Source organism: Tachyglossus aculeatus, chromosome X1 (assembly GCF_015852505.1).
Source record: "Tachyglossus aculeatus isolate mTacAcu1 chromosome X1, mTacAcu1.pri, whole genome shotgun sequence".
Lineage (NCBI taxonomy): Eukaryota > Metazoa > Chordata > Mammalia > Monotremata > Tachyglossidae > Tachyglossus > Tachyglossus aculeatus.
In genome coordinates, this window is record NC_052101.1 from 402,090 (window position 1) to 978,805 (window position 576,716).

The 576,716-nt window shown below is 45.5% G+C and overlaps 4 protein-coding genes and 1 pseudogene across 12 annotated transcripts; 2 read left to right on the forward strand and 3 right to left on the reverse strand.

The window, feature by feature from the left end:
• Positions 1–85,199: 85,199 nt before the first annotated feature.
• MBOAT2 (membrane bound O-acyltransferase domain containing 2) lies at positions 85,200–237,809 on the forward strand. Of its 2 annotated transcripts, XM_038740559.1 has the most exons (13): positions 85,200–85,296; positions 140,727–140,872; positions 149,975–150,052; positions 191,330–191,425; positions 200,503–200,558; positions 206,632–206,686; positions 209,386–209,569; positions 214,303–214,495; positions 223,501–223,604; positions 224,128–224,192; positions 225,435–225,567; positions 226,860–227,011; positions 235,344–237,809. In XM_038740559.1, exons 1-13 carry the CDS (start codon positions 85,222–85,224, stop codon positions 235,564–235,566), a joined length of 1,560 nt encoding a protein of 519 aa, XP_038596487.1. In that variant the 5' UTR covers positions 85,200–85,221; the 3' UTR covers positions 235,567–237,809. The 2 variants fall into 2 exon arrangements, with proteins under 2 accessions (XP_038596487.1, XP_038596486.1); XM_038740558.1 differs by lacking the exon at positions 191,330–191,425.
• A 9,778-nt stretch (positions 237,810–247,587) lies between these two features.
• On the reverse strand, positions 247,588–260,083 carry LOC119950483 (proline-rich protein 2-like). The gene is made up of 3 exons (XM_038772923.1): positions 260,049–260,083; positions 252,459–253,150; positions 247,588–247,649 (listed from the first exon to the last, which is right to left on the reverse strand). Exons 1-3 carry the CDS (start codon positions 260,081–260,083, stop codon positions 247,588–247,590), a joined length of 789 nt encoding a protein of 262 aa, XP_038628851.1.
• On the forward strand, positions 252,785–356,785 carry KIDINS220 (kinase D interacting substrate 220). 8 transcript variants are annotated; one of them, XM_038772685.1, is made up of 31 exons: positions 252,785–252,888; positions 260,887–261,022; positions 268,929–269,027; positions 270,725–270,823; positions 273,219–273,317; positions 273,967–274,068; positions 275,822–275,920; positions 277,935–278,132; positions 281,253–281,351; positions 283,647–283,745; positions 284,143–284,241; positions 287,850–288,027; positions 291,012–291,176; positions 292,499–292,678; positions 293,750–293,915; positions 298,044–298,195; positions 298,395–298,684; positions 299,197–299,337; positions 299,742–299,985; positions 300,163–300,251; positions 301,970–302,114; positions 303,119–303,281; positions 325,851–326,029; positions 327,413–327,639; positions 332,802–332,915; positions 333,741–333,797; positions 338,234–338,266; positions 344,628–344,762; positions 349,353–349,451; positions 351,589–351,825; positions 353,662–356,785. In XM_038772685.1, exons 2-31 carry the CDS (start codon positions 260,915–260,917, stop codon positions 354,925–354,927), a joined length of 5,361 nt encoding a protein of 1,786 aa, XP_038628613.1. In that variant the 5' UTR covers positions 252,785–252,888; positions 260,887–260,914; the 3' UTR covers positions 354,928–356,785. The 8 variants fall into 8 exon arrangements, with proteins under 8 accessions (XP_038628613.1, XP_038628612.1, XP_038628614.1 ...); XM_038772684.1 differs by having other exon boundaries at positions 260,893–261,022; XM_038772686.1 differs by having other exon boundaries at positions 260,893–261,022; positions 338,237–338,266.
• Positions 356,786–363,921: 7,136 nt separating this feature from the next.
• Positions 363,922–364,066, reverse strand: LOC119920461 (annotated as a pseudogene).
• A 21,983-nt stretch (positions 364,067–386,049) lies between these two features.
• On the reverse strand, positions 386,050–388,658 carry ID2 (inhibitor of DNA binding 2). The gene is made up of 3 exons (XM_038740690.1): positions 388,133–388,658; positions 387,675–387,738; positions 386,050–386,810 (listed from the first exon to the last, which is right to left on the reverse strand). Exons 1-2 carry the CDS (start codon positions 388,478–388,480, stop codon positions 387,682–387,684), a joined length of 405 nt encoding a protein of 134 aa, XP_038596618.1. The 5' UTR covers positions 388,481–388,658; the 3' UTR covers positions 386,050–386,810; positions 387,675–387,681.
• Positions 388,659–576,716: the final 188,058 nt, after the last annotated feature.

A 576,716-nucleotide genomic window follows, 5' to 3' on the forward strand; every position in this document is an offset into this window, starting at 1 on the left:
CCAGTGGGAGAAATGCTAATATCAATCAATCAATCATATTTATTGAGCGCTTACTGTGTGCAGAGCGCTGTACTAAGCGCTTGGGAAGTACAAGCTGGCAACATATAGAGACAGTCCCTACCCAGCAGTGGGCTCACAGTCTAGAAGGGGGAGACAGAGAACAAAACCAAACATACTAACAAAATAAAATAAATAGAATAAATAGGTACAAGTAAAATAAATAAATAAATAAATAGAGTAATAAATATGTACAAACATATATACATATATACAGGTGTATACTTGTACTGCCAATCTACTCACTGTACTTCGATATTGTCTATCTCACTGCCAACCTCTCATCCATGCCCTGCCTCTGGCCTGGAACTCTCCCCCTCTTCATATCCAACAATTAGTCTCTCCCTCTTCAAAGTCTTATTGAAGGCACATCTCCAAGAGGCCTTCCCTGAGCCCTCATTAGTCATACTAAGACCAGGGAATCAGTGCTACTTAGCATTTATCAGGTTCTCTATATTTTCAGGAATTGGCAGCTCCCCATCCAATCTCTGGGCTGGGACCACCATCTTACCAGCTGTGGAGATGGAGACACAGAGAGGAGAATCCCTTGCCTACAGTCAAGGTCACTCAATGATGAGCAGGAGAGTCACAAGGCAAACTCAGAGTTCCCTCTCCTCGCCTGTATTTGGTCCATGGTTCCTCTTTAACTGTCCTCGAATTCCTGATTGAAAATAATAATAATAATAATAATAATTGGCATTTGTTAAGCGCTTACTATGTGCAAAGCACTGTTCTAAGCACTGGGGAGGATACAGGGTGATCAGGTTGTCCCACGTGGGGCTCACAGTCTTCATCCCCATTTTACAGATGAGGTAACTGAGGCCCAGAGAAGTTAAGTGACTTGCCCAAGATCACACAGCAGACATGTGGTGGAGTAGGGATTCGAACCCATGACCTAGAATTATGGGAAATGTATGATGACACAGAATTACTGGACTTCCCATTCCACCTGGCCAGGGCTGCTGCCTCAGCAGTGGTTGATCGATTGATATCCCGAGCCACTTATTGGCCTAGGACTTTTGTTTAGGTGCAGAGAGGCAGGGTATCACATAGTCAGCAGGATGGCAGGCTTCCAGCAGCAAGACTGTGAGCCCGCTGTTGGGTAGGGACTGTCTCTGTGTGTTGCCAACTTGTACTTCCCAAGCACTTAGTACAGTGCTCTGCACACAGTAAGTGCTCAATAAATGCGATTGATTGATTGATTGATTGATTGATTGGAGCTGAACCATCGTCTCTTTCTTGCCTGGTCTCCCTAGGTCCAGCAGCACGCACTACAGATGGCAGATCGTGGTTAGTGGTGCAGTAGCGGTGATGGTTCACAAGAAGAATCCATCCACGCTTTCTTGCCTGGTCCATCCGTGATCAGCACCACATACTGCCAGGCAGTCGGAGGCCATGGGAGGAGGGGACAGAATAACTCTGTGTTCCTGTACTAGGAGGGTTAAAGCAATCTGGCCCGCTGTTGGGTAGGGACCGTCTCTATATGTTGCCAACTTGTACTTCCCAAGCACTTAGTACAGTGCTCTGCACACAGTAAGCGCTCAATAAATGCGATTGAATGTATGAATGAATGAATCCGGCCATTCACATCGTGGGTGAAATGGGATATTGGGAAGTGTAATGTGTCATTAGGAGTCTGGGAATGAAAGGAGCAACCAGAGATGTGAAGATCTGAGAACTCAGGGATCTAGTCTCATAGACATATTTTTTCCTACACAGAAATCTCTGCCCTAAGAAAGATAAGAGTGGAACTAAATAGCATCAGCAACCACCGGAATGACAATTTGGGTTTTTCAAATACCAAATGTTTGTTCTCTCTCCAACTGATTTAGTCCAGATTCTACTTCACAATGCTAGGATTTAACAACTGTCACTCCCAACAGGATAATGAGATGATTTCCAGTGGCTTCCCCGAGTAAATGGACATAAACTGGGCTTGAGAATAATGTGTATAAGTTAGTTCTCTGCTTAGGATGCATCTAGAAATAGCAGGGAGGTGTCCTGCCTAGTCGTTCAGGCAATAAGATAGGAGTCTGAGAATTAGCCTCACACTCAAATTGGCTTCCTGAGCCCCAACCCTTGAAAATGCAGGCTTAAGAGGTCCTCTGAATCAGCCTCTCCCAATTCAGATGGAGTCAGTTTGGGGGCCCAAAAGAAGTGCTCTTGAGTTGGAAGACGGTGAGCTTGTTTCCCGAGGATGTGAACATCACAGACGGAGAGCATCTCTTGCCCACACAGAGCTCATTAACTATCCTGTGCTCTCTATTTTGGAGAAAGGAAGTTTGGTGAGGTCTCTCCGTCCCCAGCCTCGGACCAACCACTGTTTAGAGCGGCCTGCGAGTGTGTGGCAGCTGGCTAGCCAATGACTGCAGGCCCTCCAGGGCCAAGAGACTTCTGTGACGGCCTCCTCTGGACAGACCTGGTTCCTCCCTGCTTGACCCTCCCAATCCTTTTTAATGCTTGGCATTGAACATGACCGGGCCATTTATTAAATCAATGCCTACTTGAGGGACTGCTCTCCACTGTCCTTCCAGCTGGCAGAGATGAAGATGATGCCCTCAAACCCCTCTGGCATTTCCATCAATGAGTGTGGCCTGAACTGCCTTGGGGTTTTCACCAGAAGCTCCCTGCAGCGTGCCCTAGAAGACATGTCCTTCCTTTCGCCTGGATGCAGGTGCTTTTCTGGACTAGAAATGCCATTTTTTCAGCAGACATTTAACTTGAGGCCAAGCTTCCCAGAGTTTCTCAGTCATAGCACTCTTACTCTCATGCAAGAAAATGGAGTCTACTTATTTAAAATGGACTGTGACCACTTCACTTCTCTGTGCCTCCATTACCTCATCTGTAAAATGGGGATTAACTGTGAGCCTCATGTGGGTCAGGGACTGTCTGACTCGATTAGCTTGTATCCACCCCAGCATTTAGCATAGTGCCTGGCACAAAGCACCTAACAAATGCCACAATTATTATTATTGTTATTATTAAATCTCAGCTCTGCCATTTGTCTGCTCTGTGACCTTGGGCAACTCACTTAACTTCTCTGTTCCTCAGTTACCTTAACTGTAAAATGTGGGTTAAGACTGTGAGCCCCTTGAGGTATAGGGACTGTGTCCAACCTGATTATCTTAATATCTACCCCAGCATTTCGTAGAATGTCTGGAATATAGTAAGTGCTTAAAAAAATACCATTCAAAAATGCCATTCAAAAATTCTCCGTGTCTAATGAAGTATTTTGTGGGCTGCAAATGTTTTTGTTTACTAAATGAGATTCCTGACATTAAAATCATGTTTAGCAACAAGGTGATATACAGTTTCAATGAATGCTTTGTGGTTCAAATTCCTTTTAAAATAAATTCCTTTTAAAACAGATCGGCTAACAATATCTTGAATAACCAACTGGAGCCAGTACTTAACCTTCATGCTGATTTTCTGGCTATTTTCACATTATTACCCACAATGCTTTAGAAATTTTAATTTTAATAATCCTCAGAGTCCAATTTTGCTTGTGAATATGTGACACATGGAACTAATATATTCATAGTAATTTACCTGAGGGGGAGAAACTTCAATTAGCTCTTGGATGAATTACAATGCTTACAAATCTAACAGCGGGGACAATCATGTGCAAACTGAGATTAACTGAGGCTATGCAAAAAAAACCACCCAAATGAAGTGATCAGCAATAGAAGGAAACTAAAAATACCCCTAAGTTGGCCAACTGAGTATGTTTGTAGCAATTTCCCAATTGGATTGCCCCAGGAATAGAGCCAGTGCCGACTGAACAAATGTGCTGCAGGGGCAGCTGGGTTTTACTCCTTCCCTGTTCCTGGCCTGCTGCTCTCCACCCCACATTGAACTGCCTGTCGTTGCAAGTATATGACAATAAAGATGATGATGATGGAGTGGCCCAGCAAAAACGGTTGATGAGTCTCAGTCCATCATTTCTGGTAATCAACTTCAAGCCCAAAAATCTGCCAGGAGGAATTGACTTCAGTGTCCATGGTTCAGCAGCACAGCTCACACACTCTTATCTGCATCAAGTAAGTGTTAAATAAAGCTTCCTCCTCCTCCTTCTCTTTCTCCTCCTCCTCCTTCTCCTCTTCTTCCTCCTCCTCCTTCTCCTCTTCCTACTGCTACATGAAATGCCAATCCAGGGCTGCACATTCTTTTTCTGATGAACATTAATATGCCTGTGTGAACTCAGTAATCGTCAGGGGGTTAGGGGGAAGGTAGGGCTCCCCTCTGAGCTCTTTCAAAACTCCAGCCTCACTTTACTTAACTTGTTTTGTGTTCCTGAACATATGTTAAGGGGCAGCACTATTTAGTCAGTTGCTGAATAAGTCTTTGGTAGGGAGAAAAACTGGAAACCACTTGGGTTTAGGTTACCATTCAGATCCTCTCCAATGTCCCCTGCCCTCTGGGCACTTGTCATTCAGGCCATGAGAGGTTCAAATCGATCACCTTTATCGAGCAGCCAGGGAAGGCCAGAGCAGAAGGGAAGCAGCATGGCCTAGTTGAAAAGAGCCCGGGCCTGAGAGTCAGAGGACTGGAATTGTAATCCCAGCTCTGCCACTAGTCTGCTGTGTGACCTTGATCGAGTAACTGAACTTCTCTGGTCCTTAGGGATTCAATTCCTTTTCTCCCTCTGACTTTGACTCTGAACTCTATTTGGGACGGGGACTACGGCCGACCTAATTCATTTGTATCTACCCCAGTGGGAATATGTCTGACCTAATTAACTTGTATCTCCTCCAGTGCTTAGAACAGTGTTTGACACATAGTAAGCACTCTTAATAAATACCATTTTAAAAAAATAGTTGTTGCAGCCCTCAAGCCGAGGCCAGAGAATACCGTTGGCAGGAAGGAGGCAGCCGCGCCTGCCCCCTTTCCATTTGGAAAGGGGTCGGGAGTAGCCAAGAGGACGTGGAATTCAGAGCCTTTTGTCCTGTCTGACTATGTGATGGACTGACTATAGCCTGGGGCTTACAGGTTGGGGGCAGGTGGGGCAGGGGGACCAGGTGGGCTGTACCTCATGAGGCCGATGGACTTGTGTCGGGTTAGGCTTCTAGGTCTCAGTCACAGGTGGCTTGATCGGGGGCGGCTGCTGTTTTGGCATCTCTATGGATAAACTAACAAAGCAGCGTGGCTCAGTGGCAAGAGCCCGGGCTTGGGAGTCAGAGGTCATGGGTTCTAATCCTGCCTCCACCACTTAGCTGTGTGACCTTGGGAAAGTCACTTACTCTGGGCCTCAGTTCCCTCATCTGTAAAGTGAGGGTTAAGACTGTGAGCCCCTCGCGGGACAACCTTGCTTCCCTTGTATCACCCCCAGTGCTTAGAACAGTGCTTGGCACATAGTAAGCGCTTAACAAATACCAACATTATTATTATTATTATTAAAGTGGGGACAATTGGCAACAGATGTAAGGAAAGATAGAAATAATAAAGATGCAAAACCAAGAAGAGATAGAGCACCACAGTAGGCTCAGTGGAAAGAGCCCGGGCTTTGGAGTCAGAGGTCATGGGTTCAAATGCCCGCTCTGCCAATTGTCAGCAGTGTGACTTTGGGCAAGTCACTTCACTTCTCTGGGCCTCAGTTCCCTCATCTGTAAAATGGGGATTATGACTGTGAGCCCCCTGTGGGACAACCTGATCACCTTGTAACCTCCCCAGCGATTAGAACAGTGCTTTGCACATAGTAAGCGCTTAATAAATGCTATTATTATTACTATTATTAAATACAGGAAGAGATGTACAGAACTGTGGTGAATTCAGCAGTTTCAGTCTCTGGGACTGAGGCAGGGCAGTCAGAGGCCACAGGCACAGTTTCAACTTCACAACATTCTACAAGCCTCACACTGGCGCTGTGCTGCCACTGCCGTCACTACTTCCCTCCAGGCTGTAAACTCGTTGTGGGCAGGGAACGTGACTGCCAACTCGGTTGTATTGCTCCCACCCAAGTCCTTAGTACGATGATCTACTCATAGTAAGTACTCAACAAATACCATTGATGATGATGCCTCAGTTACCTCATGTATAAAATAGGGATTGAGACTGTGAGCCCCATGCAGGACGAGGACTGTGTCCAACCCAATCTGCTTGCATCCACCTCAGTGCTTAGAACAGTGCCTGGTACATGGGAAGCACTTAACAAGTACCAAAATAATGTTTTGGCATTTATAAATAAACAATAATAAATAATAATCATCATCATCATCATCAATCGTATTTATTGTGCTTACTATGTGCAGAGCACTGTACTAAGCACTTGGGAAGTACAAATTGGCAACATATAGAGACAGTCCCTACCCAACATTGGGCTCACAGTCTAATCATTAATGTTAATTAATTGGTATATTTATAATAATTATAATACATCAATAATAAATAATATTTAATAATAATAATAATAATGACATTTATTAAGCACTTACTATGTGCAAAGCACTGTTCTAAGTGCTAGTGAGGTTACAAGGTGATCAGGTTGTCCCGCGGGGGGCTCACAGTCTTAAGCCCCATTTTCCAGATGAGGTAACTGAGGCCCAGAGAATAATAATAATAATAATAATAATAATAATAATAATGGCATTTATTAAAAATAAATAATATTCGGCACAGGTATATCACTGGTCCTGAGATTCCAGGATGGCAGGAGCCGCCGCCGCCAAGAACACCCAGCCCATACCCTCCACTCCTCTGCCACTGCTAACCTCACTGGGCCCCGTTCTTGCCTGTTCTGCCGTCGACGCCTGGCCCACGTCCTTCCCCTGGCCTGGAATGCCCTCCCTCCATGCATCGACCAAACTAGCTTTCTTCCTCCCTTCAAAGCCCTACTGAGAGCTCACCTCCTCCAGGAGGCCTTCCCAGACTGAGCCACATCTTTCCTCTCCTCCTCCCCATCGCCCCCCTGCCCTACCTCCTTCCCCTCCCCACAGCACTTGTATATATTTGTACAGATTTATTACTTATGTTTTGTTTTGTTGTCTGTCTCCCACTTCTAGACTGTGAGCCCGTTGTTGGGTAAGGACCATCTCTATATGTTGCCAACTTGTACTTCCCAAGCGCTTAGTACAGTGCTCTGCACACAGTAAGCACTTAATCAATCAATCAATCATATTTATTGAGCGCTTCATTCATTCATTCATTCATATGATTGAATGAATGAATTATTATTGTTATTACAATGCCCGTGCCACTATTGCCACTGCTGCCACCGCACCCTCCTGCTGCTGCACTGGAACAAGGCAGGGTGGGAGTCCCAATTGGGGTTGGGGGGGTGAGGAGGCTGTGGAGATTCTCCCGGCTGGCAGGCCCTGGCATTCTGAGGTTGAAGGGGCAGACAGGGCTTCCTGTCGCCACTTATCTAACCTATTTTTGCCACAATGACACAGAAATGTGATCTCAATCAGTGAGAGGTGGGTGATAGAGCTACATTAAGGAGGCTCCACTGAAGGGTAGCCAATGTCTACTTCATTAGGGCCAAATGGGCGTGTTAATCCTCCCAGGTGACTTTACCTGGTGTTCAGGCAACCTCCCTTCCCTCTGCCCTACTCTCCCCTGTCCCTGGCATTGCCTGCTCCATCCACCCCCACCCTCTTTAAAACTTCTCCTCCTATACCCCCTCTAGAGCAGGTTTTAACATTTTTTTCTCCTTTTCCCTGTCGTCCCTAAATCCCCCACAACCCACCAATTGCATCCCCAGAGCTAATTCCATAATCATTTAATCAACTGTATTTATTGAGTGCTAAATGTGTGCTGAGCACTTGTACTAAGCACTTGGGAGAATACAATATGACAAAATTGGTAAACACATTCCCTGCCTATAATGAGCTTAAAGTCTAGAGGGGTTGACAGACAACTATATCAATATACAGAAGCAATGAGGCTTAGTGGATAGAGAATGGGCCTGGGCATCAGAAGGACATGAGTTCTAATCCTGGCTCCACCATGGCTGCTGTGTTACCTTGGGCAAGTGACTTAACTTCTCTGGGCCTCAGTTACCTTACCTATAAAATGGGGATTAAGAGTGTGAGCCTCATGTTGGAAAGGGACCTGTCCAACCTGCTTAACTTGCATCTACCCCAGCACTTAGAAGAGTGTTTGGCACGTAGTAAGTGCTTAACAAGTACCATAATTACTGTTTTTATTATTATAAATAGGCTAATGTTGTAAAGTTGAAACCAATAAGTTGTAAAACTAAATCAGGTGTGAAATGAGAAAGGCGACAGCTGTTCCTCCTGACGCTTAGCTAAGTCAAATACTTCCTGTACAGAAACATGCCTAGCAACCAGTCATCGGGCTAACAAAGGAAAGACTTCCTCTCACTCTCTCGCTTTAAATAGAACCATCGAAGTCTCAAGTCAACAGCAGTCTCAGAGACGGAAAGAATGACTTACCTTGGACAATTAAAGCCGAGTTGAGGAAACACATCATGCTAGAAGGTAGGCTAGGACACAGAAATGTGGTTTTCAATTTATCGATTATTAATACAAAAGCTCTGTTTATTGAAAGCTCTTCAAAATCTACTCAGTTCCACTGAACGGAAAAAATCCCAACTAGATGTGCAAATGGAATAATTGAAAGGGGGAGCATCCAACAGAAACAGAGTACATGACTCCTATTCTGACAGAGACTCTGATCTAATAGTCAATCAACAGGTGAGTCATCTTCATGGCTCCATCCCAGATTAAGTGAGGAAATCTGGACCAGATCTCCCTGGGTCACAATGTGCTCTCCGTTCCCCTCCAGACTTAGTGAGGAAATCTGGACCAGATGTCCCTGGGCCTCGCTGTGTTCTCCATTAGGATCAATCAGTCAATCATATTTATTGAGCACTTACTGTGCGCAGACCTCTGCATTAAGCACGAGTTGATAGACTTGATCCCTGAATACAGGGAGCTTACAATCTAGAGGGGGAGACAGACATTAATATAAATCAATAAATTATGAATATGTACATCAGTGCTGTGGGGTCAATAAATTATGAATATGTACATCAGTGCTGTGGGGCTGAGGGAGGGTTGAAGAAAGGGTGCAAATCCAAATGCAAGGGTGACACACAAAGGAGTGGGAGAAGGGGAAATGAGGACTTAAATGGGGAAGGCTCAAGGTGGGTTGCAGAAATAGTAGGATGTGCAGTTAATGGTCAACTGGTAAACTAGTGATAATTGCTGAGCTGTTACTGGGTGCAGAGCACTGTGCCAAGTGCTTCACAGAATAAACAGCACAGTAGATTTCATAGGCATGGTCCCTGCCCACAAGAAGCTTACAGGCTAGAAGAGGAGATAGACATAAAAGTAAATGACAAGGAAATAGGAGAGTTTATAGGAGTATATAGCAGTATAGGAGAGGATATGTACATCCGTGCCATGGGGTTGGTGAATATTAAGGGTTTAAGGGATACAGATCCAAGTGCATATGCGACACAGAAAGGAGAGCCAATAAGGGAAATGAGGGCCTAGTCAGGGAGGGCCTCTTAGAGGAGCCAGGACTTTGGGCAGGGGGGATTGGAGTCTGCTGGCTAGGAAGGGAGGAAGGAAGTTCCAGGTCAGAGAGAGAATTTAGGCTAGGGGTTGGAGGTATACAGTAGATTGGTGTTAGAGGAGCAAAGTGTGCGGGTGTGTTGTAGTAGGAGATCAGCAAAATGTGTGTATATTATTCATTCATTCAATCGTATTTATTCTAGACTGTGAGCCCGTTGTTGGGTAGGAATCGTCTCTATATGTTGCCCGCTGCTTCTTAATAATTATGGTATTTGGCAATTAATTAATTATTATGGAATGGTATTTCTTATTGTAAGCACTGGGGTGGCCTGTATATATGTATATATGTTTGTACATATTTATTACTCTATTTATTTATTTTACTTGTACATATCTACTCTATTTTATTTTGTTAGTATGTTTGGTTTTGTTCTCCATCTCCCCCTTTTAGACTGTGAGCCCACTGTTGCTTAGGCTCTCTCCCCCTCTCTCCAGGCTCGCATCTCCTCCTGCCTTCAGGACATCTCCATCTGGATGTCTGCCCGCCACCTCAAGCTCAACATGTCGAAGACTGAACTCCTTGTCTTCCCTCCCAAACCTTGCCCTCTCCCTGACTTTCCCATCTCAGTTGACGGCACTACCATCCTTCCCGTCTCACAAGCCCGTAACCTTGATGTTATCCTCGACTCTGCTCTCTCATTCACCCCTCACATCCAAGCCGTGACCAAAACCTGCCGGTCTCAGCTCCACAACATTGCCAAGATCTGCCCTTTCCTCTCCATCCCAACCGCTACCCTGCTCATTCAAGCTCTATCCCGTCTGGACTACTGCATCAGCCTTCTCTCTGATCTCCCATCCTCGTGTCTCTCTCCACTTCAATCCATACTTCATGCTGCTGCCCGGATTATCTTTGTCCAGAAACGCTCTGGGCATATCACTCCCCTCCTCAAAAATCTCCAGTGGCTACCAATCAATCTGCGCATCAGGCAGAAACTCCTCACCCTGGGCTTCAAGGCTGTCCATCACCTCGCCCCCTCCTACCTCACCTCCCTTCTCTCCTTCTACAGCCCAGCCCGCACCCTCCGCTCCTCCGCCGCTAATCTCCTCACTGTACCTCGTTCTCGCCTGTCCCGCCATCGACCCCCGGCCCACGTCATCCCCCGGGCCTGGAATGCCCTCCCTCTGCCCATCCGCCAAGTTAGCTCTCTTCCTCCCTTCAAGGCCCTGCTGAGAGCTCACCTCCTCCAGGAGGCCTTCCCAGACTGAGCCCCTTCCTTCCTCTCCCCCTCCCCCCCTCTCCATCCCCCCCATCTTACCTCCTTCCCTTCCCCACAGCACCTGTATATATGTATATATGTTTGTTCATATTTATTACTCTATTTATTTATTTTATTTGTACATATCTATTCTATTTATTTTATTTTGTTAGTATGTTTGGTTTTGTTCTCTGTCTCCCCCTTTTAGACTGTGAGCCCACTGTTGGGTAGGGACTGTCTCTATATGTTGCCAATTTGTACTTCCCAAGCGCTTAGTACAGTGCTCTGCACATAGTAAGCGCTCAATAAATACGATTGATGATGATGATGATAATAAGGTAGGAGGGGATGAGCTGATTGAGTGCTTTAAAGCAGATGGTAAAGAGTTTCTGTTTGATGCAGAGATGGATGGGCAAACACTGGAGATTCTTGTGGGGAGATGTGGACTGAATTTTTTTTTTTTTTAGAAAAATGATCCTGGGAGGAGAGTGAAGTAAGGACTAGTGTGGGGACAGAGAGGAGGCAAAGAGGTCAGTGAGGAGGCTGATGCAGTTGTCAAGGTAGGAAATGATACAGGCTTGGATCACTGTGGGAGCAGTTTGGATGGAGAAGAAAGGGCAGAGCTTAGAAATGTTGTGAAGGTAAGACTAAAAGGATTTGGTGACGTGAAACATAAGTCAAGAAACACGAAACATGAAATGCTTTGGGGATAAGGCAGCCCATAAATACTAAGCAAAAGAGGATGAATATAGAGCACGGGGCTTTGCCAACTATATAAATTGGCTGGCCAAACAGCACTTGTTGGTGAGAAAAGCGTTCTGCCATTTCAATAAATGAGTATAAGCACCAGTGCTGAACTTAAACCTGAAGCGGGCACCTCTGAAAAGAATCACCCATGAAAGATGCCAAGCCTTGGAGAGGAATGGAAAGCTCAAGCCAAAGAGCCAAGAAATTTGCACCTAGAAAGTGATCTGCCTTATCAGCAGAAAATACGTGCTGGGACAAGGAGTGTACCCCAGAGGTCAACACAAAACCAGAAAGAAGAAAACAGCTTGTGAGAAGAATCAGTCAGTTGGTGGTATTTATTGAGTGCTTACGAAGCGCAGAGCACAGTACTAAGTGCTTGGGAGAGTGCAATACAACAGAGTTAGCAGACATGTTCCCTGCCAACAGTGAGTTTAGAGTCTAGAGGAGCTTACAGTTTAGAAATCACAAGACCCAAGAGAAAACTTAAAGAAGACTCAGTCAGGAGGATCAAACAATCAAGTGTAAACCCCTCTTTTTAAAAATGGTATTTGTTAAGTGCTTACTATGTGCCAAGCACTGTACTAAGTGCTAGGGTATATACAAGTTAAGCACTTGGGAACAGGAACACGTGATGGGGCACGGAGGTGATTTTCCTGCCTCAGAGAGTCGAGATCGAACCTTCACATCCAATCCAGGTGAAGGTTGAGGCTGTGCTCCTCCTCCTCTTTAGTGATAAGGAAAAGAGTCTCACTGGTGGAGTTCTAGATCCGTTCTTACTCATCCTCATCCTCACGACCCCCACTCACCCGCCCTCGGCTCCCATGGGTCTGGTGAGGCAGGAGACTGATCGGCCCCTCTGATTGTCTTCATTTGTCAAATCCATCTGCTTGTTGGGAAACACCTCCATTCACTAGACACCCAGCTCTGCCCTCCAGCTTGGCCTCTCTTTACAGCTTCATCAATGGTCAGTTCTAGTCAGGCCACTGAAACCATCATTTTTAAACATCTACAGAAGGCCTCATACTGGTCTGCCCACCTGTGCCTCATTTTAAGAATTGGCACAGTCCCTGCTCTCAAGGAACTTTCAATGTAGCAGGGGAGACAAAATGAATAAATAACGGTAGTTTGTCCGAGTATACAGTAAGTGTTATTATCCTCAGCTAACTTATTCCCCTCTCAAATCCACCAAACCACACCTCTTCTTATCCTCAAAGCCTTGGCAAAGAGCCAGAACCACTGCCTTGGTCTAATGCAGGGCTGTGCAATGAGCATCGCTAGGATAACCTTAAGAGAGTCCCCTTCCAGGCCCTCTGGTGCCACTCAAGTGGAGCCCCCTGAAGCCTAGGGATTGCTGCTTTAGTTTCCTTTCTCTCTCACCATTTTTTTACAGAAGACATGTGGGTGGTACTCAAAATAACTAGGGTAAGTCAAATAAAGCATTCTGCATTCTTTCTATTCTACTTTTCTGGGTTTCATGAGAATCTGTGTATGTGTCAAGGAACTCTGACAGAATTGGTTCCAACCAGCTGACTGTGTCTCTGGCTTGTGCCTTAGGGAGCTGGAGCAGGAAGTGAAGTTAGGCGGTTTGGGGCCATCGGCTAGACCGTTAGGGAATGGGAGTGAGGCCAGTGCACGTTTGACTGCCTGACTTTTTTTGCAGGACATCTAACTATGGAGGGGCACTTCCTCTCTTTACAAAAGTTTAATCCATTCTGTTTCAAAGAGCTGGGCTTGTTTTCTCAGCAGCAGTAAGTTTGAAAAATACAGGGATCAGCACGAGGTACTGGCTTCAAGGCATCCAGTTACCTCTTTCTCCATGATAGATCTTTTAAAAAAAATAAAAAACAGTATTTGTTAAGTGCTTATTATATGCCAGGCACTATACTAAGTGCTGGGATACAAGCTCATCAGGTTGGACACAGTCCATGTCCCACATGGGGCTCACAGTCTTCATCCCAATTTTACAGAGGTAACTGAGGCACAGAGAAGTGAAATGACTTGCCCAAGTTTACACAGCAGACAAAGGGCAGAGCTGGGACTGAAACTCAGATACTTCTGACTCGCAGGCCTATGCTCTATCCTCTAGGCCACGTTGCTTCTCAGGAGAGGTCCACTCTCTTCTCCCACTATACACCATGTGGGACTCTTTGTTCCCCTAACCTTGTTCTCATCTCTACCACTGTCAGTTTCTCGTTTATATCACACCCTCCTAACACTCCCTCCCACTTTAACTTGGGCAGACCCCAGCTCTCCCCGTTTACAAAGCCCTCCTGAAAGTGTAACTTCAGGAAGACTGTAAGCTCTCTGTGGGCAGGGAACATGTACCAATTCTGTTGTATTATACCCTCCCAAGCACTTTGTACAGTGCTCTGCATGTGGTAAGCACTCAGTAAATACCAAAGATGACTGATGATTAAGTCTTCCCCAACAATTTAAATCTCCCTTGCTTATGTATATTTATGTACATCCCCGTAATTTATTTACTTATATTAATGTCTATCTCCCCCTCTAGACTGTAAGCTCATTGTGGGCAAGGAACGTGTCTACTAACTCTGTTACAATATACTTTCCCAAGTGCTTAGTACAGTGCTCAACATACAGTAAGTGTGCAATAAATACAATTGATTGATTGATTGCTTATGTCTTCCCTACTGCTTGTTTTGTCCCATCTAAGCACCTTTGGACATAACTTACATACCATATTCCTTAAGCACAGGCTCATGAACTTATCTCCTTTTCCTTCTTCTTCCCGTCCGTAACTTATTTTAGTGCCCTGACTAGCAGCCAGGGATCATATCTATTAACTCCATGGAACTTTTCCAGGCTCTTAGTACAGTGCTCCACACTCAGCAGGTGCCCAACGAATACTGCTGTTGGCTTGCTAGCTTACTTGAAAATTCCTCTCTGCACTGCACTCTTCTGCCTCCCACCCCCTAACTGATGAGGATCCCTCAAGGTTCAGTTCTGGGTCCCCTTCTATTCTCCACCTCTACCTACTCCCTGGGAGAACTGATTCCCTCCCATGGTTCCAACTACCATCTCCATGTGCATGAATCTCTAATCAACCTCTCCCTTGCTGGCCTCTCTCCTTCTCTGCACTCGCATTTCCTCCTGCCCTCAGAACAACTATAATTATTATTATTACTACTACTACTACTACTGTTATTTGTTAAGCACTTACTATGTGCCAGCCACTGTACTAAGCGCTGGGGTGGATACAAGCAAACTGGATTGGACACAGTCCCTATCCCATGTGGGGCTCACATTCTCAATCCCCATTTTACAGAAAGTAACTGAGGCCCAGATAATTGACTTGCCCAAGGTCACACAGCAGACAAGTGGCAGAGCTGGGATTAGAACCCATGACCTTCCGGCTCCCAGGGCCGTGTTCTATCCCCTATGCCATGCTCCTTCTCAATTCTACACTGTAGACAGCACCACTATTCTCCCTGTCTCACAAGTCCATAAACTTGGCATCATTTGCAACATATCTCCATCATTCGACCCACATTTAATGTGTCACTAAATCCTGTCGATTCTACCTTCACAATATTACTAAAATCTGCCCTTTCTTCTCCATCCAAACTGCTGTAATGCTGATTGAAGCACTCTTTATATACCACCTTGATTACTGCATCAGCCTTCTCGCTGACCTCCCTGCTTCCCACTCCAGTCCATACTTCACTCTGCTGCTCAGATCACTTTTATTAAAAAACTTTCAGTCCACATCTCCCCACTCTGTAAGTACCTCCAGTGGTTGCCCATCCACCACCACATCAAACAGAAACTCCTGACCATCAGCTTTAAAGCACTCAATCAGCTTGTCCCCACCTACCGTTGCTGATTTTCTACTACCTTCCACCCGGCACACTTCCCTCCTCTAAGACCAACCTACTCACTGTACCTTAATGTAATCCATCTCGCTGCTGATCCCTTGCCCATTTTCTGCTTCTGGACTGGAATGCCCTCCTGCTTCATAATGGACAGACCACCCATCTCCCTACCTTCAAAGCCTTGTTAAAATCACAAGTCCTCCGAGAGCCCTTTCCTGATTGAGCCCTCATGTCCTCTACTCCCTCTCCTTTCTCCATCAATCAATCAATCAACCGAATTTATTGAGAGCTTACTGTGCCCAGAGCACTATTCTAAACTCATGGGAGAATACAATACAACAGAGTTGGTACACATGTTCTTTGTTCACAACAAGCTTACTATCTAGGGGAGCTTACACACCTATGCATGTGGGTCTGTCCCCCTTGATATTCATCCCACCCTCATCCCCACAGCACTTTTATACATATCTGTAATTTATTTTAAGGTCTGCCTTGTCCTCTGAAATGTAAGCTCCATGTGGGCAGGAAACTTGCATACCAACTTTATTGTATTGTACTCTCCTAAGTGCACAATACAGTGCTTGGCAAACAGTAGGTACTCAATAAATACCATTGAATAATTCCTAACCAAGAACTGGCACACTTTCCAACCCTCTGCATGAACTGGAGGGGAGACTTCAGGGAGACTGGCTGCTCTTCTCAAGCCCTAACCCTGCACTCAGCCTGCTCCAACTCCCTAGCACTTACTGAGAATGTCACTGGACTGGAACTCAGTAGAGGTTTTTGCCTTTGTCTTGTTAAGTGTGGGGAGGCAGAGCTGAACTCTGGGGGAAGGAGGAATTAAAATACCTTCTCTATCTTATGTAGGCCATGACTAAGATACCGAACGGGAATGGCTAAGTCCCTTGATTGCTTTTTCTGCAGTTTCTTGGATTTTAAAGGGGGTAAAAACTTCACAGTAGAGGAAGGTCAGTAAAAATCATCTGAAGAAACTTGGAAGGGGGCATTCACCTAGCCAGTGTTCAGTGAAGAGTTCCTAGGCCCTAACCATAGTGGCCTGTTTTATGTCATATGCCCAGAAGAAATGATGATGCTTTTATTTGTGAGTCCCTCTTGTGGCAGGAGAGGAGGAGGAAACCTAGCCACGCATCTACACCTTTCTCTGCCCTCCCTTGGAATGTTGTCCTACTGACTGCCTGAGCTGATCTGCGTTGAAATCTGAACCTCTACTTTTCTGAAGACCTGACCTGGGACCACCAATCTTGTTGGTTCACCTCAACCCTTGGAGCAGAATAACCTCCTTGAGCATGACTGCACTACATTGCCTTTAAAAGGCCTTGAATTAGTGTGTGCCTGTTTGTATTTCTTAAGCACCTACTATGTGTCAAGTACTGGGGTAACTACAAGATAATGAGGTCCCACATGGGGCTCACAGTCTGAGTAGAAGAAAGAGCAGGTAGTGAATTCCCATTTTTACAAATGAAGTACCTCAGGCACAAAGAAGTTAAGTTCACACAGTAGGCAAGTGACAGCCGAGATTAGAACCCTGGTCCTCTGATTCTTGGACCTCTGCTTTCTCCACTAGGCCATGGTGCTCTCCCACGGGAGGCAGATTTTTGCTCTGAGAGCAACGATTTGGAGAGGATACAGCTAACACAGGGCAAGGTGTCTAAGAGAAACAGTGTGGCCTACAGCATGGCTTAGTGGAGAGTCTTCTAGACTGTGAGCCCATTGTTGGGTAGGAACCATCTCTATATGTTGCCAACTTGTACTTCCCAAGCGCTTAGTACAGTGCTCTGCACACAGTAAGTGCTCAGTAAATACGATTGAATGGATAAATGAATGAATGGAGGGAGAGCAAAGGCCTGGGAGAAAGATGGACCTGGTTTCTAACCACAGCTCAGTCACATGTCTGCTGTGTGATGTTGGACAAGTCAATTCATTTCTCTGGGCCTCAGTTACCTCATCTTTAAAATGGGGATTGAGATCCCTACATGGTAGGCAGGGAGCATGTCTGTTAATACTGTTTTATTGTACTCTCCCAAGCGCTTAGTACAGTGCTCTGCACATAGTAAGCGCTCAATAAATATGATTGATTGTATGCCTCACAGGAGGCAGCATGGCAGTAGAAATCAATCAAGCAGTCAATCAATCAGTTGTATTTTGGGGGCATACTGTAAGGCAAAGTCAGGAGAACAGGACCAAAATCCTGTCTCTGCCATTTGCCTTCTGTGTGAACTTGGGCAAACTACATGACCTCTTTGTGCCTCAGTTTCCTCAACTGCAAAATGGGGATAATAAATAAGACACCTCCCTCCCTTGCTTTAAAATTGTGGGCCCCAGGTGGGATGGAATCAGATCTGATTAATCCATTCCAGTTGCTAGCACAGTGTTTTGAACATAGGAAGCACATAGTAAATACCAATATAATGGGTTCTTGCACAGTTAGGGACAAAGCCTTATTCAGAACTCTGTCCCTCATGAATCAATCAGTGGCATTTTTCGAGTGCTTACTGTGTGCAGAGCACTGTACTAAGTGCTTGGGAAAGTAAGAATAATAATTGTGGTATTTGTTAAGTGCTTATTATGTGTCAAGCACTGTTCTAAGTCCTGGAGTAGATACACTACTCTCCTACTACAACCCAGTCTGCACAGTTTGCTCCTCAAATGCTAACCTTCTCTTTGTGGCTCCATCTCGTCTATCTAGCCATCGACCCCTGGCCCACCTTCTGCCTCTGGCCTGGAATTGGCCCTCCCTCCTCAGATCTGACAGACAATTACTCTCCCCCACTTCAAAGCCTCCACACCCCACATCTCTGCCAAGAGGTCTTCCCTGACAAGCCCCCCTTTCCTCTTCTCTCAGTCACTTCTGCGCCACCCTGACTTGCTCCCTTTGTACTTCCCTCCCAGCTCCACAGCACCTATGTACATATCTGTAATTTATTTATATTAATATCTTTTCTCTCCATCCCAACCGCTACCCTGCTCATTCAAGCTCTCATCCTATCCCGTCTGGACTACTGCATCAGCCTTCTCTCTGATCTCCCATCCTCATGTCTCTCTCCACTTCAATCCATACTTCATGCTGCTGCCCGGATTATCTTTGTCCAGAAACGCTCTGGGCATATCACTCCCCTCCTCAAAAATCTCCAGTGGCTACCAATCAATCTGCGCATCAGGCAGAAACTCCTCACCCTGGGCTTCAAGGCTCTCCATCACCTCACCCCCTCCTACCTCACCTCCCTTCTCTCCTTCTCCAGCCCAGTCCGCACCCTCCGCTCCTCCACCGCTGATCTCCTCACCGTACCTCGCTCTCGCCTGTCCCGCCATCGACCCCCGGCCCACGTCATCCCCCGGGCCTGGAATGCCCTCCCTCTGCCCATCCGCCAAGCTAGCTCTCTTCCTTCCTTCAAGGCCCTGCTGAGAGCTCACCTCCTCCAGGAGGCCTTCCCAGACTGAGCCCCTTCTTTCCTCTCCCCCTCGTCCCCCTCTCCATCCCCCCGCCTTACCGCCTTCCCCTCCCCACAGCACCTGTATATATGTATATATGGTTGTACATATTTATTACTCTGTTTATTTATTTATTTATTTATTTTACTTGTACATTTCTATCCTACTTATTTTTTTTTGTTGGTATGTTTGGTTCTGTTCTCTGTCTCCCCCTTTTAGACTGTGAGCCCACTATCGGGTAGGGACTGTCTCTATGTGATGCCAATTTGTACTTCCCAAGCGCTTAGTACAGTGCTCTGCACATAGTAAGCGCTCAATAAATACGATTGATTGATTGATTGATTGAATAATACTGTAGCCACACTTTTGGGCAAAATTTTTGGAACCCAAAACTGGGGAGGGGTCAATATGCAGATAATTTAATCAATCAATCGTATTTATTGAGCGCTTACTGTGTGCAGAGCACTGTACTAAGCGCTTGGGAAGTACAAGCTGGCAACATATAGAGACAGTCCCTACCCAACAGTGGGCTCACAGTCTAGAAGGGGGAGACAGAGAACAAAACCAAACATACTAACAAAATAAAATAAATAGAATAGATAGGTACAAGTAAAATAAATAGAGTAATAAATATGTATAAACATATATACATATATACAGGTGCTGTGGGGAAGGGAAGGAGGTAAGATGCGGGGGATGGAGGGGGGACGAGGGGGAGAGGAAGGCAGGGGCTCAGGTGGGAAGGCCTCCTGGAGGAGGTGAGCTCTCAGTAGGGCCTTGAAGGGAGGAAGAGAGCTAGCTTGGTGGATGGGCAGAGGGAGGGCATTCCAGGCCCGGGGGAGGACGTGGGCCGGGGGTCGATGGCGGGACAGGAGGGCTGAGTAGGTGCGAGTGAGGTTGTCGTTAATGTAACTTGGTGATAACAAGGGCCTTTTTCCCGGCATGGCGGGGGGAGAGTCAGTCAGAACCGGACTGGGAAGGGGGGGTTAGGGGGCACTATAAGGAAGGTCGCTTAAGTGGGGGGAGGGCGGGTGGAAGCAGGGGGCGTCTATGGCGGCGCTCGGAGGAGAGGAGCCTTCCGCGTGCAGCGAGGGCCACGCGGTGTGATGGTGGGCCATGCCCGTGCTCATCAGAGGACCTGGGTTCTAATCCTGACTCTGCCGCTGTCTGCTGTATGACTTTGGGCATATCACTTGACTTCTCTGGGCCCCAGTTCCCTCATCTGTAAAATGGGGATGAAGACTGTGAGCCCTATGTGGGAGAGGGACTGGGTCCAACCCAATTACTTTATATCTATACCACCATACTGTGTACGGTGCCCTGTACACAGTAAGCACGAAACAAATACCATAAAAAACTAAGTGCTCAATAAATACCACTGTTCGATCTATTGATTGGTACGTATCCATGGGAAGGCAACCTTCAAATCTCCTTCTCCGGCCACCGTTGAAGACTAAGAGTCAGTACACACCACAAATTGATTGAGGAACAGAATGCCAGGCTGGATGGGCCATTGCAGTGTCTGACGCCAGCACCGTTTCCTAGGTTCCTTCAGGTCCTGCAGATTTCTGCTGTGGGGCAGCCCTAAGGGAATTTGTATCTGTCCGGGGCCCCCAGGTCCCAGCCGGCCATTTTGCAGAGGGCATTACTGTGTCAGCAAACCCAGCCAGCAAGGCCTTGCAGACCGCCTGCTGGCTCGGCGAGTTGGTCCTCAGCTGGCCTCCAGCTACTGCGAGGCCGCCCACACTGTGGGTGGCTGGGTCGCTAGAGGCTCCGTACGCGTCTTCCTTCCGGCCAGAGTGGCTCCCCACTTGGTCAGTAGGTGAGTCAGGCTGGGGCCAGTGGCTGCAGATTGGCGTGGTGCAGCGCTGGCCCTCAGTGGGTGGCTCTCTACGCCAGCACCTTTCCCAACGCGGCGGAACCCGTGCCGCTCTCAGCCCGGGCTTGGTCCACTGCTCCGCCTGCTTGCCAATAACCTGGGTAGGTGGAGGAGGCCACCACAGGGACAGAGACAGAGGGAGAGAGACAGAGAGGCAGGGAGAGACAGAGACAGAGGGAGTGAAGCAGAGAGAGACAGGGAGAGACAGAGAGGGACAGAGACAGAGAGAGAAAAGAGAGAGAGAAGGGAGGGGAAAGCAGAGTTAAGAGGGAGGCAGGGAAAGAAGAGGAAGGAGAAAAAGTAAGGGCATAGAGGGAAGAGGAAGGAGGACTATTAATAATAATAATAATACTTGTGGTATTTGTTAAGCAGTTACTGTGTACCAGGCACTGTACTAAGCACTGGGGTGGATACAAGCAAATCAGGTTATCCACAGCCCCTGTTCCACCTGGGGCTCATCATACTCTTATTCCCCATTTTACAGATGAGGTAACTGAGGCACAGAGAAGTAAAGTGACTCCCCCAAGGTCACCCAGCAGACAAGTGGCGGAACTGGGAATTAGAACCCATGAACTTCTGACTCCCAAGCCTGGGCTCTGTCCACTACACCGTGCTGAGAGGGTGGAGGAAAGTAGAGATAGACATAAGAGGTTTTATTTTAATTGGCGGCAGCAGTCATATTTCAGAGGGTTTACTTCCAAGAATACTAACCAAATTGTCATTGCTCTATTAAGCAGTGATATTTATTGAATACTTACTATGTGCAGAGCACTGTATTAAATGCTTAAGAGAGTATAATGCTTAAGAGAATATAATGAGAAGCAGCATGGCTCAGTGGAAAGAGCACGGGCTCAGGAGTCAGAGGTCATGGGTTCAAATCCCCGCTCCATCAATTGTCAGCTGTGTGACTTTGGGCAAGTCACTTAACTTCTCTGGGCCTCAGTTACCTCATCTGTAAAATGGGGATTAAGACTGTGAGCACCACTTGGGACAACCTGATCACCTTGTATCCTCCCCAGAGCTTAGAACAGTGCTCTGCATATAGTAAGCGCTTAACAAATGCCATCATTATTATTATTAATACAATATTATCGGAAGACACGATCCCTGTCCCCAAGGAGCTTACAATCTAGAGGGGGAGACAGACATTAAAATAAATGACTGGTAGGCGGAAGCAGCAGAGTACATATGTACACGAGTGTATTGAACGTGGGGCCGGGTCCTTAGTGCTTCTAGAGTGGGACTAAGTATATGGGTGAGGCAGTAGGGAGGGGAAAAGAGAGGGGAGATGAGAGCTTAATCAAGGAAGGCTTCCCAGAAGAGATAGGCATTTTTAGTAATGCTTTGTAAGTGGGGAGAGAGGTGGCCTGCCAGATATGAAGGGTGAAGGAGTTCCAGGCTGGGGGTAGGGCATATAATAACAATAATAATAAAAATGGTATTTGTTAAGTGCTTACTATGTGGCAAGCACTATTCTAAGTGCTGGGATAGATACAAGATTATCAGGTTGTCCCACATGGGGCTCACAGTCTTAATCCCCATTTTACAGATGAGGTAACTGAGGCACAGAGAAGTTAAGTGGCTTGCCCAAAGTCACACAGCTGACAAGTGGCAGGGTCAGGATTAGAACCCATGACCTCTGACTCCCAAGCCCGGACTCTTCCCACTAAGCCACGTGGCATGAGCAAGGGGTAAATGGCAGTCAGTGAATCAATCAATAGTATTTATTGAGTGTTTACTATATGCAGAGCACAGGACTAAGGACTTGGGAGAGTCCAATATAACGGGGCTAGTAGACAAGTTCCCTGCCCACAAGAAGCTTACAGTCTAGAGGGAGAAAGAGACATTAATATAAATAAATAAATTACAGCTATCTACATAAGTGCTGTGGGGAAGAGGGAGGGCTGGATAAAGGGTGCAAATCCAGGTATAAGAGTGACACAGAAGAAAGTGGGAGAAGAGGAAATGAGCGCTTAGTCAAAGAAAGCCACCTGTAAGAGGTGTGCTTTTAAGAACACGCCAGCCGAAGGAGTGACTTCCATTTCTTAGTGCTCAGTGACTCTTACCAGATCTGGATTTTGCTGCCATATAAATCTTGGCACAGATCCCTTTGCTTCCTCTGCCAGCGGCTTTCAACCTTGCAGACACAGAAATGCTGGAGAAGAAGAGGCCTCTGTTACGCAATACGCATGCAGTCGTCCTTCCCTGCAGCAAATTTAAAAGAGGAACTGATTAGATACCAAAGCAATGCAGGACTCCACCAATTCTCAAGCTCACACAAATGAACCACTTGGCTGTTGGACAAATTCCTCAGCGGGACCTTTCTTCAGCTGGAGGTTGCAACCAAGCGGGGGGATCCTGGTGCCCTTGACCGGCTTGTTCTCCTCTCTCTCATCCTTTAATCATGGGCTTTTGGCAGATCCCTTCTCCACTACTGATGGCATCAGCCTCCTCGCTGGCCTCCCGGCATCCTGGCTCTGCCCCCTCTAGTCCAGGCTGCTGGCCTCTGCTGCCCGGATCACTCTTATAAAACACTCAGTGGGTGCACATCTCCTCACTCTTCAAAAACCTCCAGGGGTTGCCCATCTCCTTCTGCTGCCCATCTCCCTAGGCATCCAACAGAGACTCCTTGCCATTGGCTTTCAGGCATTCAATCATCTCCCCCAACTCCCCTTGAGCTAATCGCATTGCTGTGTCTCGTTCTCATCTCTCCTGCCTCCAACCCCTCGTTCACATCCTTTTTCCTGCCTGGAACTTCCTTCCCCTTCAACAGAGCCAAGCTACAGCTTGCCCCAGCTTCAAAGCACATCATCTTCTGAGAAGCAGTGTGGCCTAATGGAAAGAGCACAAGCCATAGGACCTGGGTTCTAATCTCGGCTCTGCCAGTTGCTCTGTCGATTGGTTGCTGTGTGACCTTGGGCAAGTCACTTCACTTCTCCATGTCTTAGTTGCTTAGAAAGGGGATTAAATACCTGTTCTTCCTTTCTATTTAGATTGTGAGCCCCATGCAGAACAGGGAGTGTGCCTGACCTAATCAGTTAGTACCTGCCCCAACTCTTAGAACAGAGCCTGTTACATAGTAAGCACTTAAATACCATAAATTAATTCAAATCACCTGCAGGAGGCCTCTTTGCTAAACTCCCTGACTCCTATCTCTCACCACTCCAGTCCATCATACTTCACTCTGCCGCCCGGATCATTCAGTCCATGTTTCTCTGCTCATCAAGAACCACCAGTGATGGCCCATCCACTTTCCCATCAATCAATCAATCATATTTATTGAGCGCTTACTATGTGCAGAGCACTGTACTAAGCGCTTGGGAAGTACAAATTGGCAACATAGAGTACAAATTGGCAACAATTCCCATCAAATAGAAACTCCTCACCATCGGCTTTAAAGCACTCAAACCCCTTGCCTCCTCCTACTTCACCTCCCTACTCTCCTACTACAACCCAGCCTGCACATTTCGCTCCTCTAAAGCCAACCTAATCACTGTATCTCAGTCTCATCTATCTCACCTCCAACCTCTTGCCCATGTCCTTCCTCTGGCCTGAAATGCTCAACTTCCTCTTATCTGACAGCCAATTACCTTCCTTGCCTTCAAAGCCATATTGAACAGGTCTTCCCTAAGTCCTCTTTTCCTTTTCTTCTTGCTCCCTTTATTCATCCCCCCTCCCAGCCCCAAAGCACTTATTTACATATCTGTAATTTATTTATATTAATGTCTGTCTCCCCTTCTTAGACTGTAAGCTTGTTGCGGGTAGGAAATGTATCTGTTTATTGGTTTGGGGTTTTTTTTTGTGTGTGGGGGGGGTACTTTTTAGGTGCTTACTTTGTGCCAGGCACTGTAATAAGTGTTGAAGTGGATACAAGCATAGTCCCTGTGCTACACTGAGCTCATAGTCTCAATCCCCATTTTACAGATGAGATAACTGAGGCACAGAGAAATGAAGTGACTTGCCCAAGGTCACACAGCAGACAAGTGTCAGAGCCAGAATTAGAACCCATGACCTTATGACTCCTAGGTCCAAGCTCTATCCATAACACATATCGTACTCTCCAAAGCACTTAGTCGTACAGTGCTCTGCATACAGATTGATTGATTGATTGATTAATAAGGCAGCTACGAGTCAAGGAGGATCAGAATGGAGTAGATGCGGTTGGATTTTGCAAGAAGGAGATCATTGGTGATCTTTGAGAGGGTAATTTCTGTGGAGTTAAAGGGGCAGAAGCCAGATTGGAGGGGCTCAAGGAGAGAATTGGAGAAGAGAAAGTGGAGGCAGCTCAAAGAATTTGGAGAGGAATGGCAGGAGAGAGATGGGGCGATAACTGAAGGGAGCTGTGGGGGTCACAGGACGGTTGCTTTAGGATAAGGGATACATGAACCTGTTTGAAAGCAGTGGGAAAGAAGCCAATGGAGAGCAAACAGTTGAAGATGGTGGTCAGGGAGGGAAGATGGAAAGGGGCAAGTGTTTTGATAAGGTACGAAGAGATGGGGTCTGAGGCACAGGTGGACAGGTTTGGTTTGAGGGGAAGGGGAAGATCTCCTCTTGAGATACAGTTGGGAAAGATGAGGGAGTAAAGGGAGGAGGGAGGGACTGGAGAGGAGCAGGGAGATTTTGGGGAGATCAAGCCTTTGGACAAGTCACTTAACTTCTCTGTGTCTCAGTTACCTCATCTGTAAAATGGGGATTAAGACTGTTCCACTTGGGACAACCTGATTACCTTGTATCTACCCCAGCACTTAGAACAGTGCTTGGCACTTAGTAAGTGCTTAATAAATACCATTATTCTTATTATTAGTATTATTAATAAAGTTAATGGCCAGGTCATTAGGGGCAAGAGATGAAAGAGCTGGTGGGGGTAGAGGGAGGGAGTTAAACATCTGAAACAATTGGAGAAGGCAATGTGTAGGAGAGTCAACAAGGATGGAGAAATGATGTCAGGCGAAGGAGGGAGCAGCGTTAAAGCAGGCAAGGCTGAATTTGAGATGGAAGTCAGTCTGGATTACTGCCAGCAGCACTCCGCAGCTCATGCGTGGTAGTGAAGGAAGTGGACTGAGGAGATGATCCAGGGCTGTGGATTACTCTACAAGATCAGAGAAGGGAAGTGAGTGAGTCGGTTGAGTTCAGTAGAGAGGGTGGTGTTGATGGTATCAATTTGGTCATTAAGGGAAGGTAGTTTCGATATGGAGACTAAATGGGGCATGATGATTTGAGAAAACTGAAAGGCTTAAAAGATCTTCTAGCTTTGAGCATGTAAACTTTGAGTTTTAATTCTGGGTTCGAGCAATTTTCAGCTGTTAAAATACACTGTTCTGAAATAGCTATTCTTCAGTACACTATTCTTAAATAAGAAAATAGCTGTTCTTAATTTCAGGTCTCCCTCTATGAGTGAAATAATAACGAACAATTGCCACTTTATCCAACAGAGGGCAGTGACACACACATTCATGGACATAACCAAGTCTGTCCTTTTTCCATTTGCCTCCTGTCTTTGGAACTCTCACCATTTTTAATGTTTGTAGATTTTCTATCAGCCTTTTCCTGCCTAATGAGGTGCTGATGTGGTTCCCGAGACTGGAGGCTGGAATCCTTGATGTGGTCCTTGTTGGCTGGAAAGATGGGTAGGGAACGTCTCTATATGTTGCCAACTTGTACTTCCCAAGCGCTTAGTACGGTGCTCTGCACACAGTAAGCGCTCAATAAATACGATTGAATGACTGAATGAATGAATGTGGAGAGACCTAATTCAGGGTTCTGGGGAAGGGGTGGATGGGTGGAGATTTTGTGCGATGCCCAAATGTCCCTTTCCTACTGAAGGCAGAATACAGATGGTTTTATTGCTGAACTGGATGGATATCCTCTACACATCAGAATAATCTACTGCAGGTCTGGGCGGATCCAGTTAACAGTGGTCTGATGGAGCAGCTAACGTTCATTCATTCATTCATTCAATCATATTTATTGAGCCCTTAAGCACTTGGGAAGTACGGTTGGCAACATATAGAGACAGTCCCTACCCAACAACGTGCTCACAGTCTAGAAGTGGGAGACAGATAACAAAACAAAACATGTGGACAGGTATCAAGTCATCAGAATAAATAGAAATAAAGCTAGATGCACATCATTAACAAAGTAAATAGAATAGTAAATATGTACAAGTAAAATAGAGTAATAAATCTGCACAAACATATATACAGGTGCTGTGGGGAGGGGAAGGAGGTAGGGCGGAGGGGATGGGAAGGAGGAGAGGAAGGAGGAGAGGAAAGAGGGGGCTCAGTCTGGGAAGGCCTCCTGGTGGAGGTGAGCTCTCAGTAGGGCTTTGAAGGGAGGAAGAGAGCTAGCTTGGCGGATGTGCGGAGGGAGGGCATTCCAGGTCAGGGGGAGGACATGGGCCGGGGGTCGACGGTGGGACAGGCGAGAACGAGGCACAGTGAGGAAATTAGCGGCAAAGGGGTGGAGTGGGGTGCAGGCTGGGCTGGAGTAGGAGAGAAGGAAGGTGAGGTAGGAGGGGGCGAGGGGATGGACAGCCTTGAAGCCGAGAGTGAGGAGTTTTTGCTTGATGTGTAGGTTGACTGGTAGCCACTGGAGATTTTTGAGGAGGGGAGTAACATGCCCAGAACATTTCTGCACAAAGATGATCTGGACAGCAGCGTGAAGTATAGACTGAAGTGGGGAGAGAAAGGAAGATGGGAGATCAGAGAGGAGACTGATGCAGTAATCCAGTCAGGATAGGATGAGAGATTGAACCAGCAAGGTAGTGGTTTGGATGGAGAGGAAAGGGCGGATCTTGGCGATGTTGCGGAGGTGAGACCGGCAGGTTTTGGTGACGAATTGGATGTGAGAGGTGAACGAGAGAGCGGAGTTGAGGATGACACCAAGGTTGCGGGCTTGTGAGACGGGAAGGATGGTAGTGCCGTCAACAGTGATGGGAAAGTCAGGGAGAGGGCATGGTTTGGGAGGGAAGATAAGGAGTTCAGTCTTGGACATTTTGAGTTTAGATGGTGGGCAGACATCCAGATGGAGATGTCCTGAAGGCAGGAGGAGACCCGAGCCTGAAGGGAGGGAGAGAGAGAAGGGGCAGAGATGTAGATTTGGGTGTCATCAGCATAGAGATGATAGTTGAAGTTGTGGGAGCGAATGAGGTCACCAAGGGAGTGAGTGTAGATAGAGAACGGAAGGAGACCAAGAACTGACCCTTGAGGAACCCCTATAGTAAGGGGATGGGATGGGGAGGAGGAGCCAGCAAAGGAGACTGAGAATGAACAGCTGGAGAGATAAGAGGAGAACCAGGAGAGGAAGGAGTCTGTGAAGCCAAGGTTGGATAGCGTGTTGAGGAGAAGGGGGTGGTCCCCAGTGTCGAAGGCAGTTGAGAGGTTGAGGAGGATTAGGATAGGATAGGGGGATTAGGATTAGGGGGATTTCCTCTCCCTCTCCCCATTCCTCCCGCCCTACCTCCTTCCCCTCCCCACAACACCTGTATATATGTTTGTACAGATTTATTACTCTATTTACTTGTACATATTTACTATTCTATTTATTTTGTTTTTTTAATATGTTTTGTTTTGTTGTCTGTCTCCCACTTCTAGACTGTGAGCCCGCTGTTGGGTAGGGACTGTCTCTATATGTTGCCAACTTGTACTTCCCAAGAGCTCAGTACAGTGCTCTGCACACAGTAAGTGCTCAATAAATACAACTAAATGAATGAATGAATGAATGGAGTAGGAGCTGTTGGATTTGGCAAGAAGGAGGTCATTGGTGACATTTGAGAGGGCAGTTTTGGTGGAGTGTAGGGGATGGAAGCCAGATTGGAGGGGGTCAAGGAGAGAGTTGGCATTGAGGAATTCGAGGTAGCGGGTGTAGACAACTCATTCTAGAAGTTTGGAAAGGAAAGATAGGAGGGAGATAGGGCAATAACTAGAAGGGGAGGTGGGGTCAAGAGAGGGTTTTTTTAGGATGGGGGAGACATGGGCATGTTCGAAGGCAGAGGGGAAGGAACCAGTGGAGAGTGAGCAGTTGAAAATGGAAGTTAAGGAGGGAAGGAGGGAAGGGGCGAGAGATTTCATAAGATGAGAAGGTATGGGGTCAGAAGCACAAGTGGCCGGAGTAGCACTTGAGAGGAAGGAGGAGATCTCATCTGCTGGGAAGGTTGGGAGAGTAACGGAAAGGATTGAGAGCAGTGGGGTTGGATAAGGGGGAGGAGTGACTTTGGGGAGCTCAGACCTGATGGAGTTAATTTTACTAATGAAGTAGGAGGCCAGATCGTTGGGGGTGAGGGATGGAGGACAGGGAGGAACAGGGGGCCTGAGAAGGGAATTAAATGTACGGAAGAGCTGATGGGGAAGATGGGCATGGGTGTCAATAAGGGAGGAGAAATAGTTTTGCCTGGCAGAGGAGAGGGCAGAGTTAAGGCAGGAAAGGATAAACTTGAAGTGGAGCATGGAGAACAGAGCAGCTAGGTCCATCCAAGGAGGAGTCCCATGACAGACTGTGTTTCCAGGGTTCTGGGAGGAGGGAGGGGATAGTTGTGCTTGCACCAGTTTGCCATGGGTCATTCATTCATTCATTCAATTGTATTTATTGAGCGCTTACTGCATGCAGAGCACTGTGCTGAGCACTTGGAAAGTATAATTTGGCAACACACAGAGACAATCCCTACCCAGCTATGGGCACACAGTCTAGAAGGGGGAGACAGACATCGAAACAAAACAAGCAGATGGGCAACAAAACAAGTAGACAGGCAGGGTCAGTAGTGGTGGGCCATTGGTGAATCAAGTAGCTCACAGAGTTCCCTTGCTCCCACTACTCATTCATTCATTCATTCAATTGTATTTATTGAGCACTTACTTTGTGCAGAGCACTATACTAAGCGCTTGGACAGTACAATTCAGCAATAGAGACAATCCCTGCCCACATGGGGCATAATTACAGTCTAGAAGGGGGAGAGAGACATCAAAACAAGAAAACAAGCATCAATATAAATAAATATAATTATATATACATATAATAATAATTTTGGTGTTTGTTAGGCACTTACTACGTGCAAAGTACTGTTCTAAGCCATTAGTTCTGTGGGGTGGGGGGGAAGAGCAAAGGGAGCAAGTCCAGGTGACACGGAAGGGAGGGGGAGCTAAGGAAAAAGGGGCATAGCCTGGGAAGGCCTCTTGGAGGAGGTGCACCTTCAGTAGGGCTTTGAAGGGGGGAAGAGTGATTGTTTGAGGAGGGAGGGCGTCCCAGGCAAGAGGTAGGATGTGGGCCAGGGGCCGACAGCAGAACAGGAGAGATGGAGGCACAATGAGAAGGTTAGCACCAGAGGAGCACCTGAGTGACTGAGCAAAGCTGTGTCCCTCAGAGCTAACTGACAGTTGCTTGAGGGAGTAAAGGAACTTCCTCTTCTTCCTCTTCTTCCCTCCTCCTCCCTGCCCTCTCTGCTTCCTCCTGCCATGGCTCTGCACCAGTCGTGGTTCTTCTGCAGATCTGACCCCCTTCATCCCACCTGGAGTAATTAAGAGGCTTATCCAAACACCAGGCCCACCTACAGAGGCAAGGCAGGCTCAGGAGAGAGATGATTTCATCATTAAGGATAGGAACCCGATACAGGACCTGAAACTTACTACAAGTGAACTGTGATCCACTCTTCTGATGAAATCCTTCCCACAATTTGTGTTTTTACCCATAGTTTTCCTTATTTGGTATGACTGTCTTTTTCACAGGACCAAGAAAAACATCTGGATACCCACAAGACAGAAGACATCCCAAGATACAAATGCCTTTTTGCATTTACATAATGCAAACATGCTGGAATTAATGTTAGCTGCAGTCCTGGGGAAAATGCTTTCACAATTCATTCAGTAAGTCAATCAGTGTTGGGTATTAAGTGCTCCCTGGCTCCAAATTCCCTTCAGAACTTGTTTTACCCATTGAGCACTAATGGAGTTTCCCTCAGCCTGAGACCTCTGGGCTGAAATGAACCTGAGTTGTTACTTGGGCTCTGACTCTGGGCTGCATCAGAGAAAGCAGGCTTCCCCTCCTCCAACTCACGGAGACAGTTTTATCACAAGGATCAGGGTTGTGCTCTGCATTTTCGTCCGAGAGCCTAGGGGAGATTCGTCTCCCTGAGCTGAGCTATATTCCCCTATTTTCGACATCTTTTCACTTCAGATTGGCATGTGAGACGTTATAAATTCATCTGTGGTCCCCACCTGGCCTCCCCCTCTCCCTCCCTCCTTTCTCCCCCTGCCCCGTTCTGTACAGGATGAGAGATTTGCACATGCCCAGACTGAGTGCTGCTCTCAGCGGATACTAGGCTGCAAATCAGCAACCTCCACTTTAAGGTTTTCATTGGAGATTGGAGGAAGGGGCCCTTTGTATCCAACTGGGGCTCTCTGAACTTTGACAGCCCCCTCACCCAGTCAGCATCCTTCAAGCGCTCAGTACAGTGCTCTGCACACAGTAAGCGCTCAATAAATATGATTGATTGATTCTAAAGGTAAGACTGTGCTCCTTTCAGAAATCATCAATGCCCTTCTTTGATCACCTAGAGAGTTTTCCAGAGAGAGATGCTGTATTTTCCTGAAAGCTGGCTGGATGTACTGCTTCCACTGTTCCCTGGGGAAATGGGGCAAAGGCCTTGAAACCTGGATTCCTCCATGAGGGCTGGGGGCTGGGGGGTTTGAGGCCTAGGGGCAAGGGGCAGGCAGGAGGGGGAAAGGGGTAAGTAGGGTGAGGGAAGGCCCTTTTGCCCATCCAGCCCTCAGCTGGTATTCTATCACAGCTAATGGATGATTTTGTGTGAGCAACAAGCTGCTTTCATCTTAGTTCTTCCTGCCTGCCCGATTCAAGCAGCTAAACAAAAATAAGAACCCAAATACTATATTTTTCCAGTGGTTCCAAATGAAACATTCAATTACATATTCTTTCAGAATAAATAATAGTATAGCAAAGGAATAATGGAATAAAATCAAAAAATAACTTTCAGCTGGTATGTGCATGTGTTTAGGTGTACTTGCAAAAGAAAAAAACTGGAAAAGTATCTTTCATCTCCAAGTAGCCAAAAATATTTGGCAAATAGGAATGTACCTGCACACATGTGCGCGCACACACACACACACACACACACACACACACGCCCCCCCCCCAAACCACCCCCACCCCAAGAACCTTGCCCACATAACTAAAACAAAGTCAAGCTTGAAATCAGAAAATTCACAAAGATTTCAGATACTTTAGGGCACAGCAAGGAATTTTGCATGAATTATCTGGGAAATGTGAAAGGTTAACCTTGTCATAGCAGCCATGAAGTGTTTCGAAAAAAAAAAACACAAAGTCTGTCTCCTCTACTTCTAGCTTCTAAACTCCTTGTGGAAAGAGAACATGTTTACCAACTCTGTTGTACTGTACTCTCCCAAGCACTTAAAACAACAGCGCTCTTCACACAACAAGTATTCAATAAGTATCACTGATTGATTTTTTAATGGTAATTGTTAAGCGCTCACTACATGCCAGTCACTATACTAAGCACTGGGGTAGACAGAAGCAGGCTGTGTCACAGTCCATGTTCCACATGGGGCTCACAATCCTACTCCCCATTTTACACATGAGGTAACTGAGGCACAAAGAAGTGAATTGACTTGCCTAAGGTCACACAGCAAACAAGTGGTAGAGTCGGTATTAGAAACCAGATTGTTCTGACTCCCAGCACTGTGCTCTATCTACTAGGCCATGTTGCTTCCCGGCTTGATTGATTGATCGATCAGGCCTGACGGTGGCCTAGAGACACTGAAGTACTGAGCTAGTGGAGGAGAAGCCTATGTCCTAGTCAAAAGTGAGGTGGTAGGACAAATAGGGGAAGGGCAGAGAGGAATTGAACCCCCACAATACCCAACACTGACCCAGAGGGCACTATTATGACAGATGTTACCCTGTGCGAATACGCCTGCATCTAGATCAAAGCTGGAAAAAAGGCAGCACTGCACCACGCATCAACCATTCGGCCCACGGTTCCGGGGCCCAAAACATCTGCAGACAGAGACCAATGGAGCAAACAGTGATTTAGTGTGAATCCTGGCAGCGGTGAAGTAGCAGCTCAATCCACAGCTGAGGAGCGACTGGCAGCTGACATTTGATACAAGTCACTGGTAGGGCATCTTTCATCCAGGAAGTGCTTTATAAACCTGAATTAAAACCTTATTAAAAGGCATATTTCCTTCAAGAGGGCTTCCCTTGAAAAGCCCTCTTTTCCCCTACTCCACCTTGCACTTGAATTTGCATGTTTATTCCCCCCTCCCTCAGTCGCACAGCACTTTTGTACATATACCTTATTTATTTATTTATATTATGTCTTTCTCCTTGTTGTGGGCATGGAATGTGTCTACCAACTCTACTGTATTGTAATCTCCCAAACTCTTAGTACAGTGCTCTACATGCAGTAAGCACTCAATAAATACCATTGATTGAGTGATTGAATCGTCTACAGCAATGAATATTGAAAGTGATGTCTAATGTAGGGTTTTCTAGGGCATTGAGGAGTGCGTACTCCTGAGGACCAAAGACATAATTTTTCTCTCAAAGACTCTGGGTCCCTTGGGTGTGATCTTGGCCTTGTTCAGGGTTCTTTCCACTAGCTCTTCCCTCCCAGCCTGGCTTGACATTCTTGGTATTTGGCACATGAAAAATACCCTTCCCTTCCCTGCTGCCAAACTATAATTTAGTTACGTACACAGGCTCCCTGGACCTGTGTGACAGTTAGCCAGAAAGCAGCAACAACTCAATTCCAATTCAGTCAGAGCAAACACTGTGGCTTAGTGGATAGAAAATGGGCCAGTTCTAATCCTGGCTCTGCCATTTGTCTGCGGTGTGACCTTGGGCAAGTCACTTCACTTCTCTGTGCGTCAGTTACCTCATCTGTAAAATAGGGATTAAGAGTGTGATCCCCATGTGGGACATGGACTGTATCCAACCTGATTAGCTTGTATCTACCCCAGTGCTTAGTACAGTGCCTGGCATGTAGCTTAACAAATACCGAGAAGCAGCGTGGCTCAGTGGAAAAGAGCACGGGCTTTGGAGTCAGAGGTCATGCATTCAAATCCCGGCTCCACCAATTGTCAGCTGTGTGACTTTGGGCAAGTCACTTAGCTTCTCTCTGCCTCAGTTACCTCATCTGTAAAATGGGGATGAAGACTGTGAGCCCCATGTGGGACAACCTAATCATCTTGAATCCGCCCCAGCGCTTAGAACAGTGCTTTGCACATAGTAAGTATTTAATAAATGCCATCATTATTATTATTATTATGAAAAAAAATACAAGAAGGGCCACAGTCATGCTTCAAAGGAGATGTTACTTTGGAACCAATCCCCAAGTAATCCTCACTGAATGTCAAGATACACAGACATTTTCCCCCCATCCCTTCAACTCTCTCTACTAAGTTTTTGCTTTTTTTCCTCAGTGGTCCCTGGTCCCATTTTTCCCTATCTGCCATGTGGCCCAGGATGGAAAATAACTCCGCTGGGGCTTGGTTTGGTGTACCCACCCTTCCATGAAAAAGGGGAGGCAAAGTACCCTGTAGGGTACTAAATACTGTAGCATTCACTATAGAGTGGAATGGGTACTGTTATTAGTAGTGGAGTAGATCATTTAGTTAATTGCGGAATACATAGTGAGTAGTGGAGTGGTAGTAGAATAGAAAAGTTAGTTAGTGATGGAGTAGATAGTGCAATAGGTAGTGTAGCAGTGAAGAGGGTAGTGTAATTATTAGTGGAGTAGGTACTGAAGTTTAATAGGCAGTGTACTGAATAGTGACCCCTCTTAGGGTCACACCTGGAGAGTTTCCAGCACTCTACCAGTCTTGACTATGGGAGGGAGAGTCTCAGCGGCCCAAGGACAGGCTTGTGATTTTGCCACTCAGGGACCTCAAGGTCATTGCCCGGGAAGAGCAGTGCTGCCTTGCAGATCCTGTAGGGAGGGAGCCTCAATCCTCAAGGTGCAACCTCAGTTTCCACCCTCTTGCCTCCCTAGATCTTTCCTTTAGGCTGAGAAAGTACCACTTCTCCGCAGAATTTCCCCATTAGGTCAGGACCTGGAGGGTATTTGCTGCTGCTGCCAACCTCACAGAACACCGAGTCAGTCCTTGGATAAGTTTTCGAATCTCCAACAACCTGTGATTGGCTGTCAGCAATACAGACACCTCTAGATAACTCTCCCAGACAATCAATCAATGGTTTTTATTATTAATAATAATAATAACAATAATAATTTTGGTATTTATTGAGAGTGTACTTGTGCAGAGCACTGTACTAAGTGCTAAGTACAATGCTACAGAGTCGATAATCAATCCATTGCATTTATTTGTGCTTACAGTGTGCAGAACACTCTACTAAGTATTTGGGAGAGTACAGTATAATACTTCCCCTCATTCCCTGCCCAAAAGGAGCCTATGACCCAGGGGGCAGGGGGCAGAGTATAGACATTAAAATAAGTTTCAGATATGTAATTAAGTGCTGTGGGGCTGACGTAGGGGTGAATATCAAGTGGTTATAGAGTACAGAATTAAGGGCATAGGTGGTAAAGAAGGAGAGAGAGTAGGGGAAATGAGGTCTTAGTCAGAGAAGGGCTTTTGGAGGAGATGTGCAGGCTGGGTTGTAGTAGGAAATCTGAGAAGTGAGGTAGGAGGGGGAGAGCTGATGGAGTGCTTAGGGCCAGGGATTGGGTCTCTAACAAGCCCTGTCCACAAGGAGTTTGCCGTCTACAAGACTGTGCTGCAGAGAGGCGATGCTGCCTAGTAGAAAGTTTGTGGAGCTGAGAGGAGATCAGTGCTCTGGTTCCAGCTCTGCCACTGGCCTGCTGGGTGACTTTGGGCAAGTTACTTAACCTTTCTAGTCCTCAGAAGCAGAAAAGGAGCTAACTGATATGAAGTGGCTTTAGAAAAATAAACACAATCTACCACTTCAGAGCATGATTATTCTGCCCAAACCTCTCCCCTGCCAAGCTGTTCCATGGGGTGCTCATCTGTGAAATGAGGATCGAGATAATGAGGCTCATGTTGACACCTGACTACTTGTTTTGCTTTGTTGTCTGTCTCCCCCTTCTAGACTGTGAGCCCATTGTTGGGTAGGGACCGTCTCTATATGTTGCCGACTTGTACTTCCCAAGCACTTAGTACAGTGCTCTGCACACAGTAAGGGCTCAATAAATACGATTGAATGAATGAATGAATGCTGATGTGAACAACTGGGATGTCCAACTGTGGTGTCCAAACCTCCTGGAATAACCTGTTTGAGTGCCTTCTCTGGAAAAGATCCTCGGGGAAAAAGTGACAAAAAACATGTCAATGGCTGCGCTTTCTTATCAACAACTGCCTTTTCTTTTGGTGCACTTGGGCAGTGGCAGGGGCAGCCACCCACAGGGTAATCATGGAAGTGGAGAGTGGAATCCCTCACTACATGCAAGCACTCGCTTCCCTCCTATCTACCATCCCAGTTTCCAGCTGGATGGGGCCAGCAGCAGGGAGAGAGACAGGGGACTCGGGTTCCTCTCCTGCCTCCGCAATAAAGTCATTGTGGTTATTTTTCATAATGGAATTTTTAAGCACTTTTGTGCCGGGCACCGGGGTAGGTACAAGATAATCAGGTTGGACACAATCTCTGTCCCTCCTGGGGTTTACAATCTTAATCCCCACTTTACAGATTAGGGAACTGAGGTACAGAGAAGTGACTTGCCCAGGGCCAAACAGCAGGCAAGTGGCAGAGCCGAGATTAGAACCAAGGTCCTTCTGACTCCCAGGGCCATGCTCTATCCACTAGGGAACACTTCTATTGTTGAGCTTCTTGCATATGCTGAGCACTAAAGGGAGAATCCTCCCCCTTTGCATATGCCAACCTCATCTTCCCTTCCCCCTCCCTACCTGCTGAGCTGGTCAGTGCTCCATGGCTAGTGACCATCCAAACTGAGAGGGTTACTGTTCTACCCCAGGGTTCCTAGATGACCAGCTGCCTCTGCAGTTCCCATTCTGGCTCCATCAAGGTCTATGCAGAGCCATTCTCATTCACCCAGAGAAGGGCTGTGATGGCAACAGGGACTCAATGGTAGGCTTGCAGGCTAATGCCCAGGCAACTGTGACCCTGGGACCCTTCAGTTCCGTTTCCAACACATCCTCTTGCCCATTGCTTTTGGCCCATTAGGCCTGTCAGGATTCCTGAAGCATCTCCCTCTTTCCACAGGCCCCCACCTCTCTGCTGCTGCTGTGAGGTTGCTAGTGAAATGTAATTTCCTTGTGGATAAAAAGAGCCAAGTTTCAGGTTGCTAATTCCTTCCCTCATTAGGTCAACCCTGAGCAACTCTGCCTCTACTTCCACTCTCTCCACTCCCCTCCTCCCCCGACACACACACACGTGCATGCGTGCACACCCCCCACCCCCACCCCCACCCCCTGACTCCGGTGCTCACAGTGTAGCCTCCAGGACTGGGCGGTCATTGGATTCAAGCAGGCAAATGTCCCCATCCTGTGTGGAGTCTGACCAACATCCTGGATCAGGGATTGCTGGCGAAGGATCAGAGGAGAGAGCCACTATTCTCCTGGATGGCACCATCAGCTTGGCCTTTTGTATGGCTGTCTTGCCCAGCAGCACTCCAGCGGAGAAGCTGCTCAGGTTCTGTTGAGGTTTCTGCCGCCGCCCCCACTGCCTCCTAAGGATACTAAGAGGCTTGCAAGAGCACAGTCGGGCTCTTCCAGCTTTCTCAGACTTTTCACATACTTGACTAGGATCCACCCCTTCCATCCAACCTGCCACCATACTGGTTCAAGAACTTGTCATACACCTCAACTATGGCACCAGACTTAATAAAACTAACAATAATTATTATGAAGAATAATAATAATAATAGAGAAGCCATGTGGCTCAGTGGAAAGAGCCCGGGCTTTGGAGTCACAGGTCATGGGTTCAAATCCCATCTCCGCCAATTGTCAGCTGTGTGACTTTGGGCAAGTCACTTAACTTATCTGGGCCTCAGTTACCTCATCTGTAAAATGGGGATTAAGACTGTGAGCCCCATGTGGGACAATCTGATCACCTTGCATCCCCCCAGTGCTTAGAACAGTGCTTTGCACATAGTAAGCACTTAACAAATACTATCCTTATTATTATTATTATTATTATGAATAATAATAATTGTGGTATTTGTTAAGCACTATGTGTCAAGCACTTCACTGAGTGCTAGGGTAGGTACAAGATCATCACGTTCTACCTAGGACTCAAAGTCTAAGTCAGAGGGAGACCAGGTATTGAATCCCTATTTTGCAGATAGGGGATATCCAATAGGTCATCACTCTCTCCATCTTCAAAGCCCTACTAAAAGTCACACCTTTTCCAAGAAGGCTTCCCTGATCATCCTCTCATTTCCCTACCCTATTTGCCCTTGTTTCTGTGTTGCCTATGCACTTGGGTCTGTAACCCTTTAACACTTTTGTTACTCACCCAATCCTCAGCCCCACTGCATTCACGCACTTATCCTTATACTCTGCTGCTTCCCTTTCATTCATTCATTCAATAGTATTTCTTGAGTGCTTACTGTGTGCAGAGCACTGTACTAAATGCTTGAGAATGTAGAATACAATAATAAACAGAGACAGTCCCTGCCCACAATGAGCTATCTGTAATTTATTTTAATGCCTGTCTCCCCTCTAAATTGTAAGCTTTTTGAGGGCAGGAAGCCTATCTACTAACTCTATTGTATGGTACTCCTCCAAGCACTTAGTACAGAGCTCTGCACTCAATAAATACCTTTGATAGGTTGATTAATTGATAGGAAGATAACCAGAAGAGGACAGTCCTTCAATCCTTTCCCTCATTCCCTCCTCTTTCCCCCTTTCCTATCTCTCCCCTCCTCCGCTCCTTGCTTCTCTTTTGCCCTCTCCCCACATCCTGACCTTTTCCTCCTGCCTCCGCTCAGTCTGTGGGGAGAGAGGAGCCCAGAGGCTGCTGTTCAAGAGATCTGTGGCAGGAAGTGAAAGGCGGGCAGGCAGAGACTGAGGGAGGAGCTGCGGCTTCAGCTGTGGTTTCGAGAGAATTTCTAGATACCCCACATTCATTCAATCATATTTATTAAGTGCTTACTGTGTGCAGAGCACTGTACTACCCGCTTGGAAAATACAAGTCAGGAACATATAGAGACAATTCCTACCCAACAATGGTCCCCCTCCTTTGGCCGGCCTGGGTTTGCCTGCCCTGCAGAGCTCTATCTATCCCTGTTGGCTGGGCACTTGACATCACCTAGGTTGGGGCCAAATGGAAGCCACAATCAGTGCCCAACTTCCAACTGACTGGCAAAATTGTACTGGGAAAATGTTGTCACCCATTCTTTCATAAAATTTGTAAAAATAATAGCATCTGACAACGCTGCGCCATGTCCACCGCCAGAGATTGCAAGAGCCCCAGGGCACTCCATGAATGCGGATGGTGCTGCCCCTGATCAGATGTGACCTGTTTTAAGCAGAGGAAAGCAGCAGTTCCCTAGAGTTTGATATCTAAGAAGAGTGAGAAAGGCTTTAAAATGGCAATACTTGAGGAGCCCATCCTTCCAAACATTGGCCCAAGGCCTATTAATATTGCCCATTTAAGACGACTTGCTCACCCCAGCTCTCCTCCCTGTCTCTCAAGCTGCTGGCCCTCTGCCAGCTGGACAGGGTTTGGGTGGAACAGAGACACATAAAAAAGGTGGAGGTAAGCTGCTCCTTCCTGTTCTCCAAGAAAAAATATGTAATAATAATAGTAATAATGGTATTTGTTAAGTGTTTACTATATGCTTTAGAGAAGCAGCATGGCTCAGTGGAAAGAGCACGAGCTTTGGAGTCAGAGGTCATGGGTTCGAATTCCGGCTCCACCACAAGTCTGCTGTGTGACTTTGGGCAAGTCACTTAACTTCTCTGAGCCTCAGTTACCTCATCCGTAAAAATGGGGATTAGGACTGTGAGCCCCACGTGGGACAACTTGATCACATTGTATCCCCCCCCCAGAGCTTAGAACAGTGCTTTGCACATAGTAAGCGCTTAACAAATGGCATCATTATTATTATTATGCCAAAGGCTGGGGAAGGTATGAAATAATCAGATTGAGCAAATTCCCTGTCCCAAACAGGCCTCACCATCTGAGAGATAGGGAGACAGGTCTTCTCAGTTTACCCCTGAGGAAACTGAGACCCAGAGAGGTTAAGAGACTTGCTCAAGGTCACATGACAGAAAAGCAGCAAAGGGAGGACTAGAACCTAATACTAATGAAATAGCATGGCACAGTAGAAGCAGCATGGCGTAGTGGATAGAGCACGGGCCTGGGAATGAGAAGGTCATGGGTTCTCATCCCAGCTCTGCCACTTGTCTGCTGTGTGACCTTGGGCAAGTCACTTAGCTTATCTGTGTCTCAGTTACCTCATCCGTAAAATGGGGAGTGAGACTGTGAGCACCATTCCCGGACTGAGCACCCCCACCTTTTCCTCTCCTCCTCCCCCCTACCCTGTTCCCATCCCCACAGCACTTGTATATATTTGTACATAGTTATTACTCTATTTATTTTATTTGTACATAGTTACTATATTTATTTTATTAACGATGTGTATATAGCTATAATTCTATTTATTCTGATGGTATTGATACCTTTCTACTTGTTTTGTTTTGTTTGTCTCCCCCTTCTAGACTGTGAGTCCATTGTTAGGTAGGGACCGTCTCTATACATTGCTGTTTTGTACTTCCCAAGCACTTAGTACAGTGCTGGGCACACAGTAAGTGCTCAATAGATACAATTGAATTAATGAATGAATGTGGAGCAGGGACTGTGTCCAACCCAATGTGCTTGAATTTACCCCAGCACTTAGTACACTGCACTTAGAGAAGCAGCGCGGCTCAGTGGAAAGAGCCCGGGCTTGGGAGTCAGAGGCTGTGGGTTCTAATCCTGACTCTGCCACATGTCCGCTGTGTGACCTTGGGCAAGTCACTTAACTTCTCTGAGCCTCAGTTTCCTCATCTATAAAATGGGGATGAAGACTGTGAGCCCCACGTGGGACAACCTGATCACCTTATATCCCCCCCAGCGCTTAGAACAGTGCTTTGCACATAGTAAGCGCTTAACAAATGCCATCATTATTATTATTACAGTGCCTAGCGCATAGTAGTTGCTTAACAAATACCATTATTATCAATATTATTATTATTATTAAGATTCCTAGTTTCACACTCTTTCCCCTAAGCCAGGTTGTGTCCCTGTCTCCTTAGAACTGCATATATGATTTTCAGTGGATTGCCTGCGGAGCCGTGTCTCTTGGAGAATAATGAGTTCAAATCTTTCAGTTGCATGTTGAATTGACTATGCGGTGGCTAGGCACCATGAAGTGGCAGCATGGAGCTCCATCTGGAGAAGGAGGAGCAGGAGGAAGAGAATGGGGTGGAGGCATTTTCCCTTCACCCACATATTCTCCCATGAGCTGCTTCAAAATGCGGCAATGTGGAGAACTGCCTTGAATCCTGGCTCATGGAAACCAAGCCTATTTGCTCCTCTCTCCTCAACTCAGATTTGCATGGGTTCAAATGGATCCCAAGAGCCATTCTTTATCTGAATTAACCCATGGCTACTAATGGAGACAAGCACTAAATTACCCATCCATCATAATGAGAAATATGGCAAAGTCATTTTGTCAGAGACTTTATGTATATTTCATGGAGTTTGGCTTTGATTCTGCATTTTGGTCGGTACTAATTTGAGATCATTATAACTCGATTCTGTGATTTTAAACCATGGAAGTTGAATCGAACAGTGTTATTTTATCATTGTCCTTTGGCATTCTCAAAGGAGGGTACTTTTGCTTGAATGACTTGAGCCCAGAAAATCACAGAAGTGCCTAGGAAGAAATTGGGAACCGGCCCTTACATACTGCAACACCAGAAGATGCTTCCCATCTTGTTAATCAGTTCCTTTGCAGAAATTTACTCCGTGGATTTTTATCATGGTAAATGCATTTTAAGATGTGAATCAGTAACTCTTGAACCCCCCTTCTAGACTGTGAGCCCACTGTTGGGTAGGGACTGTCTCTATATGTTGCCAGCTTGTACTTCCCAAGCTCTGAGTACAGTGCTCTGCACACAGTAAGCGCTCAATAAATACGATTGATTGATTGATTGATTGATTAAATCATTCAGCTCTCACTAATCACGCCTGACAACAAAGAGTTGAGCACAGAGAATCAGGAGTGTGAATCCCTTTCACTTGATAAGTGTACATTCAGTGTCTATGATTACAGAATGAGAGTTTGGATTGAGACTTATTCATAGCACATACAATTTTTTCCAGAGAAAGACTTTTAAAATCATACCAACATTTCCCAGCAGAAAAGTACCGTGAGATCACTTTTGTTAGTTGTTGCCACTGCATGAAGTAGGTGGGAATTGCTCCCTTTGCCACAGATGCCACTGTTTCACCATCTAGTGAAGGAAGAGAGGGTTAGCAGACTTCTGGAGCCAGTGTGGGACCATGCTGTGTTCCTGGGCCTGGGAGGAAGAACTGTGTACCATGAGAAGCAGCGTGGCTTAGTGGGAACAGCACAGCCTTGGGAGTCAGAGGATGTGGGTTCTAATCCCGACTCCACCACTGGCCTGCTTGTGTGACCTTGGGTAAGTCACTTTACTTCTCTGAGCCTCAGTTATCTCATCTGTAAAAGGGGATTAAGACTGTGAGCCCCACATGGGACAACCTGATTACCTTGTACCTACTCCAGCGCTTAGAACAGTACTTAGCACATAGTAAATGCTTAACAAATACCATAATAATCAATCAATCAATGTTATTTATTGAGTATTTACTATGTGCAGAACACTGTACTAAATGGTTGGGAGAGTGCAATACAGCAGAATTAGCAGACATGTTCTCTGCCCTTAACAAGCTTACAGTCTAGAGGGGAAGACAGACATTAATATGAATAAGTAATGTATATGTACTTTAAAGATACAGGCATAATCCAGTAAGCCACACGGCTAACAATCTGAGCCCAGAATGGCCAGACTCGTAAAGCGGCTTCAGGCCTCGGAGAGCCACTGTAACATGATCTTTCCTGCACGACAAACACTGAACAAATAGAATAAATAACAAGATTTCAACATCAATCAATCATATTTATTGAGCACTTACTGTGTGCAGAGCGCAGTACTGGGAGAGTACAATATAACAGAATTGGTAGACACATTCCCTACCAACAATGAGCTTACAGTCTAGAGTGGGGAAAGACATTGATAAAAATTAATAAATTTTGCATACGTATATAAGTGCAAAGTAACCAAAAGTATGGGAGTCAAAAGGTCATGGGTTCTAATCCCAGTTCTGCCACTTGACTGCTGTGTGACCTTGGGCAAGTCACTTCACTTCTTTGTGATTCAGGTACCTCATCTGTAAAATGGGGATTGAGCCTGTGAACCCCATTTGGGACAGGGACTTTGTCCGACCCAATTTGCTTGTATTTACTCCAGCGCTTAGTACACTGCCGGGCACATAGAAAGCACTTAACAAATACCATAATAATAACAAGTGGCAGGGTCAGGATTAGAACTCATAACCTTCTGACTCCCATAACTGTGCTTTATCCATTAGGCCATGCTACCTTTCCTTAGTAAATTGTCTATGCTTTGGGTGGAAACTCACCTTTGATGATAGCCTTAAGAGACCGAAAATTGATTTAAGACTTTTTAATCCCAAGACTTTAGTTGTTGATGGAGAAACCATAGCAACTTCTTCATCTGGCTTGTCATTTTGCAATGATGCATTAACCTGGGAAAGTTCAATGAGGTCTTTGTTGGGCATTGATTCCTCTCAAAGAGATGCAATTAACTCGTCGACATCTGTGACCTCCATATATTTTTCAAAATTGAGTTGCCTCTCTGGTTCAACAACTTCTGCTCAGCAGTTTCTTCAGCACCTTGAAAATCTGACACAACCTGTGGGCAGAGAGTCCCCCAATATTCACTTATTGTTGATGCTGGCGGAGAGGGGGCAGAGAGGAATGCACTTCTCTGTTGTGCTGGGGCAGAATGTCAGGGTTGGTTGGGCATAACTGTGGGGTCAGGCCCCGAACAGTACAAGTTGTGTCTCTGATGTGGAGGAGGCGGGAAAGGATTTACTTACCTGTAGTGCTCAGTTGGGACACTGGGGCTGGTGAGTCACATGTTTGGGGTAAGATAGCAAACGATAGGGATCGTGTGCCCTGGGAGGTGGGATTTTGGGGTGGTTGTGTCGTGGGGCAAAGTATCTAACAATATTGGCTGTTTGCCTGGGGTGTTTTATCAATCATTCATATTTATTGAGCGCTTACTGTGTGCAGAGCACTGTACTAAGCGCTTGGGAAGTACAAGCTGGCAACATATAGAGACAGTCCCTACCCAACAGTGGGCTGGGTTGGTTGTACTGTGGGGTGGGCCTTCTATATACTTTTCTAAATTGCTAAGTGGCATTTATCTCTATCCTTGTGTCTAATCTTCTCATCAGTTTTCTGTCTGTGACAGAGCAATCTCTTCAATACCATAATTTCTCAGTTTTTTAAAAAGGCTTTTCTATGGAACTTTGGAATCTTTAGAAAAATCAAAATTCTATTCTATTTTGTCCTCCTATCCCCGTAGATTCAAATGCTCGCTGACACCTTCAAAGAACTATAGCTGGTGGTGAGGCATGGTTTCCCTTACAGAAAGCATGCTATCTTTCCTCCAACAAAATGTCCATTTATCTTTCTCACTCAACCTGAATTTTGAGTATGGAGGATAGATGTGTAGATCTATGTGTACCTGTACAGACTCCCTGGGTCAGAATTTCCCTAAGGGAGGTTGGAGGCCAAGTTCCCCATCAACTGGGGAGAAACAGTACCACGTAGTGAAAAGGGCACAGTTGGAGGACCAGGGTTCTAATTCTGCCTATGCCATCAACCTTATGTGACCTTGGGCAAGTCATTTCACTTCTTCTTGCTTCTGTTTCTTCACCTGTAAAAACTGATGGGGTTGAAATTCTTGTTCTCTCTCTCTCTTCCTTAGACTGGAAGCCCTGGATGGGAAAGGGACTATGTCTCGCCTGATTATCTTGTATCTGCCCCAAAGCTTAATAGGGTGCTTGGCACAAGGTAAGTGCTTAACAAATACCACTATCATCATTATTATTAGTAGTAGCAGTAATAATAATAATAACTGGAGATGGATACGTTTGGTGCTTTCCAGACTCCTGATCACTTCATTCACTCATTCATTCAATTGTATTTACTGTGTGCAAATCGCTGTACTAAGTACTTGGGAGAGTACAGCACAACACTAACATTCCCTGCCCACAACAAGCTCACAGTCTAGAGGAGGAGACAGACATTAATATACATAAATAAATAAATAAATTACAGTTCTATACGTATATGTTGTGGGGATGGGAGGGAGGATGAATGAAGGGAGCAAGTCAAGGCGACACAAGAGGGAGTAGGATAAGCGGAGAGGAGGACTGAATCAGGGAAGGCTTCTTGGAGGAGATGGGCCTTCAATAAGGCTATGAAGTGAGGGAGAGCAATTATCTGTCTGTGAGATTTGAAGAGGGAGATTGTTCCAGAACAGAAGTAGGACACAGGGTTAGAAGTTGGTGGAGAGATAGACAAGATCAAGGTACAGTGAGAAGGTTAATATTAGAGGAACCAAGTGTGCGAGCTGAGTTATAGTAGGGTTGAGGTAGGAGGGGGCAAGGGGATTGAGTGCTTTAAAGCCAATGGTGAGGCGCTGCACCATATGCAGGTCAGCATATTCTACTCCCCATATAAAATGACTGTAATATTAATTAGCAAAAATATTAAATAATACTTTGGAAACATAAACCATCCTCAGCCTCAGTAAAGCCCAATCATTTGGGGAGCTGCTGCTGGAGGACCTGCTCCTCCAGGTCCTTGGTTCCTCCTCATTCTCCTCCCTCTCTTCCTCCTCCTCCTCCCCCTCCTCTTTGTTGCTTGCCCAAGTAGTGCCACTCAAAGTTTCCCAAGGTAATGTACATACCTGGTATCCCAGCAAGAGCCCCAGGGAGTTTCAGTTGAGTTCAATTGCTTGATCTCAGCACAGCTCCTGGGCCACTTCATTTCTCCATCTTGGTACTGTGATCATTCTCAAAGATCTGGTCTAAGACAGTTACCCCATTTCTAATTGCTCTGTACATTTCCAATATGTCTGAATCCTGATGGTATGCTGACTACCCTGCCCTGCTAGTCTCCCAAAGGACTTGCTCGTTCTCCTTCTCACTGGCTCCTCTTCTGCGTCTCATTCCCACAAGGTTGTTTTGTGTCCCTAACTTTTCTCACTTTACACTTAACTTTCTCAGGAAGTATATCTACTCAACTGGCTTCAGCTACCACCTCTAGAAGGATTGCTCATAGACTATACTACATATACTACATATACTATATATATATTGTATACTATACTATATGTATAGTATGTATACTATAGACTGACTGATGGAATGATCCAGCTCACTATCTCCAACCTCTCTCCTGCTAATTAATCTCACATTTCCTCTTGCTGCCAAGACATTGCCACATGGATATCCTACCAGCACCTTTACTGAACTCATTTTTCCTCCTCTATCCACTTCTCCTAACTTCCCCATTTACATCCACAGCATTCCATCTTCCTTGTCCCAGAAGCCTACAATATCAGTGTCACCTTTGACTCCTCACTGTCTTTTAACCCTCACATTTACCCTCTACACTCACTCCCTTGGTGACCTCATTCGCTCCTACGGCTTCAACTATCATCTCTACGCTGATGACACCCAAATCTACATCTCTGCCCCTGCTTTCTCCCCCTCCCTCCAGGCTCGCATCTCCTCCTGCTTTCAGGACATCTCCATCTGGATGTCTGCCCGCCACCTAAAACTCAACACGTCCAAGACTGAACTCCTTGTCTTCCCTCCCAAACCCTGCCCTCTCCCTGACTTTCCCATCACTGTTGATGGCACTACCATCCTTCCCGTCTCACAATCCCACAAACCTGGTGTCATCCTCAACTCCGCTCTCTCGTTCACCCCTCACATCCAAGCCGTCACCAAAACCTGCCGGTCTCAGCTCTGCAACATTGCCAAGATCCGCCCTTTCCTCTCCATCCAAACTGCTACCCTGCTCATTCAAGCTGTCATCCTATCCTGTCTGGACTACTGTATCAGCCTCCTCTCCAATCTCCCATCCTCTTGTCTCTCCCCACTTCAATCCATACTTCACGCCACTGCCCAGATTGTCTTTGTCCAGAAATGCTCTGGGCATGTTACTCCCCTCCTCAAAAATCTCCAGTGGCTACCAATCAACCTATGCATCAGGCAAAAACTCCTCACCCTGGGCTTCAAGGCTGTCCATCACCTCGCCCCCTCCTACCTCACCTCCCTTCTCTCCTTCTCCAGCCCAGCCCGCACCCTCTGCTCCTCTGTCGCTAATCTCCTCACGGTGCCTCGTTCTTGCCTGTCCCGCCATCGACCCCCGGTCCACGTCATCCCCCTGGCCTGGAATGCCCTCCCTCCCCACATCCACCAAGCTAGCTCTCTCTCTTCCTCCCTTCAAGGCCCTACTGAGAGCTCACCTCCTCCAGAAGGCCTTCCCAGACTGAGCCCCCTCCTTCCTCTGCCCCTCCTCCCCCCTCCATCCCCCCGCCTTACCTCCTTCCCTTCCCCACAGCACCTGTATATATGTATATATGTTTGTACATATTTATTACTCTATTTATTTATTTTACTTGTACATATCTATTCTATTTATTTTATTTTGTTAATATGTTTTGTTTTGTTCTCTGTAACCCCCTTCTAGACTGTGAGCCCACTGCTGGGTAGGGACCATCTCTATATGTTGCCAACTTGTACTTCCCAAGCGCTTAGTACAGTGCTCTGCACACAGTAAGTGCTCAATAAATATGATTGATTGATTGATTTAATGTCTCACTAAATCCTGCTGCTTCTTTCTCCACCACATTTCTTGCCCCTTCTATTATACCTAAACGTCCACCACCTTAGTTCAAGCTCTTATTACCTCCTGAGAAGACTACTGTATTGGTCTCCTTGCCTCCAACCTCTCCTCTCTCCAGTCTGCATTACACTCAGCAGCCTGGATAATCTTTCTAAAGCACAGTTCAACACATATCTTTTCTCTGTCCACAAACCTCTAAAGACTATCATTTCCCTTTACGTCAAGCAAAAATTCCTGACCATTGACTTCAAGGCTCTCCCCCATAAGCATAGTGGGACCTCCATCCTGAGGTACCTTACTCCAACCCGGCAGGAGGGGCAGTGGCAGGGTTCTGCTAAGGATTAGCATCATTTTGAAGTACGATCCTTTTATTAGGTGGAGTCCTTCAAAGTGACTGGATAAACAGCCTCCTTACTCTGATACCTTCTCCACTTTCTAAGTGGTTTCAACTATGTAGTTGCTGGCCTGATGTCAAAGGGACAGATCTGGGGAAGAAGAAGGGTGGGATAGTCCATGATTCTCATTCCCACCCCTCCCACACTAGTTTGGTGTTTCCATTTCTCCCCACCCCACCACCAATCTGTCCCTCCAGAGGGGCGGGGGCTGTGGGCTGTGGAGGGAGGTGGCGACAGATATGACACTCAACTGAGGAGCAGAGCTGCAGCACTGTAAAGTTTGTGGGGCAGTGTAAGGCTCACAGAGACGGGCCCTGCCTCCAGGAGCTGGGACACAACATTATGATGCTCACAGGGAGATTCTTGCTTCCAGTAATAGTAATATGAGGCTTGTGGGGGTATGGGAGAGTTGTGGAGTTGACATCCCCTGCCAAAACCTGGACGCAGCCTGGGAGTGAGAAGGTCAGGGGTTCTAATTCTGGCTCCACCATTTGCCTGCTGTGTGATCTTGGGCAAGTCATTTCACTTCTGTAAAATGGCGATTGAGACTGTGAGTCCCACATGGGACAGGGATGGTGTCCAACTCAATTTCCTCATATCCACCCCGGCACTTAGTACAATGCCTGGCACATAGTAAGCGCTTAACAAATACCATCATTAAAAATTTACTCATAAGCTGTAATGTCAAGCAGCCATGTGAAAGAAATGTTTCGTGTGAGCGGCAGATGTTTCAATCAGGCAGATCCTGTCTAGAAGAACCAATCAAAGGATGTAGGACATTAGTAGGTCAAAAATCAACCCCTTCTGATGGGTGGAGGATGATAAGATAGGGGCGCATAGACACGCCCAATCCAATCCAATATCAATGGCACCCACTTCATGTACTCAGCAGCAGTACATCACTTTCACAAATTGTTGAATGGTGGGAAGGTGGGAGCTATTCCAGTCACTGTGGCTGCAGCTCTGACTGTTACACTCTGAGCTGCAAGAAGCCTGGAATTCTGGTCCTCTAGTTACACTCTGCTATTGATTTTTATATTTTATTTCTGTAGTTATCCCTGTTCTTGCTCATCTGTTTTTTGTGTGCTCTAGCTCATTGTGGGCACGGAATGTGTCTACCGACTCTGTTGTATCGTACTCTCCCAAGTACTCAGTACAATGCTCTAACTATAGGAAGTGCTCAACAAATATCATTGATTGATTATCTTTCCTTCCTTTTATGTCTACCAACCACCTTTATCCTTACATTGTGAACACTCAGAGGGGCAGGAACTCTGTCTAATTTTCACCTAGGTGTATTTCCCAGAACTTTGCACCCAGTAAACACTTAATATAATTAATACTACTATTATTACTTCTTTCTGTTACTACTAAGGCTCTCTCCCAGCTCTTTCCTTCTTACCTATCTATTCTCTTCACCTGACACTGTACTCTTCACCCAAACAATCTTTCTTACAGTTTCTTGCTCCTGTCTCCGGTCCTCTACATATGCCTTCCCCTTGCTTGAAACCTATCCCTCCTGGATTACTGGAGAAGCAGCATGGCTTAGTGGATAGAGCACAGGCCTGGGAATCAGAAGGACCTGGGTCCTTCGCATAACCCAGACCACAACAATTTCCTGCTTTAAACCTCTCCTGAAATCCCACCTCTTTCAGGAGATAATTTTCCTGGGTCATATCTTATTTATCACCACACAGTCACCCATAAAATTTAAGTGTATGCTGGTTAAACACTTCTTTATTCACTAATCCAACTTTCCGCTATATTCCACTATATTATAAATGATTTTGTGCCTGCCTGTCTCCCCTGATAGACTGTAAACTTCTTGAGGGAGGAATTGTGTTTTTTAACTCGACTGAATGCTCCTAAAGTTTATACAGTTAACAACCAAAAAATATTATGGATTGATTGGCTGGCTGATTGATTTTTACTCTTCTCCTGTGGTGAATATGGACCTCAAGGCATCCAAACATTTTTGTGGTTGCCTATGAGTGGGTCAATCAATCAATCCACTAATTGTAATTATTGAGAACTTCCTGTATGCAGAGCACTGTACTAAGCCCTTGAGAGAGTACAAAGTAACAGGGTTGGTATACACATTCCCTGCCCACAATGAGCTTTGAGTCCAGAGGAGGATATAGATAGTAATATAAATAAATAAATTATGGTTAGTATATAAATGCTGTAGAGCTGAGGAAGGGTGACTAAATGGTGCAAATCCAAGTACAAGAGTGACACAGAAAGGAATGGTAGAAAAGGAAATGAGGGCTTAATTGGGGAAGGCCTCTAGGAGGAGGTGTGCATTTAATAAGGTTTTGAAGATGGGGAGAGTGATCATCTGTTGGATATGAAGAGAGAGGGGGCTTCCAGGCCAGAGGCAGGACATGGGCAAGAGCTTGGTGGTGAGATAGATGAGATAGAGGTACAGTGAGTAGGTTGGCATTGGAGAAGTGAAGTGTGCGGGCTGGGTAGTAGCAAGAAATCAGGGAGGTAAGGCAGGAGGGGCCAAGATGATTGAGTGCTTTACAACCTGTGGTAAGGAGTTTCTGTTTGATGAGGAAATAGATGGACTACCACTCGAGGTACTTGAGGAGTGGGGAAATGTGGACTGAAGGGTTTCGGAGAAAAATGATCTGGGCAGCGGCGTGAAGTTTGGACTGGACTGGGAAGAGACAGGAGGCAGGGATGTCAGCATGGAGGCTGATGCAGTAATAATAATTATCGTACTTGTTAAGTGCTTACTGTGTACTAAGCACTGTTCTAAGCACTGGGGTAGATACAAGTTAATCCGTCCTGCCCCACATGGGGTTCACATTCAATTCCCATTTTAAAGATGAGGTAACTGAGGTCCAGAGAAGTAAAGCAACTTGCTTAAGGTCACACAGAAGACATGTGGTAGAGCCAGGATTAGAACCCAGGTCCTTCTGATTCCCAAGCCATGCTGCTCTATCCACTAAGCCATGCTGCTTCTCCAGGAATCAAGGAGGGCTTGGATTAATGTGGTAGCAGTTTGAATGGAGAGGAAAGGGTGGATTTTAGTCATGCTGTGAAGGTTGAACTGACAGATTTTGATGACAGATTAAATATGTGGGCTGAATGAGAGAGGTGAGTTGAGGATAAAGCCAAAGTTATAGGTCCTAGATTTGGTTTCTATTTATGTACCCTTAACTGTGCTATGGAAGCTGAAAGTGAGCATTGATACAGGCTAGTCGAGATCTTTAACCTTGTCTTTGTTTTGAATCCTAAATCTTGAATTATGTTAGGAGGGACTTGATATTAATCTGTCAAGAGAATGTAGCTTTCTGTTCTGACTGTTGTTCGAGGTTATCTTTGGGTTTCACATTCCAGAAAAAGCCCATGGCAGTTCAGCACTCCACTCACAAGGTGGACCGGCTTTTCAAGTTACATTATCTAGAAGTGTTTGCAATTGATTTTGCTAGGCCCTTTAAGGCTTAAGCCTTGCTAGATAGTTGATCAGTCAGTCAATCAATCAATCAATCGTATTTATTGAGCGCTTACTGTGTGCAGAGCACAGTACTAAGCACTTGGGAAGTACAAGTTGGCAACATATAGAGACAGTCCCTACCCAACAGTGGGCTCACAGTCTAAAAGGTGGGCTCACAGTCAATCAATATTATTTACTGTCCTCAGACAGCAATGACCCTCATTTGAAAACTAATAATAATAATCATTGTGGTTTTTCTTAAGTGCTTACTATGAGCCAGCCAATGTGCTAAGTGCTGGGATAGATACAATACAATGAAATTAGACATAGTCCCTGTCGTCCCACATGAGGCTCACAGACTAAGGAGGAGAAACTGCAGGTATCTCATTGAGAAAGTGCAGGTATTTCATTCCTATTTTACAAATGAGGAAACTGAGACCCAGCAAAGTTAAATGACTTGCCCAAGGTCACACAACTGGCAAGTGGCAAAGCCAGGATTACTATCCAGGTCTCTTGGCCCCCAGGACTGTGTTCTTTCCACGAGGCCACACTGACTTGCAGTTAGGAAGCAGAGTGTCTTCACTTTCAGTGAGTGATTTTTATTCCAAATGAAAACTGGGAGTCAACTGTTGAGGACAGACCAGCAAGCCATGCTGCTATCAAGAAAGAAGTGATTCTCTTCTAGGAATAGCTTTGTAAGGACCAAGAGACAAGGCAAAAGAGGAAACAACACCAGGCACTGCACACACTACGAATGAGAATACAACGAAGGGCAGGTTTTTGTGTGAACATTGTGGCTAGGACTTTGGGTTCTGAAATGGCCTTTTCAGCAACACAGGGACTCAGGGAATTTCATTATATTATTTATATCTATAAACATAGATAAAAATATAGGTCTAGATCTAGAGCTAGATGTATACTGCTTACTGTGTGGAGGGCATTGTACTGTTTGGGAGAATAAAATAGAATTAGTAGACATGAACCCTGTCCCCAAGAAGCTTAGAGTCTAGCAGAAAAGATAGAGATTAAAGTCAATTACTTATAGAAGGAAGATGGAAATGGGGATCTGCATACGAGTTTGTGCTCAATATGTTGCATAAGATCCATACTATGCACTGGGATAGATATAATATAATCAGGCTGGACACAGTCCCTGTCCCACATGAGGCTCACCGTCTTATTCCCCAATTTACAGATGAGGAAACTGAGGTGCAGAGAAGTTAAGTGACTTGCACAAGGTCACACAGCAGACAATGGCGGATCTGGGATTAGAACCCAGGTCCTCTGATTCTCTTTACAATTAACTTGTGCAATGAAAGCAAACACTTACCTCATTTTCAATTTCATTCATTCATTCGTTCATTCATTCAATTGTATTTATTGAGCGCTTACTGTGTGCAGAGCACTGTACTAAGCGCTAGGGAAGTACAAGTTGGAAACATATAGAAATGGTCCCTACCCAACAGTGGGCTCACAGTCTAGAAGGGGGAGACAGACAACAAAACAAGACATATTAACATAAAATAAATAGAATAAATATGTACAAATAAAATAAATAAATAGAGTAATAAATACATACAAACATATATACATATATACAGGTGCTGTGGGGAGGGGAAGGAGGCAAGGCAGGGGGGATGGAGGGGGGGAGGAGGGCAGGCCTTCCCTGACCCAATGCCGCAAAGGTCAAACCCATCAAAACCTAAATGGCCACTTCAGGAAGTCCAAGACTCAAAATCCCCATGCCCCTCAAATCTTATCCTCCCCTGTTCTGGGCTACCTACACCTCTCCCACTAGCAGATGGGGCTCGGGGGAACAGTAGTCTGTATTTTGCATTTTTACTACCTGTTAGAACCAGGGCATGGGGCAGCCAGAGAGTAATCAGGAGAAACTTTGTGCTCTTGCCACCAAGGTTATAACGATTTGGTTAAGAACCTTGGAAACTACTCCTTTGCAAAGCATCTGCTAAAGCAGGGTCCAATTTCCCATCTGATATGGCTGCATCTCCCCAAAGGCCAGCCCAATACCTGTGCTCTTGAGAAGTCGGGGAACCCATTAGGAGACGACAGAAAGTCATTTGTTAGTCCCAAATGTTCAATCTCCTGTGGCAACTAGGGGCTACACTGTGACTTGCAGGCAAAGTGGCTCAGTTGGAGCAGGTCTAGGGGGCCTGTGAGGAGCCATCCAGCAGCCAAAGCCCTTGCCAGTCTTGGTTTGGAGCACAGGAGCCTCTTCTGTTTTTAGTTGTTTTTTACTTTTACTTGGAGAAGCAGCATGGCCTAGTGGATAGAGCACAGGCTTCGGAGTCAGGAGGACCTGGGCTCGAATCCAGACTCTGTCACATATCTGCTGTGTGACCTTAGGCAAGCCACTTCACTTCTCTGGGCCTCAATTGCCTCAACTATAAAAAGAGGGATTAAGACTGTGAGCCCAATGTGGGACAGGGACTATATCCAATATGATGATCTTGTATCTATCTCAGTCCATAGAACATTACTTGAAACAGAGTAAGCACTTAACAAATACCACTATTATTATTATTATTACAGATGGGCATATGCCTAGTGCCGCTGACTGCGAGCTCCTAAACTTGTTGAGTAGAGAGCAGGTGACAGGAACAAGTGGAATCATCCAGTTCAATGGAGGCAGGGGAGGGGATGGCGCACTCCCGGATGGAGCCAGGCTCGGGAGTAGGCGGGCTGCACTTAGTACAGTGCTCTGCATCCAGCAGGAGGACAGAGGGGTGGCTTGCCCACAGGCCCACCCCCTGCCAGGCAGCAGGGAGCAAACATTTCTGAGGAGGGTAGGGGGAGAGGAAGCAGGGTGGCAGACACTAGACCAGGTCTGGCTGCAGCTCAAACTTGAGGTGCCAGCGAGACATACATGGAAAGATGTCCTGAAAGCAAGAGGAGATGCAAAATTGCAAAGACAGAGAGAAGTTGAGGCTAGTGAGGTAGGTTTGGGAGTTATCTATATAGAGAACATGGTTGAAGCTATGAAAGAGGATGAATTCTCCAAGGGTGTGAGTGTAGATGGACAATAGAAGGGAACCCAGATCTGAGCCTTGAGGGAGAACCACAATTAGGGGGTAGGAGACAGCGGAAAAGCTGACCAAAGAGCACAAGAAGGAGAAACTAGGGAGAGAGGAAGAGAACGAGGAGAGGACTGGGTCAAAGAAACCACAGTTATACAGTGTTTCCAGGAGAATTGGGTGGCCCACAGTGATGATGATGATGATGATGATGATGGTATGTGTTAAGGGCTTACTATGTGCCCAGCACTGTACTAAGTGCTGGGGTGGATACAAGCAAATCTAGTTGGACACAGTTCCTGTCCCACGTGGGGCTCACAGTCTCAATCCCCAGTTTACAGATGAGGTAACTGAGGCTCAGAGAAGTGAAGTGACTTGCCCAAGGTCACACAGCAGACAAGTGGCAGAGCGGGATTAGAACCCATGACCTTCTGTCTCTCAGGCCCATGCTCTATCCACTACTCCATGCTGCTTCACTACATCATGTCAAAGGCTGCTGAGAAGTCTAGGAGCATTAGGACATAGTAGCGTCTGTTAGATCTGCCAAGGATGGAAAAAGCAGTTTTTGAGCAGTGGAGGTAGTGGAAGTTGGACTCTAGAAGGTCAAAGAGAGAACTGGAGGAGAGAAAATTGAGACTTGAGGAGTTCAGATGGAAATGGAAGGAGGGAGATAGGGTGATAGCTAGATCATGCCCTGTGGTCAAGGGGGCTTTTTTTTTCAGGATAGAAGACACATGGGTGTGTTTGATAGCAGAGGGGAAGGAGCCAGTAGAGAGTGAGTGGTACAAGATGGTGGTTAGGGAGGGAAGAAAAGTGGGGGCAAATGTTTTTATAAGGTGTGAAGGAATGGGGTCAGAGGGGCAGGTGGTTCCACAAAGAATTTGCATAATTTTGAACTATGATCCATTTAACAGGTGAAGTCTTTCAAGATGACTCAATTAGTGGCTACCGTATCTTGGAACTTCATCGATTGTCTAGGTTGTTTAAAACAGCGTAGTCACTGACTGAGTGACAAGGGAGCAGAGTCAGGGAAGAGGGAAGGTGGGACATTCATTCTATCATCACCACTTCTCCCCTTCCCTCAGTCGTTCAGTATAGTCCTCCTTCCTGCCTCTTTTTTCTGTCCTTCAGAAGTAATCTGAAAACCTATAAAAATCTTAAATAATTCATGACAGAAGCAAGTCACAACATAATTGCTTTGGTAAAACAAATCTTACAAAGACAGTAAAAAAAACCTAAGCAGCATAAAAGTAAAGCAAATATGCCAAATTGAAAAACCATGAGAAAATTATTAGGTTTACATTCTACAGTTAATTACAGCAAAAAATACAATACGTATTTGTGGCTGCTTTTTCAACGCAACGTACATTTTAAATTACAGCACTTGAAACAACAACAACAAAATCCTGCTTTACCGTAAAATGAATTCTACAATTATTCTTTGAAAAAACACTCAAAAAACGCAAAACAAAATCCAAACCCCCCCAAAAACCCCTCAATTATTTTTAAAGTAGTTCTATCAATGACTAAACGACCCCCAAGCCCTCCTGCCTCTTTTCTGTCCTTCAGAAGAGTGGCAACATAATAATAATAATAATAATGGCATTTATTAAGTGCTTACTATGTGCAAAGCACTGTTCTAAGCGCTGGGGAGGTTACAAGGTGATCAGGTTGTCCCACGGGGGCTCACAGTCTTAATCCCCATTTTACAGATGAGGTAACTGAGGCTCAGAGAAGTTAAGTGACTTGCCCAAAGTCCCACAGCTGACAAGTGACGGAGCCGGGTTTGAACCCATGACCTCTGACTCCAAAGCCCAGGCTCTTTCCACTGAGCCACGCTGCTTCTCTTGACACCCCTGGAGCCCCCTTTACCTCCTATCTGTCCTCTGGGGGTGCAGCAATGTTGACACCACACCCTCAGAGTCCTCCTTTGCCTCCTCTTTGTCCTCTGGAGAGATGGGGGCCATGGGGACCGGGAGTTTTAACGGCAGACATGACCCCCCACCCCAAGGAGCCGGGAAAGAGCGTCGTGAGGCTCATGGAGAAATTGCCCAAATTCCCCCCTCCCTATGTGTGTGACACTGTGTCATAAGACTGGCAGCTGTTCCAAACAAATCAGATCCCTTCTGCTGGAACCAGAGGACACCAATAATAAATGAACCCCTTCAACTGTGTGCAGGATGATTAGATAGGGGTGCCCAGACATGCTCATAATCCAAGCAAACATACCTTATGCATTTTCCACCCCTGTCATGTACCCCTTGGATGGCTAGCACTTTTATTCCCAAGGTGTTCTCACATTCTTTATCTCATTTTGCCCACACAGCAATACTGTGAAATAGGTAGAAGGGCAGGTCGTATTATCCCCATTTTGCATAAAAGATGCTGAGGCACAGAGGTTAAGTGACTGGCCCAAGGTCACACAGAAGGATGGACGCAGAGCTTGGACTCCAACCTGTGAAGCAGTGTGGCCTAGTGGAAAGAGCAGAGGATCTGGGTTTTAATCCCGGCTCCACCACTTGTCTGCTGGGTGATCTTGGGCGAGTCACTTAACTTCTCGGTGCCTCAGTTAATAATAATAATAATAATGGTGGCATTGGTTAAGCGCTTACTATGTGTGAAGCACTGTTCTAAGCACTGGGGGGGATACAAGGTGATCAGGTTGTCCCATGTGGGGCTCGCAGTCTTAATTCCCATTTTACAGATGAGATAACAGAGGCCCAGAGAAGTTAAGTGACCTGCCCACAGTCACACAGCTGCCTACTGATGGGGCTGGGATTAGAACCCATGACCTCTGACTCCCAAGCCCAGGCTCTTTCCACTAAACCACGCTGCTTCTCACTCCTTCAGTTACCTCATCTGAAAATGGGGATTAAGATTGTAAACCCCATGTGAGACATGGACTGTGTCCAACCTGATTATCTTGTAAGTACCCTAGGATTTAGTATAGTGCTTGGCACATTATAATAATAATGATGGTATTTGTTAAGCGCTTACTATGTGCCAAGTACTGTTCTAAGTGCTGCACATAGTAAGTGCTAAACAAAAACCATTAAAAAACAAAACAAAAGACAAAAAACCTGGGTCTTCAGTCAGGCACTCTTCCCCTATACCATGCTGCCTCCCCTAGAAATCCTTTTCCTAGAACAACAAATAATCGACTGGGAAAGATTTTAAAGAGAACATTCAATCAGCAGAACCATCTTGGATTACTTTCAATGATTCTGATTTAGTAATTGGAAGAACTGAAATTCGCCATTCTCTTTTTCCTTCCAGACTGCAATATTCTTTTTTTGAAATCTATTCTCTGTACTACCATTGAACTGAACAAACCCCGACATAATGCTTCTGATGCCAAATTAAACATTGAGCTAATCCACTGAGGTAATTTGGTGATTTGCTGCTTAGATATGGAATCGAGGGATTTATTTTTCATAAAGCCAAGTTAGGTGGTTTTTACAATATGAAAAGCTAAAATCAGAAATGTCATGACATGCAAAACAGAAGTAATATAAAGAATATTTTCTTAGCTGTACAAAATGACAGGAAAGCGAATCCATTCAGTCACACTAATCTAAAATGCTTCTCCCTCTGACCTCTGCTTTTTAACTTGTGTTTATATTTTCTACCAAATACAATAGTGCTGACTTTTCCTGACCTGAGCACTTTTTGAGCATATGTGTGTTATTTTCACAGCTGCTTCCCTGGTTTTGACATGCAAAAAGGAGGCCACTCTTTGAAATAATATTCAGATAAAAGAGATTGAAATACACCATTGAGAAAAAGAATATATTCACTGCAGTTGATCATGCATGATAGTGTTTTCCCCTTTTTTCATAGAGGGCAAGTGGTATGTTTTCTTCAGCAAATAAGTTGTCTTGGAAATATTTTGTGATCTAGACAAAATAGAAGAGTATAAAACTTATCTGCAAATGCAATCCATTTAGGAATAAGTTTTTTTTACTGTATTTGTCATGGGCTTGCTATGTGTCAGGCATTGTTCTAAGAACAGGGGTAGACACATGGTAATCAGGACACATGAGGCTCAAAGTTTTAATCTTCATTTTACAGATGAGGTAACTGAGGCCCACAGAAGTGAAGTGACTTGCACAAGGTCACACAGCAGCCAAATGGCAGAGCCAGGATTAGAACCCAGGTCTTTCTGACTCCCAGGGCTGTGCTCTTTCCACTAGGCCATGCTGCTTCTCTTCAATGTACACAATGACAGGAGTGGAGAGGAGGGATCAGAAGGGACAGGACCACCCACACCAATCAATCAATCAATCAATCGTATTTATTGAGCGTTTACTGTGTGCAGCTCTTGGGAAGTACAAGTTGGCAACATATAGAGATAGTCCTTACCCAACAGTGGGCTAACAGTCTAAAAGGGGGAGACAGAGAACAAAACTAAACATACTAACAAAATAAAAAGAATAGATATGTACAAGTAAAATAAATAAATAAATAGAATAATAAATATGTACAGACATATATACATATATACAGGTGCTGTGGGGAAGGGAAGGAGGTAAGATGGGGGGATGGAGAGGGGGATGAGGGGGAGAGGAAGGAAGGGGCTCAGTCTGGGAATATGAGAAGCGGGCAGCGTGGGTTATTGGAAAGAGTGCGGGCTTGGGAGTCAGAGGTCATGGGTTCTGATCCTGGCTCTCAGGACAAACCAGGCATTGTCCCAGGGCCTGTTACCCTTGGGGAGGGTTCAGAGCCCACCAGGGGACAGTAGCACATTCTCTCACCCCTTGCACCTACTTCACCCTTCTGTCTGTCAGCTTCCCCCTGTAAATTATGAGCTCCTTGAGGGCAGGGAACTTATGTTCCGCTTCTTTAGCACTTTCCCAAGGAATTAGCAAAGTGCTTTGAAATAATTGCAGTGGTATCCGTTAAGCGCTTACTATGTGCCAGGCACTGTTCTAAGCTATGGGGTAGAAAGAAGATGATCGGGTTGGACACAGTCCCTGTCCCACATAGGGCTCACAGTCTTAATCCCTACTTTACAGATGAGGGAAATGAGGCACAGAGAAATAAACTGACTTGCCCAAGGTCATGCAGCAGACAAGTAGGTATCACCGAGTGATTGCTTGGACTGTCAGAGAGGGAAAAGGCGGTGCTTAGAGTATCAGGGTAGGAAGAGAAGGAGAAAGGGAGAAAAGAAGACAGGGACAGAGGGCGGGAAAGACAGAGGGAGAAAGTGAATCTTAAATCTCCCTCTGCTGCACCCCATCCCCACCCACCATTTTCTTCTAGGAAATGGTAATGGCTACCTCTGGGAGTCAGCCTTTTTGCTGCCTGGTGGGAGCCAATTCTTGCTCTAACATAAATGTAGTGATGAAATTCTCCTGTTCTCTTTTTCCTCCTCCCTGTCCCAGTGTTGCCACTGTGTACTGTATCCCACTGCCACATAACAAAACTTAAATTGTTTATTATAGTAAGTTCTGAAACTTTGTTGTGATGGGATACACAATGTGGTAGACAGCAATTGATTGGGACAAGAATTTGTTATACTGAATCCTTCATCACAACAGTAGAGTTTTAGTAGGATAAATTGGAAGGTGACTAGTAATAATAATAATGATAGCATTCGTTAAGTGCTTACTGTGTGCAAAGCACTGTTCTAAGCATTGGGGAGGATAAAAGGTGATCAGGTTGTCCCACGTGGGGCTCACAGTCTTAATCCCCATTTTACAGATGAGGTAACTGAGGCACAGAGAAGTTAAATGACTTGCCCAAAATCATGCAGATGACAAGCAGTAGAGCCAGGATTTGAACCCATGACCTCTGACTCCCAAACCCGGGCTCTTTCCACTGAGCCACATTGCTTCTCTAATAATCTCTAGTAATCTCTGTTTTAGTTTCCTTGACTAAAATATGAATTTTGTGGTATTGATCTTTTGCCAGAGAGGTATAGTGTGGCTTAACTCAATAATTTCTAAAGCATTTTAGAGTTGAGTATACATATGTATGCTTATATGCATAGGCATTATAACAATCATTATTATTTACAAGCTTGTTCTAAATGCTAGGATAGTTATATGAAAAATCAACTAAGGTAGGAATCGCTGACCCCAAAGAGCTCCACCACTCCCGGCTCCACCACTTGTCAGCTGTGTGACTTTGGGGAAGTCACCTAACTTTTCTGTGCCTCAGTTCCCTCATCTGTAAAATGGGGGTTAAGACTATGAGCCCCACGTGGGACAACCTGACCACCTTGTATCCTCCCCAGTGCTTAGAATAGTGCTTTGCACATAGTAAGCACTTAACGAATGCCATCATTATTAAAGAGCTCACGGACAATTTAGGAAAGGCAAACTCATACAAACACAAGAGTAACAGCCACTCAAATAAAAAAAAAACACGGAAAAAATGTAAAAATTGATCATTTCTGAGAGTAAAGCATGGACGTTAAATATGACTAGAAGGAGCAGTTTATAGGCAGCTCCCACGCCAGACAAAATAACCTTTGGTAAGAAACAGCTACAATCTTCCTAATATTTTAAATTATGTTCTAGTAATTTCTGCCACTTCTTGCTCACCCTCCCCTCCTGCCCAAAACTCCCTCTCCCTTCTATCAATCAGTCAATCAATCATTTTATTGAGCACTTACTGTGCATGCTGTACAGTATGCAGAGCACTGTACTAAGCTTTTGGGAGTGTACAGCATAACTGAGTTGGTAGACACACTGTCTACAGTGAGCTTACTGTGTAGAGGGAGAGGCTGACAATGATATAAATAAATTATGGATATGTATGTAAGTGCCATAGGGCTGAGGGAGGAGTGAATAAAGAGTGCAATTCCAAGTGCAAATGTGATGTAGATGGCCTCTTATTCCATCCTAATCCTCCTTGACCTCTCAGCTGCCCTCAACACTGTGGACCACCCCCTTCTCCGGGAAACATTATCCGACCTTGGCTTCACTGACACTGTCCTCTCCTGATTCTCCACCTATCTCTCTGGATGCTCATTCTCAGTCTCTTTTGTGGATTCCTCCTCTGCCTCCCATCCACTTACTGCGGATGTCCCTCAAGGTTCAGTTCTGGGTGCCCTTCTATTCTCCATCTACAACCACTCCCTTGGAGAACTCATTCGCTCCCATGGCTTCCACTACTAACTCCACAGAGATGATTCTCAAATCTACATCACCAGCCTGATCTCTCTGCCTTTCTGCAGTCTTGCATTTCTTCCTGCCTTTAAAACATCTCTACTTGGATGTCCTGCCGACACCTTGAATTTAACATTTCCAAAGCAGAACTCATCTTTCCAACAGTCTTTCCTCTCCCTGATTTTCCCATCACTGTACAAAGCACCATTCATTCATTCAATTGTATTTATTTATTCATTCATTCAATCGTATTTATTGAGCGTTTACTGTGTGCAGAGCACTGTACTAAGTGCTTAGGAAGCACAAGTTGGCAACATATATCATCGTATTGGCATCATCATCATTATCCCTATTTCACAAGTTCATAATAATAATAATAATAATGGCACTTGTTAAGCGCTTACTATGTGCCAGGCACTGTACTAAGTGCTGGAGTGGATAGAAGTAAATGGAGTTGGACACAGTCGCTGTCCCATTTTACAGATGAGGTAACTGAAGCACAGGTAAGTGAAGTAACTTGCCCAAGGTCACACAGCAGACGAGTGGCAGAACCGGGATTAGAACCCATGACCTTCTGACTCCCAGGCCCATGCTTTAAACACTACACCATGCTGCTCATAATCTTGACATTATCTTCAACTCATCTCTTTCAACCCACATATTCAATGTGTCACCAAATCCTGTTAGTTCAACCTTCACATTACTAAAATCTGCCCTTTTTTCTCCATCCAAACTGCTACCACATTAATCTAAACACTTGTCCTATTCCACCTTGATTACTGCATCAGCCTTCTTGCTGACCTCCCTGCTTCCTCTCACAACTCCAGTCCACACTTCACTCTGCTGCCCAGATCATTTTTCTACAGAAACATTCAGTCCGTGTTTCCCTACCCCTCAGAACCTCCAGTGGTTGCTTATCCACCTCCACATTAATCAGAAACTCCTTACCATCACCTTTAAAGCACTCAATCGCCTTAACCTTTCCTACCCTTCTTCACTGCTTTCTTCACATACTTTGTTCCTCTAATGCCAAACTACTCACAGTACCTCAACTCATCTATCTTACGACTGACCCCTTGCCCATGTCCTGCCTTTGTACTGGAACTCCCTCCCTCTCATATCCCACAAACAATCACTCTCCCCGCCTTCAAAACCTTATTAGAAGCACGTCTCCTCCAAGACGCCTTCCCTGACCATGACCTCGTTTCTTCTTCTCCCACTCCCTTCGGCGTCACCCTTGCACTTGGATTTGTACTCTTTTTTCACCCCTCCCTCAGCCCCACAGCACTTTTGTACATATCCCTAATTCATTTCTTTAATGTCTGGCTCCCCATCTAGACTGTAAGCTCGTTATGGACAGGGATCATGTCTACCAACTCCGTTATAGTGTTATTTGCAATATAGTAAGCACTTGATAGTAAGCACTTAACAAATATCGCAATTATTAATCCTCTTATTATTTTTACAAGTGGAGTGAAAGGGACTTTAGATCATGTATCAGCATTTACAATCCCCCAAACTATTTTTTTTAGTGGTATTTGTTAAACGCTCACTATGTGGCAGGCACACTGTTCAAAGCACTGGGGTAGACACAAGTTAATCAGGTAGGACACGGCCCACGTCAATCACCATTTTGCAGATGAGGTAACCGAGGCACAGAGAAGTTAAGTGACTTGCTCAAGGTCACACAGCACACAAGCAGCAGGGTGGGATTAGAACCCAGATCCTTCTGACTTCCAGATCTGTGCTCTATCCACTTGACCGTGCTGCCTGTCCCTCATTAGCTGGTTCTTCTTAGGGCTTGAAAGAGCTATCTGCTCTGTTTATCAGTGTAGGGATTGAAAATTTTTTCAAATGCTAAATTGCATAGAACTGGCCATGCAAGGATTCTGGATTTTTAATGGGGGATTATAGAGTTTTAGAGATCAAATTGCTTTCATAACCTTGACAAATAATCCCCTGGCTCTAGTATTTAGGTCCCCTTGAACATGATCTTTCTGCTGTACTCTCTTTTAGGCACAATGTCACCTTGACTTTAGTCCATTATCTTTTCTGGCTAACCTGTCCTGGACTTGACTCAATTCACTGCATCTCAGGTGCTGTGTTGCTTTAGGTGATGCTAGGGAGGTGGTTCGGAATACTTTTCTTGGCCTGGCTTGGGGCCTCCTTTGCTACTATAGAACTTGCGATTTCATGCACTTTAGTAGGATATATCCCAGGGTCCTCCGAGGAATCTCCCAACAGCTGAAGTTGTTTGAGATGAGGGTGGTCCCATTGCCCTCTTCAGCAGTGTGCTAGTGATGTACAAGAGGCCAGAGAGATTCTGTTCTTTGGTGGTAGTCAGCATAGGGGGAGGTGTGAAAAAATAGGAAGTAAAGCTCAGGAACAAAAGATGTAAAGTGGAGTCAGATGCCCCAAGTAGTCTTGGGAGGAAAATATTGGGCTAGTAATGATAATGATAATAATAATCATGGCATTTGTTAAATGCTTACTATGTGCCAAGCACCATACTGAGTGCTGGGGTAGATAGGAGATAATCTCATTGGACACAGTCCCTGTCCCACATGGGGCTCACAGAATAAGAAGGAGGGAGACTAGGTATTTAATCCACATTTTAGAGATGAGGAAACTGAGGCACCGAGGAGTTAAGTGACTTACCCAAGGTCACACAGCAGGCAAGTGGCAGAGTGGAATTAGAACCCAGATCCTCTGACTCCTCTGACTCCCTCTTTCCACTAGACCATGCTGCTTCACTTCATATCTGACAGACCACCACTGTCCCCACCTTCAAAGCCCTCCTAAAATCGCATCTCCTCCAAGAGGTTTTTCCGGTTTAGCCCTCATTTCCCCTATTTTCCCTTCCTTCAGCATCTCATTGGGTAGTGCTTAGTGCAGTGCTTTGCACACAGTAAGCACTCAATATGATAATAATAATAATAATAACCCGTACTCTTAAAAACTCACTAGTCACCCCACCCTCAGTCTCATAGCACTTATGTACATGTTCTTACACTAGGCCATTTCCCCATTCTGTCTGCCTTCCCTTGTAGACTATAAACTTCTTTTGGTCAGGGATTGGGTCTACCGACTCGTATTGTATTTACCCAAGTGCTTAGTACAGTGCACCACACATAGTCAACAATCAGTAAATACCATTGCTTGATTGACTAATTTCATTAAGCAATAGAAAAGATATATGCGAGGGAAATTATTTAACATTATAATAGTGTATGTAGACAGGAATGATGAGATCACGTGAAAATAAGGGAAACTGCCTGGACTCAGTCCGTGTCCCAAGTGGGGCTAACAGCAATAATCCCCATTTTACAGCTGAGATAACTGAAGCACAGAGAAGTTAAGTGGCTAGCCCAAGTCACACAGCCGAGAAGTGGCAGAGCCTGGATTAGATAGAACTCAGGCCTTTCTGATTCCCAGTCCCATGCTCTATCCACTAGACCATGCTGTTGGGTTAGGGAAAAATAAAACTCCATTATCCCATCCCTTTTTTAGGGTAATGGCCCACAGGAAATTAACATTCCTAGAAGAGTTTATGTTGTGGGTGTTTCAGCACCTGACAAGAACCATGGAAAATTCTTCTTTAAATCTGAATTTTTACCAGTTAGCAATTCTTGAAGTAAATTTTCAGCTCTATCAGCCTTTTTCACAGTGCATCAATCAATCAATCAATCAATCGTATTTATTGAGCGCTTACTATGTGCAGAGCACTGTACTAGCGTCCCACCTTTCCTCCCAGCTCATATTCTCATTGAAAATTTTCCACCTGAAGCAAATTTTCACCCTAAGGATCTGGAGGGTGCAAATCTTTGTCATCTCTGCTTATGGAGTATTTAACTTCCAAGAAGGCTCAAGTGCTATTCTCCACTGAGGGCAAGGTCACTGATGTTGGCAGTTCAGTTTTGATGCTGCACAGTACTATTTGAGACATTCGATAGTCATGCAGCATTGCCTGGGAGACAGAGTAGAACTAAGAGTTTAGTACACTGCTCTGCATACAGTAAGCACTCAATAAATACGATCGAATGAATGAATAGAAGTTGTTGGATTCAGTAGGCACCAGGTAATTTGGAGAAGCAGCGTGGCTCAGTGGAAAGAGCACAGGCTTGGGAGTAAGAGGTCATGGGTTCTAATCCCAGCCCCCCCCCCCCCCTCCCATGTATGTTTTGTGGCCTTGGGCAAGTCACTTTACTTCTCTGAGCCTCAGTTACCTCATCTGTAAAATGGGGATTAAGACTGTGAGCCCCACGTGGGACAACATGATCATCAACATCATCATCATCAATCGTATTTATTGAGCGCTTACTATGTGCAGAGCACTGCACTAAGCGCTTGGGAAGTACAAATTGGCAACAGATAGAGACAGTCCCTACCCAACAGTGGGCTCACCGTCTAAAACGGGGAGACAGAGAACAAAACCAAACATACTAACAAAATAAAATAAATAGAATAGATATGTACAAGTAAAATAAATAAATAGAGTAATAAATATGTACAAACATATATACATATATACAGGTGCTGTGGGGAAGGGAAGGAGGTAAGATGGGGGGATGGAGAGTGGGACGAGGGGGAGAGGAAGGAAGGAGCTCAGTCTGGGAAGGCCTCCTGGAGGAGGTGAGCTCTCAGTAGGGCCTTGAAGGGAGGGAGGGAGCTAGCTTGGCAGATGGGCAGAGGGAAGGCATTCCAGGCCCGGGGGATGACGTGGGCCGGGGGTCAATTGCAGGACAGGCGAGAACGAGGTACGGTGAGGAGATTAGCGGTGGAGGAGCGGAGGGTGCGGGCTGGGCTGGAGAAGGAGAGAAGGGAGGTGAGGTAGGAGGGGGTGAGGTGATGGACAGCCTTGAAGCCGAGGGTGAGGAGTTTCTGCCTGATGTGCAGATTGATTGGTAGCCACTGGAGATTTTTGAGGAGGGGAGTAATATGCCCAGAGCGTTTCTGGACAAAGATAATCTGGGCAGCAGCATGAAGTATGGATTGAAGTGGAGAGAGACACGGGGATGAGAGATCAGAGAGAAGGCTGATGCAGTAGTCCAGACGGGATAGGATGAGAGCTTGAATGAGCAGGGTAGCGGTTGGGATGGAGAGGAAAGGGCGGATCTTGGCAATGTTGCGGAGCTGAGACCGGCAGGTTTTGGTGACGGCTTGGATGTGAGGGGTGAATGAGAGAGCGGAGTCGAGGATGACACCAAGGTTGCGGGCTTGTGAGACGGGAAGGATGGTAGTGCCGTCACCTTGTATCCCCTCCAGCGCTTAGAACGGTGCTTTGCACATAATAAGCGCTTAACAAATGTCATTATTATTATTATTATTATTATTATTATTATTGTGTGTTTTTTAAAGTAGCATCTTGTTTAAGGGATTCATAAATATTACTTCCTCCTTGGCTTGGATGGCCATGTTGAAGAGTACATAGGGAGAATAAGCCTCATTCTACTAGTTCAACCAGTTAGTTAGAAAAGCCTCTGCAACAATAGGTTCTTGGGGAAGCTTCTAGCCAAGCACGTATGCATTCCATGTGCACACTAGGGATGTCACACAGGCATTCTTAAACTCAAATTGGCTAAAACTGAACCTCTCATCTTCCCTCCTAAACTTCTCCTCCTAACTTTCCCATCATAATCGACCCTATGCCATGTTTGTATTTCGGAAGTTCACAACCTTGGGGTCATCCTGACTCTTGGTTCTCTAAAATTCATATTTAGCATGTTGCTAACTCCTGCTAGTTTTTCCTTCACAATATTTTCTAGATCTGCCTATTCCTCTCCATTCCTACAGTTGCTCCCCGATTCAAGCTCTTGTTATCATTTGACTTCACTACTGCCTCAGCCTCCTCACTGGTTTTCCTGCCTCCAATCAATCAATCGTATTTATTGAGCGCTTACTGTGTGCAGAGCACTGTACTAAGTGCTTGGAAAGTACAAGTTGGCAACATATAGAGACAGCCCCTACCCAACAGTGGGCTCACAGTCTAAAAGACTCCAACCTCTTCCCTCTCCAGCCTATTCTGTACTTCATAACCCACATCATCTACCTGAAATATTGTACAGCACACAGCTGTCCTTGAACTCAAAACTCCCTAATGGCTACCCATTCCCTCTGCAGCAAACAGAAACTCCTGACCATTGATTTCAAATCCCTCTACAGGTCTCCTTCTTTCATATCTTTTCCTCTTTGTTCCTGCCACATTAACCATCTCCCTGTGCCTTGCATAGGCTATTCTCTCTAACAGGAACACCCTCTTTCTTCAAACACACTAGGCCACACTTTCCCACTTCAAAGCCCCCTGAAAATCTCATTTCCTCCCAGAAGCTGTTCCTAATTAAATTCCTCCATCCACGATCTAAGGCATCATGACAACCACCTTAGAATCTCATTTCTTCTAAAAGAGTGAAAATACATTTCCAGAATTGTGTGGCTCAGTTTCATCATTTGAAAATAACACACTATTTGGTTTCAGATTCAGGATGAACAGTTTCAGAATGAAAAAGCAATGTCCTTTTTCACGTTTTTTTTTAAAAAGTGAAATTAAAAGGAAAAAAATCTCAAATGAATCCCAAAGTTACTATATATATATATATATATATACTATATATATATACTATATATAAAATTATATATACATATAATTTTTGTTCTTTTCAGAAGTGGTTACTTGAGCTGATACAGTAATCTGGGCAACTCACAATGCTATTCTGTATAAATCCACATGATTACATTTTACATGAGTACATTTTATGTAATTACATGAGTACATTTTACTCTTTATGCAAATTTTTTTCATTCTATTCCCTCTCAAACTTATGCTTTAATCTGAACTTCATTCTTATGATTTGCTACAGTCAAAGTTACATCACTTTTGTCACTTAAAAATCATACTCAGGATCAAATGGCAGGACAATATTACCAACAACAGGTCCTGGAATGCTTCAGCTCACCAGTACTAAGAAATGCTAACAGAAACACAGCTCTCTTAAGCAGGATGTGTGGAGAGAATGGTTGACAGCAGGATACCAAAGCAGCTGTGGCAGCATAGTCTATATATAGATGCACAGAAAGCAGTCCTTTGTTTTCACAGGTGACGCTACTGATGGTGAGACCCTATACATGCCTGAGAGTGTGGTTGAAAAGATTAATGCATGACTGACATTCCTTTACTTGCTGTATGCCCATTAAGATAGATCCTTTTTGTGCTAATGCATTTGTCCCATATAGAGTCTGTCTCTGTTTTCCAGCATGCCTCTTGGCATCCCAGTCTTTCTGAAGCCTCTGATGCAAGGTTGGTCTGTCTGCTGCGGCATATCAATTAGTTGCATTTATATATTTATAATAGTGCATACTTGGAGTGCACTGGTCATATTGTTTGAAACTGTTAACTGCCTTTAAATTGTTTATTTTGCCCTCCTGGCTTCTATGGGTCCTTTTTAGTTGGCCACATAGCAGCTGCTCAGATATCTTGCTGTCATCCATTTTCCTCACATGTGCCTCCCAGAAGACGGAGCACAGTAATTGTGGTAGTTCATTAGCATTTACTATGTGCCAAGCACTGTACTAAAACATTGGGGTAGATACAAGATAATCAGGTTAGACGTCCTTGTCCCACATGGGGTTCATGGTCTACGGGGGAGGGAGATATTTAATATATATTTAATATTAATCTCCATTTTACAGATGAGGAAACTGAGGCACTGAAAAATTAAATGACTTGTTTGAGATCATGAAGCAGGGAAGTGGCAGAGCTGATCTTAGAATACAAGTCCATGCTCTTCCCATCTATCTCACCACTGCTTCCTTTGCCCATGTCTTCCCTCTGTCCTGGAGCTCCCTTCCCCTGCATACATGACAGACCACCACTCTCTCTACCTTCAAAGCCTAATGAAAATTACATTTCCTTCAAAAGGCCTTCCCCGACTGAGCCCTCTTTCCCTAATCCCTCTCCCTTTTGCATCATCATCAATCGTATTTATTGAGCGCTTACTGTGTGCAGAGCACTGTACTAAGCGCTTGGGAAGTACAAGTTGGCAACATATAGAGACAGTCCCTACCCAACAGTGGGCTCACAGTCTAAAAGGGGGAGACAGAGAACAAAACCAAACATACTAACAAAATAAAATAAATAGAATAGATATGTACAAGTAAAATAAATAAATAAATAGAGTAATAAATATGTACAAACATATATACATATATACAGGTGCTGTGGGGAAGGGAAGGAGGTAAGATGGGGGGATGGAGAGGGGGACGAGGGGGAGTTTTGCATCAACTATTCACTTAGATCTGTACCCTTTAAGCACCTTTATTCGCCCTGCCCTCAGTCCCACAAGACTTCTGTGCACACCTGTAATTCATTTATTTACATTAATGTCTGTCTCCCCTCTCAGGGTCTCACCTGGAGAGTTTCCAGTACACTACCAGTTTCAACTATGGAAGAGCGAGTCAAACAGAGGCATACCCATTCCATTCCTAGCTTGGCCAGTAGCCAGCGAGTGGAAGGCCATCTGCTACAAGTCAAAACTTCCCTGTGCTGGGAAGCAGCGGCATGGGGGAGTGTCAAGGGCGGAGGCTCAAATTTACTGCGTGGATGGAGGCAGTGGTAAACCACTTCCGCATTTTTACCAAGAAAACTCTATGGATCCACCACCAGAACAACTGCAGATGGAGGTGGCGTGTTCTGGGAGAGATGCATCCATGGAGTCTCTAGGGGTCGGAGATGACTCGACAGCATAAGATCACAACAACGTCGGGATGCCCCTCTAGATTGTAAGCTTGCTGGGGCAGGGAATATGCCTGCCAATTCTATTGTACTCTCCCAAGTGCTCAATACAGTAAGTGCTCAATAAATGCCATTGATTGATTCCCCCAGAGAAGCAGCGTGGCTTAGTGGAAAGAGCCCGGGGATGGGAGTCAGAGGTCATGGGCTCTAATCCCGGCTCCACCACTTGTCAGCTGTGTGATTTTGGGCAAGTTACTTGACTTTTCTGTGCCTCAGTTACCTCATCTGTAAAATGGGGATCAAGACTGTGAGCCCCAAGTGGGACAACCTGATAACCTTGTATCTATCCCAGTGTTTAGAACAGTGCTTGGCACATAGTAAGCACTTAACAAATACCATTATTATTATTATTATTATCATTACTATTATTGTTATCTGCTTCTCAAAGAAACTGTACTGTTCAGTATACACCACCACTGGGGAGGACAGAACTTCTATTCAGATGAAGAAATAACTTCACATAATTTTAATTTTTTCAAAGTTAGGTACCTTGGGATTCCTACATTCATTCATTCATTATTACCTATTGAGCTGCCTAGGACCTGCAGAGTATTGTTCAAGGGTCACTTGCTCTAATGATTCATTTAGCACTTTTGGGGGACACCAGAATTAAAATTCAATAGTAGTAATAATAATAATAATGATAATAATAATAATGGTATTTGTTAAGTGCTTACTATGGGCAAAGCACTGTTCTAAGCGCTGGGGATATAAGGTGATCAGATTGTCCCACGTGGGGCTCACAGTCTTAATCCCCATTTTACAGATGAGGTACCTGAGGCACAGAGAAGTTAAGTGACTTGCCCAAAGTCACACAGCTGACAAGTGATGGAGCCGTGATTAGAACCCATGACCTCTGACTCCCAAACCCCGGGCTCTTTCTACAGAGCATGCTGCTTCTCAAAAAAATAATGGTATTTGTTAAGTGCTTACTATGTGCCGAGCTCTGTTCTAAGTACTGGGGGAGATACAAGATCATCAGGTTGTCCCACGTGGGGCTCACAGTCTCAATCCCCATTTTACAGATGAGGTAACTGAGGCACAGAGAAGTGAAGTGGCTTGCCCAAGGTCACACAACTGAAAAGCGGCGGAGTTGGAATTCGAACCCACGACCTCTGACTCCCAAGTCCATGTTCTTTCCACTAAGCCACGCTGTTTAGGGAGCTCTGATTTTACAGCACATCTAAAGCTTACCTTTACTCAAATACCTCCGTTCTTTCTCTGTCTCCTTCCCCACCCAGTCAATTTTTGGCTCACGTGAAAGAGATCAGACGCTTATTTCAACAACTCTGTTCAGTATTTAACATGACAAGAACAGATCTATAGATGGTTAGCAAAAGTTGTCTCTGATAAATAGGATCTGAGAGGTAGACTTTCAAAAAGTGTTTACATATGTACATATAAAAAATCATTATAACTGATTTCCATTGCCAGTTGATCATGTGATCAAAAATCTCCAGTAGTTGCCTGTCAACCTACGAATCAAGCAAAAACTCCTCACTCTCGGCTTCAAGGCTGTCCATCCCCTTGCCCCCTCCTACCTCACCTCCCTTCTCTCCTTCTCCAGCCCAGAACGCACCCTCCACTCCTCTGCCGCTAACCTCCTCACTGTGACTCGTTCTCGCCTGTCCCACCGTCGACCCCTGGCCCACGTCCTCCCCCTGACCTGCAATGCCCTTCCTCCGCACCTCCGCCAAGCTAGCTCTCTTCCCCCCTTCAAAGCCCTACTGAGAGCTCACCTCCTCCAGGAGGCCTTCCCAGACTGAGCCCCCTTTTTCCTCTCCTCCTCCCCATCCCCCCCCGCCCTACCTCCTTCCCCTCCCTACAGCACCTGTATATATTTGTACAGATTTACTACTCTATTTATTTTACTTGTACATATTTACTATTCTATTTATTTTGTTAATGATGTGCATATAGCTTGATGTGCATATTGGGGAAGCAGCGTGGCTCAGTGGAAAGAGCACGGGCTTTGGAGTCAGAGGTCAGGGGTTCAAATCCCGGCTCCACCAATTGTCAGCTGTGTGACTTTGGGCAAGTCACTTCACTTCTCTGGGCCTCAGTTACCTCATCTGTAAAATGGGGATTAAGACTGTGAGCCCCCTGTGGGACAACCTGATCACCTTGTATCCTCCCCAGCGCTTAGAACAGTGCTTTGCACATAGTAAGTGCTTAATAAATGCCATCATCGTCATATAGCTATAATTCTATTTGTTCTGACAATTTTGACACCTGTCTACATGTTTTGTTTTGTTGTCTGTCTCCCCCTTCTATAGAGATGGTTGGGTAGGGACCATCTCTATATGTTGCCAACTTGTACTTCCCAAGCACTTAGTACAGTGCTCTGCACACAGTAAGTGCTCAATAAATACGATTGAATGGATGAATGAATGTGACTACGCAAACTGTTTTTTTAGCATAGTTTAATGTTTCTTCACTTATTCAGTCGTATTTATCGAGCGCTTACTGTGTGCAGAGCTTATTGCTCGGTTCAATGTTGAGCTTCTTTTGTGTGTTTGTGTGTGTGTGCATGTGTGTGACATGGTACATGCACCACAGAGCACGTTTTTCTTATCATGGAAACACAAGGAAACATCAGGAGAAGTAGTAGTGCCTGCTGGAAATAGCACAGGCCCGGGAGTCAGAAGACCTAGGTTCTAATTTCAGTTCTGACTCTTGCCTGCTGTGTCACAAATTCTCTGTTCCTCAGTTTCCTCTGAGATTAACAAAGGAATAGGGGAGCGAGTGAGTTGAATTTAGTAGAGAAGGTGGTGTTGAAGGTGTCAGTTTGGCCATCAAGGGAAGGTAGTTTGGGTATGGAGACCAAGTGGAGCATGATGACAAGAAAACTGAGGTGACTCGAAAAACAGGGATAGATTTGGGGGGAGGGCCTGTGAGGGAGAGAAGCCAGGTGAGGAGGGTGTGGTTGGATAGAGGAATTTCAGAGTTGGTGAGGGTAGAGATCATCATCATCATCAATTGTATTTATTGAGCGCTTACTATGTGCAGAACACTGTACTAAGCGCTTGGGAAGTACAAATTGGCAACACATAGAGACAGTCCCTACCCAACAGTGGGCTCACAGTCTAAAAGGGGGAGACAGAGAACAAAACCAAACATACTAGCAAAATAAAATAAATAGAATAGATATGTACAAATAAAATAAATAAATAAATAGAGTAATAAATATGTACAAACATATATACATATATACAGGTGCTGTGGGGAAGGGAAGGAGGTAAGATGGGGGGCATGGAGAGGGGGACGAGGGGGAGAGGAAGGAAGGGGCTCAGTCTGGGAAGGCCTCCTGGAGGAGGTGAGCTCTCAGCAGGGCCTTGAAGGGAGGAAGAGAGCTAGCTTGGCGGATGGGCAGAGGGAGGGCATTCCAGGCCCGGGGGATGACGTGGGCCGGGGGTCGATGGCGGGACAGGCGAGAGCGAGGTACGGTGAGGAGATTAGCGGCGGAGGAGCGGAGGGTGCGGGCTGGGCTGGAGAAGGAGATTGTAGGGTGACTAGAGATGATGAGACTGTGTGTCCAAGTTGGTAAATGCGTTAGGTGAAGTGCAGTTACGTGGGGTGGAGCAGGTCAGTGGACTTAAGGAATGATGGGAAGGGGGCAGCAGAAGGGTCATCAAGAACATCTACATAGCTACTGAAGTCCCCAAGGATGACTGAGTCTTTTCAATCACAACTGAACATTTTAGAATGTCATCTTTATTGTACTGATAGACTTGTATATTTTCAGACTTGTCTAAAAATTTTATTGTGACTTCAGTTTAAGTTTTCCACTCAACAAAGGTTTTTGTTTTGTCATCTTCTATGTTTACATGTTTCCTGATCATTTAAAATGTGAATAAGCCATACCTTGCATCTAAATTTGATTTAATTAACCCCTCAAATTAGAATTGTCATAAGGCAATATTCATTTCCTTGCTAAAAATGACTATACATAAAATGTGTTTTATCAAAACACATAAAGCATTTGGTATGCCTCATTCTTTTGTCTACTCACTAACCTCCGCAAAGTTGCCAAGATCCACCCTTTCCTCTCCATCCAAACCGCTACCCTGCTCGTTCAATCTCTCATCCTATCCCGACTGGAATACTGCATCAGCCTCCTCTACGTTCTCCCATCCTCCTGTCTCTCCCCACTTCAATCCATACTTCACGCCGTTGCCCGGATCGTCTTTGTGCAGAAATGCTCTGGGCATGTTACTCCCCTCCTCAAAAATCTCCAGTGGCTACCAGTCAACCTATGCATCAGGCAAAAACTCCTCACCCTGGGCTTCAAGGCTGTCCATCACTTCGCCCCCTCCTACCTCACTTCCCTTCTCTCCTTCTCCAGCCCAGCCCGCACCCTCCGCTCCTCTGCCGCTAATCTCCTCACTGGGCCTCGTTCTCGCCTGTCCCCCCTGTCGACCCCCGGCCCACGTCATCCCCCGGGCCTGGAATGCCCTCCCTCCGCACATCCACCAAGCTAGCTCTCTTCCTCCCTTCAAAGCCCTACTGAGAGCTCACCTCCTCCAGGAGGCCTTCCCAGACTGAGCCCCCTCCTTCCTTTCCCCCTCCACCCCCTCCCTCCGCCTTACCTCCTTCCCCTCCCCACAGCACCTGTATATATGTATATATGTTTGTACGTATTTATTACCCTATTTATTTATTTTATTTGTACATTTATTCTATTTATTTTATTTTGTTAATATGTCTTGTTTTGTTGTCTGTCTCCCCCTTCTAGACTGTGAGCCCACTGTTGGGTAGGGTCCGTCTCTATATGTTGCCAACTTGTACTTCCCAAGCGCTTAGTACAGTGCCCTGCACACAGTAAACACTCAATAAATACGATTGAATGAATGAAGGGTGTCTGGAAACACCCTTTCCATCAAATCCAAGAGACCACAGTTCTCCCCATCTCCTCCAGGAGGTTTTCCCCAACGAATTTTTAATACCCCTGAGCTATATCTTCCCAACTGCCACTTCAGCACCACCTAGTCTGCACTCAACCTCTAATAACATTTCTGCATATTTCTTCGAAACCCTACTGTGTACTAACTCATGCGCATACCCCCTTTTCCTTCTCTCTGTCATTTATCTTCCTGTCTCCCCCATCCTAGATTGTAAACTCCTTGAAGGCATTAGTCATAGCCACTAATCCTACTGTACTACCCCAAAAACCTAGTGCAGTGTGTTTTGTATACAGTAGGTACTCAATAAATACTATTGACTCTTTGACTGATAAGTATAATTTGGCAGGAGGAGGCCAGGGACATAACAGTGGACACTAACCCTTTGTTGATGATAATTAGGCAAACACACTTCTAAGTAAACTTGTAACACAGTGGCAGCTAACTGATGCTTAAATAGTGACAGGACACTAATTGTAGTTGTTTTACCCTCTACTTGAGAGACAATGGTAACACTGCCCTTGCCCTGAGAAGCAAAGGATTTTCATTTGCCAAGTGGAGAGGGGGTGCGTACACTATCAGCAGAAGAGGAAAAAGGGGAGTTCCAACTAATAATAATAATAATAATAATAGCATTTATTAAGCGCTTACTATGTGCAAAGCACTGTTCTAAGTCCTAGGGAGGTTACAAGGTGATCAGGTTGTCCCACGGGGGGCTCACATTCTTCATCCCCATTTTACAGATGAGGTAACTGAAGCACAGAGAAGTTAAGTGACTTGCCCGGTCACACAGCTCACAACTGGTGGAGCCGGGATTTGAACCCATGATCTCTGACTCCAAAGCCCATGCTCTTTCCATTGAGCCACGCTGTTTCCCGGACAACTGAGAAGGATTTGAAATGACTGAGCTTCATAAATCTCAGGGGACTGAGGGGAGAGAGAATCAATCTATTATTAGAACAATCAGTCAAGTCAAATCGTAGTTATTGAGTACTTACTGTGTGCAGAGCATTGTGCTAAGGCCTTTGGAGAGTACAATATAATGGAGTTCTTAGACACATTCCCTGCTCATCACAAGCTTACTGTCTAGAGGGGAAGGTCATGGGAGGTCCCCTCATACTGCCAGGAAAGGAAATACTTTTGCTAGCTGCAAGCCACCTGAACAAATTTTAGCAGGTGAGTTCTTAGTAAAGGTTGGTTATGGCTGAAAGAGTGTTCGATGAAGATAATGTCTATTTGTGCCATTTTGGGTAATTTTATGTATGACTGTGTACATCACTTATATATGCTGTTTATAAACATCTATTGGCATCTTCATACTTCCATACCATCAGGATTGGGCTATTCTCTAGCCTGCAATCCCACAAGTAAGAAATTGTGTGACCTGCTGCTCCCACACAAAGAAGAATGTCTATATATATATATATATATATATATAGATAGATAGATAGATAGATGATAGATAGATATAGAGATAGATATAGAGATAGAGAGAGAGAGAGGGAGAGAGAGGGAGAAAGAGAATGAGATCTACATATACATATAACTATTCATATTTTATATATGTATATATCATATATTGTAAATATATTATCAATCAATCATATTTATTGAGCACTTACTGTGTGCAGAGCACTGTACTAAGTGCTTGGGAAGTACAAGTTGGCAACATATAGAGACAGTCCCTATATTTATATACCTTATATATAAATATATACACATATTTCTTCTCCAAAAAGCAGTTATAAGCCATTTAGAGGCAAATAACAAGTAGGACATTTGCCTAACAGTGACCCAGTTTCATGGACACAAGTGGCAGCTCAGGGAGATTATCCATATCTTCTAGATAGCTTTTTCAAAGAAGGGGAAATTGGCAGGAAAAAATCATTTTTAACAAATATCAATTACTAAATCCATTTCAAAATCCAGACAGCCCATTGCCGAGTTAGGAATGTTGGTCTAAAATTGACATTTTATCATGAGCTCAGAATTACTCAATGCCTGCATTCACAGCCTGAGTGAACCCCATGCTATTACAAACTCATATTCCCACCAGTTTTGCTAGCTTTTTCTGTACTGCGAGTTGCGTACTCCAAAATAAATTCACAAGTTGGTGTTTAGTTTTTGTAAACAAGCAAATAATTCTATAGTATCTCCTTCATTCTTTTGCCCCTTTCCCTGAGTTTCTGCGGTTACGGACAAGCACTTTCAACTATGTGCTCCCATTTTTCCATTGGAAAGTGAGGTAAGGTCAAACAGCCTTACGTCTGAGGGATAGACTGTTTCCAGGATAGATGAAATGTTAGTATGTCACCTGCAACTTTTTCCAAGTCTCTCCTTACCTAGGAAGACTCTAATGTAGCTAAACTTTCCATTCGGGTATCATCCCTGTGTCCTGAATAATGGCATAAATCTTTCGTTTCAACTCATTCAAACAGACAACCGCTTCAAATCAGTCAACAGAATTTATTGAGCACTTACCGTGTGTAGAATGCTATACTAAGCACTTAGGAGAAAACAATACTGCAAGTTATCCTTGACTCCTCTCTCTAATTCAACCCACATATTCAATCCATCACTAAATCCCGTGGGTTCGACCTTCACCACGTTACTAAAAGCTGCCCTTTCCTCTCCATCCGAACTGCTACCATGTTAATCCAAGAATTTATCCTAGCCCACCTTGATTACTGTATCAGCCGCCTTGCTGACCTCCCAGCCTCCCGTCTCTCCCCACTCCAATCCATACTGCACTCTGCTCCCCTCCAGTCTGGCTTCCGTCCCCTTCATTCCACGGAAACTGCCCTCTCAAAGGTCACCAATGACCTCCTGCTTGCCAAATCCAACGGCTCATATTCTGTCCTAATTCTCCTCGACCTCTCAGCTGCCTTTGACACTGTGGACCACCCCCTTCTCCTCAACACGCTATCTGACCTTGGCTTCACAGACTCCGTCCTCTCCTGGTTCTCCTCATCTCTCCGGTCGTTCTTTCTCAGTCTCTTTTGCAGGCTCCTCCTCCCCCTCCCATCCTCTTACTGTGGGGGTTCCCCAAGGTTCAGTGCTTGGTCCCCTTCTGTTCTCAATCTACACCCACTCCCTTGGTGACCTCATTCGCTCCCACGGCTTCAACTATCATCTCTACGCTGATGATACCCAGATCTACATCTCTGCCCTTGCTCTCTCCCCCTCCCTCCAGGCTCGCATCTCCTCCTGCCTTCAGGACATCTCCATCTGGATGTCCGCCCGCCACCTAAAGCTCAACATGTCGAAGACTGAGCTCCTTGTCTTCCCTCCCAAACCTTGTCCTCTCCCTGACTTTCCCATCTCTGTTGACGGCACTACCATCCTTCCCGTCTCACAAGCCCGCAACCTTGGTGTCATCCTCGACTCCGCTCTCTCATTCACCCCTCACATCCAAGCCGTCACCAAAACCTGCCAGTCTCAGCTCCGCAACATTGCCAAGATCCGCCCTTTCCTCTCCATCCAAACCGCAACCCTGCTCATTCAAGCTCTCATCCTATCCCGTCTGGACTACTGCACTAGCCTTCTCTCTGATCTCCCATCCTCGTGTCTCTCTCCACTTCAATCCATACTTCATGCTGCTGCCCGGATTATCTTTGTCCAGAAACGCTCTGGGCATATTACTCCCCTCCTCAAAAATCTCCAGTGGCTACCAATCAATCTGCGCATCAGGCAGAAACTCCTCACCCTGGGCTTCAAGGCTCTCCATCACCTCGCCCCCTCCTACCTCACCTCCCTTCTCTCCTTCTACTGCCCAGCCCGCAACCTCCGCTCCTCCATCGCTAATCTCCTCACCGTACCTCGTTCTCGACCCCCGGCCCACGTCATCCCCCGGGCCTGGAATGCCCTCCCTCTGCCCCTCCGCCAAGCTAGCTCTCTTCCTCCCTTCAAGGCCCTGCTGAGAGCTCACCTCCTCCAGGAGGCCTTCCCAGACTGAGCCCCTTCCTTCCTCTCCCCCTCGTCCCCCTCTCCATCCCCCCATCTTACCTCCTTCCCTTCCCCACAGCACCTGTATATATGTATATATGGTTTTACATATTTATTACTCTATTTATTTATTTATTTTACTTGTACATTTCTATCCTATTTATTTTATTTTGTTGGTATGTTTGGTTCTGTTCTCTGTCTCCCCCTTTTAGACTGTGAGCCCACTGTTGGGTAGGGACTGTCTCTATGTGTTGCCAATTTGTACTTCCCAAGCGCTTAGTACAGTGCTCTGCACATAGTAAGTGCTCAATAAATACGATTGATTGATTGATTGATTGATTGATTGCCCAGATAGTTTTCCTACAAAAACATTCAGGCCGTGTTTTCCCACTCCCCAAGAACTTCCAGTGGTTGCCCATCCATCTCTTCATCATATGGAAACTTCTTACCATCCACTTTAAAGCACTCAATCACCTTGCCTCCTTTTACCACACCTTGCTACGCTTCTACTACAACCCAGCCTGCACACTTCAAGTTACTCTGATGCTAACCTTCTCACTGTGCCTCAATCTCGTCTATCTCACTGAGGACCCCTCCCCCAGGTCCTGCCTCTGGCCTGGACTGCCTTCCCTCCTCAAATCCAACAGACAATTACTCTCTCCTCCTTCAAAGCCTTATTGAAGCACACCTCCTCCAAAAGGCCTTCCCTGATTAAGCCCTCCTTTCCTCTTCTCCCTCTCGCGTCACCCTGACTTGCTCCCTTTGTCTTCCCCCTTCTCAGCCCCACAGCACTTATGTAGGTATCTGTAATTTGTTATTTTATATTAATGTCTGTCTCCCCCTCTAGACTGTAAACTCACTGTGGGCAGGGAACTGTCTGTTTATTGTTGTATCATACTCTCCCTAGCACTCAGTACAGTAAGCACACAGTAAGCGCTCAATAATTACGTATGAATGTATCTGTTATATTGTTGTATTGTATTCATTCATTCAGTTGTATTTGAGTACATACTGTATGCAGAGCATCATCATCATCAATCATATTTACTGAGCGCTTACTGTGTGCAGAGCACTATACTAAGCGCTTGGGAAGTACAAGTTGGCAACATACAGAGACAGTCCCTACCCAATAGTGGGCTCACAGTCGCAGTGCTCACAGAGCACTGTACTAAGTGCTTGGGAGAGTACAATACAACCTAAACAGTGACATACCCTGCCCACAGTGAGCTCACAGTCTAGAGTGGGTGACATTCCCTGCCCACAATGAGCTCACAGTCTACAGTGGGGGAGACAGACAACAATGCAAATAAATAAAATTACAGATATGTACATAAGTGCTGTGGGGCTGGCTGTTGGTGGGGGGAAGGAGAGCAAAGGAAGCAAGTCAGGATGCAGAAGGCTCAATGGAAAGAGCATGGGCTTGGGAGTCAGACGTTATGGGTTAAAATCCCGGCTCCGCCGATTGTCAGCTGTGTGACTTTGGGCAAGTCACTTAACTTCTCTGTGCCTCAGTTCCCTCATCTGTAAAATGGGGATGAAGACTGTGGGCCCCACGTGGGACAATATCTGATCACCTTGTATCCTCCCCAGCGCTTAGAACAGTGCTTTGTACGTAGTAAGCGCTTAATAAATGCCATTATTATTATTATTATTATGGGAGTGGGAGAAGATGAAAAGGGGGGGCTTAGTCTGGAAAGGCCTCTTGGAGGAGATGTGCCTTCAATAAGGACTTGAAGGGGGAGAGAGTAATTGCCTGTCGGATTTGGGGAGGAAAGGCGTTCCAGGCCAGAAGCAGTACATGGGACTAGGGGTCACTGGGGATCGTCGGTGAGACAGCTGAGACCGAGGCACAGTGAGGAGATTAGCACTAGAGGAGCAAAGTGTGCGGGCTGGGTTGCAGAAGGAGAGAAGTGAGGTGAGGTAGGAGGGGGCAAGGTGATGGGGTGCTTTAAAGCCAATGGTGAAGAGTTTTTGTTTGATATGCACGTGGATGGGCAACCATTAGAGATCTTTGAGGAGGAGGCTGACATGTCCTGAATGCTTTTGTAGAAAGATGATCTGGGCAGTGGAGTGAAGTATGGACTGGAGTGGGGAGAGGAAGGATGGTTGGGAAGTCAGCAAGGAGGCTGATGCAGTAATCTAGGTGGGATAGGATGTGGTTGTATTAATGTGGTAGCAGTTTGGATGGAGAGGAAAGGGTGGATTTTAGCCATGTTGTGAAGGTGGGACCGACAGGGTTTTGTGATGGATTGAATGCTCTCTCCAGCACTTAGTATGGTGCTCTGCCCATAGTAAGTGCTCAATAAATATTACTGACTGACTGACTGAGTTGGTAGGTACGATCCCTACCCAAAAAGAGCTTACAGTCTAGAGGACTTTGTCAAGTAGTGGGACAATTCTGGTCATTGGGAATTGGTTGCTCAAGATGAAAACTTGAACGGATGGGGGAAGTAGAGGTTTGTGAGTGGGTCTCTGGGAGAGGTAAGGGAGAAGGCAGGTGGGATTCTGGCAGAGATGGTCCCATTCATATAGGATACGTACATAAATCCCAAATTAGCCATTTTTCCATGGTATCAGTCTTTCACAGAGCCCTTGATGGTTCAAAAGGCACTTTCTTTCATTATGTAGGGTTAGAATAAAAAGCCTAATGATGATGATGGCATTTGGTAAGTGCTTACTATGTGCCAAGCACTGTTCTAAGCACTGGGGTAGATACAAGGTAATCAGGTTATCCCACATGGGGCTCACAGCCTTAATCCCCATTTTACAGACAAGGTAACCGAGGCCCAGAGAAGTTAAGTGACTTGCCCAAAGTCACACAACTGATGAGTACAAGAGCTGGGATCAGAACCCACGACCTGTGACACCCAAGCCCATGCTCTTTCCACTTAGCCATGTTGCTCCCACAGTGTGAGTCATATTTATTGAATGTTTACTGTGTGCAGAGCACTGTACTACATGCCTGGGAGTGTACAGCATAACAAACACATTCCCTGCCCACAGGGAGCTTATGGTTTAGCCTGCTATAGGCCAACAGCCTCACAGATATACTACTCACTCTTTCGATATCAATTAAAAACAATATCTTTACATATATGCATCACAGCTGATTATCCCTTCCTTCCTCCTTCTCTGGGGGGTAAGCTCTTTTTATTCCTGACCTGCCCGGCATTCATTCCCTCGTCTTCTGACCACCCCAGGTAGGACAGAGGAAATCCCTTATTCTTTGCGTTGAAAAATGTGAAGGCCTTGTTAGGCAATCTCTCTGAATGTCAATCACTTTATTAATAGCAGGTGGGGCCACCGCTGTCACACACCAACTCACACCCCTTTCCTTCCCCTCCCCCGCTCAGTATTACTGCCAAACTGCATTGCTATATGACCCGAGGGGGAAAATCCCGTTGTCTACTTCCCCACCCATTCGTTGTCGGAAACACTGTTCTGACACAAGACAGTTGACATCCTCTATTGTGCCTCTATCGCTGACAAATGCCATGCCTTTTGCAGCCAGAGGGGTTTGACTTTTCTCTGGGCTCCCCAGACACACTAGGGCCTTAGAGGCAGGCTGTAACATCATGCCATGAATAACTTTCTAGCGGAAATCAATATCTTTAAGGGCAGAGGGCGGGGAGGGTGTGAAGTCTAGAGCGGGTTTCTTGGCAATGGGTGGAAAGACGGAATTAGGGGAATCAGCTTCTATTATATCTTTTAGATGTGAATGGTCTCAATGCTGAGCCCCCACATCCCTCTCCTTGCATCGATCGATCGATCGATCGATCTTATTGTAACCACCCCAGCGCTTGGTACATAAGAAGTAGTAGTGATAGGGCTGTTAAGCCTTCAACAGGCTTCTGACTCCGGTTTTATTTTTAAGTAACGAGTTTTTACCTGGTAGTAAACGACCAGAAGGTCCGAGGAGCTCGGCCTTGGGGCCCCTATGTGCCCGGGGTCTGGGTTTTGGGGTGCGGGAAGCCCCCGGGGGAGGGGCGCACCCAGCCGTCGCTTAGGCAGCCCGACCTCTGGGCTCTAGGCCCGGGCAGCGCGTAGAACAGTGCTTTGCACCTAGGAAACGCTTGCTAAATGCCATCATCATTATTATGATTAATGGAGCACTGTGGCTCGGTGGAAAGAGCACAGGCTTTGGAGTCAGAGGTCTTGGGTTCAAACCCCGACTCCACCACTTGTCAGCTGCGTGACTTTGGGCAAGTCGCTTCACTTCTCTGGGCCTCAGTTCCCTCATCTGTAAAATGGGGATTGAGACTGTGAGCCCCGCGTGGGACAACCTTGTTAACTTCCCCGGCGCTTAGAACAGCGCTTTGCACATAGTAAACGCTTGCTAAATGCCTTCATTATTATTATGATCAATGGAGCACTGTGGCTCAGTGGAAAGAGCACAGGCTTTGGAGTCAGAAGTCATGGGTTCTAATCCTAGCTCCACCACTTGTCAGCTGGGGGACTTTGGGCAAGTCGCTTCACTTCTCTGGTCCTCGGTTCCCTCATCTGTAAAATGGGGATGGAGACTGTGAGCCCCGCGTGGGACAACCTCGTTAACTTCCCCAGCGCTTAGAACAGTGCTTTGCACATAGTAAGCGCTTAATAAACGCCATCATAATCATTATTATTATTACGGGCGCCCCCGGGAAGGGCCTTTTCCTCGCCCACGGTGACGGGGCGGGAGGCGGCGGGGCTGTGGGCAAAAGCCGCTGGTTTGGGGGCGGCCGCCGGGCCGGGCCGGGCCGGGCCGAGGAGAGGAGACGGCGGGGGTGGCGCCGGTATTCGCACGGGGCCGGGCTCCCCTCGCTCGGCCAGCAGTCCCCTCGGGGCCGGGCGGGCTCCCCTCGCTCGGCAGGCAGCCTCTCCCCAGCCGGACTCCCTTCAGCGTGGTGCCACCCTCGCTCGCTGGGTCCGGCTGGGCGGTCCGGTGGCCCGGCTTTGTTCCCCGTCGCCCCGCCCCGCCCCGCCCGTTTGGGCCCTCGGAGGGAGGCTGGGCTGTGAGGGGGGGGGCGGGGTGTGTGTGTGTGTGTGTGTGTGTGTGTGTGTGTGTGTGTGTGTGTGTGTGTGTTGGGGGGGGGGGTCTCCCCCGCTCCCCGGGGAGCCCGTCATCGCCTCCTTTCCCTCCCAGGCTCGCCCGGGGGCGGGGCGGGGGCGGCCCGCGGCTTCCGATTGGTGTTGGGGGGGGGTCATCCGCCGCCCTGGCATTGGGTGTGTGTGTGTGTGTGTGTGTGTGTGTGTGTGTGTGTGTGTGTGTGTGTGTGTGTGTGTGTGTGTGATGGGCGGGATAACTGTGAGTGAGAGAGAGAGAGGTGGAGCGGGAGGAATGTGTGTGTGTGTGTGTGTGTGTGAGCGAGAGAGATTGGGGGGCGGGAGGAGTGTGAGTGTGTGTGTGTGCGCGCGTGTGCGTGCGCGCGCTCAGGGAGCTGGAGCCCGTGGGAGGGGGCCGGGGGCCGGGGGCTGGGGGCGGGGCCGGGCCGGGCCGGAGGGAAACGGGGGGGGGGAGGGAGCCCGATTATCATCGCCGCCGCCTCCTCCTCCTGCTCCTTCTCCGTCTTCTCCTCCTCCCTCCCTCTCCTCCTCCCCCTCCCGCCGCCGCCGGGGAAGCTGCACGCCGGCGGCCAGCGGCCAGCGGCCAGCGGCCAGCGGCCCGGCCCAGCGCCAGCCCCGTCCGGACGGCCCCATCCCCGGCCCCGGCCCCGGCCCCGGCCCCATCATCCCCGGCCCCATCATCCCCGGCCCCGTCCGCCTCTAGGCAGACCGAGGGGGCGCCGGACGGGGGGAGAAAGAGAGAGACGGACGGAGGGACGGACGGACGGACGGAGGGAAGGACGGAGAGCGGGCGAGCCTCGCCTCGCCTCGGAGAGAGCGATCCCCGCTCCTGGTCCCCCCCCCCCCCCCGGCCCGGCCCGGCCCGGCCCGGCCATGGCTACCAGCAGTACCACCGGCTCCACCCTGCTGCAGCCCCTCAGCAACGCCGTGCGGCTGCCCATAGACCAGGTACCCCCCCGGCCCCCGGCCCCCGGCGCCCCCCGACCCCGGGGCTGGGGCCGCGCCCGCGGCTGTCCGCGCCCCCGCGTCCCTGCCCGCGGCCGTCCGTGCCCAGTCCGGGCTTGCGGGGCGGGGGGAGCCCGGTGCCCGGGAGCCGCCCGCGGACCGACGACAAACCTGTTGTTAGGCGCTGGGAGAACGAAGCCCCGTAGCTGCCCCACCACCCCCGGCTGCCTGCCTGCCTGCCTTCTTCTGCCCGCCCCGCCCACCCCCTGCCTGCCTGCCTGCCTGCCTGCCTGCCTGCCTGCCTGCCTGCCTGCCTGCCTTCTTCTGCCCACCCCCTGCCTGCCTGTTTGCAACCCCGGGGCTCCGTCTGTCCTGCTGTCCTGCTCCTCCTCCGGCTCCCCCGGCCTTCGGGCTTCCCCTTCTAGACTGTGAGCCCACCGTTGGGTAGGGACCGTCTCTAGATGTTGCCGACTTGGACTTCCCAAGCGCTTAGTGCAGTGCCCTGCACACACTAAGCGTTCAATAAATACGATTGATTGACTGATTGATTCCCCCCAGGGCCACAGCGGCTGCTCACTGCGCCCCACCAAACTGCTTGGCACGGTCCTCTCTTTGCCCCCCCCTTTCATCTTCCTCTTGCATGTGGGCGAACAGTCCCTGGGCAGAAAAATGCCCCCGTTGGGTGCCTCTGGAAAGCCGGTTCTTTTTCTGTGCGGCGCTGATGGGAGGTGGATCTCATAGGCGTCCTCCACCTGCGTTGGTGAAGCCGTTCTGTTTAATTGATCACGTTTTTAACCTGAACGATCCCAGACATTTCCGAACGGAATCTACATAGCTCCAGATTTATGGGACCGCTACGTTTATAAGAGAGCCGAGAAATACCGAGGTCCGAATACTGGCAGGCCCTGCCGGAAAGAGTAGCGTGAGTCGGGTCAAAGTTTGGAGACGTCCAGTGCGGTCAGACGCTTGGTTTGAGTGTTTCTGATGGTCGAATTGTAGAATGGTAGGCGCGCCCTCTCGGCTTCAAACCCAAGGCAGGTAGTTTAATATTATTCCAAGTCAAACTGGAAAGTGTTCCGACCCTCCAAGATACTGAAGAACGGTGGTGCAGCACGCTAAATAATGATGGGATTTGATAAGCGCTTACTATGGGCTAGGCACTGTGCTAAGAGCCGGGGTGGATACAAGCAAATCAGGTTGGGCGCGGTCCCTTGTCCCATGTGGGGTTCAATGGCTCGATCCCCGTTTTACAGATGAGGGAACTGAGGCACAGAGAAGTGAAGTGACTTGTCCGAGGTCACACAGCAGACGAGTGGCAGAGCTGGGGTTAGAACCCATAACCTTCCGACTCCCAGGCCCGTGCTCTACGCCGCTATGCCATGCTGATTCTCTACCCTTGTGATTACTGTACTGGTCCTATCATCTTCAGGCCTGTTTAGGGAGTGCCTACTGTCTGTAGGAGAGTATGGTTGAAGTGGGGATTCTTCATATGTATGGTAAAGGCAGTAGATGTAGAGTGCTCAGCACACGGTAAATACTCAAATTTCAGTTCTTCAGTTATATTTATTGGCCACATACACTCTGCGGAGCACTGTACTGAGAGGTTGGGAGAATACAATATAACAGAGTTGATAGACGTGTTCCTTGCCCACAATGAGTTTACAGTCTAGAGGGGAGTGATTGATGACCCTCCCATCCGAACTTCCGATTTTGCCAAAGGTTCTTTCCTGATAAAAATTTGCAAGATTTTTTTTAGAATCTTACTTTTTAAAGGGCACTGTTATAGCTCGTCTTGCTTTTATTTACATTTTAACTTGGGATGCTTTCAGAACAATGGAAGAGCTGACTGTAAAACAGCCTTGGGTCTTAGAAGCTGATTTGATGTTGCAATTTCATTCAGATCCTACCAGAGCAGTTGTAATAATCAAAAACTTACCCCATGTAAATTCATTTATTCATTCAATCATATTTATTGAGCGCTTGCTGTGTGCAGAGCACTGTACTAAGCACTTGGGAAGTACAGGTCGGCAATATATAGAGGCGGTCCCTACCCAACCATACATCCAGGCTGTCTGAAAGGCTGATCAGCTGGTTCTTTGGAATTGGCCCACATTCCCTTCCATGGCAGGAATAAGGATGCTTGTGTTCATGGCTTTTGGGGGTGAGAGGGCGAAGGGGCCGGCCGGGCCAGCAGTGGTGGCAGTGGTCTTGCCTGGATTCCGAGTCCCAAAGGGGCTGCTGTCCGAAGGGTGGCCCAGGTGGCTGCTGCTCTGCTGGAGAGGGAAGGATTGGGGTGTAGAGGTGCCCTGTATAGGGTGTCAGTGAGGGGTGGGCTGGAAAGGGGGAGAAAGGAGGGGAGAACTCTCTGAGGCTGCCACACCTAGTAGTGGCCTAGCCCTGAGGCAGCCCCGGGTGCAGCAGAGATAGTTCTTATCCTTCTTACAGACCCCAGTGGGAATTTTGATCTCTTCTGGCCTGAATTTTATATTGTTGGAAAATGTTATTTCCCATTATCCTCTAAGAGCTGGAATGGCTGGTAATGCATTGCCATCAACATCAAAATGCACGTTTTGAGGTGCGGAATTAAAGCTGATACTTGCAAAGGGCTCTGTGGCCTCCTTAAAACTTCTTGATGCAGATAAATGCTCCCCTCACTTTTCAGATGAAGACATTAAGATACCCGAAGGAAGGGCACTCTCCGCCTTCCTAGGATGAGAATTTATCCCTTGGACTTTATCAGGTCAATAAATGTCAGTCAGCTTGGAAACTCAGATGTCTTGAGTTATTCTTATTATGCCATTAGCCTACCCTGTGGGTTTAGCCTCACACAGTCAACCACTCTACTTCAGCTTCCTCATCTGTAAAATGAGAAACTGGCAAACGCTTTTCAAAACACCTCATGCTGAAGCAGTAGGCATTCTATAAATAAATAGCCCCTAGCCTACAGCTTTTCATTAAGAAAACGTGTTCCTAACACCTCCCCTGTTAGGTAGGTCAGTTTCATTGCCTCCATTTCGCAGATGAGAGAACAGCAAAAGCCACTGAAGTGTAGTTCAAAGGGTCCTGTATGTACTTTTCTTATCTGCCATATTAACATTTAGTGTTGCATCATTGGCGGATCTGGGATTAAAATTTTGTTCTGCAGTGGTTGCCCATCCATCTCTGCATCAAACAGAAACTCCTAACCTTCAGTTTCAAGGCATTCAGTGGGCTCTCCCTCTCCTATCTTAACTTGATGACCTCCTACTACAACCCAACCCACACACTTCACTCCTCTGACACCAGTGGACTCGTTGTACCTAGGCACTGACTCCTTGCCCACACCCTCTTTTTGCTTTGCACATAGTAAGCGCTTAATAAATGCCACCATTATTATTATTATTTTGAGTCTGGAACTTCCTTCCTCTTCATTCCTACAGTCCACCACTAGCCCCATCTTCTGAGCCCTATTAAAGCTCCAAGAGGACTTGCCCAGTATTTGCCCTTGTGCCTTTTTATTAATGCACCCAAGCCCACAAAGCACTTATTTGTCCATCTGAAATTTATTTTAATGTGCATTGTCCCCTCTAGTCTCTTAGCTCCTTGTGGACAGGGATCTTGACTACCTACTCTGTTGCCTCGAACTCTCCTTAGCATTTATTATTATTATTATTATTGTTGTTGTTATGGTATTTGTTAAACACTTACTAGGTGCTGAGCACTGTTGTAAGCACTGGAGTAGATAGATACAAGGTAATCAGTTTGTCCCATGTGAGGCTCACAGTTTTAATCCCCATTTTACAGTTGAGGTAACTGAGGCATAGAGAAGGCAAGTGACTTGCCCAAAGTCACACAGCTGACAAGAGGCGGAGGCAGGATTAGAACCCACGTCCTTTGACTCCCAAGCCTGTGCTCCTTCCACTAAGCCACGCTGTTTCCCCACTTAATATAGTGCTCTTGATTGATGGTCCCCAATCTGAATTTGTTAATATCCTGATTCTGACTTGTAAAGGTTGTGAACAGATCACATCTCAAACTTGAAGTGCTCTAACATAAAAGCAAGTGATGAGATATCTGCTTGCTTTAAAGAAGGGCACCTAGTAGTAGGGGTTTTTTCACTCTCCTGTCAGAACTAGAGCCATCACCTCTGGCTGCTGATACGATAAGGGTAAGGGCAGGATAATTCTTTGTCATATCCAAGTGAGCAGGAGTATCAAAGGAAGACCGTTGTTTTATCTGTCCTAACCCTCCTTTTGTGCTCTCCCAGACATCCAGCCTTGATGTTTAGTGCCAACCTTCCTTCCACTGGGAACTGGCCCCACAAATCTGACTTGAGAGAATTTCATTTGTTTCCCGAGGGTTGACATGCATACCGAAACTGCCCTCTCAAAGGTCACCGATGACCTCCTTCTTGCCAAATCCAAAGGCTCCTACTCTATCCGAATCCTCCTCGACCTCTCAGCTGCCTTCAACACTGTGGACCACCCCCTTCTCCTCAACACGCTATCCAACCTTGGCTTCAGAGACTCAGACCTCTCTTGGTTCTTCTCTTATCTCTCCGGCCATTCATTCTCAGTCTCCTTTGCAGGCTTCTCCTCCCCCTCCCATCCCCTTACTGTAGGAGTTCCTCAAGGGTCAGTTCTTGGTCCCCTTCTGTTCTCTATCTATACTGACTCCCTTAGTGAACTCATTCGCTCCCACAGCTTCAACTATCATCTCTACTGAGCATGAAAGAAATGAAAAGGGTTGGATCACCACTGTAGGCCTGAAGTCCAGCATGCCCCCCGCCCCCACTGCCATAAAATGTCATCCTTGTGCATGCCTCCTAGGCTGATGTCAGTTTGCCAGAGCAGGCTTGGAGGCGGGACCAGTGAAAACAGGTTCCTAGACATTCATCTTAGTGGCACAAGGCAATCCCCAGACTGGGCATAATTAATGTATGGCAGAAAGTCAGAAGCGGTTGACCTGAGCCGATCGGCTAGTGCCGCAGAGGCGACGGGATTCCGCAGGGCCCTCCGGGAACAGAGCCTGGTGTCACAGTCAGTCAGTGAAGCCGAGGAGAGGAGATGTGGTGGGGACTATAGGGCGAAAGGGACCCCCCTGTGAAATCTAAAGGGGACCAGGCTGCCAGGGGTGGTGGCAGCACCTAGTCGTTGGGTAGACCTACCTCCCGGGAGAGGGGCGGCTTGCTTCCTCTTGCCCCTCATCAATCAGTCAGTGGGATTATGGAGCCTCTGCTTGGGGTCGAGCACTGTACTAAGCACTTGGGGAGTAAGTAGACCCTATCCCTCCCTCCAAGGAGCTTGCAGTCTTGTGGGGGAGATGGGCATTAAAATAACTTTACAGGTAGGAGAAGCAACCGAGAAGCTTTGGGGGCAGGATGAACATCTGTAGGCACCACAGAAGGGAGGGTGTGGGGAGATGAGAGGTTAGTCGGCCAAGGCTTCCTGGAGGAGATATAATTTCAGAAAGGCTTTGAAGATTGGGACAGTGATGGTCTATGATGGGGGAGGGCGTTCCAGGGAGCGTATGGGCGAGAGGGTGATGCTGAGAGAGATGAGAGCAAGGCACAGTATGTTGGGGTTTGAGAAGTGAAATGTGCAGGCTGGGTTGTAGTGGGACAGGAAGGGGGCGAGTTGATTGCATGCTTTAAAGCTGATGGGCACGAGTTACTCCTGGATGCGGAGATGGATGATTGACCGTTGGAGGTACTAGAGGAGTGGGCTAATGTGCACAGAATGATGTTTTGGAGAAGTGAACCAGGTAGCAGTAAAGTATTGGCTGGAGATAAGGAGATCAGTGAGGAGGCTGATGCAGAGGAGTCAAGATAGAGAAGCAGCGTGGCTCAATGGAAAGAGCCCGGGCTTGGGAGTCAGAGGTCATGGGTTTAAATCCCGGCTCCGCGAATTGTCAGCTGTGTGACTTTGGGCAACTTCTCTGGGCCTCAGTTCCCTCATCTGTAAAATGGGGATGAAGACTGTGAGCCCCACGTGGGACAATCTGATCACCTTGTATCCTCCCGAGTGCTTAGAACAGTGTTTTGCACATAGTAAGTGCTTAACAAATGCCATTATTTTTATTATTACGCTGATGACACCCAAATCTACATCTCTACCTGTGCTCTCTCTCCCTCCCTTCAGGCTCGTGTCTCCTCCTGCCTTCAGGACATCTCCATCTGGATGTCTGGCCACCATCTAAAACTCAATATGTCCAAGACTGAACTTCTTATCTTCCCTCCAAAACCCTGCCCTCTCCCTGACTTTCCTGTCACTGTAGATGGCACTACCATCCTTCCCGTCTCACAAGTCCGCAACCTTGGTGTCATCCTCGACTCTCCTCTCTCGTTCACCCCTCACATCCAGTCCATCACCAAACCAGCCAGTCTCAGCTCCACAACATCACCAAGATCCGCCCTTTCCTCTCCATCCAAACCGCTACCTTGCTGATTCAGTCTCTCATCCTATCCCAACTGGATTACTGCATCAGCCTTCTCTCTGATCTCCCATCCTTCTGTCTCTCCCCACTTCAGTCTATACTTCACGCTGCTGCCCGGATCATCTTTTGTGCAGAAAGGCTCTGGGCATGTTGCTCCCCTCCTCAAAAATCTCCAGTGGCTGCCAGTCAACCTAAGCATCAAGCAAAAACTCCTCACTCTCAGCTTCAAGGCTCTTCATCACCTTGCCCCTCCTACCTCACCTTCCTTCTCTCCTTCTACAGCCCAGCCCGCACCCTCCGCTCCTCTGCCGCTAATCTCCTCACCGTGCCTCGTTCTCGCCTGTCCCGCCGTTGACCCCCGGCCCACGTCCTCCCCCGGGCCTGGAATGCCCTCCCTTCGCACCTCTGCCAAGCTAGCTCTCTTCCTCCCTTCAAAGCCCTACTGAGAGCCCACCTCCTCCAGGCGGCCTTCCCAGACTGAGCCCCCTCCTTCCTCTCCCCCTCCCCATCCTTCCTACCCTACCTCCTTCCCCTCCCCACAGCACCTGTATATATGTTTGTACAGATTTATTACTCTATCTTGTATATATGTACTATTCTATTTTTTTGTTAATGATGTGCATCTAGCTTTATCTCTAGTTATTTCTGATGACTTGACACCTGTCCACATGCTTTTTTTTGTTGTCTGTCTCTCCCTCCTAGACTGTGAGCCTGTTGTTGGGTAGGGACCGTCTCTATATGTTGCCAACTTGTACTTCCCAAGCGCTTAGTACAGTGCTCTGCACACAATGAGCTCTCAATAAATGCGATTGAATGAATGAATACACATATATATACCCACTTTCACCGTATGTTCTGAGCACTTGGTAAAGTGCGCTGTGCACAGTTGTCCCTCTGTGTGCGATGATCAGATGGTTGGAGCCTCTTTATATAGGAACTGAAGCTGCTTCTGCCCGCTCCCTGCCCCATCTGTACCTGCTGGAGAATACTGGGCTTTCTCCAATGTACTTACACAATGATTCCTTCTTTGGTAGCACTGGTGCTGATTCTTTAGTGGAAAGTGTACAGGCCTGGGATTTGGAGGACCTGAGTTCTAATCCCAGCTCGGTCACTTGTCTGATATGTGGTCTTGAGGAGTCAAACAGTCATATTTGTTGAGCACTTGCTGTGTGCAGAGCCCTGTATTCATTCAATCGTATTGAGCGCTTACTGTGTGCAGAGCCCTGTACTAAGCACTTGAATTACAAGTCGGCAACATATAGGGACGGTCCCTACCCAACGACAAGCTCACAGTCTAGAAACGGGCTCACAGTCTAGAAACTTGGGAGAGTATAATACAGCAATAAACAGACACATTGCCTGACCACAATGAGCTTACAGTCTAGAGGACATGCTCTCTGCCCACAGGAGCTTACAGTTCCCTCATCTGTAAAATGGGGATTCAATCCCTCGTGAGGGGCAGGGACTGTGTCCAAATGTATAATCTTGAATGTACTTCACTGCCTGACACATAGTAGGCACTTAACATTACCACAACTACTATTGTTATTATTATTTGTTAAGAGACTTGGCATTAGGGGACAGTGCTTTTAAGCGGTCATGGCTCTCCACTTGCATACTTAAAACCTTCTTACCTATTGTCTTACGCTATTTTTAAGCACCATCTCAAGCAAATTTCAGCTTTTTCTTCCTCTACCTATAACTTTCTTCAGTATATTTCTCCCCAGTAGGTTGCTAACTCCTTGAAGGCCGGAACCGTACCCACTCTGCGGTTATACTCTCCCAAGATCCACATTAAATTGGTGCTCAATAAATACTATTGATTGCAAGTTAGGAGTTGGGTACTCATTGTTACAGTTGCCTTGTAATTTCTGTAATGACTAGCATGGCTGTGGACCATACTCTTCAGGTTTCAGTTAGGATATTTAAAAGGTGGCAACAAGTGTTAACCCTTTCAGGGGTGGGGACCTCTAGACAATGGACCTATCTAGTGGGCTTCTCCTGTCTGGTTTTTGTTTTTTGTTTTTTGGTATTTAAGTGCTTACTAAGAGCCTAAGTTCTGGGTACTTAGAATATAATCAGGTTGGACACAGTCCATGTCCCACATGAGGCTCACAGTCTTAATCCCATTTTTTACAGATGAGGGAATTTACTCAGGGTCACATAGCAGACAAGTGGCAGAGCCAGGATTAGAACCCAGGTTTTTCTGACTCTCAGGCCTGAATTCTGTCCACTAGGCCATGCTACTTCAATAGACTGTGACCAGTGATTGCCTCTTAATGGTAGGAGCCTAGGCTCTGAGGCAAAGGAGGACTGTCTAATCAGCGTTAGTTTGGGGTGGAGGCCTATGCTTTGCCCCTTGAATACAAATGGTTGGGTGGGTCCCCACCCTGACCCTAGCTTACTCTGGCCATTTACCTCCCAGCCTTAAGGCTGCTTTGCTCTCCCTCCCTGCTGACTCCCTCCCTTCTGACTTTGTCTGATTAGCCTGAGAGCCAGGGATGGGGGTGGGCCCCTGGGAAGTGGGATGAATGGGAAGGCTGTTGCTGGGGGAATGAGAATTGGATCGGATCTGTGGGATCAGAAGGGGAAATCTTTCTTTCCACCCTAGCGGTTCTCCCAGCTTTTCTTGCCAAGCTGGCCCAGCAGAGCGGGAGTCGGGATGTTTTCTGCTTTAGGTTGCAGGCAGGTCATGGCTTGCCCTGCTTCCTGTTGCATCTGGCCAGCTGAAGTTGATAGCTTTGGGCCCTATTCTGGTGAGGCAAGAGGGGACTATCTGGCTTCAGTGCCGTGAGTTACAGTGCAGATGGGGAATCAGTCTTCCTGGAGCTGCTTCCTCCCCATTCATTCATTCAATTGTATTTATTGAGCACTTACTATGTGCAGAGCACTGTACTAAGCGCTTGGGAAGTACAAGTTGGCAACATATAGAGATGGTCCCTACCCAACAGCGGGCTCACAGTCTAGAAGGGGGAGGCAGACAACAAAACAAAACATATTAACAAAATAAAATAAATAAACTATGTAAATATGTACAAGTAAAATAGAGTAATAAATCGGTACAAACATATGTACAGCTGCTGTGGGGAGGGGAAGGAGGTAGGGTGAGGGGAATGGGGAGGGGGAGAGGAAGGAGGGGGCTCAGTCTGGGAAGGCCTCCTGGAGGAGGTGAACTCTCAGTAGGGCTTTGAAGGGAGGAAGAGAGCTAGCTTGGCAGAGGTGCAGAGGGAGGGCATTCCAGGTCGGGGGAAGACATGGGCAAGGGGTCAACGGCGGGACAGGCGAGAACGGAGTGCGGTGAGGAGGTGAGCGGCAGAGGAGCGGAGGGTGCGGGCTGGGCTGTAGAAGGAAAGAAGGGAGGTGAGGTAAGAGGGGGCGAGGTGATGGACAGCCTTGAAGCCGAGAGTGAGGAGTTTTTGCCTGATGCGTAGGTTGACTGGTAGCCACTGGAGATTTTTGAGGAGGGGAGAAACATGCCCAGAGCGTTTCTGCACAAACATGATCCGGGCAGCAGCATGAAGTATAGATTGAAGTGTGGAGAGACAGGAGGATGGGAGATCAGAGAGAAGGCTGACGCAGTAATCCAGTCAGGATAGGATGAGAGATTGAACCAGCAAGGTAGCGGTTTGGATGGAGAGGAAAGGGCGGATCTTGGCAATGTTGCGGAGATGAGAGCGGCAGTTTTTGGTGACGGATTGGATGTGAGGGGTGAATGAGAGAGCAGAATCGAGGATGACACCAAGGTTGCGGGCTTGTGAGGTGGGAAGGATGGTAGTGCCGTCAACAGTGATGGGAAAGTCAGGGAGAGGGCAGGGTTTGGGAGGGAAGATAAGGAGTTCAGTCTTGGACATATTGAGTTTTAGATGGTGGGCAGACATCCAGATGGAGATGTCCTGAAGTCAGGAGGAGACACGAGCCTGAAGGGAGGGAGAAAGAGCAGGGGCAGAGATGTAGATTTGGGTGTCATCAGCGTAGAGATGATAGTTGAAGCCATCGGAGCGAATGAGTTCACCAAGGGAGTGAGTGTAGATAGAGAACAGAAGGGGACCAAGAACTGACCCTTGAAGTAACCCCTACAGTAAGGGGATGGGAGGGGGAGGAGGAGCCCGCAAAAGAGACTGAGAATGAATGGCCAGAGAGGTAAGAGGAGAACCAGGAGAGGACAGTGTCTGTGAAGCCAAGGTTGGATAGCATGTTGAGGAGAAGGGGGTGGTCCACAGTGTCAAAGGCAGCTGAGAGTTCGAGGAGGATTAGGATAGAGTAGGAGCAGTTGGATTTGGCAAGCAGGAGGTCAGTGGTGACCTTTGAGAGGGCAGTTTCGGTGGAATGTAGGGGACGGAAACCAGATTGGAGGGGATTGAGGAGAGAGTTGGTGTTGAGGAATTCAAGGCAGCGGGTGTAGACGACTCGTTCGAGGAGTTTGGAAAGGAAGGGTAGGAGGGAGATAGGGCGATAACTAGAAGGGGAGGTAGGGCCAAGAGAGGGTTTTTTAGGATGGGGAAGACGTGGGCATGTTTGAAGGCAGAGGGGAAGGAACCAGTGGAGAGTGAGCGGTTGAAGATTGAAGTTAAGGAGGGGAGAAGGGACGGGGTGAGATATTTCATAAGATGAGAGGGAATGGGGTCAGAAGCACAGGTGGCCGGAGTAGCACTCGAGAGGAGGGAGGAGATCTCATTTGAGGATACTGCTGGGAAGGATGGGAGAGTAGCAGAGAGGGTTGAGAGCAGGGGGGTTGGAGAAGGGGGAGGAGTGACTTTGGGGAGCTCAGACCTGATGGAGTTAATTTTACTAATGAAGTAGGAGGCCAGATCATTGTGGGTGAGGGAAGGAGGAGGGGGAGGAGCAGGGGGCCTGAGAAGGGAGTAAAATGTACGGACGAGCTGATGGGAATGATGGGCATGTGTGTCAATAAGTGAGGTGGAATAGTTTTGTCTGGCAGAGGAGAGGGCAGAGTTAAGGCAGGAAAGGATAAACTTGAAGTGAACGAGGTTGGCTTGGTGTTTAGACTTTTGCCAGCGGCGTTCAGCAGCTCGAGCATAAGAGGGAAGGAGGCATACAGTGGCAGTGATCCAGGGCTGTGGGTTAGTGGTGCGAGAGCGGCGAAGGGAAAGGGGACCGAGGGAGTCGAGCTGAGTAGAGAGGGTAGAGTTGAGAGCAGTAATCTGATCGTCAAGATTGGGTAGAGAGGAAAGAGAGGCAAGGTGGGGTGTGAGGCGCTCAGAGAGATGGATGGGGTCGAGAGAGCGGAGGTCTCTGTGAGGTAGTAATATAGATTTACAGGGGAGAGGAGTGTGAGTGAGGAGGCAGGTGAGAAGGTTATGATAGAGAGGGATTTCAGAGTTGGTGAGGGTGGAGATAGTGCAGTGGTAGGAGATGATGAGGTTGAGAGTGTGACCAAGTTGGTGAGTGGGTGAGGTGGGGTGGAGCAGGAGGTTGGCAGCGTCAAGGAGAGATAGAAGGCGGGCGGCGGAGGAGTCACCAGGGATATCCATGTGGATGTTGAAGTCTCCGAGGATCAGAGTGGGCATGGAAAAGGAGAGAAGGAAGGTGAGGAAGGGGTCAAAATCGTTAAATAAGTTGGAGGTGGGGTGGGGGGGGCGCTGTAGATGACGGGTACAAGAATCTGAAGGGGGTGGTAGAGGCGAATAATGTGGGCTTCAAAGGAAGGGAAGGAAAGGGAAGGGGGAGGAGGGATAGTGCGAAAGCGACATTGGGGGGCGAGAAGGAAAACCGACGCCTCCTCCTTTTCCGGTGAGTCTGGGGGAGTGGGAGAAAAAGAGGCCTCCACTGGAGAGAGCAGCAGAAGAGACCGTGTCGTCTGGAGATAACCATGTTTCAGTTAGGGCAAGGAGGAGTAAAGAGCTGGAAAGGAATAGGTCCAGGATGAAAGGGATCTTACTTAAAACGGAGCGGGCCTTCCAGAGGCCACACTTGGCAGTAGCTGTCGAGGGAGGGGAGGGAGGGGGAAAGATGCAAGGGGTGGGGAGGGATTGGATTGAGCCCACTGTTGGGTAGGGACTTTCTCTATATGTTGCCAACTTGTACTTCCCAAGCGCTTAGTACAGTGCTCTGCACACAGTAAGTGCTCAATAAATACGATTGATGATGATGATGATGATGATTGGGATGAGTTGGCGGGGGCCTGGGCGGGGAGAGTGGGAAGAGGGGTGACCATGAGAAAGGAGAACTGGGATGGGGTGGGGGTGGGGAGGAGGGGAGGGAGGGGGCTGGGAGGGAGGAGTTGAGGGTTGGCGCTGGTACAGAGGGATCCTGGGTAGGGGGTTGGGGGGGGGGGGAATTGAGGGAAAGAGCTGGGTGGGAGAGGGGAAGTCGAAGGTGAGGAATGGGAATGGCAGTTGGGATCAGGGGAATTGATAGTTCATAGTGAGGTCAGCAAGGTAAATGACAGCACAGCGGGAGGTTAACAATTGAAATGCAGTAGCAATAACACAGTAGCAATGATATAAGTAGGTGATGATGACATCACAGAGGGTAGTTAATTAACATGCTGTGATAGTAATAAAATAGGCAGATGATATCACAGAGCAAATAACAACTACTGTGTGATGGCAAAAAATAAGCAGATGATGACATCACAGACAGGAGTTAACAATTAACATGCGATGGCAGTAAAATAAGCAGGTGATGACATCATCGAGAGACGTTAGCAATTAACATCCCCAGCCCTACACCCTGAAACTTCTCCGTAGTGGGGTGGGATGTGGGGAGGGGAGGGGTGCAGGGTGAGTGGGTGAGTCTGTGTATGTAAAAAGCACAGTGTCTGGCATCCTGGGGGTGTAGCTGTGCTGCTCAAGGGAGTTTACCTCCCAGCCCCAATCCTTCCCTCTGAGTTTTGGGCCAAGCTAGGGAAGTGACAAGGTGTGAGGTTATTAGGGCCTGGGTGCTGGGAATGAGGCAGGGGGGAGCAGGACCTCATTTGAATCCAAAGGCAGGAGGGGAAGGCCGGCATCCTTTCTGTGGGGCGACGGCAGGGAGGACGTGGGGTCTGCCGCTGCCGGTTGCAGTGGTGGGTAAGCCCTGAGGGAGGGGGCCAGAAGTCCGGATCGGGAAGTACCGTGGCACTGGCTCCAGGCGTGGACAAGGAGGTTGGACCCGATCCAGAAACAGGGCGAGGTGGCACTGTGCCCATGACTTGACCTGATTGCTAGCCACTTTTAGAGCTTGTGCCAAATGGTAGCCTGAAAGAGTTAGTGTTCCTCAGTGAGTAGCTGGCGCTCTGAGAAGGCTGGCTCATGGGCATCTTCACCTTCACATTCAGGTCACTTAGTGTTCGGGGCAGATGACATTGTCCCCGGCCCTTCCCCTGCCTCCACGTGTTTCCCTCTGGGCGGCCTTCATGCCTTCCCTGTTTCAAGGACTGATAGCCATTCGAAGTCGCTCCTCACCACGGATAGAAATGATCAAGTCATTGAGGAAGGAGATGGAGGGGATGGAGACGCTTTGATATGTTGTATTTAAGAGACTTTGGAAAGGTGGGGTGGAGTAGGAGGTTGTTAATATGTTTGGTTTTGTTCTCTGTCTTCCCCTTCTAGACTGTGAGCCCACTGTTGGGTAGGGACTGACTTTATGTTGCCAACTTGTACTTCCCAAGCGCTTAGTACAGTGCTCTGCACACAGTAAGCGCTCAATAAATATGATTGATTGATTGAGTTGGTGGGCTAGAATGAGCTTGTTCACAGGAGCTTGAATCCGTTGGTGCAAAAGGAGCCTGGCCCCTCTTGTTTTTGTGGTGAGAAAATTGCATTCCTGGAGTCATGAAGTTTGAGTCCGGGGAGAACGTTTGGAGGCTGTGCACCCAAACACTAGGCTTGAGTAACATGCAGTATTTTTAAATGCAACAAGGCTGATTGAGTTAAATGCAGAAATTTTGCTTGAAATACAGTTTTAATGGAGGGAGGTTGGCATGGAGAAGAAAGATGCACATCTAAGAAGTCAGCCTCTTTTGAAGATGAGGGAACAGAAATTAATGGAGGCACTGACCCTGTTTCCAGGAAGGTTTTTGGCCAGGCATTGCTCTATTCAGAACTAATCCATAAAGTCATTTTGTTAAGAGTATATAACACTGGGTGTGAGGCCCTTGAGCGGAGAGAGAACTGGCTGGACTATTAAAGACAAAGGGCATTTGGCAGTGTTTCAGTGTGGAAGAAATGGACTGGCACAATGCCACAAAGCTGATCTTTTTGGATCATTGTTGTTTTCATAATGTATCTATTTTCTTGGAGGAAGGCTCATGCACAGGGATTTGTTGAAGGTATTTATTTTTTTTTAATAAAGGAGCCCATCTCCGAGGCAAGAAGTTGTTGAAGCCTGTTTTTGCCAAGGGAATAAGAAAGCACGATAAAGGCAATAAAATTCCAAGTATTTGGTTTCAAGGATAGCAAGTTAATTAGACAGCTCTGTGTTCTGTGTACTGAAAGTGGCCACTAGGCATTCATATTCCATGCCCAGCCCTGGGCCAGCCAGCAGTGTTTTGAATTTACAGGAAGCTTGAGTAGCGGCCGAGAGAGGGACCTTCTCCATATGTTGCCGATTTGTACTTCCCAAGCGCGTAGTACAGTGCTCTGTACACAGTAAGTGCTCAATAAATACGATTGAATGAATGAATGAAATAAATACGCTTGAATGAATGAATGGTTATTACCGAGCTCTTAGTGCAGAATTCATACCAAGTGCTGGGAGAAATAGATGGTAATCAGGACAACGGGTTGAGATGGCTGGGACACTAAATTCTGTTCTTGTCCACTTGACCTGATAGAACTGTGGGTTGTTGTCACCGAGCTCCAGCTTTCCAGATCTGTGCCTCACTCTCAACTCTCCCTCCTCTGTCCCCTCACTCACACTGTCTCCCCTGGCTTGGAGCTCTCTCCCTCCCGACATCCAAATCTCCCCTAAAACCTCATCTCTTCCAACAAGCTTTCCCTCATTTATTTCCTAGCACCCTGAGCCATAGCATCTCTCTACCTCTAGCTAGCAATCATGAGCTTATTTGCACCCTCCTTGGCACTTACAGGTATATGTTTGCTCAGTTGATTTATTTTGACTACTCTTGTAAACATTTTTATGTTGGTCTTCCCTGTTAGTGTCAGCTGTATGGAAGCAGGGAATGTGGTCCTTTATCTTGTTATCCTCTACTTCCCGAGTGTCTAACAGTGCACACACCGAGATGGAGTGGGCTCTCGGCAAGTGTTGCTGCTGGAGAAACCTGTGGAAGGAACCAACTGCCAGACGGGGAGAATGGGTTTTTTGTGCCTGTTGGGCTGCCAGTGTGGCCTAGTGGAAAGAGCATGGCACTGGGAGATAGGTGACCTGGATTATAATAATGATGGTATTTGTTAAGCCCTTATGATGTGCCAAGCGCTGTTCTAAGCTCTGGAGTAGATAAAAGGTTATCAGGTTGTCCCACAGTCCTAATCCCCCTTTTACAGATGAGGTAACTAAGGCACAGAGAAGTTAAACGACTTGCCCAAAGTCACACAGCTGTCAAGTGGTAGAGCCGGGATTTGAACCCACGACCTCTGGCTCCCAAGCCCATGCTCTTTCACTAAGATTCTCTAATTCTAATCCCAGCTCTGCCATTTGCCTGCTCTGTGACCTCAGGCGTGTCACTTAACCTCCCTGGGCCTCATTCATTCATTCATTCAATCATATTTATTGAGCGCTTACTGTGTGCAAAGCACTGTACTAAGCGCTTGGGAAGTACAAGTTGGCAACATATAGAGATGGTCCCTACCCAACAGTGGGCTCACAGCCTCAGTTTCCTCAATATGTAAAATGAGAATAGGATTCTTACTCTCCCTTCCACTTATACATGGAGGACCTTGGGGAGACAGGGGCTGTGTCTGATCTGATTATCCTATGTCTTATTCCAGTGCTTAGCACAGTGCGTGACTCAGAGTAAGCGCTTAATAAAGGTCCTTATTATTCTTATGGTCATCATTACCTCTGTAGTGTGGCTGATTTGGAAGTGAGACTCGCTCCGACCCGCCACCAGAGATGGGACTGTCTTTCCCTGGGCCGGTCATCACTTCTCAGGCCTTGGTCTGTGCACTCAGGGTCTGCCTCCCTGGCGGGACAGGTGGGATGGGGGAGTGGTGTGTCCTCAGAAAGTGGGAGACCCCCAGCCTTCCAGATGCCGCCTCGATCTGCCCATCCGCCATCACCGTCACTGGTGTGCCAACCCTAACTCATGTGTGAAGTAGTAGACCCATTGATCCATGGGGTGGTCAGTGCTGTCGCACTCTTTGGAGGCCTGTGTTCTCAGAATTTGCACTTCCAGTAAATCAGTGGATTTATTGAGTGCTTACTGCGCAGAACAGTAAGCACTTGGGAAGAGTACAAGAGACTAGGCAGACACCATCCCTGCCTGCAAGAACCTAGAATTGACTATGCGAACTCTTTCCAGAAGACAGTTACCAGATCTGGCCATGGGGATTAGCTGTACCCCCCCCCCCCCCCCCCCCCGCCCCCTGCCTCCAGTCTCCTTCCAGGATGAGACGATTGAGACAAGATTTTTCCTGGTTCCTCCAACTGGAATGTCATGTAGGCCCCAGGCAGCAGACTCCACTGCTCTTTTCTACTGTAAAATACCGATCCCTGCGGGATGCCGAGTCTTTATGGCCCAGAGCCACCGATGCCTCCCCCCCCTCCACCCCGGCTTTCCCCTGAAGTTTGGGAGTCTGCAGGGAGTGGCATGTGGACTGGAGCTTCCTCCTTTCTCTTCCAGATATCATGGAACTAAGTCCGAGGGGTGGATGGGGGATGCCTTCCCAACTCTTGGAGTGATGGGGAGATAGTGGCAGGTTGACTGCAGGTGGTCCTGCCTGGAGGAGTGAGGAGCTATAGGACCAAGCAGTAGTGAAGTGTTACACTATTTTTTCCCTTTGTTTACTCTTGGTTGTTAAATTTAGCCTATTTTGTAGCTCTTCTTGAGGGTGAGTGTGTGTGTGTTCACGCCTGTGTCCTTCCTCATTTAGATGCTGAGCCTCTAGTGGTCTAGGGACCTTCTCTGAATGAATAATCATGTATTCTCTCAATGCTTAATACAGGGTGTTGCATGTTTCCCTGCCTGGAATGCCCTCCCTCCACACATCCGCCAAGCTAGCGCTCTTCCTCCCTTTAAAAACCTACTGAGAGCTCACCTCCTCCAGGAGGCCTTCCCACACTGAGCCCTCTTTTCCCTCTTCTCCTCCCCATCCCCCCGCCCTACCTCCTTCCCCACAGCACTTGTATACATTTGTACAAATTTGTTACTCTATTTTACTTGTACATATTTACTACTCTATTTCTTTTGTCAATGATGTGCATATAGCTATAATTCTATTTGTTCTGACGATTTTGACATCTGTCTACATGTTTTGTTTTGTTGTCTGTCTCCCCCTTCTAGACCAGAGCCTGTTGTTGGGTAGGGACCAGCTCTATATGTTGCCAACTTGTACTTCCCAAGCTCTTAGTACAGTGCTCTGCATACAGTAAACGCTCAATAAATACGATTGAATGAAGGAATGAAATTTAAAGGCTCAATAAAAGTTATAATTGTTTCTGAAGATTTGCTGCTGGGCTTGGGGAGTCTTGAGTGGAATCTTAAGGATGTGAGCTTATGGTAACTTTTAGACAAGGAGTCTTGGGTGACTGCTGGTTTCAAGCTTCACTTACAGATTCAGATTCTTTAAGTACCTGATGTACCTGGAGGAATTTGAATTGTGTAAAATCAGTGGTTTCTGATATTCATCAGCCCATCAGTAATACTCTTGAGAATTTAACTGTGGACATCACTTCATGTTGACTTAATGTATAAGACTTTTTCAGCATTTAACAATTTTTGCAAGTTTTCTAAACTCTGCAAAGCATACATATATGTACATAAAATTATGTATTGACAAAATATATGAATTCACCTGGTGTTTCTGGTACAAATAAAACTATTCTCCTGAGTCTTCTTTTTGCTGAATAGATTTTTTGCTTTATTTCTGATAGTAGTATCCAGCAGAAACTCCTCCCCATTGACTTTAAGGCTCTCGGCTCTCTTCTCCTCTACCTATGCTCACTCCTCTCCCATTATGATCCAGTTCCCACACTTCACTCATCTAATGCCAGCATACTCACCATGACTCACTTTTGTATCTCTCATTGTTAACCCCTTGCTCATGCCTGCCCTCCTGTCTGGGACTCCCTCCCCATTCACGTCTGACAGACCATCACTCTCCCCACCTTCAGAGCTCTACCAAAATCACATCTCCTCCAGGAAGCCATCTGTGACTAATCTCTCATCTCACCATCTTATTTTCCATCTCTCCTGCATCTTCTATAAACTTGAGTCCTGACCGCCTAACCACTTAGGTCCTCATCTTTACCCCCACCCCAGGGCACTTATGTACATAGCCGTATACCCTGCTGTGTCTCCTACATGTAGCTTATTTTATTGTCTGTCTTCGTCACTAGGATTGTAAACTCTTCAAGGGCAGGGATCCTGTCTACCAACTGTATTGTACTCTCTCAAACACTCACTATTGGACGTTTTCTATGTAGTGATGCATTATGCAGCAAAGTAGTTCAGTTCTGTTGTTTTCCCTTTCCAAGTGGGTATCAGAAAAGTGATGTTATTTTGGCAAGAAGAGGTTTGAAATGAGTAATGATATTTGTTAAAGCTTACTACAAGCCATTCTGATGATCTGACATTCATTCATTCATACAGTTGTATTTATTGAGCACTTACTGTGTGCAGAGCGCTGTACTAAGCGCTTGGGAAGTACAAGTTGGCAACATATAGAGATGGTCCCTACCCAACAACGGGCTCACAGTCTAGAAGGGGGAGAAAGACAACAAAACAAAACGTGGACAGGTGTCAAGTCATCAGAATAAATAGAAGTAAAGCTAGATGCACATCATTAACAAAATAAATAGAATAGTAAATATATACAAGTAAAATAGAGTAATAAATCTGTACAAACATATATACAGGTGCTGTGGGGAGGGGAAGGAGGTAGGGTGGGGGGGGATGGGGAGGAGGAGAGGAAAAAAGGGGGCTCAGTCTTGGAAGGCCTCCTGGAGGAGGTGAGCTCTCAATAGGGCTTTGAAGGGAGGAAGAGAGCTAGCTTGGTGGAGGTGCGGAGGGAGGGCATTCCAGGTCAGGGGGAGGACGTGGGCTGGGGTTCGATGGCGGGACAGGCAAGAATGAGGCACAGTGAGGAGGTTAGTGGCAGAGGAGCGGAGGGTGCGGGCTGGGCTGTAGAAGGAAAGAAGGGAGGTGAGGTAGGAGGGGGCGAGGTGATGGACAGCCTTGAAGCCGAGAGTGAGGAGTTTTTGCTTGATGCGTAGGTTGACTGGTAGCCACTGGAGATTTTTGAGGAGGGGAGTAACATGCCCAGATCTTTTCTGCACACAGATGATCTGGGCAGCAGCGTGAAATATAGACTGAAGTGAGGAGAGAAAGGAGGATGGGAGATCAGAGAAGAGGCTGATGCTGTAATCCAGTCGGGATAGAGTCAGTCAGGACCGGACCGGGAAGGGGGGTTGGGGGGCACTATAAGGAAGGTCGCTTAAGTGGGGGGGGGGGTGGAAGCAGGAGTAATAAATATGTACAAACATATATACACATATACAGGTGCTGTGGGGAGGGGAAGAAGGTAAGGCCGGGGGGAATGAGGAGGGGGAGATCATCAATCGTATTTATTGAGCGCTTACTGTGGGAGATGAAGGAGGAGGCTCAGTCTGGGAAGGCCTCGTGGAGGAGGTGAGCTCTCAGTAGGGCTTTGAAGTGGTTGCTGTGGCTACAACTATGTCCTGAACTCTGAACTCTGAACTCTACTTCATTAACAAAATTAAATCCATCAGGTCCGACCTCCCCAAAGTCTCTTCCCCCCTTTCTCCATCCCCCCCGGCTCTCAACACTCTCTGCTACTCTCCCATCCTTCCCAGAGGTATCCTCAGAGGAACTCTTCTCCCTCCTCTCAAGTGCTACTCCGGCCACCTGTGCTTCTGACCCCATTCCCTCTCATCTTATGAAATCTCTCGCTCCATCCCTTCTCCCCTCCTTAACTTCCATCTTCAACCGCTCACTCTCCACTGGTTCCTCCCCCTCTGCCTTCAAACATGCCCATGTCTCTCCCATCCTAAAAAAAAACCTCTCGACCCCACCTCACCTTCTAGTTATCGTCCCATATCCCTCCTACCATTCCTTTCCAAACTCCTTGAACGAGTTGTCTACACGCGCTGCCTAGAATTCCTCAACAACAACTCTCTCCTCGACCCCCTCCAGTCTGGCTTCCGTCCCCTTCATTCCACGGAAACTGCGCTCTCAAAGGTCACCAATGACCTCCTGTTTGCCAAATCCAACGGCTCATACTCTGTCCTAATCCTCCTTGACCTCTCAGCTGCCTTTGACACTGTGGACCACCCCCTTCTCCTCAACACGTTATCTGACCTTGGCTTCACAGACTCCGTCCTCTCCTGGTTCTCCTCTTATCTCTCCGGTCGTTCTTTCTCAGTCTCTTTTGCAGGCTCCTCCTCCCCCTCCCATCCTCTTACTGTGGGGGTTCCCCAAGGTTCAGTGCTTGGTCCCCTTCTGTTCTCAATCTACACTCACTCCCTTGGTGACCTCATTCGCTCCCACGGCTTCAACTATCATCTCTACGCTGATGACACCCAGATCTACATCTCTGCCCCTGCTCTCTCCCCCTCCCTCCGGGCTCGCATCTCCTCCTGCCTTCAGGACATCTCCATCTGGATGTCCGCCCGCCACCTAAAGCTCAACATGTCGAAGACTGAGCTCCTTGTCTTCCCTCCCAAACCTTGTCCTCTCCCTGACTTTCCCATCTCTGTTGACGGCACTACCATCCTTCCCGTCTCACAAGCCCGCAACCTTGGTGTCATCCTCGACTCCGCTCTCTCATTCACCCCTCACATCCAAGCCGTCACCAAAACCTGCCGGTCTCATCTCCGCAACATTGCCAAGATCCGCCCTTTCCTCTCCATCCAAACCGCTACCCTGCTCATTCATGCTCTCATCCTATCCCGTCTGGACTACTGCACCAGCCTTCTCTCTGATCTCCCATCCTCGTGTCTCTCTCCACTTCAATCCATACTTCATGCTGCTGCCCGGATTATCTTTGTCCAGAAACGCTCTGGGCATATTACTCCCCTCCTCAAAAATCTCCAGTGGCTACCAATCAATCTGCGCATCAGGCAGAAACTCCTCACCCTGGGCTTCAAGGCTGTCCATCACCTCGCCCCCTCCTACCTCACCTCCCTTCTCTCCTTCTACTGCCCAGCCCGCAACCTCCGCTCCTCCACCGCTAATCTCCTCACTGTACCTCGTTCTCGCCTGTCCCGCCGTCGACCCCCGGCCCACGTCATCCCCCGGGCCTGGAATGCCCTCCCTCTGCCCCTCCGCCAAGCTAGCTCTCTTCCTCCCTTCAAGGCCCTGCTGAGAGCTCACCTCCTCCAGGAGGCCTTCCCAGACTGAGCCCCTTCCTTCCTCTCCCCCTCGTCCCCTTCTCCATCCCCCATCTTACCTCCTTCCCTTCCCCACAGCACCTGTATATATGTATATATGGTTGTACATATTTATTACTCTATTTATTTATTTTACTTATACATTTCTATCCTATTTATTTTATTTTGTTGGTATGTTTGGTTCTGTTCTCTGTCTCCCCCTTTTAGACTGTGAGCCCACTGTTGGGTAGGGACTGTCTCTATGTGTTGCCAATTTGTACTTCCCAAGTGCTTAGTACAGTGCTCTGCACATAGTAAGCGCTGAATACGTACGATTGATTGATTGATTGAACCCCGAGGAACTTGAAAGTCTGCTCCTCTAGCCTCACCACCCTCCTGATTTTGTTTTTATTTTGTGCGTTTGTCTGTTGTGTTTTCATGTTTCATCATTCCTGAGGTCTGTCTCTCATCCCTTCTCCCCATTCTTAGGTTGTGAGCTCTACCCTGTTTGTTTCTCTGCTGTGTATTCTTTCCCAGCACTGCACCCAGTAAACACTTAATAAAGTCCAAATTAGTCCTCCTTCCCCTACTACCAGGGTTGGCAACCTATGCCCCAGGAACCATAGCTGACTCTTCCTGGAACTACATGGCTTAGTGGGTAGAGCGTGGGCCTGGGAGCCAGATGGACCTGGTTTCTAGTCCCGGCTCCACCACTTTCATTCATTCATTCATTCACTGTCTGCTGTGTGACCTTGGGCAAGTCATTTTACTTCTCTGGGCCTCAGTTACCTCATCTGTAAAATGGGGATTACAGCTGAAAGTCCCAAGTGGGACATGGACTGAGTCCAGCCTGATTACCTTGTATCTCCCCCAGTGCTTAGAATAGTGCCTGGCACGTAGTAAGCGTTCAACGAATACCATAAAAAAAATCTTGATTCAGGATTGGAGGGTTTTAAAATTTCTGCCCAGGGAGGGCACGCCCGGAATTGACATCTCCCACTATGGAGTGCCACTATCGTCCATGGTGCCACAACTGCAGAGCTGCGGCTGGCGGGGCTGGGCCGGGCCCCTGGACTCTATCTTGTTTATTGCAGTTGGTAGTGAGAGTGATGGGAGAGAGAGCTAACCACTTGAGTACTTCTCAGAAACGAAGTTAGCCCTTCTGGGACCCTTCCCCCCGCCCATCGCCCAAGACGGCCTTAGACACACAATCTGAGGGCCCCTGAGAGGCTGCTGGACCCATGTTGCTTGGCCTGCTTGCGCCATTTGGGTGGTAGGAAACCTTACTCTGTTCTCCTCAGGAAGGGAATTCTCACCCCTTCGCTGAGGGGAATCCCTGTCCGTCATGATGGCTCCCGGAGGCTTGACAGCTGGTCAGAGCCTGGAGGGCAGAAGGAAGTTGGGGTCTGTGGTCAGGGGCCTGGGCAGATCTTGACCACCCACCCTTGCATCCCCGGGAAGCCTCTCCCACCCTTCCCCCAGCTCCTGAGTGGCACAGTCAAAGCCTACTGCTGGTGGCAGGGTGGAGAAGGATGGTGCCCGGCTCCTGGCTGGTGTAACATTATTTAATCATTATCTTTTACTGGCTAAGCTGGCAGTGGGAGCCTGTTGGGCCCAACATGCCCCTTGGCTGAGTGCTGTAATTCGCTTAGGCCATTCCTATGCATTTAGTTCAGAGTTCAGTCAGTCTTTCCATAATGAATGTTATCAGGACAGGACCTGGAGAACGGGCAGTGGCAGAATTGGGAACATTATTTAGACATCGTGTGCCCTTCTGGCCATCATGCACTGCGCTCTAGTCAGAAGGCCATGGGTTGTAATTCCAGCTCTGCCACTTGTCTGCTATCTGACCTTGAGCAAGTCACTTTACTTCCCTGTGCCTCAGTTACCTCATCTGTAAAATGGGGATTGAGGTTGTGAGCCCCACATGGGACGGGCTGTGTCCAATTCAATTTGCTCGATTCCACCCCCGCGCTTAGTACAGTGCCTGGCACATAGTAAGGGCTTAGCAAATACCATAGAAGCAGCGAAGTGGGTAGAGCACGGGACTTGTAGTGAGACGGTCATAGGTTCTAATCCCAGCTCTACCACTTTTCTGCTAAGTGACCTTAGGCAAGTCACTTCACTTTTTTGTGCCTCAGTTACCTCATCTGTAAATTGGGGATTGAGCCTGTGAGCCCCTCGTGGGAGCGGGACTGTGTCCAACCCGATTTGCTTGGCATATAGTAAACACGTAACAAATACCATCATTTTTATATTATTATTATTATTGGATGATTGCTAACGCACATGCACGGGGCTGATCCAGACTTGAGCACACCAATGCTCATTTCCCAGAGCAGAGGGCTCTTCAAGCATGCAGTTGCAGCCCCTTTAGGAGTGATTAGTAAGTATGATCATATCAGAGTGCATTAAACCTGGGGGCAGGGCTTGAGGCATACATTAAGTAAAGATCCTTTTCTTCTTCACCTCTGTTCATCTTATTAACTATGTCTTTGTCTCATCCCACCCCTGGCTCTGCCTCTCCCCTTCAGCCAGTGAAAACGGAAGCCCACTGCTTTCATTCTGCACAAACGGGAGAGGCCCCAAGGGCCTGGGCCCAGAATGGCACGCAGTGGGTTTGCTGTTCTTTCAGCACAAACCAATCCATCTAGTATTCCAAGTTACTTGTACATTTTATTTTCCCCCCAATTTCAATTAATGGCCTACAGACTCTGAGCACACTGCAGCATTGTAACCCACGTGGGGGCGGTTTATCAGTCTGCCAGGACCTGGAGTCCAGCTTGCTTCAGCTGGGGCCGGTAGTGTATGTGAGGCAGAGGGCTTTCATTACAGAAGAAAAAATCCTGAGGGTCAGAAGGCAGATGGCGATTGGACATTTAGTATAAAAAAAAATTGGTCATGAAAAGCGATAAACGTCAATAATAATAATGGCATTTGTTAAGCACTTACTCTGTGCTGAGCACTGTTATTGAATGCTTACTGTGTCCAGAGCACTGTACTAAGTGCTTGGAAGAGTACAGAAGAGTAGGTTTACATGGTCCCTGCCTTCAAGGAGTTCATAGCATAGTGGAGGAGTTTTTACAATCTAGTGGGTGTAGACTTATCCACTTATCATTTGGACTTATCATTTATCATCTGTGACCACTTTGAGTCAGTCAACCAATCAATCATTTTGTGGAAAGAAATACAAGGTGTAGTGTCTTGGGAGCTTCAGAATAATACACATAAAATTATAATCTCAAAATTAAGAAACTATGGGTGGTCCTAGAAATCGGCTTCATGTGTGGGGGCAGTAAAATATTACATCTACCGCTGGGTCCTGACTCTGTCTACTGTACACAGAGTAAATAATAATAATAATGATGGCGTTTATTAAGTGCTTACTATGTGCAAAGCACTGTTCTAAGCACTGGGGAGGTGACAAGGTGATCAGGTTGTCCCCGTTTTACAGATGAGGTAATTGAGGCCCAGAGAAGTTAAATGGCTTGCCCGAAGTCGTACAGCTGACAAGTGATGGAGCAGGGATTTGAACCCATGACCTCTGACTCCAAAGCCCATGTTCTTTCCACTGAGCCATGCTATGGCTTTTTTCATATGGCACATGGTGGGGTTAAATGCTTTATAGTGTTTTTTGAAATGGTTTTAAAACCCTGAAAGGTAGGTGTTACCTACTGATGCATGAAGAGACTGGGGCCCGGTCAGGGAGGTGACTTACCAAAAGCTAACGTTGTCAGGGGAGAACCAAGTTTCCAACTGAAGCCTTTGGATCGTTTCCCAGACTGAGCTGTAATGACATTCCAGAGAGGCTGGAGTTCTGTATCACTATTGATTCATTCATTCTTCTAAGTGAAATTTTCTTCTCCCTTTCCTTTTAACCAGAAGTAACATGTACCGATGGCACTCTCCTTGGTGGAGGGCAGGGAGGGCACAAGCACTCGATCACACATCACTGAAGTAATAACAATGGTGGTTTTTAAGCCTTATCATGTTCAGGGCACTTTACTAAGCCCTAGGAAACAATAAACATTGAATGTGCAATGAAGTCCTGGATTTGTGACTTTTTTCCTACTTCTTCTTCCACCATGCCAGGTCTCTCACTATTCTCCCCCTTTAGGCTGGAAGCTGATTGTGGGCAGGGACCGTGTCTATCAACTTTGTTATGTTGCACTCTCTCAAGCACTTAGTACAGTGTGCTCAATAAATGGTATTGATTAATTGATTGATTTCCAGTTTTGAATGACCTGGTGATGGGTTTTTTACTGTGAAAACCATCCCGTGGACTAGTGGAAAACTGTAGTTACTACAGAGTTAGGGCTCAGTCCTTTTGCAAAGGTTGCTGTCCTCAAAGTAGGTTGCAAACCCCCCCCCCCCCCCCCCCCACTATTTTGAGGGGAAAATTCATAATCAACATTGTTTCTCTGTAACACTTTTGTGTAAAATATCTCCATCAAATAACAGCATCAAAGTGTGAATTGACACTGACCTCCCACCTAAACTTCTCCCTTCAGTAAGCTACTCTTTAGCCTATTTGAGGTTTTTTAATCAATTAGTGGTATTTTATGTCTACCAGCTGTACCCTCCCAAGTGCTTAGTATAGTGCTCTGCAACACAGTAAGTGCTCAATAAATACCATTAATTGATTGGTGGGAAGCAGCGTGGCTCAGTGGAAAGAGCACGGGCTTTGGAGTCAAAGGCCTTGGGTTCAAATCCCAGCTCCTCCACTTGTCAGCTGTGTGACTTTGGGCAAGTCACTTCACTTCTCTGGGCCTCAGTTCCCTCATCTGTAAAATGGGGATGAACACTGTGAGCCCCTCGTGGGACAACCTGATTACCTTGTATCTACCCCAGCTCTTAGAACAGTGCTTTGCACATAGTAAGCACTTAACAAATACCAACATTATTATTATTATTGGTGAGGAGTTTCTGTTTGATGCAGAGGTGTAAGGGGAACCATTGGAGGTTCTTGAGGTGTGGGGAGGGAGGGACTGAGAGTTTCTTTAGAAAAATGATCTCGGCAGCAGAGTGAAGTAAGGACTAAACTAGGGAGATACAGGAGGCAGGGAGGTCAGCAAGGAGGCTGATGCAGTAGTGAGAGTGGATATGACGTTTAGTGGCATTCTTCACTACTCTAATCTCTAGTAAAATAAGAAGCAAACATTGATACATAATTCAAGTCTTTCTGATAAAAGGAACAATACTGAATTGTTCACTTGGTTACTTTGGATCCTTTCTTGGGACCATTTCTGGATTAGTCATTTGTCAGAATGGGTTGTTCCTAATACTCTATCTCACCTGCAAGTAAACTCCAGTTTCTGTGGTCCGTGTAGAATAATGTTTCTGAAGTGTGTCTTCCTTTTCAGGGGTGTACAACTTTACAGATGTCTCTAATCTTAAGCTATATGCAGTGCATTGTGGTTCTGGCCTTTTCTATTGCATCAGATGTGATTCAGTGTCCTATGTACATTCTAGCTGAGTGAAAACTCAGTATTTATTTTCTTTGAAATGTTACGAGCAGGAAAATGATGTTCAAGTTCTGCCCCAAAACATATGGTTCATGAGATTGGTCCTCCAGAATCAACTTCAGTAAAAAGAAAATGTTACAATACAGATTTTTGTAATGTAGAATATAAGAAGATTAAAAGGGCAATTGGCCTGGTAGTCTTCGATTAATTTTCTCATATGGGCATATCCCACAATACAATTAGATTATAGTCCTTGAAATTGTGTTTGTATTAAGGGGTATTTTTTCCCATAGACTGTCACTTTATAAACTAGGATTTGATCCAGGGCCCCTGGAGAAGTGATATGGAATTCCTTTATGCACTAGATATTCATTCATTCATTCATTCAATCGTATTTATTGAGCGCTTATTGTGTGCAGAGCACTGTACTGAGTGCTTGGGAAGTACAAGTCGGCAATGTATAGAGACGGTCCCTATCCAACAACAGGCTCACAGTCAAGAAGTGGGGTGATATAGTGGTGATAAATAGTACTAAACTGTTACTTAAATGTTACTAAAGTAATTCAAAGAGAAACTTCATCATCTTAAATAATTGAGGAGTTATAATTTGATTAAGGATCGTTGCCCTGCTGTGGGTTCAGTGGAAAGAGGATTCCCAGTTCTGGGAATCGGGAGACATGAGTTCTGGCCCCAGCTCTACCTCCTGAAGGTGGCCTGTCAGTGGTGAAGGTTTCTATCCAGGGAATCACCCAGGGCCTGCCGCATGGTGGGCAGGCCCAATGGGATCTTGAAAGGGAGCTGGCTGAATTGGGCAGGGGAGACTGCAGCTGCAACTGAAGCAACAGCCTGCCTGGTCACAGTGCCCTGGTACACTATAGGCATTGTGTCTCCAGCCCCAAGCTTGTCTGTCACCCTGGGTAGGAGACTCCATCGTGTAGCTTGGCAGAAAGCCGCAAAATTAGAAGCTGGATAATTTGTCCAATTTGGGATGATGAGCACCCTTCTTTCATGCTTACAGCCATGTGTAGCGGGCTAACTCTGTTTGAAAATATCTTCCCACCTCTGAACTCCTCTCTCCACTGGGTATATCTTCTTCAATCCAATTTAAAAATTCATCCACTTTCTCCAAAATTAATTCAAAGCTTTCTAATCCTGAGATTTCAGCTGCTGGTGGAGAATCCATCACTTCATGTTTTGGAATCTTGGAGTAATATATTGGTTGATCAGAGTTCGATGAGATTCTCGTTAGCGATTCCTCTGAGTGAGATAAATCAACTCACTGACATCGACAATCTCCACCTGCTTTTGGACATCAAATTGCCTCCCCTTCTTTGGTTGTCTGCTCCGGAGTCTCTTCAACGTCTTGGAAATCTGACATAACATTTAGGTAGAGCTTCCTCCATTGTATATTCATTGTATAATGCTGAATCTCAGCCCCGGGGGGAGGGGATGGAGGAGAAGGAGGATTCATCTCCCCAAGAAAAGGCCTCATATCTTTCCCCCTGTGGCCCTGGACCCTAGGCAGGTGATGGGCTAAAACTAGGTCTCCTCCATCTCAGAGCCCAGGGCTACAGAGACAATGGACTCTCCTAGATCCCAATTTTTACCCAACCGTGAGCATAAGTTGGGACTGAATGGGTCCACGTGCACACCTGTATTGGCCTGTCCTAGAATCGCAGAGCAGGTGGTTTCAGGGCCGAGGTGAGTGGAAGTGCTCTTTGGGACGGGACAGTCTTAATTCCAGCCCATAACCCTGGGTTGCAGCATGAGCAATGTGTCCTTGTGGAGTTGGGAAGAGACATGGAGAAGGAAGAGAGTTGCTTGAGTAACTAAAGGGGTCTGCAGTTAAACCAAACTAAGTCAGATACATTTTAGACAACTGTAGAATCTGCCAGTGGGTGATATCTTTGAAACCACGTTTTACTTGTTAAATATTTTCTTTTATTATTATCATTATTGTTGTATTTATTAAACACTTACTATGTGTCAACCACTGCTCTAAGCGCAGAGGTAGTTATAAGTTTAGTATGTGTCTAGACTGTAAGCTCCATTAGACTGTAAGTTCATTGTAGACAGGGAATGTGTTTGTTATTGTACTTTTCCAAGCATTTGGTACAGTGGTCTGTACCCACTAAGCGATCAATGAATAAGATTGAATGAATGGGTCGGACATAATCTCTATTCCACATTGGGCTCACAATCTAAGTAGGAGGGAAAGCAGGCATTCAATGCCTGTTTTTACAGATGAAGAAACTAAGGCACAGAGAAGTTAAGTAACTTGCCCAAGGTCACATAATAGGCAACTGGCAGAGCCAGGATTAGGACTCAGGTCCTCTGACTCCTAGCTCCATGTTCTTTCCATTAGACCATACTGTTCTTCTCTCTTAATGAACAAATATTCAAAAAATGTGTCCACAATTCTTCTGAATAAATGAATAAAATTTAACAGAAAAGTCTAGATTTCATTTGATATAGATTTAAGTTTCTCAAGCATTTATTCCCCACCTTCAAGTCCCTCTTAGGGAGGCCTTTTCACAGTATTTTCTCCTCTCTTGTTTTTATCATCTCAACTACCACCTCAGCACTTGTATCCTCCTAGATGGCACTCTGGCACACACCATGTTACTGAAGCCCACACCAAAATATCCACTGCATTCCTTCTTACCTTTAAATTATTTTAGTGCCTTTCTCCCCTGCTAGAGTGATTGTAAGATCTTCTAAGATGGATCATGGCTGATAATTTTGTGGTATCCTCTGGAACGCTTAATATCATACCTTGAACACCAAAGGTGCTCCATAAATATTGATGGGTTGATAGACGTTTTAATAGTCAAATTAACTTCTTATTGAACATCATTTTGATATGTGAAGTGGTACCCAAGCAGCTCAGCAGTTAGTGGTGTGGTGAATGACAAGTCATTTAAATGCATATTACTTTGTATTACATTTCACTATTTCAGAACACTCTGGGACAGTTGTGTGTGGTAAACCTTCATGGGGTTGTGAGCTTCCCAAGGACAAAGGGCAAGTCTACCAGCTCCCTTGTTCTCTCCTAAGTGTTTAGTACAGTGCTCTGCACACAGTTAACACTCACCAAATACCATAGATTAATTGGAGTACAATTGAAAATCATAGAAAATCCCCAAACTTCATATATGCCAATAGCTTCTTTCCTTTTCATCACCTAAACTTAAAGCAGAATCATCAAGAAGAAGAATTAATTGAATTGAACTGGAGTTCCTTTTCCTTGCTCTTGTCATCCACTGATAGAGATTTTTCTAATGACAAGGGAAATGGATGAAAAATGGGCAACATTAGGAAGCAGCATAGTCTAGTGGAAAGAGAACAACCCTAGGAGTCAGAGGATTTGGGCACTAATCCCAACTCTGCCATGTGCTTTCTGTGTAATTTGGGTAAGACACTTAACTTTTCAGTGCCTCAGTTTCCTCATTTGTAATAAATGAGGATGAAACACCTGTTTTCCTTCCCTCTTGGACTATGAACTCTATGTGAGACAGGGATTGGGTCTGATCTGATTTTATTTCATTGACTCCTACTCTTAACAAAGTGGTTGGCATGTAGTAAGTGCCTAGTACAGTGCTCTGCACACAGTAAGCACTCAATAAATACGATTGAATGAATGAATGTTCAACAAATACCACACTTAGTATTAATTATTATTGGGGGAAAAGAGGAGAAACAAGTGGTCTTGTACACACAGAATCACTCCTTGACAGCAATTAAATGGAATTACATGGAGTGCTGCTGGTTTCTGACACCCATTCCCCGTTGTGGAAACCAATTCCTTCCACTCAGATTTTCAATTTAAGTGCTTGGTAGTTGGCTAGAACTCTGAAGTGGCCATTACAAATTTGTATGCATGATTTTCTGGGACATCCTGGCCAGGTTGCTGAGATTTTTATTATTTAATTTTGTACAATATAAAAAAAAGTGACACAATACCATTGCCACCAGTTAACCCTTCTAAGATGGTTTAAGTGTGTCATTTGAAGCATGTGGAGATGTAAAATATCATCACTGTTGTGTGCCACTTCTTTGAGCACCGGAGACTTCGTGACCTCAGTGCCACATGGCCAAACCATTGCCCTAATCTTGAGTGCTCAAGGGTTAGGGAGGAATTTGTGGAGATCCAGAGGAAGCACTAATTTGGTTTCACTAACACAGTCCTCTCCTGGCTTTCCTCCTACTTCTCTGGTCACTCCTTCTTGGTCTTTTTCACCAGCTCTTCCTCTTCCTCCAATGCCCTAATCATATGGGTTCCCTGAGGCTTTGTTCTGGGTCTCCTTTGTTTCTCCATTTACACCCACTCCCTTGGAGAATACATTTGCTCTTATGACTTCAACTGCCATCTCTGTATGGATGATTCCAAATCATCTCTCTCCTTCTCTTCAATCTAGCATTTCCTCCTCCCTTCAGGGCATCCCTACTTGGATGTCCCACTGACAACTCCAACTTGACATGTCCAAAGCAGAACTCCTTATTTTCCCATCCAAATCCTCTCCTTCCCGTGACCTTCCCATCACTGTTGACATCACCACTATCCTTCCTGTCTCTCAAGTCCACCACCTTGACATTATTCTTGATTCATCTCTTTCAACGTGTATATTCAGTCAGCCACCAAATCCTGTCTTTCCCATCTGTATTCATTCGAATCCACCCTGTTCTTTCCCTCCAAGCTGCTACTATGCTGATCCAAGCACTTGTCATATCCTGCCTCATCTACTGCATCAAGCCTCCTTGCTGGCCTTCTACCACCAGCCTTTCCCCTCTCCAGTCCTTGCTTCACTCTATTACTCTATTTATTATTACTCTATTTATTTATTATTACTCTATTTATTTTACTTGTGCATATCTATTCTATTTATTTAATTTTGTTAGTATGTTTGGTTTTGTTCTCTGTCTCCCCCTTTTAGACTGTGAGCCCACTGTTGGGTAGGGACTGTCTCTATATGTTGCCAACTTGTACTTCCCAAGCACTTAGTACAGTGCCCTGCACACAGTAAGCGCTCAATAAATACGATTAATTCATTGATTGATTCACTCTGTTGCTCATACTGAAAGATCATAATGTGAACTTCTCCCCACTCCTCAAATGCCTCCAATGGTTGCTTTTCCATCTCCATCTCCATATTCATTCATTCATTCATTCAATCGCATTTATTGAGCGCTTACTGTGTGCAGAGCACTGTCCTAAGTGCTTGGGAAGTACCAGTTGGCAACATATAGAGATGGTCCCTATCCAACAGCGGGCTCACAATCTAGAAGGGGGAGACAGACAACAAAACAAAACATATTAACAAAATAAATAAATAGAATAGTAAATGTGTACAAGTAAAATAGAGTAATAAATCTGTACAAACATATATGCAGGTGCTGTGGGGAGGGGAAGGAGGTAGGGCACGGGGGATGGGGAGGGGGAGAGGAATAGGGGGCTCAGTCTGGGAAGGCCTCCTGGAGGAGGTGAGCTCTCAGTAGGGCTTTGAAGGGAGGAAGAGAGCTAGCTTGGCGGTTGTGCAGAGGGAGAGCATTCCAGGTCAGGGAGAGAACGTGGGCCGGGGATCGATGGCGGGACAGGCGAGAACGAGGCACAATGAGGAGGTTAGCGGCAGAGGAGTGGAGGGTGCGGGCTGGGCTGGAGAAGGAAAGAAGGGAGGTGAGGTAGGAGGGGGCGAGGTGATGGACAGCGTTGAAGCCAAGAGTGAGGAGTTTTTGCCTGATGTGTAGGTTGATTGATAGCCACTGGAGATTTTTGAGGAGGGGAGTAACATGCCCAGAGCATTTCTGCAAAAAGATGATCCGGGCAGCAGCGTGAAGTATAGATTGAAGTGGGGAGAGACAGGAGGATGGGAGATCAGAGAAGAGGCTGATGCAGTAATCCAGTCAGGTTAGGATGAGAGATTAAACGAGCAGGGTAGCGGTTTGGATGGAGAGGAAAGAGCGGGTCTTGGTGATGTTGTGGAGGTGAGAGCGGCAGTTTTTGGTGACGGGTGTGAAGGGTGAACAAGAGAGCAGAGTTAAGGATGACACCAAGGTTGTGGGCTTGTATGACGGGAAGGATGGTAGTGCCGTCAACAGTGATGGGAAAGTCAGGGAGAGGGCAAGGTTTGGGAGGGAAGATAAGGAGTTCAGTCTTGGACGTATTGAGTTTTAGATGGTGGGCAGACATCCAGATGGAGATGTCTTGAAGGCAGGAGGAGACACGAGCCTGAAGGGAGGGAGAGAGAGCAGGGGCAGAGATGTAGATTTGGGTGTCATCAGCGTAGAGATGATAGTTGAAGCCGTGGGAGCAAATGATTTCACCAAGGGAGTGAGTGTAGATATAGAACAGAAGAGGACCAAGAACTGACCTTTGAGGAACCCCTACAATAAGGGGATGGGAGGGGGAGGAGGAGCCCGCAAAAGAGACTGAGAATGAACGGCCAACTGAGAATGAAAGGTCCATATCAAGCAGGACCTTTCACCATTGGCTTTAAGTCACTGCCTCACCTTTCTTCCGCATGTTTATCCTCATTTTTCTCTGATTACAACCTATCTGGGAGACCTTGCACAGCCTACTCACTGTCCCTTGCTCTCACCTCATTGGCCATGGACTCCTTGTTCCTGCCCTTCCTCTAGCCTGGAACTCCCTTCCCTTTTATGTCTGACAGACCAGCACTCTCCCCACCTTCAAATCATATCTTCTCCAAGGAGGCTTCCCTAAATTCTCATTGCCCCCTCCACCATTTTCCATTTCTGGAGCCTTACCCATGCCTGCGCTCTGTCCCACCCCTTGAGAACTTAGGTTTTCACCCCAACCTAACCCTCACAGCACTTATGGACATTTAGTTCATGTTTCTCCACTCCTCAAGAACCTCCAGTAGTTGCGTATCCATCTCTGCATCATACAGAAACTCCTTACCATCGGCTTTAAAGAATTCTATCACCTTGCGCTATCCTACCTCCCCTCCCAGCTCTTCTAATACAACCCAGCCCACACACTTCCCCCCACTAATGTCAACCTACTTACTGTACTGCAATCTCATCTATCTAATAATAATAATAATGATGGCATTTATTAAGTGCTTACTATGTGCAAAGCACTGTTCTAAGCGCTGGGGAGGTTACAAGATGATCAGGTTGTCCCACAGGGGGCTCACAGTCTTAATCCCCATTTTACAGATGAGATCGTTGGGGCCAGAGAAGTTAAGTGACTTGCCCAAAGTCACACAGCTGACAAGTGGCAGAGTCGGGATTTGAACCCATGATCTCAGACTCCAAAGCCCGGGCTCCTTCCACTGAGCCACGCTGCTTCCTTCCTGCTTTATCTCACCACCGACCTCTCGCCCGCATCCTGCCTTTGGCCTGGAACACCCTTCCTCTGCATAGCCGATAGACAATTACTCTCCCCCTGCCTCTAAGCTTTATTGAAGGCACATCTCCTCCAAAGGCCTTCCCTGATTAAGCCCTCTTTTCCTCTTTTCCCACTCCCTTCTATTGCCTTACTTGCTCCCTTTATTTACTGCCCTGCTTCCCAGCCCTGTAGCACTTATGTACGTATCTGCAGTTTATTTAATTTCATGTCTGTTTCCTGCTGTAGACTGAAAGCTTGTTGTGGGCAGGGAACGTATCTGTTGTATTGTTGTGTTGTTCTCTCCCAAGCATTCAGTATAGAGCCCAGCACAGGGTAAGCACTCAGTAAATACTTGAGAAGGAGAGTGGCTTAGTGGCAAGAGCCAGGGTTTGGGAGTTAGAAGTCATGGGTTCTAATCCTGGCTCTGCTGCTTGTCTGCTTTGTGACCTTGGGCAAGTCACTTAACTTCTCTGGGCCTCAGTTACCTCATCTGTAAAATGGGGATTAAGACTGTGAGCCCTATGTGGGACAACCTGCTTATCTTGTATCTATCCCAGGGCTTCACACATAGTAGGCACTTAACAAATACCATAATTATTATTAAATACTTAGGAGTGATCGAAGTGTGTATGTACCTCTGAAATAGTACCTGTAGAGATTTACAGTCTTTAAGATGGAGGAAAATAAAAACTTCTGGTCTCCATTATTAGATGGCTCTGTACTGTTCTTTGAATATTTCAAGTTGAAAGCTTCAAAAATTTTCAAGTCTCTTTTGAGAACTTATTTTGTGACACAGGAATATCTGGGAGGCAGGCGCTGAGGGGAGAGCTTCATCACCACTGCCACGGTGAAAGGCCCTTGAATATATGCTGGTGGGTAGGGTTTTGAGGCTTGAAATTGTTGTAGGCGCTCCCTGATCCCGGGGAGTGCTCTGTGTGCATTGCTATGTGTTGTGCTCCTCTCATTAATATTTACCCAATTTTTCCTTGACACTTCTAGGGGTTTCTCTATCCAGTGTGGTTCTGGGCTGTGGTTGTTTCCTTTTTGTCCAGTGCTCTAAATGCAGTCCAAGGTGTGCCTACTAACTCGCTCACCTGCTGCCTCCTGAATCCTGCCTCTTGGGCTGGGCCTGCCTTTCTTTTCCCTGGGTGGTGCAGTGTTGGGAGAGCGTGAGCCCTCAGGCCTGGTGAGGTAACACAGGGCCACCCTACGTCTGACACGGCCCCACCCTAACCTGCACAGAACCTGCTGCCTCCGGGATCTGAAGTGAAAAAGGGAAAGGTTGGTCTGGGTGCGTGTGAATACGCATGACTCAATCTTACTCCCAGGACTGAAAAAGAAAAAACGACGATAATGGAAGGGTGGGAGAGAAGGATAATGCAAAATGGTTGCTTTGTTTACTAATGCTTATTCCCTTTTCCCAGTTAGCTGTTGGCTTTTGGGGATTTCTCATTTCCTCTACTTCCTCTCCCTTCTGCATCACCCAGACCCTTAAATTTATTCACCCTACACTTAGCCCAGTTTCACTTACGTACCTATCCGTAATTTACTTATTTTTATTAATGTCTAGCTCCTCCTCTAGATTGTAAACTCCTTGTTGGCAGGGAACATGTCTGTCAACTATGTTGTATTGTACTCTCCCAAGCACTCTGTGTAGTGCTCCATAGAGTGAGCACTCAATATGATTGATTAATTCTTTCTCAGTATATCTTGATTTTTCCCCTAGGAAAAGGGGGTCATACAATTTATTATTTCTAAGTAAAGAGCTCCTGATAGTTGGTACTTTCAGTGTCTTGACTAGCGTGTCTTGGATATCCTGGTCAATCAGTGGAATTTATTGAGGGTTTGCTGTGTGCAGAGCACTGTATTGAGCTCTTGGGAAATAGTGCAATAAAGTTAGTAGACATAATGAGGAGCAGTACAGCCTAGTGGAAAGAGCAGGATCCTGGGAGTAAACTGGGACCTGGGTTCTAATCCCAGATCTGCCACTTGCCTGCTGTGTGACCTTGGGCAAGTCACTTAATTTCTCAGTGCCTCAGTTCCCTCATCTGTTAAAGTCTCCCTCCTACTCCTACTTAGACTGTGAGCCCCATGTGGGACAGGAACTGTGACCAACCTGATTAACTACCTCAGCGCTTAGAACAGTGCTAGACACATTGTAAACACGGGCGTGGGAGTCAGAAGGTCGTGGGTTCTAATCCTGGCTATGCCACTTGTCTGCTGTGTGACCTTGGGCAAGTCACTTCACTTCTATGTATTTACTGTGTGTCAAGCACTGTACCGAGCTCTGGGGTCAATACAAGCTAGTCAGGTTGGACTGAGTCCACGTCCTACGTGGGGTTCACAGACTTAATCCCCATTTTACAGATGAGGTAACTGAGACACAAAGAAGTTCAGTCACTTGCCCAAGGTCACATAACAGACAAGTGGTGGAACTGGGTTTAGAACCCAGGTCCCTCTGACTCCTAGGCTTGTGCTATATCCACAAGATTACACTGCTTCAATTAATAAATACCACAATTATTATTCAAGTTATTCTTATTATTTTCCCTGTTCTCAAGGAGTTTACAGTTTAGTGCGGGGAGACAGACATTAGAGTAAATTATAGGTGGGAGAAACCAGATTATAAGGATATGCACATTAGTGCTGGGGTAGAGTCAGGATCCAAGTTCTTTGGAAGGTCAGACTTCAGTTCTTAGATGATCCAGGCCGCTACCTTGTTAGTACAGTCACTCATCATATCCCGACTGGATTACTGCATCAGCATCCTTACTGATCTCCCAACCTCCTGTCTCTCCCCACTTCAATCTATACTTCACTCTGCTGCCCAGGTTATTTTTCTACAGAAATGCTCTGGGCATGTCACCCCACTCCTCAAAAATCTCCAGTGGTTGCCTATCAACCTTTGTATGAAGCAGAAACTCCTCAGTATTGGCTTCAAAGCTCTCCATCCACTTGCCCCCTCTTACCTCACATCCCTTCTTTCCTACAGCCCAGCCTGCACACTCTGTTCTTCTGCCGCTAACCTCCTCACTGTGCCTTGTTCTTGCCTGTCCCGCCGTCGACCTCTGGCCCACGTCCTACCTCTGGCCTGGAATGCCCTCCCTCCTTACATCCACCAAACTAGTACACTCCTCCTCTTAAAAGCTGTACTGAAAGCTCACCACCTCCAAGAGGCCTTCCCAGACTGTGCCCCCCTTTTCCTCTGCTCCTCCTCCCCTCTCCATCACCCCAACTCCCTCCCTCTGCTCTACCCCTCTCCCTGCCCCATAGCACTTGTGTATAAATGTACATATTTATTATTCTATTTATTTTATTAGGATGTATATATATATATCTATAATTCTATTTATTTATTTTGATACAATTGATTTGTTTTGTTTTGCTGTCTGTCTCCTCCCTTCTAGACTCTGAGGCCATTGTTGGGTAGGGATTGTCTCTGTTGCCGAATTGCACTTTCCAAGCACTAAGTACAGTGCTTTGCAAACAGTAAGCACTCAATAAATACGATTGAATGAATGAATACAGAATGGAGGGAGAATAGGGAGAGGAGGCAAGGGGTTCATCAGAGAAGGCTTTCTGGAAGAGACAGAGAAGCAGCGTGGCTCAGTGGAAAGAGCCCGGGCTTTGGAGTCAGAGGTTATGAGTTCAAATTCCGGCTCCGCCAATTGTTAGCTGTGTGACTTTGGGCAAGTTACTTAACTTCTCTGTGCCTCAGTTACCTCATCTGTGAAATGAGGATTAAGACTGTGAGCCCCCCATGGGACAACCTGATCACCTTGTAACCTCCCCAGTGCTTAGAACAGTGCTTTGCATGTAGTAAGCAAATGCCATCTTTATTATATGATTTTTCTAGGTCTCTGAAGTTGAGGTGAGTGGTGATCTCTTGGATAGGAGGTGGGAGGGAGTTGCAAGTAGGAGGGAGAGTGTAAGCAAGCATCCACAGTGATTGAGATAAGATTTAATCACAGCACCTAGGTTAGTATTAGAGAAGTGAAGTATGCAGGCTGAGTTGGAGTGGGAGAGGAGCAAGGTTAGAAAGGATGGGAAGAGCTGACAGAGTGCCTAAAAGCCTTTGGTGAGAAGTTTCTCTTGATGTGGAGATGAAAGGGCAACCACTAGAGGATTTTGAGGAGCGAGGAGATTCATTCATTCATTCAGTTGTATTTATTGAGTGCTTACTGTTTGCAGAGCACTGTACTAAGCGCTTGGGAAGTACAAGTCGGCAACATAAGATTTGAGATGTGCCCAAATGGATTGTTAATAATAATCTGACAACAGAGTGGAACATGGACTGGAGAGGGAAGAGACTGGGGACAGGACAATCAGTGAGGAAACTGATGCTCTAGCGCTTCGGCCAGGTAGTGACCTTCTCCGCTACTTACCCATCCTTCCCAGCAGTATCTTCAGATGAGACTCCTCCCTCCTCTCAAGTGCCACCCCATCCACCTGTGCTTTGGACTCCATTCTCTCTCATTTTATAAAAACTCTCGCCCCTTCCTTAATCCCCTCCTTAACTTCCATCTTCAACTGCTCACTCTTCACTGGTTCCTTCCCCTTTGCCTTCAAACATGCCCATGTCTCCCCCATCCTAAAAAAAACCTCTCTTGACCCCACTGCCCCTTCTAGTTATTGCCCTATCTCCCGCCTACCCTTATTTTCTAAACTCCTAGAACAGGTCGTCTACACGCTCTGCCTTGAATTCCTCAACTCCAAGTCTCTCCTAGATCCCCTCCAATCTGGCTTCTGTCCCCTGCACTCCATCGAAACTGCCGTCTCAGAGGTCACCAATGACCTCCTTCTTGCCAAATCCAACGGCTCCTACTCTATTCTAATCCTCCTCGACCTCAACTGCCTTTGACACTGTGGACCACCCCCTTCTCCTCAACACGCTATCCAACCTTGACTTCACGGATTCTGTCCTCTCCTGGTTCTTCTCTTATCTCTCCGGCCATTCATTCGCAGTCTCCTTTGCAGGCTCCTCCTCCCCCTCCCATCCCCTTACTGTAGGGGTTCCTCAAGGGTCAGTTCTTGGTCCCCTTCTGTTCTCCATCTATACTCACTCCCTTGGTGAACTCATTCACTCCCACGGCTTCAACTATCATCTCTACGCTGTTGAGATTATCTCTATCATCTATCACTATCATCTCTACGCTCTCCCCCTTTTAGACTGTGAGCCCACTGTTGGGTAGGGACCGTCTCTATATGTCGCCAACTTGTACTTCCCAAGCGCTTAGTACAGTGCTCTGCACACAGTAAGCGCTCAATAAATATGATTGATGATGATGATGATGACACCCTAATCTACATCTCCACCCCTGCTCTCTCTCCCTCCCTCCAGGCTCGTATCTCCTCCTGCCTTCAGGACATCTCCATCTGGATGTCTGCCTGCCATCTAAAACTCAACATGTCCAAGACTGAGCTCCTCATCTTCCCTTCCAACCCCTGTCCTCTCCCTGACTTCCCCATCACTGTAGATGGCACCACCATCCTTCCTGTTTCACAAGCCTGCAACCTTGATGTCATCCTCAACTCCACTCTCTCATTCACCCCACACATCCAATCCGTCACCAAAACCTGTCGGTCTCACCTCCGCAACATCACCAAGATCCACCCTTTCCTCTCCATTCAAACAGCTACCTTGCTGGTTCAATCTCTCATCCTATTCTGACTAGATTACTGCATCAGCCTCCTTTCTGATCTCCCATCCTCCTGTCTCTCTCCACTTCAGTCTATGCTTCACTTTGCTGCTCGGATTATCTTAGTTCAGAAACACTCTGGGCATGTTACTCCCCTTCTCAAAAATCTCTAGTGGTTGCCTTTCAACCTTCGAATCAAGCAGAAACTCCTCACTCTCAGCTTCAAAGCTCTCCATCACCTTGCCCCCCTTACGTCACCTTCCTTCTCTCTTACATCCCAGCCCGCATACTCTGCTCTGCTGCCGCTAACCTCCTTAGTGTGCCTTGTTCTTGCCTGTCCTGCCGTTTACCCCTGACCCATGTGCTACCTCTGGCCTGGAATTCCCTCCCTCCGCATATCCGCCAAACTCGCTCTCTTCCTCCCTTGAAAGCCCTACTGAGAGCTCACCTCCTCCAAGAGGCCTTCCCAAACTGAGCCCCCCTTTTTCCTCTCCTCCTCCTCCTCCCCACCCCATCGCCCCCCTCCTTCCCTTCCCCCTCCCCCTCCCCACAGCACTTGTATATATTTGTACATATATTACTCTATTTTATTTGTACATATTTATTACTCTATTTCATTTGTACATATTTATTTCTCTATTTTATTAATGATGTTTCTATAGCTATAATTCTATTTATTCTGATGATATTGACACCCATCCACTTGTTTTGCTTTGTTGTCTGTCTCCCCCTTCTAGACTGTGAGCCCGTTGTTGGGTAGGGACCGTCTCTATATGTTGCTGATTTATACTTCCCAAGCACTTAGTACAGTGCTCTGAACACAGTAAGTGCTCAATAAATATGATTGAATGAATGAATGAACGGAAAGAAAGGGGCAGATTATAGAAATGTTGTGAAGTACAGAAGCAGCATTGCCTAGTGGATAGACTGTGAGCTTGTCCTGTAGACTGTAAGATTGTTATGGGTCAGTGAATGTGTCTGTTTATTGTTATATTATTCTCTCCCAAGCACTTAGTACAGTGCTCTGCCCATAGCGCTCAATAAATATGACTGAATGAGTGAATTGATGAATGAATGAATGATAGAACACGGGCCTGGGTCAGAGGACCTGGGTTCTAATCCCAGCTCTACCACTTGTCTGCAGGGTGACCTTGGGCAAATCACTCAACTTCTCTGTGCCTCATTTACCTCATCTGTAAAATGGAGATTGATACTGTGAGCCCCGCGTGGGACATGGATTGGGTCTGACTAGCTCGTATCTACCTCAACACTTACTACAGTGCTTGGCACATAGTAAGTGCTTAACAAATACCATAAAAAAGGGAAAAAACAGGATTTGATGGCTGACTGAATTGATGGGCTTATGCTTTGGCACTGAATGCCTGAACAGCCACTGCACTGGTGCTACGCCAGCCAAAGAATGGTGTTAGTTTGGAGCCTGGAGGCTGCTAAGTGATAGTAGTCCGCACCCTGGAGAGTAATATTAATGATAATTTTATTTTTCAGTGCTTACTATGTGCCAAGCACTGTGGTTGGGGCTCACAGTCTAAGGGAGAGGGAGATCCCTGTTTTACAGATGAGGAATCTGAATCCGTGCCACATGTAGATCAGGGAGGGACCTGCAGCCCAGCTGTGCTGAGCACTTGGGCCACAACACACAGCACAGGGTTTGGCCCTTGAGTTCTGTGAAAGATAGAGGGTTTATGAAATTTCCATTCAGAGATGGAGAATTTCACTTTGGTGGTCACCTGTCACTCTGAAGTCCAAGAAGCCTTCCTTGACTAAGCCCTCTCTCCTTTTCTCCCACTCTCTTCTGCATCCCTCTTGTTCCTTCATTCATCCTCCTTCCCATTCACACAACACATATGTATATAACTGTAATTTATTTATTTATGTCTGTCTCTCTCTCTAGACTGTGAGCTCACTGTGAGCAGGGAATATGTCTGTTGTTATATTGTACTCTCCCAAGCACTTAGTACAATGCTTTGCACACAGTAAGCGCTCAATAAAAATGACTGAATGAATGAATGAGTGCTAGGAAACTGAACCCCCTCATGGTCCTATATGGTAATTGGTAAATAAGTAGGCTTTGGTTGTTGGAAATCCAGGGTCATTTTAGGATATTTTTTCATCACAACACTGCTACCAAGTGAAGTTTCCAAAGCTGAAGGATAGATGTCAAACCTGCCTGTCTCCAGGTCTTCAAATTGATGTCTGTTAGGAAAATCCAAATTCTTGTCATCCGTTTTTTGAAATCATTTATTTTGGGTGAGTGGCATAAGGTAGCTTTCTCCCTGATATAAACATTTTATTTAGACTCCATTATATTGTAAGCCCCTTGAGGATAGGGCGCATGTGTTCTGTGTTCCAAGTGCTTCGTAGAGTGCATTGCATTCAGTAGATGCTCAGTAAATGTCATTGATTTGATTATCTTCCTGAAATGTTAAAATTATTCTAAATTGGAATTTGAATGCTTGAATGGGAAGCTGTGTGGTCTAGTGGAAAGAGCACGGGCCTGGAAGTGAGAGAACCTAGGTTCTAATCCCAGCTCCACGACTTGCCTGCTATGGCCTTGGGCAAGTCACTTAACTTCTCTGTGCCTCAGTTTCCTCTTCTGTGCTTTGTACAGGGAAGAAGTGTGGCTCAGTGGAAAGAACCCAGGCCTGGGAGTCAGAGGTCATGGGTTCTAATACTGGCTCTGCCGCTTGTCAGCTGTGTGACTTTGGGCAAGTCACTTAACTTCTCTGTGCCTCGGTTACCTCATCTGTAAAATGGGGATTACTTCTGTGAGCCCCACGTGGGACAACGTGATCACCTTGTATCCTCCCCAGTGCTTAGGACAGTGCTGTGCACATAGTAAGTGCTTAACAAATGCCATTATTATTATTATTATTATTGTTACACAGTAACTGCACAATAAATATGATTGATTGACTGAATGAATGAATATGTAAATGGGGATTCAGTACCTGTTCTCCCTCCAATCTGTCAATCCCCCCTCCCCCAACCCGTGGGACAGGGACTGGGCTCCACCTGATTAATTAGTATCTACCCCAATGCTTAGTACAGTTTTTGAGACACAGTAAGCAATTAACAAATGCCATAAAAAATGTCCCAGAGTTCTCCCTCCTCTTGTTATTGGGTTATTGGTTCCCACAATTCCGGGAAACCTTGAAAACATTCCTTTTTACACTCTTTTAGTCTCCTGGTCTTCTTTCAGTGGTTAGTACCCTGAGCCTAGAGAAAGTGTGGCTGTAGAAGGAAGAGTACAACTGCCTATCCCTCCCGGAGTCATACTTCAGTCGCCTGTAAGAATGCCCTTGAGTCTCCATTGCCCCTGTTGAGAAAAGGGAACTGGTTGCGATGGCACCAATTGCTTCACCATTGGTAGAGCCTTGCTCAGTTTCCTCCTCCTTTTGCATGGTGTCGTGGTAAATGTTCCTGCCATATTGCCTATTTAGGGGCTGTTTAGGTTTTGCAGTTGGCTTCCTCACCAAATGCCATTGACAATTACTGGCATTTACCGAGTGTTTACTGTGAGGAGAGCACTGTACTAAGCCTTGGGGTGAGTACAGTACAGTTGGTAAAATGATCCCTTCCCACAGGGAAATTAAACTCTAGTGAGAGAATAATTAGTTTTTCTGTTACTTTGGAAATAGCATAGAGAGGTTGTCTTAGTCTTTATTTTTGAAACAGTGTTTCCTTTGACGTTTTTTGGTGTACTTTGCTGTCTGAAAATGAGACCTGTAGGCCATTTGACTCTAAACTGAAAATGTGTACATGCTGTCAGTTCGGGATTTTAGGTACAAAGATAAAATTGCCTTCCACTCATCTAGTACCTTAAATCCGTTCAACACTGTTATTTGGATTCAGGTTGAGGAGTTAAGGTGCCTTGTTCTGAAATTGTGGGGGATTTTTCTTTGTTTTGTCATGTATAAATTCTCTGAAGTTGCTATTAGCCATGATGCTTATTTGCTACATGAAACCAATTACCGGAGTATAGGATCTGGTCTTTAATTCTTTGTACAGCAAACTGAATTAATTATCCAGTTATTGGAGAGGGGGGAAGCCATGGGTTGGAAACTGTGAAACCAAATTGAATTTTTCAAAAAAAAATGTAATGGTATAGTTCTTTTCCATATGTTGGAACTTTTAATATTTAACACTAAACCAACACTTGAACTTCACTCTATTGAAAGTATTCTAGTGAAACAAGAACAGGTAATTGCAGTTTTCCTTCAGCTAACAAACGTATTTAAGAAGTTAACTCAGAATGAATGAAAAATGGAATTTCTAGAAATAACTAAATCGTATTTGAGTGCTTACTGTGTGCAGAGTTGCACTAAGTGCTTTGGAGAGTACAATATAACAGACACGTTCTCTGCCTACAGTGATCTTACAGTCTATAGGGGGAGACAGACATTACTATAAATTAAAAAAAATTGAAAGATGTGTACATAAGCACTGAGGGGCTGGTGAATAAAGGGAGCAAGTCAGGGTGACGCAGAAAGGCAAAAGGGAGTGGAAGAAAAGGTAAAGAGGGTTTAGTCAGGGAAGGCCTCTTAGAGGAGATGTGCCTTCGTTAAGGCTTTGAAGGGAGATTAATTTTCTGTCGGATAAGAGAATTGTCAGATATGAGGAGGGAGGGGGTTCCAGGCCAGAGGCAGGACATGGTTGAGAGGTCGGCAGTGAGGAAGTCAAGATCGAGGTACAGTGAGTAGGCTGGCATTAGATGAGTGAAGTGTGTTGGCTAGGTTTGTAGTAGAGTAATGAGGTGAGGTAGGAGAGGGCAAGGTGACTGAGTGCTTTAAAGCCTATGGTAAAGAGTTTCTGTTTGATTGGAGGTGGATGGGTAATCACTGATGGCTCTTGAGGAGTGGGGAAACATGATCTGAATTTCTTTTAGAAAAATGATCTGGACAGCAGAGTGTGAAGTATGGACTGGAGTGGGGAGAGATAGGAGACAGAGAGGTGAGCAAAGATACTGATACAGTAATCAAGGTGAGAGAAATGTCAAATATCTTCTGAATGGGTTATTTCCTTCATCCTAAGAAATAGTAGAGGATAAGGAGGAAATTGAGCATCCTTTTATGTAGGTATGAAGGCTTTTCTGTCTGAGAACTGGGTGGTGTGAGCAGGAGGAGGGCTTGTGTCTGACTGAGCTGGCTCTGCCAGCTCTATTAGTTGTGTGAAAGAAAGGCTGGTTACTTAATGAAGATAAGTTTCTTTGCATTAGAAAAAGGGATTAGTCATGCCATTGTGAATTCTAGAGATTATTTATTTAAGATTTTTATGGTCCCTTTGTTTTTTGAACACTTATTTTAAAGGGCTTTTTTTTCTGAAAGACACTCAATTTGTATCAATAAATGAACCTCTGTAGTCCCCAGCTCCTCAAGGCAGTATTCTCTGTGTGTTTGAAATAGCCTATTTTTTGACAATTTCTCAAATTGAGTCCCTTTTCTGGCTTCAATTAGAATAAACACCCCACTTGTCAGTGGTGTTTATCATTAGTCAAAATATAGTTTTTTCAATTCCGATTGTTTAGTGTACAGTCTATATATGGAGAGGGTTAATTGAGTTCTTACTTTTCAGTAGTGAGTGCAAACAACGTCCATTAGCCTTGCAAACCATAAATTCAAATAAGCCAGAGAGGAGAGTATCTGTTACAACTGTAGTCATTTCGTTTGGAGAAGTAAATCTAGGTTATGAGTGTCTGCAGTCGAGGACTAGAATCATTTATTTGATTTAGAAACGAAGAGAAACTTCTAAGGCGTTTTTTTTATAAAAATAATGGACAAAGACAGCTCTTGTAGGCTATTGCCCCTGTTACTGCCCCGGTAACAGACGAAAGCAAAGAATTCCAAACAACATCTAAACATTTTTTTCTTAGAGTAAAAGCTGACAATCCTGTCAATTTATATTTTATTTTTCTTGAGACAACCCATTTCATGAAATAGTGCAGGAGAGACCTCCTGGAGCCAAGCTGTCTTTGTCAGCCTCCTGCCTTCAAGAGGGTTGGCTGGAGGCCTGAAATCTGGACCCAGTCCCACTGAGGCTCTAACAAAGGAACAGGCACCTTACTTGGAGAACAGAAAACACTAATATTATGGTTAACGTGGGTGTTAAATGGTAATTAAAATCCTATTTAAGAATTACTTCTAAGGTGAATTTTCCCATTGCCTTCAGAAGGAGGTTTGATCACATGTATGATCACATGTATGATCACATGAGGTCAGTGATCACATCATTGACCCACATGGTCATGGGTTCAAATCCTGGCTCCACTGCTTGTCAGCTGTGTGACTTTGGGCTAGTCACTTAACTTCTCTGTGCCTGGTACCTCATCTGTAAAATGGGGATTAAAACTATGAGCCCCACGTGGGACAACCTGATCACATTGTATCCTTCCCAGTGCTTAGAACAGTACCTTGTGCATAGTAAGCGCTTAACAAATGCCATTATTATTATTATCATTACTATTATTGTTATTATTATGTAGAATTTATAAGGCCCTTGGAACAAGCATTTCTCAATTTAAGGCGTTCCGAGTTAATGACGAATGGCACCTAGAATGTGTCTAGATTCACATCCTGTTTGAGCATTGCATCCTGCCAATTTTGACCCTACAACACAGGCCTTCATTGTGGCCCCAGTCGTTTTGACTTGCAACATTTAGGCTTAAGATGCAGTTTTAAGGAACAGATTGTGACCCACGTCCAGGCAAAACCTGTACAAATGTTAATTTTTCAGTGTCCAGTCTGGGCTCCTGGGCAGTGTTGAGGACGGACTCCCGAGCCTGGGATTCTACCACATTGGGCAGCGAGTTACAGGGGGTCCCTTGCAGCCCTGTCAGTGAATCTTGCTGTTTCGACCTACAACTCTAAAATCCGTCCTTTCCTTTTCCATCTAAACTGCTTCCATGTTAGTCCAAGCACTTACCCTGTACCGCCTTGATTATTGCACCTGCCTCCTTGTTGACCTCCCTGCCTCCTGTCTCTCCCTACTTCAGTCCATACTTCACTCTGCTGCCCGGTTCATTTTTACACAGAAACGTTCAGTCTGTTTCCCCACTCCACAAAACCCTCTAGTGGCTGCCCTTTACCTGACTTCCTTGATCTCCTACTACAGTCTAGCCCACATGCTTCGCTCCTCTAATGCCAGCTTACTCACTGTATCTTGATCTTGTCTATTTTGCCACTGACCCCTTGTCCACATCCTACCTCTGGCCTTCCCTCTTCACATTTGACAGATGATCATTCTTCTCTCCTTCAAAACTTTATTAAAAGCACATCTCCTCCAAGAAGGCTTCCTGACTAACCCTCAGTCCTTCTTCTCTCACACCCTTCTGCATTACCCTTGCACTTGGATTTGCACCTTTTATTCATCCCTCTCTCATCCCCTCAGCACTTATGTACAAAGCCCTAATTTATTTATATTAATGTCTGTCTACCCCCTCAAGACTGTAACCTCACTGTGGGCAGGGAACCTGACTACTAACTGTGTTATCGTGTACTCTCCCAAGTGCTTAGTTCAGTGCTTTGCACATGGTAAGCGCTCAATAAATACCATTGATTGATTGATCTCTAGGATATGACAGTTTTTAATAGCATCTCAGTGGGCTTAAGCTGAGTCCTTGAAAGTTCCGTCGTGGTCCAAACTGAGTCCTTTTCATGGTGTTCGCTCTGATTCCTAGCCAGCTTTCCTAGTGACTCCATTTGTTTCGAGAGAATGAAAGCATTCAGAAATTTCCCCTGAGACCTTTCCCTGAAATTCACTTCATTATGAATGGGGCGGGGGAGGGGTGTGTGTGTGAGAGTGCGTGTGTGTGTGTTGTTCATGTGAGAGAGAGAGAGAGAAAAAGATAGATGGGGGAGTGTCCTCAGGGAAGAGGTCACACAGGGTGTGACCCCCCCTCTTTTTGTAGCACCCCCATCCCTCAAAATGGAAATAAGAACACAGGCCGAGAGGGAGAAAGTTTGAGTTTTGGGAGATGCAAACCCCATCTTTTCAGGAACATCCAGACATAACAAGATATTTGTGGGGAATGTTCAAGCTCTCTTGCTAGGAAACCATTGTTCTTGGGCCAATCGTTTATCGTTACAAGAGAATCACAAGTGTCCAGGACTGCTGGTGGAGTGACAGGTAATATCATCGTATCCTCCTGCTCCGATTCTTCTGCATCTTGTCTCTGGGTCACATGACTCCTAGCCTCCTCTTCTATAATCCTTTGCCTGCCCTGTGGCTAAAGAAGTTGTTTCTTTCCCCTTTCTTCCAAAAAATGATGCGCAGGACAGTAACGAAGTGCTGATTCACTTTAGGGTTTTGTAGATCAAGATTCCCAGCAGTAAGACTGCATATTATATCCTCATTGCATTTAATGAGGGATGGTAAAATAATACTAACAATGATAATAATTGTAGTATTTATTAAGCACTTATATGCCGGACACTGTACTAAGTGATAGGGTAGGTACAAAATATTCTGGTTAGACACAGTCCCTGTGCCACATGAGGCTCACATTCTAAGTAGAAGAGAGAACAAGCATTGAATCCCCATTTTATAGATGAGGAAACTGAGGTACAGAGAAGTTGGGTGATTTGCCCAAGGTCACACAGCAGGCAAATGGGAGAGCCTGGAATAGAAGCCAGAGTCTCTGACTTCTAGAGCTGTGTTCTTTCCAGGAGGCCCCCTTGTTTGTAGGAGAGTTTTTGTAAAAGGAGTCTGAAATTAATTAGCACCCCCAGTCTTTTTTAAACACACACACGTATACACACAGACGTGTATGTGTATTTATATATGCACACAATAAATATATATATTTATCTAGAAGCAGCGTGGCTCAGTGGAAAGAGCCCGGGCTTTGGAGTCAGAGGTCCTTGGTTCAAATCCCGATTCCGCCAATTGTCAGCTGTGTGACTTTGGGCAAGTCACTTAACTGCTCTGGGCCTCAGTTACCTCATCTGTAAAATGGGGATTAAGACTGTGAGCCCCACATGGGACAACTTGATCACCTTGTATCCTCCCCAGCACTTAGAACAGTGCTTTGCACATAATAAGTGCTTAATAAATGCTATGATTATCATTATTATTATTATTATTTATAGCAGACTACTACAGACTTGTATATGCTGTATACATGTAGTAGTAGTGTGTCATATTCACAGAAGGCAACACTGAGAGTAAAATTCACATAAAAATTCTTACGTGGCTGACGAGACCTCCTTGGAACCCACTCATATTGCACCCATAAAAAGGCTGCCCTTGTTGTGTTGTCATGTTTAATATTCGCTGTGCCTGATGCTGTTTTGTCTCTTAACTTCTTTTCTCTTTCTCTTGTTCCGTAAGCTTTTGCTCAGAAAGAACTCTCTTCTGGATAGCAGTGTGCCATGTTTGTTGAACCTCAGCAATTGAGTCTGTTTTACATTGTCCGCTGTTTTGCTTTACTGTGTCCTTAAAGTTCATCTGGCCTTCTTGCTCTCAGTTTCCCAATTTCAGCTTTCCATAGGGCAGTTGCTATTATTCATTTTCCTCATATCTTTGGAAAAACTGTGGCTTAGTGGTAAGAGCACAGGATTCAGAGGAGCTGGGTTCTAATTATGGATCTGCCACTTGCCTGCTGTGTGACTTTGTGCAAATCACTTACTTTCTTTGTGCCTCAGTTTCCTCATCTGTAAAATGGGGATTCAGTACACATTCTCCCTCCTATTTAGACTGTGACCCCCCCCCCCCACCCCGGGAAAGATCTATGCTGATTTTCTTGTATCATCACTGCACTTAGTACTGTGCTTGGCACATTATAAGAGCTTAATAAGTACCACAGGTATTATTATATTCAGACCTTGATATCAGTCAATACTGTGTGAGGGCTTATTCTGTACCGAACTCGCCGTTCACCATTTGTATACGGCCACACTTCCTTAGATTCACTGAGAAATGTCTGAGTATGAATACTCACAAGTCAGCAGCACATGGAGAAGAACAACTTTCATGTGTCTCAGAAAGTATCCCAGATAGTCGGAAGAGAGGTAGGAAGGATTCCTCATCCTGAATTTAAAGATTCTGCCTCACTAGCACAGTGGCTCTCTTTTCCTGAGAACTCTTGAGAAGTGTCGTTTCTGGACAGCAGGTGCTGCAATTCTACAAGTCCCTTGACCTCAGTTCGACCTTCACTGGGGACACCAGGACGTTCTCACAACTAGACTATATAAACACCTTCCCCTTCCCATAGTCACTGCTAACTCTTTGAAAAGCTCAGCTCTTCTCCTGCATTCAAGACACGGATGAGAATGTTATTTTTAAAAATACTGAAAACTTTCTTAATTGAGGTTCTGCTGAGGTGTTGCTTCCCTCCCCTGGGGAGTTGAGTGTGGGGCTGATGCCATGTTTCTGCACAGAGCAGGAAAGGAATTGGTAGCAGCTGGGGTCTTTGAGGTCCGTGCACAAGGAAGGCTTCCTTACACCTGGTCACACCATTGCCAGGTAGGATTCATTCCACGGGTGTACAGTTGTGCGGATGGTTTTTGGGGCTCCGAGCCAGGGACCAGCCAGGAGAATGTCTGGGGACCCATCATCTTTCAAGTTGGGGGCAGCCCCCCAAAACCGCGATGGCTAACGTCTCCATCCTACACCAGCAGTCAGTCAATCGATCAGTGGTACTTACTGAGCATTTACTATATGCAGAGCACTGTACCCAGCACTACAATACAACAGAATTTGCCATCACGTTTCCCGCCCACAGTGAGTTTACAGTCTAGAGGGAGAGGCAGACATTAATGACTTTGATCCCATTGTGGGCAGGGATTGTCTTTATTCGTTGCTGAATTGTACTTTCCAAGTACTTGGTACAGTGCTGTGCATACAGTAAGTGCTCAATAAATACAATTGAATGAATAAGTAATTTATAATATATAATTTCAAGATGGGAACGTAAGTGCTGTGGAGTTGAGGGTGGGGAACATATCAGATGTCTAAAGTTCCTGGATCCAAGTGCATAGATTCATTAATTCAATCGTATTTATTGAGCGCTTACTGTGTACAGAGCACTGTACTAAGCGCTTGGGAAGTACAAGTTGGCAACATCTGCATAGATGATGCAGAAGGGAGAGCGAGTGGGGGAAACAGGGCTTAATCGGGAAAGCCCTCTTGGAGGAGATGTGACCTTACACCATTGTGCCTGTTGGCTTGGCTCCTGCCAGCCGTATTACTGGGTGGGAACAGTGCGGTGCTACTCAAAATAGCTTCAGGGGTTGGGAGCTTTATAAACCCCGTTGATGCTGCAAGAAAATGTACAATTTGTGTTCAGTAAAAGTAACTTAGGGCAGTTAAGAACCTCAGCTTAACTTTCCAAATGTCACTGGCTAGTTTTGTGGCTAAAGGTGAAAGCTTACCAATGTCTGGAGATTTAAAATTGCATTTCATTATGGTTGACTCATCCTGCCACTTTCCTAGAAGGAAAACTTTAAACAGTAGTTAATTGTGCTAATGTTATTCTTTAGGAGATGATTTTGCAAATTGCGGTTGTCTACCCTTGTGGCCATGAAATGCATAAGTATGCCCTCAAACTGTCATCGACTGCCCTTCACTGTGCTGGTTTCACCCACTGCCTGGAGCCCCGTTGGGGTTGACAATCCTTCACTTGGCTCTACCCTGATTCTGGTCTTGGTTCTGGTGTCTGCTCCCCACCCACAGCCTGCACTGTGGTGCTAATGGGCTGAACCATTTCCAAGCCAGGTGAGCTCGTTGGCGGGCATACGTAATAAAGGACCACTCATGAAATAGCAATCTCTAATTAATTTGTACTGCGTGTTTTTATATGGGTGTCTGTTCCCATGTTTTACCTAGCCAGCTTAGCATCATCAGCATTTTTCTCCCGCTAGGCCACAGCGGATCGTACTGTTCCTCATCACCATTAGTATTTAATGAGCACCTTTTGAGCGTGGTAGATGGTAGACAATGAATGGAAGATATTGGAACTTAGAGTGTGATGGAGGAGTTCTGGGGTTTTTTTTTAAGTGATTTTGAGCCCCTCCAAGTGCTAACGTTGGACTCAGAGGCTGCTTCTTACGCCTAGGGAGCCGGCATTAGAGGGGTGAACTGTGTCTTTGGTGAATTGTCCAGAGGTTGCCAAGTGTCTGTAGTGCTCACCAGAAACTCTGCTGTGATTACTGATGAGGCAAGGATTTTCTATCTTAGGCATCAAAGTCATCAAGTCTAAACTTTTACATACTGTTTGTCGGCTGGCTGTTTTAAATAGATTGTAAAATATGATAGTGTTAAAGATTGGGAGCCAGAACCATAGAGGGCGTATTACAAGTTGTTAATGTTAATGAGTTGGCATCTGATTCATTGTTTCAAACTTATCATCGTCAAGTCAGATGTCCACCTGTGAAAGAGAATAGGAATTGTACTCAATGAAAGCACTTATTGTTGCATTAAGAGGGGGCTACCCTCAGTCTGTAAAGGAAATTTTGAAAAGAAATCCAAACATGCATTTAACAGACAAAGATGGAAATACTGCTTTAATGATTGCTTCCAAGGAGGGACATTACTGAAATTGTGCAGGATCTTCTTGATGCTGGGACATACGTTAATATTCCCGATAGGGTAAGTGGGGTCCTCTGCCTTCTGCAGTGGCACAAAACCAAATAGGAGCCCCTGTGATATCTAGAACGACATGTAAGCACCACCAGTGTTTTCACATGTGGTGGACCTACTTTATGCCCACGGTTACAGTGGCTTGCAGTAGGCTGCGATCCTACAAACAGAAGAAGCGAAGAAGCAGCGAGAAGAAGCACCAGTAGCAGCGTGGCTCCATGGAAAGAGCATGGGCTTGGGAGTCAGAGGTCATGGGTTCTAATCTCTGCTCTGCCACTTGTCAGCTGTGTGACTTTGGGCAAGTCACTTAAACTTCTCTGGGCCTCAGTTACCTCATCTCTAAAATGGAGATTAAGACTGTGAGCCCCATGTGGGACAACCTGAGCACCTTGTATTCCCCCCAGCGCTTAGAACAGTTCTTTGCACATAGTAAGCACTTAACAAATGCCATAATTATTATTGTTATTACTTAGTGTCCTCCTAAACAATTATTATTGTTTGATGATTAATAATAATAATAATAATGATGGCATTTATTAAGTGCTTACTATGTGCAAAGCACTGTTCTAAGCACTGGGGAGGATACAAGGTGATCGGGTTGTCCCACGGGGGGCTCACAGACTTAATTCCCATTTTACAGATAAGGTAACAGGCACAGAGAAGTTAAGTGACTTGCCCAAAGTCACACAGCTGACAAGTGGTGGAGCCAGGATTTGAACCCATGACCTCTGACTCCAAAGCCCGGCCTCTTTCCACTGAGCCATGCTTCTTTGCCTGATGCTTTTTCTTAGAACATATAACTGATACTTTAAAAAAAACCTTCATGCATAGTCAAGGTAATTTTCTTTGTAAGCTTGTGAAAGGTTCTCAGACTATACATTGGTGAAAATAAGGACGACTTACTTTTTTCTTAAAACTGGCCAATTGTTATCTGACCTATTAATGCCTTCCTAGGAAGGTCTGAAAGTTGCAAGATTTTTTATTGTGCACTCTGTAGCGGCTTTTAAAGGGCATTGGAGCCTTCAAAGGCAATACAACAGATTTCGATTGTTCTCCTATTTTAAATGAAGGAATGATGTAATGAAGGAAAAGAGTTTGAGAAGACATTTGTCAGGCTGTGATAATTTTGGCCCTTGGCTCACCTACTAAATGCTGTAAGTGATTTGGGGTTGGCTGTGGAATGAGTGAGTGTGTTTGTCTCTCCTGCAAAATTGCAGCCTTGTCAGCCCTGCTCTCTCCTTCTTGGCATGAACCAATTCAGTAAAGCCTGCCCTCGGGCCACTTGGCTCAGGGTTTGGCTGGGCTGGGCTGGCCTGGGCTGGGTGGAAAACTTTCATTCTGCAGCTGGAGGGGAAGGAGGGTGGGGAAAAGGGAGGAGCTGCGACAGATCCCACCTCCACCTCCCGCCCCCGGGATGGATGAGTTCATACAGTATCTCTAGAAATGGGGGTCCCCAGTCCAGAGTGATTGTTCAGCCTCATTCCTGACTTAGATCCTATATGGAGGAACTGAAGATAGTGCTAGTGGCTTGCTCAGTACTGCTCTTACTCTCGCCCCTGCTGATTGTGTTCTTGCTAGGGCACAGGTGGCAAGCAGATAACTGGGCAAGAATCCCACTCGTATGCATACATGGTCGAAGCCCACATTAGCCAGCCACAGGCGGAAATGGAATCAGAGCCCCCAAGTGCTTTTGTACTTCTCAAGCGCTTAGTACAGTGCCCTGCACACAGTAAGCACTCAATAAATGCAATTGAATAAATGAATGAATGAACCCAGATCTCCTGATTCCCAAAACAGTGCTAACTTCTTGTGGCTGCTGCGTGGATTTATTGTTATTTTTATTATTCCTCCTTTGCTAACTCCCATGAGACAGTACATTACCTTCTGTTGTGTTTTCTAGTTTTATGTGGGGTGCACTTCCTAAGGCAAATTCACCTTGAACACTAGATCACTGAATAGTTGATCTAGCAAATATACCTGGTTACAAAGATGAAAGTTCAACACCTGTGAGTGATTCCTTGGATTCTTTGATGTTGAAAAAATATTTTGCACAAGCTTGAGGTTCCATTCTTTCTTCTTGAACACACTGTCAATTTAGTATTGTTTTTTCTCATTTTTGGTGTAGTATTCCCAGGAACTATTTAAGCGAAGCAGTTGTCAGTTGCAGTGACACACCAGATTTATGCCATCTTTGAAACAGATGCCATGTTTCTATCGGTTCTCCGATTGTATTTCCTTTGGCTTTTTATCTTTGTCATTATCATGGCTTCCTGTCTAGGAACCTACCTTCCACTTACCACATGAAACAACCCATGGGTATATTACAGAGTTAAGTTACTCACTGAATGCCCTTTAGAGACCTAAGATTTCCACTGCTCAGGGCTAGGAACTGTGGAAATTCAGGTATCCTATTTCACATAACTTGTGTTTCCATTGTGAGGGCTTTGTTTTTTGCATATGAAAAAGCAGCATGTGGCAGTTTGTATTCATAATATTAAATGCTTTTTCTCTTCTCCGTAGGTCAATTTTGTAGTGTGCCAAGTGTTCGCCCTGCTGGCAGCCATTTGGTTTCGAACTTATCTACATTCAAGCAAAACGAGCTCTTTTATCAGACATGTTGTTGCCACCCTTCTGGGCCTTTACCTTGCCCTTTTTTGCTTTGGATGGTAAGTAGCTCTTTCGCTCATTTTCATTTTAAATGGGTATGTGAGTGAACGTATAATGCCATCCGTCAATTCTAATCAGAGTAAATTTGAGGAATTCATTATTTGTTTCATTGCAGGGTTGCCAAAGATCCTCTTTTTACTAACCAAAAAGAGCAAAATTGCCAGTGTGAAGGCCTGAGCTGCCAGTTGTAGCTGCCAAAGTGGCAATGTCAGAGCCTGCCGCTGCATTCACCCCTTTCCATTGCCTAGGTCCTGAACCCTTCTCTTTAGGCCCACTCCTGGGTGTTCTTAGTCGATGGGGATGGGAAGGTGGACACCGTGTCTGCTTAACTTGCCCCGAGAATCATGCTGGGGATCGGAGTGGTCCCACAGCAGCCTGGGAGAAGTCTATCCTTTTCAAGGTATCCTCCTGGGGTTTCTGCTCCTGCCATATCCAGGCATGTAGCCTTGTTCCCTCCATCCTTTCCCATCCCCTAAACCCTGAACCCCCACTCCTCTGTCTCACCAGTCCCCATGCACCCTTCTCCTAGGGCTTTTCTAGTCTGTTGTTTTTGTATTTCTCCAGTCTTTTTGGGCCTTTCCCTCCAATTTCCCAGTCCTCTCTCCTGCCACTGCCAGTCCTCCTTCTGGCACCCCTTGGCTTTGGATCCCCATCGTTCAGGTACAGCTCTGCCCGGGACGGGGGTCTCGACTGTGGCGGCAGCGATAATAGTGGGTAAAGGAATGCGTGAAAAGTAGAAGACTGTAAATAGAATGGAAAAGCCTCTGGGGGACATGAGGATGGGGGCGGGGTGGGGGTAGGTGGGGAGGAGGTTGTGTGTGTGTGGTTTTTATTTGATTTTGTGGTATTTGTTAAGAGCTCATATGTGTCAGGAACTGTGCTAAGCACTAGGATAGAGAGATAGAGAAGCAGTGTGGCTCAGTGGAAAGATCAAGGGCTTGGGAGTCAGAGGTCATGGTTTCAAATCCTGGCTCCACCACTTATCAGCTGTGTGACTTTGGATGAGTCATTTAACTTCTCTGTGTCTGTTACCCCATCTGTAAAATGGGGATTAAGACTGTGAGCCCTGTGTGGGACAACCTGATTACCCTGTATTCATTCATTCATTCAATCATATTTATTGAGTGCTTACTGTGTGCAGAGCACTGTACTAAGCACTTGGGAAGTACAAGTTGGCAACATATAGAGACAGTCCCTACCCAACAGCGGGCTCACAGTCTAGAAGGGGGAGACAGACAACAAAACAAGACATATTAACAAAATAAAATAAATAGAATAAATATGTACAAATAATATAAACAAATAGAGTAATAAATACGTACAAACATATATACATTTATGCAGGTGCTGTGGGGAGGGGAAGGAGGTAAGGCTGGGGGGATGGCGAGGGGGAGGAGGGGGAGAGGAAGGAGGGGGCTTAGTCTGGGAAGGCCTCATGAAGGAAGTGAGCTCTCAGTAGGGCTTTGAAGGGAGGAAGAGAGCTAGCTTGGTGGATGTGTGGAGGGAGGTCATTCCAGGCCAGAGGGATGACGTGGGCTGGGGGTCGATGGCTGGACAGGTGAGAACGAGGCACAGTGAGGAGATTAGTGGCAGAGGAGCGGAGGGTGCAGGCTGGGCTGGAGAAGGAGAGAAGGGAGGTGAGGAAGGAGGGGGCGAGGTGATGGACAGCCTTGAAGCCGAGGGTGAGGAGTTTTTGCCTGATGCGTAGGTTGATTGGTAGCTACTGGAGATTTTTGAGGAGGGGAGTAACATACCCAGAGCGTTTTTGCACAGAGGCCATCCGGGCAGTGGCGTGAAGTATGGATTGAAGTGGGGAGAGACAGGAGGATGGAAGATCGGAGAGGAGGCTGATGCAGTAATCATGTATCTACCACAGCACTTAGAACAGTGCTTGGCATATAGTAAGCACTTAGCAAATACCATCATCATTATTGTTATACAAGAAAATCAGGTTGGGCACAGCCCAAGCATGTCCCACGTAGGGCACACAACCTTAATCACCATTTTACAGATGAGGTAACTCAGGCACAGAGACATGAAGTGATTTACCCAAGGTTACACAGTGGACAAGTGGCAGAGTCAGTATTAGAACGCAGCTCCTCTCTCAGGCCTGTGCTCTTATCATTAGGCTATGCTGCTGGGAAAAGGGGAGTGTAGGCTTGGGTTTACAAGGGGAGTGGAGACAGTGGGACTGGGCTTCTGTGTCAGGCAAGAAGGAGGTTGCATTCTTTGTGCTGTGCCTGCCTGAGCAGTGAAAGTCACCGGGCGGACAGAGGACTGTCGGAAAGTGATGCTGCAAGGAAGCGTCCTGAGCACAGGACTGCCGGGGCTCCGGCTTTCTGGGGCCACTTTCTTCCTCAGCTGCATTGGTGTGTGGGGCCCCTTCAAGTCACCTGGGAGATGTCCAGCCAATCAATCAATCAGTCAGTAGCATTGGTTGAGTACCTCTCTCTGGACCAAACTCTTGGGAGGTTAGAGGAGAGTTGGAGACATGATTCCTGCCTTCCAGGAGCTTGCAGTCCAGTGAGGGAGAAGGGCACTTGAATAAAAATTTGGCACTTGACACGAAATCCTGGTGCTGAATGGAGGTGTGAGGCTGTGGGGTGGCTGCTGGGACTGAGTCAGTCCCAGAATACACTGGACCACGCTTAGAGCAAGGGGAAGAGAGAAGAAGAAAAGGTGGGGAGTGGGAAAGAAGAAAGCTATCTGAGTTCTCTCGAGTTGATCTTGAAAGTAGTTTGTCTCAGTGTTTTTTGTGGCAGCCCAGAGGATTTGGGAATTCTCAACATAGAGGGACCCAGGAAACTTCCACTTTGGACCTAATTGTTGAGGATTTATTGCACCACACCCCCCAGTATCCATGCATGTTCCACATGGGGCTCACAGTCTTCAACCCCATTTTGCAGATGATGTAACTGAGGCACAGAGAAGTTAATTGCTTTGCCTAAGGTCACACAGCAGATGAGTGGTGGAGTCAGAATTATAACTCAGGTCTTTCTGACTCTTAGGCCCATGCTCTACCCACCAGGCCATGTTGCTTCTCACAGGTCACACTACTTCTTACTTGCTTTCTGTTTTACCTCAACTTGATTTTGTTCTCAGAAGCTTAGCCGTGAGAATTTCAAGCTGTTTCTTATCTCACTGAGTTCTTTCCTAAAATCATATTAGAATTTTATTTTTCTTCTGAAGTGATGGGAAATTTCAAGTGTTTGTCTCATGACTTTCTAGGTTTCTTTTGTAGTTCAGCCTGCTTCCAGTTATCTGCAGAAACTATTCAAAAAGGACATTTTTACTATGTAAAAAGGAAGTGAAGGGGGGTTGGGAAGAAAAATAGGCAAAATAGTTCTCCTTTTCTCTCCTAAGTGATCGTTCAGCCTCTGCATCTCCACCCTGAAGTAAACATGGAATTGAATTCCATGTCCCTTCTTATGCTGGTGCTTTCAAATTTATCTGATCAAATTTGTCTGGCTGAATTATTTTTTAATATAGAACCTGGGCCTCATTTTCTGATGCCAGAACTCCTAAATAAATAGTTCTCCAAAGAGTAATTCACATTAACGTTAATTTTCACCACTAAAACCCTGTTTACCAAGTTACTGTAGTATCAAATGATGTTCATTCATTCATTTAATAGTATTTATTGAGCACTTACTGTGTACAGAGGACTGTACTAAGAGCTTGGTAAAATACAGTGCAACAGTGAACAGTGTCATTTCCTGCCCACAGTGAGCTCACAGTCTAGAGCGGAGACAGACAGACATCAATACAAATTAATAAAATTACAAATACGTACATAAGTGCTTTGGGGCTGGTAAGGGGGAAGAGCAAAGGGAGCAAGTCACGGTGAAGCAGAAGGGAGTGTTCCACATGGGGCTCGTAGCCTAAGTAAGGCTGATAACCTGACGATAAAGGGCCACCTGCAGAGAACCCTAGGAATAAGTGAGGAAACCCTTGCTTTCTCTTTAGTCAGTGGTACCTGAAATCTTGCTTGGATGGCTTGTACCTCGAAAAAAAAATCTCTCTTCTAAGGGAATTAGGGAAAAGTGATTTTAAAGAATCATTGCTGAATAGTTCAGTGGACATAAAGAGATATTATATCATGCCTGAGTGTTGTACAATGAATCGATTGAATTATTTCGAGGAAATGTTACTGAATCAGGCCCTTTATCCAAGCAAAGTATTACACATCCAAATAACCAACCCTAGAACACCTTTTAAGATCAGTGATAAGTAAACAAGTGAATGTATTTTTTCCAACTTCGATGCCTGTGAAACTTCTGTGAAGGTTATAGTGTATAATGATGGTCCCTCGAGGGGCAACCTTTGCAGACTTTAGGGAGTAGGGAGGGTAGTCTTATGGTACATGTAGTGACGGCATTAGTAAGACAGATTCCCTAATGATTGCCAGGTAAGATTGGAACAAAGCAGCAGGGCCTAGTGGATACAGTATGACCCTGGGAGTCAGAAAGACCTGAGTTCTTATCCCGACTCTGCCACTTGTCTGCTGTGAGACCTGTTGTTAAGTAGGGACTGTCTCTATATGTTGCCGACTTGTACTTCCCAAGTGCTTAGTACAGTGCTCTGCACACAGTAAGCTCTCAATAAATATGAATGAATGAATGAACATAACTTCTCTGTGCTTCAGTTACCTCATCTGTAAAATAGGGATTCACACTGTGAGTATATTGTAAGCATTTTACAAATACCATAAAAAAAAACAAAAGACAAAGGAAAACAGCAATAGCACCTGGCCTGGCATTAGTTGTGGTGAATTCCAGCTCATTGAAGCCCCTCTTTGATACTGACTCTTAATTGAAGCAAGACCCAATCAGGGTAAAACCCATAATAGATCATTTTTCGCAAGAATTGCTTGGGAATCATTAAGAGTGTTTTGAACACTGGTATGCCAAGTGGACTTATTTTCAATTCCTTGAGGGCAAGGATCTCATCTTTGCCCTTCTTTGTGTATTCCTGTCTGAACCCAGTACAGTGGCTTGCCTACTAATAATAGTTGACGATGAGGATGCAGTAAAGTACAGTTAAAGTACATCAACATTTAAGGGCTGTTTGTCATTCATTAAGGACCTGAAGGTCTTAATATTCTTCCCGTGTAATAGGTTCCATGCTCAGAAAACATTGTTCTGTTCCACCCGTAGATTTCACTGGTGGGCCGTGGTTGGTTTACGATTGGTTGGGTGCGTTGGCCTTCAGAGTGGGACCCTTTTGGCTTTGGCAAATGAACCCCGAGTGTTCCCAGAGGGGGGGCTCCCTAGAGCTATTGTTTCTGACTGGAATATTCTCACACTCACTCTCTCTCTCTCTTCCATAGTTTAGGAATGTTGGTTTGACAGATAAAAATTGGCACATGATTCCTTTAGGAACCTAAATTGGATAGTCAGTATTTGTTAGTCTGAAAGGATATGGCAGGGAACATGTCACTTCTTTGTTTCATACTCTCCCAGAAGTCCAATGTAGTGCATCACATCAAGTGGGTGGTCAATAAATACTAATATCACTATGAACAAAGACGAGACCAGGAACATTGAATTGAGCATCTGTTTTTAGACACATTATTGGTATTCCTTTGCCTCTATAGGAACCCCTTTTTATATTTCAATTTTTATACTTTTTTCTTTCCTATGAAAAGTAATTTGCATATTAGAGACCAACCCTTTGTTGTTTTCAGTTGTTAAAGAAAAACCTGTAAATGAGACACTTGGGTGCACATTGGTATTTGTTGAGTGCTAACTGTGTCCTGTGCACTGTACTAAGCACTTGGGAGAGTACACCGTACCTTGGTATCGCCTGTCTCGCCCCTGACCCTTCTGGTCTAAAACTCCCTCCCCCTTCATATCTGATAGACCACCACTCTCTCCCACCAATCTTCAAAGCCATACTAAAATGATATCTCCTCCAAGAGGCCTTTCTTGACAAAGCCCTCGCTTCTCCTATTCACTGTCCCTTTTGTGTTTCCTAAGCACTTGGGTCTGTATCCCTTAGGCACTTTGAAATTCACCCCACCTCCACGACACTTATGTACATATATAGACCCATCCATAATGCATTTTGCCATCTGTTTCCTCCTATAGTTTGTAAGCACCTTGTGGACAGGGATCTCGCCTACCTACTCTATTGTATTTTACGCTCCCAAGTGCTAAGTACGGTGCTTTGCATACAGTAAGTGCTCAATAAATACCATTGATTGATTATAATAGGGTAAGTAGACCCAGTCCTCATCCTCAAAGAGCTCACAGTCTAGTGGGGTGAGACAGACATTAAAATAAGTTATAGGTAATCAGTCAGTCATAGTTATTTACTCTTAACAGTGTGCAGAGCACTGTACTAAGTGCTTGGGACAGTACATTATTCATTCAATCATATTTATTAAACATTGTGTGCAGAGCACTGTACTAAGCACTTGGGAAAGTACCGTACAGCAATAGAGAGTGGAAATCCCTTCCCACAACGAGCTTGCAGTCTAGAGGGGCTCACGTACAACAATAAATTGATGGCATTTCCTGCCCACAATGAGCTTATGGTCTAGAAGGGGAGATAAACATGAATATGAGTAAATAAATGACAGATATATACATCAGTGCTGTGGGGCTGGGAGGGGTGTTGAATGAAGGCAGCAATTCAGGGTGAGGCAGAAAGGAGTGGGAGAACAGGAAAGAAGGGTTTAGTTAGGGAAGACTTCTTGGAGGAGATATACTTCAATACCTTCAATAAAGCTTTACAAGGAGGAAGAATAATTGTTGGATATGAGGAAGGAGGATATTCTGGGCCAGAGGTAGGATGTGGGCAAGAGGTCAGCAGAAAGGTAGACAAGATCGAGGTACAGCAAGGAGGTTGGCATTAAAGAAGCGAAGTAGAGGAAGCTACAGAGTATAAGGATGTGTACATAAGTACTGTAGAGGTGGGGTGAGGTCAAAGTGCTTAGGAAAACAGACCAAGTGCATAAGTGACACAGAAAGGAGGGAGAAATGGGTGGGGAAATGAGGAATTAGTCTGGGAAGGCTCTCTGGGGGTGATATAATTTTAGTAGGGCTTTGAAGATTGGGAGAGTGGTGGCCTATCTGATAGGAATGGGGAGGGAGTTCCAGGCAGAGGGAGATTTGGGCAAGGTGTTTTCCGGAGGTAAAGCTAAGATCAAGGCCCAGTTCCTAGGTTCCTAGCTTGGTTTTAAAGGAGTGAAGTGTGTGGGCTGCGTTGTAGTAGGAGAGGATAGAGGATAAATAGGAGAGAGAGAGCGAGCTTTTTTTTTTGTATTAAGCGCCTGCTGTGTGTCAGGTACTGTACTGGGTGCTGGGTAGATACAAGCTAATCAGGTTGGACACAGTCCGTGTCCCATATGAGGCTCACAGTCTTAATTCCGATTTCACAGATGAGGTAACTGAGGCCTAGAGAAGTTAAGTGACTTGCCCAAGGCCACACAGCAGACAAATGGTGGAGCTGGGATTAAAACTCAGGCCTGACTCCCAGGCCTGTGCTCTATCCACTAGGCCACACTGCTTCTCATTGATCGAATGCAGGGAGCATGTCTACCAGCTCTGCTCCATTGTATTCTCTCAAGTGCTTCATGCAGTGTTCTGCTCACAGTAAGCACTCGATAAAGACCATTGGCCTCAATAAAGACCATTGCTTAGAGTCTCTATACTGTAAAATTGTGAGCAGGGAATATGTCTGTTATGTTGTTTTATTGTACTCTCCCAAGCGCTTTGTACAGTGTTCTGCACACAGTAAGCGCTCAATAAATACAATTGACTGGCCGATGATTGATTCATTAGAGCCAATGTTAAAGAATTTCTGTTCGATTTCAAGATGGATGGGCAAGGGTCGGGCTCTAGTCTTCTGCCACCCCCCATGCCCCCCTGTTTATGGCATAAGGCAGTGGTGTGAGTCTGGGACAGGCCTGGATCAGCTCCCATCTCTCCACCCATCTCTGGAGTTGACACACAGGCGGCGGGTAGGGGGAAAAGAGGGCTGGGGTGAGGGGAGAAGGGAGAAACGGAGGGGCCTCCGCCTCCTGCAGCAGTCAATCAATCAATCAATCAATCAATCAATCAATCGTATTTATTGAGCGCTTACTATGTGCAGAGCACTGTACTAAGCACTTGGGAAGTACAAATTGGCATCACATAGAGACAGTCCCTACCCTACAGTGGGCTCACAGTCTAAAAGGGGGAGACAGAGAACAGAACCAAACATACCAACAAAATAAAATAAGTAGGATAGAAATGTACAAGTAAAATAAATAAATAAATAAATAGAGTAATAAATATGTACAACCATATATCCATATATACAGGTGCTGTGGGGAAGGGAAGGAGGTAAGACGGGGGGATGGAGAGGGGGGCGAGGGGGAGAGAAAAGAAGGGGCTCAGTCTGGGAAGGCCTCCTGGAGGAGGTGAGCTCTCAGCAGGGCCTTGAAGGGAGGAAGAGAGCTAGCTTGGCGGATGGGCAGAGGGAGGGCATTCCAGGCCCGGGGGATGACATGGGCCGGGGGTCGATGGCGGGACAGGTGAGAGCGAGGTACAGTGAGGAGATTAGCAGTGGAGGAGCGGAGGGTGCGGGCTGGGCAGTAGAAGGAGAGAAGGGAGGTGAGGTAGGAGGGGGCGAGGTGATGGACAGCCTTGAAGCCCAGGGTGAGGAGTTTCTGCTTGATGCGCAGATTGATCGGTAGCCATTGGAGGTTTTTGAGGAGGGGAGTAATATGTCCAGAGCGTTTCTGGACAAAGATAATCCGGGCAGCAGCATGAAGTATGGATTGAAGTGGAGAGAGACACGAGGATGGGAGATCAGAGAGATCAGTCCTTAGTTTATAGCGGTCCCGGATTTGGGGCAAGCATCCAGGATTAGGTTCCTGGGAGGTGGGACTTGGGGACCCCGAGGACTGTGCAGCTCTGGCCTCGGTTCTGTGCCAAGCCTTTCAGCTGTCCCCTCAGCTGCTGTAGTTTTGGGGTGGGTCTCCTCATGTGCCTGTGGGGCCACTCAGGACCCTTGTTTGAGGACGGGGTTACACAGGGATGCAGTCATTAATGTTTACATGTGCTCGAGTGAGAAATAATTATATGAACTAACAACACTGTTGCTCTTTGTAGGTATGCCTTACATTTTGTTGTTCAAAGTGGAATTTCATACTCTATCATGATCATAATAGGAGTGGAAAGTATGCACAAGTAAGTATTTTGCGTTTTGTCTCATTTTAAATCTTAATTTTACAGAAATGGACAGTTCTAGCTGGTAGTAGTTCTAGTGTTCTAGATCAATCAAGATTATTTGATCCCCTGAACTTCTATCACATTTGCATGGCATTGACACGAATCTCCTACTTCTTTGATTTTTACTTTTTAAATTGCTTTAAAGAATACTGTTTGTTAGAGGCAGAAGGGGGGAACACTGCTTGTTCTGTGTGCAGATGGAACTGCCAGAGGCATATCACACCTTCTGCCTGTAGAAAGAAGTCTAAAGAGGTTCAGGCTTATCATTCTTTCTGTGTAGCTGTTAATGCTCTCAGTTTAATTACTTACACATCACACACTGTATCAGTATTGTGCCTTTCATTCTTGGATTTCAATGCACTTTGCTAACCCTCTGAATTTACATTACCCGCGAGAATCAAGAAAATGGAATTTTTCTTATTATTTCAGTTCAGGGAACTGAAATCAACGAGCCCCAGAGGCAAAGCCCTTCCTCAGACAAGATGTCATCTTAGTATAGAAGTGGATTTCCCCTGGAGTGTGCCTGCCTTTTCATGCTGTGATATCTTTAAGAATTCAGTTTTAGAGAGAGGATTTGGGGAAGAGGTGTCAGGGTTGGTGGGTGTGCATTGCAAGTGTATCTAAATGTTCAGAAATTTCCTCCCATCCTTTGCTGGTTCAGTGGAATCCCTGTATATTTGATAGAACACTCTGTAGGATGTACTCGTTCCAAGGCTGTGATGAGGGGTCAGCAGCTGGAGGGTGCTTTCAGTGCACCAGAAATTCTCCCAGTGCAACAGCCTGGGAGCACCAGGCAGTCACTGAAGCAGTTTTCCAGACCCAGGTGGAAACTGATCATCATCAGCCTCCTCATCAATGGTATTTATTGAATGCTTACTGTGAGCAGAGCACTGTACTAAGCACTTGGGAGAGTACAGTGCAGCATAGTGGGCAGACACGTTCCCTGCCTACACTGATAGCTGCATTTTGATGCTCAGGGCCCAGGGAGACAAAGCAAATTATTATAAATTTCTGGTCAGAGTCAGCCGTGCAATGAGGACTGACCACAAGCCTGAAGGAAACCTCGGTTCTGTATCACCTTAGTCCTGGCCGGTACCATAACCAAAGATTCTCATCGGCCATATCAAACTTAATCCACATTAATCCACAACTTTTGCTACTTAGGCAATACCCTCGCCCATGACAGATAGATACAAAAGCAGAAAACAGTCAAAGGGCCAGTGTGAATTTTGGGAGATTGAAGAAGGAAAGTTTAATGTTGTACTGGGGTCCAACACTCAACATAATCCTGAGACCCCTGACTTCCTCAAAGGGCATGTGTAGGATTTTGGAAGGTTTCGCCAGAGGCACCTGGGAGCCAAAGACAGCATCAAAAGGCAGACAAGACTTCACGATAAAGAGGCCCCAGAATGTAGTAGGCAGCATTGAGGCAGTGCTCACAACAGCACAGTTTCTCTGGGAGCACATAATGTCATAAGGACCTGGGTTCTAGTATCAGCTCCACTGCTTGAGTGTTGTGTGAACTTGGGCAAGTCACTTCACTTCTCTGTGCCTCGGTTCCCTCATCTGTAAAATGAGGATTAATGCTATGAGGCCCACGTGGGACATGAGCTGTGTCCAACCTTGATTAATTTGTATTTACCCCAGCACTTATTACAGTGCCTGGTACATAGTAAGCATTTCCACAGCACCTATGTACATACCTTTAAATTATACATCATAACTTACTTATATTAATGATGACTCCCCCTCTAGACTGTAAACTCAGTATGGGCAGGAAACATGTCTGCTAATTCTCTTGTGCTGTACTCTTCCAAGTGCTTAGTACAGTACTCTGCACTTAGTAAGTGCTCAATAAATACCATTGATTGATTGTAACCATTCCCAAGCAGCTGCTCAATGGTGACCCACAAGGGATGTGTATAAGGGAGAACAGCAGTCTCCAACTATGTGAAAAATAGCAGCAGATGGTTGGGAAGCTCCTGCAGTGGACAACACGGCAGTCCACAAAAAGGGGCAGGGTAGGCTCTCTGAGCATGGGCTTTGGGAAGTCAGGGATAACAAATGTTGTCAGAAATTCATTCATTCAATTGTATTTGAGTGCTTACTGTGTGCAGAGCACTGTACTAAGTGCTTGGAAAGTACAAATCAGCGACATATAGAGATGGTCCCTACCCAACAGTGGGCTCACAGTCTAGGAGGGGAAGACAGACAACAAAACAAAAAACAAGTAGACAGGTGTCAATACCATCAGAATAAATAGAATTATAGCTATATTCGCATCATTAGTAAAATAGAGTAATATGTACAAATATACACAAGTTCTGTGGGGAGGAAGGGGGCAGGGCAGAGGTAGGGAGGGGGCAATGGAGAGGGGAGGAGGAGGAAAGGAAAAGGGAGAGCTCAGTCTGGGAAGGCCTCCTGGAGGAGATGTGCTCTCAGTAGGGCTTTGAAGGGAGGAAGAGAGCTAGTTTGGAGGATGTGTGGAGGGAGGGCCTTCCAGGCCAGAGGTAGGACATGGACCAGAGGTTGACGGCGGGACAGGCAAGAACGAAGCCCAGTGAGGAGGTTAATGGCAGAGGAGCAGAGTGTGTGGGCTGGGCTGTAGAAGGAGAGAAGGGAGGTTAGAGGGGGCGAGGTGATGGAGAGCTTTGAAGCCAATCGTGAAGAGTTTTAGCTTGATTCGAAAGTTGTTAGGCAACCACTGGAGATTTTTGAGGAGGGGAGTGACATGCCCAGAGTGTTTCTGTACAAAGATAATCCAGGCAGCAGAGTGAAGTATAGATTGAAGTGGGGAGAGGCAGGAGGATGGAAGATCAGAAAGGAGGCTGATGCAGTAATCCAGTTGGGATAGAAAGAGAGATTGAACCAGCAAGGTAGCGGTTTGGGTGGAGAGGAAAGGGCAGATCTTGATGATGTTGTGGTGGTGAGACTGGCAGGTTTTGGTGATGGATTGGATGTATGTGGTGAATGAGAGAGCGGAGTCAAGGATGACACCCAGGTTGCGGGCTTGGGAGATGGGAAGGATGGTAGTGCCGTCTACAGTGATGGAAAAGTCAGGGAGAGGACAGGGTTTGTGAGGGAAGATAAGGAGTTCAGTCTTGGACATGCTGTCACGTCCTTTCAGTGGCAGAAACCCCAGCACAAGAGGGCTTTTCCTTATTTTCTGAGGACATAGTAAGTGCTCAGTAAATACCACTGATTGACTGAATGATTAAATGATACTTCTGCATTTGCGTCTTCCCAGATCTCCCTGCCTCCAGTCCTTACATCTGTGGTCCAGATTGTCTTCTAAAAGGAGGACATCTTCCACTCCTTTTTCCCTTTCCTCTCCACATCCAGCTGAAACTCCTGACCATTGAATATAAAGGACTCAATCAGCTCTCTCCCCATTGCTTATCTTCACTCTTTTCCCACTGCAACCTAATTTTCAGTCTTGATTTCTCTCCTGACTAACTGCCGTGCCAACCATCACACCTTGTTCTTGGCCCTCTCGCTGCTGACCTCTTGCTCACGCTATCCCTTCTGTCTGGAAGGCCCTCTCCCTTCACCTCTGGCAGACCACTGCTCTTCCCAGTTTCGGAGTCCTTCTGAAATCACATTTCCTCCAGGAGGCTTCCCCTGATTAACCTGTCATCTCTCACCTTATTCCTTGCCGCTTACTGCCACTTCAGCACATCCTGGTCACGTAAGCACTCGGGTAGTCACTATCCCTCCTCCTTGCGGCAGTTATATTCCTGTCTTTACACTCTGTTGCTTTCCTCTACCTGTGTAATAATAATAATAATGGTATTTGTTAAGTGCTTACTACGTGCCAAGCACTGTTCTAAGCATTGGGATAGTTACAAGGTAATCAGGTTGTCCCACATGGGGCTCACAGTCTTAATCCCCATTTTACAAATAAGGTAACTGAGGCACAGAGAAGTTAAGTGGCTTGCTCAAGGTCACACAGCAGATAGATGGTGGAGTTGGGATTAGAACCCATGTCCTGTGACTCTCAAGCCCATGCTCTTTCCAGTATGCCACTCTGCTTCTCTGCCTGTCTCCCATACTAGATTGCAAGCACCCTTAGGGGAGGGAATATTTCCACTGTTGCTTTTGTAGTCTCTCAAGTGCTTAATGCATTGCTGTGCAATCAATCAATGGTATTTATTCTTTCATTCATTCATTCAATTGTATTTTTTGAGCACTTACTGTGTGCAGAGCACTGAACTAAGCACTTGGGAAGTACAAGTCGGCAACATATAGAGACAGTCCCTACCCAACAACGGCTCACAGTCTAGAATAATTACTTTCCCTACCCACAACGAGCTCATAGTCTAGAGAAATCAAGGTCTTGGGTTCTAATACCGGCTCTGCTGCTTATCTGCTGTGTGAGGTTGGGCACGTCACTTCACTTCTCTGTGCCTCAGTTCCCTCATCTGTAAAATGGGGATTAAGACTTTGAGCCCATATGGGACAGGGACTGTGTCCAACCCAATTTTCTTGTATTTACCCCAGTACTTAGGACAGTGCCTGGTACATTGTAAGCACTTAACAAATATCATAATTATTATCATTATTATTGTTAGAATGAGGGAGACAGGCATCAATACCAATAAATAAAATTACAGATATGTACATAAGTGCTGTGGGGTTGGGAAGGGGGAAGAGCAAAGGGAGTAAGTCAGGGTGACACAGAAGGGAGTGGGAAATGAGAAAAAGTGGGGCTTAGTCTGGAAAGGCATCTTGGAGGAGATGTGCCTTTACTAAGGCTTTGAAGGCAGGGGAGAGTAATTGTCTGTCAGATTTTGAGGGAGGGAGGAACGTTCCAGGGCAGAGGTAGGATGTGGGCTAGGGGTCGGTGGTGAGACAGGTGAGATTGAGGCACAGTGAGAAGGTTTGCACTAGCGAAGTGTGCGGGCTGGTTGCAGAAGGAGAGAAGTGAGATGAGGTAGATGGGAAAGATGTGAGGTGAGGTAAGAGTGGGCAAAGTGGTGGAGTGCTTTAAAGCCAATGGTGAGGAGTTTTGGTCTCATGCAGAGGTAGATGGAAAAAGACTGGAGTTTTTTGAGGATTGGGGTGACATGCTCCGAATGTTTATGTAGAAAAGTGATCCGGGCAGCAGAGTGAAGTATGGAATGGACTGGGGAGAGCCAGGAGACTCTTACTTTTACTCTGGGCAGAGCACTGCTCTAAGCGCTTGGGAGAGTTCAGTGCAAAATAGTTGGTAGACATGTTCCCTGCCCACAGTGAGTTTACAGTTTAGAGGGGGAAACAGATATTGACAGAAATAAATTACAGATATGTTTAAGTGCTGTGGGGCTGAAGGGGTGGGGGGGAGATAAAGGGTTCAGATCCCCATGTATAGGTGATGCAGAAGGGAGAGGGAGGGCAAAGAGTAAATGCTTGGTTGATAGGGGCTTAGTCTGGGAAGGCCTCCTAGAGGAGATGAGCCTTCAGTGGGGCTTTGAAGGGGGGACGTTTGATTGGAGGATTTGAGGAGGGAGGGCGTTCCAGGCCAGGGGTAGGACATGGGCCAGGGTTCGATGGTGGGACAGGCAAGAACGGGGTACAGTGAGAAGGTTAGTACCAGAGGAGTGTAGTTTTCAGCTGGGATGTAGAAGGGGATAAAAGAGGTGAGGTTAGAAGGGGCAAGGTGATGGAGAGCTTTGAAGCCAATCATGAGGAGTTTTTGCTTGATACGGAGGTTGATAGGCAACCACTGGAGATTTTTGAGGAGCGGGGTAACATGCCCAGAACATTTCTGTAGAAAGACAATCTGGGCAGCAGAGTGAAGTATAGACTGAAGTGGGGAGAGACAGGAGTTTGGGAGGTCAGAAAGAATGCTGATGCAGTAATCCAGTTGGGACAGGATGAATGATGGTATTAACATGATAGCGGTATGGATGGAGAGAAAAGGGCGGATCTTGGCGATGTTGTGAAGGTGAGACCAGCAGGATTTGGTGATGGATTGGATACGTGGGGTGAATGAGAGAGCGGAGTCAAGGATGACGCCAAGGTTCTGGGCCTTTGAGATGAGAAGGATGGTAGTACCATCCATAGTGACTGGAAAGTCAGGGGGAGGATAGGGTTAGGGAGGGAAGATAAGGAGCTAAGTCTTGGACTTGAGTTTTTGGTGGTGGGAGGACATCCGTATGGAGATGTCTGAAGGCAGGGGGAGATGTGAGTCTAGGGGGAGGGAGAGAGAACAGGGGAGGAAATAGTGAATGGAGGAAGAAATCTAGAAAAATAGGAATATTAGTCTCCTATCCCTGAACTCTCCTAATCTAGAGATACAATTAAGCATTCTCTGAAAGCATGAAACATAATCTAGTCATTAGACCCAGGGATCAGGGCATAAATTGGCAAATTTATTGCCAGTTTTACGATAGAATTTCATGTGCTCTAGAATGGCTCATTTAAACCTCTATTTGATTTCCATATTTAATTAAATTCATATATAAAATGTGTTGTTTTCTGGCATGTGTTCAAAGTAATGCTCAGAGGGCATGATTATATTGCCGTGTTCCTCCTTACTCTGAGAGAGAGAGAGAGAGAGAGAGAGAGAGACAGAGAGAGAGAGAGAGAAAGAGAGAGTGTATATGTGTGTGTGTGTGTGTGTGTGTGTGTGTGTGTGTGTCTCCCTCCCTCCCATGGTAATGAATAAGTGGTCTGCATACTTTCCCACCCTTCACTGCTGGGTGCTGAAACGGCAGCAATCTAACTGAAATTCCTAAGCCCTGCCAATTTTGGTTTTACATCCTTCTCTCCACCTTGCTCTGCTCATATTCATGTACACCCTTGTATTGATGCTTTGTTGTCTGTCTCCCCTTCTAGACTGTGAGCCGCTGTTGGGTAGGGACCATCTCTATATGTTGCCAACTTGTACTTCCCAAGCACTTAGTACAGTGCTCTGCACACAGTAAGCGCTCAATAAATACGATTGAATGGATTGAATGAATGAATAAATACGATTGAATGAATGATGTAGATTTTTAATGATTTATACAGACATGTATTACCTGTTTTTCAGCATTCAGTTGTTCACCTGTTTTATCTTGATGTTTTTGTATTGCTTCCTGCTTTATATTTGTTCTTGTTCCAGCTTTCACTATTTATCAGTCAATAAATCAATGGTATTTATTGAGCACTTTCTTGGGAGAGTACAATATGCATGATTGTAAACTGCTTGAATTTACAGTCAAGTGGGGAGAAAGACATTAAAATAAATGACAGGTTGGGGAAACCACAGAATATCAGAGTATACACATAATTGCCATGGGGGTGGGGTTGGGGGGGCATGTGGTAACCTGGGGTTGAATTGCTAAGTACTTAGTGGGTGCAGAATCAAGTTCTTAGGTGACCCAGCAGGGAGGGAAAATAGAATGAGGAGATGAGAGATTAGTCAGGGAAGGTTTTCTGGTGGAGATATGATTTTAGTAGGGTTTTGAAGATTGGGAAAGTAGTAGTATAAATCATTCTATCTGCCTCTCCCATTAAATTAACTCCCTGGGGCAAGGAGTATGTATTTTTCTAGAGTTGTACTCTCTCAAGCACCTAGTTAATTGCCTGGCTCTCAGTAGTTACCCAATAAATGGCTTTGTTTGGTTCGCTTGAATTGCAGGGACTCCCAGTCTTGATCTTGATTCTTCATGACCCATGTCATGGCACTGGGTTGGCCACTTGGGTAGGAAGAGATTCAAACATCAGCATTAGTAGGTTGGGCTCATATAGACTGAGGAGGAACATCATGGAGCCCACAGAACCACGAAGCAGACAGACAGGGCACACACTGACTTGTTGTTCAAATTCCACAGCTATCGGGTAAGGGGATGGACACCATTCAGTCAGTCCATCAATCGATCATATTTATTGAGTGCTTACTCTGTGCAGAGCACTGTATTAAGCACTTAGGAGAGTACAGTACAGTAGAATTAGTAAACATATTCCCTGTCTATAACAAGCGTACAGTCTATAGGGGGAGTCAGACATTAATATGAATAAATAATTCATAATATATAATTTAAAGATATGTACATAAGTGCTGTGAGGTTGGGGGTGGGGTGAATATCAATTGTTCAAAGTTCCCAGATCCAAATGCTTAGACAATGCAAGAAGGGAAAGCAGGCTGGGGAAAAGAGGGCTTAAATGGGGAAGACCTCTTGGAGGAAATGCTTTGAAGGTGATGAGAGTGGTGGCCTGGTATATATGGAGTGGGAGCGAGTTCCAGGATAGGGGGAGGATGTGGGAAGGGGGTTGGCGGTGAGATAGATGAGACTGGGGCACAGCGAGTAAGCTGGCACTAGAGGAGTGGAGTGGGTGGCCTGAGCTGTAGTAGGAGATTAATGGGGTGGGCTGATTGCGTGCTTTAAAGCCAATGATAAGGAATTTCTTTTTGATGTGGAGATGGATAGGCAGCCATTAGAGGCTCCTGAAGAGTGGGGAGATATGGACTGAATGTATTGAGAAATGATCTGTGCAGCAGAGTGAAGTATGGACTGGAGTGGGGATAGACAGGTGGCCAAGAGGTCAGCATAGAAGCAGGTGCAATAATCAAGCCGGGATAGGATAAATGCTTGGATCAGCATGGTATCAGTTTGGATGGAGAAGAAAGGACAGATATTAGCAATGCTGTAAAAGGTAGAATGAGCAGGATTTGGTGGCAGATTGAATATGAAGCATGAAGCTTGAAATCGGTAGGTTTAAAACAGACAAAAAGAAACATTCACTCGGCAGGTGATAAGCAAACAAAATTCACTACCATGAAAAGTTTTGCAGGGGAAAACTATCGAGTTCAAGAAGGGTTTGGATAAATATATGAATGAGTGATCCATAAATGTCTACTAGAGGGAAGTTAGGGATATAGAGGGGAAAAGTTAAAGATTTTCAAGGAAACATCCCTAAATACTAGGGTAGATATCAAGGAGGGCAGTCCTCAAGGGGATCACCTGTTGTAATTTCTTTATTATTCTATATTTACTTGCATAATTGCATCCAGTGAATACATTCCCCACATTGATATTTTGAAGAGGAAATAAAAGATTATTTTGTGTCCCAAATAATCATAAGCAGTGATAGCAGCCCACATCAGGAAGGAGGAGAATGGTCCTTATCTTACTTCTTACCATTGGCTCTAAAGCACTCCCTCAGCTTTCCCCTCACGTCCCCATACGTCTCCTTGCTGATCTACTACAGCCCAGCCTGCATACTTCACTCCTCTAGTGTCAGCTTGCTCATTGTGCCTTAGTCTTGTCTATCTCACCATTGGCCTGTTTTCCATATCCTCCTGCTAGCCTGTAACTCCCTCCCACTCTGTATAAGTCAGACCAACACTCTGCCCACCTTCCAAGCTTTTTTAACATTACATCACCTTCAAAAGGCCTTCCCCGATTAAACCTTTTCCCTGGCTTGCTCTCCCTTCTGCACCATCTACGCACTCAGATCATTGGCCTTTGGGCATTTGCTATTCACCCCGCCCTCAACCCACAGCACTTATGTATACATCTATAAATTGTATATTATAAATTTATTTGTATTAATGTCTGTCTCCCCCTCTAGACTGTTGGCTGGTTGTCAGCAGGGAGTCTACACCAACTCTGTTATACTCTCCCAAGCACATAGTACAATGGCCTACACACAGTAAGCACTCAATAAATACCATTGATTGATGACAATGGGTCAGAAAGTGCCGATAGAGCAGAGAAAAGCTTGCACCAGTGGGGATGGGAAGTTTTTTCTATGAAACACAGGCACTCTGGAAGATGGGAGGGAAAGAAGGGTGGTACAGTTAATTCACTGAGTGCCTACTGTGCTTCCTTAGACTGTGAGCCCCCTGTGGGACCTGTTTATCTTGTATCTACCCCAGCACTTAGTACAGTACTTGGTGCATAGTAAGCACTTAACAAATACCACAGTTATTATTATTCATGTTTTTACTGTGTGGAACATTTGGAAAAATGCAGTAGAAGTAAGAGAGAGTCTCAAATGCCCTCTTACCTTCCCCTTCCTTCTTCCCACCTTTCTTGATTGTTTTCTTCCCTTTTTCTCTTGCCCTCCTTGATTCTTATATGACCCTGTGTAATTCATTCATTCAGTCATTCAGTCATATTTATTGAGCGCTTGTAATGGCCCCAGCCCTGTTTTAATGCTATGAAAATCATGCATGGGATAATTATGCAAAATTATGCAAAGATATGCAAATGTGGTGACAATTAAAAGTTGCTTGTGTTTAATGATGGAAGCTTCTTTGGCCCCTGGGATGCTGCACATCTTTTGGGCCTTGGTGTCCCACATGGGAATGAGTCCCATGCCTCGTCCTCGTGCCTTCTCTCTTACTTCCCAGCCTGGAGAAGCCAAGCATCCTTTTACCCCTGCTAGAGACTGAGAGTAGTGGACTGGGTGGGTCACTTAACTGCCCTGGTAATGGGATTTCTATGGATCTGATGTTCTTATGGACTTAAGGCTGCTCTTCCTTTAAGGGGATTGCAGGATCAGACTCTTAGGGCCCCTAGTCCCCCTTCTCATTGCTTCGTCAGGCCTTGGACTGGAGGAGAGGGTACTGACCCCTTACTCAGGACTCCCTTTCCAAGCACTGTCCCTTTGCAATGGGACAGCAGGCCTTGCCCCTCTCTTTCAAAATCTACATTTTCAGCATAAAGAAGCAAAAAAGAAACAATGAAAAGTTCATTCCTTGTTAGAGAATCCTGGGTCCTCACATGTTCAGTGGCAACGGCCTCCTTGGCTCTTGAGGGGACGTGTGTGTGTTGAGCCTGCCTCTGCCCCAGTAGGCACACACCCTTGTCCCCTGGTGCCATCCAACATTTTCCATGCATGCTGACCTTTACTTTACTCCACAACCTAAAGCGGGATTTAAGAGTGATGTTGCCTAGTGGAGAGAGCATAGGCCTAGAAGGCAGAAGGACCTGGATTCTAATTCCAGCTCTGCACTTGCCTGCTGTGTGACTTTGGGCAAGTCACTTAACTTCTCTGTGCCTCAGTTACCTCATCTGTGGAATGGAGATTAAGACCGTGAGCCCTATGTGGGACAGAGACTGTGTCCAACCTGATTAACTTGTATCTACCCCAGTGCTTAGTACAGTGCCTGGCCGAATTGAACTTTCCAAGTGCTTAGTATAGTGCTCTGCACACAGTAAGCACTCAATAAATATGATTGAATGAATGAATGAATATAGCAAGCACTTAACAAATACCATAAACGTCCCCCCCGCCCCGCCCCTTCAGAAATTGCATGTCCCAAGGAGAAAACTCTAGTGGCTTCCCTATTGTAAAATTATTTTTTTTTTGTCTGAGCCCCAAGCCATGAGTGGAAAAAAGGATAATGAATATGTACAATGAATGGCCCAATATGATAATTTGGGTTCAGGCTGTACTCTCCCTTAGACATGGGCCAAGCCTACCTGCAGCCTAAATCATAGTAATCGTGATATCCTTCACTGGCTTACTATGTGTTGAGCACTATACTAAGCCCTGGGGTAGAAGCAAGGTAATCAGGTTGAACATAGGCCGTGTCCCGCATGGGACTCACAGTCTAAGATGGAGGGAGAACAGGCAGTTTTTGGTGATGGATTGGTTGTCAGGGGTGAACGAGAGAGCAGAGTCGAGGATGACACCAAAGTTGCGGGCTTGTGAGACGGGAAGGATGGTAGTGCCGTCAACAGTGATGGGAAAGTCAGGGAGAGGGCAGGGTTTGGGAGGGAAGGTAAGGAGTTCAGTCTTGGACAGTCTTGGAGTTTTAGATGGCGGGCAGACATCCAGATGGGGATATCTTGAAGGCAGGAGGAGACACGAGCCTGAAGGGGAGGGAGAGAGAGTAGGGGCAGAGATGTGGATTTGTGTGTCATCAGTGTAGAGGTGATAGTTGAAGCCGTGGGAGCGAATGAGTTCACCAAGGGAGTGAGTGCAGATAGAGAACAGAAGGGGACCAAGAACTGATCCTTGAGGAACCCCTACAGTAAGGGGATGGGAGGGGGAGGAGGAGCCTGCAAAGGAGACTGAGAATGAATGGCCAGAGAGATAAGAGGAGAACCAGGAGAGGACAGAGTCTGTGAAGCCAAGGTTGGATAGCGTGTTGAGGAGAAGGGGTGGTCCACAGTGTCAAAGGCATCTGAGAGGTCGAGGAGGATTAGGATAGAGTAGGAGTTGTTGGATTTGGCAAGCAGGAGGTCATTGGTGACCTTTGAGAGGGCAGTTTCAGTGGAACGTAGGGGACGGAAGCCAGATTGGAGGGGGTCAAGGAGAGAGTTGGCATTGAGGAATTCGAGGCAGTGGGTGTAGATGACTTGTTTGAGGAGTTTGGAAAGGAATGGTAGGAGGGAAATAGGGTGATAACTAGAAGGGGAGGTGGGGTCAAGAGCAGGTTTTTTTAGGATGGGGGAGACGTGGGCATGTTTGAAGGCAGAGGGGAAGGAACCAGTGGAGAGTGAGCGGTTGAAGATGGAAGATAAGGAGGGGAGGAGGGACGGGACGAGAGATTTCATAAGATGAGAGGGAATGGGGTCAGAAGCACAGGTGGCCGAAGTAGCACTTGAGAGGAGGGAGGAGATCTCATCTGAGGATACTGCTGGGAAGGATGGGAGAATAGCGGAGAAGGGTGAGAGCAGTACTTCCTTCACAGCGCTTCCTGGATGATTCCAAACAACTACCATCCCAGTCCTAGCTCTTGTTATATTCTTCTACCAGTGTATCAATCGGTCTCCTCACTGGTCTTCTTGACTCTGGCCTCCTTCCCCTTAAAATGTAAACTCCTTGTGGACAGAGAACAGTGCAGTACATTGCACTCAGTGGGTGCTCAATAAATGCTGTTACTACTCTTCTCCCCTCCATTTCCCCCTTCGGTCTGTACTCCACGCTACTACCCAGTTCATCTTTCTGATGCTCACATCTGCTTGTTCTCTTGAAACCTCCAATGATTACCTATTCCCCTTCAAATGAAACAAAAGTTCCTTTTTTATTGGCCTCAAGGCCTTCCATCAGCTCTCCCCTGCTGACATGTTGGTTCTCTTCATCTGCTAGGTCCCAACTTGCATTCATCACTCCTCCAGCTCACTATTTAGCTCTCACTCTGTTGAATGATAATGTACCTTCTCTGAATAATTCACAACACCCAACAGCCATCCAGCAGCCTTGAGCGTTTATGTATTAAATGCCCATCTACAGCACCTGTCACTCCCTCAGTTGATGAATCACGTTTGAGTGCTTATTGTGTGTAGAGCACTGCACTAAGTGCTTGGGAGAGTACAACATAACTGAGTTAGTAGGTACGTTCCCTGCCCCACAAGTAGAGACCTATTTCACGAGGGACAAAGAAGCAGCATAGTGTAGTAAGCAGCAGCATGACATAGTGGATCGAGCTCAGGCCTGAGAGTCAGAAGGTCATGAGTCCTAATCCCGCATCTGTCACTTGTCTGCTGTGTGACTTTGGGCAAGTCACATCACTTCTCTGTGCTTCTTACCTCTGTAAAATGGGGATTGAGACTGTGAGCCCCACATGGGATAGGTTCTGTGTCCAATCCTATTTGCTTGTATCCACCCCAGTGTTTAGTACAGTGCCAGGAACATTTTAAAAGCCTAACAAATACCACAATTATTATTATATGCATATGTATTTGCATATTCAATTATTAGTCAACTATTTCAACCTGAACAATTTTACTGCCACCAACCTGTTATTTCCTTGCTCTCCCCGCTGCGCCCACCACTGGTAAATAACTGTGCTTGTTTGGGTCCCCTAGTAGATTGTAAGCTCCTTAAGGGCATGTAACATGTGACTTGCTTCTGTTGTATTCTCCCAGATGCTTTGTATGGTATTTTGCATTTTAGGTGCTCAGTAAATATCCTTGATTGACTGATTAGGAAGGAAAACAATGCGTTTTAAAACTGGATTATATTTTACTCTCTTTTATCTAGTATTGATACTGTTATGTTAAATGATGATTATTCTGAGTTTTAAACATTAGGTAAAATCACTGTAACTTTAGTAAATTTTTTTTATCTTTTTTCTCAGATAATAAAAGGAGATACCTGTATAAGTAGTGTTGTGTGAAGTAACATACATAATAGGGTCATGGGGTTGGGGGTTGGAGAATGGGTCTGGGGAGAAGGGGAAAGGGGAAACAGCCATCTTTTTGTGCTCTGCAATATTTCACTTTTATTCAGGCTGTTGTTTGGAGCCTGGGAATTTGCAGATGGCCTTCAGGCCCTTCCCTCTCCTCTCAAACCACTGTTTGATTATTGCCTATTTATAAGGCAGGGCTAGTTAATACAGCCCAGATTTTGCAGTATGTAAATGTTAAAAAAAAAAGATGAACCAAAATTCATGCTCCCAAAAGCCCAGCCCAATTATCCCAGGCTCTCAGTGTGGTATTCTGTGTGAAATAGGCACTCACATTCACTAGCTATTTTTAGGAGTCTTCCTGAGCCCACGCAACACACCATCAGTCAGTCAATCACAAAAGATTATCTTTGGTGATTCATTGCACAGAAACTTCCACCATTGATGGCATAACCTCAACAGACCCTCCCCTACTTCTGGCTATTTTCTGCCATCCAATGTGGTGATTTAGAGGGGGGCCCTGAAAAAACAGAATCTTGGAGAAATGCCTCAGGACTGCAAAGATGTCTCTGCATTCACCATCTTAATGAGGAAAGGTGAGAGCACTGACTGAAGAAACCACTGGTCCATTTTCATGCCAGCGAGATTATAACTAAAACCTTTTTGGGCAGGCTACTTGGAATACATATAAATAGTGGCAGCCTATGTTTTAGTGAATGTGTGACTGTGTCTCTCCCTTATTCTCCTAGGCTATAAATGTATTGAGAACAGAGGCTAGTTCAGTGACAAGAACACAATATGCATCCATGAATGCTATTTGAAGGTGAGGGTGATAAAATTGATAAAAGCAATGGGGTGATATGGAATTCTGGATTTTTGTTCTGTTATACTACTTGTTTTGAAAATTAGGAAACTACTTAGTCATACTTAATAGTTACCTAAAATGATTGTGTTCTATTGTAGAATTTTTCTAGGTGCTTGTAGGTGAAAATGTCTTGTTTTACAGTGAACTTCTTTGTGCCATAATGTGGAGCACATATTCCAAAAGAATGAATGTGAAGTTGATTGTAGGGGTTCAAAATAGATCTGGATAATCTGATAGTCTTAATCTGCTAAAAAGATTAGGATGCTTTTAACCTGGAAAGTAGGTGGCTTAGAGTCAACCTGATTATTGCTCAGGATGCTTGATAGGCTTCATACAAACCAGATGACTCATCTCTTTTTGCATAATAAAAGAATCAGAGGACATAGTATTAAACTTGTAAGGCAGTCTGTGTAGAAGCAGTGAAAGGAAATCCAGTCATTCTACTGTTGCTGTCCTAACATATGGCAAATTGAAATGATCACCCTGGGGCTGGGATTATGCCGGGATGGGTCTAGCGGAGACATCACCTGCATCCAGGAGTGTGCATGTGCTCTATGGATGAGAAACTACACTTTGTGTGAATTTCACTGAAGACCACAGGCACCTTGGGAATTCAGGCCTCAGCTGTTGACCACGTGCCTAAGGGGCAGAGCATTGCAGGAATCTCTCCCAGTCAGAGAAGCTTAGGTTCATTCAGTAGTATTTTTTGAGCGCTTACTGTGTGCTCTCACTGTACTGAGCGCTTAATGTCTTCACTATGATCGATAGCAGAACTGCCAAGCTGTGGTCAAATGTGGGGATGGAGCTAGAAGCCAGGGTGGGAACTTCTGGATGAGTGCAGACTTTTGTATCCTTTTACCGCCTAAGTGTCATTTCAGGTAACACCAAAGAGCACCCCAGTAGAGTGGTGCAGAAGAGGGAGAGAAGTGTCATGGAAAAGGTGTGAGACTGGAAGTCAGAAGACCTGAGCTCTAGTCTCAGTCCTGGCACAGATTGGCCTGCTGAACAACCTCAGGCAACCTTTCTGGGCCACAGTTCCTTATTTGTTAAATGGGGATAATGTTCCCCACCCTGTCCTACATCACAGGAACCTATGATATCAAGATGAGGAAACTGATGTGAAAGCACTTTGAAAAAACAAAAGCATGACACAAATAATCAGCCAATCACAAGTATTTGTTAAATGCCTACTGTGTGTAGAGCACGGGACTTTGCTTTTGGGAGAGTACTGAAGCATTAGTAGACGTGATTGTTGGCTTCAAGGACTTTATGGTCTAGCAGTGGAGACAGACACTAAAATCAGTTTCAGGTTGGAGGAAGTGTTAGGGTACAAAGATATGTCCATAAAGTACTATGGGGGTGGTGAGTACCCAAGTGCTTAGGTGACAAGGAAGTACTTAAGTGGCACTACGAAGCGGGGTAGGTACAGGTTAGGGAGATGGGAAATGAGAGATTAATCTGGAAGGCCTTAATCGAGAAGCAACATGGCTCAGTGGAAAGGGCATGGGCTTTGGAGTCAGAGGTCATGGGTTCAAATCCCAGCTCTTCCAATTGTCAGCTGTGTGGCTTTGGGCAAGTCACTTAACTTCATTGTGCCTCCGTGACCTCATCTGAAAATGGGGATGAAGACTGTGAAACCCCCATGGGACAACCTGATCACCTTATAACCTACCCAGTGCTTAGAACAGTACTTTGCACATAATAAGCACTTAATAAATGCCATTATTATTATTATAAGGCCTCTTTCTCTGATTGCCTAGTACAGTACTCTGCACACAGGAAGCACTCTCATAATATGATTGATTGATCCATTCATGGCCATGGCCTCCTGGGCTGGCATGTCAACAGGTTTGCATGGCTGGCATCATTTTCTTTGGAAAGTGATGTTGCTTCTCTTATCTTAGCTTTTCTTCCCCTCCTTCTATTGAAATCTAGAGTTAGAGATTTCAGAAAGAAAACTTAAACAGTTTGAGCACTGAGATGAGGGCATGAAAAATATCCACTGTACATGATAAAAATAATTTAATTACTAGCTATTTTTTTAGCAGATCACATCACTGTTTACTGTAACAAGTTGTTGTTAACAGATTTTGTTCCCTTGCCTTAATAGAATTGTATACTTACCTTGATTTTTTTGTTTGTGTGGATTCTACAGGTATTAAGACATTTGTATGGTTATGGTCCCTTGCTAATTAGGGGCACAGTTCATTGATTCATTCATTCAATCGTATTTATTGAGTGCTTACTGTGTGCAGAGCACTGTACTAAGTGTTGGGAAGTACAAGTCAACAACATATAGAGATGGTCCCTACCCAACAATGAGCTCGTGGTCTAGAAGGGGGATACAGACAACAAAACAAAACATGTAGACAGATGTCAAAACTGTAAGAATAAATAGAATTATAGCTATAATAAATAGAATTATAGCTATGATAAATAGAATTATAGCTATAATAAATAAAATTGTAGATATAATAAATACAATTTATTATAATATATAATAACTAAAGAAATTATTATAATAGCTATAATAAATAGAATTTTAGCTATGTTCTGAATTGACACCCCTATATTCCTAGGTAGATCACAAGTGACAAGAATGGTTTGACCTGGGGCAAGGAATGAGAATTTGGAAGAACTTGAGTGCTGGTTCTAACCGTATTTCAAGATTAAGCACTCAAGAAAAATTAGTACAGTGGGTAGGACCCACCCTTACTGAATAGAAAGAAGACAATTGTACCTCATTGGCTAAATGAACTGATGCTGTTAGGATCAGCATTTTCTTATAAAAAAGATAATCTCAATCCACCCCGACTTCCTTCTCTCTAACAATTTGTCAGTCTTAAAAAAAGACCAAAAATGTACTTGTTCAAATGCCATTGTTATAGAATCCTGTAGCCATTCAGGTCTTTTAAAATACATTTTTTCGTCAACATACTGAGGGAAGTGAGTGTTATTTTAAGCTAATATAAACCAATTGGAACAAGTCTTGACAGTTTGATTTTTAGTACTTATTTGTGTTCATTCATTCAATAGTATTTATTGAACACTTACTGTGTGCAGAGCACTGTACTAAGCACTTAAGTGAATTGCACTTTAGAGGTTAATGTTTCATAATGCCTCTTCATCTCAGGCCAAACTGACCAAACTGTGCGCTTGTATCCATCTATGGATTACCTATGGAATTTTATATTACAGTTGGCAATGTACAATCAATCCATCAGTGGTCTTTATTGACTTACAGTCTAGAGGAGGAGACAGACAATATAAACATATTACAGATATGTACATAAGTGCTCTGGGACTGAGGGTTGGAAGAATATCAAGTGCTTAAATGGTAAAAATCCAAGTGCATAGATGATGCAGAAGGTAGAGGAAGTCGGGGAAAAGAGAGCTTAATTGGGGAAGGTCCCTTGGAAGATATGTGACCATAATAAGGCTTTGAAGGTGGGGACAGTAGTGGTCTGGCATATGGAGGGGAAGGGAGTTTCAGGCTAGAGAGAGACATGGGAAAGGGGTCTGTGGTGAGATAGACTGAGGAAAAGTTAGCAAACTGGTGCTAGAGGAGCAAAGTGTGCGGCCTGGAGTATAGGAGGAGATGAGGTAAGGTAGGAAGGGGGTGAGCTGATTTAGTGCTTTAAAGCAGATGGTGAGGAGTTTCAGTTCAATGCAGAGATGAATGGGCTACTACTAGAGGTTCTTGAGGGGTGGGGAAACATAGACTGAGTGGTTTTATAGAAAAATGATCTGGGCAGGACAGTGAACTATGGACTAGAATGAGGAGAGACGGGTGACAGGGAAGTCAGCGAAGAGGCAGATGCAATAGTCAGTGCAAAGACCGTTTGAGCTGTTGACTTTGTTTTCACGATAAGGATCTCCTACGTATTCAGTTTCTCTGTTGGAAAACCAGTTTGGTCTAGTAAAACTTTTCAGAAAAGATGTTTAAAAGTTATAGCAGTACACTTCTCAGCTAATGTGCTGTCTTAAAACATAACTTCCTAGGTTTGCTAAAGGTTTGATGCTGGGAAAATTCCAGTTGGTAGTTTACTATTGAAATTTGCAAGAGAAATTATGAGCTATTCATGGGGTGTAAAGTGTCAGAGTAGGCTTCAGAAGAAAGGGTGGGTAGGGAGGAATCCAAAGAGGGCAGAGCCAGGAGACCGAATGGGGGAAGGGGTTCGGAGAGGGGTAAAATGGCAGGAGAATCCAATCCAGGAATTAGTCCATGGAATCTGCCAAGCTTCAGGAGCCCTTCGTCCCCTTTCCTCCTCTCCCCTCCTCATCACCCACTCTCCAGTAGCAGGAGCTCAGTCGTGTGTCCTCAGCTGTAGTGGCCATTGCCACCATTTTCCTGGCAGCAAGACCCTCCCTGCTGTCCCCTGGGAAACAGGGGCTCTGCTGGCTGAGAGTCCGGGCAGAGTGGGCCATGCTGTGGCCCAGCTCTTGGAGATAGAGTAGCATAGCCTAGTGGGTAGAGCACGGGCCTGGGCGTCAGAAGGAGCTAGGTTCTAATTCCAGCTCTGCCACCTGTTTGCTCTGTGACCTTGGGCCAGGCACTTTCTGTGGAAAGAGCCCAGGCTTTGGAGTCCGAGGTCATGGGTTCGTATCCCAGCTCCACCAGTTGTCAGCTGTGTGACTTTGGGCAAGTCACTTCACTTCTCTGTGCCTCAGTTACCTCATCTGGAAAATGGGGATGAAGACTGTGAGCCCCCCGAGGGACAACCTCATCACCTTGTAATCTCCCCAGCGCTTAGAACAGTGCTTGGCACATAGTAAGCGCTTAGTAATTGCCATCATTAGTAAGTGCTTAACAAATAACAAAGCTGCTGCTGAGAAACAGCTTGGCTCAGTGGAAAGAGCCCGGGCTTTGGAGTCAGAGGTCGTGGGTTCAAATCCCAGCTCTGCCAGCCGTGTGACTTTGTGCAAGTACCTTCCCTTCTCTGGGCCTCAGTTTCCTCATCTGGAAAATGGGGATGAAGACTGTGAGCCCCCCGTGGGACAACCTGATCAGCTTGTATCCCCCCCCAGCGCTTAGAACAGTGCTTGGCACATAGTAAGCGCTTAATAAATGCCATCAGTACTTAACTTCTCTGGGCCTCAGTTACCTCATATGTAAATTGGGGATTAAGCCTGTGAGCCCCATGTGGGACAGGAACTGTGTCTTGCCCAATTTGCTTGTACTCACCCCAGTGCTTAGTAAGGGGCCTGACACATAGTTAGCACTTTTAAAATACCACAATTATTATTATTATTATTATTATTAGAGCTTCTGCTGTCCAGACTGTGGCAGTCCTGCCCACTGGACCATGGTGAGGCAAGGTCTCTGTCTCACTACTGAGGACAGTAATACTCAAGAGTTTCCACCAGAAGTTTTCTTTTTTTTCCAGTGGTATTTGGTAAGTGCTTACTATGTGCCAAACACTGTACTAAACACTGGGATAGGTACAGACAAATCAAGTTGGACACAGTCCTGTGTCCCACATGGGACTCATGGCCTCAATCCCAATTTTACAGATGAGGTAACTGAGGCACCGAGAAGTGAATAGACTTGCCCAAGGTCACACAACAGACAAGTGGTAGAGCCGGGATTAGAATCGATCTCCTTCTGACTCCCAAGCCTGTGCTCTGTCCATTAGGCCCTGCTGCTTCAGGAGATGATGGACTCCAGCTCTTCTCTGTTGCTGTTCCTGTGGACCCTCGCTGAGGAAAACCTTTTCACAGGTTAAGCTCGAGGAGAACAACAGGGACATGTCAATTTACTAATATAGAGTATCCTTGGTGTTTGCATTTTACGTTAGTGATTTTGATCATTTCTTTGTGTGTCAATGTGATTCAAATGACTTATGTCAGACTCAGAGTTACTGCTGAGAGTCAGGCTGCGATTTTACAACATAATTCGAGTGTTCCACTGCCTGTGCATTCAGAGCCCTGTTGAAATCCCTAAAGAAAGTTCAAAATTCCTAGCCAGAAGGGTTCTTGCCTTTAAGATCTTGCAGGCTGTCCATTTTGCTTTTTTCCCCCCCAGTCTCTTGTTGTGATCAGTATTCGAAGCGGCGGATTAGACATAGTTCAGATTTTCCTAGCTTTCTTGGTTTTCCATTCTCCTTTTTCCATTCTGTTTAAACCACTCACCTTTGTACTGCCAAAGGTGCTGTAATACACATCCTTTGGTAAATATGGGTGGTAACTTTAGTAATTCCTTATCCCATTCATTTAGACTGGTATCTTAATTGGAGGATAAAATTTGAATTTATAGGGTTAGAAAATGACACTAGGTTCACCTCTCTTCCAGTTTTTTTGGTACAGGTGTTTTTTCCCCCATCTCTATGTCTCTACTTAGGGAAGAATAAATTTTAGCTCTTGTGAGAACAATCTATCAAGGGTATTTACTGAGTGCTTGGTTTGTGCAGAACACTATACTAAGTGCTTAGGATCCTGGTGGATTTAAGGTGAGGGCATGCTCAAAGTAACTGGAATAGTAACAGAGAGACAGAAGAAAATTACCTAGAGCAAGAGAATATGAACAGAAATGATCCAGACAGCATAGTCTGGATGTGTCAGGAGGCTGGAAGGGTTTTCTATATTTCATCAAATGACCATACTTGGAATATTCTAGCTAACACGAGAGAATGGTAGTACTTAAGTTATTTTTAAGAAAAATAACACTTTATTCCAAGCATTCTGTGAAAGTGGATGTTATTTAGTGTGGGATTAAGCTGTAGAGTAATTACATCTTTTTATTAATTTTTTATGGCATTTGTTAAGTGCTTACTATGTGTCAAGTGCTGTTTTAAGTGCTGGAGCAGAGACAGGTTCATTCATTCATTTACTCATTCAATTAATTCAATTGTATTTATTATTAATAATAATAATAATAATAATGGCATTTATTAAGCACTTAGTACGTGCAAAGCACTGTTCTAAGCACTGGGGAGGTTACAAGGTGATCAGGTTGTCCCATGGGGGCTCACAGTTTTAATCCCTATTTTACAGATAAGGTAACTGAGGCACAGAGAAGTTAAGTGACTTGCCCAAAGTCACACAGCTGACAGCTGGTGGAGCCGGGATTTGAACCCCTGACCTCTGACTCCAAAGCCTGGGCTCTTTCCACTGAGCCATGCTGCTTCTCCTGCGGCCCGCCTCGGGGGACCTGAGGCCCGCCTGGGGGGATGACCTTGTGTGGTATTTCTGGTGCTTCTTCCCCCCCAACAAGTTGTGAGGGGAGGGCAGGCCCCCACCTTCGATTGGCGATGCCCATGTGTGGGCGGCCGGGGCTGTGTTTTGGTGTGGGTGGTGCGGCGGTGCGCATGCGCTTGCCGAGGGGAGGGGGGAGAGGTCGGGGTCCTGCCTGGGCGACCCCTGCCCCCTTCACTCCCTCCTTCCCCGCTCTCCCGGACCCCACGACCTCTACCTCCCCACTGCCCGCTTCGTCTCGTTGAGTGCTTCCCCGTGCTCGAGGTGGGGAAAAAGTTTATTGAGTGCTTACTGTGTGCAGAGCACTGTACTAAGCTCTTGGAAAGTACAATTCAGCAACAAATAGAGACAATCCCTGCCCACAACAGGCTCACAGTCTAGAAGCGGGGAGACAGGCATCAAAACAAGTAAACAGGCAAAGTTAATCAGGATAGACACAGTCCCTGTCCCATGTAGGGCTCACAGACCAAGTGGGAGGAACAGTTCCTGAATTTCCATTTCCAAACCAATACTGTTCCAGACCTATGGTGACTGGACATACCAAAATGTACATGGGTCGGTGGTGTTTTGATTGTAAGTGCGTCCACGGAGGGCCATGCCATAGGCCAGCGGTGGGAACCTTTGGAGGAGGGCAGATGAGCTGGTGGTCCAGGAACCCTGTCCACTAGCACAGAGAGGTTAGCTGTGGCACAACACAGGGGCTGCCGAAAATGTCATGAACTTGAAGATGCCAAGTGGTAGGCCCTTCAGGAGGGTTTTGCATTGGAATTTGAAGGGCTTTTGCAAGAGCGGCTTCCTCAAGTGAATATTCCCGGAGTAGATCTGTCATAAGGCTCTGTTATTTATTTACTGGAGAGCCGTCATGTATGTCCAGAACGTGGTCAGCACTCAATATGTTTATACCAGGTCATTTCTCCCAGGGACTTCACAGGTAAACATTGTAATATGTTCCAAGAGAGCACATAGATGATTCTTTTGAAAGCCCGTTCTAATTGAAGGAAACATTTCTTTCTGGGGGTTGTTGTTGGAAGAATGGCACAAGTTTGGGTGGGGATGCCTTCTTTGACCCTTGTAAGAAATGAGATCATTTTGACAGAAATGTGTAATGGTAAGATAATCTTGTAAAGGCAATTGGATGTTCTTACAGAATAATTTTCCCCCCAATTCAGCTCAAGGGTAGTGTCAGAGATATGTCACTCATATCTCTGTTACTTTTATATCCCATATAATTAGTATTGAGTAGAGTAAGGGTGCTTGTAAATTCAAAATGAGGCTAGCAATCAAATTCTAAAGTGCTAATGGTTGCGTTGGCTGTGCTGGGTTGACTTTCTTTTTCTTTTTAAATTGTATTTGTTAAGCGCCAAACACCATACTAAGTGCTGGGGTAGGTATAGAGCAATTGGGTCAGACACAGAGCCTATCTCAACGTGGGCTCACAATCTAAGTGGGAGGGAGAACAGGTATTGAATCCTCATTTTACAGAAGTAAGTGAGGCACAGAAAAGTTAAGTGACTTACCCGAAGTTACACAGCATGCATGTGACAGAACTGGGGATAGAATCCAGGCCCTCTGACTCCAAAGCCTGTGTTCTTTCCCCTAGGCCAGGCTGCTAGGGTGTTGTGAATTAATCAAGGAAGACTCCCTGGGGGAGGTGGGTTTTTTTCGGCTTCAAGGCTGTCCATCACCTCGCCCCCCTCCTACCTCACCTCCCTTCTCTCCTTCTACAGTCCAGCCCACACCCTCCTCTCCTCTGCCGCTAACCTCTTCACTGTGCCTCGTTCTCACCTGTCCCGCCGTCGACCCCCAGCCCATGTCCTTCCCCCGGGCCTGGAATGCCCTCCCTCCACACATCTGCCAAGCTAGCTCTCTTCCTCCCTTCAAAGCCCTACTAAGAGCTCACTTCCTCCAAGAGGCCTTCCCTGACTGAGCCCCCTTTTTCCTTTCCTCCTCCCCATCCCCTCTGCCCTACCTCCTTCCCCTCCCCACAACACTTGTATATATTTGTACAGATTTATAACTCTATTTTACTTGTACATATCTACTATTCTATTTATTTTGTTAATGATGTGCATAAGAGATCAGCATGGCTCAGTGGAAAGAGCCCGGGCTTTGGCGTCAGAGGTCATGGGTTCAAATCCCGGCTCTGCCACTTGTCAGCTGTGTGACTTTAAGTCACTTCACTTCTCTGGGTCTCAGTTACCTCATCTATAAAATGGGGATTAAGATTGTGAGCCCCCTGTCGGACAACCTGATCACCTTGTAATCTCCCCAGTGCTTAGTACAGTGCTTTGCACATAGTATGTGCTTAATAAATGCCATTATTATTATTATTATTATATAGCTATAATTCCGTTTGTTCTGATGATTTTGACACCTGTCTACATGTTTTGTTTTGTTGACTGTCTCCCCCTTCTAGACTGTGAGCCCATTGTTGGGTAGGGACTGTTGCTATATGTTGCCGACTTGTACTTCCCAAGTGCTTAGTACAGTGCTCTGCACACAGTAAATGCTCAATAAATACAATTGAATGAATGAATGAATTTTTAAAATGAGGGATTTAGTGCTTGATATTCATGCCACCCTTAGCCTCACAACACCTGTGTACATATCGGTAATTTATTTTAATATCTGCCCCCCTCTCTATGTTGAAAGCTCCTTGTGGGCAAGGGAACTTGTCTAGCAACTCCATTGGTAGTATACTCTCTCAAATGCTTAGTACAGAACTCTACATATAGTAAGTACTCAATAAATACCAGGCCCTTGTGGCTCTCCTGCTGCAATACAGCTCTGTAGACTGCAGGCTTGTTGTGGCAGGGAATGTGTCTGTTATCAAAGTGTTATCCCCCAAGCGCTCGGTACGGTGCTGTGCACACAGAAAACGCTCAATAAATATGATTGACTGACTAATACCAGCTTACTCGCTGTACCTCAGTCTTGTCTGCCTCAACTCTAAACCCTCATCCATTTCCTCCCTCTGCCCTGGAACTTCCTCCCCCTTCATATTTGAGAGATCACCACTCTTCCAATCTTCAAAGCCCTTCTAAAATTATACCCCTGCCCGGAAAAGGCCCATCCTGACCAAATCCCTCATTTCCCCATCACTTATGCTCTTGGATCTGGCAAGAACATGATAGGCAGGGCTGAGAGAGTGAGAGTGGCACAGCGCAAGCCACTAGCACTAGAATCCATTCTTCCCCACGGGTTCTCAGTCCTGACGTCTCAGGACCCAGAATCATCTGTTCTTCCCCAGAGGAAGCTCCAGTCACATTGTTAAAGGTGAGCTAGCGAGGAGCCAAGAGTGCAATCCGGGCCATACAGGGTTAATTTACAGAATCTAGACTATAACTTAGAGAATTTACAGTCTCTAGACTGTAAGCTTGTTTGGAGCAGGGAACGTGTGTACCAACTCTGTTGGATTGTACTCTCCCAAGGCTCTGCACACAGTGAATGCTCAATAAATTTGATTGAACGATTATCTTGGGTTGGTAGACAAGATCCCTTTCCACAAGGAATTTGCAGTCTTAAGGGGGAACAGACATTAAACTACATTACAGATAGAGAGAGCAGCATCGTGGCTTAATGAAGAGAACACGGGCCTGGGAGTAAGAAGGACCTGGGTTCTAATGCAGGCTCCTCCACTTGTCTGCTTTGTAACCTTGGAAAAATCACTTTACTTCCCTGGGCTTCAGTTACCTCATCTGTAAAATGGGGATTAGTATTGTGAGCACCATGTGGGACAGGGACTGTGTCCAACCTGATTAGCTTGATCTACCCCAGTGCTCAGGACAGTGCTTAACAAATACCATAAAAAGATAGTGGAATAGGACTTTTTTTGGATTCATGTCGAGGGAGATGGGTACTGTAATATTAATAGTAATATTTATTAAGAGCTTACTTCATTATCACTACTCTAAGCCTGGAGGCTATTACAAAATTCAGTTTTTAAAGCCTAGATTGAATGTGTGCCACAGAATTTCAAAAAGGTGACCAACAGTAGTCCTATAGGGCTAACAGTAAAGGCAGTAGTAGTAATAGTAGTTGTTATGGCCTTTATTGAGTGCCTGCTGGTTTCATTCATTCATTCATTCAATCATATTTATTGAACGCTTACTGTGTGCAGAGCACTGTACTAAGCGCTTGGGAAGTACAAGTTGGCAACATATAGAGACAGTCCCTACCCAACAGTGGGCTCACATGCAGTGCACTCAGCAAAGTAAGCACTTGGGAAAGTGTCCCAGAAGAAAGGGAAATGTCCTCTGCCTGCAGGAGCTTTCATTTTCAAGGGCAAGACAGATCAAGAAATACTTCATATTTCCAGAAAGGGGGATCAAATAATTGAAGGTTCAATGGAATATACATTTATACGCGAGTGCTGAGGATGGCTGTTAAGAAGGCCATCAGAGGGGAAAAGTCATTAAAAAGCAAACAAACAAACAAAAAACCCTAGAAATTAACCATGCAGCAGTAGCTCAAGCAGGGAATTAGCTGGATCAAAAAATCTGAGATGCACTTACAAGGGATTCCAAGACCAATGGTAAAAGATGCTTCAAATATATCAGGCAGAAAGCTAGCCAGAGACTTGGTGGGACCACTTGACGATTGTGGGTTTAAACGGAAATGCTGAGAGGCTTAACATAATTCTCTATTTCAGTCTTAATTGAGGAAGAAGGTGGAAAAGTTTCCACTGCTAAGTAGATGGAGTAGGTGCTTCTCATTAGAGAAGCAGAGTGACTTAGTGATAGAGCATAGACCCGTGAGTCAGAAGGACCTGGGATCTAATCCTAGCTCTTCATCTTGTCTTCTATGTGACCTTGGGCAAGTCACTTAATTTCTCGTGCCTCAGTTACCTCATCTGTAAAACAGGGATTAAGACTGTGAACCGCATGTGGGACCGGGACTGTATCCAAAATGATTAGCTTGTATCTACCTCAGTTTGGTACAGTGCCTAGCACATAGTAAGTGCTTAACAAATAACATTAAAAAATGTTATTTTTGAGGTAGACAAGTCGGAGGAACTGGATCCATAGGTGATGACCACACAGGATGTTTGATCCCAAATGGATAAAGGAGATGTGAAGCAGTTCCAGGGCTGGATGGCTTCTTCCCAAGGGATCTAAGGGGACTCAGTGAAGAGCTGCAGGAGCCATAGTTGGGGTGCGCTGATGAGATGATGGCCTTTGAGCTCTCATACTGCCAGATGTTTCACTCCACACTCAGTGACTGAGTCACCGCCACGCGGCATTGGCTGGGGATTGACCAGACTCAATGGCGTTCAGGGTTCCAGAGGTGATCCTGGGAGTTTTAGGTCGCTAAGTCTCACTTTGGCAAAAAGTGTAAGTTCAGGATCAGTGGACGTTGAGAGAAATCAGTGCCCCACCAAAGGTTTGGAGGGAATCCTTGAAGTAGTCACTATGGAATGGACAATGTGTCTGTAAAGCAAAGCCTTCTAGCTCTCATGCTGCCAGATGTTTCACTCCATGCTTAGCAATTGAGTCATGGCAATGTGGCTTTGTTTTAAAACCTCTGACCCTACTGTCATTGGGAAAGGCTGATTTCTTTCAAATTAATTGGACCCGTAGTAAACATGCCAGGTGACAGATGATCTGTTAAAGGCTAAAGTATGACCTGTCTACTCTAAAACCTCATAACTTCAGAGTTCACAAACTGAGAAATCATGAAAATTCAGACCAAAAAGTCACCCCCTCATCTTTCAGTTTTCACTCACACTGACTTACAAGGAAACATACGTTTTGATTTGTCCTTGTTGCATCCTTGTTCTTGTCTGACCATGTCCATCTCAAATTCACCCTTGCCTGCTTTAGCTACTCCCTCTCCTCTGCCCGGCAACATTATTTCTCCATCCTTATTGACTCCCATGCCCCTTGACCTCACTGGTTGTTTCAGACATTTAATTCCGTCCTGACCAAATACTTTATTGAGAAAATTGAAACCATTATTCCTGATCTCCCCAACATCTCCCTTGATTCTCTCCATTCCCTGCCTCCTTCTGCCCGCTCTTCAACCCTCCCATCATTTCCAGCAGTATTTCCAGAGGAGCTCTCCATCTCCCACCCTTCTGCACCTCTGATTCCATCCCATTGCACCTTATCAAAAACTTGTTGCCTTCTCTGTTCCCTCCTCAACTGCCATCTTCAACTATGCACTCTGCAATGGCTTCTTCCCCAGTGCTTTCAAACATGCTTATGTCTCCCCTATCCTAAAAAACCCTCCCTTGATCTCACGGCTCCCTTCAGTTATTGCCCCATTTCCCTAATACCATTCCTCCGCAAACTTCTTGAGAAAGTTATCTACACCTGCTGCTTCCACTTCCTCTTTTCCACTTCTCTCCTTGACTCCTTCCAATTTGGCTTCTGCCCGCTTCACTTCACCGAAACTGCCCTCTTTTAGGTCATTCTTGCCAAATCCAACGGTCTCTATTCCATCCTAATCCTCTTTGACCTCTTAGCTGCTTTCCACACTGTCGACCACACCCTTCTCCTGGACACATTATCCCACCGTGGCTTCACTGACACTGTCCTCTCCTTGGTCTCCTCCTAATTCTCTGGCCTCTCATTCTCAGCCTTTTTCATGGGACCCTCCTCTGCTTCCCACCCCCAGTCCCTGAAGACTCAGTTCTGGCTCCCTTTCTGTTCTCCAGCTCTATCCACTCCCTTGAAGAACACATTTGCTCCGATGAGTTCAACTACCATCTCTAAATCGATGATTCCTAAATCTACATCTCCACCTATGATCTTTCTCCTCTGCAATTTTTTATTTTCTGCTGCCTTCAGGACACTGCTACTTGGATATCCTGCCAGCACATCAAACTCAACAGGTCCAAAGCAGAACTCCTCATCTACCCCCCAAAACCCTGTGCTTCCCTTGACTTTTCCATCACTGTAGACCGCACCACTATCCTCCCTATGTCACAAGCCTGTATCCTCAACTCATCTCTCTCATTCAACCCACATATTCACTCTGTAACCAAATCCTGTTGGTTTCTCCTTCACAACATCACTAAAATCCACACTTTCCTCTCTATCCAAACTGCTACCATATTAATCCAAATACTTATCCTATCCCACCTTGATTACTGTATCAGCCTCCTTGCTGACCTCCCTTCCTCCTGCCTCTCCCCACTTCAGATCATACTTTACTCTGCTGCCCAGATCATTTGTCTACAAAATTGTTCAGTCCCTGTTTCTCCACTCCTCAAGAATCTCCAATAGTTGCCCATCCACCTGTGCATCAAACAGAAACCTTTACCATCAGCTTTAAAGCACTCATTCATTCAATCATATTTACTGAGCGTTTACTGTGTTCAGAGCACTGTACTAAGTGCCTAATCATCTTACCCCTTTCTACTTGATTTCCTACTACAGTCCAGCCCGCACACTTCACTCCTCTAATGCCAATCTGCTCACTGTACCTTGATCTTACCTATCTAATAATAATAATAATTGTGATATTTGTTAAGAGATTACTGTGTGCCAGGCACTGTACTAAACGCTGGAGTAGGTACAAGAAAATCGGGTTGGACACAGTCCCTGTCCCACATAGGGCTCACAGTCCTAATCCCCATTTTACAGATGAGGGAACTGAGGGCCAGAGAAGTGAAGTGAGTTGCCCAGGGTCACACAGCAGACAGCTGGGATTAAGACCCAGGCCTTCTGACTCCCATGCCCATGCTATATCTACTAGGCCACACTGCTTGTCGCTCTAGCCCCCTAGCCCACATCCTACCTGTGGCCTGATACTCCCTCCCCCTTCACATCTGATAGATCACCACTCTCCCCACCTCAACAGCCTTATTAAGAGCATATCCCCTCCAAGAGGCCTTCCCTGATTAGCCTCTTCTCCCACTCCCTTCTATATTGCCCTTGGATTTGCCTCCTTCATTCAAGCCCAACACCCACCCGCAGCCCAACAGCATTTATGTACATATCTGTAATTTATGTATATTAATATCTGTCTCCCCCTCTAGACTGGAAGCTTGTTTGTGGGCCGGGACTGTGTCAACCAACTCTGTTATTTTCTATTTCCTCAAGCACTTAGTTCAGTGCTCTGCACACAGTAAGCACTCAATAAATATAATTGATTGATTTCTCAAAGAGAACTTTCAGTGTGACTTGTAGTTAATAAATCCTCAGCTATCCAGAGGGTGCGGGGGACTCAGATGAAAGAGAGAGAGAAGACATGCACATACGCACACTCGTACATAAGGGAGAACTTCCAGGCAAATCCTGCAGCCTAAAGACAGACTTAACGAGTCCCAGGAAAGCGGCATTAAGGCCTTAAGCTCAGAACACCCAGAGGCATACAGATACTCACATCCATTGAGACCTACACTTACAAGTAAGGTTATACTCAGAAAATGTTCCACTCTTTGACTTTCCACTAATCCTGAGAAGATTTCCCTCCCTCCGCTCCTCACACTCCACCCCCATTCAAATTAGTGTAATTTACTTTAAGGGGTTAAGATGAACAGTGTTTTGAATTAATATCATTGTTCTAGCTGCAGAACAAACTATTGAATGCTATTTTTGTTTTGTCACACTAGCTAATATTTGTCTACATAGGTGTTTACAAAACAATAGAAATTTATACTGCAGGCATCGTATTTCAGATGTTAAGCTCAACTGTGAATGGTTCAGCCTGCTAATTTCTGAAGCCACACAGACTTTTCAGGAATAGGACAAGAAGGTTTTAGGCATTTTAGAGGCAATCTGTGGCACAAATGTTTCCCAAGAATATTTGTAGAGGTGATGCATAGGGGTCCTTTTGAATGCTGACATTGAGTCAGGGAATTCCTCAGGCGTGCTTGCTTTGGGCTAGTTCAGACTTGCTCTGAAAATACAGGATTCGGTTGTCTGGCTATTAACATTGCAGACACACTCTAAATTGGGATTTTAAGACATTGACCAGTGTCATTTTAAAATGTCTGCCGTTCATCTTCTGAATGTCTTTTGGTTTTTTTTTTAATCTTTAATAAAAGACGTGAGTAATGCCAATGTTCAAAATAGTGTTGTATTTTATACATATCAACAGAATGCTATGTCTCAACTTTAAGTCTCAAAGACAAATTAGCTATATTGAGGAATACATCTTTCTTCCTCCCACTAACTATTTAAGTTGAAAAAACACAATCCCTATTCAGATCAGTTGGGAAACCAGACAATGGGCAATAGAGGAAGTATCCAATAGTCTGAACAACTGCCAGGAATTTGGAGCAAAGGGCATTTGTAGTGAGGCTGTGGCTCCGGCATTAACCCTTGCAGGCTACGGATGAGGAATTGATGTTCTTGGCCCAAGGCCCCTGACCTAGAAGTGCATCCTTCATGGAACAGCTTCCGTTTTGCCACTTATCAGGAGTGTGCAGATACTGCGTGAACTAGTTAAGTGGCACACTTTCCTTGAAGAGGGAAATACAGAAAGAAAATATCAATGTATGGAGAGGGTAGTTTCTCCTTCACTCCATCCCATCGCCCCTTCCAGTAGTGCCAGAAGACTGACCTCTAAATCTACTCACTCAGACTCTCATCTTCTCCTTCCAAGCATGGTTCCTCTCCCTGATGCCTTGGGACTTGGAGAGGAGAAAGGGAAATCTGCCTTGCCCTGTCCTCACCTTCCTAAGACCAGATTTAGGCACTTCCAGGCTCTAGAGTGGCCACAGTGATGGCACTGGAGGGTATCAGAAACTCCTTTGCTAAGCCGATTATACCAGACTTTCTCTCCATTACTTGCGAGCATTGCCCAGGTCAGGCAGAGTAGCATAATGACGTCATACAGCCATCTGGGTAGCCGGGTGAAAACAACTGTGGCACCCAACCTTCTCTCCGCCTGCAAGACCTTCACCCAGCCAGGTGGCCGTTTCGAGGTTCCAGAGCACTTCCACCAAATGGTATCTCTGTGCAACACTCAACATCGTGACGAAACAGGATCACAGTCAAAGAGGTCCTGGAATGCAGACATTCCACTGGTAGTGAAGCAAAAGTTGCCCTATCCTGCCACTGCTGGCCAGAACTTAAAGGGAGAATAGATGCCACCAAGGTACCCAAACTGGTGCTCTAGGGTGAACTGGAATAGTTCAACAGTTAACAGGGTAGACCGAAGGCTGGCTTTAATGGAGCCTCAAAAATCTCCAGTGGCTACCAATCAATCTGCTCATCAGGCAGAAACTCCTCACCCTGGGCTTCAAGGCTGTCCATCACCTTGCCCCCTCCTACCTCGCCTCCCTTCTCTCCTTTTACGGCCAACCCCGCACCCTCCGCTCCTCTGCCGCTAATCTCCTCACCGTACCTTGTTCTCGCCTGTCCCACCATCGACCCCCGGCCCACATCATTCCCCGGGCCTGGAATGCCCTCCTTCTGCCCATCTGCCAAGGTAGCTCTCTTCCTCCCTTCAAGGCCCTACTGAGAGCTCACCTACTCCAGGAGGCCTTCCCAGACTGAGCCCCTTCCTTCCTCTCCCCCTCGTCCCCCTCTCCATCCCCCCATCTTACCTCCTTCCCTTCCCCACAGCACCTGTATATATGTATATATGTTTGTACATATTTATTACTCTATTTATTTATTTTACTTGTACATATCTATTCTATTTATTTTATTTTGTTAATATGTTTTGTTTTGTTCTCTGTCTCCCCCTTTTAGACTGTGAGCCCACTGTTGGGTAGGGACTGTCTCTATGTGTTGCCAACTTGTACTTCCCAAGCGCTTAGTCCAGTGCTCTGCACACAGTAAGCGCTCAATAAATACGATTGATGATGATGATTGATTGATGATGATGGAGCAAAACCTCCAGCGATACAGGGCAATGGTGGGCTTGGGGAGGACTCAGCCAAAGACAAATCAGCCTGGCATGTGGGACTCTGAAATGGGGTGATGGCTGTGAAGGCTTTGAAAAGGACATGGCAGTGAGAGGGAGATTTGGAAACTGCTTCTCCACGCTGCTGATTTGAACTTCCCAAATTCTATCTTGAAGATTTTCAGGTCAGGGAAAAAACCTAAATGCAGGAAATCTTTTTCCTGTCACAAACATTTTCATTCCCTACAATCTGAGAACATTTCTGGACAGCTTTGAAATTGGCTGTGCCAATATATCATAAGAGTTTTGTGTTTACTATGTGCTCTGCACACATTAAGCACCCAATAAATACAATTGAATGAAAGAGTTTTCATTATCTGGGTAGTTGAAGCTCCTAGAGGGAGGAATCATGTCTACCAATTCTTTTGTCCTCTCCCAAGTGCTTACTGCAGTGTTCTGCACATAGTAAGTGTTCAATAAATACCATTGATTGAATCAGGCGGACAGTTCTGGATTTATGTAGCCATGTGATGGAAATGTGTTCCTAGCTGCAAATAGCCAACAGGTTTTCATATTAGGGAGATGATCTCATTCCACCTGTCACTGACTTGGAGAGAAGAATTTGGCACAGGGTCTAAAATTTTGTTTAACTTTTTGCTCTCCCACCTCCTTCCTCCTTTTACATGCCCTGTTCTCCTTTTTCAACTGAAATTCACTTATTGAAGGTAAACACCGTTGCCCAGGATATCTCAGAAGTAAGTAGGCTGGTTGGGAACTTCCAAATCCTCTGTTAATCAGTGGTATTTATTTGAGTGTGTACTGTGTGCCATGCTTCGTACTAAGTGCCCGGGAGAGTACTACAGAGTTGGTAGGGGTGTTCCCTGCCAACAAGGAGGTTTCAGTCTAGAGGGGGAGACAGACATTTAAATTACAGATATGGACCAAAGACTGGAAAGAGACAGGAGGCAGGGAGGTCAGCAAGGAGGCTGATACAGTAATCCCGGCAGGGTAGGATGAGGACTTGCATTAATGTGGTTACAAGCAAATCAGGTTGGACACAATCCCTGTCTCACATAGGATTCACAGTCTCAATCCCCATTTTACAGATGAATTAACTGAGGCACAGAGAAGTGAAGTGACTTGCCCAAGGTCACACAGAAGACAACTGACAGAGCTGGGATTTGAACCCATGACCTCTGACTCCAAAGCCCATGCTCTTTCCACTGAGCAATGCTGTTTCTCTAATAATCTCTAGTAATCTCTGTTTTAGTTTCTTTGCCTGAAATATGAATTTTGTGGCATTGATCTTTTGGGATTAGAACCCAGGTCCTTCTGACCCCCAGGCCTTTGTGCTCTCCACTGGGCCATACTGTTTCTCCTGGGATTAGTGATGGAATAGTGGTAGAGTCAAGCACAACTTTAAAATTCAGACTCTGCCCTGTCTTTGCTGATATTGCCAGTTGGCCTAAACCTTGAGCCCCATTGGAAAATGCATGTTTCATTTCCACCATTCCAGGTGGGTGTTCTTAAGAGGCCTAGATACTTGCACAATTTCTGGCATTTTTCATAAGCCTCGGACACAGATGCTATTGTGTGGAAGTTTATGCAAACCAAAGAGGTTAGATTAAGTTTACCATGCAAAATACTTTATCTGAAAAACCATACAACGTTTCTTTCTCCTTTGGAACTTAACACTAGGGTCCCGCAGCATGGATTTGGAGATGCCCCTATGGGTGCCCACCAAACCAGGGTCTGCCACTTCTTTCCCTTTGTCTGGCAGTGGTGGGTTTTCCCTAGACTCCACCGTGTCCCCTTCCTGTAAAAGCTTCCATCCCAGGTGGCATGTTCTCTGTTGACCTGGGAAGTGGGAGGGAGACTCCACCCGGCCCAACTGAGGGCCAGCTTGGGTGTTTCAGATCATTCTGCAGTGGCTACCACAGGCTGGCATTCAGGCGGGAAACTGGAACACGTCAGAGCCTCAGAATGTCTGCGGGGAGAGGATGGGAGGTGAAGTGACACAGGGGTGAAGGGGGGGGGGTAATCTGCTGGTTCAGAGGAAGTGGGCACAGGGAGGAAGCCCTTGTGGGGGTGGGAAGCTGCCCAAGAGCTCTGCTGCTGGGATCCATGCCATCATTCACAGCCATGGGGAGCAAGCCAGACCACCTCCATGGTGGGTGGCAGTCCCTGCTGATGGACCCCTCTCTAGCAGGCTTTGTGCGCCGATGACAACTGACCTCCCTGCTGAAGGCACCATATGGGGTGGTGGGGAGAGGAGAGCCATGAGGGTCCAGCCCCCCATTTGGTGGACTGGACTTGTTCTGGCTAGGGATGGTCACACTGGAAATATCCCTGTACGAGATTAAGCAGGCACTGGTGCTAGACTATAAACTTCTCGGGCACCGAAATCAGGTGTACTTAGCTCTGTTTTACTCTCCAAGTGCTTGGTAGAGTGTTTGCACACAGTTGACTGAAAGCTCCCTGAGTGCAGGGGCCATGCTTCCTAACTCTCTTGTGCTGCTACAAGCACTTAGAACAGGGCTTCTGTTCGAAGGCAATTCCCTGTTCTAAGGGAGACAATTACTCTCCCCCACTTCAAAGCCTTATCGAAGGCACATCTCCTTCAAGAGACTTTCCCTGACTAAGCCCCCGTTTCCACTTCTCCCCTCCCTTCTGCTTCGCCATGACTTGCTCCCATTGTTCACCCTCTACTCCCCGTAATTTATTTATATTCATGTCTGTCTCCCTCACTCTAGACTGTAAGCTCATTGTGGGCAGGGAATGTGTCCATTTATTGTTGTATTGTATACTCCCAAGAACTTAGTACAGTGCTCTGCACAGAGTAAATGCTCAATAAATATGATTGAGTGAATGAGTGAATGAACAGTGCTCAAAACAGAGCAGGCACTTGATCAATTCTGTCGATTGATTGCAGTGGCCATGTAACAACAGAGTGGTGGCTGAGAACATTCCTCCATAAAATATTCTGTCATCATCACATTTCAGTCCGCTCACGTGGTAACATGGTTGTGTCATGGGTGTTCTTTCCGGTTGGGGTGGCACTTTGTGTTCTTGCCTTAGGGCAGCCAGTTGTCTGAAGCAGGCACTCAGACTCACAGGACAAAATAAGGCCGTTACAGGCAAATTAGCAACTGCAGGAAGTGCTACTTCTTCAGTATATTTTGGAAGAGAATATGCTGTCATTGAGTTGCCATTAAGTCACCTGTAATTTTTGGTTTCCCATTGAAGCATAGAAATGTTGATTTCTGCAGGCTTTTTGGCAGCGTAAGGCTTATTCGTGGCACACTGCAGAATTGTTTTCCAAAGGTTTTAATTCCTCTTGTAAGCTTTCCCAAGAAAATATATGTTCAGCCACTACAGAGCAGTTTCTTTCCCAGTGCTATGAACTTTAGCCCCAAGGCCATCCTAGAGCAAGTCTTTAATACCTTGATGGCATCTGTTAATGTTTTGGCATAAGCTTAAATAACCAAGGTAAAAGCTGCACACTTTTGGCAGTGATGCGGGTTTTAATTTACTCCTACCAAAGCCTCTTCCATTGTTGGACATTCAGAGTCTGAGGAAATGAGTTGGGTCTGGCCCACCCAGGATTCTGGGGTTCTTGCTGCTGTCAGGAGAGCTTTTGTGGGAGCTGCCTGCCACAGGGTGAACTTTGCAGTCCCTGAGTGTATCTTTTCATTGTCGAGTCACTCAGGATTCCTTCATTGCTTCCTATTTTCATTTCTCAAAACACTGTCTGAGATTACTGTTCTTAGTGGGTAAGGTTCTGGCCCTTAGCCAGAGTCCCTGAAGGCCCGATTTTACTTGAAATATTAGCATAGATGCTAATTATTTTTTTAATGGTATTTGTTAAGCACTTACTAGGTGTCAAGCGCTATTAATAATGATGGCATTTATTAAGTGCTTACTATGTGCAAAGCACTGTTCTAAGCGCTGGGGAGGTTACAAGGTGATCAGGTTGTCCCACGGGGGCCTCACAGTCTTAATCCCCATTTTACAGGTGAGGTAACAGGCACAGAGAAGTTAAGTGACTTGCCCAAAGTCACACAGTTGACAATTGGCAGAGCCGGGATTTGAACCCATGACCTCTGACTCCAAAGCCCAGTCTATTTCCACTGAGCCACGCTGCTTCTCTAAGCACTGTTCTAAGCACTGGGATAGATACAAGTTTATCATAGATGTTGGATGCAGGCTCACATGGGACTCACAGCCTAAATAGGAGGGAGAACAGGTATTGAATACTCATTTTATAGATGAAGAAACTGAGACACAGAGATGTTAAATGGAAAGGCACTGTCCCCTCTCTTTCTAGAATGGTGAAGAGATATTTTTCAGGGTGAAGTGGGAATTCCTGTTGTTCAGAATCAAGCATATTTATTGAGTACTTATACTTTGTGCAGAGCACTGTATTATGCGCTTGGGAGAATACAGTACAATAGAGAAGAACAAAGGTAAAGGTTTCCCTGCCCAAATACAAAGTAATAAGGTTTAATCATATTCGTATGCCTTCTTCTCTTTTGAATTCCCCTGCCCACCCCTGATTGATAGTGCAAACTACTGACAAGACTGCCTTGCTGAGTAGCTCCAGTCATTTCTGAGCTGTCCATGGGGTAAGCATGAGATTCATTCATTCATTCATTCAATCGTATTTATTGAGCGCTTACTGTGTGCAGAACACTGTACTAAGTGCTTGGAAAGTACAAGATAGAGGCAGACAGGCAACAGAGAGAGATAATCCCTACTCAACAACAGGCTCACAGTCTAGAAGGGGGAGACAGACAACAGAACAAGTAGACAGGCATCAATAGCATCAAAATAAATAAATAGAATTATAGATCTATACACATCATGAATAAAATAAATAGAATAATAAATATGTACATATATACACAAGTGCTGTGGGGTGGGGTGGGGGGTAGAGCAGAGGGAGGGAGGAGGGGCGATGGAGACGGGAGGAGAAGCAGAGGGAAAGGGGGGCTAAGTATGGGAAGGCCTCCTTCCCAGATCATGAGATACTGATGGGACAACTTGGGTGAAGAACTGTCTTCACTGGGGTCAGAGAGAATGTCAGTTTCAGTCCACTAAGGATGTGGCATTTCACTTTCTCAGGCTGGGGCCTGAGTGAACCCTAGAGAGGGCTAGAAGTGGTGATTCCAAATGATGAACACAAAGAGGCAATGGCAGGTTCAGTAGCCCTGGCTCAGACTGTCTTGGGTATCCTCCCCCCTCAGTCAGCGAGGATAAAGACACCACTGGCTGTAGATTGCCATGGTGACATGATGTAATTTAGTTCTCCATGAAAGTTGTTTTTTAAAAAAAATTGTGTTTGTTAAGCACTTAACTATGTGCCAGGCATTGTACTAACCACTGGGCTAGGTATGAGTTTGTCAGTCTTAATCTCCATTCTTAATTTCACCCCATTTTACAAATGGGGTAACTGAGGCACAGAGAAGTTAAGTAACTTGCCCAAGGTCACAAAGCAGACAAGTGGTGGAGCTGGGATTAGAATACAGGTCCTTTTGACAACCAGGCCCGTGCTCTATCCATTAGGCCATGCTGCTTCTCTAGGTTGCAATTTTGGAATCAAAATGGGAACTTGAGTTCCGATCCAGTGCTTAGAACAGTGCTTGGTACATAGTTGGCACTTACACAACTCACTATTGGCTTCAAAGCTCTCCATCACCTCGCCCCCTCCTACCTCACCTCCCTTCTCTCCTTCTACAGCCCAGCCCGCACACTCCACTCCTCCGCTGCTAACCTCCTCACTGGGCCTCATTCTCGCCTGTCCCGCCGTCGACCCCTGGCCCACGTCCTACCTCTGGCCTGGAACGCCCTCCCTCCTCACATCCGCCAAACTAGCACACTTCCCCTTTTAGAAGCCCTACTGAAAGCCCACCTCCTCCAAGAGGCCTTCCCACACTGAGCACCCCCTTTCCTCTGCTCCTCCTCCCCTCCCCATCATCCCTTCTCCCTCCCTCTGCTCTACCCCAACCCCATCCCACAGCACTTGGGTATATGTGTACATATTTATTATTCTATTTATTTTATTCATGATGTGTATATATCTATAATTCTATTTATTTACTTTGATGCTATTGATGCCTGTCTACTTGTTTTGTTTTGTTGTCTGTTTCCCCCCTTCTAGACTGTGAGCCCATCTTGGGGTAGGGATTGTCTCTATCTGTTGCCGAATTGTACTTTCCAAGCACATAGTACAGTGCTCTGCACACAGTAAGTGTTCAATAAATACGATTGAATGAATGAATGAACAAATACCATTATTATTATTATTATTGTTATCCTAACCCGTAGTAGACAGGTTTACTTGCCAGAGGTTGAAGACCATTTTTTTGCCACAATATATGTATGTTCTTTGTGTATTGTCTGCATCTTGGGCATCACTAGCAGCTGAGAGTAAAATAACTATATGTTGTCAGCACCATTCTAACCAGTGGGTTAGGTACAAGATAATTGGTTTGGACACAGTCCCAGTCCACAAAGGGCTCACAGTCCAAGTTGGAGGGAGAAGGATTTTATCCCCATTTTACAGATGAGGTAACTGGGGCACAGCTAAGGTATGTGATTTGCCCAAGGTTACACAGCAGAGGTGTGGCAGAACTGGGATTAGAACCCAGGTCCTCTGGCTCCCAGGCCCATTCTCTTTCTACTAGGCCATACTACGTCTCATTTTGTTGTCTCATCATTCCTGATGTGTCAGTCTCCAGTCCTTTCTCCCCACTTGAACTTTTAGATTGTGAGCCTCCTGAGGAACAAGACCATCTCAAATTCCCACTGTGTATTCTCTCCCAGCCTTAGTATAGCACTCTGCAGGTAGTAAACACATTAAATTCTACTCCTACTTCTACTACTGTCCTTCCTATAACCAGCTCAGAGCTGATTGGATGGGGCTACCAGAACAGGACTGCCAAAAGCAAATTCATTCATTCAATCATATTTTTTCAGCGCTTACTATGTGCAGAGCACTGTACTAAGCGCTTGGGAAGTACAAGTCGGCAACATATAGAGACAGTCCCCACCCAACAACGGGCTCACAGTCTAGAAGGGGGAGACAGACAACAAAGCAAAACACGTAGACAGGTGTCAAAACCGTCAGAATAAATAGATAAATAAGTGCCATGGCTCTTCTGCTGGTGGATGTTGGAGGGACCAGACAACGCTGAGTGAAGTCACTTTTGGAGGGGTGGCTTGAGTTATGGTATGGGCACTGGAGTTACTCATTCACAGCCATGTTAACATCCGATGTAATGGTGACTGTTATACTTTGAAGAATATTGTTCTCGCTGTCAGGAGCTGAAGTGCTGTCCTGTAAGTGGTTCGTCCCAAACTAGGTCCTAAGTCAGTATGTGCTTCCCAGGATAATTGCATTTTTTTATTTTTCTCTTCACAAAAGACAGATCTAGCAGTTTAATTGTACCTTTATAGTTCTTGTTGAGGTATTTAGTGATGTTTCTGGTTTAATCACAGTTCTAATAACATTGTCAGATAATCTAAGTAATAAAAATTAGAAATTAAGATGGCTTTTTAAATGAATGAAATAACTACAGTTTTTTAATTTTTGATTTGGGTAGCTCAAATCGTGCTTAAATGTGGTGTTTTCAGGAGGGCTTTGCAGGTGGGAAGAATAGCGTCAGGAAGATTTGAAGTGGTAGGGAATTCCAGGCAGAGGGAACAATATGAGTAGGGGTTTGGAAATGGGAGAGTTGAGAGTGAGAATTAGGAAGAGCATGAGGGGGGTGCAGTATGGTCGCCTGAGCAAAAACAGCTTCCCCAGAGGCCTCTGTTTTTCTTTTTTTTTTAATGGCATTTATTAAGTGCTTACTATGTGCAAAGCACTGTTCTAAGCACTGGGGAGGTTTTGAGGTGATCAGGTTGTCCCACGGGGGGCTCAGAATCTTAATCCCCATTTTACAGATGAGGTAACTGAGGCACAGAGAAGCTAAGTGACTTGCCCAAAGTCACACAGCTGACAATTGGTGGAGCCGGGATTCGAACCCATGAACTCTGACTCCAAAGCCCGTGCTCTTTCCACTGAGCCACACTGCTTCCCTTGTTGCCTTCCCTTTACAATATATTCATTCATTCATGCAGTCATATTTATTGAGTGCTTACTGTGTGCAAAGCACTATACTAAATGCTTGGGAGAAGACACTACAATAACAAACACATTCCCTGCTCTCAATGAGCTCACAGCATGAGTAGAAGATTGGGTGCAAATAAAATTCATTTTTTGTTGGATTTAGAATTTTCTAAAATGATAATAATCATCCTATTCTTTGCTTTTCAGATACTGTTTTGTGTTTGCTTTGGGCTACCTCACAGTATGCCAAATTACTAGAGTCTATATCTTCGATTATGGACAATATTCTGCTGATTTTTCAGGGTAAGAAAAACATTTTACTTACATGTGGTGGATGCTATTCTGTCTACAGTATAAATTGGTAGAAAAGTTGGATGTAAATGCACTTTTTAATTTCAAAATGGAATAATATAGCTGAGACTCTACTAATTTTTAAGTAAGATTATCTTCGAGGATTAAAGACGGTGGCCAAGAGTCAGAATGTTCTGTAGAATACCGGTAAAAATATGGTATTTTTAGAGATAATCCTTTAGGTTTTAGATTATTGCGAGATAATAGGTAGAACTACTTGTTGAATATGATAATATCACATATTAGGCTTTTTAAAAATCTTGATTGCGTAGCTTCAAATGATTGGCTTCTGATAGAATTGGGAAGCTTGAGGGAGAAAGTCCCCAGCATACTAACTTTTCTTCCAAATATGCTGCCAAGTTTGATTACTGCCAAGCACTCTCAGTGGGCAGGAAGCTTGTATGTTTGTGGATAATGATGATGTTGATGGTGCTGTTGAACCTGGTCATTCTAGTCATCACTGGCTATTACTCCCCTCTAGACTGTAAGCTCGTTGTGGACAGGGAATGTGTCTGTTCATTGTTGTATGGTTCTCTCCCAAGTGCTTAGTTCTCAATAAATATGATTGAATGAATGAATGCATTACTTGCCCAAATGAGGAGTGAACCTTTTTGTGTCCCTGAAGTTCCATTCGAGACAATGGAGGAGCTAAATTACTGATACTTGCATTGAATTAACTTTGCTTACCTAGGTGAGCAATTTATCCTAGGTCCCAGGTCTTCACTTTGACTTCAGGCATTCCTAGCAAAGCACCTGACGGTCACTTCTTCAACCTAAGGCAGAGAAACAACTACCAAAGAACAAGTGAGAAAGTGAGACAATAGCTGTCCTTGATTCAAAAGATATAATAATAATAATAATAATAATAATAATAATGATGGTATTTGTTAAGTGCTTACTATGTGCCAAGCACTGTTCTAAGATATTATGTTTGTTTGGCAGGGTACTGCAAATACTAGACTGGAAGCTCGTTATGGGCAGGGAATGTGTCTGCTAATTCTGTTTTACTCTCCCAAATGCTTAATACAGTGCTCTGCACATGGTAAACATTTAATAAATACCACTGATTGATTAATTGATTGTTATACCAGCATTCTTCCACTGTAATCCTGTTAGTTTAGAATTATTTCAGCCATGCAAGTTAGCAGGAGCTGAAGGAAATTAGATAAGGCCTAAAATAAATTAGGCAAGAATTTTAGTGAAAACCGTGATCCATATGAGTAGAATTAGACACTACTGATGTTTACCTCCTTCAGGTTCACTGGTACTAAGTGGAGTCAGGGTTGTTGAGAGAATTTTGTCAGCTGGTGTAAAATGTTGTCAGTCTGACAGAAGTTTTAAATCCATGGTTCAGGCAGTTATCACAATTTCCTGCACTTGAAGGGTGACCCGATGTTCATTGTGGCTATGTTAAGTTCTCCAATTTTCTATCTCAAAAAAAAAAAAAAGGACAGTAAAATGGTGTTCTTTTCTATGCTAGACTTCCTCAAAGGCGGGGGTTTGGTGCTGGGGGTTTTGTTTGAAAAAGAAGATTGGGCAGAAGTAGCATCATAGCACATAACAGTTAAGACAGCGCATTGTGACTGGTGATGGAAAGATTAGCTTCTCAGCTACAAGCTGGTAACATGAGCCTTGTGAGGTAACAAAAAGCATTTTAAATAGTCTGCTCTTAAGTTTAAATCTCATTCTGGAATTCTTAAATCCAAAATGTGTGGATTTAAAACTAGCAGGAGATCATAGAAAATGAATAGAATGTCAACCTTGATTATTAACTCTATCATGAAAAAATCTGACTGGTTTGTTTGAAGCAACTGAAGATTTCTTATGGCTTCCATTACATATTCAACAGTTTTCTGGATGTGGCTGTTGCTTAAACTGCTTCTTGCCCTACTTGAGTGGGACGGAAACCTCTGAAGCAGCGTGTCCTAATGGAAATGCTGGAAGTCAGAAGGACCTGGGTTCTAATCCCGATTTCTCCACTTGCCTGCTATATGACTTAGGGCAAGTCACTTAACTTCTCTGTGCCTCCATTTCCTCATCTGTTAAGTGGGAATCAATACCTCTCTCTTAGACTATGAGTCCCTAGTGGAACAGGGACTGTCCCCAACCTGATTATCTTGTATCTACCACTGGGCTTGGTACATAGTTTGCGCTTAACAGATAGCACAATCACTATTATTATGGTGCAGGGGAGCGTAACCCCTCCCTCTAGACCGTAAACTTGTTGGGGGCAAGGACTGTGTCTGCTATGTTGCTGTGGTGTGCTCTCCCAAGTGCTTAGCAGAGTGCTCTGCATACAGGAAGTGCTCAATAAATACAGTTGATTGAGGGGGTGGCATCTCCCCTGAGAGGGTGTCTCCCCTCAACAGTGTCTGTGCAGTGGGCCTGGGTGCTCAGAGAACAGAAGAGATGTAGAGGTTCAAGCTGCCCCTTTTTCTGGCCATTTTCTTGGAACTAATAGGTAGTGAAGACCATTTCAATCAGATGCTTCCCAAAATTGCACAGAGATAGTAGGAGGAAATTTTCATCAAAAGGAAAAAGTTGGTTCATGAGGATTCGTGTGCAAGTCTTTCTGGTGGTAGAAAGAAAGTCATAGCCATTGCATCCTTTCACTACTATATTGCCACGAAATCTCTGAGATTTCCTTACACTAAGGAGCTTTGGCATGAGAGTATGGAGCCAAGAAATGAGCTTCTTGCCATGAATTTTTGGTGTTGCTTGCAAGTGCTCCAGGTACTTTGCTGTGCTGCCCCATTCCATTCTCAGTGCTTGATATCTGTAATTAGTTCTCCTGTCTAATTATTGCCCCTAGCTGTAGTGCATTTTACTATCTGTCTCCCCCACTGGACTGTAAACTCTTCGTGGGCAGGGATTGTGTCTACCAATTTTATTGTATTGAATTCTCCCAAGTGTTTAGAACAGTGGTCTTCACACAGTAAGCATTCAATAAATACCATTGATTGATAGTCTAATATAGAGTTGTCTCTGCCTGGGGGTTGTAGAATGAAGTTAAATGCATGTCTGTCAGTGATCAAGCATTAACAGAGATGATTTTCAAAATTTCCTTTCCAGATGTCATGGAGGGTTCCGTTGGTGCTTCAGTGAAATTACCGTGACTTCTCCCCAGATTCTCCTGGCCAACAGCTTTCCTTGGGCCATGGCCTTGGCTTGTTAATGATGAATCTTATTTTCTCTGAAAATGCTATCACATATTCCAGCATGGAACAAATTCCATTCAAGCACATTCTTAGATCTGGTTATTCTCTTCAAAACTTCCTGGTTAAGAAGTCAGGACTCTCAACAGGAACTGCTGAGAGTTGACATTTTTCAGCTTTTGTTATTAGGGTCCATCCAATTTCTATTTAAATTAGGGATTGAAGATTCTCTCGTTTGGTTGGAGCCTTGAGATCCTTGGCATTGATCTTCCACAGATGTCATTTTTGTTGTAGCCATAATTTAGAAGTCATTTAAAATTATATAACTGAGCTAATAAGTCAGTGCTAAATCCAGGGAACTTCAATTCCTGGTTCAGATTATTGGGGGAATCTTTGCAATTCAGGACACAAATAATGTAAAACAATCAAACACCACTGATCTACCTTGACATGTATTGCTGAACAAGAGTTGATGCTTTGCCTGTATGCACCAAAAGAGGGGCCTCATGGAGTTAATCCTTCCTAGCTGATTATTCTATTCCCAAATTTCAAGTCCCTTCCAAGTAGTATTAAAAGACACTGGGTTGAGTAGGTGAGAGTGTATTTTGGCAAGATTGACATAAAATTTCTCATTTTTTTAGAGAAGCAGTGTGGCCTAGTGGCAAGAGCATGGGCTTGGGAGTCAGAGGTTGTGGGTTCTAAAACCAACTCCGCCACTTGTCTGCTGTGTGACCTTGGGCAAGTCATTTACCTTCTCTGTGCCTCAGTTACCTCATCAGTAAAATGGGGATTGAGAACTGTGAGCCCCATGTGGGACAACCTGATTACCTTGTATCTACCCCAGCGCTTAGAACAGTGCTTGGCACATAGTAAGTGCTTAACAAATACTGCCATTATGATTATTATCATTATTATTTTTTCTCTTCGGCGCAATCAAGCCCCAGGACAAATACTATATCAGTTTAAGATTGAGAGTCATCAGACATTCCTTCATTTATTTGAGATCTCATTCAACTGGCATGTTCTTAATAGCAAATGTAACTCCATAAATAATACTTATGGTATTTAAGTACTTACTATGTGTCAAGCACTGTTCGAAATGCTGGAGTAAATACAAGTTAATCAGGTCCATGTTCCACGTGGGGCTCACAGTCTAAGTAGGAAGGAGATTAGGTACTGAATCCCCATTTTACAGATGTGGAAACTGAGGCACAGAGACGTGAAGTGACGTGCCCAAGATCACACAGCAGGCAAGTAGCTGTAACTTGGTTATAGGCAGGCAAAGTATCTGCTACTTGATCTGTATTGTACTCTCCCAAGTGCTTAGTAAGTACAGTGCTCTGCACATAGTAAGCACTCAGTAAATATCATCGGTTGGGTAATGGAATTCCACCAATTGCAAAAATTAGCATCTTCATGTAGTCTTTAATACTTCAGGAAAGCAATAAACAGACATTGCTGCAGGACAGATTTAGATCACATGACTTCAAAGAAGCCCATTCTCAGATGTTGCTAAATTGTTCAGCTAGAAAATGGGAAGAGACGTATCGAATGTTGCTACACAGGAGAGTCAGTCCTTCCTCAAGGAACATACCGTTTTGACAGGTCAGATTTCTGTTGGGATCCTGATCATCTTTACACACAGACGTAAGGCTGGAAAAATAGGATTTTTGTGTTGTGAATTTGAGACAAAATTATTTTATACTAACTAGTCATTCATTCATTCATTCAGTCGTATTTATTGAGTGCTTACTGTGTGCAGAGCACTGTACCAAGCGCTTGGGAAGTACAAGTTGGCAACATATAGAGATGGTCCCTACCCAATAGCGGTAGTCCACATCTTAATTACTTTTCTACATCTTTCTCACCGTTATCTTTGCTTAAAGGTTTGGGAATCAGTTTAGTAGTGAACAGAACCATAGTACCATTGAGATATTACATTACCATCAGTTTGGATTTTATACCTTTTGAAGGGTGTTTAAAGGCCAGTTAATTTTATTTCATTTATCGTATAATCATGTCACTGGCATGAGAGAGACCTTTTCAGAACTTCCAGCTTTGCTACACGTAAAGTGTGTGATCACAATGAAAGCTAAGTGCCCCACTTGCTAAGTTCTGAAAAGGATATCATTATTCAGCTAACCTAGGGGGTCGAAATCAGTCAACCCCCTTACCTCCTCTTACCTCACCTTGCCATTCTCCTACTACCACCCAGCCCACACACTTCATTCATCCAATGCCAGCATACTCAGTGTATCTATCCCGCCACTGATCTCTTGCCCGCATCCTGCCTCTGGCCTGGAATGCCTCCTTCTTCATAGCCAACAGAAAATTACTCTTCCCCCGTTCAAAGTCTTACTGAAGGTACATCTCCTCAAGAGGCCTTCCCTGATTGATCCCTTTTTTCCTTTTCTTCCATTCCCTTCTGCATCAACCTGACTCGTTCCTTTATTCATCCCCCCTCCCAGCCCCACAGCACTTATGTATGTATCCATAATTTATTTATATTAATGTCTGCCTCCTCCTCTAGACAGTAAGCTCCTTGTGGGCAGGGAATGAAGCTCATTCTCTAGACTGTAAGCGCGTTGTGGGCAGAGAATGTGTGTTTATTGTTCCATTGTACTTTCCCAAGCACTTAGGACAGTGCTTTGCACAAAGTGAGTGCTCAATAAGTATAATTGAATGAATGAATATTGTTGTATTGTACATTCTGGCTCTGCCACGTGTCTCCTGTGTGACCTTGGGCAAGAAAAGCGCTTTGCATATAGTCAGCGCTTAATAAATGCCATTAAAAAAAAGTCACTTCACTTCTCTATGCCTCAGTTACCTCATCTGTAAAATGGGGATTGAGACCGTGAGCCCCAAATGGGACAAGGACTGTGCCCAACTCAATTTGCTTATATCCACCCCAGTACTTAGTACAGTGCCTGGCACATAGTAAGTGCTTAACAAATATCATCATTATTATTATTACTCTCCCAAGTACATAGTAGAGTGCCCTGCACACAGTAAGTGGCTCAATAAATATGATGGATTGATTGCCGGAAAATGTCCTCTACTTGGGAGGCTTTGGAGAAGACCATGGATTGGGGTGGGAGAGAGAATAGAACAATTGACTTGGACTAGGGAGTGGGAAGAGAGAGAGAAAGGCATCACCTCTCTTTCTGTCAGTTGCCATTCCTGGGGGCGGGGGCGGGATGTGTATGCGTGTGTATGTGTGTGTGTTTGTATATATGTGTGTGTGTGTGTGACTTGCTGTCTCTGCCTCCCTGTGTGTCCCGCTCTGCTCTTTGTCTCTGCGCATTTCTGACCTGCTGTCGACCTCTAGGTGGGCAAATGTGGACATATCTCTTACCTGGTTCTAGATTCATGTGTCTTCTTAAATATTGCTCCATCTTAACACTTTCTCTTCTGCTTCCTAGTCTGTTTCAGGTTCCCTCTGCCATTGCATGTTCTCCTGCTTTCATTGAAATCTACTTGGCAAGGCTGAGGTGGGGGGTGGGGCAAGGCACAGCATGTTGACACCCTCTACCCTTCTCCTACCCCACTCCCCAAACTCCAGCCCTCATTCCCCATGCCTCCCAAAGTCCAGGGCTGAAATGGGCTGGGCAGTGTAGGGAGAAGGGGAAAAGCAATGGAAAATGAATTAGTGGGGATTTTGGGGTATATAAGTAAATTACAAGTAGTTGGTTATTTCAGTAGTATTTTGAAATAATCGTGTAACCTTGCTTTTATAAGTAGCTTCAATTATGCCCCTTGAGGCGGTGTAATAAGATGTAAGTGAGGCTGGAAGGGGTTTCAGCAGCAGCAGTGACAGTTACAGTAATCAATCAATCAATCAATCAATCGTATTTATTGAGCGCTTACTATGTGCAGAGCACTGTACTAAGCACTTGGGAAGTACAAATTGGCAACACATAGAGACAGTCCCTACCCAACAGTGGGCTCACAGTCTAAAAGGGGGAGACAGAGAACAAAACCAAACATACCAACAAAATAAAATAAATAGGATGGAAATGTACAAGTAAAATAAATAAATAAATAAATAGAGTAATAAATAAGTACAACCATATATACATATATACAGGTGCTGTGGGGAAGGGAAGGAGGTAAGATGGGGGGGTGGAGAGGGGGACGAGGGGGAGAGGAGGGAAGGGGCTCAGTCTGGGAAGGCCTCCTGGAGAAGGTGAGCTCTCAGCAGGGCCTTGAAGGGAGGAAGAGAGCTAGCTTGGCGGAGGGGCAGAGGGAGGGCATTCCAGGCCCGGGGGATGACGTGGGCCGGGGGTCGACGGCGGGACAGGCGAGAGCGAGGTACAGTGAGGAGATTAGCGGTGGAGGAGCGGAGGTTGCGGGCTGGGCAGTAGAAGGAGAGAAGGGAGGTGAGGTAGGAGGGGGCGAGGTGATGGAGAGCCTTGAAGCCCAGGGTGAGGAGTTTCTGCCTGATGCGCAGATTGATTGGTAGCCACTGGAGATTTTTGAGGAGGGGAGTAATATGCCCAGAGCGTTTCTGGACAAAGATAATCCGGGCAGCAGCATGAAGTATGGATTGAAGTGGAGAGAGACACGAGGATGGGAGATCAGAGAGAAGGCTGGTGCAGTAGTCCAGACGGGATAGGATGAGAGCTTGAATGAGCAGGGTAGCAGTTTGGATGGAGAGGAAAGGGCGGATCTTGGCAATGTTGCGGAGCTGAGACCGGCAGGTTTTGGTGACGGCTTGGATGTGAGGGGTGAAAGAGAGAGCGGAGTCGAGGATGGCACCAAGGTTGCGGGCTTGTGAGACGGGAAGGATGGTAGTGCCGTCAACAGAGATGGGAAAGTCAGGGAGAGGACAAGGTTTGGGAGGGAAGACAAGGAGCTCAGTCTTCGACATGTTGAGCCACCCCTCGGTCTCTCTTTCCCTACCCTTGCCAATTTTGCATTGCAATCCCCTGTTCCGACCTGCCCTTGGGTCACTTTGGATTTGACTGGACTCTCAAAGACATTGGTGGCAGTGCCCTGAGGCCATGTCCAGACCCTTGTGCCAACAGAAGTCCTGGACTCTGATCTATGTGAAGTAATTCCCAGCCCCTAGAGTACAGTGTTCTGCATACTGATGAGTGGTCAGTAAATACTATTAATACCACCACTACATGGAGAACACAAATTCTGTATCTCATTCATATGGTACTTGGCACTGATCAGACTCTTCTTAGAGAACTATGTCAAATCTGGTCAGTAGTTAAGGGACTAGTAGAATTTGGAGGAGTTCTTATTTTTTAATGGTATTTGTTAAGTGCTTACTAGGTGCCAGGCACTGTATTAAATGCTGAGGTACGTACAAGCTAATCAGGTTGGACACAATCCACGTCCCACATGGGGCTTACACTATTAAGCCCCATTTACAGATGAGGCAGCTGAGACAAAGAGAAGGGAAGTGACTTGCCTAAGGTCACACAGCAGACAAGTGGTGGAGCTGGGATTAGAACCCAGGTCCTTGTGACTCCCATGCCCGTGCTGTATCCACTAGACCACACCGCTTCACTAATGAACTAACGAGCTGCTTCAGTTCATAAGAGAGCCAAGAAAGAGTAATTAAACAGATGGAAAATTAAGATGTATGAAAATGGTTAAAATTGTGATAATTCTCCCTGAAAAAGTGAAGCTGAGTGTATAGTTTATCCTCTAAACCTACATTTTGGGATGAAAGAAATTGCTACTTACTTAAGGAAAAGCAACTACTTAATTCTCCTGTTCAATATAGATTTGGTTATGCCTAATAGGATTTTCTGATTACCTCTTGTCTCAGAGTAGAGAAAGCAGCCTTTTTTTAGGATTCAAAAAGTTGCATTTGTAATTTCCCCTTTAAAAAATAAATGTTCTCTTTTTTTTCCACAGCCCAATGATGATAATTACTCAGAAGATCACTAGTTTGGCTTATGAGATTCATGATGGTAAGATGCACGAAACCTTTCTCCTTGAAGTGTACATAATTTTGCTTTACTTTTCCCCAATTTTTTCCTATTCTTTTTGTACAACCATTACCACAATCCCAGATTTCCATAAATGTCCCAGAGTATTGGAAAGAATATTCTTTATATCTAGATTGTCAACTCCTTTTTGGCAGGGAACATGTCTGCCAATTCTTTTGTACTTTCTCAAGTACTTTAAGTACAGTGCTCTGAACACAAGCATTCAATCAATACCAGTAATTGATCTCCTACTAGATATTTAAGTCAAACGTGTTTCCTTATTCATTGGTCTAATTCAACAAACTCTTTCCTACTTTTCCCCCCCTAACACCGCAAAGAACCCCAATCCTTCCTGAAACAAAGAACAATTGCCTGGCTATATGATACATTTAAATTGTTATGTACCCACAGCTCAAAGGAAATTGAGTGTGGGTTTCCTCTTGATTCAATTATCTTTGTTGTGCTTTCATGGGAATTTAAGTGTATTTGACTACAAATAGCTTCTGGTCAGGATGGCAGTGGGGAGTGTGGGCGTGTCTACAGATGTCTCTTTTGAACAGTTCAAAATTTTGTGGGCAGCAGAAAACTTTTGCAATTTAGGCTCAAAGATGAGGTATTTGTCATTGGAAGTGTGTCATTAACTGTATTTATTGAGTGCTTACTGTATACAAAGCACGGTATTAAGCACTTGGGAAAGTACAATATAACAGAGTTGCTAGACACATTCCTTGCCCACCAGGAGTTTACAGTCTAGAGGGGGAGATAGATATTAAAAATAAGGCAGGGACTGTGTGTCTGTTTACTGTCCCACGTGTGGCTCACAGTCTTAATCCCCATGTTACAGATGAGGTAACTGAGGCACAGAGAAGTTAAGTGACTTGCCCAAGGTCATACAGCAGGCAGGTGGTGGAGCTGGGATTAGAACTCAGGTCCTCTGACCCCCCAAACCTGTGCTTTTTCCACCAGGTCATGCTGCTTCTAAGGGGACCATCACTAAAGCTTTTTTCATTTTGTGAACATATAGTGGGCCTACATGTAATGATAACATATTGTAATCATCACAGTGGTTTATTGAGCACTTACTATGTGCAGAGCACTATACTAAGCACTAGGAAGCGTACAGTACAACAGAACCGTCAGTCACATTCCCTGCCCATAAAGAGCTTAGTCTAGAGTAATGCCTTTCACTTGAGGATACAGTGTTGGAATTGTCAATAATCAGATTGTGTGAATTTCAAAGTTTCGCATTGCCTGAAGGCAGCAAGATGCCCTTGTTCTCTTCTTCCTCCCACTTCTCATCTAACTGATGGGATTTTGGCGGGTGTGAGGGGGTTCAGGTGGGACATCCAAGAGGCCAGTTTACAGCCAGTAGCTCATCTTTCTGACCCTGATGGAATTCTTTAAGATATTGTTTGGGATTAGCCAGTTGAGCCCTATCCGAGAACCCTGGGTTCCATCGCCAGTACTCCTCTACTGGTTGTAACTAGGGGGTCTGCTGGAGGCCCTGTAGGTGGTGGGGTGAGGCCCTACGATGCGTCGCTATTCTGCCTGACCAAGGGCGGTGTCACAGTGTCTGTGGGGTGGAGCCGGGACTGCTGGGTTACCTCGAGATCCAAGGAATCGCGAACAGTGGGAGGGAGACGGACAGAGAAATAAGCCACTAAGCTCCTTAACCGAGGCATTGTTTAATAAAACATAAGCACTCCGTGGATTTAGCACCCCATTTCTAGGTAGCATTTAATAACTCTCGCAAACAGCGCATCCTCCACTGACGGGTGTCGATCCTGGCACCCACACCCTGAGGTCCACTAGGTATCACTGTGTGGGCGTCCCCCCTGTGCCGGGCAGGCATGCGGGTCCAGGCCAGCTGGGGAGTGGGCACAGCAATGGCCCAAACCTGACACCTGCAGTATAGTGGGGGAAGGCTGGATAAGTAGGAGAGAGAGTTTATTGAGTGCCTGAAAGCCGTTGGTCCCAAATTCCTGCCTGATGTGAAGAGGAGTGGGGTGGCACTAGAGGTTTGGAAGGGATGGGTGTGGGCAGGGAAGGGTCTGTTATATTGTTATATAATGGCACTTATTAAGCGCTTACAATGTGCAAAGCACTGTATATTGTACTCTCCCGAGCACTTAGTATAGTGTTCTGCATACAGTAAGTGCTCAGTCAATAAATGCATTAGCTGAGACATGTCAGAAATTGGAAAGAGTTAGAACTTGGTCAGTGAAGCAGTAATTTTCACCTTTGTCCTCCCATAGCCTGCCTGCACCATTTACCAACTTGCCTACTTTGAAACTGATAGTGAAAGAGGAATGTTTTAATTCCCCTCCAAAATGCACATTTTCTTGCTTTAGTCTTTTTATGTATTTATACCATTAGTATTTCTTGTTTCTTAGATTTTCTGTTAGAATCAATCTATTTAGTACTTACTGTGTGCAGAGTTCTCCACTAAGAGCTTGGGAGAGTGCAATGTAAAGAGGTAGTAGACACGCTCCCTGTCCACATTGAGCTTACAGTCTAGAAGGAATGTTTCATAACCTAATGCTTCCTATGCCCTTTTGTCTTTCCCACTCTATCTTCTGTTCTATGGGTTTCTCAGATATTTCCAGCAATATCTTGCAGCTGTGATTATTTTGAAGTCTGACTCTAGTGAACTGGAAAACAAAATAAATCCCTAGCAGTCAGGGAGACAGTCTCCCTGTAGTTAGCTAGCTGTCCTCTCCAAACATATATTTTCATCATTTCTACAGCCTGTATGCTGTTGATACAGCCAGTAATCCCTGACTGAAGAAAAGAATCAAGTGTTACCAGAGCCATATTTGAGGAGAGAACAAGGATGGAAAGAATCAATCAATTGATGCTATTTACTGAGTTCTTACTGTGTGCAGATCACCTGATTATAGCACTTGGGAGCATATAACAGAGTTAGGGGGCATATTCCGTGCCCACGAGGAGCTTATGGTCTGGAGGAGGAGTTTACAGTCTAAGCTCATACAGTCTACATCCAGGTGAGAAGGACCTTGCTTCTAGGCTTTTCTCATAACATCAGGCTGTAAGCACCCTGAGGGCAGGGATTCATTCATTCATTCAGTCAGTCAGTTGTATTTATTGAGCACTGTACTAAGCACTTGGGAAGTACAAGTCGGCAACATATAGAGACGGTCCCTACCAACAACGGGCTCACGGTCTAGAAGGGGGAGGGATCATTTCTACCAACTCTTCTGTATTCTCCCAAGTGTTTATTTAGTACAGTACTCTGCATACAGGAGGTCCTTGAGAAATTCTATTGATCGAAATTCCAGGAGTAAACTTCCTTTATTGGTGGAGACACTGTTATGGGAGTAGAGACAAGTGGAGTTCCTAAAAATCTTTTAACCTGCCCCATGCAAACCTGACCGGTGAGTTTTCTGAGCGGGTCAGAGGCCCCAGGAAGGTGAGGACCTATCTAATAGTTTTTATTGGCCACTTAGTGATTCCCCTCCAAAAGCCCAGGTAACCAAACCCTTTGGAATCGTGTCCACAATTGTGGTCCACAATTACTATGGTCATGAACAAGTAAACAATTTTTACTTTTTGAGTGTCTATTGCATATAATTATACTAGGCACTAGAAAAGGAGAGGGCAGGAGCCACAGTGAGGGTTAGTAAGCTGGTATGGGCCTGTTTGTCACCCAAAATATTTGGTGTTCACAGTAGCTATCGATAAAATTGTTATGCCATTTATTTGCATGAAGCATCTGTCTTGTCATTTCCACATAAATTTTACAGCATGTGTGCCCATGCTAATGACCTTGAATTCACTCTATTCAATATACTCTCAAGTGTAATGACAATATATGTCTTCACATTTGGCTACAGTGATAGGCTGGATGGAATCAGTTAATGGAGTGGATGTGGTCCCCCGGCCATAATTCTCCAGTTCTCCATTAAATAGACTCTGTCTCTTCGTACAAGGAATTTTATCCAGTTGTTAGACGTATAATAATTATAATTATTATCATGATGTTTAAATGCTTACTGTTTGCCAAGCACTGTACTAAGTGCTGGGATAGTAACAAAATAACCAAGCCGGACACAGTCCCTGTCCTACATGGGGCTCACAGTCGAAGAGGGAAGAAAGCAGGTATGTAATCCCCATTTTACAGATGAGAAAGCTAAGGCACAGAAAAGTTAATCGACTTATCCAAGGCCCTGTAGCAGGTAAGTCCTCTCCCTGACTTTCCCGTCACTGTGGACGGCACTACCATCCTTCCCGTCTCACAAGCCCGCCACCTCAGTTTCATCCTTGACTCCGCTCTCTCATTCACCCCACACATCCAATCCATCACCAAAACCTTCCGGTCTCACCTCCACAACATCACCAAGATCTGCCTTTTCTCTCCATCCAAACTGCTACCTTGCTGGTTCAATCTCTCATCCTATCACAACTGGATTACTGCATCAGCCTCCTTTCTGATCTTCCATCCTCCTGTCTCTCCCCGCTTCAGTCTATACTTCACTTTGCTGCCTGGATTATCTTTCTACAGAAATGCTCTGGGCATGTCACTCCCCTCCTCAGAAATCTCCAGTGGTTGCCTATCAAACTTTGTGTGAAGCAAACACTCCTCACTATTGGCTTCAAAGCTCTCCATCACCTTGCCCTTTCCTACCTCACCTCCCTTCTCTCCTACAGCCCAGCCCGCACACTCCGCTCCTCTGCTGCTAACCTTCTCACTGTACCTCATTCTCGTCTGTCCCGCCGTCGACCCCTGACACACATCCTACCTCTGGCCTGGAATGTCCTCCCTCCACACATCTGCCAAACTAGCTCTCTTCCTCCCTTCGAAGCCCTACTGAGAGCTCACCTCCTCCAGGAGGCCTTTCCAGACTGAGCCCCCCCTTATCCTCTCCTCCTCCTCCCCTCCCCAGCATCCCCACTCCCTCCCTCTGCCCTCCCCCTCTCCCTCCCCACAGCACTTGTACATATTGGTATTTATTACTCTATTAATTTTATTAATGATGTATGTATATCTATAATTAGAAGGTGGAGACAGACAGCAAAACAGAACAAGTAGACAGGTGTCAACACCATCAAAATAAATAAAATTATAGATATATTCATAAGTGTTGAGTGGCCTAGGGAGAGGTGAATAGAGGGTGAAAATCCAAGTGCAAGGGTGATGTAGAAGGGATTGGGATAAGAGGAAATTAACTGGGATTTAAAGGTGGAAAGTAGGATGTATCATGTCTAATCAGTACAGAGAGATTCCCTATATAGCCAGCAGTCCACAGCAGGAGGGAAAAGGCCAAGAGTGTGTGTGGGCTGGGCTACAAAAAAGAAAGCTTGGTTAGAATGGGGAGATGGAGTATAAAGATAGGACTGGAGAAGGGTGTGTGGGAGCAGTTGGTGGGGCGTGTTAAGGGGCAGTTAAAAACTGGCATTTAATCTTAGGATTCTGGGGAGCCGTTTAGAGTACTATAAATAGTGGAGAAGTTTGAAGTGGTGGGCATGGGATTTACACACTTTGATACTCTCCCCGACTCTTGGGTAAATGTCCTTGTACTCTGCTATTTCCCCCATCTGTAATTTATTTCATTACATGTCCCCTCCTGATGATGATAAGCTCCTTATGGGCAAGGATCAAGTTTAACACCTCTATTTTATTGTACTTTTCCAAGTGCTCAGTAGAGTGTAAACCCATGGTGAGCAAAGAGTGTGTCTGCCAACTCTGTTGTATTGTTCTCTCCCAAGCACTTAGTACAGTGCTCTGCACATAGTAAGCCCTCAATAAATTCCATTGATGATGATGATGATGCACACAGTAAACTCGTAATAAATATGATTGGTTAAGACTTTGGGCAAGTGATTTAATCTCTCTATTCCTCAATTTCCTCCTCTGAAAAGCCATAAAGTAGGGATAGAATAACAGCTTTCCTTACTTCCTAGATTGTGAGCCTCATGTGTAAAGGTCTGGGACCCCAAGTTTCACTTTTCAAGAGAGAACATTTTGGAATAGGAAAGGTGTCTTTTTTACCTCAGAGAAAAGACTATGATTTGTGAATGTATTTTTGTTTCACAGGGATGTTTAGGAAGGAGGAAGAATTGACTCCATCGCAGAGGGGTCTGGCTGTAAGGTGGGTTGGCTTATGTCCAGCTGGTAATATCTTTTTTCATTCTCTGAGTATTGAGTTCAGTATTTTGCAAAGTTCATAGTCAAATTATGTAAAGAATAAAAAACAATATCTATTCTTGGTGAAGAAGACTGTTAAATGCCGAGGGTGAATATTTTGTTTGAAGTGTCTATGACATAATCTGATTTACCAAAGAGTATTTGTGTTGGTATTATTGTGTTTTTGAAGAGATTTATTAATAAATACCAAACTTGAGGTGATTATGGAGTAATATCTTCTTGTTTTGGTTTGCTCCATTTACCCTGTGTGGTGTTAACTTTCATTCAGCCAAATAGTCAAAAGTTACTTCAGTGTTCTGGAGGTTGTGAACCGATCCAGTTTCAGCAATAGTTACTTTATTATTCTTGCATTCTTATTAAATCACTGAACCCTATGGGTTAAGAATATCGTAGGATGGAAGCTAATCTCTGTGTAGTGTTTTTGTTTGTTTGTTTATGGTATTTAAGCACTTAGTATGTGCCAGGCACTGTACTAGGCACAGGGGTAGATGCAAGCAAATCAGGTTGGACACAGTCCATGTCCCTCATGGGGCGCACATGTTAATCCCTCACGTTACGGATGAGGTAACGTAGATACAGAGAAGTTAAGTGACTTGCCCAAGGTCACGCAACAAACAGGTGGTGGAGCTGGGATTAGAATCCAGGTCCTTCTGACTCCCAGGTTTGTACTCTATCCTCCAGGACACACTGCTTTTCACTATTGCTCAGTGTACCTGTGCAATAGATTATCCCAGGATTTTTTTTTGCTACATTGTGCTAAATAATACAGTCTTGGCTGAAATGAGTCGTGCATCTCTGGAAATCCCTTAATTTAAATTTAAGTTTATTCACCCATTAACATCTATGCCAGTGAACAGTCTTGAAAACAGTGTTTCAATTCACAGTGATCCTTTTGTGGAATAACCTCAAATATAGAACACATGGGCCTTTATAACACTGGGTTCGACTTAATATTTGGCACCCCTGTTAGTGGTATATGTCCCACTGGACTGTGAACTCTTTCCATATGCTCCTTCAGAGGCAAAGATATCATTCTACTGATCACACTCTTTGTATAAGAGAACTGCCTTATATGACTCTCAAAATTTTCTGTTTTGATGTGACATTACACTTGCTTCAAGTTTGGGAGTTTTATATTGGAGGATACTTAAATGACAGTTGATTGGGTTATGAAAAGATGAGACTATTTTTTCTATTAGTTCTGACATAAATGGGACAGCGTCTTTCTTTATTAAAATGTCACAGTATTGCCAAAATGTGTTGTATTGAATACAGTTTTTTGAACTGATTGCTCTGTGGGTTGTGTGGAAAATTATAGCAACACATTTTACTCCAGTTACAGTTTTAAAACCACAATCTTCATGCATTGCTTGTTGTCAGTCCAAATTTGTCAAGCAAGATTGGTGATGCTTTGATAAGTAGCTGCTGTTTTTTGTTTGTGAAGTGAATGAAATTGAGAATGGAACCCTGGTGGTTGAGTACAAGAAGTTCTCTGATTCCGGCCTCTTTGGGATACAGCTATGTCTCTGTTACATAACCATTCTCCATCATGACAAGAAATGAATCCTGGTGTTTAATGAACCAAAACAAGCATGCTGTTTCATTACTGCAGGGAAAGACTAAAAGTATTAACTTTAATTCATCCTGAAATCTTGATTTTCTTCTTCCCAGCAATTTGAATCCTAAACGTAATCTATTTAGAGTCATCATCTTTTATAAAAGAGGTTAAATAATATTCTAGAAAATAGCTGTGATGGTCTACTTCTTCCAACTGAATGAAAGGCCCTCTGTGTTTTTGTAGAAGTAGAAGATGATGTGTGTGTGTTCTTGTATCTGTTTTTCTAGACAGGAGTGTTTGTTTCTCATTCTTAGAGAAGAAATCTTTAGTGACATCTCCTGGAAAAGAGGAAGAATGCTCACCCTCTCTGAATAGAAGCCTTCCTATTTAGATAAAAAAAAACCAGACAGATATTGTACACTAGGGAACTTGGTATCCCATGATACGTTAAGGGTCCTTTGAGTAGTAATTATTTTTAATTTCCATGCCAAAGGAAGTCAAGTGTCATGCACCCTATGGGATTTCAGGAAGTATTCTTTAATAGATATTCAGCTTTATCTCTGGTTTACGTTACTAACTGCAATTGAGGAGTTACTGGGATGAATTCACATAGATTATACCTTTGGTTGCCTGAAAAATTTGGCTGATAATGCAAACTGGCACATGGACATAAATTTCAATCTTGCCAATAATCTTTCAGAAAATCTGCCAGAGATTTTCAAAACATTCTAGCCGGCACTCCTTCATAAGGAATCTAAGGAAGAACAATTTCTCACTTATTGTTAAAGACCATGAAGACAAGAGTATTTTTGTTTCCAAGGAATATTTCAGAAGGAATCCAATCCACAGAACTTGGCCCTTGAGATTCAAAGCCGCTTAGGTGAGCTTTAGAACACCCAGGGTTACAGATCTTAGTTTCTAGAACTCGAGTGAAAAATGGCATTTCACTGTTCTCGTGCATGGAACTAAAACAATTATTGCCCTTTAGTGAGGTTTTTTAAGCTCACATTGATTGAACCTCACAACCTGTCCCTCCCCCTTCTCCCTCTCTCTCTCTTTCTCTCTCTTTTTTTTTGGACTTCCAGACGTATGCCAAGTCTCCTGGAGTATTTCAGTTACAACTGTAATTTCATGGGCATCCTGGCAGGCCCATTATGCTCATATAAAGACTACATTACTTTCATTGAAGGAAGGTCATATCAGCTGACGCAGTCCGAAACTAATGGAAAAGAAGAATTGCAATTTGAACAAACAGAGCCATCTCCAAACGTAAGATCTATATCTTTTGCAAAACTGGCAGGTGCAGGATTCTTGTCTGGAAAATTTGGTTTGCCTTACTCATTTAGAGGTATTAACACTTTGAAGTGCATTTGGAGTTTACTCAACATGGCTGAAACTTTCTCTGAAAAATTACTTTCAAGGTAAGGCACTCTCAGGCCTTGAGGACTAAGGCAGAATTAACTTTAAAAGCTACCTATGAAACCTTGAAAGCATAATGAACTCTCTTGCCATAGAAGACAGTGTAAATGCTCAAACTTCAAATGCTCCAATGCCCTGGAGTGAAATGCAGCTGTCCCCCACTATCACACCCTTCCTTTAAAGCCATTCTGCTGCAATAGAACTATTTAATTTTAATGCAGGCATCTTACAGTACTCCTTTACATCAAGAAAACGCTGGAAGGATTTTTGTGGCTTTTTGGGTATTACAACTGGGAGAGAGATGTTATAGACAATGATCCGTGCCGTGAGTTGTAGTAGAGACTGACATGGGGCAAGGTAGGGGATGGAGACACCAGAGCATACACTGATATAACTATCTAATCTCTCTTCTTCGGTCATTCACTTCGTTCTGCTGCCCAGATCATTTTTCTAAAAAATGTTCAGTCCTTATCTCCCCCTCCAAAACTTCCAGTGGTTGCCCATCCACCTCCACATCAAACAGAAACTCCTTATCATTGGCTTTAAAGCCCTCAATCAGCTCGCTCCCTTCTGTCTTACCTCAGTGATCTACAACTACAGCCCAGCCATCACACTTTGCTCCTCAAGCTTCAGCTTGCTCACCATGCACCATCTCGTCTAGCTCACTGCTGACCCCTTTCCCACATCCTCCCTGTGGCCTGGAACTTCCTCCCTCTCCATATACTCCAGACCACCACTCTCCCCACCTTCAAAGCTTTATTAAGGTCACATCTCTTCCAAGAGGCCTTCCCCAATTAAGCCTTCATTTCCCCAACTCCGTCTTCCTTCTGTGTCATCTGTGCACTTGGATCTTTGGCACTTGGATCTTTGAATACTTGGTATTCACCCCACACTGAGCAACACATTATTAACATATATACCCTTAATTTATTTATACATATTAAGGTCTATCTCCCCCTCTAGACTGTAAGCGTGTTGTGGGCAGGGAACCTGTCTATCAACTCTGTTATGTTATACTGTCCCAAATGCTTAGTTCATTGTTCTGTACTCAGTAAGCACTCAATAAATACCATTGATTTATTGGTTCTGCACTTGCCTAGCAAAGGATATATCATATTACACTAAGTGCATACTGAATAGAAGTTGCTACTCTTAGTTTGCTCCATGAAACATCTTAAGTGAATTCATCCCCCCTCCCTGCCCCACAGCACTTAAGAACATATCTGTAATTTATTTATTTGTTTATATTGATGTTTGTCTCCCCCCTAGACTGTAAGCTCGTTGTGGGCAGGGAATGTGTCTGTTTATTATTATATTGTACTCTCCCAAGTGCTCAGTACAATGATCTACACACAGTAAGCGCTCAGTAAATACGATTGACTGACTTACGGACAAGAGTGCTAAACACTTATTTCCCATAGAAAATAACTCTCTCTATACACACACACAGACGCATATATATTATGTATTTGCGCTTAGTACAGTGCTCTGCACACAGTAAGCACTCAATAAATATGATTGAATGAATGAATGTATTGAAGAACAGTGAAAAAAACACACGAATTACAGTTTCATGAGCAAGTAACAATGTGAATGTGTACCAAAACCCAAAAGACCATAACTTTTTGGGTATATATATATTTGTAATTGTTCAATACACTTTCATGTTCCATTCATTCAAAAGGCACCTTGTGGAAACTAGCACACTAGATAGATGCTAAAACTCAGCTGTGTAATCTCTATTTAAGCCAGTCAAAATACTTGAGAGGGAGAGGAAATGGAAGGGTTGGATTGCACGACCTGGAAATAGAGCAAAATCTCCCAAGCAAGAGAGCACTGCTAAAATAGCACAATTTAATTTTGGTGCTGCTAAATGACAGGGGAGGGAAATCTTCCACCACAAACAGTGGAAAAGCTCACCCTGAGCCTTGGGGCCTGAGAGTCTACCCGGAGGAATTGATGAGATATAGCGCAAGCACCTTGTGCAACACTGCTTGCATTCGCTCATCCCTGCCCACCCTTTTCCCATCGGGGCACAGGGCCAGTGCTGGGTACAGTGCTCTGCAGGGTGATCAGGTTGACCCACATGGGGCTCACAGTCTTAATCCCCATTTTACAGATGAGGTAGCTGAGGCACAGAGAAGTTAAGTGACGTGCCCAAAGTCACACAGCTGACAAGTGGTGGAGCTAGGATTAGAACCCTTGACCTCTGGCTCCCAAGCCCATACTCATTCCACAGAGCCACACTGCTTCTCTTAATATAATGTTATTTGTTAAGTGCTTACTATGAGCCAGGCTCTGTTCTAAGCACTGGGGTAGACACAAGATAACCAGGTTGTCCCACTTGGGGCTCGCAGACTCAATCCCCATTTTACAGATGAGGTAACTCAGGCACAGAGAAGTTAAGTGACTTGCCCAAGGTCACACAGCAGACAAGTGGCAGAGGTGGGAGTGAAGTGACTTGCCCAGCATCAGTGGCAGAGGCGGGATTAGAACCCACGATCTCTGACTCCCAAGCCTGGGCGCTTTCCACTGAACCACACTGCTAATGTTGAGACAGTGTTACTTAATTTGGGGTACTAGACTTCATCGTAGTTCCAAATTCCATGGGATCAGAATTTTCCTTTTGAACTGAGGCTCACGAAGTGGATGGAGTTGAATTGTGGTCCAAAAGGGAGAAGCAAAACCTGTCTGTGGGCCAGTGACCAGGGAAAAGTCCAAAGTCTTCACCAAGTCTATCACTGCAGTAATTGCAAAAGTCTTACAATTTTTAAAAAGTAAGTTTTGAGGGTCATAGGGATTTTAATCTACTAGTTTACAATCTCCTTATGGGCAGGGATCATGTGTATTAGACTTTTTCAAGCTCTTTGTGGAGTGCTCTGAACATGCAAAGTGCTTAATAAATACAATTGATTGTTGGATTTAAACACATTTTAAGAAAATAGTAAGGGAGATGGAAATGAGGTCAAATGGAGGTGCAACCCTAAAAATCCATACCTCAACAATACCTTACCTGAGCGGTGGTAAGTTTAATGCTACTGCCCCATTAAATGTAGAGGCCTACGTGACCGGTCCATGGGATCGATTCATTCATTCAATCATATTTATTGAGCGCTTACTGTGTGCAGAGCACTGTGTAATTCTCCCTTGGCCAAAGGCCCAAGGAAACTACGCCTCTTTCCCAGTCCTCTCCACAGCTCTGGCTCCTGGTTTAGGCTTAGAGACCAGCCCATAGGAGGGGCAGGGCTTTAGACCCCAAATGAGGCCATTTGGATCTTAGTGCCTTTCTCCCCTTCACCGGGGTACAGTTGAAGAGAAAATCATGGGAAGGGGAGAGCAGGGAAGTTGAGCTCAGAGGTGTTCAGAGACTTATAACAAGGGGGGAACACAAACATCATGACCTAGTGGATAGAGCATGGGCTGGGAGTCAGAAGGGTCTGAGTTTTAATCTTTACTTCACCACTTATCTGCTGGGTGACCTTGGTCAAGTCACTTCACTTCTCTGTGCCTCAGTTACCTCATCTGCAAAATGGGGATTAAGACTGGGAGCCCCGTGTGGGACCTGAACTGTGTCCGACATGACATTAAAATAAAGGTAGATGATTGTATCTAGCCCAGCTTATAGTACAGTGCCTGGCACCTTGTAAGTGCTTAAGAAATACCATTAAAAAAAACTGTTAAAGAACGAGCATCTGTCCTGAGTTCACAACACTATGTACTGGTCCTTTGGGGACCTCCAGAAGCCCTCAAGGAATTTACTGTCCATGGAGAAGACAAGTAGTTCTACATTATTAAATATATGCTAATTTAAAGGGCAGGGGAGTAGCTAAGTGCTTACTATGTGCCAAGTGCTGTACTAAATGCTGGGGTAGATATAAAATAATCAGATGGGACACAGTTCCTTTTCCACAAGAACTCATAGTCAATCTAAGGAAAGGAAGAATGGGTAATGAACCCCCATTTTGCAGAGGGGGAAACTGAGGTGTTGAGAAGTGGAGGAGCCAGGATAAGAACCCATATCCTCTGATCTCCTTGTCCATGCTCCTTCCTCTAGGCCACACTAGTAGATTCATATTCTTAGCTCAGCAAACCGACTTAAATATTATTCATTCCATTGTATTTATTGAGCGCTTACTGTGTGCAGAGCACTGTACTAAGTGCTTGGGAAATACAAGTTGGGATTATTACAAGTTGGGTATATTAGCTAGAGAATGTCCAATGTGCATTAAGTTACTACAGATTCAGTTACATGAAGATGGGAATTGCTCATTTGTGGGGAAAAAAATCATACAGTTGCAGGTGATTCATTGGGGCAATCACTGAAAGCCAATTTTGAGGATGGAAAAATTAGAAGTGTTCCAGAGGTGGGCTTTGGATTGTATATCAAGGGTTTTTACTTAAATCACCATCTTTAGGAAATTATTTTTTCATATTTCCTTGTGGCTTTTAGTGTTTTCCACCAAATGTGAAAAATAAAAATAGTGTTCCTGGATTCTCATTTTCATTCTAACATTAATTCATTTTGGGGGGGCATTTAGTTGAAGTCTAAGCTCACAAAACTTCTTGTGCTTTGTATTTTCCAGGCAGCTGTAGCACAGAAACTTCTAGTCTGTGCACTCTCTTTATCGTTTCATATGACCGTTACCAAAACCCTGCCCGTGGAATACAACATTGATGATCACTTCCGAGCAACAGCATCATTGCCCAGGAAGTTCATCTACCTATATGTCTCCCTTCTGGCAGCCAGACCTAAATATTACTTTGCCTGGACATTAGGTAAGTCGGCATCGAAACATGCATTTCCTCCTTCTACTCAGAGCTGCACCATACGTGCACACACGCTTCTAGACTGTGAGCCCATTGTTGGGTAGGGACCGTCTCTATATGTTGCCGTTTTGTACTTCCCAAGCGCTTAGTACAGTGCTCTGCACACAGTAAGTGCTCGATAAATACAGTTGAATGAATGAATGAATATGTTCTGTGAGGTGGATTTACAGGAGAAGTTCCTCTAGACCATAAATTCCTTTAGGGCAGGGATTATATCTACAAATTCTATTGTTTTGTACTATCTCAAGTGCTTAGCGTAGTGTTCTGCACACAGGAAGTACTCAGTTAATAGAACTGGTTGATGATTGATTGATTGAAGAGTTCCCTCATGAGCCAGCAATTCATTTTTAAAAGGGAAATAGCATAGGAGAGTCATTGTCAATATTCCAAATCCATAGGGTAGCATAGTGGCAGAACACCATTACAGATGGCTGTAATTGGCATCCAGGGTATGTGACTAAGTCTATAGAGTGTTGATAAATTTACACACACTGTAAGACTACCTCAAGCCCAAGGGAAGAAGCCTGGCCTAGTGGATAGAGTACGGGCCTGGGAATCAGAAGGTCATGGGGTTCTAATCCCGACTCTGCCACTTGTCTGCTGTGTGACCTTGGACAAGTCACGACATTTCTCTGTGCCTCAGTTACCTCATCTGTAAATTGGGGATTGAGACTGTGAGCCCCACGTGGGACAGGGACTGTGTCCAACCTGATTTGCTTATATCTACCCCAGCACTCAGTTAAGTGTCTGGCACATAATAAGCGCTTAACAAATACCATTATTATTATCACTATTGCATTTAGAACTTGATTAGGTATTTCAAAGAAACTGTTTAGGTCCCTGACATATAGCAAACTTCCCAGTTAATGTCAGTCCTGATGGCTGCTCTAATTCACAGTGTTTGAAATAGTGTCTGTTCCCCCTACTGCTGCTGTAATAGCGGTTCCATAATAATAATAGGAATAATAATAATAATGATGTCATTTGTTAAGCGCTTACTATGTGCGAAGCACTGTTCTAAGTGCTGGGGGGGATACAAGGTGATCAGGTTGTCCCACAGGGGGCTCACAGTCTTTAATCCCCATTTTTCCGGATGAGGTAACTGAGGCTCAGAGACGTTAAGTGACGTGCCCGAGGTCACACAGCAGACATGTGACAGAGCTGGGATTCGAACCCATGACCTCTGACTCCCAAGCCCGGGCTCTTTCCACTGAACCACGCTGCTTCTCTATAATACTATTTAGTAATAGTAATAATAATAATTATTATTATTATTGTGGTATTTGGTAAATTCTTACTGTGTGCTAAGCACTGGTATAGGTACAGGATAATCAAGTCCCACATGGGACACACAGAGTAAGTAGGAGAGAGAACAAGTATTGAATCCCCATTTTGCGGGTGAGGGACCTGAGGTACAGAGAATAATAATAGAAATAATAATGGTATTTGTTAAGTTCTTACTATGTGCGAAGCACTGTTCTAAGTGCTGGGGGGGATACAAGATGATCAGGTTGTCCCACGTGGGGCTCACAGTCTTAATCCCCTTTTACAGATGAGATAACTGAGGCTCAGAGAAGTAAAGTGACTTGCCCTAAGTCATACAGCAGGCCAGTGGTGGAGTCGGGATTAAAACCGAGGTAACTGAGGCACAGAGAAGTTAAGTAGCTTGCCCAAACTCACACAGCAGGTTTGTGGTAGAGCTGGGATTAAAACCCAGGTCCTCTGGTACCCAGGGCCATGCTCTATCCATTAGGCCATGCTTGTTGCTGTAATGGTCTTCTAGTACATAATGTTTTTCAGACCTATGAATGTTATTATGATCAAGTTCTAGTGTATTAAATGTATTTCTGGGCTTTTCTGCCAATTGTATAGGGTAATTCTGTCCCATGACAAACAAAACCAAGTTCTCCCTTGTGAGAGATAAGCAAGACATTTTAAGTGAAAACTTATCTTTCTCCTAAACCCTCTAATCCCCCCCACCAAAATTAAAAATTAAGTTACAACCCAGTGCTTAGAGTGGTGCTTGACACATAGTAGACAATGTAGTAGTGCTAAAAAAAATCAAGAAACTATGATTATTTCAACTACAGAACCATTCAGCCTATCAGTTGTATTTATTGAGCACTTAATGTTTGCAGAGCAGGGTACTAAGCACTTGGGAGAGGACAATATAAGAGACACATTCCCTCCCCACAACAAGCTTACAGTCTAGAGGGGGAGACAGACTTTAATATAAATAAATTGCAGATATATACCTAAGTGTTGTGAGGCTGTGAGCTGGGATGAATAAGGAGGGCAAGTCAGGGTGACACAGAAGGAAGTGGAAGAAGAGGAAAGGGGGGCTTAGTCAGGGAAGGCCTCATAGAAGAGATGTGCCTTCAATAAGGCTTTGAAAATGTGGAGAGTAATTGTCTGTCGGATATGAAGGGAAGGGCGTTCCAGGCTAGAGGCAGGATGCGGGCAAGAGGTTGGCGGTGAGCTGGATGAGATTGTGGTATAGGAAGTAGGTTGGCATTAGAGGAGGGAAGTGTGCGGGCTGGGTTGTAGTAGGAGAGCTGCGAGGAGAGGTAGGAGGGGGGCAAGGTTATTGAGTGCTTTAAAGCCAATGGTGAGGACTTTCTGTTTGATGCGGAGGTGTATGGGCAACCACTGAAGGCTCTTGAGGAGTGGAAAAACATGGACTGAACATTTTTGAAGAAAAAGGATTTATGCAGCAGGGTGAAGTGTGGACTGGAGTGGGGAAGAGACAGAAGACGGAGGTCAGCAAAGAGGCTGATATAGTAATCAAGGTGGGATAGGATAAGTGCTTGGATTAATGTAGTAGCAGTTGGGGTGGAGAGGAAAGGGTGGATTTTAACACCGTTGTGAAGGTTGAACTGCCAGGATTTAGCGACAGATTGAATATATGGGTTGAGTGAGAGAAGTCAAGGATAATGCCAAGGTTATGGGCTTGTGAGCTAGGCAGGATGGTCGTGTTGTCTACAGTGATGGGAAAGTCAGGGAAAGGGAAAGGTTTGGGTGAGAATATAAGGAGTTCTGTTTTTGATGTGTTAATACTTGTACATTGAGTAAGCAATCATAATTTCCCCCTTGAAATTGATAATGCAAAACTTCATATTCATGGAGCAGATTACCTCTATAACTCTAAACACTGTATCTCATTTAAGATTTTGTTTGCTGTCTCCCAGTCCTCCTTCTAAGTAGTTAGAAAAGGCCTCCTGGGGTTGAGTATGATGAGTAAATTGCTTGTGTGGTTGGAACATCTTGGCACCTGGGACATGAGATGTTTTTGTGAAAAGTGTCTGGGTAAACCCTGATCTTTCAAGTGAATGATTTTTGCCTCCACGCCCCATATTGCCTCCGAGTCTTCCCACCACACTGCTCAGTACTACCCCTGCCTCTCCACTCCTGGCTTTGCCTCCCTGCCCAGCGCTTCCCCTCGCCTGCACCCCTGCCCAGTGCAGCCCCCACCTCTCTGTCTCTGCCCAGGACTGTCCCTGCCTCTCCATGCCCAGGTGAGATGCAGGAGATGGGTAATCATGTTATTGTATTTCCAGAAACATACATCTACAATGTAAAACTGTTTTAGTGCAGTAAAGTAAATTTTAAGGAAAGTCCTGTTCTTATCAGTTGGATGAAACTCCTAAAGCAAACCTACTGATACCTGAGAAATGATAAAGTCTATTTCAAGACAGAAGATTTAGACACAGCTCATTGTATACTTGCACTGTATAAATCATGCAGAAAAGAACTCAAAAGGTGAACACCGTAAGAGGGTAGTGTGACTCACATTTGGCTGCCAGTTCTGTCTCAGCTTGTAAAATAAACTAGTTTACAATTTTGACCTCAGAATCAACTTCATCAGTTTCCTTGTTGTAGCAATTCATATACTAGCACCATCCAGAACCCTCAGATCCTGTTTGTTTTTGGTGATTCAATGCCAAGGTGGAATATTTAATAGCCTGTATGGGTCACAGAGTGCTAAGCGCTTAGTACAGTGCTCTGAACACAGTAAGTGGTCAATAAATACGATTGAATGAATATGTCTCGGAGGATGCTTCTGGATAAGCCTACACACTTGTTCCTGAAAGCATCTCAAGAAACTAAGCTTTATCTTTACTGCCATGTATCCAGATACAATAAGGAAATCCATTAAGGAGATAGAAAACAGAATTATGAATGTCAGCGTGGCTTTTTGACAGGGTAAAAGACTGTAAACTCCCTCTGCTAGTGGGCAGGGAACAGGTCTACCAACTCTGTTATATTGTACACTCCCAAGTGTGTAGTACAGTGCTGTTCACACAGGAAGTACTCAATAAATACCATTGACTGAATGAGAGACCAAACTCTGTCCCAACTCAAAAATGTGTATTGAGTTCTAGAGTGTCTGACCTCCTGTATGATCGTGATGTCTGGACATAGTCCAGAGGAAGCATCCCAAGTACTAACAGTTTCTCCAACATAACCTAGGAAAATCATACTCAGTGTCATCCAGTAGTTCAAGATGACCGAAACCAAGCTTTTTTTTCTGGTATTTGTCAAGTGCTTACTATGTGCCTGGCACTGTACTAAGTGCTGGGGTAAATTCAAGCTAATCAGGTTGGACACAGTCCATGTTCCATGTAGGGTTCAGAGTCTTAGTCCCCATTTTACAGATGAGATAATGAGGCATAGAAAAGTGAAGTGACTTGCCCAAAGTCACACAGAAGACCAGTGGTGAAGCCGGGATTAGAACTCAGATAATAATAATAATAATAATAATAATAATAATAATAATAATAATAATAACAATAACATTTATTAAGTGCTTACTATGTGCAAAGCACTGTTCTAAGCACCGGGGAAGTTACAGGGTGATCAGGTTGTCCCACGGGGGGCTCACAGTCTTAATCCCCATTTTGCAGATGAGAGAACTGAGGCACAGGGAAGTTAAGTGTCTTGCCCAAAGTCACACAGCTGACAAGTGGCGGAGCCGGGGTTTGAACCCATGACCTCAGACTCCAAAGCCCGGGCTCTTTCCACTGAGCCACGCTGCTTCTCTAGCCTCTGACTCCCAGTCCCTGCTCCATCGACAAGGCCACGCTGCTTCTCTTGGAACACACTCAATTCTCCAGCATTGGAACAAAGCTCAGAGCAACCACTTTACTGGTTAGGACTAGGAATGGTACTAGACAATAGCGGAATACTGGGAATTCAATACCTGTTCTTTCTCCTGCTTAGATGATGCACCCCACATGAGACAGGGTTTGTGTCAAACCTGATTATCTCACATCTACTAAATCTATCTAGGATTTAGTAGTGCTTGACACATAGTAAGGGCTTAACAAATACCACAGTTATTATTCATTTTTAATGGTATTTGTTAAGCACTTACTGTGTGCCAAGCACTGTGCTAAGTGCTGGGGTAGATACAAGCTAATCAGGTTGGACACAGTCCATGTCCCTCGTGGGACTCAAAGTTATAATCCCCAGTTTTACACAGATTAATAATAATTGTGGTATTTGTTAAGTGCTTACTACGTGCTAGGCATTGTATTAAACACTGGGGTGAATACAACCTAATAGGGTTGGACACAATCCCTGTCCCACTTGGGTCTCACATTCTTAGTTCCTGTTTTACAGATGAAGGTCGCCTGTTAGTGTGTATAGAGTGGGTGGTGTATGTTAGTAGAACAGAATGGGGTCAGTGGGCACTCGGGCAGACAGGATAGAGACATGAGCCTGCTGCTTCCACGCCCTAAGGAGCGGGGCTCTGGCTCAAGGTAGGGGCAGCAGCAACAATTTGGAATCTCACCTGCTTCTGCCATTGCCGGTCTGCTCTGTTCTGGCCTCCAGAGGAATGAGAACCCTGGGGAGCCTGCAGGAAACAGGGGCTCAGCAGAGCAGGCAGGTAAGATCAGAAAATGCTGTGATTGCTGCTGCCGCCATAGTCCTCAAGCATAGTTTTCCCCACCTTCTCTTCCCCTTCCACCCCAGCTCCCCCGCCCCCCGCCACAGTAGCCAACGGTAGCTTCGGTAACATCAGGGCCATACTGGGAGGGCAGCAGCAATTACCGATCCTGTGGCTGCTTCTCTCAGCACCGAGTACATCACCTGGGTAGGTATGTAACCGCCCATCATGACTGCTCCCATCTCTTCCTTTCTAACTCTCAACAAATCTCAGGCCAAAGCCCAGAGAAGCAGCAGGGCGTAGTGTCAAAATCACAAGCCGGGAGTCAGGGGGCCCTGGGCTCTGTTGTCGGCTCTGCCTTATGTCTGTCGTGTGACTTCTCCAGACCTCAGTATTGTCATCTGTAAAATTTGGATTCAGTTAACTGTTCTTCCCTGTTAAACTGTGAGCCCCACATGGGACAAGGTTTGTGTTCAACCTGATTGTCTCATATCTACCACACCTTGGCCCGTAGTAAATGCCTAGGACATACTATTATGATTATTATTCAGCTAGCTTTAAAATAATGAATGTGACTACTAGTTCTCCATCTACATTCACTCCCTTGGAGAACTCATTCACTCCCACAGTCTCAACAATCTTCTCTATTTGGATGATACCCAAATAATAAATAATAATCATAATAATAATGGTATTTGATAAGCGCTTACTGTGTGCCAAGCACTGATCTAAATGTTGGGATAGATACAAAGTTATCAGGTTGTCCCACGTGGGGCTCACCGTCTTAATCATCATTTTATGGATGAGGTAATTGAGGCACAGAGAAGTGAAGTGACTTGCCCAGTTACACAGCTGACAAGTGGAAGAGCTGGTATTAGAACCCATGACCTCTGACTCCCAAGCCCATGCTCTTTCCACTAAGCCATGCTATTTCAAATCCATATCTCCTCCCCTGTTCTCTCTCTTTCTCTCTAGGCTCGCATCTCCTCCTGCCTTCAGGACATCTCTACTTGGTTGTCCTCCTGCCATCTCAAACTCAACATGTCCAAGACAGAGTTCCGTATCTTCCCTTCCAAACCCTGTCCTCTCCTGAGCTTTCCTGTCATGTAGATGGCACAACCATCCTTCCTGTCTCACAAGCCCGTAACCTTGGTTTCATCCTTGACTCTGCTCTCTCATTCACCTGACATATCCATTCTGTCACCAAATCCCACCAGTCTCACCTTCACTCATTGCCAAGATCCACCCTTTCCTCTCCATCCAAACTGCTACTACTTTAGTGCGGTCACTCATCCTATCCCGACTGGATTACTGCATTAGCCTCCTTTCTGACCTCCCAACCTCCTGCCTCTCCCCACTTCATCTCCATACTTCAGTCTGCTGCCCGGATTATCTTTCTACAGAAATGTTCAGGGCATGTCACCCCTCTCCTGAAAAATCTCCAGCAGTTGCCTATCAACCTCCGTATCAAAAAAAACTCCTCACTATTGGCTTTAAAGCTCTCCATCACCTTGCCCCTTCTTACCTCACCTCCCTTCTCTCGTCCTACAGCCCAGCCCACAAACTCTGCTCCTCTGGTGCTAACCTTCTCACTGTGCCTCGATCTCGCCTGTCTCGCCGCCGACCAGTAGCCCACATCCTACCTCTGGCCTGGAATGCCCTCCCTCCTCAAATCCACCAAACAATCACTCTCCCCCTGCCCACCTTCAAAGCCCTGCTGAAGGCGCACCTCCTCCAAAGGCCTTCCCAGACTAAGCCCCCTTTTCCTCAGCTCCCCCTCCCTTCTCTGTCACCTCGACTCACTCCCTCCGCTCTCCCTCCTCCCCACCCCACTACACTTATGTGTATATGAATATATAATTCTATTTATTTATATTGATGCTTGTGTACTTGTTTTGATGTCTGTCTCCCCCCTGTAGACTGTAAGCCTGTTGTGGGCAGGGATTGTCTCTCTTTAGTGCTGTATTGTACTTTCCAAGCATTTAGTACAGTGCTCTGCACACAGTAAGTGCTCAGTAAATATGACTGAGTGAATGAATAATAATAATTACGGTATTTGTTAAGCACTTACTGTGTGTGAAGCACTATTCTAAACGCTGGGATAAATACAAGGTAATCAGGTTGTCCCACGTGGGGCTCACAGTCTCAATCCCCATTTTACAGATGAGGTAACTGAGGCACAGAGAAGTTAAGAAGCAGCGTGTCTCAGTGGAAAGAGCATGGGCTTTGGAGTCAGAGGTCATGGGTTCAAATCCCAGATCCGCCAATTGTCAGCTGTGTGACTTTGGGCAAGTTACTTCACTTCTCTGGGTCTCAGTTCCCTCATCTGTAAAATGGGGATGAAGACTGTGAGCCCCATGTGGGACAACCTGATCACCTTGTAACCTCCCCAGTGCTTAGTACAGTGCTTTGCACATAGTAAGTGCTTAATAAATGACATCAATATTGTTATTATTAAGTGACTTACCCAAGGTCACTCGGCAGAGAAGTTGTGGAGCAAGTTTAGAACCCACGATCTATGACTCCCAAACCCATTCTCTTTCATTCATTCATTCAATCGTATTTATTGAGTGCTTACTGTGTGCAGAGCACTGTACTAAGCACTTGGGAAGTACAAGTTGGCAACATATAGAGAAGGTCCCTACCCAACAGTGGGCTCACAGTCTAGAAGAGCATATATTATATTCATAGATTTTCTGTTTTAGATAGTGTATAGTTCATTCCCAATTTTATTTCATATCATATCATCATTCATCAAATTTCAAGAAGTGGAAGTAGGAAAAATGGATCATTGTAGGCAGAACTTTCCCTTAAACTAAGCAAGCCAGGAACCCTGGAGAAACCAACATCAAATAATATTCAGATTGGACCTGATGAGGAATGAGGACTGAAAGTACAGAGGGAAATTGACATTGCTCTGATGTGTTATTCGGATAGATTTGCTTTTAAAGTATTGAGATCATTGTTTCTGATCATGCACCTTTAACGTAGGGCAGTGTGGTAAACTGAAATTCAGGTCCTTTTCTAGCTTCTCAGTTGTTGCCTCTATTTTGTTTTAACACAGCTGATGCCATAAATAATGCTGCAGGCTTTGGTTTTAAAGGATATGACAAAAATGGAGCAGCACGCTGGGACTTAATTTCCAATTTGAGAATCCAACAGATAGAGGTGGGTGAATGACTCCTTAAATGTTGTTTCTTTTTCCTTAAAATTCTGTGCCGTCATCTCTGCCAGGCACTGAATTCTAGAATATGACCTACCTGGGCAGCATCAGAAGAACCAATCAGTCAATCCATCAGTCATCTGTACTGAGCACTGTATAGAGCACTGTACTATGCTCTTGGGAAAGTACAGTATAACAGAGTTGGTAAGCATGTTCCCTCCCCTCAAAGAGCTTACGGTCTACAGCTTACTCCTCATGCTGCTTATCCCCTTAAACTGACTTGGACATCTTCACCTAAGAAGTGAGGGTTGTTCCAGGCAAGCACTTGTTTTAAGATGGCTCCTACTGGTATTTTTGTGACAGTAGAGAATGTGGCTGTACTAAAAGGAGTAAAATTAGAAAATGTGAAGTGAAAGCAAAATGTGGAGTGCTTTATTAGTATCGTCATATTGCAGTATTCTGAAAAATATAACCTATCCTCTGAATGATTCTGTTTTATTGGTTAAAATAATTGTGTTCATTTCCCAGCTTTCGACAAGTTTTAAGATGTTTCTTGATAACTGGAATATTCAAACAGCTCTTTGGCTAAAGAGGTATGTGTTTTAAAGAAAAAAGTCAATTTCCTTGAAGTGGAGCTACTTGAGGAAAAGTTCTATCTTTTCTGGAGAAACCCTAACCTGTAACCTATTGCAGAAGTCCTAAATTTGCATTCTTGGCTAAGTTTCTGATGACACCAATGTGCTGAATCCTAGTGTGACCTAGTTGTTAAATAGGAAAACACTAACTTCTTGGAGGGAAGACCTTCTTAAAACAGAGGGGAATATTTCTTGATACTCATTTGAAAAGAAAACTTTTCTTGGACCTAAAATACTAATCTAAGAACAACCACCCCCATGAAATGTCTGAGAGTTTTCTGCCCAGTCTGCTTTTGTTCCCTCATGGTCAGGGAGCCATCAGCAATAGTAATGAGTGTAGGCTCCATCCCACTGTAACTAATTGCTCACTGCGGCCCTGCTCTTCTCTCTCCAAACAGACATTAATGTCCTTCACTTGGAAAGAGCCAAGCATCAAATGGCCAGCCTCAGTCTAGCCAAATGCCTCCCTCGTGGTCTTTAGGCCCCTCCAGTGCTTTTACACTCGTTGCTTTGGAGGATTCCCGCTCTCAGGAGAAGGATAGGCCCAAGACAGTCCGACAGCCCACGAAGCGCTGTGACCTGTTTGGCCCCAGTTGAAGGGAGCTGACTCCCCAGCCTCCCTCTCTGGCAATAGCCTGGAGAGGGAGGAAAGGCGCCAAGAAAAAGGGTGCTGGGTGTTGTTTCCTCTTGGCCGCATTGGTTGGAGCGACTACCATCGGCCCCACCTTTGATCTGCAGAGAAGCAGCATGGCTCAGTGGAAAGAGCTTGGGCTTGGGAGTCAGAGGTCGTGGGTTCAAATGCCGGCTCTGCCACTTGTCAGCTGTGTGACCTTGGCCAAGTCACATAACTTCTCTGGGCCTCAGTTCCCTCATCTGTAAAATGGGGATTAAGACTGTGAGCCCTGCGTGGGACAATCTGATCACCTTGTATCCTCCACAGCGCTTAGAACAGTGCTTTACACATAGTAAGTGCTTAACAAATGCCATTATTATTATTATTATGATCATTATTATCTGCTGTGGTTCCACCACTGACCTCTGGCAAGCTCAGCTAGGCCAATCTGTTTGACTCCGTGCTACCTCCGAGGAATGAAACTGGGGCGACTAGGTCAAGGATTAGGCTTGTCTTTTGGGGCTTGGTTGTCACTGCTGGCACTACCCTTGCTCTTACCTCTTTACTGTGCTTTGCTCTGTTCCTAGAGTTTGTTATGAAAGAGCGTCATTCAGCCCAACTATCCAGACTTTCATCCTTTCAGCCATTTGGCATGGTGTTTATCCAGGATATTATCTAACATTTCTAACTGGGGTGGTAATGACACTTGCAGCCCGAGCCGTAAGTATCTAAACACTTCTCAAAATAACAGTCTGTGGAGGGAGGGGTGGGTGTGGTGGGGTTGTTTGCCCACGCCCATTCAGAGGCAGATTCAGACAGGTGACAGCGCCAAACAGAGCCATCCTAAAGCTGTTCATTCAGTGGGTGAGTCTTTGACCAGAACTAGGCAGAACCTGTGCAGCAGCTCAGAAACAGCACAGTGAGTGGATGTGGTTCCCCCTATCCCCCCGGCTCTCCCGCTTCCAGCCAGTGGGACCCTGGTTTCCACCCTGCCCCTCGTCTTCCGGCTGTGTTGGCACGGTGGATGTCTGAGGGGTTACCCGAAAACAACTGTAGCTGCTGGGGAAGCTACAAGACTTAATAATAGTGATGGTACTTTTATTAAGTTTTCACTCCATGTCAGACACTGTGCTAAGCATTAGGGTATGGTCAAGATAATCAGATTGGACGGTCCCTGTCCCATGCAGGGCACACAGTTTCCCATTTTACAGCTGAGGAAACTGGGGCCCAGGGAAATTAAATAAGTGGTTTGCCCAAGGTCATATGGCAGGCCAGTGGCAGAGCCAGGACTAGAACTCAGATCTCCTAGGCCACACTGCCTCTAAGGCTTGACTTGGGGTTAGGGGCCAGGGCTCTGCTCACCTGTGTACCCCTGAACGGCCCTTGGCCCACGTTCAGACGATGGGTTTGGGCTTGCCTGTCTACTTGTTTTGTTAGTGCTCTGCACATAGTAAGCGCTCAATAAATACGATTGATTGATTGATTGATTGTCGGTCTCCCCCTTCTAGACTGTGAGCCCGTTGTTGGGTAGGGATTGTCTCTGTTACCAAATTGTACTTTCCAAGCGCTTAGTACAGTACTCTGCACATAGTAAGCACTCAAAAAATACAACTGAATGAATGAATGAATGAATGAATGAACGACTTGGAGGCCATCTCTCACCTCTCTCCCCTTGTCCAAACCTTGGCTTTGGCCCTGGGGAAGGGTGCAGTGGGGCTGCATCACCACTTCCCTCACCACCACCCCCCTGCCCCCGTAGAAATCGCAGAAGAAATAGGGTGGGAGTGGAGAGTGCATTCTGGCTAGAGGGCAGTGAGCACCGTCTCCTCACCCTGCAGAGAGGGCAAGATTGGGTTGTGCCTCCACTGCTTGTCTGGCCCCAGTACCTGCAATCTGTTCAGCCTTGAAAAGACACAGAAAATAAAATGCAAGGTTCTCTCTCACCTTAACAGTGCAAAAAAAAAGCAATCTTGACATGAATGTTTTTTTTCTGCAATCTGTCTGTCTTATAGATGAGAAATAACTTCAGACACTACTTCATTGAGCCCCCGCAAGTTAAGCTCTTCTATGATATCATGACGTGGGTAGCCACCCAAATGGCCATAAGTTACACGGTGGCACCGTTTGTGCTTCTCTCGATAAAGCCTTCCTTCATGTTTTACAGGTAGGTGCACTTTTTTGAGAAACTGGTCTCATTGGAAAATGTCCTTTCACTTTGAAAAGAAAGTTCTGCTGAGAAACAGGTCAATCGGTGGTATTTATTGAGGATGCTGTACTAAGCGCTTGGGAGAGACCGATACAGTAGAGTTGGTAGGCACCATCCCTGCCCTTAAGAAGCTTACAGGAAGAGAATTAGTATTTCAACTGTGCCTTCTGTGGCTATGTATATTATCAGGTCAACTTTTTTCCTACATTGGAACCTTAAACATAAAGGTGCATTAGGCCTGTGCACAAAAATGCCATTATTATTATTATTATTATTATGGGATTTCTTGTTGTCTCAGATGCTGAATCAGCCTGGCATAGTGGATAGAGCACAGGCCTGGGAATCAGAGGGACTTGAGTTCTAATCCCAGCTCTGCCATTAGTCTACTGTGTGCCCTTGGGCATGTCACTTAACTTTGTGCCTCAGTTACCTCATCTGTAAAATGGGAATTAACACTGTGAGCCCCATGTGGGACAGGGAGTGCATCCAACCTGATTAGCTTATATCTATCCCAGTCACATAGTAAGCACTTAACAAATACCATAAAAAGATGCTAGTGATGTCTTAGACTAACATCTTTTTTATGGTATTTGTTAAGAAATCACCGATTGAAGATGAGTAAACGACCGCAGCATGAAGGAACTATTGAGGAGCAGTTGACAATGGAGAATACTACACCCTGTTGTACTGTTACTCTGATCAGAAGAATATGGGTGTGTTTAATTTTTTAAGGTGTTTGTGTTCTATATAATTTTTAAATTTTAATTTTAAAAAAGAATAATTTTAAAAGAGAAAACAGATTTTTAATCTGTTAAAAACCCACACTGAAAATGTGTTAATTAGAGGATTCATTTAATGGAGGTGTTTTCTTTTCAACTATCTTTTGATAATGTCACTAATTCTACTGGATCAGATCATATTGTAAATGTTTTTTGTTATTAATGATATTCTACTTTGTCAGTAATACTGGTATCTAATAATGATTATGCATTTCTAATATACCTATCTATGATAAAAATAACCCTTGCTGCCCAGGGTCCAGATTTGATTTTGGAAGTTGTCTTCTAAGTCAGCAAGACCTTCATCCAGGCTTCAAAGTTCATCTGGTTCACTTTCTTGCCTTGAGTTATGACTATACATGAATTATTTATGATAGTGTTGCGTTTAACAGTAACTACCTATGCAGGGGATGAAAATCAATCGTGGTGTAAAGATGGGTGCCCATCAGATATATAAATCAACCAGTGGCATTTAGTAAGTATCTACAAAGGCACTGCACTAAACTCTTGAGAGAGGACCATCAATCAATCAGTTGTATTTATTGAGCCTTACTATGTGCAGAGCGCTGTACTAAGCACTTGGGAAAATACATTACAACAGAATTAGCAGACACGTTCCCTGCCCATAACAAGTTTACAGTCTAGAGGAGGAGACAGACATTAATATGAATAAATAAGTAATGCATAATTTATAATTTAAAGATATGTGTGAAAGTGCTTTGAAGTTGGGGGTGGGGAGAATATCAAATGTCCAAAGGTCACAGATGGAAGGGAATGGACGACACAGAAGGGAGAGCGAGCCAGGGAAAAGGGCTTAGTTGGAGAAAGCCTCTTGGAGGAGATTTAACCTTAATAATTCATTCATTCATTCAATCATATTTATTGAGCACTTACTGTGTGCAGAGCACTGTACTAAGCGCTTGGGAGGTACAAGTTGGCAACATATAGAGATGGTCCCTACCCAACAGCGGGCTCACAGTCTAGAAGCGGGAGACAGACAATAAAACAAAACATATTAACATAATAAAATAAATAGAATAGTAAGTATGTACAAGTAAAATAGAGTAATAAATATGTACAAACATATATACAGGTGCTGTGGGGAGGGGAAGGAGGTAGGGTGGGGGGGACGGGGAAGGGGAGGAGGGGGAGAGGAAAGAGGGGGCTCAGTCTGGGAAAATAATGCTTTTAAGGTGATGAGAGTGGTAGCCTGGTGAATATGGAAGGCGAGGGAGTTCCAGGCTATGGGGAGGGTAAGGGAAAGGAGTTGGTGGTGAGATAGATGAGATGGGGGCAGAGTGAGTAAGTTGGCACTAGAGGAGCGGAGTGTGTGGGCTGGGCTATTGTAGGAGATCAGTGAAGTGAGGTAGGCTGGAACAAGCTGATTGAATACTTAGTAGTAGTAAGTAGCAAGACACGTGTTCCCTACTCTCAAGGAGTTTAGCATTCTGAAATAGGAACAGATGAGATTTTATTCATCTACTTCACTGAGGCATTGATGGATAATTGCCAGGAACTGGGAATCGTTCTCAAAGTATACTATGTTTTAGACTCCTTGAGACTGAAGATACTTTAGGAGCTCTGCAGCAAAGCTATAGCAGTCAGATTGGAACAAGCAGTCTACAGATTGCAAAATCTTTAGGAGCTCTGCAGCAAAGTTATAGCAGTCTTACTGGAATAAGCAGTCTACAGATTGCAAAATTAGATATTGTCTAACAGGAAGCCAACAAGATACTGGACAGGACCAGATGAAGTTACTTCAAGTGGCACAGTGAAAATAAACTCTGCAGGATAACCTGAAGCAAAATCATTCCTGTCCCAGCAACAATTGGCAGGAGCATCTTCTAGGAACCTGTGTGGTGATTTTCAAATTGTGGTACGGGACAAGTCTGGCAAGAGCTGGGGTAAAAGAAATCCAAGACTAGGCCCACCGCAACCAAACCAAGGATGTCTTCACATCCGTCCGATGTCACCAGGGCTTTAGCACGCCGTCACAGCACCTGGAGGAGCGAAGATTTTTCCAGGCATATTCCAGACAAGAAGAGAAACCTGAAGAGTGGCGCAGCCCTGCCGTATTACAGTATTCTTCTGAACACCCATTCTACTGGGGAGAATGAGGCCCAGCTAAAAGTGCCTTTATCACGACCATCTCTGAGAAGACAAGGAAGGCTCATGCTGCATTGACCCAGAGACCACGAAGGCTTCTCGCTGGTCTCCATTGCCAGCAAGGTCCTGAGCAGGGTACTTTTGGCCCCTTCTACTGAAGAATATCCTTGACAGCACGGTCCTGGAATCACAAGGTTTCAGATCCCAGCGTGACACAAAATACACCATTTTTACAGTTTATCTGGTTCAGGAGAACTAGAGGGAGAAGCACCAAAATCTTGAATCAATTTTCACAGACCTTCCTGATTCCAGTCATGGTAGATCTGGGCTCTTGTGATTACACAGCAAATTTGGCTGCCTTGGAAAGCCCATCAAGGATCTGAGATGACAAAGCAGGGACATGGCTGGCAGTGACAGCCTCTGACCCGAGTGCTCTTGTCCAAATCTTTCTCTGTCACCTGGGGGAAAACAGGTCTGAGTGGTAGGAAGTAGGCAGGTAGTCCTGGACGCAAGCTGGAATTGGCCTGAATTTGGTTGGTATCAGTCACTCAATCTGTGGTATTTTTTGAGCGCTTATTGTGTACAGATCACTATAACAAGCATTTACAGTACAATACAATAGAGGTGATAGACATGTTCCCTGCTCACAAGGTGAAGTATAAGATAAAGGCCCGGGAAGGCAAGGAGGCTGGGATGGGTTGGGGGAGGAGGGGGGAGTATTGGCAGAGGGCCTTAGCCATCCCTCCACTCGCCCCCCCACCAGGCTTTGACTGCATTTCTAATACCGCTTGCCACCCCCTCCACCCCGAAAGCCTGCCTGTTGCCATTGTGGCCATCACCCCTGTCCCTGCTCTGAAAGCCAGCTAGCCTCCTGGACGTCAGGGGGCCAGGTAGCAGCCAAGAATGGCCGAGACCTGGTTCAAAGTTGTTTTCTTTCAGCCCCGCTTTTTGGTCACTCCTTCCCACAGCCCCACTGGAGGACATGAGATACCTGGATGCTGGCGTTAGACCAGGCTTCTGATAGACAGGGAATGTCTTCAACCCAACATGCTGCGAGCATCACTGAAAGCTTTAGAGACAATCACTGAAGAGTTATTCTCGGTGTGTGATTGCACAAACCCAAGAAAACAAGCCTACTGCTACTTTAGGGTGATGGGGTAAATCTGAAGACAACCGATGCCTCAGCCTGCCCAAACAGCTCCAGTCCACATCCAAAGAGCTTCGCTGGCAATGGAGAACTGCTCACCATCTCAGAATTCTGTTAACGAGGCTGCACCTGTGCAGCAGTGCACTCGGAAGTGAACTCGAGAAGTGATTAGAGACTATGAGTGGGAGCTTCCAATCAGGCTTCCTGCTTGACCTGATGGTCTGCCCAGCTGTAGCACAGGTGACTCAGTCCAGCTACTCAATCAGCTCTTTCCCTGTTATACTCATTCCTCTCCCACTACAATGCAGCATGCCCACTTTGCTCCCCCTAATTCCAACCTACTTACTGTCCCTCACTGTTATCTCACTTGCCATCGACCTCTTGCGCATGTCTTCCCACTTGCCTGGAACACTGCTCGCTCTCCACATACCTGACAGCCCACATCTGACAGCCCAGCACTTTCCCTATCATCAAAACCCTACTGAAAGCAGATCTTCTCCAGGATGCCTTCACAGACTAAGTTCTCATTTCCCCACCCCATTTTTCCTCTCTACAGCCTGTCATGGACTTAATCCCACCTCTAAAGACTTAGGATATCCTAAATATACAAGTTCATATCCTTGTACTCGATTGCTTCCTTACCTGTAATTAATTTTTCTGTCTGTCAGGGTTCATGTCTACCAACTCTATTGTACTGTCCCAAGGGCTTAGTACAAGGCTCTTGCTACTAAAGTGATTGATTTGATTAATGGATTGACTTTCTGCAAGGCTGCAAGACCCAGATCTACCGAAGAAACCACATGGGGTTGCTGAAGCAGTTCCACCAGCACCACTTGCTCACTCTGTTCTATGGCAGAGGACAAAACAGGATCACAAAGGACAATACAGGATCACAAAGAACAAATCCCTGGCACAAAGTCGGTCTCATAGCCTTGAAGCTCAGCTCACCAAACACAATGAAGAGTGTGCTAATTCTATTCTCTTGTACTCTCCCAAGTGCTTAGTACAGTGTTCTGCTCCTAGTAAGTGCTCAATATTCATCCATTCATTCATTCAATCGTATTTATTGAGCGCTTACTGTGTGCAGAGCACTGTACTAAGCGCTTGGGAAGTACAAGTTGGCAACATATAGAGACGGTCTCTACCCAACAGCGAGCTCACAGTCTAGAAGGGGGAGACAGACAACAAAACAAAACATATTAACAAAATAAAATAAATAGAATAAATATGTACAAGTAAAATAAATAGAGTAATAAATATGTACAAACATATATACATATATACAGGTGCTGTGGGGAGGGGAGGGAGGTAAGGCTGGGGGATGGGGAGGGGGAGGAGGGGGCTCAGTCTGGGAAGAATAGAATAGATGCCACTGACTGCTTGATTGAGAATGGGTGACAGTAGGCCACAGCTGCTGTGTGGGGAGCGGAAAAGGGATAAGTAGAAGCAAGAAAAGGAGAAGGATGTGTGAGCCCACAGTAAAGCCCACCCAGAAGCAATGCAGCAGCCCTACGGAAAGCAAGGGTAGGTGCAAACTAGCTTGTACAGTGCAATAAGAAAGAAGCAGCTCCTAGTCCCCCTTAGGTTATGAGCCCCGTGTGGGACAGAGGCTGTGCCTGCCTGGATTCCCCTAGCCCTCAGCACGGTGCTTGGCCCAGAGCAAATGCTAAACAACCTAAATTTTGAAAGGATCTTGAGTGGAGGAAAAACCTGAAAAGCCCGAGGTGTTAGACACCTGCACAGCCAGGCAAGGTCTCTGAATGTGCACTGGGGGCTTGGGACGGTCAGTCTTGCATCAGCGTTTGAGTCACCCTCATACACTTGGATGAAGCTCTCCATGAGGGTGACATCACCTTTGAATTCAGAGGGCAACTACACCATTCTGACAGCTGAGAGTTGTCAAAATAAATGTTCTCCAAACGCAGCTATTCATTCTTCCTCCTTTACCCTATTAACCAGAATTTCTGTTCCAACAAAGGCCGGAACAACAGCTGGAGAAGTCAGGCAATTTTTATATCTTCTTGTCACTGCACTCTGTGGCAGTATGAAAACTTACTGCCTCGACTCAGTGCAAATCCAAGAAGGTAGAATTTTTCAGTGGGTTCAACTGCTGAATAGCACCAATTTTGGTTTTGAAAGCAAACTGGATTGGGGACTAGTTAGGGGACTGTGAACCTCTTAATGAATACATATGTGACATCATGTAGGCCTGTAATTGTCCTTCATATTGGAAAATGTCCTCACTGCTGGTGAATTTTATTCCTGTGTGCAGGTAAGGCTGAAAGGCTAAAGCATGACTGACAGTTCCTGTCAAGCTGCACATTCATTCATTCATTCGGTCGTATTTATTGAGCGCTTACTGTGTGCAGAGCACTGTACTAAGCGCTTGGGAAGTACAAGTTGGCAACATATAGAGACGGTCCCTACCCAACAGTGGGTTCACAGTCTAGAAGGGGGAGACAGAGAGCAAAACCAAACATACTAATAAAATAAATAGAATAGATATGTACAAGTAAAATAAATAAATAGAGTAATAAATATGTACAGACATATATACATATATACAGGTGCTGTGGGGAAGGGAAGGAGGTAAGATGGGGGGATGGAGAGGGGGACGAGGGGGAGAGGAAGGAAGGGGCTCAGTCTGGGAAGGCCTCCTGGAGGAGGTGAGCTCTCAGTAGGGCTTTGAAGGGAGGAAGAGAGCTAGCTTGGCAGATGTGCAGAGGGAGGGCATTCCAGGCCAGGGGGAGGACGTGGGCCGGGGGTCGACGGGGGGACAGGTGAGAACTAGGCACAGTGAGGAGGTGAGCGGCGGAGGAGCGGAGGGTGTGGGCTGGGCTGGAGAAGGAAGGAAGGGAGGTGAGGAAGGAGGGGGTGAGGTGATGGACAGCCTTGAAGCCAAGAGTGAGGAGTTTTTGCCTGATGTGTAGGTTGATTGGTAGCCACTGGAGATTTTTGAGGAGGGGAGTATCATGCCCAGAGCGTTTCAAAACCATTCCCCGTTCATAAACCGTTCCCCATTCATCCGATGTGCAGCATCTGGCACTGCATTTGCTTTTGCCTCTTGGTCCTCTGGATCATCTTTAGAGCATGGACCTGGAAGTCAGAAGGTCATGGGTTCTAATCCCAGCTCTGCCACTGGTCTGCTGTGTGACCTTGGGCAAGTCACTTCACTTCTCTGTGACTCAGTTACCTCATCTATAAAATGTGGATTGAGACTGTGAGTCCCCTGTGGGACAGGGACTAGTGTCCAACCCGATTTTCTTGTATCCGCCCCAGCGCTTAGTACAGTGCCTGGCACATGGTAAGTGCTTAACAAATACTATTATTATTATTAATGAAATCTCTCATCAGCAAGTCCCTCCTTTCGTGATTTCAGCACACCAGGTTGGTGTGGCTGCCACTGTTGTCCTAAGATTCTTACCCACTGCCACATGATCTGAGACCAAATTCTGTTACATCCTTACAGCATTTTCTCTGCTCTCCTGTTTCACAGTTCCCCCATCTCTCCCATTTTAGCATAGTAGCTATTTATGTCCCCTTCTGTCACCTGTTTTACACACATATCCTATCCAATGAGCCTCTGTTGATAGGAGCATTGTTTCATTGATGATACGGTGACTTGGTTCCAGATACCTGTTATGAGCCTGTTATGTCCTTATTACCGAGTTTGGGCTGTCTCCACTTAACAGAAATCATCTTTCTTTCAAAAGTTGGGTGAATTGTCAGAGTAGAACCAAAGTAACATGTGTTATTCACAAAGAAGAACAACACATCTGCCCCTCACATTTAGTTAGTGTTGGCGTTGATGCATTTCCTGCTTTGCTTTGCCTACAATCTTGATGACTGCCTCATAGTACAGTGTTTTGCACACAGTAAGCGCTCAATAAATACGACGAACGAATCAGTGAATAGTGTTTCGGAGGAATGACCACTCGCTATTCACCTCAGGACTTGTGGCTGGATGGCTGTGTTCCAGTAAGGAAGTTGAGTGTTGGTTCTTTGTCTTTAGGAGCTGGACATTTAGCCTTCTCGATGCCTTAGATGCCAATGTTCAGTGCTTCACTGTACTGACAGTGTGAGTTTGGATCCCACAGGCCAGTGGCCTTCCCACATTTGGCACCATGCGTGGTTGCAGTAAACTCTGAGAAGCTTGCTGCTTAGATCCTGGATGCATCTATACCTGCCTGCCTAGTAGATATTTGACCTAATAATTGGGATTCAGTTCCCTGAATGTTTTGTTTTCTTCTTCGTTTAGCTCCTGGTACTACTGTCTTCACATTACCGGAATCTTAGTGTTGTTGATATTGCCAGTGAAACCTCAGAAAGGAAAAATAGCCCAGGAAAACGACCAGCCCTCGCAACCTACAGAGCTGGAGAAAAAAGAAAATCCTTTGGGACAAGACAGTTATCTTCTCACAAATCATGTTTTCAATCAGAAGCGAGAAATCACATCCAGACACTCAGCACTGAAACAATGATTGAGAAAATTCAGTGATGGATATATTTTGTATGTTTCAAGAACCCAGTTCTAGCACCTATCGAAGGGGTTTGTATTTGAAAAGATATTGTGATAAAAGGACGGTAACACATGGGGAATATTTTGTAAGACTGGAGAGGGAGCGAGTTAACCCCTCCCATGCCACATTCCAGTGGGTCAAACGCCTTATAGAAAAATATCTCCATGATTTCAATGGGCACTCAGGACTTCAGCATATGTCCATAGGGTCATCTGTGCCCCCTTGGCTGAATGTACATGGTGTATCCCAAGGCACTGACTGGGGAGAAAATAATGGTGTCAATGTTGGTGGTTAGAGGGAAATGAACTTTTTCAGATGAATGCCTTGCCTTAAACCCTTGATTTACTGAAATATTGTTTCTAAAAGGTATTTTCATGTTGTACATTGTGTGGGAGGCATATTTCACATATTGAATGGTGAGTGCTGCAAAGGAACCGTGAAATTCAAAGCAGAATATTTGAGCTTGTGAATACTATAAAAATGCAATAAACATCTCAGTATTTGGAGGGTATTCTAAGAGTATCTCAAACCAGAGTCCATTGTAGAACCTCAGGCATGACTGATGCCAAATTGCAGTCAGCCTTGATTGTCGGAAGAGTGTACTTGGTGTCAGAAGCTCTTCTGAGAAGACTTTAAAAATCTTCAAACATATTTTAAGCTCATTTTACTCTCTTAAAAAACACTACGTGATCTTTGCAGCTAGGGACAAGTTGGCACCTGAAATAAAGTGAAAATGGAGAGGCAAGTAACCTGGTGCTCAGCAGGACTCCTTCCTTAACTCTTATGCGACTGAGTTTCTTGTGGTGTTGCATATAAGGCATGTACAAATACAATAGCTCTTTCCTCTTATGAATTAAAAAGTGGAAATTATTTGGACATAGAAGGTGTAGATTTAGAAAGATCTTCTAAAGTAATAGACTCACCAAAGTTGAACGACAGTAATTGAAAAATGACATGTGGCTTGGCAACACTGCCCGCTGGGCCCTGTGACTGACTATCTGGGCACCGGCCAGCTGTCTTCTGAGCCAGGACAACCTGTGTCACTGTCTGGAGGCAGTTGGGGCTGGGGGATGGTTAAATTGGGGTTTTTGGTAGAGAAACGGCCATCTTTATGAACTAAGATTATAGAGACAAAATAACACTTGGAACGAATTAATTGATTTTATTTTTAAATTACGCATTCAAGGCCCATTATCCTGACTTTCAAATCCCACAAGGAGAACAGTGTGTTTTTATCCATGATTATGGATTGCTTTCACCATTTTCAGTCTCCTGCCTTGAAACAGGGCAGCCACTTCAACAGCCACCATCTCATAATGGCGAGAGAGGCTGACAGTACTGGCGATTATTCATTTCTTTCAGGGATGGTGTTGGCGGTTTAGGCAGGTTTGGCGCATCTATGTTCTTTTGGAAAAGGTAAACAGGGTCTGGAAGAGAGGTGTTCAAGAAGTAAGGTAGAAAGGCACAAATAGGCTTATTTTTTATTTTGACCATATGTATTGTGTCATTTTTATTTTTGCCTTATTTTTATGGAATGTAAAATGCAGGGTGTCCTCATTGTATGTTTTCAGTAATCTGAAATGGAATCATTATCCCCAAACGAAAATAACCAAAACTCCATAAGTGATTTTCCATGTAACGAGTCAGCATTTAATAGGTTTTTTAGGGTTTTTTTTTTCTTTTAAAGGGGAAAAAAACCTACCATTATTGATTGGAGAGGCCCTAATCAGCAGGACTTCAGCAGCTTTTTAAGCCAGGTCTCTTGCTAAAAATTGACTTAGAATTTCAAGTAGAAAAATACTTCTGGTTAAGTGAAGTTTGCCTGTGACATACACACCTGGCCCCCAAGAGATCCCGTTTGCTCCCGTTTATGCACATTGGCTCTATTATCCACCCACTCGCGGGAACGTGTGTTCCCCTGGAGCTCACAGGAAAGGAGCATCATATCTTCCCTCCTGCTGGGAGACCAGGCTTGCTCTGAGGCAAGGGCAGAAGTGCTGGCTGTACTTGGGGTGCCCACTTGGCTGTGGAGCACTGGTTAACAGGGAGCCCAGCATTGTAAGCATTGAGAGGACTCTATACCCTGACTCTGTCAGCCAGAGAAAGCACCTCTGGCTTCTGAATCAGCCCGCCGCATAGAGGATAGAGCCCAGGCCTGGGCGTCAGAAGGTTGTGGGTTCTAATTCCCGATCTGCCACTTGTCTGCAGGGTGACCTTCACTTCTCTGTGCCTCAGAGGATGGGTATTGAGACTGTGAGGCCCACGTGGGACAGGGACTGTGTCCAACCTGATTTGCTTGCATCTACCCCAGCACTTACTACAATGCCTAGTATACAGTAAGTGCTTAACAAATACCAGAATTATTATTATTACTATTAGTAGTATTATCAGAGCCCACCTTCCTACAGCCTGGTTGGAGGAGCACGGTCACTGAAACGGAGCTTTGTGAGTGATGTTGGAGACAGAAATCAGTGTACGAGGCGCATTGGTCGTTGTGCCACTCCTCAGCATCGTTTTGTGCCGGCCATGGGCTCAATTGCTGTTGCTGAATATTAGAAGGAAAAACAGTGTCCTCACATACATGGGCACATTGCATTGTGGCAGGCTCACCTCCTTCAACTGTTCCCCCCTTGGTTGTACAGCCGATCTTTCCAAGTTGTTACCACAAAGCATCTGCATTCCAATGTACTCGGGGAGTTTGTACGGCTCCAATGCCCTCTAACACAAGTACCTTGTGTTACCCATAGAAGAGTTTTGGTTTGCTTTTTCTGAGGAGAAGCCACCACCTACCACTCCTCTCTGAGCTTCTCCAGTTGGCTGCTTCAGGCCTGGGGTCCATAACCAACTTTTTCAGAACATTTCCTTTTCCTTTTCCATAATTTAAAAGGAAAGAGGGCAAGGGTTTGGAAGCCTGGAAAACTAGCAATCTCAGATTTTCATGACTGCCCTTTCTCTTACCAAAATGGGTATACTAACTCTGGTAGGGGCATGGGGTGAGGATTAATGCTTCGACTAAGGTTTGAGGATGGAAGAAGGGTGTATAGGTCCTGCTACTGTGAACGACACGTCTGTCTATGTTTTCTTCTCTTTCTGTGGATATCAAAAGGATTAGAACAAATCCAGCAGCACTTAGTCTCTCCACTCCTTAAACTGACATCAGATACTAGTCGATTGATGGTATTTATTGTGCGCTTACTGTATGTAGAGCACTGCATTCAGCACTTGGGAAAATACAATAGAGTTGTAGATCCCTGTCCTCAAGGTGCTTACAGTCTTATAGGGGGAGACAGACATTAAAATCAGTGTGTAGTGAGAAGATCCTTCTATATTTTAGGGGCACTTTTTTCTCACTGTGACTATTCAAGGCCAAGGCATAACTTGGAGTTTGGGCAGCTGGCCCTTAATTCAACTGTGCTATAATTGTCCCCTCAGCTCCATTTTCCTCAACACTCCAACCCCTCCCTTTTTAAAAAAATGTCATTTGTTAAGCACTTACTATGTGCCAGGCACTGTTCTAAGTGCTCAGGTGGTTACAAGGTAATGAGGCTGGACACGGTTCATGTCCCACATGGGGCTCTCACAGTCTTAATCCCCATTGTACAGATGAGGGGACTGAGGTACAAAGAAGTGAATTGGCCAAGGTCATGTAGCTGACAAGTGGCAGATCTGGGATTAGAACCCAGATTAGAACCAGGTGCTTCTGAGTCCCAGGCCTGTGATCTATCCACTAGGCCATGCTGCTTCTTGGTAATCAGGCTCAGGCCAAGGTATATCCCCTTGGTTTATTATCCACTGGAAAAATGAAAAACTCACAGAACTCGGCAACAGAAAAGACAAATTTGGCTGTTTGGAGCCCACACCCCGAGCTCATGTGCATTCAGTTTGAAGTCACGTTGCTGAAATTGCTGTAGATGGGAACATTTGCAGAAAGTCCATATAAACTGGGAATATCTTTTGTGTTTGGGACTTGGGCATTAATAAAGATGACACAGTGTAATAGATTGCAGTGTTTGGGAGTGGAAGCAATTAACCCTGTAAATATACCGGTTGACACTGATCCAAGCGAGACCCCTTGCTGCTGCCTGCTAAGGACAGATAAGTGATATTCCTTACTGCTGGAGGTCAATCTGGATGCTCAATATGGTTACCATAACAACGTCAGGACAATGTTTTAGTTCACAAACCAGGTCTGCTGGTGAAGCATTTCATTTGAAAGTGGCCTCGCTTCAGGATATGCCCATAGGTAGCCTTAAACACAACCTTAGTAGGGATTTTAGCTTTCTCTGCTTCCCTGTGTTTGTGCTACTTCAAATTGAAACAAGAAAAAAAATAACATTGTACTGAACATTCTGCCCGTGTCATGATTTCGAAACACAAGAGAGCACCAGTTAATAGATATTTCTTAAATTATTTTACTTCGAAATATGAAAAGTGTATTTAATTTTAAGTGATTTTTGTAATATTTTAAACTACTTCAGATAATTTCCTTGATTTTCAAAATAATTTACCATGGAATTAGTATGTAGATGACCATTTAGATTCAAATGTCTCAGGACTAAATTGTCGGACCCTCTTATTAATAAACATTGTGGCTTGAAGATATTGAAGTTTGAATATTGATGTCATTTCTGAAAATTAATCCAGTTAGAATTTTAGTAGTAGTAATAGCATTTATAGAGCACCCAAAGGGGGCAATGCACTGTACTAAGCGTTTGGGAAGTGCAAAACAAGCAAGTGACACTCCCTGCCCACGAGGAGCTTACACTCTAAATTTTATACCTGGGTTTCTTCTGGCTCATACCAATTGTTTACAGTTGTTAGCTATCTTTCAGGAATATTAATGTGTATGACGATAGAGGGGGAAATTACTTTGTAAGAAAAACAGTTTTAAAATAGTAGCCATTACTGCTGTGAAAGATGAGACTCTGTTAAGAGTTTGAAATATAAACTCTATTTTTAGGGGTTTCATTTGTGCATTAATATTCCACCTAGGCTGACTTTTAGAACAGAAGTTTTAATGTAAATGCAACTTTAAAGAACACTGTGAAATAATCTCATATTTGCCCTTAACTACCTTAAAAAGTATCTTATGATTAAAACTGGAAGACTTTTTCAAATCTGCTGTACAATTCATTATTCAGGTGTTTTTCACGCTGCTTACAACTGAAATCAGGCTGGTAAAGCATCATGTTGTAGTGTTAGTCCCTAACACAGCAGGGAAGCATTTAAATCTTTACACACATACACCCATCCCACCTGCAAAAAAATAAATAGATAAATAAATTTTATCCAAGTGAACTAAATAAGGAAATTTACCTTGGAACAAAATTTATTTGAGGACTAGCTTTTACAATTTTACTTTAATGGAGCATTTGGATTCTCTGCCATATGTGGATGTTAGTAAAGTGGGGATGCAAATTTGAGTTTTAATGACGGAGACTTAAAGCAGGAGATTTGGCTTGTGTGTGGGCTCTAAAACCAGTGGTTGGGCTGGACTGCCTGGCTTTTCATGGTGCAAAGGACTCAACTAACATACATGACACAAATTGGTGGATCAAGTATTTGCTTTTGAATTTTCCCAGTCATTTAAAGTGGGTACTTTTATTTAGGTTTCATTCATTCATTCAATTGTATTTGTGACCTCAGCAAGGGACAGACAGAGCCTTTGTTAGCCTTTTAAGCATGCAATCAACATTTTAAAAATCGACCTAGATACATATTTTCCATCAAGGTAATGGGCGGGATTCTTTCCTATCAAAAACCAAAAAGCACTCGGTTCCAGAGAACTATGTTAAGAGTTTGAGTCAAACCTAAATCATTTAGAACCTAAATTCTGAAGCTGCCCCATTTTGGATTTCCAGGTATGAGGCCATCTAGTTTGACTTCAACTTGCCTTGGGTCCAGAGTCCCTTTCAGTTCCATACGTACCCATATCCAGCACCTGGTCACTGTCAGTGATGGTAGTGGGTGACAAGTGTCCGTCCATCTTTCATAGATAGAAGTGCATGTACAAAGAAACAAGATGGCCCCAAGGAGGCCCAGTGTGAGAGAGACACAGGTCACCCCACCCAAGTAGCCTTTTCCCTGTTCAGTCCAAGTCCTGAGGCCAGGCCCGAGCCAGAATAGGGCTCACCCATCTAAAGGTTTATAATAATAATAATAATAATATTGATGGTATTTGTTACACACTTACTATGTGCCAAGCACTGTTCTAAACGCTGGGGTAGATACCAGGTAATCAGGTTGTCCCGCGTGGGGCTCACAGTCTTAATACCCATTTTACAGATGAGGTAACTGAGGCACAGAGAAGTGAAGTGACTTGCCCAAAGTCACACAGCTGATAAGTGGTGGAGTCAGGATTAGAACTCACAACCTCTGACTCCCAAGCCTGTGCTTTTGCCACTAAGCCACGCTGCTTGTCCCACTCAGACAGCCTCCAATGCCAGAGACTCTGGCCTCCAAATAAAAATGGGCGCTACACACAATAAGAAGTATACTGATAATAATAATAACTATATCATTGTTGTTATTATTATTATTATTGTGGTGTTTGTTAAGCACTTACTTTGTGCCCAAACCTGTACTAAGCACTAGGGTAAATCCTTGATAATCAGGTCAGACACAGTTCCTGTCCCTCATGGGGTCCAACAACCTAACGGGGGGGTGAAATTTAATCACAGCCAAGCCTCGTGAAGTGGAGAAAATTCAGTCATTCATGATAGCATTTATTAAGCGCTTACTATGTGCAAAGCACAAGAAAATGTTGTGTGCCTTCAACTGGAACCTTAATGTGTCTATCTCTAGTCTCAAATCTCGAAGACCTTGATTGGCAAATGTCCTTCTCTGCCTCTCCTCTGAAAGTAACTGCTAAGCTATCAGACTCTTAACATAGTTTGTGTATGAGATTCCTTGTTTTAAGCAAATTGCTTTCCCCTTATTGACACAGACCTTCTGTAAAATGAATCTGTGGTATCATTTGATCTCATTGAAAGTAGGGTTAAATAGCAATTCATAGTTTTCCCACGTCAGCCTTCATAAAGGTATTTTAGAAAAGTCAGAAAAGCATACCTTGTATTGTATTAGATTCATTCATTCATTCATTGAATCGTATTTATTGAGCACTTACTGTGTGCAGAGCACTGTACTAAGTGCTTGGGAAGCTCCAGTCGGCAACATACAGAGACGGTCCCTACCCAACAACAGGCTCACAGTCTAGAAGGGGGCTCACATGGGAAATAAGCAAAAAGAACAAGATGACAGTGATTTATACATTAGAATACAATCTCCATTTGAGAAGCCAAAATATAGAAGAGACTTAATTCCACTTGGTTACCCATTCAAAAGTGTAAGCTTGTCTCGGCGCAAGACCAGCTGAGAACTCAAATACCTGGGCTTTGCAGGGAGATTAGATTCTCTCATAGTTGATATTTACAGTATTCCTGCATTCGCCTTCCCTGGATGAGAAAAATGATTGTGTCTGTGATTTTAATTTTTATTACTCCAAAATATATTTTTTAAAAAAAGTGTTATTTTTCAAGAGATCCATAAACTAGGTTTTGGTGTAAGGTAATTTAAAAAGCCACTGTGTTACACTGTGATGGGATATTTTAATAATCACTCATTTCTAGTCTGTGTGAGCAGCGCTGCTCTGGTAGCATATTACTGTTTTTGAAGTGTTTTTAACTTACATATAAATGTTTTTCTAATTTATGTGTCTTTAAAACTGATTAAAAAGTAGTTTAAAAATATTTGAATGTGTTTGGCTAATTTCAGGGGCTGTTTATTAATCAGCTACTAAGTGAAATCATTTAAGGAAAACTTCCTTTACTGCAGATTTCCAACGACTAAAATTTTTACCTGGACCTGCTATGGTTGAGTAGTTTTCACTAGAATATCCTGTCTGCTGTAATTTAATTACTGTACCAAGTGTTCAATTAAGTGTTCGAATGTAGTTTTTGAAAAGAAAAGAAAATGCGCTTTAATTATTATGACAACCCAAGGTTCAGTGATCAACTAAATTGGATTAATTTTTGTAATCACTTGTTCACAATATTGAAAGCTGTTTGAGTTTTCACCCAAAGCAGATTTGTAGACTACAAGATCCTAGAGAGCAGTGATCGTGGTCTGCCACCTGTATTGTACTCTCCCAAGCACTTAGTACAGTGCATAAAGTGAGCACTCAAATACCATTGATTGAGAAAATAGCCAATTCATTTTATGTAAGAGAAGAATGACCCAGATCAAGCTAGTCTTAACGACAGTTGCCTCTCTACAAGGGCATGCTTGGACTGCCCAATACGTGTGGGCAATTTTTAATAAAGAATCCCAGAAGCCAAAATGGGATAGGAGAGCAAGTTTTTTAGACTTGATTCTGATTGACATTGAGTACCCAGTGGAAAAGTAACAGTGGCAGTTTCAGCCACATGTTCTAAAACTCCCTCATTTCCTAATGTCGTTATTTCCCATTGTACTTAGAGTCTTAAGATGTGACTGATGTGTGTGGGCCCGTTACTCCTGACCAACCGGCGGCTCGGGTTCCCGGGAGATTACTTGTCCAGCTCTCACTACCCAATCGTACTTACTGAGCGCTTACTATGTGCAGCACTGAAGATGGGGTCCAGGCTGGGAGTTCGGGCACCAAATCTAAAACTGGGGCCAACTGCCTGGGAAGGACCAACTTGTGCATGGGGTTGATGAGGTGGGGGCGAAGGTGCAGGGGGCCTCTCACAACAGCCCCTCTGAACCCTTCATGTGACAATAGGAGAAATGTCTATGTTCATTCATTCATTCATTCAATTGTATTTATTGAGTGCTTACTATGTGCAGAGCACTGTACTAAGTGCTTGAAAAGTACAGTTCAGCAATAGACAATCCCTACCCAACAGTCTAGAAGAGGGGAGGCAGACAACAAAATAAAACAAGTAGATGGGCATCAAAAGCAACAATATAAATAGAATTATAGGTGTATATACACGTCATTAATAAAATAAATAGAAAAATAAATATCTATACACAAGTGCAGTGGGGTGGAGGGAGGGAGTAGGGGCGATGGGGAGGGGAGGAGGAGCAGAGGAAAAATGGGGCTCAGTCTGGGAAGGCCTCCTGGAGGAGATGAGCTTTCAGTAGGGCTTTGAAGTGGGGGAGTGTTCTAGTTTGGCGGATGTGAGGAGGGAGGGCATTCCAGGCCAGAGGTAGGACGTGGGCCAGGGGTCGATGGTGGGACAGGCGAGGACGAGGCCCAGTGAGCAGAGGAGCGGAGTGTGTGGGCTGGAGAAGGAGAGAAGGGAGGTGAAATAGGAGGGGGCAAGGTGATAGAGAGTTTTGAAGACAATAGTGAGGAGTTTTTGCTTCATAGGAAGGTTTATAGGCAACCACGGGAGAAATTTTGGGGGGCGGGGGAGGAGGATGACATGCCCAGAGCATTTCTGTAGAGAGATAATCTGGGCAGCAGAGTGAACTATAGACTGAAGTGGGGAGAGACAGGAAGTTGGGAGTTCAGAAAGGATGCTGATGCAGAAATCCAGTCGGGATATGATGAGTGATTGTATTAAGGAGGTAACGGTTTGGATGGAGAGGAAAGATGGATCTTGGAAATGTTGTGCAGGTGAGACCGGCAGGTTTTGGTGACGGATTGGATGTGTGGGGTGAATGAGAGAGCGGAGTCGAGGATGACACCAAGGTTGAAGATGGAAGTTAAGGAGGGAGGAGGAGGGAAGGGGTGAGAGTTTTTGTAAGGTGAGAGGGAATAGGGTCAGAAGCACGGTGGAGGAGGTGGCACTTGAGAGGAGGGAGGACATCTCCTCTGAAAATACTGCTGGGAAGGATGGGAAAGTAGAGGAGGGGGTCGAGAGCGGGGGGGGGGGGGATGGAAAAGGGGGAGGGGTGACTAGGGAGCTCAGACCTGATGGTGTTATTTTTCCTGATGAAGTAGGTGGCCAGATCTTTGAGGGTGGGGGATGGAGGAAGGGGGAGGACCAGGGGGCCTGAGGAGGGAGTTAAATGTCCAGAACAGCTGATGGGGGTGATGGGCACGGGTGTCAATAGGGGAAGAGAAATAGTTTTGCCTGGCAGAGCAGAGGGCAGAGATAAGGCAAGAAAGGATAAATTTAAAGTGAGTCTGGTGTTTGGACTTTCACCAGCAGCTCGAGCATAAGAGCGAAGGAGGTGGACAGTGGCAGTGATCTAGGGCTGTGGGTTAGTGGTTGGAGAGTGACAAAGGGACAGGGAAAGAGTGAGCTGAGTTTAGAGAAGGTAGGGTTGAGAGCATCAGTTTGACCCTTAAGAGCGGGTAGAGTGGATAGGGAGGCAAGGTGGGGTGTGATGCACTGAGGGAGATGGATGGGGTAGAGAGAGCAGAGGTCTCTGTGGGGGAGTAATACAGATTTACGGTCGGGGGGAGTGTGAGAGAGGAGGCCGGTGAGAAGATTACAGTCAGAGAGAGGGATTTCAGAGTTGGTGAAGGTGGAAATAATGCAGGGGTAACATATGATGAGAAGGAGGGTGTGAGCAAGTTGGTGACTGGGCGAGGTGGGGGTGGAGCAGGAAGTTGGAGGAGTCAAGGAGTGACAGAAGGCGGGTGGCCGAGGAGTCACCGGGTACATCCATGTGGATGTTGAAGTCTCCAAGGATCAGAAACTTCAACAGAGGTTCATTCACCACATGGTGGGGGGAAGACTCTGCAGATTTCCATGTTCAGTGATTCTGGGGAATGGGATTTATTTTATATGACACCATGGATTATATCAGGAGGTAAGTATGAAAAACTTGTAGAGTTACTAGTCTATAAAGGATGTGGCATTATATAATGGTGCTTAGAAGTCTTTAATTTTAAATAAAAACAGGCATAAGTTTTAATTCATTTTAAATTGAAAATAAAACAGATGGACAGAGGTCAAAACTTTCAAGTGTAATTTCAGTGCCAAAAATGATGATGTGTACCCAGTGAGCTCAACAAATGCTCTGGCTAATTGGCACTTCACTAAAATTCATCATAAGGATCAGTGAGCAAAGGCCACATTCAGCAAGGCTCTTAGCATACATTCGTATTGACTGAAGGATTTGCTTTAAATGCTGAGAAAACTTAAAGGAATGTTTCCAGAAGTTGATTTCTTGATGATTGGTGTTGAACAAAACAAGAATTATAGGACTAGGGCCCAGAAAGGCTGTTTTGCTGCATCACTCTGCATTCCATGAGAGTTGAGTGGGCAATCACAACCTCCACAGGGAAGAAAAAAGGGCTGAGGATGTCTGTAACTCCAAGTTATCTCGAAATGCACTGGGCTTTTCAGGAGTGGTTGGAGGGAAGTTGTGGTGGGGGGAGAGATTTTCACCACTTTGGTGAGGCAGCCAGAGATCTGACATTTCCCCTAGAGTGACAAATACCCCTCCATCTCCAGTTTTCCCCAAGTCTTAGGGATTAAGAGGGCAGCACTGGAAGCAGGGGGAGAGGGAGAGAGAAAGATAGGTAACAGAGGAGTTTGAAATTCACAACGATTTTTCATTCTTGAGGTGCCGAATTAATTTTTAAACATGTCTAACAAGAAAAACAAACCTAAAACTGAGAAATTTGGAATAAATGTGGCAGTAATATAGGAAGGAGCACCTCTTTCTGCCCCAAGACCCACTGAGTTCCTATGCGGATCCCTCTCCTTTCATCCCAAGATAAATGCACGCCTTCACATTGAATACCACTGATAATAATAAGTATTAAGTACTTACAATGTGAGAAACACACTGGGAAGAATTCTTGGATGCTAATTCTGATCTTGTTCTAAACACAAAAAGCTTCCATTCTTTTGTGCATGTTGGGATGGAAAGGAGACAGACACACACACACACACACACAAAAATGGACTGGCAAAAGCAAAAACTCAGAAAGAGTAATATAAAAAAATGACAATTCTTCCCTCAGTTCCTCATGAATCTCAATGCTGCAGCCCTGGCATCCTGTTCACATTGCCAGAGCCTTCCCTCCGCCCCAGCTTAGGTTTGCACCCTTTGGTGTTGGTTGGAGGCAGGATCCATCTCGGCCTTCGGGATGTCGCCTGCAGGCACAGGAGCATGAGGAAGGAGAAATTCTGGGCTCTGTCCCCCAGATGAGTTGTGGGGGGGGAGAATTTGTTCTCCATAGTTGGGGCTAGAGGGTGCAGGGTATCTATGGACCTCAGGGCCCAGAGCCCAGATGAGGGGGCAGGGGGGTAGGGTACACTCCAGGTTATGTGACTCAGAGCTACAGCCCACCACATCCATTCCTGTCTCCTCCCCTGGCGACCACCTGCTGCACTACCATGCCACATCACAGCATGAGCACTTTGGCCAAAAATGGGATCTGTAAATAAAGTTCTTGTGTGCCGTTGGCAAGGTGTTACACCTTACCTGTCTACTTATTCATTCATTTATTCAATCGTATTTATTGAGCGCTTACTGTGTGCAGAGCACTGTACTACACGCTTGGGAAGTACAAGTTGGCAACATATAGAGACAGTCCCTACCCAACAACGGGCTCACATTCTGTGCCCCAGCGGGAACACGACAGGCAGGGACGAGAGAGCACGAGGGACACCGTGCAAACTACCGGCACCAGAATCAAGTCCTCTGTATCCATCCTCCATTTGAAGCCTTCGTGACTGGACTGAGACTCATCTGCTTTTCATCACACGAGATGCCATCCTTCCTCCTTCTCTACATCCTCTGGCCCTCACCTTTGGCAAACTGATCTCTTCCCTGTGTATTTCAAAATCATTGCTAAAAAAAACCCACAAAAAATTGTCACTAGCATTCATTCATTCATTCAATTGTATTTATTGAGCGCTTACTGTGTGCAGAGCACTGTACTAAGCGCTTGGGAAGTACAAGTTGGCAACATATAGAGATGGTCCCTACCCAACAATGGGCTCACAGTCTAGCACTGAGACTTAAAACCATCCTTTAAGGCCCACTCACTCATTTAATTTTCATTTTTCTATGATCTTTCCTTTTCTTTCAGGAGTATAAGAGAAGAAGCATGACCTAGTGATTAGTCCTTCTGGGAGTCAGAAGGACTTTGGTTCTAATTCCCGGTCTGTAATTCCAGTCTGACCTCGGACAAGTCACCTAACTTAACTTCCCTACCCAACAACGGGCTCACAGTCTAGCACTGAGACTTAAAACCATCCTTTAAGGCCCACTCACTCATTTAATTTTCATTTTTCTATGATCTTTCCTTTTCTTTCAGGAGTATAAGAGAAGAAGCATGACCTAGTGATTAGTCCTTCTGGGAGTCCGAAGGACTTGGGTTCTAATTCCCGATCTGTAATTCCGGTCTGACCTCGGACAAGTCACCTAACTTAACTTTGTCTCATCTGTAAAATGGGGATTAAGCTAAGCCTGTGAGTTCCATATGGGACACGGGCTGTGTCCAACCTGATTAGCTTGCACCTACCCCCAGCATTTAGTACAGGTCCTGGCACACAGTAAGTGCCTAATATAATGATGGCCTTTATTAAGTGCTTACAATGTGCAAATCAGAGCAGCATGCCGGTCAAAGATAGTTTTCACTTCTCTCCCCCTCCCCACTCCGTCTTCTCCCTCAGTCGAAGCCCCCGCCCTGCCTGCCTCTCCCTCATTCATTCATTCAACCGTATTTATTAGAGCACTGTAATAATAAAAATAACAATGAGGGTATTTATTAGGTACTTACTATGTAGCAAGCACCGTTCTAAACGCTGGGGTAAATACAAGGTGATCAGGTAGTTCCACGTGGGGCTCACAGTCTTAATCTCCATTTTATAGATGAGGTAACTGAGGCACGGAGAAGTGACGTGCCTAAAGTTACACAGTTGACAAGTAGCAGTCGCGATTCAAACTTATGACCTTCTAGACTGTGAGCCCGTTGTTGGGTAGGGACCCTCTTTATATGTTGCCGAGTTGTACTTCCCAAGCGCTTAGTCCAGTGTTCAGCACACAGCAAGCGCTCACTAAGTACGATTGAATGAATGAATGACCTCTGACTCCCAAGCCCGGGCTCTTTCCACTAAGGCACGCTACTTCTCTGTACTAAGCGCTTGGGAGGGGACGATGGAACAATGAAAGGGCACATTCCCCGCCCACAACGAGCATGAATAGGAAGAAATGAGGGATGTGGACCCCCATGCCGCGGGACTGGGAGGGAGATGAACAAAGGGAGCAAGTCAGGGTGATGCAGGTGGGAAGAAAGGGGGGGGTCATAGTCAGGGAGGGCCTCTTGAAGGAGATAATAATAATAATCTGTATATATGTATATATGTTTGTACATATTTATTTCTCTATTTATTTATTTATTTTACTGTACATATCTATTCTATTTATTTTATTTTCTTGGTATGTTTGGTTTTGCTCTCTGTCTCCCCCTTTTAGACTGTGAGCCCACTATTGGGTAGGGACAGTCTCTATATGTTGCCGACTTGTACTTCCCAAGCGCTTAGTACAGTGCTCTGCACACAGTAAGTGCTCAATAAATACGATTGATGATGATGATGATGATAATAATAATAATAATGATGGCATTTGTTAAGTGCTTACTATGTGCATAGCACTGTTCTAAGCGCTGGGGGGGGGAATACAGTGTGATCAAGTTGTCCCACGTGGGGCTCACAGTCTTAACCCCCATTTTTACAGATGAGGGAACTGAGGCTCCGAGAAGTTAAGTGAGAGATGGGCCTTCAGTACTTCCCAAGCGCTTAGTCCATTCATTCATTCATTCAATCGTATTTATTGAGCGCTTACTGTGTGCAGAGCACTGTATTAAGCACTTGGGAAGTACAAGTTGGCAACATATAGAGACGGTCCCTACCCAACAGTGGGCTCACAGTCGAGAAGTCTAGTCTAGTCCAGTGCTGTGCAGACAGTAAGTGCTCAATAAATAGGACTGACCGAATGAATAAGGTTTTGAAGGGGGGTGGGGTGGGGCATTGATCTGCTATGAGGAGGGAGGGCGTTGCGGGCCCGAAGAGAAGGTTTAGCAGTGGAGGTGTTCCTCCCAATGTCCTGTCCCACAGCCTAAGCCCCCTCCCTCTTCCCCACCATCGCCTCCTCCTCTTCCTCCTCTTCAGTCCCGGTGTCCGGCCCCGGCCCAGCTCTCCCGGCCCTCTGTCAGCTGAGCGTCCCGAAGGCTTACTCAAAGTCCTACTGAGAACTCACCTCCTCCAGGAGGCCTTCCCAGACTGAGTCCCCTCCTTCCTCTCCCCCTCCTCCCCATCCCCCCCGCCTTACCTGATGATGATGATGGCATTTGTTAAGCGCTTACTATGTGCAAAGCGCCATTCTAAGCGCTGGGGAGGTTACAGGGTGATCAGGTTGTCCCACGGGGGGCTCACAGTTTTAATCCCCATTTTACAGAGGCGGTAACTGAGGCCCAGAGAAGTGAAGTGACTTGCCCACAGTCCCACAGCTGGCAATTGGCAGAGCCGGGATTTGAACCCACGACCTCTGACTCCAAAGCCCGGCCTCTTTCCACTGAGCCACGCTGCTTCTTACCTCCTTCCCCTCCCCACAGTACCTGTACATACGTATATACGTTTGTACGTATTTATTACCCTATTTGCTTATTTATTTTATTTGTACATATTTATTCTATTGATTTTATTTGGCGAATAGGTTTTGTTTTGTCGTCTGTCTCCCCCTTCCAGACTGTGAGCCCGCTGTGGGGTAGGGACCGTCTCTAGATGTTGCCAACTTGGACTTCCAAAACGCTTAGTCCAGTGCTCTGCACACAGTAAGCGCTCAATAAATACAACTGAATGAATGAATAAATACGAATGAATGAATGAATGAATACTTACACTGTGTTGGGGTAACGCACGGGCCCAACCTATCAGCAATTGAACGAATACTCGCTCCTACTGGTGCCAGGCGGCATGGTGCGGTGTATATATGTATATATGTTCATACGTATTTATTATTCTATTTATTTATTTTACTTGTACATATCTATTCTCTTTATTTTATTTTGTTACTATGGTTGGTTTTGTTCTCTGTCTCCCCCTTTTAGACTGTGAGCCCACTGTTGGCCAGGGACTGTCTCTATATGTTGCCAACTTATACTTCCCAAGCGCTTAGTAATAATAATAATAATGGCATTTATTAAGCGCTTACTATGTGCAAAGCACCGTTCTAAGCGCTGGGGAGGTTACAAGGTGATCAGGTTGTCCCACGTGGGGCTCACAGTCTCAATCCCCATTTTACAGATGGGGGAACTGAGGCACAGAGAAGAGCAGTCCTTGCAGCCTCCAAAGACTCTAGTGCTCCGCACACAGTAAGCGCTCAATAAATACGATTGATTGATTGATTGTTTACATACGATTGAATGAATGAATGATTGAATGAATACATACGGTTGAATGAATGAATGAATACATACGATTGAATGAATGAATACATGCTGACTGAGACTGAGCCCCCTCCCCATCCCCCCGCCTTACCTCCTTCCCCTCCCCACAGCACCTGTATATATGTATATATGTATATATGTTTCTACGTATCTATTACTCTATTTATTTATTTATTTTATTTGTACATATTTATTCCATTTATTTTATTTTGTTAATATGCTTTGTTTTGTTCTCGGCCTCCCCCTTCTAGACTGTGAGCCCACTGTTGGGAAGGGACTGTCTCTATATGTTGCCAACTTGTACTTCCCAAGTGCTTAGTACAGTGCTCTGCACACAGTAAGCGCTCAATAAATACGATTGAATGAATGAATGAATGAATGAATACATGCGATTGAATGAATGAATGAATGAATATTCATTCAAATACGATTGATGATGATGATGATGAATGAATGAATGAATGAATGAATGAATAAAGCCGGGCCCTCCCCGCCCAGCCCCGCCCACGCCCAAACTGCCCAACGGCGTCCTCGGGCTGGACGACCACGTGACCCTGAGGGGCGGGGGGCGGCGGCACGTGACCCTGAGGGGCGGGGGCGGCGGCACGTGACCCTGAGGGGCGGGGGCGGCGGGGGCGGCGGCACGTGACCCTGAGGGGCGGGGGCGGCGGCACGTGACCCTGAGGGGCGGGGGCGGCGGCACGTGACCCTGAGGGGCGGGGGCGGCGGGGGCGGTGGCACGTGACCCTGAGGGGCGGGGGCGGCGACACGTGACCCTGAGGGGCGGTGGCGGCGGGGGCGGCGGCACGTGACCCGGGCGGGCGGCTCCGTGAGAAGAAGGAAGATGGCGGCCGGGGCTGGGTGGTGCCGTCCTTAGCGGGGGCGGCGGAGCGGGCTGAGCCCCCCGGCGATCGCTCGGTCGGTCCCGGAGGAAGGAGGTGAGCGTCGGCGCGGCCGCCCCCACCGCCTCCATCTCCGCGGCTCGTCGGCGGGCGGGGCCGGGGCCGGGGCCGGGCGGGGGGCGGTGAGGGAGCTCGTTGTTGTTGAGGGGGCTCGTTGAGGGAGCTCGTTGTTGAGGGAGCTCCTTGTTGAGGGAGCTCCTTGTTGAGGGAGCCCTGAGGCGGAGGGCCCGGCCGCGGGAGGACGGACGGCGGACGGACGGGAGGCAGGCAGGCAGGCAGGCGGGCGGCGAGTCGGTTGCTAAGGAACGGGCCGTTTCCTCAGGCCCGACGGCGGGGGGGGGGGGGGGGGGGCGGGGCCGGAGCCCGCACTAAACCGGGCCGGACCGGTCGGGGCGGGGGGCTGAGGAGAGCAGGAGCAGGAGGGTATTTGTGTATTCATTCATTCATTCAATGGTATTTCTTGAGCGCTTACTGTGTGCAGAGCACTGGGCTAAGCGCTTGGGAAGGCCAAGTTGGCCATCAGTCATCAATCAATCGTATTTATTGAGCGCTTACTGCGTGCAGAGCACTGGACTAAGCGCCGCTTACTGTGTGCAGAGCACTGGACTAAGCGCTTGGGAAGGCCAAGTTGGCCATCAATCAATCAATCGTATTTATTGAGCGCTTACTGTGTGCAGAGCACTGGACTAAGCGCCGCTTACTGTGTGCAGAGCACTGGACTAAGCGCTTGGGAAGTCCAAGTTGGCAGTCAATCATTCAATCGTATTGAGCGCTTACTGTGTGCAGAGCACTGGACTAAGCGCCGCTTACTGTGTGCAGAGCACTGGACTAAGCGCTTGGGAAGTCCAAGTTGGCAATCAATCAATCAATCGTATTTAATGAGCGCTTACTGTGTGCAGAGCACTGGACTAAGCGCCGCTTACTGTGTGCAGAGCACTGGACTAAGCGCTTGGGAAGTCCAAGTTGGCCATCAATCAATCAATCGTATTTATTGAGCGCTTACTGCGTGCAGAGCACTGGACTAAGCGCCGCTTACTGTGTGCAGAGCACTGGACTAAGCACTTGGGAAGTCCAAGTTGGCAATCAATCAATCAATCGCATTTATTGAGCGCTTACTTTGTGCAGACTGGACTAAGCGCCGCTTACTGTGTGCAGAGCACTGGACTAAGCGCTTGGGAAGGCCAAGTTGGCAATTAATCAATCAATCGTATTTATTGAGCGCTTACTGTGTGCAGAGCACTGGACTAAGCGCCGCTTACTGTGTGCAGAGCACTGGACTAAGCGCTTGGGAAGGCCAAGTTGGCAATTAATTAATCAATCAATCGTATTTATTGAGCGCTTACTGCGTGCAGAGCACTGGACTAAGCGCCGCTTACTGTGTGCAGAGCACTGGACTAAGCGCTTGGGAAGGCCAAGTTGGCAATCAATCAATCAATCGTATTTATTGAGCACTTACTGCGTGCAGAGCACTGGACTAAGCGCCGCTTACTGTGTGCAGAGCAGTGGACTAAGCGCTTGGGAAGTCCAAGTTGGCCATCAATCAATCAATCGTATTTATTGAGCGCTTACTGTGTGCAGAGCACTGGACTAAGCGCCGCTTACTGTGTGCAGAGCACTGGACTAAGCACTTGGGAAGTCCAAGTTGGCAATCAATCAATCAATCGCATTTATTGAGCGCTTACTTTGTGCAGACTGGACTAAGCGCCGCTTACTGTGTGCAGAGCACTGGACTAAGCGCTTGGGAAGGCCAAGTTGGCAATCAATCAATCGTATTTATTGAGCGCTTACTGTGTGCAGAGCACTGGACTAAGCGCCGCTTACTGTGTGCAGAGCACTGGACTAAGCGCTTGGGAAGGCCAAGTTGGCAATTAATTAATCAATCAATCGTATTTATTGAGCGCTTACTGCGTGCAGAGCACTGGACTAAGCGCCGCTTACTGTGTGCAGAGCACTGGACTAAGCGCTTGGGAAGGCCAAGTTGGCAATCAATCAATCAATCGTATTTATTGAGCACTTACTGCGTGCAGAGCACTGGACTAAGCGCCGCTTACTGTGTGCAGAGCAGTGGACTAAGCGCTTGGGAAGTCCAAGTTGGCCATCAATCAATCAATCGTATTTATTGAGCGCTTACTGTGTGCAGAGCACTGGACTAAGCGCCGCTTACTGTGTGCAGAGCACTGGACTAAGCGCTTGGGAAGTCCAAGTTGGCCATCAATCAATCAATCAATCGTGTTTATTGAGCGCTTACTGCGTGCAGAGCACTGGACTAAGCGCCGCTTACTGTGTGCAGAGCACTGGACTAAGCGCTTGGGAAGTCCAAGTTGGCCATCAATCAATCAATCGTATTTATTGAGCGCTTACTGTGTGCAGAGCACTGGACTAAGCGCCGCTTACTGTGTGCAGAGCACTGGACTAAGCGCTTGGGAAGGCCAAGTTGGCCATCAATCAATCAATCGTATTTATTGAGCGCTTACTGTGTGCAGAGCACTGGACTAAGCGCCGCTTACTGTGTGCAGAGCACTGGACTAAGCGCTTGGGAAGTCCAAGTTGGCAGTCAATCATTCAATCGTATTGAGCGCTTACTGTGTGCAGAGCACTGGACTAAGCGCCGCTTACTGTGTGCAGAGCACTGGACTAAGCGCTTGGGAAGTCCAAGTTGGCAATCAATCAATCAATCGTATTTAATGAGCGCTTACTGTGTGCAGAGCACTGGACTAAGCGCCGCTTACTGTGTGCAGAGCACTGGACTAAGCGCTTGGGAAGTCCAAGTTGGCCATCAATCAATCAATCGTATTTATTGAGCGCTTACTGCGTGCAGAGCACTGGACTAAGCGCCGCTTACTGTGTGCAGAGCACTGGACTAAGCGCTTGGGAAGTCCAAGTTGGCAATCAATCAATCGTATTTATTGAGCACTCACTGTGTGCAGCGCACTGGACTAAGCGCTTGGGAAGTCCAAGTTGGCAACATCTAGAGACGGTCCCTACCCGACAGCGGGCTCACAGTCTAGAAGGGGGAGACAGATGGCAAAACAAAACCTATTCACCAAATAAAATCAATAGAATAAATATGTACAAATAAAATGAATAAGCAAATAGGGTAATAAATACGTACAAACGTATATACGTATGTACAGGTGCTGTGGGGAGGGGAAGGAGGTAAGAAGCAGCGTGGCTCAGTGGAAAGAGGCCGGGCTTTGGAGTCAGAGGTCGTGGGTTCAAATCCCGGCTCCGCCACTTGTCAGCTGTGTGACTTCGGGCAAGTCACTTCACTTCTCTGGGCCTCAGTTACCTCATCTGTCAAATGGGGATGAAGACTGTGAGCCCCACGTGGGACAACCTGATTACCTTGTAACCTCCCCAGCGCTTAGAACAGTGCTTTGCACATAGCAAGCGCTTAATAAATGCCATTATTATTATTATTATTCATTCATTCATCCAAACGTATTTATTGAGCGCTTACTGTGTGCAGAGCACTGGACTAAGCGCTAGGGAAGTCCAAGTTGGCAACATCTAGAGACGGTTCCTACCCAACAGTGGGCTCACAGTCTAGAAGGGGGAGATGGACCACAAAACAAAACGTATTAGCAAAATAAAATCAATAGAATAAATATGTACAAATTAAGTAAATAGAGAAATAAATATGTACAAACATATATACAGGTGCTGTGAGGAGGGGGAGAGGAAGGAAGGGGCTCAGGGTGGGAAGGCCTCCTGGAGGAGGTGAGCTCTCAGTAGGGCCTTGAAGGGAGGAAGAGAGCGAGCTTGGCGGATGGGCAGAGGGAGGGCATTCCAATCAATCAATCAATCAATCGTATTTATTGAGCGCTTACTGTGTGCAGAGCACTGTACTAAGCGCTTGGGAAGTACAAGTTGGCAACACATAGAGACAGTCCCTACCCAACAGCGGGCTCGCAGTCTAGAAGGGGGAGACCGAGAACAAAACCAAACATACTAACAAAATAAAATGAATAGATATGTACAAGTAAGATAAATAAATAGAGTAATAAATATGTACAAACATATATACATATATACAGGTGCTGTGGGGAAGGGAAGGAAAGTAGGGAAGTGAGGTAGGAGGGGGCGAGGGGATGGACGGCCTTGAAGCCGAAGGTGAGGAGTTTTTGCCTGATGCGTTGACCGGTTGGAGAGGGGCGGGGGGGGCGGGGGCAGGAGCAGGAGATTATTTGTACATACTTATTACTCCGTTTATTTTATTTGTACATATTTAGTACTCTATTAGTGACGTGTCTAGAGCTCTAATTCTATTTATTCTGACAGTATTGACGCCTGTCTGCTTGTTTTGTTCTGTTGGCCGTCTCTCCCCCCCCCCCCCCCTTCTAGATTGTGAGCCCGTTGTTGGGTAGGGACCGTCTCTACTGCCGATTTGTGCTTCCCGAGCGCTTAGTCCAGTGCCCCGCACACAGCAAGCGCCCAATCAATACGATGGAATGAATGAATGAGGAGGCTGGATCTGCAGGGGGGATAGGGGAAGAAGAGGGAAGAGGTTTTTAGACTGTTGAGCCCACTGTTGGGTAGGGACGGTCTCTATATGTTGCCGTCTTGTACTTCCCAAGGGCTTAGTTCAGTGCTCTGCACACAGTAAGTGCTCAATAAATGCGATTGATTAATTGACTGATTGAGGAGGGGGCCGGTTCGTCAGTGGGGATGGGGGAGAAGGGGAGGAGGAGGAGGGACCTTGATAATAATCATAATGTTGGTATTTGCTAAGCGCTTACTATGTGCCAAGCACAGTTTTAAGCGCTGAGGGGGATACAAGGTAATCAGGTTGTCCCACATGGTGCTCACAGTCTTCATCCCCATTTTAAAGATGAGGGAACTGAGGCACAGCGAAGTGAAGTGACTTGCCCAAGGGCACACCCTTGACAAGTGGCAGAGCCGGGATTAAAACCTACGGAAAGAGCATGGGCTTGGGAGTCAGAGGTCATGGGTTCAAATCCCGGCTCCACCGGGATTTGTGTGACTTTGGGCAAATCGGTTAACTTCTCTGTGCCTCAGTTACCTCATCTGTAAAATGGGGATGAAGACCGTGAGCCCCACGTCTCACAGTAGACTACTTTGTGTCTACGCTAGCGTTTAGAATAGGGCTTTGCACATTGTAAGCGCTTAACAAATGCCAACATTATTCAAGCGCTTAGTACAGTGCTCTGCACACAGTAAGTGCTCAATAAATATGAATGAACGAATGACTGTGAGACTGAGCCTCCTCCCCCTCCCCCCCCTTACCTCCTTCCCCTCCCCACAGCACCTGTATATATGTACATATGTTTGTACGTATTTCTCTATTCATTCATTTATTTTATTTGTACATATTTATTCTATTTATTTTATTTTGTTAATATGTTTTGTTGTCACTCCCCCTTCTAGACTGTGAGCCCACTGTTGGGTAGGGACTGTCTCTCTATGTTGCCAACTTGTACTTCCCAAGCGCTTAGTACAGTGCTGTGCACACAGTAAGTGCTCAATAAATACGATTGAATGAATGAAAGTCAGGTGACCTGGGTTCTAATCCCAGCCCTGCCACTTGTCTGCCATATGACCTTCTCTTTTCTTCGGTTTCCTCATCTGTAAAATGAAGATTAAATACCTGTTCTCCCTCTACCTTAGACTGTGTGGGACTCAGTGACTGTCTGATCTGATTGTACTGTATCTACCCTAGTGCTTGGCACAGTTCTTGGTATATAGCAAACAATTAACAAATACCACAGTTGTTATAGTTGTGATTTTTGGCTCCTCTTTGTGTGGAGATGAGCTCATTAAGTCCCAGCACACTGGTAATGCATTTCTTAAAAAAAAACAAACAACCAAACAAAAATGTAAAATGAAATGTTTTTTCACTTCTGTGAGGAAAAAAACATGAGTAGTGAGATGCTAGGGTTAAAATTTTAGGTCTTTTCATTTTCAAATGAGGTGATTGGGTATAACATTTTCCGTATATTTTTAAAGCCTCTTCTAATCTTATGATGATGATTAGTTGATGAGCAAAGTTTCATGTTTTCTGACTAAGGGCTTTGTCAGAGATGACAAAAGCGATTTTAAATTCAAAAGATTAAAATAGCATTTTTTTCCAAACTGAACTGAAATAGTGACGTTTATAAAAAATCACAAATTGCAACTGTATTGGTAATAATAATACTATTAATATTACTAATTAATACTATTATAATACTATTAATACTATTAGTACTAATACTATGTGCCAAGCACTCTCCTAAGTGTTTTGGGTTGATAGAATAGATTGAATAGAAGATGATCAGTTCAGATACAGTCCCTGTAGCATGTGGAGCCCAAAGTCTGAGGGGGAACAAGTATTCATAATCACCATTTTACAGATGAGGAAAACAGAAGTCCAGAGAAGTTGTGTCGAACCCCGGATCACAAAGAAGACAAGTGGCAGGGCCAAGATTGTTAAAGTAAATAATGGAGTGATTGCTTCCCCATTGTAACTCTGTCCATTCATTCATTCATTCAGTCGTATTTATTGAGCACTTACTGTGTGCAGAGCACTGTACTAAACGCTTGGGAAGTACAAGTCGGCAACATATAGAGACGGTCCCTACCCAACAACAGGCTGTCCACTGAGGCACAGAATCATGAGCTGAGAAGAAGCCACAATAATTCATTTGGTCTGGCCCTCTGTCTCAAGGGAGGTCAGCCCTTTCTTTTTGGTGTTTGTCCTAACCTTAAATGTCTCCAGATCCCTTCTGTAAATAGGGCAGGTGGACTAGGCTAGGGGGGAAGCAATAGTTGTAATCTATCTGGACTTCAGTACAACTTTTTATTTGGTCCTGTGACATCATATCCCCCAAGTACTACCTTGGCACCCCTGTGCCAATTACACCTTTTTTCACTCACACCCATTTAGGGTGCTTCTGTACATATCAACTTAAAATCCAGTTACTTAAGCAGTAGCTCATCTTCTTATTCGTTTTCTTTCTCTTATGACTAAGTTATTTAATGCCTGTCCCTTCTCCTGCTAAACGGTAAACTTTCTGAAGGCAGGGATTGTGTCTTAACTCTGTTGTAGTCTCCTCAGCTCAGGTAATACTATTAAGTTGCCTCAGAAAGGTAAGGTGATGGAGTCTAAACCTAGCATGACAAGCCTGCTAATCCTAGAGGTGTCCAAGATTGACTTTAGGACTTTGAGAATTGCAAAACACAGGCAATTTACAAACCTTATGAAGGAATATTGGAAGCTTTCTTCTCCCATCCTCCCGTCCCCTGCCAAACCACTTACCACTTAATGTTGATGCTTGTGGGGCGTTTTTCTCACCGCTGACCCCTTTCTCACGTACCCCTCTGACTTGGAATGCCCTCCCTCTCTATTTATGCTAAACCACCACCCTCCCCACCCTCAAGGCCTTATTAATGTCACATCTCCTCCAAGAGGCCTGCCCTCATTAAGCCATCTTTAAGCTGACTCCTTTTCCCTCTCCTGCATCATCTGTGCACTTGAATCTGTAACCCTTGGTATTTACCCCACCCTCAGCCCCACAACGCTCATGTACATATCCATAATGGATTTATGTCAGTGTCTGTCCTTCCCTTTAGATGGTAAATTTTTTGTGGGCATGGAATGTGTCTACCAATCCTCTTGTACTCAAGTGCTTAGTACAGTGCTCTGCACACAATAAATGCAGTTGATTGACTGTGCCTGTTTCCTCATCTGAAAACTAGGAATAAAATATCAGTTGTCCCTCTTAGAATGTGAGCCCCATGTGGAACAGATTCTATATTCAGTCTGCCTCACACTTTATAAGTGCCTAACAAATACCACAATTATCATTATTAGAAAACTGATGGCATAGCACCAGGTGGCTTTCCTCTTGCTTGCAGAGCCCAGATTAGATCCCACCTCTCCTGATTTCTAGAGCCATGTTCTTTCTGCTGAGCCAACTGCAGGGCTGCACTCTAATGGAGTGAAGGAGGGATGATCCTAATTTAAGTGGCAGTCTAGGTGTTTTTTTCTTTCAAACAATAATTCAAATATAAGCTTTCTATTTTACCTTTTAAAAATAGGTGAGTGCTGGCATCCGTGAAGATGGCGAGCCTGGTGACTCAGAGTCTGTTGACTTACGTGGAAGAGGAAAATGTTCCTGCTCTTAAAGCACTTCTCGAGAAATGCAAGGATGTGGATGAGAGGAATGAGGTAAGGCAAGCTGAAAATTTTAAAAGCTTATTGAACTCTGGGATTTCAGAAGCGCTAGCAGGATTATCGAGTGGCTGGCTGGAGGAGTTTCCATGTAAAATGAAAAATGTTAGGACTCTTCAAACTGGAAAAGATGAAGTTGAGAGGACTTGATTGAGGTCTACAAAACTCTGAAGAGTATAGGCAGGAGGAATTATTGTTTGCCAAGTCCCTCAGCATTGGCTTGTCCCAAACCAAACACCCCTTCCGTCAGTGGATAGCAAACTGCTAACTAAAAATGCCAGGTTCAAGATGCACTTGGAGAAATTCTTGGGGAAGAAATCTAGAATAACTCACTAGAGGGAAAGGTAGGAATCTTTCCTGATCCATTCCCAACCACTGGGAGAAATGACAAGGAGGAACACCCATCACATGTCTGAAATCGTTTTGAGCTACCGTTGGCACAGGCTGTTGGATGGGCCTCACCATTGGTGTGATGGAGAATTGGCACATCATGGGGTTTATAATTTCATACGTTGGGGTTCAGAGTAAAACGGGAATTTAATGAGTTGCATGACTGTTTGTCTTGGTTCAGGATTAGACTGAGCCCCTGGCTTCAGAGCTACACTGATGAGGCTGTGTTCTGGAGTGTAGCCCCCTATATAGAAGTATTAACTGGAATTTTGAGATGGGGGTATTCAAGCAGACAATGGGGGTACTTCCATTGGGGTAGGAAAGAAAAGGGGTAGGAAGAGACCCTGCCTTCCAGATATCTCTACTTGGATTTCCTCCCGTCACCTCAAGCTTAACATATCCAAAACAGAGCTCCTTATTTTTCCACTCAATCCCTTTCCTCCCCCTGGCTTTCCTTTCACTGTAGATGGCACCACCATCCTTCCTGTCTCTCAAACCCATAACCTTGGCATTATCTTTGACAGCTCTCTCTCATTCAAGGCACATATTCAGTCCATCACTAAACTCTGTCAGTCCCACCTTCACATCACTAAAATCTGCCCTTTCCTCTCCATCCAACTGCTACCATGTTAATACAGTCACTCATCCTATTCCATCTGGATTGCTGCATCAGCCTCCTTGCTGACCTCCCAGCCTCTTATCTCTTCCGACTCCAGTCAATGCATCATTCCGCTGCCCAGATTATTTTTCTACAAAAATGTTCAAGACATGTCAACCCGCTCCTCAAAAAATTCCAGTGGTTGCCCATCCACCTCCACATCAAATAAAAATTCGTCACCCTTGACTTCAAAGCACTCCACCACCTTGCCCCCTCCTACCTCACCTCATTATTCTCGTACTACAACCTAGCCCAACCTAGCCTAGCTCCTCTGATGTTAACTTCACTGCGTCTTGATCTTGCCTATCTTGCCACCGACCTCTAGTCCACTTCGTGTCCCTGGTTTCAAGCACCCTCCCTTCTCAAGTCCAGCAGACAATTACTCTTTCACCTCCACCCCCAAGTCTTATTGAAGGCACATCTCCTCCAAGAGGCCTTCCGAGACTAACCTCCCCTTTCCTCTTCTCCCATTCCATTCTGTGTTTCCCTGACTTGCTCCCTGTGCTCTTCCATCCTCCCAGCCGCAGAACACTGATGTAAATATCTGTAATTTGTTTATTTGTTTTCATGCCTCTTCCCTGCTCCAGACTGTAAGCTCACTGTGGGCAGGGAGTGTTGTCTGTTGATGGTTGCATTTTACTCTCCCAAGTGCTTAGTACAGCGCTGTCTGGATGCAGTGAGCACTCAATAAATTGGATTGAATGAATGAATGAGTGAATATCAGGCCGATACAGACAGAGCCAAGGGACCAACAGAGAAAATGGCCTGCACAGGTAACTCATTTCTCAAGGAGGCCTGTATGCAGTGGGGCCCAGAGCAGACCTTTTTCTCGCTCCAGACCACCCCCTGCCAAATGACCTAAAAGGGTGTGAAATCAGTACTCAGCTGACCCCTAGCACCCCTGCTGGATCTCTCTGATTGGGCTGAGGGTAAGAAGAGTCTCTGAGCTGGCCCTAGAGCTAGCAGGATGGACGGGAATCACCTCCCACCCCTGTGCCCCCCCCCCCCCCCCAACGCCCCTTTCCCCCAACCCCCCAGGCTCTGGAGCCTTGGCTAGAGAGCAGGGCTGGGGAGCAGAGGGCTACCAACAGCGGGGAAAAGGGTGGCATTGCCCTCTTGTTTCCACATCTAGCACTCATTCACTGCCAAGGCAAGAGGTGGTCCATCTTTGGCTTCCCACCTTGCCCCAGATTTTCTAATTGAGTTAGCCTGTGGTCGAGGATTGTTGTGGTTCCATCAGCGAGAAGGACTCCTTGCCCAGCAACCGTCGATCCCCAGCCCTCTAACCAGTTGTCACAGTTGTCACGGATGCCAGCCGTGGAAAGGACCAGGTTCACCCTGCAGAGTGGCTCATCGGACTGACATCCAAATGGGGATAGGTGGGGCAGGGCAAGAAGGGAGCAATGCCTTAACAGCCGCGACCAACCATTACACCCACTGTTAACATGCACACTGCCTGGGTCTCCTGTCTTCTTCCCATAGGCTGGCTGGGGTTGAGCTCTAGGCATTCACCTTTGTAGCCCATGTTGCCTCCTAAAGGGCTTACCATATCACGGTTTTTCATTCATTCATTTATTCAATCATATTTATTGAGCGCTTACTCTGTGCAGAGCACTGTACTAAGCACTTGGAAAGTACAAGTTGGCAACATATAGAGACAGTCCCTAACCAACAACGGGCTCACAGTCTAGAAGGGGGAGTGAGACAACAAAGCAAAACATGTGGACAGGTGTCAAGTCATCAGAATAAATAGAAATAAAGGTAGATGCACATCGTTAACAAAATAAATAGAATAGTAAATATGTACAAGTAAAATAGAGTAATAAATCTGTACAAACATATACGGGTGCTGTGGGGAGGGGAAGGAGGTAGGGTGGGGGGGATGGGGAGGAGGAGAGGAAAAAGGGGACTCAGTCTGGGAAGGCCTCCTGGAGGCGGTGAGCTCTCAGTAGGGCTTTGAAGGGAGGAAGAGAGCTAGCTTGGCGGATGTGCGGAGGGAGCCTTCACCAACTCTGAAATCCCTCTCTGATCATAACCTTCTCACCTGCCTCCTTACTCACACTCTTCTGCCCTGTAAATCTATATTACTTCCTCACAGAGACCTCCACTCTCTCGACCCCATCCATCTTTCTGAGCGCCTCACACCCCTCCTTGCCTCCCTTTCCTCTCTACCCAATCTTGATGATCAGATTACTGCTCTCAACTCTACCCTCTCTACTCAGCTCAACTCCCTCGCTCCCCTTTCCCTTCGCCACTCTCGTACCACTAACCCACAGCCCTGGATCACTGCCACTGTCTGCCTCCTTCACTCTTATGCTTGAGCTGCTGAATGCTGCTGGTGAAAATCTAAACACCATGCCAATCTCGTTCACTTCAAGTTTATCCGTTCCTGCCTTAACTCTGCCCTCTCCTCTGCCAACCAAAACTATTTCTCCTCCCTTATTGACACCCATGTCCATCATCCTCGTCAGCTCTTCCGTACATTTAACTCCCTTCTCAGGCCCCCGGTTCCTCCCCCTCCTCCTTCCTTCACCCCCAACGATCTGGTCTCCTACTTCATTAATAAAATTAACTCCATCAAGTCTGAGCTCCCCAAAGTCACTCCTCCCCCTTCTCCTTCTCCCGGCTCTCAACCTTCTCCGCTACACTCCCATCCTTCCCAGCAGTATCCTCAGATGAGATCTCCTCCCTCCTCTCCAGTACTACTCTGGCCACCTGTGCTTCTGACCCCATTCCCTCTCATCTTATGAAATCTCTCGCTCCGCCCCTTCTCCCCTCCTTAACTTCCATCTTCAACCGCTCACTCTCCACTGGTTCCTTCCCCTCTGCCTTCAAACATGCCCACGTCTCTCCCATCCTAAAAAACCCCTCTCTTGACCCCACCTCCCCTTCTAGTTATCGCCCTATCTCCCTCCTACCATTCCTTTCCAAACTCCTTGAACGAGTCGCCTACACCCGCTGCCTCGAATTCCTCAACGCCAACTCTCTCCTCGACCCCCTCCAATCTGGCTTCCGTCCCCTGCATTCCACCAAAACTGCCCTCTCAAAGGTCACCAGTGACCTCCTGCTTGCCAAAACCAACGGCTTCTACTCTATCCTAATCCTCCTTGACCTCTCAGCTGCCTTCTCCTCAACACACTATCCAACCTTGGTTTCACAGACTCTGTCCTTTCCTGGTTCTCCTCTCATCTCTCCGGCCGTTCATTCTCAGTCTCTTTTGCAGGCTGCTCCTCCCCCTCCCATCCCCTTACTGTGGGGGTTCCTTCAAGGGTCAGTTCTTGGTCCCCTTCTGTTCTCTATCTACACTCACTCCCTTGGTGAACTCATTCGCTCCCATGGCTTCAACTATCATCTCTACGCTGATGGAATTACTGAACATAAGTAGCCTTCGAGGCTGAAATTCTGAACTGGTAATCTTTGGTCTCAGAGTTGTACAGAACCAATCCTTCACATCAGTCAGTTGTATTTATTGAGTGCTTACTATGTGCAGAGCACTGTACTAAGCGCTTGGGAGAATACAGTATACATTCCCTGTCCATAATGTGCTTACAGTCTGGAAGGGGAGACAGACTTTAATATTTACTTGTACATATTCTATTTATTTTATTTTGTTAATATGTTTTGTTGTCTGCCTCCCCCTTCTAGACTGTGAGCTCGCTGTTGGGTAGGGACCGTCTCTGTATGTTGCCAACTTGTACTTCCCAAGCGCTTAGTACAGTGCTCTGCACACAGTAAGTGCTCAATAAATACGATTGAATAAATGAATGAATTCCAGGCCAGGGGAAGGACGTGGGCTGGGCGTCGACGGCGGGACAGGCAAGAACGAGGTACAGTGTGGAGGTTAATAATATTAATAATAATGGCATGCATTAAGTGCTTACTATTTGCAAAGCACGGCAGAGGAGCGGAGGGTGCGGGCTGGGCTTTAGAAGGAGAGAAGGGAGGTGAGGTAGGAGGGGGCGAGATGATGGAGAGCGTTGAAGCCGAGTGAGGAGTTTTTGCTTGATGCGTAGGTTGACTGGTAGCCACTGGAGATTTTTGATGAGGAGAGTAACATGCCCAGAGCATTTCTGCGCAAAGATGATCTGGGCAGCAGCGGAAAGTATAGACTGAAGTGCGGAGAGACAGGAGGATGGGAGATCAGAGAGGAGGCTGGTGCAGTAATCCAGTCGGGATAGGATGAGAGATAGAACCAGCAAGGTAGCGGTTTGGTTGGAGGTTTTGCCTCCTATATATCCACTGCTGGAGGTGAACAGTTCTGGGCCCCTTCCCTCTCAGGTCAGAGTCTCAAGGGGTGTGAGGGGCTCCGTGCCCCACCTCACAGATGATGATGGAATTCCGAGACTTGAGAATTGCAGGCTGGCCTGCCAAGGCTTCCCCAGGTGTAAATGGCCGTCAGAGTTAGGGTCTGGCTATGTTTGGGCTCCTCATTGGGTCACCCCAGCCTATCTTCTCCTCTTGTATGACCACAGGCAGTCTGAATTCACACAGCCATTTGCACAGCCACCTTCCACAGGACAGTCTACACTAGTGCGGGTTGAAATCTAAGATAACAGCCCCTGAAGCTTAACGCCCAGAAAGGAATATTGGGCTTAGACCACAATTAGAGGCTGGAAAAGCAGGCAGAGAGTCTTGCTGACCTACCCTCTCATCATGTGTGAAGAGACTGGAAATTCCCGTCTAGAAAACCCCCGAAAATGACGTATGAAATCATGTGCCAGTTGCTTGTCAGGTTTGTGCTATTTCTGCCACTTGGGTGCAGACAGGACTGGAATGTTTGAGATGGATTTGAAATGGACATTGTGTCATTCGGAAATTACTGAACATAAGTAGCCTTCGAGGCCGAAATTCTGAACTGGTAATCTTTGGTCTCAGAGTTGTACAGAACCAATCCTTCACATCAGTCAGTTGTATTTATTGAGCGCTTACTATGTGCAGAGCACTGTACTAAGCGCTTGGGGGAATACAGTATACATTCCCTGTCCATAATGTGCTTACAGTCTGGAAGGGGAGACAGACTTTAATATGAATAAATAAGTAATTTGCAATATATAATTTAAAGGTATGTACATAAATGCTGTGGGATTGGGATGCGGCATATATCAAATGTCTAAAGGTTGCGGATCCAAGTGCATAGATGACAGAAGGGAGAGGGAGCCGGGGAAAAGAAGGCTTAATTGGGGAAGGCCTCTTGGAGAAGATGTGACTGTAATAGTGCGTTGAAGGTGAGAGTATCCTTGTCTGGCATGTATGGATGGGGAGGGAGTTCCAGGCCACGGGGAGAACAAGGGAAAGGGAGCGGCGGCAAGATAGACTTGACAGATGAGATCGGAGCACAGTGAATAAGTTGGCGCTAGAGGAGTGGAGTGTGCGGGCTGGGCTGGAGTAGGAAATCAGTGAAGTAGGATGGGGCAAGCTGATTGAGTGCGTTAAAGCCAACGGTAAGGAGTTTCTGTTTGCGGAGGTGGATGGGCAGCCACTGGAGGTTCCTGAGGAGTGGGGAGATGTGAGCTGGATGTTTTTGTTGAAAAGTGTTCTGTGCTGCAGAGTGAAGTATAGATTGGAGTGGGGAGAGAGAGGAGACAGGGAGGTCAGCGAGGAGGCAGGTGCAGTAATCAAGGTGGGATAGGATAAGTGCTTGGATCAGCGTGGTAGCAGTTGGGATGGAGAGGAAAAGGTAGATTTTAGCCATTAAATGTAGCAACTACAGTAATGTTGAACATACAAGAGAGAAATGTCATCAAATGAATGTATCAGGTCCCTTCCTCTCTTTATCAGAACTTGTGTGAGTACTGCGTCAGCCTCCTTGCTGACCTCCCTGCCTCCAGTCTCTCCCGACTCCAGTCCATACTTCATTCACTCTGCTGCCCAGGTCATTTATCTGCAAAGCCGTTCAGTCCACGTTCCCCACTCAAGAACGTCCAGTGGTTGCCCATCCACATCTGCATCAAACAGAAACTCCTCACCACTGGCTTTAAAGCCTTCAATCACCTTGCACCCTCCTATTGTACATCGCTGCTTTCCTACTATAACTCAGCCCATTCCCGTTGCTCCTGTAATGCCAACCTACTCGCTGTGCCTCAGTCCTGTCTATCTTGTCACCGCCCTCTCACCCACTTTGGGCTTCTGGCCTAGAATGTCCCCCCTCTTCATATCCGACAGACAGTTACTCTCCCCACATTCAAAGCCTTATTTCCTCCAAGAGACCTTCCCTGAATAAGCCCTCATTTCCTCTTCTGTCCCTCCCTTAGCCCCCCAGCACTTTTGTATGTATCCGTAATTTGTTTATTATTATTATTATTAATAATAATAATAATAATAATAATGGCATTTGTTAAGCACTTACTGTGTGCCAAGCACAGTTCTAAGCGCTGGGGGGATACAAGGTAATCGGGTTGTCCCACATGGGGCTCACAGTCTTAATCCCCATTTTACAGATGAGGTAACTAAGGCACAGAGAAGTGAAGTGACTTGCCCAAAGTCACACAGCTGACAAGTGGTGGTGCTGGGATTAGAACCCATGACCTCTGACTCCCAAGCCTGGACTCTTTCCACTGAGCCATGCTGCTTCTCATCTGTCTCCTCCCAACTCTGTTATATTGTACTCTTCCAAATGCTTATTACAGTGCTCTGCACACACTAAGCACTGAGTAGACTATTAAATCACTATATGCACAGATTTATATCAGTGACAACAATTTTTTAGCAGTCTATTGTAAACTACACCCATACATCCAGGACCAGAAAGCAGGAATGTGCTTCCAGGATTTGGGCCGAGAGGGTCACTCTTATCTAAAGATGTTCTAATTTGTAGTATTACTAGCCATGGTAATTCTGCTCTCTAATCTTTTCTAGTGTGGCCAGACTCCACTGATGTTAGCAGCTGAACAAGGCAATCTAGAGATAGTACAAGAGTTACTTAAGAAAGGAGCTAACTGCAATTTGGAAGATTCGGTACGTATAGAAATTATTCACTTGTCTACAGCTACTCTTTCTTTTTTTCCAACTTTGAAAAAAGAATCTAAAGGTTTTTTTAAAAATTTTGTTTTTAATGACAATGGGCAACTCTGTGGAGTGGGAAATAAATTATTCTCCCCAGTTGCAAATTTATTTTTGTTGTGTGTCTTTTACAAATATTTATTTCAGGATGCCTGTAGTAGCTGTTAGTATTATAAGATGGTTCATACTACACTTTTTGATGCACCTATGCCCTCCTAAAATTTCTTTAGAGAAGCGGCATGACCTAATGGAAAGAGCATGGGCCTAGGAGTTAAAGGACCTGGGTCCTAATCTCGGCTCCACCACTTGTCTCCTGTGTGACTTTAGGGAAGTCACTTCACTTCTCTGTACTTCAGTTACCTCATCTGGGGATTAAGACCGTGAGCGCTATGTGGGACAGGGACTGTCCAACTCGATTATTTTGTACCTACCCCAGCACTTAATACAGTGCCTGGCCCGTAGTAAGCACTTAACAAATGCCATAAAAGAAATTACAGATGGTAGAAATGGTCATCTTTCACGGCTCCTGGATCAATGCAGGAGTCTGGATTGTCTTCTGGCTCACAAGTTGATTTAGGCTCAGTGAGGTACGTCGAATAATTATTGAATCTTTGGAAAGCCGTTGTCTTTGTCTTTTATGGGACTTTAATTATTGCTGTGAATTTGCTATTTCCTATAAATTCTAGCTTTACGTAAATGTGAATGCAATAACAGTGAACAGAAAACTACATGTAATAGACAACCTTAGAGAAGCGAGACAACTTTAAAATCAAAGCTTTGTCTTTTTTGGCAACATAACTGGAAGGAACATTATCCCAGTTTCCCTTTTAGCCCAGGTGGCAAAATCAACAATATTCTCTAGATAGAGTTTTTGATGTTAAATTGAAGAATGCGGGTATCGTTACAAACATCAGTGTCCATCACATTTCCATCTAACATTTGAAATTTTGTCTGATGATGTGTCTTGAGATGGTGTCCTTACCTTGCTTGTTTTTAGGCGATCTCAGAAGATGAACCCTTCAATTTGGGGCAGGAGTGTTTCCTTGGTGGTCTTGATTGATGGAGGAGAGAATTCTCTAACCTGTATTAATTCGTCTCTGTCTCTTCATTTAGTTACTCAGTTCATTTTAAGACGTGACGTCTTTTTAGTTTAGAATCAATTGATTGTATTAAGCACTTACTATGTGCAGAGCACTGTACTAAGTGCTTGGAAGAGTAGAATACAATCCAGTGCATTTTCGGAAGTCTGAAAATGTGCTCTTAAATATGTCTGCACTAAATATGCTGATTTTTAGTTACAGCAATGTTTGCTAGCCACAATGTTAATTTTGAGGTTTTTGTTTTTAAGCAGAGTGCAGTTAGAAACTCAGGAAAAAGAAAAAGCAAGCCTTTGTGCATTCATTACTGTATGAAATTTGACCCAATATTTAGTCATCTATAATTTTACATGGAGTATTTATCATTAGAATAACTCACGGGTGCAGAGCAGATAAGTCTTCATCCAGGATTTTGAGAACGTTGGTTGAAGTTCTAAGTGAACCATTTTCCCCTATGTCCACTTGGTATGATCATTTGGTAAGTAAATCTGAATATTGTTTGTTTTTTCTGAAGATCATGTATGTTTTGAAAATAATACAAATGATTTTTTTTAGGACAACTGGACAGCTCTTATATCAGCCTCAAAAGAAGGTCATGTGGATATTGTGGCAGAACTACTTAACAGTAATGTTAATTTGGAACACAGAGATATGGTATGTATGCTGTTATATATGGTGATACTTTAAGATTAGTGGTCAGTAAGCCTTTGGGCTTTCAGAGTGTAGGTTTTGTCTTGCTTTCTCCTAGAAGAATGGTTTTCAATATTTTTAAGCTTCTGGGGCGTGTGGACAGAGAAAGTGCTCATAGATGTCTCATGTATAACCTAATACCCATTATAGTGGGCCACCATCTTTTGATTTGATTGAGTTTATGCAGGTGAGGGTATATGCACCCTAAAATAAAAGTAATAAATTTACCAACTAAGCACAGTAGTGGGGAATTATTACTCTAAAATATGTGGCAAAAGGAGTCTCCTCCCAAGAATAGTTTTTTCTTTATTGTATAGTCAGTCTGCCATTGGTATTTATTGAGTGCTTATTGTGTGCAGTGCACCGTACTAAGCACTTAGGAGAGTACAATATAACAATAAACAGACACATTCCCTGCTCACAATGAGGCAACAGACTAGAGGGGCATTATACATTAATTATTATTATACTTATTAAATAAATAAATTACAGATATGTACGTAAGAGCTGTGGGACTGGGAGCGGAGCGTGAATAAAGGGATCAAGTCAGAGTGACGCAGAAGGGAGTGGGAGAAGAGGAAAAGAGGAGATGTGCCTTCAGTAAGGGTTTGAAGGAGTGGAGAATAATTGTCTGTCAGATATGAAGAGGGAGGGCATTCCAGGCCAGAGGCAGGGCGCGAGTTAGAAGTCAGTCAGTCATATTTATTGAGAGCTTATTGCATGCAGAACATTGTATTAAGATCTTGGGAGAGTATATTATATCAATAAACACACTCATTCCCTGCCCACAATGAGTATGGAACCTAGTCTCCTTCCTCCTTAGACTGTGAGCCCCATGTGGGACAGGGGCTGTGTCCAACCTGTTTAGCTTCATGTACCCTAGTGCTTTGTGCAGTGCTTGGAACATAGTAAGTGCTTAACAATACCATTATTATGATTCTTATGATTAGAGCTGAGCTGTTGGAAAATTGTGTATTATCTATTTTATGTGAATGATATCTGCTGTCTTTGAGTTATAAAGATCATTGTATTGAGTCTCTGCAAGAATGAACTTAAAGATGGATAATTTCCTATTTCTTTGATATTGTCAGCAGCCTAGAGAGGGCTGTTTTAGAGGGCTATTTAAATACCTTGAATCAGGTCTCGTCCAGACTTGCTTTACATTACCCATTTAACACAATTTGATTCCTTATTATCACTAAGCTTTCTTAATCCCTGAGAAACTTGGAAGAGCTTCAAGTGGAGAAAAGTGGAGTCTTTTTGTTTTAGTAAAACTGTAGGAGTAAAATAAAATGCATAGTCACTACCATTTGACGTCATCTGGTAGAAAGGGTATGAGCCTGGGATTCAGGAAACATGGAATCTAATTTCAGCTTCACCACTGCCTTGCTGGTGACAAAAAGACATTTTTTTTATGGTATTTAAGTTCTTAGTATGTGCCAAGCACTGTACTAAGTGCTGGGATAGATAATAATAATAGTATTTGTTAAGCGCTTACTATGTGCCGAGCACTGCTCTAAGCTCTGGGGTGGATACAAGGTAATCAGGTTGTCCCATGTAGGGCTCACAGTCTTAATCCCCATTTTACAGATGAGGGAACTGAGGCACAGAGAAGTTAAATGACTTGCCCAAGGCCACACAGCAGACGAATGGGGGAGTCGGGATTAGAACCCATGACCTCTGACTCCCAAGCCCGTGCTCTTTCCACTGAGCTACGCTGCTTCTCGATGACCAAGATGATCCCACAAGGTGATCAGGTGGGATACAGTCCATGTCCCACATGTGGCTCACAGTCTTGATCCCAATTTTAAAGGTGAGATAACTGAGGAATAGAGAAGTTGCGACTTGCCCAGGGTCACGCAGCAGACAAGTGGTGGAGCTAGGATTGGAACCTGGGTCCTTGTGATTCCCAGGCCCATGCTCCTTTCACTAGTTCACGCTTCTTCCCATTTAACTTCTTGTGTTCCACCCCATATCAAATCTCAGAGTTTGATGGTCAAAGAAAATGAACTTAAAGAGTTTTTACCTAGCGTGTCTCCTGGAGGTTGTTATAGAAAGAGTCAGTTGCCCACGGTACATCTAGGGTAGAAGGTATATGTATATATGTTTGTACATATTTATTACTCAATTTATTTATTTTACCTGTACCTATCTATTCTATTTATTTTATTTTGTTAGTATGTTTGGTTTCGTTCTCTGTCTCCCCCTTCTAGACTGTGAGCCCACTGTTGGGTAGGGACTGTTTCTATATGTTGCCAGCTTGTACTTCCCAAGTGCTTAGTACAGTGCTCTGCACACAGTAAGCGCTCAATAAATACGATTGATTGATTGATCTATTTCTTCTCTTTGTTACCTTTAGGGAGGATGGACAGCTCTCATGTGGGCGTCTTATAAGGGCTGTTCTGAAGTAGCAGAGTTGCTTCTTGAAAAAGGTGCAAACCCAAACATCACGGGCCTGGTGAGTTTTAATTCTTTAGACTAGCAGTGGTTAAGAGATTTCTTTGTGTGCCTAAGGGAACCTTTATCTCAAGAAATTTGTGTCAGTAGTTCTTTTTACTAATTTAACTTTGTCTCACTCTTGTGGTAATTGTTTATTAATAAGTTGTTTTATTTGGGTTTCTAAAGAACTCAAAAGGAAAATGCTAAGCGACCTATGCTATTCTCCAGGTCTGCATATTTTTCCAAAAATGATACTAGGAAATGTATGTTTTTAAAAAACTAAAGCATCTGTTTAAGCATCCCACTAAGGGACCTTGGTTTTCTGACAGTTAAGGAGGGGATATATGTTTTCTTCCTTCGCTATGTCAGATTGAGGAGAATGGGGATGATAAACTGTGAACTTTGGAACACTGAAATTGATGAAAGTTCTTTTAGTGCCTTAAGTGAATTTCTTAGAGAATAGCTACAACTTCAGAATTACTCTTTGTAATCAATTGAATACATTGTTTTGATTGAGTCATATTGAAGTACAGTTTTTCAAAGCCCCTTTCCACTGTGTGGTGTATTTAGTTTGTGTAAGCATGTGGACGTATTTCCTTCTGCACTACATATAAATTGGATTACGTTACAAATTTCTAGATTTTTCCCTCTATATTTTCTTGCCTTAGCAATACAGTGTTTATCCAATCATTTGGGCAGCAGGGCGTGGCCACGCAGATATAGTCTATCTGTTACTGCAATATGGAGCCAAGGTCAACTGTTCTGATAAGGTAAGTTGGGAGAATGATATTCTCCTAACTGTTTTTACTTAATGTAATAGCCCCCTGGCATTCCAGGATGTTAACATCTGCCATGTAAGGGTTTGTGGAAGTTGTCTAGCGTCTGTTCTCACATAATTCCCAGACTGGCCCCTAAATACTTTAGTGTCTCAAAATAATAATAATAATAATGATGGCATTTATTGAGTGCTTACTATGTGCAAAGTACTGTTCTAAGCGCTGGAAAAGATCATCTTCCAGAGTTCTCCCTGCCTCATGTGGAGTTCTCACACTTCCTGAAAGATAGCCACAAATCTCCTGGAAAATGGAATTCAGATGCTTGAGTTGGTCAGTCCCAGGTGGACCTGGAAGGCCTGAGTCATGCTTCTACCTCAGGATATTTCCCAGTGCCACCTAAAAATGCATGATCATTCCAAATCTGATGACAATATTGTGGTGTTCGTTAAGCATAAAATTACTACTCCTGTCTCTAAATGTAAACGCATGATCACTGGAGATATGCAACTTTAGAAAATTTGGTTTAACAGCACATTACTAGCAATCCTAGAGCACTCCCCATTGTGAGTGTTTTTCTACATTGAATTGAGATATAATTGTTCCTATCTTAGTGTGTGCATATTAAATAAAGCTTAAGTACCTTCGCTTTGTAAATGCTCGTCATAGTCCAAACTTAGACTTGAAAAAGAAAAGTATTCCTCATCACTTCAGAGAACCGAAGACTCTTAACTTCAGGGGCATGAAAGTTGCATATTTACTATACTGTAGAGCCCCTGGCCTGAGACTTTCAGTCTTCATAGGGTGGTAAACTTGAAAGAGTTTGGAGAATGTGTACTTGTTTGTGCAGTCTGCAAAACTTGACCCTGGCTTGGGCTCTGGGATTTGTTGTACCTTGTTTCCAGAATGATGCTAATGTTCCTCTGCTCTGAGTTCGCAAAAGTGAATTTTTAGTAGTGTTGCTAGATAAGGTTTAGCTGGGGAAAAAAAATGGTCCTATGTAGGACCCAGTTTTCAATTTATAATTTTCTGGAGCAATTCCTTCAGAGATCAGGCATTGAATGTGCAATGAGATAGTTCTCGGGCTCTGGTCTTCCAAATCTGATGGTAATATCGTGGTGTCCGTTAAGCATAAAATTACTACTCTGGTCTCTAAATGTACATTAATGTTTCTAAAGATCAAAGATCTTCTTCCGGTGTTTTCTTTGCTGAGCACTGTGCTAGATAACCAGATCATGCACAGTCCTTTTCTCAATTGGGGCTCACAGTATAGGGGAGAAAGGACAGGTATTTTACAGATGAGGAAACTGAGGCATGTTAAAGTTAAGTGACTTGCCCACAGTCACGCCCGGGGAAGTGGTGGACGAGGATTAGACATCAGTCTTCTGACTCTGAGTGTGAAGCTCTTGCCGCCTGCCTTTGTGGCGGTGTAAATGACTGGTAGGCCCACATCCATGTCTGACCTAAAGCACTCCGCTGCCATCGTAAGCACAGATGTCCCCAGGCACCTGCATAAATACATGTGAAAAAAGGTGAATGGAGCACCTTTTAATAATATTTTTTGAGTGACATAATCCGAAGGATTGTTTCAGAATTTAGAATTTAGGTGATAGGTGGGAAGAGATCAGTAAAGGTTTTCTAAATTTGATTATCACTTCACCAACTTGTAGCCTAACTCCAGTGTTTAATACGATTCCTTGGTGTAGAAGAATAGTACTGGTAATTTGCTTTGCCCTGGTTTTCCTTACAGTACGGGACCACGCCGCTGGTTTGGGCTGCAAGAAAAGGCCATTTGGATTGTGTTAAACACTTGTTACACATGGGAGCTGACGTTGATCAAGAAGGAGCTGTAAGTCATCCCTGTGTTCATTCGTTCATTCAGGCATATTTCCTGAGCGCTTACTGTGTGCAGAGCAGTGCTCTGCACTGTTCTAAGCATTTGGGGAAGTACAATACAGCAATAGAGACAGTCCCTGCCCACAACAAGCTTATAGTCATGTTGTACGCATGATTTCCCTTGGTTTTCTTATTTCCGTGTAAGTATGATATTGAGGACCAAACTTTCATCACTGAGAATAATGAATTCCCTTACCTTTGAACTTAAGGGATCTTTCCAGTCCAGTAAAGTGATCAGAAAAATTGTAGCTCATATTCAGTATCATGTCCCATCTAAATTGTAGATTTTTACTTTTAGAGATTTAGTGTTTATTTGAAGCAATCTTCTGGAGATACTTTTTTCATAGACAGTTTCAAATGGTTTTTAAAATCTGCCATTTCTTATCTTTTTTGGAGTACTTTTTGATTTTTGTGAGATAAAATGTAAATTACATTTTTTTTTCCTTCTGAATCTTTTGTCTTCACCCCAGACATATTAAAAGCAACAAAGTATTCAAGGAAGACGTAATTAGTAATCAAAACACCTGTTGTAAAAATTAAAATAGCTATTTCCTTGCACCCTTTGCCATCCAGGCTGGAGTTCTGTTCCCCAAGACTCAGTTTTTCCTAGATGCTCACTTCTGGAACAGCCAAAATCCATAGTCCACATTTCAGAAATTGCTGGGCTTGAAAACTCAGTGTGTTCATTCATTCAATCGTATTTATTAAGTGCTTACTGTTTGCAGACTCCTGTACTAAGTGCTTGGGAAAGTGTAATACAGTAATAAACAGTAACATTGCCTGTCCACAGCAAGCTGTCAGTCTAGAGGGTATTAACTCTGAGCTGGGAAATTAAGTTTATTAATGATCTGTTTGTGCTCACATCCCTGTATTTGGACACGTTTTACTAGGATGGGATGGTGATTTGCATCTCTGTTAACTATGTGCTAAAAAGTAGAAGACTCCAGCTGTGCACGTAGGAGAGAAGTATAGAATTGGGGCATTCCTAGGTAGAGAGCCTAGATAAGGGTAGGTGTGTATGTGTAGCATCTGAGAACTCCCACATGGAAATTGAAATAGAAATCTAAATAAATATTAAGAGAAAATGCTACCACTTTATTTATTTTAGCAGGATATTTTCTTTTGCAATGAGTCAGATCCTCCCAGTATGAGTGATTCTTAGGAAATGAGAGGCCATTGGTGTACATTTCTTCTTTCATGTACCATTTAGTGCATCTTAGTCACCTGAAGAAGTAAAAGTGCCCCCCAGATTCCCACATTTTCAGCAGGAAGTTGCTTCAGAATTGGGATTTGTAAGGTAGTGATGTGAATAGTTGAATGCTCTTGAAGTTGGTTTACATCAATCATTAGGGATTCGTTACATTAAATTCTCAGATAAACTTAGTTCTTTTTGGTTACAATTTATATTTAAAATAAACTGTTAAAGATTTTCAATATTTTGGTATAAATTTCATGCTCATCATCATCATCAGTCGTATTTATTGAGCGCTTACTATGTGCAGAGCACTGTACTGAGCGCTTGGGAAGTACAAATTGGCAACATATAGCGACAGTCCCTACCCAACAGTGGGCTCACAGTCTAAAAGGGGGAGACAGAGAACAAAACCAAACATACTAACAAAATAAAATAAATAGAATAGATATGTACAAGTAAAATAAATAAATAAATAGAGTAATAAATATGTACAAACATATATACATATATGCTCCATAAATTAAGCAGTGAGCATGGTTTATTTTATTAGTGAGAAGGGAGTAAATTAGTTTTGGATGGGCATTAACGTTTTTACATCCCAAGATGTTATTTAATTACATGCAAATGATAATTTTCTAATGTCTCCAAAGAGTTAATACATTTCTGAAACTGAAGTAATTCAATCTTGCCTTTCAGTGCTTGAAAGGACAGTTTGAAATTAACCGCCTCAGCTGTACGAATAGTTTTGCGTAACTTTTTTCTTCCCTTTCAGAACTCAATGACAGCGCTTATTGTTGCCGTAAGAGGGGGCTACACTCAGTCTGTAAAGGAAATTTTGAAAAGAAATCCAAACGTGAATTTAACGGACAAAGATGGAAATACTGCTTTAATGATTGCTTCGAAGGAGGGACATATCGAAATTGTACAGGATCTTCTTGATGCTGGGACATACGTTAATATTCCCGATAGGGTAAGTGGGGTCATGTGCCTTCTGGAGTGGCACAAAACCAAATAGGAGCCCCTGTGATATCTAGAATGACATGTAAGCACCACCAGTGTTTTCACATGTGGTGGTCCTATTTTATGCTCACGGTTGCAGTGGCTTGTGGTAGGCTGTGGTCCTATAGACAGAAGAAGCGAAGAAGCACAAGTAGCAGTGTGGCTCCATGGAAAGGGCACGGGCTTGGGAGTCAGAGGTCATGGGTTCTAATCTCTGCTCTGCCACTTGTCAGCTGTGTGACTTTGGGCAAGTCACTTAACTTCACTGAGCCTCAGTTACCTCATCTGTAAAATGGGGATTAAGACTGTGAGCCCCACGTGGGACAACCTGATCACCTTGTATCCCCCCCAGTGCCTGGAACAGTGCTTCGCACATAGGAAACGCTTAACAAGTGCCGTCATTATTGTTATTATTACAAACGGGAAATGGGCTTGGATTTGCTTCAAGAAGAAACAGCCAGGTAGGTGGGATGGCTCCTTTTGGCTGCTGAAGTGGTCCTGGACCACTTCTGCCTTAGCTGAGTCTCAGCCACCCGAAGCAGGAATTTCAGGAGGTCGGGATAATATCTAAGAGTGTTCGACTTTGTGCTGGCCCAGTCTGTCCCTTGGTCTCAGGACCAGTGGTTAAGTTGGTAACAAATCTGCTTTTGAAAATTCTTCATCTATGCCAAGAAAGCCTCCTCTTGCCTATTAGTTAACTGAAATTGGAATGGAAACATCAAGGAAACAATAACTTTTTGTGTCTTTTTCATCTATTAAGTGCCACTTATTTTTGTATTAAGCACTTTATATTGTCTTGAGATTTGACTAAAATTCCTAATACAGTTTTTTTCAAGAGGTGTTTTATTTTCTGGTTGGTTTTTTTACCCTTGAAGGTTGAAGCAGAAAGACTAGCTGACAGCCCAGTCAGTTGGGTATCTGCCTTTTCCAGTCGGGTTTTCATTCTGCTTTTCAAGTAGTGGATCTTATCCTTACTACTGTTACCAGAAGCATGCCATGTACTGTTTATGCATCCTCAAGGGTTTGTTCCCAGAAGTGTGAAAACCAGTCCAAAATGTATGTTCAGATTTCTCCTGTAAAAATTCAGAGACAGGAATAGAGACTTTTCTCTTTAAATCCTTAGCTCTAATTGCTTTACCCACTAGTGTGAATTCAGTGCCGTGTAATTAAAAGTAACCTGCAGGAGCCCAAGCACTTAGTACAATGCTGTGCACACAGTAAGCTCTCAATAAATATGATTGATACGAAGCAAAGTTTGATTTCTCCCTTCCCCCATCCCACTAATAATCCCTTCAAGGTAGCCATGGACATACAACTCCCAGCACACAGACCAGAAAGTGCTCCCTACCCTGTGGTGGTTAGCACAACAGCCTTTGGCAGTGGGAGCTGTTTCGTGGGTCAGCAACTGGCATAATGCTGCAGAGTTCATACTCCAGACCTACCACCTGCCCCTGCTCCCCCCCTTCCCCCCCACCCAACACACACACACCCAGAACTCTCCCATTTTTTCCTGGGCCTCAGTCAGAGACTGTATGAGTTGAGGAGAGGACTGACCCTGGAAGGTGAGGCAGTGTCAGGTGTCCAGGTGTCAGGACCCCAAAGAGAACAGGACTATTGCACTCCCTGAATTCAGGCCACCACTCCTTACATCCAGGATGCAATTTTTCCTCCCTGCCCCCAACTGGGCACAGGAAGAAAGGTAGGAGGGCTTCGGGATGGCCAAGCAGGCCTTGGGATATCGAGAAACGCTTACAGTCACATTATGTTGGCTAACGTTTCATTCAGTCGTATTTACCGAGTGCTTACTATCTCTATCCGTTGCCAAATTGTACTTTCCAAGCGCTTAGTACAGTGCTGTGCACACAGTAAGCGCTCAATAAATACAATTGAATGAGTGAATGCAGAGCACTGTACTAAGTACTTGGAAAGTACAATACAGAAATAGAGACAATCCCTGCCCACAGCGGGCTGACAGTCTAGATGGGGGGAACCTTCCAGCAGACCTTCTGATGGAGTGATGTGATGCCCGTTTCCATTTGCTGATCCTGCTGCCGCAATTACATGTTTAGAGTCTCCTTTGGGCAGCACATAAGTGGCCTGTAAGGTGGGAGTTGCATTCTTGCTTCTCGAACCCCACACTGAGAAGAACTTGGGTTGACCTCACTCATGTCTATTGCCGGATGCACATTCACAATTTGAGCCCCCTTTTTCCTCTCCTCCTCCCCATCCCCGTCTCCCTACTTCCTTCCCCTCCCCACAGCACTTGTATATATATTTGTACAGATTTATTACTCTATTTTACTTGTACGTATTTACTATTCTATTTGTTTTGTTAATTACGCACATATAGCTTTAATTCTATTTGTTCTGATGATTTTGACACCTGTCTACATGTGCTGTTGTCTGTCTCCCCCTTCTAGACTGTGAGCCCATTGTTGGGTAGGGACTGTCTCTATATGTTGCCGACTTGTACTTCCCAAGCGCTTAGTACAGTGCTCTGCACACAGTAAGTGCTCAATAAATACGATTGAATGAATGAATGAATGAATTGTTTCTTCCAGTAGCTCACCACGGAATCCAGACAGACAGACAGACAGACATGTATTGTTGGAAGAGTGTTCAATGATTTGGTTGTAAGCTCTCGCTCCAAAATGAGTAGTGAAAATGCATGTTCTGACAGAACTAAGCAAATTAGATGTAAGATGAAGCTGATGGAAATTGCCTTGTGTAGAACACACCTGAACAATGAGAACAGGAAGCTATTTTGTTGCGGGGAGGGTAAACACACATTCTCAGAAATAGCTGTGCGTGACATGAGGGAACCAGTGTGGTTTTTTAAATGAATTTTAATGCAAATAAATACCCTTTGGTAGAAATTGGCTAACTGATGTGGTTGCTAGCTTAAGTTTTATTTCTCACAAGTCATGTTTTTGCTTCTCAGGTATTAATCATCTGTAGTAAACTTTGTTAGTTTGAAATATCTATGTTTCATCTCAGCAATTTTCAGGAGATATCTGTTTCTTGATTAATAATTAGCCTCCATAATAAAACAAGGATTATTCTCTTGAGCATTATTGCATATGTTTTTCAGAGTGGGGACACAGTGTTGATTGGTGCTGTCAGGGGCGGTCATGTTGAAATTGTGAGAGCCCTGCTTCAAAAGTATGCGGACATAGACATTAGAGGACAGGTATGTACCACTGCATTGAAAATGATTATTTTTAGTTGAAGTGTGATGGTTTCACCCTCATTCCTGACCACCTCAGATTTCCACTATCTGTGCAATGTTCAGTTGTAAACTCCTTGTGAAGTTATGTGAATGAATGAATGTTTAGTAACGCTCTTGTATTTTCCATCTCATGTACTCTCCCAGGTGCTTAGTATAGGGCTCTACTTGTAGTATGTGCTCACTAAATCATATTTATTAGTATTGTCTTAACTTCATTTACAGTGGAAAGTGGTTATTAGGTCATGCTCAGATATTTCTCCTTCATAGTCCAAACCCCCAATGCTTTTAACCTTTCAGTATCTACTGTTTTGCTGCATTTTGTTAGCTTTGATTATCCTTTACTAAATATCCTCTGAAATTGAGGATCCTGAACTGAAAACAGAAGTCTGCAGCCCAACCATGTCCACAGTGGAGGGGAAACATTTCCTCCTGCTTTTTCACCTACTGCACTTCTCTTTATGCACCTAGCGTAATGATTCCTTGAATGTTCTTCTGTTCTCTTGGTTTCTTCTTACCTGCCTCCCTTTCCATTCAAATGTCTTTACTAATTTAAGAGCTTTGTGAGATTGACCTTCGTTTATATTTTTATAGAAGACCGAAGAAACTCTGGGCTACCTTAAGTAGTACCACTGCCACTCCCTACTCAGGAGGCAGAAAACTCCCTGGTGTGGGATGGGTTTCCTGTGCCAATGTGGGCATTAGGGTCCTGAGAGTACTCTGATGAGGCCAAAGGCTGATAGGATAAAGAGCTTGGGGGTTGATTACTTGGTTTCCATCACACCCAGTCCAGCGAAATGGTTTGAGGAAAGTTGACAAACCAAAGAGCAGTCTAAGCTTATCACAGTCAGGATGCTGGGCCCTTTCCTCCCCTCTAGCTTCAGCATGCATTGTGTCCCTGTGCTTCTTTGTTCTCCTGTCAAGTCATTAGAGAGAACTGAGAACTAAAACTATATAAAGTTCATTTTTCAATATTACCTTTAACCAGGGAGCATAATAATAATGGTGGCATTTAAGTGCTTACTATCTGCCAAGTGTTGTACTAAGCTGTGGGGTAGATACAAGATATTCAAGTTGGACAAAGACCCTTTCCCACATACAGCTCTCAGTGTAAAGGGGAGGGTGAACTGGTTTTGAATCCCCATTGTACAGATGAGGAATCTGAGGTACAGAGAAGTTAAGTGACTTGCCCAAGGTCACACAGCAGGCAGGTGACAGAGGTAGGATTACAGCCCAGGTCCTCTGACCCTCTGGCCTGGGCTCTTTCCACTAGGACTTGCTGCTTCTCTAATTTTAACCAATTGAGGCCTTCCCTGAGAAAGCCCTCATTTCCCCTCTCTACCCTCCATCTTAGTCTACTATGCCCTTGTCTTTGTACCCTTTAGACTCTTTTGTCATCACCCCAGCCACACAGCATTTATGTACGTGTCCTTATACTCTACTGTTTCCCAGTCTGTATTTTAATGGCTTTCTCCCTCTTTAGACTTAAGCTTCTTGACTTCAGGAGTAGTGTCTACCAACTCTGCTCTACACACAATAAGCTCTTAGTACAGTGCCCTGCACACAGTCAGCACTCAATAAATATGATTGAATGAATGAATAAGGCTTGATAAATACCACTGTTGGATTGATAACCACCTGATTGATAATGAGAAGTGTAATGTTATCCACCTGTTAATGGTAACCCATATCTGGCAAAGGCCTACTTAGTGTTGAATGTGCTATACTAAGCACTCGGGAGGTACAGTAGTAGCACAAGACACATTCCCTGCCCACAATGAGCTTACAGTCTAGACCATAGAAAAAGTGTTCTAGCAGACATTTAGTGCTACAAACTCAACAGTGACAGCAAGCAGGACAGCACAGGAGAAGATATTAATGCACAGGTTTCCCTTGCCAACCTTGGCTTTTCTAGCTTCAGTTTTGAATATCTGCACTGAATTCTGGCTTTCCATGGCCCTAGATAACAACCACTCTCATTTCAAGGCAGAGAGACTCTCAATAGAATGAGAACTCCCTTTGGTCTGTTGTATTGTACTCTCCCAAGCTCTTAGTAATGTGCTCTGCTCACAGTAAGCACTCAATAAATATGATCGACTGACTGACTGTCTAATATTGTGTCTGGCAACTCTATTGTATCATACTCTCCCAAGCACTTAGTACAGTTCTCGTCATACAGTTTGTGCTCACTAAACACCACTAATTGATTAATATGAAAAGGGATTGTTGATATAAGTATTTTTATATTTATCTTTGTAGGATAATAAAACTGCCTTGTATTGGGCTGTCGAAAAAGGGAATGCTACAATGGTGAGAGATATCTTGCAGTGTAACCCTGATACCGAAATCTGCACAAAGGTATGTCCAACAGGACGATTCCAATAGAAATTTCAGTACAGTTCTGTAGGTTATTCTTCTGTTTCTCACTGAAGAAAGTCAGTTTTTTGTTTCTGTACAACTTGGTGCATGCTTATGTGTTAATTAGAAGCAAAGTGCATTGTAATATTGCTCTAGTTAAGCTTATCCTAGTTTTGATTCATCTACATTAAGTCTTGTTGGAGTAACATGAGGAAAATGTCCCCACTTGATAGATGTTTTTGCCTTTGGAACCTTTCTCTGCCTGCCTTCAAGTTGTACATTTGGCAGAAAGATACAGGGACTGTGTCCAATGCTCAGAATTGTGTTTGACACATAATAAGCACTTAACAAGTACAATAATAATAATAATAATAAACCTGTTTATTTTTACCTTTAGGATGGTGAAACGCCCCTCATAAAGGCAACCAAGATGAGAAATATTGAAGTGGTAGAGCTGCTACTAGACAAAGGAGCTAGAGTTTCAGCTATAGACAAGGTAAACAAAAATATTCATGGAGAGAATTAGGTAAAACTTTAAAAAAAATTCATAATGTCACCATTCATTCAATCGTATTTATTGAGCGCTTACTGTGTGCAGAGCACTGTACTAAGCCCTTGGGAAGTACAAGTTGGCATATAGAGATGGTCCCTACCCAACAACGGGCCCCCAGTCTAGAAGGGTGAGACAGATAACAAAAGAAAACATGTGGTTGGGTGTCAAGTCATCAGAATAAATAGAAGTAAAGCTAGATGCACATCATTGACAAAATAAATAGAATAGCAAATATGTACAAGTAAAACAAATAGAGAAATCTGTACAAACATATATACAGGTGCTTTGGGGAGGGGAAGGAGGTAGGGTGCAGGGGATAGGGGGTGTTGGGGAAGGGGAGAGGAAAAAGGAGGCTCAGTCTGGGAGTCACCAGGGCATATCACACCTCTAACTATTGGGGAATAATTAGGAAGTACTTTTTCATATTCAGGTCTTTGCCAACTCTGATTTCAGAGGTGTATTGTCTTATTGTCTAGTATTAAGTGGCATTTGTTAAGTGAGACTGGTGTATTAAAGGAAACCAGTAACAGATCTACTGGCTATTTCTGCTGCCTCAACAGGTTTAAAATTGGGTATGTATTTGGTCACATTCCTCCTTAGTTCAGATATTTACAGATCCAAGTCCTTTTTTGTCCAGGTTATAGGTGTATCGTAAAGTTGACTAATTCATTTTTAAAGCTGTGGTGGTAACAAGAAGCTGTATTCCCTAGTGGAAGGAGCACAGACCTGGGAGTCATAGGACTGGGGTTCCAATCTCAGCTCCACCACTTGTCTGCTGTGTGACTTTGGGCAAGTCATTATTTTTTATGTTAAGCACCTGCTATGTGCCAGGCTCTGTGCTGAGTGCTCGAGTAGGTAAAGTTAATCAGGTTGGACACAGCCCCTGTTCCGCATAGGACTCACAGTCTTAATCCCCATTTTACAGATGAGGTAACTGAGGCACAGAGAACTTAAGTAACTTGCCCACGGTTTCAGCAGAAAAGTGGCGGAGCCGGGATTAAAACCCAAGCCCATGCTTTGTCCACGAGGCCACGCTGCTTCTCACTTACCTTCTCTGTGCCTCAGTTACCTCATTTGTATATTGGGGATTGACTGTGAGCCATAGGTGGGATAGGGGCTTATCCACCCTGATTATCTTGTATCTAGCCTGCTTGGTATGGTGTCTGGCACAAAGTAAACAAGTACTGTTAAAAAAAAATTGTGCTGGTAGGCAGCAGGAGTAGCTGCTACCACTAAGAAGGAGAAGGACCTTCCATGGATAAGAGTGTCTGGCATGGCTAGAACGGAATGGATTTCTGACGGCTCCTGCATTGTTCCTGGTAAATATGGTCCAGTGAGTTTGAGCACGTAGGATGGTACCCACCACTGTCTGTCGTATTGTAGGCCAGGTTTTCTCCCAGCCTGAGGACCGAAATGAAGCTATAAGCTATTATGACTTGTCATTCCAGAGTCCAGGCTGGATTTGTGCAGCTTTCTCTACTCTGCTTATGCTCAGCTCTGAATCCCACATTCTTGTGACTTTAGGTGTGAAATAACCAATGCCTGGAACTCTCACCCCATGGCCAGGCATCTTGGAAATTTGCTCGGTCAACCAGACATGTGCATTCTGACCTGGATTCCTTTCCTTCCTTGAGTAGCATGCCTTCACGCTCCCTACAACCCGGCCTTTTCTTTTGCACGGCAGCAAAGCTGATTCTTCTGCGGACTGTCCTCCTTCCTTTCCAGAGGAAGGTGACCAGACTTCCCAAAATGGGTGAGATAGTTAGTAGTGGGTCCCAGTCATAGTCCAAGCTGGCAGGACAGAACCCTCACTCAGGACGACACTGCAGTGTTTGCTTGGCAACATCAGCCACAGCTGCTCTGTGATTTACTTCCCCGCTGCAGTTGAATTGGCTCTGCTGTGGCTGGGAATTTTCCAGCTACTTGGGGAACATGTGATGCATCTGGTTGGGAGGCACCCTTCGGCTCCCCGAAAGAGCCAGCGTTGGTACAGCTTCTTGTCACTGTTGCCATCATTGTTATTGCTTCCGTCGCCACTGCTGTTCAGTGCTTCTTGGTTCAGGAGGCAGTGGTGGTCAGCAGGGTCTGGCCGGCCCTTTGGCTGGAGCAGGAATGCTGGGGCCGGACGGCCGCACCGGCATGAGCGGTGGAAGAGGAAGACGAGGGATTTACTCTTGTCGCAGGCTGTCTGACCCTTGAAATGGCTACCAAAACAGAAAGCAAATTCTGACCTTGCTCCTCGCCATGCATGGATGGACCTGAGAGAAAAGGAAGCCACCTGTCAGACTGAGAATTATTTGCTACGCAGCCCCTGGCCAGCCCATCAAAGACACCCTTGGGCCAAAGCCAGAGTTTTTGGGCCCAACTTGAGGCTGTCGGTGTGGCGCAAAGCGGGTCTGTGCCCACATAATAGTGGCTCTCCGTGAGCTCTAGGGCGCAAGGCAGGCCTAGGATCCCCCCCCCCCCCCCCCCCCCCCCGCCCCCGTGGGAGCTATAATCAAATGCTTGTGGCCTCTTACTCTCTTGGAGGAATAACTTGGGAATTTAAGTAACTTGAAATATAGCAGAATATTTGTAAAATAACTCAGGATCCCTGTCTACCCAAGGCTTATATTAACCCTGTTTGGAATCTGTGGGACTTAATGATCTTTGCCAATCCTTGGAATTGTTACTGATCTTTTTTTCAAGAAGTTGAAATAGTACTTTTATCGTTTTATTTCATACTAATGAGAAGCTGCATGGCCAAGTGGAAAGAGCAGGGGTCTGAGAATAAGGAGATCGAGGTTCTAACCTTGGGTCTGTCACTGGGCCACTGGTTCTGTCTGTGACCATGGGCAAGTCACTTAACTTCTTTAGGCCTCAGTTACCCTATATATAAAATGGGTACTAAATACTTGTTCTCTTTCTCCGTTAGTCTGTGGGATAGAGACTGAGTCCAGTCTGTATATGTCATATCAACCCCAGTGCTTAGTACACTGCTTGGCACCTAGCAAGTGCTGAAAAAATACCATTATTATTATTAATAATAATAAATTATATTATTCAGTAATATTAAATCAACAATAATAGTAGTTTTTTATTCAGAACTCAGTTTGCTCAGTCCTGCGGTAAGTACAGGAAGATCAAGAAAAGTCATAGGCTTTAGTTACAATAGTGCTCATAGTCTAAATGGGAAAGAGAAGGTAAAAGTAGCAAGAAGAATATGATCCATACCATAGTGGAAACAAGTTAAAATTCAGCATTCTGAAATATCAGCAGGTATAGAAACTACTCGGCAGAAGCCGTGTTTGGAAATCCCAAAGTTGCAAGTAAACAACCCTTGTTGGAAAAACTGCTAAGCGTTCTTGCTGTTGTAAATATTGTCCAGAGCAGCCATTCCCCTTTTGCTCCTGCCTAAGGGTGGGGCTTCACTTCCACAGTGTCCGTCAAGAGGAGGGTGCTCTCTTGCCATTGACGAGGATGCTTTCAATCTGCCACTAAGAAGTAGCGGTTTCAACTTGTTCCCACACGAGTATATAACTGTGAGAAATGACCTAACATTTGATTTACAGAAAGGAGACACTCCCCTCCATATCTCCATTCGTGGGAGAAGTCGGAAGCTTGCAGAACTCCTTTTAAGAAATCCCAAAGATGGAAGATTACTTTATAGACCAAACAAGGCAGGAGAGACGCCGTACAACATTGACTGTAGTCATCAGAAAAGCATCTTAACTCAAATATTTGGAGCCAGTAAGTAGCTCATACTGAATAGTTTTTCTGTTTTTCCCTTGAACAAACCATAGACCCCCTCCTTCCTCTCCCCCTCGTCCCCCTCTCCATCCCCCTGTCTTGCCTCCTTCCCTTCCCCACAGCACCTGTATATATGTATATATGTTTGTACATATTTGTTACTCTATTTTACTTGTACATATCTATTCTATTTATTTTATTTTGTTAATATGTTTGGTTTTATTCTCTGTCTCCCCCTTCTAGACTGTGAGCCCACTGTTGGGTAGGGACCGTCTCTATATGTTGCCAACTTGTACTTCCCAAGCGCTTAGTACAGTGCTCTGCACACAGTACGCGCTTAATAAATACGATTGATTGATTCTCAGAAGTATTTAAGGTTGTGAACCTCAGACTCCAGTTAAACAGAAACTAGCAGTAATTAGTAGTAGCATTTATTGAGTGTCCACTTGGTGCAGCACACTGTAATAGATGCTTGGGAAGTTCAGAACAATGAAGTGGTTCATTCCCTGGGCACCAGGAGCTGACCATCTAAGAGAAAAGCCTGTTTCTATCAGTTGTATTTATTCAATGGTATAGACTGAAGTGGAGAGAGACAGGAGGATGGGAGATCAGAGAGGAGGCTGATGCAGTAATCCAGTCGGGATATGATGAGAGATTGAACCAGCAGGGTAGCAGTCTGGATGGAGAGGAAAAGGCGGATCTTGGCGATGTTGCGGAGGTGAGACCGGCAGGTTTTGGTGATGGATTGGATGTGAGGGTTGAACGAGAGAGCAGAGTCAAGGATGGCACCAAGGTTGCGGGCTTGTGAGATGGGAAGGATGGTAGTGCCGTCAACAGTGATGGGAAAGTCAGGGAGAGGGCAGGGTTTGGGAGGGAAGATAAGGAGTTCAGTCGTGGACATACTGAGTTTTAGATGGTGGGCAGATATCCAGATGGAGGTGTCTTGAAGGCAGGAGGAGACACGAGCCTGAAGGAGGGGAGAGCGAGCAGGGGCAGAGATGTAGATTTGGGTGTCATCAGCTTAAAGATGATAGTTGAAGCTGTGGGTGCGAATGAGTTCACCAAGGGAGTGAGTGTAGATAGAGAACAGAGGGGACCAAGAACTGACCCTTGAGGAACCCCCACAGTAAGGGGATGGGAGGGGGAGGAGGAGCCCGCAAAAGAGACTGAGAATGAATGCCCGGAGAGATAAGTGGAGAGCCAGGAGAGGACAGAGTTTGTGAAGCCAAGGTTGGATAGTGTGTTGAGGAGAAGGCAGCTGAGAAGTTGAGGAGGATTAGGATAGAGTAGGAGCCATTGGTTTTGGCAAGCAGGAGGTCATTGGTGACCTTTGAGAGGGCAGTTTTGGTGGAATGCAGGGGACGGAAGCCAGATTGGAGGGGGTCGAGGAGAGAGTTTGCATTGGGGAATTTGAGGCAGCGGGTGTAGATGACTTGTTCAAGGAGTTTGGAAAGGAATGGTAGGAGGGAGATAGGGCGATAACTAGAAGGGGAGGAGAGGTCAAGAGAGGGTTTTTTTAGGATGGGAGAGACGTGGGCATGTTTGAAGGCAGAGGGGAAGGAACCAGTGGAGAGTGAGCGGTTGAAGATTGAAGTTAAGGAGGGGAGGAGGGATGGGGTGAGAGATTTCATAAGATGAGAGGGAATGAGGTCAGAAGCACAGGTGGCTAGAGTAGCACTGGAGAGGAGGGAGGAGATCTCATCTGAGGATACTGCTGGGAAGGATGGGAGAGTAGCGGAGAGGGTTGAGAGCTGGGGGTAGGAGAAGGGGGAGGAGTGACTTTGGGGAGCTCAGACTTGCTGGAGTTAATTTTACTAATGAAGTAGGAGACCAGATCGTTGGGGGTGAGGGAAGGAGGAGGGGGAGGAACCGGGGGCCTGAGAAGGGAGTTAAATGTACGGAAGAGCTGACGGGGATGATGGGCATGGATGTTAATAAGGGAGGAGAAATAGTTTTGGCTGGCAGAGGAGAGGTCAGAGTTAAGGCAGGAAAGGGTAAACCTGAAGTGAACGAGGTTGGCTTGGTGTTTAGACTTTCGCCAACAGCGTTCAGCAGCTCAAGCATAAGAGCAAAGGAGGCGCACAGTGGCAGTGATCCAGGGCTGTGGGTTAGTGGTACAAGAGTGGTGAAGGGAAAGGGGAGCGAGGGAGTCGAGCTGAGTAGAGAGGGTAGAGTTGAGAGCAGTAATCTGATCATCATGATTGGGTAGGGGGGATAGGGAGACGAGGTGGGGTGTGAGGCGCTCAGAAAGATGGATGGGGTTGAGAGAGCGGAGGTCTTTGTGAGGTAGTATAGGTTTACGGGAGAGGAGTGTGAAGGGGCAGGTGAGAAGGTTATGATCAGAGAGAGGGATTTCAGAGCTGGTGAGGGTGCAGATAGTGCAGCAGTAGGAGGTGATGAGGTCGAGGGTGTGACCAAATTTGCGAGAGGGTGAGGTGGGGTGGAGCAGGAGGTTGGCAGCTTCAAGGAGAGGGTGGCAGAGGAGTCACCAGGGATATCCATGTGGATGTTGAAGTCTCCGAGGATCAGAGTGGGCATGGAAAAGGAGAGAAGGAAGGGGTCAAAATCGTTATTGAGTGCTTACTGTATTAAGTACCTGCTGTAACTACGGAAGTACATTTTCTATGTCATTTTTAGAATCGTGGAGGTCAGTAGTGAACAGATATACCCTGGAACTTATCTTTTAAATGCTTAACAATGGTGAAAAGTTATTCTAAAGCAAATTGGAAAACTAGAACATATATTTGGTCAACAGTTCTGTTTTTGCCCAATGCCTGTGCACATTTGTTTTGTTTTAATTTTGAGCACCTGAAGCCTCTCAAAGTAGATTACATCTGTTGAACGTTGCTTTTCTGTGATCCTTAATTATATCAATCAAGAAGATGAATGGTATGTTTTGATTCACTGTGCCACGGGAATGTGTTTTTCTTTGTATTTTAAATGTGTAGTTATAGTAAACATGCGTCGTATGTTTGCCATTTTAGGACACTTATCTCCCACTGAGACGGATGGAGACATGCTCGGTTACGACCTGTACAGTAGCGCCCTGGCTGACATTCTCAGTGAACCGACAATGCAGCCTCCCATCTGTGTGGGGCTCTATGCCCAGTGGGGAAGTGGGAAATCTTTTCTACTGAAAAAATTAGAAGGTAAAGTTAATTTGACTAACTTGTAAATTTGCCTTAAAACTGGTTTTTGGAGAGCGTTCTTACTAAGGTTTGTTACTCTGTCCTTTGTGTAAGTTGAAAATAAATCAGTCGGTGTCCGTAATTAAGCACTTGCTGGTGTGCAGTGCATTGTACTTAAGCACTTGGGGAAATGCAGTTCAGTTGGTAGACATGATTCCTGGCCATGAAGCACTTAGAACCTAGGCAAGATGGGCAAGATAGACAGTAAAATAAATTTTAGGTAGGGGAAGCAACAGAGTATAGGGATAAGTTTATAAATGCTGTACGGGGAGGGTGGGTGAGTGTCAAGGAGGGGTTTTGAATGCAAGTTCATGGGTGACAGAAGGGGAGAAAAGGGTGAGGGGGATGAGAAGCTAGTCAGGGAAGGCTTCCTGGGGGAGTATGGTTTTAATAGGGCTTTGAATATGGGAAAAGTGGTGGTCAGGCATGAAGGAGGAGGGAGTTCCAGGCAGGAGGGAGGGCTTGAGGAAGGGGTCGACAGCAAGAAAGACGAGATGGAGGTACTGTGTGTAGGCTGGGTTAGAGGAACAAAGTGTGCGGGCTGGGTTGTAATGGGAGAGGCGCAAGGTTAAATAATGATGGCATTTGTTAAGCGCTTACTCTGCAGAGCAACTGCTCTAAGCGCTGGGGAGGATACAAGGAGATCAGGTTGTCCCACGTGGGGCTCACAGTCTTCATCCCCATTTTACAGATGAGGTAACTGAGGCACAGAGAAGTTAAGTGTTTCTGCCAAAGTCGCGCAGCAGACAAGCGACAGAGCCTGGATTTGAATCCATGACCTCTGACTCCCAAGCGCGTGCTCTTTCCACTGAGCCATGCTGCTTCTCATTAGGTTAGGTAGGAGGGAGACAGCTGACTAAGGGCCTTAAAGCCAAGAGTGAGGAGTTTCTGCGGTACGCAGGAATGGGTGGGCAACCAACCACTGGAGGATTTTGAGTTGTGAGGAGATATGTGTGGAAGGATTTTTTATGAAAAATTATATAAATAGCCAAGTGAAGCCGAGGGAAGTGTGGACTGGAGAGGGGAAAGGCAGAAGGGTGACGCGAGAGGAGGTGAGATATGACAAGTGTGGGATATGAGAAGTGGAGGGAGGTACATAAGATTGCAGGAATCCAAAAAAAATGAATGGTTTAAATTGATTTTCAAATTACAAGCAAACTGGCTAGCACTTTTTTAATGTCTGATTTATTTTTTGCAGAGTGTTTTACAAGCACAGATGGAATTAGATTCTTAATCTGTCTTTTTCTGGAATGCTAAACTGTGTTGTATTGTTCCTCTTTCAGATGAAATGAAAACTTTTGCAGGACAACAAATTGAACCTCTCTTCCAGTTCTCGTGGCTCATTGTTTTCCTGACTCTGTTGCTGTGTGGAGGCTTGGGATTGCTGCTTGCTTTTACTGTGGATCTGAAACTTGGAATTGCAGTGGCTTTGAGCCTATTGGCCATTCTGTACATATTCTTCAGTAAGTCATTGTTCACCGGCATCATCATTCACATATACGTCTCTGAATTCGTTGGTTTAGTAAAACTACATTGGCATTTGGATCTGTTTTCCAACGTTCCCCTTGCGCACTTTGATACTGACTCCTCCCTCAACACCATGGTACTTACGTACATATCCATCTGTAATTCATTTAAATGTCTGCCTCCCCTCTAGTCTGTAAGCTCCTCGGGCAGGGATTGTGTATACCTTCCCTTTTGTATTGTGCTTTCCCAAGTGCTTAGTACAGTGCTCTGCCCACAGTACGTGCTCAATACAAATTGTTAATTGATTGACAGATGGCAAGCCGAAATATCTGTCTTTGTTTTTCTGGTGGAGGAATAAAGCTCCCTTTGAATACTTCCCACTTTGAATAGAAAGTAGCATGGCCTAGTGAATAGAGTAGGGCCTCAGAGTCAGAAGGACCTGGGTTCTAATCCCAGCCCTGCCACTTGTCTTCTGTGTGACCTTGGGCAAGTCACTTAACTTCTCTGGGCCTCAGTTACCTTTTCTGTCAAATGGGGATTAAGACTGTGAGCCCCATGGGAGACAGGGACTGTGTCCAACCTGATGAGCTTGTATCTGCCCCAGCACTTAAAACAATGCTTTACATTCATTTGGTTGTATTTATTGAGCTCTTACTGTATGCAGAGCACTGTACTTTGCACTTAGTGCTGAACAAGTACCGTTAAAAAAAATTGTGTCTTAAGACACTGCTTCCCACCTATCTTCGTTTTATTGCTTTATCCATTGGATTGGAGGAAAGCAGTACTCTGTCCCCTGAGAACACTTTGAAGACTAGTGTGTCTTAGAGCCAACAAAAAGTGAAATTGAAAATAAGAAAGGCCCTCTGTAATAAGTCTGTTTCTGCAGCAGGTGGAGAGGGTTTGGAATGTGGCACTCTGCCAGTCTGGAGTAGTGAGGTCAGAAAACAGCATCTCTTCTCTCCTATCTTGATGTCCTCAGTTAGAGAAGAAATACAAGTCCCTCAGCTGGTTCTGTGGAGAAATAAACAATAAATTGTGTGATTTTTTTTTTCTTCCTCTTGTTTTAGCTGTGATTTATTTTGGTGGTCGACGAGAAGGAGAGAGTTGGAATTGGGCCTGGGTGTTAAGTACAAGGTTGGCAAGACACATTGGGTATCTGGAACTTCTTCTCAAACTGATGTTTGTAAACCCACCAGAGCTGCCAGAGCAAACCACGAAGGCTTTACCCGTCAGGTAAACCAGGTTAATCGTGCTGTATGCAACTCTTCAAAACGTATTGGACCTTATTCTTAGAGAGAGGAAATATTTGAATAAACAGGTGTGAAGAAAGTATTTTCATTATGCTGCCAACAGTTTTACTGGTAGTACTATGGAGACGACTAATTTTAGAGCCACACGAAATCTATTATCTAAGGTAGTGTTTTTGATATTTGGGTTAATGCATGTTTATGAAGTCCAAGTGCGTGGAATGAACGCTCAGACATCCTAAGAGAATTTAGGTTAAGGGACGCAGCCTGACCTAGTGGAAGGAGCCGGTTGTCTGCTGTGTGATCTTGGGCAAGTCGCTTAACTTCTCTGTGCCTCGTTAACCTCATCTGTAAAATGGAGATTACATCCTACTCATTCCTACTTAGACCGTGAGCCCCATACAGGACAGTGATGTGTCCAACCCGATTACCTTATTTCTGTCCCAGCATTGATTACAGTGCCTGGCACATAGTACGTGTGTTGGTACTTCCATTTTCTGGAGAGCAATTTGAGCAGAGAGCCCAAAGATCCTGCTCCAGGGCAGTCAGCACATTGCAGCAGAATCTCCATCTTCAGCCTTCCCTGATAGGTAGTCTTTCCAACTGCATACTTTTTAATCTAGATTTGGAGTTCTACGGTTTCAGACAATGCTTGTGTATTATAAACTTGTGGATTACCACAAAATACATTAAGTTTTTATGAGCTCATTGAAATGTTAAATACACAATTTCCATTAAGTACTGTGACCTGTCAAATAGTAAGGGGCTCCTAGCAGGTTTAGCATTCTCCCTAATTTAAACTTAATTTATTTTTTTTAAAAATTAGATTTAATTCATTGTTAAATCATGGCAGGACGTTTTAGCTATGTATAGATCTTTTTTCCACCTTTATGTAACAATCTGTAGTGCTTAATGCACATTGGGCCATCGATAGCTAATATTTTAAGTCTGTTTGCTGATCTAGAAGATAGGGACCAGAAGAATATGAATCTATTAATGTGGCCTAGTGGACAGAGCATGGACCTGGAAATCAGAGACATGGGTCCTTATCATGGCTTCTCCACTTCTCAGCACCTCAGTTTCCTCCTCTGTAAAATAGGGGTTCAACACCCATTCTTCCTGATCCTTAGATTGTGAGTTCACAAGGAAAGGGCACTGTGTCCAATCTGGTTATTTTATATCTACCCCAGCACTAAGTGCAGCACTTGGCACATAATAAGCACTTAATAAACACTATAATAGTAATTATTATCATTAATAAATTCAGAAGTGGAAAAAGTGTGTTTTCTAAGCAAAAACGTGTGCATGTGTTTTCATCACAAGTTCTGGATAAAAGAATTAGGAACTATCACTGACATTGCGATGTGATGTCCGAGGAAGTGGTTGTGCATGTCTTTAGTGTTCGTTAAGGCATAAATTCTACAGCATAAGTGTTCCTAAAAGTGCTGCTCTTCTAGAACGCTCTTCAGGGGATAAAACGGATTATCTTATTAATTCTCAGCTGAGTATTTTTATATAGAAATGTGCGTTTGGATTCCAAATCAGTAAAAGTTTCTCTGTGTGCGTTGGGTTAGTTATTTGCCACAGTCGCTTTGGAGTTTTGATATAGTTTCCATTTCAATAAGCAATTTTTGAATGTAGTCTCCTGTTTAATTCAGAGAAACGATCCTTGTAAAGTGGAAATTGACCAGAATGAAACCTGACCATTAATATGTGATTTAGCACTTCTTGTCCCAAATTAAGGGAAGCAGTGTTGCCTAATGAATAGAACATGGGCCTGGTAATCAGAAGGATGTGGACTTTAATCCTGGATCCACCTCTTGTCTGCAGTGTGACCTTGGGCAAGTCAGTGTGGCTCAGTGGAAAGAGCCCGGGCTTTGGAGTCAGAGGTCATGGGTTCAAATGCCGGCTCCGCCAATTGTCAGCTGTGTGACTTTGGGCAAGTCACTTAACTTCTCTGTGCCTCAGTTACCTCATCTGTAAAATGGGGATTGAGACTGTGAGCCCCCCCATTGGACAACCTGATCACCTTGTAACCTCCCCACCCCCAGCGCTTAGAACAGTGCTTTGCACATAGTAAGCGCTTAATAAATGCCATTATTATTATTGTTGTTAGGTCACTGTACTTTTCTGTGCCACAGTTACCTCATCTGTAAAATGGGGATTAAGACTGTATGTCCCATGTATGTGCCCCTGACTAAGCTCCCCTTTTCATCAGCTCCGCCTCCACTCTGCGTCACCTTGACTTGCTCCCTTTGCTCCCCCCCGCCCCACAGCACATATGTATATATGTATATATCTACAATTCTGTTTTATATTGATGCCTGTTTATTTGTTTTGATGTCTGTCTCCCCCCTTCTAAACTGTAAGCCCGGTATGGGCAGGGATGGTCTTCATTGCTGCATTGTACTTTCCAAGCGCTTAGTACAGTTCTCTGCACACAGTAAGTGCTCAGTAAGTATGATTGAATAAATGAATGAATATGGGTCAGGGACTGTGTCCAATTTGATTACCTTGTATCTACCCCAGCTCTTAATGCAGTGCCTTGGGACATAGAAAGCATTTAACTAATACCATGGGGAAAAAAATTAAAACAAGGACATAGTGTAGATAGTGATAGTTGACTTCAAATTCAACGTGATCTTTGTTTTTTGTTGTTGTTGTTGTTTGATTGTTTTGTACTCCTTGAGACTTTCCCCTCATTTGTTCTCTCCATTTTTTTAATACATTTCTTCTTTTCTCTAGGGGACTTTGTCTTCTCCCTGTTTTGACCTTTTTCTCTTCAGTTCAGAACTTGTAGTCCCCTTTTTGATGAACTTTTCCAAACTACCCACCTCATCTCTTATAACTTGACAAAACCTGACTTCCACCCTGCAAAACTGCCTGTGGTCCTGTCTCTGTTTAGTTGACATCTCGCAATCTGATGTTGTTTATATGGGATATTATTGTTAGTATCATTCACATTGTTTCTGCTTTCCCTCCCAACTCTGACCTTCCATTGATCACTTACATTTTTTCTGGGTGGAGTCCCCCTTCTTTCTGGCTTCTTTCTGACTTAATAATACCGTGTGTTCCTTCCCAGAGTTTTCACACTGTCACTTTTATAAAGACATGAAGATGGTGAAATTTGATATTGACAAGGTCATGTTTAAAATTCTTTGGCTTTTGTTAACTTCAGTTATATGAACAGATAAACATGCAGTACAATTTGATCTAATCTTTTCACCTCCAGTGGTTTGCCCGTCCACCTCCCCATCAAAGGCAAACTCCTCAGCATTGGCTTTAATAAATCTATAGTATTTATTGAGCGCTTACTATGTGCAGGGCACTGTAGTTAAGCATTTGGGAGAGTGTCCAACCTGATTAGCTTGTATCCACCCCAGTGCTTAATACAGTGCTTGGCACATAGTAAGTGCTTAACAAATACCATAAAAAAAAAGTACCATGCAGCAGAGTTAGCAGACTTGCTCGTTGCCCACAGCCAGCTTCCCCTCCTATCCCACCTTGCTGATTTCTTGCTAAAAACCAGCACATTTACTCCCTCTTTCCTGGAACCCCCTCCTCTTTCATATAGAGCTCCACTCTCCCCACCTTCAAAGTTTTATTATTCATTCATTCAGTTGTATTTATTCAGTGCTTATTGTGTGCAAAGCACTGTACTAAGTGCTTGGGGGAGTACAATATAACAACAAACCCACACATTCCTGCCCACACGGAGCTCACAGCCTAGAGGAGGAGAAAGACATTAATATAAATAAATAGATGAATGAATGATTAAATAAATAAAAAAAAATTAAAAACACATCTCCTCCAAGAGATCTTCCCCAGCTAAGCCCTCTTTACTCCTACTCCCTCTCTTGTCTGTGTCTCTGTGACATTTGGATCTGTACCCTTAAGCACTTGGTATTCATCCCACCCTCAGCCCCACAGCAGTTATATGAATATCTGTAATTTATTTTAATGTCTGTCACCTCAGCTAGACTATAAACTCCTTGTGGGCAGGGAACATGTGAACCAACTCTGTTTTATTGTACTCTCCCAAATGCTTAGTACAATGCTCTCAAACAGTAAATGCTCAATAAATACCACTAACTGATTGACTTTTGTTCCACAGGTTTCTGTTTACAGATTACAATAGACTCTCTAGTGTAGGTGGAGAAACATCCATGGCTGAGATGATTGCAACTCTCTCTGATGCTTGTGAAAGGGAGTTCGGTTTTTTGGCAACAAGACTTTTTCGAGTGTTCAAAACAGAAGATACACAAGGTAGGACTTGGGAGACATTCACATTTGTTCTTCCCTCTTGGAATTTCTGTTTTCTAATGGTGGCATTAACTAAAAAGATGTTTATATGTCTTCAGAAAGGCATTTTCTTGAAATATCTTAGACCATCATTATGTAATACTCCATGGGATATTTTAGAAATTGAATGAGAAATAACCGAAATAATATCTTTATGCTCTAGGTAAAAAGAAGTGGAAAAAAACATGTTGCCTACCATCCTTTGTCATTTTCCTTTTCATTCTGGGCTGTGCCATTTCTGGGATCACTCTTCTGGCCATATTCCGAGTTGATCCAAAATGTCTGACCGTGAATGCTATTCTCATATCAGTGGCCTCCATAGTTGGCTTGGCCTTGGTCTTAAACTGTCGCACGTGGTGGCAAGTATTGGATTCCATCTTAAATTCTCAGCGAAAACGTCTCCACAGTGCCGCCTCCAAGCTGCACAAGTTGAAAAGTGAAGGATTCATGAAGGTAGGCACTGATAAAGTCAATTCAAAAGCATTTTGAGAGAGAATCGAATCTTACTTAATCATAGGGACTTTTTTGAGTTTGAGTTTTGCAAATGTTACTTTCATTCAGTGAGTTCGGTGTCAGCTAGGTTTGCACTGATCAGACCCCTTCATTCAGGGTAGTCTGTCACTGGAAGAATATGAGGGCAAGTAATAGTATTTCCAAGATTCTCTAAGAGCTTAAATGTCCATGGCTTTTTTCGTATTTATTTTTGGAAACACCCCTGAGCAGCCGTTTGGCTCTTTTGCACAGAGATGTTGGTCTACCCTTGCTCCATCAGTAACGAGCTCCTCTGCCTCTCCCCCCAAAAAATCGCCCAACTTTACGCAGTTGTTGGTGGAGCCAGAACTAAAAGTCTATGCTCACATCTCACTGTTCATTGTTTAGACTGTTTAGACTGCACCACTTCTTGTCTCACTGTAAATCTTTTGAATGTAAAGTACTGTAAGTTTCCCGTGCTTCCTTCCTGACAGGTTCTTAAGTGTGAAGTAGAATTAATGGCCAGAATGGCAAAAACTATCGATAGCTTTACTCAGAACCAGACACGGCTAGTGGTTATTATTGATGGGTTGGATGCCTGTGAACAGGACAAAGTGCTACAGATGCTTGACACAGTAAGTGAAATATCGTAACAGACTCTTACTAAGGAACATGCTGAATTTTTCAGAGAAAGATAAAGTTGTTTAAATTGAAAGTGCCTAATCACGTTGCTTATATGAGTTTTGAGTGATACATTGGTAACTGAGACTCTGGTTTCTGGAACCATCTTTGTAATTCTTTTAGAAATTATAGAGGACATAGGGGAATTAAACAAGCATCCTTTCTGTCAGAGAGCTTACAGGCTAAGCAGATAGATCCCTGATATGGTTTCTGCCTAATTGAATGACCTACTTCTAGATAAAAATGTAATGGTCATCATTGTAAAATCTCTCCAATTCCCTTCTCCCACAGGTCCTACTTCTAGATAAAAATGTAATGGTCATCATTGTAAAATCTCTCTAATTCCCTTCTCCCACAGGTCCGAGTCCTATTTTCCAAAGGTCCTTTCATTGCTATTTTTGCGAGTGACCCACACATTATTATAAAGGCAATTAATCAGAATCTTAATAGTGTGCTGCGTGATTCAAATATAAATGGGCATGACTATATGCGCAATATAGTTCATTTGCCTGTCTTCCTGAATAGCCGGGGTCTAAGTGGTGCAAAAAAATTTCTTGTAACTGGCACAACCAATGGAGATGTTCCATGCTCAGAAAATACAGGTAATGACACACTAACACATTTTAAGATCTCCCACGCACATAATTTTGTAGTTCTTTTCGGGGGTGGATTGGCAAAGGGGGATTTCTGTCTGTAATGAAAATGTCTGGCCCTTCTCTGTTTGCAAATATGGAGAGTACTCGTATTAGAATCTTTAAGGGTTTTTTATTATCGTTAAGGCTTACATGAAGATCTTGACAGAAGAGTTTCACAGAATAGTCTTGGTGAAATGACTAAGGTTGGCAGCAAAACAGCTCTCAATCGACGGGTAAGAGACTGATTTTAATTCACCATCGTCATTGGTGATATTTAGATAAAATTAATCAATGGCATTTATTGCACACTTACTATTTGCAGAGCACTGTACTAAGCGCTTAGTAGTGAAGACTCGTTCCCTGCCCACAACTTGCTCATTAAAAACTTTCTTGGGTCTGTTATGTCTTTTACTGTTAATATTTCTTAAAGCTTTATGTTGACCTTTGGTGTTTTTCTAGCCCTAACCCCAGTGTCAGAAAGTTGAGCCGGGGTATGCGTCTCCTTTCTGAAACTCCGATTTCCAAGTTGAAAGGAGCCGTTTTTGGCTTGCCTCGAGCTCAGCACTATAGCAGTCAAAAGATACCTCTGTTTCTGATACCAGGGGCCTGTCCCTGGGTGCTTTTCCAAGGGCAGAAAAACGGGACTTGAACATCCCTTGCATCGCTCGCAACCCTCAAGTCTGGCTGAGAGAGGGACTGAAATTAGCTGCATCAATGAATGAGTTCCCAGGGTTGGTTGGGTCCCGTAGCTGATTCTGCATGGAGTTCCAGTTGTGAATTCAACGAGGAGCCCATGAGGCTGAGGTCAAAGTCAGAAAGCTGAGAGAGGGGAGGTGGAGGGCCGGAAGGGGAAGCATTGTTCTCTGTCAATACTATAGTTTGAAATTCCCAAGCCTATTGTAATTAGAGGTCTGCCTATCTGTTTCTCTCTCCTGCGGGGTGGGGGGGGTTTTTGTGTGTGTGTGTGTGTGTGTGTGTGTGTGTGTGTGTGTGTGTGTGTGTGTGTGTGTGTGTGTGTGTGTGTGAGACCTAGCACTTCAATAAATTTTTTTAACTAGTATTCAAAAACTATTTTATTACTATTAAATGTAAGATTATATTTCTTTGCTACAAATCACAATCTGTCTTGAGAAGCAACAGGTCTAGTGGAAAGATCACGGGCCTGGGGTTCAGAGTAGCTGGGTTTTAATCCCGGCTCTGCCACCGGCTTTCTCTGTAACTATAGGAAAGCCACTTAACTTCTCTGTGTTTCAGTTTCCTCATCTGTAAAATGGGGATTCAGTAGCAGTTTTCTCTCCCTTAGATTGTGAGCCCCATGTGGGAGAGGGACTGTGTTTGACCTGGTTGTCTTGAGGGTAGTCCAGCGCTTAGTATGGTGCTTACCATATACCTCACTTACTATTATTGTGTCCATCAAGCTGCCAACCCCTTGTCCATGTCCTTCCTCTGACCTGCAACTCCCTCCACCTTCATTTCTGACAGTCTACCACTCTCCCCACCTTCAGAACCCTCCAAAAATCACATCTCCTCCAAGAGGCCTTCCCTGACTAAGCCTCATTTCCCGCACCTCCCCCTGTACTGCCTCTGCGCTTGTCTGTGTATGCCTTAGGCACTTTGATACTGACCCATGTAAAAATATTAACCATATGTAAAAATCCACAGACACCTCCATTTCCCCTTCTGTAATTTATTTTCATCTCTCTCTCCAGCTGTAGCCTGTAAGCTCCTTGCAGGCAGGAATCGTGCCTCCCAACTCTATTGTATTGTGCTTTGCCAAGTCCCAAGTGCAGTGTCTGCACCACCCAGTAAGCTCTCAGTGAATACCATTGATTGATTGAATTTGCAGGGGCAGGATAAAGAATATTGCATTTAATAAAAGAAGTCCCTAAGAAAGCAGCATAGCTTGAAAAGGAGTCTCCAAGATTTCCAACTTATTTTATGTTGTTTTCAGGACACCTATAGGCGAAGACAGATGCAGCGGACAGTTACCCGTCAGATGTCTTTTGACCTTACCAAATTGTTGGTGACAGAGGACTGGTTCAGTGATATAAGTCCTCAGACTATGCGAAGATTACTTAATATTGTTTCTGTGACGGGTGAGTTTCACTCTTTTTGGTACTGCTGGAGGTTTATTTTGTCATAATAATAGTGCTTCTTAAGTGCCTACTGGGTGCAAAGCACTGTACTGAGAACTGGGAAAGAATACATCGGTGAGAATTAGGGTCCCTGGGCCTCAGATGTTTCACAGTCTAAGAATGAAGGGGGAAAGGGAGCTGGCGACTGACACATAAGGAAATAATGAAACAGTAAAGACATGAAGTCAACGTAAAAGGCAAAGACGGGGATGAATGCGGGGTAAGAACCCAGCTGTAGGGTACCGTGGCTCGAAGAAGCAGCGTGGCTCAGTGGAAAGAGCACGGGCTTTGGAGTCGGAGGTCATGGGTTCGAATCGCGGCTCCGCCACCTGTCTGCTGTGTGACCTTGGGCAAGTCACTTAACTTCTCTGAGCCTCAGTTACCCCATCTGTAAAATGGGGATTAAAACTGTGAGCCCCCCGTGGGGCAACCTGATCACCTTGTATCCCCCCCAGCGCTTAGAACAGTGCTTTGCACATAGTAAGCGCTTAACAAATGCCATCATCATCATTGAAGAACAGAGTTTCAGCGTTCTTGTGTCTCAAAGTCCTAGGGTAAGAGCCCCAGCCCCAAGGACCGTCCCAGCCACGGCCATGTGGGCGTCCCGGGTTTCGTGAAGGCGACGGGCTACTGCTGCACTGCCACTTCGGCCCCTCTCGCGGAGGAGAAGTGAGGCAGGGGGGCCACGAGGCCCTAGGCTGAGGTGGCGTGGGTGGGCGGAGGGCGAGGCCGGGGGTGGGAGGGGGGTGCAGCGTGGGTTACTACTCTCTATCCAAGGGACTGGAACATCCAGTGATTTGGGAGCCCAACTTTGGATGCACTGCTGCTCTTTTGAAGGTTGATCGGGCTCCCCACTTAGAAACCAAATGTGGGATGTGAATTCAGTTTGAGCTTTAGTGTGCTTTTCATATCTGTCCATTAACTAGGCTATTAAACATCATTTCTGTTTCTCTTATGCTCTAAAGGACGATTGCTCAGAGCTAATCAAATTATTTTCAACTGGGATAGACTGGCTAGCTGGATCAATATTACAGAACAGTGGCCGTATCGTACGTCATGGCTCATATTGTATTTGGAGGAGACCGAGGGCGTTCCAGATCAGCTGACTTTAAAAACCATCTACGAAAGGTATCTTGTTTATGGAATAGCTGCCGGCTGGGGGCCAGCGGATGGGTGCAAGGGAAGGCATGGGTAAAAACGGGTACTCATTCACATGTTTTCTTAGCTCAGGGAGATTTAATGAAGGAGGCGGCAGTGGGTTAATTGTGCTGAATTTTTCTTATTGTGTTAAAGCCACATGATAAAGAAGTATATGCAGCTGTAATAGAGAGTGGCTGTAAACTTAGGAAATATTTTGGAAAACTGAGAGTAAAACATGACTCAGTGTTTATTACTGGGGGAAAAAAATAGAACTGACACATTAGAAAGAATAAGCTGGTAAGCTTCTAGAGGAAATCCAGAAAAGGCATTATTCATTCAAAACTCTTTTCTGAGTTGAAATGACGAATTAGAAAGTACCAAATCATTTATAATTGTTTCTCGTAACTGCTTATTATGTGCCAGGAACTGTCCTCAGCATGTTAGTTGTTACAAGATAATGAAATCTGAGATAGGCCCCTGTGTTCCCCCTAAGAGGTAGGAGGACCAGATCTCCCTTCCATTTTAGAGGTGAGGAAACAGAGGAAACACAGATAGATAAGTGACTTGTCCCTGGTCTCCGGTGAGGTTTATTTCTGGGAGATTAAAATTGGAGCAGCTTTGCTACAAACCATTGAATTAGGGCTAAACGTACTGCCCACCCTGTATTGAGTAGCTTGCCATGGCAGGTATGGGATTCAAAACCCCCACCAGGGTCAGTCCGGGGCGGCTCCAGCAGTCACAGTTGACCTGTATTCCTAAACCAGATATGCTCAAAATCTGGATGTAGTTAATAACACAGATGGGAAAAGTTTACAATAGAGAATACTGAAGACCAGATGTGCAGGGTAATATTTACACCCCTGAAGGGGTTTGGGGCTACTGGGGCCGAGCTGAGGCTGTGAATAACAGACGTCAGGAGCCGTGTGCTGTGTGTCCTGTGGCTGCCTGACAGCTTTGCTTGGGGAAAAAGCCAGAAACGGGGTGAGGATGAACTCCCAAATGAAGATCATACCCAGGTTAACCTTCTCTGCCTTCCCTTTTACCCCAGGTATATTTTAGGTAGAGAGAAATAATTTACCACACGGGTAATAATGCTAATATAATAATTGTGGTATTTGTTATCTGCTTACGATGTGCCAAACACTGTGATAAGCACTTTGACAAGGACTAAGGTGGACACAATACAATCAGATCAATCAGTAGTGTTAATTGAATATTTACTGTGTTTAGGGCACTGTATTACGCACCTGGGAAAGATATAATCCAATAGAATTGCTGGACGTGATTCCTGTCCACAAGGAGCTTACAGTCTAGAGGGACACGGATTGGACACAGTCCTGTTCCCCAAATAAGGCTCACAGCCTAAGGGGGAGAGGAAACAGGTATCGAATTCCCATTTTACGGAGGAGAACAGGTACCAAATTCCCGTTTTACAGAGGAGGAAACTGTGGTACGAAGAAGCCAAGTCACTGTTCCAAGTCACACCACAGGGCAGGGGCAGAGCTGGAACTAGAATTCAGATCATCATCATCATCAATCGTATTTATTGAGCGCTTACTATGTGCAGAGCACTGTACTAAGCGCTTGGGAAGTACAAATTGGCAACATATAGAGACAGTCCCTACCCAACAGTGGGCTCACAGTCTAAAAGGGGGAGACAGAGACCAAACATACTAACAAAATAAAATAAATAGAATAGATATGTACAAATAAATTAATTAATTAAATAAATAAATAGAGTCAAAAAATATGTACAAACATACATACATATATATAGGTGGCAGCTTGGCAGCTTGATAGACACAATAATAATAAGTGAGGTGCTGGCCATTAATTCTACTTCACACTTAAGAACCTGCTCCTCTCCTCAGAGCGCCGCCATTGACGCCCGGGACTCCGTTCCCGAGAGGCCCGGCCGCCCGCCCTCCCGCCATCTCAGCGCCCCCACGGACGCCCCCCCTGCTTCCACCCCCACACTTCGGAGGCCTTCCGTAAAGTGCCCCTCACCCCCCCCCCCTTCCCGGTCCGGTCCTGACTGACTCTCCCCCCGCCCGCCCCCAGGTAAAAAGCCCTTGTTAGCACCTTGTTAGCACCATGTTAGCACCATGTTACATGTTACATTAACGACAACCTCATTCACACCTCCTCAGCCCTCCCATGCTAGTTGACTGTTGGCTCCCCTCCCCAGGTATCTCTGCTCCCTGACCCCCCTTAACTGGCCCACCCTACTCCAGCTCTGAATAGTTTGTATCTGCTCTCTGTGGCATCATTGTCTGCCAATTCTATTATTGCCATAGCATATTGATTGCTCAACTACACCCTGTGATGCCATCGCCTACTTTTATCATTGCTACTGTTTTATTGCTTCTGCATCTCAATTGTTAACCCCCCGCGGTACTGTCACTCGCCCTGCTGACCTCACCATGAACTTTCAGTTCCCTTGCTCCCAACTGCCATTCCCATTCCTCACCTTCCCCTTCCCCTCTCCCACCCAGCTGTTTCCCTCCCTCTCACCCACCAAGACCGCTCCCCCTCAAGCCCTACCAAGGATTCCTCTGTACCAGCGCAGGTCCTCCGCTTCTCCCTCCCGGCCCCCCTCCTCCCCTTCTCCCCGCCCCCACCCCATCCCAGTTCTCCTTTCCCATCGCCACCCCCCTTCCCACTCTCCCCGCCCAGGCCCCCGCCAACTCATCCCAATCCAAACCCTCCCCACCCCTCGCACCCTTCCCCCTCCCTCCCCTCCCTCGACAGCTGATGCCAAGTGTGGCCTCTGGAACCCCCGCTCCATTTTAAGTAAGATCCCTTTCATCATGGACCTTTTCCTTTCCAGTTCTCTACTCCTCCTCGCCCTAACTGAAACATGGCTGTCGCCAGACGACACGGTCTCTTCTGCTGCTCTCTGCAGTGCAGGCCTCTTCTTTTCCCACTCCCCCAGACTCACCGGAAAAGGAGGAGGTGTCGGTTTCCTTCTCGCCCCCCAATGTCGCTTTCGCACTATCCCTCCTCCCCCTTCCCTTTCCTTCCCTTCCTTTGAAGCCCACATTGTTCGCCTCTACCACCCCCTCCAGATTCTTGTAGCCGTCATCTACCGCCCTCCGGGCCCCACTTCCAACTTCTTTAACGACTTTGACCCCTTCCTCACATTCCTTCTCTCCTTCTCCATGCCCACTCTGATCCTCGGAGACTTCAATATCCACATGGATATCCCTAACGACTCCTCTGCCGCCCGCCTTCTATCTCTCCTTGACGCTGCCAACCTCTTCCTCCACCCCACCTCACCCACTCACCAACTTGGTCATACCCTCGACCTCATCATCTCCTACCGCTGCACTGTGTCCACCCTCACCAACTCTGTGATCCCTCTCTCTGATCATAATCTTCTCACCTGCCTCCTCACTCCCACACCTTTCCCCTGTAAATCCGTATTACTCCCTCATAGAGATCTCCGCTCTCTGGACCCCACCCATCTTTCGGAGCGCCTCACACCCCACCTCGCCGCCCTCTCCTCTCTACCCAGTCTTGATGATCAGATTACTGCTCTCAACTCTACCCTTTCTACTCAGCTAGACTCGCTCGCTCCCCTTTCCCTTCGCCGCTCTCGCACCACTAACCCACAGCCCTGGATCACTGCCACTGTCCGCCTCCTTCGCTCTTATGCTCGAGCTGCCGAACGCTGCTGGCGAAAGTCTAAACACCATGCCAACCTCGTTCACTTCAAGTTTATCCTTTCCTGCCTTAACTCAGCCCTCTCTTCTGCCAGACAAAACTATTTCTCCTCCCTTATTGACACCCATGCCCATCACCCCCGCCAGCTCTTCCGTACATTCAACTCCCTTCTCAGGCCCCCGGTTCCTCCCCCTCCTCCTTCCCTCACCCCCAACGATCTGGCCTCCTACTTCATTAACAAAATTAAATCCATCAGGTCCGACCTCCCCAATGTCTCTTCCCCCCTTTCTCCAACCCCCCGGCTCTCAACACTCTCTGCTACTCTCCCATCCTTCCCAGCGGTATCCTCAGAGGAACTCTCCTCCCTCCTCTCAAGTGCTACTCCGGCCACCTGTGCTTCTGACCCCATTCCCTCTCATCTTATGAAATCTCTCGCTCCATCCCTTCTCCCCTCCTTAACTTCCATCTTCAACCGCTCACTCTCCACTGGTTCCTTCCCCTCTGCCTTCAAGCATGCCCATGTCTCTCCCATCCTAAAAAAACCCTCTCTTGACCCCACCTCACCTTCTAGTTATCGTCCCATATCCCTCCTACCATTCCTTTCCAAACTCCTTGAACGAGTTGTCTACACGCGCTGCCTAGAATTCCTCAACAACAACTCTCTCCTCGACCCCCTCCAGTCTGGCTTCCGTCCCCTTCATTCCACGGAAACTGCCCTCTCAAAGGTCACCAATGACCTCCTGCTTGCCAAATCCAACGGCTCATACTCTGTCCTAATCCTCCTCGACCTCTCAGCTGCCTTTGACACTGTGGACCACCCCCTTCTCCTCCACACGTTATCTGACCTTGGCTTCACAGACTCCGTCCTCTCCTGGTTCTCCTCTTATCTCTCCGGTCGTTCTTTCTCAGTCTCTTTTGCAGGCTCCTCCTCCCCCTCCCATCCTCTTACGGTGGGGGTTCCCCAAGGTTCAGTGCTTGGTCCCCTTCTGTTCTCAATCTACACTCACTCCCTTGGTGACCTCATTCGCTCCCACGGCTTCAACTATCACCTCTACGCTGATGACACCCAGATCTACATCTCTGCCCCTGCTCTCTCCCCCTCCCTCCAGGCTCGCATCTCCTCCTGCCTTCAGGACATCTCCATCTGGATGTCCGCCCGCCACCTAAAGCTCAACATGTCGAAGACTGAGCTCCTTGTCTTCCCTCCCAAACCTTGTCCTCTCCCAGACTTTCCCATCTCTGTTGACGGCACTACCATCCTTCCCGTCCCACAAGCCCGCATCCTTGGTGTCATCCTCGACTCCGCTCTCTCATTCACCCCTCACATCCAAGCCGTCACCAAAACCTGCCGGTCTCAGCTCCGCAACATTGCCAAGATCCGCCCTTTCCTCTCCATCCAAACTGCTACCCTGCTCATTCAAGCTCTCATCCTATCCCGTCTGGACTACTGCACTAGCCTTCTCTCGGATCTCCCATCCTCGTGTCTCTCTCCACTTCAATCCATACTTCATGCTGCTGCCCGGATTATCTTTGTCCAGAAACGCTCTGGACATATTACTCCCCTCCTCAAAAACCTCCAATGGCTACCGATCAATCTGCGCATCAGGCAGAAACTCCTCACCCTGGGCTTCAAGGCTGTCCATCACCTCGCCCCCTCCTACCTCACCTCCCTTCTCTCCTTCTACTGCCCAGCCCGCACCCTCCGCTCCTCCACCACTAATCTCCTCACTGTACCTCGCTGTCGCCTGTCCCGCCATCGACCCCCGACCCACGTCATCCCCCGGGCCTGGAATGCCCTCCCTCTGCCCATCCACCAAGCTAGCTCTCTTCCTCCCTTCAAGGCCCTGCTGAGAGCTCACCTCCTCCAGGAGGCCTTCCCAGACTGAGCCCCTTCTTTCCTCTCCCCCTCGTCCCCCTCTCCATCCCCCCATCTTACCTCCTTCCCTTCCCCACAGCACCTGTATATATGTATATATGGTTGTACATATTTATTACTCTATTTATTTATTTATTTATTTATTTTACTTGTACATTTCTATCCTACTTATTTTATTTTGTTGGTATGTTTGGTTCTGTTCTCTGTCTCCCCCTTTTAGACTGTGAGCCCACTGTTGGGTAGGGACTGTCTCTATGTGATGCCAATTTGTACTTCCCAAGCGCTTAGTACAGTGCTCTGCACATAGTAAGCACTCAATAAATACGATTGATTGATTGATTGATTGTCAGGAAGGAAGCACGGGAAACTTACAGTACTTTACATTCAAAAGATTTACAGTGAGACGAGAAGTGGTGCAGAGTCTAAACAGTCTAAGCAATGAACAGTGAGATGGGAGCATAGACTTTTAGTTCTGGCTCCACCAACAACTGCGTAAAGTTGGGCCATCTTTTTGTGGGGAGGGGCAGAGGAGCTCACTACTGACGGAGCAAGGGTAGACCAACATCTCTGTGCAAAAGAGCCAAACAGCTGCTCAGGGGTGTTTCCAAAAATAAATACGAAAAAAGCCATGGACATTTAAACTCTTAGAGAATCTTGGAAATACTTTTACTTGCCCTCATATTCTTCCAGTGACAGACTACCCTGAGTCCCGGAACTCACAAAATCAGGAAGATCTCTTTCGGCTGGATTTTAGGGAGCAGGGACACATCCCAGCCAGCAACGAGCTCCAGATCGCCATTTCCCTTTGCTCTGCTCTTTGGAGAGCCTGGTTCCACCCTTAGGGATGTGGAGCTTCCCCCGTGTTGGCCCCCTCTAGTAGAAGGTTCCAAACACCTCTAGAGAAGCAGCGTGGCTCAATGGAAAGAGCCTGGGCTTTGGAGTCAGGGGTCATGGGTTTGAATCCCGACTCCACCACTTGTCAGCTGTGTGACTTTGGGCAAGTCACTTAACTTCTCTGGGCCTCAGTTACCCCATCTGTAAAATGGGGATGAAGACTGTGAGCCCCACGTGGGACAACCTGATCACCTTGTAACCTCCCCAGCGCTTAGAACAGTGCTTTGCACATAGTAAGCGCTTAATAAATGCCATCATCATCATTAGTATTATTATTACCTCTGAGGGCTCCTGTAATATTCTAGACCATTCAAGTGGGCAGGAAACTTGGCCTACTGGAAAGAGCACAGGTCTGGGGGTTAGGAGACCTGGGTTGTTTTAAGATCCTGAGTAAGTCATGTGATTCATCAGTCAGTCAGATTTATTGAGTGCAGAGCACTGTACTGAGTGCTTGGGAGAGCCCGTGACAGAGTGGGTAGACATGCTCCCTGCCCACAAAGAGCTTACAGTCTAGAAGGGGAGACGAGCGTTAAAATACAGTACGGCTAGGTACATAAGAGCTGTGGGGCTGAGGGTAGGGTGAAGGGTACAAATCCAAGTGCGAGGATGACTTGGAAGGGAGAGGAAGTGGGGGAAATGAGGGCCTCGTGAGGAGAGGCCTCTTAGAGGAGTTGTGGTTTTTAGGAAGCTTTTAAGGTGGGGAGAGTGATGGTCTGTTGAATTTTAACGGGGAAGGAGTGGCAGGATAAGGGTGGAATGAGACTGAGAATGACTTAACCTCAGTGCCTTGGTTTCCTCATCTGTGAAATGGGAATAAGGTACCTATTCTCCTTCCCTTATAGACTGTGAAACTTGTGTGGGGTGGCACTGTGTCTTATTTGATTAGCTTGTACATTCGCTAGTGCTTAGTATAGTATCTGGCACATAGTAAGCACTTAATAAATACCATTATTATTATTAGACCATTGTTATATTATTATTATTTCCACTAGCACAGCCTAGTGGAAAGAACACCAGACTAGGAATCATGAGACCTGGGTTCTAATCCTGGGTTTGCCACTTGCCTGCTGTGTGACCTTGGACAAGTGACTTCTGTGCCTCGGTTTCTTCATCTGTATAATGAGCTCTCTGCCAGAGCAGGCCAGTAGCAGAGGTGAGACTAGAGCCTGGGTCTCCTTACTCCCATGGTCTTTTCGGTTAGGCCATGCTGTCTTCTCAACCCTGAGCAACTATTATTATCTGCCGTTTCTGAATCTACTGTTGATTCTAAAGAAGGAGTAAAACGTTGAAGAGAATCCTCCCTATAACTAATCATATGGACCCCGGTTACTTCCTTCTCCCTCAAGGTTGTCACTCTTGGGTTGTGACTTTTCATCATCCGTGCTCCCAACCTAATGAATCGTATAAATACCTCACAGTCTACCGTCAGTCAAGAAACATTCAGATAGAAATGGTTTTTAAAGCATTGCAACTGATGCCTAATGGGAAGTGTTTGGGCCCGGGAATTGGAAGACCTGGGTTCTACGAGTGGCTTTGCCACTTGTCCTGTGTAAGCTTGGGCAAGTTGCTTAACTTTTATGTGTCTCTGTTTCCTCGTCTAAAAATGGGGATTAAATACCTGTTCTCCCTCATATTTACATTGTGAGCCCCTCTTGGGACAAGGACTTGTGTCTGATGTGATTGTCTTCTATCCTCCCCCTCTAAATCGTAAGCTCATTGGGGGCAGAGAACATGTCTATCAACTCTGTTCAATCAGTCAATCAATCGTATTTATTGAGCGCTTACTGTGTGCAGAGCACTGTACTAAGTGCTTGGGAAGTACAAGTATTATGCTCTCCTGAGCACTTAATGCAGTGCTCTGCACAGAGCGCTCAGTAAATCCTATTGATTGATTGATTGAATGATCTACCTCTGTGCTTAGTACAGTGCCTGATAACGTTATGGGTTTGACAAATGCCACAATTATAATTACTAGCCAATATCTGGGGGTGGTGTTGTATATTTTATTATTTTTTTCCCTGTTATTTCGTAGTTTAGTTTTGAAAGAAATAACAATCCATTTCAGTATGGATAGTAGCCTTCTTTGTTCCTTAGTTTGGGGTTTCTCTTTGCCCATTGTAAGCTACTTTTTAACTGAGAAAGTTTGTCGAGACAAATGTCATAGACTACATTAAATTGGAATTCCAGAAGATGGCAGTAGTGAATAGCTGCCATAGACTGGGGAAAGGTGATGCTAAATGATATTTGACTTTTCATATTTTCAAGAGCCTTTTTTCTCAGGAAAATTGACTGATTTTATTTTATTTTCACAACAACGTTATCTAGTGCTGTTTTTTTTACTGCCAAGAATAATCGCTTCTTCCACTACACAGGTAATTAGGAATTCTTAGCTGACTGTAACACAGCACATTTGAAGCAATTTAAAAATAAAACTTCCAACATCTTTACTTCCATCAGTCATTTGACACTGCAGGTTTAGAGCGTACAATCCGAAGCATCAGGTATTTAAAGTTTTGTAGTACTGAAAGCAGATTTGGATCTTCTCTCGTAAATGACTGTGATGGCTGGTTTAGAGTGCGAGCCTGTGTGGGTCAGGGACTGTGCCCAACCTAATTAACTTGTTGGTACCCCAGCACTTAGAACAGTGTTTGACACATAGTAAATGCTTAATAAATACCGTAAAATAGTGGAAAATCAATCGATCATATTACTGCTTGTAGAACAGTTTACTAAGTGCTTAGGAGAGTGCAGTATAATGATATAACAGAGTTGGTAGGCATGTTCCCTGCCCTCTTGCAGTCTAGAGGGGGAGACAGACATTAATATAAATGACTATATTGTAGATATGTACTTAAGTGCTGTGGGGGGACGGGGTGAACAAAGGGAGCAAGTCAGGGTGACGCAGAAGAGAGTCAGAGAAAAATAAATGAGGGCTTAGTCTGGGAAGTCCTCTTGGAGGAGATGTGCCTTCAATAGCCTTTGAAGGTGGGGAGAGCAATTGTCTGTCAGATATTAAAAGGGAGGGCATTCTGGGCAAGAGACAAGATGTGACTAAGAGGTCGGTGGAGAGATAGGTGAGACTGAGGTACAGGGAGTAGGTTGGCACAACAGGAGTGAAGTATGTGGACTGGGTTGTAGTAGAGCAGTGAGATGAGGTAGGAGGGGGCAAGGTGATTGAGTGCTTTAAGGCTGATGGTAGGGAGTTTCTATTTGATGTGGAGTTGGATGGGCAATCACTGGAGGTTCTTGAGGAGTGGGGAAACACGGACTGAATGATTTTGTAGAAAAATGATCTGGGCAACAGAGTGAAGTATAGACTGGAGTAGGGAGAGACAGAAGCCACGGAAATCAACAAGGAGGCTGATACGGTAATCAAGGCAGGATAGGATAAGTGCTTGGATTTTGCGTGGTAACAGTTTGGAGAGGAAGGGTGGATTTTAGTGATGCTGTGAAGGCTGAACCACAGAATTTAGTGAGATTGAATAAGTGAGTTAAATGAGAGAGATGAGTCAAGGATAATACCAAGGTTTGGGCTTATGCGACAGGAGGATGATGGTACTGTCTACAGTATTGGGAATATCGGGGAGGACAGGGTTTGGGTGGGAAGATAATCAATTGTATTTATTGAGCACTTACTGTTTGCAGAGCACTGTACTAAGCGCTTGGGAAGTACAAGTTGGCATTTGGACCCATTAAGTTTGAGATGTCAGCGGGACATCCAAGTAGAGATGTCTTGAAGGCAGGAGGAAATGTGAGACTGCAGAGAGGGAGAGAGATCCGGGTTGGAAACGTAGATTTGAGAATCATCTGCATGAAAGTGGTGGTTGAAGCCATTGGAGTGAATCAGTTCTCCAAGGGAGTTAGTGTAAGTGGAAACTAGAAGAGGACCCAGAACTAAACCTTGAGGGACTCCCACAGTTAGGGGGAGGGAGGCAGAGGAGGAAGCCGTGAAAGAGACTGAGACTGATCAGCCAGAAAAATAGGAGGAGAACTAGAAGAGGACAGTGTCAGTGAAGCTGGGGTTGGATAATGTTCCCAGGAGAAGGGGGTTGTCAACAGTGTCGAAGGCAGCTGAGAGATCGAGGAGGATTGTGATGGTGTCAAGGCTGTTGGACTTGGTAAGAAGGAGATCATAGGTGACCTTTGAGAGGGCAGAAAACCCCTTGGTTTTGGAACAAAGCTGTTATTATTTTGGAGGGAGTGGTGCCACATCTGTGAGTGGTTCTACTGTCTAAGGCCAGGTGTGACATCAAATGGCAAAACAAGATCATGTGCAACGAAAGTCTGAAATGCAGTCTGTCTCCTAGCATGGAAACCATGCTTACCTTAACCGAGTCACACAGGGTGGGATTATGTGATGAAGAGGATGGGCAACAGGATCTAATGGGTGGGTTGCTGTGGTTTGCTGGGGTTGAGCAAGGACACTATTCTGTGCTAGGTGGAAGGTATGAGCAATGTTGTGGAGACGAGACTCCTACCAGTAATAAGGTATTTATTAAGCACTTACTGTACACAGAACACTGTACTAAGGGCTGGGAAAGAAGACATATAAGGACATATAGTTAAGGTGTAAGTAAGTTTGCTTCGGAGACCATAAATCGAGAAGTCAAGATGTGGTGGGATAAGGGTGGTGATTGATTAAGAGCGTGCAATCCAAAGGTTAGGAGTTTTCTATACCTTTTGTGGCAAAATTGGTAATCATGGATGATTGGAGGAGGGAAGTGATTGGTTCTGGTTGTTGACTGGTTGGTAATTTAGAAAGCTGATGCATTTACCTTTACGCCGGGTACCCGAGCAGCTGTTGTATGCTGAACTGTAAGGGAGCAGGGGTGAAGACCTAGTGAAGCACGGCCTCAAAGAGTGCACCAGAGTGGCAGATAGTTGGGAGACGACAGATGAGATGTTCCCTTAGCCTTCACAGAGACTGCCATCTTAAGAGGGACTGGCTGGACCCAAGCAGTAATGCACTGAGGAGGGCTGCCTTTAAGTGCGATAGCGGAAGAGCGTGCTGGACACACAGCAACCATCGTGGCCGCACTTGCATGCATGGACAAAAAATCCCCCAATCAGCGTCATCTTGGGACGCTGAAGGACAGCTGCGTGTGCTTAGGATAAACTTCAGCAAGTTTGCCTAAGAATGGATACACTGGCAGCCAGATTTGGCCCTGTATTGGAGAGGTTTAACAGCTACCAATTTGAAAATAGGGAAATAGTTGAGGCAGAGGGAGAATGAGCCGCGAGAAAACTAGTTAAAACCTTCAGGGTCTGAATGTCAGGAAAAAATATCTGAGTGACGCATCTGTTATGAAAACTTGCCCAAGGAAAACAAGAGCCCCGTTATTTGAAATGTTTAAAAGAGGAACACATCAGGCATTGAAGGACACTAGTTCAAATGGGTAACTAAATTAAGGAGATTTGTGTGTGTGTGTGTGTGTGTGTGTTTTGGATAGAAAATTAAAGAGATTATTTTTCTGACTAGCAAAATGAAATATAGGTATCATTCTGTAATTATTTCAAAAGTACAGCACTTGTTACAAATTAATACCTAGCACTGAACAAACATGCCCAGTTACTCTACTGTGGTGTGGATTAGCTTGGCTGAGTAGTATCGAAATAGAAATTAATAATAGCATAACCCTCACAAAACTGCTTTTAAAATGATCACTTTAAACTTGTATCATGACTGAAAATATCTGAAATGCACTTTTAGAGAAATAATTCAATGGCTATTTATCTAAAATCCTGTAATAGAAAGTAGGAAGATAAAGCTTATCTTCAGTTTTTATTTTACTCTCTTTCTTCTTACTTATGTATGTTAACAAAAAACCCTCAAATGATTTAGACAAAAGCTTTTAGCTCAACACATAATTGCAACAAAATTACAATAATTGTTCCAATTAAAATAATCCTGAATGAACAGTATGTCATCTTAATGTTCCAGTGGTTTATAGAAGGATCTACTTAATTAGCTGAAATTGCTTTGCAGCGTTAGTATCAAATGTCATTTGTTAAAAGTTGAACCATTTAGAAAATAATTTAACAAAGCAATTTAGCAAAACACCAAGAACCAACATTTTCTTTTTCAGCTGAATAAAGCAAGCAGATGTGTCATCAAATTGCTATAAAAATAAATGAGGCTTTTTATGGTAAAAAATAAAATTTACTACCGGTGCTAAAAAATACTATTTTCTGATTGTTTTTACCAAATCAGATTTCCTTAATAAAAATAAATGCATACCACTTATATCCTGATGCTATTAGTATGCTGTAAATACAACTTTTTTCATCTTCAAGTGATAAGCAATGAGGTATTCAAATGTTGAAACTTGAAAGACAATTGGAAAGACTTTTGTCGAACTGAAGTATATGTTTTCCAAGTTTTCTTCCTATATTTCTTCATTATTGTAAATATGTCATGCTATTTTTTGTAATCACCCCTCTGTGGATTCTTCCATCCTGTTGATTCCATTAACTCATTTTGTTAGTCATATTGTGATTAATGTAATTGGAACATAGATTTTCCCCAAATTTGTAAAGAGATAAGAATAAGCAAACAAAATTTTAATCTGAGGAAATTTGCCATTACCTATGGTAAATGAAGTTGGGCATCTTGGTCAAAATTAAGTAAATATTCTGGACTTCTAAGAAAAGTGATCTCAAGAAATAAGAGCCCTGCTTCCAGGTAGGACTGCTCGTAAAACCAACCAATCAGTCAATCAGTCAGTGGTATTTAGTGCTTACTGTGTGTAGAGCTTTGGGGTAGATACAAGTTAATCAGGTCAGACACAGTCCCCGTCCCACTTGGGGCTTACAGTCTAAGTAGAAGTGAGACTGGGTATTGAATCCCCATTTTACACTTGAGGAAAGTGAGGCAAAGAGAAGCTAAGGTCACACAGCAGACTGTTGGGGGAGCTGGGATTAGAATCCAGGTCTTCTGACTGCCAGGCCTGTGCTCTTTCCATTAGGCTTCCTCCTCCTTCCAGGACATCTCCAAATGGATGTACCGCCGCCCCTCAAGCTTAACATGTCCATTATTGAACGCCTTGACTTTTCTCCCGAATCCTCCCCTCTCCTGGTTTTCCTAAGACTGTTGACGACACCACCATCCTCCCTGTCTCTCAAGCCTGTAATCTTGATATTATCCTCAACTCTCCTCTCTTTTAACCCCCGTATTCAGGCAGCCACCAAACCCAGTTGATTCTTTCCCATTCCACTCCATCCAAACTGCCACCATGTTTGTCCATACACTGGTCATATCCTGATTTGACTTCTGCAGCAGCCACTTCACAGACCTTTCTTCCTCCATTGTCTCCCCTGTAGAGTCCATGCGCCTCTCTGTTGCCCAGGTCATTTTTCTAAAATATATCTTCCCTCAAAATCCGTCAATGGTTACCCATCCCTGTCTGTGGCAAGAAGAACCCCTAAAATTGGTTTTATGGCAATCAGCTTTCACCCCAGCACCTTTCTCAATACACCCCAGCTCACATAATTGGCTCCTCACAAGGCAACTTTCCTCTGTGCCTCATTTTCTTTCTCGCTGCCAATTTCTTGCTCCCTCCCCCTTCACACCCAGGAGATCACTGCTCTCCCCATCTTCAGAGCCTTTTGAAATATTATCTTCTCCAGGAGGCTTTTCCTGATTGTCTCATCTCATTCAATTAATGGTGTTTATTGAGCACTTACTCTCTTCAGAGCACTGTATTAAGCACTTGGGGGATACAGTAGAGTAACAGTAGAGTAGCTAGACACAATCCCTGCTATCAAGGAGATACAGTCTGGCAGGGGAGACAGACATTAAATAAATTACAGGTTAAGGAAGTAACCGAGTATAAGGCTATCTACATAAGGGCTGTAGGGGTAGGGTGAGTACCTCTACCCTGTTTCCCCTGCTACTGACACCCGACAACTTTTGTGCTACGAAACTCCTGGATGCCCTGTTCCCCCAGTAGCATGTATGTACATATCATTATACTCTGTTGTTTCCATCTTCCTGTAATTTATTAGTGTTCATCTCCCCCACCTGATTGTGAGATTCTTGAGGGCAGGGATCATGTCTACCATCTCTGTTGTACTGTCCCAAGTGCTTAGTATACTATTCTGCACAGAGTAGGAGCACAGTAAATACAATTGCTTGATTGTGGCTCCCTCCCTTGGGCTTATCCGGCCCTTCCTGGCCCCAGACTTACCAGGGACTGGTCTTCCTCCCGAGCACTGACCACTTTCCCTGCGTGTCTGGGGTCCTGCCTGTCCCTCCCCAACCACCTGAAGAAGCTGCATGGCCTAGTGGATAGAGCACGGACCTCGGAGTCAGAAGGACCCGGGTTCTAGTGCCGACTCTGCCACTTCTCTGTAAGTTCATCCTCTAGACTGTAAGCTTGTTGTGGACAGGGAATGTGTCTGCACACAGTAAGCGCTCAGTAAAGATGATTAAATGAATGAATGGATACTGTGGGACCTTGAGCAGAGTCACTGTACTTCTGTGGGCCTCAGTTCCCTCATCTGTAAAATGAGGATTAAAAGCGTGAGCCCTATGTGGGACAGGGACTGTGTCTAACCTGGTTAGCTTGTATCTACCTCAGTGCTTACAACAGCAGTGTCTGGCACACAGTAAGTGCTTTACAAATACCATCGTCATTATTATTATTTTCATCATCATCATCATCATCACCACTATGACCCCCGGCCTAAAGGTGCCACTTCACTGAAAAGGAAAAGTTGGCATGCAAGAATTGTGGCCTAGCGAGAGAGAGCGTGGGCCCGGGAGTCAAAAGGACCTGGGTTCTAATCCTAGCTCTGCCACTTTCCTGCTGTGTGACTTTGGGCAACGAACTTCACTTCTCTGTGCCTGTTACCTTATCTAAAAGTGGGGATTAAGACTGTGAATGCCACGTGGGACATTGACTCTGTCCAACCTGATTATCTTTTAATCTACCCCAGCACTTAGTACAGGGCTTGGCACATAGTAAGCGTTTAGCAAATACTATAAAATGAAACAACAAAAAACCTCCTGTCTATGTTTGGCTTTTTTTTGTGTGTGTATGTGTGTATGTAGGCAGTTAACATTTATTTCATTTTCCTGACAGAAGGGACTCATCTTATTGCCCCAAGTAGTCCGTAAGGGCTTCTAAATTTTAAATAGCTATGTGAAATGGTGTGTATCTAGTGATTGGTGCTTCAAGCCATCAACAGGCAACAGGCAGGTGGAACTGATTCTTCTCAGTGCCCGTTGTTGGGTAGTGATTGTCTCTATCTGTTGCCAAATTGTACTTTCCAAGCACATAGTACAGTGCTCTGCACACAGTAAGTGCTCAATAAATGCAATTGAATGAATGAATGAATTCCTCTGTGCGAGCTGAAGGGGAGCTGCCCTTGGCTAACCTAACCTTTCGCCCTTCACTTGCTGGGGGGCTTCATCGTAGCATTCACTTTGGCCCAGTTGAAGCAGCTTGGCTAGATGAAAACTGCTCAGCCTTTAGAATCAACTACAGATCCTGAAGGTGGGGAAGCAAATTCATTTTCACCTCTTAAGCCAGCCTTGGAGTTGAGCCTTGATGTGATCTTTCTCCGTTCCACTTCAGTCTAGCCCAACACAGTTCGTGACTACGGAGTGCAGTTCCACAACTGCAAATATGGACCGTTATAGCTGAAACCCTAGGGAACAATCGATTGCTTGAACGAAGACCTTTCCTTTTCCCATACAGTTTCCATTTTTTATTACTGTCATTCTGATTTGATCTGTTTGCAGCTCTCAGTTGGGTGCATTTCCAGTACCATATTTGGATCTTAAACATTTTTGGTATGATAATTTAGTGCTTACTCTATGCAGAACACTGTACTAAACGTTTGATAGTGTTATTGCCCGGTGTATGGTGCGCACTAGCTACTAACCCAGCCACTGGTACTTTACATCTTCATTCGTTTCTTTAGCAACTTATAAAATTATTTCAAGAAACCTTGTTTTCTGTCAGCAGCAACTGTCATATCTGAATTCCACACTTGATTTTAGAAATCTGAACTAGAAAAGAGTACTTAGTTGCTGATGATGCCACAGATCCCGAATCCCAGCAGATGTCGAACTTTCACAACAGTTGGCTCGTGATAGCTGGGTCTTTGTCAGAACCAGTGTTTTTCCCGGGACAGTGCACCACACCCAGCACTTTGAGCGGTTCTATTAGCGTCATTTTCAAGTTATACCAAACACCAAATGGCCAAAGGAGATCACAAACAATGAAGTTCTGAAATGTAGCCGGTCTCCTAGCATCGGAACTGTATTCCCAGTATCACTGCAGTGGCTGGGGAATGTGAGGAGAATGAGTGACTGCAGAATACCCAAGCTGATGCTGTAGGGAGAGCTGAAATTGGGAAACCTAAAGTGAGAAGGACGGAGGAAACAGTGTGGCCTAGTGGATAAAGCATGGGCCCAGGTCACAGGAGGTCGGGGTATAGGCCCAGGTCTGTCAACTGCTTGCTGTGTGACATTGGGCAAGTCACTTCACTTCCCTGCGTCTGTTTTCTCATCTGTAAAATGGCGATTTTTTTCCCTCTCCTCTAGGCTGTGAGCCACCTCATGTGGAACAGGGAGTGTGTCTGTTCTGATTAGCTTTTAGCCCAGGGCTTGGTGTATACAGTGAGGGCTTAACAAGTACTACAATTATTGTATTATTATTATTATTGTTGATGGGACCTGAAGATTAGAAAATGTAAGGGGCATCTTGTTTCCAGAGTCCACCCTATGTATTTTCAGCACCTTGAGGCAGGAGAGGCATGCTCCTGAAAGGATGTGGAGCCTGGCTACTTAGAGCATCAAATCCATTTTGGGTAGCTGAATGGGGGAACAATAATAATAATAATAACAATAATTATCATATTCATTGGGAATAGTAAATAACATAGAGCTCTACTGATAACATGGAATTATAGCATTAGAAGCAGCAGATTTAGAAGCAACGTGGCTTAGTGGAAAGAGCAGGGGCTTGGGAGTCAGAGGTCATGGGTTCTAATACTGGCTCCACCACTCTTCAGCTGCGTGACTTTGGGCAAGTCAACTTCTCTGTGCCTCAATTCCCTCATCTGTAAAATGGGGATTAAGACTGTGAGCCCCACGTGGGACAACATAATTACCTTGTATCTACCCCAGCGCTTAGAACAGTACTTGGCACATAGTAAGCGCTTAACAAATGCCATTATTATTGTTATAGCACCAGTCTCTCTCTCTTTGTATAAGTCTTAGAAATAAGATTATAGTTTTCAAGGAGCCGCAGTATGGCCTAGTGGAAGAAGCATAGGCCCGGGAGTCAGAGGACTCTGCCACTTGCTTGCTGTTTGACTGTGGACAAGTCACTTTACTTCCCTGGACCTTAGTTTCCTCATCTGTTAAATGGGGATTCGGTACCTGTTTTCTCACCCACTTAGACTGTGAGCCTTTCTTGGCACAGAGCCTATGTCCAACTGTTCAGTCTTTTGTTTAAAACTAAAAGTTGAGTAGCAGTAATCCTGCAGCTTATAGTGTCTCCCAAATGTAATGCACTGTGCTAGGCGCTCGGGAAGAATAGCAGAAGCACAGGGAACATTCTCTAATGGAGAAGCTACACCTCCTAGCCAGGATTTTAGTTCTAACGGCTCTGTCAAGTTACTTGCCTTCGTGGGAATACCTTGCGAACCCCTCAATGATATACTAATAAAATTATTGAGCAGCATAGTTTTTAATGGTATTCAAGTGCTTGCTAAGGGACAGGCTCTGTACTAAGTGCTAGAGTAGATACCAGGTAAGCAGGTTGGCACAATCCATGTCCCTGATGATGATGATGGTATTTGTTAAGCGCTTACTATGTGCAAAGCACTGTTCTAAGTGCTGGGGAGGTTACAAGGTGATCAGGTTGTCCCACGGCGGGCTCACAGTTTTAATCCCCATTTTACAGATGAGGTAACTGAGGCACAGAGAAGTTAAGTGACTAGCCCAAAGTCACGTAGCTGACAGTTGGCGGAGCCGGGATTTGAACCCCTGACCTCTGACTCCAAATCCCATGCTCTTTCCGCTGTGTCACGCTGCCTCTCCATGGGGTGCACAGTCTTATTCCCAGTTTTACAAATGAGGTAGCTGGGGCACATAGAAGTTAAGTAACTTGCCCAAGATCACACAACAGGCAAGTAGCCGGGATTAGAACCTAGGTCCTCTGACTCCCATGCCTGGGCTCTTTCCACTAGGTCATGCTGATTTTCTGCTTATCTTCACAGTACTGCTTATCTTCGCAGTTCTTGGGAAAGTTTATATTGAACAAGTTTCTACATTTCCAAGTGCATATTGGACCATGTTTTTCAGAATTGGCATGTTTGGTTTCACAGTGGTATCCTAAAATAGACATCACAATTCCAGCAAGTTAAATGCTTGCAGATGTCTCCTTCCAACCCGGGAAGTAAACTTAGAAGTTTGGTGTGATAATATATTCATGCTTGCTCTATGCAGGTGCATTTTTATTTGATGGTGTGATTCTCATCACCTGCATATATTAAGTATGTAGCGTTCAAACAAATTCCCTCAAATATCTAGGGGGATCTTAGCCTTAGATTTTAAAATTCGAGAGCTCTGGGAGACTTTCACGTAAATATCTTTGGTCATCTTAGCTTGAGGCTTTGCTTTGACTAAGAGAGGAAAATGAATTTTTCTAACCTGATCAGATCTCTGCACTACGGAAGGCTCTTGGTGGAGCCTTCAACATTTTAAATCATTCATAGTCCTGAAACATAACATCTCTGATTTCTATAACAGTTTTACTGACGTTGCACTTCCTCACATCATCATCTGTGTTGTTAAAAATTTCACTGTCCATGGTGCTGTCTTGGAGTTTGAAGTGCAATAATATATGCTGAAATAAAATATACTTGATACGTGCACTCTAGCTGCTGATCTGGTCCGGAAGTCAGAAGACCTGGATTCTAATCCCAACTCTGCCACTTGTTTGTTGTGTGACCTTGGTCAAGTCATCTAATTTCTCTGGGCCTCAGTTTCCTGTACAGTGGGAATTCCATACCTATTCTCCCTTCTACTTAGACTGTGAGCCCCGTGTGGGACAGGGACTGTGTCTGACCTGTTTAACTTGCAACTCCCCTGGCACGTATTCAGTATTTGATGTGTAGTAAGTGCTTAACAAATACAATAATGAAAGTCATTATATTTTCTTTTCTTCAAATCAACTAAGATGATCCCATTTTTTCTTCTTATTCATAAATATATGCGTTTCTTTGGTGGAATAAGGTAGGCATGTATTCAACTTAATTGTAGTTGGTCCATTTAACCAAGAACCTTCAATAAGCATAACTAATTCCTCAATAAAACTTGCCCTTAACAGGATTTTTAGGCAGTCTTAGAAGAAATGCTTACAGCTCCAATACTAAAATCTTCCACCAGAATCCTTGAAGAAAGCAGATGTGTGCTAAGTTCGGTGTAGTGATTACTACACTTTGGAAGGGCATACACAAGACATAGTAATGTTCTGTGCCCATGTTACTAAAGCAGCACAGACTGTCTTGCCTTAGTAACAGACTGCTCCCAACTAGATAGTTAGGTCTGCCATGTGGGCAGGGATTGTCTCTCTTCATTGCTGTATTGTACTTTCGAAGTGCTTAGCACAGTACTCTGCACACAGTAGGCACTCAATAAGTATGATTGATTGATGGAATTAATGAATGAATAATGCGTTGTCTTCATTGCATCTGTTATTGAGAAATTAGGGAGCATCTTCCATCAGCGAGTGCCTGCCTGGGTCCAGCATTGCAGTGCAGTGTTGAAAGAGAGGGTTTTGAGCTTCTGCACAGCCTTGAATGAGTATCTTACGAAGGGAGTTTTCCCTGAACAGGAGGGTCTTTAGGGCCCTAGCCTTCCGCACAGCCTAGGTGAACTGACTATTGTAGAAATAAGGATCTTTAATACTTTCCCATCACTGTAGATGGCACCACCATCCTTCCTGTCTCACAAGCCCATAACCTTGGCATTATCCTTGACTCCTCTCTCTCATTCAACTCACATATTCAATCCATCACTAAATCCTGTCAGTCCCACCTTCATAACATTACTAAAATCCGCCCCTTTCTCTCCATCCAAACAGCTACTGTGTTAATACCGTCCCTCATCCTGTCCTGTCTGGATTACTGCATCAGCCTCCTTTCTGACCTCCCAGCCTTCTGCCTCTCACCACTCCAGTCCCTATTTCACTCTGCTGCCCGGATCATTTTTCTACATAATCGTTCAGGACATGTCATCCCACTCCTCAAAAAACTCCAGTGGTTGTCCATCCAATTCCGCATCAAACAGAAACTCCTCACCACTGTATTTAAAGCACTCCATTACTTTGCCCCCTCCTACTGCACTTCGTTGCTCTTCTACTACAACCCAGCCCACACACTTGGCTCCTTTAATGCTAACCTTCTCACTGTGCTTCCATCTCACCTATCTTACCGCCAGCCCATCGCTCACCTTCTGCCTCTGGCCTGGAATGCCCTCCCTCCTCAAATCTGACAGGCAGTTACTTCTCCCCCACTTCAAAGCCTCAATGAAGGAACATCTCTTCCAAGAGGCCTTCCCAAACTAACCCCTCCTTCCTCTCCTCCCGTTCCCTTCTGTGTCACCCTGACTTGCTCCCTTTGTTCTTCTGCCCTCCCAGCCCCACTGCACTTTATGTACATATTTGTAATTTATTTATTTATACTAATGTCTGTCTCCCCCCCACCACCACATAGACTGTCAGCTCGTTGTGGGTAGGGTATGTGTCTGTAAATTGTTGTATTGCACTCTCCCAAGCACAGTGCTATGCACACAGTATGTGCTTAATAAATATGAATGAATGAATGAATGCTTTACCAAAGTTTACCAAGGTTTCTAATGAACTGCCACAAGATGGCAATTAATAAAGAAACTTCGGATCACCTTCTAACAAGATTATCAGCTGTCAGTTGGGTATAAGTGAAAGATATGCTTTTCTTTTTTATTGAAGAAACTTTCAAATTTTTCGATTTCCAAATTATTTGGGATTCAGAAGAGTTTGGTTTTCGTTTTGGAATCTCGGCCATAAATACGAGCCTATAAAACTGGGAATTTTGTGAATAATTCGTTTCCAAACTAACATAATTCCAAGGGGATTTATTTGGCCCAATCACTCTAGTACATATTTTTAAAAGTATATCTCAAGTTTACTTATGGAATTTTCAAAATCATTCAGCAACAATCTTTTAGATAAAAGTGATTAATGTCATAATTGTTAAACAATTTTTTTAAATACAATTCTTATTTCATTCTAAATGCAAATAAGATTAATGGATTTTAGAGTTTCCGCCAAGGAGTCAATTGGAACTGCTTATACATCTCCAGGTTTTAATGGTAAAATCCCATGGATCTTGTACCCCCAAATTTTATTGAACTTGGCAGTAAATTGTGTCGAAGTGATCCTGGGATTATGTTCATTACCACCATTAAAGGTTGATATTATTTTAAAGCCTTTAAATTGATGTAGAAAGTGCTACCAACTTCTGATTGGATATCCTGGATTGCTTTGTTCTTGATAGGACTTTAATGTGCTCTTTATGTTGACAGTTGTATTCACTGCTCTTTCTGAAGTTAGTCTCACCCAGGGAAGGAGTGAAAGAGTGAAAGGTATATGGAACATGGTGGAGTTAGTGACATTTGGATGGGGCACATGTGCAATACCCTAATGTGGTGTAGTAATCCTAATTAGAATCCCTGACAATGGAATGCTGCCCAAGTGGTTGTGATAGTGACTCGCCTCAGGACATTTGGCCTGTCTTTTGCTCTGCCTTCTGGTCTGCCCTGGTCAAGCCGAGCCATCCACCACCTTTCCTTTAAAAGTGTTCTAGTGCTTGGGAAACCAGATTCCCCAGCTGGGCCGGCAGGAGTTTCCCCCACCACAGTAGCTCCGTTGGGAGCATGAGCTGAAAACCACTCCTGTGGGATGCCGAGTCACATTTTGAGGCATCAAGCTGTCACTCCGGCTGTGTGAAACTAAGAATAAAATTGGGGTTGACTCAACAGGCATAAGCTCCGGAAAATCATTTCTTAAGGGAATGCTTACTGACTTCTCAATGTATTTTGATTGGATTTCTCCTAATGAAAGAATATCGAAGAATATTCCAACAACTAAAGATGTGGAGCCTCTTCTTGAAATTGATGGAGATATAAGGAATTTTGAAGTGTTTTTGTCTTCACGAACACCAGTTCTTGTGTCCAGAGACGTAAAAACCTTCTTGCCTTGTACTGTGAATCTAGATCCCAAGCTACGAGAAATTATTGCAGGTGGGTATTAAAGGTAAATTGAGTTATGTGCATAATATCTGTCCCCGACACTATTTTTTATCTTCACTATGTGTTGTCACCATAGAGCGGAAATTAGTAATCTGTGGTCATTTAATCTGTGGTCATCACAATCTTAAGGAATTGAAGCAGGACTGAGCACAGGAGTGGGTGTCAGGAGACCCGGGTTCTAATCCCAGTTCTGCCACCTGGTAAACTCATTGTGGGCAGGGAACGTGTCTAATTCATTCAATCATTTATTGAGCACTTACTGTGTGCAGAGCACTGTACTAAGCGCTTAGGAAGTACAAATCAGTATCATATAGAGACGTTCCGTACCCAACAATGGGCTCACAGTCTAGAATAATTATGGTATTAGTAAAGCACTTACTGTGTGCCAAGCACTAAGTGCAGGGGTAGGTACAAGGTAATCGGGCTGGTCATGGTCCCTGTTCCACATGCGGCTCACAGTCTTAATCCCCGTTTTACAGACGAGGGAATTGAGGCACAGAGAAGTGAAGTGACTTGCCTGAAGTCACACAGTCTACCAACTCTGATTTATTGTACTCTCCCAGGTGCTTAGGACCGTGCTCTGCACACAGTAAACACGTTTGATTGATTGATGTAACCTTAGGCAAGTCACAATTTCTCTGTACTTCAGTTTCTTCATCAACGAAATGGAGATTGAATACCCGTTCACCCTCCCCCTTGGACTGCGAGCCCCATGAAGGGAAAGGACTGAGGCTGATCTGATTGTGTTATATTTACAGCAACACTTAGCATACTGTGCCTAAAACACAGTAGCACTTAGTAAATGCCACTGATTATTATTAATTAGTGTTATTATAATCATCATTCTATAAGTTGCATTTTATTATTAGGATTTGGTTTCAGTCTTGAAATACACTTAATAGAGTTTAACTGAAATCAGTCGATCAGTAGTATTTATTGAGTACTTCCTCTGTGCAGAGAGTTGTACTGAGAACACTCAGAAGAGTACAATGCAGTTAAGGAGACACGAACCCTTCCTGTTGGAATGCTTTTCAGTAAGCACTTGAAAGTCCTTTAGGTTGCCTTACATTTTTTCAGTGAATCAAAACTTTTTCCTCAGTGTCACTGAGTTTTACGTTTTAGAATTGCTTTCCAAAAGTGCACTTTTTACACTGCCTCTTCAATTTCTCCGGAGCCATTTCAACATTTTTCTCCCGGGTTAGCACTTATTTCAGTCTCACCAATGTGTGTGACTCTAAATGAGAAGTCATTTAAAATAATTGATATTGTCGTGTGAAAAATCCATTTTCCCGTTTACAACCTTAAGTTTGCCGATGAGCCAGTACGGAGGTGTCATTGTAGTAGGGCGAGCAGTGTACAAATTTAATCTTCCAGATGTTCGTGCTGCAAGAGAACAGATGAATATTGGAGGACTCCCGTATCCCACCCTGCCTTTACATGAGGCCCCTCCTCGACCGGTCTCAATGTTCAGCCAGCCTTCATCTGTGTGTTCTTCGTCCACTTCCTTTAACGGGCCTTTCGGTGGCGGAGTGCTGTCCCCGCAACCTCACAGCAGCTATTACAGTGGCATGACGGGCCCTCAGCATCCGTTTTATAATCGGGTAAGTAAATATGGTGAGGAACGTTCTGGAACAGTGTCATTTCAGAATCATCAGGATTTTAAAACAAGAGGCAGAGTGAGGAGTCAGAGATGAGGGTTTATTCCTCCTGTCATGACTATGAGGGATTTCTTGAAACTGTGCACCGCTTTTAAAATTCAAATGGGAAAACTCTAGAGGACATAATTTTGAATTCCTAAATTTAGTTTAAGAAATACAGAGGAATTTGAATCCTAATGGGCCCTCATAGATAGCGGGAGAAGATGCTTTTCACTTTTATTTTTCCTTGCTAGGAAAGTCCAACACTTAGTACTAACACATAAAAATTTTTTTTAAAAAGTGTTTTCTCATATAGAGCCACTAGATATCGTATTTTGTGAGGAAAAAGCTACCTCCATTTTGTTTATATGTAAATTTCTTTATCTCATTTGTAACATCTCATTTTAAATATATCAAATTCATTTTTAGAATTTTTTAATAATTGAAGTGTTTTATTGGTATGTTTTGCTTCAGACAGGACAATAGCAAGAATAGAAAAGCATTGAAATGTGTTTAGATTTCTAGTCATTTTTAGTTATTTTTCTAAATCTGAGTACATATTCTGTATTTCCTTATGATTTTTATTGCTTAACTGTATGAAATGAACAAGTGTGTAAGCATCTCTTAGAATATTGCACTCATGAGCCAGGTAAGCAACATGAATTTTGGTACAGTAGCAATCGGAAGGGAGGTTCATTGTGGACATCACTGTGATAAGTACCAGTGTTAATCCCTAAGACAATTTTATATAAATATTTTTCTTTATAAACCTCCCCACAATAAATGATTTGTTTGGCACGATCACCCAAAAATATATTTTTTTTTAAATGAGGGAAATATTGGTAATTAATAACACTGCCTATCCAGGCCTTTTCTTTGTTAACTGTCTGTTGCTCCATCCAGGTTCCCTAGGCTTGGAGAAATAATTTCTCCAGCTGACCTAAAAGTTGGCCTGAAATTCTAATATTTGAAATAGCATCGGGTGCAGAGGCCAAACCTCAAAGCATGTTTGTTTTACTGGAAGATTTTTTTGTTTGTTTGTGGGACCTGAAAGCTGCATGGGCTTGGGAGTCAGAAGATCTGAGTTCCAATCGCGGTTCTGTCAGTTGTCTGTTGTGACCCTGGGCAAGTCACTTAACTTCTCTTATGTCCCAGTTCCCTAATCTGTAAAATGGGGATCAACTACCTGTTCTTCCTATTACGACCCTTTGTGGGACAAGGACTGTGTCCAACCTGAGTAACTCGTATTTTCCCTAGCACTTGAAACAGTGCTTGACAAATACCATAATTAAATTTAGTGACTTGGAATTTTGTTTACCAAGTTGTTCTTCATTAATTTAACAGATAGGATCATAATTAATCATTTTACTAGGGCTTGAATATTTCGGACCCAACCTTTATATAAAAATAATCAAAAATCAAGACAACTAATGGTCAAGCATTGTCAAGTATATTTCATTGATGTCAAAAATCAGAAATTTAAAGGGACTTGCTACACCTGTTGAGGGGCAGTTTTTTGGGAGATCTCCATGGGAGAATCGAGGTGTAAGATCTCATCTCTTTCTCGGGCCCTAAAACAGATCATTCAAAAGCAAACCTTATTGCGAGAGAGAGGAGGACTTCAAGATAGATTTGGCAAGGAAGCATCCACAAAGCTAAGAAATAAGGGACATTAGCAGGGATCTGAGTAAGTGCTGAATTGTAGAATAGATCTGAGAAATTCTCTTGTGACCATTGAGGGCCCCCATGACTACCTGAGGTGTTTCCACAAATGCCAACGAAGGGCATGGACCATTACAATGAGGAATTGAAAGGGTTCCTAATCACAGCTTTTCGATTGTCCTGTCTCAAATGCGGAACGGGATGTATTCAGCTGAAGAGCTGAACCAGAAGGATGTAGATTATTGAGAAAAGATGGGGAGGAAAACAGAAGACTCAACTGAAGTTGTGTAGAGCAGTTGTTGCATTCGACCTGGACTTACCACAGGCATTGCATCCAACACGGAGCCCTGCCACAAACGTCACCTGATGTAAGTAGTCGAATATGACCGTGTGCAGCAATGCAGCGGATGTGTCTGCTTATTCTGTTGTGGTGTACTTTGCCAAGTGCTTAGTACAGTGCTCTGCACACAGTGAGCACCCAATAAATACCATTGATTGATTATTACACAGAGTATGGTTTAATCTCAGGATCACACATTCAGGTTCCTTTGCAGCACCAGGTGTTGTCCACCAAGAATGCATTCTGTCTGGAATGCCTTCCCACTTCACTTTCTCAAATCTGCCCACGGCACTTAGGTGCATGTTTTTATATTTGGTTGCTTCCCCTACTTGTAATTTATTTTAGTGTCTGCCACCCCTGCTAGGTTATAAAATCCTTGAAAACAAGGATGCAGTGTGGTATAGTGCATAGAGCACGGGCTTGGGAGTCTGTAGGCCCTGGGTTCTAATCCTGCACAAAGTAAGTCCTCAATAAATTTGTTTGATTGACTTACCCAGCACTTAGTACAGTGCCTGGTACATAGTAAGAGGTTAACAAATACCATTTTTAAAAAAAGACAGGGATTGGCTCAACAAATTCTGTGGCATTTTCCCAAGCACTTAGTACAGTGCGCTGCACAAAGTGCTCAATAAATCCTATTAATTGATGTGCCAAGTTGGCATTAAAGATAGTTGAATCATCTCCAAAGTTCAGGAAGCAAGTAGAGATGGTGAATCAGGAAAGAGTTTTCTGTCACTTTGCATCCTTTTTTGAAAACTTATTTGTAGCGGTTGGAATAAGAGGCATCTGGATAATCAAATCTGAAGAGTTATCAGGAGTCATAATAATAATGATGGCATTTATTAAGCACTTACTATGTGCAAAGCACTGTTCTAAGCGCTGGGGAGGTTACAAGGTGATCAGGTTGTCCCACGGGGCGCTCACAGTCTTAATCCCCATTTTACGGATGAGGTAACTGAGACACAGAGAAGTTAAGTGACTTGCCCAAAGTCACACAGCTGACAGTTGGCGGAGGCGGAATTTGAACCCATGACCTCTGACTCCAAAGCCCGTGCTCTTTCCACTGAGCCACACTGCTTCTAGAGTCATGACTCACAGAAACATGCTCAGCCTTGAAAACAGGCACACGAACACACCCTGAGGAATAATAGAGTGACATTTGCCTAGGGAGAGGGCCACAAACACTTTCCCTCTTTCTTCTGAATTGGAGACTACTTCGGGGCTTCACTGCGGGAGTGGAGAAGAAGTGCTTTCTCAAGCATTCTGTCTCCCAGAATTTTATGGCCTTGGGGCTAAACAGGGAGGAATGAAGTATCACATTGACCAGTTAAGGGGGGTGGAAAACAATGCTTCAGCTCCCACCACCAATAATAATAATGATAATGATAATTGTGGTATTTGTTAAGGGCTTTCTATGTGAGCTCTGGGGTACAATACATTTAGATTGAACATGTTCCCCATCCCACCGGGGCTCACGGTTAAAGAGAGAGAGTGAACAGGTTTTTAATCCTCATTTTATAGATGAGGAAACTGAGGCACTGAGAAGTTCAGTGAGTTGCCCAAGATCACAGAACAGGGATGTGGCAGAGCTGGGACTAAGACTCAGGTCTCTTGAATTCCAGGTTTGTGTGTTTCCTAATAGTGCCCACTTTTGGAAGATGCAGGTTAGTCTTTTAGGGTAGGAGTAGTGTAGCCTAGTGGAATGACCACGGCCCTGGGATTAGAACCCAGGTCTTCTGACTGTCAGTACCTTGGAGAAGAGAAGGCTGAAGGTTAACTAAAGTACCAGTTATACAGAAGTTTTCATAGGGAAATGCTAATCTTTTTCTCCAAAGCCACAGAGAGTCAAACAAGAGGAAATGAGCCAAAAGGTTTGGTTGGGCAGAAGGAAAAATTTCTTGAGTTGTGAGGGTGAAAAATATTATAATTGCTACCAGGGGATATATCTCTTCCTGAAAGCCTCTGAAAAAAGAATAGACAACACCTCGCTAGGATGGGTTAGGTTCTCATGTGCACAAGGCAAGAAGTTGAGCCTTGGTGTCCTTTCAATTCTTTAATTGTATGGGTTTTTTTTTTAAACTAATGGTTAAGCCTTGATTCATTCAATCATTTTAACCTACTAGCACTGCCCATAGCCTCAATCCCCAATGCATTTTGCACTGATTCATTTTTTTCCACAATTGAACTCTGATTTTGATGTTAATGAAATATACTTTCTTGAAGTTTTTCCTTTAGTTGTTTGATTTTGAATGTTTTGCCAGGCAGCTTCCTTTTTCAGCATTTGTTGAAAATAGGTATCTTCTTATGATACTTTGATGGCCAGGGCCTTGAATGTTGGAGTCTCAACCTTCAATTGTTCGATTTGCCTATGCCATGTCTATAGGACATATCTTGTTAATTCAGCTGAAACGGAAAAACCTCTAATGCAGTCATTTTGTTCTCTTGGAATGTTAAGTTTTGCCAGTGTTTTATTCTTCAGAAGAGAAAAAGTGTAGCATGTAGTTTCCCAAGTGCTTAGTACAGTGCTGTGCGCATAGTAAGCACTCAGTCAATCCAATGATGGATCGATTGATTCTTGGAAACATTTGGTAGGAAAGACCTAACTACTCTGACTGCCTAGGAGAATAATCCTTGTGGATTTTAATGGTATCCATCCACTTAGAGTCTGGCTTGATTCCTTTCCATTTTTAATGAGCCAGATTGGTTTCTAATATCACTGCACGCACACCTGCCATTAGAGCAGTGTAGACTGTCCTCTCGATATCATTCAGCAATCAGCTGGCATATTTTTCTGAAGAAGCAGTATAACTGACAGTAGCAGTGAGAGCTATTGCAGACAGCTAAAGCCAGGACTACATTTCTCAGAGAGTACCTTTTGGTGTGATGGGGAAAACATAAAATAAAGTTTTGTGGAATATCTAAAGGGATTGAATTTAAGTTTTTATTTCCTAGTTTGTGCAAAATATAGGGGAAGGTTTATATTCATTTCACTTAGGTATGGTAACATTGGAAAATCAGTGTTGTGTTTTGTTGGATTGATTCATTTCTTTTGATAAATTTTATTACACTTTGAGTTCTGTAATTGTTTATCCCCCTTTTTTTTGTTGCATGTTTCTTTCCATAGCCATTCTTTGCCCCATATCTTTACACGCCAAGGTATTACCCTGGCGGTTCCCAACATCTCATCTCACGTCCATCAGTAAAAACGAGTTTGTCCAGAGATCAGAACAATGGCCTAGTAAGTATGAGAAGGGTAATTAAAATGTTAATCTAGTTAACAAACATAAATAGTACTATTAAAGATAAGTGTGCTAACCTCTTTTTGGCAATGGAAAATAGAAAAGATTTTATGTAGATTTTTATATAGTGTTAAGCGATAGTAGGTATGAGAAACTTAATTGCTAAGAATGCACGTGTATTGTTCGTATTTTCACCATACACTTTTCTGTAGGACAGCGATCCATTGTGCACTTGAAGAAATGGTAAATTGTTTCTACACCTGAGTTTCTGGCTCATATCAGGAGTATATTATCATAATTTCATAAATGAACCATTACTATCTGTGAATTAATTTCTTTTAAAGCAGAGATATAATTTGTAAATGCACTAAGTACAGTAAGTTATATCAAAAGATCACACTGCTTCTAATGACAGAAATTAAGCAGGTGAGGATAAATTGTTATTCCAATATAATATAGCCTATTAAGTCAAAGCAAAATGCATTTTGTGTTCAACATGTATTCCAGTATCTTGTGGTAAGTATTTTTACTCGTACTTTTGAGAGGAATAATTAACATATTATTTAAATCTAAAAATAATGACCCCCTTCATATCCTTCATTTTATGAAAAGAATTTAGTACTCAGGCCGCTAAGAAAATTTAACCACTTGCCATTTTAATTCTGAAATGATGCTGCCGTGGAGAAGAAGCCTCCCAAGGTGTTCTCATCCTAATCACTTCCATCAGATATTATTTGCCCGTGGTCACCATCTTCGTCCTTTATTTACTTCATATTTTGGTTGAGCCTGGTTTCACGGGTGCCATGCTGTTTTGTTGTTGTCAGGATGTTATCAAGGAGGATGCTGCTGAGGGGCTGCCTTCACCCACAGTCTCCTCAATGGTAATCGAGTAGTCATGTGGTCTGGAACTCTAGCACCTCATTGCTTCTTCAGCAGTTGCCGTCATTGTAACACTAGCGGTTCACTAATCTCGCATTTGTGGCGTGGTGTGGTGGGCAACTAGCCTAAACTAGAAACACTAAAATCTGTAGATCATGAATGAATTCACCAGCTGCTGTGTTTACGTACTCAAAAACCAATCATTCCTCTACCCTTCCTCGCTCCTTCAGGTAGAGCCGAGGGAGCAGCTTTCATGGGTGCCGATCTTTGCACTTGGCATCATCCCCTCTAGCAATTCTGAAAGGAAGAGAATGGCTCTTGGTCACTCATTCTGAGCTCTGTAGAACAAAATCACCAGCTTCTGTTCTCCATCAGTTCGGGACCAGGCTCTGGCTGCAGTCCTTATGATGTAGGAGAACTTAATCCATAGTAACAGCAATCTTTGAAGAAGGCATTCATGAGCTACATTTCAAACATAGAGACTGCATATTCAGCAGCTTAATTCAACTCAAGTCTGTGTTCACAACTTGAATTCTCAGGAAGATGATTGCTTTTCTATGATGAGTTTAACCCTTAGACGGTTTAACTTCCAAGAAATTCTTGCTAGAAACGTGAAGAACGATCCATTTTAGGAGCTCGCTTGGATCCCTTTGGGCCCAGAAGTTTAAGCTTTGTTTTTTTCAGCTTTCAATTAGCCAGGGATCATTTTCTTTCCATCCTAATCATTAGTAATCAGTGAGAATTCAGTGTAATGCCATGAAAATGAAACCTAAATTAAAGTTGATGCCCTTTTGAACTTGGTTTCCCACTCCCATCTCCTGCGGTTTTCATCTACAGAATGTAGTGCCGCGTACGTGATCAGTCGCTTCTTCACTACCCTGCCTAAATATGGGGTTTAGCAGACTGAGTTAATGAAGTAGCAGAATGATGTCTTGAATTAAACCAGACTCTTAAGTCAGTATTCTTTCTTCTATTTGATTCCCTGCTGTCAGTAGTGAGGGAGATGATTCCTTCAGCGCTATTACTGTCTTGTCTCAGTAGAAGTATGAGTCACTTCAATTATCCACAAATCATGGATGCAGAAGACCATAATTATTTCATTCGAGTGCTCGGGGACTCTTTACTCCATGGATCATTGCTACAAAATGTCATAATAGCTTTTACGTTAGCTTTTAATATTCATATTCATGCATAGAGTGTACTTCTGTGAGCTAAACATCATGGGGAAATTGTGGATCAAAAACAGAGGATCTGTCACCAGGGTAGAGGTTTTAATGGCGCTTAAGTCCATAGGAAAATTCCTTGTCCTGGAACTGCTGAATTATTGCATGACCAGCATGTTGGAAATTATGTATCCAGGCAGGCAGCTTCTGTGAGTATCTCTGCTGAACGTAAAGATCAGTAGATAGTGTCTGAGTAAAGTCTGGTAGGAACTTGAAAAATGTTCAGAGCCAAAATAATTCAGCATAGAAATGAGCAAACATTAACTTAGTGGTTCACATGACTCTCTGTACTTCACTTTAGCAGTAATAACTGTGGCCATTTGTTAAGCACTTACTGTATGCCCAGCACTGTATTAAGCACTGGGTAAAGGCTGGATAACCCGGGCAATGGACCCAGTCATTGTCCCACATGGGGATCACTCTCTAAGGGGGAGGGAGAATAATTATTGAACAGACACAGATGAGGAAATAGGCAAGGAGAAATTAAATGACTTGCCCAGGGTCACAGAGCAGGTAAGTGGTGGAGCCAGGAGAAGCAGCGTGGACTAATGGAAAGAGCAGGGGTCTGGGATTCAGAGGACCTGGTTTCTAATCCTGGCTTCACCATCTACCTGCTGTATAACCTTGGGCAAGTCCCTTAATTTATTTGTGCCTCAATTTCCTATCCCGTAAAATGGGCAATAATACCTGTTCTCCCTCACCCCCAGAAGTGAGCCCCATTTGAGTCAGGGACTGTGTCCTATCTGATTATCTTGTATCTGCCCCAGAACTTAGTATAGTGCATATAGTAAGTGTGTAGTGAATCAGTGGTATTTATTGAGCACTTTCTGTGTGCAGAGTACTGTACTAAGTGCTTGGGAGAGTACAGTACAACAGAGTTGGTAGACATGTTCCTGCCCACAACAAGCTTACAGTCTAGAGTCTTAACAGTTATTATTATTTTCATGGTTATCATCATTATTAGGTCCTTTGATTCCCGGGCCCATGCTCTTTCCACTAGGCCACATTTTTTCTCAAGTTACAAGCTAGCTTTGTATTTCGTGCACAGGATTAACAAATGCTTCTTCAGTATTCCTTAAAGTACAACTTTAAAATTACAGCAGCATGAAAGATTGGTTTTGTAGAGTCGCTGATAGCAAAAGTACATGGAGAGTTAGTTCAGTTATCTTGAATTGGAAGTAATGATAGAAATGAGATGAATTGACCGCACGAGTTTTCTAGAACTGCCAACCACACCAACAACTAATATTTTAACATTATGAACACAGTTTTTCCAATGCAAGTAAACTTGAATTTCCAGCAAGGGTTTTAAACTATCATGACCTACCTACTGTCAAGTGAAGATGAATAATGTATCCAAACCCAGTTGTTTATTGTTTTTTTGTTGTTGTTGTTCAGGAGAAGTCCTGGACCAGAAAAATGAAGGGGGCCAGTGATAAGGGTTTAGGTGCAATGCACAACTATTTTAGCAGATATACTCCGCTTTCTGCCATCTACCCTTTCAGTGTTTGTTTAGCAGATGCAAAAAAAAAAAACAACCCAAAAAAACCCTGATTAATGCTTTTGTTTCAAATCTTACTTTTCTTGCTTTTAATTTGATAAAAAAAGGTCCCTTCCAGATAGTTCAAAGGCTTAATTCACTTGTGGCTGACTGAGATCCTTGATGTCAGATTTCAACCTTGAGTAATTTCTGTCTTTAGGCATTCGGTCTCAGTTAAATGGTAGTAAATTTTCCGTTGGAATCTCCTAAGTAACAATGGAAATTAAGGAACCCATAAATAAAAAGTTGGAAAATGTTATTTCTTTAGAAATTTAGCCACATTTAAGTGTTTTTTTTAAAGATCCTTTCAAAACTAGTCTTCATATTTTGATATTTTATGAATTATATTCCGCAGATTTTCTTGTCTCCCAATTTTCTCTCTCTTACCTATGTTCTATTTATGAGGAGGAAACTCTGCTTTCCTTCCTGGCTAATGGTAGTTCTTTTTGTGGGACTGGACCTTCACTGTGGTCAAGACAGTCAGTTTTTATGTACCGTCCTCGAGTTGTTTGCCATCTTTTTCCTGAGCATTGTCTGAGCTTCTGAGTTTTCTAAATCTTGCTAAGGAGCCTGTGGAACCCTCCAGAGTTTGATTTCTTACTGCCACGACAAGCTGTGCTTCACCAGCTCTGCTATTAGTGACAGTAGTGTTAGGCGGGTGCATTAAGAACTGCCACAAAACTAGTTTTTGAAAATCTTAACATCAGTTAGCAGATTGTTAGTAGAAGTAATGGTTAACTGAATCAAAGTAGATTTTAGTGTGCATAACTAACAAAGCATTCATATATGAAGTAGTACTTAGATTCTGATATTGTTTATATCCTTGAGGGTTTGTGTATAAAGCCCCATTTTGTTTAAAATAATGTTCCATGCATGCATACCTATCACCAGTCTACTTGTTTTGTTTTGTTGTCTGTCTCCCCATTTTAGACTGTGAGCCCGCTGTTGGGTAGGGACCATCTCTATATGCTGCCAACTAGTACTTCCCAAGCGCTTAGTACAGTGCTGTGCACACAGTAAGCGCTCAATAAATACGATTGAATGAATAAATAAATACAATTGAATGAATGCACATCAGCCTTTGCATAGCCCTCGACTAAAGGACCTCTTGAAAACATGTTTCTGGACAGGCAAAGTTGTGTTACTTGAGACAATGTTGGCTGAATATAAAGTATTTGTACAAAATGATTCCTAGTCCTAATCCCCAAATCGACCTGTTTGGTGGTATTTTTCTTTAGTTCAGAACTTGCTCTTTCTCTGCCAGTTGCACCGGCTATGGTAATGTTATTTGATGACTGTCTGGCTGGATTTTCATGGCAGATTTGATTATTTCCTTTCTGTTAGAATGCGGAGGCCTCACTCTTCAGATTTTTCCATGTAGGAAATGGTAAACTAGTTTAATCTGAGAAGCATTATGCAGTGCACATAGCATAGGAAAGTTCCTGGATGTAAGAATGTGATCCTTTATTAAAAAAAAAAAGTCATACTCTCACTCTGAGTTCCTTGCAGAATTGAATAGAATGTGGTCCTTTATAAAAAAAAGTCTTATTACTGTTGTAGAGTTCCTTGCAAAATTTAAAAGTGAATGGTATACACACACGTGCAACGTTAAAATTGTGTTATATGTTTTACTTTCGCCGTGTCTTTTTACATTCTTGTTTGCTCTTTCTTTAAGCAGAATGAATCTGAGTTTAACAAACAGAGACAGGTACAATATCTTTCTATGAATTTTTGCTCAAATTTAGCATCATTTTAGAAGCTGTCCTGGCCTTTATGTTGGGCTGTGTTTAACCAGTGCTCACTCCAGTTTGTTTTGACAAGCTGCGTTTTAGCTTTTGCATGGCAAATACTTTCCAGGAACATAATTTATGAGCGTTTTTAATAAAGCCACTAAGGCTAATAAATATCAGTTTAAGTAGTTTTAATTTGCATATGTGATGACAAGGCTTTCTTTGAAGTAATACTAATTGCTCACTTTTTAGTTGCTGCCTTTTGCAAAGAATAATTCAGAGTGTGCATTGTCAATTGTATATTTTACCAAAGAACTTGAATGTATTCACATTTTCTCTACGCACTTTACTACATACTTTTCTCTTATTGTTCATTTAACCACCGGTCCAAGGTAAGATGACTTGCCCTAATGCCTGCAGAACTTAAAAGTAGGAATGAGAAGTAATTGCTCTACAGAAACAATTTTGTATTGGTATTCTGTCCTAGGATATAACATTCCTCTGAAAGTGGGATGATTTCAAGTCCATTTCATAATGATAGGGGGACATTATTTTAAGGGAAAAAAATGTATTCAGTAAAATGGGGGAAACAATGAAATTAACACTGAAATCTCTCAATATATCTCGGGCTGAAAACTTGACTTGCTAGTCCAACTTAAAAATTTGATCCTTACCAAAGCCGTGGAATTACAATTTCATTGCTGGTTTTTTTTGCTTACTGGTGTAGTTTACTTAAGCTGTCGGGCATGGTAGCTAATCATTTGTATTTACTGAGCACTTACTGTGTGCAGAGCACTGTACTAAGCGCTTGGGAGAGTACATTACAACAATAGACACATTCCCTGCCTACAGTGAGCTTGCAGTCTAGAGGGGAAGACAGATATTAATATATATATATATAAATATACATTTTGACTACATATACATACATGTGTATGTAGTCAAAATGTAACTTTTGAACAGCAACTCTTCCTTTCATAGACTGGCTTTGTGCATGTTAATGAAATCTTTGAGTCTTAAATCTCTTTAAAATGCAAACAAAATAAATATAGATTTTAATTCAGAGCATTGTGGCAGTTATATAATTGTTCAAATGTAACCCCTCCCCCCAAAAAAAACCTGGCTTTTAGTTTTATTTACCATATATTTTATAGCATAGCACTACTTAAAGTAATCAAAAGGGTAATCAAAAAAGAGAAATTATACCATAAAAATGTTCTACCTCAGGACAAATATGAATGCTGAGTGCTTTGTAACCCCCCCCAAAATCAAAAGAAATGGGAGAAATGCTCTGAAAGTAAGGTATTTTTGAGGTTGGCATCCTAGGAGAAGCAGCGTGGCTCAGTGGAAAGAGCCCGGGCTTTGGAGTCAGAGGTCATGGGTTTGAATCCCGGCTCCACCACAAGTCTGCTGTGTGACCTTGGGCAAGTCACTTAACTTCTCTGAGCCTCAGTTACCTCATCTGTAAAAATGGGGATTAAGACTGTGAGCCCCACGTGGGACAACTTGATCACATTGTATCCCCCCCAGCGCTTAGAACAGTGCTTTGCACATAGTAAGCGCTTAACAAATGCCATCATCATTATTATTATTATTACAAGGGAAAATGGGCTTTCTTTGGAACTTCACTGTTAGGAGAAGCACCATGGCCTAGTGGAAATAGTACAGGTTTGAGAATTAGAGAACCTGAGTTCTAATGTCAGTTCCGTCAGTTGCCTGTTGTATGAACTTGGGCAAGTCGCTTAACTTCTCTGTGTATCAGTTCCCTCATCTGCAGAAATGGGGATTCAGTGCCTGTTCTCCCTCCTAAATAGACTGAGCCCAGTGTGAGACCTGATTATGGTGCTTCTACCCAGCACTTAGTACAGTACTTGGCACCAAGTATAAGCGCTTAACAAATACCGCAATTATCATTATTATTATTAAGAATAATAAAGAGTGCGGGTTTAAGCATTACCTACATTGCTGAATTTCATATCAGTTAATATTCTTTTCCAAAAGCTTTTATTATGTTTGCACCATTAACAGATAAAGGTTGGTTCTTTTAGAACTGTCATTTCTGTCATAGAGAAGCAGCGTGGCTCAGTGGAAAGAGCACGGGCTTTGGAGTCAGAGGTCATGGGTTCGAATCCCGACTGCCAATTGTCAGCTGTGTGACTGGGGGCAAGTCACTTAACTTTTTTTGTGCCTCAGTTACCTCATCTGTAAAATGGGGATTAAGACTGTGAGCCCCCGTGGGACAACCTGTTCACTTTGTAACCTCCTCAGTGCTTAGAACAGTGCTTTGCACATAGTAAGTGCTTAATAAATGCCAATATTATCATTATTATTATTATTTGAAACTGCAGAGGAAGTTTAAGGCAGTGTGTGAAATCTAAGACTTAATATGGGTGAATAGTAGTACTACTGGTTAGAGAATAGAAAAATATTTATAGTGAGGTACGTTGACTAAAAATGTCAGCCTTTATTGAACAGAGTGAAAATCACATCATAACTCATATTTTTGTATTGTACTCTCCCAAGCACTTCATACAGTGCTCTGCCCATAGTAAGTACTCAGTAAATACTGTTGATGATGTTGATGATATTTCAACAAAATGCTTCTGACATCCACAGAAGGGTGGAAATGCTGAAATTCTTAACTCATCCTTCAGTAAAACAGTGTGCCATCTTAAAAGAAAAAAGAAGAGAATTGCTGTATTGAAGAGCCACAATGGAAGCAAAGGAGGCTTGAGAGATTGAAACAACTTGATAATCTGAACTGTGCTTGAGGCAAGGGAGGATATTGTAGAGTTATGTAGGAAGGATTCTCTATAGCATCAATTCATGTATATGCATACTTGAAAATAGGAAGGATATGTATAGTTGCACATTTCAACAGAGAGAGAGAGAGAGAGAGAGAGCGCAGTTTTAAAATGCCATTTGTCTCACTAGACAAGATACAAAACTCATTCAAATAACTTTTGGGGAGTTAGGCCTGCAAGGCTCATAATTGCTTCCCAGAGTACCGCCTGGATATAATTCAGTACATTTATTTCAGAACTTTTGTGATTTGGAATGTGTCTACCAACTCTGTTATATTATAATCAACCTACACATCAGGCAGAAGCTCCTCACCCTCGGCTTCAAGGCTGTCCATCCCCTCACCCCCTCCTACCTCACCTCCCTTCTCTCCTCCTACAGCCCAGCCCGCACCCTCCGCTCCTCTGCCGCTAATCTCCTCACCGTACCTCGTTCTTGCCTGTCCCGCCACTGACCCCCAGCCCACGTCATCCCCCTGGCCTGGAATGCCCTCCCTCTGCCCATCCGCCAAGCTAGCTCTCTTCCTCCCTTCAAGGCTCTACTTAGAGCTCATCTCCTCCAGGAGGCCTTCCCAGACTGAGCCCCCTCCTTCCTCTCCCCCTCTTCCCCCTCCCCATCCCCCCCGCCTTACCTCCTTCCCCTCCCCACAGCACCTGTATATATGTATATATTTGTATGTATTTATTACTCTATTTTATTTGTACATGTTTATTCTATTTATTTTATTTTGTTCATATGTTTTGTTTTGCTGTCTCCCCCTTCTAGACTGTGAGCCCACTGTTGGGTAGGGACCGTCTCTATATGTTGCCAACTTGTACTTTCCAAGTGCTTAGTACAGTGCTCTGCACACAGTAAGTGCTCAATAAATACGATTGAATTCTCCCAAGCGCTTAAACTTAGAACAGTGCTGCACACAGTAAGCATTCAATGAATGTGATTGATTGATTGTGTTATAAAACTATTATTATCATTTCCTTCTAGACTGTAAGCTCATTGTGGGCAGCGAATGTATCTGTTTTAGTGTATCGTCCCAAGCACTTAATACAGTGCTCTGCACAAAGTAAGCACTCAATAAATGCGACTGACTGTAGCCAGGCCACCTGACCTGGCCTTCCTTTGTAGCATTTGACTCTGTAGCATTGAAGCTACTGGCAAGTTCCAAAATACTCTTTGTAGATGTGGGAGGAACCTTACATTTTTTTATAGAACAGGTTTGCCCAAAAATATGCCCCTCGTCAGTCAGTGCCATAATGACAGACAAAATCCAAAAGCACTGTATTACCTAGGAGGCTTGTTAATGAGTGGTAGATTGGAGTTGAGGTATGGTTTTCAGTTTCTCTTTTGATTATAAATGTGCATAATTATAGCTATTATTGGTTAGTGGGGCAGAAAATTTAACTAATCAATAATTACTAACCATTTTCAATTTGGTAGTATTTTTGGAACTCTAGAAATTTAGATTTTAAGTGAAAAGATGATTTTAAATCGCTAGCGCTAATAGCATTCAGCGAAATAATTCATAGCTAATCTAACATAATAAGTGTTTGTATTGCTAAGGGAATTGCAATTGAGGTAATTGTATCTGTTACCATTTATATTTTTTTGTGTTCTCAGAGTTTTAATGTAAATTATTTTTATTCCCTTAAGATGGACATTAATGGGATTAAAAATGTGTAATTTCAACCTGTAGTTGTTACGGAGTATTGCAGCACGGTGGAAACTTATATTTATAATTTTTTTTTTACATTTTCAGTCAAATTTTTGAAATGAGGTTTTGATTACAAAAGAACATTTAAACATATGTAATTATACGTATATCTCTAGGTAAATTAGAGTGATTCATCTTTTACCAGCACCCATTCCCAACTTTTTTTAAAATTTTTTTTTCTGAAATAATGATTACTATGGGTATTGATCACTAATGAATGGGAACTCTCTTTTCATTAAAATATAACCAGATGTTTAGACTTCCTAGGTTAGAACTTCTCTTTCCACGTACTTAAACTCACCCCGGAAAGGAGTGTGCATATCAAATTTTGACCAGCAGCTAGTAAAGAATAGTAAAAGCAGCCGTTCTCTCGGAGGCTCCAAGGGTGCAGAAACGCATCCCTAGGATGTGTGGAGAACGACACAACCTCCCTTTGCTTCCTCCCTGCCTTTCAAGGGAAGCAGGTTTAGAGTTAGGCTGGGGGAGGTGGGCGGGGAATGGTCAACATTTTGAAGCGCTTAGTACAGTGCTCTGCACACAGTAAGCGCTCAATAAATACGATTGATTGATTGAAGGCATCCTTGCAGTCACCCACCGTCTACCAGATGAAATCACCCCAGGGTAATTACCTCAGGGTGTCTGTTTCAGAAAGAGTTTCTTATACGTATTTAAAAATCTTAGCCAAATCAGAATCCTCTTTCCCAGAACAAAATGCTTAAGAAAGTATCATCAGCTCTAGGGTCTTCTCATTCTTCCTCTTCCTCACTCTCCTTCTTTTTCCCCCAGCCCAAATATAAAATTTGGCTGGTCTATTTTTTTACTGTTAGTATGACTTGTAATGTTAAATGGTAAAATAAGTAATGAATGTTTAAAAAAAACAACTGATCTTTCCTGTTAAGTTATTTGATGTCTTATTTCCGGCTTTTGGAGGGATATTTTTAGACATGCACACGATGTGGAAATAGTTATCAGCCTCACATCAGTCTTATCAGCCACACTTTTGCACACTGATAAAAATCTCCCTGTTAGTAATTTCATCTTTGAGTCCCAAATGATAGTTACATGTGTGTGTGTGTGTGTGTTCATCTATTTTAGGGAGATAGTTGATTTACTAGTATTCGCTAGATTACTTTGTAGCTAATGAACACTGTGTGTTGATTTTTCTAAATATTTATATATTTACTTTAATTTTTTATTTGTCAGGGGCCAACATTATTGAGGACTTGGCTGTTTTACTTTTTCACTCAAATTTGACAAGTTTCTTCAGAGAGAGTTTTAATATGTATCAAATATAATAATCTAAAATATAGTTTACATGATATATAATAGGTTGGTCTCAAAAAGAATTATATACTACATCTTTGCAGTTTGAGTTGATTTCTCAGTAATGTCTTATAGCTATCCAAGATGTATTTATGCCTGTTCTCTTTGTATGCCTATCTACCTCAGTTATTCTTATTTAAGAGAAGTGCAAGAATTTCTCTCTATACCCCCAAGGCAAATTAATAATCATTTCCAAATTTGGCTTAAATATGTGGGTAGAAATTTATTCTTCATTCTCTTTTACAGTGTCATATTCTGGGCTTTGCTAAAGCCGAGCGCTGCAGTGGGGACAGGGAGGAAGGGTTGTGTAGTGTGTCCTAAGGGATGCTTCCTTTGGGACCACAGAATATTTGTCTAAGCCACATCTTACTATGCTCACAGCAGCTCATACTGAGAAAAGTTCAGTGTTGAATTAGAACGCTTCAGTGACAAATTTGGCCTGAGGTGGAACTTCAGGCATCTTAAATGACGTATTCATATTGCATAAACACCTTTTTAAATTACAGGGAGCTGGGCCAGTCACTGGACCGTCCGTGGTGTCTCTAAGTGCAATGACTGTGGAAGCAGTGTGTGAGAAACTGAAGCAGATCGAAGGGCTTGATCAGGGTATGCTCCCTCAGTACTCTGCAACAATCAAAAAGGTAATACTTGCGCATTCGTGTTGCCAGCAGAGGGAAAACAAATGCAGGCCAAGTAAACGTCGTAATTGTGCTGTTGTTAAACACCTACTCTGTGCCAAGCACCGTGCTGGGGTAGACAGTTGCATCAGATTAGACTTAGTCCCTGTCCCACATGGGGCTCACACTCTAATGGGGAGTGAAAAGAGGTACTTAATCCCCATTTTATGGATGAGGAAATTGAGGCACAGAAAAGGCACAGCTTCAGATAGGATGTTTGTGGTCCTTTAGGGATAGGACAGCATTCCTCTTCAGAATTTTTGGTAGCACAATCATTCTCTTAAATTTATAGTTCAGTCAGTGTTGGAAAGATCAATATGTCCGTACGCCCTTCCCTGGGTTGTAACTGGCTGTTACTTCTTATCTTTTTTCCCCATTTCAACTTCTACCCCTCCTTCTTCTCTTCTCTTCTTTTATTAATTATGTGTTGCATTTATTGAGTCCTTAAGATGTGTGGAAAAAATAACTAAAAGTGTTGGAGAAAGAGACAAAGGTGATAATTCATTATGCAAAAGATGAGAATCTGAACCTCTATTTTATCAGCTCTTTGGAGGTTCATTCTTTTCATTCAGTCATATTTATTGAGCGCTTACTGTGTGTAGAGCACTGTACTAAGCACTCAGAAAGTATAGTTCAGCAACATATAGAGGCAGTCTCTACCCAACAATGGGCTCACAGTCTAGAACATGTCCAAGACTGAACTTCTTGTCTTCCCTCCCAAACCCTGCCCTCTCCCTGACTTTCCCATCACTGTTGACGGCACTACCATCCTTCCCGTCTCACAAGCCCGCACCCTTGGTATCATCCTCGACTCTGCTCTCTCATTCACCCCTCACATCCAATCCGTCACCAAAACCTGCCGGTCGCACCTCCGCAACATTGCCAAGGTCCCCCCTTTCCTCTCCATCCAAACAGCTACCCTGCTCGTTCAAGCTCTCATCCTAGCCCATCTGGACTACTGCATCAGCCTCCTCTCCGATCTCCCATCCTCCTGTCTCTCCCTACTTCAATCCATACTTCACGCCGCTGCCCGAATCGTCTTTGTCCAGAAACGCTCTGGGCACGTTACTCCCCTCTTCAAAAATCTCCAGTGGCTACCAGTCAACCTAAGCATCCGGCAAAAACTCCTCATCCTCAGCTTCAAGGCTGTCCATCACCTCGCCTCTTCTTACCTCACCTCCTTTCTCTCCTTCTCCAGCCCAGCCCGCACCCTCCGCTCCTCTGCCACTAATCTCCTCACCGTGCCTCGTTCTCGCCTGTCCCACCGTCGACCCCTGGCCCACGTCATCCCCCGGGCCCAAGTCATCCCCCTGGCCTGGAATTCATTCATTCATTCAATCGTATTTATTGAGCGCTTACTTAGTGCAGAGCACTGTACTAAGTGCTTGGGAAGTACAAGTTGGCAACATATAGAGACGGTCCCTACCCAACAGTGGGCTCACAGTCTAGAAGGGGGAGACAGAGAACAAAACCAAACATATTAATGAAATAAAATAAATAGAATAAATATGTACAAATAAAATAAATAAATAGAGTAATAAATATGTACAAACACATATACATATATACAGGTGCTGTGGGGAGGGGAAGGAGGTAAGGCGGGGGGGGATGGGGAAGGGGAGGAGGGGGAGAGGAAGGAGGGGGCTCAATCTGGGAAGGCCTCCTGGAGGAGGTGAGCTCTCAGTAGGGCTTTGAAGGGAGGAAGAGAGCTAGCTTGGCGGATGGGCAGAGGGAGGGCATTCCAGGCCAGGAGGATGACGTGGGCCGGGGGTCGACGGCGGGACAGGCAAGAACGAGGCCTAACGGTGAGGAGACTAGCGGCAGAGGAGTGGAGGGTGTGGGCCCTCCGCACATCCGCCAAGCTAGCTCTCTTCCTCCCTTCAAAGCCCTACTGAGAGCTCACCTTCTCCAGGAGGCCTTCCCAGACTGAGTCCCCTCCTTCCTCTCCCCCTCTTCCCCCTCCCCATCCCCCCGCCTTACCTCCTTTCCGTTCCCACAGCACCTGTATATATGTATATATGTTTGTACGCATTTATTACTCTATTTATTTTATTTGTACGTATTTATTCTATTTATTTTATTTCGTTAATATGTTTGGTTTTGTTCCCTGTCTCCCCCTTCTAGACTGTGAGCCCACTGTTGGGTAGGAACCGTCTCTATATGTTGCCAACTTGTACTTCCCAAGCGCTTAGTACAGTGCTCTGCACACAGTAAGCGCTCAATAAATACAATTGAATGAATGAGTGAATGAATAGAAGGGGGAGACAGACAGCAAAACAAAACTGTTTCATCTTCCTTATGACTATATTTTTGGTGCCTTCACTTGAAGTGAGTTTGGGGAAATACTATGTCAGGGTTCATGTGGGGGTGAACAAATGCTCCCAGCTTATTTGGAGGATTAATAAGAGTGAAAATGATTTATTAAGTTTGGAGATCTGTTCCCTAGCCCACGTCCTACCTCTGGCCTGGAACGCTCTCCCTCCTCAAATCTGCCCCACAATCACACTTCCCCCCCCTTTAAAGCCCTACTGAAGGCTCACCTCCAAGAAGCCTTCCCAGACTAAGCACCCCTTTTCCTCAGCTGCCCCTCCCCTCCACACCGACTCACTCCCTTTGCTTTACCCTCTCAGTACTTGTGTGTGTATATATATACATATCTATAATTCTATTTATTTATATTAATGCCTGTTTACTTGTTTTAACATGTATATATTTATAATCCTGTTTATATTAATGCCTGTTTACGTGTTTTGATGTCTGTCTCCCCCTTCTGACTGTAAGCCTGGTGTGGGCAAAGATTGTCTCCCTATTGCTAAATTGTACTTTCCAAGAACTTAGTACAGTACTGTGACACAGTAAGTGCTCAGTAAATACGATTGAGTGAATATACGTCCCAATAAATAAGGCTTACAGTCTAGAGGCGGGTAGGAAACTGTTGTTTTCTGAACCCTTGAAAATGTCTCCTGTGTGGGGTTACGAAGCCATAGAGCCACTGAGTTGTTCTTTGATTGGAAACTCCAAGAGAGCAGGGATTTTGTTTATTTCTTATTGTTCTTTCTCCCAAGCACTTAGGACACTACTTCTCAGTTAGGAGGTGCTCGAAAAATGTCACCGATGTTACTGGAAGGAAGGGCCTGAGAAATTTATAATCCGGCCATACGTATGCATTCCCAAATAATCAGAGCTGAAGCGTGCAAAGGAGTTGGATTTCAAAGTCAGAAAGAGGGAAAGACAGAAGCCAAAGACACCCACTCTGTATACCCCAAGCACACCAATTCCTATAGCCTTACCAAAAACCTTCTTAAAACAAATGGAGGAGGTAGTGTTAGTTGAGGAAGGAGTTCCTCAGCCATCGGGAAGCAGTGAAGATTTGGGGTTTTTTATTTTTAATGGCATTTATTAAGCACCTACTACGTGGAGGGACAGAGGGCTCCAAGTCAGGTTTCAGAGGCCTTCTAGGGAAAGGTTTGGGGCTCAGAAGTGAGGCACCTACCTGTGAAGGGGACAAACGTTCATAGTAGGTCTAACCTGGCATCCAAAGATCCTAAGGGAAAGGCCCACAGGGGGTGAAATGGTATGAATGAATGAGTGAATTAGTAATTATGGTATATAAGTGCTTAATGTCTGCCAAGCACTATACTAGAAGCTGGGATAGATTCAAGATGATCAAATCAGATGCATTTCCTGTCCCAGGTGGTGCTTGCAGTGTCAGGGTGAGGGAAAATAGGCATTTAATCCCTATGAGAGGAAACCGAGGCACAGAGAAGTCAAGTGACTAGTCCAAGGTCACATGGCAGGCAAGCGGCAGATCCAGGATTAGAAGAGTGGAATGGATCAGGAAAAAGGGTGCACGAAGTCCTCTTCAAGAAAGAAGAAAGAGTTCTGGGAAAAGAAGGAAGAGTGCTAGGAAAGGGAAATTCTGGTCTCTTTGTTACCCAGTGAACTTGTTTCTAATACTTGCGAGGCCTCTACTAAAAATCGTATTCAGAGTTGTAATCAGTGTGCCTGTAGGGGCTCAGTAAGTCCCGTTCCTGAGAAAGCTGCAGAAGTCAGGAGGGAGAAAAGAGCCTGTGCTTTCCGAAGCCTGCCCCGGGAGGGGCACAGCTAGCTAGACTCCCAGTAATCCCCTTGCCTTCCAGTAACGCTGGTTTGTGAGACAGAGGGTGATGGCGATGCCCATCGGGGTGCAGGAATGGGGTTTGCTAGGCAGGGAGCCCCAATCGAATCCATCCGGGGATGGAAAGAAACAGAGGGCATTAGGCCTCAGTGGATGCCTTCAAATGTCTAGGCTCTCCTAAGTGAGCAAAGGGAGGCTGGGGAAGGAGGCTGGGGGCTGCGCTTCGGCTCAAGAGCCCATGGAACTTCACCATCTGTCCCTCAGCTCTAATGTACAAATCATTATTTCTGTGGTTAACACCAACAGTCTGGTTTTTCTATGCCATTATATAGTCTGAGCTACTGACGAGAAAATAGATGGAATATCCACTGGTATGGTGCAGAATATTGTACTTTTTTGCTTTAAACTGATTTATCCTATTTTTACTTTTTATTTAGGCGAATATAAATGGCCGTGTATTAGCTCAGTGCAACATTGATGAACTGAAAAAAGAAATGAGCATGAATTTTGGTGACTGGCACCTCTTCAGAAGCACAGTAAGATGCAATAATATAATGATTAATATTTTCCAGGAGTATGAATCCATTTTTGTTCATAAATACAGGTGCAGATTGCTGTATGTTTGTTTAAGAGCAAAGATGTAATTGCAGTATTTGCAGGGTAACTCATCCAAAGTGCTAAATAGAGTCTCCCTTCATCAGGAGTCCAGATGCCAGGGCCACAGGGCCTGGCCTGGAGTTGTTATTTTCCCTCCTCCAGCTCAGAGGGTCACTGAAGCTGGATCTCTGCCCCAAAATCTGGGAGTGACCACCTTCCTCTTGGCTCTTTCCAGCCCTCAAACAAAACGTTGCCCACCTCGGTTCTACTTCAGCCATTTTTCTGAGTAATATGTATTCATAAGAACATAGGGAAACAGATGAGAAGCAGTGTGGCCTAATGGATGGAACACAGGCCTGGGACCTGGGTTCTAATCCCAGCTCTGCCACATGTCTGCTGTGTGACCCTGGGCAAGTCACTCAACTTCTCTGTGCCTCAGCTACCTCATCTGTAGAATGGAGATTAAGACTATGAGCCCCATGTGGGGCATGGACTGTGTCCAACCTGATTAGCTTATATCTACCCCAGCATTTAATATGGTGCCTGGCACATAGTAAGCACTTGACACATATCTTTTAAAAAAAGAAATATACTCCAAGAAAGCTGGTATTCATAGGAATTTCATCTGTGTGTTAAGGAATTGCTGTATTATGGAGAATCTATAAAGAGAAATATAGCTCTAAAATAGTAATAATAATTGTGGGTTTTGTACTAAACAGTGCAGTGGGTACAAGCAAATTGGGTTGGACAAAGCCCCTGTCCCATGTGGGGCTCACACTCTTAATTCCTGTTTTACAAATGAAGAAATTGAGGCCTAGAGAAGTGAAGTGACTTGCCCAAGGTCACATAGCAGACAAGTGGCAGAACTGGGATTAGAACCCATGAATTTATGAGTCCCAGACCGATGCTGTATCCACTATGCCATGTTGCTTCTTTGTGCTTATATAGTAATTCGCAGGTGTTAGGCGTAGTTGTTTTTGTCATCTTTCAAATGAGTACTAATAGTGTTATATCATTATGGGTCTTAGTTTGTGTTTGATATTATCTATCAAGCTGTAAGTGTACCTCATCCTCTGAAGACTTCATGCTTTAGATTTTGTGCTTTTTGCAGTGAATTTACTAAAATCACCTTACTAAAAAGCCTTATAAAAATTCATTCACTCATATTTATTGAGCACTTGCTGTGTGCAGAGCACTTAGTGCTTGGGAGAATACAATATAATAGTAAACCCTGTCCACAACGAGCTTATTGTCTAGAGCCAGGGAGATAGGCATTAATTTAAATAAATAAATTACAGGTGTGTGCATAAGAGCTGTGGGGCTGGGGGGGGGGGGGTGAACAATGGGAGCAAGTCAGGGTGACAGAGAAGGGAGTGGGAGAAGAGGAAAGAGTGTCTTAGGGAAGACCTCTTGGTGGAGATGTGCCTTTAATAAGGCTTTGAAGCTGGGGGAGAGTATTGGTCTGTTGGATTTGAGGAGGGAGGGCTTTCCAGGCCAAAGGCAAGATGTGGGCCAGGGGTCAGCGACAAGATAGATGGGATCAAGGCAATGAGAAGGTTAGCATTAGGAGCGAAGTGTGCGGGGCTGGTTTGTAGTAGGAGAGTAGCCAGGTGAGGTAGGAGAGGGCAGGGTGATTGAGTGCTTTAAAGCCAGTGGTGAGGAGTTTTTGTTTGATGCAGAGGTGGATGGACCCTGGAGTTTTTTGAGGAGTGGGGAAACATGTCCGGAGCATCTCCGTCAAGAAACCTTCCCAGACTAATGACCTTCCGTCATTTCCCCGACTCTGCCTCCCTCCTGGTTGCGTATATACTTGGATCTGATCCCTTTAAATACTTGATATTTACCCCCCTGCCATTAACTCCCCAGCACTTAAATACATATCTGTAATTTAATGTTTGGCTCTCCCTCTAGAATGTAAGCTCCTTGTGGGCAGGGAATATGTCTACCAATTCTCTTGTACTCTGTCCAAGTGCCTAGGATAGTGCTCTCACAAAGTAAGCATGAAATAAATGCCATTAATTAATTTGAAACTTTTTACTGAGAAATTTTAATCATTTCACTTTCTTCTGCATTAAGGTCTTGGAAATGAGAAATACAGAAAATCAGGGCATTCCCGAGGATTCCCGACTGCTCCCGGAGCATGCTAGTATCGCAGTTTCTCACGGGGAATCCGTCCGTCATCCTCCCCATAATGAACTGCCTCACACTGAACTCTCCAACCAGGCTCCCTACACCCTCAACTTCAGTTTCGAGGAATTGAACACTATTGGACTTGATGAGGCTCCTCCACGTCACAGTAACTTGAGTTGGCAGGTACAGTACTTTCCCCTCTCTAAACCGTCAAGGAAATATTGGTATTCATTCATGGTAGAAATCATGATCGCTCTTTTTGTTGAGGAGTGCTTTTTCTCTTTGCTATTCATTATCATATGTTTTAGCTCATGGCACCAAAGGAATCTTTGCTCTGAGCTGTGTAACTTCTTTGAGTCCACAAAAACATGTATTTTCCAAATCGTTTTTTTTTTTGCTCCATGCCATTGAATTCAGATGAAAGCATGGAAAGCATTGACAGATTTTCCAGCACACAGGCTGTTCCTCTCTATCTGTGTTCAAATTAAACAGATGGGGGAGGGTGGGGGAAGAGCAGCAACAGGAAGGAGATGAGTGAGAGGGAGAAATGTAGGGAAACAGGAAAGAAGAGCCAGAGAAGCAGGATCGGAAAGGAAGGAACAGAAAGTGGAAAGAGGAGGGTCGAGGACAAAGGACAAGTGAGGCAAGGAAAACAAAAATAGGAATCATCCACAAAGCAATCCATTTAGAAAGGGACAGTATTCATGAAAAGCAATTCAGATACTGTATGGGTAGGGCTGGGTTTTTTAAAGTTTTTTGAGTGGATTTTTTTGGCAATAGGCTGTTTTATTCTTGTATTCATTGCTCCCTTTCTTACTGTCTCCATTAGTTACTGTTCTCCTTCCTTTCAGTTTTCCGTTCATCATGAATGAATGGAAGGTAACCCCCCCTCCCATGCATGGTTATTCAAGAACAGAATTAGTCATTGTGTTATTTGTGACACTAGTAAGAAGATGGGTGAAAGTGCTTAATTTGCAGCCTCAACTTGAGTAACTTACATCTTTCTGTCTCCCTGAGTTCCTTTAGGTGTTCTGAGACTTCCCCCACCCTAGTTTTTCCTTAATGCTTATTTCCTACAGAAACCCAGAAGGAACCTGTTGGCCTGCCTCTGGCTGCTTATCTTCTTTGTACATTGTGGAGGAACCTTTAAGGGGACATGGGCATTTCTTTCCTTCAAAGGCTCTGGGAGGAGCTCTGTAGCCTGAATTCCTCCTCTTCTCTTCTTCCTCTTTTCCTTTCTTTCTTCCTTAGTCTGTTCTTCCCTCGACTTCTCTTTCTTATTCTTACTGTTCCTCCATTCCTTTACACCTTTCCTTTCGGCTCTGTTTCATTTTCTCTTTATTTATATTCCTGTGGGACCTGAGTCCAGGACACACCCAAAAACCTGGCGTTGAAAACCATTTCTGCATGTCCTTACTTTTAGTGGACCATTCTCTTGACCTCCTAGGACCTGGTGTCTCAAATCCATCTTTTCTCTTTTTTCCCCCCATGCATTGGGACATCTTCTTCTGTGTTTTCCCTTATCATTGTAAATGGGTATTTGGGGGAAAGGGCAGGGACAGTCCTGTAGTTCTGATCTCGCAGTGTGAAGGAGAGAGTATTTTCTGAAATGCCCCAATGTTTTGTTTGGGCATTGTGGTTTTGAGGTGTCTCATCCCCCATCACTTAGAGTAGTGTTTTTATCATTTTTCTTTGTGGAATGGGGGGCTTTTATCAAACAAGATCTTAAAGTGAAGGGCCTTGATCGAGTTTGCCAGGGGAACTCGCTCTAATTATCGTACGTCTAGACCCATATGATAGAAGCATTTTCTCAAAATTTTTGATTGGTTTTCAGAGCTGGGTAAATGGAATACATGGGTGAATATTAGGTTCAGAGTGCGCTGATTGCACTTTTAAATAGCATTTGAGGGCTCCAAGGTGTGTTCTACCCCGGTTGTGCACATTTATTCCCGTAGCTGAAATTGATTATGCTCCTGTACTGCTTATTAAAAACTATTTTCTTTTTTTCTTTCTTCACAGTCACAAACTCGCAGAACCCCAAGTCTTTCGAGTCTCAATTCCCAGGATTCCAGTATTGAAATCTCAAAGCTTACCGATAAGGTGCAGGCAGAATATAGAGATGCTTATAGAGAATACATTGCACAGATGTCTCAACTAGAAGGGGGGGCGGGTTCCGCAGCTGTCAGTGGCCGATCTTCTCCTCATAGCACAGGGCTGTATTACATGGGGCAGAGCGCCTCAGGCAGCTCTATTCATTCTGGGCTAGAGCAAGACAAAGGCAAGGAGAGCGAACAGAAACCAGAGGACGGCAGAAAGCCCTTTTTGATCAAAAGAGATGTGTTAGATTATACATCATCAGGGGTTTCCACTACCGACGCGTCTCCTTTAGACCCTATCACGGAGGAAGACGAGAAGTCTGACCAGTCTGGGAGCAAGCTCCTCCCAGGAAGGAAATCCTCAGAGAGGTCGAGCCTTTTCCAGACGGACTTAAAGCTTAAGGGAGGCGGGCTGCGCTATCAGAAACTGCCAAGCGATGAAGATGAATCAGGGCCTGAAGAATCCGATAACACTCCCCTTCTCAAAGAAGATAAAGATAAGAAAGCCGAAGGAAGGGCAGACCGGATGCCGAAGACCCCGGAACATGGGTCTGAGCCCATCCGAACATTGATCAAAGCCAAGGAGTACCTGGCGGATGCCCTTCTAGACAAAAAGGATTCCTCGGACTCGGGTGTGAGATCCAGCGAGAGCTCTCCCAATCACTCTCTGCACAATGAAGCTTCTGAGGCGTCCCGCCTTGAAAAGGCCAATCTTATAGAGCTTGAAGATGACAGCCACAGCGTCCCACGAGGGCTGCCCCGCAGCCTCAGTGGCCTCCAGGACCCACTTGTAGCGCGCATGTCCATTTGCTCAGAAGATAAGAAGAGCCCGTCGGAGTGCAGCCTGATCGCTAGTAGCCCGGAGGAGAGCTGGCCCGCTTGCCAGAAAGGCTACAACTTGAACCGAACGCCTAGCACAGTGACCCTGAACAATAACAGCGCCCCAGCAAATCGGGCGAACCAAAACTTCGAAGAACTGGAAGGGATTCGAGAAAACTCGCCCGTCATTTTGAGGCCTGGCCCCAGTTCCAACTCGACGGCCATTCAGAATGAAAATCTGAAGAGTCTTGCTCAGAAGCGAAGTCAGCGTTCCACTTACACAAGGCTGTCCAAAGATTCTTCAGAGCTCCATACCGTTACCGCTTCTGAGAGTGCAGGTTTTGGCGAAGAGCGAGAAAGCATTCTTTAAGCAGAGTGAGCGAGATTAGAGCCGAGCACCTTCATCTTGGGATTCATTGTTCTTCAGTCCAGGCACATCTCCTCGTATCCGTTATTTTCTCCATATGTGGCAGTTGCTCTCTGAGGGGAAGGAAAGATTGGGCCTGTAGACTGTCTGCCTCTGTCGTTCCCCCTTCGTAGTTCCAAAATTAAGAACCCTTGACTTTTTTCATGGTGGTTTGCGAAACCATATTTAGTTTTTTAAAAATCCTTCTCTTCCCCTGGCTTGTGTTTGGTTGAGTGGGAACCTGGGAAGTCTGCAAAGGTCAGGACCCTTAATTACTTGCAAAAGATTTAGCTTTCAAATGGGAGTAGCACAGGCAATCCTCGGGAAAGGGCATCTGGCCTCCCTGCTGCGTTTTCACAAGATGGTCCTCATTAGAGAAGATGGCCGAGTGTGAGCCTATTGAGTAGCCTCCGAGTTGAGAACCGCCATGGAACATGAGCCAATATACACTGCAAAAGGTGCTTGGGCTTAGGGTTTTGGTTTCTAAAGGGTAAAATTGTATTGAACAGATACTGGGAAGGTCAGTTGTTAAAGCTAGCTAACAGTCTGAATCCTGAGCAAAAGGACTCTCTTCAAGTTGTCCTTTTCTGTCTTTCTCCTCTCCTCTCCCCCTCAGCCTTAAATCCCTGGCTGGGGCTCTTCTGTTCTGCATATGGCTGGGCCATGGTTCACTAGGGTAGTGAAGTAGCAGTCGGTTGCCAACCTGGTTGGGGGCCCCCCTCGTCCACTCCCATTTTGGTTCTTTCACTTCACCTCCTGAACCCCAGAGCTGGGCTCCAGGAAGCACTCAAGCTCCCCTGCGGTTTCCCAAATGACTGTGTCTGGAGGCCCCCAACACAGGGGTCCTTGTCATCCCACCATGGGCGACTGCACTCTCATCTCTCATGTTGTGTCAAGTTGTATGGGCGTTTTCCCAGTCCTCAGCGCTCTGACTGCTGAATTTGGTGAATCCAGTTAGTGAACAAGACAAGAAACCCACATCTATTGAAAGCAATTCCGAGGCCAAATGAGCACATCACCGAACCCCGAAATATGATGGATTTTTTTACTTTGGAGTTGGTGCCAGGGAACGAGTCATCGTCATCTGACAATAATGAAGCAGGACAACAGAAGTATTAAAGTCACTTGGAGCGAGTGTGATTCTTACATTCCATATGTCTTCTTAACTTGCTCTCTACACACATATGACTCCACTTAAGTATTGGTATGTGTAGTTAGTTTAGTGTGCCTGCATCACGCGCTAAGCTGTTGTGTTTGGAAGTAGCCTTCGGAGTATGCAGTGTACTGATGCGAGTGTCATAACTAGGGAGGACTGGGAGTTCATCCTCATCTTCATATTGTAGGAGAATTACATTATCTGAGTTTAGTATTAACATTGTGACAGGTGTTTAGGACACAATATCTCTGTTAGTATGTGTCGTGGATTATTTATTGTGGGTCAGAAATCTCCCAATCATTGCACTAAATAGTACCTCCACTTGTAGTCTTCAGTTAAGGTGGCATTACTGTTGCTTCAGTGTTTGTGTGGTCAAATCAAGTTTATGACATGTCGATATTGCATGAATTTGCAGTAATGGATAGTTGATTTTTAGCTCCTAGGAAAAAAAGGAAAAAGATTACTATTACAATCACTGCATTAAAATTTAGTGGCCATTCAATGTGATGCTGTGTAATGAGATATTTTAGGCCTAGCATTGAATTTAATATCAGCTAAGTAGCTGATCTGAATATCACTGTAACACATCCATTATTACTACTGTAAGAGAATTTGCATGATTTTCAGCCCAATAGACCTAGAGAACAATAAAGAACTGGCATGTTGTTTTTGACTCTTGAGTTTTTATTTGCTGGAGCAATCATTTTTAGGCCCTCGCTCAAAATGAATATGCATTTTGTTTGCTTCTCAGTCTGAAAGCTTTTTTTTCAGATCCTTGTTTTACACATCCATTAATCGGCTGAAAAGTGTGTTTAAATTTAAAGTCGTTCAATTGGCCAGTTCCTACAGTGCTCGAGCTGTTGTAGGATCAAGTTAAGCCCCATGGCGGTCTGGTCATCTTTAGTAAGTCACATATGGTGCTTTGCCAAAAGAGCTAACGTGGTGACACACCTGGTGCAGTCAGTCACCCCCGGGGCAGATTCGTCACCTGTGAGCTCGGGAACCTGGAACTCAGCCCACTGTTTGCTGTAGGACCTGGACAGAAGCGGTTAATGGATGGAGGCACCATATTGCAGAATGACGTTAATCCTTTACGGAAATTCCATAGGACTTGAAATCCAAAATGGACATTGGTTTCAGTGAACTTGAAGTTTGATGAAAAAACTAATGTCAAAGCTGCTAATCACTGTGTTTTCCAATGATCGGTCCTGCCTGTTGTAGCAACCATCTGTAACCCTAGCATCTTCCAATTCATCAATCTTTGATATGCTTTGAGTGCTTACAGTGTGCAGAGCGCTGTACTAAGCACTGATTCTGCCAGAAAAGATTCTAGCAGTTAGGTAGTTGAATAACATCTACATGTTCTGTTTTACTTAACTCTTCCTGAAGCAGAGGTACTTGTTTAGCATATCCTGGTTCCTCTAACTGGCCGTATATGAGTAGCCTTGGTGAACAAGGAGGAACAAGCATTCCTCCTAAGGCGAAGGAACCCAGGAGAAAAAGGGCACTGGTTCCCTGACTTCGACGACCCAGTTATAATCGTACAGGCTGGTTGGTATTAACCTCAAATCCCATGTTCTAAAAAAGCCGGATCCAAGCAATTAAAAGTTTTGTGTTGCTAGAAAAAAATCCTCCGCAGTATTTTCTTCGATCATATTTGTTTACCAACTCTGTTTTATCCAATTACTGATTTTTTAGCATGCTTGCCAAAAATGCTTGTTATATTCTAACTTTCTTCTCCTGTTAGTGAATTTTTCGGATAGCGTGCATATTTTCTACCTAAAGTAACTGTAATATGTACCTTGAATTATGAGAAAGTACTAGGGATGGAAAACCAACACTTACTTGTTCCCCGTTGGCTTAGATACCAAGCATAGGCAGTATATATGTGACAAATGGTCGTGTTTCTGGTTTCAAAATCAGCTCTCACCTAATTCTCCCATTGGCTGAAATTCCAAGTGTAGGAAGTATTCGTGTGACAGATGGTATTGTCTCTGGTTCCAGCAGGGATTCTCAGCCTGTTCCTTGGGAGGGACACAGAACACTTCACAATTTTGGAAATGTCATCTCTTGCTGCAGGATTTGGAACCATAAATCACCAGGAAGGAGCTAGGTTGTCTGTCTCGCGCTCTCTCTGCAGCTGAGAAAGAGAGAACCTAGAGTCCAGAAATGATGAGTAGCAAAAACAGACTACATCGCATGTGCAGATCCATTCAACCAAGTCTTTGTTTCTCAGGGACAGGTTATATCATCTGGGAATTAGCTATAGCCCTTGGTCTTTCTGCTTCATTCATTCATTCAATCGTATTTATTGAGTGCTTACTGTGTGCAGAGCACTGTACCAAGTGCTTGGAAAGTACAGTTTGGTCACGAATAGAGACAGTCCCTACTCAACAACGGGTTCACAGTCTGCTTCCTCTCAGCCCACCTCTTGCCCCCCTGGCTCCTTCTCCAAAGGCGGGGTCCATGGGCAGTGACCAGAGGAAAATCGCTCAAGTCCATCTGGCTATGGAACCATTCTGGAATAAGAGGTTTTGATGGGGAGAAAATTGAAATTTGTGCTAAAATGGTGTTGGGGGATTTTCTGCAGATATTGCCTTTGTGTGTCATCCCTGCTGCACACTTCTCTGAAGAAATGGCAATTTTGGCTTTAATTACGGAAGTGAAAGATGGAGAGAGATGTGCACATGGCCTTGTGAACCATTATGGCAGTTTAGGGCTCATCCTGGAAAGAAGGTTGAGAATCCCTGGCCTGGTTTAGACCATTAGAGAAGCATACAGAGGTCATCTTAACGTCTTACATCATTTTAAAACCTTTCGTGCCTAGGGTGAACATGTCTTATCCATAAGCTCTTCTGGAAAGCTTCAATTTCATAAGGAGGATGCCGTCTGAAAAAAGGTATGTGAAGATCAAAACGCTAATTGTTTCCAACTATTCCAGGTTCTGTAAATATAGATAATCCCCCTACTACTAAAGGCCAAAATGTATACTTAACCAACCCTGGTCAGTAATACTAATTGTGGTATTTGTTAGGCACTTACTGTGTGCTAGGCAGTAAGAACTGGAGTGGATATAAGCAAATGGGGTTGGACACAGTCCATGTCTCACATGGGGCTCAGTCTCAATCTCCATTTTACCAATGAGGTAACTGAGGCCCAGAAAAGTGAAATGACTTGCTCAAAGTCACACAGCAGACAAATGATGGAGTCAGGATTAGAACCCATGACCTCCTGACTCCCAGGCTCTTGTTCTATCCCCCAAGCGCTTAGTACAGTGCTCTGCACACAGTAATCACTCAATATGATTGTCATGCTGCTTCTCAAGTAGAGTTGGGGGATGAGCAGAATCCGCATCCAGTGAGTGCTAAGCAAATACTATTACTACTACTACTTCCACCACCACCACCACCCTCTCAGTTGAAAAAAAAAAAAACTTCCAGTGATGATTTTTAACTTCATCATTGATTTCTGAAACTGTTCAAAAAAGCAGCAGAATGGTCTAGTGGATATATAGAGCGTGAACCCGGGAGTCAGAAGGACTTGGATTCTAATCCCAGCTCCGCCACTTGTCTGCTTTGTCTGCAAGTCTTTTAACTTCTCTGTGCCTCAGTTACATAAAAATGGGTATTGACAGACCCATGTGGGGAAGGGACTGTGTCCAACCTGATGAGCTTGTACAACCCTAGCGCTTAGTACAGTGCCTGGCACATAGCAAGCACTTAACAAATACCATTAAAAAAAGCAGGAGAATGTGTGTTACACTGCTTGGTTAATAGTTGAGTGTTTAATTGGAAAAAATTAAGCAGTTGCATGTACAAGGTCTTCATCAATATAGTACAGTTTCTGAGGAATTGAAGTCTTCCGATTTGTAACCACCAAGGCCATATGTATTTTAAGGGGAAATCCTCTCCAAATAGCTGATTAGGGAGAGCAAGGGGGATCAAAGTCACCAGGTGTTCACATGTGGTTAGATATTATACTCTCCCAAGTGTGCTGCCCACAGTACCTGCTCAATAAGTGCATGTTGATTGTTGTGTTTTTAGGATTCAGTTGTGGCTCGGGTGCCTCCATCGGGATCCCACTTAACCACTGTGATAACAATGGCAGTGGCCGCAGGAGGGAAGAGGAGTAGAAGGAAAGCTGTCCGGCTGCCTTCTCCCCACTTCTGGCAGTGGAAGCAACAGCCACCTCTGCTTCCTGTTGCCACCAGGGCCTTGTTGGTTGCACCTGGGGGTTTCCAGTGAGGCTGGAGTGGTGAACACCTGGTGGCCCAGGCAACTGCTGAGGATGGGCCATTTAGGCAGAGTGAGGGGTGGGCTGCACCAGCCAAACTGCAGACCCATCCTGGACTGAGGCTCTGCCCTTCTCCCCCCCCCCCCCCCCCCCCCCCCCCCCCGCCTCCCCAGCTGCATCAGCGTCTCTTTGGGTGGGAACCATGGCAGTGGCAGCCTGTCCCAAATCAAACCAGTACCATGGGGGCATTTCCATCACCTAAGTGGAAGCAGTAGCCTTGGGGAGTAGTAGCAGCAGGGGATGGTGGTGGCAGGTAACCCCTGGTGACAGCAAGTCATCCCCACCCCCTCCTTTCTCTTCTTACTCTCTTCCCCTATATTTTCCATTCTCCCTTTTTTCCTCTCACCCTCTACTCTTTCTCTCCCCTGGCCCATTTCTCCTCCCCTTTCCTTTTCTCCCACTTTGCTCCATGCCCTGTCTTCACCTCTTATTTTTCTCATCCTACTTTAGGAAATACTAAGTATACTGGCCATTACTTTGAGTTTTAATGATGTGAGTGTTAAATGTTCCTTCAAGACAATATGACTTCTGATGCTCTCTCAGATTTCTGCCATAGAATCAGAAATTATTTCTCCCTCCTGAAGAACACGTGAACTTTTTTTGACAGTTCCTACCCTGCCCAAAAGCAAGGGAAGAAAACGGAGCCTGCCCTGTCATTCAGTACACCTGCTAAGCAGTGGACCTGAGAAGAGAAATAATGGATCCCGACGAGCTGCTTGTTTCTTTTTTTTCCTGGCAGCTAAATTAATAAAGTCTTCTTTGACCTACGATATTTCACAAAGTGAGTTGGAATGTGAAATTTATAATGAAAGTGTGCACGTGACAACAAATGGACTTTTCATAGTTGTGGAAACCTTTTTGTCCCAAACATCCATCGTCCCCTCTTGTCCAGTCACTTGACCCACTCCCTCGCATTGAATTCGAGACCTTTTTTCTAGGATCCGACTGTGCAGTGAAGTGTTTGAGCGAATTCTATTGGCTTAGTATTTTTCACCGACTTGTCTGGGAAGCAGAACCAAGGAATGGACAAGGGTGTGCTCCTGCTTGCCCAGACACCGGCCCTTTCGTCCACATCCCCACCTGCTCATCTTGAAGGTGAAGTCGATTGTTTTCTCAAGCACCTTTCTGGATGCCAGCTGTCTCTAGGTGAAGCTGATGGCGTCAGCCAACAGCATGGACGTGCCCGTTTGGTGTGAGGACCGCATAGACTCCTGCAGTTTGGAATTATGGAGATAATCATTGTTCTACTGGAGCAATACTTCATGTGTAGAATTGCCCTCTTCCTTAGGAGCGGGTTGGGCCGGGCTGGCCGCCCACAACCCCAGCCGTCACTCTCCCCAAACTGGCAGCCGTGTCAAAGAGGGCTGGGCACTCTGCCAACTAACTCTAGCCCTTTCCACCGACTGGTCAGCTAAGCCTCTCTCTGAGGGTGGTTCAATTCCTCCTTTGTCATTCTTTGCCACTGCCCTTTACAAGTCTTGCTTATACTCCCCTGCTTTCTTTACCATTTCTCTTGCTTTGTTTAGTTTTCATGCATCTTACTCTCATGCATACCACAAGTGGTTTCATAGAATTGTAGGACTTGGAAGATCATTTATTTACAAGTCCATGTTAGCTATTTTAGCAAACTGATTCAATTGAACTTGTCCTCTGTGAAACTCCCTGCTAAGTCTTTTTGGGATTTACTCGGCCAATCACTTCCCATCCCTAAATTTCCTATCTTGATTTTGCCCCTTGTCTATCCTGGTCTACTTCCAACGAGCCATTTATTTATTGACCCTTTATTTAAGTGACCCTTGCAAGACTATCGGAGCAGTAATCTTCGATAAAAGATGAATAAGATCTTCAGGAGCTTTATTTTGAAAAAGCATGCATAGCATTATGCAGTGTATTTGAGAAATCCACCCCCAGCTACTTAGGTGTTCAGGCCAAATCTCTGAGTAATTAGTTGCTCACTTAAAATTCCCTTATCAGTTTTATTCAAATAATCTTCTGCCCTAAGCAATTTTAGTATATTTAGTATGCATATATGTTCATATGTATAAATGTAGATACACACACTATTAAATACATTAAAGTTGTTTAGGGATGAAGATTATTTGACCATATTCTATATTATGTTAACATACATATATATATATATACACACAAATGAAGATGGAAAGTGTCCTATAATTTTAATACAAAGTATTTTGACTAAAAAATGATATATATTTACATATCTATTTACACATATTTACATATAAGGAAAAGTATTCCCAAACTTCCCCACTGAAGTGCTGTTACAAACCATGATTTATCTACAAGGTAATAATCCTGTTGTTGTTGCTGTGACAATAAACCAGGGCCACCCTAGTGCTTTACTTTGCTCACCTTTTCAGCTTAGGGTAATCACCTCAGTATCAACCTGTCTGTATGTAACAATCATAATAATAACAAAATTAATAATGGAATTTGCTAAGCTACGTGTCAAGCACCGTACAAGGTAATCGGGTCATTGACTATCCCTGTCCGACCTGGAGCTCACAGTCTTAAGTAGGAAGAAGAACAGGTATTGAGTCTCCATTTCACAGGTGAGGAAACTGAAGGTCAGAAGAGTTCATTGATTTGCCCAAGGTCTCACAGCAGGTAGAATTGGCAAGCTGGGATTAGAACCCAGGTCCTCAGACACCCAGACTTCCTCCCAACTCAGTGCCATCCTCGTTGGGGGGGAGAGGAATGGGGGGGACAGTGAACAGTAGCACTTGGTGCTTCATCTAGGCCTCTGGTCACTGAGGGCCCCAGCCTCCCTTCCTGATTGCCAGAGCTAGGTGGGACAGAGAACCACGCTTAGTGGATAGAGCACAAGCCTGGGAATCAGAAGGTCACAGGTTCTAGTCCCAGATTGGCCACTTGTCTGCTGTGTGATCTTGGACAAGTCACTTCACTTCTCTGTGCCTCGTATACTTTATCTGATAAATGGGGATTGAGACTGTGAACCCCACATGGGACAGGGACTTTATCCAACTCGATTTCCTTGTATCCACCCCAGTGTTTAGTCCGGGGCCTGGCACATAGTAAGCACATTAACAAATATCATTATTGTTATTATCCTGTTTTGGCTGAAGTGTCGTCCTCAACGCTGGAACATGGCTGCTCTGATTGGCTCTCTCCAAGGAACTTGGACCCTCCCTCACTCTGCTCCTGCTCTCAGGTTGGATTTAGCCTCCCTTCCTCAGTAGGTTCTTCTTGGGAAAGCCTCCCCCTGTGTTACATATGCCCTGGGACCTGGACCCCTTATCTTGTCTTGTCTAATGCTGTCAGGTCATTTCCGCCCCTTAGGAACCTCATGGCCACATCTCTCCCAGAATGCCCCACCTCCACCTGCAGTCGTTCCGGTAGTGGATCCATAGAGTTTTCTCGGTAAAAATACAGAGGTGGTTTATCATTGCCTTCTTCCATGCAGTAAAATTGAGTCTCTGCCCTCGACACTCTCCCATGCTTCTGCTGCCCAGCATGGGTGAGTTTTGACTTGTAGCAGATTGCCTTCCATTTGCTAGCCACTGCCCAAGCTAGGAATGGAATGGGTAGGCCTCTGCAGAGGCACAGACTCTCCCTCCCATAGCCAAGACGGGCAGAGTACTGGAAACTCTCCGGGTGTGATCCGGAGAGGGTCTGTACCCCTTAAGCACCTGGATTCTTTCTCCACCCCAGCCCCACATCACCGTAAAGTGCTTTGACACTTTGCTACTTATCCCACCCCAACCTCACAGCACTTGTGGACGTATTCTTATGCTCTGCCATTTCCCCTCTATGTAGTTTATTTTAATGTCTTTCTCCCAAACTAGACTGTAAAGCTCCTTGAGGAGAGGCATCATGTTTACCAAATCTATCGTACTTTCCCAAGTGTGTGATACAGTACTCTGGGCATAGTAAGCACTCAAAAATCATTGATTGATTCGCATGACCTAGTGGAAAGAGCACAAGTCTAAGAGTCAGAAGACCTGGGTTGTAACACCAACTCTGCCAATTGCTTGCTGTGTGTCTTTGGGCAAATAACTTATCTGTGCCTCAGTTTCCTCATCTGTTTAATAATAATGATCGCATTTGTTAAGCACTTACTATGTGCAGAGCACTGTTCTAAGCGCTGGGGGGGATACAAGGTGATCAGGCTGTCCCATGTGGGGCTCACAGTCTTAATCCCCATTTTACAGATGAGGGAACTGAGGCTGAGAAGTTAAGTGACTTGCCCAAGGTCACACAGCAGACATGTGATGGAGCCTGGATTCAAGCCCATGACCTCTGACTCCAAAGCCCGCGCGCTTTCCACTGAGCCACGGGTGCCTGTTCTTCCTCCTCCTTAGATGGTGAACTCTATGTGGGATATGGACTGTGTCCAACTTGATCAACTTGTAATTACACCTAATGCTTAACACGTATAATAATAATAGTAATAATAACTGACACCTAATTTTTTTGTATTCACACTCTCCATTGTTCAAGCCCTCATGCCTGTCCCCTTTAGTCTGTTCTAAGCACCTGGAAACCTTATTTGTTGCTTATTTCTGGCTTCTGACTTCTGCATCCGAGGTTGAATTGCCCCACTGCCCTCAGCGAAGGGCCTCTTAGCCTCCTAGAATGCGTTGTGCAGGCTTATTTCCCACAAGTACACGTTTCTGCAACTCCTCTAAACTATCAGAATATAGCTAGTAGTTATCTATTTGCAAAAATACACTAATGAATAGATGTTCTAATACATATTGCCTACACCTAGCTGCAGTTTGTGCTTAGGCTCAAATGGCATTAAAATGCTCTATGAATAATGTAAATAGCAGTAGCGGTTATGGAGCGACCACTTGGTATGGTGCACTGCAGTAGATGGTTGGGAAGTACAAACTGAAGACATGTCCTATTCCCTACCCACAAGGAGCTTACACTCTAATGGGGGAGACAAACAGAAAGTATTTATGACTCTGTCCAAATCAGCGAATAGAGCAGACACACACGTGAGTGCTAAGGAGGGTGTGAATACATTCATGAGTGTAATGATTTGATGTTGATTTGAAAATCATAGCTCTTGCAATTCTGGATTTTTGTGTAAAATTATAGTTTTGAATATTTATGAAAATGTTTTTCAGCAGAGAGGATATGGTATTTGCAAGTGTTATCTACCTTCGGTGAATTAGTAGCATAAAACCACAAATGGGAAACTCAGATGCTCTGTGGTCCCTTAAACCACAGTGTAGTGGAAATTTTGTGGGGGGGTAATAGCAGAAATAATTCTATACTTTGGGCTCTTCCTATTTACCTGAGCTTTTAGTGTTCAATTGCTGTCAGACTAGCAGTGCTTAAAATAAAAAGCTTAAATCCCTTGAAAATAGTTTATCATCATTTCTTCATTCAAATGTGTTGAATGTATCTTGTTCATGTTTGTTGAATATTCCACCTTTGGTCTAACTAAAACCATCACAATATGATAGCATTTCATGAAATGATAAATCAGATGATGTGGATGGCCTGTATATAACAAATTTTCTGAAGTTTGTTATTGAGAATATTGTGGAATCCAAACTGTGGTGGTTGCATTGGCCTACTGGCTAAAAAAAAAAAAAGAATTTAGAGATTATTAGTTGTGGCTTTGATTTCTTTTTGGCTCCTTTGACTTGTAACAAGTCATTCAGCACTACTGTAGTAGTGATAGTAGTAAAAGTATTTTTTGAGTACCCACTGGATGCAAAGCACCTGTGCTAAGCACTTGTGAAGTACAAAACAAAGAGGCAGCATGTTCACAAGCGGTGTAAACTCTCTCTGTAGGCATCCTGTGCAATTGAAGAAAGTAGCACTGGCGGCGAGATTCACCTCTGAGTGCGTGCTTGGCTAAGAGGCCAGTGCAGGACCCACAGTGCCAGTGGCGTTGTGTGCACCAAAAGATTGTCCTTTGTCGTGTTGTCAAAGCTTAATGTTGGCAGTACTTGGAGCTGTTTTCTGTTTTGCCTCCTTGTCTCTTCTTAGGAAGCTTTTGCTCCCTTCTGGTTAGCAGTACTCCATACTGGCCTGCCCTCAGCAACTGACTCCCAGTTTTCATTCACTCGTATTTATTGAGCGCTCACTGTGTGCAGAGCACTGTGGGATGCAGCATTGTATGAGGGTTTTCTTTTTAACTGTTTTCCACCATGTCCTTGAAACATTTCCTCAGCCTTCCTGGCTTTCGGTTTCCCAGTTTCGGCTCCCTATCCAACAGCTGTTTGGGTCTCCTGCTGTCGCTTGTCCTGCTGCTGATGGGTTCTGTGCGTTCCGGGCCACGGGGGTATAAACAGCTGCTATGCGACGGCCACGACACCTCCCCAGGAACCATCGCTGATGATGCCTCCCACCACTGCTTCCCTCACTCCCAGTGCCATCGAGGAGAATCTGCCCCGTCCTGCCTTCCTCTGCCCAGGAGAGTAAGAGAATGGCACCTGAAGCAGGAGGCTTCCAAATATCCTTGGGAAGCTGGCTGCTGCTGTAGCAGTTGCTGTGACTCTAGGTGTACCTTGGACTCTGAACCCCGATGAGCCTAAATTTCTGCTCCTCTAGCTGTAGCATCCTTTCGATTATGTCTTTATTTATGTGTGTCTTTTCTTGTCCTTTATGCTATTTTAGTATTTTCTTGTTTCATTACTTCTGTGTCACATGTGTCCAGCCTAGTACAGTGTTCTGCACTCAGTAAATACTTAATAAATACTGTTACTACTATTATCTTATTTTATTTTGTCTATTTTATTTTGTTAGTATGTTTGGTTTTGTTGTCTGTCTCTCCCTTTTAGACTGTGAGCCCGTTGTTGGGCAGGGACCGTCTCTATATGTTGTCAACTGTACTTCCCAAGCGCTTAGTACAGTGCTCTGCACACAGTAAGCACTCAATAAATACGATTGATTGATTATCTTCCCAGCGTCCATGGTAATGGGGAAGAAGGCAGGAACCGGCAGTACGCACACTCTGCTCTCAGGAAAGGAGTGCCTTTTTGTCAGCAGAAGCTGCATAAGAACACAAAGGCCAGAGGGCAGAAGGGAAAACAGCACGAAGAGTGACAAAAAACAAACACGGCAAAGCAACCTGGGTCAGCCTGTGTGGGTGTGAGCACAATGGGGCCAGTTCTGGAGGCCCTTCATTGGCCTTTTCAGTTACACATGCAGACACACATGTGCATACAAGCACACAAGCACTGGTGTAGTGCTCAGGGTCATCATCATGAAGAGAAACTTTTACCAAATGCTGTGTGTGTGTGTGTGTGTGTGTGTGTGTGTGAGAGAGAGAGAGAGAGAGAGAGAGAGAGTGAGTGAGTGAGTGTATTCAGAGCACCGGAACAGTGCCCAGTGTCATCGTCACAAGTAGCAGTCTTTACCAAGTGCCCCGAGTGTGTGTGTGCACATGCACACAGAGAGCACAGGAGCGGTGCCTAGGGTCATCATCATCAACAGCAGCAATTAATCAGTCAACGCTATCTACTGAGCACATACCATATGCACGGCACTGTACCAAGCACTTGGGAGAATACAGAATAACAGAGTTGGTAGACACATTTCCCACCCACAGTGAGCTTACAGTCTGGAGAGAAAGACACATATAAATCAATAAATTAAACTACAGATATGTACCTAAGTGTTATGGGACTGAGAGAGTTATGCAGAAATCAAGGTGGGATAGGATAAATGCTTGGATTAATGTGGTGGCAGTTTAGATGGAGAGGAAATCGTGGGTTTTAGTTATGAGGTGAAGGTAGAACTGACAGGATTTGGTGACAGATTATGTGGATTGAGTTAGGGAGATGTCGGATAGTGCCAACGTTACGGGCTTGTGAGACAGGCAGGATGATGGTGCTGTCTTAAGTGATGAAAAAGTCACGAAGAGGACAGGTTTTGAAACTACAGAGAAGAGATCAGGGCTGGAGATGTGGACTGGTAGTCATCTGCAAAGAGATGGTAGTTGAAGCCATGGGCACAAATGAGTTCTCCAAGGGAGTGGGTAGAGATGGAGAATAGAAAGGGACCCAGAACTGAGCCTTGAAGTTCTCCCATAGTTAAGGGGTGGGAGGCAGAGGAGGAGTCCATGAAAGAGTTTCAGAATGAGAGGTCAGAGAGATAGGAGGGGAACCAGGAAAGGACAGTAACAGTGAAGCCAAGGTTAGATAATGTTTCAGGAGAAGGAGAAGAGAGTGTAGAAGGGGATTAGGATGGAGTAGAGGCCATTGGGTTTGGCAAGAAGGAGATCATAGATGACCTTCAAGAAGGCAGCTTCTATGGAGTTAATGGGGCGGAAGCCAGATTGGAGGGGGTCAAGGAGAGAACTAGAGAGGCAGTTGAGACAGCGAGTGTAGACAACTTGAGTTTGGAGAGGAATAGTAGGTGGAACATTGGGTGTTATCTGGAGGGATCTGTTGAGCTAAGGGACTTTTTTTGGGGCGGGGGGGATAGTGGAGAAATGAGCATGTTTGAAAGCAATGGGGAAGAACCCACTGGAGAACCAACCGTTGAAATGGGCAACCAGGGAGGGAAGAAAGAAGGGAGCAAGCATTTTGAAAATGTGCACAAATGGAGGGGGTTGATTTTGCAGGGAAGTGGGAGATCTCCTCTTGAGATACTGCTGGGAAATATGGGAGAGTTGAAGAAGGAACAGGAGGAAGGGACTGGAGGGGAGCAGGGGAGATTTTAGGGAAATCAAACCTAATGGTTTCAATTTTATCTGTATATTACGTGGCCAGGTCATTAGGGAAAAGGGATAGGGGGTGGGGACAGAGGACAGCATTTACTGAACACTCCAAGAGAGAGAGAAAGAGAGAGAGTGTGTGTGTGTGTGTGTGTAAGAGAGAGACAGAGAGAGAGAGAGAGAGGACAGAACACTAGAGCAGTGTTTGGGGTCATTGTCACCAATAGCAGGATTTACCAAATGCGGTGGAGTGGGGGTTGGGAAGAGAGAGAGAGTGAGAGACAGAGAGAGCGCATGCGTGTGCAGAGCACTTGTGCAGTGCCCAGGGTGATTGCCACCAACGGCAGCATTTATCAATTGCCCCAAGTGTGTGTATGTGTACATTTGTGATCACTCTCAAATGGGAGGGGAGATGATGTCTCACAGTAGTGCCTGTCTTTCTCTCTCTTACCATTTCTCTCTGCCTGTCTGTCCTTGTCCTCCTCTCTACCTATCTCTCATCTGCTTCTCTATCTCTCTCTATCTCTGTTTCTTGTCTCAACAGTCTCTTGTATCTTTCTTGCCTGTCTCTTGTCTCTGTGTTTCTGCCCTCTCCCTCTTTCTTTCTCTTCCCCTCCCTCTCTTTTCCCTCTTCTGGAAGTTTGTTCTGAGTGGGTCACAAACCACCTACAACAAAAGTGAACCAAATGTGGTTCGTGGGTCTGTTTGACATGCTTGGATTATAATTGTGTCAAACAAAAGCTAGGCGATAATAAGAAATCCAAAGTTTATGGCAGCAGCAGTACAAAATGTTTAAATACTTTAGTCATTTGGGCAGCTTGGGAAAATTCAGAGCACGATTCCAGCCTGTAGCTGGTCTGCTATTGACTTAGTATCTAATTACCAAGACCTGAAAATCATTTTTTGTTCTTGGTTTATCATCAAAGCAAATATTTAACATTTGCCTACTACTTAGGGATACAGTGGGCCCCAGTTGAAAGAATATTGGTCTGAGTCAGGATGCTTGGGTTTTAGCCCTGACTCCGCCACTGACCTACAGTTACTTCAGGTAAGTCAAGTAAATATTCTGTGCCCCAATTTCCACATCTTTAAAATGGGAGAGTAATTAATAATAATAATGATGACATTTGTTAAGCGCTTACTATGGGCGAAGCACTGTTCTAAGTGCTGGGGGGATAAAAGGTGATCAGGATGTCCCAAGCGAGGCTCACAGTCTTCATCCCCATTTTACAGATGAGGTAACTGACCGCTCAGAGAAGTTAAGCGACTTGCCCCAGGTCACACAGCGGGCATGTAAGCAGAACTGGTATTAGAACACATGAGCTCTGACTCCCGAGCCCATACTCTTTCCACTGAGCCATGCTGCTTCTCTGACTGGTTCTTTCTCCTGGATTGTTCTTTCCCAGGAAGTGCTCAATAAATGCCAACGATTGACAAGGACCTACCCATCCTGAAGTAGTACCTATTGAACATTTTGTCTCATTTATTGGGGGACTTAGTTTTCCTTGGACTAGTTTAGGACTTTGTCAAGGACCTCAAAACTTGCCAGAATTTTGAGGAGCTCGAGTTAATTTTATATAGAAGTAGATTTAACTTAATGGGACAGTAGAGAAGGGAAACTTTCTGAATTAATGTGAAAAGGGGAAGAAGGGAAAAGGAGAGAGAGGAATTTGTTTGAGGTACATGTTCACAGCAAGCACAATTAGAATGAATGCCAAATCCAACGGCCTCTACTCCATCCTAATCCACCTCGACCTCTTGGCTGCCTTCGACTCTGTGGACCACCGTACCTCGTTCACGCCTGTCCCACCATCGACCCCCGGCCCACGTCATCCCCCGGGCCTGGAATGCCCTCCCTCTGCCCATCCGCCAAGCTAGCTCTCTTCCTCCCTTCAAGGCCCTGCTGAGAGCTCACCTCCTCCAGGAGGTCTTCCCAGACTGAGCCCCTTCCTTCCTCTCCCCCTCATCCCCCTCTCCATCCCCCCATCTTACCTCCTTCCCTTCCCCACAGCACCTGTATATATGTATATATGTTTGTACATATTTTTTTACTCTATTTTATTTGTACATATCCATTCTATTTATTTTATTTTATTAGTATGTTTGGTTTTGTTCTCTGTCTCCCCCTTTTAGACTGTGAACCCACTGTTGGGTAGGGACTGTCTCTATATGTTGCCAATTTGTACTTCCCAAGCGCTTAGTACAGTGCTCTGCACATAGTAAGCGCTCAATAAATACGATTGATCATGATGCTGATGATGATGGATGAGGTTTGATTTTAAGGGGATTTTGAAGGTGGGGAATGTGTCCGATTTGAAGGGGGAGGAAGTTCCAGGCCAGAGGGAGGCCATGGGCAAGGGGTTGGTGGAGAGATAGATAAGGTCAAAGTACTGTGAGTAGGTGTTAGAGGAGCACAGTCTGTGGACTGGGTTGTAGTAAGAGATCAGCAAGATAAGGCAGGTGGGGAACACTGGTTGAGCACCTTTAAACCAATGGTAGGCAGTTTCTGTCTGACTCAAAGCTGGATGGGCAACCACTGGAGCTTCAATTTTTTTCAATGGTACTTCTTAAGCACTTACTATGTGCCAGGCACTGTACTAAGCACTGGAGTAGATACAAGCTCATCCAATTGGACACAGTCCCTGTCCCACGTGGAGCTTGAAATCTTAATCCCCATTTTACAGATGAGGTAACTGAGGCACAGAGAAGTTAAGTGACTTCCCTGAGGTCACACTGCAGACAATCAATCGAGAACTTACTCTGTGCCAAGTACTGTACTGAGCACTTGAGATAGTAAGTATAACAGAGTTGGTAGGCATAGTTGCTGCTCACAAAGATGTTACAGTCTAGAAGGGGAGACAGACAATGATATAAATTTAAAAAATATGGTTATGTACATAAGTGCAGTGGGACTGAGGGTGAGGTGAATAAGTGCTAGGATCAGCATGGCAGCAGTTTGGATGGAGAGGAAGGGCAGAATTTGGCAGTGTCATGAAGGTGGACCCGAAGGATCTGGTGACAGACTGAATATGTGGGTTGAATGAGAGTGATAAATCGAAGATGATGCCAAGGTTACAAGCTTGTGAGACAGGGAGGATGGTGAGGCTTTCTACGGTGATTGAAAACTTGGATCCATGGAGGGCCATAAGGGTTGAATAGTCTCTAGTTCCCTTACAAGGGGAGATGCTCAGGTGACAGAGAAGAGAGTGAAGTTCATGGGAAAAGAAATGATGATGATGGCACTGGTTAAGCACTTATTATATGTCAAGCACTGGGGTTGATACAAGCTAATCAGGTTGGACACAGTCCCTATCGGGGCTCACAGTTTTAATCCCCATTTTACAGATAAGGTAACTGAGGCAGAGGTAATAGAGAAGTGAGGTGACTTGGCCAAGGTCACACAGCAGACAAGCGGCAGAGCCAGGATTAGAACCCAGGTCCATGCATTATCCACTAGGCCATGCTCCTTCCCGTACGGGTCTGAGACAGAGAGCTAGTCATTGACTAGAGGAACCATTCCTAGCTATTCTGTAAATAAATATGGTGGAACAGGATGGTTAACAATCCTAGAGCATTAGCAGGAGAAAGGAGTCATAGTTCTGTCAGTCAATCTATCAGCCATATTTATTGAGCATTTACTGTATGCAGGGCACTGTACTGTTTGGAAGAATACACTATAACAGAGTTGGTAGGCATGTTCCCTGCCCACACTTAATGCAGGTGGTATCAATTCAGTGGAAACAACTAGAAATACTGTTTGTCTCCCCACCTTCTCTCAGGAGAAACTCGTTAGGAGCAGGGCCCTGCCCAACAGGAAAGCTCAATTAGCACTATGCCCCGTCAATCAAATAGTCAATCAATCAATCAATCAATCGTATTTATTGAGCGCTTACTGTGTGCAGAGCACTGTACTAAGCGCTTGGGAAGTACAAACACCTAGCACAAGTGCAGTCATTAAGCTGGAACTTCCGGAACTGGTAGGCGAGGAGTCAGCTGGCGATGGGGTGTCAGGAGGCTGGGGTCTAAACAAGCAAACAGGAAGAAGTGCTGTGGACATGTTTTCTAAACAGGACATTGGACACGTGATTCAAGTTTCAGACGAGGGTGGGCTGAGCTACCTCGAGGCTTCCCAAGAGAAGGGAGCCGAGGAGCGTCAGAGAAGGCGTCAGGGAACCTGCAGCAGCAGGAAGGGGCTGGCCAGAAGGAGCTCTCAGGCTCCGGGCCAGACACAGGTAAGGAGGGCCAAGGGGCAAATAAAACTGTCAGGTTTTGCGGGCCGGGGGAACTCTCGGAATTTAGGAACGCTTGCTGTGAAATGTGCTGTTTCTTCTGCTGTCGCCTTTTCATGGAGTTGTGTTTTGTACTATGTACCCCAAGTATTAAAATGAGTTTAATGTAACTGTCTGGGGTGAGTCGGTGGATGCTCCGGGGAGGGAAAAGGGGACCCGAGACTAGCAGGGGAAAGGCCTGCTGTACTGGAAATGTAGCCTCCCAGAAAAAGCGAGGTCCGCTTAGCCGAAACCCCAGACGATCCCCTTGTAGTTGTGGTGTTATCAGCAAGTCTAGATGGTGGTGGTGGTGGTGGTGGTGACAGCAGTGCAGGGGGGCTTGGATTTTAGGGGTGCCCGAGGGATAGGCTCCTGCACTGTGCCTTGTCCTGAGAAGCAAAAATCTTTGAGGGTTTTTGGACACTGGAGGAAAGAAGCAAGGGGGTCCAAAAGGCTTCTTTCCAGCGGAGCTGGCGACTCCCAGCATGCCGCCCAGTGGACCACCAGGGTGTCCATCAGCTTCTCTGGGAAGAGGGGGTAAAATGACTCAATTAGTGAGCTTCATTGCTTTCCTGCCGAGAGATAATGCCAACCGAGTGCTTATTAGTGAATGGTAGTTATTGAACTCCTGCTGTGCACTAGACTAAGCGCCGGGTAAAGTGCAGCAAGAGCACAAGGCCTGTTCCTCTCCCTCTAGGAGCCGACGAGCTAACGGGACCGGTAGAATCCAGGCCACTAATGGAAGCTTCCCATACCTGCCGGCTTGTGGAGGGTCTGTGCGAGGCCTGGAGAAGGTGGTAGGGTGGGGAAGACGTGGGGTTCTGGCAATTAATCATGGAAGACTTGCTGGAAGAGGAGGAGGGATTCAGTGGGCTTTGAAGTGGGGAGGGCTGTAGTCTAGCAGGTTGGGAGTGGGAGAATGTGCAGGCTCGTGAACTGCTTGAGTGGGGAACCGTTAGATGGGAAGGAGGTGTTGGGGGTAAAAAGACCCAGTTTGGAAGAAGGGGGAGATAGGGTGAGAAGATGGGAGTGTCACGAAGCCCCAGAACATCCATGATGCAGAGGGAGGCGAACAGCCATTGGACGGTTTGGAGGCGTGGACGAGCATGTGCTGAGTGATATTTCGGGACAGTGATCCGGGCAGTGGAGTGGAGGAGGCCAAAGGCAGGGCAATCATTGCAGTAGCTTAACAGTGATATGACGAAGGTTTGAACCAGTGAGGAGAGGAAGGCATGGATATGGCTCGGGGATAATCGGTTGTATATACTGAGCATTTACTGTGTGCAGAGCACTGTGCTAATTGCTTGGGAGAGTACAAAGTAACAGAGTTGATAGACACATTCCCTGTCCACAGCACGCTTACATCCTACATGGGGAGACAGACATTTAATATAAATAAATTATGGCTATGTATATAAGTGCTGTGGGACTGAGGAAGGGGTAAATAAAGGGTGACACAGAAGGGAGTGAGAGAAGAGGAAATGATGGCTTAGTCTGGGAAGGCCTCTTGTAGGTGATTTGCTTGTAATAAGGCTTTGAAGGGGCAGGGAGAGTCACTGTCTGTCACAGGCCAGAGGCAGGACATGAGCAAGAGGTTGGTGATGAGATAGGCCAGATTGAATAGGTTGCCATTAGAGGAGCGAAGTTAGTGGGCTGGGTTGTAGTAGAAAATCAGGGAGGTGAGGTAGGAGGGTGCAAGGTGAGTAAGTGCTTCTGAGCAGGGAGCTGTGTCTTAAACAACAACAGTTGGTTGTTGTCTGCTACCAACCAGGAGCCTCGTGGGGGATTTTGGGAGCCGCAGCCAATCCTGGCAGTGTTTCTGGCCTTCCCGCCGCTCCTCTGGCTCCCAGGGTCCAGAGGATGTTTGAGACCAGATGCCAGACTGTGGAGTTGCAGGCAGTCCACTCTCCCTGACTGGGTTTCCCTCTGTGGATGTGGTGCCTGGCCCTTGCAAGGGGGATGGGCTGTGAGCAAGGGGATCAATGGACTGAGCGGGTACTTCTGTGCTAAGCCAGGATGGGGGTTTTTTGTGGTTGTTGTTTGTTTTCTTCTTCCCCCTCCTTGCTTTGCTTGCCACCACCCTTCCCCTGGCTTTCCTGGTCCTGTAACTTTAGGGAAGCAGCATGCCCTACTGGATAGAGCACAGGCCTGGGAGTCCGAAGAACCTGGGTTCTAATCCTGCCTCTGCAACTCGTCTGCTTGTGTGACCTTGGGCAAGTCGCTTCACTTCTCTGTGCCTCAGTCACCTCATCTATAAAACGGAGGTTAAGACTATGGGGCCCATGTGGGACATGGACTGTGTCCAACCTGATTAGCTTGTATCTATCCCAGCGCTTAGAACAGTGCTTGACACATAGTAAGTTCATTTAAAGTAAAGCATTTTTATTTTAAGGAGCTGTGCTCCCTCCTCCATCCCTCTACAAGCAAGTGAGAGGGCACAGCCCCCTCCCTTACCCGCCCCTTGCTCCCCACACCCCAGTATCTGTCTCCCACCCTCTTCTCATGGGTCATGAGTTCAAATCCTGACTCTTCCACTTGTCAGCTGTGTGACTTTGGGCAAGTCACTTAACTTCTCTGGGCCCCAGTTACCTCATCTGTAAAATGGGGATTAAGACTGTGAGCCCCCTTGGGACAACCTGATCACCTTGTAAATTCCCCAGTGCTTAGAACAGTGCTTCGCACATAGTAAGTGCTTAATAAATGCCATTATTATCATCATTATTATTATTATTCTCCTCGTCTACCCCCAAGTGGTCCCCATATCGAAAAGGAGGAGGGGAGACTGGAGAAGGGCCTGTTTTATGGGTTTTTGGAAAGTGGAAGTTAGTGCGAGAAAGGGGAGGGAAGGAAGGAGGGAGACCCCCTGGGTTCTAGCCAGTCATTTGTAATAGTTGGGGGCATTGGTCAAGCATCTGCTAAGTGTTGGGGTAAAGAAAGTGTATTCAGATCTGTCCCCCATTGGGCTCTCAGTGTCCCCATCCTTGGCCCTGTAGGGGCTCCTGCAGCGTGTTCCTGGAGAGATCTCCCTGCTCTTTCCCACCTCTCCTTGCTTTTCTAGGGCTCTCTCCTTAGCGCTTCTCTGTTCCTGGCACTGTCTCCCTCTGCTTCCATCCACCACCACCCCCCGCCCCCGCCAACCCTCCTTGCATCAAAGGGATGTAGCTTCTGAAGGGAGCTGTGCTTGTGGCCGGTTCTGGTTCTGAGCTGGGGACCACAGGTATGGCCAGAGGTGGGAATAGGAGTCAAGTAAGAGGCCCCAGTTGCTTGTAATAATAATCATAATAATAATACTTTGGAGTCAGATGTCATGGGTTCAAATCCCGGCTCCACCAATTGTCAGCTGTGTGACTTTGGGCAAGTCACTTAACTTTGTGCCTCAGTTCCCTCATCTGTAAAATGGGGATTAAGACTGTGACCCTGCGCAAGGATGACCCGCAAATTCGTGAAGTGTTCCATATTTTTCCAAGCTAGCTCTCTTCCTCCCTTCAAGGCCCTACTGAGAGCTCACCTCCTCCAGGAGGCCTTCCCAGACTGAGCCCCCTCCTTTCTCTCCCCCTCCTCCCCCCTCCATCCCCCCCGCCTTACCTCCTTCCCTTCCCCACAGCACCTGTATATATGTATATATGTTTGTATGTATTCATTACTCTATTTATTTTACTTGTACATATCTATTCTATTTATTTTATTTTGTTAATATGTTTTGTTTTGTTCTCTAGCTCCCCCTTCTAGACTGTGAGCCCACTGTTGGGTAGGGACCGTCTCTATATGTTGCCAACTTGTACTTCCCAAGCACTTAGTACAGTGCTCTGCACACAGTAAGGGCTCAATAAATACGACTGATTGATTGATTGATTGATTGAGCCCCACATGGGACAACCTGCTCACCTTGTATCCCCCAGCGCTTAGAACAGTGCTTTGCACATAGTAACCACTTAACAAATACCATTATTATTATTAATACTATTGTCGCATTTAAGCGCTTACTATCTGTGAGGCACTGTACTAAGTGCTGGGGTGGATACAAGCAAATCGGGTTGGATACAGTCCCTATCCCACATGGGACTCAATCTCATTCCCCATTTAACCGATGAGGTCACTGAGGCCCAGAGAAGTGAAGTGACTTGCCCAAGGTCACGCAGTAGACAAGTGGCAGAGCCAGGATTAGAGCCCATGACCTCCCAGGCCCTTGGTCTATCCACTGCACCCTGCTGCTTCTCAGCATGATCTTGTAGGCGCCAGCTTCATCTTTCAACGAAAAATACAGCTTCCAAAATGAGCAATACAGAATTTAGTTGTCTTACAAACAGATTGTGACAGAAAGCATACTCTTTACCACAGTTCTGGTTTCCTCTTTCCTCCTGGAGGCTCCTTGGTTTATTTGTAGTTATTTTGAGTTCTGCCTCTTACCGATTCTCTCGGGTTTTTTTTGAAGATATGTGGCTGTATTATTAAAATAGTTTATAAACATTTATGAGCCACTCCAGAGTCAGGAAAGCCATTGTCATGCAGAATGTGTAAGACTATTTTGAAGGATACTGAGCCTTTAGTCATTTGATGAAGACTTTTTTGGGTCTCAGGTTTTGCTCTAGTAATAGATGAACTCGGTGATAAAAATGGAAAAAAACTTCTAAGGGAAATAGATTTTTGAATTGTACTTCGCATCATGAGTATCCGCTTCATACTTTGCCCAGTGGGGCAGCGCTTTTATGAGCTTTAAGAAATGCAAATTTCCAATTTTACTGCTTTGGTTTTACTGTTTGCTTACGTCCTCGCCATCCCTACCCAGGAGAAGGATTTGCTGTCGGAGGGTCAGGTTGGAGGGCAGCCGTGCTTCCCCACCCCGGCCCCCTCCCAGGATCGGCGTCGGGACCTCTGGCCGGCTGGCTGGCCAATCAATCAATCAATCAATCGTATTTATTGAGCGCTTACTGTGTGCAGAGCACTGTACTAAGCACTTGGGAAGTACAAGTTGGCAACATCTAGAGACAGTCCCTCCCAACAGTGGGCTCACAGTCACAGTCACAAAACCAAACACACTAACAAAATAAAATAAATAGAATAGATATGTACAAGTAAAATAAATAAATAAATTTTATTTATTTATCCGGACCCTGCCTGCCCTCGGCCCCAGAAGGGCGGCTCCTTGGTTAGCTCACCTCGGGGGCTTTTGGGGCAAGAAGGGGCTGCTGTCAACCCAGCCCCTGCGGGGTGACCGTCCCTTGACTGTGAACTGCCCTTAGCCCATTCTCCACCCCACCCCACCATCACCAGGGGCTAAGGAGCTGCCCCCTCCGTGGGGCATTGGCCAGGGTGAAAGCGTACTGTGCCAGGCACAATAAATCCTGATCTCTGCCCCCATAGACCCTGAATGAGCAAGATGTCGGTCCCCTTGCCTGCTCCCCTCCGCTTCCAGGGCTGCACCCGGACGAGTTGTTTTTTGCTTTTTCTTATGACATTTTGTTAATCACTTATTTTTGGGTCAAACACTGTTCTAAGCTCTGGGGTAGGTACAAGTTAATTAGTTAGGACGCAGTCCCTGTCCCTTATGGGGCTCACAGTCTAAGGAGGGAGAACAGAAATTGAATCTCATTTTACAGTTGAAGAAACTGCGGCAGAGAGGTGCAGTGATTTGACCAAGGTTGCAGAGCAGGCACAACATTTATGTATATATATATATATGCATATAATTCTGTTTATATTGATGCATGTTTCCTTGAAGTGTATATATCTATAATTCTATTTATATTGATGCCTGTTTACTTGTTTCTATGTCTGTCTTCCCCCTTCTAGACTGTAAGCCTGGTATGGGCAGGGATTGTCTCTCTTTATGGTTGTATTGTACTTTCCAAGCGCTTAGGACAGTGCTCTGCACACAGTAAGTGCTCAATAAATACTATTGAATGAATAAATGAAAGCAACTGACATCATCATCATCATCATCATCAATCGTATTTATTGAGCGCTTACTATGTGCAGAGCACTGTACTAAGTGCTTGGGAAGTACAAATTGGCAACATATAGAGACAGTCCCTACCCAACAGTGGGCTCACAGTCTAAAAGGGGGAGACAGAGAACAAAACCAAACATACTAACAAAATAAAATAAATAGAATAGATATGTACAAATAAAATAAATAAATAAATAGAGTAAAAAATATGTACAAACATATATACATATATACAGGTGCTGTGGGGAAGGGAAGGAGGTAAGATGGGGGGATGGAGACGGGGACGAGGGGGAGAGGAAGGAAGGGGCTCAGTGTGGGAAGGCCTCCTGGAGGAGGTGAGCTCTCAGCAGGGCCTTGAAGGGAGGAAGAGAGCTAGCTTGGCGGATGGCCAACGCTTAACTGACAGAGCGTGGGATTCGAACCAGGTCCTTCTGACTCCTAGGCCGGAGCTGTCTCCACCGGGCCATGCTGTGAAAATGCAAGGCAAGGCAAGATCGGCTTAGGGAGGCTGCTGCCGGCCTCTGTCTGTGACAGGGCAGGGCTTTGCCACTGAGGAGGAATTGTGCTGTCCCTTCCTCTTCTCCAGTGAGGGGCCGGAGACCCTCAGTTCTAGACAGCCCAGCCTCCTGCCCCCCTCCCTCCCTCTCTCACTTTGTTAATTTGTGTTGAAATTTTATGTTAGGCTCTTGGCACACCAGTTGCTCAAAGCTTTCCTTCTGTTTGGCCCCGCTGCATGAAAATGCTGCAGATCCAGGCTCTGCGGGATAGACTGTCTTCTCCAGGCTTAGACAGCCCTTTTTTTATGGTATTTGTTAAGCACTTGATATGTGTCAAACACTGTTCCCAAGTACTGGGTTAGATACAGTTTACTCAGGTTGGACACAGCCCTGGATCCTTTCATGCAAGTGATAGACATTAACCTGATTTTTGTACTTACTAGTTCCCAAAGCACTTTTTGGCAAGAGTCTATACATTTCTTCTTTAGTCACAATCCACAAAAGAAAAATGATTCAGATAAAATCCCGATTAGGATATAAAAGGATTAAAGCTCTTAGGACAGTGCTCTGCATACAGTAAGCATTCAGTAAATACGATTGAATAAAATCAGCATTGTAACCTTTCTCGGGGTTTTAAAAAAATTTATTTTTACATTCCAGAGGCGATTCTCTATTTGCACCCCTTTCCATGTGTGTGCTTTGACTGTTACTGGTATGCAAATCAGAGTGTTGGAAATCTTAGATGAATCTGTAAATTCCACAGAGCTTTAATATTTAGTGCAAGCCTTCTGAGACTCCCTTGAGTAAAATTTTGAAGGCGTTCAAAAATTGAGTTCCGGTAAGGTTCAGAAAGTGACCCGGACAGACATTTTCCCAACTCGTTTATGTTTACGATAGGTGTCACTCAGGGCCTGATGAGGATCTGGGTTTCAGCATTCATAAAATAATAATAATAATAATAATAATAGGATTCATTAAGCACTGTGCACCAAGCGCTGTACCAACTCCTGGGGTAGATATAGGATAATCGGATTGGACCCGGTCCCTGTTCCACATGAATCTCACAAGCCTAAGTGGGAGGGAGAGCAAGTATTGAATCCCTGTTCTGTAGGTAAGGAAACTGAAGCTCAGGGAAGCGACCTGCCCAAGGTCACAAAAGCAGGCAAGCGATGGAGCCGGTATAAGGATCCAGGTCGCTGTTTCCCTGGTGTCTCTGAAGAGGATCCTCATGAAAGGAATATGAAGGGCCGCAGCAAGGCTTTCTGGTCCCCATCCTGCCCACCCAGAGCCCCCATGGTATCGTCGGAGAATATCCCAGGGATCCAAAATCTTCTGGAAGAACTTCAGAATTAAGCAAAGAGACCAGCTCTTTACAGGTCTCCTTGGCCGATGCCCCTGGCACCATTGGAACCGGAGGGCCAGAGTTTGTTCCCCATAAGTTGTGCGGCAAGTGGCGACCCATCCTGCTCTGTTGCTGAAGAGCTCATTTCCTTGTTTTGATCTGTATCTGCCTACAGTTTATGCCCGGCAGTTGAAAATACCGGTTTCCACAGTTAGTCTCTGCAATCCGATTCTTGTGTTTCCTGCTTGATTAGCTGGCACTAGAATGACATTTTTCTGACTTGTGTTCTTGTGGGCCAGCAGCAGTCCCAGGCCAGGACCAGGATCTCTTCAGATGTTTCCAGGCTCATTTTGCTTGGATGACTTTGTCCATTGACCCCAAGTGCTTAGGACAGTGCTCTGCACCTAGTAAGCACTCAAAAAGTACTCCAATGGTACTTATTGACTGCTTGCTGTGGACAGACGACCGTACTAAGCGCTTGGGAAAGTACAATACAGTAGAGGAAAGCCCAAATATAGAGGAGAGCCCGGCACCTCAAGAATCCCATTTGTCTTTGAAAGTTAAAGTAATGAATTAATCAATCAGTCAGTGGTATTTATTGGGTCCTTATTGTGCAGAGCACTGTGATATTTCAGTATTTCAAATAAGCGCAACACCATTCCAGCTCAACTTTTTTGTTTGTCTAAACAGACTCTTGCTCACCCTCTTTAAAAAAAAGGCCACACCAAAACAAAAAATCCCAACAAACTTGTTTTCTTAAAGCAAGAATTTTCTTCAGAATTAGCCATTTTCAGAAGCACATCATCTTTGCAGGTGCCTTGGCAGGTTTAATAGGCTCCAGGAGGAAAAGAAAATCAATCAATCAATCAATCGTACTTATTGAGCGCTGGCTGTGTGCAGAGCACTGTACTAAGTGCTTGGGAAGTATAAGTTGGCAACATATAGAGACAGTCCCTACCCAACAGTGGGCTCACAGTCTAAAAGAATACCCAAAACAAAAAAAAAAAAACAAACAAACAGGAAAAAACTAAAAGCCGAGTCCCTCGACCTCCGCTATTCCCATCCCCCGGGCCGTTTTTCCTTCCACTCTATTCACTCCAATTTAATGCAGAAGTTTCTTTCTTTCTCTTGCGAAAGGAATTAGCAGTCGGGTAAGAAGAGCGGTGATCTCCTCATGGGCCACAAGGGGGCGCTCGGCCTCCACTAACGAGGCTTCTACCCCGACAAAGAATTTGCGCTCTGCCCACTTGGGGAAAAGCTGAAAGGTACTAATTTTAATTGGCAGTCCAGGCCCTTGGGAGTAGTTCTGTCAAAATATTTCAATAGTTCCCTCGCTGCCTTTAAAAATACAGGTGCCCTATGTGTGGCTCGTCAGTATGGAGGGGGGAGGCAATGGAAATGGAATGACCCTCTCCCTCAATTCCCACCCCTCCCACTTCTGGGCTCTGCTACCCCAACCCCCTCCTGGCAATTTCTGTCGAAGAGGCAGGGTAGGGAGGAGAAGGGCTTCTGCTCTGACCATTGGGATCTTGCAGAAACCACCCTGGGGGTTATATTTACCAAGGCTTCCTTCCCCCCCAAAAATCAATCAATGCATTTACAGACGACTTACCGTGTGCAGGGCACTGTCCTTGGCACTTTGAGAGTACAACACACTAGAGTTGATAGACACCATCCCTGCCCTCAAGGAGCTTACAGTGTATTGGGGGAGATGGACCTTAAAATCAATTATAGGTAGGGGAAACGGCAGAATATAAGTGCTGGGGTGGGGCCAGGGGTGTGGGTAAGTATCGAAGCGCTAATGGGGGACGGACTCATGTGTCTAGGCTACACTGAAGGGAGGGAGAATAGGATGGGGAGATGAGAGGTTGGTCAGAAAAGGCTGAAGCTCGGGGCATTTTCTTCCAGGTGATACGCTGGCCTGGCCAAGGTGGACTGTTTCAAAGGTAGCCACCAGAACAGGGCAAGATTAAAGAGGGCAACTCAAACTGAGGGTAAGACCCACTTGCTCTCTTGTGCACGAACCCTACGTGGCCTTTAACTGGGCTGCTAATAGAACTGTCCTTATACAAGTGTGTGTGTGTGTGTGTGTGTGTGTGTGTGTGTGTGTGTGCGTGCACAAGTACAGATGAACTGTGTGAAGTTCTGAAATATGTGCCTGGGAGTCAGAGGGCCCGGATTCTAATCCCTGATCTGCCACTTGTTTGCTGTGTGCCTTTAGGGAAGTCTCTTTACTTCTCTGTGCTTGTTTCCTTATTCGTAAAAAGGGGATTCAATACCAGTTCTCTTTCCTCCTTAGATGGTGAGTCCCATGTGGGACAGGGACTGTGTCTCACCAAATTAGTTTGTATCTATCATGGTGCTTAGTACAGTGCTTGGCACATAGTGCTTAACAAATACCATTATATTATTCTGGAACAAGAAACGAAGGGAATCCTCTTGGAGTCCTCCAGACCTCTGCTTTTTGGGGCAATTTGGGATTGGAATGTCAACTCCTCCAAGCCTCCATAGAGGTCATCTGCTCTGTGTTGTTCTACTCCCTGGAGGGAAGCCACCTCACAGAAGGGGTGCTTGGTTTTATTTGGATTTGCTGTACAGGCCCAGGGAACTGGTCTCCGCAGTGCTCGCGTTGGGCACAGGCAACCTCCCTCCTCTCCCATTACTCCGCTCCAGCAGCTGGAGGGTTCTGGGGCTGGGCAGTGGTGGCAGTGGTTTTACCTCCTTCCCTTCCCCACAGCACCTGTGTATATGTATATATGTTTGTACATATTTATTACTCTGTTTATTTATTTATTTTACTTGTACATATCTATTCTATTTATTTTATTTTGTTAGTATGTTTGGTTTTGTTCTCTGTCTCCCCCTTTTAGACTGTGAGCCCACTGTTGGGTAGGGACTGTATATGTTGCCAATTTGTACTTCCCAAGCGCTTAGTACAGTGCTCTGCACATAGTAAGCGCTCAATAAATATGATTGATGATGACGATGGTGGCATCTGTCCCCGTTCAGGGAAGGGTACTGATGCCTTTTGTCGTTTAACGCCCAGTGGTTTCTCACAGGACTAGCTCCTTCAGACTGGATACTAACATACTTTTCAGAGGCTGGGGCACCTTTTCAGTCCCTCGGTGGTATTTATTTGGCATCTGTTGTGTGGACTGTTTGAGAGAGAGTACTGAAGAATGAGCCCTGCCTTCAAGAAGCTGGAAGTGGAGGGTGGGGAGGAACTGGGCATTCGGGTGGGCATGAGATAGGTGCTACTTGAAGTCTGCTGTCTCCGCCCCAGCTTTACCAGCAGAGGGACACTGGCTTGAGGAAATCACCAAGTGCTCCAGCTGCAGAGCTTCAAGTTTTGCCCACACCATACTGTACTCTTGCTGTGGGATCAGCTCTACCTGTTCTTGTGCGTGTATGCACCCCTCCAACACGTGTGCACGTACACACACACACCGCCCCCCCCTTCCCATCTCCCTCTTTTTCCTAGTTTGGGGTCTCAGCTCATGTCTAGGGGTCCCTGCTGGAGATGGGATGATTTTGTTGGTGACTGGCTAAAACCCAATTTGTATGCAGAGATCAAGCCCAGCTCTCAGTCTGCCCTCTCCCAACTCCTTTCCCTCTCACCTTCCTCTGGTGATGGATTGGGGGTCAGGGACAAGGAAAGGCAGAGCTGCCCAAACACCTGTTCAGCCAGTGAAAGGTAAGGGAGAGTCCCACGGCAGACCTAGGCCTGCTTTTCTCCTGTTTAGCCCAGTGAAAGTGGCAAGATTCCCATGCCATCCCCAGCCTGCTTTCTTCCTGCTCAGCCCGGTTGAAGTGGCAAGATTCCCACGCCATCCCCAGCCCGCTTTCCTCCTGCTCGGGCCTGCTAAGAGTAGCCAGATTCTCACACCAATCCCAGCCCATTTTCCTCCTGTTCAGCCCGGTAAAAGTGGCAAGATTCCCACACCATTCCTAGCCCGCCTGCCTCCTCACTCTCTGCCCTCGAAAGAACTCCCCTCCCCCTGCTCCCAGGAAGCGGCATCTAATTTTGGAAGTTTTGTTTTTGTTACGCCTTTTTCCAAAATTTGCAGTGCGTGGGCTGAAGTTGAAATAGTTTTTAGTAATTTGTCCTGGGACCCAAAAGAACACATTTCTCTCTCCCCACTCTTTCTCCGCCATCTTGCCATACCCCAAACAGTTGGCCGTCCAGTGCTGCAGGGGTATTTAGGGTATTTATTTCACGGGCACTGCCACAGCCTCTGCACGGGAAATGCTGAGGGCGACCAGACTCGTAGGAAGAGCGGAGGAAGAGGAAGGGAAGATAGCAAGTCCTGTCTTAGCTTGAGGGGCTGGGAGTCCTAGGGCAGACTAATTTAACTGTTGGACAAACAAGAGTCATGCAAGCAGCAGCCAACACTTAATCATTAACACAGTGGAGATGACTGCCCCTTGCCCCTATCTCAATCACGTGGCAGTGTTTCTGCGATCACTTTTTTTATTGAAAAGTTGCCCCCTGGCATCTGGTGAACACCCACCCTGGAAAGGAAAGTAGCACCTCATCTTCAGGGCTGATCTGAGCCCAAAACAGGCAAGTCCAAAATCCACGTACCTACCCTCCGCTTCAAATTGAACTGTTAAGATTTGGTCGTTCCCTAGAATAATAGTAATAACAATGGTATCTAAGTGCTTACTCTGTGTCAAGCACTGTTCTAAGTGCTGAAAATTAGCCATCTCCTTTTTTTTAAGAACTCTGTAGGGTGCGGGAAATCCAATATACCCCTTTCCCCCCACCTCCCTGTCCTTTGCTCTGGGGATTAATAGAATATTATTCCTCATGGAGGATAAGGGAATTCTCCCACTCCACCCCTTTTATCTGGGAAGGAAGGAGAAAGGTTTGAATGGACAGTGGAGCCAGACTTAAAAACCATGCAGCTGTTGGATAGTCACTTCAGGCAGATTTTATTAATCATATACATTCCACATAAGCTTGAACTGGTATTTATTTCGGTTCAGTTGTAACATAGCACGATAAAAATCAAAGCACGATCCTCGGAAAGAAAGCAGGCAATCACCATTCAATAAACACACTTGATTTATTTTGTATAAAAAGGGTTAAAGTTTACAACCAAACTTTTATAAAAAGTTTAGCATGATTAAGTACATCATTACACTTTTTGCAGAAATGCACATCTCTGCCACTATACAAGAAAACTCTAATTAAAGAGTTCACAAGGTTTCACTCAATATATTTATATATATAAATATATACACAGCATTCAGTAGGTGTGTCAAAAAAAGTAATTTCTGACCAAAAGACTTCATTTAGTAACTGAACACTGAACCCTTCTAGTACTCACGCTCTGCCTTTAAAAAAAGGCAAAGTCTGCTTCAAATGGGCAGTTCCCTGTGAGTTTGTGTTTCACTCCCCAGGTTGGGAATAGTAAGTATATAAAGAAAACCTTCCAACTGCAGAAAGGGCATTTAAAGTCTCTTCATAAATAACTAAAAATCAGTCCCGGTCCAGAGCACACTGGGGATGATCATTCAACTGTTTTCTTCTTTTAACCTTTCCTTTTTTTTTTTTTAAGTTCATTTAATTAGCTGTTGTGCTCCCTCTAAAAGGATGAAAAATAAGCTCAGCGCTTGAAAAGGTCCTGTAGAATTTTTTTTTTTTTTGTTGTGCAAAAAGGGAGTCACGAACACCTGCAAGAGATTGAGAAGGGAGAGAGAAAGAAAGAGGCGTGTTTAAGAGAACGTAACCTAAGGGCAGAGAGATCTGGCCAGACTGGCGCCAGGGAGGAAGCCACAGTTTGAACACTTAAACCAAACACTCCAAGATTGGGCAAACCCTGGCGTCCAGATGCGCGCGCGCGCGCGTACACACCCCCGTCTCCTCCTTCCGCCCCCACCCCCCAAACCCCCCCCAGCAGCACAAATTAAACACTGAAATAACATTCGCTCAGAGGAAAAGACTTGTCAATCCAAGGTCTCGTTTGGATTCCGAATGCCAGAACACAGAGGCGCCAGTCTGCCTCCTGCAACAATTATTTGATTAAAAGCAGCCCTCTCATTGAGCAGATAGTGAAGGCACAAACCCACATCCTCAAATGGAAGCTCAGTGGGATGGCAAGTATTGGGCGGGGGGTGGGGGGCACCAATCCCCACCCGGGGCCAGACAGCTCCAGGTTGGGGGACAGGATTGCCCTGGAATTTGCGAAAAACACAGTGGTGGTGGTGGTGGTGGTGGCCAGGGCGACTGGGAGTGGGGCCCACTGGGTCCGGCTGGCGGGCAAACAAGCAGGCAGTCCCTTAAGGGGCCAACTCGGACTTCGTCGGGGCCACCGCCTCGGTGAACCCCACTATCCCTCGGGGTCACTTTTCCGCCTCTAGAAAACAAGGCATCCCACGCTACAACTTGATCGGGTCGAGGGAGACCAGATGGACTATCTAAGCGTGTGAACGGGCTCTACTTCCCAACCATGAGCCCGGATTTGAATTTTCCCAGTAGGGACGGGCGTGCATCCGTCACCCAGCACTTCAAGCCCCGCAGGACCCCGCATCACTCACCATTTGTTTAGCCACAAAGTGCTTTGCTGTCATTTGACATTAGGTCTGAGGGAAATTCAGAAGCCTGCGGGAGGAAGAGAGGCACGGGGTTAGCAAGGAGCAGCTTGGAAAGGCCCGCGGGAGGCTACCCGCGACGTGAAGTTCCAGGTCACATGCCACGCACGGGCCCAGCGAGACCTGACTTCACGTCAGGAACTTCTGAAGTTTCTCAACTGCCCCGATCTGTCACAGACGGACTTTACAACAAAAAGGCCATCACCCTGGCAGGCAACCGTCTCTCTCTCTAATGACCTCAGCACCGATTCCCGAAAGGCCCGCGTTCACGAGTGGGGTGGGGCGGAGAGGGGAAGGAGGTGGGGAAGGGGACTTGTACTTCCCAAGCGCTTACTACAGTGCTCTGCACATAGTAACCGCTCACTAAATACGACTGATTGATTGATTCGGCCGTGGGCATTTACCTGGAAGGACAGGATACTGATGTCCGTGTTTAAGGTGGTCAGGGGCGTCCTGGAAACCGGGTTTTGGCCGGGCCTCTGGTGGTGGAGGCTGACGATGGTGGGGTGCGAGTCCAGGGCGATTTGCAGGTCCAGGATGTAGTCGATAACGTGCTGCAGGATTTCCATCTTGCTCACTTTCTTGTTCTGCGGGATGCTGGGCACCAGCTCCTTCAGCTTGGAGTAGCAGTCGTTCATGTTGTACAGCAGGCTCAAGGGGTCGTCCACGGGCGTTTTGCTCCGGGCGATGCCCACGCTGTGGTCGGAGAGGCTGTTTTTCCTGGCGGACCTCACGGGGCTGAAGGCTTTCATGGTGGAGGCGGCAACAGGCGGACAGAGAGATGGAGAGGGAGAGAAATAGGGACAGAAGGAGAGAGGCGGAGGGGTCGTAGAGGCTTCGGCGAGGACGATGCCTGCAACCGGTCAGTCGCTCGGTCTCTCCCTTCCTTTTTTTTTTTCGGTTTTCCCGTCGCCCCCTCCCTAACCCCGTCTTCCCACCGCTCCCGGGCTCCGAGTGGCGCTGGCGGCGGGCCGCGGCCGCCTTTATCAGTTCCCGCAGGGGCGCCCAGAGCCCGCCCCCGCCCCCGCCCCCGCCCATTGGCGGAGCCGCGCGTCCGTCACGCCAGGCGCGCCTTCCTATTGGCGGAGGCCGCTCGGCCCTTCCGCGTTCTGCCCGGCTCCGAGGGGGCGTGGCCTCCTGCCCAGCTGGGCTGGTAAATAGTAGAAGGGGGCAGCCGGGCCTCGCCCGCCCACCGCGGGACTGCAACCCAAAATCCGCCTTCCTCAATTAACGCCGGCAGGATCCTCACTCACTACCCGGCACCGGCCCCTCCAACCGGAGCCTGCGGAGCCCCCAGAGACGCGGTCGCAGGTCCCCCTCTCCATCCCCCCCATCTTACCTCCTTCCCTTCCCCACAGCACCTGTATATATGTTTGTACATATTTATTACTCTATTTATTCTACTTGTACATATCTATTCTATTTATTTTATTTTGTCAGTATGTTTGGTTTTGTTCCCGGTCTCCCCCTTTTAGACTGTGAGCCCACTGTTGGGTAGGGACTGTCTCTATATGTTGCCAATTTGTACTTCCCAAGCGCTTAGTACAGTGCTCTGCACATAGTAAGCGCTCAATAAATACGATTGATGATGATGATGACTGTCTATATGTTGCCAATTTGTACTTCCCAAGCGCTTAGTACAGTGCTCTGCACATAGTAAGCGCTCATTAAATATGATTGATTGATTGATTGATTGACAGGGCACTTAGTGCCCGGGTCCCGGCTGGGCCTCCACGAGCGGAGGAAACGGGGAGAAACTCGGACCTCTCCCCCTTCTAGACTGCGGGCCCGTTGTTGGGTTGGGACCGTCCCTATACGTTGCCGAATTGTACTTCCCAACCCCCGCACACAGTAAGCGCTCACTAAATACGATTGAATGAACGAACTGGAATGATGTGAGCCCAATGTCGGGTAGGGACTGTCTCTATATGTTGCCAATTTGTACTTCCCAAGTGCTTAGTACAGTGCTCTGCACATAGTAAGCGCTCAATAAATACGATTGATGATGATGATAGAAACCGCCCAACGAGTATCCGTCTCAGTGGAACTTTCAATCTCTCTCCGGGCACACAAACCGAAAGCTTGAAAATCCGCTTTCCCCTTCACGACCGGAACAGGGCTATTCTAAGTGAGCCTCTTAATCGGAGATCATCGAGTAGGTCTGCGCGGTGACACGCATTTACATACGTTGCCCATGAAAGGCTCCCGGCTTGCTCCCTTTCGTACATACGGTTGGGTACGGCAATTAATTATGCACGAAGAATTGTTTCTGGTGACACATTTAAGTACCTGCTATGCCTCCAAAGCTTGGCGACAGGTAATTATTGCCGCGACCAATAACAAACATCCTCAAGTAACATCTAAATAAAAAAAGGGGACATTGTGCATTAGGCTAGTTTAGGACTGACTGAAGCCGCAGTTTTCCTGCCGTCAGTCGTAAATAAAAGGACTGATTACCCCCCACTTACGTGGACAAACCAAAAGAGACAAAGAATACATTCTCTCCTAGGGCATTTTACCTGATAGGCGAACAAATCTATTTTTCTCGATCCTAGTCTTAGGATTTTTGCGATACCAGTGAGCGAATTAGTGAACTGGGACAATCATTATGCAGTTATTTGATTTCTGGTTCATCTTCGTTCCCCATCTTCACCCCCCTCTACTAGAAAAGGGAGCTGGAGGCGGCCTACAGGGTGGCCGGGAGACTGAGGCAGCCATGTACATCTGGGTCAGTAGCTTGGGGGGGGGGGAGGTGTCTTTCTCCCCGCCCCCCATTCCCCCCCCCATTTCATTTTGCATTCCTCAGATGCTGTTGGGGAGGTCTCCCACGGCTCATTTTGCCGGCCGAACAGCTCATTGCCCCAGGGCTTTTATCTGGGGCCGAACTGTAGGCGGTGCTGAGGTTTGTAGTTCCTCAACATCATCCGGACATTTGGAAATGTTGGGGGGGGAGGGGGGGTGCTTCGCCTCCTTTCCACCCTAGTCAGGAAATATATCTCACCGCCCTTGTACTGTCAAACGCCATCGCAAAGGAAAGCTTGCATGACAAAAATTAAACTCGCCCAAATAAAAGAAATGACACCCCCCCCCCCCCCATCCTGCCACCCTTGTCCTTTGCAGCATCGGATTAACAATCCCTTCTAATATTGTCTGGAAGTGATTTCGGTTACCCGGCTCCCCAGTTTTACCCCTTTGATGTGCTTTGTTTATGCGCATGTGTTTCTGTCAGAAGTGCCATGGTGGAACAGACTTTGTTTTGACACTATTTTGCTGCATGATGTTATACCCTGACTATTTTACAATAATAGCCAACGCAAACAAACATCTTCACGTTTCCCGCGTTATTATTTGCGACTCTTGACGATCTCGGGCATTTCCCGAGAACCGTCCACACTGAGGTTATCACCCGCCTGGGCACATTTCCTCGCCCTTGAAGCGCCGCCTCAGCCAGTTAAGTTCTTGTCCGGCGATGAGGTGGGGAGCTGGGGAGCTGGGGGGGTATATTTTATAAAATAGTCGCCCATCGGGGCTAGTATGCGACTTTTCGGGTGGCCCGACTTTGCATCCCTGATTGGTAGAGGGCACCGTGAGATCACGTCGAAGGCCTTGCGAGGACATGTAAATGAAGGGATTGTAAAATACCGGGTTCGGTCCTTTCATTACTGGTTCCTCGCTCGTCTTCGGGCCCACTCCCGCTATCCTGCTGTTGGAAGGCCCGGCTGCGGGGGCCCTTTTTAGGCGGGTGTGAGGGGGTGTGAAGCACGGTTGGGGCTGAGGACCGAAGGGGCTTTTCCTTCCCCGGGAGGGGTTATCATCATCATCATCATCAATCGTGTTTATTGAGCGCTTACTATGTGCAGAGCACTCTACTAAGCGCTTGGGAAGTACAAAGTGGCAACATATAGAGAAGCAGCGTGGCTCAGTGGAAAGGGCCCGGGCTTTGGAGTCAGAGGTCATGGGTTCGAATCCCGGCTCCCCCACACGTCTGCTGTGTGACCTTGGGCAAGTCACTTAACTTCTCTGAGCCTCAGTTACCTCATCTGTAAAATGGGGATTAAGACTGTGAACCCCACATGGGACAACCTGATCACTTTGTATCACCCCCAGCGCTTAGAACAGTGCTTTGCACATAGTAAGCGCTTAACAAATGCCAACATTATTATTATTATTATTATAGAGACAGTCCCTACCCACAGTCTAAAAGGGGGAGACAGAGAACAAAACCAAACATACTAACAAAATAAAATGAATAGATATGTACAAGTAAGATCGAGTAATAAATATGTACAAACATATATACATATATACAGGTGCTGTGGGGAAGGGAAGGAGGTAAGATGGGGGGGATGGAGAGGGGGGCGGGGGGGAGGGGAAGGAAGGGGTTGCCGTGGAGCGTCCCGGGGCTCGCCTCTCTCCTCTCCCCGCCAACCGCGGGGTCCGAGGCGACGGGAGGGAGGGAGCGGGCGGGTTGGGGGGGGGGGGGGAGGTGAGGCCTGGAGGAGAGCGGGGGCGGGGGTGGAATTCTCCAGGTCCTCCTCGCACATCTGGCGCAATTGGGATTTCTCTCCTTTCTTCCCCCCGGTTTTGTTCTCACAGCTGTGTCCATTCCGCCAGTGACCCCCCGAGTGATCCCTGACAGGTGATGAATTGGCAGGCCCGGCCGGGGCCGCGAGCCCCGAGCAGACTCTCTGGCGCCAGGCGCGTGACGCCGCCCATTCACCGCCGCCCTCCGGCCTCGTCCTCGCGGCGCCGCTCGGGCGGCTGCCATGGCAACGGCGCTGTCACTCAGCGCGCGCTCCCAGCTGATGCGGGCCTCCACGAGGCCCGAGGCCCGGGCCGCACCGCTCCGCACCGCTCCGCACCGCACCGCACCGCACCGCACCGCACCGAAGAAATAAAGAAAGACGGAAGAAAACAGAAACCTTCCGCCTCCAGTTCTCTCTTGCGAGGAACTTGAAGCACAGTAGAGTGTCCCGTTGGGGACTTCATCGTCCTCATCAATCGTATTTATAGAGCACTTACTGTGTGCGGAGCACTGTCCTAAGCGCTTGGGATGTACAAATTGGCAACATATAGAGACAGCCCCGACCCAACAGTGGGCTCACAGTTGTGGACTTCTGTGCAGCTTTTTAAATTCTAACTGTTATTACTTTTCCGGCGATCAGGACGGGGAGCCCAGGGGGCCGGGGGGCCAACCCAAACCCCCGCTGAACCCCGAGGTCGCCCCCGCCGCCCCCAGGGAGGGCATTTCTCTCTTCTAGACTGTGAGCCCACCGTTGGGTAGGGACCGTCCCTATATGTTGCCAACTTGTACTTCCCAAGTGCCTAGTACAGTGCTCTGCACACAGTAAGCGCTCAATAAATACGATTGATTGATTGATTGATTTCTCTCCCTTCCCCCTTGTCCCAGGCCCCGGGGCTTGGCCTCAAATTTTTCCAGAGACATTCCCGGGGAGAAGGCCTGCAAGCCCGGCTCACCCTTTCCGTGCCAGGGACCGGGGGCGCCAAGGCAAACCCCTCGCTTCCACCCAGAACTGCCATTGCCTTGGATTAGAAAGGCTGAAAGGGGGGGTAAATGCAAAGTTAATTTGCAGACGGACCTGCCGCTGATTTATCTTGAAGGGAAAATTCCCAATTAAAAAACAGAGCCAAACATTCCCAGAGTGTTTATAACACCTGGACTTCTAACTGATGGACCACCGTAGTATGCCCGAGTTCTAGGATACTTATTTATCAAAATCTCACTCAAAGCAAAGGTATCTGCTGGGTTCAAAAAAAAAAACCGTTTCTGATTATGTTATCTAGTCGAGCAGAGTTTGGGGTGGTTGGAAAACGGCATCTGGATTACATAAAAGCTTGAATTTTTACTTTCTGTGTTTTGTTTAATACCTTGGCAAGAGACAGCCAAGAACCTGAAACAAGATAATAGAATCCAATTTTAGGGAGGAGACTGACATGGAGCGAAACCCCATGCTGCCGCTCACCTCCCACCCCCCCCTTCAGAAATGTGCTTCATTTGGTATTTTTGGTTGCATTTTTGAAGATTCTACCCATCGCCCTACCTCCCACTCCATTTAAGGTATAAGCATTAAATTTGCACGAGCAAAAGTGTTTCAACTTCTGAAACCGGATTTCATGTCGATCCTTGTCTGAACCCATGGCAATTGGGTGTAATTCCCCCTGGAATCCCAAGGATGCCCTATTTGTCGAGATTTTTAAGTGTACCTGATAAAATGTGCTAAATCCAATTGCTTTCAAACTGTCTGATCCCATTCGAGAGATCACATTTCAGATTTGTTCAAAGAAAGCAAAGTTGGAGAAGTTTTTGGAGGGGCTGATTAACTAGCAGCATTGCAAATATTTAGTTACAAATGCTGTGAAGTGCAGCGATCTGGAACAGCGTTTTGCTTTCACAAAGGATTTTCCTGTTACTTTTGTTCCGGTCACAAAATTAAAAAGAAAATGAAGTCGGGAGAGATAAGGTCTGGAAAACAGTCTGGAGCTGCCAGTGTGTTGGTGGGAGCTCTGCAGGCTGGCGTCAGGAAGTCTGCACCGCCGCCGCCGCCGCCTTCCCGGACTGTTGATGCAGCTTTGTGCAGCTGCGCTCAGGACAATTAGCGGAGAAACAATCCTGCTTGGAGGCAGCAGCCTCTTCCCTTCAAAGTGCTTTTCTAGACCGATCCCCTCACAGCTCCATGCTGGAAATCCAATCACAAGCCGACCACTGTTTGGCCAACATCATCTGGGGGAATTCATTACCATCCATCTCCAAGAGGCAACAAGAGCTGTTTTGTCCAGAATTAAACTACATCTTAATATTATAATGTAGCACACAAAGGAAAACCCGAGTCCCCAGCTTTTGAGTCCCTAACAAGAAACACATTGTGCGGGATATTTTTTTTTTTTTTTTTTTGGCCGAAACCACGTATGCACTTCTGGTTGGGATAAAGTTAGCAAACACAATGACTTCAGTTTGAAGGAACCCAAGTAGCCCAGAACCCACGTGCCCCCGAACGTCCATGAAGTGAGTTGGTTCACCTCGTCCTCTTCTGGAGTGCTCTTGCTATCTACACTATGCTCTCCTCCTCCCAGCCGCTCTCTCACTTCCTCCACGACAAGCGCTCCACGGACAACTCATTTTAACCAAGGGCCTTTAAGCCAGAGCCGGTCACTCGGTGGTTGTTTTTAGAATCTTATCAGGTGGTCCCTAGACTGGGCGCAAGGGAAGCCTTTAGTAACCCATCCCACACTACACTGCAAGGATGCTAACAAGCACGCACAGTTTCCGGGTGTCCTCTCTGAGACCCATCACTAAGTGGGGGGGGGGGGGTTCCAGCCCCACATCGGGGGCGGGGGTGGTGGTCCGGAGGGATGGGGAGCAGCGCCTAGTAACGCAAGCACGAAACTTTTAGACGCAGTGGGGAAGGGGTGGGTATGGTCAGGAGTTTCGTTTTCCCGGAAGAGGAAACCTAAGAAGTCCCAGTCTGTTGTTCACGTGCCTTTGTGACCTATAATCATTAACCCCTGGTTGACCTCTCAGCAGTGGACCAGACCTCCTCAGTTTCCTTACTTTGGCCCAGTCTCTATGTTGGGTCCATCCTCAGTCTAGGTCTAGAGTTTTTTTGGAGCGGGGGCTTTCCACTGCCTAGCTTTCCCCCGGCCCCTGGAGGAGGAGCCGTACAGCCCCGGCTAACTTCGTGCCAGAGCTTAGCGCATGCCACAAATGAGCAAATGCTCTGGAGCCTCGTGCGCTCGCATCCCAAGGCGGCTCCAGAGGTGCGTCATGAGGTGGAGTGGGGGCAGCCCTGATGCAGTGACCCACGGGGGCCGATGGTGTTTGGAGGGGGTCTGTGTGATGCCGGGCAAGTCAGTGCTGGCCTGGGGACAGTCCTGACTCTGGGAGACTTGACATTCTCTTGGAACTTGGAGTCGGGAAGTCTCTGGGAGGGGCCTTTAGAGACAGGAATCTGTCACTGGGCATGACCCCTTTGCCCTTTGGGTAGGGGGTGGAGAAGAGAGTGCAGGTCATTCTGGTCATGGATTGGGTGTGTGGTTCCAGCCAAATTCATGGCCAGAAAATCCCCCTCCCCCCACCCCACTCTCCAAGGGGTAAAGTGGATTTGCCTATATAAGGAGGCAAAACCCCTGCACTCTGCAAAGTGTCGTTCTGCCCCCACTACCTAACCCACCCAGTAGCCAGCTGCAGCTCTTGGGGTGCAGATTGGCAGATTGGACATTCTCTTTTGTGGGGTTTGGGAGCAGGGTTTGAGCGTTTGGGCCTATTTGAAACTGCCGATGTCCACTGAACTCTGTCAACCAGCAAATAAAGACCCCCCCGTCAGAAGTTTGACTGACATGAGTACCATACTGAAAGCATCATCAGTCAGTCGTATTTACCCAGTGCTTGCCATGGATGGAGCACTTTAACAAGTGAGTGTTAGGAGAAAAACAACAGAATAGTAGATATGATATTAATGTCAGTCTCCCCCCTCTAGACTGTAAGCTCATTGTGGGCCGGGAACATGTCTACCAACTCTGTTGTACAGTGCTCCGCCCATGGTAAGCATCCAATATATACCACTGGTGGTGATGATGTGATCCCTGCCCTCAAGGAGTTCTTGATCTGGGAAATGAGAGAGTGTACAGCAGGATTGTAGTTGATGAACTCTCATGGAAAATAGTTGGTGGCATGACCACAGACTGCACTGGCTATCCAGCCGTCTCCCCAAGAGCCCTGAGGATGGCATCGGGCCCAGGTGAGAGAGTGTGGCTGTTTTGGGACAGGCCACCAGTGCTCTCTGCCTTGTATTGACCCGTTCTCTGCAAACTTTCCCCTTCCCCTAGAGAAGCAGTGTGGCTCAGTGGAAAAGAGCACGGGCTTTGGAGTCAGAGGTCATGGGTTTGAATCCCGACTCCACCACATGTCTGCTGTGTGACTTTGGGCAAATCACTTAACTTCTCTAAGCCTCAGTTACCTCATCTGTAAAATGGGGATTAAGACTGTGAGCCCCACTTGGGACAACTTGATCACCTTGTATCCCCCCAGCGCTTAGAACAGTGCTCTGCACATAGTAAGCGCTTAATAAATGCCATTATTATTATTATTATTATTATTATTATTATTATTCATCTTGTACTCTTTGCTTCTCCCAAGTCCACTTTCTGGCTGTACCCCACCCTTATCTTGCCTCCTCTTGACTCCTAGCTCATGTGGTCCTCAAGGCTTGGAAGGCTTGGAATGCACTTCCTTCCCAAATCCAGATGACCTCAGTCCCTCTCCTCCCCCATACCCATCTTCAAAACCTCCACAAACAAGACTTCTGCCACTCGTTATCTTTACCCCGATTTTTATCGATCTTCCGCTGCCCATTCCCAGCACATGTGGATGTAAGAACATTTCACTTTAATTGGATTCCACTGCTTGTGAATATTTGTCTTCCTTCCCATTAGAGGGTAAGCTACCTGAAAGCAGAGAGTATGTCTTGGTCTTCTGTTGTATTTCCCAGGCATTAGAAGACACACTGCATTCAATAAATACCATTACTCCTTCTCCTCCTCCCCCTCCTCCTGCCACCCCCCGGGTTGTGTTGAAAAGGCAAAGTAGAGATGAAAGGCTGCTCATCCTTACTACTGTGTTTTCTTGTAAACCACAGTTGGTTGGCAAATATAGCCACAACTTGGGTTTTGTTACCAGAAATTGGATTGGCCAAAAAAAATACAAACTCCAACTTTAGAAACTTTTAATTTTCTAGCTTCAGACTAGTTGCTGTGAATTTTTTTCCCAATTGGAGTCTCACTCAGATGAAGTGTTCATATTGTGTTTGCTCTCCCTTCAGAACACCAGCCCTGTTCATCTGAGGACACTTTGAAGCTGTCGGAAAGACTTCGAAAAAGCTGCCCTAAAAATCACATCTGGTAAACACTGGTTATCTTTTACATCTTTCAGGAGAATCTTCTTGGCGTTGCAAGTTTTGGGGTAAGAAATGATGGTGAAGTCTTCCATTGAGATCAATGGATGAGAAAAACCCAAATTTGCCAGTTTCTAGGTATCCCCTTCCTAAAAGCGCACATCCTCCATGTAGCCTTCAGGATGCCATTACAGTCTCATCAACCCAATAGCCACCAGTGGCACCAACTAATCCTCTAGGGTGGGGCTTTAAGACATTTAATTAATCAGCTCTCTCCTTCCTATCTTACTTTGATGATCTCCTACTACAACCCAATCAACACCCTTTGCTCCTCTAAAACCAACCTATTCTCTGTACCTCAGTCTTGGCTACCTTGCCATAATCTCGGCTACCTTGCCACCAACCCCTTGGTACATCCACCCCCAAGCCTGTGACTCCCACCCCCGGCATATCTGACAGATTACCACTCTCCCCACCCTCAAAACCCTCCTAAAATCACATCCCTTCCAAGAGGCCTTCCCTAACCAAGTCCAAATGTCCCCCAATTTTCCTTCATTTTTGCATTGCCTAGGCACTTGGATTTTCACCCCACCCCCAGAGCACCATAATGATAATAATGATGGCATTTATTAAGTGCTTACTATGTGCAAAGCACTGTTCTAAGCGCTGGGGAGGATATAAGATTATCAGGTTGTCCCATGTGAGGCTCACAGTTTTAATCTCCATTTTACAGATGAGGTAACTGAGGCACAGAGAAGTCAAGTGACTTGCCCAACGTCACACAGCTGATAAGCAGCGGAGCCAGGATTAGAACCCATGACCTCTGACTCCCAAGCCCCAGCTCTTTCCACTGAGCCTCGCTGCTTCTACATAACCCTCTGTAATTTATTTAAATGTCTGTCTTCCCCGGTTGTCTACAAGTTCCTGGGTGGGCAGATTGTTTCTACCTACTCTATTGTACTGTACTCTCCCAAGCACTTATTACTGTGCTCTGCACACAGTAAGCGCTCAATAGATACCATTGATTAGTTGATTGATTGACTGATTAGGGAATTTGAGTTTTTGAGGGAGGAAGAAGTGGAAGGGAATGGAAGAAGGAGGGAGAGAAGAGAAGGAGAGAAAAAGAAGGGAGAGGAGAAGGGTTGCGTCCTTCAATCAGAAGCATTTATTGGGTGCTTCCTCTGTGCAGTGCTCTAAACTAAGCATTAGGGAGAGTTAGTGGTAAAGTTAGTAGTCATAATCCCTGCTCTCAAGAAGCTATAACATTTTTTTTAATGGCATTTATTAAGTGCTTACTATGTGCAAAGCACTGTTCTAAGCGCTGGGGAGGTTACAGGGTGATCAGGTTGTCCCACGGGGGGCTCACAGTCTTCATCCCCATTTTACAGATGAGGTAACTGAGGCCCAGAGAAGTGAAGTGACTTGCCCAAAGTCACCCAGCTGACAGGTGGCGGAGCCAGGATTTGAACCCATGACCTCTGACTCCAAAGCCCGGGCTCTTTCCACTGAGCCATGCTGCTTCTCTTATTTAGTGAGGGAGAGAAACACTAAATTCATTACAGATAAGAGGAAGTACTGGAGTATAAAGCTGTGTACTTAAAGTGCTTCTGCAGTGAGCGTGAGAACCCAAGTGCTTGGGTGGCAAGGAAATGCTGACCTTGGGGAGGTGAGAGATTAATCAGGGAATGCCTCCTGGAGGAGATGTGATTTTTAGAAGGGCTTTGAAGATGGGGAGAGCAGCGGTCTGCCGAATGTGAAGAGGGGTGTGTGTTCCAAGAAGGACCCCTTTTTCCCCTCACCAGGGTTAGCAGCAAGCAGGTCCCTTTGCCCCAGCCCTGAAGGCCCCTCCCTGCCCATCTCCCTCAGCCCTGATGGCTTGTCCCTATGGGACTATTTAAATCGCTCCACTGTGACCGTCTCAAAGCAGCCTCAGCACAGAATTCCAACTCACACCCAGCCCTCATTCGTGTCTTGGGGACCCCAATCTGGACTAGAAATACGGAGAATCCATCTCACACCCAATCTCTGTTCTCAACACAGGACCCCCAGCCTGCACCCTCCTTCCTCTAGCAATGGGCTACCCCTTCCTGCACCCAACTCCCGCTAGCACTGGGGGACCCCAGCCTGCAATCAATCAATCAAAGGTACTTTTTGAACTCTTATGGTACTAAGAGCTTGGGAGAGTACAATACAACAGAGTTGGTAGACACATTCCTTGCCCCTAAGGATCTTACAGTCTAGATGGGAAGACACATATTAAAATAAATAAATTCTGGATATGCACAGAAGTGCTGTGGGGTTGAGGGTGGGTTGATTATCAAGTGCTTAAAGGGTACAGATCCAAGTTCAAAGGTGATGAATTTGAGTGAGGGAGTAGGGGCAAAGAGAGCTTAAGTGGGTAGGCCTTTTGGAGGTGATTAATATTAATTAACAAGGCTTTGAAAGTGGGGAGAGTGATGATCTGGAGTACATGGGAAGGGAGGGAGTTCCAGGTCAGAGGGAGGATGTGGGAAAGGGGTTGGTGGCGAGAGAGTCAAACTTGAGGCACGGTGAACAAGCTAGTGCTGGAGGAATGAAGGGACAGGCTGGGCTGTCGTAGGAAATCAGTGAGGTAAGATAGGAGGGAGCACCCTGATTGAGTGTTTTGATTCTAAAGGTAATTGAGTGTATGATTGATGTGGAGATGGATGGGCAACCACTGGAGGTTCTTGAGGAGTGAGGAGACGTGGATTGAGCAATATTTTAGAAAACACCTGGGCAGCAGAGTGAGGTAAAGACCGGAATGGGGAGAGACAGGAGGAAGGGAGGTGAGCGGAGAGCCTGATGCAGTAGTCAAGGTGGGAGATGATATGTGAGCCCACACCCATGACCCACTTGTTCTGGGAGGACTCCAGCCACCAGGGCACCCATGAGAACTCCAGCTGGAAGAAGGAAGAGGTAAAGCTGCCATCTTGGCTCCTCCTCCTTCTCTGTTCCAAATTCAAAGTGGGGCTCACTAGTTATATTATCCTTCCTGTCCTTATACCTGTGGGAGCCAAGCCAATGGCATCACTCACAGGAACAAGGTCCTGGTCCTAAGACCCCCAAAGCTTCCACAGACGGGATGCCTCTGAGAGCTGTCTAGCAGTTGGGTGTTTTAGTCCTGTCCTTAATACCTATTATTAGGTAGGAAGCATCTTGCTCATACACCTAGAATGAGAGGCATTAATAACCTTCTCCAAACCAGACAGTAAGAAGGGGTAAAAGAAATGTGAAATTTGGCCACATCTACACCTGCTGCTTCTATTTCCTTTCCTCCAGTTCTCTCCATGACCCCCTCCAATCTGGCTTCCACCCCTTCTCACTCCACAGAAACCACCCTCTCAAAGGCCACAAATGATCTCCTTCTTGCCAAATCCAACTGCCTCTACTCCATCTTAATCCTCCTCGACCTCTCAGCTTTCTTCAACACTGTCAACCACCTCTTCCTGGAAGCAATTTCCAACCTTGGTTTCACCGACACGGTCCTCTTCTGGTTCTCCTAACTCTCTGGCCACTCATTCTCCATCTCTTTTGCGGTCTCCTCCTCAGTCTCCCACCTCCCGCAAGATTCCTTCCCCTCATCCCCCTCTCCATCCCCCCGTCTTACCTCCTTCCCTTCCCCACAGCACCTGTATATATGTATATATGTTTGTACATATTTATTACTCTATTTATTTTACTTGTACATATCTATTCTATTTATTTTATTTTGTTAAAATGTTTGGTTTTGTTCTCTGTCTCCCCCTTCTAGACTGTGAGCCCACTGTTGGGTAGGGACTGTCTCTATGTGTTGCCAACTTGTACTTCCCAAGCACTTAGTACAGTGCTCTGCACACAGTGCTCAATAAATATGATTGATTGATTGATTGATTCAGTTCTGGGTCCCCCTCCCATTCTCCATCTACACCGAATCCATTGGAGATCTTGTTTGCTCCCATGGCTTGAACTATCAACCCTATGCAGATTATTCCCAAATCTACATCTTCAGCCCTGCTCTCTCTCCCTCTCTGCAGTCTTACATTTCCTCCTGTCTTCCAGACATCTCCACTTATCTGACACCTCAAACTTATCATGTCCAAAACAGAACTCCTTATAATAATAATAATAATGGCATTTATTAAGTGCTTACTATGTGGAAAGCACCACTTATCTTCCCACCCTGTCCTCCCCGAGATTTTTCCATCACTGTAGAGACCATTACCATCCTTCTGATCTCGCAAGCCTGTAACCTTGGGGTTATCCTTGACTCTTCTCTCTCATTCAACCCGCATATTCAATCTACCACTAAATCCAGTTGGCTACTTGATTTATTTGATTACTGTACCAGCTTTCTTGCTGACCTCCCTGCCTCCCGTCTCTCCCCACTCCAGCTTATACTTCCTTCTGCTGCCCAGGTCATTTTTCTACAAAAATGTTCAGTCCATGTTTCTCTACTTGTCAAGAACCTCCAGTGGTTGCCCATCTACCTCTGTGTAATAATGATAATAATAATAATAATAATAATAATAATAATAATAATAATAATAATAATAATTTTGGTACTAGTTAAGGATTTACTATGTGCCCAGCACTGTTATATAGTGCTGGGGTAGATACAAGTTAATCAGGTTGGACACAGCCCCTGTCCCCTATGGAGCTCACACTCTTAATCCTCATTTTACAGATGAGGTAACTGAGGCCCTGAGAAGTTAAGTGACTTGCTCAAGGTCACACAGCAGACACGTGGCAGAGCTAGGATTAGAACCCACGTCCTTCTGACTCCCAGGACTGTGTTCTATCCACTAAACCACGCTGCTTTTGTTTGATGCTTCTCTGCATCAAACAGAAACTTCCTTCAGTCAGCTCTTAAGTCCTCAATCACTTTGCCCCCTCCTACCTCACCTTGCTGCTCTCCTACTACATAACCCTGCCTACACACTTTGCTCCTCTAACGCCAACCTACTCACTGTACCTCGATCTCATCTATCTCACCACCAGACCTCTTTGTCCTGGAATGCCCTCCCTCTTCATATCTGACAGACAATTACTCTCCCCATTTTCAAAGCCTTATTGAAGGCACATCTCCAAGAGACCTTCCCTGACTAAGTCCTCCTTTTCTCTTCTCCCACCGTCCTTCACAGCCCTACAATACTTATGTACATAACCATAATTTATTTATATTAATGTCTATCTCCCTCTCTAGACTGTAAGCTCATTGTGGGCAGGGAATGTGTCTCCCAACTCTTTTATATTGTTATATTGCACTCTCCTAAATGCTTAGTACGGTACGTGCACAGTACATGCTCAATAAATACGATTAGTTGGTTGTCCACATAATAATAATAATAATAATAATAATAATGGCATTTATTAAGCGCTTACTATATGCAAAGCACTGTTCTAAGCGCTGGGGAGGTCACAAGGTGATCAGGTTGTCCAATGGGGGGCTCACAGTCTTAATACCCATTTTATAGATGAGGTAACTGAGTCCCAGAGAAGTTAAGTGACTTGCCCAAAGTCACACAGCTGACAAGTGGCGGAGTCGGAATTTGAACCCATGACCTCTGACTCCAAAGCCCATGCTGTTTCCACTGAGCCAAGCTGCTTCTCTCCACATCCTGTTCCTAGCCTGGAACTCCCATCCCTTTCATATCCTACAGACCACCACTCTCCCTACCTTTAAAGCCTTATTAAAATCACATCTCTTCCAATAGGCCTCTCCCGATTAAGCCCTCATTTTCCCTAATTCCTCTCTCTTCTGTGTCACCATTGCACTTAAATTTGTACCTCTTAAGCACTTGATATTCACCCCACACTCAGCCTCACAGCCCTTACGTACAAACCTGTAATTTATTTTAATGTCTTTCTTCCCCCTTGAGACCCTAAGCTCCTTGTGGATAGGGAATGTGTCCACCAACTCTGCTGCACTATACTCTCCCAAGCACTTAGTACAGTGCTCTGCATGCAGTAAGGGCTCAATAAATAGGATTGATTGATTGATTGATTGAGATCTTTGAAGAACTGACTACTTTGAAAAGTGAAAATTCTGATTACCCATGATTGATTATATTTAATCAGAAATGGAAGAGAATGCCAGAAAGTTAGTTCATTCATTCAGTCCTCTTTATTGAGTGCTTATTGTGTGCAGAACACTGTACCAAGTGCTTAGGAAAGTGCAATGCAGCAGTAAGGATTGACAATCCCTGCCCACAATAAGCTCACAGTCTGAGGGGTGGGAGGAGGGGTGTTCCAGTAGAGATTTAAAACCACAGGCTAAGATGTACACCAGAAAACTCCAAAGTCGATCAACAATCCCAAATTCTCCAGCCTGCTTCTCCATTGGTTTAATTAGGGGATTAGGACTGCTTTCACAGGGAGAGCAAGCAAAAGAGAGGCCTGCCTCCCTCTGCCAGGGCAGGAGAAACAGGGCAAGCCAGAGATCTTTTTCTGTACCTACCTGTTCTCCTTTCCTTTTTGGCCATTTCATTGCCTATCTTCAACAAGTCCTTTCGAGATGTTTTGAACAAATGTCCCTCACCAAATCCTGCCCATAATACAGCACAGCCTAACCCTTATGCTCACACATATATTATTCATCTATTTTATCTTGATACATTTGTACTCCTTCCTGCTAATAGCCTTGTTTTTCTTTCTGCTCCCGCTATCTGCCTGCTAATCTCACCTCATGGAAGGTAAACGCTGGGAGGACAGGGAGAGGGGTACTTTGCTCTCCCAAATAATAATAGTAATAATAATAATGGCATTTATTAAGTGCTTACTATGTGCAAAGCACTGTTCTAAGCACTGGGGAGGTTACAAGGTGATCAGGTTGTCCCACGGGGGGCTCACAGTCTTCATCCCCATTTTACAGATGAGGTAACTGAGGCCCAGAGAAGTGAAGTGACTTGCCCAAGGTCACCCAGCTGACAAGTGGCAGAGCTGGGATTTGAACCCCTGACCTCTGACTCCAATGCCCAGGCTCTTTCCACTGAGCCACACTGAGCAACATTCATTCATTCATTCAATCATATTGAGCACTTACTGTGTGCAGAGCACTGTAATAATAATGATGGCACTTATTAAGCGCTTACTATGTGCAAAGCACTGTTCTAAGCACTTGGGGGGATGCAAGGTGATCAGATTGTCCCACGTGGGGCTCACAGTCTTAATCCCCACTTTACAGATGAGGTAACTGAGGCTCAGAGAAGTGATGCTTTCCAATAGGGTCTTGTTCTCAGTAGATACTGAGACTCGACCAATACTATTCATTAGTTGTTTTTTTAAAATATTCTTCTCAGCCTAAGGATAGGAAAAACATTTCTGTCTTTAACTCTTGGATGTTCTTGAGTTTGCTTCTCTTGCTGATCTCCAAGACAGGAGAGACCGGAATGAGCAGTGACTTATGAATCAGGATCATGGTTAGCAGAACAACCAGGACTTACAGTGTTTATCAATCAGTCAATGGCATTTATTACATATTTATTGTGTGCAGAGCACTGTACTAAGCACTTGGTAGAGTACAATAAAACAGAGTTGGTAGATATGTTTCCTGCCTAGATTGAATTTATGGTCTAGAGATGAGCTTGGTTATTCACTCCTGGACCCACACATTTTGAAATGAAACGTTTAGTTACATTTTAGTGAATGAAGTCGCTCTATCTACTCTTCTATTTCAAACAAGGGTGTCCTGTAGATATCAGAAGCAGAAACTCCTCTGCAAATGTATCTAGAGTTTCTAACCAATCAACATTGATCTGGCCTCAGCTGGGACAGCTGAATGGGAATATTTGGGAAGGACCAGCTGGAACTGGGACAGGGAGTCCTGGCCAGATTTCTCATCAGGACTTCTGCCTCTCCTCTGTCGCAAGAACCCCAGGGACTCTAACCCCCTCCCCCACCAGTTCCCCCACCCCCATAATTTGGTGAAGCTACCAGAGTAGTTTATTAAATGCATTCACTAATATTTCTTTTTCCTAAATATTTCACTTGAACAGCTTTGTGTGTCAGTGGTTCTGACCACACACATGGTCCACACAGCCCACATGGCGCACGCACACACACACACACACACACACACACACACACACGGAACATGCTGGGCACACACTAGATTCTGAGCTCGTTGTGGGCAGGGATTGTCACTGTTTATTGTTGTATTGTACTTTCGCAGGTGTTTAGTACAATGCTCTGCTCACAGTAAACGCTTAATAAATACGATTCAATGAATTGAATGAATGATTGAATGAGAGCACTCTGCAGGGCTTCCTGAGCAAGAGCCAGTCAGTCTGGAGGGATTAACCCTTCCCATTAAACCCAACCTGGATCAGGGCCTTGGGAACGCCCCCTGTGTTCTTAGCCCTTACCCTGAGGTGCTAAAGGAGGATTCTTCATGGTGAGTGCCCTGCTTAACGGCTGACCCCAGAGAGGTTTTTGTGATTGGCCCTTTCTCTGCACGCCAAATGCCTCCCCCCTTAGGGAGACATGGGTCCCTGGGCAGCTGGTTCTTTAGGACACCCTGATTCCGGGCCTGCTGTGGTGCTGCATTGACAGAGCTGCACCTGCAGCACCAGAGCCTTGGGGGTTCAGGGCACGTCCATACCTGTCCCACTCCTGGGGTCTCCTCTCAGGACACCTCATCATAAGGGGGCTTTCCAAGCCTCTGCAAGGAACTCTTCAGAGGGGCGTTAACAGGGGTCTGCTTCAGGTTGCTTGATCTGTGGTGCTTTCAGTGAAAGCACTTGGATCTGTACCCTCTGGGCATTTGGTATTCACCCCATCTTCAGTCCCGCAGTACTTATGTCTTGTCTTACGCTGTGGAGTCGTCTCTGACCCTTAGCGAGGCCATGGACACATCTTTCCTAGAATGCCCCACCTCCATCTGCAATAATAATAATAATAATAATGATGGCATTTGTTAAGCGCTTACTATGTGCAAAGCACTGTTCTAAGCACTGGGGAGGATACAAGGTGATCAGGTTGTCCCACCTGGGTCTCACAGTCTTAATCCCCATTTTACGGATGAGGTAACTGAGGCACAGAGAAGTTAAGTGACTTGCCCAAAGTCACACAGCTGACAATTGGCGGAGCCGGGATTTGAACCCATGAACTCTGCCTCCAAAGCCCGTGCTCTTTCCACTGAGCCACGCTGCAATCTTTCTGGTAGTGGATCCATAGAGTTTTCTTGGTAAAAATATAGAAGTGGTTTATCATTGCCTCCTTCCAATGCAATAAACTTGAGTCTCCACCCTTGACTCTCTCCCATGCTGCTGCTACCCAGCACAGGGGAGTTTTATACATATCTAGAAATCTATACATTTTTTATTTATGTTAATGCCCATTTCCCCCTCTAGTCTGTAAACTCGTTGTGAGCAGGGAATGTTTCTTCCAACCCTGTTGTACTGGACTCTCCCAAATGCTTAGTAAAGTGCTAAGCACACAAATGCAATTGATTGATTGATTGAAAGCTCTCCAAGGTGATTTGCATGCAATTTTACAGCAGTGTTTCAGAGTAGAAGCCTGAAGGATGTGAGCAGCGGTCTCACTTGCCTCTTTGAAAAGACTCTGAATGCCTTCACATTGAGTGGGTAGGTGGGAAAGAATGGGTGTGGGGGGAGGGAGAAGCTAGTCCTTGGGCTGTTGATTCTGGAAAGAAAGAAGGAGCTGGGAGTAGAGGGGGTGAGGAGGGAAAATAGCCCCTCTGGATGTCAGGTTCATGTTGGGCAAATATAATTACCCTAAACAAAAGCAAGAAGAAACACGTCAACTGTTTTCATCATTCTTCGATTAACATTCCCATACACTTTTGGACATGAAGACATGCCAGTGTGGAAAGAAACACAGGTAGCTTGGAATGCTGCTGACTTTGGAGACTGGAGTCCTAGATTCCTGAGGAAGGAGATGAATCCAGCATCCTGTTCAGCCAAGGCTGCACGTGTAGGTGCAGGCTTTAGAGTGCAGAGGAGGTAATGGGGAAGTGATTCACACAAACAGGAGGGAAATGAGTTTGTCCCCACTCGGGCCTGGGAGTCAGAAGGTCAGGGGTTCTAATCCCGGCTCCACCACTTGTCTGCTGTGTGTCCTTGGGCAGGTTACTTAACTTCTCTGTGCCTCAGTTACTTCATCTCTAAAATGGGGATTGAGACTGTGGGTCCCACATGATGGGACAGGGACTGTATCCAACTCAATTTGCTTGTATCCACCCCAGTGCTTAGTACAGTGCCTGGCACATAGTAGCGTTTAACAAATACCCTCATTATAATTATTTAGTGCCTACATTTCTAAGATGAAAACCCAAGGAAAAGCTAGCTAGGGAGTGTGAGGAACAGCAATGAAACATTTAGGAATATCTCAGAAGTTCCAGTTCCCAGCTGTAGTTCATTTTAATATTTGTCTCCCCCTGTAGACTGTAAGGTCCTCGTGGGCAGGGATCATGCCTACCAACTCTATTGTACTGGATTCTCCCAAGTACTTAGTATAGTGCTCTGTGCACACCAAGTTTAAAATAAACTTGGGGATGCAGCATGGCCTAATGGATAGAGCATGAGCATGGGAGTCAGAAGGACCTGGGTTCTAATCCCAGCTCCGCCACATGTCTGCCGTGTGATTTGGACAAGTCACTTCACTTCTCTGCATCTCAGTTATCTCATCTGTAAAATGGGCATTAAGACTGTGAGCCCCATGTGGGACAGGGACTGTGTCCAACCAGATTAGCTTTACCCCAGCGCTTAGAACAGTGCTCGGTGCATCGTAAGTGCTTAAAAAATATAATCATCATCATCATAATTATAAATACCAGAATTTCTTGATTGATTGGGTTGACATAAGTTTCTAGTTTCCAACTAGGGGAGGTGCCAGGGGGTGTGGGTAGGACATGCAGTGGAAGCTCTTTGCCTCCCAGGACTTGGACTGTTGGAGGCACAGTTGTCAACAGTAGTAGCAGGAAGAGGAAGAGTACTTATGAAATGCTTACTGTGTTCAAAGTACTGTACCAAACACTGGGACTTTCCCAAATGCTTAGTATAGTGCTCTGCACACAGTAAGCACTCAATAGATACGATTGAATGAATGAATGAGTGAATGAAAGAGTACACAGATGAGGTACATGGACATGGTCTCGGCCCTCAGGGGAATCCAGGTCTAAGACTAAGAGGGGAAGAAGGACACATAAGGAAAGGTGAACCAGAAACTCATGTAAAGCGGGACAAGAATGAGCACTGTAGGAGCCAGTAGCCTCAGAACACTGGGGCAACGGGAGCAATTTCAGGTTCCTCAACCAATCAATCATATTTTAGTGATTTTGCAGAGCACTTCCCTGCCTAATTTCCCTACTCCCTCTCTCTTCCATGTCACCTACACACTTTAACCTATAAACACTTCATATTCACCCCACCCTCAATCCCACAGCTCTTATGTACCTACCTGTAATTTATTTAGAAGCAGCGTGGCTCAGTGGAAGGAGCCCGGGCTTTGGAGTCAGAGGTTATGGATTCAAATCCCAGCTCCGCCAATTGTCAGCTGTGTGACTTTGGGCAAGTCACTTAACTTCTCTGGGCCTCAGTTACCTCATCTGTAGAATGGGGCTTAAAACTGTGAGCCCCCTGTGGGGCAACCTGATCACCTTGTAACCTCTCCAGGGCTTAGAACAGTGCTTTGCACATAGTAAGCGCTTAGTAAATGCCATCATCATCATCATCATCATCCAGCACTTAGAACAGTGCTTTGCACATAGTAAGTGCTTAATAAATGCCATCATTATTATTTGAATGTCATTTTCCCCCTCTAGACTGTAAGCTCCTTGTGGGCAGGGAATGTGTGTAGCAACTCTGTTATATTATAGTCTCCCAAGTGCTTAGTGCAGTGCTCTGCACATAGTAAATGCTCAAAACAACCCAACAATTAATGGATTGGGAGAGTTGTTGTACATGACCCCGGCCCTCTAGGAGCTTACAGCCTAAAGGGGAAGACAGACACGAAAATCAATTTCAGTCTGGGCTGTTGAGAGTGCAGCAGCCCCAGCCCCAGCTACAGGTTTAGAGGCCTTGACACTTCTTCGTCCCACCCCTACTGCAGTGTCCAGAGCCAGGTGGGGTCGGAGACGTGGGAGCATGGAGGCTGTGGGTCTCTTCCGGGTGCTGGATCCTTCGCTCCTCTCTCTGGGAAGTTGGATGTAGACACATGGAGCTGCCAATGTAATGGCAAGCATGTAATCAGAAGCAGCATGGCTCAGTGGAAAGTGCACGGGCTTGGGTTTTCAGAGGTAATGGGTTCTAATCCTGCTCCACCACTTGTCAGCTGTGTGACTTTGGGCAAGTCACTTAACTCTCTGAGCCTCAGTTTCCTCATATTTAAAATGGGGATTAAGACTGTGAGCCCCACGAGGGACAACTTTGATTACCTTGTATCCCCCCAGTGCTTACAGCAGTGCTTGGCACATAGTAAGCACTTAATGAATACCAACATTATTGTTATTATTATCTTACAATCTAAGAATTGGGCCTGGTGGTCACTACTTTAGGGCAAGTGTGGTGCTTGGCCCGTGTTGGCCGGGAGAGGAGCTTCATTCATTGATTCAATTGTATTTGAGGGCTTATTGTGTGTAGAGCACTGTACTAAGTGCTTGGGAGAGTGCAATAGAACAATAAACAAACACCTGTCCTGCCCACAACTATCTTACAGTCTAGCTTCCTCAATAGTGCTTCCATTTATGAATCAGCTCCTGGAACAGAGGCTCCTTTCCCTCACACCTTGCCCAAGACCCCTATAAGGTCTTTGCAGGTTGAGCTAAGGGATGAACCACTTCAATTAATTGGTTGTATTTATTGAGTACTTACTGTGTGCAGAACACTGTACTAAGCACTTGGGAAAGTACGATATAACAGAGTTGGTAGATAAATTCCCTGCCCACAGTGAGCTTACAGTCTAGAGGGGGAGAGACACTAATTTAAATGAATAAATTACAGATATTTACACAAGTTCTGTGGGGCTGAGGGAGAGATAATAATAATATAATAATAATGGTATTTCTTAAGTGCTTACTATGTGCCAAGCACTGTTCTAAACATTGGGGTAAATACAAGGTTATCAGATTGTCCCATGTAGGGCTCATAGTCTTAATTCCCATTTTACAGATGAGGTAACTGAGGCACAGAGAAATTAAGTTACTTGCCCAAAATCACACAGCTGACAAGTTGTGGAGCTGGGATTAGAACCCATGTCCTCTGACTCCCAAGCCTGTGCTCTTTCCACTAAGCCACATTGCTTCTCTGACTAAACGGATGAATAAATGGTGCAAATCCAAGTATAAGGGCAACACAGAAGTGGGTAGGAGAAGTGGCAATGAGGGCCTAGTCAGGGAAGGCCTCAAGGCTGATTAATGCGCGGCTCAGTGGAAAGAGCACGGGCTTGGGAATCAGAGGTCATGGGTTCTAATCCCGCTCTGCCACATGTCTGCTGTGTGACCTTAGGCAAGTCACTTAACTTCTCTGTGCCTCAGGTACCTCATCTGTAAAATGGGGATTAAGACTGTGAGCCCCCATGGGACAACCTGATCACCTTGTATCCCCCGAGTGCTAAGAACAGTGCTTTGCACATAGAAAGTGCTTAACAAATGCCATTATTATTACATTATATTAATATAATAATAATAATTGTGTCACTTGTTAAGCACTTACTTTATGGCAAGCACTGTACTAAGTGCTGGGGCATATACAAGGCAGTCAGATCCCACATGAGGCTCAGAGTCTTAATAGGAGGGTTAAGAGGTATTGAATCCCCGTTTTGCAGATGAGGGAACTGAAGTTAAGTGACTCTCCCAAGGTCACATAGCTGGCAAGTGGCAGGTCTGGGATTAGAACCTAGGTCCTCTGATTTCCAGGCCTATACTCTTTCCAGTAGGCAATGCTTCTTCCCTAAAACCCTTCCAGAGTGAGGGTCCTGGGCCGGCTGAAGCTGAGGCTTTGGCTTGACCACTGGAGTCCCTTGCAAATGATGCCCTCAGTCATTCATTCATTCAATTTTATTTATTGAGCGCTTACTGTGGGCAGATCACTGTACTGAGCGTTTGGAAAGTACAATACAGAAATAAAGAGACAATCCCTGCCCCAAATCAATCAATCAATCAATTGTATTTATTGAGCGCTTACTGTGTGCAGAGCACTGTACTAAGCACTTGGGAAGTACAAGTTGGCAACATATAGAGACAGTCCCTACCCAACAGTGGGCTCACAGTCTAAAAGGGGGAGACAGAGAACAAAACCAAACATACTAACAAAATAAAATAAATAGAATAGATATGTACAAGTAAAATAAATAGAGTAATAAATATGTACAAACATATATACATATACACAGGTGCCGTGGGGAAGGGAAGGAGGCAAGATGGGGGGATGGAGAGGGGAACGTGGGGGAGAGGAAGGAAGGGGCTCACAGTCTAGACATTCATTCAATCATATTTATTGAGTGCTTACTGTGTGCAGAGCACTGTACTATGCGCTTGGGAAGTACAAATCGGCAACATATAGAGACGGTCCCTACCCAACAAAGGGCTCACAGTCTAGGCATCATAATAATGAAATGATGGAATTTACTGAGTGCTTGTTATGTGCCAAACACTGTGCTTAGTGCTGAGGTAGGTACACGATAGATCAGATCATACACAGTTCTTGTCCCACACAGGATGCACAGCCTAAGGGAGAGGGAGGTCAAGTATTTTATTCCCATTTTGCTAAAGAGGGAACTGAGGCACAGAGGTTAAGTGACTTTTGCCCAAGGTCATGTACCCCCCTCTCTCCCCACCCACCACCAAGAGCAAGGGCCCTGTGCCTATGGAGTCCCTGTTGTGCTTGTCTAGTTGCTGCTTGCCTCCCAAAGAATTGTAGTCTTGGGGAGGAGGGCAGGGTTCATATCATGTCTGCTAAGTCCATTGCACTCCCCCAGGCACTGCCTCGGGCCCACCAGCATTCCAGGTTGTAGGAATGAATTCTAGTGGGGTTGCTGGGGTGGACACTGGAGCTTGGGGGTCGGGGCGGGGGTGGGGAGGTGGAGTGGGATGGAGGGACTAACCAGGGAAGGCTTTAAAGCAGCTCCAAACCTCAACAGTATGTGTTGACGTGAGATGGATGAGAAGGGTCAGGACAGCGTTCATTGATTGTTTGCATTTACTTTCATAGCGATCTGTTGGGGAAATGAATGCTTCTCATTTGACTTTCCGAATTTTGTTTTTGACACGCATGACCGATCCGCGTGCTTTTAATTTCTATTAATTGGAACCTCACAAAATGATATTTATTCAAAATCAATAACATAAAATATTTGGTTTATAGAGTGGTCTCTACCGTGGGGAAAAGTGGTGCCAAGCTATAAGCAAATTGATTTAGGGGGCTTTGGTTGAAACATTTAGGAAATATAGCCTCGGACCTGTGTCCCAGCACCTCCACACATAGCCTATTTGGCAAAGAGTCGGGGAAGGGAGAGGTACTGCAGGGTTCCTCTTACATAGTAAACTGGTGGTCGTAGCTGATGCTTGTGGTTTCTGGTTTATTCATTTCTGCAGGTCCAAGTAAAGTGAAATCTGTGAAAGAGGGTGTGAACCAGAGCTTTTTAATTGCATCATAGTGTGCACTTTTGGTAGGTTCCTTAGAATTTCTTTGCTCAATCTTGGATGCTAATGCCACCATTCCAAATGCAAAACAAGCCTCTCTGTCCTCTAATTTCTTTAGCCAGCTTGCTTCATTGTTCTACTAGATTTCCTGGGGCAGGGGTCCCAAGGAACCTTGGAATTTCTGTTTATCACCCGACATACAATAAACACTCAGAGTTTGTCAGCGATTGTTGGAGAAGTTTGGAATTTGTCCATTAGAATGTTAAATTCCTTCTCTGGAAATTGGATCATCATAAAAGACCATCATTTTTAACCTCCTTTTTCTGTCTATAAAATGCTCCCACCTGTGAGACATTCTAAATCTTGATTCAGTTTGACAAATCTCTCTTCTCCTCTGCCAGAGAGAGGCTCAAGTCCTTCCTGACTGCTTTCTGACATGCTGCTAGAATTTCTGTCCTGTGCCCAGATCTGTGGCCAGATCTGAATGAAAGTTAAAGAATTTGTGATGATTCATTCAGGGGGTGGAAGGCTCCTAATGAATCGATGGAAACAAATGCTAAAAAGTCAATTCTTAATAAGTCAATAGTCTAATGCTCAGTTCTTATCACCACGGGCAACTGGCAACTCAGCTGATCACCAAAACACCTATTCCTTACCCCAGACCTCAACTCCTTTGTAAAGTCCAACCCTATTCTACACTTGATGCTAGTCTAGGACCCTAATAAAGTCTTCAATGACTGTAGTACTCAATTGATTTAATTTTTGATTCTTGGAACCATTGTGTTTGGTTTCAGGGGTTTTGACACTCTCCTACCTGGGTGACCTGAGTAAGCATCTTCAGGTTAATCACGAGTCCTGAGGTGCATGACCTTCTCAGCCTGGGGGGACTGATGGTGAGAATAATGAGGGATTCCCGGGCAACAAGCAACATTCATTCTGAATATATTTCCAGGTTCCGTAGACATGTTGGTGTTTTTTCTGGCATCCCCTCTCCATGGCCTGTGGTTCCTACCCTCTTGGGCTCCGAAGCCAGGGGCCAGGCTGAGCTGTGGTAGGGCAATAGAGAGAGCTGCCTGCCCCTCATCCCCCCAACTCCTCTCTTCACCACTGCGACTGGCCCCTCCAAAACCCCTCACAGTCTGGCCTGGGGCCCCTGGCTCTGTGGTCCTGGAGGGGGAATGGGAGTTTTTGGGGTGTGGAGAGCACCTGCAACAGTGGTAGTAGCTACCATGTGTAGATAAGACTCTTGAGCAGATGCCAGGAAAGAACTCTTTAAAATGTTCCTCCAAATCACCCCAAAGCTCTCCCAATCACACCCTCCCAGGTCCACGATCCAGTCTTGCTTCCAAGCTATAGCCTTCGAAAGCATACCCTGAGACCTTCAGCAATTCGAGTTTTATCTTTTATTTCTAATATTACAACATTAGAAACTCACCTACTTCTAATGCTCCTAGGACCAGACTGAGGCCTTTTTTCATTATGCCCTGAAGGTCAAGAGATCTGGCCACATTCAGCAATTTATCAGTGTCCCTGTAGGCTAATGAGTGAAAGACATTATATGAATACAATAGATAGCTCTAGAGATGTTAAATTCCACTCTGATTTATCATTAACATTAACACCAAAAACACTTATAGAAGCAGCTACTGTTTTCCGGAAGTCTGACGAGATTCATCGTACAAAATCCAGTGGGATTATAATAATAATAATAGTATTTGTTAAGTGCTTACTATGTGCTATACCGCTGGCATAAATACAAGGTAATCGGGTTGTCCCACGTGGGGCTCACATTCTTAATCCCCATTTTACCGATGAGGTAACTAAGGCACAGAGAAGTTAAGTGGCTTGCCCAAGGTCACACAGCAGACAAGTGGCAGAGCCGGGATTAGAACCCACATCCTCTTAGAACCCACATCCTCTGCCTAGTCAAGGTGATTTGCTCATAACATTTGTATTGATTCTACAGCAAAGGTTCTTGTCATATCTGTTGTATGATGGTGAGCCAATCTTAATAGAAACGTGTGCTGATGAGATTCGGCAAGTTGACCAGTTTCAAAAACAAGTCTTGTAGATAATAATAATGAAAACAATTGTGGAATTTATTAAGCACTTATTCTGTGACAAGCACTGCACTAAACATTGGGGTGGATACAAGCAAACCCGGTTGGATACAGTCTCTGTTCCATGTGGGGCGCACAGTCTCAATCCCCATTTTACAGATGAGGTAAGTGAGGCACAGAGAAGTGAAGCGACTTGCCCAAGGTTACACAGAAGATATGTGGCATAGCTGGGATCAGAATCCATAACCTTCTGAATCCCAGGCCCGTGCTCTATCCACTACGCCTGCCAGAGCTAATGAAAACAGGAGGACTACTGGGCTCTCAGCTAGTGCCCTCAGCTTCATTACACTGACATTTCCAGCCATCGGCCGTCTGTCATCGCCCTGCTCTTCCTCTGGCTATGCTGCACAGGTTTTGCCTGTCTGACTCTCCCACTATATAGTAAGCCCCTTAAGGGCAGGGATTAGGTCTTTTGCATCTCTTGAACTCTCCCATGTGCTTAATGCAGTGCTCTGCACACAGCAAGTACTCAATAACTACCATTGATCGATTCACTGATATGGCAGGAAGCATGGATCACCTTGCTCCCAATGACTCATGGTTATTGAGTAGTAATAATACACAGTAATAACAAATCCCAAACACTGCAGGAAGGCTTGTCTGGATTAGCTATATCAGGCACGGGAAATCAATAAAGGTTGGTTGGCTGTCTGTGGCTCAGTGGAAAGAGCCCGGGCTTTGGAGTCAGAGGTCATGGGTTCAAATCCCGGCTCCGCAAACTGTCAGCTGTGTGACTTTGGGCAAGTCACTTCACTTCTCTGTGCCTCAGTTCCCTCATCTGTAAAATGGGGATTAAAACTGTGAGCCCCCCAGGGGACAACCTGATCACCTTGTCACCTCCCCAGTGCTTAGAACAGTGCTTTGCACATAGTAAGCGCTTAATAAATGCCATTATTATTATTATTTATTCAGGATTTTCTATGTTCTGAGTATTGTACTGAGCATGGGGAAGATGCAAGAAAATTCTTTTTTCTTTTTTATGGTGTTTGTAAAGTGCTTGCTATGTGCCAGCCACTGAACTAAGCACTGAGGTAGATACAATATAATCAGGTCAGCCATGGTCCATGTCCCATATGGGGCTCACAGGCATAATCCCCATTTTACAGATGAGGTAACTGAGGCACTGAGAAGTTAAGTGATTTGCCCCAGGTCACACAGCAGATGAGTGGTGGAGTGGGATTAGAATCCAGGTCCTTCTTATTCCCAGGCCCGTGCTTTACCCATTACACCACACTGTTTCTCAATCAGACCCAGTCCCTGCCCCTGCTAGGAGCCAACAATCTAAGTTGGGGTAGGTATATATTCAATGAAAGAACGGATGGAACATATCAACCATGGGGGAATGGTTCCTTCCAGGTAGGCCCCCCTCTGCAGGTGAGCTGCCTTCACCGAAATCTGTAGCCTTGAAATGGGATCTGCAGAACAGGTACTCCAGCCTTTTGGCCTAGGGACAATGTTTTGGCCCATGTCCATTGATGGCTCTGTCCCAAAGGCACCCCTAGCCCAAATCTGGGCTGCCAGACAAGTGGGCCAATCCAGGCTGAATGTCCTGACCCTGGCTGGGCCCCAAGGCGGCCCGGAGGCAGTGACGGGTTCACCCCTGCCCCGTGACCTTGCTTTGCATGCCACTGGGCTGTCCGATGCGGCTGGCTGTCCAAGAGGGTGGACCTCCACTGCTGACCGACTCTGAGAACAGAGCACACATCAAACAGCAGCCAGCCCCCGCCTGCTCCCCTCCCACCAAAAGAACACTGTCAGTCTGATAAGTGCGATCACTCTTCCTAAATGGGCATTTTAATGAAGACACCCACGTTGGGGAGGAATAGAAATTCTGCAGTTTGGGGACTTTTTTAGTGCGGAGAACACTGCTTAAAAAAAAAAATAGAATCAGTGTTCATGTCAAGAAAATGCTGAAGTTAACCTCTACTGAAAAAAGATAGGTAATATTCCAGCCTAATTAACTTGATAATGTTTTCAAGTTTGGTGTTCTGGGTTTTTTCAAGAGGAGGGATTCCAGGCCAGGAAGAGCTAGCGAAGGTCTGCAGCCCTCTGCACTTTGGGGGATGAAGAAAGTTGTGAAGGAGGAGGGCTGTAAAAGTGGGAAGGGTAAATATTATCCCTGAGTTGGGGCTCAGGAGTCATCCAAGCAAAAACAAGCGTTTCAGGAGAGGGACAGAGGGCTGCTCTACTGGTTTCTGGATGTGTTCTCAAGCCAGGGGCAGGCTTACTTTCAGGCTATGAGTAGAGAAAAACATGGATCTGAGGCTAAGGAATATGTCAAGATTTCTGTCTTGGGACTTAGGTCATTCATTGGCTGAATGAAAGGGAGTAAGAGTTTGAGCCTTGGATGCTGAGGTCCTGGCTGTTTTGTCACGGAGCAAATCAAGGCTCAGGGCACTCAGCAGGTTGTGGGGTGCCAAGTGGAAAGTGAGGCTGAGCAGGAATAATGGCTACACGCTAAGTGGTAGAAATAGTGTAGGGGCTCTAGAAAGCAGAAAGAGAGTGAAAGTTAGAGGGTTAGGATGGAACCATGAGCCTCTAGTTCAACCAGTCAATCCATTAATGGTCATTATTAACTCCTTACTGTATTTAAAGTGTTTTACTATTAGTACTACTACTGCTAACAATGATGATATTTGTTAAGCACTTACTATGTACTAGGCACCTTACTAAACGCTGGGGTGGATACAAGCAAATGGGGTTGGACATAGTCCCTGTCCCATGTGGGGCTCACAGTCTTAATCCCCATTTCACAGATAAGGTAACTGAGGCACAGAGAAGTGAAGTGACTTGCCCAAGGTCACACAGCAGACAAGTGGCAGAGCTGGCATTAGAACCCATGACCTTCTGATGCCCAGGCCCGTGCCCTATCTATTGCACCACGCTACCTGGGAGAGCATGGTATACCACCCGTAAATCAGTGGTCTTCATTAAGCTCTTTCTCTGCACTACGAACTTTGGGGAATTCAATAGAGTTCGTAGACACGCTCCTTGCCCTCAAAGAACTTACAATAATAATAATTGTGGTATTTGTTAAACACCTCCTATGTGCCAAATGCTACAGTAGATAAAGTAACCATCAGATCAGACACAGTACCCGTCCCATATGGGACTCACAGTCCAAAGGGGAGGGAGAACAAATATTTAATTCCCATTTTACAGATGAGGAAGCTGAGGCATAGAGAAGTGAAGAGGTTGCCCAAGGTCACACAGCAGGTTTTAGTGGAGGAGCAGGTATTAGAACCTAGCTTCTCTGACTCTCAGGCCTGCTCTCTTTCCAGGTTGAATCTCATTAGGCCACTCTGCTTACATCTCAAGAGGGAGACAGATATTAGAATAAATTACAGGTAGGGGAAGCAGCAGAAAAGTGCCCATTGAATTAGCAGACTGCAGGGAATCCAGACGTCCCTACAGGGACAGAGAGTCTTAGGGGAACAGTGAGGAGGGCCTCCGCCCAAACTCTAGCGGGTAGGCATAAGGCAAACTGATGGATGGGCAGAAAGATTGACCATAGCACAAAATGATGCGACAACTGTCCTATTATGGGCTCCATGGGGCAGTTAATCTGGACAATTCAAATCTGTAGTGGATTCTTAAGACCCAGATGACTAGTTTCCACTGTATCCAAAGATGAAATCAGCTGGGGTTGTCAGATTTCTGCTTCAATTTCCCCCTGCTGCCAAGTCCGCCTTTATGCTGCACTCGGCAGTACATAGTTATAGGTGATAGGTGGCTGTGTTAATGTGGGAGCAGCTGATGGCGGAGGAGACACGAGGTGCCAGGTATCAGAGGAAAGGGTAGCGTTACATGAGAGGGAGGATCAGAAGTGGGGATCGAGGGAAATCATTCCTCGAGGAGGCACTAAATGCCATTGCGATGCAGGGTTCGTTCTGGCTGCTCTCCAAATGGGCATCCCTCCCAGCCTCGAAATGAATGACAGGGCTGGGAGACAGCAGTCCAGGGAGAGCTCGGCCTGGAGTCCTGAAACCTGAAAATTGCCCAAACAGAACCGGAGCACATGGCTTAATCAGGCAATTCAGGCCAGGAGACCACTGCACCAGGAAGGACAGTTTCTGGTTTGTTTCTGGGAGAGTTGTAGAGGATAAGGAACCAGAGCAGAACAGTCAGCTGCTGGCTTTGACTCAATGCTCCTCGAGGGACTGACATTAGAAGTCATGTGGGAATTTGTCTGAACTGGTTTTTATTTTTTTTAAATGGAATTTGCTAAGCACTCACTATGTGCCAGGGCCTGTGCTAAATGCCGGGATAGATACAAGCTAAATAGGTTGGACACAGTCCATAACCCATGTGGGGCTCACACTCTTAATCCTCATTTCACAGATGAGGTAACTGAGGCACACAGAAGTGCAGTGACTTGCCCAAGGACACACAGTAGACAAGTGGCACTGTTGGCATTAGATCACAGGTCCTCCTGTCTCCCAGGCCTGTGCTCTAATAAATCTGCTCTATCCACTGAGCTCTGTTCGCTCAGCAAACAGCAACCCCTCTCCCACCAGCCACACAGCAGGCTGGATGGGCAGTTGCTTCTGCCAATAGTCTGCCCTGCACCGTTTTCTCCGATACAGGCCTAACCGCGTCTTTAAGACATGGCTTAATGGTTAGAGCACAGACCCGGGAGTCAGAAAAACCTGGGTTGTAATACCACTCTGCCCCTTGTCTGCTATGTGACCTTGGGCAAATCACTTCACTTCTCAGTGACTCAGTTACCTCAACTTTAAAATGGGGATTAAGACAGAGAGCCCCATGTGGGACAGACACAGGGGCTGTGTCCAACCTGATAACCTCTTATCTACCCCAGCATTTAGAACAGTGCTTGACACATAGAAAGCGCTTAACAAATACCATTGTTAATGTTATTATTCTGAGCTCCACCTCCCTGCTTGCGCTGACCCACCTCAGCTCTTTGCTGTTGCTGAGGTATCCTGCTATGGGGGCTAAGCTTAGGAAGTGTACACAGCCTGGGGCAATTAGCCCTGGGGGAGCCCCAGTGGAGCCCTTGGATGGTTGGTTTAAAGGGCAAAGGATCCACCCTGAAACCTCTTCTCCACCTCTGATTCAGCACTGTGGGCCCTGGGCCATGCATTCTGTGGGGAGCCTTTGACCTCAGTCTGCCCTCTGCTCCCTCCAACAATCTGCAACCCCTCTGCCCCCCAAGTCTCCCCATGAGAGCCGGGGGAGAGCTGGCTGCCCCTGCTTGCATAACCACAGATCGGGGAGCTGGGGGTGCTCACAAGCTGGGGGTGCTCACATCCTGCTGCTGGAAGTTTGAACTCTGACCCCCTCCTCTCTCAGAGAAGGAAGCCCTGGGGACATGGAGGCCTCCTCCAGCTTCTCCTCTGCCTGGTGTTCCTCCTGGACTGGGAACATTTGCTCGGACGTTACCCCGGGCACCTGGGCAGTCAGTACCGAGTCCTGTGGTGAACGTAGACCTTCTCCAGGTAGAAAACATGAGGAAAGGGGTGGGGGGGACTACTCAATCCCCGGGGGTCTGTTTCAAGAAACCAAGAACACCTGGGGGCCGAATACAGCCATCTGGGTCCATACTAGTTGTGGACCACAAATTCATCTCGTGCATCCCTAAGAGATTTTATCCAAACTACCACTTAGGTTTTAGAGAAAGAAAAGGAAAAGGGAAAAGATCTACCCTCTGATATGGGATAGGGCAGGCATCAGACCCCTCCCGGACTAACAGCCAGACTTCAGACTGAAAATATTTATTCACTTTCAACATCAACGGTCAGTTGAAGCTACTCTTTGCTGTGACCCCAGCTTACATGAAGTTATAGTACCAGGCAGAATGTGTAGTAGTAGCCAATAGTGCTATTCTTGTATCTTTTGCCTCTACATTTGTGCTCCTCATATTAAAATGAGCTCCAATACTCTATTTTGGTGACCAAATGTTATCTACTGGGGCCACGGATGGCAAAGTTAAGTAGCCATAGCCTTTATTTATTTATTTATTTTCGTAAAAATGTTCCTTTCTGGACTAATTATAAGCCTTGTGCCTTACAGAGTTCATTACATGGTTTAACCTTGTTGGTATAAATGGAACACCTGAGAATGATCAAAAAGAAGCTCCTCCTGATTGAAGTCAGAGCAGCAGGAGAATTTAGGGACAAATTAGCTCCATCAGCACAAAGGCTCAGAGGGAAGTCCTGCATGTTGGAGAGGAAAGCCCAGGGTTTGACGCTGCCTCTGTGGAGGAGCTGGGTCCCCTCTGTCACCCTCTGTTAAGCACTGTGCAAGGCACGGCAGCTCAATAGAACATGCCAGACCCCAAAAGGCAAACACCCAGTTCACAGATGTTGTAATGTTATGAGATAATTTCAAGCTGAATGGGTGAAAAGGCTGGATTTATTAGAGAGGGAGATTCCTCTGGAGGTCTTTTCTGGGGGCATTACCATGTCAATTCTGGGAAAAGGCCCTGATTTAACACAGCAGTTGGCTGGATCCAAATGGAGCTGATGAACCCCTGAATGAATACTGAAAGGAAAAACTGCTGGGATCTGCCTTTAGCTTTGTTTCCGGGATGACCAATGGAAGAGCTCCAAGGGCCACGCTGCACAGATGGTAGAGAGAGGAGGGAAATCTGCCGGATTAAGCTTCCTTTTTATCCTATCTTGGGGTGGGGGTGGCTTTCCCCTCTATCTTTTTTGACATATTTCAGTCAGTCGCCTAACTGTGTTTTCCTACATTCCATAACGCAACCACAGCTAATTGAGTTCTGCAGAAAGTCAGAGTGAGGCTTACAATAGTCAGAGAAATCTAAATGAAAAAAAAAAAAAACGGAAATGGAGAAAACACCCGGCTCTGGCTCCGTGTGGTTTAGAAGTAGTTGAAAATATAATTAACAAATCATGCGTCTGGTCATTGGCCGTTTGAGAGGCAAGTTAAAAATTCCTTCTTGAGTCCTCACACGGTGTGGGAAGGCACAGATGTGGACACTTGCACAATCATGTATGTCCAGGCAGGTTACATGCTTCTATAGTGGCAAGCAGCATCCCAAGTGCCAATACAGTAAATCAAAAGACTCTGGCATTATCTAATTTCCTTTCTGGCTTTAAAAATTAGAACAGATGTCACAAGAGAGGACAAAATGGATTTTACTCACCAAGAGGAGCTTTTCTTGCCACTCTTAATAGGCACTCCTTGAAATGCTAATGTACACAGTTTGTGTTGCCAGGTTTGCATAGAGATGGTGGGAAACAGCTCTGATCCCAACAAAACCTTTTGTTATTAATCAAGAAAATCTGGTCTTCGGAAACAGCAAAGCGCTTGAAATTGGTGTGGCCACTGGCGGCGCGGGGTCTCTATAGCAATCTCCAGCCAACAAAAATGCGCTAAAACACTTGAACTCTCCCGCGTGAGGTGGCATCTGGATCAAGAATATATTTTTCACAAATTTGCTTACCTCCTTCCCTCTCATTCTGCCGCCCATATTTACAGGGGCAGGAATTTGTTCTTGTTTCTCTGGTTCCTTAAAATCTGACTGACATCTCCCTCGGTCTTAGGACGGGCAAGCGCAAGAACTACTTTTTAAAGGGCAAAATGGGTTAGAGGACTGTGGCCAGACGGGGAGAATGAGGTCTGTTTAAATATCGAAGTAAAGCATTTATTTGGTTAATGAATAGGATTATGGGATTTTCCTGGTCCTTTTATAGTCTTGAGTTATATCTCACTCTGGGTCAGGAACCTTCTGTTCTTTCGTAAGACTCCCGTAATCCAAGCAAATCGTGCCCTTTGAGATGGTGGCCCCAGTGAGGGTGCCCCGCTTCCCACCCCACCTGGAAGGGGTTAAAGTGGTGATCCAGGTGTGATGCAAGTTACCCTGGAGGCAGAGGAGTTTGTGCTGGCTGGGTCTGGGTTCGGGCCTGGTTCAGCTGCTGCTCTGGGCTCCCAAGGGTCCAGAAAGTAGGGCAGCTCAGCATCAGCCCCAGCAAAGTTCAGTACTTTTTATTGCTTGACTGTCTGAGCCCAACCGGAGCTGAGGCCTCCTGACATTACCCTATGTGTGATGTGTTGATCTTTCTTCGCTGGGCAGAGGAAGCTTGGACGTGGCTTGTCGGGGGAGTGGGGAGTGGAAGTTTGGGTTTTTCAGGCAGCTGCAGCAGCAGCAGCAGCAGCAGCAACCCTGCTGGAGACAAACCGTATGGAGCCTCCAGCTGAGCAAATTCAGCTGGGTTTAATGGGTTTCCCCATCATTAGCCCCAGTTAGCCCAGGTTTTTTGAAATACAGTTTTTGGTGGCTCAGAATTCCCATCCTGTGAATACCAAATTGGCTTCCTAGTTTTTGTTTCGATTGGTCGTGTGGCATTCCAGCCCTGGATTATGGGAGGAACTCTGAGCTCTGTAAGGAGCCAAGATCCCACCAGATTATACAGTGGAAACAAATGCCACCCAACAAGGGCCTGGGAGGTAGGTGAGGGTGCAGCTCACTGCCGAAGATGGGGAAGAGAAGAGGGGAACACTCAGCTATAGGAGGTATTCCATTCCTCAGCTACAGGCTGTACCCATTACAAGTAGAGCCATCCTTTGATTCTGTCAATCCATTGATCGATAGCATTTATTAAGGACCTACTATGTACTGAGCACTTAGGTGGGAACGATTAAGTAGATATGATCCCAACTCCTGAGGAGTGCTCAGTCTAGCAGGGGTTCTAGTACTTCACAGATGATGCCATTGATGGAGAGTTCCAAAGAATTGGGAGGGAATCTTGTGCACACTTGGCACTCTTTGTCCATGAATCCATTCATGGTTTTTATTTAGCACCTCCTGGGTGAAAAGCATCACATGAAGCACTTGGGAGTGTTCAGTAGTGTTAGCAGTCATGATATCATCTAGTGGGGGAGATAAACATTCAAATAAGTTACAGATAGGAGGAGGTGCTAGCGTATATAAGTGGTACATAAGTGCAGTGGGGCCTAGTGGAAAAAGCATGGGCTTGGGAGTCAGAGGACCTGTTTCTAATCCTGGGTCTGCCACTTACCTTCTTTGTGACCTTGGGCAAGTCACTTAACTTCTCCCTGCCTTGTCTCCCTCATCTACAAAATGGGGGTTCAATACCTGTTCTCCTTCCTCCTTAGACCGTGAGCCCCATGTGAGAGCTGATTATCTTGTGTCAAACTCAGTGCTTACTATGGTGTTTGGCACATAGTAAATGCTTAAGAAATACCTCAGTAATAATAATACTGATGATAATAATACCAATAATAATACTTTGTTTTAGCATTTACTATGTGCCAAGTACTATCCTTAATGTTGGGTAGGTACAAGATAATCAGGTTGGACACAGCCCCTATCCCACATGGGGCTCCCAGTCTAAACCAGGAGAATTGAAGCACTTAAGTAGTGTGGAAAGAAGTGCTGTCTTAGGCACTGGGGGATAAAGGCGAAAATACAGTTGAGCACGTTTTCTGGCCTCCTTGCAATTTGGATTAGCAATGCTTGGATACCAGGGGAGGAGGGGACGGGGCTTTGCTACCACCAGCAGGATGAGTGCTGGAGTTACGATTGCAGTTACAGTGATGGTTTGTGCTGAGCCATCCACACTCTAAGAGCTCAGGGGTAGCTTTTCTCCTACCTTCTCCCTCCCTGCCTCCCTGGCTTCTCACAGTGTGTGCTGTGGCCCCAGAAATACTGGGTGAGGCAGTGAAAAAACTCAGAATCACCCATCACTAGTTTTGGAAAAACAATTCAAAAGCATGCTCTACTATTGTTGTGAAAACTGAAATGAAAGTTTTATCAGTTTACTAAGGTATTTGTTATAGAGTTCACTGTGTGCCTAGCACTGTACTAAATGCTGGGGTAGAAACAAGATAGGACGGAGACAGTCCCTGTCCCACATGGGGCTTACTGCCTAAGTAGGAGGAGGAACAACTATTGAGTCTCCATTTTACAGATAAAGAAAATGAGGCACTGAGAAGTTGGAGGCCTTGCCCAAGGTTATACCCCTTGTGGGCAGGGAATGTGTCTGCTAATTCTGTTTCAGTGTACTCTCCTATATGGTTAGTACAGTGCTCTGCACATAGTAAGTACTCAATAAATACCATTGACTGATTAATTGATTTATTAAAGTAGTGGAACTAGAATTAGAGCCCAGATCTTCTCACCCCCAGGTCCACACTCTTTCCACTAGGCTATGCTGCTTTTCTGTGCAAGCAGTCAGGTCCCACACTGATTCCTCATTTGTTCAAGAAGCCATTCTGAGTTACCCTGGGAACGCATACGAACAGTCCCATTTAGGCCTTTTCACCTTTAGTGGAAAGGGAGCCGAAAGGGAATCCCACAAAAGACTTACCTGAGAGTCCCGGTGATGAGTGATGAGTCCCAAACCTGTTGTACAAAAAAACAAAGTTGGAGCCTACCAGCACACAGACAATGGCACAGATATCCTGGAACCTTGGGATGCTACACTGTGGGGACAACTGCCATTGACAAACAAAGGATGTGGCCCTCGTGGCATGCGGGCAAGCTGGATCTGCTGTCCACACTGCCATCACTTGGAGAAACCAGGGCCCACTCATTTTGCTTTTAGTGGCCTTGTCTTCGAGCACAATGGATATAGCTTTGCCACCAGACAGTCCCTTTTCCAAGCTCACCAAACTTGCCCAGTGTCTATTGATCCTAACTGCTACCCTACAGCACACATAGCACAGTGCTTGGCTGAACAGTCAGTGTTTAGTAAGTACCGTAACTAACTAGCCATGCCTTCGAACACAGTGCAGAACTTCAATTATCCGTTCAATTGCCCCTCACCCTGGCTGATGCCAGTGAGGAGAAATCGGTCTATCAGTGGCATTTGAACATTCATTATGCTCACAACACTGAACTAAGCACTGTGAGAAGTACAATAAAGCCAGTGGATTTACTTCCTGCCCTCAAGGAGCTTCCGGTATAGAGGGACAAAAATATCATGTAAAGATTCAGATGGAGTCATTCATTCATTCAGTAATTTGATCATATTTATGAAGAGCTTACTGTGTGCAGAGCACACTACTAAGTGCTTGGGAAAGAATAATACAACAAATAAGAGTGACAGTCCCTGCCCACATCAAGCTCACAGTCTGGGGGTGGGGGTGGGGGGGACAGACATCAATACAAATAATCAGACATCAGTATAAAATAAGTAAAATTACAGCTATACATGTAAGTGCAATGGGGCTGGGAGGGGACACAGTAAGCACTCAATCAGTACGATTGACTGAATGAATGAAAGAGCAAAGGGAGCAAGTCAGAGTGATGCAGAAGGCAGCAGGATTTGAGGAAAAGTGGGGCTTAGTCTGGGAAGGCCTCTTGGAGGAGATGTGTCATCAGTAAGGCTTTGAAGAGGGGGAGAGTAATTGATGGATTTGAGAAGTTACTGGTCTAATACCAGTTTGATGAGGTGATTGCCATGAGCAATTTCATTGAATGAGAAAGAAAATACCAATTTAAGAAATAGAATAAGTGGTCAGATCAATCGTCCATCCATTTTGATAGCTTCTCTCCCTGACATCCATTTTAATGTAGACATTTGTTGCCAACAGCCCTAAATTGTTTTTGTTAAGCGTCTTTTGTCCATGGTTTTATCCAAGGCATTTCTGTTGCTTTGGAAATTTTCTCATTGCACAACTGCCAGGGGTAACAAATTCCATGTTTACCATTCTGTAAAAGTTTTCCTTCTCATTACTTTGAACCTATCCTTTTCAGTGTTTGGTAGCTGCCCACTAGCCTGGTGTGGTGGGATTGGGAAGCAACAAATGCATGCACCCCAAACCCCCACCCTTCAAGATTGTTCAACCTTCCATCATGTCTTCTCTCAGCCTTGGTCTTTCCTGAATGGGAGCCCTAATCTTCTCAATCCTTCCTGATAGGAAGGCCGCTTTGGAGATCTTTCATGGATGCCTTCTTCGTCGTCTATGCTCTTGGATCTGTGACTTTGGGGCATTTGATATTCTCCCCACCCTCAACCCCACAGCACTTATGTACATACCTTTAAATTACATATTATAAATTATTTATTCATACTAATGTCTCTCTCCTCCTCTAGACTGGAAGTTGATTGTGGGCAGGGAATGTTGTATTGTATCACAAATACAATAAATTGTATTGGTGTATTGTATTGTACTGTTGTGCTCTCCCAAGCGCTTAGTACAGTACTCAGCACATAGTAAGTGCTCAATAAATACTGCCCATTATAACGCTGCTAATGTGTTTCTCTGTCCTGTCTCCAGCTCTATTAGCTATCTCAGAACTGCCCTATTGTTCTCTGGATGGGGTTCTAATCCCAACTACCCTGGGCAAGTCACTTAACTTGAGTTAACTTGAATTAACTTGTGAGTCCCGTATGGGACCTGAATATCTCATATTTACCCCAGTGCTTAGTACAGTGCTTAGCACATGGTAAGTGCTTAATCAGTACCACTATCATTATTATTATCATTGTTATTCATTCAATCATATTTATTGAGCGCTTACTGTGTGCAGAGCACTGTACTAAGCGCTTGGGAAGTACAAGTTGGCAACATATAGAGATGGTCCCTACCCAACAGCAGGCTCACAGTCTAGAAGGGGGAGACAGACAACAAACCAAAACATATTAACAAAATAAAATAAATAGAATAAATATGTACAAATAAAATAAATAAATAGAGTAGTAAATACATACAAACATATATACATATATACAGGTGCTGTGGGGAGGGGAAGGAGGTAAGGCGGGAGAAGGGCGAGGAGGGGGAGAGGAAGGAGGGGGCTTAGTCTGGGAAGGCCTCTTGGAGGAGGGGAAGTTATTGTTATCTATTATTATTATTATTATTATTATTATTATTATTATTATTATTATTAGTAGTAGTAGTAGTAGTAGTAGTAGTAGTAGTAGTAGTAGTAATAGTAGTAGTAGTATTGTCTCTCCCTGTTGAACCACTGATCTGAAAGACAGTCAGTTCGAGAGTCAGTTCTGCAATGACACCCAGGTCTCTTTCTTGCGCTGTGACTGATCGCTTAGGGCATAGCATCATGTAGTTATAATTTGGATTTCCCCCAGCATATTTCTTGCTTTCACTCACATCGACTTCCCCCCATGCATTTCCCTGCACTCATTCATGTCAATTTCACCCGGCACATATCCTGCATGTTCTCATGGCCATTTTCCCCATTGCATTTCCATGCATTCTGTCATGTCAGTTTTCCTAGTTTATTTCCATGCCCTTGCTCACATCCATGTCCCCCAGGCCATTTCCGTGCACTTGCTCACGTCAATGTCTCCTGGAACCCATGCTCATCAAACCCTATATGACACTTTTGATTTTCTGAGGTCTTCCAGTTGATCTTCATCAGCAGTTTAGCCCCTGCTTGACGACAGTTATTCTGAAACACAAGAAGAATCGTTGTGTCCGTTGGGGATTGATGGACCTGAATACTGAGAGTCCTTTCCTGAGCAGGGGCTATGTAGGAATATGTAGGGGGTGGAATTAGGCAGTTCAGTCTTTCATTCTTGGGTTTAATATTGAGCTTCATTTCTCTCTCTCTCTCTCTCCTTCAATTTCTCCATCTTTTCCTCTGTCCCTCCTATTCCACTCACACAGAGCTACCCTCCTTCCAGGGTGGCTTTTAAGCCAATCAGTTACAGTGTCAGCCTGGAGACCCCTTTCCTCTTCCCCATCCCAGGGCACAGCTTCCTGCTTCCACCTCCCTGTGAAAACATCCTAGAGATGTTGTGGTCAAGGTTTAAAAAATATCATAAGGCTTAGAAATGGGCTTCATGAGGCAGAGCTGGTTCAGGGGCTGTATTTTGGACACCACTGTATTTTTTAATGGTATTTGTTGAGCACTTACTATGTGCCAGGCACTGTACTAAGTGCTGGGGTAGATACAGGCTAATCAGGTAGGACATAGTCTATGTCCCATATGGGACTCTCAGTCTTAATCCCCGTTTTAAAGATAAGGCAACTGAAGCTTGGAGAAGTTACTTGTCTAATATCACACGACAGTCAAGTGGCGTAGCCAGGATCAGAACCCACATCCTACTGACTCTGAGGCCCATGCTCTGTTAAAACACATGGTCTTTTCAGTCCCAAATTTAGTTCCTGTGAGCAACTGCTAGTGTCCAAATAAACAAAAATGAGAAAAGGAACCCAAGCTCATTCATTTCCTTTTATTTTAATCTTAATGTACCCTAAAAATGATCAGTTTTGTTAGTATTTTCACAACTGATAGGCTGTTTGTTAGTCTGAGACCTCAAAAGCTAGTTTAGCTGAAAAAAAAAATAGGTTCCATTATAAACCCCTAAAAACAGGAATAGCAAGGAAATACCCAACCCTCTAACCAGGCAGCTAGCAATAAATATAGCACAGGGAGGTAGGGAACTGCAGTGTGTTCTATTCAAAGTTTGAATGTAGCAATGAGAGCTAAGGCCATTAGTGTTTTTAATAACTGGCAGCTGGAGTGTTCATTCTTTCAAACAGCATTTACTGAGCACCTACTGTGTTCAGAGCACTGTACTATGCACTTGGGAGAGTACAGTAAGTGGCACGGTCTTTGCCTTTGAGGAATTTATCATCAAATTTCATGATTATCAGGTACAAACCCACCAATCTCATTTTAAATGAACTGTCTTTAAAAAGCAGGAATTAAAGCAGCATGGGTGGATTGGTATATAGGTTTGGCATGGTGATGCTAATCCTGCATCTAACTAATGTGAGTGCCAGGCTCAAGTAGTAGTAGCAGTAGTGTTTATTGAGTCCTGCTGGGTCCAATGCACTGCACTAAGAAGTGCTGGAGAATGTTCCCTGCCCACAAGGAGCTTGCACCTTAATGGTGGAGACAGGTATAAAACCTTTACAGCAATGGCTTATGAACTGGCTGTGGATACCATACCATCATCTGCCAAAAAAGACAGATTTTTCTTGTATACCACCACAGATTGTCATTCATTTGTATTTAGTGCTTACTGTGGGCAAAACACTATATTAAATGCTTGGGAAAGTACAATACAACAAAAAACAGTGACAGTCTCTGCCCACAATGAACTTAGAGTCTAGAGGCAGGGAATGTCCAGTGCTCCCACAGTTCTCCTTGCAGAGTGTGCTGCTGGTCACTTGAGGGTAGGGTCAAAAAGTGTGGTTGATTTAGAACAACCCATCACCACTACTGGAAAAACAAACCAAGCGCACAAGCCCTGATGATGGCAGGCTACCCCCTCTCCTTCCCCATCCCTCCATGATCCAAACTCAAGTTACAGGGTATCATAGCTCAGAGAAGGGCACAGAACTGGGAGTTGGAGGACCTGGGTTCTAGCCCCAGCTGACATCTGCCTGCTGTGTGACCTTGGGGAAGTCACTTAACTTTTCCGGGCCTCAGTTTCCCCATCTGTAAATTGGGGATAACATAAATTGGGGATTCTCCATCCCTTGTAGATTGTGTCCAACCTGGTGGTCAACCCCAGGGATTTAGCATGGTGCTTGACACATATTAAGTCCTTAGACAATCCCGTCATTGTTAAGAAAGCGACTGAATTTTTGTCTTTGGGTTAGAGAGAAGGAGCAGAAGTTTCCATCAGCTCCCTCTGTGCCGAATACAGTTGGATACAGAGGGCTGGAAAGGGTGGTTTACTGTTGCTTTGTGTCTTTAGTGTGGGAGACGAGGTTTGTCCAGCCACACTTACACAAATGGCTGGGGTCTTGCCATCAGCTGGTGCCCTTGCTATACAGGAGAGAATGTTATTTTCATATTTCTGCCCAAGATCTATTAGCAGCTGAGGGGTGGAGCCAAATAGGTATCGAGTTCTCTGATTTATGTTTCTCACCAACCTGATCCCAAGCATCTCGCGGGTTCAATAGTTCCACTGTGTTTTGCCCTTCCACTTTTCCTCATCTTTCTGATGAAGGAAAATAAAGCACAAAACAACTCAAAAATAACACTGAACTAACTCAGGCCACACACTTGGAGAAAATTATAGATTACTATCGAAGTAAACTAGGAACAAACATGAAAAATTATTACATGAATGGCATTGAGTACGATTATGAATGAAAAATGCTAAATAATTATGCTACCACATTTTCTGAGAAAATACTCCGACTCCAGAGTAGTTTTTATCACTGACCACATCTTAACATCTAATTGGGATGTTAGTATGTTATTGCTTTTCAGGGCTTAATTCTTATAAATTCCTTTAAAAGTCCCAGAGCTTTAGTACAATGCCTGGACATAGTAAGAACTTAGCATTGCTTATACCATATTATACCATATAAATGCCATAAAATACCATATAAATAACATAAAAAATACCATACCATATACCATAAAAATACCATTAAAAAAAGTTTCTAATGGGGGACAATTTAGACAGTAGAGTAGATCAAGATTGCCCAATCAGAAAGGAGAACATTTTAGTTGCTGTAGGTAAATGCTATTAAATCATCTGGAGGTGGGGCAGGGGGAGTGGGAGGAAGGAGGGGAATAATTCAAATATATTGAATTCCTGATGGGAAGAGGAGGTCGAGTTGGTTGAAGAAGGGTTTCAGGCCAAGAACAAGCCCTTCAGAGTTTCTAGGAATCAAGTTGAAGGGGAAGGTAGCCAGTGAGGATGAAGCCCGGTGTGGGCAGGGATTGTCCCTCTTTATTGCTGAATTGAACTTTCCAAGTGCTTAGTACAGTGCTCTACACGCAATAAGTGCTCAATAAATACGATTGAATGAATGAATGAATGAATGATGGTCCCATAGTCTTCCCTGTTGCTCCAGGTGGAGCAGGAGAGGAGATTAAAGATTGTGAGAGATGGGTGGAAGGTGGGTGAAGAAACCTCCCTAGATAAGGAGGGAAGGAGTCCAGGGGAGTGGGAACTGGTAGAGAACAGGCAGGATGTGACTTCCCTGGGCCTTTCCCTGAAATCAGGAGCATTCTCTGGGCAGGCCAGCCCTGGGGCTGAGAGGCGAGGATGGGTGGGGCACTGGGAAACACAGGTGTTTGAGACAGGAAGGAGGGGCCTGAAAGCAACTCAGCTGTCACAAAGACTGGAGGTTCCAATGGGAGAGAGGTGGAACTGCCTGGAGCCGGGAGTGGGAAGGTGTCGACTGGGGAGAAGGAAGGGGAGAGGTGAGCACAATGGAATCTGCACCGGGACTTTTAGACAAGAAGGAATTCAGAGATAAAAATGAGAAAACGGTTGAGTGAAGACTGCACTAGGAGAGGAAATGAGTCAGGAATGCTGTGACTTGATCAAGAGGAGGAAGTAAGAGCCAGCTGGGTCGGATGGGTCACGGTCAGAGACCCAAGAAGAGCAAACAAGTCTGGCTCCTGGAAGGGATTTAGTAAGAAACAGTGCAGTGTGCAGGAGCAGGAAGAAAATGCTGAAAAAGCTGGCTAGGGCTGACCCACAATGCTCTGTGCTCATTCATTCAATCATATTTATTAAGTGCTTATTGTGTACAGAGCACTGTACTAAGCGCTTGGGAAGTACAAGTCGGTAACATATAGAGACGGTCCCTACCCAACAACGGGTGCACAAAGTAAGGTCTCAATAAATATGATTGTATGAATGAAAGAAACCCACTCCAAGCATCTTTCTGGGAACCGTTGGAGTACCGGGGCATAGGCATCCACCAAAGCGACTGGGATGGGGAAAGCTCTGTTTCAGTCCGGCCTAAAAGGTGGAGAGGTGCATTTTGGGCTTTTGGAGAACCTTGGAAAGTTTTAGGATAAACTATCAGGAATTCCAGAGGGGAAGATCAGATGATGCAAATGAGAATTCTGCCCTTCCTGTAATGATGATGATTATGATATTCGTTAAGTGCTTACTCTGCGCCAAGCACTGGGGTAGATACACGATATTAAGGTTAGGACACAGTCCCTATCCCCCATGGGGCTCACAGTCTAATGGCAAGGAAGGGCAGGATGAGGATGGCATGTCAGGGGAGTCGACAAAAGAGACCAGGACAAGAGACTAAGAGCAAATGAGAAGAGAGGAGGAAGGAACAGAAGGAGGCTAGTTGCTATTGACCTCAAACTTTATTTCGAGGTCAATGACTGCTGAAAATAATTTAAATATTCTTTGGAAGTGATTCAAGAGCAAATTATTTTGGGTAGGATTGTAATGTAGGCAGTGGGTTATGTTGAGCAAGATAAGAGGTTAGTGTCTCATGAATGTGAATGGGAGGCTGATTAAATTGGAGAAAGAGTTAATAATTAAACTCTAGGGGCCATTGCAGTGGGTCTCCAGGCTTTACTCTGTGTGTCTTTAACACCAGTTCCTCTTTATTTGGTCCTGGTGGCCTTTGGGGATTTACCTGGCTAAAGGAGCTGGCCCTCCCTTAGCTGTTTCTAGGCAGCCTAGGGTTGGAAGGAGGAGGGGAAAGTCAAGGAAGAGAATGGATGGACTCTTGCACCCTCCCCTTCCCTCTCTGCCACGCCAGGAAGTGTGGCCTAGTGCATAGAGTGCAGGCCTGGGAATCAGAAGGACCTGGGTTCTAATCCCAGCTCCACCAATTGTCTACTGTGTGACCATGGGCAAGTCACTTCACTTCTCTGGGTCTCAGTTACCTCATCTTTAAAATGGGGATTGAAACTGTGAGCCCCATGTGGGACAGGGGCAGGTGTCCAACCCGATTTGCTTGTATTGAGCCCAGTGCTTTGTACAATCTCGCATATAGTAAGTGCCTAACAAATGCACCAATCATTATTATTATTATTCTCTGGGGTCTGGAAGCTTCAGGGCCGGGTTACCGGGGAGAGAGTGCAGCCCAAGGATGCTCGGCAGCCAAAAGTGCACTGGGCTGTAGCCTACCTTGCAGAGTACCTGGCCAGGTGTGTCCCCTGGGCAGTGAACATGGTTGGAAGAGCAGACCTAGGCCTCAGCACAAGTTCCAACTAAGAATTACCTCTCCCCCTGGCTCAGGGTCACTCTCGCAGTTGTCTGGCTCAGCTCTAGGGGTTTTGGACCTTGTGAAACAAGTATCTCAGTCCTGTAGATTGTTATCTCCTTGTGGGCAGGGTCCACGTCTACCGACTCTTCTCCAAACACTTAGTGCTCTGCACACAGTAAGTGTTCAATAATATCATTGATTGATTGATTGAATCTGCTGTGTTTCCCCAGCAAGCCACTATTCCTTTCATTGGAGTTCAGTGGAAGTGGCCCGCCAATCCACCAGCCACTTGAAGGGCCAACAGGGCCCAGGCTAGCCAGAGGGAGGAGGCCCTGCTGGAGACTTCTACAGCTGCTCAACTATTTCACTCAGAATGAGAAAGGCCAGACTTTCCAAGACCCACAGGAAGTTTCAGTTTGCCATGAAAAAAGCAATGCTATAAAGTCAGGAAATAAGTATGTTACTTATAGTTAACTAGAGAAAAGCATAATAAAGGAAATAGATATCATTTCCCTCTACCTGCAGTTTATTTTCATGTCTGTCTTCCCTGCTAGATTGTAAGTCTCTTGAGGGCAAGGATCTGTCTACTAACTTTATTGTACTCTCCCAAGTGCTTAATACTGGGTTCTGTATTCATTCATTCATTCATTCATTCAATCATATTTACTGAGCAGTTACTGTGTGCAGAGCACTGTACTAAGCGCTTGGGAAGTACAAGTTGGCACATATAGAGACGGTCCCTACCCAACAGTGGGCTCACAGTCTAGAAGGGGGAGACAGAGAACAAAACAAAACATATTAACAAAATAAAATAGACTAAATATGCACAAATAAAATAAATAAATAAATAGAGTAATAAATACGTACAAACATATATACATATATACAGGTGCTGTGGGGAGGGGAAGGAGGTAAGGCGGGGGGATGGGGAGGGGGGAGGAGGGGGAGAGGAAGGAGGGGGCTCAGTCTGGGAAGGCCTCCTGGAGGAGGTGAGCTCTCAGTAGGGTCTTGAAGGGAGGAAGAGAGCTAGCTTGGCGGATGGGCAGAGGGAGGGCATTCCAGGCCCGGGGGATGACGTGGGCCGGGGTTCGACAGCGGGACAGGCGAGAACGAGGCATGGTGAGGAGATTAGCGGCGGCAGAGGAGCAGAGGGTGCAGGCTGGGCTGGAGAAGGAGAGAAGGGAGGTGAGGTAGGAGGGGGCGAGGGGATGGACAGCCTTGAAGCCGAGGGTGAGGAGTTTTTGCCTGTACAGAGTATATGGCCGATTAATATTATTCGTGGATTGATTGATAAGAAAAGGTGAAGCAGGAATCAAGATGTACTGAAGTACTGATGTACTGCCGCTAATCTCCTCACCGTGCCTCGTTCTCACCTGTCCCGCCATCGACCCCCAGCCCACGTCATTCCCCGGGCCTGGAATGCCCTCCCTCTGCCCATCCGCCAAGCTAGCTCTCTTCCTCCCTTCAAGGCCCTACTGAGAGCTCACCTCCTCAAGGAGGCCTTCCCAGACTGAGCCCCTTCCTTCCTCTCCCCCTCATCCCCCTCTCCATCCCCCATCTTACCTCCTTCCCTTCCCCACAGCACCTGTATATATGTATATATGTTTGTACATATTTATTATTCTATTTATTTATTTATTTATTTTACTTGTACATATCTATTCTATTTATTTTTCTCTGTCTCCCCCTTTTAGACTGTGAGCCCACTGTTGGGTAGGGACTGTCTCTATATGTTGCCAACTTGTACTTCCCAAGCGCTTAGTACAGTGCTCTGCACACAGTAAGTGCTCAATAAATACGATTGATTGATTGAAGTTGTCCCGGGATTGAGCCCTAAAATAGGGCTTTGGACTCGAGGCTCCTGGCTTGCACTGTAGATGCAATAATTCTATTCTATAAATAATTCTATTTATCTATTTTGATTATATTGACACCTGTCTACTTGCTTTGTTTTGTTGTCTGTTTCCCCCTTCTAGACTGTGAGCCCGTTGTTGGGTAGGAACTGTCTCTATCTGTTGCCAAATTGTACTTTCCAAGTGCTTAGTACAGTGCTCGGCACACAGTAAGCGCTCAATAAATAACGATTGAATGAATGAATGGAGTGATAGAGCAATGCAGTGTGTGTGAGGAGACTTGGATTCTCCTCCTGACTTGCTGTTGCCTTTGCTCTGTGTCCAACCTAATTATCTTGTACCTACCCCAGAGTTTAAAACAGTGTTTGGCACATAATAATTGCTTAACAAATACCGTTAGAAAAAGTTACAGAATAATAGAGATACATGATAGGCTCCTTGAGGGCAAAGACTATTTCTTTGCTAATTGCATAGAAGCTCTCATCGTGGCTCAGTAAGTCTTGTAGATGGTGGTGGTGTTGATCACAATGATAATAATGACTATAAAGTACCCTTCTGAGGTTATCCAGTTCATTCTTCCACCTACAGACAAGACTGCCCCAAAGCACTATGGACACATAGGGATCTATCCTATTTTTTTTAATAGTATTTTTTAAGTGTTTACTGTGTCAAGCACTATTCTAAACTCTGGGGCAGGTCCAAATTAATCAGGTCGGATACAGTTCCTGTCCCACATGGGACTCACAGCCTAAGTAGGAGGGAGAACAGGTATTGAATCTCTATACTGCAGCTGAGAAAACTGAGGCCCAGGGAAGTTAAGTGACTTACCCAAGGTCACGCAGCAGGCAAATGGTAGAGCCAGGTTTAGAACCCAAGTCCTCTGGCTCCCAGGCCTTTGTTCTTTCCACTGGGCCACACTGCTTCTTAATCCTATTTCTTAAGATGCCAGAGAAGGATTTTCCACAGCTTTGCTTGGTAACCTGTTTCACTGGAGAGCAGTTCCTAGTGTCTGGAAGCAGGTCTGAACAGCCAAGATAGGAATGGGAAACGGTGGGAGAGGAAAATAGGAAAATGTTATTCTTGGAAAATCAACCCATGAGTTCTGATAGTCTAGCAGGTCTAGAGCTAGGATTCCTGAGGTATTGCTCCTTTTTAGACCTTTGTAGTCAGGAAGTCTGGGGATTGCTGGACAGACAAACCAAAATATGTACCTTGATTCTCCCCTCTTTCACAGGGACTGTTTGAATGATATACTTGCATGAGGGGAGGGGAGGAATAATTGGTCAGAATCTGTGGGAGGTGTCCCAAATTGAGAGCCTTGTCCATCTTGTAGTCCTTTCAACCCCTTCCATGCCCTCAGAATCTCCTGGGAACCCCAGAGTACTGCCTAGCAGCTGTGAGGCTGAAGGATTCAGCTCGCTTCCTTCCCTGCCACCCCAGATCTGGGAAGAGTTACTTGCTAAGCTCAGGGGAGTGAGGAATGCTCCCACCCAGGCTGTGATTTTCTGGAAGAAATAAGATTTTTTCCTTTCCAGTTGGCAGGAGGGGGGAACTCGGAGAGGGCCAGAGGCTGCCCTGAAGAGCCACACATTAGTAATAATAATGATGGCATTTGTTAAGTGCTTACTATGTGCAAAGCACTGTTCTAAGCGCTGGGGGAGATACAAGGTGATCAGGTTACCCCACATGGGGCTCATAGTCTTAATCCCCATTTTACAGATGAGGTAACTGAGGGTCAGAGAAGTTAAGTGACTTGCCCTAGGTCACACAGCAGACACGTGGTGGAGCCGGGATTCGAACCCATGACCTCTGACTCCAAAGCCCGTGCTCTTTCCACTGAGCCAAGCTGCTTCTCTAGTGGCTGTGCCTCAGACCTACACTTGGGAGTCTCAGGCTCCGTGTGTCTGTCACAAGTGTTTCTCAGTGCTCCATTTTACTTCTGTCGTGTAGCGTGGCCTCAGTTACAGGTTTCAAGATCTGTGTGTGAACTAATGGGCACACAAACCATTTTTATGGGACTCTGGTTATTAGAAGAATCAGGACCTTTCTCTGTATTTGCGCAGCACACCTGTTTCACTTGAAGTTTGAACCTAATTGAGATAAGGTTTTTATCACCCCACTCCCCACCCTGAGAAGTCCCTATAATATAGGAATGTTATATTTATCTTTCGCTTTAGGACCATTTGATGAACTGGGTGGGAATGTTGCTTGCATTAGATGCAAAGTCAGAAACTTGTTAGCTCCAGTTAAGGTAGGCTACCCAGCTTGAATATATTAAAATGTCTGGGAGCCCAGAGTGTGCTAAATCCTGTCTCATTCATTCATTCATGCATTCATTCATTCGTATTTATTGAGCTCTTACTGTGTGTGGAGCACTGTACTAAGTGCTTGGGAGAGTACAATCCAACAATAAACAGACACACATTCCCTGCTCATGAGTCTCGACACCCAGATAATAATAATAATAATAATAATAATAATAATGGTGGCATTTGTTAAGCGCTTACTATGTGCAAAGCACTGTTCTAAGCACTGGGGCATACAAGGTGATCATGTTGTCCCGCGTGGGGCTCACAGTCTTAATCCCCATTTTACAGATGAGGTAACTGAGGCTCAGAGAAGTTAAGTGACTTGCCCAAGGTCACACAGCAGACATGTGGGGGAGCCGGGATTCGAACCCATGACCTCTGACTCCCAAGCCCGGGCTCTTTCCACTGAGCGATGCTGCTTCTAGATGTCATGTCCAGATGTCATGACCGCTGTACTCGAGCAAACAGAATGTCACAAATCCAACAGAAGTTTGACTCATCCAAGATCAGTTAGGCTTGCACCCACCTGGCAGGTTCCCTAGGTTCGGAGAGGAGTCAGCTGCTTGTCACTCCCCAGGAGAGAACGGAGTTCTCGGAAATGGTCCCCCCAAATGGACGATTGTTGCCGGGGAGACACTGAGGCTGGGTGAAAATGGGGATGTAGGGAATTGCGAGGTGTTTATTCCATGGCTGAAGGAGACAGCAAAGAAACAAAGGGCTTGGATAATCAGCTCTGGATGATTGAGAGTTTCACAGTATTTGTCTTTTGCAGGAGTGTTGCTGTGTGAACTGTGTCGGGAAGTCCAGAGGTAGGGATAGGTGGGCACCTACATCTTGGATCTGCTGAGCTGGGGAAGGCTGCATGGATTTCAGCAGCGTGGCTTAGTGGAAAGAGCCCAGGCTTTGGAGTCAGAGGTCGTGGGTTCGAATCCCGCCTCCGCCAATTGTCAGCTGTGTGACTTTGGGCAAGTCACTTAACTTCTCTGGGCCTCAGTTCCCTCATCTGTAAAATGGGGATTAAGACTGTGAGCCCCTTGTGGGACAATTTTGTCACCTTGTAACCTCCCCAGCGCTTAGAACAGTGCTTTGCACATAGTAAGCGCTTAATAAATGCCATTATTATTATTATTATTATTTCAGGATTTCAAGAGGACTTTGAGGGTAGGTTGAGAAAGCATGTGCATATACACATCACTTCAGTCTGTCAATCAGGGAACCTGTCTACCAACTCTGAGGTACTGTGTGCATACGCATACCACTTCAATTAGTCAATCAGGGAACCTGTCTACCAACGCTGAGGTACTGTACTTTCCCAAGTGCTTAGTACAGTGCTCTGCATACAGTAAGCACTCAATAAATGCCACTGATTGATGGACTGACTGGTTGGTCAAGAAGCTTACAGTCTAGCGAGTCCACAATCATCATCAATTGTACTTATTGAGTGCTTACTGTGTGCAGAGCACTGTACTAAGCGCTTAGGGACCATCTCTGTATAATAATAATAATAATGGCATTTATTAAGAGCTTACTATGTGCAAAGCACTGTTCTAAGCGCTGGGGAGGCTACAAGGTGATCAGGTTGTCCCACGTGGGGCTCACAGTCTTAATCCCTATTTTACGGATGAGGTAACTGAGGCACAGAGAAGTTAAGTGACTTGCCCAAAGTCACACAGCTGACAATTGGTGGAGTTGGGATTTGAACCCATGACCTCTGACTCCAAAGCCCGTGCTCTTTCCACTGAGCCACGCTGCTTCCACAATGATAAGACCTGTGGAGGCCAAGCTGAACAGAAAGTGTGGGGTAGGAATGGGGCCTGATTTTGATTGGTTTTCTTCTGACCCTGTTTCTAAGAGGGCAAAAAGCAGGTTTGTATAATAATAATGTTGGCATTTGTTAAATGCTTGCTATGTGCAAAGCACTGTTCTAAGTGCTGGGGGGGATACAAGATGATCAGGTTGTCCCATGTGGGGCTCACAGTCTTCATCCCCATTTTACAGATGAGGGAACTGAGGCACAGAGAAGTTAAGTGACTTGCCCAAAGTCACACAGCTGACAATTGGCAGAGCCAGAATTTGAACCCATGACCTCTGACTCCTAAGCCTGTGCTCTTTCCACTGAGCCACGCTGTATATGTGCAAAGGGTCACATGTGTGGCCATCCCTATAACAATAATAATAATAATAATTCTGGTACTTGTTAAGTGCTTACTGTGTGCCAAGCTCTGTACTAAACACTGGGCTAGTTATAAGGTAATCAGGTTGGACACAGTCCCTGTCCCACATGGGGCTAGTCTAAGTCGGAGGGAATAAGATTTAATCCCCAGTTTACAGATGAAACAACTGAGGCCCAGTGAAGCCAAGTGACTTTCCCAAGGTCACACAGCAGACGTGGCAGAGCCGGAATTCAAACCCAAGTCCTCTGAATCCCAGGCCTGTGCTGTTTCTATTGGGCAGTGCTGTCCTCTCTGTTCCTGGCTGTTGCATCCCCTCTGGAGTCCCGTGGACTTCAGCCCAAGGCTTTGCTTGCTGGGGTCATCATCATCATCATCATCATCATCATCAGTCGTATTTATTGAGCGCTTACTATGTGCAGAGCACCGTACTAAGCGCTTGGGAAGTACAAATTGGCAACATATAGAGACAGTCCCTACCCAACAGTGGGCTCACAGTCTAAAAGGGGGAGACAGAGAACAAAACCAAACATACTAACAAAATAAAATAAATAGTAAATAAATAGTAATAAATAAAATAAAATAAATAATAGACCCCCAGCCTCAAGAGGCTTGATAAGCCGTTCGGGGCCTGCATGGCCTTGGGCTTCCTGAGTCCAGCTGGTTTTTGGCAATCCAGGCCAGCATCACTCCGAGCTCTGACACATATTTGTACGCATAATCACACCCACAAAATCAAGGTGGGCAATGGAGGAAATTTTTCTTTCCCATGGAGTTTATCCCATGGCTGTGGGGAACCTCAGATCTGGAAGTTGTCCTGGACCGGGCTCTGACTGTCTCTCAGACCACCACAAGGCACTGATTTCCCTGGAGGACTTCGCTGCCATCCCCTGCCCTGTGTCATCTGGCCTGGCTGTGGCCCCAACTTTACACCTGGGGAGGAGGGAGCAGCAAGCCGTGGGAGGGGTATCAGCAGCTCCAGTGCTTTTTCCTCTCCTCCTCCCCATTCCCCCCCCCCCACCTCCTTCCCTTCCCCACAGCACCTGTATATGTTTGTACAGATTTATTGCTCTATTTATTTTACTTGTACATATTTACTATTCTATTTATTTTGTTAATGATGTGCATCTAGCTTTAATTCTATTTGTTCTGTCGACTTGACACCTGTCCACATGTTTTGTTTTGTTGTCTGTCTCCCCCATCTAGACTGTGAGCCCACTGTTGGGTAGGGACCGTCTCTATGTTTTGCCGACTTGTACTCCCCAAGCGCTTAGTACAGTGCTCTGCACACAGTAAGCGCTCAATAAATATGAATGAATACGATTGAATGAATGAATGAATGATGTTGGTGGTGGAGGCAATTGGGCCCAGGATCAACCCTGCAGTGGGAACAGCTGTCAAACCTCAGAGAATAAGCATAGAGGGGGGAGTTGAGGGTGCTGGGGAAACAGGGAATGAGTGTGGGGGGTGGAGTCTGGGAAGTGGGGGGAGGCAGGAATGCCGTGGGAACTAGGGAAGAGGAGGAAGGGGGCCAGATTTCCATTCCTGGACAGGAAAGAGATCAATTGATTGATTTAGATTTTTGTCAGGGTGGAAACACCATTTACTTGTAGTTTGGGGTGGTTGGGATGGATTGTCAACCGTGCTGTACTCTCCCAAGTGTTTAGTACGGTCAGCTGTATTCAGTAGCATTTAGTACATACCACTGATTGTGTCCTCTTTGGGTTGGGGACAGGAATCTCAGGGCATTCACATGGGCCTGAGTGCTCGGGTGGACATTGTTCTGTAAATAGGTAGGAAGCTCAGCAGCCAGGATTCATCCCATCCCCCCAGCCCTACCTCCTTCCCCTCCCCACAGGACTTGCATATATATTTGTACAGATTTATTACTCTATTTTACTTGTACATATTTACCATTCTATATATTTTGTTAATGACGTGCATTTAGCTTTAATTCTATTTGTTCTGATGACTTTGACACCTGTCTACATGTTTTGTTTTGTTGTCTGTCTCCCCATTCTAGACTGTGAGCCCGTTGTTGGGTAAAGAACGTCTCCATATGCTGCCAACTTGTACTTCCCAAGCGCTTAGTACAGTGCTCTGCAAACAGTAAGCACTTAATAAATCTAATTGAATGAATGAATGAATCCTTGTGTAGTTTTACATAAGACACCACAAGGAATCTCTGCTGAGAAAAGCTCTTTTGATTGTGACATCCAAATTTGAAAATACCGAGCTTAAACGTTTATAAAGAACCATTACTCTGTCTAACACTTTTAGCATGTCAAACGTTCAGAATGCTTGACACCCAGGAAAAAGTTATGAAGTTTCCCTCTGTTGCTTCTTGGCTTTCATTCCCATGAATTTAATGAGCAGTGTGAGGGATTGAAGTGGGGAAAGTAGTGATACACAGAGCATAAGTGAACAGCTTAAAGAGAAAATAATTATGCAGTTTGTACATACAACACGTGGATGCTAAGTACAGTGTAGCCAGGTCCATAGACAAGGTCATACGTGCCATGGGGTTGTCATCTAGGGAGGAAGTTTCACTTTGCTTAGAAGGGAATTCCTTCTCTACAGCAACTTTCATTTAGCTTTGCAATGTTTAAAGGCTATCTAAGTACAGTACTTCGTACAGTGTTCTGCACACAGTAAAATTTCAATGAATACCATTGATTAATCAATTTACTTACCCTCTTATTTGGCAGACTTGCAACTTCCAAACTTTTAGTTGGATTCTTTTGAATTTAGAAAATGCCAGTACAGCCGAATTCCAAAGCGGCAGGAAGGTACCGCTTTGAAATCAGGTCCATTTAAAGCAGCATCGTTACCTGTGGAGCCTGTGGTGTGGATCAGTGGGCCTCGATAGTGACTTTGAAAAGGCCTTCAGTTTCCATAGCTGCTACCTGTTCTTTATGAGTGGATGTGTGCGGTTTGTTTCTTTCCAATAACATTTTATCCTGGAAGGGGAAGGGAAACCACTGCTGTGCCTGGCTGGTGTTGTTGAAGCTAAACCACACAGTCCGCCAGTCCGTCCCCACACTTTCCACCTTCCATACCGTGGCCCGCTGTGGGTACCAACTAATGAAAATAATAATAATCATGCTATTTGTTCAGCGCTTATTATGTGCCAGACACTGTACAAAGCGCTGGGGTGGATACAAGCAAATCAGGTTGGACAAATCCCTGTCCCAGGTGGGGCTCACAGTCTCCATCTCCATTTTACAGATAAGGTAACTGAGGCACAGAGAAGTGAAGTGACTTGTCCAAGGCCACACAGAGACAAGTAGCGGAACCGGGATTAGAACCCATGACCTTCTGATTCCCAGGCCTGGGTTATATCCACTACACAGCTGGGCTGGGGTGATGCCTCCAAGTATGCCAGCCTGGGTGGGTGGGTATACTGGGCTGGGGGGACTCCAGTCGGATTGGAGAACAGCAGAACTGCATGCAGTGATGATGACCAAAACCAGATCCATCAGTCTATCAATTGTATTTATTGAGCACTTACTGTGTGCAGAACACTGTACTGAGCCCTTGGGAGAGTTCAGTACAGCAGAGTTGGTAGACTCATTCCCTGCCCACAATGAGCTTAGAGTCTAGAGGGGGAAATAAGCATTAATATAAATGAATAAATTACAGGTAAGTACATAAGTGCTGTGGTGCTGAGGGAGGGGGTTAATCAAGGGAGCAAATCTGAGTGATGCGGAAGGGAGTGGGAAAAGAGAAAATGAGGGGCTTAGGGAAGGCCTCTTGCAAGTGAGCCTTCAATAAGACTCTGAAGGTGGGGAGAGTAATTGAATGTCAGATATGAAGAGGGAGGGTGTTCCAGGCCAGAGGCAGGATGTAGGCGAGAGGTCGGTGGTGAGATAGATGAGACTGAGGTATAGTGAATAGTTTGATATTAGAGGAACAAATGGGCATCATTGTAGTAGGAGAGCAGCAGAGTGAGGTAGGAGAGGCCAAAGTGATTGAGTTCTTTAAAGTGGATTGTAAGGAGTTTCTGTATGATGTGGAGGTGGTTGGGCAACGAGTGGAGGTGCTTGGGATGTGGGGAAACATGGATTGAATTTTTTTGTAGAAATATAATCTGGGCGGCAGGGTGAAGTATGGACTGGAGTGAGGAGAGACAGAAGGTAGGGAGGTCAGCAAGGAGGCTGATACAGTATCAAGGCAGGATAGGAAAAATGCCTGGATTAACATGGTAGCAGTTTGGATGGAAAGGAAAGGGCAGATTTTAGCCATGTTATGAAAGCTGAACCGACAGGATTTAGTGATAGATTGACTATGTGGGTTGAATGAGGGAAATGAGTCAAGGATAACGCCAAGGTTATGGGCTTGAGAGACAGGAAGGATGGTGGTGCTGTCTACAGTGATGGGAAAATTAGGGCCAGTACAGGGTTTATGTGGGAAAATAAGGAGTTCCATTTTGGACATGTTAACTTTGAGGTGTCAGCAGGACATCCAAGTAGAGATAGATGTCTTAAAGTTAGGAGGAAACGTGAGACTGTGGAGAAGGAGAGAGATCAGGGTTGGAGTTGTAGATTTGGGAATCATCTGTATAGAGATGGTAGTTGAAACCATGGGAGTGAAAGAGTTCTCCAAGAAAGTGGGTGCAGATGGAGAATTGAAGGGGGCCCAGAACTGAACCCTGAAGGACTCCCACAGTTAGAGGATGAGAGGCAGAGGAAGAGCCAATGAAAGAGACTGAGAATGAGCAGCTAGAGAGACAGGAGAACCAGGAGAGGACAGTGTTAGTGAAGCTTAGGTTGGATAATGTTTCCAGGTGAAGGGGGTGGTCGACAGTGTCGAAGGCAGCTGAGCTGCTGAGGAGGACCAAATCCAGATAAACCTCTGGAGATGAAACGCTGTTTGTCAACTTGTCTCTGTGATCTTTTCCCTGGTCCTTGGCCCAGTGTCTCCATCTTAGCCTTCCATTTTTGGGCTCACAGCATTTGGGTGCAGGTCCTGGGCTCATCCCTCTTGGCCCTCACTCATTCTCCCAGGGAGCTCATCTGCTCCTATGGCTCACCTACCTCAGGGTGGGTGACTTTCAGATCTATGTATCCAGTTTGTTTACTCTCCTCTGCAGGTAAGCTTTCTTTTATGGTATTTGTTAAGCGCTTACTATGTGGCAGGGACTGTTCTAAGCGATGGGGTGGACACAAGGTAATCGGGTTGGACACAATCCATGTCTCACATGGGGTCCACAGTCTTAATTCCCATTTTATAGATGTGATAACCGAGGCACAAATAAGGAAGGGACTTGCCCAAGGTCACACTGCAGACAAGTGGCAGAGCTGGGATTAGAATCCTGGTCCTTCTGATTCCCAGACCCACGCTCTATCCACTTGACCATGCTGCTTCTCATGGACATGGACACCTCTCAGACCAGCTGGACCAATTTTGCCCAAAGGCACCAAGTCAAACTTAATAATAATCAATAAAATAAGTTTGGTATTTAATAAGTGTAAATCGCTATGCTAAGCACTGGGATAGATAAAAGATCATCAATCAGTAGTGTGGATAAAATCCACCCTTATCCTCTCCATCTAAACTGCTACCATGCTGATCCAAGCCCTTATTATGCCCTGATCATGCTATCATGCTGATCCAAGCCCCACTTGACTACTGCATCCATTCATTCATTCATTCCATCATATTTATTGAGCACTTACTATGTGCAGAGGACTGTACTAAGCACTTGGGAAGTATGATTCAGCAACAGATAGAGACAATTACTGCCTACAGTGGGCTCACAGTCTAGGTGTCTGCATCAGACACCTTGCTGACCTCTTTGCCTCCTGTCTCTTCCCACTCCAGTTCTTACTTCACTCTGTTGCCCAGATCATTTTTCTGCAAAACCATTCAGCCTAAATCTCCCCACTCCTCAAGAACTTCCAGTGGTTGCCCATCCACCTCCGCATCAAACAGAAGCTCCTTACTATCGGCTTCAAAGCACTCAATCAGCCTTCAAGGAGCTTACCTTCTAGTCGGGGAGACAGACACTGATATGATTTAAAGACGGGAGGAGGAGGAGGAAGGAAAGAGGATGTGGAAGTGATGGGGTATGGAAGAAGGTCTCTGCATCACAGAGGGTGATCATGAGCACACAAAGGATCTGCTTTGTACGGAAAATGTATGATAGCTTCAGAGGCTGGGAGCAAAGCTGGTCTTCTACCCAGGGAGGAAAGGAAAGAAATGAGTCTCATTTTTTGGTCCACTAAGAAAACGCTATGGATATGCTACCAGAACAATTGCAGATGGAAGTGGGGCGTTCTGGGAGAGATGTGTCTATGAGGTCACTATGGGTAGGACAGGACTCGACAGCGTAAGACGACGATGAGGAGTTTTCGTAAAAAGATTCATTCATTCATTCAATCGTATTTATTGAGTGCTCACTGTGTGCAGAGCACTGTATTAAGCACTTGGGAAGTACTAGTTGGCGTCATATAGAGACGGTCTGTCTCTCAAAAGATCTCACAACAGACCCTGGAGTCCCCTCTCTCCTGCTTGAAGAAACATTTTAGGTCTGTTTCATTTCTGCTTCCCATCATTTCTCTCCTCCAAACTTTCCTCTCACCAGGTAGCAGTCGTCAAACTTCTGGTGGGACTCTGACAAACGACACGGGGTCTCACAGACCCTGCGGACATGGCAACGGGAAACAGCTTGGTTGGGTATAAATACAAGTGCTCCTTCTCACAGAGCCTGAGAAAATCGCACCTTCACTTTGTTAAAAAAAAATCTGTTTGTGTCACTCCAATAATCACTTCATAACTGGTGGGATAGCAAACCATATGCCTCCAAAGTGGCAGAATAGAAGAATATCTACCTCTGTTTCTTTTTTCAAAATACCTTTCTCATTGTGTCAAAAAAGAGGGCCAGAGGGCTTCTGCTCAAGCGTTGCAATTCAATGTAAATTACTCATGAATGATAAATGAAACAGTTTTTTTAAATACATGCACATCAAGGCCGCATATCACCTAAGTATATTTAGAGATAAGCTCATTAAAGAGCATCTGAAAGTTTAAGGTCCTGCACCCTCTGAAAAAGACCAACATTGTGAAAGGATTCACAGTAGAAGATTATTTTTTTCTTTCCTTTTTTTTTTTTGATGATATTTGTTACGTGCTTACTAAGTACCAGGCATTGTACCAAGCACTGGTGCAGGACATGGTTTATAATCCCAGCTTTTCCACTTGTCTGCTGTGAGGTTTTGGGCAAGTCACTTAACTTTTCTGTGCCCTAGCTACCACATCTGTAAAATGGAGATTTAGACTGGGAGCCCTATGTGGGACAGGAACTGTGTCCAATCCAATTATCTTGTATGTACCCCAGTGCTTAGTACAGTGCCTGGAACATAGTCAGTGTTTAACAAATACCATTAAAAAAAAAAGCAAATTAGGTTGGACACAGTCCTTATATCACTTGAGGTTTATAGTCATAATCCAGATTTTACAGATGAGGTAACTGAGGCACCGAGCAGTTAAGTGACTTGCCCAAGGTAACACAGCAGACAAACAATGGAGTTGGAATTAGAACCCAAACCCTTCCTCTATTCACTGGGCCACACTGCTTCTCATAGTTTTCTTTAGAGTTTCATTAGACAGGAATAATGTGAAATATTATTAGGCAAATACCTCTTTATGGTACTACACATTTTTGAACTTCAGCTTTCTTGGTTCATTTTGACTTTTGACATTTTATGTATTTCAGTTTTTGTTGGTATTCAGGTAGTTAAAAGAGTTCACAAGTATACACAGTTGTGGTAAGTCTGCAGGTGTAATGTCCCCCACTGGGCCGGCATTCTGCTTCTTTGGGCCTGTTGCTCCAGGTCGATGCAGTTTGCCAGAGCAGGTGCTATAGAAACTAATAAATAGATCTGAAAAAACCCCAGCCTTGTTCTGTGCTATCATTTTGCTCTCTCTCCCGATTGCTGATTGCTGTGTTCATGAATCTTCGTCTTTATTTCAGGCGTTGCTTCTGAGATCATGGTAATTGTTCTGGTTGGCTCAGTTTCAGGGCATTTTTTGATTTCTTGGGTCATTTTTTAGTTGATTTTGGTATGTGTGTGAAAGCAAGGGAGAAAACAAGAAACATACACACACACAAACACACAGTACTTTAGGTTGGCATGAGAAAACAGGTCAACCTTGCCCTGAATTTCACTTTTGACACTCTTTGACAAGGTGTGTGACTTAAACTCAAGGTAAATCCTGCAAGTCTGGAGAAGGGAGCATGCCTCTTGGAATGATTCCCCAGAAACTGTATGAGAAAATTGATATAAAAGACAGGTTTCTGTGTTTTCCAGAGCAGCAGGTGTCTCTTAGCCAAATCCCTGAATACGAATGTGAATGTGAAGTGAGTAGTCGTTCACTTCCACATTCCTATATGCAAAGCCCAACTCTCACCTCCCTGGGTGGAGTGAGCCTATAGAATCTAGGATGGTTGGCCCTGTGCCTGGGGGAATGTGTGGTGGTGGGGGTGGGGGCTGGGGGGCAATTCTGACTAGGCAACTCTAACTGGGGTCCTCTCTGCAGAGCCACTCCCTGAAAGACCCCAGTCTCCTGTCACCTGTTGGGATTTCAGTCAAAAGGTATTTCCAAAAATATTTCCATTCCCCATGGGCCCCTGGGCCTTCCCACCATTCCACCCCCTCCCTCCCCTCCTTTGGTTCATTTATTCATTCATTCAGTCATATTTATTCAGCACTTACTGTGTGCAGAGCACTGTATTGAGAGCTTGCTAAAGTACAACAATAAACAATAACATTCCCTGCCCACAATGAGCTCGCAGTCTACAGTGGGGGAGACAGACATCAATACAAGTGAATAAAGTTGCAGATATGCACATAAGTGCTTTGGGGCCGGAGGGGGAAAGAGCAAAGGGATAAATAAAATTATGGATTTGTACACAAGTACTTTGGGCCTGGGAGGAGGGAAGAGCAAAAGGAGCAAGTCAGGGTGGCTCTGAAGGGAGTGGGAGATAAAAAAAAAATGGAGCTTAGTCTGGGAAGTCCTCTTGGAGGAGATGTGCCTTCAATAAGGCTTTGAAGCGGGGGAGAATGGTTGTCACATTGGTGGTTGCTGTCTTGGCAGGAGTGGCAGAGACATTGATGCGACTTGTAGAGAGCTCTGTTGCCAGCCTTTCACTTTAGGCCTTCTGCTGATCGTCCTCCCACTCCCCTCTCCCCCCAGCCCCTGTGAGAAGCACAGTCAGACAGGTAGATTGTCTTCATTCATTCATTCATTCAATCATATTTATTGAGCGCTTACTGTGTGCAGAGCACTGTACTAAGCACTTGGGAAGTACAAGTTGGCAACATACAGAGACGGTCCCTACCCAACAGCGGGCTCACAGTCTAGAAGGGGGAGACAGGCAACAAAACAAAACATATTAACAAAGTAAAATAAATAGAATAAATATGTACAAGTAAAATAAATAAATAGAGTAATAAATACATACAAACATATATACCCACAGCCACTTAATGGGAACTTGTGGCCTTGGGGGTCAGAGCGGTGTTTGAGCCCAGCTTTTGCAGATGGGGATTAGCTGGGGTCTTGGGAGCATCTTAGCTCAACAAGTCATCTGCTGTTTGAACCCAGTAGACTGTTGCCTCCTGCCCGTTGGACATACACTTGGCAACAGACAAATTGTGACTCCTCAAATCTGAGAAGTTATTAGGAGTGATTTCAGCTGAAAATACTCCATGTAAACTCCATGCCGTTGACTCCTGAGATGGGATCGACAAAATGAGGGGTGTAGTGACTCTTAAACCTGATCATACACTTTCTGTTCTGCTTAGTTCTTGGATTCCCATTTGAAGACCAGAGTCCGAATTGGTAACAGAATTAAGATGACTGAATTTTGGTGTGGGGGTGTTCCAAGTGGGATAGCCGGGGGTTGGGGTGAGGGGGTGGAGAATGGGATGCTCCAGAAAGTTGGGCTAAAAAGGTAGGAGAGGAAGACAGAAGGAAAAAGAGCAAAGCAGGGGAAGAGGTGGGAGCTAGAGAGATAGGAAGTCGTGAAGGGACATGGGAAAACACACACACACACAAACACACACACACACACACGCGTGCACACGCACGCCTCCCCACCCACTCAGTGGAAAGAGCCTAGGCTTGGGAGTCAGGCATTCTAGTCCCAGCTTTACCAGTGGCCTGCTTCATGACCACAGACCAAGTGACAACCCACACAGTAATGATGGCATTTATTAAGCGTTTACTATCAATCAATCAATCAATCAATCAATCGTATTTATTGAGTGCTTACTGTGTGCAGAGCACTGTACTAAGCGCTTGGGAAGTACAAGTTGGCCAATTTGTACTTCCCAAGAGCTTAGTACAGTGCTCTGCACACAGTAAGCACTCAATAAATACGATTGATATAGAGACAGTCCCTACCCAACAGTGGGCTCACAGTCTAAAAGGGGGAGACAGAGAACAAAACCAAACATACTAACAAAATAAAATAAATAGAATAGATATGTACAGGTAAGATAAATAAATAAATAGGGTAATAAATATGTACAAACATATATACATATATACAGGTGCTGTGGGGAAGGGAAGGAGGTAAGACGGGAGGGATGGAGAGGATGCTTACTATGGATGGATGCTTACTATGTGCAAAGCACTGTTCTAAGCACTGGGGAGGTTACAAGATGATCAGGTTGTCCCACGGGGGGCTCACAATCTTCATCCCCATTTTACAGATGAGGGAACTGAGGCACAGAGAAGTTAAGTGACTTGCCCAAAGTCACACAGCTGACAAGTGGCGGAGCCAGGATTTGAAGGCCATCCCTCCATTTCCTCAATGGTGAAATTGTAATAATAATACCTGCCTCTCCCTACCCTATGGGAGCTTTATGAGGATAAAATGAGATGACTGATGTGAAAGCACTGTGGAAAAATAAGAGTGCTCTATAAGATCAAGGTATCATTATTATTCATCCACACAGCATGGCCCCAGCTGCCGCCCCTGTTGCGGCTTCCTCTGCTGTCGCCTTACCCCAACCACAGCAGCAAGTGCTGGCCACAGCCCCGGCCGGGGCTTTTCCCTGGAGGTTTCTGGCTCAGCTGGAGACACGTCAGAGCAACTCCTCTGGACGCTTTCAGTAAGTGGCTCAGGAAGCCGCCATTCAGCTTCCGCGGTGGGGTTGGTGGTTGTGGGTGAGGAGAGGGAAGAGCGGGAAACAAGGAGGAGGATGGCCGGGAGAGGGGAGGTGGGAAAGGAGTCCTGGGAGTGTTGAGAGGTGGTGAGAGGGAGTATTAGGAGTAATGGGAACACCGAGGTGAATACTCATCATCATCATCATCAGTCGTATTTATTGAACGCTTACTATGTGCAGAGCACTGTACTAAACGCTTGGGAAGTACAAATTGGCAACATATAGAGACAGTCCCTACCCAACAGTGGGCTCACAGTCTAAAAGGGGGAATACTGACAGCATTGCAGTGGAAAGGAGTGGGTATCACGAGTATTGAGGTGGTGGCGGTGAGTAGTAGGAACATTGCAGTGGTGGTGTTGAGTACCAGGAGCGTTGCAGTGGAAGGGGTGGATACCATGAGCAAGAGGACATGGGTTCTAAGCCCATTTCCACCAGTTGTCTGTTGCGTGACCTTGGGCAAGCCACTTAACTTCTCTGTGCCTCAGTTATCTCATCTGTAAAATGGGGATTAAGACTGAGCCCAACGTGGGACAACCTGATTACCTTGTATCTACCCTGGTGCTTAGAACAGTGCTTGGCACATAGTAAGCTCTTAACAAATACCACAATTATTATAGTTATTATTACTCTGGTGGGGATGAATATGGTGAGCACTGAGGCAGTGCCGGCAATACAGTCACATGGCTTGGGAAGCAGTGTGGCCTAGTGGAAAGAGCACAGGCCTGGAGGTCAGAGGACCTGGGTTCTAATCCCTGCTCCACCACTTGTCTGCTGTGTGACCCTGAGCCAGTCACAAATTTCTGGGCCTCAGTTTTCTCATCTATAAAATGGAGGTTACATCCTTCTGCCTCCTACTTAGATTGTGAGCCCCATGTGGGAAGGGGACTGTGTCCAACCTGATTATCTTGTACCTACCCCAGCGCTTAGTACGGCGCTTGGCATATAGTGAGAGCTTAACGAGTACCATAATAATTATTATCACTGTTCTGACACTGTTGCAGCACTCAGTTGCAGACTTTCCATGTCAGTCCAGGACTTCTCTGGGAACTGGGGAGAGCCCATGGCAGCCATGCAACTGGGTAGTCAGTCAATCCTATTTATTGAGTGCTTACTGTCAGTCAGTCCATCAGTCAATTATATTTATTGAACGTTGACTGTGTGCAGAGCATTGTATTAAGTGCTTGGGAGAGTACAACACAACAGAATTAGCAGACACATTCGCTGCCTATAACAAGCTTACAGTCTAGAGGGGGAGACAGACATTAATATAAATAAATGCTACAGATATTTACATATGTGCTGTGGGGCTGGGACGGGGATGAATAAAGGGAGCAAGTCAGGGTGATGCAGAGGGGAGTGGAAGAAAAGGAAAAGAGGGCTCAGTCAGGGAAGGACTCTTGGAGGAGCTGTGCCTTCAATAAGCCTTTGAAGGTGGAGAGAATCATTGTCTGTCAGAGAAGAGGAGGGAGGGAGTTCCAGGCCAGAGGTAGGACGTAGGTGAGAGGTTTCCGGCGAGATAGATGAGATCGAGGTATAGTGAGAGGGTTGGCATTAAGGAGCGAAGTGTGCAGGCTGGGTTTTAGTAGGAGAGGAGCAAGATGAGGTAGGAGGGGGCAAGGGGATTGAATGCTTTAATGCCGATGGTAACTGTTATGATACTTTGAGGCTCTTGTTTGAACTGAGCACCTGCACAGAGAGTAGCGGCTGACCCCCTACTTCCCTAGCCAAAAGCTGGACTCTGATCCCCCCGAGGCTGGGATTGACCCACCGCCCAGCGAAAGAAGGGTCAGTTGTGTGAAATGAAAAAATGGGTCTGAGTCAGCAAGTTCACTAAACGTTGCTGTGTCCATGGTCTTGATGTGCTCAGTTGATACGGTGCTATTTTTCTTTTTTGAATGGTATTTGTTAAGCACTTACTATATGCCAGGCTCTGTACTAAGCAGTAGGGTAGATACAAATTAATCAGGTTGAACACAGTCCATGTCCCACATGGGGCTCACAGTCTTCATCCCCATTTTATAGATGAGGTAACTGAGGCACAGAGAACTGAAGTGACTTGCCCAAGGTCACACAGCAGACAAGTGGCAGAGATCAAAATAGAACCCAGATCCTCTGACTCCCAGCCCCATGCTCTATCCACTAGGCCACACTTTTTTGCCTGATCTTCAGTCAGACTTTGACTTCCACCAAGACTTCAGGGCCATGACAGTCAGTCGGTCAATTTTATTTATTGAGAGCTTCCTGTGTGCAGAGCACTGTACTAAACACTTGGGACAATACAGTACAACAATATAACTGATACATTCCCTGCCCACATTGCATTTATAGTCTAGAGGGGGAAGTAAGCCAGTGAAAGTAAGCCCGTATGAACATTAGCTCCAAACCTACACTGCTGGAGCCAATGTTTCTCCTCCTGCACGGAGGACCACAGCCAGCTAGGGACCCCCCAGGAAGTGACCTGAGCCCTGTGGGACCAGGCCTGGGAGAGGCGGAGAGAGAGGGAGGGAAGGGAGGCAGAAGGGGCCTCCAGGGACCTCTAAACACAAGTTAGATATCTCACAGCTTGGTTTATGGGAAACAGCATGGCATAGTGGATAGAGCTCAGGCTGGTGAGTCAGAAGGTTATGGGTTCTAATCCTGGTTCTACCACTTGTATGCTGTGTGACCTAGAGCAAGACCCTTCACTTCTGTGGGCCTCAGTTACCTCATAATAATAATAATGATGGTATTTGTTAAGCACGTACTATGTGCAAAGCACTGTTCTAAGCGCTGGGGAGGTTACAAGGTGATCAGGTTGTCCCACGGGGGGCTCACAGTTTTAATCCCCATTTTACAGATGAGGTAACTGAGGCACAGAGAAGTTTAGTGACTTGCCCAAAGTCACACAGCTGACAGTTGGCAGAGCTGGGATTTGAACCCATGACCTCTGACTCCAAAGCCTGTGCTCTTTCCATTGAGCCACGCTGCTTCTCTACCTCATCTGTAAAATGGGGATTGAGACTGTGAGCCCCACGTGGGACAGGGACTGTGAGCAACCCAATTTGCTTGTATCCACCCAGCGCTTGGCATATAGTAAGCACTTAACAAATACAGTAATTATTATCATTATAATTTATTTAGGACCAAGGTTTGGCCTCGGTGAGCTCGACTCAAGCGGTCTTTTCCTCCTGTCAGTCAATCCGTGGTATTTATTGAGCTGCTTATGATGTGTAGAGCACTGTGCCATGCCTTCCCGTTCTTCCCTTCTGTTCCATGAGCTGCCTGCTGAGACCTCTCCAGAGATGACTGGATTTCAGGGAAGATGCAGCAGGATATGAAGCTCTGTGGCCACATGGTTGAGGTCTTGTGATGGTCTCCAGCGGTCACACTCTCCCTCTCTGGCCATCATGCTCCCAGCTAGAGCTATGGGGACCTGGGTTCAAGGTTGTCACCTTCCCTGGGGAGCTTGTCCCTGGCAGGGGAGGCTGGTTGGGGGTCGGGGCTTTCCATCACCATTCAATCACCTACTGTGTGCAGGGCCCCACGCAGAGGGGAAAGAAAAATGTTTAAATGCAGAACATTTAAATCAACATGTACAAAAGTACAGTGGGAGGTTGTGTTAAAGTGCTGAGGTGGTATTGGGGCCGGGGGTGGCCAAATAGCAATTGGCCATTGGAGCAGCAGCAGTAGAAATAGCAGCTATTGAGCACCTACTTGTTATGATAAACTAGTCTCGGGGATTGGGAAGGACAGACTTAGTGGCATGTCCCCTGGCTATGTGGAGCTTACAGTCTAATGGGGGTGACAAACATGAGCATACTGACAACTAGAAGAGGCCAGAGATGGCAGTGTCACTGAGTGGACAGAGCCCAGAACTAAAGAGGAAGTGGCCTAATGGATAGAACATGGACTGGGGAGTTAGCAGGACCTGGGTTCTAATCCCGGCTCTACCATTTGTCTGCTGTGTGATCTTGTTCTTTTAGTTCTTTTAGTTCTTCAGTTCTTTTAGACTGTGAGCCCACTGCTGGGTAGGGACTGTCTCTCTATGTTGCCAATTTGTACTTCCCAAGCGCTTAGTACAGTGCTCTGCACATAGTAAGCGCTCAATAAATACGATTGATGATCTTGGGCAAGTCACTTCACTTCTCTTGGCTTCAGTTACCTCACTGGTAAAATGGGGATTAGGACTGTGAGACCCAGTGCTCAGGACAGTGTCTGGCACATAGTAAGCACTTAACAAATACCACAGTGATTATTATTGTTATTATTATTAATAATAATAATCCTGGCTCTGACATTTGCCTGCTGGGTGACCTTCAGCAAGTCAATTAACTGCTCTTGGCCTCAGTTTTCTCATCTGTAAAATGGGAATGAAACACCCATTCTCCCTACCTTTTAGGCTGTGAGTCCTATGTGCGACAGGGCTATGTCTGACCTGCTCATCCAATATCTACCCCAGCGCTTAGAAATGTGCTTGGCCCACAGAAAGAATTCAACAAACTCCACAATGAGGAGGCAGCAGTTTGCTGAGCTGCAGATTCCCTAGTGCCAGCCAATGGGCTCAGAGACACCCAGCCTGTCTGGTCTGAAGAGGCCTGAAAGGGTTACGGGGAAGTTAGTTTACTGGGTTACTAGTTATTGGTCTGGTCTGGGTTACTGGGAAATAGGGCATGTTCCCCAGACCAGGGCTGGAGCAAGCAAAGCCCCCCAGAGACTCCCTGGGGAAGAAGCCCGGCTCTGTGGGAGTGTGTTGGGGGAGCAAAACTCGCTCCCTGAGCTTGACGCAGACCTCAGTTCTTTTAAGCCCAGCTGCTTGGGCCTCTCTGGTGATATTGTTAGCCGCTTTCAGATTGGAAAGATTTTCCTTTTGGAAACTCCCCCAGTATACCCTAAGGGAAAACACACGACAGCGTCATTACCAGGGAAGCAGACGCATATGCCAGAAATACAGGGAGGGCATCGTGGCTCAGTGGAAAGAGCCCGGGCTTTGGAGTCCGAGGTCATAGGTTCAAATCCCGGCTCTGCCAACTGTCAGCTGTGTGACTTTGGGCAAGTCACTTCACTTCTCTGTGCCTCAGTTCCCTCATCTGTAAAATGGGGATGATGACTGTGAGCACCCCGTGGGACAACCTGATAACCTTGTAACCTCCCCAGCGCTTAGAACAGTGCTTTGCACATAGTAAGCGCTTAATAAATGCTATTATTATTATTATTATTATTATTCTCTGTGCCTCAGTTCCCTCATCTGTAAAATGGGGATGATGACTGTGAGCACCCCATGGGACAACCTGATAACCTTGTAACCTCCCCAGCGCTTAGAACAGTGCTTTGCACATAGTAAGCGCTTAACAAATGCCATTATTATTATTATTATTAAATACAGGGTGGACTGATGACTGGGAGGGTTGCTGGGGGTGAGGGACGTTGGTGCCCAGCAAGGGGCGGAGAGAAATAGCATGGCTTAGTGGGTAGAGCATGGGTCTCGGAGTCAGAAAGCCATGGATTCTAATCCCAGCTCTGCCACTTGTCTGCTGTGTGACCTTGGGCAAGTCACTTCACTTCTCTGGGCCTCATTTACTTCATCTGTTAAATGGGGATTAAGACTGTGAGCCCTGTGTGGATCAGTCCATGTCCAGCCCAATTATCTTGTACCTACCCCAGCGCCTAGGACAGTCCTGGCACATAGTAAGCACTTAACAAATACCACAATTATCATCACTATTATTATTATTATTCTCTGTGCCTCAGTTACCTCTTCGGTAAAATGGGGATTGAGACTGTGAACCTCATATGGGACAGGGACTGTATCCAACCTGATTTGCTTGTATCCACCCCTGAACAGAGTCTGGCATGTAGTAAGGGCTTAACAAGTTCCACAGTTATATATTGGCTTATCTGATGAGATTTTCACAGTGCTTGGTTTTCGTGTTTTCAGAGATCTGGGAAAGATAAAGGTTATTCTTGTTGCAGTTGTTGTTGTTGTTGAAACAGTGAAGGGACCTTGATGGAGGTCATGACGTGCTGGAAACTGAAAAGGCTCCTCTGGTTCTTGGGTGGTTCCAGGGGCAGGGCCCAGGGGATGGAAGCAGTGTCTCTGGACTTTGGCAGAGAGAAGGCTCACAATCTCACTGAGAGCACGCTGCGTTCCTGCGACTCAGAGCCACTGTCCCGTCAGCTGTTTACCCGGCACCAGAAAGAAACACCTTCTCTTTAGGTTCTCTGCCTTTTGGACTCTGCAGTAAAGCAGTCAATATTAGGTAATGGGAAACATATGTGCGATGGTCACCAGGGAAAACAGCACGTGGGATTAGCCCACTTCGTCCGGCGGGGAAAAGCTCATCCATTTCAAGGACCAAAGGGCAAGCCAACAGTGCTAGAACCAGCTCCGGTCACATGCACAACGTGGAGAATCCTTTTTTTTTTTTTTTTTTGGTGTCAAAGCAGAGACCCGCAGCATTATGCAAGAAACTGCTGACTCACAGGCACCATGGCCACAAGAAACTAGGTGATGGGACCCAAGGAAATCCGGTAGCAGTGGGCCCTTTGAAATTTCATAGACTTCCTGTCTTCCTTTTCAGTAATCATAATTTTGATATAAGCACATTCTGTGTGTCAAACATTGTGCTAAGTGCTGGGGTATTCAGATCAGACCCAATCCCCATCTCTCATGGGGCTCATCATCTAAGGAGGAGGGAGAACAGGTATTGAATCCCCATTTTGCAGTTGAGGAAACTGAGGCACAGATAAGTTAAATAACTTTCCCAAGGTCATAAAGCAGGCAAATGGCAGAGCCTGGATCAGTAACCTGGGTCTCCTAAGACTTATACAGTCCTGTGCTCTTTCCACAAGACAAGGCCACTGCTTCAGGCTTCAATGAGGCTGGTATCTCGGGTTGAATATGTTGGCTCCATGTCATGCTGAATGTGTCTACTGCAAGCAGGCAAATGCTCTCTTAGCCTAGGGTCAACGGGACAGTCGGTGGAGGGTTTTGGAGGTTGGGAGAAGTGTTGGTAACTTTGTGTCGGGCCACATGAGCTTTGACACGAACAGTTTGGGAAGGCAAGCACAGCTGTGGCAGGGACTAGGTTGCCCCTTCCCAGGGGTGGAAAGGCCAGCTGGGGCTGATGTGGTGGGGTGGTCGGCCTAGCCCAGGCAACCTCAGCTGGCTGCAGGGCCAACATGGGCTGAGGGCTTGAGATTTCAACAGAGCAGACGGCAGCGCATGCTCATCCAGTGCCCACCTGGTGCTCAGCGGCAGCCCCCTCCAGTGTAGGACATGACCACGCACACGGGGCCTGTCAGCCATCCATCATCTCCGTGCTGGAGGAGAGCATGCACATGTCTAAACTCACAACAACAGCAGGGGAAGCGAGGGGATGGGGTGACAACGGCGCAGTGGTTACCTCCATGCCGGCTCTGACCGGGACTTGCAGATGGGCCCTTTCACAAAGGAGAAACCTTTTCTTTGTGTGTCTCCGAGTTCTTTACTGATTTCAATCAATCAAGAACTTGGTTTTGGAAGGCCAAACTGTTCACACAGCCATTTCCACCCTCCCTCCCTTTTCTTCTGCTGCACCACGAACCCAAAAGCCTGAAGCTTTGGTTCAGATCTAACTCACAGGGAGGAGTGGTGCCCACTGAATCTCTCTGCCCATGTCCTCTAGCCCCTGCCTTTCCTCGGGGGCAGTTTCACCATGGCCCCCAGCCTGGCGTGGTCCAACCCTCTGCTCAGAGCTTGTTGAGGGTAGGGAATGTATCTATTATATCATTATATCATAATGTCCCAAGTGCTTAGTACAGTGCCCTGCACACAGTAAGCGCTTAATAAATATGATTGGCTGACTGACTGACTACTACAGCCCCGGGCGTCCCCCGAGATGAGATCATTGAAAAATAGAGAGTCAAAAAAGCCAGCCCACCAAGATAAAAGCCAACCTATAATACTGTTTTGCCAAAGGATGAAGCTGTTTTGCAAACGATTGCCTGGTCCACACCCACGTGGACCAGACAGTCCCTGGCTGGCAGGTTCTGTGTGGTGCTCCCTGCTGAATCCGTTTTTCATAGCAGTTAGGGAACAGCCCTAATTATTTCAGGGCTCAGTGATTCCGGGCTGTGACAGCTGTGCCCATCCACCTGAGGAAGAGCTTGGCATCCAGACCTGTGGCTGTCCTTTCTAGGTAGCAATCAAATGTGGTGAGCCAGAGCGCTTGCTAGGGAGGCTTGTGACGAGTGCCGACTCGAAAGGGAAAACTCGATTGGAAAAATGACCCGAACCTCTGGCCGTAGGAGAGAAAGGCCCAGTGTGATTACCTTCTGCCACTTGATATTAATGTGGGAGAAGAAACAGGACCAGAAGAATGGTATATCTGAGTCTGTTGGCAGCTCTCAGGAAATAAAACCACTCAACCAGCGGGTAGCAGATTTGCCCAGAGCTAAAGGGGCATTTTGGTCAGTATGGGTAACAGAAATATTCTTCCTATAGCACATCCAAGAGTTAGTAGAAACACCTTCACTTGATTGATGAAGTAGCCAGAGCAGAGAAGAGGTTGGAGTCCCACGGAGTTGTGGGTAGTCTCCAAGCTAGATGTTAGCAATCAGGTGTCCCCAGTACAGGACTTTAATTTCTACTGTAGTGAAATTCCACTAGACTGTAAAATCCTCCACTAGATTGTAAGCTCTTTAAGATCAGGGATTGTGCCTATCAACTCAGATTTTATTCTCTCAGGCTTAGTACAGTGCTCTGTGCACAGTAAGCACTCAGTGGATACCACTGATTGCTTGGTTATTGCATCTGGAGCACAGAAACTTCTCTCCTCTTCCCCCTGTGGAAGGAGCAGTGACTTTCCGTCATGCACAGCAGCACATGGGTAAGCTCACCTTTGGCAAGCAAGTTAAAACTCACAACTTTAAAAAATGCAGACTACTCGCCTCAGGGACCCTATCCCTTTCTGTTTTATATCACACCAAGTTTGTGTTGTTGTGATTATTATTATTATTATAATTGTAGATGATGGAGGGCTGGAGCCCTCTGGAGTGGAGATACCCTTAATGATGCATTCCTTTAGCCCAGTGCAGGTTGATACAAGATCAAATGTTTATATTCCATAATAATATGATGCTCACTTGTTAGTTGACTGCCTGCTTTAAGGGTCTCTGAACAGACCATTGTGATTTTGGCATTTATGTGTGCTTACTATATGCTAAGCACTGGGATAGGTGTAAATAAGATAATGAGACTGGGCACAATCTAAAAGGTTCTGGGAGGACGCAAAACTGAGGCCGGAGAGGTTAAATGACTTGTGAAAGGTCACCTGACAGGCTGGTGACAGAGGTGGGACTAGAACCCGGGCCTCCTGACTCTAAGACCCCTGCTCTCTCCCCAAGACTCTGCCACCTCCCATTATTTACCCTTTCTTACTCACTCGAAGGAGAAAATGTGTCCCACAAGCTGGATGACTGGCAACATTGTCCGATCCAATCCGCTCCCTGCCAAGGCTGGCAGAAGCTTGCTGTTGCACCCTGGGGACAGTCAACTTGTCTCTGTTTGGGGATCCATTTTCCAGAGTGACCCCAAGGTTCTCACCGCATGGTTCAAGGGCTCTCCTAGACCTCCACATGCTCTTTCCTAACCAGGAGCCTTCTCGCTCCTCCTCAGCGAGGCAGATTTCCCAAACTCCTGGAAACTCCTAAATCTCTGGGTGAGCTTTGAACTCAGGCAACCCAAACGTAGCCTGTAAGCCCCCTATGGGACAAGGTCTGTGCCCAACCTGCTTGTCTTGTACAATAAAAATAATAATGATGGCATTTATTAAGCCCTTAATATGTGCAAAGCACTGTCCTAAGCACTGGGGAGGCTACAAGGTGATCAGGTTGTTCCATGGGGGTCTCACAGTCAATCCCCAATTTACAGATGAAGTAACTGAGTCACAGAGAAGTGAAGTGACTTGCCCAAAGTCACACACCTGACATTGGGAAGCAATGTGGCTCAGTGGAAAGAGTACGGGCGTAGGAGTCAGAGGTCATGGGTTCAAATCCCGGCTCTGCCACTTATCAGCTGTGTGACTTTGGGCAAGTAACTTCACTTCTCTGTGCCTGTTACCTTATCTGTAAAATGGGGATTAAGACTGTGAGCCCCATGTGGGACAACCTGATCACCTTGTATCCTCCCCAGTGCTTAGAACAGTGCTTTTCACATAGTAAGCACTTAACAAATGCTATCATTATTATCATTATCAATTGGCAGAACCGGGATTTGTACCCATGACCTCTGACTCCAAAGCTTGTGCACTTTCCACTGAGCCATGCTGCTTCTCTGTATCTACTCCAGCACTTAGTACAGTGCTTGGCACATAGTTGGAGCATAAATACCAGAATTATTATTATTATTATTATTATTATTATTAGTAGTAGTAGTAGTAGTAGTAGTAGTAGTAGTATTTTCAGTATCGTGACTAAGTTGCTGACCCCTCGGGCCAGTGTTGTTCAGCTGGCTGAAACTCCCTTGCAGTCGTTGGCCTCCTTCTAAGGTTTGTGACAGTGTTGTTAGTTGTAGTAGCACTGGTAGTATTTACTAAGCACTTATGGTCTGCAGAGAACACAATACTGCTATATACAGGAAAATATACCTACTGGGTGGCAATTAGACACCATCCTTGGCCCTTGGATGCTGGTGAAAGAGGGGTGTATCTCACAGTTTAAGAATAAAGCAGAAGATAAGGGAACTGGCAACTGATCCAAAAGGAGAGATCACTTTAATGGTATTAATTGAGCACTTAATTGAGAAGCAGTATGGCTTAGTGGATAGAGCACAGGCCTGGGAATCAGAAGGACCTGGGTCCTAATCCCAGCTCTGCCATGTGTCTGCTATGTGACCTTGGGTAAGTCACTTCACTTCTCTGTGACTCGGTTACCTCATCTGTAAAATGGGGATTAGGACTGTGAACCCTATGTGGGACATGGACTGTGTCCAACCTGATTATCTTGTATCTAGCCCAGCACATAGAACAGTGCCTGGAACATAGTAAGTGCTTAACAAACACCATGAAAAAAGCAAACAAGAAACCCTAACTGTGCAGAGCTCTTGGCAGAGTAAGTATAACAGAGTAAGTAGGCAAGACCACTACTCTCAAAGATCCTACAATCTAGTGGGGAAACAGAGAGAATTGAAACAGGAAAAACACTAAAACAACATAAAAAGCCAGGCAAGTAATCAGTCAATGACATTTATTGAGAGCTTAGCGTGTGCAGAGCACTGTTCGTACAGTACGTACAGTATAGCACTGTACTAAGTGTATGGAAGAGTACAATGCAATAGAGTTGGTGAATTAGATCCCTACCTTCAAAGAATTTATAGTCATTCATTCACTTGTATTTATTGAGCACTTACTGTGTGCAGAGCACTGTACTAAGTGCTTGGAAAGTACAATTTAGCAACAGAGACAATCCCTGCCCAATGATGTTCTTACAGTCAAGGGGGAGACAGACATCAAAACAAGTAAACGGGTATCAGTATAAATAAATAGAATTATAGCTACAAGCGCATCATTAATAAAATAAATAGAATTATAAATATGTATGTATAGTCATTCATTCATTCATTCATTCATTCAATCGTATTTATTGAGCGCTTACTGTGTGCAGAGCACTGTACTAAGTGCTTGGAAAGTACAATTCAACAACAGAGACAATCCCTGTCCAATGATGGTCTTACAGTCAAGGGGAGAGACAGACATCAAAACAAGTAAACAGGTATCAGTATAAATAAATAGAATTATAGCTATAAGCACATCATTAATAAAATAAATAGAATTATAAATATGTATGTATATTCATTCATTCAATCAATCATATTTATTGAGCGCTTACTGTGTGCAGAGCACTGTACTAAGCACTTGGGAAGTACAAGTTGGCAACTTATAGAGACGGTCCCTACCCAACAATGAGCTCACAGTCTAGAAGGGGGAGACAAGACAGCAAAACAAAACATGTGGACAGGTGTCAAGTCGTCAGAACAAATAGAATTAAAGCTAGATGCACATCATTAACAAAATAAATAGAACAGTAAATATGTACAAGTAAAATAAATAGAGTAATAAATCTGTACAAATATATATACAAGTGCTGTGGGGAGGGGAAGGAGGTAGGGCAGGGGGGTGGGGAGGGGTGCGGGCTGGGCTGTAGATATAAAAGTGCTTAGTACAATGCAAGCACTTAGTTCAGTGCTCTGCATACAGTAAGCGCTCAATAAATACGATTGAATGAATATACACAACTGCTGTGGGGTGGGGTGCGGGGTAGAGCAGAGGGAGTGAGTCGGGGATATGGGGAGGGGGGGGCGGAGCAGAGAAAGTGGGGGGCTTAGTCTGGGAAGGCCTCCTGGAGGAGGTACGACCCAGAGTGAACATCACAATGCTGTGGGCAGGGAATGTGACTGTTTATTGTTGCATCGTACTCTCCTAAGCGCTTAGTACAGTGTTCTGCACACAGTATGTGCTCAATAAATATGACTGACTGAATGAATGAAATGAAATGAAAAAAGAAATCTTTCTCTTTGCTCTTTTCTGATATTTGATTTTATAATAACAGGTTTTTTGATGGATCTCTCTCCTCTAATTAGCAGGCACAGCTATGGGAGAATTGATCACGTTGACTTTGAAAGGAAATTCCTTGTTCTTTGCTTGGGTTATACATTTTACACCCATTCGATTTTTCAAAAAGGAGAGGTTGGAAAAATATCTTCAGGAGCTGGAATCCATGATGAGCTGGATTTATGTTTGCGGACCCAGTGTTAGGAAAGATTTTCATATACCTACGAACCACATAGGTTTTCAAAGTGAAAAATGTTTAGGCTGTCCGTTCCAAATGTGTGAGATTCTCTCTGCTTTTATTTTGAAAACCATAAAATTGTAAAGTGGTCCATAAAAGAGGATATTATGGTGATGCGCCTGTTGGTTAACCTTGGCCACTGAGATGAATCTGTGGGAATGGTTCCCAGCGTGTGTCACGTACCTTGTCCAGCTCCACGGGGATTACTGTAACCCTATTAGTGCCAGCTGAGCTTGCCCCTCCTCAGGCCTGTCCCGAGGAAGACAGATTAGCTCTCTCACATGTTATGTGGGGGGCGGGGGTATGTCGGGGAGGGGAGAAACCTCCCAAGGACTCTGCCCTCAGGGAAGGAAAAGGCTCAGACCTCTAATGAGAATCCAGATTTTACAATAGCCTTCGGTGGCCTACAGATTTCCTGTCAAATCGGCTCAAATTGAATTGGAGGCCTTTCAGGGCCGGGCCCACATGAGTTTCTGTGCTCTGTAGACTGTGGACATTAAACCCATATCAATCAATCGTATTTATTGAGCGCTTACTGTGGGCAGAGCACTGTACTAAGCGCTTGGGAAGTACAAGTTGGCAACATATAGAGACAGTCCCTACTCAACAGTGGGCTCACAGTCTAAAAGATATTCACATAAATGGAGCAGAACCTATCGCTGTGCCTCTGTCTGATCACTAGAGTTAGTTCATAATAATACTAACAACGATAATCATAAGAATTCATTCAATCGTATTTATTGAGCGCTCACTGTGTACTGGGCACTGTACTAAGCACTTAGCACGTACTCATCATCGTATTTGTTAAGCGCTTACAATGTGCCAAGTACCGAAATAGGTGCTGGGGTAGGTATAAGATAATGAGGTTGGACACTGTCTCCTTTCCATGTGGGGTCCACTGTTTGAGGGGGAGGTAGAATGGGTCCCCATTTTGCAGATAAGGCATGTGTGGTACAAAGAAGTGAAGTGACTCATCCAAGGTCACCCAACAGGCAAGTGGCAAAGCTAGGTTTAGAACCCAGGCTCTCTGACTCCCAGCCCTGTGCTCTTGAGGTTTGGGTTTCCAGATTCCCTGTTTCACACAGCCTTAAAGGGTGACTGCAAACCATTAATTTGCACTTGATGCTTTGGAGCAGAAAGTTCTCTGTTGGCAGGGAACATGTCTACCAACTCTGTTGTATTGTACTCTCCCAAACATTAAATACAGTGCTCTGCACACAGTAAGCTCTCAATAAATATGATTGATTAAAAATATGAGGACTGCTCCTCATGTTTGCAAAGACAAATATAACCTTCTCCCATGTTTCCCACGTCATCCCCCTGTCCTGGAATGCCCTCCCTCTGCCCATCCGCCAAGCTACCTCTCTTCCTCCCTTCAAGGCCCTACTGAGAGCTCACCTCCTCCAGGAGGCCTTCCCAGGCTGAGCCCCTTCCTTCCTCTCCCCCTCGTCCCCCTCTCCATCCCCCCATCTTACCTCCTCCCCTTCCCCACAGCACCTGTATATATGTATATATGTTTGTACATATTTATTACTCTATTTATTTTAATTGTACATATCTATTCTATTTATTTTATTTTGTTAGTATGTTTGGTTTTGTTCTCTGTCTCCCCCTTTTAGACTGTGAGCCCACTGTTGGGTAGGGACTGTCTCTATATGTTGCCAACTTGTACTTCCCAAGCACTTAGTACAGGGCTCTGCACACAGTAAGTGCTCAATAAATATGATTGATTGATTGATTGATTCCCCTCTCCCCCTGAGCCCTAGGTACTCTGCAGCATCCACTAGATCACTGGGAGTCCGTTTTCTCCGACTCCCGGTGGTCTTCTTGCCCCTGGCCTCCTGCCTTGTGGCCCTGGCTTCTCGGCTATTTGAATACCCTGGGCCCTGAGCTGGAGTTCTAGAGTGCAGCTTTGATGCCACTCCAGAAAACACAGTTCAGATCCTGTGTGGGAAGCAGCAGAAAGGCATACTGAGCTTCCGGAGCCTGTGGTGGAAGCTTTAAAGTTCTGCTTGTCTAGCTCAGTCCAAGCTGTTACAGTGAATGTACCATTTTCGTTTGAATATCTATAGAGACATTTTACTGGTATGTAAAATGTAAAATATATATATATATATATGTATATATATATATATATATATAATGGTATTTGTTAAGCACTTATTATGTTCCAGTCACTGTATCAAGATCTGGGACAGATAGGACAAGATAATTGGGTTGAGAAGCAGCATGGCCTAGTGGCAAGAGCCCGGGCTTGGGAGTCGGAGGACGTGAGTTCTAATTCCAGCTCCACCACTTGTCTGCTGTGTGACCTTGGGCAAGTCACTTCACTTTTCTGTGCCTCAGTTACCTCATCTGGAAAATGGGGATGAAGACAGTGAGCCCAACGTGGAACAACCTGATTACTCTGTATCTACCTCGGTGCTTGATGCTTTGGAGCAGAAATTTCTTTGTTCTTTACTATTCTATTTATTTTATTTTGTTAATGTGTTTTGTTTTGTTGTCTGTCTCCCCCTTCTAGACTGTGAGCCGCTTTTGGGTAGGGACCGTCTCTATATGTTGCCAACTTGTTCTTCCCAAGTGCTTAGTACAGTGCTTTGCACACAGTAAGCGCTCAATAAATATGATTGAATGAATAAATGAGTAGAACAGTGCTTGGCACATAGTAAACACTTAACAAATACCATCATTATTATTAAGTAATTATTATTAATTAATTTCCCCCTCTCCATCCCCCCCATCTTACCTCCTTCCCTTCCCCACAGCACCTGTATATATGTATATATGTTTGTACATATTTATTACTCTATTTATTTATTTATTTATTTTATTTGTACATATCTATTCTATTTATTTTATTTTGTTAGTATGTTTGGTTTTGTTCTCTGTCTCCCCCTTTTAGACTGTGAGCCCACTGTTGGGTAGGGACTGTCTCTATATGTTGCCAATTTGTACTTCCCAAGCGCTTAGTACAGTGCTCTGCACATAGTAAGCGCTCAATAAATACGATTGATGATGATGATGATGACTGATGATTAAGTATTATTATTATTGTACCCAGTTCCTGTCCCACATAGGGCTCACAGTCTTAATCCCCATTTTACAATGAGAAAACTGAGTCACAGAGAAGTTAAATGATTTGCCCAAGGTTACACAACAAGTAGCGGAGTCAGAATTAGAACCCAGGTCCTCTGACTACTAGGCTCGTGCTAGGTCACGCTGCTCCTTATACTTATTTCTGGCTGGTCGTGTATCATATCACTTTCACTTCCTGCCCTCTGAGGGCACACTCAGTGCTGCCCACTGTGAGATGCCGTTGATCCTGAAGATCACAGCTGCTCGCTTGAACCCACCGATGGCAAACCTCCTGAGAGAACAGCAAAGTGTAATTCATTAATTAATTCATTCATTCATTAAATCATATTTATTGAGCACTTATTGTGTGCAGAGCACTGTCCTAAGTACTTGGAAAGTTCAATTTGGCAACAGATAGAGACAATTCCTACCGAACAACGGGCTCAAAGTCTAGAAGGGGGAGACAGACAACAAAACAGAACAAGTAGACAGGCATCAATAGCATCAAAATGAATAAATAGAATTATAGATATATACACATCACTAATAGAGTAATAAATATGTACAAATTTACACAAGTGCTGTAGAGCAGGGAAGGGGGTAGAGCAGAGGGAGGAAGTAGGGGCGATGAGGAGGGGAGGAGGAGCAGAGGAAAAGGAGGGCCCAACTTGTACTTCCCAAGCGCTTAGTACAGTGCTCTGCTCACAGTAAGCACTCAATAAATACGATTGAATGAATGAATGAAGGCCTCCTGGAGGAGGTGAGCTCTCAGTAGGGCTTTGAAGGGAGGAAGAGAGCTAGTTTGGTGGTTATGAGGAGGGGAGGGCATTCCAGGCCAGAGGTAGTCAAGAGTGGAGAGGAAAGGGAAAAAGCCCAAAGTAGAAAATGGGACTTTGTGGGAATCTGGGGAATGGGAACAAGACTAGAAAGTCTGTCTGAAGGTGGCAGCTGTTGCGTTTGATGACTATAACAATTTCTAAAAAGATATGATTTTTCAGAGTGTCTTGAATAGAAAAAACAAATCAGGCTGTGTTTTAACCTTCCAAAGTGGCTTACTGTTTGCTTGAGTTATCTGAACTACCGTATTTACTTGCCAAATCGCCTCCACTGATTGAACCGTTCACAGGCCGATTTTTGAGGGGGAAATAAAAGATTATTTTTATGCACAGTTTTAGTGGCTCATGCTGGGGTAGGGAGGTGAAAGGGTCAGAGCGTGCTAGTGTGGCAGGGGCTGGTGAGCAGCAGCGAGGGAGGGAGGAAGCGTGAGAGGGAAAGACGGAGGGAGCACCTTGGCCATTGTCTGTGGATGCTGGGGAGGAAGAGGAGCAGTGTGGTGGATGGAGGGTTTAAGCACTCCTGAGTCTCCATTCATGCAGCTCTTGGGAGGAGCAAGAGACACAGTCTCAAAGGCCCTCTGATCTCCCACTTCCCTTTCTCCTCCTTTCCTGCTCGTTTTTCCTTCTCATTTTTTTTATCCTGCTCCCCTTTCTGCTAGACTTGGTCCCTGGACCCCAAGAGTAATCAGTGACAGGCACACAAAGAAAAAGGTGGAAACAAACAATACGAAAGATAGAGGCAACAATAAATATGACCTTTTTCTGTTTTTCTATTACTCCACATAAAACCCACATGATTCAGGGAGAAGTAGCATGGCTCAGTGGAAAGAGCACGGGTTTTGGAGTCAGTGGTCATGGGTTCAAATACCGGCTCTACCAAATGCCAGTTGGGTGACTTTGGGCAAGTCACTTAACTTCTCTGTGCCTTAGTTACTTCATCTGTAAAATGAGGATTGACTGTGAGCCCCCCATGGGACAACATGATCACCCTGTAGCCTCCCCAGCGCTTAGAACAGTGCTTTGCACATAGTAAGCGCTTAACAAATGCCATTATTATTATGATGATGATGATGATTTGGGGTTGCAAAAATTGTGCAAAGAAATGGGGCCATTATGCAAGTAATATGGTAAATGCAGATGGGAAATAGGTGAAAAATTTGACATTTTGACCCTCAGATAGTGGCAGCAAACACAAGCCCTCTGCCTCCAGTGGCCCACCAAATGGGACAAAAGCTGGGCCACTGATCCCTGATCCACCCAGGAAGGACTCAAACTGCTGCAGCATGAGATCTGTTTAACTTCTAGAGGAGGCCGCATGGTCTAGTGGGAAGAGCACGGGACTGAGAGTCTTGAGTTTTAGACCCAGTTCGGTCATTCCTCCGCTGTGTCTTTTTGGGCAAGTCATTGAACTTCCCTGTGCTTCAGTTTCCTCATCTGTAAAATGGGCATCTAAAACTTTTTCTAACTGTGAGTCCTTCATGGAACAGGGACCCCAGGGCTTAGCACAGTGCTCGGCAAGGTCATATCTATTGTTGCCTCTATCTTTTGTATTGCTTGTTTTCGCCTTTTTCTTTGTGTGCCTGTCACTGATTACTCTTGGGGTCCAGGGACCATGTCTAGATCTTACCCGGGTACTTATTTTCCAATGCTTAGTTCAGGGATTGGTACACATTAGGCACCTAATAAATATCATTGCTACAACTAAATTAAAATGCTTTGGATTTGCCAATTTCATCTCTTGAGCAGGCACAACATTTACATGCTTAATTTACTCCCTGTATTTCTGAATTTCGTGCTAATATTATTTCCTCCCACACAGTAACCAATATTTGAAAAAAAGGACCAGCCTCATTTTGAAGATGGGCCCCTTACCCAATCAGTCTGGCAGAGGGCATATGCAGTCAATACTTCAGAGGCCCATGTGTGGCTGGTGTGTGCGGGGCAGCGTGGCTCAATGGAAAGAGCATGGGCTTTGGAGTCAGAGGTCATAGGTTCAAATCTCGGCTCCGCCAATTGTCAGCTGTGTGACTTTGGGCAAATCACTTAACTTCTGTGTGCCTCAGTTACCTCATCTGTAAAATGGGGATTAAGACTGTGAACCCCCGGTGGGACAACCTGATCACCGTGTAACCTCCCCAGCACTTAGAACCGTGCTTTGCACATAGTAAGTGCTTAATAAATACCATTATTATTATTATAGTCAGTGTGCCTTTGGCTTGTACCTGGTCAGTGTGTCATTCATTCATTCTTTCAATCGTATTTATTGAGAACTTACTGTGTGCAAAGCACTGTACTAAGCGCTTAGGAAGTACAAGCTGGCAACATATAGAGACAGTCCCTACCGAACAACGGGCTCACAGTCTAGAAGGGGGAGACAGACAACAAAACAAAACATGTTAACAAAATAAAATAAATAGAATAGTAAATACGTACAAGTAAAATAAATAGAGTAATAAATCTGTACAAACATATATACAGGTACTGTGTGGAGGGGAAGGAGGTAGGGCCGGGGGGGATGGGGAGGGGGATGTGTCACTGGGATGTGTCAGGGGCCCGTGTCCAGTCATTGTGTTGTCAGGGACCCAGGTTTGGTCAGTGTGTCAGGGCCCATGTCCAGTCAGTGGCTTGAGCCTGGCCAGCTTGTCAGTGACCTGGTTCTGGTTAGTTTGTCAAGAGCCTTGGTCTGGGCAGTGTGTCAGGGATTTGTGTCTGGTCAGTGTGTCAGGGGTTTATGTCCTGTCAGTGGTCAGGGGCCTATGTCTGGTCAGCCTGTCAGGAAATGTACATATTCAGGGTTGGAAAACTTTCTCTTGGGCTCTTGAGCAGGCATTACATTTACAAACTTAATTTACTCACTGCATTTCTGGATTGGGCGCTACTATTAATCTCTGAAGAAGAATGAAGGTTCAGATATTTTGCTTTTCTCTTCCCTTTATTCACCTCCCTGCTTCCAGCCCTAGTCACCACTTCTTTCCACAGCACCATTTGGCTACTCCATTGTAAGATTTTCTTTAACTTCTATATTTGAGTAGAACATTCTCACCCAGCAGTAAAGTATGTTTCATTTAGTAGTAAACCAAGGAAGAAGTGAACATTAGTATTTTATAGGTAAAGAACACACCAGGACTAGTAACGGACAGTACTGTGAGATACAGTTTTTTTGTGTTTTTGCTTTTTTTACAGTCATTCATTCATTCATTCAATCGTATTTATTGAGCGTTTACTGTGTGCAGAGCACTGTACTAAGCACTTGGGAAGTACAAGTTGGCAACATAGAGAGATGGTCCCTACCCAACAACAGGCTCACAGTCTAGAAGGGGAAGACAGACAACAAAACAAAATCCCCTCCCCACGGCACCTGTATACATGTATACATGTTTGTACATATTTATTACCCTATTTATTTATTTTATTTGTACATATTTAGTCTATTCATTTTATTTTGTGAATATGTTTTGTTTTGTTCTCTGTCTCCCCCTTCTAGACTGTGAGCCCGCTGTTGAGTAGGAACCGTCTCTCTATGTTGCCAACTTGGACTTCCCAAGCGCTTAGTACAGTGCTCTGCATGCAGTAAATGCTCAATAAATACGATTGAATGAATGAATGTAGACAGTTGTCAAAATCATCAGAACAATATGCACATCATTAACAAAATAAATAGAATAGTAAATATGTACAAGTAAAATAAATAGAGTAATAAATCTGTACAAATATATATACAAGTGCTATGCGGAGGGGGAGGAGGTAGGGCGGAGGGGATGGGGAGTAGGAAAGGAAAAAGAGGGCTCAGTCTGGGAAGGCCTCCTGCAGGAGGTGAGCTCTCAGTAGGGCTTTGAAGAGAGAAAGAGAGCTAGCTTGGTGGATGTGTGGAGGGAGGGTATTCCATGCCAGGGAAGGACGTGGGCTGGGGGTCAATGGCGGGACAGGCAAGAATGATATACAGTAAGGAGGTTAGCAGCAGAGGAGCGGAGGGTGCGAGCTGGGCTGTAGAAGGAGAGAAGGGAGGTGAGGTAGGAGGGGGCGAGGTGATGGACAGCCTTGAAGTCGAGAGTGAGGAGTTTTTGCTTGATTAGTAAGCTATTTTCATTGTATTGTCTAGACCCCTTTCTCAGGCCTGCACACATTCTCTACATGACCAGTCTTCAGGAGTGATACCCCCAATAGCCTCTAAATCCCAAGCAACAATTAATTCTAAGCACTAGGAAGCAGAAGGCTCTCCTGAGGAAGATGAAGCTAATGGAAACATTTGAGTAACATTTACAGGATTCTGTGTTTATCTTCCTAAGACAAAGTCATTCTACAGTGCTATGTGTTGGAGGTTCCTTCCATAATCGTGGACGAACCAACTGGCTGAAATCTTTGTTTACAAACACTTCCAGAGTAGTGTGTGCTCCAGGGAGAACACATCCAGAGTAGTATGTACTTTGGGAGAGACATGCCCAGGCTAGTGTGTGCTACACACACCTCACATTCGGCTTCAACTTGTACTTTTCCATCTGTGCGTGGCCTCACCTTACTTCCTCTTCCTGTGTGCTCTCTTCTCCCACTGTCCCCAACTTGCTGTCTTTCCTCCTCTTTGCCAACCTTCTGGCTGTATCTTGCTGTCGACCCTCTCACCTCTGTCCCCTTATTCAAGGTGTCCCCCCACTCCCTTCCTCCCTCCCTCCCCAGATCAGACAGTCTATAGTTCTCCCCACATTCATATCCTGCACAATAACCCACCTCTTCCAACAAGCTCACCCAGATCAATTTCCCTGCATCTTGAGCCACATTGTGCCTTCAGTCAAGTCTCTCCCTTTTGAATTTCTTTACAACATCCACAGCATCCATGTATACATGTCTGCGTTATTAATTTTTGACCTCTCTAGTGATAAATAGTGTTATGTTTATCTCTCCTGAAAGAGTGAAAGTTCCTTAAGGACAGAGAATGTGTCATCTCGTTATTCTGTAAATTCCAAGGGCCTGGTACAGTGCACCACACCAAGGGGACACACAATAAATTCAACTGTTAGTTCTACTTTGGCTACTACTATTACTGCTACTACTGCCAATCCAATTACAGGGAAATCTGTCCAGCTATTTCAACTTGATATATTTGAACTGCCTCTTGCTCTTTCCATATTCTTATCTCTGGTTTTCAATGTTTGGGAGTCATTTTTGTCCTTCCCCAGGCTGCATCGATGTGAACCCATGGGCATCACAACAAATGGGCCCTCAGGAAATACTCAGAAGTAGCATGGCCTAGTGGATAGAGCACAGACCTAGGAATCAGCAGGCCTGGGTTTGAATCCCTGCTACATCATTTGACTCCCGTGTGATCTTGGGCAAGTCACTTAATTTCTCTGTGCCTCAGTCACCTCACCTGTAAATTGGGGATTAAGAACCCCCTGTGGGACATGGACTGCGCCCTACCTGATTAGCTTGAATCTAGCCCAGTGCTTAGTACAGTGCTTGGCACAAAGTAAGTGCTTAACAAATACCACGACTATTTGAAAATTGGCTCAACTGAGCTCAGATCTTGGATGACAAATTCCAATCCTCTTTCTAGGGCGGACATTGATGCCTCCTCAGATCCTGGGCACTGAGATCCTGGCATTACTGCCCTCCCCCAGGGGAGGTAAATTCCTTGTGGGCAGGGGATGTGTCTCTGCTTGTCACTTACTTCTCCAGAGCTTAATTGAGAGCATTCTGCCCATGGGGCACTCAGTACATTCCATCATTGCTAATGCAGTATGTTGGGCAGCATGACATCATGCAACTGGAACATTGGGATATTCTGTGCTAGTCTTCTCAGGGTCACCTGGACCAGAGACTTTACCCCGGGGGACTTTTTCCCTTCTCCCCTGACCTCCCCAACACTTACCTAGATCCCCTACACCACCCCCTCCAGGCCCCTGTGAACACGGGCATCGCCTCCCAGTTACACAACTTGGCAATGGAGGCAAGGCACGGGAAGAATGGATCCTGGAAATAAAAGCACCAGATGGAAGGGCATGGATATGGTATTAGGGGCTGTTATGTTTGGCATTTTAATTTTAAATATTTATTTCAAGCATAAAAAAACAGACCACCTGGAAACCAGACTGTCTGGTCTAAAATCAAACACGTGGCCACCCAAGTTCTCGCCATCCCTCAGGCCACGTGGCCTGCCTCTCCAGCCTGCAGCCAGCCCTGATCCTGTTCTCTTTCCTTGGGTGGGGATGTGAGGAGGAAAGGAAGTGCATGCCGGGAAAGGGATGACTCAGAAGTCCAGTCTCACCTAGGTGAGGCAGGAAGGGCAAGGGCCCGTGCTGAAAATGTCATCGCCTGTCCAGATGGTCAGCTCAGTTCATATCCACATCCACAATTCCGCATAGACATAAGCCATTCATCGGGCAGTTGACATGGACTGTGTATTTTGGAGGACTGTGAACACATCAAGAAAAAGTTTCTGCTTTGTAGTTGAAAAAGGAAAGAGAAAGATATTCAGATTCCATGGTGGTTCCTAGAAAGACATCAACTGAAGTTGTTCTGTCACTTGGCACTTACTGCTGCCTGGCCCTCCGCTCCCCATTTGAGCCCCACTGCTGCTGGACCAAAGCTTTGTGGGTGGGGGCTGGCAGGGTGGTGGCGGGGACCGGGCCTGGGCCCAGGGGCACAACATCCCCTCTCTTCACCCTTGAGTAGGGCCTGGCTGTTTGTAAGGGTCAGATTTCAACCACAGAGCAACAAAACATCAACCTGAAATAAACACATACCTTACCCCAGAGCGAAGCTGCCTCCAGATAGTTATAAGGGTTGTGACACACTGCTATATGATGATGCTTATAGTTTGTGAGTGGGTATGAGAGAGAGTGTCTGGCTAATGGGATAATCTCTGTGTGTGTGGGTGGGTGAGAGAGAGAGAGAGAGAGAGAGAGAGAGAGAGAGAGAGAGAGAGAGAGAGAGAGAGAGAGAGAGGAAGATAGAGAAGAAGAGAGAAGGGGGGACTACAGAGATAGTGTGGAGGTAAGAGAGAATGTGGTGGACACCCAATACCATTTTTTTCTCTGTTGTACTGGCACACACCACTTTAGAACTTATTCATCTTTTCTCTGAGTTTTTGGGCTGCAGCAGAGGTTAAAGATGTTATAAATATTCTGATATCCTATGAAATGACATTTGTTTTGCATATCTACTTGTTTGTATTGGAAGAAGAGAGCCCCAAAGGTGGAATTCACCTATTGATCAATCAATCTGTGTGTGTGTGTGTGTGTGTGTGTGTGTGTGTGTGAGTGTGTGTGTGTGTGTGTGTTTAAAGCCCAATGTAGGACCCATGGTTCCAGCCATATTTGGCATCCAAAAAGGCTGTGTTTTGCTGTATGGTCATGCTTAATGTTGGCAGTGCTTGGTGGTGTTTCCTCGTTTTCTTCCTTGTCTCTCATTCCAGGTCTGCTTTGACTTCAGCAGAAACGATCATTTTGCTATACCTCTACCCGTTGTTCCAGGATCATGAGATAAGACTCTAAGCTAGCAGACATTCAGGCTTACATGATCTAACTCGAGAAGATGGGAAATCCACATGATGGATTTCATGTGGTGGGGTGGTTACAATCAACTCGATTCTGAGATCAAGCATGCAAAGAGAAAAGTTCAGCACACACCACCACCAGGTCAAGGGGTCATTTGGAGCCTTGGGACTATTGGTCCAGGAAAGGAACAAAATGCAGAAATTTAGAAGCAGTCACAGCAGACATCACCTATGATTTTAAAGATTCTCCTGGCTCTTCTCTAACGAACAGGGATAGTCTCTTTAAAAGAATATAAAACCCAAATCAATCTATCATTCATATTTATTTCATGGCATTTGTTAAACTCTTACTATGTGCCAGGCACTGTACTAAGTGCTGGGTTAGATTCAAGCTAATCAGGTTGGGCACAGTCCATGTCCCCCATGGAGCTCTTAATCCCCAATTTACAGATGAGGTAACTGAGGCACAGAGAAATTAAATGACTTATTTATTTATTTATTTTACTTGTACATGTCTATTCTATTTATTTTATTTTGTTAGTATGTTTGGTTTTGTTCTCTGTCACCCCCTTTTAGACTGTGAGCCCACTGTTGGGTAGGGACTGTCTCTATATGTTGCCAACTTGTACTTCCCAAGTGCTTAGTACAGTGCTCGGCACACAATAAGTGCTCAATAAATACGATTGATTGATTGAGTGATTGATTGATTGACTTGTCGAAGAATCTGAAGACTGATTCCTAAGCCCATGCTGTATCCACTAGGCCATGCTACATCTGAGCACTTACTGCCTTCAGAGCACTGTACTAAGTGCATGGGAAAGTACAATTTATTCAATCATATTTATTGAGCGCTTTCTGTGTACAGAGGACTGTACTAAGTGCTTATACAATACAGCAGAGTTGGTAGACACATTCCCTGCCCACCACAGGTAGGAAGGACAACCCTCCTCACAACAACTCCTCACTCTTGGCTTCAAGGCTCTCCATCACCTCTCCATTACCTTGCCCCCTCCTACCTCACCTCCCTTCTCTCCTTCTATAGCCCAGCCCACACTCACCTCTCCTCTGCTGCTAACCTCCTCACTGTACCTCATTCTTGCCTGTCCCGCCGTCGACTCCCGGCCCACGTCTTTCCCCTGGCCTGGAATGCCCTCCCTCCACACATCCGCCAAGCTGGCTCTCTTCCTCCCTTCAAAGCCCTACTGAGAGCTCACCTTCTCTAAGAGGCCTTCCCAGACTGAACTCTCTTTTTCCTCTCCTCCTCCCCATCCCCCTGGCTCTACCTCCTTCCCCTCCCCACAGGACTTGTGTATATATTTGTACAGATTGATTACTCTATTTATTTTACTTGTACATATTTACTATTCTATTTATTTTGTTAATGATGTGCATATAGCTTTAATTCTATTTGTTCTGATGACTTTGACACCCATCTACATGTTTTGTTTTGTTGTCTGTCTTTCTCTTCTAGACTGTGAGCCCGTTGTTGGGTAGGGACCGTCTCTATATGTTGCCAATTTATACTTCCCAAGCGCTTAGTACAGCGCTCTGCACACAGTAAGTGCTCAATAAATACAATTGAATGAATGAATGAACCCCAGTCAATGCTTTTGTCAGAGCAGACAGTAATGGGTCACCAGGGAATGGGGCCGTACAGTGTAAGTACACATCAGGTTGTGCAGGTCATATTCCTGTTTACTTGTTTTTGCCTGTTTACTTGTTTTGATGTCTGTCTCCCCCTTTCTAGACTGTGAGCCCATTGTTGAGTAGGGATTGTCTCTATTTGTTGCTGAATTGTACTTTCCAAGCATTTAGTACAGTGCTCTGCACCCAGTAAGCACTCAATAAATATGATTGATTGAATGAGTATTCAAATAATAATGACTCTGGCAATTATTTAGCTCTTACTGTGTGTTAAGCACTAGGGTAGATGCAAGTTAATGAGGTTGGATCCAGCCACTGCCCCACCATGGGGCTCCCAGTCTAAGCGGGAGGGAGAGTGGTAGCCCTCTCCCCATTTGAAGCAGTATAGCTTAGTGGAAAGAGCACGGGCTTGGGAGTCAGAGGATGTGGGTTCTAATCGTACCTCTGCCACTTGCCTGCTGTATGATCTTGGACAAGCCACTTAACTTCTCTGTGCCTCAGTTACCTCATCTGTAAAATGGGGATTAAGAATGTGAGCTCCACGTGGGACAACCTGATTACCTCGTATCTACCCCAGTGCTTAGAAAAGTGCTTGGCACATAGTAAGTGCTTAACAAATACCATCATTGTTATTAAGTATTATTATTATTATGTACTGATAAGGGAACAGAAGCCCCGACAGGCTGGGTGACCTGAGGTCACACACAGCAAGCCTGTGACAGAGCTGAGATTGAATCGAGTCTCCCAAGTTTCCCAACTCCCAGACCCATGGTTCCTCTACTAGGCCACACTGCCTAGGAAGAGCCAAGACTCTTGCGGGGAATGAAAAAGTTGACTTTCCCTAACCCAATCCTACACCTGCCACATTCCTTTCCTTTGTGGTCTGCCTTGGGAGACACCCACAGCAGGGCCATCTTCTCCTGTTCTTTCCTCCATAGCAGTTGATTCAGCCTCCAGGGCTTGCTGCAACTGGGCTTACTGACAAAGGGGCCAGCTCTCGGTGAATTAGAGTATTTAGTTAGCACTTAATACCTGCCTGAGATAGGTAGGTACAAGATTATTAGATTGGACACAGTCTTAGCTAAGCAAGGAAACTTTCAGGCCTGCGACCCTCCCTCACTGATGTCCCAGCTGGGCCACTTCCCTGCCTCCAGTTGGTCTGTGTTCGTTTTGGGCCAGGTCATCTCTGGGGAAGCCTTGGACCCAGATCTGCCCCAGGACCACAAAGTCACATTTCTGGGCAGGTGGGGCACCTGTTCCTGGGAATGGTCCTGCCACCCTGAGCATATCTCTTGCCTAGATGCCAGCTCAGAGGAGAATTGCGTTCGGTTCATTAAGGGAGACCAAGGTGACCCTCTCTGACAGCAGTGTAGCCCAGTGAAGAGAGCCTGGGGCTGGGAGGAGGAGGCCCAGGTTCTGGGTCCAGCACCACTACTTGCCTGCTGTGTGACTTGGGGCAAATAACTTTAATATCTTGCAGCCTCAGTTTCCTCATCTTCAAGTGGAGATAAACTACATATTCTCCCTTCTTCTAAGACTGTGAGCTCCGTGTGGGACAAGGACTATGTTCCACTGTATTTTCCCCAGCACTTAGTGCTTGGCACACAGTAAGTGCTTATAAATAATAACAATAATAATGACATTTATTAAGCGCTTACTATGTGCAAAGCACTGTTCTAAGCACTGGGGAGGTTACAAGGTGATCAGGTTGTCCCATGGGAGGCTCAGAGTCTTAATCCCCATTTTGCAGATGAGGTAACTGAGGCACACAGAAGTTAAGTGACTTGCCCAAAGTCACACAGCTGGCAATTGGCAAGATTTGAACCCATGACCTCTGACTCCAAAGCCCATGCTCCTTCCACTGAGCCACACTGCTTCTCTAAATAAATACTTATTTCAAATACTTAATAAATACTTATTTTAAATACTTTTAAAATACTTATACATGCTTATTATTATTATTATCATCAAATCAGCTCAATGGGGAGCATCTATCATTCTTCCCTTCCCATAGCCGTAACTGAATTTGGCTATGTGGGTCATGTCTGAACTGAGAAGGGCCTTACTGATGTGACAGGGAAATTAAGAGTAAGCAAACCGTACTCTGAAAATAGGCAACTTCTGCTTCTCGGCATATTGTAATCAGTTTATTTGTATATCCAATTATTTGTTCAGTTGTTCCATCTGGCTACGGACTTCTCAATCAATGGAATTCATTGGGCACTTACTGTGTGCAGAGCACTGTACTGAACACTGGGAGAAGACAGTACTGCAGAGTTTGTTGACATGATCCTTGTCCAGAGGGACCTTACAGTTTAGAGAGGGAGACAGACATTAAAGCAAATTACAGATATAGAAAATGAGAGAGAGAATAGGGACAAGGACAGAAATGCTAAGCAGGTGAATAGCAAGTGCTCAAGGGATACAGACACAAGTGTATAGGTGATGCAGAAGTTGGGACAAATAGGGGAAAATGAAAGCTTAGTCAGGGAAGGCCTCTTGGAGGAGATTTATGTAGGGCCACACAGACAGCCTCCGAAGACCAACATATTGAGTAAATACATTTGCACTGAAGGCTAAGAAAACATACACTTCACCGGTCAAGTCAGCCAAGAATGCTGCTTTGGGAAGGCTCCCAGTGCCAACCGGTTGCCACGCTGTCTCTGGCTGGAGCCGCCAGCTGAGCTGGATTGGATAGGTCTGCAGCCCATTTGGAGATCTTGGAAGTCACCCGCGTGATGCAGGAAGTGTTATGGGAGAGTGGTGTGCCTGAGGAAGGCGGCTCCCCAGGGGTGAGATGTGAGCCTGTAGGCACGGACGCTTCCTTAACCGGTTCTTTGGGGGTGGGGATGGGGAGGGTCCTGGCCCTTCTCCACTGCCCCTCCCATCCCCAGGCCCCGCAACCACCAGTATTAATGCCATCACTGCATCCCCTCCCCCGCCCCTGCCACATCCTCTTGGCTGGGGTTACAGCACATGGTTTGGTGGAAAGAGAAGGGACGGTCTTCATGGAAACGAGCTTGAGGAGCACAAGGAGAATCTATTTCTAAGCTGAAGGCGGAACTGCTGTGCAGGTGTTCACTGAATTTATGTTCCTCTTTGGCTTTGTCATCTGAAAGGGGAATTCAGCATAAAGAGCTAAGTCTGGGACACCAACCCTGACTTCCTTAAGGGTGTTTTCCTCATGTCTTGATGAAGAACTCTGGGGAAGCAAGAACCCTGGAGCTCAGTGGGCTCCCTGCTGTGAATGCTTAGACCATTGGGACTTTTTTCATTTAACAATCGTGGCATTTACTAGGCACTTACTAGGTACTGAGCCCTGGGGTAGAAGTGAGATAATCAGATTGGACTCAGACCCCATCCTACATAGACTCCCTTTCTGAGGAGTCAAGAGAACTGGTGTCTTATCCTTCTTTCACAGATAAGAGACTGAGACCCAGAGGGGTTAAGCAATTTGCCCAAGGTCACACAGCAAGCCAGTGGCAGAGTTGGAACTAGAACCCAGGTTTCCTGACTCTCAGGCCTGGGCTCTTCCACTTTGGGAGTCCTCTAGATTGTAAGCTCTTTGTGGACAGGGAACATATTCATTCATTCAATCGTATTTATTGAGCGCTTACTGTGTGCAGTGCACTGTACTAAGCGCTTGGGAAGCACAAGTTGGCAACATATAGAGACGGTCCCTACCCAATATACCAAGTCTTTTTTATGGTATTTGTTTAGTGCTTACTATGTGCCAAGCACTGTACCTTAGTACAGGGGTAGATACAAGCTAGTCAGGTTGGACAAAGTCCATGTCCTACACGTGGCTCCCAGTCTTAATCCCCATTTTACAGATGGGGTAACCGAGGCAGAGGGAAGTTAGATGACTTACCCAAGGTCACACAGCAGACTAATGGAGGAGTCAGGGTTAAAACCCAGGTCCTTCTGACTCCCTGGGCCATGCTCTATCCCCTAGGCATTCATTCATTCAATCATATTTATTGAGCGCTTACTGTGTGCAGAGCACTGTACTAAGCACTTGGGAAGTGCAAGTTGGCAACATATAGAGATGGTCCCTACCCAACAGCGGGCTCACAGTCTAGAAGGGGGAGACAGACAACAAAACAAAACAAATTAACAAAATATAATAAATAGAATAAATATGTACAAGTAAAATAAATAAATAAATAGAGTAATAAATATGTACAAACATATATACATATATACAGGTGCTGTGGGGAGGGGAAGGAGGTAAGGTTGGGGGATGAGGAGGGGGAGGAGTCTTCTATAACTATACCTCCATTATATTGTATTCCCCAAATGATTAGTACAGTGCACTGCACACAGTAAGTACTCAATAAATATGACGGATTAATTGATTAATTGATGATAATAATTTTGAAACCTGAGCAATCTGCTTTCCTCAGGAAATGATAGAGCAGCTCGTTTAATTGATTTTTTTGTTTCTTGTGGTATTGTCTTGCTGTTGTGGTGAACATCCTTAGCATTCCTGTGCTTCTGCTGAGGGGAGGTAAAGAAGGGAGGAGGGGACAAGGAAAGTGAGTTGGTTCTTGGCACAGTGGGCCCTCCTTTCCTGACTGAGAGGCCTCTTTTCGGCCAGGCTGGAATGTTTCAGTGGCCTCCCCGGTTCAGCAGTCGGGACTGCCCTTGTTCTCAATCCTGAAGCCCCGATCCGTTTTGGGACCTTTGTTTCCCTTCAGCTGACTGAGCTTCAGAGCTCAGGCTGCCAGTATAGGAATCTGCAGGGAGGAATTTCCTTCAGGAAGTCTTGTATTCACATATCCCATCCATGGATCTCACACCTGTCTTCCCTTTCCTCTGGTCTTGGGAGTTGCCCTTTCCTTTGTGTTCTGCACTCACACCATAACTTTCCTTCTTGCTCTCTTAGCCCTGCACTTTTTCTCTTCCCTTACTCAGGGCTCCACTGGCCACAGGGCTCCCTGTAGCCACCCGCCATTTTCCATCATCATCATCATCAATCGTATTTATTGAGCGCTTACTGTGTGCAGAGCACTGTACTAAGCGCTTGGGAAGTACAAATTGGCAACATATAGAGACAGTCCCTATCCAACAGTGGGCTCACAGTCTAAAAGGGGTCCAGTCAGGACCAGAACTTTGTTTGCTTACTGCTCTCCCTTTATCTTCCTTTAGTTCTCTCTCTCTAAACCCTCCTCTTTGCCAGCGTTGTCCCCTCTTTCTTTCTAGCTTTTTCTTTCATCTGTTGCTCTCTCCCACACCTCTACCAAGAAAGCTTTGGACAGATGATGAGGGCAGTGGATAAAGATGACGAGGACACCGGAATTCAGGCTGGTGGGGGTCATTTCTCTCCTGTGGCCCTACAATCAGCTCAGCTCAGCTCATCCTGAGTCAGAACCCCGAGGACCCTGCCTAGGAACTCCTTTTTCCTCAAGGAAGAGAGGTGCAGGGTAGGAAGAGAGGGGCAGGAGGGAGTCTGCCTGCCTTTAGCTAGAGGCCCAGAATGGTACTCTTTAGAAAGAGAGTATCATTGTCCAGTAGGAGTGGTCCTTTCCCCCTAAGCCCAGAGGCAAACATTCCAAACTCAGAGCTCCTGGAGGGGACTGCCAAAGTGCCCAGAGAGACAGCAGCGGTAGAGGCAGCTCATGAAATGGCCACCTGGGAAAAGAATCTGCCTCCCTGGGGCAGCAGCAGCCAGTCAGTTAGTGAGTCAATCACATTTATGGAGCACTCACTATGTGCAGAGCACTGTATGAAGGGCTTGGGAGAGAACAATATAATAGACACATTCCCTGATCACAGTGAGCTTACAATCTACTGGGACCCAGCTCAGACTCAACCAATCAAGCAGTCATATTCATTTATGACACAAGAAGCAGCTTGACTCAGTGGAAAGAACACGGGCTAAGGAGTCAGAGCTTGGGGGTTCTAATCCCGACCCTGCCACTTATCAACTGTGTGACTTTGGGCAAGTCACTTGACTTCTCTGAGCCTCAGTTACCTCATCTGTAAAAAAGGGGTTAAGATTGTGAGCCCCATGTGGGACAACCTGATTACGTTGTATCTACCCCAGTGTTTAGAACAGTGCTTGGCACATGGTAAGTGCTTAACAAATACCATCATTATTATTATTATTTACTAAAGGCTTAGGAGAGTACAGTAGGAGTAGAAAATACAGACCTGTTCTCAAGCATCTTACAATCTAGTATAGGAAGCAGCATGACCTCATGGAAAGATCCCAGATCTGGGAATCAGGGGATCTGGTTTATAATCTTTTAGACTGTGAGCCCACTGTTGGGTAGGGACTGTCTCTATATGTTGCCAATTTGTACTTCCCAAGCGCTTAGTACAGTGCTCTGCACATAGTAAGCGCTCAATAAATACCATTGATGATGATAATCCTGGCTTCACCACTTGCCTGCTGTGGGGCCTTGGGCAAGTCACTTCACTTCTCTATGCCTGTTTCCTCATCTGAATGTCCCACCTGAAAATACTGTACCTACCCCAGCACCTACTGGAGTGCTTGGCACAGAGCAAGTGTTTAACAAGTACCACTGTTATCATTATTATTATATTCAATTATTTACAGCTAGGAGAAAAAAGAGAATGGAAAGATGGACAGTTGAATAAATTCATTTTAAAATAACAGAGTTTGCAAAGCGATTTCTACAAAAAGTACAGAGAGGGCAGAGAGAGAGAAAGTGTTGAGCGGGTAATGATATGGCCTAGGGAGAAGAAATTTATTCGAAGAGAGCATCCAGGAGGAAGTGAATTTTAGGAAGACATTGAGATGATAAGAGCAGTGTTCTGGGGAGGGGGAGGAAATTCCAGGTAAGAGGAAGGGAATGAGTATGGGTTCAGAGGCAGTTCAGAGGTACATGGTAATTGCTTAATAAATACCATAAAAAACCTCATCCCTTCACTGTACCTTGTTGATGGTATTTATTAAGCAATTACTATGTGCCAGGCACTATTCTAAGCTCTAGGGTAGATTCAAGTTAATCAGGTTGGACACATTCAGTGTCCCACATGGAACTCACAGTCTTAATCCCCTTTTTGCAGATGAGGTAACTGAGGCACAACAAAATTAAGTGACTTGCCCAAGGTCACACAGCAGACAAGTGGCAGAGCTGGGTTAAGAACCCAGGTCCTTCTGACTCCCAGCCACTGCTCTATCCACTAGAGGACTATTTGTTAGATTGTGCCAAACGGATTAATTAATTAGTTAGGAAACAGACCCTGTCCTATGTGGTGCTCACAGTCTTAGGGGGAGGATGAGCAACTACTGAATCCCCATTTTTCAGTTGAAGAAAAGTGAAGAAGAGGTATGAAGAAGTGGTATGAAGAAGTTAAGTGATTTGCCCAAGGTCACCTAGCAGGCAAGTGGCAGAGGTGGGAACTAGACCCCAGGTTCTCTGACTCTTAGGCCCATGCTCTTTCCACTTACCATGCTGCTTCCACACAGAAGAGAGTGAGCTATGGTAGGGTAGAAGAGGAGACCTGGTATGTGAGAGGGAGAGAACTGATGGAGTACTTTTAATGGTCTGAAGTTTCTGCTTGTTGCAAAGAAAAATGGGCAACTGCTGGAGGATTTTGAGGAGTGGGAAAACAGATACAGAAAGATTTATTAAGATGATTCAGGCAGCATAATGTAGTCCAGGCAGGAGAGGAGAGAAGCTGGAGGCAGGGAGGTCGGTGAGGAGGCTGATGCAGAAGTTTATCTGGGATATGACAAGTGTTTGAACTTGGGTGGTGGCAGTTTAGTTGGAGAGGAAGGAGCGGGTCTGGGAATTGGTGTGGATTTGGCAGGATTTAGTGACAGATTGGACGTGAGAGCTGGCAGAAAGCAAGGACTCAAGGATCGTGCCAAGGATTCAGGCTTCTGGGACAGAGAGGGCAGTTGTTGACTGTGGCAAAGGGCTAGAGGAGAGGTTTTGGGAAACAAGAGGAGTCCAGTTTTGGACATGTTGCGTTTGAGATGAGGAATGCAGCATTTTCTAGCATTCATTCATTCAATCATATTTATTGAGCGCTTACTGTGTGCAGAGCACTGTACTAAGTGTTTGGGAAGTACAAGTTGGCAACATATAGAGACGCTCCCTACCCAACAGCGGGCTCGCAGTCTAGAAGGGGGAGACAGACAACAAAACAAAACATATTAACAAAATAAAATAAGTAGAATTAATATGTACAAGTAAAATAAATAAATAGAGTAATAAATATGTACAAACATATATACATATATACAGTACTGTGGGGAGGGGAAGGAGGTAAGGTGGGGGGGATGGGGTGGGGGAAGAGGGGGAGAGGAAGGAGGGGGCTCAGTCTGGGAAGGCCTCCTGCAGGAGGTGAGCTCTTAGTAAGGCTTTGAAGGGAGGAAGAGAGCTAGCTTGGCGGATATGCGGAGGGAGGGCATTCCAGGCCAGGGGGAGGATGTAAGCCGGGGGTCCATGGCGGGACAGGTGTGAACGAGGCACAGTGATGAGGTTAGCGGCAGAGGAGCAGAGGGTGCGGGCTGGGCTGGAGAAGGAAAGTAGGGAGGTGAGGTAGGAGCTGGCGAGGGGATGGAGAGCCTTGAAGCCGAGAGTGAGGAGTTTTTGCCTGATGCATAGGTTGATTGGTAGCCACTGGAGATGTTTGAGGAGGGGAGTAACATACCCAGAGCATTTCTGCACAGAGAACAGTCTCCAGGAACCCCTTAGACTGAGGTTGGAGTGACTTTGATTTGTAGTTTCAGGTTCTCCCTCTCAGGAAACACCCTTAGTGTGTTGTGGGTGCTTAGTAAATGTCGTTGCAAGCTGATGAGCCAGCAGGCAAGCTGGGGCTTTGTCAAGGAAGCAGAGATGAGAGGAGGCCAAAGTTTCTGGACAGTGCAGTGGAGAATCCAGTAAGGGAACCCTGGTTAGTGGCGAGCCCAGGCATCAGGACTTAGTGTCCAGAAGGTCTTCTCTGGGCATTTGAGGGGCTGCCAAGAAGACTACCTGCTCCACAGGGGAAGCTTCACCCTCCTGGCATCCATGGCTCCTTTCTGCAGAGAGCAGGAATAGCACCTGGACTGCTGGGGTGGCCCTGGGGGAAATCTGGAACACTGGCCATGGCCATGCCCATGATGTCACACACATTAGCTGGGCACGCAGCTCAGCCTGATGATGTCATAGGCATCATTTTGTGGGTGTTTCTGGGTTTACCTGGACCCAGAGTATTTCTTTGGTGAGATCTTGACTGCCCACTTACTCGAGGGTCTCCACATTCCCCTCGTGGGTGTGAGCTGTGGGCCTCGGGGGCAGGGTGGTGGCAGAGGGAGGCTGGCAGCAAAGGCAAAAGCACGGGACATAAAGACATCCGTCTGTACTAGACAGGGGGCAGTCGAGCGGTAAAGCAGGCAGTCACAGCTGCACGGCTGGCCAACCTTCCTCCCAAATGATGATCTTCATAATAATAATATTGATAATATTGCTAATATTTGTTAAAAGCTCACTCTGTGCCAAGCACTGACTGTACTAAGCTCTGGGACAGATACAAGATAATCCGGTTGAACACAGTTCCGGTTTCAACTAAGCCTCCATTTCCCCTACTCCATCTCCCTTCTGCATCACCTATGCACTTGGATCTGTAACCTTTAACCACTCGATATTCACTCACTTCTCAGCCCCACAGCACTTATATACATATCCATAATTTATTTTATAATCTTTCTCCCCCTCTAGACTTTAAGATCCTGGTGGGCAGGGAACATGTCTACCAGCTCTGTTGTATTGTACTTTCCCAGGCTTTTAGTACAGTGTTCTGCACACACCTGAATAAATAGCACTGACTGAAGGGACTCACAGTCTAAGTAGGAGGGAGAACAGGTATTGAATCCCTATTTTACAGATGAGGAGACTGTTAAGTGACCTGCCTAGAAAAGTTAAATGGCATGCCCAAGGTCAAGTGGCAGAGTCCAGACTAGCTCCCATGTACTCTGACTCCCAGGACCGGGCTCTTTCCCGCTCTGCTTCCTTTCCAATATCTGGTCTTGCCTTGGGCACACAGGACAGCAAGGATGGGTTGGAAGACCGGAGAGAGTTGAGCACATGCTCCAGGCAACCTTCCTTGAAAGTCCTGCCATCTTGGGCTGGGCCTGAGGTCCTGGCACGTTGATTCAAACTAGCTCTCTTCCTCCCTTCAAAGCCCTGCTGAGAGCTCACCTCCTCCAGGAGGCCTTCCCAGACTGAGCCTCCCCTTTCCCTCTCCTCCTGCTCCCCTCCCCATCGCCCCCCATCCCTCTGCCCTACCTCCTTCCCCTCCCCATAGCACTTGTGTATATTTGTACATATTTATTACTCTATTTAGTTTATTAATGATGTGTATATAGCTATAATTCTACTTATTCTTATGCTATTGACACCTGTCTACTTGTTTTGTTTTGTTGTCTGCCTCCTGCTTCTAGACTGTGAGCCTGTTGTTGGATAGGGACTGTCTCTATATGTTTGTTGCCAATTTGTACTTCTCAAGTGCTTAGTACAGTGCTCTGCATACAGTAAGCACTCAATAAATACAATTGATTAAATGAATGACTGAATGAATCCTCACCCCAACCCCAGAGTGCTTATGTACACTTCCTTATACTCGGTTGCTTCCTGTACCCGGAATTTATTTTGATGTCAAAATCTCTGGCTAGATTGCTAGCTCCTCGAGGGTGGGGATCTAACCTAGCAATTCTACTGTACTCTCTCAAGTAGGTCGAGTGGTGCTCTGCACATGGAAAGTACTCAGTCAAGTACAGTGATTGAGCCCTGCTCTTTTGCTGCAGGGCCCAAGAAATGCTCCGATTTACTTGGATAGTCTATCCCTCTCCGAGTGGGTGTCTCACATGGAGATTAAACCAAGTTGAGATGCAGTGTGGCCTAGTGGAAAGAAAGAGCACAGACCTGGGTGTCAGAAGACCTGGGTTCTAATCCTGGTTCTGCCACATTCCTGCTGCGTGACTTTGGGCAAATCACTTAACTTTTCTGTGTCTGTTACCTCATCTGTAAAATGAGGATTCAATGCTTGTTCTCCCTCCTACTTAGACTGTAAACCCTGTGTGAGACAGGGATTGTGTCTGACCAGACTGTCTTGTATTTTCTCCAGCGCTTGGAACAGTGCTTGATCAATAGTCAGCACTTAAAAAATATCACAGCTATTATTAGTTGAGCAAAAGGAACTGTGACCATGTATAGTGAAGTTAGGGAAACACGTAGGCCAGGCATCCTACTCACATTCTTTGGTGTTCTTTTGGTCTGGATGGACCATTACTCTACCCCAGTCCAACAGTCCTGGGGTAGCTTGCTTTTTGGCTTGAGGGCAGAGACTGACTTTTTTTTTAATGGTACTTATTAAGTGTTTACTATGTGCCAGGCACTGTACTAAGCTCTGGGGTAGATGCAAGCTAGTCATGTTGGACACAGTTGATGTCCCACATGGTGCTCACTGTCCTAATCCTCATTTTACGAGTGAGGTACCTGAGGCACAGAGAAGGTAAGTGCCTTGCCCAAGGTTGCACAGCAGACAAGTGGCAGAGCCAGATTTAATTGTCTTGTCAGGAATTCTACCTACAGCCTTTATCGAGCACTGACTCAATCCTTCAGTGGTATTTACTCTGAGGAGCCTTCATCTGGTTTCTTGAAGAACATAAAGAAGAAGTAAAAGTAGTAGTCTCTGTTCTTAAAGAGCTTACAATCAAATGGCAGAAACTGTAGACCCAAATCCACTATATAGTAGTTAAGAGTGAGAGAATGGATGAAAATAATAGGCACAAGTGAATAAACAAATAAGTAACAAATAAACCACTGGGTGCTTGACTCCCAGGTGGCTGATGGGATGGCACGATCAGGAAGATGAGGGGGGTGTCTTCTGGAAGAGGCGACTTTTTAGGAGGGCTCTGAAGGAGAGAAAGGATGTAGTTTGACAAAGTTAGTTGGGGAAATCAATCAATCAGTCGTATTTATTGAGCGCTTACTGTGTGCAGAGCACTGTACTAAGCGCTTGGGAAGTACAAGTCGGCAACATATAGAGACAGTCCCTACCCAACAGTGGGCTCACAGTCTAGAAGGGGGAGACAGAGAACAAAACCAAACATATTAACAAAATAAAATAGAATGGATATGTACAAGTAAAATAAATAAATAAATAGAGTAATAAATATGTACAAACATATATACATATATACAGGGGTCGAGGGGGAGAGGAAGGAGGGGGCAAGTGTTTTAGGCAGGGGGAAATGTGTGAAGAATGGCTGGGAGGCAGGAGAGTTGAGAGTGAGAGGTGGGAATGAGTTTTCTTGGGAGGTGTGAAGCGCATAAGCTGGAGTGTATGGAGGAGAGACCAGTTAGGACATCTCTACCTGGATGTCTCCCTGACACCTCAAACTAAACATGTCCAAAACTGAACTCCTTATCTTCCCATCCAAACCCTGTCCTGCTCCTATCTTTCCCATCACTGTAGACAATATCATTATCCTTCCTATCTCACAAGCCCCTAATCTTAATGTTGTCCTCAACCTATTGCTATCACTCAACACACATATTTACTCTGTCACCAAATCCTGTCAGTTCTAACTTCACAACCTTACTAAAATCCACCCTTTTGTTTTCTTCGAAACTACTATGTTGATCCAAGCTCTTTTCCTATCCCATCTTGAATAATGCATCAGCCTCTTCACTGATCTCCCTGCCTCCTGTCTCTCCCTGTCTCTCTCTCTTGAAGCACATCTCCTCCAAGAAGGCTTTCCTGACTAAGCCCTCCTCTCCTCTTCTCCCACTCCCTTCTGCACCGCTCTTGCTTGCTCCTTCATTCATCCTCCCTTCCATCCCCACAGGACATGTGTACATATCCGTAATTTTTTGATTTATTCATTCACTTATATTAATGTCTGTCTCCCCCTCTAGACTGTGAGCTCATTGTGGGCAGGAATGTGTCTGTTGTTATAATGTACTCTCTCAAGTGCTTAGTACAGAGCTTTGTACACAGTAAGCATTCAATAAATACAATTGAATGAATGAATGAATGAACTTTTACTACTACTACTACTCTAATGTCCCTCTTATATGCCTCTAGTGTACCTCTGTGGCCTAGTTCAGTGTTCTGCACCTGAATATGTGCGTTGAAACTTTGGTGATGGGGTGGCGATCATCTGTTCTCATCATCTTCTCTCTCTGTTTGCAGGAGCCTGGAGAGTTGGGGGTGGGTTAAGATTGCTAATCCCACTTGATATTGAAATTTTCTTGGGTTCTGAAAGGTGCATGAGAACTGCATCCATTCTCCTTGATTCCACTTCCCTTTTGTAGCCCTCCTTTCTGGGTCATCGAAGCGCTTGGATCTGTTCCTCTTAAGCACTTTGATATTCACCCTTCCCCCGGCCCCACAGCATTTCTGTAAATATCCATCTGTAATTTATTTTTTCTGTCTCCCCATCTGGGCTGTAAGCTCCTTGTGGTCAGGGGTTGCCTATGCTTTTTTGTACTATGCTCTCACAAGCACTGAGCAAAGTGCTCTGTACACATTAAGCAGTCAGTAAATATCATTGGTTGATTGATGGGTTGAGGGTAAACACTTTGTGGGCTGGGAAGGGGGGGATCCTTGGATGCTCTCCTGTCTGATGAAAAAACAAATTCAACAGTGCCTTCTAAAGTGCTCTGTGGCTATTCACAAACCCTTGCAAAATCTATAATTGGGCCTTTCATTTAGCTGGTAATGATTAATGCTAATGCCCTCCATTGAACGCTCCCCAGAGAATGCTACCCTAGCGAATGCTCCCCAGCAAATGCTCCCTAGTGAATGCTCTCCCAGCAAATACTCCCCAGCGAAAGCTCCCCAGAGAAAATCAGTGACCTTGAGTGACTCTCGCTCCTTCTAATGGAGCACAGCATCTTAACAGGCCATTCCCCTCCCTTTGGGGAAATTACTTTTAAGTCTTTGTGCCTTTTCTCCAGCCTCAGTCCTCTTTCCAGTTCTGATATCATCTTTGTGCCAACATTGTACAGAAATGACCATATTTGCTGCACTGCAGGATCAAATCTGAGTACTCAAAGGGGGAAAATATAATTGCTATCTTGAATAATCATTTTTTGAAAGCTCAGAGTGTAACCTTTAATTAATATTGCATTTACCAACAGGGTTTGTAGTTTAAATAAGACCTAAAAATATTGCTGTCTTTATGCTTTGTTATATCATTAATTGAGAGACAGGGGAAAGTATATTGTATTAAATTGTTTGCAATTATTTCTAAAATTAAAAAAGATCTAACTCACGAACCCATAGCCCAGTAGGCTTAAATGTGTTGAAGTTTGTGGAAGGGAGGGCTGAGAGGCCAAGTCTGTAGAAGAGGATTTCAGTTCACTGAGCAGAAGACAGAGTAATTGTGTTGCAGGCAGAGTGGCCTTGCGGACCCCAACTGCTACTTTGGGCTACTGGGTGGCTCTGCTGTCCATTCTAATCCCCTTGAACTCCCTGAGCTGATGCCCTTGTGGAAACTATATCTAACCTTGACTTCGCTGACATTGGCCTCCACTTGTTCTCCTCCTATCTCTCTGGCCACTCATTCTCAGTCCCTTTCCCAGGCTCTGCCCCCCTCCCCACCCCCGCCCAACTGTAGGAGTTTCTCAAGACTCAGGTCTGGGTCCCCTTCTATTTTCCATCAATACTCACTCCCTTGAAGAACTCATTCTTTCCCACAGCGTCAACTACCATCTCTACAAGGATGATTCCCAGATCGACCTCTCCAGCCCTGGCCTCTCTCCTTCTCTTCTGTCTCACATTTCCTCCTGCCTTCAGGACATCCCTACCTGGATGTCCTGCTGACACTGTAGACTTAGGTGTCCAAAGCAGAACTCTTCATCTGCACATCCAAACCTTGTCCTCCCCTCAACTTTCCTGTCAGTGTAGACAGCTCCACCATCCTCTCTATCTCACAAACCAGTCACTTTGGCATTGCCCTCTACTCATCTGTCTCATTCAACCCATATATTCAGTTGTCACCAAATCCTGTCACTTCTACCTTCACCAAATTGTTAAAATCCATCCTTTCCTCTTTATGCAAACTGCTTCTGCACTGATCCCAAACACTTGTCATATCCCACCTTGACTATTGTATCAGCTTCCTCACGGACCTCCCTGCTTCTTGTGTCTCCCCAATGCAGCTCATACCTCAGTCTGCTGCCCAGTTCACTTTTTCTAAAAAATCATTCACTGAAAGTTTCCCTACTCCCCACTCCCCACATTAAGGGACTGGGGCCAGAGGAGAAGATGGTGAAAGAGACTGGGAAGGAGATAGTAGAACCAGGAGATGACACTATCCCTGAAGCCACGGTTAGAGTTTCCAGAAGAATAGAGTGGTCCTAATATTGAAAGATCATAGAGGACTAGGATAGAATAGAGTTCATTGTATTTGCCAGGAAGGAGATCCCTAGTGACCTTGGGGAGGGCCATTTCTTTGGAATGAAGTGGGGGAAAACCGGATTGCAGGGAGCAGGGAACAGGGAGTTGGAGGAGAGAAACTGGAGGCACTGGGTGTAAATAACCTAAGACAAGGCTCCCATGGTTAAGTTATGGCTAGGTTTTAAGATTTGAATTGAATATTAGCTTGGACTTGCTTGCAGTTAACAGTCATATTTCTTTTCTGCTAATCTTTCTTCCTTAGAACCTCTGAGATCCCAGTGTAATAATAATAATAACGATACTAGTAATGGTATTTAAGTGCTTACTATGTACCAAGCACCGTTCTAAGCACTGGGGGGGATACAAGATAATCAGGTTGTCCCACATGGGCTCACAATCTTAATCCCCATTTTACAGATGAGGTAACTGTGGCACAGAGAAGTTAAGTAACTTGCCCAAAGTCACACAGCAGACAGTGTAGGGACACAGCAAACAGTGTAGGGACAGTACATGGGGGACAAGGTGCTTGGCTTTGTAAACTCTTCCTGGGATAAATCCTATTGGAATATCTTCCAATGACCCTTCTATACCTAAAAATTCAACTCTTCTCCTTGGCTGCATGTGAGCCATTTGATGGTACCCATTCCCCTAATGCAAACATAGCTCCAGTGCAGCAGGGTCTGCTGCCAATGGGGTGCATTTTTCCCAGCTTCACCACCAGTGTCTACCTGATGCTCCCTAATAGTAATCATAATAATGGTATTTGTTAAGCACTTACTATGTGTCAAGCACCGTTCTAAGTGCTGGAGTAGATCCAAGCTAATCGAGTTGGACACAGTCCCTGTCTCACGTGGGGCTCACAGTCCTCATCCTCATTTTACAGATGAGGTACCTGAGTCACAGAGAAGTGAAGTAACTTGCCCAAGGTCACATAGTAGATATGTGGCAGAACTAGGACTAGAACCCCAGTCCTTCTGATTCCCAAGCCTGAGCTCTATCCACTAGGCACACTGCTCCCTGAATGGCAGCATCTAACAGTGGGCAAGGGCTAGGCTCTCCCAGGAGCTCACACCCATGGATGCAGGCTGTCTACATTCCTTCCAAAGTGCAAAGTGTTCTGAGCAGCTCCTTAAAGTTTGCTGCTGCTGCAAACCAGAAAGATTTGACAAGCAGGTGATTTATTCATTCTCCTTGGATGCTGGGCCTGCTCCTGGAAAAAGAATATGACTTTTATCCTTCTCCACAGAGGACTGGCCTTAACTGACCCCCCAACAAACAACTCAGGACCATGCTGTCTGGAGGAACTGGGAGTCAGGAGACCCAACCTCTAAACCTACTTTTGACACTTACCTGCCAGGTGACCTTGGACAAGTCACTTAATCTCTGAGTTGTCGCCTCTGTAAAATGGGGCTAAGATATGTAGTCTCCCTCCATCTTAGACTGAAAACACTCTTTGGGCCAGGGATGGTGTGTGATCAGACTCTCTACCCAACATTGCCTAAGCCAGTGCTTTGGTACTTAGGCAGCTTTTATTAAGTATTATAACAAAAACCCTGGACTGAGTTCCTTATTTTAATGATGTTTATTAAGCACTTCCAATGCACCAGGCACTGTACTAAGCACTGGGGTATTATAATAATAATTATTATTATGGTATTTATTAAGTGCGTACTATATGCCAGGCACTGTACTAAGCACTGGGTATAATAATAATAATGAATATAGTATTTTTTAAGCATTTGCTATGTGCCAGCACTGTACTAAGTGCTGAGAATGGTACAAGCAAATCAGGTTGGACACAGTTCATGTCCCACCTGGGTTCACAGTTTGCATTTCCATTTCCCAGATGAGGTAATTGAGGCATAGTGAAGTGACTTGCCCAAGGTCATGTAGCAGAGCCAGTATTAGAACCCAGGTCCTTCTGATGCCCAGGCCCATGCTCTATCCATTAAGCCACACTATTTCTCTGTGCTTTCCCCAAATTCCTGTTCATGGAGGGATTTGAAGCTGCTGGGGGATTTGGTTTCTTACTCAGGACCTTCTGCCTCACAGCAACCATGTAATATGGTGTTAATGATGCAAGCACTCAGAAAGAGTAAACCACTGTTTTCTTGTGGCTGTTCACCCTCATTTCTGCAGGTAGCAATTACCCAATCTGAATATTTGGCGACTAACTACTAATCCCTGTGGAGATGGCAGATCAGTGATGCTTGCTCTAACCTGACTCACTTTCTTAGTTTCCTGAGTTCAGCAGGGAAAGGAGCAAGAGAGAGTGAGTGAGTGAGAGAGAGAAAGAGAGAGAGAGAGAGCATGCAAAAGAAAGCCTTTTTACTCCACTGTTGTTTTGTAGTCCTAGGAACCACTTTATGTAGTTAAGGATGATAATTAATTATTAGTATTTACCGAGCATCTATTGTGTGCAGAGCACTGTACAATAGGCTCAGGAGCTCTGATCCCTGCCCTCCTGGTGGGAGGGAGTGGGGGAGATGGCCTATCACATGAATTTCCGCCCTGTGTGGCCTGTGTTTGCTCAGCCCTTCCTCTTAGCCACTCTTCCTAAGGGGACATAGCTCCTGAGAATAGCCCTGGAATGTGTGGTTGGGGGGCCAAAGGGCTGGCCAGGCTGGGGGGTTATGGGTGTGATTGTGTGTTGGAGAAAAACACTGCCTTTTGTCTCTATAGACAGATGGTCAAGAGGGGTGACGTTGGCCTTCACCTTGGCCACTAGCCACTGGCCATTGTCCACTGAGGTCTGTAGAGCCCAGCAAGCCCTGTGGGCAACCCACAGAAATGGTAAATTCAGAAGAAGCTGCCAGCCCAGCATCCCCTGCAAGGAGACCTCTTCCCAAGGATGCTGCCGAGTGACCAGGAGTACCACTTGCTACAGGTACCCTCCCAAAGAGATGGCCCAAGATCACTGGAGCAGTACGCCAGGATGCTGAGACACTTCAGTCAGCGGGGAATCTCCCTCCCAGGTAGGTCCCTGGCTGGGCCATTGAACAGGGACTACAATCCTGCTTTGAGTGTGTGCACGTGAGCATGTGTATTGGTTCAGTCTTATTTAGAAGCATTCCTAAGGCTCATGGGTATCTAACTGATAGGAGAATACATCAGTGGCATTTTCAGGACAAAACTCACCAACTCCAAGATGCTCTCACTGAAAGAGGTAGTTGGGTTGAAGGTGTTTTTCTTTGATTTGATGGGAGAAAGATGGTGCCTGTGATTGTGAGGTGATGTTTGGATCATTCAACTCCTCGTCTACCAACTCTGTTGTATTGTACTTTCCCAAGTGCTTAGTACAATGCTCTGCACACCATAAGAACTTAATACAGTTGATTGATCGATTCACTCAACAAAAGAAGGCCATTGTTATTGAGTTGTTCAATCTCATGACTTTTCTCCATGTGTGGGCATCTCTTCTGACTCTAGCATTGAAGTCGCCCTCTTCAATTAATTCATCTAACATCAGTACTCCTGAGATAGGTTTGTCTAAATCCTTACCAAAAGATTCTTTACCTTCATCATAGTTCCTCACTGAGTGGGCACAAGGGCTTATGATGGTAGCAAAACACTTTTTTTTCAGGGGCAGGTGCAAGACCACTTATGTCTCTGAGCAGATCTGGGAGGCTCGATATAAGTGATTGTCTGAGAGTGAATCTAACCTGTGATAATGTTTCTTTGAAGAGGAAAGGCCTCCCCCAAAGAAGGGGTATCCATGCCTATCTCCGTGAGCTGGCTGTCATTCATCAGGAAGTTGAGCCTGGCTTGGTGCTGCCATAGCGACTCCAAAGTTGGCCAGTTCAGGTGCTATTAGAGCTGGGTTTTTTAAAGCTTGAAGTCTATTTTCATCATCATGTAGCATCCTGATGTGCCATGACGTGTTGGTTATTTTCTCAACACAAGTCTTTTTTCTATTTGCATTGACTCTGCAGATAGATGGCTCATCAGTCACGGTTTACTGCTGAGCAGGGTTTGGGTGAGGCAGGGAATTTTTAGGGACACCTTTTCTGGCCCCCTTCCCCCTTCAGGTCCCGCTGCCTCTTCAGCGACCAACAACTAATATCTCGGGCTGCCTATCCATAGAGGACCTTTTTTGAGGGCAGGTATGAGGCATTCCACTTTGCCTTGAATTGTTTTTCATTAGTAGTGATGATTTGCTCTGAGCTACCCACACTCTCTTGAGCAGTTCCTCGGAAACCAAGAGCAAGCTGCCTTGTGAGGAGGCTGGTTAGAGTATGGTGAAGTTTGTGGCTGTAGAACAGAGTAGCCCTGTCCATCCTCCAAGCAGCAGACCCTGCTGTGCCCTCATCTGGTTATAATTATTAATTGCAAACATTAATTTAATCTTGACATCATTATTAGTGTCTGTCTCCACCTCTAGACTTCAAGCTCGTTGTAAGCAGGGAATGTGTCAACCAACGCTGTTGTATTGTACTCTCCCAAATGCTTAGTATAGTGCTCTGCACACAGTAAGTGCTCAATAAATATGATTTATTGATTGATTGATTGAGACACTCACATCTTCTGTACGAATCTTGGGGGTCTCCCTTGGAAAATCCAGTGTGGTCTGTGGCCATGGAACAAAGCATCCTCATGTGCTCTCTCAGCAGTAGACCCTGCTTGTCCTCCTATTTGGCCAGTTAACCTTCTTGGAAACCAATAGTAACAATAATAGTAACAATATAATTATTATTGTGATATTTGTAAAATGCTTACTGTGTGTCGAGCACTGTATTAATCTCTGGGGTTGATGCATGATAATCAGGTTGGACCAGCTCTTCTCCCTCATGGTACTCACGGTCTAAGGAGAGCAAGTTTAGAATTCCCATTTTATAGGTGAGGAAACTGAGGCACAGAGAAGTCAAGTGACTCGCTCAAGGCCGGATGACAGGCAAGTGGCAGAGCCGGAATTGAACCCCAGGTCTTCGGCCTGTTGGGTCCGTGCTCTTTCCACTAGGCCACACTGCTTCTCTTCTCAATAGGTATAGAATGTGGGAGTGTAAATTTGTTGAATAGGAAAGGAGTGATATATCGGACCTCAATATGCAATTGCTGACTTGTTCTTGGATTCACAATGTGGTGTTCTTACAATGATTACCCCGGAAATGCCTCTGCAGCTCGAATTTGTGTGACTATAGAACTTTAGAAAGCGAAACTAAGACCTTTGACCTGGTTCAGTTCATGGGTCATGACCATGAAAAGCGCAGCCTCAAATCATGTTAAAACTACACAGCATGGACTTTGAGTCCCACCATCAACATCCCCCACTTCCCTCCCCTGGCTCTGGCCCTTCCCATCTACCTTTCCCCGTCCTTCTCTCACCCACCTTTCCCTAATAGCTTCTGTCTCCTCACACCCTGGGTCATGCTGTTGACTCCGGCTGGGCAATGGTCCTGAAAACCACCACCAGCTTTGGCTGCCCCATGCCACTGACCCCAGCCCAGTTGTCTTCTTTATTCCTGTCCAGCAAACTGCTCCTCTGCTCTGTCAGAACTCTGCTTAAATTCTCCCTATCGTTAGTCTAGATCAAGCAGTCAGTATTTATTGAGCACCTGCTCTGTGCAGAGCACTGTGCTAAAAGTTGGGAAAGTACAATGGAGTTAGTAGACACAATCTCTTTCCTCGAGGAGCTTAGAGTCAAGTGGGGGAGGCAGACACTAAAGTGAATTACATATGGATGAACTAAAGCTCCTAAAACATGTTTTCCGAAGAGCAGACTCCTCCGGTTCCAACCCATGAGTCTCTTCAGAAGCGGATTGTCTGTCACCATGTCTCATCTCATCATCTTCTTTCATATTTCCCCTCTAGACTGTAAGCTCATTATGGGCAGGGAATGTATCCCTAATTCTGTTGTATTGTACTCTCCAAAGTGCTTAGTACAGTGTTTTGCACATAAGTGCTCAATAAATACCATTATTGATTGATTTATTGACTTCCTGGGCCCTTGAGTTCTTGGCTCCTACTCCTGCAGCTCTGCTAGAAAATTGGTTTTAGATTTATTCATATTTCCATGCCCTGGGACTCTCCCTTCTCCACCAGTGTCTCCCAAGTTCCTCCTAGGCAGAACTTCCTTGGGAAGTCCCCTTGGCTCCTGGCAGACTGAAATGTACAATGGAACTCTTCATGAACAAGATTTTCCCCGCCCAAATTCCCAGCCCAACTTGGCCCCAACCTGAGGTGAGCCTCAACAGCCTCATCCAAGCCCCGAACTTTAGTCCAAATGGTCCCTGTGGCCGGGCCGATATTTGAGAAGCAGTGTGGCTTAGTGGAAAGAATGCGGGCTTGGGAGTCAGAGGTCATGGGTTCTTGTAGTGTGGCTCAGTGGAAAGAGCACAGGCTTTGGAGTCAGAGGTCATGGATTCAAATTCTGACTCCGCCAATGGTCAGCTGTGTGACTTTGGGCAAATCACTTAACTTCTCTGTGCCTCAGTTACCTCATCTGTAAAATGGGGATTAAGACAGTGAGCCTCATGTGGGACAACCTGATAACCTTGTAACCTCCCCAGTGCTTAGAACAGTGCTTTGCACACAGTAAGCACTTAATAAATGCCATCATCATTATTATTATTATTAATCCCGGCTCTTCCACTTGTCAGCTGTGTGACTTTGGGCAAGTGACTTAACTTCTCTGTGCCTCAGTTACCTCATCTGTAAAATGGGGATTAAGACTGTGAGCCCCAAGTGGGACAACCTTATTACTTTGTATCTCCCCTCTCCGCAGAGCTTAGAACAGTGCTTGACACATAGTAAGCGCTTAACAAATGCCATCATTATTATTATCTGGGGCTGGCCTGGCCCCTCTGACAGCTGCTGGGGCCAGGACTACAAGTTCAGCTGCCTAGCCTGGTCTCAGCTTCTTGGTCTTGTCTGGCTCCTGCAGAAGTGGCAACAGAAACAGGCATGAGACACTTTACCTGTCTTTTGGGTTTCTTCTCTGAGCTCAGCCCAGCTCAGAACTAAAGCCAACTACAGAAAGAACAAGTAAATGTTAAATTCCCCCTTTCCTCTCTCCTCCTCTTCCTCCTTCTCCTCCTTGTCGTCCTTCTCCTTCTCCTAGTTCCTCTCCTTTTCCTTCCTCTCTTTCTGCTCCTCCTCCTCCTCCTTCTCCTCCCCTTCCTTGTCCTCTTCCAGCTCCTCTTCCTTCTCCTCTTGCTTCTCCTCTTACTCCTCCTCTTTCTTGTCCTCTTCCTCCTTCTCATTGCCCTCTTCCTCCTTTTCCTTTTTCACCTCCTCCTCCTCTCTTCCTCCTCCTCTGAGTGCAGGGAGCTGAAGCCAACTCCAGAAAAGACAAGTAAATGTTCGTTTTTCGGCTTTCCTATTCCCTTTCTGACCTCTCCTCTCCCCCTTTCCTCCACCCCTGTCTTTCCTCATTTTCTCCCTCTTCCCCTTCTCCCCCCATCCTCCAGCTCCTCTGAGATTGGCCTGAACATGAGCCCAGTCATCTAGATCCTGGGCCGAACTGTGGGGTGCACAGTAGTTGCTCTGGAAATGTTGTCCGTCTGAGGACACAACTGATGATAGGTTTCTGTGGTCTCTTCAGGCTGTTTGCTCTTAGCTGCTGCTCTCCCCGTAACCCAGGCTCAGGCTGAGCAGGAAGCCTGGGGAGATGTGTGAGGACAAGGGCGGGAGGGAGGGAAGGTTGTAGGTGATCTCACCCCACCACTGAAGCTGGCAGCGGCCGAACCACGGAAGGGATTTACCCCTAATCCCCACAGGCCCAGGTGTGGCAGGAGAATTGAGCGGCTTTATCCCTGGAGTGGAGGACTCTGCTCCCCACACAGCCGGCCCTTCTCTCCTTGAGGACAGACTGGAATGACCAAGATGGTGGGTGTTTGGAACCAGAGGCACACAAAGGGCAGGAGTGGGATGGGGATGACTTCCCAGACACCACGAAAACAGCTAGAGCTCAGGGAGTTTGGCCCAAGGGTTTGGTTTTGAAAATGGAAGCTAGAGCCAGGTAGATGATTCTTTTGGTTCTGGCAAGCTGCCCGTGCTCTCCCACTCTCCTCTCCTGCTCCGTCCGGAGTGTCCAGCTCTGTTTGCCCCTCTCCCTGTCTACACCACAGCTAATGGGACCCTGTATTAAGACTCAGCTTTGACTCTTCACACACAGGATCCCATCAGCTGTGTCAGGAAATGCAAAAACACCAGGTGCAGAGAACTGGTTAGAGTTTCCATTTATATTACCTGGGGCTTTTCCCCTTCCTAACGTGCAACTGACGTCATTTATACAAATGAACGGTAGGTGGAAGGTTCTTTCCAAACCACACTGACCTGCCAAATGGGCAGGTGTCAGGTAGCCGGTGGGCCTCTAGCCTCGGGCTGTAGGCAGCTGGAAGCCGCTTCTTGGGGATGAGCGATGATGGACACTGTGGCCCCGGAGGTGACCACCCTGAAGAGTGACCTCTCAGGATGAGCCGCAGCCACAGTGCCATGGGTCAGCCTGCCCTGTCTCTTGGTAGACAGTAACCCTCGGTTGGTTTTCCCTACCCGGTTAGAGTCACTCCCACCCAGAGCCAGTATTTCCGGTCAGCTTGAACCGTAGTGACACTGCATATTGAGCAACCCTGGATTCTCAGAGCCATGGGTCCACAGCCTTTCGTTCCTTTCCAAGTTCCTCCGTCGGCACGCTGACTCACAAGGGCTGAGGCACATTTGTGGATTAAGCAAGCCTTTGCATCAGCCCGCCTTGCAGTGCTTCGGCTCAAACAGCTCAAGAGAGAGAGCAGCAATAGCCTTAAGAATTTTCATTTAAATTAAATTCAACTGAATTAAAGTTCTCCAAGCCCAGTTTCATATAAACGTGGTGTAGTTTTTTTTTCAAGGCTGAGGCTAACTTGTAAGGCAGAGTTAAGAATTAGAGTGAAGGAGCTCTAGCCACAACCCCTGCCAGGAAATGTCCATTTATCATTATTGATATAATTGGTAATTATAGTAAGAACGGTACTGATTAAGTGCTTACTAGGTGGCAAACACAACACTGTACTAAGTGCTAGGGTAGATACAAGCTCACCAGGTTGAGCCTAGTACCTGGTCATAGGAGACTCACAGGCTAAGAGGGAGGGAGATCCAGGTATGGCATGGAAATTTGCCTGTTCGTGGACCTGCAGCACCAACTAAATGAGGGTAACTGCTGAGAAGCCTGGTCAAGGAACATGGGTTCTAATCCTGGCTCCACCACTGGCCTCCGGTGTGGTCATGGGAAGGCCACTTAATGTCTCTATGCCTTAGTCTCCTCATAGGTAAAATATTTGTTCTCCCTCCTCTTTAGACTGAGCCCCAGGTGAGGCAGGGACCGTGCCCGGCCTGATTATCTTGTATCTATGCCAGCTCTTCATACAGTGCTTGGTACACAATAAGTGCTTAACAAATACCACTATTTTTATTAGGTAAGATATCTGGACTCTTTCTGGAGCACTGTCATTGATTTGCCGGATGGCTGTCCACAGTTGCCATTAAAAACCCCGCAAGTTGGAACTGCTCACAGAGACATTCTAGACTGTGAGCTTGTTGTGGGCAGGGAATGTCACCATTTATTTTTGTATTGTACTTTCCCAAAAGCTTAGTACAATGCTCTGCACACAGAAAGCACTCAATAAACACGATCACATTTTCAGGGGATCTTGCAGGAAGGACCATGTGCCCAAGGCTTCTGGGACAGGTTATCTCTTTCAGTGTAAATCCCTCAAGAGAAGGAAGATTTCACATCTGTCTTGATAACTTCCCAGGATGAACCAACCATCCCTGCCTACGCGTTCTTCCTTATGTCTAATCTGAATTCTTCTTGCTGCAGACACTGTCTCTTTCTTGGGTAGCCAGAAATCTTATTTCCTCAGATGTAAAGTCTCTGGACAAATGCAAATCCTTCTTCAGGATTTTTTTTTTCCTCGATAACTTTCATTTCTCCAAAACTCCTTGTATCGAGGGCTGAATTTTGGAGGTTTTCTTTAGTAATAATTAGCAATAATTGTGGTATATGTTAAGCACTTACTATGTGCGGACACTGTCCTAAGTGCTGGGGTAGTAATAATAATAGCATTTATTAAGCGCTTACTATGTGCAAAGTACTGTTCTAAGCGCTGGTGAGGTTAAGAGTTGATCAGGTTGTCCCATGGAGGGCTCATAGTCTTAATCTCCATTTTACAGGTGAGATAACTGAGGCACAGAGAAGAGAAGTGACTTGCCCAAAGTCACGCAGCTGGCAATTGGCGGAGCTGGGATTTGAACCCATGACCTCTGATTCCAAAGGCCATGCTCTTTCCACTGAGCCACGAGATACAAGGTAATTGTGTTGAACACAGTCTCTGTCCCTCATGGGGCTCACAGTCTAAGTAGGAGGGCGAACAGGAGAACTGATGTACGGAGGAGTTAAATGACTTATCCAAGGTCACACAGCAAACAAGGGGCAGAAGCAGGATTAGAACCCAAGTTCTTCTGACTCCCAGCCCCATGCTCTATCCATGAGGCCACACTGCTTTTTCTTAGTACAGTGCAAGTGCTTAGTACAGTGCTAAGCACTTAGTACAGTGCTCTGCACACAGTAAGCACTCAATAAATACGATTGATTGATTGATTGATTGATTTACTAGCCATTTGTAAATTAGAGTAAATATGAATAATGGTCAGAAGTGAACAGGACTGATAAGGGGATTTCTGTAAGAATACCAGTTTTATTACTTGCTGCTTTATAGTCACAGATAGTGGTAACATCTCCTGTCTTAGATTCATCAATCAGGGTAACGTCTCCCATCTCATAGTTATTGATTGGGGTAACCTCACATCTCATAGTTAATTGATAGGGGTAACATCTCCTGTTTAATTGTTATTGAGCGGGGTCACATTTCCCATTTCATAGTTTCTGATTGGGATAACATCTCCCATCTAAGAATCATTGATCGGGTTAACATCTCCTGTCTCACTGTCACTGATCAGGGTAACATTTTCCATCTAAGAGTCACTGATTGGAGTCAAATTATTCTCATTTCTTCAAGCTTGCAGCTACTCTCCAAACGTGGATCTATACAAGAAACCTTCCTAGTGACTCCTGGGACCAACAACTAGCCCATTTTTCAGGGCAGCATGGCTCTGGGAGCTGAGACACTGGGCTTAAAGTTTACCTTACAAAGGGGCACAGCTTTGCACATTCCTACCTAAAAAAAAAAAAAAAGGACTTTTTTTAAGGGCCTTTGGGAGAGAAAGTATTGTGTCCATTGGAGTGACTTCACCTTCTGACTTTCAAATAAATAGTGCTTAATTGTGATGCTACAGATAGCAGTTGAAGAGCACGGATTTAATGAGCAATCATATTTTTTGAGTGCCTACTGTGTAAACAGCCATTTGGAACCAGTCAGCAGTAGTATTTACTGAGTGCCTAATAAAGAACATTCTATTCATCAATCAACCAGGAGTATTTACTGAACACCTACTGCACACAGACCACTGTACTCATTAATCAATCAGGAGTATTTACTGAGTGCCTGCTGTGTGCAGAGCACTATACTCATCAATTAATTAGGAGTATTTACTGAGCATCTACTGTTTGCAGAGCCCTGTATTCATCAATCAATATTATTTACTGAGTGCAAGTAACATTTATTGAGCACCTACTGTATGCAGAGCACTATCTTCATCAACTGATCAGTGATTTTTACTGAGCACTTATTGTGTTCTAAGCACTTTCCACTGCAACAGAACCCAGAATTCCTGCTTCTCAAGAGTTGATGTCTTTGGTTCGCTAAGAAATCAAATTTCACAGCAAATTGCCTCAAGCTCCATGTCTTTAATGCGAGCAGCAGAGCTTAGGTGAGCTCTGTGGCTTCTGGGGGACTGAAGCGTGATAATGATGACTGGCCTTGGTGAGAGTAGTGAGACATGAAGGGCTTCAGATTTCCTATCAGTGGCAAGATTGACAGGAATGCTTATGCCTTTCAAAAATACAAAGCTTATAAACAGATCACCTATTTCCACAGAAATATATTCTGAATTCCTCCTTCCGATAAACACAGTCAGTTCTAGGCAATAGCGAAGGGCCTTGATCGCCTATTCCCGAGTATGAGATGGGGAGCCGTGAAACAGTGATTTTGTTCAGTTCTGAAGTACCAATTCTTCATCCAGGATGCCCGAGTCACTGAGCCTGGGAATCTCTTAGCAGTGTGGTGTAGCAGAAAGACCACCGGCTTGGCAGTCAGAGGACCTAGGTTCTAATCCCAGCTCTGCCACATGCCTGCTGGGTGACGTCTCCTCTCCCCATCGCCCCCACTCCCTCCCTCTGCCCTACCCCCTTCCCCTCCCCATAGCACTTGTGTACATTTGTACATATTTTTTACTCTATTTTATTAATGATGTTTATATACCTATAATTCTATTTATTTTGATGGTATTGACACCTGTCTACTTGTTTTGTTTTGTCATCTGTCTCCCCCTTCTAGACTATGAGCCTGTTGTTGAGTAGGGATTGTCTCAGTTGCTGAATTGTACTTTCCAAGCACTTAGTACAGTGCTCTGCACACAGTAAGTGCTCAGTAAATACAATGGAATGAATTGAATAAATGAGTTAGGCAAGTCACAGCGTCTCTGGGCCTCAGTTCCCCCATCTGTAAAATGGGGATTCATCTGTAAAATGGGGATTAGACACCTATTCTTAGACTGTGAGTCCCATGTGGGACAGAGATTGTGTCTGATCTGATTATCTTGTATCTATCCCAGTGCCTATCCCAGTGGTTGGCACATGATAAGCACTTAAGAAATACCACAATTATGATGATGGTAATAATATTTCTTTTGGCATGAGATGTTGGGGGAAAAGTAGAATTGGAGCAAGGGACAAGCCCCTTTCTTCTCTGCCCCAAAGATGGGAGGGTTTAGATGTCCTTTGACTGAGGTTAGCTGGGTAGCCCTGCAGAGCTGTGCTGTAGCTGACAGTTGCCCTCCCCCTGCAGGGCAGCCCCTCAAGGTAGTGCCCCCACCCTTCCCTGGGGCCACAGGACCAGAATGAGCAAGCCTCGCTCCTTAGAGTCATCGTAGACATTTGTTCCCCTTTTCTTGTGGCCTGTGTATCTACCTGCCTGTCTGTCATACTTACTCCTGAGCTCTGCTGGTGGGAACAAGGGCCCTGCCCCGTCCTATCCTGTCCCACCCTTCTTCCCTGCTCCAGGATGGATCGAGGGAGGGAGGGAGGGAGGCTCAGCTAGAAAGGGCAAAATCATCCTTTATCGATGCCCTCCAACTCACTCCAGGAGCCATCCTATAAACCCAGGAACACGTGCCCCATTTATTGAGACAATTCGTGAGGAGTGCCAAAGTTAACATGACATATTGCAAAGTAAATTTCTCTTAAAAGGTGTTTTGTCTCTCTGAGGTAATGTCAGATGTGAATGTTGCTATGGCAACTCCTTGTCTGTGTTTCGAGGCTCCCCGCACAAGTTGTGTGAATTCTGTGTGATCTATGGTCGTATAACCTAAGACGACTCCAGGGAAGCTTCTCCAGGGGTCTTTCTCTTCTGGTGGCATTCTTGCTTTTGGCTGGTAGGGTATTGTGTTTTGTTTTGTTTTTCTAATCTTCTATAATCTCCTGAATATTATAACAAAGAATGCAATTTGCACATACAAGGTATTTAGTCTGCAGTTTCAGAATTGAATGGTTAGCAAAGCGTGGCTCAGTGGAAAGATCCCGGGCTTTAGAGTCAGAGGTCATGGGTTCAAATCCAGCTCCACCAATTGTCAGCTGTGTGACTTTGGGCAAGTCACTTAACTTCTCTGTACCTCAGTTACCTCATCTGTAAAATGGGGATTAAGACTGTGAGCCCCCGAGGGACAACCTGATCACCTTGTAACCTCCCCAGTGCTTAGAACGATGCTTTGCACATAGCAAGTGCTTAATAAATGCCATTATTATTATTATTATTTTTATTGAAAATGTGGACAGAGGAGGGGCTTGGCTGGTGGTATAGTTGACCATGAGATCTCATGGGTAGGGGCTGGGGGAAGAGGGCATTTAGTGGCCCTGAGGGTGGTTGTGGATCACCTCTGGGTGGCTGTCAGCTCCTAGGCCTCTGCATCCACATCCCTGTTCCTGCCCTGGACAGAAGTTGGAGCTGGCAGCGGGAGCAGGAGGAAGTTCCCAGCCCCAGGGTCTTCCTGGATCGTGACTTCTGACCTCCCTTGACTGCCCCCCTCCCAGCCCCCTTCTCCCCCAGTCACTCTCTTTCCCAGTGTCTTTTCCCAGATGGGGAGCTGGAGCTGGACCTAGTCGGCAGGCAGATGAGGCAGTACTGGGCATTGGGGAGACGAATTGGTGAGCCCGAATGGATCCAGTCCCCTGCTGGGATTCTGCCAGCTCTGAGTTTGAAGGCCCCATGCTTCAGCAGCACTGGGGACCAGGGAGCGCCGTGATCTATGTGAGGGTCTGGAACCCAGGTACCCTCCAATCCCCAACCTTGCTTTGGTCACGGGCTGCCAGACTCCATTCTCAGGACATGCTGGAACTAGCCAGACCTTGTCATTCATTCATTCATTGAATTATATTTATTGAGCGCTTACTGTGTGCAGAGCACTGTACTAGGTGCTTGGAAAGTACAAGTTGGCAACATATAGAGATGGTCCCTACCCAAGAACGGGCTCACAGTCTAGAAGGGGGAGACAGACAACAAAACAAAACATGTAGAAAGGTGTCAAGTCATCAGAACAAATAGAATTAAAGCTAAATGCATATCATTAACAAAATGAATAGAATGGTAAATATGTACAAGTCAAATAAATAGGGTGATAAGTCTGTACAAACATATATACAGGTGCTGTGTTCCTTCTGGCAGTGTGGGTACCAGGAGAGGAAATGGCCTCCAGGACTGGGTGCATCCCTGGGAGTTGGGGCCCCAGCCCCTGCATCCTCCCCTGGCTCCTGGAATCCAGTCCCCAGTTGCCAACCTTTAGCTCCACCACACTCCCCTAGCCCCCAGCTCGCAACCCCCAGCTACTTTATCCTTGCCCACCCTCCCGCTCCCAGCCCCCAGCTCCCAGTCCCTGTCTCCTACATCCCTCTAGACTGTGAGCCCATTGTGGACAGGAATTGTCTCTTTTTATTGCTGTATTGTACTTTCCAAGCACTTAGAACAGTGATCCGCACACAGTAAGTGCTCCATAAATACGATTGAATGAATTTTCCTCCAGCTCCCAGCTCCTAATCCCCAGCTCCCAGCCTCTATGTCCTCGCTCAGCCCTCAAGCTCCAGCTCCCAGCCCCTATAACCACGCCCACCCCCCAGCCCCCATACTCCCCCCCGACCAGCCCCCAGCCCCTGGATAATAGTAATAACGATAATTACGGTATTTGTGAAGCACTTGCTACGTGCCAGACACTGTACTAACCACTGGGGTGGCTACAAGCAAATCGGGTTGGACACAGTCCCGGTCCCGCACAGGGCCCACAGTCTTAATCCCCATTTTACAGATGAGGTAACTGAGGCACAGAGACGTGAAATGATTTGCCCAAGGCCACACAGCAGACAAGGGGCAGGGCTGGATCCTCTCCCAGTTCCCAGTCCGTGACTGCATCTTCCCCTAACTCCCAGCCCCCAGTCCCTGCATCATCCCCCAGCTCCCAGCCCCTACTTCTCGCCCTTGTGCCCCAAGACCTCATGCCCTTCACCTCCAGAGCTGCTGAACTTATCACTATTCCCTTCCTCTCTGCTTTGCCTGTGCACTTGGACCTGTGCCCTTTAAGCACTTGTTGTTGTTCCCTCCACCCTCATCCCCACAGCGCTTATGTTCGTATCCTTATACATTGCTATTTCCCCTACATGTAATTTATTTTAATGTCTATCTCCCCCTACAAACTATAAGCTTCTTGTTGGCAGGGATTGTGTTTACCAACTCTATTTCACTGTACTCTCCCAGTTGCTTAGTACAATGTTCTGCATGCAGTAAGCACTCAGTAAATACCATTTATTGATTTATTGATTAGCAGCACTAGTCCTGGTAGGTCCCAGATAGCCCTGACACCTAACTGTGGGACTCCCTGAAGCTTCAGTTCTGGGTCTCCTTTTCATTCATTCAATCGTATTTATTGAGCACTTACTGTGTGCAGAGCACTGTACTAAGAACTTGGGAAGTACAAGTTGGCAACATATAGAGATGGTCCCTACCCAACAGTGGGCTCACAGTCTAGAAGGGGGAGACAGACAAAAAAACATATTAACAAAATAAAATAAATAGAATAAATATGTACAAATAAAATAGAGTAATAAATACATACAAACATATATACATATATACAGGTGCTGTGGGGAGGGGAAGGAGGTAAGGTGGGGGGGATGGAGGGGAGTGGAGGGGGAGAGGAAGGAGGGCGCTCAGTCTGGGAAGGCCTCCTGGGTTGAGGTGACCTCTCAGTAGGGCCTTGAAGGGAGGAAGAGAGCTAGCTTGGCGCGTGGGCAGATGGAGGGCATTCCAGGACAGAGGGATGACATGGGCCGGGGGTCGACAGCGGGACAGGCGAGAACAAGGCACGGTGAGGAGATTAGCGGCAGAGGAGTGGAGGGTGCGGCCTGGGCTGTAGAAGGAGAGAAGGGAGGTGAGGTAGGAGGGGGCGAGGTGATGGAGAGCCTTGAGGCCGAGGGTGAGGAGTTTCTGCCTGATGTGTAGGTTGATTGGTAGCCACTGGAGATTTTTGAGGAGGGGAGTAACATGCCCAGAGCGTTTCTGGACAAAGACAATCCAGGCAGCGGCGTGAAGTATGGATTGAAGAGGGGAGAGACAGGAGGATGCGAGATCGGAGAGGATGATGATACAGTAATCCAGATGGGATAGGTTGAGAGTTTGAATGAGCAGGGTAGTGGTTTGGATGGAGAGGAAAGGGCAGATCTTGGCAATGTTGCGGAGGTGAGAGTGGCAGGTTTTGGCGACGGCTTGGATGTGAGGGGTGAACGAGAGAGCAGAGTTGAAGATGACACCAAGTTTGCGGGCTTGTGAGACGGGAAGGATGGTAGTGCCATCAACGGTGATGGGAAAGTCAGGGAGAGGGCAGGGTTTGTGAGGGAAGACAAGGAGTTCAGTCTTGGACATGTTGAGTTTTAGGTGACAGGCAGACATCCAGATGGAGATGTCCAGAAGGCAGGAGGAGATGCGAGCCTGGAGGGAGGGAGAGAGAGCGGGGGCAGAGATGTAGATTTGGGTGTCATCAGCGTAGAGATGATAGTTGAAGCCGTGGGAGTGAATGAGTTCACCAAGGGAGTGAGTGTAGATCGAGAACAGAAGGGGACCAAGAACTGAACCTTGGGAGCCCCTACCTTAAGGGGATGGGAGGAGGAGGAGGAGCCTGGAAAAGAGACTGAGAATGAACGACCGGAGAGATAAAAGGAGAACCAGGAGAGGATGGAGTCTGTGAAGCCAAGGTTGGATAGCGTGTTGAGGAGAAGGGGGTGGTCCACAGTGCCGAAGGCAGCTGAGAGGTCGAGGAGGATTAGGATAGAGTATGAGTCTCCTCATAGAGTATGAGTATGAGAGATAGAGTCTTCTTGTATTCTGTATCTATACCCATTCCCTTGGAGAACTCTGTTCATTCATTCATTCATTCATTCATTCATTCATTCAATCATATTTATTGAGCACATACTGTGTGCAGAACACTGTACTAAGCGCTTGGGAAGTACAAGTTGGCAACATATAGAGATGGTCCCTACCCAACAGTGGGCTCACAGTCTATTGGTATTGACACCTGTCTACTTGTTTTGTTTTGCTGTCTGCCTCCCCCTTCTAGACTGTGAGTCCTTTGTTGGGTAGGGGCCGTCTCTCTCTGTTGCCGATTTGTTCCAAGCACTTAGTGCAGTGCTCTGCACACAGTAAGTGCTCAATAAATAGAATTGAATGAATGAATGAACTCATTGGTTCCCATGGCTTCAACTAACATTTTCAAGCAAATGATTCCCAAATCTAGGTCTCCAGCCTGAGAGGTGAAGGGGCCTCTCCTCTGGGAGTGGGTCAGGGATTCCTCATGACCTCAGCCTTCCCGGGAGCCTGGAGGGGACTGTGGAGGACTCAGCTCAACCTGGGCCCTGGTTGAGAGCAGGCAGGCACTGGCCACGTGCTGGCTGGGCACTGCTCACCCCTCGGGGCAGGCAGGCAGGGGCTTTCAGTAATAATAGTGCCCAGCTAGGGCCAGGAGTGGGGGAGTGGAGGGGAGAGTTCTGCTTCTGGAATTCCCGCCCCCCCCCACCGCCCCCGACCGACAGCAGTCGACTCTCACACCCAAACCCAATCTTTTCCACGGTGGCCTCATTCTAAAGCTCCGGGACCTGCTCCAGCCTCCAGGGTGGGAACGTTACCCCCAGAGAGTGCTCTACCTGCTCTTGCTCTTCTACAGTGTGGCTCAGAGGAAAGAACACAGGCTTGGGAGTCAGAGGTCATGGGTTCTAATCCTGACTCTGCCAATTGTCAGCTGTGTAACTTTGGGCAAGTCACTTAGCTTCTCTGTGCCCCCGTTACCTCATCTGTAAAATGGGAATTAAGACTGTGAGCCCACATGGGACAACCGGATCACTTTGTATCCACCCCAGTGCTTAGAACAGTGCTTTGCACATAGTAAGCACTTAACAAATGCCATTATTATTATTATTATTATTACCTGCTCTTGCTCCTCTACATGCTCTCTACTATCACTACTTTAGCTGTTCTCAGCTGCTACCTGCTCTTTACTAACACTGCTTTAGGTGCTCTTGGTGGTCTAGCTGCTCTACCTACTCCAGTTGCTGTCCCTGCTCTAGCGTCTCTCATTGCACTCTCTGCTCTAGCTGCTCTAGCTACTCATTGCTCTAGTTGCTCGCTGCTCTAGCGATTCACTGCTCTAGTTGCCCTTGCTGCTGTAGTTGCTCTCACTGCTTCAGCTGCTCTTGTTGCTCTTGCTGCTCCACTTGCCCACTGCTCTAGCTGCTCTAGCCGTTTTGGTCCTCCTGGACTCCCTCCCTTCCTGGCCTGGGCCTGCCTTGGGCATAGCTCCCAGGCAGCTCAATCAATCAATCAATCAATCGTATTTATTGAGCGCTTACTATGTGCAGAGCACTGTACTAAGCGCTTGGGAAGTACAAATTGGCATCACATAGAGACAGTCCCTACCCAACAGTGGGCTCACAGTGTAAAAGGGGGAGACAGAGAACAGAACCAAACATACCAACAAAATAAAATAAGTAGGATAGAAATGTACAAGTAAAATAAATAAATAAATAAATAAATAGAGTAATAAATATGTACAACCATATATACATATATACAGGTGCTGTGGGGAAGGGAAGGAGGTAAGACGGGGGGATGGAGAGGGGGACGAGGGGGAGAGGAAAGAAGGGGCTCAGTCTGGGAAGGCCTCCTGGAGGAGGTGAGCTCTCAGCAGGGCCTTGAAGGGAGGAAGAGAGCTAGCTTGGCGGATGGGCAGAGGGAGGGCATTCCAGGCCCGGGAGATGACGTGGGCTGGGGGTCGATGGCGGGACAGGCGAGAGCGAGGTACAGTGAGGAGATTAGTGGTGGAGGAGCGGAGGGTGCGGGCTGGGCAGTAGAAGGAGAGAAGGGAGGTGAGGTAGGAGGGGGCGAGGTGATGGACAGCCTTGAAGCCCAGGGTGAGGAGTTTCTGCCTGATGCGCAGATTGATCGGTAGCCATTGGAGGTTTTTGAGGAGGGGAGTAATATGTCCAGAGCGTTTCTGGACAAAGATAATCCGGGCAGCAGCATGAAGTATGGATTGAAGTGGAGAGAGACACGAGGATGGGAGATCAGAGAGAAGGCTAGTGCAGTAGTCCAGATGGGATAGGATGAGAGCTTGAATGAGCAGGGTAGCAGTTTGGATGGAGAGGAAAGGGCGGATCTTGGCTCAGTACCATGCTCACTCCCCAAAGTGGACCTCGGTTTGCAGGATGGTCTGATAGGCTTACAGACCTTGAGCACAGGCTGCCCACTTGGTTTCCTGGCTTCTTGGTCCACTGGCTTCTCAACCAGTGCCCTTGGGCAGTGAGCTTCTGGAATGCCCTGGCACTTCCTGGAGACCCTGGAATCTACCCCAACCGAGCCTCAGCCCTGAGCCTCCAGTTTCAAGCCCAGGGCCCAGAATCCCAAACCCTCAGTCCCTTCTGTTGCACCTCCAGGGCTGAGCTACTTTAGGCCCGGACCTGGAACCCGTCTTCACCTTAATCTGCCCAACTGAAGAGGTGACATGACAAACACAGACAATCAGACAGACCTGCTTTGTTGGAGGATAGGCCAAATGGAAACATTTGGGTTTCAGAGGCCTGTCTCTAATGTTGCAGCTGAGTCATTTTAGAGTATGGCCTGGTCTCACATACATGAGAGATCACAGTCGGAGTTGTGTTTACAGATTGGCTCTCAGACAGTCAGGCCCATTCAGCTAGAGCTGCAAGAGATAGGTGGGGGTTTTGGCTTGGATGTTTCCACTGGAAATGGCCCTTTGACCCAAATTGGCCCAGGACAGTCTAGCAAGCCGAAGCAAATACACTTATATATATATATATGTATAATAACAATAATGATGGCATTTATTAAGTACTTACTATGTGCAAAGCACTGTTCTAAGCCCTAGATATGTGTATATATATATATACACATATCCAGCGCTTAGAACCGATATATATATATATACAATCGATTGATGGTAGTGACTCCACAGACATTTTCACCATTTCCTTCTGCTCTCCAAATGTCTGTGGAGTCACTACTATCAATCAGTTAATTAATCAATCAGTCATATTTATTGAGCACTTACTGTGTACAGAGCACTGTACTAAATGCTGGGAAGAGTACAATAAAACAGGGATGGTAGACATGTTCCCTGCCCAGAATGAGCTCACAATCTAGAGGGGAGGAGCATGGCCTACAGAAACGAGTGTGGCAACAGGTGACCTAGGTTCTAGCTCCAGCTTGGCCACTGGCCCTCAACTTCTCTGAGTTTCAGGTTTCTCCTCTGTAAAACGAGGATAAACTACCTGTTCTTCCCAACATTCCTGGTCTTTCTGCAAGCCCCAGAAAGGGCAGGCACTTTACCTCCCCCAGTACACAGCGGTCCATTTAAATGAGCTCTGAGGGGCTGGCTCCTATAGCTCCCTTCCAGAAATGAAGACTCAGCTAAAAGCCCAGCTGCTGCTTGGTCTCAGGCTAGTCTGGGTCTGGTTTTCCAGAAAGCTTTGACTTTGCCAAATGCAGACACAGCCAGTGTCTAGAAAGTGTCCATTTGCGATGAATATCAGGGCAGCCCAAGAATGGACAGGAGACAACCCTAGTGATGTCTCATGTCATTGCTTGGAAATACTACCAATAATTCTTTGGATTTAAACTGGGCATTTGGTTTTCACCTCGGTGAGTAACTGGGTCTATAGGAAGAAGAAGTAAGAGATAGGAAGAGGAAGAAGAAGGCAGCACAGAAGAAGAAACACGCTTGGTTCAGCAAGGGCATCGGCAGATTCCCATTGCCTTAACTGGAAGTGGATTGTCAGATCTGAAAGGACCCTCCCCTCTATGCTTTTGCTAGCTGTTGTCTTCCTAGAGCAATGGACATTCAGAAGGTTGTGTGATCACCTGCATCGATGGTCAGGAAATCCAAGACTGCTCAGGTGGCCAGCTGCTGATGGACTGTTATTCTGAATGAGGAACGCATCTATTAAAAAGGCTGCCATTTGCATACTGGTCTTGTTCGGTCTGCCAGTGAGGGAGGGCGATCTGCACTGCCCTATGATAGGACGGGGAGGAAGCAGGAGGATTTGGTCTTCTGAAGGAGGAGCTGAGTGCCCCCTGGCCTCCTGGCTACTGTGCCCTGCACTTGGGCAGGGAGACCCCAACTTTTCAATGCCCACATTTTAAAACTGCAGCGTCAGTTGGGCAATCAGAAACCACACTCCATTAGGACTGCTGCCAGGCCCGGACTGGGCACAGCAATGGCATGGCACCACAGTTCTTTCCAACTACACTGCTTAAACTTGGCCTCGGCAATGGATTCCTAGGTATGGGTCATGACAGTCAGGTTTCACTGTTCTCACCCAAGAACAAGCCCTGAGCTAGAGCGGGCTGTGGAAACGAGCCAGACCTGGCCGTGGAAGTAAGCCAGGTGGTCAGTTGGGCATTTGGGAGGTGGGCCCTTGTTCAGAACACTAAGGCTGTCACTGGCACTGCTAACAGGTTTACTCTAAAAGCTGATGTTTCCCAGGAGGAAAGCTGGGGAGCTTGAAAGCCTCTCAGGAACAGGGTCCTTGGAGTGTGTGGATGAAAAAAGGAACAGAAAAATGGGGATTCAATCCCTATTCACTCAGTCCCCGTAAAACTGTGAGGCTCAGCAGTCAATCAATCATGGCTCTCCCCCTTCTAGACTGTGAGCCCACTGTTGGGTAGGGACCGTCTCTATATGTTGCCAGCTTGTACTTCCCAAGCGCTTAGTACAGTGCTCTGCACACAGTAAGTGCTCAATAAATACAATTGATTGATTGATTGGTATTCATTGAACACTTATTGTGTACAGAGCACTGTAGTAAGTGCTTGGGAGAGCAAAATATAATAGTTGGAAGACGTTGGACAGGGACTTATTTGGTTTCATTATATTGTGTCTACCCTAGCCTTTAATGCAGTGCTTGGCACATAGTAAATGCTTAACAGTTATTATTCCTAAACTGAGAACATCTACACTAGCTAAATATTTTTTTTTTTTGAGATTTTTTTTTCCAGTTGAAATATCTACCTTGGACACAGCCTCTGCAAGGGGGAAACAAACAAACAAAGATTGTGAGGTTTGGGGAGATTGCCCTCTGCAGACAAAACTGATTAATCAGTGGTATTTACTGAGTGCTTACTGTGCACAGAGCACTGTACTAAATATTTGGGAGAATATGATAGAGTTAGTCAACGTGATTCCTGGCTTCCAGAGGTATCCAGTCCTGCAGTTTAGGATCCAGGGACAGTAGTCCGAATTTAGAGAACTCCCGGTCCCAGGACCCCTACCTGCCTGAGGCACACTAGATCTTGGCTCCCCAGGACTTCCCTCCTTGTCTGACTGATTGCTTTAGGAAGGAAGTTTGGAGAGACCAAGGCCTCCAATTGAAGCCACCAGCAGAACTACAGGGAGAATGGATTGTTAGCAAGAGGCTTGCTCACTGTTTTCTAAAACAGCAGGAAGCCACTGAAGAGATATGATGCCTAAACAGAAAAAAAGACAGAAAAGGGCTCCTCTCCCTGGTGTTCCCACCTTGTTGGCAGATAAAGAACAGGAAATGATATCAGATAAGGAACAATTAGCACATTAACTCTGGTGTCAGTGTGAATCAGGCAAACTTCAGGCCAATTATTTCCCCTATCTGTAATTTATTTTATCATCTGTCTTCCCCTGTAGATTGCAAGCTCCTGTGGGCAGGGACCATGTCTCCCCACTCTATTTTACTGTGCTCTTCAAGCACTTAGCATAGTGTTGTGCACACAACAGATGCTCAATAATAATAAGAAGAAGAACAGTGCTTTGCACATAGTAAGCACTTAATAAATGCCATCATCATTATTATAATAATAATATAATATAATAATAATAACGATGATGGCATTTGTTAAGTGCTTACTATGTGCAAAGCACTGTTCTGAGCACTGGAAAGGTTAAAAGGTGATCAAGTTGTCCCACGTGGGGCTCACAGTTCTTAATCCCCATTTTACAGATGAGGTAACTGAGGCCCAGAGAAGTTAAGTGACTTGTCCAGAGTCACACAGCTGACAGTTGGCAGAGCCTGGATTTGAACCCATGACCTCTGACTCCAAAGCCCGGGCTCTTTCCACTGAGCCACGCTGCTTCTCTACACACGATTGATTGATTGAGTTAAAAGTTAGATGGGAATTGCAGCCTAACCCAGTAGAATAGAGAGTTGGCTCCTCACTGAACCAGAATTGCAGCGTCACAGCAGTTTGATAAGGGTCAATACAGATCCCTGGGCCAGATCTCACCCTCAAGCTTCCTGGGGAAGCTGAACGACCAAACCATCTGATGGGGCAGATCGGTTCTATTCTTTTCTTAAAGATCTCTGGGGATTGAGTCCACAACCTCCATTGGTGTGTTAATCTGGTGTGAGTTCTTTCTTATAACCATTTCCTCAGTCCAGGCCTCAGTGGGACTAAGGAGAGCAACTGGCCCAGATCCTCCAACATAAAACCCCTTCAAATATTGAATGCAAAATTTGTCTTCGATCGCCGATCAGTCAGTCAATCACTGGTATTTACTGAGCACATGCTCTGTGCAGATCAGTCAATCAATCATCTTTATTGAGCGTTTACCGTTGCAGAGCACTGTACCAAATGCTTGTACATTCCTTTCTGCAGTGCTCTGACTTGCTCCCTTTGTTCTCCCCTAACAGCCCCACAACACTTATGTGCCTATCTGTAATTTATTTATTATATATTAATGTCTGTCTCCCCATCTCTAGACAGTACACTCCTTGTGGGCAGGGAATGTGTCTGTTAATTGCTGTGCTTAGTGCTTAATACAGTGTTCCACGCACGGAGTAAACACTCAATAAGTACAATTGAATGAATGAATAGGAGAGTAGTGAGGTGAGGTAGGAGGGGACAAGGTGATTGAGTTCTTTAAAGTCAAGGCAGAGCACTGTGTTAAGTGCTTGGGAGCATACAAAAGAGTTATTAAACATGATCTCTAATCCCGGCCTCACCTCATGTCTGCTGTGTGACTTTGGGCAAGTAATTTCTCTAGGTCTCAGTTACCTCATCTGTAAAATGGGGATTAAGAGTGTGAGCCCCATATGGGACATGGAATGTGTCCAACGTGATTAAGTTTTATCTACCCCCGTGCTTAGACCAGTGCTTGGCACATAGTTAGTGCTTAACAAGTACCATTTTTAACTAATTAACTAATGAATTAATCTCTGCTCTCAAAGGAGTTTACCATCTAGCAGGTGAGATAGACATTAAAAGAAATTACGGGAAGGGAAAGAAAGCAATGGAGTTTAAAGACATGTACATAAGTGTTACAGACACGGAGTACCCTGGTGCTTGCCTGCTGGTAGGTGACCTGAAGGGGAGGAAGTCCTGCAGTGGCAATAGGGGGAGGGGAAATGAGATTAATCAAAAAAGGTAGCAAGATGGTCCATTTTAACCACTTTTCCCAGGATTTACGGTCCACCCTCCTTAATCTTTAGCCTCTCTTTCTTTCGACTCCATTTTTGCACATTGATTTTTGAATTGTTTTGACACTTCTGCTGGCTATCCCCATAGAATCCTCCTTAAGACAATTTGAGGGGATTTGTGTGGGTTCTCTGTGCCCAACTGAGCCTTGCTTCTCCTGGTTTCAGTGAACAGCACTCCCGAAGAAGACTCTACATGGAAAATCTCAAAGCCGAGTCTTGGTTCACGGCAAGTTGAGGGACACTAAAGTTATTAATCGGCGAAACTTTGAGTGGGACAGAACCCAGGTAAGAGCAAACACAGATGGCTTCACAGATTAAGCACATTCATTAAACTTGGCAGTACATCCACTGTGTCAATTTTATTTAATCCCATCGTGAACGTGTGTTTTATGTATTTTGGCCCCACACGTTACATATTATTTTGCCATGTACTTCCTGTGCCATGCACTCCTAAGGGCCAAATTTGGTCCTCAGATCACAGGCCTATTTCTAAAAATAGCCTGCCATCTAAGGGTTAAACTTTCAAACGAACAATAATAATTGTGATACTTCTTAACACCAAACACTGTACTAAGTGCTGGGGTAGATACAGCATAAGGAGATAGGACATACATAGTCCCAGTCCCACCCGGGGCTTACAGTCTCCTGGGGAGAGAGTGCAGCTAGTGGGTCCCCATTTTACATTCATTCAATCGTATTTATTGAGCGCTTACTGTGTACAGAGCACTGTACTAAGCACTTGGGAAGTACAAGTTGGCAACATATAGAGATGGTCCCTACCCAACAGCGGGCTCACAGTCTAGACGGGGGAGACAGACAACAAAACAAATTAACAAAATAAAATAAATAGAATAGTAAATATGTACAAGTACAATAAATAGAGTAATAAATCCATACAAACGTATATACAGAAGAAGAGAAGCAGCGTGGCTCAGTGGAAAGAGCCCGGGCTTTGGAGTCAGCGGTCATGGGTTCGAATCCTGTTCCGCCACTTGTCAACTGTGTGACTTTGGGCAAGTCACTTAACTTCTCTGGGCCTCAGTTCCTTCAACTGTAAAATGGGGATAAAGACTGTGAGCCCCCCGTGGGACAACCTGATCACCTTGTAACCTCCCCAGTGCTTAGAACAGTGCTTTGCACATAGTAAGCGCTTAATAAATGCTATCATTATCATTATATATTCAGGTCCTGTGGGGAGGGGAAGGAGGTAGGGCAAGGGGGATGTGGGGGGAGAGGAAGCAGGGGGCTCAGTCTGGGAAGGCCTCCTGGAGGAGGTGAGCTCTCAGTAGGGCTTTGAAAAAATGAAAAAATGGAGGCATGGAGAAGAAAAGTGACTTGCCCAAGGTCACACGGCAGACCAGTTGGCACGGCCACCTCCCAGGCCCATGTGCTTTTCATTAGATTACACTGCTACCGCCGATCCTGTGTCATTGTGCCCTCTTCTGGAGATGCAAACCTCAAGTTAAACAGCCTATGGAAAAAAGAGTGCCCAAACTAGGTACTGTCACCCAAAGTTAAGGATCATTTAACCACTGTCGCTTGAATCGAGAAGCCAGCTGAGAGTGAAAATCACTGCTAGCCCTTGGTTGCAACGGTTATGGAGTGCAAAGCAACCTGTCTGGCGGCATGAATTTTAACTCATCTTTCCCTTGAATCGAATATGCCAAAGTTCAACTTTAAAACCTGGGGACATTGAGTTGCTCTTTTGAGAGTGCCTGAAGGGGCTTTCTGAAATGGTGGATTAACTCAGGGAAGCAGCGTGGCCTAGTGGACAGAGCATGGACATGAGAGTCAGAAGGACCTGGGTTCAAATTCTGGCTCTGCCACTTGTCTGTTGTGTGACCCTGGGCAAGTCACTTCACTTTTCTGGGCCTTAGTGACCTCATCTGTAAAATGGGGATTAAGACTATGAGCCCTCTGTGGGACATGGACTGTGTCTAAACTGATTAGGTTGTATCTACCCCCATGTATAGTACAATGTCTGGCACATAATAAGCCTTTAACAAATACCATAATTGTATTAATGGTACTAAAGTGTGCTTATTACGTATTTAGCATTGTGATAGGTGTTAGTGTTGGTAGAAGCAAATTTGTCAAACATCATCTCTGTCCCACGGTCCAAGGGGTGAATAGTATATTGAGCCTCATTTTACATATGAAGAATCTGAGCACAGAGAGTTTGAGTGGCTTCCCAAGGTTGCAGAGCAGGCAAGCAATGGATCCAGGACTCTGGTGTCCTGAATCCCAGTCTCGGGTAAGCCAGGCTGCCTCTGGGAAGTGGCCTGGGGACACCAGCCGTGAGAACTAGCATGGCCTAATGGATACAGTACGGACATGGCATTCAGAAGAACCTGGGTGCTAATTCCACCTCTGCCACTTGTCTGCTTGTGATGTTGGTCAAGGTCACCTAACTTCTCTGTGTCTCAGTTCCCTCATCTGTAAAATGGGGATTAAAACTATGAGCCCCATGTGGGACAGGGACTGTATCCAACCTGATTAGCTTGTATCTACCCCAGCACTTAGAACAGTGCCTGGCACAAATACTGATATTATTACCGTTGTTGTTGTTGTTGTTGTTATTATTATGACATGACAAGAGGACGGGAGATTGGATTGGAGGCAGGACTGACCGAAGCACAGCTCCACATGGAGGATCTTGGCTTATCCCCAAAACAGGGGCAGGGATCTTCATCCCTATCGTACGGATGAGGGAGCCAAGCTCGTATCCTGGTGTCATGTCCTGTCTGGTGTCTCCAGACTACTCCCTGGAGGCAGCCTGACTTACCCAACACTGGGAGTCAAGAGACCAGAGTTCTAGTATTGCTTCCATCACTTGCCTTCTCTGCAACCTAGGGCAAGTCACTTGAATTCTCTGTAGCTAGAAGTCAGCTCTCCTGCCTTCCGGCCCTGTGCTCTTTCCCCTAGACCACCTCTGGGAAAGCTTCCTGGGACTTTCCCTATTGCTATATTCAAATATCCAACAGCAAGACAGGATCATGACCAAGAATGTTCTGGAACATAGTCAGTCTCCAAGCATCGAAGTTCTGCTCGCCTTAACACAGATATGCTAGCAAGTCACTCACCCCACCCTCAGTCCCAGAGCAGTTTGTTACATTTCCTTATTCTGCTGCTTCCCCTATCTGTGATGTCTTTTAATGTTTGTCTCCCCTTCTATACTGTAAGCTCTTTGTGGGCAGGAATTTTTTCTAATGTATGGTACTCTCCCCAGAGCTTAGCACAGTTTTCTGCACACAGTAAACACTCAATAAATACCATCAATCGACTGATTGATAGCCTAGGGAGTAGTGGGGAAGGGGAGGTGATGGGTTAGTAATGAGTTTTTGAGTGATGGGGTTGAGCATTCATTCACTCAATCATATTTATTGAGCACTTACTGTGTGCAGAGCATTGTACTAAGCACTTGGGAAGTACAAATCGACAACATATAAAGACGGTCCCTACCCAACAATGGGCTCACAGTCTAGAGGAGGGGGAGATGTACGCTGAGTGAAGCTTCAGGAAGATGTTCGAGACAGAAGTGCGGAGTGAGGACTGAAGGCAGGGTGACAGAGAGGTAGACGGCTGATGCAGCAGCCTAATTGTGATATGATGAGCACGGGCTTGGGAGTCAGAGATCATGGGTTCTAATCCCAGCTCCGCCAATTGTCAGCTGTGTGACTTTGGGCAAGTCACTTAACTTCTCTGTACCTCAGTTACCTCATCTGTAAAATGGGGTTGAAGACTGTGAGCCCCATGTGGGACAATCTGATCTCCTTCTATCCTCCCCAGTGCTTAGAACAGTGCTTTTGCACATAGTAAGTGCTTCACAAATGCTATCATTATTATTATTATCATTATGAGGGCTTGAACCAAAGGGGTGGCTCCTTAGGGGTAAAGAAAGGGACAGATCTGAGTAATGTTACTGAAGAAGAATTGGCAGGATTTCACAGTTGGTTGGATGCAAGTGCCAGACGACACTGAGGAGTGAAGGGTCAAACAATCACTGGTATTTACTGAGTGCTTATGACACCAAGGTTGCGGGCTTCCATTACAGGGAAAATGGAACAGCATTGTTGTTAGAGATTGGAAAACTGTGTGGAGGGAAGTGTTCGTGAGGGAAGATGAAAAGTTCAGTTTGGAGCATGCTGAGTTCAAAGTGTTAGTGGTCCATCTGAGTGGAGATACCCTGGAGGCCAGAGGAGATGTTAGTGGGGAGAAAAGTTAGGAAAAGAGAGGTAGGCTTTCCTAGTCATCCATATTGAGATGGGAGCTGGAACCATTCAAGTGGATAGTTCTCTGAGAGAGTGAGTTTAGAGAGAGAAGACTGGGGGGCACCCAACCCAGAGGATCTTGTGGCATTCAGGCCCAGGGGATGAAGGGCAAAAGAGGAGCCCACGAAAGAAAGGAAGGAGAGGTTGGAGAAGTATTGCTTTGTCATGGAAGTTTTTCTGGAGAGAATGGGCTTTGGGTTGGACTTTCAGAGGGTGGGAATGCTCCATTCTGGATTATGTTGAGTGAGAGGAAGTGAGAAACTGGAGTTTTAGTGAATCTTTGTGTCAGGTTATTCAGAAGCTGATGGGACTCTCAGCTCTCTGGGATGGCATGACTAAGGACTCAGGCAGAGGCAAACACCATCTTCCTCTGAGGCAGGGGCAGCTCACCAAACAGTTCTCTCACTGCCCTTCAGATTAACAGTTGAGAAATCAAAGACGGATCCTTGAAAAATGCAAGGTGTTATTATCACTGAGGAAATAAAGGGAACAGGAGCTCAGTACATCTTCTACGCTACTTTCTCTTTGCTTCTGACAACTTCAGTTGAATGCATACCTTTACAATCTTTCTTTCCTATTGAAGGTCAGAAACCAAATTGGAGGTGGCAGTCATCGAATAAGAAACCAAAAGTTAAATAGTAAGTGAAAGAGGGTGAATCTCACCCTATCTGAAGCTAACTAGAAAGCCATTTCCCAGCTCCTTTTTTAAATGATATTTGTTAAGCACTTACTATGTGCCAGTCACTGTAATAAGCAGTGGAAGATACAAGCTCATCAGGTTGGACACAGTCCATGTCCCAGATGGGGCTCACAGTCAATCAATCAATCAATCGTATTTATTGAGCGCTTACTATGTGCAGAGCACTGTACTAAGCGCTTGGGAAGTACAAATTGGCATCACATAGAGACAGTCCCTACCCAACAGTGGGCTCACAGTCTAAAAGGCTCACAGTCTTAATTTCCTTTTTACAGATGAGGTAACAGGCTCAGAAAAGTTACATGATTTGTCTGCGGTCACACAACAGACAAGTGGCATTGCAGGGATTAGAACCCAGGTCCTTCTGACTCCCGTGCTCTTTCCACTAGGCCATGCTACATCTCATCCTGTCTTGTGGTGCTTATCAAAAAGAGGGGGCCACATCAGAGATCCTGACTGAATGAAACTCAAAATCAGTTGGGAAATGGTGTGTAAAAGTGATCTCTCCATCATATAATCTGGACCTTGGACTTTGAGTTTGTAATACATAAGTGAACATCCCATATTAACAATCCGTGTTCTGCAATCTGCTTGGACCCTTCCCACTAGAAAGGGGTGTGCGGATGGGGTCTGGCCCAGTCGTGTTTCCTCCTGACACATTATCAAAGACACAGTGGAAGATAGGTAGTCTAGCTCTCTCTCACTGTTTTCCAAGGGGCCCTCTCTCTGAGGGAGAGACAGCCCATACATGCATGACCCCACATTCTCTGCTTCCGAAGGGATCTTTTGGGCAGAATCTCTGAGGACCCATAATGACAGAATCACAGTTTTTCCTGATTTCTTTTGGAGGAATCCAATGTCAGCTTTCAGAAACACTTGGGGTTGGGTTGAGTTTGCAACCCTTCAGTTGTACCGTGGGTTAGGATGTGAAGAGAAATGTGGTCTTCACCGTGCTGAGGAGAGTGACCCAGTGGAAAGGTCAAGGTTCTGGTTCCTGGAAGCCTTGGTAGAGTGCAGCGCTGGACAGAGGTCTGGAGCTACTTGCTTGCTGCTTGTTCTTCAGAGAGCTGGTCATCTGTCTCCTGCCCGCTTGCCCATCTGCCTGCCCACTTACTGGTCTGCCTGTCCCCCCGCTTCTTGGAACAGTCATCGGATTCCTTTGCTGTCGCCACCTCTTTTACTCCATGTGTGGCACTGGAGCAGCCAAGAAACTGTAACATTAGACTCAGAACGCTAAGAGCTGTCAGCTACTTCCCAAATCCTAGCCCACAGGAAGTTAGAATAGCTAATTGAGAAGTCCCATGCTAATGGCCCTGTCCCTGTCACCTTGGCTAGGCAATATCTAGCCTGGAGATTCAGCAGGGGAAGAAAGCTTTCCCATCAAACAATGAATGCCCCCCCCCCACCCCCTTTCCTTACTTTCCTTGACCTTGTGGGTCCAGAAATATTTTTCCTGGACTGAAGTAGCCTGCACAAAGGATTCTGCTGCACCACACACACACACACACACACACACACACACACACACACACACACACACACAGAGAGAGAGAGAGAGAGAGAGAGAGAGAGAGAGAGAGAGAGAGAGAGAATGCTTTGGACTTCACTTTCTAACCTACAGTCTTCAGAAAAGGGTTCGACATATGACAAGCTCTCGTTCACATTTCCCCATTCAGCTGATTGTGGGTGCTGTTCTATTTTAAACCCACATGGAAGTATTTTTTTTTAGGGACCATCTGCTACCGGCCCCAACCCAGATGATACAGTTGGAGTCTGCCCACAGCATTCTCTGCCTCCTCCTCCTCCTCTTCCTCCTCCTCCTTTTCCTCCTTCTCCTCCTCCTCCTCCTCAGTGCAGTTCCAGGAACAAGCGGTGAGTCAGCGCACAGCTGAACTCACATCGAGCGAACCCGGGTGTCTGCGGGCCACAGAGGGACCCACACAACTGCCCTTGCAGGTGCGGCCCATGAGGCAGGGGATGGGGGAAATGTCCCTCCAGCCCCTCCTCTGCCCCAGATTTCATGACTCAAGGGAAAACTCTGCCCGATGACCGTGCAAAGAGCCCCCATTGTGTGCCTGAGAAGAGTGGTGAAAGTCCCCTGTCTCCCCTCCCCCCGCCCCCACTGCCCAGCCGGAAAACATGCGTGTGACAGAAGCACTGTTAGGACGTTAGGCTGCCAGGTCCAGGGCTGGTGTTCGAACTGGCCCGGAGAGGTCATGGCTGTCTGCAGCAGTGCCCACTCCTCTCCTGCCTGGGCTCTCCCCCCTTCCCCCCAGGCACAACCTTTCAGACCAGCTTTGCTGCCAGTCATTTTGGGCCTGAATGTGACGTGGTGTGTTTGGCCTCTCTGGGCTTTCTGAAGGACAAAGTCTTCATAAAGTTTCCCACTACCAGGGGCTCTGGCCTGGTTCACCGAGTAGGTACCAGTAACAATGGATGCCACATGTGAGCCTCTGGGCCTGTAATAATAATAATAAGAATTGTGGTATTTGTTAAGCGCTTCCTATGTGCCAGATACTGTACTAAACGCTGGGTCGATACAAACAAATCAGGTTGGACACAGTCCCTGACCCAAGTGGGGTTGACTTATCAATCCCCATTTTACAGATGAGGTAACTGAGGCCCAGAGAAGTGAAATGACTTGCCCAAGGTCACACAACAGATAAGTTGCAGAGCCGGGATCAGAACCCATCAAGCAGGGGTGCCGGTGTGGTTGGGGTGCCGATGGGGCGGGGTACCGGCGGAGCAGGGGTAGGGGCCCCTACCAGCTCTGTTTTGCCCTCCTTCCCCACACCTGCTCCCTCTCCCCTCACCAAGGCCTTTAGGGCGTTTTGATTTAATTCAAGGACCTCCGACCCTGAAATAGCATTTCTGAGAATGAGCTCACTACCTAAGGAGAAAGCTCCTCAGAAATGCCTTCTCGGAAGGCTTGGTGATGGAGTCCAGGAGCTGAGGTCCAGGCTCGTGTGGCCGGCTGGATGCTGTGCAGAGGCCCGGCCACCGCTTGGGCCCTCAGGGGTTAAGAGCAATAGGACCGCATGCGTCCTGGTGCGTCCTGCCCTGCCCTGCCCTGCCCTGTCCCGTCCCATGGAGATATTGGCCAAATAGTCTTGGGGGGAGGGAGATGGCACCGCTTGGACAGCCAGGGCCTGCAGGTCACTGCTGACATGTCACACCCCGAATCGTTAGGAGCCTTTTCACTCAATCCAGGGTCACCTAAGCAGCACAAACTTGATCAATAGGACAGTTCCATCGACCCTTCTCTCTCCTTCTTAGGACCCCGCCGTAAGGAATCCCTATCACGTGACCAGCCGGCTTTATCCTAGTGAACAAACATCCGCTGCCTTACCACAGTGGGGCCTTGGGCTCCTTGGGGTTACTTCATCACGGACTGACAGCTGTGTCCCCTGGCCATTATCTGGAGGCCACATTCTTCAATAGCCGTGTCAATGTACTGTGTGCAGTACACTAGGCAGAGGCCTGACAGCTTGACTTCCTGTCCCAGAGTCTATCTTCTGCTACTCTTTAGCATCCTACAGTTTATCTGTGGTCAGCTTTCTTACCCATTTCCTGCCAGCTGCTACTGGTCTTTTAGTCAGCTCTGATAGATATGGTAATTGGGAAAGCATGGAGGCAGCTTTTAACTTCATGATTCACTGACTGTAGCCTGGGGAGCAGGCGAGCGACCTACCAAAGCAGCCGTTCCGGCTGCTAATGGACTTTGCTTTTCCGCCTCTCTCCGGTTCTCGGCCCCTCTCTGCATCGCCTCTGTGCTTCTCCACAACCATTTCTTAGTGACCAGGGAGAGCAAAGAGACGGTGCTGATAAAACACTGCTTCTGAGCTACTTTGAAGTGATAGAAGTCGGAACATTAAAAATCATCAGTGCTTGAAAACCCGACTCGCTTTTTTTGCTAAAACTTTTCTATCCCTTTGTGGGCAGGGGCTGTATGTCTTTAATCTAGGACAGACTGGACTGAGACACTGCCTTCTCATGTCATTGTGGTCAATCTTTTTCCATAAAAATCTCAGCAGATTACAACAAATGGCTGTACACATAGTATGTCCAGAATAGTATCTATGCTTACCCTTTTCCTTTATGTCGTGAGTCTCTTGGCCTGTGTGTTGTTTCCTCGTGGTCAGAAACGCTGGGAGTCACACAATTGATTGGGTTGGCTACTGAACTGTTTCAGCATCACTCTTACTCTTTAATTGTACATAGCTCACTGTGGGCATCAGCTGGGAGGAGAATGATGTGCAAAACAGTTGTAAGGTATTTTCCGTTGCTTATAAATAGCTTTTATTCAACAACTCCTTGGGGAATATAATTTTCTTCGTGGGCTTGAATTTTGGAATGAAATCATTTTAAAATTTGTGAATACCCAGAAAAGCATCTGAAAAATGTCTTACATCTTGAATTATCTCCTTCCACCACAATTTGGAACTTAAAAGAAGCCCACGAGCTCTGGCTAAGCTTTCCACAACAGTTTCTTTTTGGCCTGAATTTAAATATGAGAAAGTTCAGTTCAAAGGGTAATTTTTTTTCACACAGCTAAGAATGGGCTCCAAAACTGAGGCGGACAAGGATGGTGCTTTTTCGCTCACAGTAACAGGTCATTGCTCTTCACGTTCTGACAGCCTTCCTGTTGATTGCTATGTGCATCTTGCCTGATTTGGGGAGCGCACACACACACACACGCGTGCGCGTGCGCGCGCGCGCGCACACACACACACACACACACACACACACACACACACACTCCGCCGCCACTGAAAACACAGACTGAAAGGACTACCTAATCATTTCTGGGAATAAATTTAACAGAATCGCTTCATTGAGCCATGAGGAAAAAAACCGAAGTGAAGGGAGAGGTTAAATAGCACTTTGGGTACTTAAAAATATGTAGTCCTAGGCAGTGCCATATTGGACTTTAAATGACTACCAGCAGCTACCTAAGCAGTGCTCCAGGACCAACCTTGCTGACTAACTGACCACGTGGTCTCCCTCTTTACCTCTCAAGGCTTAGCCTTCAAATACCTGGCAGGTAAGGGAGAAACAGCATGGCCTAATGGAAAGAACCCGGGGCTGGGGGTCAGAAGGATCTGGGATCGGATCCTGGCTCTGCCACTTGTCTGTAGCGTGACCTTGGGCAAGTCACGTAATTTCTCTGTGCCTTAGTGACCTCATCTATAAAATGAGGATTAAGACTGTGAGCCCTAAGTGGCACAGGGACTGTGTTCAACCTAATTAGCTGGTATTTACCCCAGCACGTAGTACAGTGCCTGGCACAGTAAGTGCTTAACAGTGGCCATAAAAAAAAGGTCAGAAATAACATCTTCTCCTCAGTGCACTCCCAAGGCCTGGGTTCTAGGTAATAAGCAATCAAACCTCCAGGTAGCGAATAAACCCCTGCTTTTCCTCTGCTCTCCCTCCCCTCCCTATTGCCCTGACTCACTCTCTTTGCTCTACCCCCCTTCACCCCTCAGCACTTGTGTATATATGTACATCAACATGTCCAAGACTGAGCTCCTTATCTTCCCTACAAAACCCTGTCCTCTCCCTGACTTTCCCATCCCCGTGGACAGCACTACCATCCTTCCCGTCTCACAAACCCACAACCCTGGTGTCATCCTTGACTCCGCTCTCTCATTCACCCCACACATCCAATCCTTCATCAAAACCTGCCGGTCTCACCTCCGCAACATCGTCAAGATCCACCCTTTCCTCTCCATCCAAATCGCTACCTTGCTGGTTCAATCTCTCATCCTATCCCAACTGGATTACTACATCAGCCTCCTCTCTGATCTCCCATCCTCCTGTCTCTCCCCGCTTCAATCTACACTTCACTCTGCTGCCTGGATTATCTTTGTATAGAAACACTCTGGGCATGTCACTCCCCTCCTCAACAATCTCCAGTGGTTGCCTATCAACCTTCAAATCAAGTAAAAACTCCTCACTCTCGGCTTCAAAACTCTCCATCATTTCACCCCCTCCTACGTCACCTCCCTTCTCTCCTTCTACAGCCCAGCCTGCACACTCCGCTCCTCTGCCGCTAACCTCCTCACTGTACCTCGTTCACGCCTGTCCAGCCGTCAACCCCTGGCCCACGTCCTACCTCTGGCCTGGAATGCCCTCCCTCCACACATCCGCCAAACTAGCTCTCTTCCTCCCTTCAAAGCCCTACTGAGAGATCACCTCCTCTAGGAGGACTTCCCAGACTGGTCCCCCCTTTTTCCTCTCCTCCTCCTCCCCTACCTATCCCCCCTCCCTCCCTCTGCCCTCCCCCCTTCCCCTCCCCACAGCTTTTGTGTTGATTTGTAAATATTTATTACTCTATTTATCGTATTAATGATGTGTATATAGCTATAATTCTATTTATTCTGATGGTATTGTCACCTGTCTACTTGTTTTGTTTTGTTGTCTGTCTCCCCCTTCTAGACTGTGAGCCTATTATTGGGTAGGGACCGTCTCTATATGTTGCTGATTTGTACTTCCCAAGAGCTTAGTACAGTGCTCTGCATTGTCAGTGCTCAATAAATACGACTGAATGATTGAATGAATGGATATTTATAATTCTATATATTTTTATTAGTGATGTGTATCTATAAATCTGTTTATTCATATTGGTGCTACTGATGCCTGTTTACCTGTTTTGATGCCCATCTTTCCCCTTCTAGACTTTGAGCCTGTTGTGGGCAGAGATTTGTTGCTGAATTGTACTTTCCAAGCCCTTGGTACAGTGCTCTGCACACAGTAAGGGCTCAATAAATACGTTTGAATGAATGAATGAATAATTGGCAAGTGCTGCTGGGAGAGAGAGAGAGATATGCTGGGGTTCCTTCAAACTGAATAGGTTCAGATTTTTGACAAGGAGCCCAAGGGTGCTCACAGAGAAACGTGTGCCCCTGCTGAAATCCCACATGAAAGGCCTCTGTGATATGAAGTGGGAGCCAGCCCTATTCCTGGCAATGACTGTGACTAATGGGTCTTTTGCTTGCAAAGGGCAGGCAGGTTTTTTGGAAGATGACTTATCAGCGGGAAATCGTAGTTTGGGTCCAATCTGGCCAGGGTGAGGGTGGGAGAATATACACACATTTTGTCAGTGTTGATTGGGTTGTGCAGATCAGACTGTGCTGTGGAGCTGCAGCTAGCCCTCTGTCCAAGGCTGCCCCAGGAGCTGGGAGCCATCAGGTCCTCCAGAGTCACTGAGAACACGTCAGGATTTCCCAACTTCCAACCCTGGTTCACTACCCTCTGCCACTCAGGGTGGCCCAAGGGCTGGCCTCAGGGCCAGGTAGGGCAGTGCTGGCACAAAAGGAGGAGACAGAGCTGCCATCATCCTCGGGCAATAGCTGTTCATCAGCTTGATGCCCAGGCCATTTGGGCCCATTGAGCATGTGGGCCCTTACCCAAGCTACTCGGTATGAACAATCAATCAATGAAGCAATTAATCAGTGGTATTTAGTGACTGCCTACTGTGTGTAGAGTACTCTACTAGGTGTTTGGGAGAGTATAATAGAGTGGACTAGGAAGAGACGATCCCTCCCCACAAGGAGCATACAGATTAGAGGGGGAGACAGACAACTTAAAAAAATGCAGCTGAATATGTACTCAAGTGCATACGTAGAGGATAGACTGTAAGCTTGTTGTGGGGAGAAATGGGTTTAGCAACTCTGTTATATTAGACTTTCCTAGATGCTTAGTGCAGTGCTCTGCACAAAGTAAGCACTCGATCAATATGATAGATCATTGATTACATAAGGGATAGAAGGCAACCCAGAACTGAGCCTTGAATGACTCCCATGGTAAGAGGATGGGAGTCCAAGGAGCCTGCAAGGAGACAGAGGAGTAGCCAGAGAGAAGACAGTGTTGGTGAAGACAAAGTTAGGGAATGTTTCCAGAAGAAGAAGATGGTCCACCGTGTTGAAGTCAGTTGAGAGGTCTAGGAAGATTAAGATGGAATAGTGGCCATTGGATTTGGTGAGAATGAGGTCACTAGTGACCTTAGAAAGATCAGATTCAGAACCAGTTACATGATTGCAATTAAAGAACGGCAGCAAATCCTCCTATCATTAGTTCCCTAATGAATCAGGATCTTTAGCATTCTGGAGACACCAGAAGGATCCTGGGAATTTTCAACTCCCTGCCATGATTTGCCCTGTTAGCTCCACCTTTCTCTCTCTCTCTTTCTCCCTCTGTCCCTCCCTCCCTCTTTCCTTTTCACTTGCCCTCTCTTGCCCTCTTCCTTTCTCTTAATCTTTCTTTCTCTTTCTGCTTGGTTTCCTTCTGAGGTTTGTGAGGATTTATACGACAACAATTGTAAGTACTGCCTTTCTTTGAGTTTCTTAGAAGGGAGGGCTCAAATAACAGTGCTGAGTTAGAATGGCCTTTGGTTCACCTAGTCTGAAATCATACCCTTTCGATTGACTACTGAGTAAGATGTAGGATGCAGTAATCACTGACCATTAAATAAAAGTGTTGACACCTGGCAGACCTATGACAGACTGAGGTGTGGACAGCGGAAGTCAACTCTACTGGATTTTTCTTCTTGTGGTTTGAGAGAAGCCTACCCGCTTCTGAAGTCTGCTTTTGGTAGATGAGGTGAAGCAGCCTCTGCAGAGGGTGAGTGCTCTGCACATAGTAAGCGCTCAATAAATGTGATTGATGATGATAGCTGAATGCAGGAAGAGCAGCATCATGGCGTAGTGGATAGGGCACGGGCCTGAGAGTCAGAAGGTCATGGATTCTAATCTTGGCTCTGCCACTTTCTGCTCTGTGACCTTGGGAGAGTCATTTCACTTTTCTGTGCCTCAGTTACCTCCTCTGTAAAATGGGGATGGATGCTGTCAGCCCCAGGTAAGACGGAGACTGTGTCCAACTTCATAGAAGCTGGAAAGGGGCGTCCCAGAACTGGTTTAGCAGTTGTAGTGCTGGCTGTATGAGGTGGAGTTATGCAGGAGAGGAGCTTCTCCCGCCACATCCAATGAAGTTTCTGATGGCTGGTTTCAAGGCTTCCAAGCTGGGAAGCAGCATGGCCTAGTGGAAAGTACGTGGGCCTGAAAGTCAGAGCACCATCCCAATCTAATCCCAGCACTGCCACTTGCCTGCAAGTCACTTCACTTCTCTGTGCCTCATTTCCCTCTTCTGCAAAATGGGGTTTTAATACCTTTCTCCCTTATTCTTTGAGCACCATGTGGCATCTGGCGTGCAGCATGGAAGCAGCATGGCTCAGTGGAAAGAGCACGGGCTTTGGAGTCAGTGGTCAGGGGCTCAAATCCTGGCTCCACCAATTGTCAGCTGTGTGACTTTGGGAAAGTCACTTAACTTCTCAGTGCCTCAGTTACTTCATCTGTAAAATGGAGATTGAGTGTGAGCCCCTCGGGGGACAACCTGATCACCTTGTAACCTCCCCAGCGCTTAGAGCAGTGCTTTGCATGTAGTAAGTGCTTAATAAATGCCATTATTATTATTATCTGATTTTCTTGTAATAGTAATAATAACAATAATGACATTTATTAAGCGCTTACTATGTGGAAAGCACTGTTCTAAGCGCTGGGGAGGTTACAAGATGATCAGGTTGTCCCATGGGGGGCTCACAGTCTTAATCCCCATTTTACAGATGAGGGAATTGAGGCACAGAGAAGTTAAGTGACTTGCCCTAAGTCACACAGCTGACAATTGGCGGAGCCGGGATTGAACCCACGATCTCTGACTCCAAAGCCCGTGCACTTTCCACTGAGCCACACTCCTTCCCTTCCCTTGTATCTACCCTAGTGCTTAGTACAGCACTTGGCACATAGTAAGAGCTTAACAAATACCACAATCATTATTATTATTCCCAGCAGCCCCCTCCATTTCACATGGTGATTCTCCTTACCCACCCCTCCCCACCCCACACTCTTGGCTCCTCTTGAGTTCCCCATCTAACTGTACCTTGCTCTTGTCTTTCCTACCTCTGGCCCCTGGCTCACACTGTCCCCCTGTCTCCCCTCCTTCCCCCCAGATCTGCCAGACCTCAGCTCTCCCTATCCTTGAGGCCCTCTCAAAATCTCACTGCCTCCGGGAAGCCTTCCCCAATTCCCAGGAACCAAGTCGCAACAAGCTAACAGCTGCTTTGGACACACGTATTTCTATCCATCATCTATATACGTTTATTCGGTCAGCCAATAGATGGTATTTAGTGAGCATCTTTCAGTGTGAAGAACCTGGTAATAAGCACTTGGGAGAATATAATACGATAGATTTGGTAGTCACGATCCCTGTCCTTGAAGAGTTTACTTTGAGCCTTTATCTGCCCTCTATGAGTTCTCAAAAATACCACCAATCAAAGGCTCTGGTCTCCCAACAGCCAGACCTTGAGGGCCCCTAAGAGCACACCTGTCATCAGGCCTTTCTAATTCTTGTGAACCCAGGTTGGTTTTCAATTTCTCTATAACAGTTTCATTCTCTTTCTTGATTCGCCTCTCAGCTTTCCTTTGGAGATGGGACACACCCTGGTGCTGGTGGTGGCATTGATGCTTCCTTGGCAATGAGCCCAGTCAGTGTCTCTGCCCCACTCAGCGCCTTCTGCCCTCCTCTTTAGCTTAATGTGGTCGAGGAGCAAGGGCTACCTGCTAGGCCTCCTATTAGCTGGGGCTCCCCTCCACTCAAGTTTTCTCATTTTGTCCCTCCCCAGCTGTGTTATTTTTTAATCACCCTCTGCAGTGACCTGACTCAATTTTCATTTTGGTAGCTTTAACATTTCCCTCTCGAGCCTCTGCTGAGTTCTGGGCTTGACCATTCTGTTGTCCATCTTGATCTCTCTTTAGAATCCAACAGTCGATCAGGCACTTGCTCAGTACAGAGCAAGAAGGAGCCAGGTGGAGGTGTACTCTGTCATCTCAGGCTCTGTCTCTGTCTTGAGGGCGGGGATGGGGAAGGGTCCTACGGGTGGAGCCCATAACCTGGATCACCTCTCAGAGACATCCACCCCACTGGGAATGGAGTTTGTGTAGCCATCTCGGTGGAGGCCGGGGCCGCGGAGAGTGTGGTCTATCTTGCTGCCGACCTCTTGCCCGCATCCTGCCTTTGGCATGGAACACCCTCCCTCTTCATATCTGATGGGCAACTTCTAAGCAGCGTGGCTTAGTGGAAAGAGCACAGGCTTGGGAGTCAGAGGACGTGGGTTCTAATCCCAGCTCCGTCGCTTGTCTGCTGTGTGACCTTGGGCAAGGCACTTAACTTTTCTGTGCTTCAGTTACCTCACCTGTAAAATGGGCATTAAGACTGTGAGCTTCACATGGGACAATCTGATTACTTTGTACCTACCCCATTGCCTAGAACAGTGCTTGGCACATAGTAAGTGCTTAACAAATGCCATAATTATAATTATTATTATTCAAAGCCTCATTGAAAGTGTATCTCCTCCAAGAAGCCTTCCCAGATTAAGCCCTCATTTCCTCTTTTTCCATTCCCTTCTGTGTGGCCTGTTTTGTTCCCTTGATTCACCCCTTCCCCTGCCATAGAACTTATGTACATATCCATAGTTTATTTATTGTACATATTTACTATTCTATTTACTTTGTCAATGATGTGCATCTAGCTTTACTTCTATTTATTCTGATGACTTGACACCTGACCACATGTTTTGTTTTGCTGTCTGTCTCCCCCTTCTAGACTGTGAGCCCGTTGTTGGGTAGAGACCGTCCCTATATGTTGCCAACTTGTACTTCCCAAGCACTTAGTACACTGCTCTGCACACAGTAAGTGCTCAATAAAAACGATTGAATGAATGAATTAATTTATTTATATTAATGTCGGTCTCCCTCTCTAACTGTGAGCTCGCTGTGGGCAGGGAATGTGTCCACCAACTCTATTGTTTTGTGCTCTCCCAAGTGCTTAGTACAGTGCTCTGCACACAGTAAGCACTTAATTTCTACTCTCCCAAGTGCTTAGTACAGTGTTCTGCACACAGTAAGCACTTACTAAATATGCTTGATTGATTGATTGATTGGTTAATATTAATAATAATAATGATGGCATTTGTTAAGCACTTACTATGTGCAAAGCACTGTTCTAAGCACTGGGGGGAATACAAGGTAATCAGGTTGTCCTATGTGGGGCTCACAGTCTTCATCCCCATTTTACAGATGAGGGAACTGAGGCGCAGAGAACTTAAGCGACTTGCTCAAGGTCACACAGCAGACACGTGCCAGAGCCGGGATTAGAACCCGTGACCTCTGACTCCCAAGCCTGGGCTCTTTCCACTGAGCCACGCTGCTTAAACCGCCTAGAGGAGGCTCCTATAGGTTTAGGCTGCCTATTGCATGTGGTAGCTGGCCTGAAGAATCTGGCCTCTTTTATTCTTGAGCCTCTAAGTTCTTTGAGAGCAGCGATCATGTCTACTTATCTATTTGATGCTCCTAAGAGCTTAGTACAGTGCTCTGCAATGAGTAAGCACTCAACAAATACCACTGATTGATTGATTGAGGAGAAATGAGGGCTTGTTTGCCCTTCTTCAATCGGGATTTCCCTTGTGATGAGATGTAAAGTCGCCAAGCTGGATTTCAGGAGCGGCTGCAAACCCTGGGTGACATTGGACAACGTTTTGCAACTGAGCCCCGAGGAAATCTCAAGGAGGAACTGTGAGGCTAGAAGGACTGGACTGTTACCAAGCAAAGATCAGCCTCTTGTTGCAGAAACCCAAGTGCGTTTCCTCTCCTCCATGAGAAACTGCCTGGGGATAATTTTAGCAACTTGACTTAAGGGCCTTCTGGAACGGTGGTCTAATAATAATATTGATAACAAAAATGCTAGTATTTACTAAGAACTTACTCTCAGCCAAGCATTGTGCTAAGCACTGGGGTAGTTATAAAATAATCACATCAGACACAATCTCTGTCCCACGTGGAGCTCAGAGTTTCAGAAGGATGGAGAACAGATATCCCATCCCCATTTTACAGACAAGGAAGCTGAGGAACAGAGAAGATAAATCTCTTGCCCAAGGTCACACGGCAGGTCCGTGGCCGAGCTGGGATTCAGACCTGGGTTTCTTGATTTCCCCGCCCAGGCCCATGCTCTATCCACAAGACCAAGTGGCCTCCTAGCAGACCCCCAGATGATTCACTGATGTGAGGCAACCTTACTAAAGGAAGAAGCACAAGAGACCAAAAACAAGGCCCCTGGGGCCCAGGACAGGGGGAGCTCTCTCTTGAGAAGCAGCGTGGCTCAGTGGAAAAGAGCACGGGCTTTGGAGTCAGAGGTCATGGGTTCAAATCCCAGCTCCGCCAATTAGCTGTGTGACTTTGGGCAAGTCACTTCACTTCTCTGTGCCTCAGTTACCTCGTCTGTAAAATGGGGATGAAGACTGTGAGCCCCCCATGGGATAACCTGATCACCTTGTAATAACCTCTCCAGCACTTAGAACAGTGCTTTGCACAGAGTAAGTGCTTAATAAATGACATTATTATTATTATTATTATTCCCGGGATTAGGTGGCAGAGGTATGAGTGGCAAAGTGTAGCCAAGCAGCCCTTCTCCTGTTTATGTCCATTTCATTTGCTCTCCCCTGGTGAATAGCTAGGGAGGCGTGGGGGGGCTCCCCTCCGACCCTGAAGAGGGTGAAGAGGGATAGGCCTATATAGCCCAACTTCCTAGGGACTCTCCCCGTTTTAGACTGTGAGCCCACTATTGGGTAGGGACCGTCTCTATATGTTGCCAACTTGTACTTCCCAAGCGCTTAGTACAGTGCTCTGTACACAGTAAGCGCTCAATAAATACGATTGATGATGATGATGATGATGACTGGTCAGCTCTGCTCCCTCCCCACCACGGCCCGGCCTGCCCTACCCTCCACTGCCCTGCCCTGTCCTGCCTTGTCTTTCCCCAGAGCCCAGCTGCACTCCGTACTTTCATTCATTCATTCATTCATTCATTTATTCATCCATTCATTCAATCGTATTTATTGAGTGCTTACTGTGTGCAGAGCACTGTACTAAGCGCTTGGGAAGTACAAGTTGGCAACAGAGAGAGACGGTCCCTACCCAACAGCGGGCTCACGGTCTAGAAGGGGGAGACAGACAACAAAACATATTAACAAAATAGAATAAATATGTACAAATAAAATAGAGTAATAAATACATACATACATACATATATACATGTGCAGAGGGGAGGGGAAGGAGGTAAGGTGGATCAGTGTGGCATCAAAGAGAAGCGCCTCACCATCAGCTTTAAGGCACTCATTCATTCATTCAATCGTATTTATTGAGCGCTTACTGTGTGCAGAGCACTGTACTAAGCGCTTGGAAAGTACAATACAGCATTAGAGTCAACTCCTGCCCACAACGGGCTCACGGCTAGCTCTCTCCCACCCCTCTACCCTCACTCCTCTCTTAGTACAACCCACCATGCACACTTCGCTCCCCTAGCGCCATCATACTTACCGATACTTCTTTTTAATAATAATGATAATAATAATAATTATTATGGTATTTATTAAGCACTAACTATGTGCCAAGCACAGTTCTAAATGATGGGATACATGTAAGGTAATCTGGTTGTCCCCGGTGGGTTCACAGTCTCAATCCCCGTTTTACAAATGAGGTAATTGAGGAACAGAAAAGTGAAGTAGCTTGCCCAAGGTCACAAGGCAGACCAGTGGCGGAGTCGGGATTAGAACCCACAACCTCTGACTCCCAAACCCATGCTCTCTCCATTGAGCCACGCTGCTTTTCTTGCCACTGATCCCTTATTCACGTCCTCCCTCCTGCCTTTATAGTCACCCATTCGTTCAATTAGTACAGTGCTCTGCACACAGTAAGCGCTCAATAAATATGATTGAATGAATGAATTTATTGTGCAGTTACTGTGTGCAGAGCACTGGACTAAGCGCTTAGGAAAGTGCTGTGGAAGAAAATCTTTACAGACTCTGTGCTGTGTTCAGAAAAGGGCGTGTCACAGACAAATTTCTAGACTGTGAGCCCGCTGTTGGGTAGGGACCATCTCTAATAATAATAATAATAATAATAATAATAATAATAATGACTTTTATTAAGCGCTTACTATGTGCAAAGCACTGTTTTAACCCTGGGGGAGGTTACAAGGTGATCAGGTTGTCCTACGGGGGTTGCACAGTCTTCATCCCCATTTTACAGACGAGGGAACTGAGGCCCAAAGAAGTGAAGTGACTTGCCCAAAGTCATGCAGCTGACAATTAGCAGAGTCGAGATTTGAACCCATGACCTCTGACTCCAAAGCCCGTGTTCTTTCCACTGAGCCACCCTGCTTCTCATTAGCCCCCACCAGTGCAGAGACTAGCTTGATAGGAGGTAGAACAGCATGGTGTAGTGCTTAGAGCACAGGCCTGGGGGTCAGAAGGTCATGGGTTCTAATTTGGCTCTGCCACTTGTCTGCTGTGTGGCCTTGGGTTAGTCACTTTCTTCTCTGTGCATCAGTTACCTTATCTGTGTAATGGAGATTGACCGTGAGCTTCTTGTGGGACAGGGACTATATCCAACCCAATTTGGAGAAGCAGCGTGGCTCAGTGGAAAAAGCACGGGCTCTGGAGTCAGAGGTCATGGGTTCAAATCCCGCCTCCACCACTTGTCAACTGTGTGACTTTGGGCAAGTCACTTAACTTCTCTGGGCCTCAGTTCCCTCATCTGTAACATGGGGATGAAGACTGTGAGCCCCACGTGGGACAACCTGATCACCTTGTTAATTCCTCAGCACTTAGAATAGTGATCTGCACATAGTAGGCGCTTAATAAATGCCATTAAAAAAAGTTTGCTTGTATCCACCTCAGTGCTTAGTACAGTGCGTGGCACAGAGTAAGCGCTTAACAAGTGGCACAATTGTTATTATTATTAGAAAGAGACAGAGAGACAGACAGACAATGAGAAGTTGGCCATTTGGAGAGGGATTGGGAATCCCAGTTCTGGATCATGCTTCTCAGGTGAGAAAGCTCTCTATTGGGCCCATCCTTTGCCCAGAGTAGTGTCCTGGGTGCACAGCACGGGAGTGGGGGCTCAGTGGCTGACTGTATCCATCCTGTCACTCAATGCCTAACACCCCATGTTCCCCACCCTCACACTCCACGCACAATAATAGATTTGGCCGACGTGACCCCTGCCCTCAAGGACCCTACGGTCGCATTTCCTTATTCTCTAAAAAGGAATGTTGGAAACGCAATGACGAAATGAGTTTCCCCAGAGCTAGGCTGGGGAAAAACACTGGGATTCCTATTTGCTGTTCCAAGCTCTGACTCACTCTGTGACCTTCTGCTGGCACTTAACCTCCCAAAATGCTAGTTTCCTTATCTAACAGTTGGATGGAAACGTTCACCTTCTGCAGGGTGGGGCATAGGCAGCACAACCCGCAGTGCTCAGCAAATGCCCCCTGCTGCCCCAGCCAGTCGCTCGATCAATCAGTCAGTCAATCAGTCAACTGTATTTCTAGAGTGCTTACTGTGTAGAGAGCACTGTACTAAGCCCTTGAGAGAGTATGATATAACAATATAACAGACACATTCCCTGTCCACAAAACGCTTACATTCTAGAGGGGGATTACCGTCATGACACTTAGAATGGGACTTGCCTTTGGAATGTATCAATTTGTGAAACTGTTCAGCTGGCAATATTTGCTTCCTTTTGGAGCTTTGGTGCAAAACAGATTCTTCTGCTACCACCTTGGAAACAGCTCTGATCCGGCCTTGGCTAGACAACAACATCAGCCTACTCGCTGGTCTCTCTACCTTTAGCCTCTCTCCCCTCTGACCTATACTACTCCTTGCTGTACAGATCGTCGTCTTGAAACATCACTCGGCCCACATCTCCTCAAAACTCTCCACTGGCTTCCTGTGTCTCTTCACATCAAACAAAAACCCCTTACATTTGGCTTCCAGGCTTTCTGCCATCTGGCCACACCTGGCCTATCTGCTCTCTTCACCTGCCGTTTCCCATTTAGCCGTCTTTGTTCCTCCCACTTAATCTTTTAGCAGTACTGTTACGCTGTTCCCCTGGCCTGGAACTCCCTCCCTGCCCATGTCAAACAGACCCCAACTCTTCCACCATTGAAAGCTCTCCTAAAATCCCACCTCCCCCACCACCCTTTCCCCTATTAATTTCTCAACACGTAGCGCCATATCATCCCTTTAGTAACACTAGCACTCATAAACTTATTTACACCCTCCACAGTACTCATGTAAACATGTCTACTCAATTTATCTATTTTGACATTTTTCGTTGTAAATATTTTTATATTTGTCACCCCAGCTAAACTGTAAACTCTTTGTAGACATGGGATGTGCCACTTCTTTATTCTGCACTTCCCAAACAATAAATGCTGCCACTACCGCTACTACTACAACAGCTTTTAATGGTATTTACTAAGTGCTTACTATGAGAAGCAGCATGGCTCAGTGGAAAGAGCACGGGCTGTGGAGTCAGAGGTCATGAGTTCAAATCCCGACTCCACCAATTGTCAGCTGTGTGACTTTGGGCAAGTCACTTAACTTCTCTGTGCCTCAGTTCCCTCATCTGTAAAACGGGGATGAAGACTGTGAGCCCCCCGTGGGACAACCTGATCACCTTGTAACCACCCCAGCTCTTAGAAAAGTGTTTTGCACATAGTAAGTGCTTAATAAATGCCATCGTTATTATTATTATTATGTCCCAGGTACTGTAGTAAGTGCTGGGGTAGATACAAGCTAATCAAGTTGGACAAAGTCCAGGTCCCACATGGGGCTAACATGGGGCTCACATTTTACAGATGAGGTAACTGAGGCAAGGAGAAGTTTAATGACTTGCCCAAGGTCACACAGCAGACAAGTAGAGAAGCCGGGATTAGAATCAAGGTCCTTCTGATTCCTGGGCCTGTGCTCTTTCCAATAGGCAACACTGCTGTATGCTGGGACTACTACTGCTACTACTGCAGCAGCAGTTACTACTACTGCAGTTGCTGCTACTACTACTAATAATGGTATTTGTTAAGTGCTTACTATGTGCCAAGCACTGTTCTAAGCACTTGAGTAGATCCAAGGTAATCAGCTTGTCCCACGTGGGACTCACAGTCTTAATCCCCATTTTGCAGATGAGGGAACTGAGGGCCAGAGAAGTGAAGTGACTTGCCGAAAGTCACACAGCTGATGTGGCAGAGCCAGGATTAGAACCCACGACCTCTGACTCCCAAGCCCGGGCTCTTTCCACTAAGCCATGCTGCTTCTCATACTACTACTACTGCTACTCTTGCAGCTGTTGAGGCTGCTACTGCAGCTGCTGTTAGTACTACTGCAGCAACAGCTGCCACCACAAGTGCCACTATTACATCGACTGTTATTGCTCTGCCAATGCTGGCTTTGCCAATAGTTGCCTGAGTGACTTTAGGCCCTTCCCAGCCACCCTGGGTTTCAGCGTGACAGCCAGAGTATTTTCTGAGTGCACACTGTGCACTGGGCTCTGAATGAAATCTCAAAGGAAACTAGGTTGGAAAGGAAATGCAAGGCATAGATCCTGTCCTTGAAGAGTTTAGAGTCTAATGACGCAGTCTAGATACAAACACGCACAGCCCAGAGGACAGATAATGTGATCAATGCAAAGGCACTTTACAAAGCCCAAGTGACTGAAGTGAGGAAGTGTATTTTCCAGCGATCCATGATGGGTCTCTCCCATTAAGAGCCTGGATTGAACCCTGGTCCTGAGACTTCCTGAAGGAATACATTAGTGGCTGGCAGAGTGCCACTCACACTCTTCTCCACCAGCCGTGTTCCTGCTGGGACTCAAAGTGCTGCGAGATGTAATAATAATAATAATAATAATGGCATTTATTAAGTGCCTACTATGTGCAAAGCACTGTTCTAAGAGCAGGGGAGTTTACAAGGTGATCAGGTTGTCCCACGGGGGGCTCACAGTCTTCATCCCCATTTTACAGATGAGGTAACTGAGGCACTGAGAAGTTAAGTGACTTGCCCAAAGTCACACAGCTGACAATTGGCAGAGCTGAGATTTGAACCCATGACCTCTGACTCCAAAGCCCGGGCGCTTTCCACTGAGCCATGCTGCTTCGGCTAAAGAGGTTCTGAAGTGAGTAGAGGTAGGTGGGTCAATCTGGGCAGGCTTGGCAGAAGCTGCAATTTTTTTTTCATTGTTTCAAGACAGGTAGGGAAATGGTTTGGTAGGGAGGAGAAAGGAGACATTCTGGGAGGCCTGGAGATCAGAGATTAGATAGCTGGTTTCTTTGGCTGGGACAGAGTGCAGGAGCTGAGGAAAAGTGGGTCAATCTGGGCAGGCTTCATGGAAGAAGGGATTTTTTATTGTTTCAAGAAGGGAAGGGAGCTGGTTTGGTAGAGAGGAGAAGGGGAGACATTCCAGGAGGCCTGGGGATCAGAGACTGGGAAGCAGGTTTCTTTGGGTAGGGCAGAGGGCAGGAGATGAGTAGAGTCAGATGAAGGAAGCAGACAGAGAGTGTGAAACAACCTCAGTCATTTCAGCACAGCCAACAGGCATATGTTTCGGCCGACACGTTAGAGGCAAACATTGCTGTGAACATAAGCACAAAGAACATGAGCACACACAGTTTCTGCATGAGGAACTTTGGCCCCTTAACTTTAAAAGAGCTACAGAGGAAATTAATTTTGTCACCCAGATGTATTTAGTAACAACATGTCGGGGAAGCCAATTAACCTCTGCACTTACCAGATTAGTTTTCCAAAGAACAAACTCTATATGAAAAGAGAAAACACAGTTTCATCAGAACAGGCAGCGCGTCATCTCTCCAGGTGTCAGGCAACTTGAGAGCCCATCATGCTTCTGTCCTCCTTGGAGGATTTTGCTACAGAGGGGCCGGTGGCTGTTTCCATGCCTCCGTTTGGTTTCTGAGGTTTATGCTGGTATCTGAAGCTGAAAGCCAGGTGATATGCTTAAAATATAAGATTTTTTTTAAAGGAAGAAGAAGGTGGAAATAGTTGCAATTCGCATGTCTGTTAAGGCATTTATTTACAATTTGGCTTTGTGGGGAGTGGGTGACAGTATTTAAACAGAAGTTTTGAACATACTGGAAATTCAGGGATGGTAACTCCTGATCTCTTTCCACAGTCGGGCTAAGCAAAGTCTGCTCTTCTTCAGACAACTCTCCAAGCTTCCTCATCTGCTGGAGGGGCTAATTTTCTAGGGAGAGAGTGATATAGAGGAGATAGAGGCATACAGAGGAATGGGAGGGAGCCAGGCTGGAAGTCAGAAGGATTTTGGTTCTTAACCCAGCTCCACCTCGTGCAAGGCATGTGACCATGGGCAAGTCATTTAACTTCTCTGTGCTCCAGATACCTCATCTGAAAATGGAGATTAATGCTGGGAGCCCCATGTGGGACATGGACTGTGTCCGACCTGGTTAGCTTTGTATATACCCCAGTGCTTAGAACAGTGCTTGACACATAGTAAATGCTTAACAAATTCCATCATTGTCATCATCATCATCATCATCATCATCATCCAAGTGAGGGAGTGCCAAGCAGGGGCGAGAGAGCCATGCAGGGGTGGGAGGACCATGTAGAGAGAACAGACATAGAAAATGGATTTAAATAGAGCAGGAGGCAGGTGGCAGGAGCCCTTTTTAATGAAGGACTATGGAACCTAGAATTGTATTCTTAAGAAGATGATGGAATTGTTCCTCAGGAGACTTTCTGTCTGTTGCAGAGAAAGGGATGGTTTGGTGGCAGCATGCCTGGCCTAGGGGGCTAGGAGGGGCCCGAGGTTCCATCAGTACTGCAAGCCTTCAGCTAGATTCCAGATACGAGACCCTGAAATCCACCCCACTGACCCCACGGGGCAGCCGGGGGAAAGCTAAGGCAGAGCTTACTTTAACAATGAGCTGGCGACTCAAAGATGTGGCCGCCTCCCCCAGCTTGGGAGGGCTCTCTTTTTCCCATCTGGTAAAGAAGTATCCTTATTAATTTCTCCCAACTGTGTTGAATTCAAACAGGACAAGACAAATTTATCATTGCAGATTCTGTCAAATTACCAATTCTAGTAAGCAGGTGTTAGAACTAGTAGGGGGCCATGTATTGCTATGTTCATCCAATCAATCAGCTAACAAAGAGGAATCATCATGAAAGACACAGAGACTCAATAGCGTAGGACCCTTCACACCCAACTCTGCGCAACATGGCAGCGAAAAAATGCACCTCACCTCACCCCAAGCCTGCTTCCCCACCCCTCGCTCCTACAAGCCCTTCTGGACCCCCACCCCCAGGTTGGCCCAAGCTCATAACTGGACTGCCTGATGCCAGCTTTATTTATCTAATTTCAACTTGTCTCACAGCCTCCTAACACTTCCCTGGCTGAAAGTCCACAGAACCTAGTGTAGTCAGAGCCTCCAGGATGGGACTGGACTGGGGTGGACTGGAATGGACTTGGGTGGACTGGACCAGACTTGGTTAGACTGGGGCAGACTCGGGTGGACTGGAGAGGACCTAGGTGAACTGGGATGGTGTAGACTGGAGTGAGGTGAACTGGGGAGTACTGGGGTGTGGCGTGGACTGGAGCAGACTGGAGCAGACTGGAGTGGACTGTACTGGGCTGGGATAGACTGGGGACAACTAGTGCCCTCCCAGTCCTCCCCATTCCCACCACCCATCCTGTGCCCATCTCTGGCAGTCCCAGGTGGGTGGACTTCAAATCAGAAAAGGGGCAGGTGCAGCTAAATGACTAAACAAAGCAGCCATATAGACCTGGTGGGATGCAGGAAGGAGGAGACAGGGAGACATGGGGGGCGGGGAGGCCTGCAGGGACAGAGGAGTTGGGCATTGGGTCACAGGAAGGAGGCAGAATGGGTAGGGTTAAGAAGGATGGACTTTATGTGAGTATCAGCCAGGGAGGTTTGGGTGGGACACCATGTCACACTGGCTTTGCTTTAAGAGTCAGATTCACTGGGCTGGCACTGAAATCTGGCATCGAAGACTGGCACTGGAAGCTGGCAATGAAGACTGGCACTGGAGGCTTGCACTGGAAGTTTGTCAGTCTAATGATGCTACAGTAGACCAAATGTAGAGAACTGAAGCAAGAAGTCCTGCTTGTCCTTTAGGAAGCAGAGGTGGAATGTGGCATGAATGTGGTATCAAACTCCATCAAGAGAGCAGAGCAGTCACAGAGTGTTCAGCCTTCTAAAACACTGTGAACCATTCATTCATTCATTCATTCAATCGTATTTATTGAGCGCTTACTGTGTGCAGAGCACTGTACTAAGCGCTTGGGATGTGACTTCAATAACCCATCCTATGGGCCATCACAATCACCCACAATGACGTTCTGAAAGACAATCAGTCTGCAGCATCCCGGTATTCATGATGGTATTTGTTAAGCACATACTATATGTCAAGCACTGTTCTAAGTGCTGGGATATATACAAGCTAAACAGGTTGGACACAGTCCCTGTTCCACATGGGGTTCACAGTCTTAATCCCCATTTTACAGATAAGGTAATTGAAACCCAGATAAGTGAAGTGACTCACCCAAGGTTACACAGCAGATCTGTGGCTGAGCTGGGATTAGAACCCAGATCCTTCTGAGTTCCAGACCTGTGCTCTATCCACTAGGTCATGCTACTTCCCCGGACGTTTGGATGGCTTCAGCTGCAGAGACCAGAGACTGGGCTCCTCTACCTCTTCCTCCTCTGAAATCAGCCTTCTGATTCGACCCTGGATCCTGCAGAAAGTAGAATGGCCGGTGGGGTGGGAGAGGTTCTCTGGCTGGAAGTCCTCAGGGCTCACTTATTAACTGTTGTGGAAAATCCCTGTTGCCTCAGTGGAGCAGGTGAGGCTGTTGCTTTGCTGTTTCTCATCTGGGAAGGAGGGTGAACCCTGCGGTTGAAAGGTCTGTAGATAGTTTTGGGGTTTTGTTCAAGTTCCTGTTGTTCTAGGAGAGATTTCCAGATCTGAGAGACTCTCTGGCCCTCATCTCTTCTGGCTCAGTTTGATGGTTCCCCTGCTTATGTTGCCTCCTGTACTGATTTACCTGTCCATCTGGGCTCCTTCAAAGTGATCCCCAGGTCCTGTTTCATGTATGGATTGCCCTAGGGCTGACATGGATGTCTCTATCCCATCTTCTTTCTCAGAGAAGTGGGTACTCTGCGGGGAAAGGAACTTTCTCCTCGACTGGCACCTCTCTTTTCATCTATGGCACAGGCACCTCCAGTTCTTATGGGTTATCAGTCAATCATTTCTAGAATTTCTAGAATTTCTAGACTGCGAGCCCATTGTTAGGTAGGGACCGTCTCTATATGTTGCCAACTTGTACTTCCCAAGCTCTTAGTACAGTGCTCTGCACACAGTAAGTGCTCAATAAATACAATTGAATGAATGAATGAATAAATACGATTGAGTGAATGAATGAATCATCCAGTGCCAATCACGATAACCCACAATGACTTTCTCAAAGGCAGTCAGTCTGCAGCAGCCCCAGGAGTAGTATTCATTCATTCATTCATTCAATTGTATTTATTGAGCACTTGCTGCATGCAGAGCACTGTACTAAGTGCTAAGTAGTAGTTGTAGTGGGAGTAGGAGGAGGAATAGTAATTGGTCAATCAATCATATTTGTTAAGCGCTTACTATGTGCAGGCCACTATACTAAGCCCATAGACCAGTTCAATGCAATCAAGTAGGTAAACATGATCCAGCCCATAAGGAGATGGCAGACTGGAGGGAGTTATTAATCTTTCACTAGTCTCAGTTGTGTTTTTATCTTCTTGGGTGGTTTATGTATGTTTCTGATTCCATATTTCTCTGGGAATTTGATTAATTCTCTCCTTCCATCTCTTGCACTCCCATTTCTTTCTCTGTCTTCCGAATACATATTCTCTGATTTTTTTTTATCATTTTGAAGAAGAAAAGGAGCTGTGAAATTTAAAAAGCACAAGGGGAAAGTCAAGCAACCGATATATATCACCCCATTTTCAGTGTCAGACCTGTGAAAAGCTGTTAGAAATCTACCAATTGCTATGTTCATTTACTGTCTATTGAACACCATACTGGACTGGTGCTCTAAACATCCAGCTATGTTGATGGGTGGAAAAAAGGAGTGAGTTACAGGATGATAGCTGTGCTGAAGAGGGTTTGGGGCGCCCTGTGGTTGGCTTAATAGCACTAGGGAGTCCAGATGAGACCAAATCTGGCTCAGTTGCCGATCAATTACTTAGTATTACTGGGCTTCCTGCTGTCCGGCTGCCCCACCAAGCAGTTTCCACAGAAGAAACTCAAGGACTGGATTGTGGTGGTTCTCCATTTATCGTACAAATAAGGCCTCAGTGGTGAGTGTTATTGTTGATGTTTTGCTACTGTTCAAAAGGGCAGGATGGCTGAGCCCTCAAGGGGAGCCCAGAAATTGGGGACAAACTGTAGAGTGGAGAGAATAGGATAATCAGTGGAGGTGCTTTGGTCTTTGGACTAACCTTTGAAGGCATGGATTCTGGGTGGAAGTTGGTACGGGTCTGGCTGCATATAGCCTTCCATCAATCAACAGTATTTATTGAGTACTTACTGTATGCAGAGCACTGTGTTTTTAACAGAATTAGTTTTCACAGGGCCTTGCCCAGAGGTCTTGGACACATCTAAGGGCCTGGATTGTTCTAGCCAACCTCTGGGAGACCTCGGCTTCTGCCATTCCCTCCGTATTTGTCTCTTGGTGCTTAGCATATAGTCGGGGCTTAATAAATGCCACAAATGCAGCTGAGATTATTCTGAACGACAAAACTTGCCCTGGGACCTAACAAACTGAAAATTTGTTGGCTTTCAATGGATCTACCTTACTCTGGACCTAGGAGATTGGGAAAAGGTTGAGATTATCATAGAGTGGGGACAGACTCTCCCCAAGTTCACCTGGCTCTTTTCCGGGCCCATGGCCACAAGCTAGCAGGAGGCTGGACACTAATCAGAAATCAGAATTATTAGATATATTCCTTGCTCACTAGGGCTCCAGTCTCAATTTGACAACCAACGCAACAACTTTTGGGACAGAAGTGCAAACAAACTTGGATTCTTATATTCTATAATGTCTCTTTCAGATTCTCAGCCATGAATTTAAGGCCAGATTCAACTGATCAACTAATAGTATTTACTGAGTGCCTAGAGTGTGAAACCCATGTGGAATAGTGACTGCTTCCTACCTGATTATTATTATCATAATAAATAATAATAATGATAATAGTACTTGTTAAATGCTGCTATGTGCCAAGCACTGTTCTAAGCACTGAGGTATCAGGTTGAACACAGTCCCTATTCCACATGGGGCTCTCAATTTGAATCTCCATTTTACAGATGAGGTAACTGAGGCCACGAGAAGTGAAGTGACTTGCCCAATGTCACCCAGCAGACAAGTGGAGAAGCTGGGAGTCCTTCTGACACCCAGGCCTATGTTCTATTTGCTAAGCCACGCTGCTTCTCACATGCTTCCAATGCTAATGAACTTGTATCAATCTTATACGCATCTTAGAACAGCTCTTAACACATAGTAAGTGCTTAACAAATAATTGTAATAATAATAATAATGTGCGCAGCAAGCATTTGTATAAATTGAGTGCTTACTATGTGCAGAGCACTATACTGTGCATTTGGAAGTGTACAATGGAGCTAGAAAACACGATCCCTGCCCTCAGGGCACTTTCAATATAGAGGAACTATTCTTAACCTTTCTAGAATATTTTTCGATTTTCAGAGTCTGTGTCACAGCTATAAGTGTTGCTTTTACCTTTGCCATTTTCCAACTCTTACTTTAGCAGTTCTGTGTTACCAGGCAGGTGCCTGGACAGGTGTACGGTTAGGACTAGGGCATTTCTGAAAGACTTTTGCCTGCATTTTACTGGCATTCTCTTCGTCCAGAACTGTAATTATTCAGTGAATACAATAAAATAAGCGCTTAGTACATAGTCTGCACACAGTAAATGCTCAATAAATATGATTGACTGAATAAAATGTTTTCCAAAGGAAATTCCGGTGGACCTTTAGGGAAATGGTAATTCTTGGGAACGAGATTGGGTCCGTGGTGTGGGGGTGTCAGAAGGTCATGGAAATGACAAACATATCATAACTCAGAAGTGAAGGTGCACGGTTTGGGAGTCAGAGGGCCTGGGTTCTAATCCCAACTCTGCCACTTTCATTCATTCAGTCAGTCATATTTATTGAGCGCTTACTGTGTGCAGAGCACTGTACTAAGCACTTGGGAAGTACAGGTCGGCAACATATAGAGACGGTCCCTACCCAACAATGAGCTCAAAGTCTAGAAGGAGGAGACAGACAACAAAACATGTAGACAGGTGTCAAAATAGTCAGAACAAATAGAATTAAAGCTATATGCACATCATTAACAAAATAAATAGAATTGTAAATACGTACAAGTAAAATAAATAGAGTAATAAATCTGTACAAATATATAAACAGGTGCTGTGGGGAGGGGAAGGAGGTAGGATGGGGGGATGGGGAGGAGGAGAGGGAAAAGGGGGCTCAGTCTGGGAAGGCCTCTTGGAGGAGGTGAGCTCTCAGTAGGGCTTTGAAGGGAGGAAGGGAGCTAGCTTGGCAGAAGTGTGGAGGGAGAGCATTCCAGGCCAGGGGGAGGATGTGGGCTGTGGGTCGACGGTGGGACAGGTGAGAACAAGGTACAGTGAGGAGGTTAGCAGCAGAGGAGTGGAGGGTGCAGGCTGGGCTGTAGAAGGAGAGAAAGGAGGTGAGGTAGGAGGGGGCGAGGGGATGGACAGCCTTGAAACCAAGAGTGAGGAGTTTTTGCTTGATTCGTAGGTTGACAGGCAGCCACTGGAGATTTTTGAGGAGGGGAGTAACATGCCCAGAGCATTTCTGCACAAAGATGATCCAGGCAGAAGAGTGAAGTATAGACTGAAGTGGGGAGAGACAGGAGGATGGGAGATCAGAGAGGAGGCTGATGCAGTAATCCAGTTGGGATAGGATGAGAAATTGAACCAGCAAGGTTGCGGTTTGGATGGAGAAGAAAGGGTGGATTTGGCAATGTTGTGGAGGTGAGACCGGCAGGTTTCTTGTCAGCTTTGTCATCTTGGTCAAGTCACTTAATTTCTCTGTTCCTCAGTGTCCTTGGGGTTCTCTCTTCCACTCAGTCTGTGAAACTCATTTGGGGCAGCGATTGTGCCAGATCAGATTATTGAGTATTTACCACAGTGCTTATCACAGTACTTGGTTCATGGTAAATATTTAATAAATTCCATTAAATGAAAAATTGCAGGGGTTTCAAATGGAACTCATTATGTAGTAGAGCAAAGACCAGTCTGCTCATCCTCCTCATTAGAAAAGTGGGGTAGAAAGGGGAAAAAAAATCCTCTTGGAATATTGTACTTGTCTTTGTAATCAGGAGTTAGTGCGGCCTAGTGGAACAAGCATGGACCTGGGAGTCAGAGGATCTGAGTTCTAATTCTGGCTCTGCTACTTGCCTTCTATCAGACCTTGAGCAAGTCAATTTGTCTGTGCCTCAGTTTCCTCATCTACACATTTTTTTGTATTTTATGGTATTTGTTAAGCACTTACTATGTGCCAGGAACTGTACTGAGCGCTGGGGTAGATACAAGCTAATCAGTCTGGACAAAGTTCATGTTCCACACGGGGCTTACAGTCTTAATCTTCATTTTAATAATAATGCATGTTACATGCTTACTTTGTGCTAAGCACCGTTCTAAGCATTGGGGTAGGGGTAAATTAATCAAGTTGGACACAGTCCCTGTCCCGTGTGGGGCTCACACTCTTAATCTCCATTTTGCAGATAAGGTAACTGAGGCACAGAGAAATTAAGTGACTTTCCCGAGATCACACAGCAGACAAGTGGCAGAGCCAGGATTAGAACTCAGGTCCTTCTGACTCCCAGGCCTGTGCTCTATCCACTGGGCCTCGCTGCTTCTCCATTGTCAATTAACTATCTGTTCTCTTTCATTCTTAGGCTGAGCCCCATGTGGGACAGGGACTATGCCCAACCTGCTTATCTTGTATGTACCCAGCACTGAATCCAATGCTTGACACAAAGTTAGCACACAACTAATACCACAGGTATTATTATTATCATCATAACTATTCTCTCTCCTTGTTTTCACCCATTATGTCTTTAGATGGGAGCATGATCTCACAGCTGTTTCCATGGTGTAGCTTTGGTGTTCAGAAACCTGGGTGGGTCTGACAGACCCCTGAGGGTGTGGAAACTTTCTCTGGTGAGGAGGTAATGAGGGGCAGGGAGTGAGGAAGGGGGTGAGGGTGGGTGAAGAGGGAAGGGAGGAGGTTCTCTGTAGTCCAGTCTTCAGTCTGACAAATGAATAGCAAAGAAGAAAGTTCTCTGTTGAAACTGGAAATCCCTTTCACTTCTTCACCTATTAAACCGGGACTAGAAGCACAGAAAAGCATCACAGAGTCTCCTGCGTGCCTAAAATATGTTTCTGTTTGTTCGATTCATTCAATCGTATTTATTGAGCACTTACTGTGTCCAGAGCACTGTACTAAGTGCTTGGGAAGTACAAGTTGGCAACATATAGAGATGGTCTCTACCCAACAGCAGGCTCACAGTCTAGAAGGGGGAGACAGACAACAAAACAAAGCATATTAACAAAATAAAATAAATAGAATAAATATGTACAAGTAAAATAAATAGAGTAATAAATATGTACAAACATATATACATATATACAGGTGCTGTGGGGAGGGGAAGGAGGTAAGGCGGGGGGGTAGCGAGGGGGAGAGGAAGGAGGGGGCTCAGTTTGGGAAGGCCTAAATGTTACCAAAATGTGTTTGCTTTCTTGTTTTGAGAATTACAGATGTGAAAAATATGATCTTTTTTCTTTTGAAGCAGACCAAATCTTATATTTTGCAAGCTGAGCAAATTACTCTGAAGGAATTATTATGGTTTTGGTTTCAAAGGTTTTTATGGTATAAATATTTTGATGTGAATTGTTGGTGGCATGATTAGAGGTTGTTGAACTGGCAGCTCTGAATAAAGGCAGGTGTGTGTCTACTTTGCATGACACCTACCCCTCGGTCACAAGCAGGTGATGTGCCCTGATTCATTCTGCTCTCTTCTGCCATTTCCCCTCATGTTTCTGATAGTTTTCTTCTGCATCCCCTCCGCTCCTCCCTTCAGAGCCCATTCAACCCCAGCATATGAGGAGGTGCTCACTGTGGGCAGGTAATAGGTCTACCAATTCTGTTGTACTCTAATCAATCAATTGTATTTATTGAGCACTTGCTGTGTGCAGAGCGCTGTACTAAGCAAGCACTTAGAGTGCAATACAACAATATAACAGACACACTGTATTCTCCTAAGCCTTACCAGCAAGTGATCAATAAATACAATGGATCAATTGATTGACAAGGGCTCCATTAGCACCTTCCAGACTGGTAGGACTTTCAAAGGTTGAAGCCCGTTCTTTAATTGGCCAAAGCTTTGAGGGGTTCCTCCACTTCGCAGTCTACTCCCATCAGTCACAGGATTGGTTGAGCCTGTGGCAGTAGAATTAATTAGGCTTCACCAAAGTCCCTTTGCTTTCATTACTTCTTCATTTACATTAATTCCTGGGGCTTTTAGCACTGATCATTCTACTTCGTTACCATCTTCTGGAGGATCTACGGTTAGAACCCCAGGGGATGCTGGGATTTTGTTGGGGAATCTGAGGTTTCTCAGTATCATTGCAGGGCAGCAGACTGATGAGCAGGAAATCTGCTTTTGCACCTGTTTTTATCACCGGAACAAAGAGTGCAGGAGGTATGAGAGGAAGGGAAAACACACCTGCGGGTGCACGTGTGTGTGTGTGTGTGTGTGTGTATAAGCCGGCATGTATATAACTTTATACAGTACTTAATCATTTGCTCTAAGTCACTTTAGAGCTGACAAGCTGTTTTTCAACTCCTTGTCACTGCTGCCTGATGCATCTAATTAGTCCTGCCCTCCAGCTGACAAATATCAGCTACTCTGACTAAAAGATGGTTTCCCCTAAGTGCTTCCCTCTGGCAAAGTTAAATATTAATTATCTCTTTATTTCATGATTATTCATGGTGCTAACTAATGTCACCATAGCACAGAGTAATGAGTCACTGCTGTTAGGTATTAGAGTAACATCGCCCAACTTAACTAACCCTAACCCCTGGACAAAATGCCAACAAATAGAGCTCATGGGAAATTTGAGATCCCGAGAGGAGTCTCTTCAAATCCACCTCTGCTGTCACAATTCCAGGTCTAGCATGGTGTAAAGAGCTATGAAACAGAACGACTTACAAACCCACAAGTTTTCTGGGGTGGGTGTGTGTGTGTGTGACAGGGATATTATATTAACTGGAAGACCATATTGTTACATCAGCCATTACAAACTGTTAGGTCTGCTGGGGGATATGTCTGTGTTTCGGAGAAGATTTCATCCTCTATGTTTGGACACCTGCCACCTAACCCAGGAAGTCCATAATTGGTACCAATCTCATTTGGAGCAGTATTTATTGAGCACAGAGTTGGCTTGGCAGCCTTCAATAGAACCAAAAGAGAGGCAGTGTGGTGTAGTGGAAAGAACACAGGTCTGGGGGTCAGAGGACCTGGGTTCTAATCCCAGTCCCATCATTTGCCTGCCATGTGACCTCGGGCAATTCACTTAACTTCTTTGTGCCACAGTTAATTCATCTGTAAAATGGGGATGAAGATTGTGAGCCCTATGTGGGAAATGAACTATGTCCAACCCCAGTGATTGATCTAACTCAATGCTTAATACAGTGTCTGACATGTAATAAGCACTTAGCAAATACCATTAAAAAAGAGGTGGTCCTGGCTCTTACAGAGCTTACAGTCTAATGGCGATGGGAGGACTTAAATCACCCAAAATGCAACAGCTAAAAGCATTAGAGCCTAGTAACAGCTGATAAATGTTAACAAGCACTTGGGTGACAGATGAATCCATAGCTGGACCCAAGAGTGTCATGGTGGTGACCCAACCAGAGGGAGGGGACAGTAGTCAGAGAATGCCTTTAGTGTAGTGTTTTGCACCCAGTGAGCACTCAATCCGTAAAATCTGCCCTTTCCTCTCCATCTAAACTGCTACCATGGTAATTCAAGCACTTAGCCTATCCTGCCTTGATTATTGCATCAGCCTCCATGATGACCTCCCTGTATCTTGTCTCTCCCCACATAGGTCCATAGTTCACACAGCCTCCTGGATAATTTTTCTACAGAACTGCTCAAGTCCATGTTTCTTCAGTCCTCAAGGACCTCCAGTGGTCACCCACCCACCTCCGTATCAAAAAGTAAACTCTTACCATCAGCTTTAAAGCACTCAGTGGCCTTGTCTTCTCCTTCCTTACCGCTCTGATTTCCTACTGAAATCCAGCCTGCCCACTTCGTTTGTCTAATGCCAACTTACTCGATCTCATGATCTCATCTAGCTCGTCATCATTCCCTAGTCCACATCCTGCCTCTGGCTTGGAACACCCTCCTCTTTCAAATCCTTATTAAAAACACATCTCCTCCAAGAGGCCTTCCCAGACTAAAATCTCAATTCCTTGTCTCCCTCTCCCTTCTGCATCGCTGTTGTACTTGAATTTTCACACTTAATTCACCGTATCCTCAGCCCCACAACATTTATGTACATATCTGTAATTTATTTATTTATATTGAAGTCTGTTTTCCCCTCTGCACTATAACCTCTTTGTGGACGGGAATGTGTCTGCTTATTGTTATATTGTACTCTCCCAAGTGTTTAGTACAGTGCTCAGTAAGTATGGTTGAATGCATTTATGAATGGTCAGGGAACGTGTTTATTTACCAACTCTGCTAGATTGTACTCTCCCAAGTGCTCAGTACAGTGCTCCACACAAAGTAAGTGCTCAACAAATACAATTGATTGGTTGATTTATTATGAGGGATGGAGGTAGACATGGGAGACAACGAGAAAATTGCAGGCAAGGCATCATTTAGGAAGTTACTTGGGAAGAGCAAAGAGAACCAACAGGGGTGTTATAGAATATGTGAACGGATTGGAAAGAGGGAAACTGGACTGAAAGCTTTGAAGACAATTATTAGAAATAATTTTTTAATATCAGAAAAAATTGGCTGCCAATGAAGGGAAAGGTGGAATTGGAAGAAGCACTGTGGCCTAGTGGATAGAAAGCAGGCCTGGGAGTCAAAAGGACCTGGGTTCTGATACTGGCTTGGTCACTTGTCTGCTGTGTACTGTGTCCAACCTGATTAGCTTGTATATACCCCAGCGCTTAGAACAGTGCCTGGCACACAGTATGCACTTAACAGACAGCATATGAAAAGAGAGGAGGACATATGAAGCTCTTTGCAGGATGGGCTGAAGAGGAGACAGGTTGGAAGAGGGAAGAGCAATCAGGGAGCTGGTCTACTGATCTTACAGGAAGGCACTGAGTGTGGAACCGGAATGGCTTGCTCTAGGCTGGAGAGGAAGGGGTGGATCCGGGAATTTGGAAGAAGCAGCACAGTCTAGTGGAAGGAGCACAAGCCTGGGAGTCAGAGGGCCTGGGTTCTAATCCTGGCTCTGACAATTGCTTGCTATGTGACCTTCGGCAAGTCACTTAACTTCTCCTTCCTACTTAAACTGTGAGCCCCATATGAGATAGGGAGTGTGTCAAACCTAATTAACTTGTATCTACCCCAGCACTTAGAACAGTGTTTGACACATAGTAAGCCCTTAACAAATTCTACAAAAAAATCCACCCTCAAACTGGGGCAAATATCAAAACATGTCACTATAGCTTGGGACAATTCATGTGGATTGGTTACTTGATGGGGAAAAAGCTAAGAGAGTCCAGTGGGCCAACGATGCATGTTTCATAAAGTTTTTTCACTTCCATCTCAGGTTCCCTGACTCATTCAAACCGGCAAAATCTGATTGAAAGTTACTCAAGTGGACACAATTCATGTGAATGCTACAGCTTCCAAATGGGCAGAAATGGTGTATGGCCAATCACCCTAATGTTTTCCAAGTAATTTAGCATATCTCTAATTGTCATATGAGGTCATCCTAATTATGTTGATGTAAAATAATGTCTAATTAGACACAAACCTATGCTTCAGATACTTGAAAGAGGGTCTAGTGGAAAAACCTTATGATTTGTTGCTTGTGAATTTTCTCTACCCAATTTCATTTTTCTAAGTCATATTTTTTTAAATCAATAGGTTCTTAGGGAACATTTCTTCTTTGGCTTCGCCATTTCCCTTGTTTGTTTGCTGCCGTCAGGGAGGGAGTCTATAAGCAGCCTCAGGAGAATGATTTATAGACTGTAAGCTGTGTGTAGGTAGGGAACGAACTCTTTGAGAAGCGACATGGCCTGGTGGAAGAGCACAAGCCTGGGAGTCAAAAGGTCTGGCTTCTAATCTCGGCTCTGCCACTTGCCTGTTTTATGGCCTTGGGCAAGTCGCTTAATTCCTCTGTGCTTCAGTTTCCTCATCTGCAAAATGGGGATTCAATACCTGTTTTCCCACGGCCCCTTAAACCGTGAGTCTCTTGTGGGCTAGGGGCTTGACCGGTTTGATTATCTTGTATCTATCCCAATGCTTAGTACAGTGCTTGGCACATAGTAAACACTTTAAAAACACCCCACTTATGATTGTGATTTTACCGTTATTCTGTACTTCCCAAGTACCCGGTAGAGTGCACCACGTCAAGCGGGCGCTCAATAAGTGCTCCTCCTACTACTGCCACTGCTACTTACCAGTGGGAAGACATGGGAGGATTGAGGCAGAAGCCCAGATGACGAAGTTTTATTGCCATTCCTATTCTGTTGCAGGTAAAAGGTGCCACTCCTAAAGCCACAAGCAGAGTGCAGGCACAATCCAATTAGAGCAGAAAATGGATAAGAAAATGAAAGTTATCACCGAAAGGGAATTGTTTCGAAACTTCCAGGCCAGAAAGCCTATTACCAATGTCTATGTTCCTCCAGTCTATTGGACTCTCCATGTTCCCTTTGTGAGATGGTTTAATAGGAAAGTTCCTGCAGGTGTGAGATGGGACTCACAAAGAGGGTTTGCAGAGAGCAGCCCTGGAAAATAACTCCACCTCTACACACCTGTGTTAACAAGTGCTGTATTTGTACAGCTATTTTCTTTTTCAAATGATGTTTACCCACATCTATTCTTTTACCCTGCTCAGGTATATGTTGCCTGGCATATACAGACCAGCTGGCCAGAGTCCAGTCTGAAATACCTCTTCTTTTCTCTCCAGCTCTGTGCCTGTTTGAGAACCTTTTTGAGCCCAATTCTAACTTGTTTTCCTCTTGTAGGGCGGTAGCTCCAGCACCCACACCTCTTTTCCCCCAGGGCTCTGCCAGCCGCAGATGCTGAACTCTCCTTGCTCCTGACACTCGTCATTTCAATTCAACAGGGGAGGAACTGAGCCCAGAGCAGTGTGAGCCGAGGGAGAGCTGGCGGAGTGAAACAGGAAACCGATTTCCTCTTCTAGGCAGGACGAGATGAGCGCTCTCTTGACCCTAAGATGGCACAAGAGGTACTCCATTTTTGGGAGATGGATGGATTGACTGTGGTCCAAGAAAATCGGTGATGAAGGAGAGAAAAGACAGTGTAACCTGGGTAATAAAATCTTCAGGGATGTCTTGGAGAGAAAAAAATTAGAATAACTTGCCGCAGGGCCTTTTCGGTCCTTGAAAAACTATGTAACGTGGCTAGTTTGGAAAATAATCTACTCACAAGTGATGCTAGCAGTCAATGAGATGACCTAGCTGGGCTGCCAGCAAGCCTGGTCAAGAGAAATAGCCACCGTTACCACTGGTTTTTATTTTTTTGGAGGGGGCGGGGAGGGTAGGTGGTGGAGAGGGGAAGGAGAATCCTTCAGTGATCCCTAATTTCCCATACTCCCTCTCTCTTTCGTGTTGCCTGTACACTTGGATCTGTAGTCTCCAAGCACTTGATATACACCCTTGATATTCACAGAAGCAGCATGGTTTAGTGGAAAGAGCCTGGGTTTGGGAGTCAGAAGTCATGGGTTCTAATCCCGGCTCCCCCACTGTCAGCTGTGTGACTTTGGGCAAGTCACTTCACTTCTCTGGGCCTCAGTGACCTCATCTGTAAAATGGGGATTAAGACTGTGAGCCCCACGTGGGACAATCTGATCACCTTGTATCCCATCCAGCGCTTAGAACAGTGCTTTGCACATAGTAAGCACTTAACAAATGCCATCATCATCATCATCATCATCACCCTACCCTCAGCCCCAGAGCACTTATGTACATACCCATAATTTATTTCAATGTCTTTCTCCCTTTCTAGCCTGTAAGCTCCTTGAGGGAAAAGAATGAGTGTGAAGAATGTTCTGTTTTGGTACATGTTTTGTTTTGTTTTCTGTCTCCCGCTTCTAGACTGTGAGCACGGTGTTGGGTATGGACCGTCTCTATATGTTGCCGACTTGTACTTCCCAAGCGCTTAGTACAGTGCTCTGCAAACAGTAAGTGCTCAATAAATACTATTGAATGAATGAATGAATGAAGATGATGCTCCAGGCAGTGAGATTTCATTGATATGCAGAGTTGAGGTAAATGGTGGGAAGGGGAAGGGAGGGCTCTGGAATGGCTGACCTGGAGGAACTCTGCCCTTGTGACCAGGCCCGATGTGGAAGCCCCTCCTTAAGAAGATTTTTAAGTGATACAGAGTAAGTGTCTATGTCAGTACCATTGAGTTGTGGTATTTATTAAGCATTTACAAGGTGCCAAGAGCTGGGGTCAGTACATGATAACCAGACCAGACACAGTCCTTGTCTTACACAGGGCTCACAGTGTAAGGGGGAGGGAGATCAGGCCTCTTACCCTCATTTTAGAGAAGTAGCGAGGCTGAGTGGAAAGAGCCCAGGCCTGGGAGTTATAGGTCATGGGTTCTAAGCCCGGCTCCAGCCACTTATCAGCTGTGTGACTTTGGGCAAGCTACTTAACTTCTCCGTGCCTCAGTTACCTTATCTGTAAAATGGGGATTAAGATTGTGAGCCCCACAGGGGACAACCTGATTACCTTGTATTTACCTCCCCACTTAGAACAGTGCTTGACACATAGTAATCGCTTAACAAATAAAATTATTACTTTACAGATGAAAAAAAGTAACCTCTCTAATTGCAGTGGTATGTACATGGTCCTCCCAATTTTCATGTCTACAGTGTACCTAGGAGTCATGTTACCTAACTAACCAGGCTTGTCCTCTAAACTGTAAGCTCCTTGTAGACAGGGAATGTGTCCACCAATTTTGTTGTTTTGTCCTCTCCAAAGAGCCTAGTATAGTGCTCTGCTCACGGTAAGTGCTCAATAAATGCCATTTACTGATCAGCGGAGTTGACTGTTGTTTAAATGGTACGATTCTGACAACTCACCTTTCGTTTGAAGGGGAGACATTTCATTTGAAATGCACGTAGCTGACAGGTACCTGCCAGATTCTATTACACCAAGACAGACGCCAGTGATTTTTGCTGCACACTCAGCAGTGAAGAAGAGGAGAGCACAGCTGTACCTTCTGTTCAGGAGGGCACAAAGAGATATTTTGTTCTATGGTCACAGACTGTGCTGACTCTCTAGCCCTGGACAGCTGTTTTCCATTGCATGCAGATGGCCACTGGGATGAAAGGACAACTGCATCATCTTTCTTGTAGCTGTTGTTGGTCTTTGTTTTTCTTTTCTTCTTTTCTGTTTTTCCTTTGGTTTCCCAAGCGCTCTGCACACAGTAAGTGCTCAATAAATATGATTGATTGATTGATTGATTGACTGACAAGAAGGTGGAAAAGACTCCTGTGACCCATACTAAGCCCCTCTGAGTATTATATTTGGAGTTGATTTATGACATGGGAGAGGGCACAGTGGTGTCAGTTGCTGTTGAGGTCTCAGAGATGTACTATTGTAGGGCAGTAAGGGCCCCCATTCTTCCTACCGGCTGTCTCAGAAACCGTGCCACCGGGTGACTGGGAGAGAGAGAGTGTGGATGGCTCCATATAAACCATCACCGCTATTGTAAACAAAACTCAAGCACGTGTCCTGTTGGTGGTGGGACAGAACTTTCCCCTCTTCACCATTAGTGTCTGAGCAATGCTCACCCGAATGGAAAGGGGCCAGAAAACATGCCTGATTCTATTTGCAATTACATGGGGATTGGGGTGCAAAAGAGTGTCACAACCATGGATGAAACCTCCTCTTCAGCAACTTTGTCTTCAAGCTGAAGTAGAATTCGGCAGTAGACCTAGGCATAAAAGGAAAGGGAGTCTTACAATAGGGTCTCTTCAAAGCTAGCACTTGTTTAAAAGAACGAAAATCTCCAAACTCATATTGCTTAACGGTGAAAATGGAAGCTGCTTCATTTCCAGTGAAACAAAAGGAGAATGTTTACAAGTCAGTGTGCTGGCCACCATTTTTCCCAATGGCCTGAGATTTTTGGACATGTGATTGTCAGTCAGGGAATGTCTCCTAACTGAGTTTCCACTGCTCAGGGGGCCAAGGCTCCACGAGGTCTGCTCATCCAGGGCTTAGCCCAACTGTGTGCTGGGGCTGCCGGGAGGCCCTGGAGCAGGAGCTGCAGTAGCAGGCAGGGGACAGGGCCGAGGCCTGCCAAAGCCCCAAGTGCAGTCCGTTGAAGAGCCAGACTCATCAGTCAGACAGACCTGTCATGGAGATGATTCTCCCCGGAGAGTTGTGGCCCCTGATCGGAGCTCTGGGTTGGATCTGGTGCGATGTGACTCCTCAGATGTTAATTAATTGGCCCGCTTCCATCCCCACCTGATGCTGCACCGGGAAGGTTTTTTTCCTGCAAAAATCCTCTCAGATACATTCACAAATACATTTGCCCCATGAGGTCTAGGGAATCCCAATAAATTCAATCAATCGATTGCATATTTTGAGCAGCTACTCTTTGCAGAATGCCTTACTAAGCACTTAGTTAGTGAACATGATCCCTGTCCTCAAGGAGCCTCCATTCTAGCATGGGAGACAGCCACTCGACAAGAAAGCAGAGCGTGCCTCTCTATGAGATTATACCCTTCAGAGTCAGTGGGGAATTTACCAGTGGCAATGCTCGGCTTGGCTCAGGTGGTTTTCTGGTTTGAGTGTCAATGAGCACCACTGGTTTCGGTTGGCTCTGGCTGCTGTAGCAACACATGGCTTCGTAAGTGGAGAGCCGGGGTGGGGGGCGGGGGAGAAAGGAGAGTTCTGTTTTTCTCTGCCAGCTCCCACCTGCTGATTGGATATTTGCTTAGGGAGCATCGCTTAGAGTCTGCTACATCATCGTTTCCGAGGGTTGTGTTGACATGAGACACTCGGGAAATCTCTTCCTCTTCCTTTTCCCATTGAGATGGGCACATAGCAGATTTCTGCTAACGCTCTGTAAAAGTGGTTTTGATAGCAACAACATGAAGTGAAAGTGGGAAGATGAACTGAGTTCTGTGCATCAGATGACTGAAATGAAATTTGCAAGCAAGTCGATGAGCATTGTGACCAGGTTTTCAGACTTTGTGTGCTGTGCTTAGAATTGTGTGCTGTGCTGTTCTGTATCTACACTCACTCCCTTGGTGAACTCATTCGCTCCCATGGCTTCAACTATCATCTCTACGCTGATGACAGCCAAATCTACATCTCTGCCCCTGCCCTCTCTCCCTCCCTTCAGGCTTGGGTCTCCTCCTGCCTTCAGGACATCTCCATCTGGATGTCTGCCCGCCATCTAAAACTCAGTATGTCTAAGACTGAACTCCTCATCTTTCCTTCCAAACCCTGCCCTCTCCCTGACTTTTCTGTCCCTGTAGACGGCACTACCATCCTTCCCATCTCACAAGCCTGCAACCTTGGTGGCATCCTCGACTCCACTCTCTCGTTCACCCCCACATCCAATCCGTCACCAAAACCTGCTGGTCTCACCTCCGCAGCATCATCAAGATCTGCCCTTTCCTCTCCATCCAAACCGCTACCTTGCTGGTTCAATCTCTCATCCTATCCTGACTGGATTACTGCATCAGCCACCTCTCTGATCTCCCATCCTCCTGTCTCTCCCCACTTCAGTCTATACTTCACTCTTCTGCCCAGATCATCTTTGTGCAGAAATACACTGGGCATGTTACTCCCCTCCTCAGAAATCTCCAGTGGCTACCAGTCAACCTATGCATCAAGCAAAAACTCCTCACTCTCGGCTTCAAGGCTCTCCATCACCTCGTCCCCTCCTACCTCACCTCCCTTCTCTCCTTCTACAGCCCAGCCCGCACCCTCTGCTCCTCTGCCACTAACCTCCTCACTGTACCTCGTTCTCGCCTGTCCTGCCATCGACCCCCAGCCCACATCCTCCACCTGGCCTGGAATGCCCTCCCTCCACACAGCCACCAAGCTAGCTCTCTTTCTCCCTTCAAAGCCCTATTGAGAACTCACCTCCTCCAGGAGGCCTTCCCAGACTGAGCCCTCTTTTGCCTCTCCTCCTCCCCATCCTCCCGCCCTACCTCCTTCCCTTCCCCACAGCACCTGTATATACGTTTGTACAGATTTATTACTTTTTAGTTTATTGTAAATATTTACTATTCTATTTATTGTGTTAATGATATGCATCTAGCTTTATTTCTATTTATTCTGATGACTTGACACCTGTCCACATGTTTTGTCTTGTTATCTGTCTCCCCCTTCTAGACTGTGAGAGCGTTGTTGGGTAGGGACCGTCTCTATATGTTGCCAACTTGTACTTCCCAAGCGCTTAGTACAGTGCTCTGCACACAGTAAGTGCTCAATAAATACGACTGAATGAATGAATGAATGAATGCATTACACTGCCCAGAAATGCCTGGTAAATAGGGCTCCATGAACAGGCTGTCGAATCCAAGAAGATGGTGGTGGTTGCTTTAAAAGCAAAATTAAGGACTCTTTTCTGGAAGAGGAGTGGTGAGGTAGTCGGAATATCCTGAAGAGAGGGGTGTGCAGGTGGGGAGACAGAGAATTACCTTCCAATAGGAAGTGAAATTGAAAAATTATGACCTAAAAGCAAGTCTCATTTTTGTGGATGATGCTTTCTTCAGGTTTCCTTACTTGCACCTGGTCTCCTTTCTCTCCATGATGGTGGCTCCCATGTTCAATACCTGTCTTCCCTCCAACTTAGACTGTGGGCCCCATGTGGGATAGGGGCTACTGCAATCATTAGCGTTATTGTTATTATAGGTAGTAGAGAAGCAGTGTGTCTTAATGGAAAGAGCCCAGTCTTGGGAGTCAGAGGATGTGGGTTCTAATCCTGCCTCCACCACTTGTCTGCTGTGTGGCCTTGGGCAAGCTACTTAACTTCTCTGTGCCTCAGTTATCTCATCTGTAAAATGTGGATTAAGACTGTGAGCCCCATGTGGGACAACCTGATTACCTTGTATCTACCCCAGTGCTTAGAACAGTGTGTGGCACATAGTAGGCACTTAACAAATACCACGATTATTATTATTATTTTTAGTAGTCATAGTACTAGACTGTAAGTTTATTATGGGCAGGGAACTTGTCTACTAACTTTGTTATATTGTACTCTCTCAAGCTTAGCACAGTGATCTGCACATAGCACTCAATAAAAAGGATTGATTAATTGATAGTAGTACTAGTAGTAGTAATAATAGCAGTAGTATTTTCTCATTCTGAACATGACCTCCTCTCAATTCCTTCTCTTCCCCTGCCCAGTTCTGTAGGGGCTGAAACTGTGCCAAAGCTAAGTTTTCCCAGGAGCAAAGAAGCCATCAATCCCATAACATTTACTGAGCACTTTTTGTGTGCAGGGATCTGTATCAAACAAATGGTCAATCAATAACAGTTATCGAGCACCGATTGGGTGCAGAACACTGTATCAATCAGTTAACCAATTGTAACCAATGAACAGCTACTGTGTGCAGAGCTCGGTACTGAGCACTTGGGAGAGTATGATAGAGTGAGAAAACACAATTCCTGCTTTAAAGGACCTTACATTCAGGGGGAAGCTAGACACGAAATAGGAAGAACACAGCTTGGAAGAAGAGAAGAATGGAAATGTGGGTACACAGCTGAGTGCATGCTTCAGTAGTTCAGTATTTAAGTAGGTTTATACAGAAGTTCCCAAGGTGGTTTGGGGGATGGAAAATTGAGATGTAAACTGGGAAGATGGCTTGGTCCCATTCTCTAGGAGTGCAATGAACCAGCCAAAATCTCTGAGGAGGGACATTTTTGATTTGTACCATGATATAGTAAAATCTTAATTAAACATTTCTTTGTATGAGTGCTTTGCACAGAGTAAGCGCTCAATAAATATGATGGATTGATTGATTAATTTTCCTTTATATGTATGGCATAAATATATGTCCATCCTTTTTCTCAAAGGATTGTCTTTCTCCACAGACCCTGAAAATTGCCCATTAACAAACTGATATGTAATTAATAATAAGTGCTTACTATTTGTCTGGTTTTTTGCTAAGTACTGGAGTAGATACAAGAAAATCAGATTAGACATCATTCCCGACCCAGATAGAGTTTAGGGTCTAGGAGCGGGGAAGAACAGACATCTAATCCCCATTTTACAGATTGAGAAGTGAAAGCAGAGAGAAATTAAGCCTAGATCATACACAGCAGGCAAATGGCGGAATTGGGATTACAACCAGGTTTCCTGATTGTAAGTCCTGTGCTCTCTTCCTGAAGCTCTTCTGCTTCAGTGTCTGCACCAAGAGAGCATGCTTAAGTGCCGCTCTTTCCACTGTGTTTCCTTGGAGCTAAAAGCAACTCCTTAGAAATCCTGTGTGGGCTTTGGTTCAAGCGTATTAAATATTCTGCTGTTTCCGTAAATACAATGTCATTTCCTTGGCTTTCATGGAGGGCAAATGGAGGTTAGGCTTGATGTGGAGCCTTGGGGCTGTTGATGTTTAAAACACACACAGTTCGGGAAGAGGGTGGGGGGCGGGGATCCTGCCTGCCTCCCTCCTTCCCAGAATTCCTTTGGCTTCCTCTTTTTAGATTAACACCTACTTTCATTCTATCATATTTATTGACTACTTGAAGTCAGTCAACTGTATTTATCGAGTACTTACTGTGTGCAGAGCGCTGTCCTGAGAGCTTTTGAGAGTGCAATATAACAATATGACAGACACATTCCCATCCCACGATGAGCTCACAGTAAAGAGGGGAGGCTGTGGGGGATGGTGGAAAGTAGAGGGAGGGCTTGGGTCCTGCAGGGAGAGCCAAAGGAGGCCTAAGGGCTTGCAGGGAGACCCAAGGGGGACCCTGAGTCCTGCAGGGTGCCAAGGAGCTTCAAACATTCATAGTAAGCACTTAGTACAGCACTCAATAAATATGACTGATTGAATGAATGAATGACTAGCAGCAGCAAAGCTTCATTTCCCTGTTTTGCCCATTGGTACTGCTTCCCTATGGCTGAAGAAGAACCCCTACAGGCAAACCTCACATCTGAAGACTCAGTCTATGCTCCCGTGATTATCTGACATCGTGCACCCAGACTCAAATACGGAAACAAAACTCCATGCCTTTGGGGTCTCTGAAGGTCACTGGTGATGTCCTGTTCTTTTCTCTGTCCAGAAAGTGTCCGAGTTGAGCCAGAACCTGTCAAGGCTCACAGAGGTGAGGAAATGCCTGCTGCCAGTTGCCCTAGTTGGGCCTGGAGTTGGCTCTGGCTGACATGATTCAGGTTTGGTGACTTTTTGGTGATAATGACACAACAGCCAAGTTGTCAGTGAGAGAACACACCGATGCATAATGAAGATTTTTAATTCAGAAATCACAGGTGACACAAGAAGCAATTGGAGTGACCTGGGGCTGCAGTCTGAAACTTGAATTTTCTTATTGGAAAACCAATTTTATACATGCCTTTGGGCTATTATTTATTTGATTAATGTTGTAAACCCTCCTATCCCTGTAAATGGTAGGCAGGATGCAGTTAGGTAACTGAAGATTTTTAATTCTTGGAAGGAGCCTGTCAAGTGAAATGCAATACACTAAGCAAAACAAACAAGCATACAAACTAGCTTCCTGGGTCACTAAGCATGTCGCTAGAGAGAGGGCTGACTTTCTTGTAGAACTGGAATAAATGGCCATGCATCCTAAATGTTGTTTTATTGGCTTTGTTGATGTTATATTATCAATCAATCAGTGGCACTTACTGAGCACTTTCAGTGTGCAGAGCATTAAGCGAAGTGCTTCTTGGAGGAGTAGTAATAGCATTTTTTAAACCCTTACTGGGCACAGAGGATGCAACCAAGCTCTGAGAAAGAGTACCCAGGTGGGAATTAGACACAGACCCTGTCAATTGAGGGGCTAACAATCACAAATGTAGGTGAGGAGGACAGAAGAATGAGGGGAGACAGACATATCGAGAGCAATAAAAGACTAAAACATTAAAATGACCTAAGAGAATAGGACAAATATGCAATGGACAAAATAAAAACAAAAGTCAGTAGGAAACCATGTCTTGAGAAGCAGAATTTCTTGAGATGGTTCAAGAGTCCTCAGCACTGGTCCCCTCAGCCAGTAGGCTTCCCGGGGTTTGATGAGGCCTCAGGCTGCAGGTGCTGTTCTCATTCCCACCAGGGTGGTACAGAGAAGCAGTGTGGCCTAGTGGATAGAGCACAGGCCTGAGAGTCAGAAGATCATGAATTCTAATCCTGGCTCTGCCGCTTGTCTGCTGTGTGACCTTGGGCAAGTCACTTCACTGTGCCCCAGGTACCTCATCTGTGAAATGTGGATTGAGACTGTGAGCCCTGTGTGGAGCAGGGACTCTGTCCAACTCAATCGTCTTGTATCTACCCCAGCACTTAGTACAGTGCCTGGCACATAGAAAGCTCTTAACAAAAACCACAATTATTATTATTATTAGCCTGAGGATCTGGATGTCTCAGGACAGCTGGATGGACTGAACAGTTGCCAGGGGCCTGGCTTGTTGAGCCTGCCAAATGTGTTTGTGAGGATTATGAAAACAGCATAGTGGTCCTGGTGTTGTGCCTGAGCTTTTCCTATATTTCTCATTCTGTGTGATCACATTGTAATAATAATGTTATAATTAATTTGCCTAGTGCTTTATTTCTCCTCTGTGCTTTCACAGGCAGGGATGACCGTGTCTTCTAGGAGACAGGGTTCTCTAGGGTTTGAGAGAATCCCAGCTAGAATCTTGCCAGCCACAGGTAGCTCTATTCTCCCTCGGAGTATGGTCCCTCTCATCACAGAGCATTGTGGCTCAGTGGAAAGAGCACAAGCTTGGGAGTCAGAGGTCGTGGGTTCCAGTCCCAGCTCTGCCACTTGTCTGCTGTGTGACTTTGGGCAAGTCATTTTACTTCTCTGGGCCTCAGTTACCTCATCTGTAAAACTGGGATTAAGACTGTGAGCCCTATGTGGGACAACCTGATAACCCTGTATGTACCCCAATGTTTAGAACAGTGCTTGGCACATAGTAAGTGCTTAACAAACACCGTCATTAAAATTATTATTATTCTCTGTCCCGCCAGTGCCAGCTGAAGATGTTAGGCCGCCTGTGCCCATGTATGAAGATGGGGTGGGGTGGCGGAGGGAGATCCAGCACTAGGCTGAGGCAGATCCTGGGTGGAGACTCCAGGACTTCAGAGGCTTGTAAACGTCCATGCTGCAGCCTGGGAATGTCTGACGCTGCCCCGTCCCACTAAGAGATCATGGCAGAACTCAATCAACCAATCAATCAATCAATGGTATTTATTGAGTGCTTGCTGAATGCAGAATAATGATAATAATAGTATTTGTTAAGCACTTACTATTTGCCAAGCACTGTTCTAAGTGCTGGGGGAGATACAAGGTAATCAGGTTAACCCACATGAGGTCTACATTCTTAATCCTCATTTTACAGATGAGGTAACTGAGGAACAGAGAACTTAAGTGACTTGCCCAAGGGCACACAGCAGACATGTGGCAGAGCCAGAATACTGTACCAAGGGCTTGGGGAAGTACAATACAAGGAGCTTACAGTTTACAGAGGGAAACTGACATGAAGTGACTTTCCTGTCACTGTGGATGGCACTACCATTCTTCCTGTCTCAGAAGCCCGCAACCTTGGTATCATCCTTGACTCCGTTCTCTCATTCACTCCACATATCCAATCCGTCACCAAAGCCTGATGGTCTCACCTTCACAACACTGCCAAGATTCACCCTTTCCTCTCCATTAAAACTGCTACCTTCTTAGTACAGTCACCCATCATATTCTGACAGGGTTACCGCATCAGCCTCCTTTCTGATATCCCAACCTCCTATCTCTCCCCACTTTAGTCTATACTTCACTCTGCTGCCCGGATTATCCTTCTATGGAAACACTCTGGACATGTCACCCCCCTCCTCAAAAATCTCCATTGGTTGCCTATCAACCTTCACATGAAGCAAAAACTCCTGACTATTGGCTTTAAAGCTCTCCATCATCTTGCCCCTTCCAACCTCAACTCCCTTCTCTCCTTCTCCATCCCAGCCCACACAGTCTGCTCTTCTGCCGCTAACCTCCTCACTGTGCCTCATTTTCACCTGTCCCTCCATCAACCCCGTGCCCACGTCCTACCTCTGGCCTGGAGTGCCCTCCCTCCTCACATCCACCAAACTAGCAAACTGGCCCCCTTCAAAGCCCTATTGAAAGTTCACCTCCTCCAGGAGGCCTTCCCAGACTGAACCCCCCTTTCCTTCTGCTCCTCCTCCCCTCCCCAATACCCCTCTTTCTGCTCTACCCCCCTCCCCACCCCACGGCACTTGTGTATATATGTACATATTTATTATTCTATTTATTTTATTCATGATGTGCATATATCTATAATTCCATTTATTTATATTGATGCCCATCCACTTGCTTTGTTTCGTTGTCTGTCTCCCCCTTCTAGACTGTGAGCCTGTTGGGTGAGGACTGTCTTTATTTGTTGCCAAACTGTACTTTCCAAGGGCTTAGTACAATGCTCTGCACACAGTAAGTGCTCAATAAATATGATTGAATGAATTAATGAAAATAAATTACAGATAGGGGAAATGGGAGAGTATAAGGATATATTCATAAATGCCATCAAGCTGGAGTGAGTATCAAAGTGTTTAAGGGTTACACAGCCAAGTGCAGAGGTGACACAGAGGGGAGGGCAGATAGGGGAGATGAGGGCTCAGAGAAGGGCTCCTGGAGGAGATCTGATTTTAGAAGGATATTGAAGGTGAGGAGAGGAGTGGTCTGTCAGATATGATGGTGGATGGAGTTCCAGGCTAAAGGCAGGTTGTGAACAAGGGATGGGCAATGAGTTAGAAAAGATTTTGAGGTACAATGAGTAGGTTGGTGTTAGAAGAACAAAGTGTGTGGATTGGTTTGTAGTAGATCAGAGAGGACAGGTAGGAGCGGGAGAGCTGACTGAGTGCTTTAAAGCCAGAAGTAAGAAGTTCCTTTGTGATGCAGCCACTGCAGGTTTTTGAGGAATGGGGAGATATGGATTGAGTGTTTTTTCAGAAAAATGATCCTGACAGCAGAGTAGAGTATGGACTGGAGTAGGGAAAGGCAAGTGGCATGGAGGTCAATGAGGAGACTAATGCAATAGTCAAGGTGGGATAGAATAAGTGCTTGGTCCAACATGGTAGCAGGTTGGATGGAGAGGAAAGGACTGATTCTAGAGATGTTGTGAAGATAGAACTGACAGGATTTCATGAAAGGTTGAATTTGTGTGTGGGGGGGGAGAGAGAAAGAGAGAGAGAGAGAGAGAGAGAGAGAGAGAGAGAGAGAGAGAGAGAGGGAGGGAGAGAGAGAGAGAGAGAGAGAGAGAGAGAGAGAGAGAGAGATATGCATAGAGGAAAATGCCAAGGTTACAGGCTTATGAGGAGACCAGAAGGATGGTGGTGTTGTCTATGGTTCTAGGACAGTCAGGGGAAGAACAGTGCTTGGATTCGTTGATTGAAGGCTCAGAGATCATTGGCCACTCAGTCAGTCAATTATATTGAGCACTGGGTGCAGAACACTGTACTAAGCGCTTGGAAGAGTACAGTATAACACTAAACAGACAAATTCCTTGCCCACCGTGAGCTTACAATCTAGAGGAGGAGACAGGCATTAATATAAATAAATAAATTATGGATACAGATAAGTACTGTGGGGGTGGGATGGGGGATGAACTAAGGGAGTAAGTCAGGGCGACGCAGAAGGGAGTGGGAGAAGAGCAAAGGAGGGCTTAGTTAGGGAAGGCCTTTTGGAGGAGATGTGCCTTCAGTAAGGATTTGAAGGTGAGGAGAGTAATTGTCTGTAGGCTATGAGGAAGGAGAGCATTCCAGGCCAGAGGTAGGCCATGGGTGAGAGGTCAGTGGTGAAATAGATGAGATCGAGGCGGCTTTGGGTATTCTGTACCTTCTTGGGTCCAAAAAGAAAGAAGCGCTTAGCATGGTTAGCTGACAGTAGGTTGCTTGCTTACCCACCTTTACTTTTCAATTTGATAAAACAACTAAAGGTACAGCTGGTTTAAAGACCCCAAAAGAAAGTTTTCAGATTTCATCTTCATGTCTGAGGCATGCAGAAGAAGAGAATAGATTCCCAGTGGCAAGTTGTTGCCTCTCATGTATTTACAGAGGCCATTAGACTGTTTGGCTTTGTCACTTAAGTTTCCTTGACGTTGAGCAATTCTCAAGACATTTGTAATGTAAAAGGTGACTGTACCTGTGACGTGGAGGGATCAGATAGCACTGGACAAAGATCACATTTAGAAGACAGGAAATCAGACCAGGAACTTGGATGACAAGCCTTGCCCTTGAGATTATACAGAAAGTATTTTAGTTAGGGCAGGTGCTGTTGAAATTGTGCCTCATGGTTTGTTCTGCAGCAAAATGTGTGAGAAGAAATCATTTTAACACCTCACACTAAGGTTTCTTCTTTTTCAGTTCAGACTGTTGGTGACAAAGTCAATTTTCCCTGTGCAATCTGGGGAAATATTTTTATATTGAATAGAAATGTGAGTAGCAATGGGGTTGTCCCTAAACACTAAAGAAAATCATTTTTACTAGGGAGTTGAGTCAGAACTGTTGGATTTTTTTTCTGTTGTGCTTCTTATTAATAAACTTATTTTCAAGGGGTGGGGATGATGCACAGGCCTATTTTTAGGTCCATGCCTTTTTAATGAGAATTTTCGAATTCTCAGAACAGGTCTCAACCTCCTTCCATATCTACATGGCCAAAGCTCTTCGGCTGGAGGAATGTTGCTCTATTATCGAAGTAGCCCTGGAGGACAAGATGAATCCACCTGGGCAGGTCTGTTAATTCCCCTGGAGTAGTCTCTGAAGTCTGGGGGGTCAGCAGGGAGGGGAAAGCACGAAGGAGAGGGGACCTTCCGTTGTGAATTGGCTCCTGCCTCCCGGCCTGAGTTCCTGATTCTGCCCGGATCACCCCAGCCCAGTATGTCTGCAGTGTGCAGCTGGGCAATGAGGGGGGTGAAAAGGAGCAGTCATTTGTGGCGAGCCTCTTTTTCGGGCTTCCTGTAAGTCTTCCTGTAACATATATTGATTTCCATATTTAATCAATCAATCAATTGTTTTTATTGAGCGCCTACTGTGTGCAGAGCAGTGCAGTCAGCACTTGGAAGAGTACTGTATAACAGAATTGGTAGACATGTTTCCTGCCCACAAGAGTTTATAAGAGACAGACATTGAAAGCAGCATGTGCTAGTGGCTAGAGCACTGGCCTGGAGTCAGAAGACCTAGGTTCATTCTTTCACTTCAGTTGTGTTTATTGAGTGCTTACTGTGTGCAGAACACTGGACTAAGTGCTTGGAAAGTACAATTCAGCACTAAAGAGAGACAATCCCTGCCCACAATGGGCTGACAGGCTAGAAGGGGGGAAACGGATATCAAAACAAGTAAACAGGCATCTAATCCCAGCTCAGCCCCTTGTCTGCTGTTTGACCTTGGGCAAGTCACTTAACTTCTCTGGGCCTTAGTGACCTTATCTGTAACTGAGGGGATTAAGACTGTTAGCCCCATGTGGGACAGGCATTGGGTCCAACTTAATTAGCTGTATCTACAGTGCCTGGCACATAGTAAGCCCTTAACAAAAACAACAAAAAATAAATTATGGATATGTACACAAGTGCTGTAGGGCTGAGGGTGGGGTGAATATCAAAAGTTTAAAGGGTACAAATCCAAGTGCAAAGGTGATGCAGAAGGGAGAGGGAGGAGGGGTAGAGAGGGCTTCCCTTACTCTCAGAATGCCTCTTGGAAGAGATGCAATTTTAAAAAAGCTTTGAAGGTGGGGAGAGTGGTGGTCTGTCGGATGTGAAGTGGGAGGGAGTTCCAGGTCAGAGGGAGGATGTGGGCAAAGTGTTGATAGTGAGATAGACGAGATCGAGATAATCGAGATTCAGTGAGTAGGTTGGCTTTAGAGGAATGAAGTGAGTGGGCCTGGTTGTACTAGGAAATCAGCAAGATAAGACAGAAGGGGGCAAGGCGATTGAGTGCTTTAAAGCCAATGGTAAGGAGTTTCTGTTTGATGCAGAGGTGGACTGTGAGCTCTGTTTCATTGTACTTTCCCAAGCACTTAGTACAGCGCTCTGCACACAGTAAGCACTCAGCGAACATGAGAGATTGATTGATTGATTGATTGATTGATTGAGCCACTAGTGGAGGTTTTTGAGGAATGGGGAGACACGGAACGATTGTTTTTTAGAAAACTGATCCAGGCAGCAGAGTGAGTTATGGACTAGAGTGGGGAGAGACAGGAGGGAGGGAGGTCAGGGAGGAGTCATTAGAAATGTGGAAGCAGAGTCCTTTGAAAGGTCAGATGATCCTTTGATCAATTTTTTCATTTCTATGGCCCCTCTCCAGAGCTTCCACCTATTTTTAAAATGTGGGGGCCAAACCACCCTCAAAAATCCTGGCTAGTGCATGCTAAAGGAGAAAGATAACTTCCCCACTTGCTTGTGTCCCACATTGTCCTAGATGTTTGCCCCCAGCCCGCAGAATCTTCACAGGATCATTGCAGACATTTCAAAAATGGCACAACACTGCTGACTCCTGTTCAACTTGGGCACAACCATGACCACCAGATCTTTATCCGTTGACCCTGGCCCTGGCTGGGATTTCTCTGTCATGCGTAACAGGTCCTTTGTATTTTGTCCCAGAGGAAACTACCTTGTACTTGTTCTCATCCTCTTTATGGAGGACCTCTTTTCTAATTTTTCTGAGGTCGTTTCAAATTTTATTTCTGTCTCCCACCCAAGTTTATATTCTCTGGAGATATTTTGAAGAATGAGGAAGGATGAAACTGAAATTGTGATGGAAGAGAACTGGAAAAGTCAGTCTATCAATAAGTGATATTTACTGAGCATTTCCTGTGTGCAAGGAGACAGACATTAAATTATTACAGATAAGTAAAATAGTAAAGGTATTTACTAAAGTGCTGTGGCATTGGGGTGAGTATCAAAGTGATTAAGGCAGTACACAGCCAAATGCATAGGTGATGCAGAGGGGAGGGCTGACTGGGGAGATGAGGGCTTAGTCAGGAAAGGCCTCTTGGAGGAGATGGGATTTTAAGAGAATTCTAAAGGTGGAGAGAGTGGTGGCCTGTCAGATACCATCATTGCATATGATCAGGGAGGGAGTTCCAAGTCAGAGGAAGGATAGAGAAATTAATCAATCAATCAATGGTATTTACTGAGCACTTATTGTGTGCAAAGCACTGTGCTAAGTGCGTGAGAGAGTACACTACAACAAGAGTTGGTAGGCACGTTCCCTGCCCGAAATGAGTTCCAGTCTAGAGAGGAAGGCAGACATTAATATATATAATCAAGATACAGAGAGTAGGCTGGCATTAGAGGAATGGAGAATGCAGACTGGGTTGTAGTAGGAGATCAGCAAGGTAAGAGGGAGAGAGCTGAGTGAGTGTCTTAAAGCCAGTGGTAAGAAGTTTCTGTATGATATGGAAGTAGGTGGACAACCACTGGAAGTTTTTGATGATTGGGGAAATATGTACTGAACGGTTTTTCAGAAAAATGATCCGGGCAGTGAATTGTGTCGGAAAAGTCAGGGGGCAATCTCTGGGTCATCCAGAGATGTGGTGTGCCAATGTGGTATTAGACATATTTAGGTAATGGCCACAGGGCAACAGTCCTGTGGGCATGATGGAAGTCGGCTCTGAGGAGAGAGCTCACTCGGGGATGAACAGAAAATTGCAGGTCCTGGAAGCAAGACCAAGCCTTCAAAGGACCCTGGTACAAGCAAAGTGCCCCTGGGCAGCCCAGATGGCCTGGTCTGAGTTCTGATCCCAGTGTGGGACTTCTCCTATGGAGGTGGGAGAGCCCCAAAGTTCCTAGAGCAGCTGATGAGGTGGGATGGCGAGTCAGGCTCCTGAGAATTGTGTCTTGAGCCTGTCCCAATCCAGGCTCTGGACAGGTTCTCCAAGACCTTCTGGCACTGGGTGTGCCTTGCAGCTCTTGTGGGCATCCCAAAGCCTCCATGGGAGATCCAGGGGACTTTTCTACGTGGAGTGGTAGCATTGAACATGAACATATCTCCTCCGAGAGGTCTTCACTAACTAAACCCTTCTTTCCTCTTCTCCCGCTCCCTTCTGCATCATCCCCACAGCACTTATGTACATATTTGTAATTTATCTATTTCTCTTCATGTCTGTGTCCCCCCTAGACTGTATGCTCACTGTCTGTCAGCAGAGTATGAGTTTGTTATATTGTACTCTCCCAAGTGCTTAGTACAGTGTCTGCTCGCAGTAAGCACACAATAAAAATGATTGACTGATGTCCATTCATTCATTCATTCAATTGTATTTATTGAACACTTACTGCGTGAAGAGCACTGTACTAAGCACTTACCACTGTGACCATGACAGAGTACGGGTCAGGGCTTACTGTCCCCAGCAAAGCTTTCAGATAGATCCATCCCAGACTTCACCCCGCTGACACCCCTCTGACCTGCCATTTGCCTCTTGATATATTCTTAGAGGAAAAAAGAATGCAGTGGAAAGATGGTGGTGGTCTTGATTTTCCTCAAAAGGAATGGCTGGTGCAATGCTCGCATGGCAATGTAGGATTTCTCGGGTAGTTTTGCTTACTTGTGGCACAAGTTGTGCCAAAATCGGAATTTCCTAGGTCTCTCCCAGATTCTCTCATCTGGAGCTTGCACTAGAAAAAAGCTGATTAAACCTGGGTCATTTTGGGCTGGCTGAAAAGAGAGGGGGACACAGGGTGAGCCTCCAGAAACACGTTTGGTCGCCATTAAAGTCCTGAGCCGTAGCCATAAATTGCCTCTTGGGTTTTACAAATTGACAGTGACAGAAACCACATCCGAGGATTTGCAGGTTAAATGCTACTGTCATTTTTTTCCTCCTGTGGAGCTGTGAACATGGAGGCTGGGGCTGCAGGCCCCAACAAGCTGAGTGTCTCTCGGAATTACTGCAGCAAACACCTGCCCAATTTAAACTCCGACTTGGCCTTCCTGATTGCACCAGAAGGCCATCTGAAGATGTTTGGGCTTGAGTTTCTTCAACCTGCCCATGATAATCATTTTCCTGCTGGTAAGAAGGGCTAAGTAGGGAGGAAATCTGCCGGGCTTCTTCTCAGTCTCTTTCTCACTCATGAGTATTTTACCAGGTGATCTGGCAGGCTGAATAAATGGAAAGTTGGCCTCAAACTCAGTCTATTCTGTGGTCTCCCCAGTAGGGCTCTGCTAATATTCAGAGTGTTGAAACTGGAACTCACAGTCTCCCAGGAGAAAAATGCACAAATCACAGCTGGGCCGAGTGGTCTGCGACTGATCTCGAGAAGTTGAGGAAGGCCATCAAATCACTGCTTTGGGTAGAACCGTGGGTAGATTAGTGCTAGGTGTAAGAAAAGGAGTCCTGCTGTCTGTTTGCAAGCCAGCCACCCTCCAGGCATCCGGGGTCATCATGGGAGAGGCTGGCACTGGCACATCTTGTTTCGTTGCATCAGAAAAGAAGCCTTGGCAGCAGGACCAATAATGATAATGATAATAATGATAATTATAACTAATAATAATTGTGGTATTTGCTAAGTGCTTACTATGTGTCAAGCACTAAACTAAGCTCTGGGGTAGATATTGCATAATTCATTCATTCATTCATTCAGTCGTATTTATTGAGTGCTTACTGTGTGCAGAGCACTGTACTAAGCACTTGGAAAGTACAAGTCGGCCACATATTGAGATGGTCCCTACCCAACAACAGGCTCACAGTCTAGAAGGGGGAGACAGACAACAAAACAAAACATGTAGACAGGTATCAAAATAGTCAGAACAAATAGAATTAAAGCTATATGCACATCATTAACAAAATAAATAGAATAGTAAATATGTACAGGTAAAATAAATAGAGTAATAAATCTGTACAAATATATACAAGTGCTGTGGGGAGGAGAAGGAGGTAGGGCGGGGGGATGGCAAGGAGGAGAGGAAAAAGGGGGCTCAGTCTGGGAGGGCCTCCTGGAGGAGGTGAGCTCTCAGTATGGCTTTGAAGGGAGGAAGAGAGCTAGCTTGGCGGATGTGTGGAGGGAGGGCATTCCAGGCCAGGGGGAGGACGTGGGCCGGGGGTTGACGGCGGGACAGGCGAGAATGAGGTACAGTGAGGAGGTTAGCGGCGGCAGAGGAGCGGAGGGTGCGGGCTGGGCTGGAGAAGAAGAGAAGGGAGGTGAGGTTGGAGGGGGCGAGGTGATGGACAGCCTTGAAGCTGAGAGGGAGGAGTTTTTGCTTGATTCTTAGGTTAACAGGC

Coding starts and splice junctions, on each gene's coding strand:
- MBOAT2 (XM_038740559.1), top strand. CDS start 85,222: ATGGCTACCAGCAGTACCACCGGCTCCACCCTGCTGCAGCCCCTCAGC. Junction 206,687..209,385: donor CAGAGGGGTCTGGCTGTAAG/GTGGGTTGGCTT, acceptor TTGGACTTCCAG/ACGTATGCCAAGTCTCCTGG. Junction 225,568..226,859: donor TGACACTTGCAGCCCGAGCC/GTAAGTATCTAA, acceptor TCTGTCTTATAG/ATGAGAAATAACTTCAGACA.
- LOC119950483 (XM_038772923.1), bottom strand. CDS start 260,083: ATGGGAGAAGAAAGCTTCCAATATTCCTTCATAAG. Junction 253,151..260,048: donor TTCCAATATTCCTTCATAAG/GTTTGTAAATTG, acceptor CCCGTTCCTTAG/CAACCGACTCGCCGCCCGCC. Junction 247,650..252,458: donor CGCCGTTGGGCAGTTTGGGC/GTGGGCGGGGCT, acceptor CTGTGCCTGCAG/GCGACATCCCGAAGGCCGAG.
- KIDINS220 (XM_038772685.1), top strand. CDS start 260,915: ATGGCGAGCCTGGTGACTCAGAGTCTGTTGACTTACGTGGAAGAGGAA. Junction 283,746..284,142: donor ATACCGAAATCTGCACAAAG/GTATGTCCAACA, acceptor TTTTACCTTTAG/GATGGTGAAACGCCCCTCAT. Junction 351,826..353,661: donor ACAGTAACTTGAGTTGGCAG/GTACAGTACTTT, acceptor CTTTCTTCACAG/TCACAAACTCGCAGAACCCC.
- ID2 (XM_038740690.1), bottom strand. CDS start 388,480: ATGAAAGCCTTCAGCCCCGTGAGGTCCGCCAGGAAAAACAGCCTCTCC. Junction 387,739..388,132: donor TCAGTATCCTGTCCTTCCAG/GTAAATGCCCAC, acceptor TTCCTCCCGCAG/GCTTCTGAATTTCCCTCAGA.